This window comes from Adelges cooleyi, unplaced genomic scaffold (genome assembly GCF_023614345.1).
Source record: "Adelges cooleyi isolate 19-005CV unplaced genomic scaffold, UGA_ACOO_1.1 ACOO_flye_CR_arks_rails_tigmint_CR_PRNA_30, whole genome shotgun sequence".
In the NCBI taxonomy this organism is placed as follows: Eukaryota; Metazoa; Arthropoda; class Insecta; order Hemiptera; family Adelgidae; genus Adelges; species Adelges cooleyi.
Window position 1 is genome coordinate 2,402,914 of NW_026095971.1, and position 576,716 is coordinate 2,979,629.

At 31.5% G+C, this 576,716-nt stretch overlaps 37 protein-coding genes and 1 long non-coding RNA gene across 74 annotated transcripts in view; 17 read left to right on the top strand and 21 right to left on the bottom strand.

Annotated features, from left to right (window-relative positions):
- Positions 1–2,767: 2,767 nt before the first annotated feature.
- On the top strand, positions 2,768–6,611 carry LOC126838905 (uncharacterized). Its single transcript, XM_050573684.1, has 3 exons — positions 2,768–3,127; positions 6,200–6,336; positions 6,436–6,611. The coding sequence occupies exons 1-3, from the start codon at positions 2,997–2,999 to the stop codon at positions 6,603–6,605; spliced, it is 438 nt and encodes a 145-aa protein (XP_050429641.1). The 5' UTR covers positions 2,768–2,996; the 3' UTR covers positions 6,606–6,611.
- Positions 6,612–26,774: 20,163 nt separating this feature from the next.
- On the bottom strand, positions 26,775–32,334 carry LOC126838894 (homeobox protein 5). Of its 2 annotated transcripts, none has more exons than XM_050573670.1 (2): positions 31,817–32,334; positions 26,775–30,289 (listed from the first exon to the last, which is right to left on the bottom strand). In XM_050573670.1, the coding sequence occupies exon 2, from the start codon at positions 30,276–30,278 to the stop codon at positions 27,987–27,989; it is 2,292 nt and encodes a 763-aa protein (XP_050429627.1). In that variant the 5' UTR covers positions 30,279–30,289; positions 31,817–32,334; the 3' UTR covers positions 26,775–27,986. The 2 variants fall into 2 exon arrangements, with proteins under 2 accessions (XP_050429627.1, XP_050429628.1); XM_050573671.1 differs by lacking the exon at positions 31,817–32,334 and adding an exon at positions 31,334–31,725.
- A 10,815-nt stretch (positions 32,335–43,149) lies between these two features.
- On the bottom strand, positions 43,150–50,079 carry LOC126838856 (glutamate receptor ionotropic, kainate glr-3-like). The gene is made up of 7 exons (XM_050573617.1): positions 49,985–50,079; positions 48,253–48,393; positions 48,046–48,186; positions 45,938–46,029; positions 45,650–45,867; positions 44,749–45,020; positions 43,150–43,456 (listed from the first exon to the last, which is right to left on the bottom strand). The coding sequence occupies exons 1-7, from the start codon at positions 50,017–50,019 to the stop codon at positions 43,177–43,179; spliced, it is 1,179 nt and encodes a 392-aa protein (XP_050429574.1). The 5' UTR covers positions 50,020–50,079; the 3' UTR covers positions 43,150–43,176.
- A 157-nt stretch (positions 50,080–50,236) lies between these two features.
- Positions 50,237–53,346, top strand: LOC126838858 (alpha-protein kinase 1-like). Its single transcript, XM_050573621.1, has 3 exons — positions 50,237–50,677; positions 50,755–50,811; positions 52,566–53,346. The coding sequence occupies exons 1-3, from the start codon at positions 50,615–50,617 to the stop codon at positions 53,109–53,111; spliced, it is 666 nt and encodes a 221-aa protein (XP_050429578.1). The 5' UTR covers positions 50,237–50,614; the 3' UTR covers positions 53,112–53,346.
- An 81-nt stretch (positions 53,347–53,427) lies between these two features.
- LOC126838857 (uncharacterized) lies at positions 53,428–57,133 on the bottom strand. 3 transcript variants are annotated; one of them, XM_050573619.1, is made up of 5 exons: positions 56,653–56,903; positions 55,876–56,049; positions 55,599–55,811; positions 55,334–55,534; positions 53,428–54,037 (listed from the first exon to the last, which is right to left on the bottom strand). In XM_050573619.1, coding segments are annotated over exons 1-5 (693 nt in total). In that variant the 5' UTR covers positions 56,654–56,903; the 3' UTR covers positions 53,428–53,933. The 3 variants fall into 3 exon arrangements, with proteins under 3 accessions (XP_050429576.1, XP_050429575.1, XP_050429577.1); XM_050573618.1 differs by having other exon boundaries at positions 53,439–54,043; positions 56,653–56,897; XM_050573620.1 differs by lacking the exon at positions 56,653–56,903 and adding an exon at positions 56,932–57,133 and having other exon boundaries at positions 53,444–54,043.
- A 1,749-nt stretch (positions 57,134–58,882) lies between these two features.
- LOC126838700 (flexible cuticle protein 12-like) lies at positions 58,883–59,569 on the bottom strand. Its single transcript, XM_050573337.1, has 3 exons — positions 59,457–59,569; positions 59,233–59,393; positions 58,883–59,154 (listed from the first exon to the last, which is right to left on the bottom strand). The coding sequence occupies exons 1-3, from the start codon at positions 59,484–59,486 to the stop codon at positions 58,953–58,955; spliced, it is 393 nt and encodes a 130-aa protein (XP_050429294.1). The 5' UTR covers positions 59,487–59,569; the 3' UTR covers positions 58,883–58,952.
- A 3,196-nt stretch (positions 59,570–62,765) lies between these two features.
- On the bottom strand, positions 62,766–68,886 carry LOC126838699 (uncharacterized). The gene is made up of 4 exons (XM_050573336.1): positions 68,602–68,886; positions 68,314–68,539; positions 64,730–64,913; positions 62,766–62,954 (listed from the first exon to the last, which is right to left on the bottom strand). The coding sequence occupies exons 1-4, from the start codon at positions 68,700–68,702 to the stop codon at positions 62,920–62,922; spliced, it is 546 nt and encodes a 181-aa protein (XP_050429293.1). The 5' UTR covers positions 68,703–68,886; the 3' UTR covers positions 62,766–62,919.
- A 5,414-nt stretch (positions 68,887–74,300) lies between these two features.
- On the top strand, positions 74,301–84,610 carry LOC126839167 (nostrin). The gene is made up of 13 exons (XM_050574279.1): positions 74,301–74,500; positions 77,436–77,540; positions 77,645–77,730; positions 78,221–78,471; positions 80,392–80,546; positions 80,611–80,699; positions 80,789–80,924; positions 81,011–81,178; positions 81,274–81,426; positions 82,778–82,933; positions 83,008–83,110; positions 83,579–83,695; positions 83,772–84,610. The coding sequence occupies exons 2-13, from the start codon at positions 77,454–77,456 to the stop codon at positions 83,876–83,878; spliced, it is 1,608 nt and encodes a 535-aa protein (XP_050430236.1). The 5' UTR covers positions 74,301–74,500; positions 77,436–77,453; the 3' UTR covers positions 83,879–84,610.
- Positions 84,258–106,050, bottom strand: LOC126839165 (neprilysin-2). Of its 2 annotated transcripts, XM_050574276.1 has the most exons (11): positions 105,609–106,048; positions 91,858–91,991; positions 89,027–89,152; positions 88,706–88,951; positions 88,406–88,617; positions 87,943–88,334; positions 87,553–87,855; positions 86,449–86,545; positions 86,199–86,367; positions 85,655–85,905; positions 84,258–84,942 (listed from the first exon to the last, which is right to left on the bottom strand). In XM_050574276.1, the coding sequence occupies exons 1-11, from the start codon at positions 105,635–105,637 to the stop codon at positions 84,601–84,603; spliced, it is 2,301 nt and encodes a 766-aa protein (XP_050430233.1). In that variant the 5' UTR covers positions 105,638–106,048; the 3' UTR covers positions 84,258–84,600. The 2 variants fall into 2 exon arrangements, with proteins under 2 accessions (XP_050430233.1, XP_050430232.1); XM_050574275.1 differs by having other exon boundaries at positions 86,199–86,545; positions 105,609–106,050.
- Positions 106,051–117,555: 11,505 nt separating this feature from the next.
- LOC126839175 (uncharacterized) lies at positions 117,556–141,125 on the bottom strand. 2 transcript variants are annotated; one of them, XR_007685799.1, is made up of 4 exons: positions 141,015–141,125; positions 137,662–137,879; positions 121,473–121,792; positions 117,556–117,724 (listed from the first exon to the last, which is right to left on the bottom strand). It is a non-coding gene; the product is annotated as an uncharacterized LOC126839175 (long non-coding RNA). The 2 variants fall into 2 exon arrangements; XR_007685800.1 differs by lacking the exon at positions 117,556–117,724 and adding an exon at positions 121,213–121,306.
- LOC126839172 (uncharacterized) lies at positions 124,536–130,685 on the top strand. Its single transcript, XM_050574288.1, has 2 exons — positions 124,536–125,068; positions 129,955–130,685. Exons 1-2 carry the CDS (start codon positions 124,681–124,683, stop codon positions 130,368–130,370), a joined length of 804 nt encoding a protein of 267 aa, XP_050430245.1. The 5' UTR covers positions 124,536–124,680; the 3' UTR covers positions 130,371–130,685.
- Positions 141,126–145,362: 4,237 nt separating the features above from the next.
- On the top strand, positions 145,363–159,165 carry LOC126839168 (uncharacterized). 3 transcript variants are annotated; one of them, XM_050574280.1, is made up of 7 exons: positions 145,363–145,795; positions 146,328–146,589; positions 149,776–150,005; positions 151,305–151,445; positions 152,410–152,634; positions 153,410–153,600; positions 157,574–159,165. In XM_050574280.1, the coding sequence occupies exons 1-7, from the start codon at positions 145,412–145,414 to the stop codon at positions 157,719–157,721; spliced, it is 1,581 nt and encodes a 526-aa protein (XP_050430237.1). In that variant the 5' UTR covers positions 145,363–145,411; the 3' UTR covers positions 157,722–159,165. The 3 variants fall into 3 exon arrangements, with proteins under 3 accessions (XP_050430237.1, XP_050430238.1, XP_050430239.1); XM_050574281.1 differs by having other exon boundaries at positions 151,308–151,445; XM_050574282.1 differs by lacking the exon at positions 151,305–151,445.
- A 4,633-nt stretch (positions 159,166–163,798) lies between these two features.
- On the top strand, positions 163,799–165,154 carry LOC126839173 (uncharacterized). The gene is made up of 4 exons (XM_050574289.1): positions 163,799–163,940; positions 164,000–164,188; positions 164,458–164,641; positions 164,728–165,154. Exons 1-4 carry the CDS (start codon positions 163,884–163,886, stop codon positions 165,012–165,014), a joined length of 717 nt encoding a protein of 238 aa, XP_050430246.1. The 5' UTR covers positions 163,799–163,883; the 3' UTR covers positions 165,015–165,154.
- A 6,168-nt stretch (positions 165,155–171,322) lies between these two features.
- Positions 171,323–172,727, top strand: LOC126839174 (uncharacterized). The gene is made up of 4 exons (XM_050574290.1): positions 171,323–171,467; positions 171,548–171,725; positions 171,909–172,222; positions 172,510–172,727. Exons 1-3 carry the CDS (start codon positions 171,387–171,389, stop codon positions 172,220–172,222), a joined length of 573 nt encoding a protein of 190 aa, XP_050430247.1. The 5' UTR covers positions 171,323–171,386; the 3' UTR covers positions 172,510–172,727.
- Positions 172,728–178,097: 5,370 nt separating this feature from the next.
- LOC126839171 (uncharacterized) lies at positions 178,098–179,237 on the top strand. Its single transcript, XM_050574287.1, has 2 exons — positions 178,098–178,483; positions 178,604–179,237. The coding sequence occupies exons 1-2, from the start codon at positions 178,120–178,122 to the stop codon at positions 179,110–179,112; spliced, it is 873 nt and encodes a 290-aa protein (XP_050430244.1). The 5' UTR covers positions 178,098–178,119; the 3' UTR covers positions 179,113–179,237.
- An 877-nt stretch (positions 179,238–180,114) lies between these two features.
- On the bottom strand, positions 180,115–186,008 carry LOC126839166 (uncharacterized). Its single transcript, XM_050574278.1, has 4 exons — positions 185,683–186,008; positions 183,535–183,721; positions 183,297–183,389; positions 180,115–182,230 (listed from the first exon to the last, which is right to left on the bottom strand). Exons 1-4 carry the CDS (start codon positions 185,820–185,822, stop codon positions 180,983–180,985), a joined length of 1,668 nt encoding a protein of 555 aa, XP_050430235.1. The 5' UTR covers positions 185,823–186,008; the 3' UTR covers positions 180,115–180,982.
- A 6,681-nt stretch (positions 186,009–192,689) lies between these two features.
- On the bottom strand, positions 192,690–206,384 carry LOC126839169 (juvenile hormone esterase-like). The gene is made up of 9 exons (XM_050574283.1): positions 206,381–206,384; positions 199,088–199,214; positions 195,541–195,726; positions 195,155–195,449; positions 194,714–195,096; positions 193,734–193,896; positions 193,464–193,651; positions 193,126–193,394; positions 192,690–193,067 (listed from the first exon to the last, which is right to left on the bottom strand). Exons 3-9 carry the CDS (start codon positions 195,718–195,720, stop codon positions 192,842–192,844), a joined length of 1,704 nt encoding a protein of 567 aa, XP_050430240.1. The 5' UTR covers positions 195,721–195,726; positions 199,088–199,214; positions 206,381–206,384; the 3' UTR covers positions 192,690–192,841.
- Positions 206,385–207,886: 1,502 nt separating this feature from the next.
- On the bottom strand, positions 207,887–215,992 carry LOC126839170 (Golgi integral membrane protein 4-like). Of its 2 annotated transcripts, XM_050574284.1 has the most exons (13): positions 215,819–215,992; positions 213,508–213,660; positions 213,245–213,429; positions 212,980–213,158; positions 212,763–212,888; positions 212,535–212,669; positions 211,948–212,025; positions 211,805–211,852; positions 211,044–211,139; positions 210,721–210,806; positions 209,872–209,951; positions 209,743–209,792; positions 207,887–208,374 (listed from the first exon to the last, which is right to left on the bottom strand). In XM_050574284.1, the coding sequence occupies exons 3-13, from the start codon at positions 213,423–213,425 to the stop codon at positions 208,354–208,356; spliced, it is 1,080 nt and encodes a 359-aa protein (XP_050430241.1). In that variant the 5' UTR covers positions 213,426–213,429; positions 213,508–213,660; positions 215,819–215,992; the 3' UTR covers positions 207,887–208,353. The 2 variants fall into 2 exon arrangements, with proteins under 2 accessions (XP_050430241.1, XP_050430243.1); XM_050574286.1 differs by lacking the exons at positions 209,743–209,792; positions 209,872–209,951; positions 215,819–215,992 and having other exon boundaries at positions 213,508–213,837.
- A 3,225-nt stretch (positions 215,993–219,217) lies between these two features.
- On the top strand, positions 219,218–251,949 carry LOC126839164 (uncharacterized). Of its 5 annotated transcripts, none has more exons than XM_050574271.1 (16): positions 219,218–219,380; positions 242,026–242,130; positions 243,484–245,403; positions 245,475–245,662; positions 246,755–246,957; positions 247,018–247,133; positions 247,227–247,330; positions 247,499–247,516; positions 247,592–248,908; positions 249,349–249,561; positions 249,654–249,786; positions 250,045–250,165; positions 250,228–250,323; positions 250,424–250,738; positions 250,808–250,899; positions 251,360–251,945. In XM_050574271.1, exons 2-16 carry the CDS (start codon positions 242,079–242,081, stop codon positions 251,596–251,598), a joined length of 5,127 nt encoding a protein of 1,708 aa, XP_050430228.1. In that variant the 5' UTR covers positions 219,218–219,380; positions 242,026–242,078; the 3' UTR covers positions 251,599–251,945. The 5 variants fall into 5 exon arrangements, with proteins under 5 accessions (XP_050430228.1, XP_050430231.1, XP_050430229.1 ...); XM_050574272.1 differs by lacking the exon at positions 219,218–219,380 and adding an exon at positions 230,055–231,026 and having other exon boundaries at positions 250,427–250,738; positions 251,360–251,949; XM_050574270.1 differs by lacking the exon at positions 219,218–219,380 and adding an exon at positions 230,055–231,026.
- A 498-nt stretch (positions 251,950–252,447) lies between these two features.
- Positions 252,448–259,001, bottom strand: LOC126839003 (sorting nexin-13). Of its 2 annotated transcripts, XM_050573889.1 has the most exons (18): positions 258,783–259,001; positions 258,542–258,714; positions 258,367–258,475; positions 258,192–258,307; positions 257,478–257,776; positions 257,245–257,417; positions 257,054–257,167; positions 256,869–256,992; positions 256,656–256,814; positions 256,459–256,595; positions 256,267–256,392; positions 255,725–255,902; positions 255,016–255,111; positions 254,819–254,961; positions 254,350–254,727; positions 253,362–253,576; positions 253,180–253,292; positions 252,448–252,737 (listed from the first exon to the last, which is right to left on the bottom strand). In XM_050573889.1, exons 2-18 carry the CDS (start codon positions 258,643–258,645, stop codon positions 252,541–252,543), a joined length of 2,781 nt encoding a protein of 926 aa, XP_050429846.1. In that variant the 5' UTR covers positions 258,646–258,714; positions 258,783–259,001; the 3' UTR covers positions 252,448–252,540. The 2 variants fall into 2 exon arrangements, with proteins under 2 accessions (XP_050429846.1, XP_050429845.1); XM_050573888.1 differs by having other exon boundaries at positions 258,542–259,001.
- Positions 259,002–259,352: 351 nt separating this feature from the next.
- On the top strand, positions 259,353–264,941 carry LOC126839007 (endoplasmic reticulum junction formation protein lunapark-A). 2 transcript variants are annotated; one of them, XM_050573899.1, is made up of 9 exons: positions 259,353–259,696; positions 260,344–260,385; positions 260,700–260,878; positions 261,195–261,393; positions 261,460–261,583; positions 261,695–261,856; positions 262,202–262,405; positions 262,464–262,567; positions 262,659–264,941. In XM_050573899.1, exons 1-9 carry the CDS (start codon positions 259,670–259,672, stop codon positions 262,674–262,676), a joined length of 1,059 nt encoding a protein of 352 aa, XP_050429856.1. In that variant the 5' UTR covers positions 259,353–259,669; the 3' UTR covers positions 262,677–264,941. The 2 variants fall into 2 exon arrangements, with proteins under 2 accessions (XP_050429856.1, XP_050429854.1); XM_050573897.1 differs by having other exon boundaries at positions 259,384–259,696; positions 262,464–262,586.
- LOC126839004 (tyrosine-protein phosphatase non-receptor type 11) lies at positions 264,932–269,460 on the bottom strand. The gene is made up of 12 exons (XM_050573890.1): positions 269,084–269,460; positions 268,942–269,001; positions 268,213–268,335; positions 267,778–268,135; positions 267,452–267,628; positions 267,182–267,335; positions 267,026–267,105; positions 266,799–266,954; positions 266,451–266,618; positions 265,988–266,335; positions 265,633–265,922; positions 264,932–265,174 (listed from the first exon to the last, which is right to left on the bottom strand). Exons 2-12 carry the CDS (start codon positions 268,950–268,952, stop codon positions 265,054–265,056), a joined length of 1,986 nt encoding a protein of 661 aa, XP_050429847.1. The 5' UTR covers positions 268,953–269,001; positions 269,084–269,460; the 3' UTR covers positions 264,932–265,053.
- Positions 269,461–269,608: 148 nt separating this feature from the next.
- Positions 269,609–276,011, top strand: LOC126839005 (dnaJ homolog subfamily C member 11). Of its 6 annotated transcripts, none has more exons than XM_050573894.1 (16): positions 269,609–269,873; positions 269,931–270,060; positions 270,135–270,267; positions 270,327–270,440; positions 270,526–270,656; positions 270,727–270,823; positions 270,890–271,192; positions 271,374–271,490; positions 271,563–271,754; positions 271,992–272,247; positions 272,313–272,445; positions 272,530–273,027; positions 273,598–273,783; positions 273,862–273,977; positions 274,067–274,373; positions 274,579–276,011. In XM_050573894.1, the coding sequence occupies exons 1-12, from the start codon at positions 269,805–269,807 to the stop codon at positions 272,562–272,564; spliced, it is 1,710 nt and encodes a 569-aa protein (XP_050429851.1). In that variant the 5' UTR covers positions 269,609–269,804; the 3' UTR covers positions 272,565–273,027; positions 273,598–273,783; positions 273,862–273,977; positions 274,067–274,373; positions 274,579–276,011. The 6 variants fall into 6 exon arrangements, with proteins under 6 accessions (XP_050429851.1, XP_050429852.1, XP_050429850.1 ...); XM_050573895.1 differs by having other exon boundaries at positions 272,530–272,656; positions 272,712–273,027; positions 273,598–273,977; XM_050573893.1 differs by having other exon boundaries at positions 273,598–273,977; positions 274,067–274,377.
- On the bottom strand, positions 273,260–276,058 carry LOC126839008 (transmembrane protein 203-like). 3 transcript variants are annotated; one of them, XM_050573902.1, is made up of 3 exons: positions 275,745–276,015; positions 275,191–275,359; positions 274,912–275,122 (listed from the first exon to the last, which is right to left on the bottom strand). In XM_050573902.1, exons 1-3 carry the CDS (start codon positions 275,820–275,822, stop codon positions 275,037–275,039), a joined length of 333 nt encoding a protein of 110 aa, XP_050429859.1. In that variant the 5' UTR covers positions 275,823–276,015; the 3' UTR covers positions 274,912–275,036. The 3 variants fall into 3 exon arrangements, with proteins under 3 accessions (XP_050429857.1, XP_050429858.1, XP_050429859.1); XM_050573900.1 differs by lacking the exons at positions 274,912–275,122; positions 275,191–275,359 and adding an exon at positions 273,260–273,967 and having other exon boundaries at positions 275,745–276,058; XM_050573901.1 differs by lacking the exon at positions 275,745–276,015 and having other exon boundaries at positions 274,550–275,122; positions 275,191–275,314.
- Positions 276,059–276,179: 121 nt separating this feature from the next.
- Positions 276,180–277,871, top strand: LOC126839009 (NADH dehydrogenase [ubiquinone] 1 beta subcomplex subunit 2, mitochondrial-like). Its single transcript, XM_050573903.1, has 3 exons — positions 276,180–276,480; positions 277,477–277,630; positions 277,708–277,871. Exons 1-3 carry the CDS (start codon positions 276,338–276,340, stop codon positions 277,774–277,776), a joined length of 366 nt encoding a protein of 121 aa, XP_050429860.1. The 5' UTR covers positions 276,180–276,337; the 3' UTR covers positions 277,777–277,871.
- A 3,283-nt stretch (positions 277,872–281,154) lies between these two features.
- Positions 281,155–435,986, top strand: LOC126839065 (coiled-coil domain-containing protein AGAP005037). Its single transcript, XM_050574010.1, is given in 26 exon segments — positions 281,155–281,380; positions 295,388–296,612; positions 332,116–332,166; positions 348,284–348,399; positions 348,650–348,676; positions 349,168–349,339; positions 350,623–350,688; positions 352,391–352,589; positions 355,399–355,576; positions 408,631–408,802; positions 412,898–413,051; positions 417,517–417,627; positions 419,581–419,681; positions 420,782–420,832; positions 421,206–421,253; positions 422,533–422,622; positions 422,989–423,051; positions 425,215–425,295; positions 425,379–425,532; positions 426,500–426,622; positions 427,219–427,326; positions 428,237–428,335; positions 428,407–428,490; positions 429,294–429,387; positions 434,267–435,076; positions 435,078–435,986. Coding segments are annotated over 25 exon segments (4,422 nt in total). The 5' UTR covers positions 281,155–281,380; positions 295,388–295,414; the 3' UTR covers positions 435,150–435,986.
- Positions 358,649–378,025, bottom strand: LOC126839066 (uncharacterized). Its single transcript, XM_050574011.1, has 5 exons — positions 377,740–378,025; positions 366,119–366,381; positions 365,138–365,243; positions 364,154–364,368; positions 358,649–360,492 (listed from the first exon to the last, which is right to left on the bottom strand). Exons 2-5 carry the CDS (start codon positions 366,374–366,376, stop codon positions 359,656–359,658), a joined length of 1,416 nt encoding a protein of 471 aa, XP_050429968.1. The 5' UTR covers positions 366,377–366,381; positions 377,740–378,025; the 3' UTR covers positions 358,649–359,655.
- An 861-nt stretch (positions 435,987–436,847) lies between the features above and the next one.
- LOC126838984 (6-phosphogluconate dehydrogenase, decarboxylating) lies at positions 436,848–441,670 on the bottom strand. The gene is made up of 7 exons (XM_050573862.1): positions 441,253–441,670; positions 440,953–441,173; positions 438,641–438,885; positions 437,837–438,331; positions 437,631–437,764; positions 437,333–437,555; positions 436,848–437,257 (listed from the first exon to the last, which is right to left on the bottom strand). Exons 1-7 carry the CDS (start codon positions 441,261–441,263, stop codon positions 437,138–437,140), a joined length of 1,449 nt encoding a protein of 482 aa, XP_050429819.1. The 5' UTR covers positions 441,264–441,670; the 3' UTR covers positions 436,848–437,137.
- Positions 439,821–440,610, top strand: LOC126838985 (protein Abitram). Its single transcript, XM_050573863.1, has one exon. The coding sequence runs from the start codon at positions 439,887–439,889 to the stop codon at positions 440,457–440,459; it is 573 nt and encodes a 190-aa protein (XP_050429820.1). The 5' UTR covers positions 439,821–439,886; the 3' UTR covers positions 440,460–440,610.
- Positions 441,671–444,754: 3,084 nt separating the features above from the next.
- LOC126838116 (histone-lysine N-methyltransferase NSD2-like) lies at positions 444,755–462,333 on the bottom strand. 4 transcript variants are annotated; one of them, XM_050572258.1, is made up of 28 exons: positions 461,998–462,333; positions 461,319–461,685; positions 460,927–461,051; positions 460,200–460,282; positions 459,835–459,937; positions 459,345–459,676; positions 458,809–458,898; positions 458,620–458,709; positions 457,939–458,010; positions 456,514–457,295; positions 456,177–456,389; positions 455,849–455,977; positions 455,624–455,786; positions 455,382–455,532; positions 455,173–455,319; positions 454,858–455,000; positions 454,642–454,793; positions 454,421–454,577; positions 453,974–454,187; positions 453,816–453,902; positions 452,770–452,856; positions 452,429–452,500; positions 447,934–448,023; positions 447,048–447,146; positions 446,460–446,564; positions 445,785–446,097; positions 445,547–445,713; positions 444,755–445,482 (listed from the first exon to the last, which is right to left on the bottom strand). In XM_050572258.1, the coding sequence occupies exons 2-28, from the start codon at positions 461,671–461,673 to the stop codon at positions 444,964–444,966; spliced, it is 5,040 nt and encodes a 1,679-aa protein (XP_050428215.1). In that variant the 5' UTR covers positions 461,674–461,685; positions 461,998–462,333; the 3' UTR covers positions 444,755–444,963. The 4 variants fall into 4 exon arrangements, with proteins under 4 accessions (XP_050428215.1, XP_050428216.1, XP_050428214.1 ...); XM_050572259.1 differs by having other exon boundaries at positions 444,756–445,482; positions 447,928–448,023; positions 458,809–458,886; XM_050572257.1 differs by having other exon boundaries at positions 444,756–445,482; positions 447,928–448,023.
- Positions 462,334–474,810: 12,477 nt separating this feature from the next.
- On the top strand, positions 474,811–488,883 carry LOC126839190 (protein glass). 2 transcript variants are annotated; one of them, XM_050574315.1, is made up of 5 exons: positions 474,811–475,307; positions 480,697–480,931; positions 485,800–485,941; positions 486,128–486,322; positions 487,467–488,883. In XM_050574315.1, exons 2-5 carry the CDS (start codon positions 480,747–480,749, stop codon positions 488,232–488,234), a joined length of 1,290 nt encoding a protein of 429 aa, XP_050430272.1. In that variant the 5' UTR covers positions 474,811–475,307; positions 480,697–480,746; the 3' UTR covers positions 488,235–488,883. The 2 variants fall into 2 exon arrangements, with proteins under 2 accessions (XP_050430272.1, XP_050430273.1); XM_050574316.1 differs by lacking the exon at positions 480,697–480,931.
- Positions 488,884–490,490: 1,607 nt separating this feature from the next.
- Positions 490,491–530,001, bottom strand: LOC126839189 (C-terminal-binding protein). Of its 2 annotated transcripts, XM_050574312.1 has the most exons (11): positions 529,576–530,001; positions 512,173–512,263; positions 495,940–496,270; positions 495,242–495,370; positions 494,959–495,181; positions 494,757–494,881; positions 494,568–494,667; positions 494,368–494,499; positions 494,039–494,306; positions 493,603–493,768; positions 490,491–491,963 (listed from the first exon to the last, which is right to left on the bottom strand). In XM_050574312.1, the coding sequence occupies exons 3-11, from the start codon at positions 496,159–496,161 to the stop codon at positions 491,859–491,861; spliced, it is 1,470 nt and encodes a 489-aa protein (XP_050430269.1). In that variant the 5' UTR covers positions 496,162–496,270; positions 512,173–512,263; positions 529,576–530,001; the 3' UTR covers positions 490,491–491,858. The 2 variants fall into 2 exon arrangements, with proteins under 2 accessions (XP_050430269.1, XP_050430271.1); XM_050574314.1 differs by lacking the exon at positions 512,173–512,263.
- On the bottom strand, positions 520,177–529,468 carry LOC126839186 (putative bifunctional UDP-N-acetylglucosamine transferase and deubiquitinase ALG13). Of its 3 annotated transcripts, none has more exons than XM_050574307.1 (2): positions 529,212–529,468; positions 520,177–522,387 (listed from the first exon to the last, which is right to left on the bottom strand). In XM_050574307.1, exon 2 carries the CDS (start codon positions 522,365–522,367, stop codon positions 520,697–520,699), a length of 1,671 nt encoding a protein of 556 aa, XP_050430264.1. In that variant the 5' UTR covers positions 522,368–522,387; positions 529,212–529,468; the 3' UTR covers positions 520,177–520,696. The 3 variants fall into 3 exon arrangements, with proteins under 3 accessions (XP_050430264.1, XP_050430263.1, XP_050430265.1); XM_050574306.1 differs by lacking the exon at positions 529,212–529,468 and adding an exon at positions 524,959–526,391; XM_050574308.1 differs by lacking the exon at positions 529,212–529,468 and adding an exon at positions 524,406–524,917.
- Positions 530,002–531,749: 1,748 nt separating the features above from the next.
- LOC126839191 (E3 ubiquitin-protein transferase MAEA) lies at positions 531,750–534,657 on the bottom strand. The gene is made up of 8 exons (XM_050574317.1): positions 534,271–534,657; positions 533,872–534,063; positions 533,311–533,530; positions 533,071–533,254; positions 532,915–533,006; positions 532,687–532,837; positions 532,141–532,336; positions 531,750–532,067 (listed from the first exon to the last, which is right to left on the bottom strand). Exons 1-8 carry the CDS (start codon positions 534,307–534,309, stop codon positions 531,966–531,968), a joined length of 1,176 nt encoding a protein of 391 aa, XP_050430274.1. The 5' UTR covers positions 534,310–534,657; the 3' UTR covers positions 531,750–531,965.
- A 5,238-nt stretch (positions 534,658–539,895) lies between these two features.
- On the bottom strand, positions 539,896–550,156 carry LOC126839187 (equilibrative nucleoside transporter 1). Of its 2 annotated transcripts, none has more exons than XM_050574309.1 (9): positions 549,618–550,156; positions 545,679–545,841; positions 545,490–545,571; positions 544,171–544,310; positions 543,725–544,103; positions 543,470–543,647; positions 543,284–543,405; positions 541,110–541,312; positions 539,896–540,023 (listed from the first exon to the last, which is right to left on the bottom strand). In XM_050574309.1, exons 1-9 carry the CDS (start codon positions 549,745–549,747, stop codon positions 539,897–539,899), a joined length of 1,524 nt encoding a protein of 507 aa, XP_050430266.1. In that variant the 5' UTR covers positions 549,748–550,156; the 3' UTR covers position 539,896. The 2 variants fall into 2 exon arrangements, with proteins under 2 accessions (XP_050430266.1, XP_050430267.1); XM_050574310.1 differs by lacking the exon at positions 549,618–550,156 and adding an exon at positions 546,757–546,868.
- A 4,361-nt stretch (positions 550,157–554,517) lies between these two features.
- Positions 554,518–568,506, top strand: LOC126839192 (ubiquitin-like domain-containing CTD phosphatase 1). Of its 6 annotated transcripts, none has more exons than XM_050574320.1 (7): positions 554,518–554,665; positions 555,140–555,244; positions 555,304–555,414; positions 565,937–566,169; positions 567,327–567,473; positions 567,552–567,710; positions 567,910–568,506. In XM_050574320.1, exons 4-7 carry the CDS (start codon positions 565,942–565,944, stop codon positions 568,249–568,251), a joined length of 876 nt encoding a protein of 291 aa, XP_050430277.1. In that variant the 5' UTR covers positions 554,518–554,665; positions 555,140–555,244; positions 555,304–555,414; positions 565,937–565,941; the 3' UTR covers positions 568,252–568,506. The 6 variants fall into 6 exon arrangements, with proteins under 6 accessions (XP_050430277.1, XP_050430278.1, XP_050430279.1 ...); XM_050574321.1 differs by having other exon boundaries at positions 555,356–555,414; XM_050574322.1 differs by having other exon boundaries at positions 555,362–555,414.
- Positions 558,024–564,080, bottom strand: LOC126839188 (V-type proton ATPase subunit B). Its single transcript, XM_050574311.1, has 9 exons — positions 563,870–564,080; positions 563,093–563,247; positions 562,662–562,973; positions 561,055–561,201; positions 560,558–560,888; positions 559,349–559,536; positions 558,514–558,643; positions 558,297–558,446; positions 558,024–558,172 (listed from the first exon to the last, which is right to left on the bottom strand). Exons 1-8 carry the CDS (start codon positions 563,940–563,942, stop codon positions 558,307–558,309), a joined length of 1,476 nt encoding a protein of 491 aa, XP_050430268.1. The 5' UTR covers positions 563,943–564,080; the 3' UTR covers positions 558,024–558,172; positions 558,297–558,306.
- Positions 568,507–570,455: 1,949 nt separating the features above from the next.
- The window catches only part of LOC126839185 (MATH and LRR domain-containing protein PFE0570w-like), an 8,464-nt gene continuing 2,203 nt past the window's right edge, over positions 570,456–576,716 (top strand). Inside the window, exons 1-11 of one of the 3 annotated variants that reach the window (XM_050574302.1) lie at positions 570,456–571,733; positions 571,793–571,944; positions 572,257–572,413; positions 573,160–573,298; positions 573,371–573,454; positions 573,624–574,062; positions 574,140–574,262; positions 575,108–575,267; positions 575,339–575,487; positions 575,561–575,608; positions 575,879–576,001. In XM_050574302.1, the coding sequence (XP_050430259.1) occupies positions 570,629–571,733; positions 571,793–571,944; positions 572,257–572,413; positions 573,160–573,298; positions 573,371–573,454; positions 573,624–574,062; positions 574,140–574,262; positions 575,108–575,267; positions 575,339–575,487; positions 575,561–575,608; positions 575,879–575,908 (2,586 nt within the window). In that variant the 5' untranslated portion in view covers positions 570,456–570,628 and the 3' untranslated portion in view covers positions 575,909–576,001. Of the gene's footprint in view, positions 571,734–571,792; positions 571,945–572,256; positions 572,414–573,159; positions 573,299–573,370; positions 573,455–573,623; positions 574,063–574,139; positions 574,263–575,107; positions 575,268–575,338; positions 575,488–575,560; positions 575,808–575,878; positions 576,002–576,716 lie in introns of those variants that run through there. The other 2 variants (XM_050574305.1, XM_050574303.1) reach the window with 2 other exon arrangements.

Below are 576,716 nucleotides of genomic sequence, written 5' to 3' on the forward strand. Positions count from 1 at the left end.
CGCTTTGGAAAACACGAGCAAATATTTTACAAGTAACCACCGCAAACCAAACCCGAATAAGACACTTCTATGCGCATTTAATCTGAGAAACAGGGAAGCCAATCGTAAATTAGAAGACACATGGGAAGGCGAGGCACTACTACACTGCGATACACCAGTATATTTAGGAGTTACTCTTGACAGAACGTTAACGTATAAATATCACTGCGAAATGACAAGTGAAAAGATAAACACACGCAACGGTTTACTCCGAAAACTAATAGGATCAAAATGGGGAGCACAACCCCACACCCTACGGGTATCTGCAATGTCCCTCTGTTTTTCAGTCGGGGAATACGCATGTGAAGTATGGGGAAGATCAACTCACGTAAAAAAAAATAGATACTGCTCTAAATGATGCATGTCGTATTGTAACAGGATGCCTAAAAAACACACCTATTGAAAAAGTATACTTATTGGCAGGCATAGCTCCACCATCAATAAGACGACTAATTTCCACCAACTTGGAGAGACAAAAACAGGCAAACGACCCGAGACATCCTATGTACGGACAGATGGCTACAATCGAGAAAAAGTTTTCCTACAGTCTCTAGTATCTTAGAAAATGACCCCTCTCAAAGTAGAATAAATGCATGGAAAGATAAAACAGAGGACATTAGAGACTGGATTGAACCTGCGGAACACTTACCTCCAGGGCACGAACTACAATGGCATGAGTGGAAGACATTAAATCGACTGAGAGTGGGAGTTGGAAGTTCTAAGGCTAACATGCTGAAATGGGGATACCTTAATGATCAGGATGCCTCTTGCCGCTGTGGAACAATTCAGACGATGGCACACCTATTGGTATGCCCGTTGGCACCAGGGCCTTGCACGCTAGAAGACTTAACTACTGCCAACCAGAAAGCCAAGGACGTGGCCCAGTACTGGGCAAATGAAAATATCTAGTCGAAACACTTACCCTACCATATTTTATTGTATTTCATTTTATCTATCTATGTATATTTTAAATTGTATACCAGTTATATAAACTAGCCTAGTTACTCTCTTATAGTTACCAGTATGATGCCTGACACGAGGAAAAAACTTAAAGCGATTAAGCACTGCTGTATTGATTACTTTATAGAATGATACGCACATAATTATACACAAACATCATCGTTTTCCTTTTAATATAATGTACCTGAATCGAAAGGTTTTTTTTTAGGGTACTTTTTTTTTTGCCCTGTAACCAGAAGGTTTATTACACGCGTGGAAGCGATTCGTATAAGATACCCGTTATTAAAAACGAAAAGGGTTGAACGATTTCGTTACCTCTTTTAATTCCCTACACTTTCCCTGTCCGCCTCCTAGTGCCGTTACGCGACGGCTACGGTGTTATTATTATATTATACAGCGGACCTGTACAGTTATTACCACATTTGTACCTAAAAAAAAAAAAATACACTCAATAGCCGGAGTTTAACATTTGGCATTGCTTTAATTTTTTTCCGTAAAACCACCTACAACATTAGACGACGACGATTACACGCCGGACGTCCCTGTAGGCTGCAAGTCGAGTGTTGTGAGCTAGTTGATCGGGTACTTATTAGTAACAACCGGGCGCCACTGGAACGGCGGATTTTTTAAACAAAAATTCGTCATCCAATCCTTCAAAAACCGGTGTCGAACACGATAAGAAGAAGTTGTGATTTATAATTTCATAAAATATATTAAAAAAATAAAATACTCAGTATTAAATATTTTTTGTATACTAAATAAAATAAAAGTTATCGTGTCTTCAGACACAAAAAACAACACATAATTGTTAAAACAATACCCGCCCAGATATTGCATTGAAGCTAAAGAATATACTATGCATAGTTATTATCATGTAATTATACATTTTATATGTTAACTAGTAATCTTGTTGATAAAACATTATATGGCAATTCAATTTTATTTTTATTTTTCTAATAAAATATTAGTAAAAAAAATAAGAACATTTTTTTTAAAGAAATATCTTTTTAGCATTAATCTTTTAAATTCGGTAATTTATAAGAAGAAATTATTTTTTTTTAGTATTACTAATTGAGAAACATCATCATGGATCGTTATTATAGTTTAAAAATTCGTTTAATTTAATTTTATTGTTTTAAAATATATCACAAAAATAAATTTAATGTAATTTTAAAGCCCTGTTTTGTATAGGCAATTTTTGTTTCGTCGTTTTATATTTGTAGTTGCTGATGTGCGTGGACTAATAGAAATACTATTTTACACTTAATGTGTGATATTAAATATTTAGTAATGAGTAACAAGTAATAGGTATTAAGTAAATCATTTATATATTTGTAACGAAAAACACAACAATAGTTTATAATTATTGTTAAATAATTTGAATCTGAAACTATTGTCATTTGCATATTGCTTTGAACCTAGTTTATACGCTTATAGAAGAGGTGAGGGGAAAAATTAAAACAGCCAACGCCATTGTATGTACACGAAGAACACAGCTTGACCCGGCGTACCACCCTGTTACCGGCTCTAAAACATTAATCCGACACGGCTGTGTACATTCATTATTACAATATTTATTATTTTATTGTATAGGTATAACGTTATACGTGTGCGCATAGTTGTGACGTTATTATTGTTATGAAGCGCGCGTGCCGGCACCTGTCATTACTCACTGACGAGCCCATTTAAAACACACACACACTGACAGGGTTCTGTGCTTCTGTACACATACTATATTAGGTATAATATACAATTGTTGTCGGGCCTGTCGACCTGTCGATTATCTGCTGTCCGCGCGCGCCGTCCAGATTCGACAAAAAGCTGTCTTGCCTCGCTTTTTCTTAAACCCTTGTTATGCTCGGATGAGATAACGTGCAGATCATAGCAAGAATAATAGCATTAAAGGGAAAACAACGTACACGACCAAGTTGAACGGCGACGGCGTTGGTGGTGAAAGATCGTCACCCTCGTGGTTGCCGGAGATTAGGATCAACAGAATGGATCTAGAGGATCCGAGGGTCCGTTGGATAACCCCTAGGCCACCGACTGTCAAGGGCCACGAGAGAAAGCGCAACGACCGCGGAGGAGGCGGCCGGACGTCGTCTAGGAAAACTAAAGGCAAGAACATGTGAGTGATATATTTTTGTCCCGATCGAATGGCATGAATCATGTAAATCTTACTTTTTAGCTAGGATTAGATAGGGTTTACCATATGCATGGATTAAACTGAAAAACTGCGTCAATAACATAAATAAAAACTACAAAATTGTGTTTCAAGTTAAATGGATTACCCGGTATTTTTCTTTTTAAAATTAAATGTCTTCATAAGAAATTAATATTGCTTTATAGGAAAAAAATACTTGTTAAATGACTGTTAAAGCGCTCTGAATATTGACTGTTGTTAATATAGTCCCTAATTATATTTACTTCTTGCTAAACTATTTTCCTTAAATATACCTATTCGAATATGTTTCATAAAGCTAAGTCAGGAAGGCTATATGCGCCACATTAATATTTAATTTTTAATTCCGGTGTAATGTTGTTGTAGGATAACATTTTTTAAAATTTTTTTGTAAAATAATTAGCCAAACGATTATTTTGTAAGAGTTGGAAATTAATATTAAATTGAAATAAAGATGTTTTTTTTAAGTATATAAGTATACAGTTTTTAGCCTAAAAGTTATAATCTTTGTGTAAATGTTAGTTGATATGGCTCGTTATTTTCGTGAAGATTTAAATGATTTTACAAGTATTTTCATGTAATCCAAGCATACGGTTATATTTTATGTCTGTCATTTATATTATCCACTCATAAAATAACCGGTCTGCCAGAACATAACGTGACCGACTATTGAATTGTGTAGTGCCGTTTTTATATTAGTATATACACAAAATGGTACCTTAACAAAACTATACTCTCTGTGTGCATTTCAGTTTATTACATGGACTAGTTGGGCAAAAATAGTCGCTTGACGTTTAACTAATGGGTCGACAACGGGAAATTACTTATGGTTGAGATATTCTTCAAACCAACGATTTCTCGTTTCTCTAACTTTCTTGGTATATTACTAAGTATAACATGAAAATTTGTAATATTATTTTATTATTCAATGACACTCAGAAAAATAAAAAAAACCGCTAAGCTTGTAGACAAATAGTGATATTAAAAATCATAGCTTGAATTAATTAAACAGATTAAAAATTTGTGTTAAATAAATAGTATTATTATTAAATTAATAAAAATAAACATTTTTTTTTCAATTTCATAATATTTTTTTATTTTTTAAATTTTATTTTTAATTAAATTTATAATTTCTTCTTTTTGAAACCAATATTATTCATATTTCATTGTTTAAATGAAAAATATATTCTAGAGTAAAGATTATAGAATATTATCAACTTATATAATATAATACATCATAAATGATAATATATTATGGTATATGTGTTGTCGTTTAAACAAAAGTTTTGTTATAATATTAATTATTTTACGACTGAATAAATCGCATACATTTAAATACCTGAACAGTTAAAGTATTTAACACATAAAATAATGGTACCCTCCAAGCCCCATCTACCATTATATTTATTTACAAAATATGTTACAAATAAAAGTCCCAACATAACTTCGTGTATGACAGACTAATACAATTTGTTGGACAATTGCTATATTTCTCATCTAAACAATGGTCTAAAATTCAATACTATAAAAGTTGTGATAATTAAGTTTAAAGGGTCAAAACTTTTCAGGAGCAAGGCTTTTAGGTTCCCCATAAAATCTCAAGCATCAGTCATCAGTATAATAAATGAAAAAGTTATATACAATTAAAAATATACTTAAAACACAAATTATAAGTGTTAAAAACCAAAAGCGTAAGGCAAACATTTTTCTAACAAGTTTTTTAGTATAAAAAATGTATCAAAAGAATATTATATTTATGTTTGTTGTATAATGTTTCATCAATTACTAAATTGATGAAACAATTTAACAGGCCAGTCACAAGAACACATTGTAAGTATATTTTTAATTTTCCTCGCTTGTAAAATCGCTTATAGCCTTTTAATTATCGACATTTTATTTATGTGTATTCAATACCTATTGAATAGTTGTCAATAGTTCAATTTTAACAAAATAACTTTATTTACTGTTTTTAGCTAAAGTAAATTTAAATTATAATTATAATAATAATATGTTAAAAATAAATAAAACGTATTACATAAGAAATTGTTATTATTGTGATAAATATTTCAATTGCTAAACCATTAAGTTGACACTGATGTTAATATTTATAATTTTCATACTAAAAATAATACTTAACACATGTACTTTCTAAGTATCCCATAGTAATACCCGTATTATATTAATGGTATTTAAAAATGTTAAACAATAGTAATTAAAGTATATCTTCTCACACGGTAGTATAACAATATTAATACTTTTAAATTTTTGTCTGACATTTTGAAAATAATTTGAATAACCAATATAATTGTGTTATGTATACTTTTTCCATTTTTATTCTTTAGGAAATAGTATTCAAATATTCGTTTTATTAATATTTTATTTCTTGCCAAAAACATTTTTTTAAAGTAAAAATACGATCTGTATAAAATATACAATAAGCATTTGTGTAAAATATTATATACGTGTGACTTTGAAAAAAATAACTTGTGGAGAGACCGCCCGTATGCGGAACTCCTATCCAAAAACAGGATGTAAAAATTTTGTAACAACTACTAATAAATATTCCCAAATTTGTCAATAACATAATATTATTTAAATATTTTCAATTAAAATACAAAATTGCTATGTGGGATTCGGTAAACGTATAATATAATTTTCCGTGACACGAAAACTATTTACCGAGTAAATTAAAAATAATTTTCAGCCTCCCGACAATTGGACGACATACAATAATTAATAAACGCGATTAATTATAAGTTATAATAAGTGCGATTCTTGTGATTACATTAATTAACGCATTATAATAACTTATAACAGTAGAATAATAGTATTTATATTAACCTATACAATTCAAATCAGACCCACATAAGTATGCGCTAATTGTGTTCTTATAATATATCATAATACCGTTCCCTTATAGGATGGAACATTATACAATAATATTGTGTGCGCATAATTCCTCCCCTGCACACCTGTCCGGCAGTGAAGTATATAATGTTAAGTATTCGTGTTTTGCAGGTGCCCGACGGCGTCAGGCACGGACAAGGGTACGAAGGCCTCACGAAAACCGGCTCAGATCAACCCTCTAATGACGGTACTGATGAGTTCTAGACAGCAACACCTACAGGAGCAGCAGCAACACGACCAACCCGCCAGTAAACCACTCCGGCCGATCTCCTTACACTATTTCCTAAACATTTAATTTTTATTTCAACATGATCATAACGGGTTCGTAACGGGCTGTTATTTTATAGGTCGAACACCGGAGAGACTGACCGCCTGCCGGACTGTGAACCTGGAGCTCCCCGAACACTATTTGTACCGGTCTACAGTGAAAAGGTCGGCACCGTCTCAACGAAAGTTACCCGCCCGCAAGTGCATTGTACCCGACGAATTCAAGTTAAAAGTGTGCTTGCGATGGTGAACCCATTACAATATATTACACACATGACTAGCAAAACCGTACTATACAATACAATCAATTAAGCCGCACCTTATATTATTAATAATAAAATCGCAGCGGTCGACGGTTTTTGTTTTTACTTTAATTTTTTCAATGAAAAGGTCCACCGCCAAGTGACCGCAGCCTTTTGTAAGTTTTGTGCTTACTCGGCGCCGTTCCACACGCATACGCATATTATACGCATTCATTAGCTGACCCGGCATCGTAGTATATATACAAGTTTCTGTCCCGCGGTTGATAGTGATTTATGAATTCTATTCAATAAGGTTTTGCAAACGGGGCGCTAATAATATTACATAATATATATTATAATATACGTGTGGTAGAAAAGAAGAGGAAAACGTTGTACGTTTAATCGTTGACCGTTTCCGATATAGTAATTAATCTTCAAAGGTCGTTTCTACATACACCGAGACATATAAATATAATATGTTAATGACTTCTTTACAGACATGTGTACATGGTATTAAACGAGTAGAACCGGTTGTGGGCTATTTAAGGGATGGTCGACCCATATACTATTGTATGAAAATGCGCTCAGAGCGCATAGAAGTCTTGTGTCTCTGGTTATTAGGTAAGGTTGGCAATCTTGACTATGTATCCAAACCGAGTGAGTATTGTGCGAGGTCGGGCGCGTTAACAACCCCTGCCCCGAATCGTATACATACAAATTAGAAATACTATAATATGCTTGGCCTAGAGAAAAGAGCTGTCGTATAGCCTACATTATGTGTGTTTGCGTAAACGTGTTGGCCCGTCGGCGGCGACTAGTCGGTGGCCGTAGCGGCGTTCAAGTCTCTGAAGGTCGCCACTCGCCCCTTACACTATATGGTCAATACAGTTGTTCGGTGAACAATAATTCCTCTCAAAATTGTATCAGAATTGTAATAAAAACGCCAAGACAACTGGAGGAACATTTAAAATGGTACTTCCAAAGTCTTAGGGTCGGATCCCGTCCAACAGGACTTATCCGGTAGACGATCGACACTGTGAGGGTGGAATATTAATATAAAAACAAAATTAATAATAAGCAACGAGAAACTACAGGTTATATCGTGTGGGAAAAATCCGCGGTAGTACACAAGATTCGGTTGATAAATGGTTTTTTCAGCTTCATTTCCCTCTGCCTTCCAAATGGCAAATTCTTGAACAATAACAATAAAAAAAAACATATAATAGTAATCATTATTTTGTTGTACACTTGATTTTTTTTTTTTTGGCTTTCGTTTAATTTAAAAATATCCCCCGCCACCATATTATACACGACACAGCGCCGCAAACATAACAGGTAGGCGGATCCCTGTGTGCTTGGCCAATATTTTATACCGCTTCTTCGTCTTCTTCTCACATCGACCATTATGTGTTCCAGAGAGGCGCCAGTTTGGCGATGGTTTTGTCTGGAACAATATATATATATATATAATATGTACACGGCGAGCAATGTGTGGTGATGGAATCTTGGAGGTTTGGCCGTCCAACGGCAACGCCGCCATACAGACACACACATACATATATATATATATATATATTATTATATGAGTGTATATACACGTGTGTGATGAGGCGAAGCAGAGGGTTGTTTTTCGAGTCAAGGACACGGGGTGGGGGTAACTATATAGACGCGGTTGTCGGTAGAAATCTGTGCTCTGTCGTTTCAAGGTCGATCGCTCTTTACACAAACTGTTGTTGGCCGTCATCCACCGACGTCTTGCCGTGTATACTCTGGCTGTATAACGATATCGGTGGCGACGGTGGTAAGGGTGGCGGCAGGGAAGAAAAATGTGCACATAAAGATTATATATAAAAACACCCTACGGTTTTTGTGCGTTGTACACAATATAATTAGTAATTATTATTATTGTCAGGCGGTTACCCTTCTACGAACAAAAAAAAAATATTTATAATAATAATAATAATAATGATAACTGACATTTGGGTTTTCGGTTAATTACATAATAACAGTGATCGCGCGATCGCGGCAAATACTTAAGGATATTATATTAGAGCGGTGGTACCAATAGGTTGGAAGAATTCGTTCTTATTTTGCGATATTTTTAAAACAAAGACGTTTTACTTGTACAAAAGCGTGTTTCAGGAATTTATAACGACGTCTTACTGTCAAACTTAATCATATAAGCGATAGTATTGCAGTGCAAAGGTGACTTCGGTTGAATACAACCGTTTTGTACAAACATAATATACAAAGGAAATCACACACGATGATAGTTGAACGCACCGGGTAGTCCGACCAAAGCTAAAAACCAACTACGTTATTTCGAAGTCGGTTTTTAAGTAGTCAAGGTTCGTCTCTGATAATATACGGGCAACACACTAGAGCACCCCTAGTTAGGGATCACAACACACTAGAACAAACTTACCAACATAAATGTGTATGCTCGCAGTGAAAGGGTTATAAAAGGTCGACTACTAAAAGAAATTTAGAAAACAAGCAATTGTTATATAATGTTTATAATAAAATCAATATGAAAAAATTATATTTTTTAATTTACTTTATACATTTAATTTTTTTTTAAATACAGCACCATATTGTTTTAAACCAATTATTGTATGGTAATTAGCTATTTGTATTTGTTTGGTAAATAACCATTTAGGTATAGCCAAATAATATGTTTTAAACATTTCAATGATATTCGTTGACAATTTTTTTTAGCTTCGATGCGGAGCTATTGTTTTTAAAGTAATTTTTTTTTACTTTTTGCTCCGGAACACTGGTTGATTTTGGTAAAATCATTGACATCAGGATACACAAAAATTGAATTTCCGATAAAAGAATGAACACGAACCAAACGAGGGTGGTTTTATTGATGCTATATAAATACCACCATTTCTATCAATTTAAACGACTACATCTGTTAGCGCTAACTGTTGGACAACAGCACTTTGTCCAGTATCGATGAAATTGTTACATTTGTGAGGTAGTAATCAAAATACCATTAAACAGAAGAAAAAATCAGACGCTTAGCTGAAATCACTATGTATAGAAATTTTATGAGTTTTGTTAACACTTAATTGCAGCGTTTATTTTTAAAAGTTTCTTAAAAACTGCAGTGGTTAATTTGATATTTGATAAGGTTAGCGTATAACTATTGCGCCAAAACAAATAATACTTATTTAGGTAATATATAAATATAGATATAGAATATACATCAAATTAGGTATTGAATCATATTATATATTTATTTTTCTAATCACCAAACATTTTACATTTTTACCCATTACCGTTAATTACAGTCCTCGGACGTTTCCTACCGTCATGACACAAACATTATCTAATATTTATCGTATAAACTAACACAGATAAAATGTTAAAAATAAATATCATTACACATTATTGTATTTAAATTGATGATAAGTATCGTTCGTTGGTACTTATTTTAAAAGGAAAACCATAATTATTGTAATTTATTTTGGTATACAGTTGATATCTAAAAGTCTAAAATGATATAATTTGTTTTATCTGCATGATAATAATTATAAAGCAGGAAAAAAAATCCTTGAGTTTAGAAGAGTAAACCTCAAATGACTGTTTGTATGAGTTATTGTAATCGTTCGTAATTGTATAAATTATTTGTTTATGTCATAAATAAAACAAACAACAATTATTTATATGCTTTCCAGCTTTTTTTCTTACATCATAAACTCTTGACATATTGTGTACTTTTACCCAGTTATAGTATATTTGTATGTATCTACTGGCATTAGAGCTGTGCACATTTTATCATGTTTCATTTTTATTTCAATTTTTTACACAAAACAATTTTCCGACCGAATCGCTAAAATCATTTTTGAATATTAACGTTTTTAATTAATTATTTGAATAAAGTGGCTGAGAATAAAACTCAATCCCCATCCTTATAAGACGGTCTTAATTTGTTCAGAAGTACTTGGCGAATTCGCTGTCCGGGCCGTGTCATAATTCAAATAATTATGTTAGTAAAGTATTTGTTTATCTATAGTGTTTAATAAGTGCACCTGGGACAATTATTACAATATTAGAAAAGTATTGTGTTTTATTTTTGACCGAGTAACATTAAGAATAGGTTTACTGATTTGCCACTGTCGCGTCGGTCGAGCAAACACGGCGAATCCCAAATCACATTTAAATCAAATCGGTTGTTTCGGTTCAGGATTTATTTCGTCTTCTCAAATATTTACCGAACAAACACAAAAGTAATGTGCGGAAACAGAAGTTTTCTCACAGTCATCTGGCAGCTCGTTTGCTTGCAGTATCAGTGTTTTTCATCTGTCGCACGGTTCCGTAGAACCGTGCTCGAGAATAAATTATCATCAATATAATAAATTGTTAGTTACAACAACATATTATCCTCTATAGGAGGAACAAAAAAAAAACTAGTACATTTTGATTTTTGTGTACAGAAAGTACTAATAAAAACAGCAGGACTTGACAATCGTAATATCATGTTGGATTGAATGTAAAAGGCAACACTTAAAAACTAACCATTTTTATCGACGCTACTAAACACGCGTTCTTTTCTTTGGATTTTTTTTACAAGTTAGCGATCATCCGTTGTTACAACACAACAAAATAATGATTTTTATTTATGTTTACAAAGGTCTCTTGTTGTATCATTTTTATCTGGCTGCAGCTGTGTTGTTGAATAAGTATGAACTGTATAGTTAATGCGAAAGTGGTAACAGAAGACTGGACTAGGGTCTAGAGCAGGTTTTGTATATCTGATTGTTTTTTTTTAAAAATAAATAGTGATTTTGGGGGCTGATATGAAATTTGGCCTCTGAGCTGGGCTCTATCCAACCCTCCCCTGAGAGATTCCATTGAAAATAAATATAAATTTAAATGTATCAAAATAGTATCCATGCGGAAACCGTATATTTTTATCGCGTATTGTTTTTCCTCGAAATATAGTATACATAGGTATCATCAAGAATATTCAGGATGTTGTTTGTTGATATATTATTTATATTATTGTTTCGATTTCCCGGAATCGATAGGTCTAAGTATAGAAGTTCTATTATCTTAAAATAACCGCAAAACGGTTTGCAAATATTGATACAGAGAAACTGTAAATACTCGGTCGCAAGTAAATCATTTATTTTCGTCATTTTATATTGATATTGCTATCTTGCAGCTAAAAGCGTTTCCAGTATTGTGTGACGAAATCCGTTGAAAACTACTAATTTTTAACTAGAATTAGACTTAAGAGCCGTGCTGGGAGTCTAAGGCGGTATAAAATATAAGAGAGTTCCAATAAAGTCTTATGAGAGCGCCACTTGATTAGCGCGTACACTGGTTAGACTATGTTTACGCTTATATTTTTGTAGGCCAGATAAAAGTTAAAAAAAAATCAAACTATTAGACCGAAAGACTTGTGAACGACGACGGTAAATCGGCCGTTATGAGACTTCCTGTCGTTTCCGACAGAACGTACAGATGGAAAAAAAAAATCGTAATTTTCGTAGACACAAGTTTTATTGTTGTGGCAAAATACAATAATTTGCTTTCGGCTGGACCTTCGAAAAATGGGAAAGAAAAAAAAAATCAATGTTGATTGTTTCCGAGAAATCCGACCCTGTGCACATATACATAAAAACCCGTGCAGTGGTGTCCAAAAAATCGGACGGAGCGGCGCCCCGGTTCAAAAGACCTCCATGCAGCACACACTGATGGCTACACACATTATATTATTATGCTTATGATAGTTTACAATATGTATCGTGTTTACGGTAGGTGAGACGCTCAGTACGGTAGAATCGCGAATACAAATTAGCTTATGGTTTTTTTTTTTTTATTTTACTGCTACAAACCGTGCTTGTGTGTGTAGTTAAAAATTATATTACTGTCAGTGCGCCCGGTCGGTTCAAGGGCAAAGACCGCCCATAAGTCGTTACGCGCTCGCAAGAAAGATCTCGGCGCAGAGACAGAGAAAGAAGAAAAATACTCCGCCAACAGCATTATTATTGTCGCGCACAAGAACACGGATTGGGAGTTTTGAGTTTAGCACGGACGTCGTACACCACTGTCTTTGCTCCGTTTGCCTTATAATTATTCCTCAAGGGGAGAGGGGGGAGGGGGCAAAGACGAATCTCCCTATCTTTCTCGTCGTTCAGAGTAGTCGCGGGTTTCTTCCCCGGATATGCTTGGTCTAAGAATTATTAATCATTCGATATTGTTATTCGGATTAAACGTGTGGTATCAAACGCTCACAATAATACCTGTTACATAGGTGTACTATGTAACATAATAACGATATAACAATATTATGACGACTTGCGTTATGACGACGCGTTGAAATCATGAATGGGGGGCGGTTAGGGAAGAAAAAGGTCTTTTTTTCGGGTCATGTAAATGACCCTCGGTGAAGTAAAAAAAGGAGAGAAGTGCGCCGGTACACATGATGCAACGACCGCGGCGGTCAGGGACGTTTTGTGTTATTATACACACACTCGGATGTACACGTATACTATACATACGTTTGTAATACTATTATTAGTATTATACAATTTCCAGGGGTTTACTATTGTATGCGAGTGTGTCTCTAGGGCTCGTGCCGCGCAGGTCACCCTGTTTGTGCGTATACCTGTGTTGGCCCATGCTAATTTCACCGGCTGTGTATTATTATAGGTATAAAATACAAACACGGTGTCCATGGTCGGCTAAGGTTTTTCTTGCGAGGTCCGGTCGCAGGAATTGATATGGGTAAGAAAAGCAACCGCAGCCCGTTGTTACACTTGAGGGTAATAATATAATAATATATATATTATATTATTATTATACAGAGTAGTTTTGCACCTTATTGTCAGCGGGGACACGTACACTAACAAATTGGCGGTCTGGACGGTACAGGAGAAAAACCTGCGCTGTCGTCGCCTGATCCTGACGACTAATTCAGTGGTAAACAAGATGGGGAAAAAAAGTCCACTTTGTATAACCGCGATGGTCGCCGAACGGACATCCGCATTAATTATAATAATAGTCCGAAGGTCTCAACGAGAACCATCAGAATTTATGGCAACTTTGGGTCAACACAGTAACGGCTGACTTACATTAAAATGTACCTGAGTATACTATCGCTGTGGATCACACTATCACCAATAAAATGTTTGTTCACGAAGAGACCGCGTGTACAGACGTTAGATATAGGCTTACCTAAAGCGATTTGCGTATAAAGTTTTAAACACGGTCGCCCCAAACTAATTATGAAAACACGACGTTATGATCTAACGAAAGTTGTTCCGTTGGCTCGCCACGCCTCGGCATTTTTTGGTCCTATTTAAAAAGTTTCCCGGAAGTGATTAGGTACTAAGCTGTTGTTTTGTAGTTTTTTTTTTTTTTGTTGGTTGGGATTTATTTTATTACTTTGGGGTTAAGTTCTGATGCAATCAGTAACTAAACGTGTTTTGATGCGATTATTAATCACTGATATCACACGAAATATATAAATCAGATAGAACACTCACTTTCAGGTGTTTATTGCATCAATGACATAACCATAGACGGGGCACAACTTTTTGGAGTGACCAGAGGTGACCAGGGACAGACCAATATTTTGTATTGTATGACACCTATGATACCTATAGAAATGAGTTAATTTCCATCTACTCGATACCGATAATTGTTGAAGTTGTTTTGTCCAAATATATACATTACGGATTAATCTATACATAATTGAGTGGTCGGAGTAACAAACAATAGAAATTATATAATACTTAAATTCTCAGCGGTACACAGCAGTTACCATATTATAATAATTACCGTTTTGGTATTTCGAAGTGAGGGATAGACCTTTGCTCAATGCGCCCATCCATTAGACCAGCTACTTCTGTTTAAGGTTTGTCATAACTTATGCCAGTGAAACCCAACAACGAACGAGCTAGTTTAAACATTTTAGATGTTTTTTTCGTTTATGAAATTTAATTTCGAAATTATTATTTGTTTTTAACGGCGGTCTTATAGGCGTTGTATGCGTGCGTGTGTGCGTGCATGGAACATAAGTGGTTCGTGCCGAAAATCAATTGGATCCGTCGAGTCGTTGACGACCACAACCTTATAACACACACACACATATAGTTTGAGTCGACGACAACGGAACGGGACACGTATAAGTATTTTTATAGAATTTATAATATATTATATTATGTATTGTGTGTTTTTTTTTCTTCTGTCCGTGTCTCCCACGAGATTCTCTCGACACGAACACTTTGCAACTCGATGAAAAAAAAATTCAGATAGAAACCGGTTTCTCACTAATGGTCTCCTTTGGGGGTAGTTTTCGGGCGGCGGCGGCGGCGGCGGTGGTGGTGGTGGCAGCGGATAACGGTCCGTCCCGGTTCCACAAGACCACCGCCACCAATCCCTCAATGCAACACTATATCATGTTCTCTACTACTTGGCCTTGTCCGTGTGTGTTGCCTAGCAAGAACTCACATAGACCCGCGTCCATTGTCTGTCCCTTAGGTCAAGTTATAGTATAATATCTAAGTACGCGACGGACCTTTGAAACTATATTATGGTTTTAGAGTTTAAACACGTACACCCAGGACAGCGTAAGAGGAAGATTTTTTTTCTTTTACAAATGCCGATAGAGAACAAAAATCATATTTTCTTACGGAGAAAGGGGATGGGGGAGGAGTGCATCCGCTGGCATAACAAAATGCATGTAATATAATGATAAAATACTCTTGTCGCTCGCGTTCCGTTCCGTTAGAGGAACGTTTCTCGGTATTGGACGATTTCTCTCGGCGGTTCATAAAATATAAATTATATATAATATATAAATAATAATAAATAATGTTGTCAGAAAAACGTGTGTCTAGGCCCAGGACTATTATAACAATATATTAGTACTATTATTGTGGCGGTGGTCGTTGTTATTGTTATTTGTTGGGCATAAGTGCGAGACGCGGTCGGCGGATGTGGTGTTTAAAATCTCAACGAATAATAATTTAGTTATTTTGTTGTTTTTTCAACCCCCGGAAATCCCAAAACGTGCGGATTAGCTGTTCTTCGTTAGTGTAAAATAACACAATACGTCGTTTTAGGGACCATAGCAATCGAAATACTGACAAAATATTAAATGATCAAAAATATGAAAAACATTTTGTAATTTAGTTAAATAATAATAAAAATCCAGCTATGAATGCTGACTTAAAGGGGATTCGAAGCGGGTGTTGTTTAAGGAGTATTATTTAGGCAATATTTAAGGAAAAAGGAGTTTTAATAGATTTCGTCCATCTCAATTAATTATCCTGTTAATTTGTAATAGTTTCAAGGTATTATTTTTAGTTTATTTAATTTTTTTTTTATTAAAAGCCATTTTGGTTTATTTGAGACCTAAAAGACTGACAAATTACAATTACTTAGAATGATCAAATTTGAATTTGAGTATTGTAAAAAAATATAATTTCATTGACTAATTTACTAGGGTATGTAGGAAACCGATTTTACATTGAAAAATTCAGTTTCTTGTAATTAAATAATTAAATTTGAAAATGTTTCAATATCAAAAACAATTTTTTGTACATAAAAAAAAAACAATTTAAAAATCCGATACCGATATAACTTAGTAAAGTACCTAATAAACTCATATTTGCTTACAGAATTGAAATCAAACTATCCTAAGGTAGCCGAAATTTTAGAAAATTATGAAATACATTGATTACGTTAAATATCCTTGCCATGATCGGAATTTTGTTAAAACCATTTTTTTTTAAATTTTAATATCGCAAAATGTTTTGCATACTATTAATAATTGTAATTTAGTTTTAATCTAAATAAATTGGTATTTAAAAAAATCATTAGAATGTTTATTTAAATAAAAAAATATTTAAACAATGTTCAGACTTGGTAAATAATGGTAGTATGTTTTCTGATATCTGAAAACTGAAAACAATGTAATTTTATGCTTATAATTAACTGTGTGGTTAATTAAATTATTTAAACGGTAGTAGTGATCAATTTTCAATTTCGGTTAACTGAGTTAGTTAAAATAATATTACCCTGAAGCTTCATAAAAAAAACATATAAACAAAAGTTTTTAAAATATATTATTAATACAGTAAACAAATTAATTAAATTATGGGATCAGAAAAAAATTAGTTTTTTACGTTAAATAATAAATGTTCATAAACTTCTAACTTCTAAGTATTTTTAATATATTAAAATAATCGCACTACTTTTTCCATAGATTTAAATATTTACTTAGCACATTAGTTAACTACAAAATTATTTGTTTTAAGTATATTTATTAGCACTGTTTCCTTACAGCATCCTTGGCTGTATTATTTTAAGAAGTTTATTTTCTACAAAATTTTCAATTGATTTATAGTTACGCTGTTTTACTATTCTTGTCAACGGAATAATTAATATAACAGGACTGTAGACTTCTAAATTATACTATTATTATGGACGTCTCGATGACGAACAACGGTCAACCGAGGGATTATCACATTTCTCATTCAATTTTTTAACTTTAATAGTTTTATAGTTATAGTATATGAATTATTATGTTTATATTATAAAGGTTTTTCTAGACATTATCGAGTTGACTATTGCTGGTGTGCTCAAGTGTACGAAATCCCTTTCACTGCACGTTAAAATGTATCATTAAAGGAAAAAAACAAGTTCTTTTCGATACTCGTTTTTATATTTATCTATCACATCAACTACCCCCACCGCTGACATTACCGACAACGGTGATGTTTATATAACGCACACACACACACTCACACTCAAAAACTACCTGCAACTACCACATCCTTCTCTCCCCCAATTTTCCTAAACGCGTTGTTTCGCACGACTGTGACTTGTCCACACACACACCACAACAATAATATTCTGATGGCGTACAATACAACCTGCCGCTATAGTGTACGTTTATAAATACATAATCAAAAGATAATTATTATTATTATTATCTGGCGTTCTTTTGTACAGGGGGAAGAATAACATCTTAAGGACTCCCCGTGTATAAAATATTTATGAACAACCCCGGGTTACGAATCTGCCGGGCCACCGCATCTAATTTATTAGACAAACTGGGAATTTTTATTTATCCACAGTCATGTCCTATGCCCTATGGGCTGTTTTGCCCCCAACAATTGAACGCCAACAGTTAATTATTATTTCTGGTCATTGTCGCACAGATTAGGTTGGGCATAACAACTCATTTCAAGATATATGTTTAAAATTATTAATTTTAATTAACTTCACAGAACAATTAAAACAATTTTAAGGTTTGGTGGTCAATAATATAAATATAAAAATTGTCGAATGGTTAGAAAATAGTTTTTACCGTAATAATAGCTATAAAATATAATTAAAACTTTCGTGTTATTAGTATTTTATTTTCTGACAAAAACATGATGTTAACGCTATATAAATTATTAACAAAATAGGTTATTGAAATATACTATTTCGGCTTAGATATTACACAATAGTATTATTTAATATACTTGGTTTGAAATTTAAACGTAATGAATATGAATAATTTCGGTATAAAAAAAATAATAACTATGTTTGCGTTGTCTTCTTCTTTATTATTCAATCCTGAGATTGGTTTGTAGCAATTCTCCACTCTTCCCTGTTACTTGCCTTTCTATTGCTATTTCTTGGGATGATTTATACGGTGGTTTCCCCTTGCCTTCCGTACCGCAGTGCAGCCACCAGTTATACAGTTCCCGTATCTGCTGGCTGCTGTTTGGTGTGTAGCTGTTTCTACCATTGTAGGTTACCTGCACCTACACCCAATATTGTAGTAGCTGCTGCCCTACTACAAGTCCCTTTTAGTCGCTTTTTACGACAGGCAGGAACAACCGATGGTCTATTCTAACCCCGACCAACAGGGGTTTGCGTTGTATAAACTATTTTTTATGCAAATATCTGCTTAGATTTGCCAGAAGAATATAATATACATAATTTAAAAAAAAACAACAATTTTTAATGAAGTGTATAAGAATAAAGATATTTGGAATTATCAAGGGATTTCATACATGCGTGATGCGTTAGATCGCATCCCCGAGGTTTGGTGAGGATTTAGTTGAGTGTAGTTTTTATGCAAGGTTCTTAATATAATTTTAAAGTGATTTATTAATAAGTCCAAAGGGTATACACTTTATAGCCGTATGTGCAGACCGGACTGGGAGGGTATGCGGATTGCTGGTAGACAAATGCCCACTGGACAGCTTCTATTTTAAGTAACGGGCCAACGGGGCCAATTATCTGATTAATAAAATAGCGATTTTTAATTTTGTTAATCACTTTTGAACTTTTCAGGGCAGAGCCTCTCAGCCCTTCTTTTAAATAGAGTCATTGGTCCTTTATTCAAAAAACATATACAAATGTACACACACACACACGTATATTTTTTTTTCTTGTAATTTTGTATTTTTATTGTTGACGATTTTTATATCGTACAAAGTAAGTAAACTCACATATTATTATAATACCGTGTTTTTTATTTTATAAAAGCTAAAAATGTGTAACTGTCCTTTTCAAAAGAGTCTCCAACCCTCTCCCGTCACATCGAATGAAAATCAAATGATAATCGTGTATGAAAAAAAATAAAAATGTTTAACATAATAATTGTATTTCGTTACACTTACACACCATTGTAAGATGCTAACTTTAAAGTTTTCCTATATAAGTTTTACATGTGTATCTACATTATTATTAGACGCTTATTAACGTTATAATTGTTTGTAGTTTATAGTGTGTTCAAAATATAAAGTTGCCTGTGTTTACAGACAAAATTCAATTTTTTTCGTAATATTTTTAAAATGGCTAAAAATCATCACAGTTGTGATTAAGTGAAGTCGATCGGTTTCAATTCTTTAGCTATCCATATGAATGGCTTTTTAATCCCTTCTGGAAGAAAGAGTAGGTATATTAATTATTATATTATTTTTGGGTTGTATTTTATCAAAGAATACAGTAAACGAATAAGTCTGAATAAGCCTCTGAAGTGTGAGACTAAAGATAGAAACTGTTTATGTAATATAATCAAATATACAACAAATTACACTTATCGATTGAGTAGTTTAAAATGAATGGAGCCGAGAATAGACTGGGAAATAATTTATTTGAACTATGAAAACTGCAAAGGTCATTATGCAACATATTGCTTGTATATAGATACATAATAATTTATTATACATAGCAATACACGCATCGGCCCTGTTGGTAGAACAACTTGCAGGCTGGCGCTGTCATAATAATACGTGCCGGGGATATATAATAAAATATAAAGTAATGGGACAATGTATGAGGTTTCATAGATATATGGTTGTATAATATTGTATATCTATATTATACAGGATCGATCGGTGAGGCGTTCTCAACGGCAGCCGTTGACTAATTGTAAGCAACTGAGCTGTCGTCGCCGTTGTTGGTCGTTTATTGTCATTCAAGTTTTGTTATATTATTATACACCGAAAATTGCGTTTTTTTTGTCACGCGTATTCCATGATTTTGTTTGAAGACTGTCGCCGAAAATTCCATTAGCAAAAATTATCAATACCAGCATGTGGCGTGTCTAAGATAATAGGAAAAAGAAAGAAAAAATAGTTTAGTGGAGTCAGGGCATAGTAGGGAGGTCACAGGTCTACAAGAATTATTATAACCAAAAGTGATGAAATCACTTAAAAAAAAAAAAAAGGCTTGGATGCGAATCTGTAGATGGTAGAAATACAAATACCGATAAAAAACATTGTAATGACAATAATGTGCTTAAAATTGTATGTTTAGTAAAGGTTGGATACTATTGCAGATACCTGTTAACTGTTGATTCACTCTCATATTATAGCAACCAAGAAATTGACTATGGCCAGTGTAATTTTTCCCTTTTCTTTGGGTTTTCTTAATAAATAAAAAAGTTTGATAACAGATTTTTAAGAATATTTTATATGTTATAGGCTTAGCCTCACTCTATATTTACCTTTAATCTATTTTTCAATCCTTAAGCCCTAAAAATACACCTAAAAAAGTAAAATAAAGAAAACGTTTCCACTCCTTCAGGAGGAAAGGTTTTTCATATGGGTTTAGTTTGTCGACGAATATTGATAATACTATTTCTAAAGAATATTCTACACAAATTTGAAACTAATTCGACTATTTTAAAAATATTTTTAGATTTAAGTTGAAAAATATATAATATTTGAGTGTTTTTCTCGATTTTTAAGGCGAAGGGATGATCTTATTTAAAGGTTGGCCCGCTAAAGTACCATTTAGGTAAAATTTCTGATCTATACACTTGCTACATGAAGAAATCGGTTCAGCGGCTTAAAAGATGCCGTTGGTCTGGACATAAAAAAAAAAATAAAGAAAAAAATCATTCATCATTGTAAGAACAATGCCTTTTCGGCTCAGCATCGAAGCTAAAAAGGTAAACCTTAACGAATAAGGCGTCGTCCGCTGCCGAAAATATGCTTTCGAAAATTACTTCCCGACTTTTCTTTATACAAGCATTTTCATTTTTTTTTTATCTGCAAGTCTGCGTGTATTGCTATTGTGTGTTAACTCACTTTAATGGCAAAGTGTTTTTGAAAAATATAAGATACGTAATTATTATTACCGCAATAACAACTATCGTGTTACTTAAACGGCCTTTACCAAAACTCGATCATTAAACATAAGCGCTTATGCCGTTAATTAATATACAAATTTAGTTAATACATTTAAATAGAACGATTTTGTACAGCGATATATTATTATTGGACAAAATATCATCGTCTTTGAGCTTGGTAATTTATACATTCAAACGCTCGTCGAAAATATTTATAAAGGACGTATAAAACAGTTATTAGAAAGAGTTAACCCAGCTTCGCTTTTTTATCATTTTAATTTCCTGCAAAAAAGGTATACCCGGATATATAATAACTATTCTTATACTATATTCATCAATCGGATGAAAAACTTTGAATACATTTTTTAAAATGAACGAGTTTGAGTTAAAGGGTGGGATTATTCGAATATATAATATTGCTGTAACGGTCTACATCTGCGTTTGAGATAAAGATTTATCCGTTTGATTTAACCGAAGTTCTTTGTTTTTTTTTTTTAATTCGCATACATCTGTAAACACCGCAATTACAAATTACATTTACATTTACTGCTTTACTGGCTTATCGTATGACATTACATTATACTTAGTAGAGTGATTTCACAATTAGAGTTACACAATTATTGGGTTTGACACGTTAAACTTATGTTCTCACCTTATGGTGAAGTTGGTACTGACTACCATCGCACCTCTACGTATACCAATTTGATTCCTAGACATAAGTAAGTCTAGGGCGAGGGTTTGGGTATGCTAGTCCTCTCCCCCCTTTAAGGTTACCTGCATTCCCCTAAAAATTAATGATATTTTCATAATAAATGTCTACCTACGAATTTGTTTACCAATTGTTATGTTTATTTGGAAGCCGAATTATTATGAAGGCTCTATAGTCAAATCAAAATGTTTTTCTTAGTTACACGAATATGATCTCAGGACGATCGGATACTGTTAACATAGTTCCTATAGACAGTCGATAATTATCGAACGCTGTGCAATGAAAACGTTTAATCGATAAAACCCGAACGTGGTGCCAAGTACAAGAAAATGATAAGAGAATCTGGCGGCGGTTGTGGACGGTTTTTCTGCGGATGAGATGTTTTGCTTGCGTGTCAGAGATGAAATGTCGTTCAGTATATTTATATACACACACATGCAGAGCGAATCGCCAATTAAATGAACATACAAATAAGTATATGTAAGTCGGCTGGTATAGTCTATCAGCCTTTGTACAAGCCAAAGGTTGTTTCTATCAGTGCCATAGGCGACTGAGACATGCGGCCTACGTGTAACAGGTTATCCACCCAAATAACCGAAAAGCCGTTGAGCATGACTATGAGAAGTATTTTAGGAACTCGAATATTATTTGTTTTAATAATTTGGACAAGATTTATTGGCTAGTAACTTGTACATGTCGTATCTAAGATATTATGGAGCAGAATTAATTAAATATGAAACGATTCTCCTTGGTCCGATTACACTAGCGACTGGAAAATACAAAACCTGAATTTAAAAATAGAAGTAATTCAATAGAGAACAGACCTACGAAAAAAAGCTCCTCGGTCCATACTGTTAATAGTCGTGAACTCGTAAACCTCTTTATAATTTTTTATTCTGGCGCGTATCTCTTTTATTGGGTTCGTCAATATATTATATAACAACTAAAATGAAGGGCCGTTATTATTGTTATACGGTAATTTCTCCCACTCATTGTGCGGACCACGGTTAGTTTACCTGTATACAACAAATTCAAAGGGTATCCCTAAAAAACAATACCGTTGGGACGGTGAAGTTAATTATTAATAATGATAAAAGTCTTTATAACACAATACTTGTATCAAAAGCTATACCGGCCGATGATATTTTTTTACAATATACATTATAGGTGCCACCTGTGCAAACATCCGTTGAGAGTCAGCTGTCCGTGGGCGACGGCGGCTTCTTCGCGAGGCCGCCCCGGAGACGACCGTGAGAACGTGGGGCGTTCGTTGATTGTCAAAGGGGTGATCATCAGTGTGGCTGCTGCTGCTGCCGCTGCTTTGCCAACGGCAGCAATAACAACCACCGCCTATGTACGTGTAATATCGGCAACAGTTACCCCTTGTGCACGGTTTTAGGTCGATCATCTCTCGATAACAACAAACAGGAGTAACAGCCGCACGCACACACACAATAATCGGAGAAGATCGGATGGCTGTAGCTCGCGAATAACCGGATAATAATGAGAGTAGCAAACGTACGGCGGCGGTGGCGACGATGGCAGAGCGAGAGAGACTATTGGAGATGAGAAGAAGAGAAGAAAGGGGGAAGGAAAAAATAGTGCAGCTGTCCGAGTGTAACCCCGTGAGAGTGCCGAGAGGGTTGTGCACTGCGAATATGATAAAGTGGATTTTTCGTCCGAAAAATGGCAAATTTTAACAAAAAAAAAAAAAAAAAACCATCCATACACTATACAATAACGAACGGGAGGGCGAAGCGAAGGGCTTTATGGTTATTTACAACGCGCGGCGGTATTCGGATGGAAATTTTGAAAAACGTTACATGAAAAAAAAAAATACAACGTTTCAATGGAATATAGAGCGAGATGAGGGAATTTGTAAAGAAACAAAATAACAGCTTATTCTAGGGTTTTTAGCTTCGATGTTTGTTTTTTTCGCTACAATAATAATTAACGAGCTTTGGCCGTTGTAAGGACTCTTGTTCGAGGTATGGTAGAATTAAATGCGTTAAAAGCTCTAACATTCAGCTAAACCGTGACCACCACATCAGTGCTCGACTACACCGATCGTTCATCGACCGCAAGCCATTCAACACTGACCGTGTATCGTTAACATACATATGTACGTTGTATAGTGAATAATACACATACATAAGTATTTATATGCATATAATATGTTGTAGATAATGGCAACACTTACACCACGCACCGGCCGATATGTTCAACGTGTATCGGCCATTAATAAATTGTATTGCTTATCCGTTTGTAGTTTGTACGCTATTTGTTTGGATGAGAATATATTGTATTATTACCATAATACACTACCACCATCGCTAGTTAATAGACGGGTAGTTTTCGTTAATTGTTTGTGTACAATTTATCACTTTAAGTATCTAAATTTATTTGTTTAACCTAAGCGTAAGATGTAGAAAATATACAATTGGTTACTGATGTTAGTGGTTGTGGGTAGTCTATCGATTTTGTGTTGAGAGACAAAATAACGAATTATAATTTGAACTAAATTAATTTACATGTTTTATATAAGTAGTTTAAGTTAGTTAAGGTCAAGCGGTGCTCATAGCTTAGATTATTATACTCAAAATCGCCACAGATTAGTGTTGCCGTTTTTACATAACAGGAAAAGTTTAAAACAATTTTTTTTTTAATATAAAATTTGAAAGAAAAAAACATGAATTAGGTGTGCTTTAGGCGGTTACGGGTTATATAACCCTCTTACACTGTGGAGACTATAGCCAACCTGTTGGAGAGATGTTTTCTCAAGTTATTGCTGCGCTTAACGACCGTTGGCGAGTATCGACTAATGTTTGAGCATTATACGGTTTGTACACATCGATATGGTTATGATTTCACAGATAAGGTATTAGGTGAGCCGTTGATAGTTTAAGTTTTGTCGGCGGTCGCAGGTCGCATTACTGTGTAGGGGCGACATATGTTTTTGAGCGTGGCAAATATCGGACGCCAGTTAAATATTGAATAGCTTTTAATGTTTTAATGTGTAAGAAAGTAAATTGTATTGTCAAAAATTTGTTAAGCAACGTTAACCGGCTTGCAAAATGTAGGTATGCTTAAACGATAACGACAGATACGGCCTACGGGGACACCGGTGAGAAAAAGAGGGTATTTACCCTTCTCTCGTTTTTACATCCGTAGTCGGCCACAATGCACTATATACCATTATTAAAATCAGTTCAAATAGTTTTTCTTTATCATTGTAAAATAATATTTATTTTACTTTCAAATATTAGCTAGTTAGTACACTGGAGAACGAGTGGCGGCAGAGTGAGTGAAACAGTAACGTGTTGCAGCAGTCCTCACTGTCGATAATCGGCTGCGGGTGGTCTTTATGGGCATACCACTGGTGTAGAAAGAGAGACAACCATCCTTCTCCATAACATTTAAGAAACCAATATAGTGTTCCGAAATTCTGCCAAATATATGCAAACCACACGAAAGAAAAGATAAATTGGTAGACATGAGGTAAATATAGTTACAGTTGTACAGTTATCGCTCAGTTCTCCCCCTGCCCCCTTTGTGTTGGGTTTTCATAGTACTAATATACAAAATGTAAATAATTTATTAACATATTTTGTAACACTCTTCCTACAATATTGTTTACATTTTTATAAGCACTTACTATGTCTGTATTTTTATAATTGCTAATAAAATTATGATATTTGAAGATTATTTTTGACATTTTCATGTCTTAGCTCTGGCACATAACCGAAAAAAGCGTATCAAAAAGCGTTACCAAAAAAAATGGGTTGAGATGAGTTGGGGGTGGGAGACAGGGGGTAGGAGATAGGGTGAGTGATAGGGACGGGAGATAGTGGGTAGGGGATAGGGGTAAGATACAGAAGATAAGAGATAAGAGATATGTTGTACGTTCAACGTTCAAATTAGAACTAAATAATAAATTCAAAATAGTTTAATTCTCTATGTTAAGTTACTTTTGGCCAGATAATAAACACTACAATTTTAGCCAGAAACATGATTGTACATAATTTTTTAATCTCCTTGGCTTATGCTGTAACTGGAAGCTCCATGTAATTTTTTTTTTTTTAATTATAATTCCACAACTAATCTATATTTATTCGGTACTTCAACGAGACATGAAAATGCTCTTTCGTGGTTGCAGACTCGGCTGAAAAACTTTTTTCAATAAATATATAATCTGAAATTTAACTGTATATTAGTAGTAATGTCAAGGGTTGTTTTTTAAGTTACACAACTTCGTTAAACCGTTAAAATTTGTATTTTATGCGTGCTCCTCGGATGGCGCTACATAACAACGGTGTTAGTCATTAGTGTATATTTTCGGTTTTTGGGTAAAGTTAAATGATTTCTAACATAAATAAATACGTTTTCCATGTGTTTTTCTCTTAAGAGTGAGATAATGCCGACAATGAAATGTTGACAGAGAGAGAAAGCAACATTTGGCGGCCGCGACAGTCCGTTTGAAATAAGTGTACTGTAATACCTAATAAAATACGGTTAAGGGTGTATTGGCCGAGGAAGAGGAAGCGAAGGGTAACTACCATAAGAATCACTTCCCGCATCCCTTTCGACGGCGGCCGAGACTACGACGTATTAAAAGGGTCTTTGTCGGGTTCAAAATCCACGACCCCATCAACCGCCGCGCCGACGCTGAGCAGATATAGATATATGTACACTATAATACCTACTACATTACACAGACGAGTCATACCCGCGAGTTACTATTGCCCGAACAAAATCAACACGTGATAACACAAATACAAAAAAAAAAAACAAACTATTTGTTATCATAAGTTATTTCTAATCAATCTTTATTTTTTTTTTCTCTTCACTTATGTACACAAACTTATTGCTCGTTAAAACATGATTTATAATAATATAATATAATATAATATAATAATAATTTCGCTAATCAAATCAATACATCATCAATATGTGTATTATATATATAATTTTAATCGTTATTGTTTATTATTATTTTTTTTGTTTACTTAAATAAATTTGTTTTATTTTTGTCTTTAATACCAAGTAGTAGTTCGGTAGTCTTCCGCGATACCTACGAGGTACAATTTTGTACTATCGATATTTGTTTCATAATAAATCAAATAAAAAAAAAAAAAAACACTTGTCAATAATAATAATAATAATAAGATAACACATAATAATATTAAGATATTGAATAAAAAAAAAAATCAATAGTCAGGAATAACATAACTGTGTATGTATAACATGTATACATTAAAAAAACTTAAAAATTCGCACCAAAAGGACGAGGGCGATAAAAATAATAATAATAATAAAAACATATTAGTTAACCCGTCGACTCTAATTTATTATAGTAAACAAAATAAAAAAAAAAATTGCTATTTTTTTCCTCAAAAAATATCATAGTCGGTTTCACAAAAATCATATAAGGTAAGAATAGTAATAATACAATAATAATATTAAAATTAGTAGGCAGGTACGAAACAAACAAGTGTAATCAATTTACATTAATACAAAGGTAATCGTAATTCTATAGCGTCGTTGTGTGATATGTAACACAGGGATATGTTTTTAACTAATGCAAATGTATTGGTACCCAAAACAAAAAAAAAACATTAATAAAAAAAAAATCAACAAAAATAATTACACCGATTACTGTATGTGTGTATATGTACGCGGTATAGGGTAGATTGAGCCATCAACAAACGACGCAACAATATAGGAATACAAAATCAAAATCAAGGGTAGGTGAGTGGTATCAGAACGAAATTGGCAAAAGTATATATTATAGATTTAAAAAAAAAAACAAATAAATCGAAACGCTTAACAATATTGTAATGCCCTTGGAGTTATAGGATTATTGTTATGTACAACATAAAATTAAAAATAGTTAATTTTTTAACCGCCAAATCGTTTATACAAAAAGTTCAATACTCGTGTATGATTTTAAAAACTAGTTAATTTCTTAAAAAATAATTTGTCATCAAAAAAAGGTAGAAAAAATATTGAAAAAAGTAAAATGATGGCGATCGTTATTGTTTGATTATGGTGTAAAAAATACACGAGTATTAAACATTAAGACTGATTAACGGCCATGGCATACGCGTGGACGCCGGCGGTCATTTTTAAGTGGTCTTGGTGCACGTCCAAAATGCCCATGGTGACGTTGGCGGTAGTAGTAGTCTTTTTCTTCTTCTTGATCTTTTCGTCGGCACCGTCGTGGGTCTTCTCGTGGTGCCGCTTGTGGTCCATGCGCACGAACTTCTTCTTACACTGCACGCACTGGTACGGTTTGTCGGCCGAATGACTAGACATGAAGTGCCGCTCCAGGTCGTTTTTGAAATTGAAGCTCTTCGTGCACATGGTACACGGGAAAGCCTTGTTGCTGTCGTTGTGCCGCAGCTCGTGCACCTGCAGCTGCTTCTGTTCGCCAAACCGTTTGCCGCACACGCCACACCGGAACGGCTTCTCTCCGCTGTGGAACCGTTGGTCGTGCTGCGTCTTGTAACATTTGTCTGTAAAATCTTTGTTGCACAGCTCGCACGTCACCTTGGTAGCCTTGCGGAACTTTTTGACGGACGACGACTGCGAGGCTTCTCCTCGGCCGCCGTTGAGCGCGGTGCCGCTGTCGGCCGTAGACGAGCACGATATGGTGGATTCCATGTCGACGGACCCTTCGCTGCCCAACGTGTTCTCTTCGTCGGCCGGCGACAAGGGGGCCACCACCAACAGGCCTTTGTACTGGTCGACACTGCTCGAGTCCGGGCTCGCTAGCGGCGTGTCCACGCTGTTGTAGTCGCCGTGCGAGGAGTCGACGGGTTCCATTTTGATCATTTGGCCGTGACCGTGCTGGTGGTGCGCCGACATTTGCTGCTGCTGCTGTTGCGCGGCGTACTGCAGTTGCATTTGATGTTGTTGGTATTGCTGCTCGTGCTGTTGTTGGTCGTACTGATCGCCGTTATTGTCGGGCATAGTGGTGTACAAAACCGTGTTGGTAATTTGCGGGATCATAGAAACCTGGATGGTGTATGGCTGCTGGGTGGTATCCGTGATCTGGGGGTGCTGGAATGCCGAATGCACTTGCTGATCCGCCGTCGACGGCCGCACGTGGTAAAACATGCCCTGTCGCTGGTGGTGGAGGTGGTGGTGCATATGCGCCGTTGGGTGGTCCGGGTAGCTGTTGTTGATGTTGTTGTTGGGGTACGACGAAGAAATTTGGGTCACGTCCGTGAAATCTGCCGTATTGCTGTTGCTGTTGTTGCTGCTGCTGCTGCTGATTGGCGGCTGTTGGGCCGGTAGGAATTGGGTTCCCCCCAAACTGTCCGAGAGGCTTGCTGTCAGGTTTGGGGGAGTCAGCTCTAAAAAAGAATCGGTACTGAATGATGACGAGGACGTGACTGGGCGGAAATCGGGCGGCATCATCATGGACTGTTGTTTGTGCGTACCGCCGTTCTGCTGCTGCTGCTTGAGCTTCTGTTGGGCTACATAAGCCGGGTCCCTGTACGGGTGGTAGTGGTGTTTCATGGGCAAAAGCGCCGGGTCCGGCTTGCCGCTCTGTTTGACCGCGTTCTTGTGCAGTTGCGTGCCGTAATGTCTCTTCAAATGGCCTGAGCTGGTGAACCATTTGTCGCACGCCGGGCACTCGTACGTTTTGGCACGGCGGGCCTCGTTCGACTTCCACGAACCATTGCCTTTGCCGGACGCGTTGCCGCCACCCGTCTGGTGATTGGTGTCCACCTGGTAGCTACCACCGTCGAAACCGCCCTGGTACTGCTGCTGCATGTCGGACGGCGGTGAACCGCCCATCATGGTCGGCGGCGTCGTCGTCGTCGTGGTCACGTTGTTGTAGTCTGGAGATAAGTGTTCACCGGATAGGGTGTTTTGCTGCGCCTGGAAGTAACCGGGCCACTCCACCGCGGGCGGAGGCGGCCTGTCGTACCCGGGCGGCACGCCAGTCTGTTGCAAAAACGCTTTACTGTCTTGTTGTTGCTGCTGCTGCTGTTGTTGTTGTTGTTGTTGCTGCTGCTGCGACATGACCTGCTGCGAGTCCAAGTCCAGTATTTCGGTTTCCACTTTGGGCGACACTTGCTGCTCCTTGGCCGCGCACATTCCGCAAACTCTCTTGCCGAAATGGTGGACGCCGCCGCCGGGCAGTTCGACGTAGCACCGTTCGCACCGTTCGACTTGTGCCGGATGCGTGACACCCGCCGAATCGTAATAAAAGCCCAGCCTGTCCGGGAACATGCTGTTCTTGTAGGGGATGCTGCTGACCGGAGGTATGGCGCCCGGCAGCTGAAATGAGTGGGGCCCGCTCGCCATCGAATGGTACAACGGGAACTCGGTAGCGTTACTAATCTGCATTTCCATGATTACCAGCGCTGAAACAAAAAAAAACAAAACGGACGTCTAAAAATAAAATCTCTACGGTTATTTATCGCAGTTTAAGTGTTGTGCACACACCCTGCCCCCGTGCGGTATGATTTGTCCCGCGGGAATTGACCCTTTCGCCGTGCCGGTGCCGACGGATCGCGTGCCCCCCCGCCCGCCCGCCCTCCGCATTGCTATGGTCGGCCTATCATCGAGGTGACGGCGGCGGCGGCGGTGTTAAGTTCACACGACCTGTAATAATTTACTTTCGTGTACCGCGTGCCCCGTTTACTGGGCGACGGTTCAATAATTGTATTAATTAATCGTCACACCTTTTCACCCCGTCGGCAAATTTTTGTCCTTTAAACGCCAACAAGTGTGCGTGTTTTTCGATTAAATAGTGAAAATCAAACGATTAAAACACGTTGAATTAGCGAAAACAACATTTTTCTCATTACGAAACGGCGGTCATTGGTAAAACAAAAAAAAAAAAGGGGGAGAACACGGTTGTTTTTTTATTATTTCTAAAAAAGGTCGCCGTTTCGAAAGGCCGAGCCGCGCCGATGCACTAAAAGACGGTATGTCAAGGTCGGGGTCGGCAATAAAAACCCCAAGAGCGACTATTCCGGCGGCGGCGCGACGACCACGAGACCGCGTTGCGTTTTTGGCGGTTAAACGTTTTAAATTAAAAAAAATCAACGTCTTAAGTCGTTATACCACGCAAATACAATAACGTATCGCGTTAATTAATCGATCGTCGATTGAAACATTATGATATTTTATCGTCCGATAAAAATCTCTAGACCACAATAAAGCGATAAATTATAAAATATCAAGTCGAGTCCCGTCGAAAAGGGTGACTCACGCGACACGTTTAATGAGAACGAGTTGTTACCGTTTCCACGTAAATACCGATGACCGTGATTCACCACACATGCATACACGGTAATTGTTATTATTTTATAAATTACTGTACGGTCGGCCCCGTGTGTATGTAATATATTTATATGAATAAACGTGCTATTTACACGACAAAAGACAATATTACAACGTACTTGTGCAGTTCTATTCGACTGGAATCGTCTGTTGTGAAATTGATCGTTTTGGTCTCGTGTATTTTTTTTCGGTTCGGCCGCCGCCGTCGATTAGAAAAAAAATAATAATACAAATATAATGTAACAAACGATTTTAGGAAATGCGGGAATTTCAAGTGCACCGAACGACTGACGGAATATTGTTAGTTACTCGAATAAGATACTAGTTATTACATTGAACGGGCGGCAACGGTTATTGGCCGATAATATTATGATTACGGTTCTTATCTGGGCGACAGCGGCCAGGGAAATACTAATAGGCCGGCCGGTGTATTTTCGTCCGACCGGCTCGCGTTCACGTACACAACGGAGGCGCTAAATAACTAATCCGATCGTTGGTAATTGTTATTGTACACCGGACTTATCGACCGTACACGTAATGGAAAAAAAAAAAAAATTCGAAGTAAATAATAATTGTCGATGTAAAAAAAACCCGTAACTCACCTTGTATTTTTTAGGGTTTTCGGTGTCGGCGTGAGAGAGCATGAGAATCAGCTGACCGCAGTCTCTTCCGCCGCGCGGCTGCTCTATTGCCGGTGTTTGTGTTTTTGTTTTCGTCGCCAAGATGATAGTGACGGTCGCGGACGCCGTTGCTATCATAGCTCGGCCGGCGCGGACGGCCCGCCGCCGGTCGACCGGTGAACACGTTTCGCGGTGAACATTGGTGGTGAAATTCAGACCCACGAAATCGAATTAATTTTTTTAAACAAACAAAAAAAAAAAACTAAGTTAACTCGGAACTGATTATTTAATTTTTATGGTCTAGCCTCAACTCGAATATAATTTTTTTTTTTCAACTATCCGATACTGCCGTAACGTGATGATGATGATGATGATAATAATAATAATAACAACAAACGCGGGATACTGCTGCGGACGGCGTGCTGCGACGACGGTGTGTGTGTGTGCGCACCGACTGACGGGGTGCGTGTGCCTCGGGGGGAAACATGAAACGAGTGCCGACAGAGTGACCGAGAAGACTGAAAATTTCGAATGCCGCCGCCGGTCCGCGGGCGCGAGCGGCCGAACGACGACCACCGACGGGGGTAGCGGCGGCGGCGGTGGGGGCGACGGACGGATAGGGTGGGAGGGACCCCGCGCCGCACACGATGACCACTACTATATACTCTGAATACTACGCGGCTATACCGTGTACACACATACACAGGTTAGGGCAGCAACCCCTGACGGCGGCCGGACGTACTACCCGGAGGCGGCGGCGGCGGCGGCCGATTCTCGCCGTACATAGCCTAAACGTTCGGCCAAAGGGTAGTTTCGGAGGTGGACGTTAAGGGGTGGTCGGGGGAACCGGCCGGCCAGTCCGGAGATGGCGGTGCGTGCGTGTGTCGTTCTCAGATATTCACACACACACACACACACACACACAACACACATACACGCACGTAGAGCGTCCGAAAATGCGAATAGCTTCCGAGAATAATATTCATCCCCCTCGTCGTCCTACACACCCCTTTCGGACACCGCGCACAGCTTTCTCCGCGGCGTCCTTGCACATACCCGTTGACCGGTCTTGCATATACATATACTCTCACTGCTCTCTCTCTCTGTCTCCTTCTCTCTCTCTTAGACGACATAACCCCTCTAGGCCCCCGGCGACGGCCAACATCACCTCCACCGCCTCCACGTCCACTGCCGTCACGACGACGACGACGGCGACGCCTTCTCCTCACTTTCCATACAACCCCTACACCCCTTTTATATTACATATTCACGGGGTTTCTATACATGTATACAATATTAATTCGATTCGAACGTGAGAGAGAGATAGTGAGAAAGCAAGTAGCGCAGGGTAGTGAAGTCCGGCCAGCGTTTAAGTATCGTTATTATTTATAATAATATATGCGTATAATAACCGGTGCGGTACGGACCGTCGCACGTGACGGTCACTCGGAGGCAGCGCGGCCATCGCGCTTTACGATGTAAATCTCCATCTCGGTCGTTTACATGTATATATGTTGCGAAGTATCGATCGTATAAGTATAATACATACGTATATACATATGGACACAAGCACGCTGTCCCTTGCGATACGCACACACATACCGATAGAGATGCGACGATTTTAATGTTATGCAAAAAAAAAAAAGTTATCCCAAACCACCGATTGCAAGTCCGGTGGCTAGTTCAGCCGAAGATGGCTTAAGCGTCGAAAGACATCTGACAAGCCTTACGAGCGATCAACTCGCCGCTTTGTCAAAGTATACAATACATAAAACCGTGTTAAAAATGAAATAAACAAGTTATGAAAAGAAAACGGAAATTTTGTCGCTCGTTCGGTGTTGGGTTAGTCGTATAATATTTATGAATGTCTTGAAACTTGGTTTTGACCGTAGTTAGCTTCTCAAAAATTGCTTAGCGACAATAGCCTCTGTACTTTTGAGTGCATCCATCAAAAAACGATATAACATAATATTTATATCGTATTATTATATCAAATGATTGGCACGACAATTATTGGATTAAATAGATTTGAAAATGTATTCAAGATCTAATCAAAATATTTCAGCATAATATGTATTGTATATTATAAACATAATTTTGTTCAAATTTGGGCCCACGACAAAAATGTACTGATTTTCAATATACACATATTAATTTAAATTATTAAATTGTTTAACGTCCTTTTGTCGTTTACATTTTTTAAACTGGTAGATAAGCAAATTATACTATTCTGATTATTCTATATAATATAAGCTCATCAAATTACTTACATACAATATATATACTTCAGCAAAAACTGCAAAAGATCTCTTTGCAATGTGTTACTTTATTTTGTGAGTGACTTAAAACATCTCAAGGTTTATATGAAATAAATTATACTATTATTATTTTTATGTAAAAATACTCATCCAAGCCGGTCACACAAATTGAAATTCAATGGACTAACGTCTGATGTTCAGTAAAATACTGAGTATCGCATACAAAAGCATCATTATTTCACGACGTGTCATATGTGTTGCTTCCAATCATGACGATAAAAATTTACGGGGTAAAACTAAATGCACACGTCATATTATATTATATTTTGTTCAAATGTGTAGGACTTAAGTGTTTAATATAGTGTATAAAGATAATCTTTGACGATAACAATAATAACACTAATTATAATTTTCATGGATTTTCGTTAAATTTTCTTCAATCATTATTATATTCAAAACAGAAAAATGTCTTTGTTTTTCAAACTTGAACTGTAATTGTAATAAATTTAAATTTAATTTATCCAAGTGCGCTACCTCTACGCTTTCTCTAGTTGAATACGCTAGAGAGAACTTATTTACAACTACAGCCTCTTAAAAGATCAAATCATTTTTAAAATAACTAAATTATGTATGTACCAAATTTTAAAAGAAAAATAAGAATAAACAACTATTACCTTTTTTTTCTGCATCTAAAACCATTTTTTTAAAAATGATTAAAAAGGAAAAGATAATTCAGTAATGATACTTTAGATACGGAATTATTAATATTTCAGCATTTTTTTTTTTAGAACTATTTAAAAAAATATATTTTATCAAATAAATAGTTTCGAGTTTTTATATACTCTAGTAACTCGACCAATTTATTCGGATAAATATATTTTTTTTAATTTGTATCATACCGTGAACCCAAATTCTAATTTTTAAAACAATTTTCTCAAGATAAAGATAATTTGTAATATATTTTTTTTTATTCATAAAAAATATATACGTCATTTTTATCAATCACTACATTTCACCATTTCGAGTTGGATTATCGCATGTATCGTGTGATAGAACAAATAATAAATATTATTGCGCCTTGGTAATATTATACATTGATAACTTATACTCCAAAGCGAACACCTTGGGGAATTTGAAGGTATCCCATTTGAGAGTGTATTAACTATATCTTACACGTGTGACCTATACGTGTGTCTGTCGAGTACTTTAATAGAGTTGTCTGTAAATAAAAGTTTCAATGTATTAAAAGAAAAACACTTCTGCTCTCAATAGATTTTGTATTATTTTTACAATTAACAGCTCATATATTATAGCACTTTTACTTAATACAAACTTATTTACATTATTTTTTTTGCTTCGACGTGTACCGAAATAGTGTTGGGGAAATTTGTTTAATAAAATTACAAACTGAATGAACAAATTAAAAATATTCAAATGTCAGATAATGCAGTAAGTTCAAAAATGTGAACACAAGTTTTTGAAAATAATTTTTTTTTTAAACCGCCGGAAAAACCATTCCACTACCGGGGAATTTTTTCCAGGCTTTGCAATAGCATAAACGGAAGCGTTTCAAGTATCGTTTATGCGGGGGCGACTGCGGTACTTGGGGGTGTGATTTCGTTTAATAACGGATAATCCGTGTAAACCAAACCGCTTTCGTTTGCAACATAAAGCGTACATATTCGTGTACATAATAATAATAATTCATAATAAAAACACATACATTTGAATTGAAAATTGCTGTGGATTGAACATCAAAAATATGTTATGTTATGGTATGTTATTACTGTTTTCATTGGTGTACACTGTGCACACAGAAAAGGCGTTGTAATTGTGTTTGAACTGTTTGGTCGTTTATAATCTTGGAGGATTAGCGTCCGGTAAAGGTGATTCTTCTCCTCCCACGCGTTTGCCGTTTTTCGGGACCACCACACCTCTACTCCTTAAGTGGCCAGAAAGAGTAAGTATTAATTTTTAAATAGACTTCAATTAGGGGCAGCTCTAGTTAATTGCCCCGGTATAGTTGCTACAATATTTATTATTTTTTTTAGTCATGAGGTGTTTTAAAAAAAGAAGAGGGTCATTCCCCTCAGCTTTTGCAAGGATTATACATAAAGAGGGGTTCGAAAATAAAACTTTTTCGCATCGAGAAAAACTTGGACTGTTTAGCCAGCAATTTTTTTGATAATCCACATAAACAATATTATGGTATATTATACACTTAAAGTACACATTAAACTTATACGAAAGTGTAAAATATGTCTACAAAAATGTGCTTATTTGCTGCAAGTATTAGTAGCTTCCCGGTTATTGTCTATAATCATAGACAATATTTTAATGTTTTTCAAAATGGTGATTTTTTTTATCGTGGGCCACTCAATATCTCACTTCTTCTTCTTCCTCTGTTTTGGCCGCCATCACAATCTTCCTCCATTTTTCTCGATCCTGAACTAATTCCCTCCATTCCTGTACTCCCAATTTATCAAGGTCTTCTTCCACAACATCCAGCCATCTTTTCCTGGACCTTCCTTGAGGTCTTTTTCCCATTGGTTTCCAGTTTAGGACTGCTCTACTTATATCATCCTCGCTTCTCCGCATCGCGTGTCCTAGCCATTGAATCCTTTGTCCTCTTATGAAGCTAATGACTGATGCAATTCCCAATTCGTCTTGCAGTTCTTTATTGAATTTTCTTTTTTAATTAACCCACTGTCAGTGTGTTGGGGTTTATTAAACACTGGTGCAAATAAGTTTGTTGAAAACCCCGTGACAGAAGATTTCTAAATATTTCTAAGCAACACACACTAACGAAGGTTTAAGAATATTTTACTAAAAATGTTGACTGGTTGATAACAAGTTTTGAATCGCTATTTTTTAAAGTTATAACAGCTTAAAAGTTAGGACTGGATGAGAGTGCGCGCAGATAATATAGTACTACACTCCACTTTTCTGATTTCATATTTTGACCTTAACACGTTAGACTTGATCATTTGCATTGTTGTGCACTTGATCATCCCTTAAAAAAATCATATCGCTATATGTTTATTATTTAAAAATTATAAATTAATATGAAATTAAAAGTTTTAATCTTAATCCCATTTAATTTTATCGAAAATAAGAGCGTTAAGCCGGTTGTAAAGCGAATACAGAATAGTAAAAATGTAATTATCTTTGGCCAAAAAATACTAAATTAGAGATTAGTCCGTGTAGACCCAAGTCATTTAAACGAGCTGTTTTCATTTTTCCATTTCTCGAGAATAATTTTCAGTGCTATTATATTTTCGTCTGATAACAAATAAATGAAAAAATGAATGAGAAAATGAATTTACCCACAGTTAACTGTACTCTTTATTGTTCAACGAATAACAATACTAACATTTTTATTTTTTTGAGAATGGTGAATTTTTTTTATTACAACCATAAATAACAATTTTCTTATAAATGTTCTAGAAATTTCCAAGTAACAGGATTTATTTGTATGATATGCCAAGAAAAAGACGTTTCTTCAACAGGTAGTTGTTAATGTTAGGAAAGGAATTCGGGAAGCATTAAAAAAAAATGGGATATGAAAGGTTATAGGGAAAAAATAATCGCAGACCACAAAATAGTATTAAGGTACCTGCAGTATGGTGACAAGACCCCGGTACTGACCGTGCAAAGTCTATGCCTTTGACACATGTCAAACAATAATGTTTATAGACCAAAAAAAATTATATAAATAATAAATGTCTAAAACGTAGTACCTAGCACGACAAGTGTTTAAAATCAAATATGATATTGAATTAACGGTTTTTTAATTGTATTTTGCAGCATGTTTGACGATGCCAATTATAATTATATTTAGAGGCCATAAGCTTGTTTTAAGAAATGTTCGTTACCCTTATTAAGTTATGAGCTACATTTTGTTACCATCGTTTCGCCGTTACCCTGTCGAATTTTTTTTTTTTTTTTAATTCTATTAAACCGAGACGTGAATCGTTTTGGTTTTACCCTCATCTCTCTTAGCTTAACGTGGTATTTCTTTAGATGCCATACAGCAGACGATCATTTATTTGGAAATTGATTATCTACGCACTACTAAAACGTATTTGTTTTATTTTCCATTCTTACAGAAAAAAAAAGGAAGAAAAAATACAAAAGACGTCGGCGGGACTGGGTTTCGATGAAATTAGACTGGATTCACAGCATTTGGACATGACACACAGCTGGAAGACCACCTACCGTTAATTATATTGGCCATATAAACTGCAGGGTCCGGAAGTCAATGCGTTCACAGTGTAGGCCATTTTTCATGAGGACACATCCGTCGCGGTATTTAAGAATACACACATTACCCGCTTTGCTCATGGCCAGGGATTGACTATTATATTATATTATTATCCTAGTTATCCCGGTTTCATCTAATTTCGGTTTTTTTTTTAGAAGTATTACCATGTTAACTGTTACCGTTCATTGTGCACGGGAATGACCCGCGCAACCGAATCATTATTTCACGTTGTATTGTTAAATTGTAATAGTTATTTAGAAAGTTGCATCTGTCGTATCGTAAACTACATCTCAAAGTTATGAAATAAAAATAAAAAAATCATAAATACAAAATACAGTCAATTTCTTATCGAGAAAAAATTAAAAGCCTGATAATTCTATCAAGTACAATCGAGATTATCTATAATATCAACCGTAATATACACAACATTTTTATTAGGTAAAACAAAACTATGGATACTTATATTAATGAGTTCGCACCAGTTAGGTTAAGTTAAACATTCAACATTACACAACTTAATTACTGTACAGTTTAATATTAACTAACATTTAAGTATAGCTTGGCCTATGATTTCAGTACTAATTTTAAAGCTAAACTAGTTAATTATTAAAAAAAAAAAAATAACATTTAACCGTATTATTTTTATTTCATTTAATTATTTTTGGTATTATTTAATTACGCCCAACATAAAAAAAACAAGTTTGCATTATGTCATTATGATGAAAATAATGGTCACCATTCATATTCATCCTAAAATTTTCAAACAAAACAAAGCTAAACAAATTGCTTTCTATAGAATTATTTACTTTCTCGATAAATTAAAACGACTTAGCATTCATTTAAGTTTCAACAACAGCTGTTGTTTATTATTATAATTATAATATTAAACAAATGTGGTACTGACACGTTAAATCTACAGACTAAGTCACTCAACAGTTAACTGTTAATGGATTAAAAGGAAAATTGGTTCGACTTAGTGCATTTTCGGATAACGTTTGGGTTTTTTTCTTAAAATCTCGTTAATGAGTTACATCAATGAGACTGGAATTAAGCTGCGAAAAGAAATTATTAACAGAAATATTATACTGTCAAACTAGACGGGCGTTAAAATGGCCTATTTTGTCAACACTAGTTTCCGAAGTTAAAGCAATTTCGCATATCATGATTGAAATTATCCAATTTTAGTATCTGCTACCTGTATTGCGTAAAATCTGTGATAACACATGATCGGTTCAAGAGATGTTTTTTCTGTTCTTGAACTATTTATACTGGTTTTTTGAAAAACATCTAGGTATTTATACATATTAGAAAGGGTAAAATATTTATCTTGAATACAAGATATTGAATTATGACTGTCTGATTCTCTTTGTATTTAATACATGTATAGAAATAATTGTATGTGCAATATATTATATGGTTCGGATTAAGTACGGTGTATCTACTTATAGTAAAACGGCGTGCCGCCGACGTATACACATAGCAAGCTGCAGGATTTGTCAGGATTTTATGACCCGGGAAAACTTTTGCCAAACTTTACCACTTGTCCACTGGTTTTTCCACTTTATTATTTGTCGGTGTAAATAAATATATATTTATGTATTTATATACCTGCCAGAAGTCACGTCATGTATTTCCCTCACCTAACACATGCCCATTAATCGCCCAATAGTAAACAAAAAAGCAAAATTGTGATATACCGCATTAAAACCAAACGCGCGACCTGTCATTTATACAAAATAAGGTAAGAGATAAGATATAGGAGAAAGGGGGTAAGAGATAAGAGGTTAGAGATAAGGGATGGGGGGTGGGGTGGGAATGTCTTAGCTCTGGCACATAACCGAAAAAAGTGTTATCAAAAAAGCGTTACGCTGTTATTTTAAATTATGTGTTGTATTCACAACGATCAAATTATGTATAACTGAAAAATAAATTCAACAGCTTAACAGTCATATTCCCTATGAATTTTTTTAGGCCAGATATTATGAAAACACTAAAATATTAGCCAGAAACTTGATATGTTTACTAGCCACCTTAGGTACTAGCTTGTTACTGCTTGTTAGTACTATTTCATTATCTATAATTCCACCACTACACTAAATTTATTCGGTACTTCAACGAGACATGAAAATCTTACCCCTTCCTGTCCTAACGCCATAGAATAAATAAATATGAAATACTTAGCGGTTCCTTAAACATCATTTAGTAGTTCGTGATTGATCCATTCGATTTTAATGAACCATTAATCAATTATTAACGCAGTCGCGCATTAGCGTATTAAATTTATTTTTCAGACATAATATTTACACGCCTAGAAGATTTTATACTGGGATATTACCGGTCGTCGTAACCGTCCAGTCTAAGTATATATTGTAACATAATCATAAGCCCGAGAGCCGTTTGGGGTAGCAAGGCGTGGTTACACTAAAATCAACTCTAATGTTGAACACGTCAAAAGCACAAATTATGTAAAATCATTTTACACGCCACCTACATAATAATATACATATAGTCATTCCTTAAATCTCATAACAAAGTGACTGCCAATAAATAGCATACGGTAAGACTGAGGCGTGAAAAAGGCTTTGTTTTATCGATCTTTTTTATATATTTATGTATTGATTATAGGACAGACAGATGTTATTTTGAAGGTACGATACTCTATTTGTCCGTGTGTCTTGTTTTATTGTAGATCCTTTTAACATTGTTTTAGGTAAACGACCGTTTTTGTGTGTTTGCCAATGCTAATGCACTTATTACAAAAAAATTGTATTGGTTAAAAACAAACCAAGAGCTCGTTAAACTCCAATAATAAAAATATTTCACCGGTAGCTATTTACGCGATTCTGGGTTGTTCGGTTGTACTTGTGTGTGTGTGTGATAAAATTATTGTACGACAAATATAGGGGAGTATACAACAGAATTGAGTGGGCGTGAACACATAGGTACTTACAAACGTACAATATAAGTTACCTCCGATTCGTTTGATACGCTTTACTAACGACGATAGGGCAGAAAAACTATAAAAAGCTGAACTCCATTCAAGTATGATATTTTATTATGACACCATGAAGGTTATTCATTTTTTTGTTTTATTAAATAACACCCTATGTCTAACTCATTAGTATGTAGTGTAGTTAATAAGGTACTATTGGCTACTGAGGGACGTATTATTAATGTCTCAAAATATTCAACTTTAACAAGATTTATGAAGAAATACCTAATACGTAAATTAAAAACATTAATAATCGTCTATTTATTTTTGACGATGTTAAACAACCTAATTCTCAATAATCATTTGGAATATCCAATTGTAGTTCAGTTTAATGGAAACGATTGTATGATAATACAATTTGTATTATTATTATTTGTATAAAATACTAATCCGATGTACTTGCACTACTAGTTGGCCAAAAAAAAATCTCAAGAGGGATCAAGCCCGCATTATACGCATTTACATTTGATTATAGTTAACAGTTTATATTATGTGGATAATTTTCGGATGTACCTTGTACCCATGTCTTCAGTTTATGCTGACGTTTCATCGCTCATTGCAGAATCCATTTTCGGAGCAATAGCTCCCGCTATCGTGTGACTATACTGACTGCCGACTGGCTTCCTTGTTTCCTACCGCTATCTAGCACCCCGCTCCCTTAGCATCAAGCTAACTCGACCCGCAGGTGTCCTGTCGTGTCGCGTCATGTGGCTTTCTTTTGATAATGGTAAGTTGCCATTGTCAAAATAAATAAAAATTGCTGAAAAGGAAAAGCAGTTTGTGAGAAATACCACAAAAAGCAAACTGTACAAAGAAAGCCACATAACACACGACCATACGTTAGACACGGCAGAACACGTACGACATCCCCTGGTCGAATGATATGGTGCTTGCAAGTATAGACTGTAGCCGAGACAGCGAAACGGTAACTATCGCTTCGGAGGTGTATTACAACGAGACGAGTCCGAAACGGTGGGAAGACCGTTTATTTTGTGGGGCAGGGCAGATCTATGTTATTTTATTTACACCGGTGACTCAAATCACGTTTAAAAATTTAGCCCCAGACAGCAAAGTATAAAATTAATATTTAAAAAATATCGTAGAAATGTGTCAAACATTTTTTTTTATTGACATTTATTACTACATCTTAAAAATAACTGGACAAATTTTTTTTGTGCTGTGTGAGAATTAAATGATGTTAAATTATTATTATTTTTTATTTAAATAAACGTTAAAATTTATATTTTTAGTATAAACTAGAGTATATTATTAATTATTTAGTGTCTATATATTATGGCTGTAAAAGACGAGTGTAACATTTTTTTTGTTTAAATTTATAAATTGACACTTTTTGTTTTGTATAAACAATAGGCGTAAATCGCTCGGTTACCATATCTTGTATTACTCTTGAAATTATTGTACAATGAAAAATTATTTCAGACAGTCGGAATATATTATGATTTATTAAACAGAAAAATAATCACACAACAATGAATATATTATAAACATTGCTGGTATTTTCTAAGTGCTAAATTTGCAATTACTATTATCAAAGTTTAACCATCACACTAAATGTGCGTACAATTTATTTCTACAAATGTTATTTGTGTACTTTTAGACAACAAAACATTAATTGTGTCCAAATGTTTAATAAACAAATTTTTTCTAAAATGCCTTTATTTTTTTATAATTGCTATTTGTAACGTAACGTTTTTTTGCTGTAAGCTATAATATAATTTTGATATTTTGTGATCATATTATATTTATGTTTTTTGTAAAACTTAATAGTTACTATCTCAATTTCTATGGGTAGGTACTATAAGACGTGTCAGTAAAATCTAGAACGGTTACCCATGCTTCTTACGATCCTGTCGTTTAAACGTCGTTTGGTCAGTTGAAAAGAATTGTACTTGGCCACAGTCCGTTCGATCAACAACACAGAAAAAGATACAATAACGGCCAACAGAAACCCGACTAGTAACCCATCTACGTGGCTTATGGTCACTGAAATATCTTCGGCACCCGACCAAGTGCTGTCGGGGAACTCCTTAGACAACCACTTCTTTTGCAGATAATTTGACACGCCCGTTGTCAACAGCCGTAGCAATCTAAAACAAAATTCCCATCAGTCCAACTATTGAGCTGTTTAGTGTGTAGACCGTTTAACAATACATTATTATTAAAACAGTATTATTAATCAATGCTTTTGGATTACATACAACCCTATCTAGCGGCTGTACCGCGGTGACGTTATTGAACGGAACCCGGTCAACGGATGGCGCTATTAACCGATTAAACTATATTATTGGCATTTGGTTTTGTACGAAAAAATGAAAATGTTTCTAACGGCTGTCTTTTCCTAAACAAATATTTTAAAACTACAATCTTCTTTTGTAACTTTTTTATTGGTTATGTGTAGGAAATTCACCATAGCGTATGCCGGTACAGTGTTTTCTAATTAAAATAGGAGAAGAGGTGAAAACTGATACGTGACGTTATCTTTTTATTTTACTCGTACTTGATTTTAATTATTCAAAACTGGTTGTTCACCACTTGACTAGTAATTATTTTTAGGATGTTGCTTTAAGGTTGATGGCAATATAATCACTTTTAGAGGTGATATTCGTTTAAAGCAACATTTGTTGTAGTTATAGCCAATAATGTAAAATTTTGGCTTAATAACATTTTCAATCCCTAGATCTGACTTTAATAAATTTCTGAATTTTAGCAGCTTAAACTAGCGTAACCTCATATTTTCGTAATTTTGAAAACATCTTCAAACGACAGTCTTAACTTTGAGTACTAATACACCATAATACCTACAAATACAATGACGTCCTCTTAATCAACAGCGGCCCTGACAAAATAATACATTTGCGACATACTAACCAATATAAAAGTTATTTGTAAAAATAGGTTGATGTTTTTGGTAAAACTTGATAGACACCGCTAAAAAAAACATAACCTGTCATACGATATATCATTGAAAAAGCCATTGCGTCAGAACGCGGTACTACTGGGGCCGCTTTGTGTCCATTATTGTTTTAAAAAAGTACAAATTAAGATTGACCAAAATGTCGTAAGTCAGAAGTCTACCCCATTACTTCAAGAGATTTAGAACTATGGTAAATGACTCTAAATATTTGAGAGACCAGAAAATTAGTCACCAGTATAAAAAAAGTTTAATTTCAAAAGGATGATTTGTGTTCACATGATTGAAAGTCAAGGGTAACATGATATTTTTATAAAAATAACTGTAAAATCATTTTGGAAAGAAAGTCTTTTATACTATAAAGAAAAACTTAAGACTGATTAGAAGTATTTAAAACAAAACTTTACCGCTCTAGTAGTATTTACATTTTGGACATATTTACAAAAAATAATATAAAGAGATAATTACATATGATTAACAGAAGCCTTGTGGCGAAAGCCTTTTTTCATAAGAAACGATACGTAAGCCACAGCGTGTCGCCCGGCTACGGACACCACTCTGCAACCGTCTTGATCGTACATTGCCTTGGACATAATCATGGGAGTCTCCAAAGCCAAAACGTTATCCTGGCAAACAGACTTGGCCACTGATTTTATATTGCCTGCCTGCTGTTCGGGACAAGGTGCTCGGTTCACCACGTTCGTCCACTTTTCCATAATAAACGGATCCGTCTCCTTCACCTATACATTATAATCAATAATCGTCAATGGATTTTATATAGGCACAAAATAAGACAACTTTCAATGTTAATTAGTTAAAATATCTAAATAATATTCTGTATGTATTTTCTGACTTAATGCCTATCAATAGTAAAAAAAAAAAGTCCCTTTCAATACTAATAATATTTTATATGTACCTGTAAGTAGTTAGAATCGCATATAAAATGTACAAAACATCATACTGACATACTCTCTACACTTTACTATAATATAACGATGGAGTGCTATACTTCATGTTAAATTAATTTTATAAAAAGCATTGATGAAAGTGGTTTTTTAAAAAAATCAGATGAAAATATCAAAATTCGATTGTTGTATAATAAAGACACGTTCGATAGTAAAGCTGAGTGAAAATGGAACAATATTCCTCGACACCAAACTTTCGGAAAAATTAAAAAAAACCGCTTATTTCCTATATAATTCATATAGAAATTATACATAATTCACGAATAAAGTTTTAACGGAGTATTATAATTTATACGCGCATAATATGAGTCTACCTTGCAATTACAAATTTACTATCTCGGTTTAGTTTTCGTGTTTTTGGAACTTTGTCCTTTTTCCACTCAGCTATTCAATATAAAGCGCACTTTGAATAGTAGAAACCCGAAGCTCTCGCGACGGACGCATAGCGAAAATGTGTTTGACCAGGCAACGGCTTCCAACGACGATACGGCCATTTCGGTTTTGCCCACAGCCAACCGCGAAAACAGTACAGCCGAATAAGCCGTGCTCATGCACAGCCCAAATCCTAGAGTGACCCACGTCGCGGTCCTCACGGAACAAGCTGTACTGCCGGCCTGGAGTCCTGCGGACAATTAACGTTGGTTTTTTTTCTTTTTATAGTATGCTAGTCGACGTTCGACTATTCAACTAACCTTGGCTGCAGATTGAACCCCACACGACGAATATGCACGAAATGATGTTGGGTCGGATGACCTCTTCATCGTCAGACGTTCCCGTATAGGATCTGAAAACAAAATTTCCAACACTACTTGTTGAAAGTAAAGTTTTGCCGCCAAAAAAGGGATGGCAACGAAGCGGCGGCGGCGGCGAGAACACCGAAAACGGCGCAGTCGAGATCCTAAGGTCCTGGTACAAAGCTCGAGAGCTCATTGGAGGGGTGAAAAACGTTCAGTTACGCAGACACACGCACACACAACAGCGTACTATATTGATTTTTAGTCGCTTTTAGTGTGCCTACACGGAGCAGACACCCACTGTACTTCGCAGTAGTACACGTGTGTCATACTTAAATTTGCACACAAGATCGAAATATGTAAATACAAAATTGTTTACAAAATTGTTTGAACGGGCATGGCCTTAACCGGTAACGATGCTCGAGATCGTTAGGTCAGATTACAACAATTTTACACTGTTCAAAAGAAATTGTTATTAGTTTTTTTTTTTTTTGTAACTAGTAAATTCAATACATAAATGATAAATTGATCTATGCAATGTGGAAATCGAAAAGTGACCACTTGCTGACAAAGTTGGTTATGAGTAAAATACACACACATACGTAAAGTCAATTATTTAATTTAGTCAATTTTCTCTTAAATTGTTTATAAATCAATTAAGTTTCAGTAAATAGTACCAACTCATGATTTGTTGTTTTTGCCATAAAATTATTAAAAAAATGTAATAACTGCAAAATTTAAAAATAAAATAATTTGACGGTAATAAATCACACAAATTAATGAACGGTTTAAACCCAAAATTCACCTTCTATATAGATACCGCGATAGCTACTAAGAATCAAACTGATGACTGATGAGTCATGAGAAGAAAAAAAATATTGTAGGTCGACCAATAGCAGATGAAATTTGTAAAACTGAAGTTTTTTTTTTTTTTTGAAAATTTACAATGCGCCAGTATTTAACGAGTTGGTATATTTTAGTTGTAATTATGCTATATATATAGATACATGTGTGTGTATATTATAAGTATTACCATAATATTTGTATTGCAGTTCATATTCCGAATTCATAATTAGATGTTTTCATTATTGAGAAACGCGCAAGGACGTATTTAATTGTTTGCGTAGACATTTTTACATACATTAAAAATGTTAAAATATTAATTGACCCGTCACTCGTAACTATTTTAAACGATACGATTGCGGGTCAAGATGTCGCGCGGTCAAGGGAGATAACCGGGCGGGAATTCCAACAGAGCGTTTCTTAAATAACCGTATGTAAAACTGGACCAAACGGTATAAGAGGTTTTTTCGACCGAATATTAACGTTCACACGAAATGGCCGAATTCAGAGCAAAGTATTCCCTTTGTTAAATTATTATGATTAGCCTCCGCGGCTAATAATCATAGTTAATGGCATAGTCCGGCTGTATACGGTTTGGTAGAATTGATTTAACCGTCAGATCAAGACTCACCAGGCATTGATGCGTTTTCTCATGTAGGTAGTCGAGACCTCCTTCTAGTCAACGCCCATTTCAACGGTCTTTTGAAAATACATTTTATTGTATCGATAGAATCGGTGGACAAAATCTAAACTTGTCGAACGCGTCAGCAGAAAACGTTAATAACTCAATTCTGGAGTAAATCCATTGACTGTCATTTCGATTATTTGCAAACGGGCTAATTCGTAACAATTGTATACCTACTACTTGAAACTGTAGTAACAGTTCTGACGTGCGAACACTGAACAATTATATTAATACGGCACACCTGTCACGTGTGTTTCGATCTAGAACACACTACACGGTTGCTTTAATATTATAATATACGGTGTACTATATTTTTAACTGCGAGTCCTCTGTCACGTATAACTTTGGATAAAAACTGTTATCAACCGTCAGTGCGATAATAAATGTGGTATCAAAAATGTTAAACAAACGGGGTAAAAAAAAAAAAAAACAATAAAATGTATTTTTTTCGTTGTGCACAACAGTTCGAAATTATGTTTTTTCTTGTGTACAATAAAAAAATGACACCAACTATATCTCATATAATACGTTTACCCACCTGATTTTCGTCACCGTCCACACACATAGAGCGATCAGTAAAGTGGTCAACACAAACGCCGCCCACACCTCGGGACTCCAAGTGACTAGGTACGACACCGAAGTGGCCCGGTTCACCGTATATTTGGAATAAAGCTCATACCTATGCAGAGTTATGAATAATGTTACTACACTACAGCGGGTTCAAATATGAGTGATCCATTCGAACCAGCTCTTGGTGATAGGTATCGTGAAGTCAAAATCTTGAACATCCGTCGTGGTTACTATCACTGGTATTAATAGGACATCTGCAATGCCATCCTTCAACATGTCCCTGCCGACAGTGAATCCGGCTTGCGAGTAGTTGCTCCTGAGCAGATTATTAACCAACGTTAATTGTTTATTATTATTAATAAATATTAGCAAATAGCATGTACAAATTATAATTATTACAACACATCATAGGCGTAAGACAATTTTCCGTAGCCCCCCCCCCCAAACAAATATTTTATATGAGGGTTTTGTGGGGGGAGGGGGAGGGCGATTTGAGATTTTTCTGTATGATTATTATATGTTATGAGAATGTCACGCCTGCCAATTATTTTGTATTATTAAGGAGTTCGGTAAAGTCGAATTTTGTCAAAATTATAATTAAAAATAAAATGAATGTACTTTTACTTATACAGCGGCTAATAAAGAGTCATTGAGGGTAATTTTTTTAAATAGACTGATATAATAGCGTTTGTTTCTAACATATTTTATTCGTTTATTGTTTCTTTGTATTGCTATTGGTCGGCTATTGACTACCTATACATACTATCCAATTTTCCTGTAATGGCAAAGACAAAGAGTAGGTATTTAAATATTAGTTCCACTTAAAAATAATATATTGATAATATTATAACACTTTTTTTGAATATCCAGTAACATAATTCCATTTAAATTTTTTTAATATGGTGTTATGTATAAATTTAAACTTCTGTTTTGAAGATGCCCGGCCAAACTGTGTCTGACGGCTATCGATAGATTTTATTTTTTTCTAACGTTGCCATATTTAACAATTTTATCAAACGGTTGAACACTATAATTTGTTGCTATTTATCAACAAATACATCGGGATATGGAATTGAACGGAAATTCAACTGGTGGATATTATTAGATAATATCCTAGGTAATTTTCGTAATAAATTAATACATAATATAAATTATTAATTACAATTCATAACATTCTAGGACTACAAACGCCGCTGAAAGCTTCCACAGAACATTCAATAGTCAATTTTATAGCCCTCATCCAGTAATATGTTATGTTGTTATTAAAGCTCTAATCGGAACTCAATCAGAAACGGGTTTGAAAGTAGCTACAGTAGAACTGAGTAAAAAAAAAGAATTGCCGATAAAAGAAAAAGAAAAAATACTAGACATTAATAATAAATATATGTGGTGTGCCGTGTGTGGAAAATGAAAATTCGGTTAATTTATTAAAATATTTGAAGTATACTGGCTTACGATATCCAGGTATTGATATATAGGACAAAAACTATTTTTATGAACTATTTTAGCAAATACTTTTTTATGATTTTAAGACAAACACAATAAATTTAAACTTAATTAATACAAATACAGCTTTAACAATTTCATTTACTCAGTGTCTCGTTTTTTAAATATTATTATATTTATAATTTAACTTATAACTATACATGATACTTCGTTGATTGTAAAATATTTCAATAATAATAATAATAATGTCTAGTTATTATTTATAAAAAGGTAATATTATGTTTTATATATATATTGTTGAATTAAGTGAAAGCAATTTATAGATAAGTACGCTTCAGCGGTTAGGGCTAGTTTTCTACTTTCTAAAACGATTTTCTGCAAACACGGGCTAGCGGTCAGAAAGCTTAATTTGCCAACATGCTTGTTACATAACTTGATGTATATATATATAGCTTTCCTACAAGTGCATGTATTTGTCTGGAGATGATACAGTCATTAAACTTTGACGAGGAAAGCGTATTAATAATAATAACGGTACTTTTATTCAACGACATTCGCGGCGCGTGTTTTTAAGTCATCGTTTCGTCTTCAATTTACTGTCTGGTACAAAAAAATAAAAAATAACGTAACGTTAAACACCTCGTTTGGCAATTTAAAATTCGCCAACACACGCATGTATAATCGTTCAAATAGGTACGGAGATAATTATTTATCGTGACACGATACACGACGACGCACAATGGCATTTGTGTGTGTGTGTTGTCTCGGCTTTTGTTTTTACATTTTCAATGACACGTTTATTGTGTGCAAACGACAAGTCGACTAAAGCGCGATAATATTTACACACTCTCCGCCGTCAATCTAATAAAGACGCTCATCGTACAGTTTATGTTGGATTCGTCTCAGACCGGCCGACGTCAACACGTCATTAATGCACACACGCGATAAAAATTATTTGTTTTATTAACACTGCACAATAATATTGTATCACCGTTATCTATTATTTTTATTCCGTAAACGACCATCGTTCGCAGGCGGCTGGACCGTCGGAAATCCGTCCAAAGTCGAGGCATACATATCACCAACATATCATGAAGGGATCGTGGATTTTGATCCTTTGCTCGCTGTCTGCAGCAGGGCAACGAGTCCTAGGAGTAAGTCCGAGCTCCGAGTAACTAAGGGTGATCGGTGGTTAATTTTATACGATTTGTAATAATTAATTATAATATAGAGTATTTTCCCTCCGACAGATGATCCGCCGCCGTCACCCCCCGTGATACCAGCCCAGGTAAGAAGGATCAACTATGAATTAAACATTTTATCTATACGCTAGTAATGGCATTTTAAAATCATGCATTTGCAATGGCATTTGGAAAAAAAGTTTCTATATTTAAAATATACAAGGTGATTTTTTTAGGAAGGGTTTAATTTAATTATTGCATTTTTATTTTTCGTAGTGTTTTTATACAACGTGATCTCGATTTTTCACAAACTTTTATATTTTCAACCCCCTTCCAAATTAATTATTCGTACATCCACTTTTTAAAACTTATAACGCATATAATTTATTATATTTTTAAACTAAGAATAATTTACTGAAAATGATGACTGGTCGACAACCAGTTTTGAGTAATTACTTTTAAAATTTATTATAGTTTAAATGTTAAGACGGGTGCGGAAATGCGGTTGAAAAATTCGCCTTGAGAAAATTAACACTACACTCCACCCTTCCTCCCGTCCTAAACTTTAAAAATAGTTGTACAAAACTGGTTATCGACTAGTCAACATACTTGGTAAATTTTATTTTACTTTTGATAAAATATATGTATATATGTTTGAGTTTCAAAAGTTAATACTTAATATAAAAAATAATTAATTTAGAATAGGGTTAAAATAAACGTACAATTTTGTGAAAAATTGATATCATAGACTGTTGTATAAAAACATTTTGAAAAATAAAAATTAAACTACTAATTAATTCACGATATTTCTTAAAAAATTATTTTTGACAAATTGCTATACCTACATTCGATAATAAAATGTATTGCCAATAACAAATGGTTTGTTATCAAACATTTATTTTCTTAAACAAAACAAAATGTTATCATATATTGTTTTCTTTCCAACTAACAAAAACAACATTTTTGTTGGGCGAAAAAAAATAAGTCAAAACTTATTTGAAAAATGTGACATTTTTGGACAAATTTTAATTTACTTATACATCAATTTGTAAAAGGCCTTTGCACGAAATATTGTGGAATAATGTATTTTTTGCTTACATCATGAATTGATGAGTTAAACTAGGATTTTTTTAGATATACGATTCAATATACAAGCATGAAGCATTTACTATACACACTGTGCAATGTGCATGCAAATCCTACTTTTTTCACTTTCAAATTAAAATTCAAAAATTGTTTTTTTATTTTATTTATAAGGTTTTAACTAAATAACTATTTAGATTCATATTTGTAAAGAGTTTTCTAAATATTACGTACTAGTAATGATTATTAATTATTACTATGAAATAATTGTTTCAGCTGAAAATGATTCAAATATAATCTTGATTTTATTAAAATGGTTTTTTAGGGTAGTTTTGTAGTAATTTTAAAAAGTTAAATAGCATCCTATTTATTTCATATACTTTTTAAAATTTTTAATCATTGAAAATAACGACTGGTTGTTAAAAACTAGTATTGAATAAAAACTTCTTGGCTCTAGTAGTTTTTAAGGTATAGGTATAGCGGATTGTTGGGTAGATGACGAAGCTATTTTTTTCCTTCTTTTAATTTCTATTAATTACTTCAATATTATTTATTAATAACTGACTATAAAACAGTAAAATTTCACATTGCATTATCAAATAAATACATTTTTTCAAAATAAAAATTACTAGACCATTGAATTTTCATAGCCCTATTTTCTATATTTATACGGCTTTTAAAAAGTAAAAAAGTTTTTTTTTCTGAAACCGGATTTTTATTTTCCCACCATAACTGTGCAAGTGATTAAAAGTTATTTATAATATGATAATACTTTCAGAACAACAACTGGCCTATAACCGTTGAAATCACTCCTATCGTAAAATCGGCTACACCGATTGTAGTTGAGGAATTAGCTGCTACGGAATTTCACTCAGAGCAAAACCCCATAAGGCCAAAAGAATCGGAAGTTAAACCAATACCAGAGCAGCAACCACAACCGGTACCGCAACAGTATCGGCCACAGCAGCAAGAACAGCGACCGGAAAACAATCAGCAAATTCAAGTTCAGCTGCGAGAACAGCAGGAACAAATCCAGCAACATCAAGTTCAACTACAACAGGAACAGATCCAGCAACATCAGGTTCAGTTGCTACAAGAAAAGCAACAGGAACAGCACCAACAAGACCAAATTCAACAACAGAAAGAACAGCAACAGGAACAGAACCAGAAATATGGAATTGAACAGCAGCAAAAACCAACAGAAATTATTATAACCAACACATCAAACGGTGCATCCGTATTGCCGCAGTTAACCATTGGCGATATAATTATGGGTAACAGTACATTACCAGTAGGTACTAAAAATTCTTCCACAGGCAATTGAATGTAAAATAAATTTCATAGCTTTGACGCGAAGCCGTTTATCATTATGAAAACTAATTATAACTTATAAATAATAAATTATTTATTATGACATGTGTACTTGACAGATAGTTGCTCTTCAACGATTTTCCAAATTTCACCCACAAATCCGGAGATGTTGTAGATTATACCATTATTGTGTTTGTATAAAATCAAGTATGGAGACATCTAATAAAATATTTCTAAATCAATTGAAATGGTTGTACAATGTAAATTTAATGATACGTTAAAAACAGTGTGTATAAAATTGTTTTGATGTTTGACATTTTTAAATAATTAGTTTTTATAAAGCTATGCATAATTGTAGCTACCATTTTTTGTTATTACCACTTACATTCTCAACGATGACGTTGACTGTATCGGACATGTTGAAGAATACTAATACAAGGTTTTTTCATTTGTACACAACCAAAATGGCAGTACAAGTTTTATTATTAAATTGATGTACTACAGATATCATTTTGACAGCACTGATCTTATAATTTGATAATAAGTTTGAATGCTTTATTCGTTATTACATCGTTATTTAATTAAATCAAAATGTTAGGGTTGTCATAAAAATCAAATAATCTTATGAGAATATTTACACATGTGGTGGAATAAATTAAAATAATATATATATAAAAATATTTGATATAAATGGTGTATAAAAAAAAAAAAAAAAATACAGCAATTAATTATTGAAACTTAAATTAACAATGAAATATAAATTATATTATATTAAGTATTAAACATGTTACTTATAAGCCTGATATGTATCTAATCACAGCTTTCAATGAATTATTTATTCATCCATGTGATATATGAACGCTAATAAACCTTGAACATCTTTGTTCTGGTTGTATAAGGCTCCCGCCTTGACGATTAATTGATTACTCGGTGTAATACCTATAACTGAACACAATCAAATTAAATAAAGAAGTGGGACTTTTTAATTTTATGGTGATAAATATTCAAAAATATTTTTTTTTTTTTTAATAAATTTTTATATGCTGCACTTATAAGTGAAAACAAAGCGTCTCTAACACAAATATTTAACAATTTAGACTATTGAAATAAATATAAAAATATTTAACAATTGTGTTAACCGCCGTTTGCTTGAATTTAATTTATGTAGAACCATGCAAGGAATATTCATTACATAAAAAATATTGGCCTCAAATAACAGGAAGTAAAAATATTAGGAGTCTTAAGTTAAATCTAACAAAATCATTTACGACCTTTAAAAATAATACTTGTTGATAAAATGTAAATTGTATAACAAAAGAAATGGTAAATAAGCTTTTTTGGTCTTACTAAGAACTTGTTTGTTTTATTAAAGCATAAATATACATTTTTTATTAACATCAGTGGCATAACCAGGATTTTTTGAATGGGGGTGTCCGCCAGTAAAACTAAGGTTGAAAACATGCTTAACCCTTTGACGTGGAAATTAAGAAACCACAGATACTACTCAAAAGAATAATGTCTGTCTATCAATAACATAGTCCAAATTACAGCTAACAGAGTGAAGCGGGTGATAATTCACCCTGGGTTTTTATAACATCGCTTATTAGATAACAACTTATACAACAAAAAAACTTTGGCGGTAAAAATGGATATACTTACTTGGCAAAACTTTTAAAAATGTATATTAACATCATTGCTTGTCAAAGGGTTATAAAACGGTGTGAAGAAACATAGAATAAAGTTAAAAAAACCAAAACGGAAAACGATATAGTATGACTTAAGAGGAAGCTACACCGCTCATTTCTAAGGAGTAAGGTATAGGCAATTTTTTGCAAGAATTTTAATTTAGAGTTTAAACTTTAGTATATCGTTGTTGCCGCGAAAAAAACTCCCATGTGCAAAAACCTAATTGTTCAGGAGACTAACTAAAACGTATAAAACAATTTATAGTAAGTAATACAAAGGAGATTTTAATATTTTCCATTTAATTTTCAATGGAGATAGCACGTTGGAGATTTTATCATATGATAGCTTATTTTTTTCTGTATTCAAGGATACCAAAACCTCAAAATCGTAAAATTGGCACAGAAGGTTTTTTCGCGGTAACGACGATAATACAGTTATTAATACAGTGGTGAGGATTTTTTATTTATGCCGTAGTATTTTTTTATTTTTTTGGACTCTGTCTAATAAGATTTATAAATCTACTAAAACAAATATTGAGATATGGCTTACGTCTGAAATCATTTTTGTCTTCTTTAAAAACAACAGAATAGTTTTTATGGTTATTGGAATTTTCCATAGTTACTTCAACAAGAACAGACAGATCTTCATATTTAATTTTCATAACAATCTGCATAAAACGTTCGTACATGTTAACACCAGCTTGGAACGATTTTATTTCTTTCTTAAGTTTCTTGAGCAACTCTTTTTTATCTGTAAATATAATTGTTTGTTACTCAACAATAATAAGTTGATGATTTTGAATAATATATTTTACCTCTTGACACTTGATCCAATTCTTCTTTACTTTTAGCAACCATATCCGACAAATTCTCTTTTTCTACTTCTAACATTTTGCATTCGTTATTTGTAGCATCCAAACGCTCATTTTCTGTTTGTAAGGTATGCCGATCTTGATCCAACTTTTCTGTCAAATATCTAAGTTTATCTTGATTACAATTGAGCTGCATTTTTGCTTCGGACAATAATCCTAAGGGAAGGAAGACATTGCAATATTACTATAAATACAAAACTATATATCGTGTAATTCTTACTTGTCTCTCGGTAGTGTTTTTCTACTTTTTGAGTATATACATCCGATACTTCATTCTCCAAGCATGTTAATTTGTTCCTGAAGTTTATAAAAAGATTTTCTGTTGAAAACTTGTGATCCAAGGTAATACTGTCAATATCTATGTTTAAATGTTTTGTCATAATGAATAAGTTCACTGAAATATAATAATTAATATATTATTTAATTTGTTTATAGTAAAACATAATGTTATACATATTATATAACTTATTTATATTTTATAACAGTATGTACAAAAATATAATTGGATACCTAAAATTTTTTTAATTTACTTGATTTTAATCTAATCTTATTTTGTACCTAAACAATTAAAAATTACCTTATTATATTTCAAAGCTTAATTCCAAAAGAAAATGTCAAAAGTAGCAAATTCAAAATTGTCAAATATTATTATTTAACTTTAACCATTATAAAAATAACAAAATATTGACCTAGGCCTTTATAATAGATTAACGGTAGATTAAATTTATGAGCAATGCTTGTATTATATTTACTTAAGTCCTTTTTTTTTTATAGGCTTTGATAATAATCTTATCACAGATTAAATGTTTCATGTAATCTGGGTTTATTACAGTAAAATCTAGAAGTGAAGATATTACATTAATTAACTAAATGTACAGATGGTTACCTAATATCAAGTATTTCCTATCCATATTGTATAATATAATATAATCTATGATGGGGAAAATTAAACTGCTCAGCAAATAAGTTTTAAAAATATTAATATAATTCATAATACTTTGCGTGTACGCATCAATATTTATTGTTTAATGTGAAAAGCATAAAGGGCCTTGTCAGCATTTTCCAAAATTTAGTTAGTGCTATTTTTGAGTCTTGATTGATTTCTGATCAAATTGAGACCTGGTTTTTTTGTAGCTAAAAAGATGGCTTGAGTTAGCACTTTGTAGACTGCAAATACAATTGTGTATCTTTAAGCAAATTTTTTGACGTTTTTCTCCAAATAACTTTGCCGACAACAGGCCTTTTTTGCTCTCCACATCATATATTCATCACTTACCAGTCGCAGAACATATATATAAAATCCGGTGGAAAACGTTAGGCAAATTTAGGTTAAAACTTATATGTACACAGCCACTATAATTTACAAATGTAAATGAGCTACGAGCACGAATACAAAAATCACAATGTTTTATTCGCAATTAAAAATTCACAACACAAGACTGAATACACGAAAAATTAAAACCATTCAATGATAAGTAAATGAAATCACAAAATGATAACGGTCTTTTTTAAAATATGTACTTTCTACGCATGCGCGTGCCGCGTTCTTGGCAAAATAACAAAGAAAAGAGAAATTCGCAGTCAGAAGAAAATCTTAAGCAAATCGTCATAACAATCTTCGTATGCATATTTTTAATTTAACTATATACCTAGTTGTTACATTATAAGATATGCTAAATATGTGGTTATTTTCTCCAGACCACGTAAAGCCTTTAAAAAATATTACAATATCAATTACGGTTGTTTGATTACCGAAATGTCGAACGCCATCTATCGGTTTCTGTCCGTTAATGTTCTTTTTTTCTGTCTGTGGTAGACCGTAGAAGAAAGGTAATTTATGTTATTATATTATGTTTATTTCCACTCTGCTAATTGCTTAATCTATTAAAACCAGTTTTTGAGAAATAGAAACTAAAATAAACTATGAAATTCCGTTGAAGTGTTCTTACCTAAGATTAACTCTCGTGGAATTTAGTATAATTCCTCAAATGGAAACAATTAGATCTCTAAACCTAAGAAGTTATATAAACTGACTGAAATTCTCGTGAGGCAAGTCTAGTTCAATTCCTGGCCGACTTTTTTTGCATTATTTTTTTTCAAACGGTTATTCTCGTATTTTGCTTGCGCCCTTTAACGGATTTGATTTAAATAAAAACTAATATAATCCCTAAAGTCAAATGAGTATTTAAACCATTTCATTGGCCAAGGTTGTTTCGTACGGGATCTGCGGAAATAACTCAAAAATCAAAACTCCATTTAAAACTTTTACTAATATTATATTTAAAAAAACATTTATAACAGTTACATTTATTTTTTAAGGTAGAAATTAACGTTTTCCTCTTGAGCTTACAAAACAAATTGTAAAATAAAAATTATAATAAACTAATAGATGGAGGGATCTATTAGTTTATTATAAAAATTCTATAAATAAAAAAATGGTTTAAAACACTTAAATTTCTTTAAAAAATGTTAGCGTGTCGACATGAATAGCAGTGATAACAAAATATTTAAAAGTATGCAATAGAGACATTTCTAATGAAGCCACTAGTGCAACATTAGGTAATTTTGCTTTTCTTTCAAATTTTAAGGAATTGTACTAATATTTTTTAGATGATTTTCCTATTCTACGCTCGCTGTATAAACGGACACTGGCAAACAAACAAACACATATTTATGTTCACGAGATAAAAATTTAATGTAAAAGTATTTAATATTTTTCATTTTTTAAATATTATAAATATTTATAGTATATAGATTTAATATAATGTAAAATGTAAATATTAATACACTTAGCCTAAAATATGTGTTAGCTTAATTTATTGTTCCTTAATTATTTATTTTTTTTTGCAATGGTTATTTTTGTTTAATTGCGTCTACTATTAGATTCATATCGAATTCAGTTTAAAAGTTATTATAAACGTATAAACATGAGTACTTACTTACTTAACATTTTATTATCGAATTGTTTCTACGAAAAGTCGAGACTCATAATAATTGTACTAATTTTCCAACATCAAGCTTATAAGTATACATTTATAGTCAAGCAGAAGGTAGATCTTAACTATAAAAATTTTTAAATGTCATTATTGTCTTATTTATGTTCATAGTTAATATACAATAGGTATCAGAATTAAGTATAGGATCAACCAATCAGGATTAATCAATTTTTTGTATAAATCATAAAGCGTACACGAATTAGTTTCAATATTAGTATATTTGACCGTAACTTATTTTAATGCGACAAACAAAATCCATAACAAATAAGGATGTGCTACGATCGCAGGCTGCCATCTAAACTTAAGCCACTTGAGGCACTGGCAACGGGTATCCTTGCACTTTGAAACCGTCTTTGCCGGCAGTGTAGGTCATTTTCACTTCAACGCCGTCCGGAGTGTAGAACGAGTAAGTGCCCTTTTGTTCCAACACGTAGCCGTTTCCCTCGTCGTTGGCTACTAAAGCTCCTTGTTTCGCTTGTCTGATACCGTCGGCGGTCTGGTACCTGAAATACAAACACAATTCGATTACCACCATACTGTCTATAATGTATTCTGTCGTCTGAAATAATTTAGAAACCGACAACAACGAGAATTGTCCCGCTTCGTCGCTGACATGATCGTTTTGGAGGAACTTCACGGGTGGTTTAATCGAAGAAGGAGCATAATAATTGTCATTTTGGATATCGGCGGGCGAGGGCGCGGCCAGGCAGAAGTTCACTAGGACAGCAGCAACGGCTAAAACCTTATAGAAAACAAAAGATAACACAATATGAGACTATTTCTAAGTTTGTCGGGATTTACTTACGGCGAACATGTTGCAAGTTAAATTTTTCATTCTACGATATGCTACCGTGCTAACCAACAGTCGTCGACTGACATTCAAATGAAACAATTATTATCTTTTTATATAAAACAAACTGGTTAATAAAAAGGGGGCTAAATAAAATTGATTTATAACACACAGTTCTTTACAATACACTTAAAAAGCCATTAATAATAAGAGTTTTTAAAATAGTAATAGTACCTTTATGAAATAGCCAGGATTGGGCAACTCTATGCATAATGTACGCATATACACTAGTCATGTAATCGTTATATAAATAAACTAAGGTTACTATGTTGCAATCGCATTAATTAAAGTAAAATGCTATGTGTAAAAGTCAAAATACGTTTTCCGCAGGCATTTTTTTAAAATGAGCACAACAAATATTTACCTCATATATTCCACTAGGCATTAACGTTTAACACCAATATAATGATGATAATTTATAATTAAGTTTAAGAATTCGATTGGATTTTTAAACAGTTCAGTTTTAAAGAAACGAGGGAGCTGAGGAGTAATATGATTAATGGGATAGTCACATAGACACATATTTTAAGCATCAGCAAGAAGATTTTGATCTTACAATGGTTTTGCGTTGTATTGTAACCTTTTATTATTGAATTGAATTTAATGTTTAATTTAATAATTAGTAAACGTTAACATCGCAATATGAAAAAATTGTATAGTGATAAAATCGTTTTTTATTTTTTTATTAAAAATAATAATATTATTGTATTAATTCTAGATGCTACCTCTTGACTAGGGATCTAGACTAAATTATCTAATAATAAATTAGCATTATATATTCATTCATACTATATTTGTATCTTTATAATGTTTTTTTAACACACTTATAGCTGGTGATAGAAAACATTTCCATTGCTCTGGCGTCCTGCGTAATACTTTTATAAAAACCTGTGTAGTTTATAAAATTTCTCAAATAACAACTAAACAAACAATATATTATATTATATTGTCAATATAATCCTTATAAGTAGAAATAAAAACCGTTTTTTTGTAATTATATTTGCAAATTGTGTAAATTATACCAGACTCCTATAGAAAATTGTAAAAAATCTTAATACCTACTTCACAGTAGTCTATTTAATTTGATAGAAATAATATTTCTTTTATAACACTTAGCCATTATTATTGTAGTATTTTTACTTCGTTGCGGTCTGCTTAATTTCTTAATAAGAGAATAAGATTAACTTTATGATTTATTTTCTTCAAATTAATAGTGCCATTTTTGAAAATCTGAGCTAAGGCCAAAAATAGTTTTTTACTAACCAGCCATTTTTCTAAAGAGTAAAGTATAGGCAATTTTAATTTTTCTTAATTTAGAGTTTGAACTATAATGCATACTTATTAATACAGTAATGTGGATAATTTGTTGAATGCCATTTATTTTTGTCTGACTGTGATAGTCAGACAAAAAAAAAATGACTGTGATAGTCATTTCTATAGGTTAAAATACAATTTTTTTGCCATCAAAACTGCTTTGCGTGGATTAATTTTTCTCAGGCTTCATAATATATAGTTAAGGAAAGAAATGTATACATATTATTTATGACAAAATTATCTGTGTTCCATCATCCGTATTTTTTCGATATACCTAATACAACCAACGCTATATCATTTTTTAAAAAGTCTTCTTAATTAATTAATTATTCAATAACTGGTTGAAATATTAAAAAAAGGGCGATGGTAGAACACAGACAATGTTGTCGGCTATATTATGTAAATTTTGGTTTCTTAGTTTTGATTATAGCCAAAGGTAAAACTAATCCGCGCAAGGCGGGTTTTTTGAAGAAAATAACGGGTGTGTGACGTCCTCTTGAGAGTTGGTGCTACAAACTTAAACAATACTCGTACATACATAGATAATACGCATGCATCTATGCTCAATAGGCTGCGGTGCTAAACGGCGTTTTGGCTTGGCAACATTTTTAATGAAAAAACACGTACGATAGATTTCTAAAACAAGAACAATAATACAATCTTTGAGCGGTAATTAACGTTTGATTTCGCAGAAAGCTTTTCACATAGTGTAAAAGGGTCATTAGAGGATTTTCATAAACCATTATACATACTTTAGTATGCATATTTAATTTATGGCTTTACGCAAAATGTACGATTGAATTATGAAATTAAAAGAAAACACATACGGCCAATACGGTGCAGCAGCTGTGGACATTGGCGAGTAAAGTTTCTTTGAGCAAGAAAAAAACCAAGTAATTTTATACATTTCATGAAATGGGAGACTAAACGCAGAAAACAATAGTTAAATAGTTCTTCGTATGTGCCCACCTTATCACGATACGTCAAAACCTCTGTGCGGGTATCGCTTTCTTAGCCTAGGCGCTTGCTAAAGTAATATCTACTTCAGTCGACGTTGTTAAATTGAAAAACATTATACAATAACTATTCGGCGAAACCGCACGCTTAGCTGCATTGTAATATTATATGAGAACGCAAACAATGTAATGAGCCTGGCATACGCTGAAATGCTCGGCGAAGACATAATTGGGTGATCGCATTTCTGTACTTCAGCAAAGAGTACAAAATGGTCACCTAAAACGTTCGAGTTCAATGTATCCATGATTAGGTTTGATTAATACATTTTGTCTTTAACGCGTTAGGATTAAAAAAATCATACGCACCATATCGTTTATAAAAAAAAAAATGTTTGTAATGCAAATTATTACCATTGGTTATAAATATTATAGTAATGATAATATTATTATAATACTTATAATCAATGTTAGTACCATTTAATTTGCATACGATTGGCGTGACGTTACTCGAACAAATAATTTGAAATTGTTTAATCACTGGTTTATGTTTTTTTGTGAAATTGGTTTTTGTAATTTGCTTAAATCAATTAATTTTTTATTAACACTAGTGTTCGGGGTCATCCGTGTCGCATTTTAATGACAGTTTTTGAAGTTAACACTAAAAGAACAAACACGGGGGAAAATATTAACTCCGTGAAAACCTAACACATAGTTTAACATTAAGTTACTTTAAATAATTTTTAAATATATAAAGGTTGGCTAAGGATTAGATAGGTAATGAAAAGAATACGCAACTTGTATTTTTTAGTAACACTCTATATTTTTAAAATGATAAATAATGTTCTTGAAAATTGTGATAATTTAAAGAACGTTTAACAAATGTAATTATAAGAAAAAAAAATTAGCATAAAACTAAAAAATGTTTTCAAATGTAAGTTTTTATTATGAAACTATGATAAAATAGAAATATATATTTAATTTGTTTAGTATCAGTGTTAATTAAATATACTAAATACATTTTTACTTTTAACTTAAAGTTAACGTTAATTTAAAAAAGAAATACAACTTTAGGCATACTAATACAATCCAAATCACGTTCATAAAATATGAGCATCATGAGTGTTCATCTACAGCTCTTTCCTTTGGTCTTATTGGTAGTGTTGGGTTTTTTTAATAGAATTTCCTACAATGTATAATCTGATGTTAATAATTATAAAAACTGATTAAGAAATAATAATTAAATCCATTTTTCTTGTGGAGCTAAAAAAAAATACTTTTTTGAATCTATCTAAAAATTATATTCATATATATATATATATATAACGTCAGCCAATAACTGTATATTTATTACTGTATTTATATTTATTATTTTTCGCAAGTTTTTGGAAAAAGTAAGGAATTTGATTTAAAATTTTGGAAATAGGGAAGTCAATTTTTTCCATATACCTCAGAAATAGGAAGAAAAACAAATAAAATTAATTTTTAAAATTAAAATTTTTTCTTACAATTATTTTGAAAAAAGTTTATTTCTACAGCTAATTCCGCGAATTAGCTTAGAAACTAGACGAAAGTTATTCTTCTTTATTCAAGGAGAATAGGCTGATAATATTTTGTTTGTATTTTGAATTGCATTTCAGAATTGATTTCGAACGTATACAAATTTTTATTTGTTAAAGAGTAAAACAATTTCAATTTTCAATTTTGTAAATACTTTTGGTAAACGATCTCTGAGTTATTTACTGTATTTTGTACGGATTGATCAAACCAACAATTAAAATATATCGTGGGTCTAGACATTAAAATATAAAAAGCAATTCATACTTTAATTCTAATGTTTTAATGTTGATATTTTAAAAGTGTAAACATCACTTTTTTTAAAGCTCATTTCAATGTCATGGTTTTTTAGTTGTTCTATGTTGCAAATTTTACAGTATTTTTTCATCAGAACTTGCAGCATATTCTTTTTTTTCATTGCTTGCCAGTCAAAATTCTATTTACCGCGTTGGGTCAGCGACTCATACACTTGGGATTCTATAGATTTATAAGAGGTATAATTAGCTCACAGTACACAAACACCGGACACCGGACTCGGACGTGTATCGTTTTATTAACATATTCTTTATACTCTGTATTATAACTTCATATCAATGACACTTTTACATCGGCACAGGCTTACAAAATATTATCATCTTCGTCATTTTTATAATAATTATTATCGTTAGCAAGCAGTCGGTAGCGAAGTACCGGTGAACTTTGCACGCAGGACATAATAATTATTACAGTTATAATTACATAACCTTGCGCGTTGTGCCCGTTTATTTTTTTATCATCCTCTTCACTCCGTCAAAGCAGCCGTGGCATGTCAACCTAACCTTAAAACCGTACTTGCACACAAAAGAGTCCCGTTTGGGTCCCGGTATCATACGCACACACCGTAGCCATTCCCATTATTTCGCTTTTGTTTTAGTTTATTATTTTTATTGTTATACATGTTGTTTATTGTATAGGTTGACGTTTTTGACGATTTATTCTGAAAACCCAATACAATTATCCAATTGGGCAGTAGCGAGGCGTGAATCTTAAAGTCAGGGAAACGATAAAAAAAAAAAAACGTTGAAATTTATATAAAAAATTATTTGTTATTTAAATGAAATAAAATCAAACTGTTTATAGTTCTATTTATATTTCATTTATATGTTTATATTTCTAGGGATAAACATCGTTTTATTGTCTCTTTTAACGTTTCACCACTGCAATTGGGCTATGCTAATTAGCCGGAAAATAAATATACATGTATACTATTATAGTGGATAACACGCATTGTTCAGCTTGATATACGATTGGATCGTATGTCGATGAGGGGGAATCGACGCCGTTAATGTGCTACGTAAAACCTTGTACAGTATAGGTATATCATATATAATGACATAAACTAGGTCCCTATAATTTCCGTTATACCTGCAGCAGCAACCATGACTGGCAACGATGTGTCGACCACGGCCGCTTCCTTGATGGTTCCTATCACGCAGGACACACATACTTTCCACGACTCCAACAGCTCTTCCGAAGACGACCCTGTTTCTGTTGTGTGTTCTGTCGTCATCCGATCGGTTAATATCTCGTTTAGTACTAACTCGACAGCCTTAACATATACATAACGAAAATAATAGTTAGTTAAACGTATAATACATTAGTCGGGGCTGGGGCCCTCACGCAAATTTAGACAAGGTCTATCTGTATTTGAGAAATATAAATTTTATATTTTAACATTAACCCCGAGATGGTACAAATATTGACCCGGTTCAAAAACTCCAAAAAAAATACATAAGTTACGCTGAAAATGACAACAAAGTACCTAAATTATAAGTTTCATCCATGCTTCATAATTAATGCTAACGTATTATTAACGAACGGAAGTTGACGAACCTTATCAAAATAAAACGTAATGGATATGTACCTAATAGCTAATATAAATAATAATAACAATAATAGTAGCGCGTCCGTTCTAGTATACTAATTAGCTAATAATAATAACAAGTTTTGCTTTGTTGATCACGAATACTCAGGACTAATTAATATATTTTGTTCAAATTTGTTTTCCGCACTGTCCGCAAAACCGGTCATGACTTTAAAATATTTCATTTCAAACGAATAGTTCTCGTAAGTACCCAAGACCAGCATAAAATATACCACATAAGTAATATAATGTAATACTTAATTTCCTATGCAAAACATCAAATATAAGTCATCTTATTGGTTACACGACCACGCAGCCACTTTCATCGTCCAACTATGCAAATGAAACACTAGGTTGAACGCGTCCAATTAAAAGGGGCACCAAAAGGTTAGCGGATATTCAAAATTAAAAAAAAACAATGAGTCACTCGTACCGAATAATATTCGGATGTACACTCACAAATGTAATAAAACACAATTGACAAGACAATAAACATACGTTTGAGGTACGAAAAATAATTTATAGTGTTTGAATGACTAGCACGCATTTTTATAGTTAAAACTTAAATACTTAAAAATAAGTAACTTATTTTCACGATAGTAATTTTGATATAAATAAAAAAGCTACATCAAAATGGCAATATCAAATATGTACTACAAAGATTAAGAGGAAAATGTTTTGTTTCTTTGTCAACATTATCAATTATTAAATATTCTATTATATGGACACTCCCGGAGAAAACCCTCTAATGAGATAAACTTTAATTTCCTAATAGTCAAAAGCATAATTTTTTTTTAAAATAAAAAACCAATAGCAATGTTTTCATTTCTGATTTTTATAATGTTATAATTTCGTACTTATTGTAAGAGAGATAGAACTTCGAAGGGTTTTTTTTCAAAATAAGATAAGAATTTTTTTTTTCTGAATTCAGGTACCAAAATCTTCATTTGTACGTTTTTCCTCGTAAGCGACGGTTTGTTGTATATTAAAATATTAAATTTCTAAGAAAACATCAATTGAGGACATGTCGTTAAAATTAATATTCTTCGGTTCAAAGATCAATTTTGTTGAACTTATTAACAGCGTGTAATAAATTGTATATATTAAAAAATACAGTTTATTGTGGGCGGTCTTGTATATGACCGAGATGCTTCTTTGCTACCATGCATGTTTTAATTGATATCACCTTATTCTAAAAAAAAACAATGCTTTGCAATACGAGTACCGGTATAGGACTGTCAACATGCACATGTATCGAGGCTACCTTCGACTTACCGAGAAAAATATACATTTTTTAATTAATAATTTTTATCATATATAGGTATTTTGTTGTGACATAAGAAAACTAACTTATAATAAAGTTAATTTTGTATAAAAAAAAACTCGGAACATAATAGTTTAAAGAGATTAATAATTGTATACTACCTATATACAATTTTTGAACACGTCACCAGTCACCTAAGTATAGCTATTACCATTGATTTTTAAAATCAATGGTATTATATAACAATTATTTGACAAAATTGCACTTATGAGTGAACTCGATGGAGCACTGTAAGTAAATGTTAGTTTTTGAATAAGAAAGATTGCAGTAAATAAGGTTATAAACAAAATGAAAATACGTAAAAAAAAATATTTCAAAAATAATAGTATATAAGTACAGTTTTTCAAAGCAAAATTTAATATCGTTAATCGTAGATCTAATAGATGTTACATAGGCGTACCCTCGGCAGATTAGACTTTGGTGCTTCGTTAAAGGACTTGAACCGTTTAGTCTAAGAAATGACAACTTTTATTAAAGCGTGTCAAGAAATTTTAGAACGATAATTTTTTAAACACACAGTAAATAAATAATTTATTTTCATCGCATGTGTGTGCATTTCTTCGTATGTCATCGAGTACTTTATACACCGTGTTGATCTTCTATAATGTATGCTATAAAATACCTATGAAAATGATGTTTGAAAATTCGTACGAAGATGATACATATAGGTTACACACAGATAATCTCTAATTGGACACGCTTTTAGTTTGTACAAACTATAATAATACATTTACTCGAACTGCACGGTTAATTGACCCAATCTGCTAAATCAAATGGGCCGTACGATGCATTTATCCTATTGGCGGTCGTGTATATGTTTACAATTATTATTACTTTGCCTATTATCCCTTCTTAATTTTTCGTTAAAACCATTCGTCGTTCTAGTAAAACGTAGGATCGAATAAAAATATATCGTTTTGTTGACATTCGTAGCAAAATTGTACTGTCGCTTAAACGCTCGATTAGACATACTTAACGTGGTTAATCGTTCATCTGCGCGGACGGAAGTCGGCAATCAAACACCCTATCGAATAAAAACCGACCTAGAACTTATTTACAGCCCAAAACGACTTTTGTGTAAATTGCTTAACGAAGAAAAATTAGACCTAAATCTGGCATAAAACATTGATAGAGTATCAAAATGGCAAAATGGAGACATGAATTTGAATAAATAATAATTTAATTGAAGATGATTTACCACGTGCGTTGACTTTATTTGCAAACATTTTTAATCGTTTATTTACTTGTTGGTAGAATTGATAATTCGTTTTTTAATTCGACCTTCCTACATTTTACTTGGTAAATATGTCCACTTATAAAATATTATATAATCGGATAATCAGAAACATGTGAGTCAATAAATATTACGATAGCTTGTTGACTTATAATTATATATTATGTTAATTGTTACACACAATTTTAACTAAAAAAAATATATATAATTTTGGAATCGCATAAACTCGTACTACACGTGTAAAATAAGAAATAGCGCGATTGCCATATTATTTAATAATTAGTGTAGCATATTACGCATATTAATGAATTACTATCAATAGTGACCCAGATGATCTGTACACTGGCGTGCTGCTAAATTAATCGTATTATTATGAAACGCCCATAGTTGTGTACAATTGTTATCCAACCGGTAAGACAACACCTTAGTAAAAAAAAGAACCTAATTAGAGTGGCGAGTCACTGTTGCAAAATATTAATGCCGGTGTGAACTTTACAAAATACCGTTTGGTTTTAAGTGTTGGTTACCTCAAAGTGTCCGGTCGTCAGACGAAATTTCTTGTGTTTTTCCCCGAGGTCTTCGAGGGCTTTCTGGCTGACTTTGAAATCTCCAAGAAGTCCAATAGTGGTGTCAAAAACTTTGCCTGTCCTGGTAGCGTGCGCTAAAAAATGGCCATTCGATATGAGCTCGTTAACCGGTACTCGGGCGAAACGGTCGAATTCTAGCTGATACAACGGATACTTCTGAAATAGTCTTAATGGAAACAAACTAATGTAAAATCATAATAACACATTGTTTAAGCGAGTATAATATACTTGATGTAGAACGAAGGCCAAAAATCGCTCGACACCAGAAATGGCCAGGAACGTTGGACATTCGATATATGCGATTCAGTAAACCTCGGTACCGTGTCCATGATTGAAGATGGACAAAAGAAAAATGGAGTTTAAATAGTCGGTAGTTGCAGCGTGTTCCATCATAGAGATAAAGCACGGCGTCGTTAAAGTATATACCGGGAAATGAATGTATATATATATGTATTCACTTTTGGACCAGATACTCGTTTCACTCAGGTCTTATTGAATAGGTGGTAAATATTTTGTTCCCTGCACGACTGTCGGCGTGGCGTTCGTTTCTTAAAAAAGTCATAAATATAATATTTAAAAAAATTGAAAACGTAAAAGAAAAACATACTATTAGACGTGACCAAGAAGTTTTACACGGCATTATTTTTTAGGCCAAGGATTGATGTGTGTGTGTGAAAAAATACAACAAACTCTTATATATTTTTTGCTTCATAAAATATAAAAAAAGTGAACTAAAATCACACTCGTTTTCGAATGCACGTGTTATAACAAAATAGTTGAGCTATTTTATGTCCTTATCACAATGCATAATGTGAAACTATACATCGAGTTATAAAAATAGATTAACGGGTCATTAAAAGTTAAAAACCTACGACTTAACAAATTCCCTAGCCTTAAATGTCTTATCAGGTTCTACTACAACATTTCATTAACTATTTGAAATATCATGTATTTTCTATTTTAAAGCTTGAAGCGTTAAAAACGTCGTGATTGATTAAATTGAACTTTAATATATAACTATATTAACTTTCAGTTAATCTGAAATACATCTGAAACTGGTTTAAAATAAGGTATTTAATATTAAAACTTTACAGGATTACTATATTGTGATTATTGGATAATATATTAGCATTGGACACGGAGCATGAAAAGGCATTGTTTTACAAGGATGTTTTTCTTTTGTGACCCTCGGTAACTTTTAAACCACTAAACCCATTACTTCATGTAACAACTGTATAAATCAGAAATTGATTTGTTTTGTCAACATAATATCTGAACGTTATAGATGTCAGATTTCCCTTCATGTGATAATTCACCATGCTGACTAGTTAAAACTGTCATCACCTGCCATAGTAATGTTTGAGTACTTATGTTTTAAAAAAATTCCTTTCAGTAAAACATAAAATTACATGTATTTCTTATATTCTGCGTATAACTTGTAATCATAGTATGGTTTAGTGACCCAGACCACCGTAGCTGTAAATACATGACCTGCGTTATAACTTTAACGTCATAATTTAGGTAATTGAGTATTTTCGTCATAAAAAAAAAACTGTAAATTAAACATTATAGCATTAGTTGGAAAGTAAAAGAAAATGAGAAAAAATGATAATATTCATCTACTGATTATTTTTGTGGGCGAAAGAATGCCCTTGAAGGATATTTTAAAATGAAAATGAAATACAAAAAACGCTTAAGTGGTTTTCTCTGTTTTTCTTAAACCTTATCCGATTCTGACATTCTTGACTGAGACCCCTCTGTAATCATGAAAGTTTTAATGAAAGGGAAGGGAAGGTGTGCTTGAAAAACGAGATTATTTTATTAATTAGGCGCTTTGGGGTTACAATTATTTTAATTATTTTTTATATTCAAGTAGAACGTCGAGTGCAGAAACGTCGGTAATGTAGAAAGGCCATGCTGATACAGAGAATGTTTATCGTCTGTTCATGGTTGTGCGCTTCCACTTTCCATCGAATGCGTTATTTCGGTGTAGACATAATATATTTATATGTATATCTTTATCTATATATTCACAACCAACCGTACTGCATTGCAAATGGGGCCGAGTCCTAATAAATTCGATGAATGTGTTTACACCAGTCGTGGACGGTAGTGATCACTAGGTCTCGAAATAAAAAAAAAAACTATGAAATTAGTTCAAATCGAAAGCGTTTGCCGGCAAGCATTATTCGAAGTTCAGCGTTGCCTGATATTTTTTATGGAGTGATTATAGTATATAGATAAATAATAGTGTACAGGGCGCGGCCACAAACAAATTATATATTTTTTGACTTGCATATACATAGTGTTTGTTTTGGGCGGGTAATTATACGTCGGATATTATCACCTAACAAAGTAACCGCGGGCCAAATGGTCTAAAAAAGGAAATCTTATCTTATGTTTGTGCGTGTGTGTGTGTATGCGTGTGCACAAGAGGCGCCTAAACCGAACGTGGGACGGATACACATATTAAAACGCATTGTGTAAGTGTCGCAAAACACTATTTTATAATATAGTCATATCAACAAATTTTCTTTTGGTTCGCCGTCTTATTTATTATGATTGTCTTATATATAATTATATAAAAGCTTACAGTTAATGATTATTCTATAAAAAATTTCAAGCTTTGGCTTAACGGAGATTCATAGATACATTTGATAAATCATTGTATGATGTAAGGTTTATATAACAAAATATAAGAATTTGACCAATAAAAATTCCCATTTTTTAATTTGAATTTATTTATTATCTATTGGGCTAGTGCAGTACGTTGTTGTGTATACATGAAAAATAATATTAATTATAAACTAAGAAAATCACTTAAAATAAATTATTAACACTTAAGTCATGTGGTGGATCACAAAAAAAAAACATAAAAAAATGAACGAGCCGCGTACAGTACTTACAACGGTTATATTATGGTCACCACGTTATTCATTTCTACTTCCATTAACGATCTCACCGGTTCACTACTAGCCAGAACATCATACCGTGCCCCAAAGATGTTCACACATCAAAAATCCTGTAATTGATTAATATTATTTATAGTCCTTTACCAGGTTAGGTTATAAAGTACTAATAAATAAAGTGCTGAGTAGTAAAAGGTAGGTAAGTTATAATTTTATTGCAAAGTTTTTAAATGAAACAAACGTCTAACCATTACTTTTCATTTTTAAACACTGCATGACCAAATTTACATGCAATTTTTGATTATTAAAATGTTTATTCATTTTAATAGATACATGTCTTGACATGACCAATTTTAATGTGAATTAAACATATCATCAATTATTTACATTTTCAGTGTCTATTATTTGACAGCGTAGTACATTTTTTTCTTCTATGTTTTCTACTATGATGAATCTAAATATAATATCATCTCTCACGGACCGGTGCATAATTGTTGGCCGTAACAAAAATAGTTTAATCGCCCAGATGGGATTGCGTGAGATTTAAATTTCTCGATAAGTTGTCCTGTGCGGCGGCAACATGTTTGCATGATACAGACAAACGTAATAGGGAAATAATAGTGGATCCAGAGGCTTAGATGCGTTTCTGTGAAAAAAAAAAGTGCTGATCGCACCTTCCTGCTACAGTGATTTCTACTAGAGACGTTCACACCGGAATCGAGAAGACAGATTATTTTACATTAAAATATCAAACAAGAAGACAAATATGGTTGTTTTCATCTAGCAGAGCGATGAATTGCTAATGAAGTTTGGACTTGTAATTATTTTTTGTAATCAATTTTCAACGCGAACAATTAGAAAGTTGTTATGTTTCATAATCGAAGTCCGTGTTTTTGGTTCTTTTTTTTTGTCGTAAAACGTAGCTTAGTGTGTTATAATTTATTGTAAAAGAAAGATGTTTTTGTTTGCGACACGACGTTACTGTATTTATTATACACGTGTATTTTTAATCGAATCCCAGTAAGATTACCGCTCGATATTACTGAACTGAACCATCTTTACGGAGAATTCCAAACAGAATCATAACATCTATATAAAATGGTCAATGCGATCCATCGGTAATATTTTAATCAATTCATAGACCGTAGGCAAATACACGAAGCCGGCGCGCAGTCGGTGGTCATAAAAGTATAAACACTGAATGGAATACAAAAAAGTAACACCTGTTGGTTTGAGGTAAACAAAACACGTCTGTATTATTGTTTTAAAATTTTCTGCGGTGCAGTTTTAAACGCTTAAGCGGTAATAGTTTATTATCGCTATGTAAATTCCAATAACACTGTACACATTGCACACTGTGTCTGTAAGATGTTTCTTCTTTACAAATACTTTGTCCGTCAATATTGGAGAACAACGATAAAACGTTCTTATTAACTGCAGTCAACTGTCAAGCTATTATTTATGTTTAAGATAGCCACTCGCACCGGTTGTTTTGATCCATCGGCTAACAAGTAAAAAAAAAAACTATTATTACCATCGTAACTCAATTAGGTAGCGATTTCTATTATACTAATGGTAAATTCCTTTAACGTGCAGCTTCGTTATCATTAATTTTCGCCGTTCGTCTGTTTTAATGCGGGTAGCTGTTGCGATAATTAAAAAGAGAAATCGTCTAATTGTAAGTCCAATGCGAAATTTTGATTTAGTTTCCTTAAACGGACGACTGTCGACTTCAATAGCACATATAGCGGGTAACGATTCCATTGAGACTTACATATAGTAATAGTAGCATAGATATACAATCAGGGATGGACGAATTATGTAAAAAAATCGATTAAATGAACAAATATCCAAATCAATAGAATTACAAGTAAATTATCTTTTTTTTTTGTTTTGTTTAAAAATTATCACCTACGTTATTATTAAGAAAACATTTTCCCAACGTATATAAAAAATAACATAAATAATCAAATATTTTCATATTTTTAACATATTTTAAAATTATTAAAATTTAGTTATGATAAAAATTAAAAACATTGTTTTCATAACGTTTTCAATGTACTTACATATAAATATATTTTTTTAAACATCTAAATTATCGACTTCCAATTGCCATATTCATTCAGGGCTTGAAACAGTTCAATACTTTTTTTTTAATTTTGGATGTTTTTTTATAACTTTTATTTTTTAAAAAACATTTATAAATAATATTATTTTTATTTGTACAATTATGAAATAAAAGTTAAAGAATAAATAAAAGTCTTTAACGTAAACTTGTATTCGCGAGTGCGGCATTCACAGTACATATTTAGTAAAATACAATTTTTATAGTATAGCTTTTACTTTTTTTAAATTCCATTTCCGCGTTACATATTACAAAGTGATTTAGTTACATAATTTAATTACAGAAATTCAATTACTGCTCACGCCTATATACTATGTTCTTATGGCACAGATAACCAAAAATGTAATTATATTAACAAATTAAGAACTGTTTTAATGCTACCGGTATAACGGCACGCCGTGTGGCTATAATTGGCAAGCATGTCCCCGAGTGTCGATTAAATAATTGTTAGAGTTACATGACGTTGTCGCGGGCGTTCGCAACGGTCGTCGGAAAAACGGTTGATTGATCTAGATAATCGATGGTGTCGTTACGACGAATGACTTGTTCGGTCAATTCGAGATAGTTTAAATAAAAGTTATCAACATAATATTAAGATATATATTATGTCGAACGATCGCGGTGATGTTGCACAAAAATTGTTGTTGCTTTTCGTGGATTTTGTTGTTCTATATCACAGTAGCAGACGCGACGAAATCGTAGTCCACATTATAATATATATATAATGGTGGTACAATAGTATTATATTGTAATTCATGTGTGTTCCATACGCATATTATTATTATGTGCGTGCATCACATGGTAGGAGCGAAACGGACGGCTGCGTTCGGCGGCAATATGTTATCCCCGCCAAGCGAACGGGTTCTCCTACATCGAGAAAAATCATCAAGTGCTTAATGCTCACAAGGAGGTTAGTGCTGTGTTTAGGTCGTGGCCGCGAGCACGTCGATTGGCCCCCCGAGTCCGGTGCGCGTTTGTATGAAAGTGTTTTCGCTCTGTTCGAGTGCGTTTTTTACGTTATCGTATCCCGAAACATCCGGACTCTGGATACAATTACCGCCGAACCAGTGACAAAAAAAAGAACACCAATCAAGTAAGAAAAATAAATTTGTCCTTAAGTCTCGCGTGGCCGCCGCTCCAAAGAAAAAAAACTCATATCCGCCGATTGTACTTGCCCGTCCCTGACGATCGGGTAAACAATTATTTAAAAAAAAAATAGATAATTTCCTCAGGCGACACCCGAGTTCGAGATAATAATTATTGGTTACCTTAGTTTCGAGAAAAGCTATACATATATATATCGTTTAAAAACTAATTTGACTGAATAGCTTAAAACACTAAATAGCTACGACTTCCACTATAACTTTGAACTAGTCTTATATTGAAAAGTAAATATTATATTACCGTTGTTGAGACGGCCTCACGATTGTGATACAAATGTAATAAGGCTCATTGTATAGGTACACTTATGTTTACAACATTTGTAAACATATATATTGACACAGGAAAGAGGGATCTATTTTTACTTCTATAACGCATACAGGCTCTATTTTTGTACAAAAACATAAGCTTCTATATCCAACAATCCAAGTTCTGTGCTTTGACGTATCGGCTACTTTTCCTTATTATTTGTCTTCATTATAAAATAGTTTTTGTAAAAATTTTTGTTTAGACCTTTCTTGATAGTATCAAAAAAGCTGACATCTATTATGTGTTCGGTCGTGTGGCAATAAATGATAATTAAGATTTTATTCAATAGACTTGTCAAGTATATGTTTTTAGGAAAAAAACAACGAGTGCGTTGTGATTATATTTTTAAAAATTCGTATTGTTTTAAGGAAAACACATTCTCGAAGACGGCTGCAATCTGCATAATACTTTGGACTCGTATTGCCCTACCATGTTTTCTCTCGTCATTAGTTGTAGTTGGTCTATAACCGTAAGGCTTCGCTTAACGGCCAGGGTTAATGGCGCGTAAGTAGTCAAAAACATGATTTTGTCCATTTATGTGCAATGCATTTTTCGAGTAAACCACATAATAATACACGGTCGATTAAATCGGTTTATCGTCGATAAACGAGTGAACGAACTTTGAATATTTATTACATTATTAAGAAAAACAATTTGCCCTACTGAGTGTACAGATTATTTCTTGTATCAAAACAACTCGAATAGTAGGCATGTCGGTTAGTAATATAAAAAAAAATCTGGTCGCCTGATAAAGGCAGATCTTTTTCGACATTATCATCAAATCCCTATGTACAACGGCGATCACGGTCCATCCGTTCACGTCGTGCGCTTATAAACAAACCTAGTTTACACGCACCGTCTTGTGTGTTGCTGTTGATCAATACAATACAATAATATTATTTACTCGGTGTTATTAAACGTTATATGCGAAATGGTTAATGGGTAGGTTATTTATTATATAAATATTTGTTAATTAGATTTAGTAAAACTAATCGCATTTGACGTTTGACACCGACGTTTGAAGATTACGTACATTATATAGCAATGATTAAGTGGTTTGTCATTAGAACCACAGATGCATAGTATACATCTACTATAGCAGTAGCATACTGTGTACAATGTATGCTAACTATTCGGCTTGTTTGACGTTAAAATCCATTGTACAGCAATACGGGTACGATCAAGCGTTTAACATGACGAGAGCTTATTGTTTGACTACAATAAGATTTTTTAAATATTCCTATACATATAGATATTATTGACGTTAACGAGCTGCTGTGTTGACGTTCGATTAACGATTGGACTAGCTGGCGTTGACCGTACACTGTCCTTATTCAACTCATGAAATATGGGTTAAACTGTCAATAAATCGATTCAATATTTTCAACTAAAGCGTTTGGTCGGATTAAGCCATTCGTAAAACCTCTATTTGTTAAGAATATTCATCTAAAGAGTGTAATCTAAACAATTCAAAAACGTTTTCCACACCTGTCCCTCCTCTGTACAAAACACAATGTCTCAGTTTGTCTTTGGTTTTATACTGCTCCCCCCCCCCATCCCATTGGTTAATTCGATCCTGTTAGATCTAACTTTTGCAATAGACGGGCTACTGAAATGTTATCATTGTCGTTACTGCTTTCTATCAAAGTCAAAACGCTATGAGACAACAGAAATCCATGTGGGAACCGCACACTCTGTCGTGCTTTGTTGGTGTTTTAATCAAATCCGTAGTGTGGCGTCGGTAAAAAAGACTTTCCGAGTAAGCGGTTAAGTGGCAACGAATAACGATAATAATATTTCGTATTAGGTACTATTATCTTTTTATATTCGGAGAAACTCGGCATTGTTTCCAATAGAAATGTCAATGAAACAGGTTCTGCCGCAGACTTATGTCAGAAATCCCGATGAAATTAATCTCCACGGTATCGACACGTGAGAATTTCTCTTGCGAGCGTCCCTATGTTTCTTTCCGACTTTGCATCCATCTGCCGTCTGTTGTCTCCAACATCAGGTCGTTGTAAATACATATTCTCTATAGGGGAGGGAGCAATTGTGTTACTAGACCCCGTTTCCTGGCGATTCGCTCAATTACAAGACCGCCGGACGCGCATAAAACTGATAAATAATTATAGCAGTTAATCATTTTTACGAATTGAAACAAAAATTATAATTAAAAAAGTAAAATCAAATACCTAAAATAACACTATAAACGTTTCGCACTGAAGATATCAACGGGCCGGAGAAAGCCAATGGCCTTGTTAGGATGAGCGCGCCGGCCTAGACAGTTCAAATACCATCTCTTACTTTCAAAACCACCAAACACACAATGCAGCGGCATCTTTGAGTACTCTGCAAGCACTACAAGTACTCATACGAGTGTCTGGCTTAACCGGTTTTTTCAAACAATATAAAAGTTATATTTGTTTAGAAAGTCACGTTTAATCGTATTTAGAATAATATAATGTCTATTATTGAAAAAATAATAATAAAAATCTTAAAAGATGTATAAAATATATTTCCTAGTACCTAGAATAAACGTGTTTCTGTTGTATTGACAGGCAAAACAGGCCACCGCGATGGATGCCAACAACAAGACATTGTCCACGGCCAAGAAGAGTCGGTTGCGGTATACGATCAGAGGGGGATTCGAATTCGACACCATGGTAAGTCCGTCGTCGTCGTCCTCGGCAATCGCCCACTTAAGTGGCTGAAATTACAGTGGGCGACGTTATTTTTCTTCTAATTAACTCGGACGTTGTCGTTTTAGGGCAAGACCAGATACCACGAACTGCGCAAATATGTAAAAAAGGGCAACGACTTTTGCAAAGAACTGGGAAACATCATGCAAGAAAGGTATAGGATTAATTATTATAATAGAATTTTAATAAGAGTGTACTAGAGTTATAACTATAGGCGGACATCAATACAAACGAATTGTGTATTTTAGGATTTTTTTTATTGCGCTAAAAATCGAACCTCGATTGTTTTTTAGGTATTTTTATGGGTTTGTAAATTCGATTTTTTTAAACTCACGACAATCTATTATAACTACACGGAAAAAAATATATAGTTGGATCAAATAAATGTACACACAATAAAATGTGTACTCGTATTGTATTAATACTATTAACCATACTTTTAGTTAGTCCAACTATTTATTTTTTTCCGTGTGTGTTTGAGTGTGTTTAATAATAATATATATATTTATATTATATTATATTATCATAAATTATAAATAATATTTTTTATTATTTCCAAACCGCAGTGATCTTTGCAATTCTGCGAGTAGTTAACCTTTTTGGGTATTATAGCTTATGTAACTCTGTGAGTTTTTACGTTGCAGAGTCGAAGTAGAAATGTATTATGCGAAGATACTGTCCAAGCTTTCGGCAAAACTGGTGAAAGTGGCTAAAAACGGAGTCGGTTCCGTCCAAAACGCTTGGCTGCATATCGGCAAGGAAATGGAAGCCGACGGCCAGGTGCACCGGAGTTTTGCCAACACACTGGAAGAGGACATCGTTAAACCCCTAAAGAATTTACAAGACACTCAATATAAAATTAAAAAGTCTGTCGAGGGCGATGTCACCAAGACCAGTGAGTCTAGATTATGAGTATATTATAATTTTGCACAATACATCTTAATGCATTTTCGAGTAGCTCCATAGTGATTTAATCGCGAGCACGTGATGTGGTTTAAATATGTTTTTTTTTTTAGTACCTCCAATTAAGAAACAAGCTGACAAGGTCATCTCTTAGAATACACTGTCCTCGTTGCATAGTGCGCACGTTTTAGTGTTATAAATGTATTATTTATCATCCGATATAAATATTAAGGAATGTGTAACACCACAATTAACCAATGACCGTGTTATGTTTGTTGTGTAGGTTACAAGTTACTACGTGCAACCGTTATAAATATAAATCAATATTTACTACAATAATAAATACTTTAGTAAAAATATACATCAATAAACATAAAATAACTGAATAGAGCAGAAGACAGGAGTAAAGACAGCGAAAACTCGAATACTTAGTAAACTTCTATTTTTAGTCCAATCTCATTTGTTTGAAAATTCAAGAAATAAAGGATAGCCGGTAATGAGTGAGAACTAACAAAGTTAAAGAGAGTGCGAGTATTATTATGATAGCCACTTGAAAACGACATTATTTCCTATATTGTGTGCTACATAATATGCAATACTATTAACGTCGAGGAAGTGTGATGTATGCGTTGTTATAAGAACGAATGCAGAAAGTGAACGGATTACAGAATTCAAGCAGAACACGAGACACCTCGATACAATAGGGAGATAAAACGAAGAGCTGTGTGTAGAGTAATACGGTTGTTACGAGTACATCAACCCGACAAAGGGAAATAACGGTAGAGAAAGTGCTGAAAAGGTTTGACCGAAATAATAGAGGCAGTAAGTGCAGTACAGGTACAATCGATAGTATAAATTATCAAACAGCAAAAAAGAAAAAAAAGAGGCATTAAGAAATCTGCAGACGTCGTCGGCAATAGAGTAGTTCGTGTTGACCTGACGATCCTGATCTAACGGTATTAATGCGACACTAAATCCAACAGTAGCTGTATTGGCTAGACATAATATTGGTCAACGGTATCTCGGTGGTCAGCTCGTTTTTTTATACGATAGGCTGAAATCGTACGGCTTGAATTGTTAACCAAAACAACAAACGGGTTTCATAGACCCTAACGCTCTAATAATACGAGCGTGTGCCACTTTCAGCGCGAAAAAATTATAATACAGTCAAAATAGGAACACAATAAAATGTATAGTTGGAATGACTAAATAAATAGCCAACTAAATATATAGTAGATCCTACCACAACTATAATTATATAATTTTTTTTGCGAGTAAGGTTACTATACAATACCTACATTAGTGTACATGCACAACTTATTGTTATAATCAGGAGCAGAGCGGGAGCTAACTTCTATCTGGAAAATTCGTTTCATTCGAGCCATTCAAAAATAATTTATCAATTAGGTAGCAAAAAAAATGTTGTCTCAAGTTTATAATTGGTTAATTTTTTTATCGATATTTTAGAGGAATATTGACCGTTTTCATCAGTTTAGCGTGTCATTTATGTGTAGTTTAGCCTATGATTTACTACAGTTAAACTTACTTTTTAAGTTTAACTGGTGAGAACGGCCATAATCACCAATAACCAATACCTTCCCAGTTTTGCATCAAAGCTAAACAAATGTGTAAAATAACGTGATAAACCAATTAGGCACAATATTAAATTATCTATGCATAAATAATATTGACAACCCCTTACTAAATATTATTTGGTTTTTACAAAACAAAACATTGTTTTTTTTTTTCCATTTTTCTTACTAAAAAATAATTTTGTTTTAGATTTTTTCGCAACAAGTCAAGTCATTTCTAATAACCTCTAACCGTAAAAAATCTGTCGCTGTTGTTATAACTGTTATATTCTATCTTATGTAGGATTGAACATTGTGGCTAATGAGTTTTTTTCCCCTAGAGAAAAGTATGAACGAATGGAGATCGGCCGAGCGGAAGAGTAAAAAACAAAGTTTTTCCGTAGCCAGAGAAAACGAAAAAATGCAAGACACGGCGGCGGACGTTTCATATTCGATTGTCACGAGCAACGCGAGTTTGAACAAAGACGCGACCAAGGTACGTGATTTGGTTTGTGTTGGCCGAATGAGGTTATAACGTTGTTGTTGCGGTATTCTTTCAGCTGGAAACGAAAAAACGGAAGCTAGAAGAATCTGTCAAAAAGAGTTACACCGAATACTACACTTATTGTGTGCGGACGGCCAGGGCCAAGTGAGTGTACCGACTTCAGCAGACCTAGCAAACCGATTATTGAGTATTAAAAAAAAAAATAATGTTAAATACTGTTTACTTCTGTCCAGGCTCGATTGGGAAATGTCGATCAGCAACGGCGAAAATAATTTCATGACGCTAGAAGAGGAACGGTTACTGAGACTGAAAGAGTACGCCCATCACATGCTTCAGTCCTACCAGAAGATAGGGCCAAAAATATCTCAAGTCAGTGTTATCACTATTCGCACTTTTTGAAACATTGCATATTATACATCCGTGTGTTTAATGTAATATTTTGATTTTGAAATCAGATATCGATGCGCCTCAGCGAACCGGTGATGGAGTGCGACGTACCCAAAGATTTCAGCATCATAGTTGACAGCGTCAACCGACACCAAGACGACCTCAGGCTTCAGGTTCTGCCGGACTTCTATCCGGAGCACACGCATCTGGCAATGAACAAGAGGAGACGAATATCGGTAAGGCGCCGAAAATATCGGTTGAGTACTTGGCCAATGGGTAGAAGAGATGCTTCAGTTGATTGATCCACGTTATAATAAACGTAACTTCGTAGGCACTATCGAAGATAATGCAGCTAATTAATCAAGATCTGGAAAGGGAACGGAGGAGCAAACAGGGTTTGGACACATTGGCAAACGCCATGCACCATTCCGCGACTTTCAAACAGGATGATTCGTACAAAAACGTCAACGAGAAACTCCACCATGTTAGTTTGTAATTTTTTATTTCATGCGTTACGTTTTTGGAAGTATAGCCATTAGCCAATACTAGGTTCAATTAGCCAAACCGTAAAATACATAGCAGACATTAGACAATAGTAAATTTCGAAGTTTATTTTGTATTTAAATGTAGTTTGTCGATAGATACCTCTGTATGATTACATTTCCCTAATACATTGGTAATGTTATACGAATAACGACTGCTACTTCGATGTCTATTGATGAAATAAAAGATTGGTTTTTGAGAAAGAATTGTAAAACCTTTTTACAAAATCATCAATAACTCGAATAAAAGTATTAATAAAATAAAATTAAGGCGGTTATATTTTCTACTTAAAAACACTTAGGGGTTTTCCAAACGGTCGACCTCTGGGGAATCTTATTTAGACTATATTTGGGCAATCATATGCAGATGACCCAAAAGAGTATAGAAAGCTTATACGTATTAATGCGTATGTATCTAATTTTATTGATTTGATTCATTTCGATGTACGCTGATATAAAGTTATGAGCACAGTAAATAGTGTAAATACAATACCCCACTCAAGTTTTAATGATTTTTTTAATAAAAATATTGTTTTACTTTTCCTAGATAGGTATAATTCTCACCCCAATTTGAACCCATCATGAATCTAAATAACATCCAATCGAGACGTTTTGAAGAAGCGAAATACTGGAATCTTAGAAATCAAACTTACAAATTTTAGACCAAAGGAGGATTTTATCATATTACGTATTAATTTCATACTTAAAAAAATATATTTCGGTTATCATCTTATTATTCTCTTGGTTTTATAGTTCAAGTTCGTCAACATGTGTTATACTATCTAACTTTTAAATATAATTGACAACCTCTTGGATGTCTAACAGAAAGCCACCTATTGAAATTAGTGATGGGAATCCGAAAATCCGGATTTTCACAAAAAAACGTTATTTAAGCTACTTAAAAATTATATAAGTGTTAAATAATTTTACAATATAAAGCTGTGTACCTAAGTAAAATGTTTTTGATAAATATGTAAAAATAAAACAAAACACCAAAAAGATAAACTGCTTTTGGATTTCGGATTTGTTGAAATGCGAAAGCATTTCATAGACAAAGTTAAGTTTTTTTTTTATCAACAAATTTTACTTAGGTACACATCTTTATATTGTAATTGTATTTAATATTTATAAGATTTTTAAGTGGCTTAAATAGCGTTTTTTTGAAAAATCCGGATTTACGGATTCCCATCACTACCAAAGTTTAGACTTAGTAATTGCTTGTTTCATAGTTTTGTTTAAAATGTTATAATAGTTCTAAAACTTTCGTATAAATGAAAAAATGTTTTTTTCTAGACGAACCTCATGATCTTATACTTAGAAGCTACAAAGTACAAAGTGGTCTCGGCCCTAGACGTTTTGGAAGGTCGGCCACCTACCCTACCTAATACCCTGGCACAGCACATAGAAACGTCCAAAGACAAAAACGGATACCAGCACTCCGTGTTAAAAGTATGGCAAACTCTAATACTAGAATTCATTTTATTATAATTTATCTTAATGTTTGTGTGTTTTTTTTTATATAGATGCCCTCGTCTGTTTGCCTAAAGGTAATGTCTTCCTCACAACCAAATACACACACCGAGCCTACGTGGTCGGACCGGGGTTCGGCTGACGGCACAGACATCGGTTGGTATTTTCGCTCAGAGCATGATATTAATGAGAATGTCGTCTATGACATAACAAGACGTATAGTCACCAGAGTCGGTTTAAAGCCGTTGTGTCATTTATGTCTAATTGATCTGCACAAGATACAAAATACTGAGGATGATTAGATTAATACTGTAACGGCGTTAATCGCTTTGCCGAATAATTACTTTCATAGATATTTTTATATGATTACAAATGTTATTGGATCACGCGATAAATGCTCAGAGCAACTGTATTATCTGTTACTTATGATATAATATTTTACTCATGACATTAATAATACTATAATATTAATAAATTGTTTTATTTTAACATCTTTAAGCTGCTGTCTTTTCTTTCTTCTGGTGTGGTGCTTTCCTCTTCGCTCGCCTTTGTCGGGATATCATATATTAAATTAAAAAAAAAAAAAATTGTAGCACATTTAAATGTACTGTGACTTTGTAACAGATGATTTCTCGAGTGATGAAGACGATGAAGCTGACGTCGAAAACGTTCACAGCCAACGTTGTAAAGCTATTTACCAATACACAGCCAAACTCAACGACGAACTAAACTTAGAACCGGGTAAGGTATTCCGGTTGGGCGTTTGTTTAACATAAACACATTTTAATTTCTATTCTAACTACAATATTCGTTTTAGGCGACATCATATACGTCCACAGCAAAAAGTCAGATGGTTGGTGGCTGGGAGAGCTGAAGGGTACAACCGGCGTATTTCCTGCCACTTATGTTGTAGAAATAGACTGATCATTTTATTAACATTCACAACGTTAATCATTTTTAATAATAATAAAAATAATAATTAAATTTACCAAAGATAATACGAATCTAACAAATTTGACATCAATTTTAAAATATAATATGTACAGTTCGTTTATTTTTAATGTTAAAACACTTAAGATATAATTATTAATTATTATAAAAATAAAACTATTTCGTAATTTTGTTTTGTTCGATAAGTTTTTAATTTAATTTGTTAAACGTTTACTACGTTTAAAACATATTAAACGATGCCATGAATTATGTTCTTAAACTAATGTATCTATTTATATATATATAATTAAAATATTTTATATCAATAGTAATAATAATAATAATAATAATAATACCACATAGAGTCACAGTATAATAATAAAATAATCGTGTATGTAAATATAAATAAATAATTTTTACCACAGATAATGCTCGCACGAGAGAGGGATACCGAGATCGGATAGGTCCGATTTAGTAACGTTGCGTTACATTATCAACTGAGTAAAACATATAATTACATTTTAAAAGGTTGTCCCTATTGAATCTCAATATGCGTTGCCTCGCTGTGAGCCGGCGACCGACATAATGGTGGATCCGATTCAGCCGTGCCGTGACGTCTTGGGACGGGATGGCGCTCACGCTTGATGGTGGACGGGATGGCGATGTGGTTGTACTTAGGTGTATAAAAAAAAAAAAAGTATTGCAACGCAGTCCGATCACCACACCTGGCACTTGTTTACCGGGTTCATTTTGGTGCCCAGTGGACATTTGAAGTCATGGGCGAAGTCTTCCAGGTTCGAAAACGGCCCAATGATGCGGAACCGACCGGGAGAATGGAAGCCCGTCGTGATGCGGTTCTTAAGCGTTTCCGGTCTGTACTTGGAACACCACACGTTAGCGGCGCTAATCCAGAACATCTGTTGTGGAGTGTAGTCCTGAAGTCCTGGAAGACGGGGCTCGATACCGTGTCGTTTAGTCCACACGTTGTACGCGTAATACGCTTCTTTCACTCCTCCATTGTCGGCAATATTTTCACCTTGGGTATTGATTCCGTTGAGCTGTGTAAAAAAAAAAAAAAATGCGTCGAAAAATGTTCAATCAACTGTTATTTATTAATAGTACAAATCTTAAAAATATAACATGAATATTAAGTGGTCACGCATAGTACCTACAATAATTTATTATTGTTGTTGCGGTTAACAGCAAGAATTTGTTCATGATATTGTTGTATTTAATGCAAGATTCATTGCAAAAATTGCACATTACACAGGTTTGGCGTATATTTTGAACGAATTTTAAGTTGTAAAAAACAGTTATTATTTGATTCCTAATTAATGGCACAATGTTCTTAATGTTGTTCTATTATGTTAATAAAGCAATTTTTTATCAAGTACTTAAAATACTTTTAAAACGTTATTTTTTACAGAACTGATTAGGTAGTAGGTACCATAAAAGAAACATTTTAAGATAGTAAGATTATCTCGGTTATAATGCTGGACACACTTGACTCCCAGTCCTTTTACTTGACTCGTAAAAAAGTTGTTCTTAATAAATTGCCACATGAACGTATTCAAAAACATTCAAACTATTTGTACAATAATCCCGGTTCATTTCGGTTACTTAGTAGAATCCTTGTACAGTTTGAGTTGTTGAAAAACATTTTTTTGATATCATTATCGACCGAAAATACATTTGAATTCATAAAAGAGAAAACTTGGACTAAATAATTATTTTTATTTACCAAATTTAATAAAGATTTTTTTTGCTTACCTTCAAGCCGACTTCTTCAGCCGTGTAATTCCCGTACTGCTTGATGATGCACGACGCCTTTTCCAGATAACGTTTTTTTGTCTCTTCGGCCCACCAGTCTACCAAGTTACCTTCCTTGTCGAATTGTCTACCTTGATCGTCAAAACCGTGAGTTATCTCATGACCAATTACGAATCCGATGGCGCCGTAGTTCATGTACCGTGGACGATCACTTGAAAAGAATGCTCCTTGCAAAATACCAGCCGGAAATTCTAAAATTCAAAACCAAAACAGTAGAACAGACATAAATGTTTATGTAGTTAAGTAGCGCCAGTAGTTGCCGGACACCGATAAAAATTAATATGAGGAAGATAATTATCATAAAAAAACGAAGCGGTCATCTTCTAGATTGTATATCAGTATAGTATTATATCGATACATTATTATTTTTAATTTTGTACAGATATAATTTATTATGACCATAACAATCTAGAAGATGGCCTCGCGTTTTTGTTTACACTGGAACTGTCCCTTCTTATTTAATCTAGTCTGTGGTAGCGCTTACGGATGCTGTTTTCAATAGCGCTGTAAAAAGCATTAACGATAGCAGTTCGGCTGTGTGTAATCCAGTCTGATTTGTTGACCGGCTGTCTAAGTCTCGAGAAACTGTAGTCCGTACCAAATTTGGTAAGGTTCAAAACGGAAGTGTAATAATCCTCGTCGGTGATATCAAGCTTTAATAATACAAATACATTGAATTTATTATCAAGGTAGGTCAAAAAAAAAAAAAAAGAAGATAACAATGTTGTGCTTACATCTCCATAAAACTCGACTAGTTTTTTGTCGTCCAAAAGTTCATCAGGATACGCGATGTGAGAAGTCATTGATTTTGCTTTATCTAACGCGTTTTTCCTGAAATGCAATATATTCAACAAAATTCATAATTCATTAGAGACTTAAAAGATGAACATTTAAACGAAATAAAAGTTTGTCAAAAATCCATAAAAATTTCATTTTTAAATGAACCTTAAAAATTAAGAAGACACTATTACACCACCCATTTCTAAGGAGTATAGTTAGGCAATTTTTCGCATAATCTTACTCTAGAGCTTGAATATTGTGTATACTTATTAATACAGCAATGAGAATACTTTTTTTGTCAGACAATCACAGTCACTTCTATAGGATAAAATAAAATATTTTTCACATCAAAACTGCTTCGCGTGGGACAAGTGTGTACAGTAGACTAATAAAATTCTTACAATGTATAGAAAAAAACTTTATCTATGCCGTAGCGTTTTTATTTTTTTTTATCTATACTTAATTTTTCTCTTATAAATAAATAAAATTAGGGAAAAAATGAATCTTAACGAATAAATAGTTTTGATTGAGTTTAAAGTGTTAAAAAACTAAAAAGTTTTACTCTATCTATTGTAAAACTTTTTACAGTTACAGTCAATGCCGCCCTCAAATACTTGTTCCCCGTAAAACCGGGATTACTTCGCGGTTAAATTACGGGTGTGTAGCATCCTCTTAACTGCACAGCTTCCTAAAAACATAGTTTTCGATGGACCAGATTAATTAACTCTTACAAATATTGAGTCAATGAATCCGAATCTCAAGTCTGAATTCTGAAATTAGCTCTTGTTTTCTCACTAAATCCATACAAGTGAACAAAATAAAAAAAATTAACAACTCGGAATTTCGACGTCGGATTCAATGACTCAAAATGCGTGAGAATTTACTAGCCTAGTCCGTCGGAAAACCTACTTTTTTGTGAGGCGTGTATTACACAAAGTATTTTAAAAATTATTCCAAATATCTTGAAAAATGAATGTGTAATAGAGGTTTTAATTGTTTTTTAATACAATTTTAGTAACAGTTTAGTTTTAATCGAATAATTTCTGGCCGTTGTTTACCTAGTGTTTTCGTCCATCCATTCTATTGTCGACAAAATCTTTAACATCTCTTCTCGGATGCCCGTTACCATTTCTAAAGCGTTCTTTTTGGCGTCTTCGTGGAAAAAACGTCTCACATATAAGGAACCGATAGCCAATGAAAAACTTCCCGAGCTTATGTCCACACACTCCTTCCATCTGGGCTCTCTTTCAGTCCTGCCGGACAGTTCTGTGCTGTAATCCAATTGTCTTTTCCGCAGTTCTTCCGTCAAATAACTAACAGACGCAGCCGCTGCTCTCCATAATACGTAGTTAGCCTGAATCCTAAAAAAAATACATGAAACAATTTACAATACAGTATCTCGACGAATCGGTTACTCTGCTCGATTGACCCGATTGAGTGTTTTTTACCTTTTAGGCGTAGTGCTCAATATTGCTTCGAGGTCGGTCAAGTATCTCGGCGAATTAACAATGATAATGTCGTTGTCGCGAATAGACAACGGTCTCAATAGCGTGTTCATGTACTCGTTCCACGGAATGCTGGGAAATCTCTGTTGGAGTGTAGAAATGTACATGGGGTTGTACAGCTTGGCCGCGTCCCTGCGTTCTTCCAAGGGCAGAGATATTTTAGCCAACCCGATTTCGAAATCTAACGACTCCCTAAGTTCCCTGGTGGCTCTTTGTCGGTCGGCGCCAAACAGCACGGCAATGTCTACCATATACCTATAATAAGCAGCTACGATTTTCTCGTCCAGCCCTTTGACCAAGTATTCCCGGCTCAATCCCAAAGAAGCTTGATCCAGCTGAAACAATTACAACAGTACCCTAATGGTAGTTATTCGGGGCAGAACACGACAGTGACAAGTGGGATTACATCAATAGCTCTAGAAGTGGTGTTCTTCAAGTCGGTGCTGATAGAAAAGTCAATAAAATAGTCAACGCTGTAACCGGCTGTCCTGAATTTGTAAACGCTGTCCTTCCACGTGAAACCCGATCCGTTCCACGAATCGCCTTCAAGCACCGGCCAGCCACCGAGACTCTTCAGCATATTTTTGATCGGACCCAAACCTTGCTTTTCGATTTTATCTACACCGCACGGAAGAATAACACATATAAGTAAGGTATACGAAATAAATACATGTTTTCACATCGGACATAAGTAAAATGTACTAACCTTTGTCCATGCAAGATTTGTACAGGAGTTTCGCCATTCTGAACGGTTTCGGTTCGTTGTTCTTGATGGGTTCGGTGACGATCAACCGGAGTTTGTTCAAAAGCGAATCGCTAATAGCGCTGAACGTGGTGTGTGACGTTTTGTCGTCGTCTATGATCGTTTCTTTGATGAAGTTACCGCACGAAAACTCGTAGAAGTCATCGCAAGGATCCACCGACGGGTCCATATTGTTGATAACGGCAGAGGCTGGGAAAGGAAACACACTTATTACGTTGTCAATACAGTATAATATGTTGTAAAGAAAATATAGGATATATTTACCGGCTTTCACGCAGCCCGGAGTAAGGCAAATATTGTCTTTTTCTTGTTCCCTGGTTTGAAACAGGCTTCTGCCTCTAGCCTTGCCAATCAAAGCGTTGTTCTCGGGAGTTATCGACGGGAGATTCTCTGTGGGAATCCAAAAAGACAGATTATGTAGGTTTTCGAATTTACCAATGCAGTTACATAACGCGCACGTTGACATAATATAAAATACCACCGCTATATACACAATAACATTCAATACTTATATCATTTGAAGAAAACGGATTTTGAGAAAAACAATTTTTTTCGCACGCTGTGGCGCATGAAATAAAAACAACAGACGACGGTTATTTAAAAAAAAAAATATATATATATATATAATAAAATAAAACCGTAGAAAGTATTACATGGCATTACACTTTGAGTTAATACATCAAACAGGTAAATGTGGTTAAACATGATATGGCACGAGGTTGCTAAACCTATGCAATGAAATATATTAAACGGGTACTCTCTCGGCCTTTCATTATTCGACCGACGAAAACTATATATAGCCATACAATTGTTTCTATAGCACACAACCCGTGTTTTCGACTTATTCCATGTTAATTTGTTTTTGAGGTTTTTGCACAATTTATTTTTTTGTTTAAATATGGATACCGCGTGAAGGATTTGATATATTATGATACCGGTTTTCATAGTCTTACAGTTGATAAAATCAATAATAATAATAAAAATGAGTTATAATATTTTTATTTTTATATATCTTATATTTTTATTATTTCCTTAGAAATCAAATTGGTCAGTCAAGCGGGTGACAAGCCTTATCGTCGTACGTAGTTCTATTTGAGAATATTATTATTTATTATTATGCTGGAATGATAATATGGTAAAGTACTTGAATAAAATAAAATATTTTTACAAGTATTGAAACAAAAAACTATGTCAACTGCGTATATAAATAACACAAAATAGGTCGCTGTTTCTATCATGTAATAGAACAGTTTCTAGTGAGTGACGGTACTTTTAGATATATTGTATCTAACTTGTAATTCTAATAAGTAATAACTTCAATACCAATTATTTAAAACTAGTTATCGATCAGTCAACATTTTCAGCAACTTATTCTTCTTTTAAAAAGTTAATTAAATAAATAATATGTTACCATTTAAGTTTTAAAAGTCGATAGTGCTTTGGAAAATACTATAAAAGGTAAATATTTTGTTGTAATTTTATGATATTAATTAACGATAACAAAAAAAAAACCTATAAAATTGTAATTATTTTGGGGGAAAGTGAGTGACTTATATCCAAGTCGGAATTCCGCCAAATTATATATTTTTTTTTTATAATATGAATTACAGAGTCGTACTAGATATCTAAAAGTACCGTCTTTATCTTTACTAGACACAGTTAAATTATAAGATAAAACATTGTGACCCATTATTTTGAAACCAATTATAAATTTATAATTATTTTTTCTGTAATTAATTGTTGGTAAAGTGCACGTTAATATTATTATTATTTTATGATAATAAAAGAGTATTTGATAGTTTTGACTATAGTAAAATAATTTTAGATTACACTAAACAATAATTCGTTTTCTAAACAATTTGTCAACATTTAATAAACAACTCATAGGATGTTTGAGGAATCACTTAATGTTTAATCATTCGATACATCTCTGCTGAACATTTATGCAACCCATAGGTGCAACTAGTGGGGTGCTAGGGGACTTTAGCACCCCCCAAAGCACCCAAATTCAAATCCAATCCTTGATTTGTACGCATAATGATTTAATTATGTACATATACTCTGTTAAAATGTTTTTAATATAGAAATATTTTTGTTTTCATTACATCTTATTTGTTTGAAGATAAGAATTATGTTTAGTCAGGTATACATAATTTTAGCACCCTCTAAAATGAAGGTCTAGTTGCGCCTATGATGCAACCTATCATTAGGTGTATATTTTGTTGAACAATTTCAACAAAATATAAAATTCTAGTAGATTTTATTCCATTTCAGTTTTATTTCAATCGCAACAAGTAATATTACTCGATTGCAGGTCCTTTTATTAAGAGTGAAAATAATTTTAAGCCGATTTAATTTTAATGAAACATTCAGTTTATCAATTTATACGGTGCAAACGCAAATTCCGCGGCAAAATGATAAATAAAAAAATAAATTATTTTAACAAGGTCGTCAAGTTCGTTTTAATTTTATATTTTTTCTCTATAATCTACTAGGCATTTCTTTTCGATTCAAATTAGCTAAAAAAAAAAAAATAAAAACTGTATCCCGGGATTAGACGGAAATTGTCGATGAACAGCATTACCTACTGAGGATGTTTGTTTTTTGTTTTTCCACTCGGAGAACGGAAATTTAAAAGCTGCGACATTTCCTGACTAGGAGTAACTGCCTGTGTGAACTACATAACTAAATCTTATTATTACGGTTAGACGGGATAGAGTCTAGCGCAGTTATTATAGTTTATTAATCACTGCTGAACCAACGCAATGGATTTCGTCGAATTTGTGTTGCGCTGATTAAATTATCGCTGCTTTTTCAGCACATTATCGGGTTGAAGATTTTATAAACTATTTTAATATTATATCGTTATTATAATTATGTGGAGCAGCAATATCGACGACCGGTTGTAGTAGGCTGATCAGTATAGTATAATTTCACGTTCTCGGTAAAAACAGGTTTTTATGAGTCGCCCGTTGGTTAATGTTGTTATTCGTTCATGCTTTCTCTCTTTGTTCTATTCTATTGCATACTATACAACGCGTAAAGCTGTTTTAGTGTTATATATCTCACAAAACCCACCCGTACAATGCACTTACCCATGTTACAGCCGTGGTTGAAGTAGAGCGTGGACAAGGCTAGGGCTAGGAACAACGACGCTAGAATCGTGCAGCCCGCCAAGACGGTAAGGTTACGTTCCAAGTGGGTTCTCCTTCTCCACCATGTTGGATTTCTAGAAATAAAAATAGGAAAATTAATATCATACTTAAGCACGTCGCCGGTAAACCGTCCGAAGCGAGCTTTTCCGGTTACAGAACTTCTGTAACGCAATGGAATTGACTATTGTTGTTTTTTGCAACTACAATACTCCAAGTTTAATTTGCAATCAATGACAACTAATAGGACGGGTAAAAAAACGTATGCCAGCGTATTAAATTGAAAATTGCATAACGTTTATAGTGTAACTCGGATTGATTGACTACCACCGGCCAAAGAGGTGTCCTTGCACGTGGTCAATTTCCTCAGTGCGAGGAATAAAACATTCGATTTGTTGGCATCGACCGACTGGGACATAACATGAGGAAATAACGAGCAACACAACAAAATACTAAAAACTATTATGTCCTCGTTAGTGTTTGGACGCGATGTACTCTGGAATTAATTCAAGGTCCGAGGACGGTCGCTGTTGGTCGTAAAAGAGCTTAGCGAGAAAAACTTTAAAACAAAATACGCGTTAAATCTCGAAAGTACCGAACGTTTACATTCACGGTTATTTTTTACTCGAACAATTATAACTATTTTAAAGGCAGGGTGACATTGCGATGAACAATAATTGTTTAAATGACGACACGTAGCCGTAGCCAAGTACAAAAGCATATACTGAAGAAACCCAGCGATAGGTGATCGGCATAAAAGCAGCCTACGCTACTTTTAGCGGGATTGGTTATAAACCACAAGAATCTATTTTAAGAGCGCGTCGCAGTAAAATGTGTTGCCCTTGTCCGTCGCACGTATGATGTATACGTATAAAAAATTATAACCGCATTTCTAATAAGTAATAATTATACGACGTGCTAGTTACCGGTTAACTAACAACATTGGCTATTAAGAAATCTTAAGAAAATCAACGAGCTAAGAGAAGCTTTTGAAGTTATTTTTTTTTATAAGGTAAACCGCTTGAGTCTTTTCAACGACTATCCTGCATTTAAAAGGGTATTTAGGTACGGCGATTGACAGACAAATATACTCCTAAAAAAAAAAAAGAAATAGAAAATATACTCACCCTTCTCGGATGAACAATTTATAAGCCACTGCTGCTTTTAACATAAGGACGATTTTAAGCCTTATAGGTAATACATATTTTAATAAATTCTCAAAATTCACATTACAGGTTAGGTTGTTGTGGTATGTTTGATTATTATTATTGAAACCGATAAGTTATTGAATAAAAAGGTTAGGTCAGGAGTCAATTTATTTTTAAATAACTCTAGGGCCGAAATCAACCAATAGGCACTACTGATGAAACGCTTTAGGGCTAGGAGCAAGTACCTATGACTACCAAGTTGATAACAGTAGCTAATATAATTATACATCTGTCATGTTTTATTAAATTAATGTATTACAATTTACAATTTTATTTTACAGGCTCTATATTAAGGTAATATTTGTGTCGCAACATATGTTTTTTTAAATACATATGAAATAAAAATAAATTGCGTTTATTTCTAAACATTTAAAATGATTCTTTATAAAGTTTGAAGCCTGCGTGCTATGCTAAAGTGCCTATAGGGCCTACGAATAGCTTAACTTGGCCTTGAACAATACTCAGATACTATTTATAATATGTGCGATGTTATTATATTTGTTATAAACATATTAAATGTGTAAGCGTACAAGAGAATAGAGTAGGAAAATTATCATTTAATTTCCACTGCGATAAAAAAATATTTAACATTAATTATAAATAAACGTTTTTCTTGATGATATTCGATTTTGAAAATGAAAACATAATTAGGATGCTATTAAAGAAAACAGTGTTCACAATCTTAATTAGAAAAAAAACGTTTGTTCAAGTTTGATAGCATAATGCTTTTCAACCGATTATTGTAATATTATAATTAATATAAGTATAGTATTATTAATTGGGGTATTTTATTGATTCATCGGTGATTCATTATATTGATATCGGTTACATGGTTCTGTAGGCTATACAGAGATTTGCTATATTAAATTTGTTAATTTGTTATTTATATTCAATCATACTAATAATAACCACGCGTGGTGCTATCTACGATGTTGCGGAATACACGCTATGTTTTGTTAATTATGTTTTTTTTTTTTAAATGTAATAAGTTATTCTTATAATAATAACACAAAAAAAAAAAAAAGAGAGAAAAACACTTGCTTTGAAGACGGACCCGAACTCGTGAAATCGGCCGTGACCAATTGACCATATCTTGATATGATTAAACGGCCGCTGCCGCGTTAACACTTTGGGAGTGTATGTAATATCTATTTGCGTGCAAGTGTGGTGTGTATACAAAAACAAAAGAAGTGAAAACAGGAAAAGCCTTTTGTGTCGAGAGCACACAAAATCGCGAGTACAGGGTCCAAAAATTGATGTTGTGTGTCGATGATCTGACAGAAAAATGAATTATAAAACACTAAATTACATTATATTGTGTTACCTATAGAACATAGTATTACATTATATTATTATTATAATATATAACTATTCACGTTTCCTGGGAGTTTCTGTTTTCTCCGACCGGCACGTTTCTATAGAGATTAATTACATTTGTGTATGTTGTTATAGACGGTTCATTCTCATACGGAAGTCTAGTCAAGCGATATAATAATAGTAATATATATAAATTGGAATAGTATATCATTTGTTAAGGGTTAACGTTTAATGCAAGTCACCGACAAGTTAACCACCGCTCTGAAAAATTAGACATTTCGTATCCGAAATTAAACCAAAAAAACCGGCACTTAGCTTATAGATTTAATTATTCAAAATAAAATCCTAAACGATACTTAGTTCACCATCGTTGATTTTTAATGGCCAAATTCACGGACGTGTGTCACCTTATCGGACGGTTAACAGCTATAGACAACATTAATATAGTCTAAGATAGTTGGCCGAACGACAACCGCAGAAGAGGTCATAACGATGAGTCAAAACGAACTTTGCTCACGTTTAAAAAAACACCGCCGATTACTTGTTACGATTCTGGACGAAAACCACGTCATGTGTAAAAATTTGCATTATTATTTGTATAATAATCGCCAACCCGTCTGTGAACTACATTCTGAGAGATCATTGACCGGGGAGGCAAACAAGTTAAATGAATATGGAATGTCTTGGTCATTATTTACATCAGAATTTGAATATTTGGCTTCAAAAACATCTTTAAAACGTTATGCGGAAATTTTTTTTAACGTTTTGACATTTAGACGAAACCTAACCGTTGATTTAACTGATAATATTTGTGTTCTGTGCGAAAATATTATGGTAAATTTACATAAATAAAAACCACGTGCATACAGCATTATAGTTTGTTGAATTATCCTGTACATTAATATACACTGCCTTCGCGCTGGTAAATTTACATAGTTTTGAAGATTTCTTTTTCCTATTTTTTTTTTTATCGTTGAACCGAATTTAAACCCTGAAATCAGTCGGTAAGTCAGCAAAAATTCAGCTCATAAAAAATATTGTCAATTAAAATTATTGATATTTATAAATTTCAAAGCGCTAAAATGACCACAGAACAATAATATTGCACCAAGATACATAGACAGATATGTTTACAAACTAATGACTATCGCGTAGTCATCGAGATTTGGTCAACAGTATTTAAGTATTTAATAAATGTCAAACAATAAAGTCCAGCGCATTGACCAGTATGACGAGTTTTCGTTTAAAAGCAAGTAGATTAATAATCTAAAACCTTTATTTTGCACTTGTTGCTTTAATTTTAAATATTTTTGGACATTAATTAACACATTTATATTTTTTACTGACATTACAGTCTGTTATTTTCATAGAAAGTATTTCATTTTTTGGTCATTCTTAATAAACTTGTATAAAATAGTTAGAAATTTACTACATTTATTTTTATTTAAAGTTGTACTTTTTTTTCTTAAATGTATTTACTTGTTTGAAAGAGTTTGCACTATTCATTTTTATTTTTATTTTTTTTGGCATTTTGCATTGATTAGATCACTTTAAAATGGATCTTGAACATTTTTTAAAACATTATTTAATTTTTTTATTATAAACACATTTTTTAAATGGCATCTGTATCCTATTTGTAATTATCGTTTTGATGATAACATTGTAAAATTTATCTAGTATTTCTGCTAATCGATAAGAAATCTAATCAGGGCCGTAGACAGGCTCGAATCCCAAAAACAACAGCAAGAACCTTATGGTCTTTGGCGGGTGTCAAAATTAAAGTCGATTTCTTGTCGTCTTCACTCAAGGTTCTCGTGTAAACCGCGTGGGCAAAAAGTGTTAAATGACAGTTCCCATCCGAGTAATTAGTCAAGTCTGTGGCTAGTCATTGGAAATAAGCTCGGCACCAACTAAGTGTTATGGTCCGTTGCTTTTGTTGTTAACAAACTTTGGCAACGTTATACATGGAAAAAATGTCAAAAACAGCGTTTGTTAATTAACGATTACCGTACGGCGCCCGGCGGGCTTTGGTCAAAACTCAAAAAAAAAAAAAAATTGTTCCTCCTACAATTTTTTGTGACCGGCATAAAGCCAAAATTTGATTATGTAAACTCGTTAACACTCGTCTGGCCAAGAGTGCTAATTTTTGTTTTTGAATTCTGCCAACTTCATGATTAGTAAAAGGGTTATTTAATATATGTGATAAGACAAGCGAAAGCAAGTTTTTTTTTCAATCGAGTCCATTTATTATTCTGGGATGTTGTCTGAGATGTTAATGCTTGTCGTGTGACAATGCTTGAACGAAATGTTATGTATTGTATCGCTATGACATTATTTTTAAGTGTGTATGTGTTCATCATAGGTGGGCTTGCATTATGCGGTGTTAACAAATGACAATTTTTTGTCGTTAATGATTTTCCGTACAATATAGAGGGTTTTACTATAAAATATATAGTCTTTTTTATACAATTTGAAAAAAATACCAGTTACCGGAAAAGGTCGTCGTCGTCGCCGCCTGCTAAAAAATCTATACTATTTTCTAACGCGTGAAAAATAACGCCTACAAGCGGTTTATCATATTGACTTCCTATTTGTATACATATAAGCTATAAGCATGGACACTAGCGAAATCTCTTTGCCGGACAGCTCTGAATTATACGCTCTCGCTCGGTCTGAGTTCTAAAATTCCGGATACACTGTATAATATTATGCACGTTCATGAAACGTTATTTAATTGTTTACAAAATATAGTTGTTATTGACGGCGCGTTGCAGTATGTCAGTATGATACAGTAAATCCCAAAAGTAGCTGAAAATTCAGCAGCCCTCGAAAATCTTTATCGACCATTATCAATTATGTTAACAATATTTTGTGTACAGCCTTAAATTTATTGTTCGATGTTGTATACTGTATAACATAAAGAATAATATTGTTTTTTAAACTTATTATTGTTAATATTTAAAACTCCATCCAAAGGACCGAGTTCCTTAAAAAAAACAATCTAACGCACATGGCCGTCTTAGGCTATGTAAGGGCCCTTGGGCACACAGAGTTTGGAGGCTCTTTAAGGAAACCAAAAAAAACAACATAAATGTGTAAATTGTATTATTCGGGACCCCCATAAGCCGGGTAGCTGGGGGCTCTGGGCTCGTGTCCTTGGGGTAAAGATAGCGCTGCCAACGCACTTATTGACTGTGTTGGGCATCATCTATATAGATATATTTAACAAAATATAATTTAACTTATCCAGATTAGCTTTAGGAAATAAATCTATAGACTTATCTAGATGGTTAAAAAGTTATCATTTATCTAGATGAATAATATAGTACGTCGAGTACTAATACAATAGAAAAAACATTAAAACATTATTTAATTTTTCCTCTTGTATTGAGAATTGAGATGTACATTATTTAGTTGTTACATTTCATACTAACCTTATGTATAAGACTGAAATGAGAAAATAGTACTTCAGTTTGAACGTGAAGTACGTCATAAGTGCTTTGAGTCGTAGACGGACATACTGTACAATAATAATAGTAAAGCAATCATTATACAAACCAAAACGCTAATTTTAGGTTAGAATCCACCGGTCTATTGGTCGGTATTAATTAACACACTAGAATAATAATAATTATTGTTATGCTGTAGGCGCTTCAGTTAAGGTCATGCATTTGTTTTGTTTAATTTTCGTTCCCAGGTCGCGATGACCTTTGTAGCCCTCTGCGGACAGAGAGAGACGTTCCGGCTAATTACTTTCTCTCCTTCAGATAAACACTTTATACGCCGCCAGCGACCTTACAACTGGTGAACCGGATTGACGTTTTACTCGAGTAAAAGTTAAAACTGATGGTTTTTTAAAATTTATTTTGTTTTGTTTTCATCTATAGCTAGGTCATAGGTTTATAGAAATGAACGTGGATAGACCGAAGACGGTCGACTCGACACCAGATACGCCCTCGTTGCCGCCGCTGTGATATTCATATGCAATATTTTACTACCACAGCCCGACGTTGACGCGAACACGGACATATCAATAAACCGTGGCGAAGATCCTACGCTAATATACTATGATATAATGCCGTACGGTGAAAGCGCTAGATAAACACTGCAATAGGTTCGTAATGCATTGTGCGCCGTACTCTTTGTTAATACTAATAAGTAATTATCAGATTATACGAATTACGACGAGTCACTGTTGTACGTAACGACTCGGTTACAAACAAACGTAACAAGTGTAAGGACAAAAAATTATGTGAGACAGGAATAATTGAAGAAGACAGCCTATAACAGTTCAGTTTAGAAACAAGATCATATTATACTAACTATGCTGTGGTATACATGCCTAATACCCATTGAGGTCGAGGTCCTACTTCACGAATACGAACTAAGTACTCTAGGGTAAGCTAAGTAAAATTGCAATTTTATAGAGTAGTGTCAATATCTCCTAGGCCATATTTTTAAGATAAGATGGTCACAAGAAAATCTGCCCACGTTTATGCTTTTGTTGTAGCCATGTACGCCTAAGAGGAAATGAGGCAAGGCTTATGTAGAGACTAGAGTCTTCCTTCGTCCTAACCTTGGGGCAAACCTTCGGCCCAATTGATTGGTTGGTCTTAGGGAGCCTTACCGAGCGAGTACACTTTTATAATGGCGACTGTGTAAATACATTGCGGTAAAGTTTTAGACGGTTTACTGGGCAAAAACAGTTTGCAAGGTAGCCGCCGCTCATTGTTGTGTTCTGTGCATTTTTATCATGTAAAATAATTGGAGACCAGTGATTAAAACGCGTGTATAACAGGCAAACAAAACGCTATAAGCTCTATTATTACATTATTATTATAATAATTGACAATGCGTGGCATCGCGTGTGTCACATCATGGGATGTACAATGGAAACACGCGATCGATGGTAAATTTGTTGGCGATAACCGTTCGACATTGACCGATATCTCATGGATTTTGTCTTGTGTGAAAGGTCGAAGAGCGTTCGAGAGATGCATTTTGATCAAGCAAATAGGAAACAGCAGCGTACGACGCCAACGATTGTTAATACGATCTAATGGGATTCTACCTCGCGTTTTGTACTCTCTTGTCGGTGGCGGCATAGATAAAAAATACAGTAACCACTGTTCTTACCGGTTTAGCTTAAAAAAATATACTAAAATTATAGGCTCAACTATACTTAAATGTTAGCCCAAACTGGTGAGAACGGTCGTAAGAGTATAATATAATTTTCTTTTTTTTGGCACGCGCCTAAACCGCATTAGCCGTATTATTTGTATACTAGCCGAGAAAACCGCAAAGATGTGTCTTCAGAGTTTCGACAACTTATCGTTTTTCTTTTTCATCCTTGCCCTCAATCTAAAACAATAACAGCCGCTGGTACCTTTCAAATTTCAAAAACAACTATACCGTTATTATGAGACTTGCTTAACTAGAATTTAACGTTCGGCGGCAGTGTGGACCCGGCTTAAGGCATAGACCTGGTATTGTAGTTACTACTCGAACGACAAAAAGATAAAACGGCCACGCATTTTACTTGTATTTTTTCACTATGGTCTTAAACTTAATTAAGTCTGACTTTTAACTGTCATTAACGGTTGAGTCAGGCACAGGCGCCCGCCCGATCCGACTTAACCGAGTATGATAAAAATAATAAATAAATACATTTTACATTTGCCCATAACCGTGCCTATACCCAATCGTTTTTGTGAAGATATCATCTGGAAAGCGTTACCTGGGGTTTATTATTACACTAATTGTGTTGGTTGTCGTGTCAGGTTCAAGGGTCAACACAGAATGTGTTCCTGGGAATTTCAGTGTTTTCGAATTTTGTGAGTAAATATTTATGTTTATTTATTTCTCACGGACGATAAAACTGAGGGATTCGAACGTTTTATTTGTCCATAACACCGTTAAGCACATAGAAAATATATTTTTTGTTATAAGCATTTTGTTATTTTTCAAGTTCCAACATCCAGCCGTTGTGCTGAAACGACGTATCGCTTTTGGGAAAAAGCCTATTTTAGCTGTCAATATTAGTGTATCATAAATAAATATTATTATATACTTAAAATTACCACTCAACTAGCGCCACGCCATAATACTACGGTATATTATATAACAAAATTTAAAATTTATTTATTTTTTAATGACGTACAAAATATAGTGTGTGTGAAATTAAAATAACTACATTATTGACGACGCATTTAAAGAATATAATATAATATGACATATTCGGTTTTAAGTGATAATATAACATGACGAAACATTTAAATTTAAGAGGCACGTATTGTGAAGAACGTGCCAATTTATTGGAGGTTTTAATACATTGAATAAAACATCTTTGAGACAATATCAAGGAGTACTTAAAATAAGAATCAAATTTTATTGAGAATTTACATTCCAAACGGTATACTTGCTAATTGTTTCAGAAACATAAAAAGGGCGTCTGTTATTCTGGACAAAACAGCTAATGGTTATCGAATTTCCCATAATGATTGAGTTAAGAAAAAAGAAGGTACCGAAAGTCCAATTATTTTATTCCTCGTGGACCGGAAATAGCGTCAGTGAAATTAGGCCCTGAAAAATGTCGGACGCCTGTAATGATAAATTGTGTTTTTAAAAGTACCTTAAGATATTTGTTTTGACCTGCAGTTGTAAAAACGTGTTGTATTAATAATTTAAGTCGAAATAGCTCTATAGAGAAGAGTAATATACATATAAACCATCGAGTCTATATAATATATATATATATATATATATACATATACATATTATTATTTAGAAAATTTTTGACGGTGGTGGTTGTAGACTAGTAGTCCGTAGTTAGAAAATTGTGTTTGATCACCATAACTTGTTATTATTACATAGAGAAACGCAGATTTGACTATGACCAACCCAACCGTTGGGTAAAATTTAATTGACTATTTCGGTGTAAACGTCTATAAAAGAATAATTTGTTCATAAAGGAATCTACGACGGTCTTATTCCGCCCAGCACAACAGAAACTATTAAAACTGGAAATCCTGTTCATTCTGGAATCGTTCCAAATGCCAATATAAATTTTTTTTTACGACCAACGCAAAACCGGATTTCAGAAAAACAATTAATTTCATTACATGAGGCCGATTCGGTCAACGGATCGGATGAACGCTGTGTTTGTAATACCAATCGTCTTTCGTCGCCAACAGGATAATGCAATGGTGTATCGAAGCCCACTCGAGAAGAAAAAGAGAAATATAAAAAAAACTCAGTATACTTAAACCGATTTGCAACATGATAATATTCAATCCTGGACGTTTTCCTCTAATAAATCATCCTCGAGATAGACATTAGACGTCAAGTCTATGTTAGTAAAACTAGGTTTTTTTTTTATACACACCGGGTAAGCTCGACAAAGTAATTTATTGTCTACTAAACTTACAATAACGACTATAGGCTATAATAATAATCCACACGAGTTATAACTATTTTTATAATTATAACAATTTTACAACGGCTAGCGTAGGAGCTTCTTGTAGCCTAACCTAAACTAACTGATGTGGGTTATAACTTATAGTATATTAGTATGCGACTATAATTTATAATGTTACTTAAAAACTTTTTATTTTGGTCACTATAATGTACGAAATTAATATTTTTAACATGTTAAAATTGTACTGCATGTCTACATAATGTAATGTTTAAAAAAATAAGAAATAGGTTTATGACATTTTTTTTTTTATTGTAAATTAGTATATTTATTGGTTATAAACATACCTGTAAAAATCACCAAGTAGTAATTTATTATTGAACTCACCGAGACAATTATTGTACTTTCACTTTTGGTAGCGGAGGAAAATTGACCGTAATATTGTAAATGTAACGACAAGGGTTTCTTTGGTTTTTAATTAATTTTGTTGTCCGTCAATTGAAGTAAACAATTCAGGTAGCATTCCAAAACAATAGCGTATGACTTATCGCAGACGATACACAGAGATTCCTGGTAAATCCAATTAAATATAACGTTGCTCGCAGGCGTGAAGCGATAAGGATAAAGGCCATATTATCAGAGATTAACTAACGTCGGCTGACCTTTCTCGAATAACTGATCGACCAGATTTATTAGTAAACAGTTTAATAAACTATTACAAAATAATAATATGGTCCCGCGTGTAGTGTTTAAACGTTAATACATGCTCCTGACGCTACAAACTTTACAGTGTTGTTGTTAATACAAAAAACCTGTGGGAATCTAAATAAAATGAGCAACTCCGAATTTCTTAGATGGCCGGAATACGTATATTATTGTCGGCATGGCTCAGTCATTATTATTATTAGTTGTTTCAAAAACCGTTTGTATCCTTTAACCGTTTAACGTATACAGACATTACGCCATTACGGTTTATTTTAAACCAGACAGTTCCTCTCTGTAAACGACTGACTTTCATAATAATTATCCATGTGTATACAAATATGTTTGGTTAAATATGATGTCTACCTACGTTAAGCACGAACCGTTCTTATCACTTTCTCTCCGTGTATTCTTGTACGGGAATAATAAAATGGAATAATACCTCGAGTGTAGATAATACTGTCGTTAAACACTTTTTTTTTATTATAGTGTCCGTCGTCAATTATGACAAAATATGAAAATCATTATAATGCGGCTTTTCTTCACCGAGACATTTTTCGTATCCAGTACGTTAATGTTTAAGAGAAAGAGGCGCGCTCCTTTTTATTATTATTTATTACCCGTATGGCGCAATGCATTACTGTTTTGTTGTCATAATATAATTTCACACAATATAAAAACCAGATTAGAAAAAGAGCGTTTCAATTAAAAAGAAGAGTATAATTTTTGGTACCACACCTTTCCTGTAAATTTTGTCAACTATAAACAGCTTACTTATAGTTTTTTTTAGGGCGACGCGTTATTATAAAACATGAAATATTAAACACAGTTTGCTCAAAAGCTTACTTGCAACGAAAAGGACGATACCTCTTAGTAATCATTTACTATGATTTTTGTATTTCCTGAAAACTTAGAAAAATTGGACTTGTCCCCTTTCTGTAGTTAGCGATTCATTTATATTGTGACTCGTTAAAAAGTACACGTGTAGAATCCTCAAGCAAACAACATTTTTTTTTCTATTTATAAACAATAGTAATAAATTTGCGTTTATAATTTACTCGATTTTTTTACAACCCAAGTGTCGTCTGACCCTAATTCGTACCCACTTGCTTAAAATGCATTTGACTAAGTTAATCGGAATGAGTTGACCGATAGTAAACGAACAGCGAGGAAACGGGTTGGTGTTGAAATCCAAATGATCTTGAGCGTGCGGTCATAACCCTAATAATATGTAGGTATTAAATATATACATATATATTATTAGTTTTTAAGATACAATAATATTGACGTTTTTGGTCACAAATTTAGTATCGTGTAAAACCGACGCAAACGCCTGTTGCTGACAGAACGGTTATTTTGGTGCAGTTTATTTTTGCATTATGGATGATAATTATTATAGTTAATTATAATCGGTCATCGCCACGTACACGCGCTTCCTTCTATACAATATACATTGTCGCAGAGCATTTTGTCTATTACTACAGTCTACATGCTTGCGACGTGTTGGCGTTGCTAACCGAAGAAGACCATTGCGGTGATATTCTTGTTAGGTGCTAATGTCAAGAAGTTAAAACAAACAAAATTGCTATATTATTTTACTGTGCTAGTATTGTTCGGGAGACTCTACACCACAGCAACACCTATAAGTAAAATCCACTAAAGCATTTGACTTGCCAACGTTTTCTCATCTTAAGTAAAAACTTATTTTGTTTTTTACAAAGTGATCCATTACAACAATACGTTGGACTTTAGGACGAGACATTGATGGATGCGGACCACACGATACGCGCTATGTCCCAAACCAGCACTGAATACGACCGTGACAGTTATTGCTACAATTTTAAAATATGTAAGCGGATTGTCCGCCGACGCTAATATAGCACATAAACATGATAGATATTAGCTAGTACTATTAACTGACCAGAGTAAAAAAAAATATACTCGCACGAGAAAGTATATTTTTTTGAAAGAGCAATGCTGGTTATTGAAACTGGTCCGATCCGTCCTGAATGCAGTAACAATATTTATTACACCGCCTGACGAACAGTTACAAGACAGATTTGTTCGACAAAATGTCAGTATAGTGTTGGGCCACCTTAAGGGTCTAGGTAGCGTTGTTTGAAAATAAATCTTAAAAACAACGCAAACGTATTTGGCAATAAACAAAAACTTCGCCTCTACATAATTACTATTATTTAAAAAAAATAAATAGGTCGGGGCTTTGGAATCAATTGGTTGGAAACCGCAAGTCAATGAAATCAGTCACACTGAATGCAATCGAAAACCCGTTAGGCTTTTAATTGCTTGTTGCATAAACGTTAATCGCAAGCCGTTAAATACAAATGTTTAATAACCATTTCATGTGGTGCCAGATTATTTTATAACGAGCAGAACAAATAGTTTTAGTTGGTGCCAACACGTCCCGTTTAAACCAAGCATTAGAACTTTATTGAGGTGAACTGGAGAGACGGTGGACAAATTGAAAGAAAAAAAATCACTATTTTTTTGTCTATAACATAAATACAGAAACGGCCAAGTGGGATCAGTTCGACTCTGGTTATTGTAGATAGAATATCGGCAATCCAAGTAATCAGTGTATATATATTTATGGGGACCTTTAAAGTTATATAAACCGTTCAGCGTAGGCGCAATTTCAATTTTTATGAAAAGGGGGGCTGGAATTTATTTTTTAAATATATATATAAGTAAATATATTTTTGTATTTTAAAATTTTATGCATAACCTAATTTTTTTGGTGGGGCTATGTCTAGCATTGGGGGGCTAAGCCCACCTTAGCCCCCTCGTATTTGCACCTATGCCGTTCAGTTTGTCTATATTAATTAAATAACAATAATAAGACGAACATTCCAAAGCCGTGTACGTTTTATTCAGTAATGCGATGAACCTAATATCATAGGCCAATCAATTATCGCAGTGTGAAAAAACAAGACTAATATTATCGTTCTTACAAAACTAGTCAACTCTACCCTTGTCGCGTTAACACTTTATAAACGTTTGGAAAAAAATAAAAAAAAACCCTAAACAGCACTCACTTGATTACGGTTGCCGGCGGATTTGTCATTTTGGGCAGGTCGTCGTGTCGAGCAGCCGAATCGCTGCGGCCCTAAATCGTTGGACGCGTGCACACCACACCACTATTGTTTGTTTGTTTAGTTTATCAACGATAATTGATTACTATTAACGTGTATTTTAGTGACGAGTCGACGGCGACTTTTGAACAAAGTTAATTCGTGGTATTATTTTGTAAATAACTGTCCACTTCGACTGTTCAACAGTGCGAGTCACCGGGTAAACGGAACCGATCTAACGTGCCGGCGGAACACGTGTCGTGTCTCGATGTCCGGTTTTTGATATCTGTTGCTGGTACTGTTGCTGCGGCGGCCGCTTTGCGGGGTGTGTGCGTGTGTGCGTTGCGGTCCGTACGCGACGACTGTGCCCGGTATAGAATCAAATATAGTACAACATTGTACACGGCTATACACCTACCACGGCACTGTGTTTACCGGCGGAGGCGGCAGTGACGGCGGCAGGAGAGATCCTTCGACGGCCGACCCCTACTACTTACTACCCGCGACAGTTCAATTTCGAAAATCCCATTACCCGTCAACGCGGCAAGAACGCAAAAAAAAAAAATTCGACCCGGTTGTGTAAACAAAATTTACCAAATTGAAATTAAAGCCAATTTCGAAAAAGCTACGACACCGAAGGGAGCTGCTCAAGTTGTTACGGGTTTTGTGACCAAGTGCGGTATGACCAGCGGCGTACCCAGGGCTAGACGATGGCAAATATACCAGTGTTTTTTGTTAGGTGTACGTAGAAAATTCTGTAGGTCAGAAATCGTACCTGTAAGGTATTTCAATAAGCCAAAAACTTAAATAGTTCACCGTTTTTCCTTCATACTCGAGAAAAACATCCAAAAAGTATTGATATTTTTTAACTTAAAACTACGCACGTCATAACATTTACAAATTTTTTAGTAATAATATTCAGGTATAGAAAAATGTATATCCTGACAAACTAAAAATTACTTTTAAAGTTATTTAAGTTTAAAAATTTAAGACGGGGGAAAGGGGGATGTGTAGTGTTATTTTTATTTGCGCGCATTACTCTAATCGCTAACGCATTCCACCTCCCGTCCTAAATTTTAAACTTTAATCATTTTTAAAGTAATTATTCAAAACTTGTTTTCGACCAGTTGAAGTTTTCAGTTAACTATTCTTAATTTAATAAGTTAACTATAAATATATAAGTTGCCATTTAAGTTATAAAAATCGATCAATTGTGGAATTTTTTTAAAAAAGCCAGTACAGTGGGGTTGGGGCATAGTGGGGACGGAGAGGTCACAGTTCTATTTTTAAAAAAGTTATAGAGCATCGTAATTTTAAGTTGAAAAATTTGTAAATTTTTTGGGTGTTTTTCCCGATTTTGATGGGGAAGGGGTGACTTTTTTTAAATTTTGGCCTGCTCTAAGTACCTTCCAGGTATGACTTCTCATCTATATAATTGCTTCATGAAAAATCGGTTCAGCGGTTTACGAAATATCGTGAGTCCAGACACAAAAAAAAACATATCATTTTAAAAACAATACCTTCTCAGCTCCGCACCGAAGCTAAAATAAAAAATAATAGAATGTTTTCTAATATTGTTAAATAACACAAACCTAAGTGTCTCTTAAAAGATAAACTACAAAATTGCAATTATTTCAAGAAAAATATATTAAAGTACGTAAATTTGATTACACTGTATGTCTTCGACTATACATATACACATATATTATATCGAATTTTAATATATCATTATATGTAACACAAGTTATTATTTGCTTATAAATCAGTCGTATAAGTCGTTTATTCTTAGCTACATGTTTCATAATAGTATAACAAAGCTTTTCTTTGTCTAGTCTTAGATTCCAGTAAATATTGTACGCGCATCTTCTACACACACCGATGATCATAGATGCGTCATCAAATATGATAATTTATTAATTGTCTTTAAATTATGTTTAATGTTTTTTTATTATGTATAAAAAAAAAATTCTATCAAGTTCTATCGACGTCACGTGTTGAATAGTATGCTTCTAACTTGACTAATAATAGTAAAAACTGTGCGTAATATCATATATCGGCATACAGCTTGTCTTTTATAATTTATCAATCGCAACGTAAACCAGTTTTATTTAGTTGAGTACTCAGGAAGGTTATGCAATTGATAATTATTTTTATTGATTTGCAAAGAGTGAAAACAAAGATCCATAATTCACCGACAGCTGAAAATTCATACCTTCTTGTATAATATACAATATATTATTATAATTTATTATTTTTTATGTCTGTCAGACTGGTCGGCACTCTTGGAATATTAAATTACAATAAAATTTACACTTTATTTGTATAGACATGTGTTAAGACATAGGATAAGAATAGGCGCAAATAATAAATAATTATGTTTATTTATCAACTGATAACATCTAATTAACAATATACGATAAACCGTTTACGCATCAGCATAAAAGTATTAAATATATTAGTTTGCTATAAACGCTAATGTACCAACTTTTTTTTTGAATGAACAATAATTTTCTTCAGATTTTGCTCTGATTGAGGGCTTTGTAAATTGAGCCACTACCTATTTTTAAATGAGTACAAACAAGACCATGAACGTTAATGACTTATGGACTCTTCGTCAAGTCCGTATAACCAAAAATAGATAAATTTAATTATCACAGTCAAATTGTTTTTTTCATTTGCCTTATCGATACAAATGGTGTTCCTCGATAAGTTACAACTTGATTCAAACGATCAAATGAGATAATTTTAAATGGAAATCAGTCATAATATTTAGAGTGGTACTCTATGTCAGAAAATACAGTATTATTTTTATTAAGGGGAAATTAATCTATAGAATGAAACGTAATGTCCAGCCTTGAATGAAAAACACGAATAATAAATAAAATTCTAATTTCAAAATAATTAAGAAGAATTAGCAATACAATTGTTGAATATAATAATATGTTACTTATTTAATAATGTTAAAGTTATTAAAAAGTCGGTTGAAATATATATCAGACTGTCAAAATGTAAAAATTTTACTCAAACATCAGAAACATATTATAATTTTATAGTGCGTTATTATCGTATTGCGGTAAAGGTCGTTGATTATTTTATTTAGATTACAAACTTAGTTGACAGCATACATAATTTAGGTAGTTATGAGCAGATTTACTTATTCGGGTTTATTCTGTGAATAAGAACTGTAAGTTAGCTGGGTTAATTTTCCTATAGATAATAACAAGTGACCGCATAAAGTAAGAAAACTGCATCGCGGTGCACACTCATTTTGTTATAATAAATTATGTTATGCTAGAAAATAGCCTCTTTCTAAAACCACCTCATTACTCAACTTGTTCCGTCGCACATATGGCTTATAAGTTCAAGCTATTTTTCTTATTGTAATTTGTAACTCTCTATTTTTTGCACTAATTTAACTCACATTTTTCTATTTTAATTCACTATAACTACATCGTCTAAAAAATTATACGTCATAGGTTTTTCATAAGAACAGTTATAAAACACTGAGGTGTTAAGTAGAAACTGCTACAAATTCTAAGAAAGATTGTTATTCAATTCCATTTAATTCATTAATAAGAACCACAAATTTAAATGTGACGTAATACGTAATAAACGTGTTAAATGAAGTATAAAATCATTAATTAATATGTCTAAAATAATTTATCAAATAAAACTATAAAACCTGAATGATTACTTAATAATTAATCAACATACATTTTACATTTATTAATTATGTTAATTAGTTTGATTGTCGAATGATTTACGCACGTATTGTCTAACAGAATTATTTATAATATTAATTAAATGCGAATTTGAGTGTAAAAACAAGTGTTTGTATTCAATCGCTATCCATGTTGGTTATAGAATGTTTACTTAAATAAAAGTTATTTATAATCACTAATTAGAGCTGATAACACAAATGTTTTGCTGTTTTTTTTTTACTGTTTTACTATTAATCTTTATTTTGACGTACACATTTTTTATACATCCCACAATCAAACCAGAAACCTCAGACAAATCCGATACGAAAAATCGTGGTGGGATTTTAATCTAATCTAAATATGTTATATAAATTAAAAAACGCCAATAACTACGCTGTACTTGAAAGTTTATTACATCATTTTAAATTTGTATTTATGAAAAGTAAGTTAAATAGTTAAACCGAAAATAAAAGGAACATCAGCTTGTTAAAATAATCTAGTAGTTTGAAATCCTAAATCATGATTCATCTCCGAACGTCATTTCAAACATTTTTTTTAATATACCTACTTACACAACTAAATTAAAGTTCTAAGTGCGAATATTAAATTACCCAAATTTGTAATAATAAAAATTAGTCTAAAGTAGATTTCAACATTCCACAAAACTGTCTACGTTTTGTACAAACTCTTTTTAATTTTAAAATAATAAAAAATTAACTAATTTTTATTATGTTATTATATTAACGTACTTATGTATTTTAATGTTGATTATGGCGGGGATCATAATCAACAAACCCCGGCACAGCATTATACCTTACAATTTCTAATTATAAATGTTTTTTTTATCCCAAAATAGTATAGCAGGGTATATAAAAAGAAATAATAATTTTTTAAACATATATTGTAATTAAATAATTTTATTCTAAATGTTAATTTATAGGGGATGTAAATTATACTTTTTCAGTTTTGTGGTTATGGTTAGGTCAACTTCAAAATTTTCAGCCTAATAATTTACTTTTAAATAAATCTTAATTAAAGTATCAAACAGTTTGGTATATACCAATTAACATTTTGTTGATATTATGTTCAAAGATTAAGATTACTAAAATCCTATTTCTTTAATAATAAAAACAAATAACAGACTTTTACCACAAAAAAAGAGACGGTTCAACGGAGTATCACGGACCACAAATCAATATTTTATAGTATACAAATATAAATTATTGGAAAAGTTCTAACACTTTTAAACATTTTAAATATTAAAATAAATAAATAAAAATAAAGTTATAATTAGAAATTAACTTCGTTTCAATAAACGAAGTCAATGAAATGAAAATTAGTTTCAATATAATTTAGTTTGAGTTAATTTGTAAGAACTTGAATAGATAAATAAAATAATATAATATAATAAATAATTACCTTTTTAACAATTTCATTTTATTTGCTAGGACATATTTTACTGCATGTAATGTTATCTACAAAATACATAACTATTAAAACTGAACATATTATAAATAAAATTACATACATTTTTATTTATGTATAGTATACAGGTGTATAAATTTGAATACCTAGAAAATAGAGCGTTATCGCGCTGTATGCGAATAGGTTATTACAAATGTAGGGCAAATAAATTAACAAAATGTTACATTGCTTACAATTAGCAATGTTTTGATAAAATATAAATAATTGACTAATATAATTTTTTAGCTTACAATTAGTATATTATTATAATGTGTACGGGCTATGACTTACTCAGCTTAGACGAATTTGTAATGACTTATGGCCTTAATGCCAAAGGTCTTGAAACCACAATCGGATTGTTGTCAATTAGGCCTTAATTACGGAGTTCGATTAAATTAAGTACATTTATTTTTTATTATAGTAGGTAATAGTAATTGCATTAATAATGGAATTGATTTCAATACTATTTTGGTGCACTGGATAAGTGCTGCCAAGTGTTGCATTAATAAATTCCTCTATCATGACTTTATATTTCCCTTTTTTTTATCATAATTTCCCCACTCCAAAAGTCGTTGATAAAAAAAAAAAAAAAATAACGATTATTATTACATTTTGTTACATTAACCATAAGATGCTTTTTTAAGATCTATGAGTTAGTTTTTAATTTTTGTAGAATTTAAATGAAACTATTTATTACGATTGCCTAGTTTTAGCATGGAACATGCTTTAGCCTTGGCCCCCATCCCGAAAACGACACTAAATTGCGATACTAAAGTAGCACAATAACTAAGCAACAAGATTATTGTTTATTGGGCTATAACATATAATTAAGACATTATCATAAACCGCAAGGAGATTATAGATCAGAAATAATCACTATTCAGGAGCCAGCAAGCTAAAGCATGTCCCATGTTTGATAATTTTAGCCGTTAGGCCTTAAGTAGTCTGTTATTTTTTTTTAATCCAATATTAAAAAACTAAAATATTTAAAATTTCGGTTTTATTTAATATACATAAGTATATAAAATATATTGTATTGTACATAACATAATGCGTAATAGTCGTAAGTCATAGTACAAAACAACACTAGATTAAAATTACTATTTTTACTACTACAACAATATAAAGTTACAATAATGATACTTGATAATGTGATATTTTCATTTATAACTATGAATCAGGTTAATTATGGATATAATTATCAACATTTAAAGGAATTATTTTGTTTACACTTTAAACTTTGTGTATCGAATTAAATAATTAAAATTCGACCGCAATGTTTCAAAATTTTCTTTTAAGAAGAAAATCTCGCTTTTTTCTTTAAAAAAAAAGTGGACATTAATTGATTGAAATTAATTTTATTTATTTATTTCCGGAATTATCATGGCTTTTTTTGATTACTGTCTGACAGTTTATTATAACTCATAATATTATGCGTACTTATACCCATAAAAAATACAATAATACTTGCTCATTTATTATACTATGACGGATGTAATGATATTTTAGTAAATATGTGTCAAATAGATTTATAAGTACTATCTACATATGATTATAATTTCATTTGAATTGACGTTTCGCATCTGCTTGATTCATTTGCAATTTATATTCAACTCGCAAGGATATCGATTTTATATAAATTTAATTTATAAACAGTAATAACATTGATTTTACATTACATAATTATGATATCAAGTACGCAACTCATTCAACAATTATTAAATTTAATTAACTTCGTGTCAACACATGCAAAATGTTATTACATTATAATAATGACTGTATTAGAATACGCTGAGATCTAAGACACTACTCCACAGGTTCTGTTAAGTATGTATGTAGCGATCGTATTATACTTAACTGGCAGTTCTGTTAAGAGAAGTAAAATATATTATGGGTTAGATTTTGATATTTAAACGCGCTCAGCGCAATTGAAAATTGTTGGTATATTATTTGATCATAAATTGAGGTACTTTGAATATAAACGAGAATCTCTCATGTATATATGTATATACACATATAGGTATAAATATATAAATGCCAGAGCAAACGCTAATTTACGTGTTGACAATTCATGGACCGTATTAACTGATGGGCATCGTCTTAGACATAATAACGAAAACCAGTAGCTAAGCCTATGGTCCAATGCCCTCGACGAAGAAAAAATAAAATACACCTTTTAATTAATTAATATAATAAAATATATTTTTAGTAAACAAGCCTATTTTTGTGCAATACGTAGATAAACTTTGATAATGAATATTTTAGAATAGATTTTATGATTTTTAAAAATGTTATGCAAATCAGGGTCCTCGATGTCTATAAAATGCCTAGGTCTTACAAATGGCTTACTGACCTTGAACAGTTCACAAATATAAATTTTAAATTATAGACACGTACGTATTATAAACTACTGAATTAAAACTAACTTATAAGTAAGCAGTGTCTACTTAATCATGTTTAATATTTTTGGCTTTGCTTTTTAGCTCTGTAATTTCACATATCATCAATCATATTTTATCACAACTCACAGGAACCGATTAAACATGTCCAAAGTGTTTTTTATAATTTGATTAATTGATTAAAAATTTTGTCTAGATTTTTTTTTTTTATAATGATTTTATTTTTCAGCTTGGTTAAATTGATTAATATTTGATTTCCAATAAGAATATTATTACTTTTTATTATTAATGAATTTGTATTTTGTGTAGAGTTTTAATAGTTAGTTGTTTTTGAATTCTTTGCACTGGGCGAGTCTAGTAAAATTATATTTGTAGACTAATAATATTATATTTTTCAAAACCTATCCATAAAAATGCAGTAACAAAATGTATGAAAAGATCCAATTAAAAATATTTGATTTTCGTACTTTCAAAAAAAATTTCCCTTTTTTATTAATTAATTCTTTAAAATAATTATATTTTTGGTATAGAAAGCGTAAGAAAGTGGTCTTCTTGTCGGCAAAGTTGATGTCGAAAAAACACCAAACCCTGAATTAAGTTTAAAAGTATCTATTTCTTACCGAGTATCAATAATAAATGTACCTTGGAGACTCTAGATTAGGAATTAGGATGTAGTAAAAATAACAAATTAAATAATAGCCGAAATTAGTACTACAATTATTTACCGATAAATTTTGTTTTTGTAGTCAATTAACAGAAAATATTTATATTATAATTTTATTGGTAAATATACATAATGGTTTTGTCATCTTCAGTTTGTACCCGCTGACCGATTATACTGATGACACTGCACCCTCGTTATCGGTCATATTTTAACCTCTTGTCAATGTCCACTATCGCAGTATACTTAAGGTTGAGACTTGAGTTGATTGTTTTCTAATTGTTGACGGTTGATCCGTAATGATGTATCTTGTTTTCTTAAAGCAATTTTAATTACTTACACACAGTTATGTATATGTATATGTATAATAATCTGATTTCTAATTGGTGTGTATTGACCTGAATGATGATGGTATGGATTTCTTTTGTTGGCACTTAAGTATGGTATGATGAAACTTATAAAAAGTAATGTATAACTAATGTGTTTACAAAATAATAGTTAAAAGTGTCAACAATTTGCAATTCTTTTTTTTTTATTAAATTAAAAAATAATCATGAACAATAATTCACAAAAAAACAAGACCTTTATTTCTTTATTTATTAATATTTACAAATTCGTATTGAGCTATTGACTTGAAAATAATTTCAAACTCCTTTAAGTTTTAACTATAATCACTTTTATTTTAAGTTTAAAACGTAAATAATAATAAAAAACGGATTATGCTGCTGGGCGTTATTTAATAGTTTTTAATTTTTATATGTGAGCCAATGAAGTTTCCAATGTAATTTTTATATTTGTTTGTTTTTAATTTTCAAGGGGATACATTCAACCTTGGTTTAGACTGTATTTTTTTCCACTTGACTCTCCACTAATACATTGTAATTATAAAAAAATATTTAATGATATCAAATTTGTTATTAACACTATTTGATGACTCCTAATAAAATCTATATTTGTAATAAATATGAACTAATGTTACTCCAAGGATTATAGTGGGACTGTAAGATATAGCTGATGAGATTGTCGATAAAAATTTGTTTTTACATTTCGTAAAAATCAATTTTAAGTAATGTTTTACTCAATGTTCAGAAAGAATAATTTTATAGAATACCAGATAATAAAATATTTCTATTGATATTTTATAATAATAAAAGCCAGTACAGTAAGGTCAGGGCATATCCAGAGTTAGGCATTTTGTATTCGAATAACGAATAATAAATATTTAATCGACTAATCTCTTTATTAGACCAAATCTAAGATGATTTATTCGAATACTTTTTTTATTTGACCAAATCTAAAATGGTTTTTTTTAATAAGTTATTTGACTATAAATATTACTCGACGAGTATTCGAATAAATTATTCGAGTAAAAAAATGTATTTAAATAATTATTTAGATAAAAAATTGTCTAAATATAGCCCATATCATAGTGGGGTGCATGTAATAGCACCCCCTCTCTGATGGAGCATATTTGGGCGGGGAAGTCACAGGTCTGTAAGATGAAGAAGATGGTTGTCACCACATAGATGGGGTTTTACATTACAACGTAACAAAAAATTAGTCGTATGATATCACAGTATGTCAGAATAGCATGTGTACAAAAAGATGTAGTATTTTATATTTTACATTTTAAAATATAAAATTAAAAAATGTCTGTATGTATATACACATATGAAACTATATAAATATATTTTATAAGTTATTTTTTCTTTGTTAAGTATTTTAATTATTATTTATTGTGACTATAATAAAGTCCTTGAAAACAAGTTGTAATAGTTATTATTTATACGAGCTCAAATTAACTATCAAAAGTGTTGTTGTAGCATAAAGAATTATTTCCAAATAATTATTGACTGAAACATTGGGTGTATCATGAAGAATTTTTTAAATAAGAATTTTCTTATTTTTTCCCACTATAATATGTACATTAGCTATTTAAGTTAAATTTAATGAATAGTTTATAAACATACTGCAACACGCGCGTTTGGTTAGATTATATTTACATACAAAATACTGTAAATCCCGTTTTCCATGATTTCTTATAATATAATATATTCCATGGTACTATAAGCTAAAAACTACATAAAAAATGGTTGATAAAATATTATAATTTGTAAACTGTAGCTAAAAATGTACGCTTCGCTTTGTATGATTTTTTCTTACCAGAAATCAATCAATCAGAATCTAGGAATCTTATCAAAATCGATTGATTTATCGATAAAGTCGATCTATTGGATTCAATAGATTGTCGGTACTAGACATACTAATAATTTTGTACAGCTATTATATGTAAATTGTACAACATTTCCATGCAATATCATCATTTACTTGCATATATACAAATTATATTGCCTATACCTTTCTCCTTAAACACGAATTCTATGCAATAATTTGAAATGAATACTCTTATTAACAAATATTACTCTACACTTGTATGTTCAACCTTCAAAAATGTATTTATTAATCCATTATTTAAAATTGCCTTAGTCTCTGTATAAAACCGTATGGTATCCAATTAGAAGTTAAATTTAAAGTGTAGAATAACGTTATTGTGTTTTGCATTTTAATTACAATTTACTGATTATTGATTTTAAAGGACTTTTTAATATGTAATCATTTTTAAATTACTTTTAAAAAATGCATTATGATGGTTGGTTCTTAAAAACGGCCTGCTTTTAATCTCCTTAGGTAATATAATATATATATATTTTTTTTATTCTATAGAATATACATTTTTACTATTTCTCCGAGTTCAATTTATCAATAATCATTACATTTCTAATTTTGTCATGTTGAACAATTTAATTTGTAAGCAAAATTTATCTCAACGCGACTTCCATCCTACTTGTTCAGTTTGGAAAGAATACAATTTTAATAATTGTGTCCACCCAGAAAAAAATTTCTTGAAAATATTAAAAATATTGATTACATATTAAAAAGAAAATGCGAATAGTAAAAGTAAAAACAAATAAGAGATTATGATTAAACATATTGTATACTCTACTGGTATTATAGATAAATTAAACTTTCAATTATCACTTATATAAAATAAGGAAGAGGGTAAGCTTAGAGGCCAGATGATTGCTTCACTTTAAATGAATCTTTGGCGTGAGTCCAAATCTTCTCTTTACTTTATTTATTAATATTATATTATTTGTCATTCCACTTGTTAGTCAGTATTTTTTTTTTTGTGAAAACGTTAAATCATTCCGTTTAACCTTAATAGTGATATCCGTACTCAGTTGAGCGGAAATAATTAAAATTAAATCTAATTATTTATTGCAAAAAACTATTAAACAACGGTTAATTGGTAGGGTTTTGGCAAACTAATGAACAGTGTTTTGAAAGCAGAACAACAATTTCAACAAGAATAAGTTTACAGGACTCTATTTTCTAATGATACTTTAAAACGTAACACGGGTGTTAATAAGACAATGGGAAATCGCTGAATGAAGTGTTTGTGTCCATCTATATTGTACCTTCCCTATTACGATGCACCACATTTTAATATATAAATATAGAAACCATTGGGCCGAAAAAAATATTGCTAATGAATTCTACGAAGCACGATTATGCTTGTAAAAGAAAAATGTTTGTATCATATTATATATTTTTATGGAAATAATTTAAATAAGTGTAGTCTTGGAAAATATTGTGTTTATTAATAGACATTATACAGTAATTTTCAATGCATGAGCTTATATAGAGTATAATCAACCGTGTATGTTCAACGCGTCTTTTTTTTTAATTTTCTCATACTGGATGTTTATTGTTCCAGAACAAATTTCTTCTGATGCATAAAATGTTTTATGTTAGTGAATCAAATTTTCTTGTTGCAATTACTTAAAGGAGACCCTGAGAACAAAACAAAATACAAAAAATAAATTACTACAGCAGCTTTAAATGTCTCACATAACTAGGAAATAATTACTAAGACTTTTTGAATTTTTAAGAATTTCGTAAGAACCTGTAAACAAAACCCGCAAATGGCGGTTGATCGACCAAAAATATATTTATTAATTTAGAAATGAAATGTTGTTAATTTTACCAATGTTTTGTTGTCATGTTAAATTAGAGTCAACTTAGTTTTTTTTTTTTATTTGTGTAAAGGCATACTTAATAAATACATTTGTTTTTTATTAATTACAATATTGATCAATTTAGCTATAATATTAAAAATAATTAAGTAATATGAGAACCTTAAGAGTATAAGTAATATTAAATATTATGTTACAGAAGTGCGAATAAATACTAACATTTTCAATGTTTTTTTGTGAGGTGAAATTAATTTATTTTCCACGCTTTTTTAAAAATATTGTGAAATAAATGTCGTTCCATTGACAACCACTGTTTGATCAAGAATTTGTTTTTCCTTTTGGTTAGCATCATTTAAAAGTAAAACTGAAATCGTAAATTTTTTAAGATGCACAATGCCCATTTCTTAGCTTCAACGTGAAATTTATGAATTAACAATATTTTTTTTTATTAGCCATATTATATTTGTTTTACAAATTATTTTTGGTTTAATGTAACTTTAAATACGTTATGTGTATACAATAAACATACGAGTATATAAAATGCAAAACAACTTTTATTAGATTATTAGGTATATAGTATAGGTATCGTTGATAAAATTATGTAGACATATTATTTTGTACATTTTTGATTATGTTTTCTGCGTCTCGTGCCACTATGATTTATACATTTTAGTGGTGATAAAATAAAGAAGGGATATTTAAAATATTTATTGCCTATTTATTTTGTCACTATTACCTGATGATAAACAGCTTTGTGATTTTTTTTATGTTTCTACGGCTAGGTATACAAATATACTGTTAAGGAAGTATAAATTATAGTAGAAAGACACATAAATTATTATGTGATTATCATTTTGTAATTTACATACTTCTAATTGAATGTATAGTAAAGAATGACTTCATACTACTTATTAAAAAAATGGCGACACTATTATAATAGTATGATACCAATTGAGCAAACCTAATGACGTCATTGTGAAAATCAAATTGGTCATAATTTTTTAAACTGTGGCCTTCGGCGCTGATAATTGTTAATGCCAATATGTTTTTCAATAATATAATATAAACGTATTATAAATGGAGTTTAGTTTTTTATCTGTTGAAATTCGATATTTATTTGTTATTCAATGTGAAGCGTTCGAAACGCATTTGGTTGGTACAGTCAATACATAAATTATATTATGTTTACCAAAGTATTAACAAAAAAAAAATCAATTATATCAAAACGAATAAAAAATAACAAAACTACTTTTTTTTTTTTTTTGTAAAAAATAATGTCGCTGTTCGTTTTTATTCAAATTAACTTTAGGCAATATTAAAGATTGAAACATACAGATAATTATTATAATAGATATATTAGTTTTGTTAATTGAAGGATAAACAACAACTCAAGTTAATGCGAACAAAATTTACCGAGCACTGTTGCACTTGCAGGGAGTATCGAATCATGGATTATAGCAAAATCGTTAATTGTTATGTTATGATATTAATATGCTTGAAGAACGATTTCGTATTATCTAAGATTGAACCGAGAAACGTTCTGACGAGTAGTGACCCTAGATAATATTATGAACGATATTTGCCTAATTTAATAACTTCTGTTAAAATCTAGTTTTAAATATTATTTTATCCACTTAATGTGTTTATTTTGTCTCTGTGATGTCAACATTATTTTTAAGATTGTCGAACAATTTCTAGCCGTTCATTAAAAATACAGAAACAAATATTACTATTGTGTGTGCGAGGACCTGAGCGTTTATTTATCACAGTCATGCAAGGCGTTATAGCTCAGACGAGAGATGCTTGTGGGAAAATTGAAGATACAGAATACCCAGGTCGGTATGTTCACGTCATGATGGCCATTGTGGAAAGAGAAAAATGCATGACATGTACATGTCTGGTTTGTTAAAATAGAAAATTGAATAATTGGAATAGTGCAAAACCTTCTTTGTATGTTTTACTTGTTACACTTGGCTGCCATCTCGTCTGACAAGTATCGTGCGAGAGTACATCGTTATATATTTTTATTACAATTTGAACGGTCAGAAAACGATTAAGTCAAGAAAATCAGAAGCAAAGTAAAAATTAGTTGTGTTTCGGAATTTTTTAAATAACAAAAAATATATTGGGGTGTTTTTTTTTGTATAAAATTAAAAACCGTTTTCCGAATCTTGGGATGATTCAAAACTGGATTCATATAAGGTCGGTAAACTCTAGGGACCTTGATTATGTTTATGAAGACGTTAAGTGTTTTTTTTTGGGAGGATATTGGAAAATAACATTCTAGTAGAACTACATCCATGTAAATGAACTTGGATATCTTCCCCAACGGTAATAACACTTGTTAGTCGAACATCTGGAATTACATAAATCGTACATGACAATAAGTAGTAATACGACTTGAGCAAATATAAATAATAGTTTTTATAAAGTTAACAATTGTACAGCTGTGGCATCTACATGATATATAATTAGTGTCACTGTAGGCTTTTATAAAGATTAATTTGTGCGTGTACATCATAGGCCTGGGGGGTTACCTCGACGTATACGTTTTGATTTAAATAATCAAGGATTATTTTAACAACAAGACTGTAAATCAAAATATCTTGATTTGTTGTTGCTGAAATCATGTAAATGGTATCAATGGCAAATCTCCCCTCCTCTAAAATAAAAACACAAATATAGATAAACTAAAAAAGTTATTGGACCAATCGTGGAAGTTCTGTAGAAAGACAATCATAAAATAAAAACAGTTAAAATCGGCAAAGACAAGTACTTCTCTAAATAACCAATGACATTAAAATTAAAGACGCTCGTGGCTTTATTATTTTTATAATAAACTTAATAACGCTAAAAATGTATACATTTTTGGCGTTAACAGTTAATATATTATATGTCAATAAAATTACTTAAAAAACTATGATAACGAAATCGGAGAGTAAACCAATGATTATAATTTGCAACACTAATAAAATTATACCACAAGATAGTTAAATATTCAAAGAATTTATTTCCCTTAGAGAGAATTTTAATGTCACGAACTTAATGGCGTAGTTCTAAATTTGAGTTTTATTGTAAAAGTACATAGGTTATAAATATTTTGTATAATTTATACATAGATTTAGTGTAAAACAACTTTTTTTTTTAAATGATACATAATTCTACCGATTCATAGACGACTTGGCTATGATACAACCCACCTATCTTTTCATGTACATTTTTTGAATTATTGATTTTTATTTGAAAATAACTAATAAAAACTATTATTGAAGTAAAACAATTGTTTTTAAATTTGTTTTAAAAAAGCATAATTTGAGTTTGTCAGGTATATCAGCTATGTGCATCGTTATCCGGGTAAATCGAAAATTGTAAAAACAGCAAAAATTGTCGACATCATCGTCTGTAATGCAATAGAAAATACATACCAAAATATCTAAACAAAAGCTATAAGAAGAGTGTTAAATTAATGAATAATTAATTTATACTAATGTGTACCTGTACCTGAAAAATTTATTTCGAACATACAAAAAAAAAAAATAATAATAATAACATTCGGCGATACAGACCTCGCTTTCTCCAATTTAGCTCATCCTTAATGTACTTAGTAGCTTCCTCCGGGACGCAGATGTTGTTTGTCTTCATTTTATCTTGTTTGGAATCGCACAAACTCGTGATTTGGTGTTTATAGGTGGCGATTTCTTATAATTATCGAAACACTTTATATTTGTACGCTATTTGTACCCTATGTTAATGGCCATCATTGCACATGTTTGCTTGTCATCGCTGCCGGTCGTCCAATCCCTAGTTGAGGACATGTCGATTTACAGGGTTGTGTTCTGACTTCTGCTGGGTTGGTCGGCAAACGTTCAACGCTTGGGGGTGACAGCTGTGGGTGTCAGGAAAACAAAATTATGATATAATACAAAATGTTATAGTAGAAAACCGTAAACAGTCCAAGGAAGCGAACTACTCAAATTGTTAGCTAAAAACTAAGTGTCTATATTTAGTTGCGGCAGACCGCAAGACCAGTAAAATTACTTTGCCCACAATCGTATACATATTATATTCTACCATTTACGGTATTATGATCCATGTTATAACTATTCAAATTAGTCATTAAGGTAATTAGATTAAGTTTTCTATCAAAGTTATTCTTTAACGTAGAAGTATTCTCTAATCTAAAAACCATATTGTTATTTATTCAATGCTGCCGTTATTTTGTATTGTCAGCATCGAATTGAATATATGGGTATTTGTATTGTCTATTAAATCTAAAATATCATATGCATACCGAAATCAAATTGTGTATTTTTTAAATAAATTTACAACTCCTACCAAGAAAAATAATAATGGTAGCTGTACCTGTGGTTTGTTAAAAATACTGATCATGAAATTAATAACAAATTTTAACTTATAACATACTTTGATAAAATTTATAATTCGTTATTATTACTTTTTCTTATTTAAAAATAATTTAAGCAATAATTTAAAAACTTAATTGATATGACTATTGGAATATTTGAAAACAAAGCTATTACGTCAAGAGAAATCGTTCCTTCGTCACAAAAAATCCATTTTTTTAATAGGTTTCGAAATAAATTCTTATTAAACGCACTCGCGAGTGTTAAATGTTTATCGGTGATAGCTTTAAACAATAGATTACAGGTAATCTTTTTTTTTAAACCTCAGTGGTCGAAACTGAAATACGTTATAACAATCGAATACCTAAAATACTTGTAAGACTAGCTCTGTCATTACAATTGTAAGTGTTTGAAATAGTATTTATACTAAGTTAAATAAAAAGTATCAGTTAAATGTATTTTTTATACATTTCGTAGCTTATTAGTGTCATGTTATTTAATAACTATAATTATTATAATATAGGAGTCATGGAATTATCGAAATGTTAATATAGCGTTTCTCACGTGTCCAACGCATAATCTGTACTATACCAAAATAATAACACAATAAAATATTTATTATTTTACACTTGTCTTTGTCACAAATCAATAGCTAGACGACACCATTACATTTATTATATATAAAGCACATTTTTTTCACAATATCACCGTTAAGGTATTTGAAAATTCACAACGCAATTTCATTTCGTACGTTAAATAAACATCTATGCCATCAAAACTATGAACTTTTGCCTTCCAACATTTGTGCACAATATTCGAGTATAGCAGGTCATTAGGTATCTGTAAATGGATATGCACAACACGATTTTACAAAATAATTAACTTATGGCACCTTTGTCCTACGCTGTTAAACTTAGAGGACGCTACTCAAAATAAGTGGGTTAAGTTATCAACAATTTTAAAGCAGATAAAGTTGTCCTCTATTTATTGTGAAAATGTAGTGATTTTACAACAATCTCAAGACTTGAGTTTTGATTCACGCAACTCTGTTTGATAAAAAGAACTGTAACTGTTTTCAAAAAATAGATTTTGATAGTCTGACAACAAATAACAACTAATAAAAATCCTCATTACTGTATTAAAAATTGTTGTACACTATATATTTAAGTTATAAATTAATATTTTGCAAAACTTGCCTATACTTTACTAGTGGATAGCGTTCTCTTAAAAGTTTTTATAATTGTTACATTGGTGACATGTTATGATATAAACGAATAGAATACATCATAATGAGTTCAAGGTTGATTGCGGTGTATAATACACTGCTTGAAGATCTCAAGTCCTCAATCGATTGAGTATAACACCTACAAGTAGGGGTGGCAGTATTCGAATAACTTTGAATAATTTTAATAATTTCTAATTGGTATAAAATTAGACTTTTAAATTTGACATCATAGGTTTTTAATGTGAAGAAGAGGGAGAGCTGGTATCTATAAAATTATAGAATTGTATTATTAAATATCAATGTACAAAACAATTTTGGAACAAAAACAACAATACATTCATATTTTGGATTCTCATTTTTGGTTTGTAATTACTTGTAATTCAATTAAGTTCGGAATTTGTATAATGTAACTCACTACACTGGATGTTTGTAATTTTTAATTAAATAGGCACTACAAATTCGTATGATAAGTGTTTTTAATTTAATACGTTCTTTGAGTGATTTGTTCACCCCTGCTTACAGATGAACCGTGCAACAAACATAAAATTAAATGTCTTATACGATTTTCTTTGTCGACCGTTCAGCTGGCCGCCGTAGACCACTTTCGACTTTTCTCGACGGGTTATACCTTACCGTGGACGAAGGAAAAAACTCAAAGTGACTTAGCACGTTTGGCCCATAGATTTTTGGCTTGTAATTATCGTGAAAACCATACGCACAAAAACTGCTGGTCGGTCAACTACCACCACCACTACCACCAGCATCGTGGCCCGTACGTGCCGGTGTGAACTAGTTAAGCAAATGACCATTTAACTTATATATTTACATCGATTTTTTTTTTTTTGTCCATGCCTATTTCCTCTGCTTCTTCCTCTTGTTCATACCATAGTCCCATATAGCCCATTGTGAAATTCGTTCTAGTGATGGTGTCGGTTTTTTTTTTCCACCGCCGGTTGCCCCTCTTGTAAAAAGTGACCGTAAAACAGCGAATTTATCTCCGGCTAGATTTCCCTCACGCCCCACAGACAAGTCTTAACAGCCGCATTCGGATCATTCACTTTGGGGCCACACTCCGCGCCATCGTCCTCCATCGTTCGTGTACCGACTTGCTTTTGCACACTTACTCGAGCACATTTTGAAAACACCCGCCGTTGTAAAACGTCTGCCGAGTCCGTTTTGCCAGTATCCATGTCGTACCCGCCGACTTATGCGTTGTCAGTGACCCTGTGGACGTTAGTCTTGGTCGTCGTGACCCTGACCGGTAAGGTGACCACGACCGTCGGAACGTCGGACGAGGACGAGTGCGTTATCGACCTGGCCGTGGTATGTCTGGACGACAAGCTGTTGGTGTATGTCAACTGGCTGGAAAAGAGGGATAAGCTTAACGTGGTCGGCGACTTGGTGACCATTGTCAAGAAGAACGGCAGCTTCGAGGATCGCACCAAAACGCCATACCAGCAACGGGTCAGCAACTCTCTGGGACCGGCCATCGACGAATACTTTGACACGCACACGTTGAGGATATCGTTACCGTGGATACTGGACGGCGACATCGATCTGGAACTCGACCAGCAAGGTAATTTCGTCATGAATGTTATAATTATTGATTTATAAAATATTATACAGATAAGCGAGTTTGTCGACGGGTGGTTAACTACGACGAGGGCACCACTGTTGACGGCGGAATCCCACATCCCAACATCAGCCCCCGTTTTTGTATCTAGTACGACTTATCTGTAGGTGAATTTTAAAATCGATGATATAATAAATAAAATATCTATAAAGGTACATCGTATACAACAACAAATATATTCAAGACATCGGGAAAACATATTTTACCTTCAGTTATGAAAAAAAATAGTAATTAAATAATTTGAACATCGTTTTTTTAGTTAGGGAAAGTGGGCAACTAATTATTGTGAGATGACATACAAATAGAAAAATCCAAAAGTAGTGACTTCGATACAAACTCTCAAACGGTGTACATGATTGCTAGCTATATCATGTGTGCAAAACGAATTCCTTACAATCGTTATTATATTATAATTCAATCAAACATCTTCTTCGTATATTAAAAATATTAAAAGTTTTACTGATTTGCAAAATGAAAATAATTTAGCGTAGAAATAAAAATGTCTCGATTAAATATTTAAATGCGAACAACCAAAATCATTTATGTTAAGATATTAGTTTGCAAAAATACTAAGTTTGTGCCAATCTAACATAAAATAATTCTAAGGTTATATAAAATCATTGAGATAGATAAAATAGCAGTATAGTTTTTTTTTACCTATATCAGTTTATACAAACTATAACATTATGTTATGCTTAAAAAGGAAAAATTCACACATTTAAAAGTCTAACTAACTATGACTCTACGATGTTTGAACGATAATTACTGTTATTTGTTCTATTTAACAAATTAACTAGGTGCTTTTTATATCTATTTAGTATTTATATATTATGTTTGTCTATGCATGTGTTTTCCATGTATACACAATAATTTATAACGCTTGTAAATTTATTGTCTGAATGGCATTGATGACGGAGTTAAACAGCATTACAGGGAATTACAATTTTGGGACAGAAGGGATTATTTGAAGCATTGAAATTTGAAAACTAAAAGGGTGTGTTTTTTACACAGTATTTATTAGTGAGACCAATTTATATTTGTATTTTCTGTACGTTTTTTTAAAAGACATAAAGAAAACTAATGCATATTGTCGGGGAGTAAATGTGGAAAATATAATTTGTCACTTTACTCATCATTTCAATTTCTTAATAAGCTTCAGGTTGAAAGTATTGAACTTATGATAATGAACTCTCGGATACTGGTCAGTCAGCTCGGATTTGTCGGTCCGAGCTGATCACGAGTTTCCACTTTCTAATTTTGACTTGTATATACAATGTATAGTAGCCATAAGGTGTCTGTTTTTTTTTTTTTCTATGACAATAATAAATCTATGTTAAAAACCGAAAACACAAACGACAAGCTTCCATTGTACCGACGATAAACTGTGACACTAGGTAATACATTAATTTGGACCGCAACGTTTTCGGATTACAATAGCGATAAATCTGTCCAAAATACCTAATACTAATATACAACAATTTCAAACGTCATTTAGAGGGAAAAATCCATGGTTTTATTGAATGAAAATCGATTAGAGATCATACCTAATCGGCCAGCGCAAAAATTATTTTAATAGACCGTAAAAGTAATTTTTTTTATCGTCATTCTTATTACTATTTTATCTGTGTATGGATAAAGGATATAGTTGGGTTAATTGAATTAAAATATTTACAAAACCAATACAGCGAAGCATAAACTATGAGCGTGGTTATCACATGACTTTGGATAATTTACAATTGTTTTTTTTTTTTCAAACTATAACCAGTCAATATGCATGCATCCTCCAATACACTATTCGGTTTTTTAAATATTCAGTCTAAAAATATAGATGCAACCGAGGTATCGCACTCGGTCAGGTATTAAACAACGTGTTTCTATCCAATAACATACTGATGGGTTTCAGCGAAAATCATATGTACCGTAAAATCATGTTAACACTTAAACCATTCATACATTTGCATGGATGGTAAAAAGAAACGGATAATATCTCATTCGGTCAATTATTATAAAAGAGATGAGTATATTTTGATTCTATCATGGAAATCGTAAGTTGTTTTCTTCTTTTTTTTTCATACTTTTCATTTACATTACCTGCCTTAGTCGTTTATTTATTTTCCAGTGTTTACTTTGGATACTAATTTTCAATATTAAAACGCCAATCAATCAACGACCGTCAGTGGTCTCTCACAACAATTGAAATTGCACGAAAATCACAATATGCAAATTGTTTGTTTAAGTTTTAGGATTCACGAGACGCTTTGAGCTTGAAGGTTAAATGAAATCAGAAAAAAACATTATTGCGCATTAACTAACAGCCGACGTGCTTCCTCGTTAGAATGACTGGCGTTATTCAATATAAGACATATTATAAAGATAGACAAACTATACAGACGAAGAGTTACTCCTTAGCCGTTGTATGCACACACAAATATAAGATATAACGGGATAACTGCTAGGTTTGGTTGTTCTTAACTTAAAGTAATTGACGCATGACGCTGACAAACAAAATATATAATTGAAATCGACATGAAGGGAAAACTTGAAAATATTCCGAAATTTGTATACAACAATGATGGCCCCCTCTGAGTTGGAAATATGTCATATTGTGAGAAAAATAAGACTGGCCAAGAGTGTAGCTGGGACACCTGAATATGCTAAAAAAACAAGAGAGACACTCCGAATAAAGTTCCGATCAAAATTCACATCTTTTTTTTTTTTTTTTTTAATACAGAACCAATGAGGGGGGACTGTTTTTCACATGAATTCCCTAACTCTTGCAGAAAACATGTTTTTTCTAATGAAAAATATATTTTTCCAAATTGGACAATCGTTTAACACATTAAAAAAAAATCCGAGACAATTTGTTTGACCTAATTATTTTCTCCGAAACTAATAAAAATGTCCGATCAAATCTATTTGTTTCGATGAGTAAAATTTGTAAAATGGATTGTTTGAGTCACAACAAATTTCTTCCAAGAAAACATTTTTTTTTTGTAGTTAAATAGTAAAATGTAAATTTTGCGAGAAACTTTCTCCTGATCCCTATTAAAAAACAACAGTGCTTAGAGTTCGGCAAATGACGTTTATGGCTATTGATTGAATGACATTTTTCAAGAACTGAGTGCTTCCATTAATTTATATTAATTATGTATGAATTATTATATATTTTGGTATATATATTAATATACCAAAATATTGATTGCAGCGTTTGTGAGTTTTACCGATGTTGATTTATTTATTATGAAACGCATTTGATTCAAATAACTTAATCGAAAATTGCTCAATTCAGAATTAAAAGATAAATTCTCAATCTTTAATTGTAGCTGTATGTCAAGATTCGAGTTGTATCAGAAAATTGCTTAAGAAGGCATCGCACCGGTTAATTTTAGTGGAAAAAACATTTTTATGCAGACTGTGTAGAACAGCTAGAACTCGCTTAAATTTGGTTTTCAAGCAAAAACACCTATTATAAAACTAAAAGAGGACAATATTTCGGAGGGCACCTCGATGCGTTAAAAAAAAAAACTGTTTTTTTTTAAAGTTCAATCATTTAAAATTATTGAAATAGTCGTTATTTCTAAACCATGTATTGAGCGTTATATTTTTGGAATACTAGAAAAACGCATCGCGGTGCTCTCCAGCATAGTGTGCTCTTTTAATTTTACGGTAGGCGCTTTTACTCTAAAACCAAAATGATGCCAGTTGTACTCAGCCTGCGTAAACATTATTACGATGAAAACAAATTTTTAAATATCTTTCAGGGTTGCTGTGATAGTCTGAAACAAATTAATTACCAAAAAAGAGTGCTAATTACTGAACTAATAATCACAGTTTTTCTTTTAAATTAAGATTTTGCAAAAAAAATTGCCTGTATCTAACTTCTTAATAAACAGCGGATATGGAGACTTGACTCCTTAAAAAGTAAGCGTGCTCCGAGTGAAATCGATTGATATTTTTCTAGGAAATTCAGTATTTTGTCGTAGGTACGCTTCTTATAATATTCAAACCATGATATAAATGTTGTTTCGTTATAAAAGCAAAAAAAATATTATTTATCGGACTACGCGATTACTGGGCGTTGAGGTACTTTCGATGTTTGTTCACGCGACCAGACTGTCGGGGAAAATGACCCGAAAAGACAACGATTCGTCCGGCCTACTAAAATAACGCCTTGTCGCCAGACAATCACAATGTACGTCCGAACGGTAATAATTATACAGATCGGTGGTAAACGAAGAAAAATTAACTAGAAAAAAAAAGAACAACAATATATTTCAACAGTTTGGTGGAGGTTAATCGGCTAGAGACGGTTGGGTTGTTTTTTTTTTTGTCGTTCGACCGCAAGGGACACACGACGGAATTCGACGGAATTAACGTGAAAGCGACAGTGTGGCACAATGGCAATAGTCTCAATAAACATTAGAGAAAAAAAAAAAAATAATACAAACGAATACTGCGGCAATTGCCGGATGCGCGATTTAACGGGGAAGGAAACGCCGAGAAAAAGGTATCGTTTGAGGTCAACGGGTTAAGCAAACACAGGCGGTCGCGGATCAGTAGTCAATAATTATTTGTCGTTTTGAAGAAAACACCTCCGGTCTGGGTAATTTAACGTCACTAATCGGTGCGAGTCCATTAAAATTGCCTACTGGGATTCCATTGTGTGCGAGGCGCGTGTTGTAGTACATAGCGGCGCGGCGCTCCGGTATAATACTCGCGTATAACAATAATTGTTCGTATAGGAATAACTACTTTTTCGCGAGTACGTCGGCCGTTGATCCACAATGATTTTTCAATTGAATATTATTATTATTGTTTTTTTTTTTCAGGACGCGGCAAAAAATCCAAACTGAAACAACTGAAGAAAATGATGTCCATGCTGGGCGTGATCATGTGCGCGAAATTGTCGCTGATGGGGCCACTGGCCATGGTCATGATCGGCGCGAAAGCGTTGAAGGCACTAATGCTGTCCGTGATGGCGCTGACCATTTCGAAAATGGTAATGCTCAAGAAAATGAAAGGAGGAGGAGGCGGCGGCGGCGGCGGCCTAGGCGGTTCGCTGGTGCAAGCCGAGTGGTCGGCCGACAAAGACGACCGGAACGCGCACCTTCTGGCCTATTCCGGTCAGTCCAAAGTGCCGGTCGGACCTTCGCAGTCGCCCATGACTTCCGCCTACCAACAGCAGTCCCAACCACTGTACCCTTCCTACGAACAATCGCCGCACGTCTATCACGGCGCAGTCTGATACGTGGAAACTCTGACGTCGCATCGACCCAAAATCTATAATCGTGTTCTTCACACAGTTCCAACGTCGACCTGGTCGAAACAATTTTTATAACGTTTTTATGAACTTTACAATCTTGTTTAAACTGCAAATACTAATACTAACCACCCGAATTATAATAAGCGTGTAGATTAACGTTAACTGTCCAAGCGGTAGTGTTTTAGTGGTAATGTGCAAGTAATGAACGAGAACGTGTGTTTTGTTTGAAAAAAATATGTTCAAAAAAATCAAATGTTAATCAAGTGAAATTGTATATTATATATTTTATAAATTAAAACCGTCACAAATGTAATTAAAATATCAAGTTATTATTATTAATATGCTTTTTTATTATTACAAAATTTATCAATATTATTAATATTGTCTACATTTTTTTTTTTTAAACAAAAGATTTTTGATTAATTGCATTCAACTGTTTTCCATACATAGAACCTTTTGTTTTTTTTTGACAGTATAAAATGTTTTTGACATAAATTAAATAACATTAAAATTATAAAATATAACGCTTGCGTACGCTAATGACATTTAGAGTTAAATTTGATAATGTATTAAATACTTACCTAAAATAAGAACTATAATTTTGGAATCGATTCGAATAAATCAATTTTTTTATAATTTATGCTAGCTTTAAGTTCAAACGTTGTAAATACCATTGTCCATTACCTATCTAATAATTGTATAATTATTATCGTTTATAGTTTTTTTTATATTTTATGTAAGGTTGTTTAAATATTATTTTATATAGTATATTAATATAGTTATAGTATATTTTTAGTACTATAATATATTGGTAAACTCAAGATTGTCCTAAATCAAAAACTCAGAGACGAAGAGCAATTTTTTAAACAAGTTTTTGCGTTGTCGACAAAATAATATGTCGGTATATTCGATCCCTAATAGCTCAGGAAGTTGAACAGATAACGGTTACTTCCCATACTCTCCCCAATTTCTCTGTGCTCAAAGGGTAGCAATATAACGGTTAAATATCCTATCAAACTTTTTTTTTTTTTACATTATGTGATCTAAGAAAAAAGTATATATTTTTATATTTGATAGTAATATTTTCATTATTTATCACAATATCTTAAATGGTCGTTGTTAAAACCTTGTTATTACTCATCGAATTTTTACATTGAGCTAATTAAATATTTATATTAGGATAAGTTAGAGGTTTTCATAAGAAAGAAACAATAATCAATTTTTTTCGAAAACGCATATTTTGTATTATATTTATATACAATACGGAATAACTAACGTTGAACTTAAGGCGCAGAAGCTACTACTAAACGTGTCTCTGTGGACAAGACGGAGTACGATAGTTTGCCTATAAAATGCCTGCACGTTGTTGTCCTCTTTAAATCGATTAAAAACGTAACATTCCATCAATCCAAATATAAGTTGTGTGAAATAAAAGAAAAGAAACAAAACCGACTTGTGTCGCGTCAAATAAAAATATAACACGTACGCATTATTGTGTTTTTGTGAGATAATAATACAGCAAAAGAGGTATAAATAAAAATAAAAAGAAGAACCGTGAGGAATCGCCGACGATTATCAACATGTCGACTTCAATTATTTGCGTGCAGTATAAAAAACAAAATGATTGAGCAAACATAAAAAATAACAAATCCGATTTAGAGTAATCAATTAGACACGCGGAACGGATCGCTGACGGTGTAAATACATTTTTTTTTTCCAACGAAATAATAATAATATTACAATTAATGGGCGTTAACGACGGACAAACGATTTACAATTTTTTACCATAACGACCACCGGCTGTGCAGCAGAATCAAGTAAATCCATCAAACGCTTTGATGATGTTTTCAGGTTTGCCGGCGTTAAAAGTGTCAATGGAAATTGACCATGCCATGTAGTTCGGCAGGCAAGTCAAGTGAAATCGGCTTTTTCGTCTTTGGTCTGTATGAGTTATAGGAAAATGTATTTAACGACAATAAATTAAGGAAAGTGTTTTATGTACACATTATTAAAGCTGAGATAAAGTTACGTTTCAAAAATGTACTCACCGTTTCTTTTGGAGACGGTAAGATATGTTCTATGAGAACAACGCCTAATTTCCTCTATCATAATTTATACGGTATTATAAATACCCATTAAGCGCACTAAGTTTGTTTAAATCTTTTTTTGAACTAACTAGTAATTTGAAAAAATATATAACTTGCGAGTCAATCGGGATTAAATGCTACTAAAGCTCTTTCGGATGCGAGTGGTAACGGGCGGCCAAATGTGACCGTTACACTATGAACCTATATACTAATATGAATATAACGTTTTCAATGTTAAAATATTCCCTAAGATGTTTCATAGGTTTTAGTGATTGTAGTTCCCGATAAAAGTATGTGAAATTCGCATAATATTGCATCATAAATAACTGTATGTTCTAAATATCATATTATACACCAGTCGTTACTTGTTAACCAGTCTAAAAAAACAACAAACCACTATGTAGGTATCATGAATGTAAAACAACTAATATAAATAACGCACAAAGTAGTGAAGGCTTCTTGACAAACATAATTAGTCTACGAAATCATTACCAAAATAAATAAATAAATAACCAAATGCTGTTGAAAAAGGAATTTTCTTTTAGATTAATACAGAGACATAAAGAGAAGAAGGTGGATGTTATTAAGATATGCATTATGTTGAATGAATGAAGAAATAATAATTATTACAGAGCAGAGAGAGACAATTTGGCTGGCCATTTCGCATGAGATAATTTGGAGAAAAAAAGACAGAAGGTCAATTTTTTAAGTACCAATATTGGTGAATGTCCAGTAAATAACTGTATTTTCGTTTTATGTGCTTTTTCGTCAGCGTCGTTAAATTGTTTAGTATATTAAATATAATATTTAACACGTTAAATATTATCATTAACTTGCGGTGCCGCGTGATGGCCGTTTTACGAGCGAATTGATAGAAACTGACCGGGCATTCAATTCACCGTTCGCACAACTGTTGAAAACCGGCTTTTGGTTATTGCTTAGCCGCTTTAGTCGTCCGTCGTCATCATCGTCGTCGAATATGCTCATCGCAAAGCTAGGTCAGATCTAGTTATGATGAAGAGAAATAATTAACTGACGTCGGTGTACGAGTTACCTCCAAGGCGTGTAAAAACGATATCAACTAAATGGATTGGATAAAACAGGACATTTCCTTATGACTCTGACATATAAGCCGGAATGTGTTTGAAAACGTTTTCCTAAAGAGCAATACAATCATTTGTAACACTAAAAATATAATACAATATTCCATTGTCCCACGGGTTGAAGAGTCACTTAAAGTTGGGTCAATTCATAAAAAATCATTCAGCCCGGTCGCTCGACTATGTCAATATTTTGTATGTACGTTTTATTGTTACACTAAGTATAAGAATGAAAAATAGTCAGTTTTTTTCTTTAAATTAAAATTTGAAAAAAGATTCAAAATTAATAAAAAAAATAATGATAACGACTTATAAATTTTAGACTACAAATTTATAAATTTAGATTTGTTCAACAAACAACCATTATTAAGTGAAGGTATACACTTTATAGAAGCCAAATAAATATTTTTTTTAATTTAATTTTCTTTTAAGTATATCTAACCTATTGTCCAACTGTTGATTTTCAGTTCAAAAAGGTAATATTGACCAAAGTTTTTTCGTCGATGGAGTGGTTTTAAAAATTCATTTTTTCTCAATTTTATTTTGCTGTATTCTTATTACATTTTGACCATGTTTCAAAATTTAAATTCCAATTGTCTAGTTTCTTAGAAGCTTACACTTTTCCAAAATAATCTACCTGTGCATTCTGACCTCGAAATTGTTTTATTATTGTTTATTTGAATAATAAATAGTAATTAATTGAATATTAATATTTTTACGATGTACAGCTTTGTATTGAAGCGTTTTGTTGGAAGGTCAACGTATTGTTCTTCTTCAACAATGTCCAACAAATTTGCTGGATAAGTTTAATTAATGCCTGCTAAGGTTGTGCTGCTAACTTTATGAAAATGGAAAATCTCGTTTAGTTCTACCAATACCTATAATCGACCCGAGCCAATTTTGTTCCGTCCCCACAATGTTAGTTTTTTCTATAGTTAACTTACGTGATGATATTTGATATAACCACTTGCCAGAATTTTTCGATAAGCATTATGAGAGGTCAAAATAAAAAGCTTGTTTACAATGGTCATTATCCAAATATATCTTGATTAAAAAGTGTATAAAATTGCCGCGTAAACAAGGTTATATCTGATATACCCCGTGAGCCCATTTTAACGTTTAAGGAAGAACAATTTTCTGTCTTTGAATTAATCAAACTGTCAGACTCTCCTCTGCAACAACAAAAAACCGTTTAAAATGATACAACAAAAATTATTTGACAATGGTTAAATAAAAATAAATTTATCATCTTTCAGATGATGGCGATGACAAAATATGCCGTACTTGCAGCTGTCGCTGAAATTTTATTGATTTGACCCGAATAAAATAATAAAGTTAGTATTGACTTTAGTATATTATTCTATCCATTAAATCTCATTATTTGGTTATCGTAATCGATATACGAGAAAAGGCGCGGAGAAAACGTGGGCGGTTAGTAATCAATCACCTTTAGGTACAATATTAAATTGGTTTGTTAATTCGAAACGTGACAAGACAGCTTTTTGGTATATTGGTCGAATTCTTAATGTGTTTCCAATGGAGTAATAATTAAAAACTAGCCCACGCAGGTCACCAAAACAGACCTGTGTCAAGTGTCAAAAGGAAAACACAATATCAATAGGTAGTTATATCTACTTTGAACAATATAGCAAGAACTTTTTTTTTAGTTAACATGTTCGCTTTTAATGTTGTTGGGAGTTAACGGTAATTTCAATGATCACAATAGAAACCCACCTATTCAAACAGTCTTCTCTTCATCTAAGTGCTCTACACTTTTTTAAGATAACAAGCACTAGAATTATGGTTTGGCTAGGTTATCCCGAATAATAACGTCAGTTCATAGTTTGCTGCAAATGACTGTAGAAAGGTCATTACAGAAAACGGTTGTAATTGTGTTGATGCAATATTAAATACGACCTAACATTAAACGTTTGAAGCTAAATTATAGTTCTATTTTGAAAGCATTTTATGCTATCCTTTCGAATAACATTCAAAATTATCATCATAACCGGTGAGTATAAGTGACCGCTTTATACGCTTAGTTTTTGCTATAGTTTTGAATATACACAGCGAATAATTATGGAATAATAATAAATCTTGTAAGTCGGCAGTCAGCGTTAACCAATTCAAAACGTTTCTGTTAAATATAAATATATGATCTAGTCGGAATATGATCAGTTGTATGTCAGCTATTTTTCAGTAGTTTCCTTAAAAATGACTACAAACCAGTTTCGGCCGACCGGAAACAAATATTTGTTAATCGATGCGCATTGTTCCTTATTTACAAAAAAAAAAAGAAATGTATAAAAATAATAACATTTGAATGAAGTCGTTGCGCATTATTAATACTTTTAAAACACTGTAGTGGTCTGGCACATCATAAATAAAATGAAGTCATTACTCGTGAAGATCATGCACAGACTTACAATACTTCATAGAACATCGATAGCAGCAGCCAAATTGGCAGGTGGCAGCCCATTAAACTCATATTCACACCATTTGTTGTGTAGGTTTTCGATACATAATATTATATTATTTCTATGATAAAAACATTTACATGATTTATTGTTAGGCTTATAACTTTATAGTAATTGAGCTATTCGATTATTTGTTCTTTTTTTTCATAATTAGATACAAGTAAATTATACAAACTATTATTTTTATTAAAAATTTTAGTTATTGTAAAAAAAAAACATAATGTAATACTTATAATATAAAGTATATATTTTTTTTAATATTTCAATTTAGAAACTTTTATCTATATTTTAATTTTAATATATTTATTTCGTTAAAAAAGTGCAAAGCACTTCAAATCATAATTGATGTGAGAAACGTAAATCATTTTTAAAATTATATCTTTACATTAAAAATAATGGCATTTTATACATCTAAGTATAAGCACAAATAATTATTGAAGTTTTGTTAATGTTATGGTTTTCTTAACATACTGAAATGCTTTATGTACTTATTCCGCGCTGCACTTAGGTTAAGTTAAGTACTTTATGGATAACTGGAAAATATATCTTAGACCCAACGTATAAACTATAGTGTGCCTAATGCAAAGCATATTCAAACAATTTTAAATCATGTTGGTTTTTAGTTTTCAATCAATGTAGTTAGTAATTATTTTTAAAAAACAAGCACACTTGGTTTGTAGAAACTAGTGACTGAAAATTTACAAAAATGTTTAGTGGGTTACACGATCTATCATTAGTTTATTTTTGTATTCCGTAAATATCCAAAAACAACGATAAAAATAATTATTGTACTTATATTTATATTTTAAATGTGTATAGTATTATAAATATATATATTTTTTTAATATTTACACTTTAAAAGATTTAATGATATTCTTCATTTTTAATTACATACCGGTAGAGTTAACTCTGACTTAATTAAGAGTTGAAAATCACAATTTTCTACTGGGTTATTTAGATTTTAACGGAAAGGGGTGAATTTTTCAACTTTTTTGTTTTTTTAAATTTCTTTAAAGAGTGATTTGAGATTTCTGATGAGCTCGCGGTCCAGCCGTTAAAAGCGTTTAATAAAATACAGTTAAAAAACACACAGGTCACAGATCTCTAAACGTTAATGACATTTCTTTAACAGAACAAAAAACACGGATGTTCCCGTTAAGTCATCATGACGGTCATTGGAACTCGTCGGGAACTTCCATACATTTTTTACTGTTGGTGTTCTAGTGACGATTAGGTGAAATGTCGAAAAAAAGTACCCATGACTTGCGTTCGGTATCAGATTGGTTAAAAAAAATTGTAATTTTAAAATATAGAATCTCATTCGTTTTTAACTAAGATGATACTTTTCGCTTTGGTGGCCCCGCGACATGGTGAACGATAACAATAATTAAACAGCTCGCACTGGCCAACGTTGTACTTGTGATATTTATATCAGAATCAAAGTGTGACCGGATGCACTATGTCGTGAACAAATTACAAAATAATTGCACTTGTATACCATACATTGCATTAGAGCTGCACATTAGGTAAATAAAAACATCTTTACTAGGTCTGTTAAACGGCGCAGTTAGCGTGTTAAAAAACAAAATAAATACTCTGGCTTTCTTACCGCCGTAGTTGACCGCGACGGGGGAGCCTCTTCGCCTGCACTGCCAGCCGCGGTTGTTGCGCGAGTCCTTTCTCCTGTGCCCGTCGCTCTATGGTCTGTCCGCCGTTTGGCCGTGGCACAGTACACGGAAACTTTTCTGTTGGACCGGTTTCCATTTCATTGCCAACACACTCAAACCAACGTGTGTTGTGGCCCGGATAATGTGTTCGGTTTCCCTTCTAAACATATTTAAATCTACTGTATTCGCGTGCCAGGAAACAACACAATAACTGAATAACGTATGGAATTACATTTTTTCGGATTTACCTAACCGGTATGGTCGTCTCCCTAATATTGAGGATCTGGGTCAAACACACACTGTGTTTTACCCAAACGATACGGCCGGCTCTACAGCCGTCTTCCAGATGGGCAAACGTTTAAAAAATACAATAACTGATAAATCATTTATCCAGTAATGTATTTATCGACTAACAATAATAGATAATTTTTTATTCGCCAACAACATTACTTGTAATAATTTTTATTTAAAACCACCCGTTCAATCGGAGCTATCACAATATTTTAAGTACAATATCAAATATTTATCCATACCGTGTTTTTCGCAAGAAACACAAACGTTTAACTAATACTTTCTAATTACTATTTTTAAAACCTCAAACAAGTCTTATGTTATTTTCTACGTAAACCCTAAGAAACATTAGAAAATAGTAGTGTTTATAAATTGCTGGGTGGGGCTGATGACTTTTTTTCAAGACAGATTTTGATTACATTTGTTTTCTAAAAAAAACTTACTAAAGCGTAGATAAACAATAATTACTATACCTAGCTAAACGTTTAACACTGTGTACATCTAGTCGTGACTTATCCCAAAACGGCTACTCATTGCACTCGTTAGTACAGCTTCACGCCTCTCAGGTCTGTTGTTTTTGTTTAAAGCAATAATAAAATATATATATATATATATATATGATGCGCTTCTCAGAACAATATTACCTCTATCATATCTTATCCTTTTGAACCGACAACAGACGTTAATAGAATATACCATATATATTTTGATATGAATAGAGTTGCTCGCGGCTGATGAAATGAGTTTGTAATTTGTTAAACGATATTATGTATCGGATTATTATACTTTCATATACTTACGTCTACAGTGAGTTATTAACAATATAGTATGCATATCATTTTTCTAAACTAAATGACCATGTCAATAGATCATTCTGACTAATAATACAATGTTTCGCCTAATTTCTATATAAAAAAAAAAACACATTATAGTTATTTGAATTACAACACCAAATGTAATGTATTCAATAGAGGCAACAAGAAAAATATCAAAAAGCCCATTAGAGTTATAGACCGAAATTCTAAAGGGACGTGCGATTGTTCATAGACAACAATAGATTGAAAAATATTAGACCTTTTGGTTGTTTGATATTGAATGCCGTTATTTATACCACATGATATGGATCTCTAACCAGTCGGCTAGTTTTCTAGGATTGCTATAGTAAAAGACATAGTTAATAAAAAATATGTACTAATAAGTAGTACTATACTTATACACTAGTAGATTAAAATAGTGTCTTGTAATCCAGACTTATAGTTTTTGAAATTGTGTTTACGGTTTCTAAACACTATTTAGTTGTACTAGTTTATTACTTATTAGCCACTAGAAAATTCGCATGCTAGTAGAAAAGTCTACAACACTGGATGTCTAAACTTAACATCAATAGCCTCTTAGTATGTTTAACTATAGATTAGAAGTAAACACACTAATATGTTTGTGCATTTTAAGATTAGTTTAGTGAATCGGAGAAAGAAATGATTCATTAAACCGGGAAGTAAACATGACCACAACAAAATATTCTAATAGAATTGAGATAAGAAAAACCATTTTCTGCAATGGTTCATCAACGAAACCGTAGGCGTGAATGAAATTAATTAAAATTGTGTTAGTATAATTGTATTATAATTAAAAATAAGGATTAAATAGAAATAGAAATTCGAGGGGAAAACATTTTTTTTTTATTTTACTTATTTTGCAAATCTCGTGTAATTAAAATAATTTTTAAGGTTAATTGATACGACTTATTATTATGGAGAGTTAATTTACTTATATTTGCGGCAAAAAAATAAACTGGTTTCATGACTTATAATACTGAATTATTTTCACCTCATATCGTCCACAACCCACATTCTATTACTAAAGCCTGATGTGCTATTTTCCATGTCAAAATTTCGCTATTTTCAATGAATTTCGCTATGTAATCACTCCTACTAAATTTTCTCTGAAAAGTAAATGATCAGTTGCATAAAGATTAATTCTTATTATTATGTACTAACTAGTAACATCAATGCTAGGCGTTATCTATAGTTTCACTAGGGTTTAAAATCACTGTCATTGTTTTTTGTAACATTCTTCGTCAATAATAAATTGTAACTAAATACGAATCACTTTATTGCATTGGTGTCTTTTTTTTTTTTGTTAAGCAATATAAACTATAATCCGGCGAAAAAATCTTAAAAATTGGGGGGGGGGGGAGATCGAGTGAGGTAAATTTAAATGCAAATTTTAAATTAGATAATTAACAGTTATTATATTTTATAAATTTCTTTTAATTTATTGTATTATACAAATAAATAAAACACAATCATTTTTGATTTTTTTTTCTATTCAGAGCGATCTATTTAATGTAAGATATTAATTTTCTTGGAAAACTATTACAATTTTATAGTTTTTCTTTTTAAAAACATTTAAAAAGTTTGATTCTAATAACTTTAAAATAATAATAAAACTGGTTATCGATAAGTTAACAATTCTAGCAAATCATTCTTATTTTAAAAAGTTACTTAAATGTTCCCATAAGTCTCAAAAGTTAATAGCGCTCTAGAATATACTAAAAAAAAAATGCATACTTGGTAGTTTTATAATAATGTATAATATAGCATAAGTAAAAATGTTTTCAAAAAAACTACATAATTGTAATTATTTTCCAAGAAAATTAATCTTATGTTAAACGAATAACCTGGTACAAAAATTGCATTTTCATATTTAACTCTATTTGTTTTAACAGTCCTACTTACTCTACACATATTTATTATTTTTAGTGATGATGCTACTAGGTTGTTACTAGTTTTCTATTTTGTAAAAAGTAATTTAATTTTAACCTTTATATCATCGGGAATATAGTTTATATATGTATAAAAAACAACATTTTAATGAATATAAGCACATTTATTTAAAGTATCTCGTTTATATTATTTATACATTTATACAAAGTAACGCGTTAAAAAATTTAAAAAAACATGCAAACTAAAATAGTGCTTTAAAAAAAAAGTACATTACTTACTCATTGTTTAACCATGCGTTGATAATATATTAATTCGCGACCGTGTTAACGTATATTGTGTATAATTTTGAAAAGATTCACTGCTTTGGATGAATTGGAAAACGTAACAACGGTAATTTATTCAAAAATATTCTGACCGAAAAATGTATACATTATGAAATTAGAAACCAAAAAAATAAATAAATAATAAAATTACGCCGACAATAATTTATTTATTTTGTAGTTCATGTATCCCTATAACTTTCGAAATATTTAAATTGCAGTTAAACTAAATTTGATGATAAAACAAATCGTGCATCTTGAATAAAAATGATATACTTCATAAGTTTATAATAACGAGGGAAATTTTAGGAGGAGGAGGAAGGTGTTTTGCTTATATCTTGAGTTGTTTTTTTTTGCTTTTTAAAATTGGCCCCTTCCATTAATAATTTCTAGATTTACGCCTTTATAGGATAATTAGTTACCACAATCCGGTATGTATTCGCTCTTTGTATATAATTGGCCTACATTTTAATTCCCCATAATATTATAATACTATGTGGTTTCGCGGTAAATCAATAATTAAAGAAATTAACGTTTACTACGATAAGAACTAATGATTTTCTAACAAGTAATTAAAAAAAAATTGTCAATGTAAACACTTTTTTTTTTAATTATTTACATTTCTTAGTTGTTATTACTAGAATATTTTATAGTAATGTACCGTCAAGTTTACTAATTACCCTAAATGTTAAACTTGCGCGATAATCATACTACTTAACATACTTATTTATTTTTCTACAGTCATACAATTTTACTTGGCTGTTGATATAAATAATTTACTACAAGTATTTAATAGTCGTCTACTGGTCCGTACTATTGGTACACTTATCTTTGTACAAAAACTTGCTTAGGAACTAAGACTGTACATTTATTGTACATATTTTTTGGGGGAAAAATCAATTTGATATGTAGTTGAATAAATATTTAATGTTGAATACACTACTACCTAAAATATTGTAGTAAATATTTTAGCTATATTACAGTTGTGTCAGTCGTGTAATTTTATTATAGTGATCACAAGTAACTATATAAATATATATATATATTATATATATGATATGACTACGAGTGTAGAATATTATATAGCCATTAGGGCAACCAATTTATTTTGATTAAACAGTCAAGTATATGCATCGAACGAGCAACTTGTTTACTGTAAAATCTGTTTTTGGACCCGTTTTATAACTGTTAAATTATATTTGTGTTCGCACAGCGATATTATATAAATCATAATATCGTAGCTACAGCGATTATACACAATATTTTTTTTTTACACATGTTTTATACTCACATTTTTTGTTTTTCTACAAAAAACATCTTTTTCAGTAATTAAGCCAGTCGACGCAACTGGATACCATTTTAATTAAAACATTACATGTAATAACCGTTATTTTGTAATATATCTACGTGACATTATGTCATTAATTATGAAATAATTAATAATCTCCTTATTGCTCTTGGAACCGTTGGAGACTTCACTCAATTTCTGTTCTATTGCTATTTTATTTCTGACAATCTGACTCATTTTTTAAAGACGAAATATAGGTAAATTTTGGAAGAAAATGTTGTGTGTTGAAATCACGTTTGTACTAATCATTTTGACGACCTCTAATTTTTGGTATAAGTAACGGTCGCTGTGGGGATCAATTTTAACCAGACGGATTTTACACGAGAACAATCCAAGATATATTGTCGATTAATCATTAACGTTGATTGACGATGGCGGTCAACGACGGTTATGTTGAAGAAAATGCACCATTAAGTAAATTATCTCTGACGATTTCTCTAAATCGTACACCCCCGTGTATATTACACATACATAATATTATATTAAAATGATCGATGATTGCCAAAATATATAATAACGTATCATCTCGTGAAGCGATTACTTTAGCGGTTTTACGCTAACTCATTCCGTCTCGAATCGATAAATATGTATACCTACTTAATAACACATACCGTGTATGCTGGTGGCATTTTAACGTCATTAAAAGCTTTAAACGTCTGCCTGTTGTTACAGTTAATGTGTGTAAAAAATTAAACCTAGTTGATATAACCTATACGTGTTGTGAAAAATGGAATACCGGACAATTTTCGAATGCCGGGTCACTTTCCAATCTTATGTAGCCGCAGCCACTCATCATCATCATCGTCGTCTTCTGATGATATTTATTTCTTATACACCGATGCGGACGGGTTATTGTCCGTATGATTATTATCGTCAGTTGTAATTCCAACGATTACTGAAAAAAAAAAAAAATGAGGGCACGTGTATTCCTTCGATTTTGCATCACCGCCGTGGCAATTTATAAGTACAATAATAGATATATAGAAAACGTGCGAGTTTATTCTATTTGGCTTTTGTGCACAAATATTATTTTAAAAAAATAATAAAACAAATAATCGCTGTTTGTGCAATTATCTTGTTCGCCGGAAACCCAAGTACCACTTGTTTGATTTCAAATGGTTCGTGTAGATCGTTGTGATCAATGCTAGCTTACCACCGGACATCAGTGGCAGATTTTAGTGAGGAATGACTTGGCGTTTTGTCAAAATGATTCGCCTGCACCTTAATAGGTTTATAGCAAGCAAAAAAAAAAAAAATCGGGTGTGGCTACCACTAAAGCCATCCCGAAAAAATACCGCACCACTTCAAAACAATAATTGTCTAGCGGTTTTTTTTGAAATTTAACGAATAAGATTCTCAAACATTATTGATTAATGGTTACAATTCATAATAATAACAATATAGATCATAGTTTACAGATAAAGTGTATCTACATCAATATAGAAACAAAGACCAAGAGTTAAGAGTATAGTTTGAATAAAACTTTTTATCACTAACGTTGATAAACACATTTGTTTATTCCTTCTTTTATTAAACATTTAATGTTTACTAAAATATAAAATTGATTTTTTTTTAATAAACTGTACCTTCATTCTACAACAATACACCCTTGTAAATTTTGAAGACCAAAATAAAGATAATGTTTTTTTTCTAGTTGTGTTAAAAATGTTGAATAGTTGAAGCAAGCAGGCTATAATCACTAATAACGTTAAAAAAATGGCCAATGCTGTATTTCTCTATAATGTGTGTCGTATTTATCAATGTACATGCGATCAAAATAACCAAATAGTTTTTTTATTTCATATGACCAAATAGTTCAAAATAATTCGGAGACCAAATGTCTATAATATGTTGCCCAAAATAGACTGCGGATTCTAGGTCCGAGGGCTTTACCTGAAAAACTGTTTAATGGCGAGCAGCGACGTTAGGTTTCAATATATTAAGTTTACGTTAAAACTTTTTTATCGCTTACATTTTTCAGTTGTTAGTCTGTAATTGAAACACGTATGTCTCGATAAACTACAAAGGAAACGTTTGTAAAATATTTAAACGACGAATAACTTTTTTACGACCGTTATAACGATCATGCGGCTTACTGTGAATCCGCCCTCTCATCGGTTAACCTCTGTATCCGCCACAGACCTACATTACCGGCGTAAGTATGAGTTGTAGCACGTATCATTTGACTGTCAATTTAATTTATTATCCATCTGCGCAAAAAAAAAAAATGGGGTAGCTATAACTAATAGCGTAAACCTACTGTACCTTATGAGCGCAACGGTGACTAAACTGTTTGGTTGGGCCGACTCGCTTTCAGAGAATGTGACTATTCGGCGAGAGGAACCGATTTGTTGTGTTTGTCAGTGAAATGGTAATAATATAAATTCATATGGTCGGACACATTCCGACTAAAACAACACACTTTGTCATCTGAATAAATTGGGTTGTCGATTTTAAAAGTAAACGACGCCGCTCGGGTGAAAGCTTTCATACGACGGAACGGTAACGGACGGTGACTACTTCTGAAATAAATGATACGTGGACCATAGTGTATGCAAATTGTCTGGCAGTAGCCTATTAATGGGCGTTACGATTTTTTTGTTAATCGAATGAATTCATCATAAAAAAAAATATATCTACGAACGCTATTAGGGCGAAATCGAAAAACCGCACGTAGGCCTACCAAGCGCTATGCGGAAATCCGGATTATCGCGGCGTGGTGCGATAACCGTAATCGGGCGCCGGCAGAGTCAAGTCCGGAAGAAATGCGCGGACGCGGCGAAGATACGACGCGGCCCGTTTGAGCGGTGAAAGAGGAAGAAGAAAACGAAATTGAGTCCGTCGGGCAAAACGGGGTCACAGCCGGGCGGACGTGGGGGCACACGGCGCGCGCCCGCACGGCAAAAAAAAAACCGGTGAGCTTCGTCGGCCCGCCGCACTTGGTCAGTGCGATGCCAACAGTGTCAGCGATCGCTCCGTCGTCGTCGTCGTCGTCGGTGTTGTTATCATGACGGCCGCCGTGCAAGTGTCGTCGCCGCCGCCGCGGCTACTCGCGTCCGCCGCGTTCCTGTCGTGCCTGTTCTGGTCCGCGTCTACTACTACCGCCGACCACTTTAACGCCTCGCTGTCGGCCAGCGGCAACGCGCTGTGGGACGATCTGTTGGGCAAGTGCGACGGTCCCAGGACGACCATGGACTGCGTCCGCAGCAGACTATACAACTACGTGAACGGCACGTTCGACGGCGACATCAGCGTCACCGACGGCATCAGGTTCACCAGGAACGCCAACGACTACGAGGCCCTGTGCGCAGGTTCCGACAACGGCACCGTGCCGCCAGCCGGCGCTTACAGACAAGCCAGGGATTCGCCGAGTCCCGCTGACGCAGAAGAGGTAAGGAGAACGCACCTGCTATCGGGGGGTCGACCAAACGTTTTTTTTTAAACTTACGTTTAAGCGTAAGAACTCTATTCGTCGGAAAAAAAAAACACAAAGATTTAAAATAGCCAACCCATACAGTAGTGATGCGGAAGTGTTCGATTTGAATTTCGAGTAACTGGATAATTCGAATTCTTGTAATAATATTACCATGATACACACGGTATTCACGATTACCATAAACATGAACATATTACACTATACTAAACAGTTAAACAAGTAGAACGGCCTGTTATGGAATTCGCCAACCGGTAGTGCAATGCATAACCGACGGATTTGGAGGGCTTTAACCCGACCCGGGTATGTTACGGTTTTCAAAACCGGTCGTTGTACGAACGAGTTCTTATCGGTCCATCGGGTTTTTTTATTGTTTTATTAATATCTTACTTACACCATGTCGTTGTAAGATTACGCGAAAAGGTCGAAACACGCGATTAACCGATTAATTGGTCACTGGTTTATTTATTTATTTTAATATAATTCACAGGCGAACAAAGTGGAAGACGACCATTGGTCGCATGTGACCGATTCGCTGTACGACAAAGGCGCCAAATACTTGATGACCCACGACTTTGAAGCCTCTGTGCCAGGTTTTTTGAGTGGCGGTCCCGGAGCTAAGGTCCGGTTGTCGCCCAAGAATATCTTGCCCGATGGCGGCGTCATACTCAGGATGGATTTTCTGCCGGCGGTCACTGGCACCCAAAACCAGAAAGAAGATAGGGCGCCGAGATTCCTGCACAAGAAAATGAGTAAGCATAAAATCCATCGAGTCGATAACAATAATCATTAATCGTTATTCACATTACTTATGCTGTGCGTCTCGCTTACGTGCAAAACTAGGTATAGTATGTGAACACAAAACCTAATAAAACCTTTTTAGTTGGTAAAACATATGCAAAAAAACACACGCTACTTGATCTTAAGTTATCCATAATTACTGCAACCTAATGCATAAGAATAACGTTGAATCCAAATGAATTTTTATTGTGGCCAAATTCAACTGGTCTTAAATAATAAATAATTTATAAAAAAAATTATGTATATTATTTATAAAAAAAAAAAATTCACAAATGTGTATTATATTATCACATTCAAATAGGTAATTTCTGGTCTCGGCCCAAGCCGTCTTCACGTTACAAATTTCCTGGTTGGTATTTTTAAGAGTAGGCTAATCTATGTACACACCAAATGAACAAGTAATTTACTGTTACAAAAAAAAAAAAATAATTATAATGCAAAGTGAACTTAAATCGAAACAGTAGTTTCGAATTTGGATTAATTTATTTAAAATATAGCATTTGGTTTTTTTTTACTAACTAATCTGTCGATTGTAGGGGAATAGTTTTTTTAAGCAACTACACGTGTTAACCTACCGATGAGATATGTTTAATTTAAACATCATCCGAATAGTTTTTACGCCAGAATTCTTTTAACTTCATAAAAAAACTATTGTGTTAATATCATTAAGATGTTTTCTATAAGAAATGATTTAGTCGAAATGTCCAATTGTAATATGTTCTCGATTGAGGCGCGCGAAATACCATTAAAAAGAGAAAATATGATGGCGTGCGAGGGACCTTGAACTTGTTGTGGGCCAAGCGGGCAAGACGAATCCGACATATTGTGTTAATCGTCGGTCGGCTTCGAACAAACTATTACAAACAAAACCGTGATCTTCAATGATGTTTAACTTTTATTTGAACTCTTCGGCCTACCCGACCTAACCCAACCGTTAATGTTAAAAGAATATGATCTCGATTAATATTACAGTCTTATGTTTAAGCTTATATATAATTCTGAGCGTTGAGGCGATATTTTTATTCGTTCAAAGTTATGGAAAGCGAACAAATACAGTCTCGAAACTGGTGACGATATTTCAGTTGTTGTGTGCCTAAGTATTTTTATTCATGCGTTTTTTTTTTGTTGTCCCTCGAATTAATCGAAATGCATTGGAAAGTGGACGCATTACAAACCCAAGTACGCACGAATTCAGTTGTGTCTTCTGCGATTTAAATAGTTAAATAAACGACGTCTGGTTCGTGCCCGACGTTGTCGAGGAATAACAAAATGACTAGAATAACAAATGTGCAACAACGAGAACAGCAGAACACAGTAAATTAAATGGATCTGTTTACCCAAGTGCTACGTTTCAAGTAATAATATTCAAGTGTTCTGACTAAAATCATTTTCATCTGTCTTTTATTTAAATCAAACAAGTAAAAATGAAAATATACTTCTGCAAGATAGTTAAAATTTAAAATATAGTCATTTCAATTCACCTGAAAATACGTATTTTCATTGGTCGTTGGTGGGTTGAGCATTGTGATTAAAATTGTTGATTTCTACAGCGTAGAATCTTGTGCTTATGTTGCTTGTGCTTGGCCCGCTTGTGTTTATTTTACAAAGGAGCAAAATATAGGTAATATTAAAGAAAGAATTAGTTTTAATAAATTTCGACCATGTCAATTAATTTTCTGGTTAATTCGTACAAGCTTCATGGTATTATTTTTAACGTATCCAATTTTTTCTGAGTAATATATATTTTGGTGGTAAAAAATGACTACGCGGAAAATTCTCACATCTCGTAAAAGTATAATATATTTTAAGCTGACTACAACATTTTTTTTTTTTTTTTTTTGAAAAGAGGAAGACTTTTTTACAAAGTGCATTGGACTTTGATTTTTGATTAAAAACTGAGAAAATAAATGTAAAAAACTTGTGTAAATTGGTCATATTCAAACACTTACTATGGGGTCCAATGCACCATGTAGGAAGTCTTCTTTTCAACGAAAACAAAATTATTGTAATCATATTACTCTATTAAGTGTGAGAGTTTTTTTTTTTTTTGTAAGGCATGTTTTCAACCATAAAACCGGATTGCGCACAGGACCTTTAAGGTCACGCTTGAGAATACATCAGGAAAGTGTCTTTATACTTAAAATTAACATTACTAAACTTTAATGTATCATAACAGACACAAGTAGTTCACGGTCACAACCAAAATATTCATGACATTATAATAACAATAATAGTTAATTAATTTCTATTATCATTATAAAAATACTTTTACTCTAACAATGTTTATAAAAAGAAAGTAAATCGTTTCCGTGCTGCGAGTTGGCAATTAAAAACAAACATGTTAATTTTATACTTAATTTTACACTTGCTTGGCTAATTAATGGTGGGCCGCAGGTGAGTGGCAAGTAATATAATATAAACGCACTGTTGTTGTACACACCGATGATTTTCCATAGCTGTTTATTTATTTTTTTAATATTCTAGTATATACTTATATTCATGTTGTCGCGGCTAGTATTGAATTATATATTATTATTATTTTTATTACTATTATCTATTACCGTTTGGCGGCGACAAAAATCACAGCGGTTCCGGCGCTTCAATCGGCCATACGCCGAATTAACGTTATTAATTTGAAATCACCAGTGCGTATCGCACACACACACACACACACAAACACACTTGACCATAAGCATCATCATGGCGTTTCGAATGTATTTCATTAACCTAAATAATAGCATAGGAAAACGTGTGTTGGGCCACAGACAGAGTGATAGAAAAAAATCACTACCTACCTACCTCGGTTTTCGGTGTACAATATAATATACGAATGGATGGATGAATAAAAAAAAAACATTCAAATGTATTAGACGGTGTTATTGTAGTGTTATATTAGAACACATCACGGATGATTAATGACAAGTTACCGCTTCGCCGTAACATTATTCATCATAGTTCGTGGTAGGTATACAGCCGTTAAGATGCTTAAGTAATAGAGTCCGTGTAGTATCAATTAGTGAGTATAGTCTTGTCTGGTGTACGCGTTGTCACTGTAATTACATTGTAACAGGCTGTAATATTAGTATCTACAATTTAAAAGCATCGTCGTAAGTATTAATTGTGTAAAATGTTCGCAGAGCAAATGTTCAAAAAGAAGCTCCTCACCAGCTTTCTGGCGCTGTTGCTGATCGTCAAACTGATCAAAATCAAACTGTTTTTCCTGTTGCCCCTCATCGTGGGCGTGGGGACCGCCAAAAAAATTCTACTCAAAGTGCTGCTCCATCTCTTCCCGCCGCTCTCGCATCTGTTCAAAATGTGTTCGTACTATCATCATAACGCCGCCAAATTTCACTTCCATCATCACAAGGTAATTGTAACGAAATGGCCTATAGGATGAGCTGTTGTAAATCATGAACACGGACCACAGTGTCCGTGTAAACACTCGTATTCGACTGAACGGTTGTCCGTGTTAACATCCGTACTTCACCACTGACCGTCTGGTATCCTTTTGTGCTTAATACGCCTAATACCATCGAATTAGTCGGGTTTAACGAAGCCATTGGCTCGAGAACCCAATAGGTTTTGTTCAAACGTTTTCATGACCAATGTTGTTTTTATCGACAGAGAAAATGTGAACTGCTATCAACGCACGAGTAATTTTCAATTAAACTATACCAATCGAACGATCCGACAGAGAGTCTATGCCTAAAGTCTTAGGATCGCATTAAATCTGAGTAAAGGACAACAGTATAATTATAGTATATTATTACATTGAACGGCTACATAGTTTTAAATGAATAACACTGGAGATCAAGGTCATTAGAAATCGTATTTTAATATCCTCATAGTCTCCCAGTTAGTATTTACGGCCTCGTTGATCAATTCTGTCAACATATTCGATTGCCGTTGAATGTTTATTTCAAACACGGTTAAACGTGTTTATTCTAATCAAACGTGTTAGCCGTCCATTCATCTAAAAATCAAACCGCTCGCAACACTTGCGATTATACATAGACTAATGCCTACTTAAAACTATTATCAAAATGCATTTTCGGTATACACAAATAAATAGCCGTGACCGGAACTAATAGAAAATCACATGCGTTAATATGCTAATGTCTCAATTAACCGTTATGGAAGTTTGAAATGCTTAATTACCAATCAGAAGTTTGGACATCGACGAATAACCTAGATCTCGGTCCGAATGCATTCAAGTTCACTTTGATTTGATTTATTTGATTTATTCAAATCAAATTTGAATAAAAAAAAAGAGAAATTTTTCACATCACTTGAAAAGTAAAATAGCTATTATTTTAAGGAACTAACCCCGTATATATTACACTTGTATAGTAATCAAAATAATAATAATAATCATTGTTCATATAATATTATAGTCGCTTTCAAATTGATTGAAACATAATATCCATTTGATCGGTATAGATCAATTGCCGATTAAAATGTAGTGATGTTTAAAAATAATAAGTTGCAACCGCTTTCATTGACAATCGTTTCGATTTAACGACAATACATTGTGACATGATTATCTGTCTCGTCGGGCGTTCATTGTTTTTATAATTTGACAAGGCGCTGATGTATAGAACGTTGTATGAAAGTGACGTCGTTTTGTTGACAATAATAATTAATACCACATACCGGTATTGTCCAGCAGATAAAGCATCATCATCATCACATCAAGGTGCCGGTGCCAGTGCCGATACCTGCCAAGCCACCGGTCTACCATCACGATGACTTGATCTACACCGGCGCCGTACTGGATCATCCTCCAGGACCTTACGATTCGCCTGAGGTACGCGTTTCTTTTACTGTGAACAGAACACACATTTATTAATGCACTGCACAAATAATCCACGAGGTAGATGACACGGTACTGTCATAAAGAGACAGTTAAAAGTAAATTATAGAATAATGTGATTCATGAGAACGGCCGACGTATTACCGTAGAAAATCATTTTAAACAGAGTAACGAAACCAGTGAAGGAGTTATAGAGTGCCATCCTACACGAAATTGCCTTTTAGTGAATGAAATGCTTACTTCCTTACCTAGGATCTAAGACAGTACACCTTTATACCACGTGGCCTGCGTCATTATCAGTGCCGGATTTAATTCAGGAGCGAAAGGAATATGATTCACTGGGGCCCCGTATTATATTGATTCTAGTTTAAACCCTGAACCATCAAATATTATTTGTACTTTGGTCCCTAAGTGTAAAGAATTCCGGCATACTGCAACCATTTCAATAATTTTGTTTTGAATAACTTTATATATTGTCTTAACCGTGATTTCTGGTAGTTATACCACGGTTTAACACAACACAAGAAGAGATTCGACGGAAGAAAACAAATTGGGCCAACACTATAGCTTAGCATCTAATAAACTCATGAGTTAAGACTGATTTTTTTTTTTTTATTAAACAAAATATGTTAATTTATGTACTTGCGGTTATGGGCCTCATAACATTAGCCTCATTAGAAATAGCTCCTTCAATTACATTATTGAACTTTCTCTTATGAGGCTTTTACATTTTTAGGACTACAAACATTTTTCCGTTTAGTCTGCTCCTGCTTCCTTATCATTTTAAGGGTACTTGTATATCTCTCGAAAATATTATCTTATTTGCACTAATGATTTTGAGATGAACCGTACGACTAAGGTGGGCTGTAATCCATTAAAAAAAAAATAGACTGTGGCAGGGAATGCAAATGTATGACGATGGTGTAATTAATATGTATGTTGTATTTCTTCGCCGCAGATCCCGGGCAATGAGTATTACAATCGATTGGACATGGCCAACGTAGTGTCGGATCATGGTGACGAGCTGGCTAGTTGGGGCTTAGGTGAAAATGGAGAAGCAACGCCGAATTACGAACCACCACCGCCACCGCCCATGAGGTATGGCGGTGGTCCACAGCTCATGACTCCTTCGTATCCGCATGCAGAAAAATACATCAAACGAGGAGACGAAAATGGAATGATCGTGAGTATACTAATCGATTTTTGCGTTTGAACCCACCAGGCTGATCTGCTTGTTTGCAATCAAAATTAACATAATATAACATACAAATTAACAAAACTACCTGTTAATTGAAATTATTTTGTTAACTTGTTTCAAAATCCGTTTATTCTCACAAACATGGTCCGGGATACAACTCTAATTAAAAATCGTATTTAAAATACGCTGGTTAGCGTTCTATATACCTTATAATTAAATATTAGATATATTGTAAAAAAAACCATAAAATTTGAATTGAGTAAAAATGTATAAATTTCCTAAATAGTTAACACGTTTTAACGCATACGAATGACATGTAGGACGTCGCGTCACACTTACTTTGAAACGGGTTTGACATAAGAAGTTATGTTTAAAAACCTTAATTTAGTGTTAACGCTTATCAGTGGGATGTCAAGGTATTTATAGTAGTACTTAAATTTTTTTTTTAATAAGCTTAAAACGTCTGTAAAAACTCATATTTTTACAAGTTCGTCGCTAATTACTGATCCTGAGGTAATTTTAAAACGAAAAAACAATTAAACCGAAACCGGAAAATATAACTTCATATAGCTTTAATTAATAAAATCATCGAATTACTATTTATACATTTATATTTACACTTAATTAAATTATGTATGTAACCTACAAAAAAAAATTAATTTTGTCTTTCGTTTTCCTTATTTAAATTTTGCTCTATAATCCAGTCAGTACAGTCGGCCAGTTCAGATGTACAATATTATGTGTTTCTATTCTTGTTCAGGGTGTAAGCCGGGTACCTCAACAGGCGCCACACGACCCAGTTTTCGGTCCAATATTGTATAAGCTGGAAGAAATATTCAGAGAGCTTCACATCAGTGACGAACCTTGCAAGGAGAAGCTGGTGTGTAGGATGTACGGCAACCCGGGACGGTACAGTCCGCATAGCAACCTGGTGTCGGCTCAGCTCAGCAGGTAACCATTATTTACATATCACATATTAGTACATGATGAGACTTTACCCGTTCACCTACTTCGTGCGCTATAATATTATGAATTTCCTGGTGTCGAAAAAAAAAAAATGTTCGCTCAAATAACCCACTTATAACCTGTTCTCCGGTCATTTGATGACCTAGTTGGCGAATAAGCCATTTCTATCAAACACACACACACATATATAACCTTCGCCTCAAGACAATTGGCTTAGACTCCGTTTTATGTGTGCGTCCAGAGGTCACGGCCTTGAACTTGTCTGAGCCTACTAGAGACACGAGCGCGCGCACACACACACACAGTATCTTCTCTTCTTATTCAAATGTTTCCCTTCGTTTTCGTTGAACTTTATGACTAGCCAGTACATGCTGGACACGTATAATAGTAGTATCATAAAATTTACAAATGCCGTTAGTTTTCGACCATAACGTCCGAATTATCGTGTTAATGGGAACAAGGTAAAAATACAGTGGAATATACCGGACAACAAGAAAATCAAAAAAATCAAAATAAACTAGTCACTCGTAGTAGTTTGTGTACAATTTTGAAACGTCACGCGGAAAAAATGTCTTACTGTGTACATTGTAACTTGTATAGACTTTCTGCATAATTGGCCTTGAGCAATAGACATTCGGTATATAATTGCATGCCGACAATATCAACGATTAAACGCATGCGAATCTCCGACCTCATTCGGAAATAATTTCCCAAAATTAAAAAGCAATTTGCGAGGCTAATATGTTTATTACGACGATTATTATAATAACATAAATGTGACACCGGTCTGGTCTTGCAGATTGCTTTGTGGTTATATTTTTATTCTTTAATAACCCGCGCAGAAATTACCTTTTCCGCGGTAACTTCCAGTGAAACAGTACCACTGTCGTACAACATTATATTTGTAGAGACTAATAAATTACAACATAAAATTGCACGATCGAAAATGTCTTGGGATGAGTGTAAGCTCCAACAAGGCAGAGTTGGGAAGGTAGGTACATCAGCCGGTTGAATATTTACTAAAAAAACAATTAATTACTATTTATTTAATATTGATTGAAAATATTACGTGAATGAGATAAAAAAAGGTGAACAGGTTTTTTATCATAGGCCACTTATTCAATAATTTGTAGTTGTATGTAATCATATATGTTGACGTAAGTGTTAACACAATATTATGCTGTCTTAATGTTGACGTCTTGAGTATGGCGAAAGAATTTTCGTTTAAACTCTATTATTGCAATAGTGAAAAAATAATAATTGAAAATCCCGTGTACGTGCTTAAGTGTCAAAATCAATCGATCGACCCAAGAAACGTCTGCCGGGTATTATTGTTATGTTTTTAAACGGTTCGTCTTTGATTCGAGTATGAAAACTGTAGTCCGTGATAAACCTTAGACATCATCAATAGTGTAATATAATAGTTATGCACGATGATGGTCAAAGAATTTTTAGAAATGTTTACGAGACGTCCGACGACCGACTAAAAGGCACGCAGAATACAAAATGGTCCCGTTACCAACGATTAAGACGTCAAACTTAATGCCATGCCCGAATCGATTGATTTGAAAACAATTGCTGCGATAACCGAACTTTTGCGCGTATGCCTTTTCGAGACATCCAACATTTGAACTGAAACCAAATCGCAGCATCGTCAAGTCTTTAAAAAAAAAAATATTCATCGCATTTTACTCAAAAGGTCAATGCACTTAACTACTTTTTACCGTTGGTAACACCAATCTTCCTCCCGTCGGATTCAGACCAGCGGAAGATAATAAATCGTTTGATTTTCGAACACTTCAAACGGGTTTGTCAGATATCTAAATCACCGTGGACGTTCGAAAACCCACAATGAATTGGTCGCCGTTAATTATTCACTCTAGGCCTAACCGTTGTATAAGACCTGCCTACTCATTCTCTGTATGCGACCATTGAGTTTAGATCAACGATTTCGGGATTGTGGGTCAGTTCATTTTTGTCAGTATTTCGTTTTCTTAGGAACGACCGACTCAATATTGGAAAACGCCCGCTGTACGTCATCAAATTACCCTGGTATACTTGACCGGGCCCACCGTTTGATGTTTGAAAGGCGATGTAACTGTTTCGATAGACAATACGACACATGCATTATTACCACAAACAAAATAGTATACAAACTTATCAAGAGTAACCTATTAAGAGTGTTAATCGATTTCCACCGCCTACGCAAAACCAAACAAGAGCCGATTGAGTAGTTTGTATGATGAGCAAGTACATCCAATTAAAGTCAAGTGTATGTTTGGCTAGACACCTTGTAAGAACCTATATAACGGACGTTGTTGCCGCTTGTAGTGTTGTGTTTGTATGGATTGTATAAATACGTTTGATCGGAGCAAAACAAAACGCGCGAGAGATCCGACTATAGTCATAGTAGGTACTTAAAAGATGATTTCATTGTGATCGTAGGTCACTTTCTTTGACATGACAGCGATGATGGCACAGAATCATAAAAATCAAAACAATGCGTCCTTGAGTACACTTTCATTTTATACAAGACCGTTCCACCCACGGTGTTTTTTTTACATTCGGAAAACTCTATGAAGAGATACACTAATACAATTTTATATTATTATTATTATTTGTCTGTTCATATATATAATGGATCGCTTCTATTCGAGTCATTGTAACAAATGTATTATTATTATCATCATTATCGTCGCCGTCATTATTGTACGAACGTGCTTCCATTGTCAGCACACTGACACCAATTCAATGACACTTGCACATACACAACCGACTCGTCATCCCGCAGGCTCGCTGCAGTGTATTCTGTATTACCCCTTTGGCACGCGTACGATTTTCTATCCTCCTCGAGTCGAATTTCACCTGGGATTTTTCTCTGAAGAGTATCAGCGTTTTGCAGTAAACCCAGAGTGAGCTGGAGAACCCATAAATTGATAAATAATCACATTTTCACAAAAACGCTAACAGGCTAATAAACTAAACAAATATACAATCAAATTATTTCCAAATTTGTCTCATTTCTCTTACCCAATGTCGTCTACATTCTAAATATCATTATCGCATTTACTGTAAAACAAATTATCTTTACTCTTTAGTATAAATTTCATTTAAAAAGTACATATTATGTTGTGTTCTGCTACGTCACACTTTATTTGTATTATTTAAATATTTCAAGTTTCAACTCCATTCATTAAACCTAATAGAAGCTGAACTTATAGATACTCCTAAAAATATCTATGATTCTAAAATAGAATGATTATTCCATCTCACTATCTAGAAACCTACTTACGGTCAATCCATTTTACTTGTTTATTATTGTTCTGGCTTAGTCCTTACATTTCTGCAATCTCATTCATCACAATGATATATTTGCTGACGAACTCGTCCAACCGATAAAAAAAACAGTACGCGCCTAAAACTAACCTAATATGAATCTACTTCTTACTGTGAATCCCAATATGTTTTCTACAGATGGCCCACGTTAATTGTATTTTCAATTGAAGTTGACAAGATGTTTCTATTCATTCTTTCACCTCCATACAATATATCTTCTTTAATGAATTGGTAGATCAATACAATTTGTTAGTGCAATACCATGATCGGCTTATAGCACTTATGACCATTGTTTCGGCGCCAAAGGTGATGACCCTGTCTTTCATCTGGACGCAAGTGTAGTCCATGATTATTGCACACACAAATGACAATCTTGTTAATCTGTATTATTAGCTTTGTGGTCGATTCCGTTAGTGGAACTTCATGGGTGTGCAATTAATAAAAGGTCAACACACACGTATCCGATGACCTAAAATGCACACAACATTTTGCTGATGTCCTTAATTGCATAGCTGTGAGGAGGAGGGGCAACAGTTACGGGTTATCCTTTAATCCACCGACGACCACCCCGAATCATTAATAGTCTTGATGATATTGACGTTGTTTTTTTTATTTTACCTAGTGAAACTGCAGCCAGCTCAGCTGGAAGAGCGGGCACGAGCGCCGACGCTTCTCGTCTATGGAAGTACATACAAGCAGCCAAAGAAGGGCAAAACGGCGAGGATTGTCGCACCGTATACCCGACTTGCACCCTGGTCGGGCTTCGTTGACCGGACTGACGACAAAGGACCAAACCAACGCTAAATGGTCCAACCATTATTTAACTGCAGTCGACAAATCAAAATACAACGACGGGTCGATTTCGAATAAATTTGCCACCCTCGCCCGTCTCTTCCCTACCACACCCCGCCGGGTTCGCTGTATAGTAACACATTATCTATACTTACAACGCTCAGTAATCCCAACGAGATTGCAATTTATTTATTTATCATTTGTTCTCGGTCGCGACAACCGAGATACGATATTTATTATTATACAATATATTCCTTATGTTTAACTCGGTAAATATTTAATTTTAGTTCAACGTTGTACACGCATATCTAGTCACGTGATTAAAAAAAAAACAAATAGTTGATATAGGGCAGCGGTCATAGATATACCTAACCCGGAAAACTAAAATCATCGTAATTTATAATAATATATATTATAGAATATTTTTGTTTCCTCGATATAGTTAGGACTGCGACGTTAGATTTATTTATTTATTTTTTCTATTAAAATCGGTAAATCTCTGCACGCTGCTCTTTACGCCAAATTAGAGGTGCTCGGTCGTTTCGAGCCACGGCCTCTATTCTTAACCATGGCAAAATAAACGGCCATGTCGACAACTGGTGGTTTCGATTTGCACGATTTCGACTGCCGGCTTGCTCCCTTCAGAAAAACCAGCGGACGCCTCGTGGTTACCACCAGATGCCGACATACCTGTATATTTTTGCCACGTTCTTCACAATATAATAATGAGATTAATGAAATGGTTATTACTTAGTATAATTATTGTCACTGCAATCGTGCTCTCTAACGATACCATGTTTTGTACAGCGACCGATAAAATATGTACGATGATAGTGTATTAGTAGTTTCTTGTTATGGAATTTTTCGGTAAAACAAATTGTTTAAATTTTAGGTAGGCAGTCATTACTTTTTTTTTTTTTTAAGTGTCCATAATAATAATTATACGTATATTAATTATTATTATCATTGTAATTCGTTTGAAAAAAAAAATAATGTGATAGAAAATAACGCCTCAACTGTGTACATAAAATACAATATTATATTATATTAATATATTTTAAACGTTATTTAAATGCTAGATTTTGTAAAATTAGTATCCACTCTAATTTAATATTAGATTATTTGCGCATCCAACGTTCACATCTAGGGTCTGTAGGGGTAATAATAAAACCGATTAGTTTTATTTACAAATAACCAAAACATTGTACAATATCTTATTTAATTTTATAATACGTTAACATTGTATTATTAAGCCTTATTTACAATTACCCACAGTCAACCCTATATAATTATCATCATAGTTTGACGTGTACTAAAATATGTTAAGTACCTATTTAGTTTTTATATTTTATGTATGTTATGTGGATTTCTTTGTTTTGCTAATTGTCGATCAAATAGATTATAATATGCTATAATGTGTAACCCTGTGTATTATGTCTTTTTATTTTTATCATGTGCAGAGTACATAATAAGAAAGGTTTTTATTTGTTTTTTAACCGATTATATGCTTACCGTTTTACTAAATCTGACATATGAATTTCATTAAATTGTATGTATTAACGTGACACTTATCTACAAAGTTGAACATATACAATAATTGCTGTATTAATTTATCATTAAAAAAGTAGACACGGTACATGTGCAAGAATAGCCTACCGTAGTCGATATTGTGGGCATATTTTTATAAAATTGTAATTAAAAAAAACCTACATGTTCTTGATGACTATGTGAGCAGCAATGACTACTTTTCAACAAAAAAATATTTTTAAAAAATTACTAAAATAAATAATAATATCAACTATTAAAATAAAATACACGGGTACCTAAATAATATTATTGAGTAATTAAAAATAGACTAGAACTGGAAACTTGAATAAAGGTTTGTGTTTTTCTTGTTTAAGAATCGGTTTTGTTTAGTTTTTGTGACGGGTTTTAATTTTTAAGCATTTCCCAAGGAAGAAGTTAATTATCGCTGATATGGTACAACTAAACTAAAGGTTAAGGACATAAGTAGTAGTACTTACACGTAATACATAGTCCAATTATGATAATGTTAGGAAAGTGGAGAACAGCCAACACGTTCGTTTCACGCTCTAAATTAATAAAATAGAAAAACGTTTACATGGTCTAATTCGAAACGGCGTAAACACAAACATCGTTGTTAACCGATGGATCAGGTAAAAACGACTTTTCTAAAAAACTATTTTACAAAAATTAAATTGGTAAAAAATTACAAGGATTTGAACGGTTTTCTCGGTATGATTGAAATTTTAGGATTTTTTTTTTAAATCTAAATCTATGGAATTGTAAAAATGATAACCAAGATAGTCCACACATTTTTGACCAAAAGAAGTATTTGTAATTTTAATTATTAAAATAATATACAATTATAATATTGTATTTCCGTAAAGGTATCATAAAATGTGTTTTAAGTTTTTACTTAGTTGACATTAGTAGTTTAAATTCAGTAACAATTTATTCATCACTAAAAATGTATTTGTGGGTTTTATATTGATGATTTTTCTTTTTATGTTAAATTTGTTAGGTTTTATCAATTTCAATATGTTACTTACACACTTCTTATTAAATAAATAAAATAACATAGTGTAAGTTAGTATGTGCCTACTACCCACAGTTTTGTAGTTTTTAACTATTAATTATTTTTAAAATAGATTTAAACTATAAATTACAATTTCACTTTCGTGTCATTAAGACGAGACCACCCCCTGTTCATATTTTAAACTTATGGTGGGTATCCATAATATTTTTTGTCCCTCCTACTAAAATTTAGTTTGGCGCCACTGTTTGAGGACGATTGAATGTTCTACTATACAAATATATATATAGTATACATTTAATAGACGATTTTTAAACCAACACTATTAATTTAATATATATTTTAAACACAATATTTGTAATAATAACTATATTTTAAGGAAGCGATAAAATCTTCTAATTTGTTCCCCATGCATTTTTTTTTGCTTAAAGCTTTCTGTTTTTTTAAACACACCAACTACTTATGATAACAAAAAAAACTAGGTAATAATCTATGACTATAGTTATAATAATAAAATAAGCATTTACTATTATAATAAAATTATGAAATGTGTTTATTGTTTAACCATTGAACTGTAAGTTGTTAACTTATTTACTTTCACGAGTCTCATGAAATTTCGATGATTAACCATTGTTTTGTGTACAATAGACCGATTAATAGAAAACCATTAATTAGGTAGGTACTAATCATAATACTTGTTGGTTTTTTCTGTTCATTAATTTGAAATTTATTTTTGTTATTTTTATTGAAGTTTAAACAATAGGTTATAGTTAACTACTAACGGTTAGACTATGTTTGAGTAGATTACATTGCAAGTAATATCATATTGAAATTAAATTTTAAAAAATGTATTAAATATTAAAGTATAAACGACGTTATATTTAGTGAACTGTTAAATAACAAACCTAAACAAAATATCATTATAAATTGTTTATACATTTAGTATTATTAATTATAACAAAATGTACAATAAATAATAAATATCATAATTGATATATTACAAAGAATTGTCGTATTTACATTTGTAAATTCAACATAGTCCAACAATATTTTTAATTAATTAACCAACTAATTAACTAATGGTAAATTAAACATTTTTTTAAAAGCACAACTCACAATTCACATTAAAGAGTCAAAAATTACTTATTTAATTTTATAATAATTTATATACAAAAGTTCTAAAAGCATCGAATGGATTACAACACTTCTTAACCTCGGCATCCCACCAAGACGTTGGCAAAAATCTAAAGTAAGAGCCATCCTGAAACCAAGCAAATATGCATCTGATCCTAAGAATTATAGGCTAATTTCACTACTGTCAACAAATTTTAACCATAATAAAAGAACTTTTAAGTTGAAAAATGTGTACATTTTTTTCGATTTTGAAACACAAGCAACGTCGATAAGATGTAATAACAATAAATTACTTATTAACACGAATTATATAGAACACAACACAAGTTAACGCACAAAATTCTAGTCTTTATGACAGGTACATTAATTTGTAATAACAATTAAGGGGTCGATTAGGCAACGAAAATTGATTTTGAATTTTATCATTTTTTAAAGGACTATGCCGAAAACATTTTTTATTAAAAATGTTGATTATATCTCAACCTTTTAGTTTTGTACTACATAATATGTAGGTACTTTACGCTTTAACTGTTCGTAGAAAAGCTCATTGCTAGACATTTTATTTTGTAAAAAAATGTACAAAAACTTCATTGTCAGATTCTTATATAAATATTAAATACCAATATGGTTCCTCTTTATTAAGTTAGAACATAGATTAAATATACACGTATATTCAACGTACGGTTAGTACAGATATTTTCTTCGGATCAAGTTTCATCGAAAAATTGCTTATGCTTTACACCTTGATAAATAGGTTCTTCATGATGTGCTGTGAGGCATCCAGACTTTTTATTAAGGCATTCAATATAGGTAATTTTTCAACGTAATTCAATTTTGTACACTATTTTATTACTATAATTTAGAGAAAATATTTAGCTAGGTTAGGTCATGTTAGGTTCGTTTAGAAACCTACAGGGGGAGGCAGTGATTGAATGATGACCCTTAATTTAAGGATTATTTATTAATTTCTTTTATCACTGTTACAGTTCACAACCCTTCGCTTTCTAAGTAGAGCTTTTCGAAAATAGAAAATTTTAAATGTGCCCTTCAAAGGATATTTTTTTTCTATAATTTGAAAATGTTAAACAGTAATTATGTTTAAGAATATCGTTTTTTTAACGAAGTGTAAACTTATAAGCAATATCATTATGGAGGGTGGCATAAATAGTGAGCTTTTTATATTAGTTTTAAAATTATGTTTTTAAACATAATATCGATATAATATGATATGTAAGAAGTATTTGTATATAAGTATAATATGCTAACCTAAATTTGTACACGGAAATTGGCAAGAGTACACACAGAGGGATAAACGGTATAAATCTCCCCATGACTTTTTTAAAGGAAATTGATTTCTTCTAATCATAAATACTAACAATCATTTGCTACTTTTATATGAAGCGATTGTTGTAAAACTCAATCATATTGATTTCCAAAACCATTTGTTAGTTTATATAAATAATTCTAAACCGTTTTCGATAACTAAAACGTTTCGATAGATAAAATGGTCGCACTAGGTAGCTTAAGAATTTAAATAGTTTTGAAAATCAATACGGTTTTACATTTAACACTTTTAAATGGAAACCGCGCGTGCAAATAATTAAGAGACAATAGTAAGGTAATATTTTTTAATAACTTATATTAAAACAAATATTTTTTAGACATTTAATTACTTTCATTATACAATTTTTTTAATAATTATAAAGCTAATGTATTTTTTAATCGCGTGTAATTAAAAAAAACTTAATTTAACTATTATATTCAATTAATAACTCATCAGTGTTTTTTGTCTTAAAAAGTCGAGAGTAAATTATACTTTTTCAGTTTTAACTTTAAACACAGTAGTTTAGGTAAAACTATTAATAGACTTTTATTTTGTAAAAATAAATCAAGAAAAAAAATGATTTTGTCAAAATTACCAGAGATATCGATTTTTCCAATGGACGGCCTTTGCTACGGCTTTGATGTTAACCCCCCTTACCGAAGAATGGCGTCTCTTTTTTCGAGAGAAATTTGTGTGTACATTACTGAACTTTGACGTTAAAAATAATAAATATTTCATAGGTACCTATTGTTAATATTGTGTATGGCTACTATAAAATATAAATTAATTATTTTATTGCAAACGGGGTTATGTGGCACCGACAGGATCCAAGGACTTGACACGCGGATGTGTTGTTTTCTATTGGCGTATAGGTCGGTTTTCTAAACGCGACGGAGTTAATATTTCACGAATGACCCGTGCCGGTTGTAAAATAATAATAATGGTAAAAAGGATCGATATACCTACGTGATTTGGGCAACGTGACGAAAGTAGAAAAGTGGTTGACAATGTCCGGCGAACTGGGTATTAGGCATTCAACAGGTGATCGGTTCTGGGGACGGGACGTTATAAGCTCGTGTACACGTGGTAGTGGCGATCATTCCGTCCGCACCATTTCCATCGACCATGGCTCGTCTGTCCGCCGTGCTCTGCTGCGCTCTGTCGCTGTTCACCGTCGCCAAGGTAAACCGTCGATTGTACGAAATGTATTTTTATTCTATCAGAACATCTGTTATGCTTAGGCCGCGGAAACGCTGTTGGACTTCAGCGGCCAAGTGCTGGACGACTGCGGTTCCAACTGGTCGTGTGTCAAACCGCGGCTGTTGAAGTATGTGGGCGAGACGGTGACCCAGGACGAGTTCAAACTCACCAGCGGCCTTACACTGAAAAGGACCCACGCCAGCCCGGACTACGAAGAAACAGCCAACCAGGTAAATATCGGTCCTTGTAAAAAAACACATACAATCATCTGTTGGGTGCGAGCAGTTTACTCGTAACTTGGTGTGGCCTTTTTTTAAGGTACAAACAATTTTATAGGAATTTTTCTCGAACAACCTAATAAGCGAGATTAATACCGTTGTGTTTAATATTTCAATAATAACCCTTGCCGAGTTAATGGTTAAAATTGTATCGACATTTTCGTATGATCCGGAAATACCGTTTTTTTTTTTTTTTTTAAATGTAATTGTGTGTTTGTTAGATTCCCAACGGTGAGGATTACAAACAAGCCGTCAAGGACAGTGCGGCCCTACGCATGTTGGACAGGGTGGACGACTTTTTGAGCACTCATGAACTACGAGTGAGCATGCCCGAAGAACTGGGATCTTCGGTGGGCGAGATTAAAGTGCCGTTAACCGACGGACAGTCCGTCCAGGAAGGACGAAGTGAGTACCTATTAGAAAGACAAAACAAGTTTAATGTGTTTATCTAAAGTGGTTAATGGTTTTTTTCCACGTTTTTTTTTTTTAAGGCCGTGGTTTTGTCCGTAAAATCGTCATACCGTTCCTTTTGGGTCTCAAGTTCAAATCCACCGTGCTCGTGCCAATCGCCATCGCTCTGATCGCCCTCAAGACCTGGAAGGCCCTGACTCTGGGACTTCTGTCGTTGGTCTTATCCGCCGCCATGGTCATCTACAGGTTCACAAAGCCCAAGGTGGTCGGCGTCGAGATCCTCCATTACCCGTCGCCAGTGCACCACCACCACGACGCTTACGCCCACGCCAGAGCGTACAGCGCCCAGCAACCGGCCGAACAATGATTTTATGCCGATTGTGTGTACGACTACCATCGTTTGCTGTTATTAATTTATTATTATTATATATATATATAATACAGATATTGTAAAATTAGCAATAGTATTATTAATTTATTTATTAAAACCGAAATGTCAACAATTTACCTCGTCTTGTTTTAGCGACACAACTAATTCATTTGTATTGAAAACCCTTTAACACGCATCACACTTATAATCTGCATTAGATTACGATTATTTATGTTTATTTACTATTTAAACAACACGCTAGAAGTTTTATTTGCGTTTGAAACGACTGGTGGCCTAGCGCCGAGATCAAGGTAGTTTGCGTTTTTATTATTAACCAAAATCTAGTCCTAGGAATGCACTGCTCAAAATAATCAGATACAAATTGAACTGTTACATTGTTTATGATTGTATGGTACTTAATTGTATGCTTTTTATTTATTCTTTATTAAAATAGACAAACTATGACCTAATAACTTGAACTTAAAAAAATTAATGAATGATAAGGAACTGGAATATATATATATAACAAACAAAAATGTTTAACTAATAATTTAATTGGAAATTGAATATTAAGTTTTAAAGTAAAATTTGTTGATAGATTTTACGTATAAAATGTAAACAAATACATCAGTTTAACTAGATAAATTTTGTTCGAAATTATATTTTTTTTTTTACGATAACCTAACATTTGAGTAATTTTTGAAGCCACGGCTATTCGAAAAATGTTTCATGCTGAATTCAGCATGATTTTGGATGATCCAAAATCTGCCCTCAGAATTCCTCCAGCATATTTAGATTTTTAGAAAATAAAAAGTTTAAGTGAGAAAAATCTAAGATTTTTTTGTACAAACAATTGTATTCATGAATTAAACAGCAAAAAAAAAGTAATTTTTAAATCTATCAATAGTTACCAATATATTTCTGATGCATAACATAATATTAAATTGTAATTTTGTTATGATAATATCAAAGGACAATTGATATTTGATTGTATCGTTGGCTGGTCGGAAACAAACAAATTCTTATCTTCTCTTTTCAACATAAGAAGTGTATTTGGATGTTTTTATTTGTTGTCCTTAATATGTATGAGATATTGATGAAAATATGCATCATAATATATTTTATCATGCATTAATATAGTAAGGTTTTTGTCGCAGTTTAATTTCACAAATAAAATTATGTTTTTCCAATAGAAATCTCAGGTTTTCGAGGATTTTCCACACTTAAACTTTTTTTTTCAACGATATAGACGATTCTAGTGGCAGATTTTGATTCAGCATGGAAAAAATCTATCGAATATTAATGATTACATTAAAATATATATTTATACGTCCATTATAATGCTTATGAGTCATAGTTATAATTTATTATATGCGTACCTACCTGTATAGTGCTTAGGCATGTACATATTGTACAGTTAAAAAGAAGTACGATTTGGTACTATACTACTGGTACATCCGTATAAGTCTTAAACTGTAGACAAATTATACTAGCATTAAAATGTTTAATTGTATGCTTTATTATGTGCTAACAACAACAACAGAAGTCAACATATTATCTCCTTGTTTATAGATAACTAACATATCCATTTTTGTTAAATATATAGTATCTATAATGAAATTACTCCTATAAAAATAGAAGTAAAAAAAAAATTATACATTTGTAAACATTAATAATGCCATAAGTCATATTATTTATCAATAAATCAAATCTTAAAGTTAAAGAAAATAGTTGTAACACTAAATAAATAAAGCAATCAAAAAATCCTTAAGTATACATGTAATGTTTCACTTTTAAAAGTCATTTGGTTTTAGGTTTGTGATGTGAAAAAAATTATAAAACTCCTTTGTTAAGTATTTAAAATAATTATATTATTTTAAAGAATTCACTGCTGAAAGTGTTCAAGTTATATTACTTTTCATTTACATATATTACATTAATTGCAATGAATTACAAGTTAGGAGTTGTATATTTTAAATAATACATTTTATTTTCTGTTCTTTACTAGTTTCTTTTTGTTATTTAATTAAAAAACCAAATTGCTTATTTTTATATGATAAATTCTTTATTTGTATAAGCTTAATAACTCGTTAAGATTAAATAACGATTTAGTAAAATGCCTTATTGAAATTATTAGCTGTTAGATACGTTGTAAATTGTATGTATGTAATTATTATAATATAAGGTAAATTATATATTGAATACGGATATTGGATTAACATAATTAATTCAGTTAACAAATAATAATAGATAACATTTTAGTAATTTAAAATAAAAACATAGTATGATGTTGACTGTTGTCTGAATGAAATAGAAAATCGATTTTAAAAAACAACTACTAGAAAGCAAAACGCGTTTTTCTCTATTCTAAATTACTATTTTGGAGACGGAAGGCATAAGTAATATGTATGGCAATCGTGATGATATGGCGCGGTCACATTTTCACTGTTCAATATTCTTAGCTGTACGGCCAATATTGGCCTCAATGTGTCCATAAGTAATTAAGAATTCGATTTTCAAACGGTCGTCTGTATAATTTTTCGATTAGAACAGTCGTTAATAATGTGCCGATTCTAACTTACTTTTAACAATGAAATAAATAATCATTTGGGTTTTCGAGTTTCAAATTCGATTTCTTACTTATGTAGGCGATTATATTCCCTAATTAAATGTTGACTATGATATGTATATTATTCTATTTAATTCTAGAATATGGCACTAAATAAATTATCTAGAAATAGTTTATAAAGCTACACGAAACGTTAATGAAAATGCGCTAGAATTTTTGCAACAGCTACTCGCTGATTAGCTAATAATTTATTTATAAAAACAAGAACGTTTTGAAATATTGGATACTCATAAGACGTAATGTTAACATGTTTTTAAAAACACTATTAATTCAACATTAATACCATGTAATGTTAATAATAAGGGAATTCGCGTCATTATGAGCAGCCCGTTTAACATTATGTTTCAGCTAATAAAGGTTAAAACTCCAGTATTAACCGGATTCTTTTCAAAATATGGCAAATACTGAAACACGTTATTTTGCAATACTACAAATATCGCGTTAAAAAGAAAACTTATTATTATGGTTATTACAACAATTAAAGACATCGTTATATATTCGATTTAGCGTAGGTATAAATGTGTAATGCATTGCTACATTTGTTTTCCCTTAATTAAAGAAAATGAACCAGTTCAACATAATGAAACATACATGTACCAAAATTAAGTAGGTACAATACAAAGAAACGATTTACATAATTTTTATAAAAAAAACTATGGCCCAATTTTTAGCTTTAAAAATTGATTATTACATTAAACTTTTTAACACATAATCCGGGACGAACTGAGTAGGCCACTATTTTATTTATCAGTTATCACAGACTGTGAAACATGAATAATATATTATAGTATAAATAAAAGTGTTTGTCTACATTTCAAGCCTAGCCATTACTGATTACAGTGTATTGATGTCAGCGGTGTTGAGATTTATCTAGATAATACAAAAACATTTATCTGTAATCTTATCTAGATCAATTGTTCATAAATTATTTACAGACACAGTGTTTTTTTCGATGAATAATCTAAAATTATTTATCTGAATAAAAATAACATTTAAAAAAAATATATTATTGGGTATTTAAACACAAAATGTAATGTTGTGCCAATCACAAATATGTTTTATTCTTACTGTAAATCTAAAAAACAGCGGCAGCTATTATGGCTATTTGATATTAACTTAGTCGTTTAATTACAAATATTAGTAAATATGTATATTTTTTAATTTTTATAAATAAATATTTTACGTATAATTATTTTTAGTAAACAGTGTTTTTTTATAATTTGTTTTAGTAAACAGTGTTTTTTTATCATTTGTTTTATAAAAGTAAATCTAAACTTTAGTAAAGTTTTTTTTCGGTCAATTGAAAATGTGATTTGGTTATGAAATAATTCATAAAATTTTATGTAAATGTAATCAAAAACCAGTTTTTAATTCCCCTTCAATATTTTCTGGTATTACAAAAAAATTACGCACTAAATAAATAAAAAATACAGTAAATAATCGCCAATATTTGTTGCTGACATGTTGATATATACGTATAGTATATTTAAAATTTTAGGTTATAACAAAATAGAAATATAGATTCAAAAAATATATAAATAAAATTTAAAACACTAAAAAAAATAAGTAATTCTTAATAAATATTAGATAACAATTTTAATTTATTTTGGCGGAAAACGGGCATAGTGATAACGCGAGGGTCATTTGGGCGGAAAATGTTGACCCCCGTTTAATAATTTTAATACCTACAGAAATTCCAAATTGGCTAATTTAATGAATTGTTTTGATTTTTTTAAATTAAGTTAACGAAATGGTCATAGTTAAGTTTACAGCTAAAATTTCATAAGGATTTGTACAACGCGTTAATTTAGTTAAAAGTGAAGTTAATAAAATATATTCATTTAAGAAGACGCTACCCACTCGTAATTTATCCACGAAAAATGGTTTTGCGGTGGACAAGAATGTGAGAGCGGTTATTAGAGTAGCCGTATACAATTTTTACAATGGATAGAGAAAAATTTATTTAAGGGGTAACGTTTTTAGTTTTTTGATAACTTAAGCACAATGAAAATTATTCATTCGCAAATGTTAATTATTTTTTTCTTTTTTAATTTGTTTATAAAAAAATATTAAATATAGATATCAAAAAAATTAAAACGCTACCCCATGGTTAAAGTTCTTTTCTGTACATTGTGAAAGTTTGGTAAATTTACTGTTAATACTGGCCTACATACTTGTCCCGCGCAAAGCAGTTTTGATGGGAAAACAAACTTATTGTAATTTATCCTATAGAAATGACTGTGATAGTCTGACAAAAAAAAAATGGCAATTAACAAAGTATCTTCATTGCTGTGTTGATAACAGTATACATTATAGTTCAAACTCTAGTTTGAGATTTTTCAAAAAATTGCCTATACCTACTCCTTAGAAATGTCCTGGGTAGCGTCCTCTTAACTAGTTTATTATTAACACATAGTTTAAAAAAAAAGTTTCGTTTAAAATAATTATTATAATTTATAAATAAATATTAATCAAGTTGAATTATAATAGATAACAAGATAATACTAGATATTATTATTACCTATTATACTTGCAGGATTTGATTGCGGTCGATAGGAGTAGCAAACAGATGTTAAATTAAACTATTTAACTGTTTATTTAATTTCATAGATCAAGTTAAACTTATTAACTCTTGAATATTCAGCCTTTGTTTTTATTGAATTGGGCTAAAGACATAATTATCATTTAAATAAATCGAATGTTTCCTATTAAATGCGTATTTACAATTTAGGTATATTATTTTATACATCATTAAAGGTTGTTAAACGTAACCGTAATAAGGTAGTACTACGATCTTTAATTTTGTTGTAATAATTCCAAATAACTTTTTAAAGAAACTCGTTGGGTGATTTTAGCAAAGTATCGATATTTTTTAACATTTTATACCGTCGCCCTCGTGCAAAAAGTGAATGGTCTTTAAAACAATAGTGCCAAATTATGACTAAACAATAAGTTGTATCCTCAAATATACAAAAAAAAATCATACAATTAACTAATAATTCTAACCAACTTTAATTATGGTCTATCATTTTTAAATCAAATCTAACCATGTCCATCAATTGTATTATTGGTGCGTATATTGTATACCTAAGCCGAGTCTCTTTAGGCTAATCAATACCTACGTACATACGGAAAAGCTGAAAACTGGTATTCACTTCCAGCATTAAATTTTATATACCAAAACCTGATACTCGAAACGAATAAGTGCGGTTCAAAGTCTCGGTACGGTGTATAAATATAATGTAAAAAATAATCAACTTTTTTATTGAAACGGTTCCAAATAATATTAATATCTATATTACTGAAAAAAAAAATAACTCTGCCGCTTTTTGCGTGTAGGCGACAAAATACAGTTGAATAAGAAATGTCGAGAGCAAGAACAAGTGTGAAAACATAATTAAGAACAATACTGAAGGAACGCATTATATCGTTATGACTTTGGGTGGATGAAATGTAAGTTATCGGATCGCCTACTTGGCAACGGCCGGACATAGTCGTGACAGTGACCTATCAATTTCACCGGCTATTCGAAACCACCAATATACACCGATTGATATTCAAACACCGGCACTTGTCGAAGACGTGATTAAACGGCCAATTTCTAATGCACATATCTCCCGCCCAAGTGTCGCACAGGTTTGCAGGACGGTCAGTATATAACCGAAGGACGCGGCCTTCCAAACACCACACTCGCCACCTCGGTCTTCACAGCAACAAACACACAGACAAACCAACTCACCATGGCTCGCGTTTTCTACGTGCTGTTGTCCGCCGCCTTGGTAGCCGTCGCCTACGGTTTGCCTATGGAAACACCCAGACAGGTACCAAGTGTTTTTTTTTTTTTCACATTCTTATACACTCTATGCGACTTACACCACCTATCGTGATCATTTGGCTACAGCCGGACGCTCCGGACTCTGCCAACGAGCTGTCCATAGTGGAACAACTGCAGCATATCATGGAGAAACGCGATGTCTCCTTGGACGTTGCCGGAGCCACCGTCGTCGTGTCGCCCAGAAAAGTCGAGGATAACGAATTGGGACTGACGTTGAGGCTGCCAAGTTCAGCCGAGCCCAGAAGTAAGTGCCTATTAACACCGTGTACACAAAACGGTGTTAAGAAACCCGAGTAATTTTCAATATAATAACGATTTTCACGTTAAATATAAATTCAATTCAATATGTACACGTGTACACAATTGCATTATTTTTTTAAAAAGATTGTTCGACGAACATTCGTTAACCGCGGTGGTATCGTTCCAGGCAAACGGCACAAGCTGAGAAAAATTCTCGTGCCCATCATGGTGTTCATCATGCTCAAGGCTCTCACACTGATCCCGTTGGCCATCGGCGTGTTGGGTTTGAAGGCATGGAACGCGTTGCAGCTGTCGTTCTTCTCGTTTGTCATCAGCATCGGACTCGCCATTTTCCAGCTGGTGAGGAAGGCGGCCGAATCTCCTCCAGCCCTTACCGCCCATGATGCCGGTATCTATGGCGCTCCTGCCGCACACTATGCCAGGAGCATCCAAGAAAATAGCAACGCTCACGAAATGGCCTACGCCAACCAGCTCAGATAGGTAAGACTCGACGCGCCGTTTTTTTTTTTTTTTGAACACATGAAATAATAATATTAGTCGTTTTCGCCAGTTAAGCTTAAAAATGTACTATAGTTAAACCATACTAAAATTATCACCATCGCTTAAGCTTAACGGGCCTTGATTGGCATGGTTTTTAGCTAAAATCATAAATTAGGCTATACTTAAATGCTAAACCAAACTGGAGAGAACGGCAATAGAAGTTAATGGTACTTAATTTATGTAATTATATATCGACAGTTTTATTTATTTTCATTTTATACTTGCAGACGCCGCGAATCGAATTTCTCGCGACACTATGCTGAAAATGGGCCCGGATGACGTCCTGTGAACACCGAAAGAATATTTCAATATTTATTTATTTATTATTATTGTTTTTGCTTAAGTAACTTAATTCAGATATTGTAAATAGTATATTCAAATTTATGTACACCACTCTTGCGCGAGTGACTGTTGATAGATTATACAACAATTTTATCAATCAAAATCCTTTGTGTCTTATATATTTCGGTATTGTGTTCCTCACAATGGCAAACACATTCGGTCACATGCTTGTATGCAATTAAAATATGTATGTATTTATTTAATTAACGCCTAAACAAACAGTTCTTTCAATAAATGTCGTTAAATTATAACATAAACGAGAATATCAATTATAATTTAATAAATAATATTACACAAATATAAAATTTCAAAACATATTCATGCATAAGATGTATAGAACGAAAACGATAAGGCATTCCTGGTTTAAGTACAGTAGAAGATTCAATGTCATGTTTTATAAAAAATTTGTCCTAAGTTGTATGGTACAAACAATATAAAATAACTTTATTTTAATTGAAAAGATAATTTATTAACATAACAAATTATCAAAGCTGAGTACACAAAAGTTGGACATAATTACATCGGCTATCTTTACACCAAAACTACGAGTATAAATTATTTTGAACATATTTTATACTAAATTATGATGTAAGCAACATTTTTGAGTAGTAACTCAAATTACTTTACACATGTATTTAAAGTTTAACAAAATGGTGAAATGTAATACAGTATATAATCTGTAGATACCAATCTTTACGCTTAACGTAAAATGTAAATGCATTTGTAACAACCTACCAACAATAGTCTACAATACATTTTAACATGCACATGTTTTATTTAACTAATGTTTCCATATGAAACTAATGTAAAGTTCTGACACATGTTATTTAGAATTTAATCTACCATTTATACTAACTTTAATTAGTGCATTCTTAGAATATTGTGTAAAAAAACATAAGAACATATTTTGTACTTGTTCGCTATAGCCTATAATACATTAATATAGTAATTTTTAATTCGCACGTATATTTAAATAAGGAAACTTATTATTCAATACAAATATTGTCAAAAACAATTCATAATATTATATATTTTCAATAACAACTAATTAGCTTCAAAAGTAGATACATTTACATTTACTCATTAGATTTAACTGTAATACCACTTCACATATTATTCGCTACTAAAATGTGTAATTAATGCTAAACATATTCCTAAAAGTAGAGAATTATGTCATTCGTGGTATATGTTTTTTTGTTCGATTAAAATATTTTTACACTGTTAATTTTAAAATCAAAAATAGAAAGTAAAAATGAAACAGCTTACATACTTCACCACGAATTTGTATTTATTCATAACCTATCCTAAATATCTCCAGAATATATTAAGCTTATATATATAAAAATATATTTTATGGAAAAATAGTGTGTCATATCAATATATACATATATATAATATACGTGATATTGTTTCGTGATAGATACCTTCCTCTTCCATTGTTAATGCTTACAGATGTTCGTGTTCATAATATTAATTAAGCAGTAAACCGTTCGTAGGTGTACCTATTAACTTTAATTCACAATGACTGTATTTTAACTGTATTAAATAATTACATTTTAAAAATAAACATTTCATTCGTGCTATTAGCTTTTTGTAAACTACGACTCTATAAGTGAAAAGGCTAATGATAGTTAGTACATTTTTACTGCAAATCACTAGCGTTGTATCTAAAGAATAAAAAGTTTGTTGTCTTCTTAGCCATTGTGAAAAATCCTAACACTGTCTAAATCAACACAAGTCACAACATAAACCCAGTACAGTATAAACTAAACCTAGTTTACAATTTAAAACAGTAAAAAATCAGGGCAGTTTATAATTATTAGGGATTGGTCTATGTCCATACTAAATGAATTAATGCAGAAATCGAATAAATGTTTTAAAAAGTCGAATTTTTCTGTTTTTAAATGACTGGCTAGGAAAAAACGTTTTTCTTAATATCCTTTCCGATAAAATGTCCTCGAATTTGGTCTCTACAACTCAGACATTGTCTACAACATTACAGTTATTTTAAGAGAAAATGAGTGTCTTATCCTGTACAAATGTACATATTGTACATTTTATGTCCCCCCTCTGAAAATAATTTTAAAATAAGAAGTCAGTGTTACTAATTAATGTTACAAGGATGTTGAACAATTCATCTTAAAGTTTATTTACAAACAAAGTTTCAGATGAAAAAGTTTGTATGAAAAAAAATTACATTGTTAATTAATGGGTATGTTAATTTTATAATGTATAATTAACATAACCATTAAATAATGGATTTCTTCCGTAATTATTATTTATAATATTCTATGAGATCAATTTTTTTAAATGTCTAAAGGAGTATAAAAAATGAAACCCAATGTTGGAAAGTAACGTACGATTCTGCTTAGTATTTGGTTAAAATTGCATGAACATTAGTCAGTTTTCTCGTAATTCCTGGTCGTGGATTTTGAAGAAGCAGCTTTCTTTTAGCTATTTTTCTTTCTCAAAAATATTTACAAGTGTAATTAAAAAATGGAAAATGTTGATGGGATCGGATTTCAATTTTTATTATGTTCGCTATTTTTTAATACTTTTCAAATCTGTATTACTTGTAAAGCGTAAACGGTAATATTCACTATTTAATAATTCGTACCTAGACAATAGTTTTATAACACTTTTAGTAGGTATTTAAAACATGCATTGGGATCGGTCGGTTAAACGCTATCAGATTTCCACTAGTCAATTCAGAACCGGCCATACCGTCATATCTATTGTGATGGAATTAATTAAAATGTTCGACTACAGACTAGTACGTGCAACTCGTTTGTGTGGATGTGTCCGTAGACAGTATGTGTCGCCATTACTCAAAATTAATAAATGTATGCAGTGACTTTAAGTAGTAGATACGATCGTCCCATTAAACTATACATAGAATGTACACAGCCCGCTATAGCATGATCAATGTAAGCTTTTACAGTTCACTAGACGGACAACATAGTCTATGGATATGTAATTTGTATAAGTATCCAATTATATTTCATTTTCAAAAAACTTGATATGTACTGCATTGTAAAAACTAAAGCTGTTGTTTTGAAATCATATTTTTGAAATTTCTATTTTTTTTTTTAATAATACTTATCTGTTGTGTGTACAATCCATTATTACACTAAACAATGTAGACGTCAGTAATACATATTAGTATGTTTAACCGAAAGAGACACTGTATTTTAAAGATAACTCACGTGGTTTTTATGATAAATACCCAACATTAAAATACGCACAATTAAATTTCCCACAAAAAATATATTTTATTGATTTTTAGTAGTATCGATATTTTAGTCTCCAATCAGTTTTTAAGGTCAAATTTCGATTACTTTGAAAATCGATATTCCACGCATTTTGATAAAACCGAATAAGGAAAAATTGATTTTTTCTAACTACAACTAATAGAAAAAAGTCAGGTCTGAAAGGGTTAAAATAGAAGTGCTGTATACGTTTTTACGATAACGTTAAAGTTTTCCTGCCCTAAATGGAAAACAAGGAAAGTTGGACTCACACCACTTTCGCAGGTAATAGATTAAAGATAGCATTATCAGCTGGTGATGTAATTTCGGATTGTGTAAAAACGCGACTTACACCACATTTGCTCTCGGCGGCCTAATTATTAACATGGTTTTTGCAAGATTAATCTCTCTTAAAATTTGTTTTTTTTTCCGATGTAATTCTCCTTTGAAATTAGGTACTAGTGGAACTACAAAATTCGCATTCAAATATAAAATTACTAAAAACCATTTTCATAAATTTATTTTGTACAGATTGTTTTTCCTAACAAAATGAAAAAAAAAATGTATATATTTTAGTGTAACTGTTAGAAGGCGTGGGCCAGGAATATTTTAGGGGCCGGCTCAGTGCAATTCATTTTTTCTCGAAACTTAAGTAACTTTTTTTCATTCAATCTAAAACCAATTCACATTTAATTCATCATAAGTTTTAAAATAAATTTACTTCTATGTATAGTTACAATTTAATAACTTAATATAAGATAATAATACTCTTTTACTTTAAATGAATTAAAAACTTGTCAAGTAATAATAATAAAAACAATAGTGTTTTTTGTTTTCTTCGTTACTTTTAATATTGATTGCACTTTTAATATTACAGCACGTATAAGCATTCAAATCTGAACGATTGTAAAACCAATAAACATATACGTTCTTATATATTTTTCTTAGCTCATAAATAAAATTACTGTTTGAATTTAAAACCCTCATAATCGATCTTAATCTGTCAAAATTCGATCGCCTATATATCAAAATAATGGCATTCATAATTTAGCCGATGAAATCATTTTTTTTAACAAACATAGACATAGTCAGTAACATTGTAAGCAAATCCTCATTCGAGTTTTAAGCAATATATAATTTAACAAGATTTTTATAAAAATGCAAATAATGCATTGTAAGTAATAAACACATTTTGAATTCATCTTTATTGAATATAGACGGCGACGGGAAGTATTTGAAATATATTTTATTATTTCAAATAAATAAACTAAATTGTTCTAATAAGTCATTCTTATTTCGGGTAAATTTTAATAGTAACACATTTTTTGATACACGTAGTGGAGAAAAAAAAACTTGTCTTGTTTAAAATATTATGCCAAACTAAGAAAACTGATTATTAATTTAAATAAACGCAAGTTATAATAATTATTTACGAATAATGTATGTGTCATCAGTTAGCAAGCACGTATTCGAAAAGGTGTGAACGGATTCATTCGCTCATTTCATAGGCGGTATTATTTTAAATAATTGTATTAATTATGATTGGTTATTTACACCTATGCAATTTTCTAGCTGTATTTAAAATCATTTGTTTTTACTTTAATCGAATAAATACTTTTCAAAACTGAGCAAGTTGCATATTTTTAGTTTTTAACAATGCAAATAGATAAAAGTTTCAAAAGGGGCTCAAGCCCCATTGTTATGTATTTTATAGAACGCCTACCGCCTCCCCATTAAATTGTCTCAGATACGTGTTGTTCAGTTAGCCCATTTATAAAAGTAATTGTTGATATTTTTCGTCATTTTTGGACATATGGAAGTAAATAACTTATAATTTTACAGTAAGCAAGTATGTACTGTACAAATTAAAAAAAGTGTTATCAATGTGTGGTAGAGTTATAACTGAAACTACGAAAATAGTAGTACTGTGATTTATCATAATATATAATTTACGATAAAAATTCAATTATTACGCGTCGTGGATTGAATTGCTTAAGCGAGTCGCGCCATTTCACCTGTAGGATATCCTGGAATGCACGACAATGAACCGAAGCATCGGCGCTCTGTAGCGGATCGCTTAATATTCCGTCGACAAGCTCCCCGACCATTATGGAGAAATTAGTATCTTGTCACGTGCCGCCCGTTCCTGGACGACCGTCCGTTGCCCGCGACAAATGTTGGGCAGTGGGCCAGCGCCGTTTGTATAAAACACTGGGATGAGGAGGCGTGGCCTGACAGTCGTTTAGGATGGATCGTAGAACAGTGTTCGTTTCTGTATTGCTCGCCGCAGTGGTGTCAGCCACCGTCCAGCAGGAAGACAACCTGCTGGATAGAGTGCTGGAGAATTGTACGTTCGGTAATGGCGCCATGCGGTGCCTCAAGTCCAACGTTTTGGAATACTTAGAGGGCCGCGGGGCCCGAGCTAACGTGGTCGACTCGGACTTGGACGAAGAGCTGGTCAAGGCGACTAGCAGATACATCGAGCGGCAGGTGTACGAGGTGGACGTGCCCGGGGCCAAGCTGGTGGTCAGACCCGGCAGGGACATGGACGACGGCGCGATGGACATCATGCCGGCGCAGCAGAGCACCACGACGACGACGACAGCCAGAGGTTTGAATATTTCTTTAATACTGCAATTTCTTAAGCTCGCCAAGGCTTTTATAAAACTCTGTCAGGACATAAATCAGCTGAAAAGCTCTGAACTGAAACTTGCGTTTCTGCCATTTGTAGCCGACATGGAAATGGGAATGATGCAAGACAAAATGTTAATGCCACTACTTATGATGATGAAGATGAAGATGAAGATGTTGATGCCCATCATGATGGCCATGGTCAGCATGAAGGCGACGAAAGCTTTGATCCTCAGCAAAGTAGCCGTCATCTTGGTGATTGGCTTTCTGGTCAAGGAGTTCATGAAAAAGTCCGGCGGCCTCCCCGGGCTACCCATGTTGCATTTACCCTTGGGTATGTCCCCGGCCGAGCCTTCGACCACCGGCACTCCTATGTACGGGCCACCCCAATCGTCCGGCTACGAGTCATCTAGCTCGTGGGAACCTTCTGGTTACTCCTCCGGTTCGAGCGGTTACTCTGCGGGCAGCTCGAGCGGTTACTCTGCGGGCAACTCGGCGTACTCGTCCGGTCATGGCCATGCGTCGGACTCTGCGCAGTCCTTGGCCTACAGCAGTTATCTGCCGTCGTCGTCCGGATCGTCATCCAGTTCATCGGCAACCAAATACTAATACTTAGACATCGATATACTAAGTTAGTATTTGCTCTTAATTTATTTATATCTCAGGTATAGCTCAAGTAATTTATTTCACGATTATTGTTAAAAATAAAATATATTATAATGTTTGCTCTTGAACATACGCTTTTATCATTTTATACATTATGTGTATATACCTAAAGTTGAACCCCTGGAGTTTTTAATTATTTCATATTTATTCTAATAAAAGGTATTTCATTAAGGTTATAGTATTGACTATACTAAACGACATAAATATTTCTTATTTAACTAGAAAAGTAAAAAAAAAAACAATAGTAAAACATACATTATAATAACAGTTTTATCTCGAAAACTATTTAACTATAAATCTAAACAGTTAACGGTAAATGTTTCGGTATGCGCGTAACGTTTGTGCGTAATCATTTCTTACCTAATAAAGAGTCAACATTGGTTCATGCCAAGTGTAATTTGTATTAAGTAAAAAAAAATAAACCGTTTGCGTTATAATTTTTTATTGTATCAGGTAAATATGATAACAGATACTTACTTACTATAAGAGAAATAGGTACATTGCACGTACTGGCGACTGAGTCCGTTTACAACACATATCAATAAATAATGAGTATTTTTTTATTAGACTGCTTTTTGTTTTTAGATTTAAATAACATTCTACTCTTTAACCTAAGCAATAAACGAAATAATACATATAGTTAGAACACGTCTTCGTAATAATTTAGTGAATTTGCTCAAAACTTTATAAAAATATAAAATTACCATATTTTGAATTCACACAGAGTTTTTACTGTTGTCATTTTAAACCAAAAATTTAATGAGTACTAAAACTAACAAATCAAAATACCAAAAACAGCTCGGGTTTTAACAATTTTTTTCTGGGATACTATTTTTTATTTTTAATATTTAAAAGTGTAAGTGTACTAGGTTGTTTTTTAATTTAATTAATCTCTCAATAACACCGCCAATAAAAAAAATGAAAATTCAATACCAATTTGTTGTTGTCATAAAAAATAAGTTGCACTAAAAAAAAATATTAAATGATGACAAGTTAATATAGTTAAATAATGAAGTACTGATTAGAAATTTTACCTAGGTTAAATCACAACTCTTTTTATATGGATAAAAAAAATTTAACTCTTTAAGAAAAATATTTATCGTGTATAATTAAAAAGTAGGTGATAAAATGAAAGCAATACAAATAATAAAATAACTACAAAAAAGTGCACAAAAATATTTCATCACAACCTATGTGGTGATGGGTACTTAACATACTTAATTTAATCATCATACATGTATCAAAATAAACAAAAATCGCTATACTTAGACATGTAAGGCCATTGGAATTGGTAGAACTTCACCCTGAAATTTAAGCAATAAAAATTACATTCTTATAAATTTAGAAAAGCGTCAAGAAAAGGGTAACAAAATAATAGTATATAGAGTAAAGACATGCGTAGACTAACTATTTACAAACACAGAAGAGATGAAGATATGAAGTGCAGGTGAAGTAATAAATGAGTGTTAAGTTAATCAAACTATACAATTAATAATGGTGTAATTAAAAGGTGGTAATTTGAAGATAACATCGGCATACAGTATTATTACTACGTATAAATAGAATATTCATAATTATACTGGTTGATAATAGAAAACCATTTTATCGATTAACAAACATACAATTAAAAAAAAATAGTATTAATGCATTATTCATTACATGCGATATTTGGTTTATAAATATGATTTATGTAGTCTTAATCATTAACGAAACAAATTTAAATTATATAATAACATATACATAACGTTAGGCATAACATAGTTATTATGTTTGGAATAGTTAATTGAGAAAATGCCTATGAACCGAGTATTTTCTACGAATCGGTTTCCACTAAAACATGATGTTCCTCCTGAGTATCGTTTTTATTTTCAACTTCGTTCACCACCTGATACATTTTAAGTATTAAAACGTCATCCTCACTACTTTCCCCTGCTATATCGGTATTTTCTTTTTCAGCATTTTGGTAAGATTTATCTTTAATGCTATCCTCAACGTGTGTTTCATCTATCAAACTTTCATCGCCAATTCTTTTATCCTCGAAAACTTCAACAAATTCTTCGCCAAATTGTTTATCTTCAAGAATTTCGACGTTTTCCTCACTAACTGGTGTATTGTCCAGATCTTCGGCGTTTTCCTCAGTAATTAATTTATCCGCTGGTACCTCAACGTTTTCCTCGACAATTAAATTACACTCAGCCCCTTTCTGATCACTTTCATCCGTCTTAATCTCATCGTTTTCAACACATTCGACAGCCGCATCTTCAGTCGCTACGACTTTTTCAAAATTGACAGCCTTGTTTTCCTCAGCTTCGTCATCGGTCTCTTGGGCTTCTGTAACCGAATCACCATCGTCAGATACATTATCTATCTCGTGTAACTCATTAATTCCTTCTCCGACCGTCTCAATGTCGAGTACTCTGTTGCATTCTAACGACTCATTTGATTCAGCAGTCTGAGCAACCTTTTCGTTCATTAAATTGTTATCGGTAAAATCTTTTATTATGTCGTGTACATCATCAGCGTCTTTCTCAATCTCTACCAAAACCAATCCATCGTCATCTGCTGTTTCATCCGTTTGATCTTCTTGACGCGCTCTAAACTCAATAAGATCTCTCCTGGCCCCAAACTCGACCTCGCCGTTCGTCTCCTCGCTTTCGTTTTCCTCTACAACCGACACCTTTTTTTCGCCATCCCAATTAACTATTCCATTATCATTAGTATCTAGTTTATCACATGCGTCGTCGTCATTATTCTCGACAGCCTCCGAAGCAATGGTCGGCTTTTCACCGTTAATGTTAACCTCATCGTCGGGTACACCATTTACCTTTATCGCATTTTCTATATTGTGCTTAATAGGTTCTTTTTGTGGATCATGCTTGCGTTCGCTGACGGAAGTCACGTGATGTGTTTTATTCGCTTCTTCGGAAGTCTTTGGATTTACCGCGTTAGCGTTGACGTCGGCTGTGGGCAGTGTGTTCGCTTGTTCTATGTCGGCTTTTAGTACCTTACTGATTTCGGAGATGGGTTTTAGTAGAGCGATCAACACGTCGTCGTCTCTCCTCTGAAAAATGCGATAAATACAATTATCTGAAACACTTTTCAATTATTGCAGTAGTATAATACAAAATAATATATTGTTTTTTATTTGTACAATTCGTTTGTTCAAAGCTATGTATAACTACTAATTTACTTACTCTTTCAAATAATAACAACTACTAGAAGCGGTTGTAAAAATAAAATCGTCTGAACAAACATTTCGTTTAAACGCGAGCCAATTTCCAAACAGAATTATTATACATAAATATAGCATTTTCTGCACCGGGGTTGGCGGAAACGTTGCGATATACGTTTGTAGCATTGCAAAACCCTCTGGCTTAACTCGGGCCTCGAGCCAGTCGAATTCCTGGCACAAGCAATTGATGCGGTATTGTCAAAAAAAAAAAAATACTTTTTTCACCTACGACTCTCCGTCCGGGCGACGACGGACATGGCGACATGGAGGGATAGAAGTTAAACAATAATAACAACATATGCGCGTGATTCGGGACCTAAATTTGCCACAAAACGTTGCCAAAACACGTCTTAGTATGATATTATAGACGGTCTCTCGGCACCAACGACAACAACACGGTTTATGAATTGGGAAAACAATAGAACGAAAAATAAAAAATGAATCGCAGGCGCCTGTTCATCTAGTGTATCTCGCATTAATACGCAAAAACGACATTACCGGGAAGACACAGAGTAGTGAGTATATTAGCATTACTCTTATGTAGGTCGGTAGATCACATGTGCGCACAATGTTTATGAAGTCCGAGTGTGCGATTAATTTTAATACTGTTTTGGTAAACGATTTTTGGTCACTCGCATAATTTGTTTGTTTTATTTCTGTTTTGCTCAGGAATGCCGACGTGGCCCGGTGCCAACGGACCCACGGCCCGGCCTCACCGTGATAGATCTATTTCTGTATTCAAGGTGGATACGGCCGTTTGAGTGAATTTACGATCGAATATTATTTATTTTACTTTTTTTTTTAGGCTCATTCGCAAAACGATTCACACCCTCTGTTCATTTCCTAAGTACACGCGTTGAAGGCAATAACGATTACAATCCATATAGGTACTCACTTGATATAATATTTCACGGTCGAAGAACACGAACCCCCGGCGTTTGGCAGCGATCAGCAGGCCCACCACCTTGTCCGATATTTTAGTGTAGATCTGGAAAAAGAATTTAAAAAAAAACCCACCCAAATATCAACAGACTAGAACGGCGAATAATTATATAACGTATACATGTTTTTCTCCAACGGGAAAGTAGCCAAAATCCTACCCACATAAAAAAAAATGTTACTATAAAACTCACCTGGAATAATTCGCCAAAACTAATGATTATGGTGCCGTCGTCGAACTCATTTTGGTCGCCTGATCCTTTTTTTGATGTGTTGTACGTACCCACGTCGTGAATGACTGTGCACAGCTCTAGGATCTCACGACATATGTGCGATTTAGCTTTACGACCCCTAAGATCTGTCTTGGAACCCGCAATCGGTCTAAACATTAACAGTATTGATTTAATTTTATTGAAAGCACTTTCACCTCATCGGTATCACGTAAGCGCCACTTGGAGGGAAGCCGGGGTATGCTCAGCACTCCTAGTTTTGAGTTATAATAGTATCTATGTGTGTAAAAATTTTAAATAATTATCGACTTGATAAAGTTTAATTATTTATTCATTTTTTTTTTGTTTTTACCCCCATCTCAACTTAGTTTTTTTGATAGCAACTTTTGAAACTTAAATGGTAACGCATACATTTTATTAACATTTTAAATTGAGAATAATGTACTTCAAATTTTGACTGGTCGATAACCAGCTTTGGATAATTATTTTTGAAGTCATTGAAGTTTCAAAACTTTATGGAAAAAAAATTCAATTCTTAATTAAACCCATTGAGATATTAAGTGGTTCACGATAAGTTGATCACCCTGTATACAATTTGCGAATTTATGTCTTTTGATCATTTATTTCTAAGTAATTTTATTGACGTAATAAAAGTTGTTAAAAAACATAAAATTAAACATTTTTAAGGACAGAATTCCAAGTTTTTCATTGAAAATTACGCCTAAAGATTTATAGCTACAGTGACCTTTACGTTCTATATTATGGCTATTAATCTTTATTATGGAAGGAAGGGGTGTAATGTCTGGCCAATAAAATATAAACTAACCGATTTGATTAATAAGCAGCTCAACATTTAAAGTAGATCGTTCTCCTTTAAGTTTAAAAAAAAAAACTATTCACTTTGAATATGACAATTTAATAAGCTATTCTATAAATATCTAAACTACACCTTAAAATAACATCTTAAACTTGATTACGTTAAAATCAGTGGCATGTATAGGAATTTTGTTTGGGGGAGGGGCGCGAAAGGGTTAAAAGTGAACCGTGAGGCTTCGCTTTCACACCCCACAAAAATTATTTGTATAGCTCTTATCATAAATAAATTCCAAATGTAATTTTTTTTAAGAGGACCTCCAATAGATGCAGTATTGTTTCGTATAATCATAATAACAAATCGTTTTTCTTTCATCTAAAGAAAAAAACCGTAAACTAATATTTTATACATAATATTTTATCTTAAAAAACCAATACAACAGAATTTTCTTTAAATAAAAAAAACTACATATTTTAAACTATTTCTAAGACCAGTTCTGAATTTAGCAAAAAAATACACGTTCAATGAAAAACATTATTTGAAAAAAAATATATAAAAATGTTCAGAACACGCTGAAAATGCCACAAATTACAACTTTGATGGATATTTCAAAATAACTAGATGTACAAGAAAAATTATAAATATGTAAGTTAATTCTTGTTCCAAAAAAGAAATTTAATTTATTTAATAGTGTTATTTTTCAGAACAGTATTGCGTCTAGTAGTTTTAAGTAGCTTACTCCAAAAAGGCGGATTGTGCCAAACGTTCTCATCAATTAAACGGCGTAAATTATTCTTATAGTTGTAAACGATGATCAGAGATGGATAGTTAGATTATAACAAAACATATTGTTTTAAACTATGGGTAGATCCGCAAAAACTAGAATTTTCAAAAAAGTCATACAACGGTTTTAATACTCACTTAGTTATGATTTGTAGATATGTATCAAATATAAATATATGTATAATTTATTTTATACTAAAATTGTATGTACACATATGTATACGATTAGTATTGCGTTTTTCTAAGACATAAAAATAGTTGCATATCTATTTGTTTTTGTACTTATGAATCATGTAAGCTCCATTTCTGTTTAGAACAAGATATCCGTTGATCAAATTTATAAATTTTTTTTTTATTTAAAAAGAAAGCCAACGTGGTATGAACGGTACATTACTCCGCTGCACATACTACCTACTGCACCGGTTAGAACTCGCATCGACTGACCGAAAAGTCGTTCCGATAGCCGATCAAACGGGGTTTGGTCGAAAATGGGCTGACCTTAGCAAACTACTCACTTTCCGTATTCCTCCCGGGAAAATCTAGGAGACGGCGACCGGGACTGTTCGTACCGTCCGGAAAACGGGTTCAGAGCTTGCGACTGATTGTGCTCGACGGCCTGTTGATTGAACTTAGACACTATGTCCAGGAAAGACATTATCGCTGTAGCTGCCGGTGACTGCCGGGCGCCGATCGCTGGTGTGGTATAGTAGCGTGTACGAATGGATCGCCACGGCAAAGTTCACACCGGAAGGAAGGTGTTGTGTGCTTGCAGCGTCACGGCGAGTAACTGCGCCGGCGTTCAACAGACGGCATCTAAATGCTGTAAAACGTGCATATTATTATTTACGAAACGGGCTTGCCAAGGAATGCCGCGCAAAACCGTCGCCGGCGCCACCGATGCTGGGGAACCCACGTGGTTGGGTTAGTGCATGATGTTTCTATTTTTTTTCGCAAACGTCACGCTCGAACGGTACCCTCCCTCGCTCATAACTTCCCCTCTCTCGTCCCCGGTACAGGGAGACACGCCGCGGCCGAAACACAACACTGTTTTACGGTGATTTCGGTTTCAGCTATATCCTCTCCGGACGTCCGGCCGTTTTCGAGCAATAACAAATTGCCCGCCGATTCGCGCCAAGGCCTCCGCGATTCACCGCGACGGATTTAGATCAGTGTTCGACCGCAAACATCATCATCTGGACGATTGACGAGAAACAGCAATGCTGCTCTGCGTATTGGATCACGGTCAATGATTTAGCGATCTAACCGTTTCAAGGCTGGCCGGAGTGATCGGAAAATGCGGGAGTTCCCGCTTTAAAGTTCACGCGAACTTCAATTGTGGTTATTCGTTGTATACAAAACTAATTTCGTGTGAAATTCAGCGGCTTAGTTGTTATGTCCAATAATGGAAAAATTATCATTCGTAACGGCGAAAATTGTAATTGACCCTATTGCGAAACGTTATGTAATAAAGGAAGGATACCTGTTGAACAAATATTTCTATTAGTTTAGATAATATCCATATTTGTTTTATCTTGGTTAAATAACAAACTGTTGTTTTAAATAAACGATATCAACGCGTAAATATATACACGTTTAGTATCAATAGTTTTATTATTTACCTTGGATTAAAAAACAGTTTCACTAGAATTAAAATAGTCTATGAAAAGAGTATCAACAATTTATTAGTCGGAAAAGTCAGCGCAAAACTGAACACCTCATATACCTGTAAAAGTAATAATCATCGTTCGAAAATCCAGGAATGCTATAATACTCGTACATTCATATGTTTAATGTTTATGATTAAATTTCAATTATTCATAAAATGTGTTTATAAACCATGGTATTATATGAAAAAATTCATGCTTTTGATAAAACAAATTATTTTACTAATATAATAACTAAATAGTGAAGTTAGACTAAGTACACTAGGTATAGTGTCTGAAGGCTGGTCCTGCAACTTGTCTGCAAAGTCAGTGCAACTATTTAAACACCTGGACACGCGTATTTGAAAATAAATTAAATTACTACATGACCCATAAATGCACTAATTTTTGTTTGCGGTTACAACAGCGTGCAACGTTGTTCATATAATAATTATGATATTTAATGGTAGAAATAACGACTCTTTAATGTTAATTCATCGGCTTAATAAAACTCATGAAAAATGTCCAATCAATAGAAAATACTTAATTGTTAAGACACGAAAAAATGTATGACGATTACATGTTCTCGGCTGAATTGTTAATGATAAAATATTGCCGTTTGGTTAGGTTAAAGCAATCGTCAATTGTATATAGTTGGTATTTTTAATTTTATTAACAGTATGAACTACTTTGTTTAAATCATTTTTAATGTTTAATTATGACACATCTAACTACACTTATCTATCTAAAGCTAAAAACAATTTTTTTCTTTATTTTTCGATTTTATAGGCATTTAGAAAATCCGCTTGCACACACATCAGGTGATTTGGCATGGAATGACCCTATTACATAATTTTATTTTGTTAGAAAAAATACATTCAAGTGGTGCCCTATAGTTGTTAAAGAAATTGCTTTACCACATGTTATAAACGTAATTTTTGTAAGATATAATATACATTTTTTACTTATTTTTCCCAGACATCTGATAATTTAATCTATTTAAAAAATGTATATAATATTATAAAATTTAAAAAAAAATTGGACATTGAAGGACTATTATCATTACCATCTGAAATGAATGACTCACGATGTATTCGCCAGACATTCTTTATTTTTCTTAGTTTGTAATAGTCCTTACGCTTTAAAGTACATTATTCATTGGGTTTTATTTTTAGCACTTTGTCTAAATATATAGTTTATTCTTCGCGAGTGGCCAACTAAGAGTTTAGTTCAAAAATAATTTTCCACTTGTAAATTTTCATTTTTGGTGACTAATTATTGCGATTTTAAAACGCTTGAATTTAATTAAGGGTTCTGCGTTTCGAAAATAGGCAAGTAAAATAATATTTTTTATTTTTACTCCATTAAAGCGCAGGACAAACAGATAAACATACTTTACATATAGCATACTATACGGTGGTCCATGTTTTTAGTATCGTATTAATCATGAGTTATAAATAATCTTAAGAGTTATTTATAGTAACTTTTATAATACAAATATATTTAATAATAGTTACAATTTGCTACTAAAGTAAATATAAAATGTTTCACAAAGTCGTGTTTACACGTGTATTCTAAAGACGTTGAATCATGGTATTAGCCATTAGGTACATTGTAATTTTTTTTAGTATATTAATAGACATTGACTGTATACTAACACGTTGACTGTATTTTTGTTTCTTGCTATCTTCACAAATCACATATTTTTATACCAATAGGCAACAGTACTTGATGAGTTGCATAGGAGACTGGAGAAAATAAACGTAAACAAAGGCATAATGGTTTTGATATCAACATAAACATTTAACGCTTATAGTTTACAATATTATGTAAAATTAAGGTTTTTTAGTTTTGACAGCACTTATGTCTTATGTAATTATTATAACTGTAAGTGATAAAATCACTATCAAATAAACATTTTTGATAAATAATTTTTTATCAAACAGGTTCGCTTCGACGTGAAACTGTTGATGGTAGGAATATTAAACATCAATAAAAATTAAAAAACCATCAATAAATTGTAAAGACAATAATGTGCTCTAAATATAATATGTTTAGAAATAAGGTTGATCGTCTGTCTATTAAAATTATTAATAGCCGCCGTTGTTTCCCATGTATAATTAACAATATGCAAATATTTTTCAAATACCAAGAAAACAAAACTAAATTTTTTGTAATTGAAAAAACTAAAAGAAGTAGAATTTTCGGTAGGTAATTTAAAATTGAATATTCAACAACAGTTGTAATTTTAATTTTCGATATGCAAATTTATCTTCTGTATGTAACGTTACTGTATTGAAAGATATTAATACAAAAGTTTAGTTTATATTAAAATGTGTTTCGTTTTAATTATATACGGTCAATATCCCATTATGAAAATATATTTGTTATTCTTTTCATAATCTGCTATCGTTTTAATCGCTGAAAACTGATTCGGTGGATTAATAACATGTGTAAGTATAGTTTTATTTTAATATTTTCTATAACTAATAGTAGGATATAAATGACGTGCAGCTGAATCTAACGTTGGCCAATTTCGCCAAAGCGTCTACCATCAGGGTGAATTATAGTAATCAAAAGTCATACAGTTTCAGCGCTGTCGTTCAAGTCGTTAAAACTACTTAAATCCTATGGTTTTGGATAAGAGCCGAAAACCGCGTTCATTGACTGTAAGTTCGCACATCGTAAAAATAAAAACGTTTAGGGTCATGTCGATAACGCCTTGGGAAATGGCAATAATTAACCACCTATCTGTTGTCACTGCAAATAGGTGAATTCAGTAACTGAAAATAAAACAATACCTATATCTATAACTAAAGTATGAGCTGAATTACCTCTAGAACGAGTTAATAAATTAATGATTTGAAATAATTGACCAGCCAACGTCCACCAAGAAGTGTCATGGAGTCTAGTCACAGAGATTGAACAATTATTCCTCTGAGAGCCGGATCGCCAATACATTCCTACCCGTCGTTCGTTTTTTTTATTCTTATTAAATTAAAAAAATATACAAAATGTCCAGCCGGTTTCACCAACTATTGTTAAATACACTCTTAACACAATGTTAGTTAACAATTCATTTAAATTTAACATCTGGTTAAAAGAAATGAGTTTCACCATAACATTATTATTGTTAAATTGTACTTGTTAAGTTAACAAAACGTTAGTTGGGTTACCAAAGCGGTTACCCTCGATTCCAACGTTCTCATTGGTTATCAAGATATGTGATAACTGATAAGTGATTGTATTATTTAATTTGACAGTTTGTTATTATTTGACATTTTATTTTACTTTCTTTTAACGTTTCGGTTTTTATAAATTCATATAAATCCAGCTATTTCAAAAAATTTAATTTACATAAGTAACATTCAAAAATTAATTAAAAATATCTTCGACCCCTGTTCTGATGAACTTTTGTGTATGGTGTTCGTGTTCGGAAGAGTTGAACCTATGATACCATCAAAACTTCAGCTCAAACTAAGGAATAGGAAAAAAGTTACGCATTGATTTGTGCACAAGTGTCGAAATCCTATATTAAATCCCATTTAAACTTCAACCTTTATGGAGCACGGGTTAAAAAAAAAATTTTTCAACTTTTTTTTTTGGATCTTATTTTTATTGTATAAAAATAAAATAACTTACTATAAATAACTTTATGTATTTAGAATATTCAAATATGTATAAAAAAATAACAATAACGCCAGCGTTATAACAAAGCGTTAGGCATAAAAAGTTGAAGATGAATTTTTTATTTTGCAACAAAGAATAAAAAGTTATAAAAGCAACAATAATTGTATTATTGAACGCTCAAAAAGCGAATACCATGTTTCTACTTTATTGTCTACACCTTTAAACATTAATTCGATTAGGCTTTTTTTTTTTACTTGTATGACATTTATAAAAATTGAATATCGAAGAAAATTATTGCTAACATTTAATCTTATTAGTGGTTTATTTGAATTATCAATTATTTTTAAAACAGAATAATGGCCACATCCACAATGTATTAAAGAGTTCCGTAAAGGTAACGTTTCGTCCAATCTTAATTTAAAGCTAAAACTATAGTGTACATTTATCAATGATAAAAGGAAAATGTATTGTTGCTTGTACCCTTTTTTAATATATTATTACAGTTAGCATTAATGATGGTAATATTACTGCCGAAATACGCCTATACGCTGTTTTAAGAGCATTTTTTTTTTTGTGTTCAAGAGTTTTATTTACTATGTATAACCACGAGTGTTGCTTTAATTTTTTCTAGACTATTTCAGTTAATGCTAAGGCCAATAACTAAAACTAAATTTATGCAACATTGTATAGTACCTATTTTAAATATTAGGCGTAGATAAATATTATTTTTTTATTAAAAAACAAAAGCTTGCGCCTAAAATGTCCAAAGCAATTAGTCATCATTTGTTGCCAACACGTTAATCTAAGGCGTCTTATATTTGACTCAAACAAACTTATTTGTATTGTATTATTACATCAGTAAACGTAATTGCTTTAAAGAATATCAAGGATTTCTCTGAATACGCCCTTTGATTAGTAGTTGTTTTTAATACAAGTCAGTCATAGTTATTAGTTATTACAGTGTGTTTGGCGCTTTATGCCGCTATCTATTCTTTAATATTTAAACGTCTACTTTTAAACAAAAAAGTTAAAACGGGTATTTTAGCTTGTAAAATATAATATCAAGGTTGTGTAGTATTTGGAAAATAATAGTACAGGTCTAGTGATTTTGTCATTTCAAGTCCTTGAAACTATTCAGTTTGCAGTAACACTTATTACCTACCTTGCGTTTTATGATGAAACAGGTAACTAAACAAAGTTAAAAGCTATAAAAGATTACAATATATAGCAAGATTTTAGAAAAAAACCAAAATACAGTTTTCGCTTTTTTTTTTTTTTTTTGCTAAATCCAAATCAGACAAGAATTTCTCTAGCATGAATAGTTATTTTTGAAACGTTCTCCAAGGTCGAAAGACACTGTTTAGAATTATTTTCAGCGTGTTCTGTAAGTACGTGAAAACAGTTTGTAAGTGTTAAAATTACAACAAACTGTTACAAAATAGAAAAAATATTAATACCAAAAATTCTCTTGCATAACAGAAATATTAATATGTTTTTTACCTAATTGTAGTATTTTGTTCATAATTGATGTAATCCCTCAATTTTTATGAGCATTTTTACAACGTGATGCTTTTTGATTATAGTCGGGCTCACGAAAAGTGAACGTTCAAGGCCGATGGGCGGTGGGCAAATATTGTGGATTCCATAAAGTGGAAAAAATGAGTAATTTTAATATGCTTTTTGGAGTTGCTTTGTTACAAGGATAATTCAAAATAATTTGTTTTTTTTTTTTAATTGGGATTGTAATTTAAAATGTGATAAGTACTTTTATGGGTCAACTGTGTTTGTGAAAAATGAAAATTAAATATTATTTTTGCGGCCGTTGTCCTTTCATAAATATGCGATATTATTACTCATTCAAGTGGTTCCTAGTATTAGTAATATAGTAGTAAATTATGATTATTGTTGTTATTATTTTGTTATTGTATTTTTTGAGCTTTGGTAAACATTATAAAGCAAAATCGTTGCTGTGTGCGTGGACTGTGAAGGCGTCAATCTTATATTTTGTGAGCTGCTGCGATTTGATCTGGTTTTCGCGGTTAATAAATACTTTGCTGGAGTTCAATTGACGACAAAATGTGTGTTTTATAATTTTTGGTGGAACTTGAGCACAGAGTAATCGCACTTACCGGGTTTAAATCAATTACTAGTTAAATGCTTAATTATAATTAGGACCCGAGATTACTCCACAAAGCGAATGGGTAATTTTAAAATGAAGTCCACAAGAAAAAAATGTAAAAAAAACTATATCGAAATTGACTTATTTTATGCAACGAATATGTAATAAAAATAATGAGCACAAGTAAAACATTATTACAAAAGATAAAATTAACTGAACGAATACATTGCATTTAGGTCCATTTTATGTAATCATGTATTTAAAACAAAACAATTCTAACGACTATAGTTCGTTTTTCGAACTTTGAGACATACTAAACTGTTTTTGCGACATCACGTGATCCAGATGTGACAGTAGTGGCAATTCCTTCCAAAAACGATATTTCTCTACAAAAGGATTCTGCTTCGTGGTCGGTTTCGGCGAGTTGACGTGCAGCAATAACGAATGTTCTAGCGAAGTGAACTGCGGCCAAGCCGGGCCGTCATCTTCCCCGTCGACGGTGGGATTCCTAGTGGACAGATACTAGTTATTGTAGGTAATTTTGTTTCGAGCGTAAGCATAAATACCCGGATTTGGCGAATTTTGTCCAAATGTTGATCATCAACTTGGAGATCTCCGTGTCTCGGTCGTTCAACCCTTTCGGCAACACTTCGGGCATTTTGAACAAATTAATCATCTCGTCGCCGTGGGTGACGCCAAGCGATTTGTCGCACTTGCCGTACAGCCGATTGAACGAAAACTGGTTTTGGTAATCAAAAAGATACAAGTAAACGGGCGACGACAACTTCAACGACATGTCTATGACAGCCGAAACGAACGTACCATCACCGACCATCTGGATAGTGATCACATACATATATGAATGCCTTAAAATCACGTCTTATTATTATTGTCGTGAACTTACATCGACCGCATTTAAATAGGAATGATCGTCTAGGCGACCAGCCGGCATATAATGTTTGAGCACGGTTTCGCTGATTTTGTCTAAATGCTCGGGCTTTGCAAAGTGTTTGTACGCCAAAATACTCGGCATTAGCCTATTGAAATCTGTCTGCAGTTCCGGATACATAAGCGACGTGCTGTTGTACCACGCTACACAAAAACGTCAACGCTTAGCTTCAACTATATTATGCTCTGAACATACAAATTAAGTGTAAATCATTAAAGACCTTACATGATATAAAAATTCCGCCTTCTCCCGAATTAATGCCTATAATTGTCGGTACGTGTGATTCTTGTTTGAAATCGGTCAACGGATGGCGACATAGGAAAGCCTCGTCAGAATTACACGACTCGACTACCGGATTGAAAACTATGCATGGATGAATATCCCATTCCTGACAGTAAAGAAAAAAATATAATATCAATTTTCTAACCCGCGAAAGAAATTCTAGTATAAGTTTGATCATTTTCGGATATATATCCATGTTGTCATTAGTTAGCTGAGTATACCCGTACAATGGAACAACAAGGTCTATTTCTTTGAAGATACAATGAGTTCGAAACGTTTAACTAATTAATGACAACATGAATAGATCCGATGAAACATGAATTCAATCCATACAATTTTAACACATGAAAAAAATTCGAGGAATAGATAAAAAAAAAAGAAAATTTTCCCTTTCGGATAAACATTGAAGCGTGATAATGTTTTTAACTTTGGTGGATAGCCTATATATTTATAACACAAAATGTATCGATTATCAATAATTATCAAATAATCTATTCAAATTTACTCCATATGATTAATAATTTACGAGGTGCCCCTCTTTCTGTGACCTCTTCTCCCTAATTTTTTTTTTATAAATATAGAATATCCCCTTAAAGTTTACATACATAACAGAAAAAATTACAAAACCAATACTGATAAAGTTTATTACTTGATAATTTAATGATAATTTATGGGATGGCATTATATAATAAAGACCTATCATTATCCGTTTCTCTCGTGTAGTCAATAGATTTTATACAGTTTGTATCTTTCTATCTTCCTCAAAAAGAGAGCAAACTTATACCGGTAGCGTATAGGCTGCCCTATCGATTCTTTTATTATCTACTTATAACTTATCATTGGTCCGTTATCGGTAATATTTACCAGCTGTAATCATTGATGTATCCCTTAGTGTTAAATTTAATAAAAACCCAGATACTCACGAAAAACTTCTGGTAAAGATCTCCGAACGTATTAGCCGGAAGGGCTTTTAGACATTTTAATATATCTTCGGAACTGCTAAAAAGACATCCGGCCATAGTAGCTACAGCTTCGGCTCGTTTTCGCGCTAAGCCCGGTACGGACGTTGCCCACCTACAAAGTGGGACACCACTCTGTAGAATGGCCTTGTGGAAAAGACCTTTGCTCATTGGCGATAACAAGTGGTATCCAGTGCTGGCTCCACCAGCACTTTCACCAAATATTGTCACGCTAGTTGGGTCTCCTCCAAAGTCGGCGATGTTCTCCTGCACCCAACGCAGAGCCATTACTTGGTCCTTTAAGCCGAAATTGCCGGGAATCGCTTCATCTTCGGTGCTGAGAAATCCTAAAAACAACATTTGTAAATTGTAATCCCGGCGGCAGGGGGTTTATAAAATGTTTACCCAATAGCCCGAGTCGATAATTGAAAGACACGAACACTACGTCTTTGTCCATGAAATATTCCGGACCGTAAAGACTGGTTCCGCTATGACCGGCTGCAAATCCACCGCCGTGTATCCAAACCATGACTGGCAATTTCCCACTTAAATCTGGCGTAAACACATTTAAGTGCAGACAGTCTTCTTCGCCGAGCAAAAAGTGTTTGATCGATTCGATAAAATGGTTCTTTTGAATGCATATTGTGCTCTCCTTAGTAGCGTCCAAAGTAAAATTCCACGGGTCTACCGGTTCGGGAGACTAAAAAAAAAAAACCCAAAAAAATGTATTAACCTCAATACGTACTACATGTCTAGCATTAAACAATGTAATCCGAAATGCAATTAAACACCTTAAATCGAAGATCTCCAACAGGCGGTTTGGCGTAAGGTATACCAGTGTACGAATAAAACGCACGACCTTCTCTAGATGTTAAGGTCTTTCCCTTCAAATAACCTTTATGTGTGTTAACAATCGAGTCGCAAGAAGCTGCGGCCACAATTGCGAGAATGGCTAAAACTGACCACGTCATTTTCGGCTAAGTTGAAAAACAAAATAAATGTTTATTATTAACATCTTATAAACCATTTCCTACATACATTTGTCTATAATAAAACTATCGTATGATAAACTTCCATGAAATTTTAAAATATGTTAATGTGAGTAAATATTTTATTGGGTAATTTTTTTTAATGTACGCCTTCCCCCTCAAAATCGAGAAAAACACCCAAAAGTTTACATATTTTACCGTTATTCCCAGGAGAGATGGAAATTTTATTTCTCTTTTTTTTTGCGTAGTGCAAGGCTTAAGGTTTGAATGTATATCTCAAGTGGAGCTATAAGCTATAACGCATATAATTTTCTCACCAAATCTGTAGTCAAACTTTATTTTTAAATTGTTTTCGATAGTAGTAACTCAATCTATCGAATGACACTACGACTTGTCTCGATCTCGCTTTACACGAAGACGTTGTTTTGGTAACACTAAAGTCTTCACACGTCTTACCAAAATTTCCGTCAAAAGGGAAAATAAGCCGTATTCAATTTCCAAGTTGCTATGTGATTAACAACGTATGAATAAACAGTATAATGCATAATAGGTTTATTTATTTGAAATATACTCTTTGTAGTCATTTCGAATAAATTTTCTTGGGAGAATAATTGTGGACAAGAAAGTTTTAATTCTTAACACTGCTTAAGGTAGTAAATATTTCCCCTAAATACCTGCGGCTCTGGTTCTTATTGATCTTGATATATGAGAAGGCAACTTCCTAGAGCGTTAAAGTATTAGGGGCAACACAATTTTATCAGCGAAAACTTCTTAAGGTACGTAATATTATTTTTTTTAATACCCATCTTGTAAAAATTTAACTATTTAAAAAAAAAATAATAATATTATGTTTTTATTTCAGTTTATATTTTTATTCGAATATCGATTAAGAGCGGTCGGAGTGTATTTGTTAGTATTATTGTTCACTGCAAATTATCTTGCCTCCTAAAAAATACACATTATAAGATTATTATTAACACATGTAGGTTGTTTAAAAAGCCCATACGACCCCTGTATGTAATATGTTGTTTATTGTAGCGGTGACGGTATTATGAACAATTACCGACATTTCGGTGTTGATTTCAATACTGGTAGAAAAGAGTATGTATACCTTAATACCAGTTGAAAACGATTTACCGTAATACCAATTTGTGAACAAAATATTTAAAAAATTTACAATATTAATGTTATATTAGTATAACATAAATAACCAGTTTTGGGTGATTGTTACCAGTGTTTAAAATTTAGGACGCGAGGTAGAAAGCGGTAGATTAATGCGCGCAGATAAAAATAATACTACACTCCACTCTGCCACTACCAATCAAAATTTTCAGCAAATTATTCTTAATTAAAAAAGTTAATCAAATTTATACTTTATCATTTAGGTAAATATTTAATATTTTTTTTTAATAACAAAACAAAAATGTTTTTAAAATGAATCATTATGAAATTACAACTATTTTCTGAACAAATTAATGTCTAGAAAAAACTGTTAAGCAAACTTATGGATAAATATATATATATGTCTTACGTTAAATTAATCACCATGCGTTTAAAACGTTGAACACACACAAAAAACGTACATTTTTATTTTAACAGCAAAAACTAACCACTGTAATAAGTCCTTACAAGTTTTATTACTATAGTCTTTAATAAAATACAATTTTATTATTTGACCACAATAAGTTTATTGGTATCATAATTAAAAAGTCAATAAAATATGAACGAGGGATTTCTGAAGTCCGTTTAATTGCACAACAAAATATACGGTTTCCTAATATACGTTTTTAACCGATTTGTTTTTTAAATGCTTGTGCTTTACAAGGACTAGCTTTTGTAGACTAATGAATATTCATTATTTTTTGTTGTTAACATATTTTTCCAGGTTCACATTTTATAAACGACATTTTGAATTATTATGACTATTTATTCGAGAAGTTATAAAGTAGACATGGACAATAAATATTAATCCTAATTGATAATAATAATAACCGTATTTATTAGAAAAACGAAGCCTAATAAAAAACCAGTGTAACCCAACATAAAATGAGAAGCGTGTTTAGAATCTAAACTTTAGACCCTAAACTCAAAGCATGCAAAAAATGGAAAAAGTTTTCAGACCTTAAAACCGAAACTCAAAACAAAAAACACGTTAACAACTAAAACACTAAAACCGAAAACTCAAAAACCGTTTCTCTACCTGAAGTCCAAAAAAAATTTATCCATTTTAGCCCCCTACAATAACCGGATAGGGCATAAATTATACATTTATACCTACAGGCTACAGGCTACAAATACATACTGCGACCTGTACCTAAAACTGAGAATCCGCTGTGAATCATAAATTATATAAAACGTGTAACTTCCAACGGAGAATCATTGTTAGGTTAAGTTAGGTTCTACTAATAACGTTTCAAATAAAAAGCGTTCTTAACAATATATAATTTTAATATAACAAAAAAAAAATTGGAGGTGGATCCTTGGACTATTTTGCTGGTCGTTGTTTTTGTTGATAGTCCGCCACTAACATAATACAAATTAATATAATTTATATTAACTATAATATACATACATACTAAATACATACTAATCAACACGATTTGTAAAATGATTCAGGTTTTACGTTTTCAGTGTCAGTAATGTCAAATGTATCACCCGGATCGTTGGCTGTTTTCGCCGTCATTTTATACGCAATCTACTAATAACTCGACGGTTAAATATTACACGATATATATATATATTATATTAATATACATTTTTAAGCATAAATAATGAGACTAAAGACTTTATAAAGAAAGAATTTATTTATAATTTCTAGATTACAATTATGTCCAGTAAACCCGACACCCATGAAAATATAACTATATTTTCTGTTGATTGATCTTCACTGTTTGGCGAAACCTCAAAATCAAAAGTTAAAAAAAAGTTTTCGGAGTGGCTCATTTTTTTTTTAATACAATCGGCTAACAATAGCATACTGCCGTTGATTTAAAAAATATACAAAACCAAGTTTAAATATAATGACGTAAAGATTATTTGAGTTCTTAATTTTTAAATATTAGAACGTTCGAGGAATAATTATTTCAACTTTGAGATGAACTCTGATAGTTTTAATAGTTATTCAAGTATAACGACGGTCTTCTGTTTCGCGGTCGTTTCCGTGTATTTTCGATAAAAAGCGAAACCAACGATGGCCACCGCGACGCGACCTACCGCAATTTCGGTTCTATCCGAAACACCGAATGTAGGTATAATATGACATAGTATTATTATTTTTTTTTTTGTATTGTAATGAGTCTAGTCTAAAAATACAATGTCCGTGTTACAATAATAGACAACGTGGGCTTACCTGTGCCGCAAATAATGGCCGAACCGGTAACGTGTAGTTGCACCGACGATACTGACTGACGGCAAGTCGGAAGCGACAGCCGAACGGTCGTGTACAGGGGAACAACGCTAGTCGGCTATCGACACTATAGTCAACAGCCGTCTCTGTAATGAAAAAAAACGACCTTACAGTAATATACCCGCACAGCCTATATTACGAATACAAACACACGCGCGCTGCACGTACGCACGCACAATATCGTGGCTTTTTTTTCCATAGAAAATGCGGCAAAAGACGGGCATGATCGCACGGCACCGTCGATTGCCAAACCGACGTCTAATCGTTTGACCGCGATCGACTGTAACAGGCCCCCACAGGTGGTTTTTTTGGCACCCGCGGAAAGATAATACAATATTGTGTCTAAGGGAAGAGGGAAGGGGAGGCGGTCAAGGTCGAATGTACACAGCGTACATACGCTAGGAGGCACTACAGTTCAAAACGAATTGAGAAAAATCTCCACGATTTACGGCGCGACAACGCCGCAGCGTTTAACCGACAAAATCCGTTTGTTAGTACACACCAATTGAGCGAGTTACACGTCACTAACATAATAACAAACACATTCGTTATTGTTACATCCGTGTACACTTGCGAGCCGAACCGTTCGAGAACCCGTCCAAATTTGACACGGCCCTGCGTTTGGTCGTGCCAAATCTGACATGTCGGAAATGGATTCTTGCGAACGGTTCACAGGTAGGCTCGCGACCCGCAAGTGTATGCGCGGCCCGACAGTGGACCGGTGTAGTTTTTTATGTTTTTATTTCAATTATTATTACATTATACCTCGACAATTACAATTTGAATATAACAAACCTGACTAGACTGTAATGTATAAACATGTGATGAACGCGATACAATATCGATAACTCTACAGTTTAGTGTAGATGTATATTATAATATATATATATATATTGAAAAGAAAAAAACATCTTAGATATAAAATTATTTAAGGGTTTGTATCCGACGTTAGAGGTCTGTAGGACCGGTACAGTTTAAAAGTATTATATTTTATTGGCACACGTTTCGAGTTGATCGTTAAAAATAGTCGCTCGTCAATAACATTATGTTATGAACGCACACAAATATTAGAGCCATTTTTTTTCACTAGGCCTCAACAAGACATGATTGCAGATTGTGTAACACATTTTTTTCACATTAAGATTGTGGTTTTTTTTTCGCATTTTCGTAATCGTATCAATAATAACGGGTTAAACGGTAAAACGTTGGTACTAAAATGTTGTTTTTACAACTGATGGACGTACTGATAACTACATCACATAATGTGTCTGATTATCAACGTTCCGTTTAATTGCTTCAATCGTTAAAAACAAACAATCGTCGCTGTTTTCGCCAAAAATGTTGACTTGTTTTAAATCAGCATTTTAAACTCGAAAGGATCAAGTCAACAGCCATGTAAAAATAATTTTTGATTTTGGTGTGGACGGATATTGCACCATTATCCATCGCTTCTTCTCCAACGATTCGATATTTTCTTCTTTTTTTCGTTTATCTAGAAATTCGGGTAACATTTCCATTTTGATAAAAGTGTTCTTTGATATTTCTAATGAATCCTCAAAATTGTTTTCACGAATTTCTTGAATAGAACTATTGAAACCGTTAAACATTTTACTTGCTAATTAGCGTAATTGCTATATCAATTGTAATATCTTTAGTTTGCAAATACTTTTTTGTTTTATCGATATGCGTTAGTATTTTATCCCGTATAATTAGTAAGCAAAGAAATTTTAGATAAATTAAGCCTAAAATTTGTTGGCTACCATAAATAGTGACATAGTTCATATTAGAGTCCCTTATTTGTTTTAGTATAATAATTAATATCATTACTAGCGATGTTTGTATGCAAATGGCTTGTATCTTTGGTGATCAATGATTTCCCCTGATCTGGTTACAGTTACTAATAAGTTCAATCAGATCAAGAAATATTACTTTTTTTGAGTCTGAAATATTTTCTAATTATCCTCAAAGAGCAAGATTGTTTCTACTCCAAAACATAATAATATCTTCAAATGTTTAAACATGTTGCGTGATTTTTCTTTTTAATTGTTGAACATTTTCTATACCTCACCACAATCAATAGTTTTATCATAAAGTAACCTTTTTCTAGTTCTTTTCATTTAATACAGTTTTGTTTATGCAGTAAGTTATTACCATGATTAGGCAAACAAAGGTTCAAATGTTGCCAATGGCTAAAACCGGAAACAAAAGCACAATTTGTTTTTCTTTTTGACTAAGTTCCAGAAGCCATTTGCCTAACGATGCGGATAAACTTTGATTACTGAATTCTTTCAGTTTTCTTTGCTTCTCAAACCATGCACCCAAAGGTTTTTTTGAAGCCACAATTTAAACTTTAAAAAAGAATACCTAAAAAAAGTGATAGTTATAACACAGAATAAACACAAGGGAATCTTAAAGCTTATCAAAAAACGGTCAGATATATTAAGTTTTAGCCAGTGAACTCAGATATTTTCTATTTTTTTCATTTTTCTGTGATTCATGGCTAAAACAATGTCGTCGCCATTTTTTAAGTTTGTCGAGTGAACGGTTTAGCCAGAATGAACGAAAAATGAGAATTTCCCTACACCTATCAGCACCGCTCATTTCATTGTATAGTTTCTTTTCTGTTTATTCTGTGGTTATAATCAGTTATAGATAAAATATGGATAATCAAGGACGGTTTGTTTTTTAACGGTTTTATTAAAATGTCAATAAGGTGGAACTCGGATAACTCCAATTATCCGGATAACATATGTATTCATTAACAGTATAATTAAAAAATTATATATTACCTATGTAACTTAGGTGCGAGCGTGGGACACGTCAATAGCATTGACGGCCAAGAAATGGCGATACGATTACCCGCACGAGTTATAATACATAATATCACCACTTTTAAAAATAAGATGGTTGTCGATAAACGGACGACATTGACATAATATTAATTTTATTGTATAGACAGGCGATCCGATAACGACAAGCTCGATGTTCATAATATGTGCACATACAAACCGTCACTTACGGTCAAATACAAATTTAATCGTCATTTAAACTTGTCGAAAAATAAGTTAACGCGACGTACGCTTTACGCGTTGATAATAAAAATTAATGGAACAATTTGGAATTTTCCTTGTGCTATTTTCATAATTTCATCATTTAATTCATACGCAGTGTGTGCGTTAAATAAACAAATCTTACCCATTTCAAAAAGGAAAAAATGTCTTTTGGAAGGTAGAATAAAAATGCCAATTTTGAAGCACAATTTTGCGCCCCTTCATAATTTGCGCCCTTGGCATACCTTTGACACGCCACTGAGTATTTATTTTAATTTATGTTTTTATTCATAGTGTTGCTAATCACATAATAAATATTTTATTATTTGAAAGCATTTTACATTAATTCTAATAAAGTTTATAGCATATTATTGGCCCGACGGTCGTCCACTTTTGCAAACATTTTCTAGGAGACGGGAGACCGCATGACAGCCGATAGCCGCACGCCGCCTGCTCGCACCTAATCGATTCCACTGCGCGTACACCGAACAAGCCTCAATTCCCTTTTTGAAGCCAGCAACTTATTTGGAGACAAAGATATTACAGATAATGAGGACGTCTTAGAGATTGGAAGGAAGAATTTGGATCAAGGGAAAAGTAGAAAGGATGGGAACAGGAACTCTGGTAGGTTCACAACAAGAAGATGTTCTGGTTAGTCTCGGGAACCTATTCATGTCCATGGTAGCCTGGTCAAGAGAGGATCCGGTGGCTTGTATCAGCCCAGACGCCTTCTGTGATGACATCAATGAATGTTTAAATGACAGACCCTTAGCTCAACATTTTGTGAAACAATTCTTGATGCCACTTCATTGGTACGACCGAGCGACTGAGAGTTTTGACTTTTGAATGGTGCAATTTCCAGAGTGCCTTGATTCACATGGTTTTAGTTTGTATTAAATATAAAAGGATTTTTTAAAAAAATGCGATTAATTAATACCTATTTATAATACTAATAAATCATATTAATTTAGAAGCATAAGCCATATCGTATGATATTTTTTAAATCTTAACTATTTTAATGCATATTATGAATTATAGTTTTATGAACAAAGAGCATAGCCTGGTTTTTTTATAAAAAATTCCTCCAAGTGAAATTAACTATTTGAAAGTACAATGAGTCTTCCTAGTAGCTATTGTTACACTATACTTAAATACTCACCTATACCTAGCACAAAGTATGCTTTTTTTTTAATTTAATTTATTTAATAACGCTCATTCGGGCAAAGAGTGTACATCAATGATAACAAAAGAAAACAATAATTCTAAGAATATTTTTACTACAATTGTATGATAACACTTATTTACCCGTGACCCAGACACAAAAAGCGAAGTTTAGATTCGCTTCCAAAAATAAAATCGAAAGCAATACTGTTGCATTCCTTTAACATTTGGAACAATTTTCCTTGGGGCTCATTAAAGCCACACACCGAGAGCGAAAAAGTTCCTAAAAAGTAGTCGTAGAACGAGCATTATAAGCGGGAACGTGTCAACTTATTTTTTCAAGTATTTCTGGACAATTTATTTTACTGTTTATTAATTTATTGATAAATGATATACCCCTATCCCCAAACCCATTCGGATTGACGAGACCCTACTGTATCATTAAATTTTCTTCTGGAAGAAAGAGATTGCAAATCAAGTTTGAATCTTAAGTTGTCAACGAAGCGTTTAATCCAAGCTTATACGATAAGCATCTTAAAAAACAAGATTGAACGTTATTTAAACGTCGAATCACACTGATCAGGCCAATTTGGTCAGGATTCCAAATTATAGATCCATACTTAATGCCTGAGCGAACGAGTGAACAATACAGGGTTTTCAAACATATAATATTGTTTAAGTCCCAACAGTGCCGTCCAACGAATCCTAGCATGCGCATAGCTTTTGAATAGATAGAAGGATATGTGTTCGGAGAACGAAAGATCTGCATTCTGCAGACAAGATTATACCAAGATCTTTAATAGAAGAAACTACCTTAATCATATGTTCATCTATAGAGTACCTATAAATTAAAGGGTTTTTACGTCTGGTGAACGATATAGTTGGGCATTTATCGATATTAATTTTCAATCGGTTCACAGCACACCAATCAGAAAAATGTATAAGATCCACCTGAAGTCTTTCACAATCGTATACGGAGTTAACCTCACTATACATTTTCTAGTCATTGACAAAAAACGAAAATTTACAGAAACTGAATATAAGCTTTGCATAATTTACAAACAATAAAAAGAGCAACGGCGATAAATTTTCTCCTCGGGGAACACCCGAATATGCAACAAAAGATGATACGTTTCCTGAAACAATAACCTTTTGGGGAGGTGCCATTGAGTTTATGCACTGTTTATCTTTTGCCTTTGTTTGATTTTCGGTGAATGAATAAACTTAAAAATAATAATAAATAGACATTCTTTAATATTCAAAGCATGAATTTACTTAAAAACAACTATATTAATCTTTACTACATCATATTAAGCATTTTACGGTTCTAAATTCAGTGTTGAGTAATGTAATAATAATAGTATAATTATTTTATTTATTAGTGCTACATGAAAAATAAATGACGTAATCGGTCCTTCAGCGAAATCATGAAACATTTTTAGGAACCTACTATATAGGTATTTGGTGAGCAATTACCATTATTATTAACAATTATCATTCATTAAAGACACTGCTAATATAGTTGGAACTATATTTCATACATTATACACATATTATATTAAAAGTTATAAATTTTATTCCATTATTGATTTGGTTTGTAACTTTTGTTTTTTAATTGTTTTTTTTATAAAACTTTATATGCATTCAGTTAAACGATTTTGGAATATTTAATAACATTTTTATTGCCAAAAAATAATACAACTCGACCAAAAAAATGAAACAATGTGTAATTCCATTTATTGTTGTTACTTGTTAATAATCAAAACAAAATATGTTTGATGGAAATAGCTTAATGTTAATTGCTAGAGCACGTCAAACGTCATGTAACCTGAAATATACATATAATAATGTTGTACTTAATGATTATAAATTGTTTGTATTTTTTAGTTACATATTTATATATATATATATACATAACATCCATGGTTAATACTTAATATTAGATTCATTAATAACGACTAATTACATAAATAACTATGGTAATTTGTGTATTGCCTACAAATGAATTGTAAATCAACTAAAATGTACCAGCAAAATATTTTAGTGGCTCACCTATGGACTTGAGACACTATAGAAGTTACTCTGCTACTTGTCCACATCCATAGTTAATTTTATTTATTAGGTGTAATTAAATATTACATATTATGTTTAAAAAAAACTATACATAGTTAATTTCTGGTAAAGTGAGCTTGTAAAACGTTAATCTGGGTAATTCATAACTGGTTTTATATTTTGTTTACTGTGGTGAACCATAATTATTATATATATATATGTACGATCATAGGCTTTATACTACAATATTTATATTTATTCTTTCCTTATTATTTATTTGTTATAAAAACAGACCTTCAGTTATTATCATCAAACCAATTTAAGTTATCTCGCAATCCATGTGATGGGTTTACTAAATGATGTTACTAAATTTAGTTATTTTCGTACACATTAATGACTGGGTATAGGCGTTTTTTTTTTTTTTTTTGAAAATGATCAAACATTCAAAAGGCGTTTTGACCAGATGAGGCAATTATGTACAAGTAATTGTAATTACACGTGCATTTATAATTACACTCATAAATGTGTATGTGAACTACATGTATACTAGAGGCCTCTAGTTCGAAAACACCCAAAAAGTTGAGGCGGGACTGTGGGAGACCAAAATTTGGAAAATTTAACTTATTGTAATTTTAAAAACAATATACTGAGAAGAATATACTAAGCATGACGTTTTGAAAACAAATTTAAATCCGGTAATTACTAAATAAGTGAATTTAATACTGTGTACACAAAAAAAAATGTTTTTTAAAGTTATTTGTATTTTCAGCTTCGATGTGGAGCTACGATTGTATTGTTTTTACAATATTTTTAATTTTTATGTTTGTCTAAATAAAATATGTAAGATATCCTAGTATCTTACCGCTGAGCAGATTTCCTCACGTAGCAAGTCTATTGATCAGAAATCTGTATCTTTGAGGTACAAAAAGCTATTCAAATTTAAGTATAAATATTTATTTCAAATTGTATACAGTATAGTCAACATAAGTTTAAAGGACACATTTTTATAATTAGTTTAAGTTTTAAGCTTTATTTATGACATCGTTTTACATGTTTGTAATTATTGCCATACTTAACTACTATAATTACTGGTTTATTAATATATTACACTTGTGTACTTTAACTTTTAATTTATAGATATTTATTATTAGTAATAAAAAGTTTACGACATTGAACAATATAATAAAGCATGTGACAATAACATAAAGTATATACTTTTTATCATTATTATTCTGTAATTTACAATTTTACAATGTTTAAGTGTACAATTTACACTTTTTGTTTATTGCTTAAAAAATAACTCATAAAAATTGATAATATGAAAACCATCAATATATATACATAGGTGCTGTTCGTTTATTTACATTTTTATTGTCTAAAACTACATATTTTTTCTTTGAGATAAGATTATGACTATGCTTTCAGCTTGCTAATAAAAAATGCCAGTACAGCTGGGTCGGAGCTTAGCGGGGACAGGGGTCACCGGTCTACAGGAATTATATAACTGAAAGTGATAAAATGTGTTTAATTATGTATATGCCAAATGTTTTTTAAATTAATTAATTTAATAAACTAACATTTTATTTAAAAATAGAGTAATTTTTTTCTTTATTTCGCTTTTTACGTGTGATTTTTAAGGCTTTAAGTTTGAAAATTAGAACGAAGGTATATCTAGAGTGGGGCTCTACCATTTACATTTTTCTTAAAATAAAAGCACAAATCTTCCATAAAAGAGGATAATTACACTTTGACCGTGTTTTTAAGTATTTGATTATTAATAATTTAATATTATTTCCGATTATATACATAAATAAATGTATATTTCTTAATATTAATAATTTATAAAATACAATACCTGAAGTAACCATTCCCTTAGCTTGGGGTTTTTTTATTTACACCGCTCCGCCTTTTTACCTTTTCAATTACCAGAACCGAACAAGTTTTTATTCATTTTTACGATTGCAAAGAGAACTGGACACGTCCTTTGTTAGCCGAGCAACAAGTATGTTTTCAGATGCTATTAGTATATCTGTAACGACTGTGAATAAGTGTGTAAGTCGATTTCACTGATTTTAAACTGACCAGCTGCCACAAATCAGCATGCAATAATCAGGAACTCACATCACTCTCAAAGTTTTCTTGTTGATCCAACGAGTTAGACATTTATTCAAGGTGTGCTAGGCGCTTCGGACTACATCCTAGCGTACTTGGTCAATTTTGACCAAAATTCGACTTACACACTTATTCACAGTTGTTACAGATATTACATATTATTTTATTCTTATCTAATCTTGAATAATTAGGTTTTAGTCCTGACATTTAACGTGGAAATATGTAGTACTCCAAAAAACAAATTAAAATATCACCACAACTTATCTCAGAAGTACAACAGTATGTTAACTTAATAATAATATTTATTATTCTCGTATGCTTAGAATACAAATTTAATACAAGACAGTCATAAGAATAGGAAACAAAATTAAACATATAATACAATATTATATATTCTTCTATTTTCATTACTTTGTCAATATAATAATTTTGGTTTAAACTGTTTATAAACAGCTAGCGTACAAATAATATTACAAAAATTGAGATTACTATAAATCAAACACAAAATAATACATCATTTTTTTTTAAATAGATAAATAATACATCACTAAGGCCGTTCTCACTAGTTAGGATTAACAAGTAAAATTTAGCCTAATAATTTTTTTTAGTATTGGTAAACTTTACAACATTTTTAAGCTTAACTGGTGAGAACGGCCATGAACATTTTAATCATTATTATACAAACACAATTTAAGTACTTAAACTATAATACTTTAATTTTAAATGATTTAATAATAATTATAGGTTATTAACTTAAAAATATTACAATTATGGCATTTGTGCACACAACCAGTTATTTGATTTGCTCCAATTTTATTTGCAATTAATTATGATTTACGTTCTGTCCGGTAGAGCCTGTAAAAATTAATTCCAATCAAATTAATTTCTTTTAATTAATAAAGTAATATAATTTTATTTATAAGTAGATTGCATGAAAAGTAACTTTCAATATTAATGACCTGACCCAACTTGTACCAAATGGTTGAGGAATTAACTTAAACAAATTATATTGGAGAATCTACACTTCTCATTATGATATTACAGAAATGGGGTACAAGGAAGAAACCTCTATGGGGTGTCCTCTAGTAACGATGTCCCCAAACACTGGCTAATTTTTCCACACCCAGGCCCAACCTATCTCTTAGTATAATAACATTGTCTTGCCGGTCTAAAAACCCGCGCCTGAAACGACTCTTTTCAGGGCCATCATTGACGATCGTATCGATAAACATTGAAGGTATCACGAGAGTTAAGGAAGAACTTTTATCTGTCATCTGCAAATCAACTTCATGCGACATTATGTGGTCCAAGAGACCAGACTCTTAATACCCCAAGTATATGTGGAATGAAGTTAGTAGCGATAAGACATCATAGAAAATACCGCAGTGCTATTTTCGCAAAACCTAATGCAGTCAACCAGTCAGTTAAGATATACAAACAAAACCACATTGAATTCATCACAGTGCACCTACCAAACATCTCAGTCTCATCAATTTATAAACCACCAAATTATCCCTTTCATAGCTCCCAAATTCAAATCCAAATGCGGCCTACAAAACACAATCCTAACATAGTCATAGGTGATTTCAACAGCCATAGTTCAAGTTGGGGCTATACAGAGACAAACGATAATGGTGAAGCAGTAAAAATCTGGGCACAAGGTGAAGACATGGTATTGATTCACGATAACAAACTACCCCCATCCTTCAATAGCGGTCGTTGGAACAAAGGATACAACCTTATATTTGTCAGTGAATCTATCGGTCAAATATGTACCAAAAAAATGGGAGATCCCATTCCATGCACACAACATAGGCCCATAATTTGCCAGATTGAGGCTGTGGTAAGACCCAATATTGTCCCATTCCAAAAGAGATACAATTCCATGAAAGCACAGTGGAACCTTTTCACAGAAGCATAGATAATCAAGAAACCACTACTCGAACGCTATAAATCCTTTGTAGTAAAAGTAAAACGTGTATCCCGGAAACACATACTAAGAGGATCATACACCTGGACTATCAAACGTTATCATGGACAAATCAAATCCTATATCAACCTATTCGAAATAACCCCATTGAAGAACAAACCAGAAACAGTATACGAGTATTTAAGTAAAGTGATAGGTAGGTACACTCAGTGTACACCTTACACGACTACACCACTGTACAGAGCAACAGACAGCACAATGAACTAGTGAATATTCACTATTCTACTACGTACTTGATTATCATCAGCTCTTGCTTCAAAATCTGTCATATCTTCGTCGTCTTCTACAGGAAAAAAAATTAATCAACAATTAAAAACAGTAATGTAATAATGTAAAACACAGTTAATTCAAAACATTCTCACCATCCTCTTCCTTAAAATGCTCTCTCTCGTAATCCATTTTATATCCTTCATTCTTCTGATTAGATTTTTCATCGACATCACTGTTGGCATTAAAAAATAAAGTCAATGCACCAAAATAAAACAAAAACTTTCCACTCGGATAAGTTTAATGCAGACAATATTTAAAAAAAAAAATACTATTTAGACAAAAATAAAAGAATCAACACAAAGTTGTTAAGTGTTTTTGTTTTTACAATGATGTGTTTTATTTTTTTTTTTTCTGGGCCCACAATATCTCCTGAACTGATAAACCGGTATTTTCATTTAGCAACTCTATAGATCAGAAATCGTAGCTGAACCCTCTTCAAAATTAAGAAAGTCTAGTCTAAAAATCAAGTTTACATTTTATTCTTTTAATATTTTTGATGAAGCAAATTAAAAGCTTGTTAGATTATTTTTAAAACAATTTTTTTTTTTATTAAAAATGGATTAATATTTGATAACAAGTTTTACCGCCTATAAATTATACATAATATATAATTATAATTAACTATTACATAAAACTATTCAATTAATACGTTGTTGTGGTAGGATTAATAATTGTCCTTTATATAAGGAATTGTAATGTCCCTAATAAGACACTCCTGTAAGATTATAGGAACAAGAAGAATTAATAAATAGTTCTAGTTTAAAAATAAATTAATCATACCAAAAAAATGTTATTAATTAAATAACTTGAGACGAACATCAATTAATCTGATAACATTAGAATCCAATAATTAAATTATGAAACTCAATTTGTTCCCAGGACTTTTCGATTAAACAATGACACAAAACATTTATACAATTTACGTAACCAGAATTTCATACTCAATTAAATTTTCTTTCTTCAATTTGTCTTCTTCAGGTGGTGCAGGCATCCCTTTCATGGATTCATTTACGTCAACTTGAGGTTCCTATTATAAACAAAATATATTAACTATGTTTTATATATTTATGTTACATATTTGAAAACACTCGATTAACTTTTTAGACCTACATGTTAAATAGAAATCATGTTTAGTTGGTACATTAGGAAGTAAAAAAATGTAAAATAGTATAGCTCACAAAATTAAAAATATACATGTTTTAACTTTATGTTATAACTTAAAAAATAATAATCTAAGCTTTAAATTATTATTCTTTTAAATTACTTGTGATGGACTTGTTTCGTTGTTTAATGCTAACGCACTACGTTGCTCCTTGGCAGAACTGTTTTCCATACTGGGCTGGTTGATTGGACTAACTTCCTGTTAAAACAGTCGAAAAACAATATTTTACTAATGATGTTAATGTATCTTACATATACAAGGTGATTCATTAGGTAAAGGCACACATTTTCTCACAAAATTATTAAATGGTAATGTATATATTTTAACATTTTAAATCAACAATAATTTGCTGAAAATTTTGAATGGTTGATAATTAGTTTTGGATAATTACTTTAAAACTTATTTAAGTTAAAACATTAGGACGTGAAGTGAAGTGTGGTTGAGTTATTTGTGCAAATAAAAACAATACTTCACACTCCACTCTTCGCCCCGTCCTAAAATTTAAACTTTAATAACTTTAAAAGTAATAAACCAAGATTAGTTATCGACCAGTCAACATTTTCAGTAAATTATTGTCGATTTAAAAAGTTTATTAAATATTTACGTTACCTTAAAAATTTCAAAATTAGTAGCACTGGAAAAAAATAAAAAAGATAAAAATTTGAATATTTTAAAATATTGAGAAATAACATAAACTATAGTATTTCCAAAAAAATAAATAAATAAACCTACAAAATTTTATTATTTTAAGAGAAAATTAATGACTTATTATAATGAATCAAACCTGTTGAGTTTGATTTAAATGACATTTAGATATGTCTTGCATAAAAAATGATATTATTTTTATTGAACACAATACTTACATTGTTAGGTATTATCGATTCATTAGTGGGCGCCAATTTTGAACCAGTCTGAAATAGAAAAATTAAACGTTATGAACAATCATTACATAAATAATCAAAATAATAATAATATATTTTCATAAATTTTGGTAGTTATATTTTACCATTGGTGTACTACTCTTTGCAGTAGCTCCATCAATTGCTTGCGGGTTAATGGCTGGAGTCACTGAACTAGAATTTAACTACAAAAATAATTAGAAATAATAATATCATATGTATATTCTTATAGAAAAAAAAATGTTTATTTATTCACAGATTAGGTAAAAATCAAAAAATGTTATGATTGTACTTTGATATGCTCTGTATATGTAGATAATACACTCTACAAAATAATTAAAAAAAAAAAACAAAATACATATATTTGTTTCTTCTTGGCTGAATCAGAAATAACGGTGGCAATGCTGCTGATATTACGACATTTTTATCTCATATGTTAATGTTAAGTAACAAGCCCCAAGATTCATTAGCCCATCACTGGTTGCATGGGGTATTAATGTACTCCAGTCACATGTGGTCACAAAATCTAAGTATAATCAAAAATTGCGTGACTAGGGACGGGTTAAAAAAATGTCATGATTCCTGCCAATTCATGACACAATAGAAATAACTATTAACCTATGGTCTAAGAATTTCCTTAGCGTTTTGTTGTTACTTTATTACTTATTTATGTTTTTATTAAACAAATACTTACTTTAGAGGGATTCATACTACTATCATTCGACCCCAAACTATTTTTCACAGATGAAGATTCACTGGGTTTCTTATGGTTTGTATTTTCATCTTTTGGTAAGTTTGATTTTTTATTTTCTAATTGTAATTTTTCATTCTAATAAAAACAAATCAAAACCAAACTTATTAATGCATTCATATGATTTACTAATAAGTTCTAATAAATATAATTAATCCATATGTATATTACTTTAAGTTTTTTTATTTCACTCTTTGTAGCCTCCAATTCAGCTTCAAGTTTTTTGTTTTTATCCATCTCGTCAGATAAATTTAATTGTAATTTTTCCATTTCATCTCTTAATTGCTTTTCTTCTTCCTTATGTTATATTTATTTAACGTTTTATTATAATATTAATATTCTAATAAAATAAAAAATTTAAATAAACAAAAGATAGGTAATTATATACCTGTAAAACTATATGATTTCGTTCAATTTCATTATAACGATTCATGGAATCGACATTTTGTTTATCACGTAACTGTTTTTCTTCTTGAATGGCCAAATTAAGTTCATCCTTTACTTTCATATGTTCATTTTTCTCATTTTCCAGTGATTTTTCCAACTCTAACTTGTGTTTAACAATAACTGTATAATAATTTATTATAAATAAAATGTTGACAACTAATAAAATAATTTGAAACCTCAGACAGTACAACAATAAAGATTACAACCTTCCAGCTGAGAAGAAAGAGACTCCAATTGCTGATTGCAAGATGTTGCCGATTCACGTACATCATGCAACTCTATTTTTGTTTCGTGGATAATGTACAAGAAAGAAATCAATAAGAGAAGTAAACTCAAGAAAAGTAGGAATCTTGCTTTTCCTCCTCTCGCTACCATCCTAGTCGACATGTTTCTGTGGGGAAAAATAAATTGACATAAGTCATAATGTCCATAAAATGAAATATCATACTTGATTTGCAGACTATTTTACCTTTGTCCTGTGTTCAGGTCGTTTATGCAACGATGCTTAATAAAAAGATATTCTCGTCGAAGCTTCAGGTGTATTATTCATATAGGTATATTATTAACAGGTAAGTACTACTTGTATAATACTATAAAAATCTCAACTTCGGCTCTCGCCAATCTGAAAAACATAATGTTAGTCGTGTGCTAGAAATGTTTTGATTTGTGTACTTTAATTAAAGAAATACAAGAAAAATTGGACGTCTTTTGTTTATTATAATTATAATCTAAACTAAATAATACATTTAATAATAATATTGTTGCTTCTCGATATTATATTTTATCAATAATTAGCCGCTGTCAGATAAGTATTCCGATATTGATATCGCACGACGTCCTGAGGAATGTTGTTTTACATAGATGACGTCATGGAGCAATACACAAAGGTAAGCCAGCAACTTGTGTTCTAATTTTGACAACATGGCTACCGATGTTCTCTCGCACACGATCGCCCGGCAAAAGCGGCGGCCATGATAAATTATGATTGTTACTAGTTGCTAGCGTACCAATTGGTTTTCTCATAGTAATCTATAACTACTTATTACTCTACACATCCTTCAACTGGTGCAGCGATAAATAATACTATAACATTATTATTATGTATTATAATTATAATATAGCCCGTTATTATAATGTCCTAGGAACGTGTAACTAACAATAAATGAAGCCTACATTGATGTCATTACTCTCTTTGGTCGAAAACAATTTTTTTACACTAAGGTGCACTCGTATTAATGTAATTGATCGACGATCAACCATAATGTCTTTAGTTCTACCATTGATATCAGACAAATGTATAATAACTAATAAGAAGTCTACAACTACGACATCATTGGAAAAAATAATTTGTAGTTAAATAATTTGAATGTCCTTGTTATTTTCAGAAATTTCTCTCTTGCTTACTTTTAAACTTTTTATGCTTCTAAAATGTATTTTTAACAAAAGATACACAGTTGAGAATTTTACAAAATTATCAATATAAATTGTATTTTTGTCATAGCGTTGTTATTTTTTTGATAACTTAAACACAGTCCAAGTTAATTATTCGTAAAGGTTGTTTTTTTTTTTTTTTTATTTATTAAAAGTTAGTGAAAATTAAAAAAAAAAACATTACGACCCAGATAAAGTTCACTTTTATACAAATAAATATCTTGTTAAAATAACTAAATAAATAGTTGGCCAACTATTTATTTAGTTATTCCAACTAGAAATGTATTGTGTCCCTAGATTAACCATAATTTTAGCTGGACCAACTATGTATATCTCCCGTGTATGTATTGTAAAAATTTGGTAATTTTATTGTGAATCGACCTAATAAGTCTGTCCCTAGCAATGACATTTTAATGGAAAAAATATTTAATTTATCCTATGGAAATGACTGTGAGAGTCTGACAAAAAAATTTCAAACAATAAAGAAACCGCATTACTGTATTCAGAGCCGTCTTAAGGTTTTAAGGTGCCCCGGGCCCAACATATTTCGGGGGCCTTATAATACTTAATTATTATATAAACATTTTTAACACATAATATATTATTATTATTTATTTATTAAATATTATATTTTTCAGTAAAAAGTGCATTTTTGTTTGAATTTCTGTTACTTATTGTTTGTTATTGTTTATTATAATTTCAAAATATACGGTCAAAAAATACATAAATTAATATGTTTTAGAGTTAAAAAATAAATGTAATTCATTAAACAAAAACTAAAATAATTGTCATAAAAACTGTATTGGTATAAATTTGTCAATTATTAAATAAAATGTATTATTTTTGGGTATACAAAGCTAATTTTAATATTTTTTCGTTCGAGATTTATATTAAAAACATTTTAAGAAAAAAATATTAAATTATGATATTTAGTAAATAATGTAATTTATGTGAATTTGGGGCCCTTAAAATTTCGTGGCCCGGGCCCGGGCCCTTCGGGCCTATGCCTTAAGACGGCACTGACTGTATTACTGTGAATTAGTACATCGTCGCTGATACTGCAACAGCAAGTATTTTCAGGAGAAGCAAAATAAGTTATTTAAATGTATAGGTTTTGATATAAGCTGTGTTACCATTTTTAAAACACCATTGACAAAATATTTTCGGCGGCCCGTGATTTATCAATATTGGTAATAATCTCATTTGGCCAAATGTTGAGATACGCGCTGTTGCAGTATCAGCGACGATAAGCTATAGTTCTAGCTCTAAATTGAGATTTTGCGTAAAATTGCCTATACTTTAATCCTTAATAAATAGGCACGCCCTCTTAATATTTTAATACAACTTACTTGCTCAAGTTTGTAATTTGAAAGTTCCAGTCGAAGAAAATGTATGTATTCAAAGCACGAAAAATAATTTTTATCAATTGTTTATGTTGGACTTATAAAGAGTCGAGGCCGGAGGTAGTCTTGGTATATATTATAAGTAGTTGTAAAATAGTATATAAAATAGTTGGTGTTGGCTTGAACGTGAACAATATAATAATATTATAAGACTCTATAGAGAATGGAGTCATGTCAGGATTCCTCTAATGATTTTAATAACTCACACTACGCAGCACTAATATCGAAAAACACAAGAATTCAATTGATGTAGTACCGACCTAATTGTTATTATTATGTATAGGGTGTATCTTGACGATCTGACAGAACGGCGTATTAAATGTGCATGAATCTGGCAGATCATTATGATACAGAAATTACAATGTACTTCTAGAGAGAGTTTCACACTTCAGCCTATTGAAAACCGTGTATTGTCACTTTAAGCAGTAATGGCATTATAACAGTCAAAACGCTTGTGGATGTATTGATAAATTAAAAACAACACAGATAAGCCCAAAACAATAAACAGTAAATAACTCCTCATCAAGCTGATTGCCTAATTAATTTATAATTCAAATTATTAATACTAGCTGTACAGTGTACTGTGTTATACAAATTATATTTATTACCAAATAAACTACCTTCAAATATTCACAAAATGTGGATACAAAAAGCATGTAGGGAGCCATGTCTAACGCCATTATTACCGTTACATTTAAACTGTACGTAACTATATATTAAGAGGCAAAATGTAGGCAATATTTGAGAACTTAAAATTATACCTATTTTAAGATTTTTGAATATGTTAATTTGTATCGGGTAGCTTAAAAATTTGAATACTACAAAATGTTGGTATTAATTTGTTGACCTTGGGATTCGATAAAAATATTTCTGGTCAATGCGGCAAATAGTAGATACATATAAATCATAATACATATTCGGGTGCACTATTATTTGTATCTTCTGTTAACAAATTTAAAAATAAATAACTTCGATTAAAAATATTTTGACAAAACTATATTTTTTTACCATCAACTTTTGTTTTTTAAATGTGACAACTTAAATCTTATCAAAAATGGAACAACTTGTCATTCTGACTGGGTATGTGTTCGTTTGTCTGTGCAGTTACTATGTCCATTGATAGCAGTGGTAGGACCAAGAGGGGGGGCCTCGGGTCCAGCCCCCTCCCTTGAGTATTTCTAAACTGGGTAAGGTAATTTTAGTTACTGTCTAATTATATTTTACAGTAAACAATATTTATTCATTTTGGCAATATAATAATTTTGTTTTGGCCTGCTTTGCGGCAGATAGCAAATCGTTATCACATATTATCATTTTCTTACACTACACATGGACTTTATACCTAAAAACCGTTCTTTGGACCCCCCCCCCCCCCAGGGACATTTCTGGTTGCACTACTGGTTGATAGTGCCCATGCTAATTCGAATTTACCGAATGTTCAGTTGTCTAGATGAACTGATGACATTTTAGTGTAAATAGTCTGCTTAGTGACTTATAAATGCCTAATATTTATTGATAATTAATTAATTGGTAACTTTGATTAAGTTATTTATTAGACCATTACAGGGTTGGATCAAGGGGAGCTAGGAAGCTCTGTAGCCCCGGGGCCCAGGCAGCAATTCAATGGGGGGGGGGGGCACAATGTTTCGTTTTTTGAAAATTATTTGTATAAACATAATAAAATATCTTTGCTGATATAGAAGTCTTGCCATTTAATCGTAACTTATATTGGGATCCACTATTGTTCATAATCTAATAATATATTGTTCTAAAAATACAATACCACAGACGGCAGACCTCTTATGACTTATCGATATAATATTATACCAAAGTAACCAAAAAATGTCAACTATCAACATCAGCTATTTGTTGTGGCTATTTCTTGCTTGAAGTTATTGATGATAATTTATTGAAACAATCTGTTAATAATTTAGTTAAAGTTTATTGTCGTGACCTAGAAGAAAGCCTATATAACAAATTTATAGCAATGGTTCAACTCGGGGACAATAAAAAATTATAAAAAAAAGCCGGTCAATACGTTACAATGGAGATAGGTTAAAGATAATCTCTCGGTCGTTTTCCTAAATATTTACACATGTAGCGTTCCGGAGCATACCAGTTACTAACTGTGAACGTTACGATCGTTCTCTGCACTATTTATGATAAAAACTAAATGCCATTATACGATGGGTGAATTAAAACTGACATCTATATGATTACTATCGATAGAAAGTGATTTGACAAGTAATGCTTCATTCGAAGACGTTATTAAACAAATTTGCAGGGGCGAAATCCCCCAAAAAGTTTTATAAACATTGATTCAATAAAAAATAAATGTTGTAATTGTTCTGTACTAGCAAAGTATTTTATATTTTTTGACTAATACATTTAAAAAAAAAATTAAATGAAAGTAATGTTTTGTAAATTGCCACGATACTAAAATATACAAATACGTATATAAATATTATATTATTTTTTGGATAAAAGGGCCTTGCCAAGGGTATATAGCCCCCCTCATATTATGACCATAATGCGTCCCTAGACCATTACAGTGCCCTTGGCAATATTTTTCTATCTTGAAAATAGCTTTAAAAAATGCGTATTACTCGGTCTAAGATGGTTTTGGAGTAAAAACTACCTTGTATGAATTGATAGATAATAGCTTTGATGCGAAGCTGAGAGGGTATTGGTTTATAATGATGTGTTCTTTTTTTGCCTGTGAACACGATAACTTTTTTCTCTAAACCCGAGTAGCATCGTTATCGATCCAAAATTGTATATATTTGCTAAAGTTTTGCGAAAAACAGTCGGGTTAAAATGTTTATAGATTATATTATGAGTATAACTTAATCCAAAAATTGTTAAACCCAAATTTTCATATTAACCATATTATTATCCGACAAGCGTGTCAATGTTTTCAGTGAATACTTGACATCAAACATTTTCAATTGTTTGTAAATTACATCCATATTTTTACGTACCTAAATAATTTTTAAAAAACATGTTAAAAAAGTAGGTTCGAGTAAAAGCACCCCTATTAAAAAACTGGAATGTTTTTCCACCCCAGAGATATTTGAATGGGCTTTTTGCAGACTGGCCTTTTCCCTTAAATCCAGCCTGTGATTACAGGGATGATTTTAGGATATAGATTGTCACGGCTTGTCGAGTACAAGCAGAAGTACCGGGACGAGTGCAATCTGTCGACCGGTCTTGGGCGTCGTTGCCGGCGCTAAGCCTAGATGTCTCTGGCGTATCTGTCGCAGACGTCGTACCGCACGCGCACGCGGGGCACCCGCCCTCGGAAGCCATTGCTGTTCGTCCAGCTATCACGTTTCGTGTCGCCGCCGCCGCTCTGCTGTTGCCTATTCGACGTTGGGCGGCAGGTCCGGTCTCCGGTTTTACCGACGACGGCGGTGATATACACATATATACCAACACATAGCCAACGCGAACTTTTCGCCCGGGGGGTCGCCACACGTCCTGTCATCGTTTCGCCCGCGCATACCTCGTAAGTATACTAATAAGTCATTGTACCTGTGTATAATTTGTAATATATATTTAACAGTATAATATAATATGTATGTTTCACCGATGTCGCTGTAAAGCTGTGCGCGCTGGCATTGTAGTCTTATCGTCATCATATTATTGTTATTTGTTATTGTACGTTCGACGAAATGGTAATAATAATAATAATGTAGCCTTACGATGGGGCGACGCGTTATCTTTATGGCGGGGGCAAGGGAAACTACACACGACGAGTGCAGCAGCAGCTGCTCGCGACCCAATGGTGAACGGTAACAATATTGTTATCTTACGAACGCGTGGTCGTAACGAGATTCCGGAGCGTTCCCATCGCACCGGTTACCGTCGGGGTTGTTTTCAGAACTTTTGTTCTACAGTGATCGACGGCATTCGAGAGTGGTGCGAACTTCATGTAATATATTAGTTTGTCATTGCAGTAGCCCGATAACTCGTAGGAAACGACCTTGAATCGATCATTGAGTGATGTAACCGCGTAGCTATTCATTTTAGGCTATTCTTTACCCTAAAATGCTCTATGCTCGCAGTATTGTAGCCAGAAATATATTTGGGGGGGGGGGTGGGAGCACTTACTACTGGTGGCACCCTGGCTACGGGTCCCGTGTTGGCGCAGCGGTTGACAGTCATGTCTTTTTCGCTATAAAAGTACGATCCGCGTGTCCGTCAGCTGTTCCAACAGAGAGCGGACGGTATAGAAATATTTGAGCCGGTTACCCGGTTACCGTTTTGTTGTCTACGCGTTCGTTAACCTTTACAAGCAATCGCTTCGATTTCCTGAAGAACCTAACCCCCCTCACCTCACACCGTTGCCGGAGACGTCTCTTCATTCCAAACCTTTTGCTTGGCCCCTCGCCAGAGTTCGCAAAAAAACCTAAGGCTATAAAATGTTTGGTATTTACCTAAAAATATGGGTTCTATGTGCCTAGTAAAAAAACTCCACTGGGTAAGGGCGTTGCCGTCTTCCAATTTTCGGCGAACTCTCCTATACCGCTTTGTCGATTGTAATTGGTATCGGAATGTGATAATGATAAGTCACCACTGTTCTAGAATCTCTTGTCTGTAAACATTGCTCAACTCAAATTTCATAAGACTTTCATAGTCTCTATAGAAACGTGATGGGGTTTTATTTATCAAACCCCGCCATCAAAAGTGACAGACTTTGAGGCAATAACCCGTTAATTTGTTTAAAAGTCTGACCCAGTTGTTTTTTTTTTTTTTGGGGTAAATACCAAACATTTGGTGGGCATGGACAAAAAAAATCAGGGGGTTTGAGTATGGTTACCAACTCTGCCGAGATAACCCTAAATTAGTGGTGGAGTGACACGACCGTTACTTGGTGCCAAAATGGTCATCACTCATCGCCTTCGGTCGACGGCCGCGGCGTTTACTTATGTCTCGACTAAACATTATAACCTAACCCAGTCGTTATTGGTGCAACGAGAAATGCATACACGTGTAAATTACATATATTATGAATAATATTTACTATGCTGTTGTTTTTGCACACTTATCGGCCGACTTGAGCGGCTGCGGCGGTGACGGTTGGACAAGCGCGCTCTAGCGTTTCGCCGTCGAAAACGGCATAAACGAACGAGGAAATCCGAACATTGTCTTTGTTATCCGCTCACTAATAAATGATAATATACGAAACCCGATGGGCGATGACGTTGTTGTGTTTAATATTATTTGTAAATTAAAGTATCAACCGTAATATAAACATCGACGGCAGTGTTGAAGCCACTGTCCGTGCACACTTGATTTGGCGGTCTGCTCGTGTAAATAAAGTCATAACATAGTCATGTAGTGGTCACAGAGTGTGGCGGCGGATGATTCGATAATGAAACCTAATAATTATTGTAGTGGCGTTTAGCGGAGTGCGCAGCTCTATAATAATAGTTTTAGGTACTTAAAAATACATTAAACGCAATATTAATATCGGCAATCGCGTCGATATTTCGTTGCCAGTGATTCGGTTTTGCTTGGATGTTTTTTTTTTCTTTTCAACACCGGAGACGCTTTTCGCGGCGAGCTTAGGAGTCGGCTACTTGATGTCTACAAGGTCAACCGCTGCCGTTTCCCCGTGCTCGCATTTTCTCGCTGTCCGACCCGACGTGGTATTATATTGCAAGATAAAAACGGTCCGTATCACAATCTTATTATTGTATTATTTATAATCGTTGTCAGATAACAATAATATTCGTTTGGTCGTTGTCGCGTTTTAAAATGTACACATTGTTATTTGTTTTGTTTTTTTATCGGAATCCCAGTGCTCCAACCACCGCCAATAACCGTAAGTTCGTTATAAAAATTTACTCCGCTTGCTGTGCAGCTGTATGTCAAGGAGAAGGACGCCTGCTTGCGCGGTGTGCCGACAAGGTTGACACGCGATTCAATATCAATATAATATAATTACTACGTTACCGATATACTAATATACACTCGCCTTTACCGCGATGCACGTGAACATATTATTACCTACACACTAGTTGGTTGACACAATGTTGTTGCACCTTTACGACAAGCGCACGACAATAATTATTATGTTTTCGTGGATTTATTTTAAGGGACGCTAAGAATACTAGTGGAAAAAAACGTGATTAAAAAAAAAATATGCGCGTGTGCATACACACAATACAATGTACAAACGACATAGGTACTCGAGTGAGGGATGTTGAAGCACCCCAGCACTGCCCTAGACTACCTGACTCCGCATCTGTCGGGCTTTTAACCAAAACAGTTTATACGGGTTTTAGAATAGATGTACACTTAAGTTTTATTTTTAAACTTTCATATAATCAATAATGTTTTTTTTAATTATTTTTATAGGTATATTGGTTTCTTTACTCACAATAACTTTTTAACCGGTAGACTGATTTCTTCGTGTACCCCAAGGGTATCTTTTACTGCCAAAAGTCGAAGAAGTTCGATTTCCCTTCAAAATCGATAAAACCCCTAAAATGTACACACTTTTTAGTACAAAATTTCGACGTGCTAAAACTCTAAAAAAAAAAAAGTAAAATTAGTTCCAATCTAAATTTTCCCCCTTACCAAGGGATAAAAATATTATTTTTTCGCTCTTTTACATCCAGTTTTTAGACTGAATGTATGAAAACCAAAAAAATACAAATAACTCAAAACTTGTTGATGTTAACCATTAGTTTTAATTTACTTTATTTCGTGGTTATTTTTTAATAACTTATACTAAGTTAAAAATAAAAAACAGCCTTTTTTCTTAGATAATAACGTTTTGAATTGTTTAAATTTAAAAAAATCTTTGAGGGTACATACCTAGTTAGTAATTGCTAAATTCCCTTCCTACCAAGAATCAAAGTATTTTGTATCTGAATTTTTGGGAAAGTTGTACTGCAAAAGCGAGACTGTATTTTTTAACAAATAACACTAATGAAGGCTGTGGCAGAATGATATAAACAAATTAATTATCAATTAAGTATCTTCAATATTATCTTAATTATTTATAAATATAAAAAATAATTTTAGATCTAAATTTTGTTTTTGCAAAAATTGCCTGTATCTAAGGCATTCCTTAAATTATTATATACCCATTAAAGAAAACGATTTTAAATTAGTTTTAACCAAAGGTATAATATGAAAAAAGATCTTTTGGAGCTTATTATTGACAACTTTTCTTAGCAATTGTTCTTATTTAACCAGTTAGAAAATTTGCCATTACCACGTAGAATATCACCTTTTACATATTATGGTTAAGCTTTGTTCCGTATTTAATTTCGGATCTTTTGGTTCTGTTCTTTAGAATGTTATTAAATCTAAACACAATATGAAATATGAATATAATCAAGCAAACATACTATGTATTACTTGGTAGACGGTAGTTGATAGTTGTAATAAAATCGATGTACATGTAAAATCATGACCGTTAACCTTCCTGTAGATAATTTAACGCATAGCACATACAACATGTAATAAAACTAAAAGTTAAGCGTAGATAACAATTATAGTATCACTGGACTCATCTACACAATTAAACGTGAATAACACTTTACAACTTAGAAAGTACAGATATGTAATTTTTTTTAAATATTTCGCGTATAAATGTATTAATGACGTAATCTGTACGCTTGACTAGTTTTCTAAAACTTATAAGAAACGTTTTTTATTTTATTTGTTAAAAAATCAAAACAGGTATCAGTTTTCATAAATAAAAGTAAATGTAAAAATTCGGATTTTCGGTCTAAAAAATTTTTTTTTCGGTTGAACCACAGTTACTCTCTGTAACACTATTTTTCGAAGCAAATTTGATTTTATACCATATCAATGCAAGTACAGTTAACTTTTCAGAGTGACTGATTTTGAAAAATAATTCGAAAAGTTTTCAAGTTAGAACACGTTAAAAAATTTTGAAAAATTTACTTTACAAGTTTTTACTTCTGCTTAGTAACTGAATAATTTGAATTTTTTTTTTAATCACATTCGAACTGCTAAACTTGACTATGATCTTTATTATTGTAGGTTGAACGCTTTCCTGGGTATCATGACTCATGAGCAACTTTTTGAGTGATGTATAAACTATAAACAAATTAGTCTTGGAAAAATTAAGAATGCGTACCGTTACACCGCCAAGACCTCTGCACACTAGATTAATAAGGTTTTCTTGTCGAATGATAGTTTTTTTTTTTACTTTTCATATTTAATGTTTTATTTTAAGCTACGTATTTTTAGGTTATGAGTTATAACCTACCCTCTTAGACTTGCAAATCATCATTGTCTGATAAGTTTCCACAAGAGATACGAAATACAAAAATCGATTGTCCAAACTATTGGTTTAATAACTGACCGAAATTAATTATCTTTTGGAATGAATTACTTAAAGGTCTGTTTCTCGGAATGAGTTTCACTATACCTAGTGTATATAGTATGTAGACTTGTTATGCAGTTTATGATCCCATTTGGGCGTTTTGTACATTGTTATAATTTTTATGTAATTGTTTTATTTTAATCGGACGCGCTATTTCTATCTCATCCATTAAATAATTCCAGTGTATTCTTATTGCCACTAATATTGGTAGTCTAATGTCGACCTGTGTTTTTTTTCAATGTACCTATGCCTCCGGCTCAATGATTTTTGGAAATAAAACCATATTGTTTTGTATAACGCTTTAGTGTTGCTAAGCAACCAGTTTTTTTCGAATCATACTATACTATATATGACAATTAAAATGTCACTACTTATTTGAATACCTAACTAATATTAAACGTTTTTCATGATCTAAAGAATTTGTAATAAATCAAAGTTAAAATTGTCGAGCATTTCATATTAATGGAAATGAAAGGGTCAATTTGTTTTACAAATTAAGATTTTTAATAAACGCGAAGTCACTTTCTAATGTGTCTACTAAACTGATGAAAAAAAAATTCTAGCATCTCTATAGATAAAAAGAAGTTTAAGTCATTTGACTAGACAAACTTAGTAGCTCTTTCCGTTTCTTTTGTGATAAAGTAGGATTCCCGTGTGCCCCATAAGTTTACATATTGAGAAATGAAACCGTTTGGCGGTTACTTTGACGGCTGCGGCTACACAAGCTCGTCCGCTCCGAGTGGTGTCGCACTTTGACACTGGATTTGTTAATTAATTATAAAAATATATAATAATACATGATAGTTTATTCTTTGTTTGTATAATACTATACTATACCGTATAAGCCGTGTAGTACCCACCTTAAATTAGGGAAAAATAATTACCTACTGGTTGTAATTTTCTAAAGTGATTTTTTTTTAATTTGTAATAGGTTTTGAGAAAATCTTAAAATAACTAAAAATGAAAAAATAATAATGGTTTTTCGAGTAAACTTTCGAAGTTCCTGAGTAGTCTAGTCTAGAAAATACTTAGTCTATCCTAACTTAACCTAACTTTTAATCGCATAGGACGCATTTCTGAAGCATAGCTGTGATAATACGACGATTGCATTTGCCATATTTACTTTGGACACGGCGTTAAACATAACTTAGCTTCTATTTAGTGAGGTAAACATACATTATTATGTACTTACAATTTTATGTCGGTTCGATCAAATGCTAGCCTTACATTACTTATGGTTATACTGTAAACACGTAACACTATACATTATAATTATGCATTTATTAATTTATATTTGTTTTTTATACTGACATAAGTACACATATTTGTGTGCTATAATGCTTGAACTGGTGGTTAAAACTTAGATTTAAGGTATATAAATAAATTGACCCCAAATTAATAAAAAAAATTATTCGGTAAGAAATCCTACCAAACCTAAAAACATTGCATGTATTTTAATTGTTCTTTTACTTAATAATTTCTGGATAATGGCTAATTCATCATGTGCAAGAGAAGTAGATTTAATATTAATTTGTTTTTTTGGTAAAAACATGTTTAAAATAATACAAATTTCAACAAAACACTTTTTTACAACTGACCAAGATATGCCTATACATTTACCTGAACATTTAAGTTTTGTTAAATAATTTTCAATTTTTTTTTTTTAAATCAAATTTAGTTGTTTTTTATTTTAAAGTTTTTCCTCATAGTTTTTGGCATAAAAAAACATCAAACATATTTTGACGAAACAAAAATTAAAGAATCTTATTGGGATGGTAATATGCATTAATTTGTCCGAATTCATTGAACTACATTATTTGTAATGCCCGTACACGGTAAAAGTATGTTTTTTATTAAAAGCTGTTCTGTTTAATTATTACATTACCGTTCATCGACAATTATTACAATTAATTTGCAGTGCAGCGTGTACTTGCTCCTAAATACCTACATGGCATGAAACTGGTTCTGGCGCCCGTAAACTCCCTACCGCGGTTATGGTTAAATCGTACCTACATCGTACTGTGCTACCTATTACTTTGTCCTGTCACTTCATTTTGTTGTTTCAACGACCACGGACAATATTTTAATATATTTTGTTGAAATGTCCTCTCACACAGGTAATAATAATATTAACGTACACATGATGTTTTTCCTGCTCGACTTTCAACTATAACAAAAATAATTATAGTGTTTCCTTCTTTGTTATCATTTTTCTCCGTCAGGAAGGTGAAATGCGAAACAGTGTTGTCTTGGCGAAGGACGAATATTCTAAGCAACTTGTACCTAAACTGTTTGGAGTTTAGACGTGTACCGATAAGAGAAAAGGGAAGTAGCAGAAAAAGAGAAATGCGCAGTTTCTACTCTAATAGATATTGAATAATTTTTTTCAAATATATTTGATTTTAAACTGACTAAAACCTAAATAGATGCGACAGCTTTTATAATTTCCCGCTACTATTTCCACCGATGCTAATTTAACTGTACGACATGGTTATAAAACAGTTATAGAACTATTTCTTAGGATTTTAATTTATTAAATAGCTTAAAATAGATAAACAATTATCTAATACCTCAACTTGTTCTTTTTTAACCGCATTCCACGTTCCAAGCAATTTACAAAACAAAAAATGAGGCGATATAAAAAATAATGACGTGCTTGAGAAATACATATAATTATTATACGTGTATTTGTTCTTTTTCCAAAATCGTGTTATACAGTGTTAATACTATTTCCATCAATTTTGCAGTACGATAAATTTTGTAACATTTTAGTTAATTATTAAAAACAGAATTTTGGAACGAGAACGCTCAATTAATATCCACCAGAAACCAGTCTCGACTTTACAACAAACCCGGTATAGAAAACATAAAATATTATGTTTTTTTTAGAAACTCTTTAATAAGCTCCCATATTACATAGATACAATATAGTATAGGTACAAAACTACAAAACTTTTAAACCAACCTTTTTTTGCGATTGCCTCCAAGTTATAAGTAATAGCCGTATGTCCTCGATTTCTGTGGATATAATTTCTAACAGCTTAATTTTCAATAATAATATTATAAAACTCTATGTTTTAACCTGTCAGATCAAGCCTGATATGACCGTATCGTCATTAAGGGGGCGCTTATTTTTATAGTCAATATTACTCCCCTCTAGTCAGTAACCGATCGATTTAAAAACATTTTAAATTACTAAAATAAATATCTATACCATAGCAAATTTTTAAATTCAAAAACGGTTTTGTAAAAAATATGCAAATTTTGACAATTAATTGAAGTGGTTTAGGTATGTTAAAGAAGGGAAGAAAGGGTGTGGAATGAATTGATCCGGTTAACCATTTACTATTGATAAAGCGAGAAAGTTTTCAACAAGAGCTTTTGGTATTATACTTGTTGATAGAACTGGTCGTTCTATCAACAAGTATAATACCATGCGGCCATAAACAAAATAAATTTAATTATCTTTACATATCCATAATGTAAAATCGTGGTTGGGTATTTGGGTATTAAGAATGTACTGTCATATTTAATTCGATACTCCAGAACGTAAAAATAATATTTGATTTCTACATTTGGGTCATTGTCTGAAATTGATAAATCAATTTGTTTATAATGATTAATGCCCATGTATTACTACGTTTAAATGCTATCAGTTAAGCCATTCTTAAATTAAACTTATTCTATGAGTCGACCTAAATTACCCGACTAGTTTACATGTGATTTCAGAATGAGTTAATATACATTTATAATTTATTTCTTATACAAATTAACTCATAACGTTTTAGTACTCGGGCCATGGTAAGAGCTGAATCTATCACTGCAATAAAATCTGATTGATGATTGTTTTGTTTAAATGGAAAAAACAACTGATTTGATTGATGAAACCGATTTTGTTTGGTTAAACCACATATTCGTGCGTCCTCAAATTAAAAACGGTTTATTATTTTATTTAGGTCGTTTTAAGGTGTTTACATGATGCATGATTAAACCGCTTTAATTTCTAAACCGCCTTTAAATGTGCGCGTAAATTGTAAATGTAGTAAATAAAAGAGCACAAATACGCATGATTGTATATATTATAATGTTGCTTTTCTTATAGAGATTTAAGATTATACAATAAGTTATCCGTTTGTTATACATTTTAGAATTATTGAGTTTCCAGTTTAGAGAAGCGTTGCGCTTGCAAAAGTTTTGTAAATTGATTGACGTTCGCTTGAAGTAGGATGTTTGACTTATTATGTTCAATTTGGATTAAATATTTGTTGATGGGTTTAAACTATTAAACCTTGTTGTTTTGAATTGGCTTGACAGTGCTTTGTAATGGATTTTTGTGGGTATTTCATCAGTTATTTGTGTTGAATATAAATATTCAGTCATACAGTCCAATCGTATAACAACCCTCTGGCGTTTATTCTATCGCTCAAGGTCATTCGTTGTTCATGATCAGCTGCACATAAGTTTAACAATTATTGTTATTGTTCTTTACGCGCTAACGAAATTTAGACACATTACATTGATACGTTGTGTGGATTATGTATTATTTACACGTTTGCCTGGTATCAAAGTGCATGCGATAAACACTTGTTGAAAACTACATAAAACGCGACAAAACACATATTGTGAGGCCAACTCGTCGCTCTCTCCCCGTTCGGTCTGCGGTTTGACTATTCAGGCGATTTAATTTTTTGGGTTTAAATCTCGGGGTGGCCAGCAAAAGCCGGCACTTCCATGTTAACTATATTGTGCTTATCCATAGATTAGAGCACCAAGTCACGAGGAGAGGGAGGTGCTGGGTGAATTGGTTTTCATCGAATCAAAGAAAACACTGACGGACGACCCGAATTATTCGTTTGTTGACAATTCATAAAGTTCAGTTTCTATATCCATGACACAGCGATAGGGGTACTAACGGAAGCGGCCGTGGTCGAAAAGTACTGTGGCCGATTTGTGCTGTAACACAGTCTACGGTCACACTTTCTGAAATGGCGACGATTACAATAATATTATGTACGGTTATAACCACGAATTGTATTATGGTGTAAAAAAAAATTTGTACCATCGGGATTTTATTGCCATATAGCTTTTCCACGACCTCCTTCTCCTACGACCAATGTGCTCTACACCTCCGCCTCGTCGTTGATCACACCGTCACTGTGGGCCGGCGACGTTGCCAAATCGTGTGCGGCGCGTCACCCGTGATTTGTTTCGGCATACGGCGTGCGTGCCCGACAGTGCTGGTGCAATCGGTACGTGGAAAATGCGTACCGGACGTACGGCACATACTTTTAATGGGTGAACAATACAGACTGCCGCCAAAGGACAATAAAGTGTTTCTCTCTCTCTGAGGAACTTGCGAGCGGTCGGCCAGTTATTGTGGTCGACAAGGACCGGCGGTGACGGCCACGGCGCCGGACCCGAATCGGTTCATACAGCCGACGGGTTTCACGACGAATTTGTGATAACATTGCATAGCCATTGCGCCTGCCAACTCGTTGGCGTTGTACGACCACGGAGGGCTATACAGTATATTATAAACCTAATACCTATACAATGAAAAAAACCTAGGGCGGCGCGGTTGCCACTTGCCGCCACGGAGGAGTGAGCGCGCGGCGTACCCATGGTGGAGGGGGAACGATTACGGCGGTTTGTCGGTGTTCCAACGCGTCAAGGCGGGTTCTCGTTTCTCCCACTCGGCCACCAACCGTGCCCGCGCGCTACCTCCGCTCGTGTTTCACGCACGCACGCACGCACGCACTTTGGACTGCCACCGCCTGCTGCTGCTGCTGCTGCCATCGTGCCGTTGCGCCGCCACACTCCACCACGTATCGCGTACCGCGGCCCCGGTTCCTTCTCCGTCATCGTGCGCCACGATAATATACGCGTTTCCCGTTCATATCGAGACACCGAACCGAACGACTCCCCCTGTGCCGCGCGCGTGTGAGTGTGTGCGAGCGAGTGAGTGTGCGTTCAGAACTTTTCATTGTTTTTTTTTTTTTTTTTTATTGTACCTCGTCCGAACACCGTTTTTCCATCGGCGGTGTGCGAACACATAGCAAAAACGACGACGAGCCGACGTTATTATTGTTATTTAATAATATTATTACTATCAGATAGACGTTGTCTCATGTCAGCGACGACCGCCCGAGGCGGCGGCGGCGATCCTCACGGGATTTTCTCGTCTCCGGTTGTCGCCCTCGCGACGTCCATGTAAAACCACCGGCACCATCCCTCGTGACCGTCACTTTCCCCACACCTACCGTGCCTCTCGCTCTCCTTCGGTTACGGAGACGGCGGTGGAGACTACTCACTATTATTTACATAAGATAATTGAGACAAAAATAATAGCGCGAATATATTATTTGATCATAATAATTGTAATACCTATTCAAGACCTATCGTAATCGCGATCGTCGTCGACTCCACCCCCTCTTTTCCGGTGGACGTCGCATATGATTTTAACGCCCCGGCGGCCACTCGCCAAAACGAAAAATACACGTCGCGCCCCCCTCCGGCCGGCCACGCATCCGGCTATCGCGGTGAGTTTTCCAGAGACGACGTCCCGTTTTCCCTCCGCCACCGTTAGCCGTGCCCTCGATTTCTCGGGGCCAACGTTCAGGCAAACGGGAAACGTTCAATTCGGGTTGATAACTGCATTGAAAAAATGATGATAACGCGTCTTATGGTCGGCTGTGAACTACACCTATGCGACGACAACCGTGTCGTTGTCCTTAGCTGACACGGAAAACACGAAGTGGTCTACTCGAAGAGGGTTCACAGGTAAATAATTTTGCAAAGTTTTGTCAACTGTTATCTCGCGCTGTGCGTGTCTACGGCAATCCCGTTTACGCGTTTGTTTGCAATTAACTCCACGTACCCGTGAGCACGTTCCACTGGCTCGCTCACGGTCGTTTCCTTAATTTTTTTTTTTTTTTTTAAATAAACAACTAGATAGTATCTAAGACATGCGCCATGTGTCCATTAGATATTTTTACACGTTCGTCATCGCTCGATAGTACTGAATTGACTCTTGCAATGCTTTTCGAGGGATAGGGGATGATGAGGGACAGGGCAAATAAATCCATGAAATGTGTTTGTAAAGACATCTCCAACAGCATCCGATGTTAACGTAACAACAAATCTATTCAGCATTTGCACGTCAACGTATCGGTTTATTGTGACTTTACGACAGTTAGCAATAACCCAAGTTTTTGCCCGACCTAGTAGTTTCGCTTAAGTATAAATAAACCCTATTAAACTGAGGCTTTAAACTTAAATTGGGAGGGGGGTCCTCCGTTCCTTTTTTAGCGCTTTTCAACAAATTTTTGTACCTACGATGAGAAAAAAGCCTTTGGTTAGCACTTGTTCATATTTGTTTGCATTCCCCTACTATATTTTATTTTTTATTTAATTCAAGCACTGTATGAACACATTTTTGCATTTATACCAACTATTTATTGTTTTAAAACAAAAAAACCAGATGAGTTTTTTGAGGTTTTAGGTTAAAACACAGTTTTAGGTTTTAGCCTACTCTGCTTTACAGGCCCTCATTCAGTGACATGTTAATTATGCTCTCTACTTGCCATCTTCTACATTTCTACATAAGCTACCACATTGTGTTGCAAAAATATACTGATATTTTTCTTAAAACATTTTAACTAAGATTTTCAGTGTGTCTTGCGAATGAACTCTGTTAAGAGTTACTATATAACAGTGTAGTAAAACACTTCCATTTTTCTTATTGTGATAACCTATTTCATTGTTTATATTAATATATATATATATATATATACATAGGAATATTTGAAACTTAAAGTTTGTAATGTTGTACTCTAGTGGGCTATTTGTGCCCTATATAATTTGGTAAACATTTTTTTGATTATTATACTTATCTACGACATATTACCTTTGTAATGGAGCTGAGAAGTTAATGGTTTTTATTTCAACTGGACCTACAATAAGAATTTAACCATCTGAACTAGTTTCTTTGAAACTATACTTTCTATAGAGTACCTACAGATTATTGATTTAAAAAAATGCACGCCTTCCCCTTAAAAATTGAAATTTTTAGCCTTTAAGGTATTGTACATTTTCACTGTCAAATAAACAGTCTGTACATTTCCAAATTCATTGAGATATTTTTAAGACGTAGACCTATTGATTAACTACCAATTCATTAAAATATCACTAACTAATTATCTCTTTCCCCTAATGGGTTGGAAATTCTTTCTCCATTTTTTTTTTTTTGGGTCTAGTTTTGGATTTAATGCCTAAAAATTTGATTAACATTTATTTAGTGCGTCACAGATAAATTTTAAAAGTCAGTAGTCAAACTTTGTTTTTGAGAAAAACACATTAAATAGTAGACAATTGTAAACACAATATTACCTTTATTATTTGATGTTTTCTTTGTTAACATCTAAATATTTACTTAAAAACAATGTTTAAAAAGTGATTTTATCACTTCAGCTATAATACAGGGTGGCAGAGAATGAAAGACCACATTTGTAATGAGCGCCATCATTTTAATTATTGAGGTAGAGGGGTGAAACAAAAAACAAGTTGTTGCAAATTTAGGAAAGTTTTATTTGGTATGAAAAAAATATTATTTGTGAAACAGAATGTTCAATAAATGGCGTTCTTGAACGGAGATGCATTCTTGGAGACGCTCGTCAAAGTTTTTCATCACTTTCTCCAACATTTCCACTGGAATTGATGCGATTTCACTTCTAATTGCATCCTTTAAATCGGAAAGGGTTCGTGACTTGTTGACATAAACATTCGACTTCAGATACCCCCATAGGGAGAAGTTGCAGGGGGTGAAATCGGCGAGCGGGTTGACCATGGAACGTCACCATTTCGAGAGACCAGACACCCCGGAAAAGTTCAACGGTTAAGTTCCATTGTCTTGTTGGAATCAGATATTTTCAGTATCCATTTCGTTTTCCTCTAAGTAAGGGATGAAAATATCTTGGAACATAGTCTCGTAACGCTCAGAATTCACCATCACTGCATACCCCTCTTTCATATTCAAAAAAATAAGGCCCAATTATTCCAACTTTTAACAATGCACACCAAACTGTTACTTTTCCACTGTGAAGAGACTATTAGTGCAATTCTCTTGGGTTACCGTTTGCCCTATATCGGAAATTTTGTTTATTGATACTGTCCAAGTAGTAATGAGGTCTTTCGGTCCCGCTACCATGCGAGCGCCTCCAAGAATGCATCTCCGTGCAAGAACGCCATCTATCGGACATTCTGTTTCCCAAATAATATTTTTTTCACATCCAATAAAACTTCCCTAAATTAGCAACAACTTGTTTTTTGTTTCACCCCTCTACCTCAATAATTAAAATTATAGCGCCCATTACAAATGTGGTCTTTCATTCTCCGCCACCCTGTACATAGTACCAAAACCTCCCCCAGGCCCCAACGCTACAATTTATCTGCATTATTTAATGTCAGCAATTTTGATAATTCATTTAAAAAACTATTGATAGCGATCTGTAAAATTTATCTATATTGGTTAAGGATAATAAACTATTTTTTTTTTAAATTAGGATATATGGTGGCTTAGGAGAAAAGTGTTTGTGCTTAACTCACTACAGAAATTTACTTTTTTCATCAATATTAATATATTTTATGACAGGTTTTTTTTATACACGTAGTATGTCACATTATGTCACACGCGTTGTAGATTTGTTTTTATGAGGTAACAACTTAATTTTAGTTTTTTTTTCTTTGCATATCAAACGAATTTGTTATGTAAAAAATAATCCACGATCTTATGACTAATAATGATAAATTAATTGATCTGAAATGAAGAGTGTTGCTGCTTAATAGTAATTGAATTTAACTTAAGTATAATACAAGTTTACTTAAGAGTTTGTTAACCATCTATGTTAGTGTTCAGAAATGTTTTGAAAAAAATTGATTTGAAACTAAAACTATTGTGAAAATTAATTTGTAGAATAATTAAGATTCTTTACTACTAGTTAATATTTTTATCAGACCATCATTTATTAAAGTTTTTAATTATTTGTTTTTACAAAAATTTTAGTTTTACAGATTTTGTTTTACACTGTCCATAATGAGAGCAAAACGCCTCTTATGAAAACAAAATATTAAGATATTTTGGAGAAAATGTCATAGCTGATTTTTAATTTTTTTTTATTTGACTTAATTTATAATGTTGAAAGACATACTGTTTTTCTTTATTATAAGGGATTACGTTTTGGTCCAGGAAATATTTTTAAGAACAAATATGATAATCCCTCTAAAATGTTATTCTCTTTCAATTTACAATAGATGTTTTTGCTCTAAATCCATAATGGAGTGAGTAAAACTACTATAACTAAGTAGGTAGTAAAGTTCTTACGCTAGATAATTAAGTTTATTATAACTGTCACTTAATAATATTTTAATAATATCATGAAAAAACATAAAATATAACTGTGATAGATGATCAAAAAAAAAAAAAAACTGGTAGTCAATTCAGATATTAGTTGGAAGTGATTGTTAGGCGTTGAATAAAAAGGATAAAACAAAAATTAAAAAGGCTGAAATAAGAATTTTGAAAGAAATTTGTGGAGTCTCATACCTTAAAATAAAGCCAAGTCTAAAATATTAAATAAGCCATAAATAAATAAAAATTAATGTTCTTTTTATAATATTTCACCCTCTCTTATTACTCTATAGAGCGATTAGTGATTGGTAATCGATGAGTCAGAATATATTGGGAGGATATTTGGGAGCGGTGTTAATAGTTGGTAAAATAAAAGAGACTAGATTGGGTATGTAGAAAGAGCAGAGGAAAATAAAAAAGTAAAACAAATCCTGAATGATTATAGTAAAAGGATGAAAGGAAAAAGTAGATTGAAGAAGTGGCGAGGAGATTTATAAATGAAGATACGGAAATGTGTGAAGCGAATTAAGAAACAGCGAAGAAGTGGCGAGGAGATGTTATAAAGATCGGAAATGATAAAGGTTAAACCCTTTTCCTATTGGACATAGAGAGCCATTGGACAGCTACGGCTCTCCTTGTTAAGTTATTAAATTAACTAACTTAAGTATTACATTTTTTCTTTTTATAGATATCTTATTTAATATAATAGTAATAATTTAAGGATACATATTCTGTGTAAAATCAACACTAAGATATTGACTCGGATTTCGAATGTGTCCATACATTTTTTTTTTAAATTTCTGTTGGTATTTAGATTTTAATTATATTTATAATGAATTGTCGGTTGTCCATAACTATAACTGTACACATAAGATACAAATCATTTTTTTGTTTTTATTTTCATTGATTCAATCAGTATACCAGATATTGATGCAAAGTTGATAAGGTATTTTATTTATTTATCTGGTATAGTATAAAAAAATTAACAGAGTAATGGCAGATTCTTACATTGTTCATACTTGATTTCATTTATATGTGTCTTGGTATATTTCCCATTATGCACATCAGATCAATGCCTATGGTCCCTAGTTTTAAAAATTTGTTAAGTCTTTGATTATTTATATTGTGAATTCAGTGGCCATATTTTTTATCTTGGGTTGAGATTATTGCTGACAACCAAACTAATGCCTGTGTACACAAAAGTATCAATAAATATTGCATAATTTTTTTAGCTTTGTTATTACTACTAAAGAATTTAAATCTCATACACACTTTTTTTATTGAATGTTCAAAAATTATTATCATAATATAAAAAAAATTACCATCTAAATGAAGAAATCATCCTCTTTTAAAGGGATTGGTAATAGTTATTTCTTAACTTGGTTTCATTCCAACGTACTAATCAATATAGTGTAGCAATAAGGGTTCTGAAAACTGATATGAATTTCTCATCATTCTTCTGTACAACTTTTTTAAATTTTAGTTTGAAAACAGTATTCAATTAAAAGATTATAAAATTAAACAAAAAATACTAGGAATTCACTAACTATTAACCAGTTCATATCTCAGAACATATTAGACTTTATAAAATTATTCTTTTTTTATATTTTTATAGTTAATATTTCACCTAATTTTAATTTATTTTTTAAAAATATAATCCCATCCTTAATGTGTTAAAACCTTTTAAACTTTTTTATAGGTAACGTATATATTTTATTCATTTTTTAAATTAAGAATGATTTGCTGAAAAAATTTAGACTGGTTGATAACGAATTTTAGATATTTATATAGAGGTATTTTATATAACTTATTTAATTTTAAAATTTAGGATGGGAGGAAGGGTGGAGTGAAGTATTATTTTTATCTACACGCATTACTTAACCGCACTCCGCCTCCTGTTCTACATTTTAAACTTTAATAACTTTTAAAGTAATTATCCAAATTTGGTATCATCCAGTCTAATATTTCAGCAATTTAATCTTAATTTAAAAAAATAATAAAATATAAACATTACCGATTAAAAATCTAAAGTTCATCGTTAAAATCAAAATCTTTAAAATTCATAGGCCTTTAACACACATGAAATGAGGTATTATAGTTGAAAAATATATCGAATTTGGGCTAACTAAGTGAAAGTATGAAAAAGAATAATTACAAAAATTGGTTTATGGCATATACTAGGTTATTGCATCTCTACGCTCTCTCCATTGACATTTTCGATGATAAAAATAAAATGGCAGCGTAAGAGTTCAGCCAATCAAATTAATTTATTTTATAAAGGTCATTGTATATATTTATCAAAAAAACAATGATGTACCCTTACGCTGAAATTTTGTGAATTGATAGTATAATAATGTAGGAATATGCAATAACCTAGTATATTTAACCCATGGATAGGTTCATAGTTTGTGGAATCATCCTGTTTATTATTTTGGTGTGGAGACTTATTTTCGTTTAAAAATATAATGATAATTAGTCATTTCGTTTTATTTAATTTTCGAAATAATAAAATACCAATTTAATTAATTAATTAATTATTAATTTGACATTTATTATTTGTTCATGTTAATTGTTTTATTGTTTATATTTTAACGAAATCACGCTGTTGCACGCTTTTGTATCGAGATAAAACTTAAAAATTATTGAACAATATTGTAATAACTATAATTTATAATTATTACATATTATATTGGAAATTCGTTATTATAACAAAGAGCCTAATATCAATACGTTTTTACAAAACGTATAATTATTAAACGTTAACGTTATTGTACAGTTTTGTTGTATGTTTCTCGGAGACAGTAATAAAATAATAGTGAAAAACGTTAAATAATCTTATTTTGCCGTTATGGTGATCATCAGAGCGAATAAAACAAACAGTTATTTCCGCTATTAACATTTTAGAGTTGAACGCAGCCGTCGGGATTACATTTTTTTTTTTACTATCTGAATGTCTATCGAATTCTTGTCATCCGGGGTAATGAGAGAGGGGAAGGGGAGAATAAAAGAAAAAAAAAGGCTGTTCATCACAGCGTAATACTCTTTAGTGATATACGCATAGGTCTGGTACATTAAACTTTAGAGGTGTGAAGAACCTTGTGGGTTTGGAAATATTTGATATTTACCCAAAAGCTGAGCTTTAAATTATTTTTTAACCAACAAGACGATTTTTTTATAGAGCCATCAGCCAGTCTATAGATCAGAAGTCTATATCGAAGTTCCCTCGCAAATCGAGAAAACACAAAAAAAATGTACATTAGTTTGGTATTATATATTTTTATGACTTGAAGTTAGTACTATCTATTATTTGTTTTGTTTCGTTGTAAATCCGGATTTGTTTTAGTCATGTCCTGATCAGATACTTACTACAATGTACCACCTTTTTAGTTTTATAGACTACGTTAATTTAAATAAAACTCGTAGTTTGAATTTATTTTTTTGCAAACAAATAGTTTTGCAGAAATCCTTATGGATATTTTAAAAACTCGAACAATTTCCTAAAATTTCTGTGTACGAATATAATATTGTTGTTTATTAAGTACTTACGATTAAGTAATTTCTAACAACTGAGATATATATGTTTAATATCGAGCATTAATGTTTTCTGTATTTGTATTAATGTTTGTGACATCCTTATCAACACAAATAAAACGTAAATTGTGCATTAAAGTTCTGTACACATTGTACGTACTATTACTGTAAAGTGTGGATTGTTTATATTTACCGAATGTTTACCAGGAAAACGATTTATAAAATGTTGAGTCGCAGCAAAAGCTATTGAAAATAATATGGAATAATAATATACTAACTGTAACATAAGTCGAAAAATATACGCCTTAGTTTTATGTGTGTTTCTCTCTGTAGGAGAGCCAAAATAGTTGTTTGACCTAATTATTTTCCAGAATGAAAACTAAGAATTACATAAGTGTCACAACCAAGTTAACAGATAAATAAAGTTAATGTTTCATAAAAGCACTAAATGTTTTATCGACATTGATTTCAGTATTATTAAAATTTTCATATTCTTTATTTTTACAAATTTAAGTTAGAACTATTCAAATAATACATTCATGAAAGTTTTAAATCAAAATTTAGAGTATTTATTTACTTATTATTGCTTACGCCAAAGGTACACCACGCCGCGTCGTCTATTATACAATTTATACACATTTTTTTTAAAAACTGCGGAAAGTCAGAGTAGAAGCTTTTTGATCAATCGATTTGCTTCTGGTATTTTCTAAAAAAGTCCAACAATTTAGAGCGATAAGAGCGAGTTCGAAAAAAGAACCTTAACAAATAAGAGGGAATTTTGTTTAGCAATTTGTAGTAAATGTTAGTCATAGATCATTGATTAAACTAAATTGGGTTTTACAGGGATGGTAGGTGATGATTTCGTCGTTTATATGCAATATAATTTATAAGAAATATCTCACATATATAAAAATCTCAAAAATAATGTTTTTTTCTCCAGACGTTTTTCTATTTGTATTATTATATTTTGTCTGTTAAGAATATGCAACGTATTTTGCGTACGTTAGGTAGAGTAGTTTGTTCTCATAATTATTTAAAATTCGTGTACAGCATTTAAAAAGTATGATAATATAGTGATCATTTTTGGAAAAATTACGTAGGCCGAACTTTGTTATTAGGTATGATATAGTTGGTTTTTTCTGTGTAAATGTGTCCTATGCTTATCTCGAAGTCAACACACATCTAGTATACATATATCGTTTGTGAATGTTTTTCTTTAAGAAAAACAATAACTAGTTTTTATAGTTTTATTTCATTAATTGAATATCGTCTTAGATGAAATTTTTGCTAGTGTTTGTATATTATACGTTTTAAGTGGAACGGAAAGATGTCAAGTTAAGACAAAACAGTTTATTTTTTACTTTTGTATAGTTTTCCGAATCAATTTTACACATTTTTGAAGTGTTAAATCACAATTTGGCCTTCTAGCTCTCATAGAAAACGTTGTTTTCCAAAAAAAAAAAAAAACCGATAAATATTGAATTTTATCAGTTATTTAGAATTGACTAAAGTAATTTTTTTCATGGTTTCGCCGTATCTCGGATAAAAATAACATAAAGTAAATGTTCTTATTCCTCGAGAGTTTTTGCTGTTATCACTAAATTCCTTCATTTCTCTCGATTTATTAGTATATTCCTCCTATATTGTGCTTATAGGTTCCTCAGATCTTTTTCTACGACTTCCAAAAGAAATCAACATACTTATTTTTTAACTTAAAATTACGGTGCACTGTAACTTTTTCAAAAATAGACGAATTTGTTTCAAATTTAAATGGCATATTCTTAAGATAAAGTACTATCGATGAACGTCGAATTATAAAAAAAAAATTCTTCAACCCTTTCTCCTAGAAACGGTGGAAACTTTTTCTTTATTTCTCTTTTCAAGCGAACCTTTGGGACTAAATTTTGAAAATTAGACAAAAACTCTCCCGAAAAAGGGAATAATTACAGATTGACCGTTGCTTATTTCTAGGGTGCTATGCGTGAGTAAAATAATAGTCAACAGGTATTTAAAAATATTTTCGTTATACCGTTAATCACAATGTATTTATAGGTAACAACTTGAAACAAATTATATCTTTGAAAACGCTTTTATCGGTTTTTGTATTTCTGTCATCTACAGAATCGCATTGAACGTTTTTTTGAAAGTGATTTTATCACATTCAGTTATAATAATTCCTTGTTGACCTAACCTGCCCAGATGCTCTGTCCTCACTATGCACCGACATCACTATACTGGCTTTTGTTTAAATATCATATGCTTTTTTTTTTTAATGAAAATAGGTTTCCAACAAAAGAACTTGGAAGAAGTCGACGGAAATCGTATTATTTTAATGAATTGAACCATTCTTATTAGTTAAGATTTTGGAAAAAATTATAACACAAATATTACAAATTTTATAAATTACTAGCTGGGTACATACAAAAAGATTGTCGTAATAAAAATCCTATATTTTTTTAAAATCATTAATAATATGTAATTTATATATTGTTGTTTAGTTGTCTTATTAGATATTTTGTCAACAATTTACTTAATCCCTTATACCTGTGTACCCTCCAAATTTATATCATAGTATCTTGTAAGAGTAAAATAGGTCAACTAGTAACGTGTGTTGTGTAGAAATTAATAAGAACTCAATATACACAAAAAAGTAGCCAAGACATACTTATAAAGGTTAATGAGAATTAGCCGTGGGATGAATTTTAATTTTATTTAAATTTTTGTCGCTTGTTGAATGGCGTTTCTGCAATTTATATATAATTATTATATGAGAAGAATATTGTTTTATTATCGTTTTGATGGAGCTATTGTATTATGAAATATATTATAGTAAGATTCGCAGAACACTAACTTCATTTTGATGCTTTGAACGCGGGGATGATAATGTTTTTTCGGTTTCGTTGTACGAAGGAAAACTTTAGCTGGGAACGGTTTCATTCATACATAATATCTGGGTCACGTCAAGCACGTGTATAGACACATGATCAATAGAAATAGGTGTATCCGTTATTATAGTTGTTATAACGATGCTTTTTCGGTAGCCGAATCGTCTAGATTTGCATTATTTTTTTTTATACATAAAGGATTCGTATTACCGTAATGTCGAATACAAGCACGAGCTATAGATATGTAACCACCATATTCGGCTATAATATCATCTATAGCCGCGATCACGAGTGTCCTAGGTTTAAACTGCAAGAGCAACTGTTACGTACCTAGTGATGACCAAGGTGAATTTAGCAAACGACATCATTTCAAATTTTTGTTTATCGAACATTTACATGAAAGCAGTACGCGCGCATAGTGAATGGCATAAATTAACTAAAGGAGAGTATTTTAGTATTTTAGATTTCAAAAAAACTGTATTTACCTCCTACCTAAACTACACATTTATGAATTTGGATCTTAAATATATATATATGTATATTTCCTTTCTAAAAAACTAACTTGTCAGCCTAGTCAATAAAAAATTGTTTAAACCCTTCACAAAGAGAAGGGATACTGCCCCTATCGTGTGCACGTGTGATCTGTTTTCTTCATATTCGATCAAGGGTTGTGTGCAAAGATTGCCATTGTTTACGAATATTCTCTTTTTGACAAATAACGCGCCCGTGTGGGAAAAAAGTGTGTGCGATTCGAGAGATATCGCTTGTTGTTCGTTTACCTCGGCAAAGAAAAAAACAGGGCGGTGCTTAAAGCGATTTAAAAATCAAACAGTGTTCAGAATATTTGATAAATCAAATACTAAATCAATTTTTACGCGCCAAAAAATCGATTACCCATACGCGTCTGTCTGAAGTTGGTTGTTTTTTTAATAATATTAAAAAATATGTATTTTTTCAGATATTAATCGCATTATCTCATATTATACGTTGTGATCGAACGCCAATATTGATATGTTGGGGAGCAGCTTACACCATCATCGGAACATGTCATTCCCTCACGGTGGTAAGTAGTATAGTTAAAAAATTATTATAACTTATTCACAGTTGTTATCTAAAACTCACTAGCTAGGCTCCGAGTTAACTGTTTGTTATTTATGGTCGACAAAATTACTGTGTGTGGTGGTACTGTGTTAGGGTTGTGTAAACGTAGTTTTTCAAGGTTATTCTAAGCTTCGTTGACTATTAATAGTCGTTGATGCAGACAAGTGTAGTGTGCTAATATTCCTTAGCATTTTTCTAGTTATCGCCGTAACCCATTATTATGAGATAAATACAATTTATAAAATATATTGTTTACGACGACTACTCGGTCGTGATATTGATTTGTGTGTTTTATAAAATTGTATATATTTCAAACACATAACGCACCAAGAATAATATAATGTATGTGAACGAATTCTAGTTACAGATTAATCGTTAGAGAACGTTTTATTGTAAAAGAAAAAAAAAAAGAAAACGACGGTCGCGTTTAGACAAAAACAAAATCTCAACTTTGTGTTAATGAAATCCATTTGTTTTTTTATTCAATTAATGTTATTAAACCATCATTATCCCATTAAGGAGCACATTTATAATATAACAGTTTAAAATGTAATACTTCAAAATAAAATATGACAAGTCACATTTGTCTAAAAATTTGAGGTTTTAAATTATAATTAATATTTATTCGGCTTTACTATTTGATTAAAATTGTTTTCAAAATTAATGAAACCTAATAAAATTACAGGAAAAACTTTAAATAATTATTATATTTCTAACAATAACTTTTATAATATGTAAACTAATTTGACTAGTCATGCATTATTTCACATTTACACCTGTTCCAAATTTAAAAAACCTACTTTTAAAGCTGTTCCAAAGTTTTATAAAATAAACTCTATAAAACTAATTAAAATAAATAATAAAAATATCAAGAGTATTTTAAGTAATTTACTTAAATTTATAAAGTAAATAATAAAATATAAATGAGTATAAATTAATAAAGTAATTTACTATTCATAACTTAAAATAATACAATTTTTATGATTTAAGTATAAATTAAACTAAAGCGAAAAATGTATTTATGTAATCATTTGTGTATTATTTAAATTTATCAAAATAAAAATGTATTTAAATTAAATGTGGATATTTATTTAAATTAAAATAAAATTGAATTAATTAATTGAGTCAATAAATATAATTTTATAACTTAGTTTACTTGTATTATAATTTATTTGAACAGGTTTAAACAAACTTTTGTCAAAAATAACCGTTTTTAAAGTTACGATTAATTTGTTCCTTATACTTCTAAAATATTGTATAAAAAACGAGTAATAATCCATTTATTAATAACCTATTTTCTTAATATATATTGCAGGCTCTGTGATACACAATAATATGCCTCCATCTGTCAGTAAAAAGACACCAGGTGGTGGTCGACTGAATGCCGTAGTGAACAAACTTCATTTAGCGAAACAATGTACTTCAGATAATTCTTATCCAGAGACGGTAGCGGAACAAAGTTCCATATCGATTTTACACAATTTGTTGAATCCTGCACCTGTTACTACTGGTTCAGAAAAGAAAAGCCTACGAGCTCCTCCGGCATTGTTTCCACTTACTTCGGAAGTGACAATACAACGTTACCCAATCGTTCATCCAGTTAACGACCGCCCATTAGATGTTTTTCAACGACTAAAGCGATTGGGCACGGATATAGCAATGGAAGAAATTCGCAATGAGACTACGTTGAGTATTATTCCCACGCCGGCATCATCACTGAGTGCATCTGTGTCATTGACTCCTATGAATAATTATAAAACCAATCAATCGGCGGTTTCTAGTTATATTGTAATGCCCAAAACCAATGTGTTCAACAACAGAAAAATACCAGAACCATCTGTTGTTCTGGAAATGAAAATGACTCCTACTAAACAGCTGAATGTTCCCATTCCACATTTTAGTAGCAGTACAACCGACTCAAAGAGTTACGAATTTTCAATTGATCAGTCACAAATCCGTGTTACAGATAACGGACACAAGCTCTATTCTTGCAACGTATGTCCCGGCATATACCAGCGTAGGGGAGCTTTGAAGAAGCATTACTTGAAGGCACACATAAACTATCATTATTTGACAACTCGAGATCTGCAAATTGCCGGATTCAGAGGTGATAGACTTGATAAAATGTTGACCAAATGGAAAGACTCTAATGGTCAAATTGGTTACTATCACTGTCACAAGTGTTGTGTGTCATTTAACACTCCACTTGAGTTGCGGCGTCACGTGTCCAGTCATCCTCCCCCCGTTTTACATTCACTTGCTGTAAAAAAATTATCTGATATTGTTACCAAAGTTTGTGAATTATGTTTGTATTGTGATAAAAAAATTGAAAACGAAGACGATCGGAAGAGTCATTTATCTAAAATGCACCCTCCCAAAAGAAGATGTCATATGTGTATTTATTGTCAGTTAAACTTTTTCGATTTGTACACGTTGCACAAACACATGTGTACACTTCACGAAGACATGTATTATGGCTGTGCTGAGTGTAAAGAGAGATTTGTATCCAAAGAATTGGCTAAGAATCATAAAAATATTTGTTTGAACAATCTCTGTATAAAATTGGAATCTGACAGCAGTATAAAAAAGGAGACTTACAATCACGAAGAGCCTATAGTCGAACTAATAGAACTGAAAGTCAAAGAACCTAAAACAATTGAAGTTACTAAAGAAGAACCTCTTCTACCTGTTGTGCTTCCTCTAACACTTCCAGTTCCTCCTGAAAAACAGAAAAAAGAGGAAGTGAAAAAAAAAGAAGAATCAAAGAAAGAAGAAATAATTAAAAAGAAAGAGGATTCCAAAGTTTACCCTTATTATTGCCCCGATTGTAAGAAAGGATTTACTCAACAACCGAATCTAGCACGGCATATGAGCTTAGGTCATGGTAAAAAATTGGAGTACAAAAAGATAACAAAAAAGTTACTACAAACTACAACTAGTAGTAAAGTGATTTTACCAAAAAAACCTGTAAAAGTCCAAGAAAAAGAATTAAAAGACGAGATTCAAGATTTAAGCGCTAGAGGAACCCAATTTGTTTACTTGAACAATAAAAACGAGTTGGTCACTAAACAGGGCTTACCTTTTGATATATCGTACATGAATCTAGAAATTCAGAATAGAATCAAACGTACAGTGCCGTCCTTGAATTCCAGTTCGACATCTAGTGAAGATGATATGACAATGGGTTCCTTAGAAGCTGACGCGGCTTCATCGTATGGGTTTCCGAGTCCCCACGGTAAGCATAGATCAGATTTTGTTATTTTTGTACAATGTTGCAGCTTTTGTTATACCATTATTTTTGAATAGATCTCGAAAGAGAAAAACTGGAAGGATTTAGTGGCGAATGGTTGTACCCACGTACTTACATCTGTTCGGCGTGCCCGATGAGGTGTTCCAATATTTGGGAGATCTATTATCATAAGTGGAATGTACACCCCAATGTGCATTGTCATCATTATGACATACCGTTGGATCAACTACCATCCCAAATATGGGTAAGCAACATATCATTTTTTCAAAAATCGAGGGCGGTAGACACCATTGTAAATTATTTTGATTGAATATGATAAAAATTACCATCAAGTAAACAACTTTTGATGCAAATTGCAATTTATTATGCTTTTTGTTGTGTTATTTATATTTTTCCAAGATTCTGATTTCTAAAAACAAGTTTATTATGCTATAGGTACACACATAATTTTCAAACCATAAACTCTAAAATTTTCCATTTTCTTTTTGTATACTTGATTTTTGTTTGTAGTCTTGAATAAACGTATTCGTTATGTCAACTATATACCTATTGATGACAGCAAAAATTTAAACTTCTTCCTAGATCCCTTATATATATTTTGATTAAAATGTTTTTTTTTTTATGGAAACAACAATTTAAGGTATTTTTATTATTATTCATAATATCAATTAATAATTTGTTTATTTTCAAATGGTTCTCTTACCAAAAAAAAAAAAACTATTTGTTAAACGTGTTAAAATATGTTTGCAACAAAAAAATTAACAATGAATACATCTTTTTTATGTATGTTCTAAACATTGGTTAAGATGACATTATACCTTTAGTTTTTTACGATAAAAACTTCACTACACAGAATCATTTTACTTGGGTCATGATTATTTTAGCATAAAAACACAATAATAATGATGAGGACATAATTTTAGAGATAATAACATAGCTTTTTATCAAAATAATTCTTTAAAAAAAAACCAACATAGCCCAAGTAAAATGATATGTTTAGGTTGGAAAAGTAATTAAAAACGTTGCCAATAGCATTGTGATGGTCTGATAAAAAAATAATTACCAATAATAAATATACAATATTTTCTTAGCTTTAAATTAAATTAATATTTCATAAAAAATTTCCTAAAAGTACTCTTTATTAAATAATGGGTATTACATCTTCTTAATATGTCATATACACCTGATTTTGGGAGATGAACTTGACTGACACAAATATTTAAAATTCAATTCAAGATTAAAAATTACATCATTGTCATAGAATTAATATCATTTGTATTCACGCTAAAGCTAAAATGAAATAGCTTAAGTTAATAATATATTTGTCTTCTGTCAGCGACCTGAACGAAATTTGAGCAGAATCGGCTTATTGACAGAATGTGACGAGCTCCAGACTGATGTTCCGCAATGTACGAAATGCGGAAAATCAGAAAATGATCTCGCTCAGCTCCATCGTCATTTACTGGATTGTGGTGGCGATACAGAGTGGCTCAAAACCATGATTCACACGACCAAATCGCCAAATAGTAAAAAATCTAGGTAAGTCACTATAAGATATAATTTTAAAATTTGATTCAAAATATTATTTCTACATTACAGGAAAAATTGGAGACCGTTCAATTTCCGAAGGCGAAGGAATGGTAGAGCCAGACACGGTCTTAAAAGAACTCCGCCCACACCTCCATTACCCGTTGTAAAAACTAAACCTGGCGATGGTTAGTATAAATAAAAAAAAATTAAGAATATAATACAATAAAAAATGTACGTGTTACTTATATTATACATCATTTAATTTGTTTTAATTACAGCCGAAAGCGTAAGCCGAATGATAGCTGATTTACCTCCAAAACGAGTCACAAGGAGATTAGTTTTTGAAGCTCCCAATGGAAATAACCAAGCAACAATAAATAGCGTAAGTATTACATTGGGGTAACCTATTGTATGTAGTTTTAATATTAATTATTTTACCAAACAAACGTTAAAAATAACGTGTGGGAAATTTTTTGAGATTTTTAATATTGGATAACCCTGTTAATATACTGTATATCTTAATATTTACACGCTGCTTTGAAACGTAAAGAAGGCTGTGGGGCGAAAGGTATTTTTGAAATTGCAAATTGTTTATGTTTTATTAATCGCGTATGTTAATATGAATCTCTTTATTGTGTTTTAGGTTCCTATTGACATGAGTCGAAATCTGACTGTATCAAGTTCAACTGTATATAGTAAAAAAATTAAAAAACCACTGCCGGTTGCACCAGAAACTGCCAATCTCATATCCGAAGCTCCAGATTTTCTTCGTAAATTAAATATTATGCGAGCTCCGTCAAAACCAGCCGAACATGTAACACCTTTCAGTAAGTCTGAAACCGAAGAAATTATAGCGGCTATGAGAAAAACGCTAATGGCTTCTCCTGCGCCCACACCAGTAGTTCTACCTAAAAAACGTAAAAGAGCACCTTATGATTTCAAACAACTAGCTGAGAAAATCGCTCAACACGATCATAACGAAATACTAGATCCAAAAGTAGACGTCGATAAAAACGTTTCCAGCGAAGTTGTGCAAGTATCAGTGAACAAGAATAAAGGGATAAAATTGATGAAGGAAGTAGAAATTGGATTAATTAAACAAGATCGATTACGCAGAAAGAGAGATAATCCAGAAAAGGTTTTTGAAAAACCCGTAGTTCCACCAAAGAAAGCTAAAATTGAAACTCGAGTAAAAAATACAAAATTTGATGTCCAAGTTACTGAAAAAACTAAAGTAGGAACTCAAGTGAAAAAGAAAAATTATAAAGCTGTTACCAAAAAAAGTGTTGTTAAAAGTGATGCTCCTAAAGTGCAAACTCGTAATAGTAAAAGGGATAAGGTCAAGAAATTGCCATCGACTGAATTACCTCTTTTAGAAAAAGAGGATGATAAAGCATTAGTAGTTAATGATGATGAGTCATCCAGTTTTATTGACCTTGAATCTAGTCAAGATATGTGTTCGAGTAATACTTCTGACAATAAAAAAGTTGTTAAAGTGAATCCTTTTAAGCCAAAAGCAAAAAATAGAAGAAAACCTGGTATTTTTTTTGGGTCAAGAAAAAGAAAGCGAAATTTAAAGACTGAAAATAAAATCCAATCTTCAACAACCGAGTTTGATTTGTCATCGCCAAATTCCAAGTGTTCTGAAGTAAGCGCTGTAAAAGCAGACCAAAACAAAGAACAAATCTTGCCAAACGGTGAGGAGGTATTCAATGAACTTATAAAAACAGATTTTCCTCTTCAAGAAAAGTGTTTGAACTTAGAAAAAATTGCTCAAAATGAATCCAAAATCCAGATGGACAAGGGTGAAACCAAAGCCACTGCTCCGATCTGCGCTGATGTCACAGAGTCAAAGGAACCCGAAGAAGTTGCGGAACCCCGTTGGCATACACAATCAGATTCATTTTTCGACTTGCCTTCCACCATTAGCTTGGGGTCTATTCTGAGCTCGGTTAACAAAGTATGTTGGTTAAAAATAATTGATTTATTACCTTATCATATGCATGCAGTATTTGAAAAGGATATATTCAAAATTTAAGTTTTTTTTGTCAAGACATTCTTGATGGTCAGGTATTCAGTTGTCTAGACCATTTCTTTTTAGCCCTGTTCTTTGTTCGTACAATTATTTTCATCATTTCTTTTATCTTTTCTCCCTCCGACACTATTATCGTACAAAACAATTCACCATTATTGGCTCGTTTTATTGAAATATACCATTTACTATCATACTATATATTCTTTTTTCCTATGAACTTAGTAATCAAACTGTGCTTTCTTATTTACAATTTCTTTTATAATCTCATCAAAAACTCATAGTTTTTTGTCATAAAATAATGTTCAGTTTCTTAAAACTTATTGCTTGGTTTTAACATAAAACTTCATAAATTTATTTTTTGATAGATTTTGGAAGGACCAGATAGTAATGTCACTAGTTCAGAAGTAAATGACTACTCTTGGTCGGAGCTACAGCGTGCGATGGGTGCTACTGACGAGGAAATGGCAATTTTACAAAACTTTGGTACAAATCCTGCTCAAGTGGATCAAGAAGCTGGCGGGGAAAATAAATTGGAGCTTCTGGACTTAGATTGTCGTCAAGAAACTGGTATTAATCATGTAAGTCAATAATTTTTCATTTCCTGACTATTCAATCGGTTTGACATTATTTGTTTATAAACTTTCAATTTTGTATAATATATCTTACATAGGAAGAGAAAAAAGAAATGCCAGATAACAGTGAACTGAACTTTAAATGTAAGGTGTGCGACCAATGCTACAAAGGTATTGCAGCATTTCGTATACATTCCCTCGATGTACACAGTATTGAAGATCCTGAACTAGGTAAATATCATTGCTTAAAAAGAAAATATATAATAAAATTCTTTGCAATATTCTTCATTTAAAAGAATAAAGCTTGTTGTATTTTATTAAATGTTATTGTTGATATGATTAATACGATTAATATGATTTAATACCTATTCTTAATAATTATATTTTTGTTTGCTTTAAAATCATATTTGACTTACGAAACGGTACTTGATTATAATTTGTTTTATGGGGAAAAAAATGAATAAATCGAGTATAAATATATTTTTGTAGTTAATGTAATAAAATCTGATAACCTACTCGTCTGTTGGGTATGCAAGCTTATCACGGAAGGAGGACCAGAAGTTCTCGAAGAACACATGGTAAAAGATCATGAGTTTGACGATTCTAATGGGTAAGATGAGATTAATAAAAAAAAAACATTTAGTACATTTAATTTTTCAAAATTACTTTCAGGGAAAACGGAAAGGAATTAAAGAACAAAATGGTCTGCAAATTAGGTGAAATTTTGGATCAAGCCTTGAAAAATCTTATTTCTTCTACACAAAAACCGTAAGAGCATATTTTAAACACCTTCTCAGCTTCGCATAAATAATTAATTAATTAATTTTTCACTCGCAAATATATTTATAACTAAATCAAATATTTTCAGAAGTGCTGGCAAAATTTGGAGCGGTGGAGCCATAACTTTGTTGGGAAAATTATGCGCCTTACGTAACAATGAAAAGGGTACCACTGTGTCTAGTAGTATTGCTAATTCGGCGCTCGCCAAAGATTTACGAAAAGTAATAGGGCGCAATGGTAATGGGTCTAATAGTAAAACACAAACTAAAAAATGGCAGTCTCCCCACGCTCTTCGTCAAAATGCTCGTTTAGCCGCTTTGTCTGAAGCCGCTCAAAGATTGACGCCCATGATCGATTCTGATGACTCGTCGAGCATATACAAGTGTCCGATTTGTAACATTGGGTATATATTAACTCACCAGATTGGTAAAGTGAGATCAAAAATGACAATTCTCTTTTTTTTTTTTTTTAGTTTTGAAACGACCAGTACAAGAAACAAACATATCAGCCGAGCGCACAACAGTCCAAAGAAATCCACTCGGCTTGATATTACTAACAACGCCAGTAAGTTTGATTTATATAATTATATTATTACACTCTAAATATTTGGTAATGTCAGGCGCTTTGCATAGGCAATTTTACTACACGCGTACATATGAGAAATGGGACTACTTCTATAATACTGTATTGTGTGTTGTTATTTTATAGTTAATTTTTTCTGGAGAGGGATGATGCGCGGGTAATCGTTCCTTAACTACACTGATTTTAACCAAATTTATCGCAGGCTAAATTTTATGTAAAAATCGGTTTTCAATTTTGGATTTGAAAAATGCTAGAATTTAGATTAAAGAAGAAAAACCACCCTTTATTAAACCATTATTTATAAGAAAAACCCTTACATTTAAAATATTATTGGAATACTTTGATTTTTTAATTTATTGTAGGAAACATTTAGTTGATATTATTAATTGCTTTCCGGCACGTTTAAATAATATTGTGTTAACAATAAACATTTTGCGTTTAGACGATTCATCCCAACCCACCCAAGCGCCAACAGTTCCAGAAGAAACGCCGGCGGCTGAACCTGCCCAAGTTCATCCAATGTTCACAGTGGGCGCGTTAAACCGTCGAGGGCTCAAGAAGTTTAACAGCACGTGTAGCGAGGAAGTACGAGCACGGGCAAAACAAGCATTACGTGATCTCGAAATCAAATCTAGATTAAAACATTACACATTTTCTGGCGACCAACCTTCACCTAATTGATTTACATGTTCGTTGGTTTCCGTTTCAATGTTTCTCCATTTGTATAAATAAAATACAATTTTAGATAACCATACTGTGTTCAATTTGCCCTCATCAATTATTTTGTATTATTGCTTTTATATATAGTATATATATATATATACTATTAGGAAAATATATATATATCAATGTGTTTTAAATATATATATATTTATATAATTTGTATATAATCAATTGTAATAGGTAAATGACTACTTGTGGTTTAAATGTTTATGTATAAAATTAATTCCTCATTAAGACAAATTGTTTTGTTTTATTTGAATATAACTTTTTTAAAACAATCTGCTTTGATGATAACTTTTCAAAGTAATCTTAGACTGACTAGTAAAGTTCTGTTTTATTATTATTAAAATATTTAATGAGCTTGGAAAAAAAATGTATTCTTATTTAATTATACAAAAGCATTCAGTTAGTTAATTTTTTTTAATGATAACCTATTTAATTATCGTAATTTTTTTTTAGTGATAATGTATTATACTATTGACTACAATTCATGTAACTGATGTGCCTTTGTATTGTAATATTTTTTTTTGTTTACACATTTTGTCATAAAATTGAAAAAAGTTACTTTTACCTATCTTGAGACTAAGTTAACTGTCATCTAAATAAAGTTTTTTTTTTAGTTTAATGGTACGGTAAATAAGTGGGTAACTTAAGTTAATTATATAATAAATAAATAGTTATAAATTAAGTTATTTAAGATACACAAATTGTTATGATCTAGACAAATATCATTGATAAAAAAAAAAGTATTTATGTACTAGATGGAATGAAAATATATATTATTGTAAAACACTGTTAATTGTGAGTGTGTAATATTTATTTGGTTATTCCACATGATTTTGTACATGGTTATTATAAAAAAAAAAAATTATAAAAATAATTACTATATAACATAACTAGCTAGCTTCGACTAAGTAGTGGGGGGTTTTTGTGTAATTTATCTATGAGACCATTGAAATTTGGAAAGACTAGTAACAAACACGCACTTAATAACACATAAATTAAACGCTTGTTGAGCGTTTTATGTTGTAACATTACAACGACCAAGTAAATACCGCGTCGAGTGACTTCGCTCCCCATCAAGTGCTTCAGTTCATCTGAGAAACAATGTGTTTTGTTAACCATTAGTATTTATTAAGGGTGAAACCAATCCATAACAAAATTGGTCGTTAGAATATTCTTAAAAACAAATACTTTGTATTATTTTCACCTTAGGTGTAAACATTTCATTTTTTTTTTTTTGTTCAAGTGAATATATTATACAGTATTTAAATTTAACAAAAACTAAATAACTTGACAAGGACTTGTTTTAAAAATAATTTCAGTATAATGATTTACACTTAATAATTTTCACCATCTTCAAATCAAAGCCTTTATTTAAAAGCGGTTTTTAAAAAAGTTTTTTTTTTAATTTATTTATTTTCCTTAGGGTATCAAATGTAGAGAATATTGTAATTTTTAAAAACAGTTGCACAACCAATTTTGTTGATTTGGTATGGATTGACCCTTTATAAAGAATAAAAACAAGGGGAAACTTACCGGATACAGAAGACAATAGTGCACATTTAGCGGCTAACAGAGTTCTAAGTTGAACTTCTGTGTCGCGAAATTGTACTTCAGAAGCTCTTACCCCATCAGGCCATAAATTGTTTCTGGAAAAAAATTAAATAGTACTTTAATTTCGAACTGTGTCAGTCAATTTCTAGCTGTTTATATTGTACTTGATTGCAGCAATTAACAAGGAAACCCTGTAGGGATCTGTAACCGTGGTCACATAATCTTTAAACCGTCTGTTGACTATATGACCAAACGACGCTCTAACTATATGCTGTAAAAGCATGACGAAACGCTTACGTAGCCATTGTTGTTGTTCATCAACTTCAAAAACTTCAGCCAACAAAAGTAATACCGCACGCATTGGCATATTATCGTCATCCTAAAATTAAAATGTATTGTTTAAAAATAAATTCTTCTAAACATGGAAATCCTAACAATAAAAATTAACTATAAAGATTGATGTTGTGTTCATCATGGGCAGATTGGTTTTAACCAATATTTAAACTATATTCACAAGGCTCTAAACTTCATGAGACATCAATTTTTTTAATGCAGCACATTGTTTTTTAGTATACATAATGTTAAAATATTTTTGTGCGCATTTCAATGTATTGTTAATTTGAATTCCAAATTAAAATTAAAAATGCCAACATTTCTGGGCATTAAGTTCTATTTATAATGGCAAAATTGAACATTAAACGCTTATTCCACAAAAATGTTACGGCCCCCCAGATTATTAAATTTTTTGGGTGTTTTTCTCAGTTTTGATACACCTATTCTAGAAAGAGTGGATCATTTTTATTTATTTCACTTTTTTTAATTCCTAAAATCCTAATACCTAATGTCCCCACAATGCCCAACCCCACTGTACTGGCTTTTTTTTCTAAATAATTCTTTTGACTCGTAATAATTTAAAAAAATAGTTAGATATTTTAAAACAATATTAGTAGGAGACAAGAGTTTTAGCTAATTAAAACTAAGTAATTTGTAATTGTATTCATTAATCAGATAATAAGTTGCAAAACTATCATGGACCGAGTAAAAAGCAATCTACATAGATATGTTTTGGTTAAAAGATAATGCAAAAACGTCATTAATAGACACTGTGATGATCTGATAAAATTACAAATGTTTAAACAACAGTTAACAAACCTCGTCGACGAATATTCTACCCGGAGGTTTGGCAGGCCCAAGGACTTTGCTAATGTTGTCCATGACTCCATCTACAGTATTAAATATATTATCAGGAACTGTTTTAACGACGTTGCCGACGGCTTTCAACGGATTAAACAAAAGATTGTCGACTGTTTTTACAATTTGTCCGGACAACAGAGCTTTTTTATCTTCAGGCCTTTGTTCGAGGAATTGTTCAACCATTGTTTGTATACCAGGAAAATTAGCTACGGTCGATGACTTCAGTAAATTGTGTATAAATTGATTTAACATCATCATACGTTTTTCTAAAACACGTCTATCGGCATTATGGAATGTTTTCTTAGCCGGGAATGACAGCCTACCCAATTCTGGATACTAAAAAAATTTCAATATTAACGTTGTAAAGTAACTATTAGCTTATTTTCATCAATTTCAACATAAAGGCGGTAAGTTTCAGTTGACTTACTTTGTCTTTTACTCTTTGATAAAGATCATAAAAATCTGAATACCGTTTATAAACATGCCAGTTTTCTTCTTTTCCAGACATATAAACTCTAGTTATGGAAACTGCATAAACCCCAAATGTTTTACCGGCTTCGTTGACAAGACCTGTAATTTAATACATTTTAGATCCACAATTTTGTTAATAACAATGATACTAACCAGTTTCAATTATGTCTGCAGATAATATAGATTTGTCTTCTTCCAGCTGACTAGGACTTAATGCTTTTGTACTAGAAAGAAAATCACTAACTTTATCTGAAAAATAAATATATATATATATTTATATAAATAAATACAGTTATACTTAGTAGAACAATATTTCATTCAATTTTATAATATCTACTTTGAACTGTGTTCTGTTCTATTTATGGCAATTTTTATTGTATACATATATTTCATAGATTTCCATTATTGGATTGTAATTATTTTTGATATTCTCCTTGATTTTAAAGAAGAAGAAAGTGGTTTTCTAGTACATATATGAAACCCGACAAGAAGTTATGAATAAGGTACTTCAATTTAGTATTAATTAAATATAACGCTCTTCGGTTTTTTAATTTTTACTTGCTTAAGTAGATTTAAAAAATATCCAAATTAATTTAAAGTTCTATTTTTAAAAAGACAAAAAAAAAAAGTAAATTAGTAAAGTCATTTGAAAAAATAGTTGGAGCACAGTGGAAACGGGAAGGTCACACCAACGCCACTGTACTGGCTTTTTAAATATATCATGACAGATTTGAACCTCCTGAATAATATTTTGTCTATTAGTCCAAATTTGGTTAGCGGACATAATATTAGTAGAAATGAATTACCACCCTATTTGTTATAGTTAAAAAAAACTATGAAAAATAAAAAACTTTAGACTTACCTCCAGTGCCCTTAAAAAGTTGTTGTACGGCATCCATAGGTAACAAGAAATCAGATGCAGGCACAGCGGATTCAGGTGTTTCATATAAATCTGATCCTATCGCTTTCATTTCGAGGTCTGTTATTAATCGTGAACACGATTCGTGTTTCCCAAAACCGGATATAATTCCTTTTTCTGGCTGTTTTAAACAACAACAATAATATTAATATTTTAATGTAAACTAGTTAATTTAGTTGACTTTATCAACACGTTTACTGCCGATGGATCCAATTAACATCATAATAACATAGTTCACATATTATGCATATGACACAAAAAAGCGTTATTGGCACCTTTTTAAGAATGAACTATAACTCAGTCAGTGTTACAATTAAATCTTTTTTTTTCAGTGTTATTTGTAAATATTAACATATATGTGCAAGTTGTATATTATAGACTAATATGATCCGCAGTGAACGTGTTAATTATATACATTATTTACATTACATTATATTAAGTATAAGATTATTATGAAGTAAAGATATTTGATTTAAACCAAATACCTTTAAAAGTGCCTTGTATAATGCATTCTGAGTCTCGTCAAACCAACTTTCATCTACTGAATCTGATTGAATTGTTTTAGCGAGTGTATTGACTAGATCGTCTTCGAGTTCTTCTTGAATTTCAGGCTAGATAATTAACGATTTTATTTAGTTTTGCCAAATAAAAATTTTAATTTAAAGTTATTATAATACTTTTTGACTAATATATAAAGAGTATAATTTTTTTGCTTCATCTCTAATATGATCTACCGTAGCTTGTTCAGAAGACGTATACTGACTAGGATCGCTACTAACACTTTGCATTTGTTCGTGTACAAACTGTCTCCATCCTGAAAATCAAACTAATACTATACTATTTATTTAAATATAACCATTATAGTATTACTGACCATCAATATTAATGTAAAACGACATAAAACTTTCACAATTTATTGTCGTCAAGTAATCAATAAAATATGGCAACGCATTCTTGCTTTCTAAAATCCACTTTAACGATAACGAATCATTCTTTGAAGAAGATATAGAATTTTCAAACGATAACAAAAAATCTAAAACACACAAAATGTTGATCATTTATCAAATTTATGTTAATGAGTTATTACCTAAAGATCTGTCAGATTGCTGAGGAATACTGCTGACGATTGTTTTGATTAAATTGGATAAAAATATTAGACTACTCAATTGTTGTTTTGCTCGACTTTCGGATTCTCCTGAATCTCTCGAACGCTAAAACAGTAAATATTTTTTAGTCAAATAATAAAAATTAATACAATTTAAAGTCTTTTACTAAATTCATTATTTCTTTGTTGACTAAATTATTAACAGCGTTTAATTGTTGAGTAGATTTTGTCGATCTTAAAACTGTAAGAAAAGTTTCATTCGTTATTGGATAGTCACTGCACTAAAAACAAAATACAAAGATAAAATAATTAACACACGTAATTTTTGTCAGTTAATAAAATAATGTATTCAAATTACCAGCCATATAATTAATTGGTTAACATAGTCAGAGTTACTTAACATACTTATTGTGGTAAATATTATTTTATTGGCTATTATCTCACGCATTAAAATGCGCATAGATCGACATTTAAAATCATTTTCAGGAGCAATATGATATAAAATTGCTTCGGAAATATCTCTAAGCCATTCTAAAAAATTAAATATAAATGTGAATTAAATTAATTTTATTGGTGAAAAAATTGACTTACTCCTCTCGTAACTTTCATCCAAACAAACATTTGCGTGTGACGTATTTAATCTGTCTACGTCTTGTTCATGTTGAAAAAATATAGTTACCAAGTCGTTATCATCAGAGTTTTTGGAAGTCACTGATTTTAATGCTTTTCTATAGATACGTATGTGTTTGGCTACCTCTTCGGTTAGCTGCGTACAGACAAATTGTAGAAAATCGACCTTCTGCAGTCGTTTAGACATGCAATAGATTAAATAACTAGCAGATTTATTCAGCTGGTAGGGAAAATCTTCATCGTCACTTAACTTATCATACCTATAATGTACAATGTATAAAACAAATTATTAGGATGTATAACCTAACCTAATTTGATTATTATACATTTGTGTAACAAAAACAGCCCTTCTTTTCTCAATCTTCGACAATAAAAATTATTTTCAAAAATTACTCGGGGAGTATAGGAAACTTGTAAGAGAATACTGTTACGGGAGCATCAAAATAAAAAATTATGAGCACCTTTTGTATTCTTTATCTAAGTTTATTTTATAAAGTACGAATACTACTCTAATTAATACTAAATATTTCAGGGGTTTATAACAATAAATACAAAAATTAGAATAAGTAATCAAAATTGAAATTTTATTTCTATTCTCCTCAAAAGTTTCAAAAATCAAGTTACGACTTCTTTCACTGGCGGCAGTCAATATAAACATTATATTTTATAACTTACCACGGATATACGTAATCACGTAGTATCAAATCCAATATGTCTGACAGTTGATGGTCAATGTACTCTGAACCACTTAAATTTTCATTTTCCTCAATATTGTCATCTTTTTTTGATATCTAACCAAGATATTACAATTAAAAAAATAATAAATTTAAACATGTTTTAATAATATTACCGATTGAATGTCAAATAAACTGTACATTTCATAATTAGGCTTTTCTTTCACTGATTTTAGATACTGAGCAGTTTCTTTTTCTACAGCATTGTATGCAAAATATGACACACTGTAAATGTACAATATAGGTAATAAGACTATTTTGGGTTAATCGAGCCAAATGCTGATAACTTACCTAATTATAAAAGCAAAAAGAACAGAAACAGTAAGGGTGGTCAGCCACAAACCAAAAGTGGTTATACAAAATACGGACAAGGCAAGAATCCAGTAATAGATCATGGCTGTAGGCCTCAAACTCAACAATCAGATGACATATTCGAAACAGCAATGTTTCATAACACAATACAACTGTAAATAAGTAATTAAGTTCACATTTTTGTTTAACAACTTAACAAAAAATCGTGGTGAAACTTTACTATGAGTTAGGAGCAAAACTCTTGAAAAATTGAGGTAATGGGTGTTAGTTCTTAATTTGTGTTATTAAATATTAACTATCAAGATCGATGTTTCATCTGTTATCATTTAATCTGTAACGATAGTAAAATTGACCTTCATGAAGAAACCACATTATAAATGGTATATATGTCAACAATTCATTTTATCAATTTCCATAACTGGCTGCTACAAAAATTACACAGCCGCCCACAGATATATATTATAAGCTAGTTTGCTAACTAGCAATAAGAATTGAAGTCGACGGTCCGCCATTCTGGTGGGATTTATGTGTGTTATCAATGCATATAATATATATCTGTGTATATTATTATATCAATAGTATATATGTATGTATATATATATGTGATTGTTGTAAACATATTATATTATTCTCGCGTGATAAGGTTCTAATTCCCACCAGGATGGCGGAAAGTGGCTGCTTCAATCTTCTTTATTGGTGGTATATACAATTAGCAATCTAGTTTATGATATATATCTGTGAATAAATATAAGATTTTTATCTGAATTGAAAATTGGAATGAATTCGATTCAGCTGTGCCTGTGACCTTGACAGTTGACTACTCGAGAATCTAGAACGTCTTTGATTTATTTACACCCTATTATCTATACAGTTCCGTTATCAATGTGTATTAATGTCTCCAACATTCTGGTTCCAAATTTATATTTTATAAACGTCATAAATACCGCATACGTCCGTAACTTGGCTACCTATCCACGTTTGGTCGAGTTGCTTTTATATTTTTAAGTTATGCATCAATTAATTACTACACGTTGAACTAGCATAACTAGCTGGACGTTAAATGATGTTTATATTTTCAATGTCAAAAAGGTGTCACAAACGGTAATCATGGGCAATATTCTCACTCGATTCAAAGTAAGTCCTAAATTAAAAAAAAATAAGTGATTATTATTATTACAATAATAATGATTCAACAGTAAATGTTGAATTAAAATATGTAATCTAAATAATAACATACATTATATGGTTTACTCTAGATGCCTAGACAGCCATATAAGTCCATATAAAATATAACTTTAATATACTTTTTTTTTCTTCATTTGATTGACTGTAATTGTGTAACTTAATAATATAATATTTAGCAAAAATAATGTTTGAAATAATAATAACTTTTTTAAATTTTAGTTCATCCAAAAAAACATTTTTATTCACATTTCAAAATGTTTTGCCTTGCTTATAATTATTATGATATTTTACATGCAAAATAAATAATATATCATTTTGTTTTTTTTATAAATAAACAAATTACTAATTTAACTTTTTAATATTTCTATAACAAATGATTATTAATATTTGTTATATTTAATACAACTAGTTGTCTGCCATTATAATTGAGTTTAAGAGAGAGATACAATTTTATTTGAGTGCACTGAGTGGCATTTGGGTCGTCATAGAATACAGTAAAATATTCAGAGATAAAACTTGTATAGAATATTTTTAATTAGACATATTATTATTGTACAATTAAAAAAAATATAAATAAAAAATTAATTTTTTTTTAGGGGAAGAAAAATACAAAACAAGTTTTGGATGCTTTAGAAAGCGTAAGTTATATTGCATTATAAATTATTCTTTATTTTTCTAGAGATCTAACCAAACATGAAAACTTTGTTACTTTCATTCCTAGTGGTAAGTTTTTTCAGAGTTCATCGAGTTTTCTATACTACTATCGGACTCCATAGCAATGAAAGCCGAGTTCAGAGCCTAAGTTCTGCTCGGCAATATTTATATTTTATAATAAATAACATAGTAATAGATAAATTTTATTGACATTGGTTTTTCTTAAATATTTTAATTGGTAGTAGGTCTCTTAAATATATGTATAATGTTATTATTAGTTTATTATTATTTGTTTCAGCAAATAATGAATATTGAAAGAATGACATCAAAATCTGCTCCAATCAATTATTATAAAATTATATTTCATTCCGCTCTTTTGTATGGTTTAATTACTATACTATATTATTTTGGTATATTTTCTTACAAAATATTAGAAAATAATTATTTGATGGCTGCACTTGCTGCTTATCCAATTTTGTGAGATGCTTTTGGTCATACATTAATTGAATCGGTTATTTAAAAACAACATAAGTCATAATACGGAAATTTCACAATAACCACAAATAACTTAAAGTAAGGCATCAAATTGCTTAGTGTTTGCAGTGATTCCAATTTCTTATGGTCGACATTTTGTCAAATTGAAATTTGACAAATGTAGTTTTTAGTCAAATTTGTAAAAAAAAGTAGTTTTTGTAAAATTTATAACTTATCTTGTTTTTGAAGTGGCCGATACAATTATATATTTTTTATTATAAGTGTTATTGTTTAGTTTACTTTTATTTGTATTTTTCAGAGCGCTGTACTATTATAAATTTGATGTTTGGTATTATAATCGTAAAATAGATCGATATAAAAAAAAATTAACTGAACTCCAGAGCGAAAAGAAAAAAATATTAGATGAAGTAATGGAAAATGAAACTTTTAAAGTGGCAAAAGAAATTTTAGAAAAATACGCTCCTCATCAACTTCAGACGATGAATTTTCAAAACTTTGTTAGTAAATGATTTACTTTATTGCTATCAGTTTAGTTTAAATAATAGCAAGTGTTTTACATTTAGGTGAATAACCAAAGAGGTTTGCCTAACGCAAATAAACCTCAATTTGTTCCTACTGGGAGACCTCAACAACGAGTACCTAGCACAGGTCAACTGCCAGCCATAATGGCGTCCACAGTAAAGCCTAGTAAGTGCTTATGAACTTCAATAATTTAAACAATAAGCATTATACTTTCATTATTAATTAAAAATTTATCGTTCCTAATTGTATATTGTTGTATAATTTTTTTTTCTATAGAAGTGTCTCTACCTAGACCAGTGCTTCCCAGAGATCGTACTATATTAGACCGTCTTGCTGACATAGTTTTAGGGGACGGTCCTCAAAATCGTTACGCTTTAATCTGTAGAACGTGTGGTTCTCACAACGGGATGGCACGCAAAGAAGAATTTGAATATTTAGGTGAAAAATAGAGATTATTTCAAAGTTGCAATAATCGGGGTTTTTTTTTAAACGCTCAACTTAGTTTTTTGGGTATGCTCAACCCAATATTTTTGGATAAATACCAAACATTTGCTGGGAATAAACAAAAAAAAAACCGACTAGGTTTTTTTTGTAAACTGTTATTTAACCTTTCGAGTCATAGCCGTTTTTTTATATTGAAACCATCTTTTTATTATTTTTTCTGTGGTTGTTAATTGTGATATTTTATTGAAACCACTTAAAACAATTAAAAAAAACAAAATGTAACGTTTGACTCAAAAGGTTAAATTATTATAAGTCATCTAATAAATTGTTAATTTTTAGCATATCGTTGTGCATATTGTTCACAATGGAATCCATCTTTAAAACCGAGGCCCGCAATGCCTCAATTAGCAATCAATTATAACGACAGACAAATAATGCATGATACCCAACCTGTTTCTTCTGAAACTATTGAAGATATCACTGACTTAGTAAATTTAGAAAGTGAATCCACAGAAATGGATGATCACAGGAATTTATCTAGCAGTAAGATACATAGATTAATAAAGTTTGATTTCTTTTTTTAAATTATGATTTTATTAAGGTGCAAAAGATGAAAATTTAGACGATTTTGGTCCTAAAGTCGAAGAACCAGAGGATTTGCCACACACAGTCGATTCTGAATTTGTCATTGATAAAGAAGAAAATGTAAATAAAAAAACATTTGGTAATGACATCTTCAAATATGATACGATGTAGTTTTTTTTCAGAATTAATTTAATCACAATTTTCTTTATAGATAACCCTACTCTATTAGTAGAAGAAGCTCTATAATATCTAGTTTTCCATTTACTAAAAAAATGTGTATGGACGGTAAGAAGGTAAAATTAATATTTAAGTCATTATGATGCTGTATTTATTAATTAATTTAATTAACGTCGAGTGTTAAATTTGAGTGTTTAAGTTCTCTGTGATATTATTACTCAAATTTGTAGAATTGATTGAATGGAACTTATTAATTTGAATTTTAACAATATATAAATCTATACAGGGTAATAAACATATTAATATTTTTATTCTTATTATGCGGTTATTAATTTAATGTAATCATTTAACTGTTTTAAAATAAATTATGATTTTGCGTTAATATATATTATTGTGGTAAATTTAATATATTTATATACAGGGTCCGGCAAAAAAACCTCCCTTATTTAGAAATGGCACTGTGGGAGTTGTGGTGGTGGTACAACGGTGGAGGGGGTATCGATCGATAGCTGTATACATGCCATTTTATTTTGACCTAACCTAAACCAGTTTGCTAGGAACCATGATGAGGGAGAAGTCTGGTTCCAACAAGACGGTGCCACAGGTTACACTTTGCGGCGTTCACTTTTAACTTTCGAGAAAGGCCATAGCTCTTCGTGTCATTTCCGGTGTAATGGCAGCCACTGCCTGGGTGATTGCCTTCTTAAGTCCCCAAAGAAAAAATCCACAAGGGGATAAATCGGGTGACATTGGCGGTCAGGTGATGTCTCCTCGCAGAGAGAAGACGTTCAGGAAACAACTCTCTCAAGATTGCTAGGGAGCGCCGCGTTACGTAACGTTACGGAATACAGTCTACAGGCAAACACGGTACAAGTAACATCAAACCACAGCCCTGAAGATGGAATGTGCAAGTATTCCAAAACGTTGGTAGGCCAGTCAATCTGTACAAGTAAGAGTAACGGCAAAATATGTAATTATACATATTTTTCAACTATAAATGCTTGGGAAAAGGTTGTTAAGTCATTTTTATCAACTATTTAAAAGGTACTATATAGGATAAGTAAACTTGACTGACCCATTATGCTTCGAACATATCTCTACTTGTTTCAAACAATGCGTATAAATGTATCATTTTTTCTAAGATTTTCACGATTCCCCTTTTTGCTTGAAAATAGAGAATTGGATTTTGATCATTAACGAACATTCCCCCCCCCCCTTTCTTAAGTGCCTAAGATATTTTAGGAACAGTATTATTTATATATGTTTTGATGAACCAATAAAATATCAAAAACCCTTTTCCCCAGCAGGAAATTTTTTCATTATTTCATTTTTTTGAAGGTAGTTTTGGGCTCAAAGGTTTAAGATTAGACTGTAAGTATCTATAGTCCACCTTTTTTAGTCTGGTTCCCAGCCGCAAAAACAATATAGTATTTGGCCTTTTTCAGCTTTTCCAATGTTTTTTTTTTTTTAGTTTCCCATCTGGTTATTCTGTGTTATTGCCTTTACAATCCTTTATTGATTCTATATTGATTTATTGATCTTATATTTGTACCATCTTTAGATTAGCTTTGAATTGTTTGTTTATTTTTGAGAACGATTTTATTACTCAGTTTTAAGAGTATTTGACTACACCGACCTCACTATGCCCTCTACCACGCTGTACTGGCTTTTTTTTTAAACTTTTATTAATTAATACCTTTTTCATCCAAGAGGATTTATACATCAATAATTTATTAAAAAAAAAGTCAAATCAATCTTAACAGAAGTAGGGCTGAAGCCTGTGGCCACGCCGTCATTTTTAAGGGAGGGGACCATGCTACTCAATTATATTCCGACCATAATAGCTGGGGCTATTTTGTGTTGTTATTTTGTCATTTTCGAGCTGGGAGGCCAAGGCTAAAGCATGTTCCATGCTAATAAAAAGTATGAAGCACAAACAGTTGAGCTAATAATTATTATGATTAAACTAACAAAACTAACTTGGACATTTTTACATATAAGTATTATATTTAACTTAATAATGAAATAACATTTTTTATATCATAACAATGTTTCTAAGTGTTAAATTCAACAATTAAATAATACATGGGTAAATAAAAAATAAAGTTTCATTAAAAATATTAATCCTGGTATAAATGTAACTAGGATAATAACAGGCAATGGACCTGTAGTCATAAGTCTAAAAACTGTTTTAAGCTATCATAAATCAATAATTTGGCCCAAAACCAGGAATGTTACACTAATATTTTGTTAATTTAGTAATGGTTTAAATATGAAAATAATTAATTTTCAATAAAAAAAAAAATGTGTTAAAAAATGAATGAAATATGTAAATATGAAAAAAAAATGAGATGCCTATACTGATTAAAAAAATATATTGTTACAATTTTTTCTTGATTAATAAAAGAGATAATAGTTATTTGTATAAGTCATAATATAATAATCGGCGACTGTGGAGGGGGAGGAGGTGCTTCCAACGGCGGAGGTCCAATATCGCATTCACTTGATATTATGGGTGAGGTGATGTTTTCATAGGAATGTAATTGAAATCTGCAAGTTATTAAAAATGTCAATGTAAAAAATTCAACACACTTCAATAAAAATAAAAATAGTTAATATGCAGTAGTGTAGACCATTTTTTAATGAGATACGAGTTCTATTTTAAAATTAAAAACAAATTAATATCATTTATTGAACCAATAGAGTATCCTTAATGTCTCATTTGAAGCTAGGTAGAACTTTAAATTACACCCTGTATATGAAATCTTTATTAATTTTAGAGTAAATTAATTTCTTGTCATTAATGTAATTCATCTTAGTAAACAGGGTGTTTACTAAGACGATTGAGATATTTCAATGCCTATCATTAACACGAAATCAATTTTATATTATTAAGTGATTATAACAATTGATGACAATTAGGCATTATGTTACATTTGAATTAAATCAAATGTAAGATCAGTTTAAATAAATAATAATAGATATTAGTTCAGTCTAAAAATACTAACAAGTTAGATGTAGGTGAGTTAGGACAAGAATCTGCAGTTGCCATTGTAGGTGATGATGTATTAGGTTTTCCTGGATCGTAACCAAGAAGCTCAACGACATTTGGTTTGTCTAAGGTAGGAGAAACCAAAGGTGAATCAGTGGTTGGGTATGTGTTACATGTCATAGCGTTCTTTAAAACTCTATGAGCCGTGCATGGATTTAAAGTTGGCACATTTTCTTGCCCGACTAGTGTGGAAAGCTCATCGGTATATTTAATATTTAGGTATTCTCGGCCAAACATCTCAATTTTCTAAAAAAAAGTTATTGTAAATAGGTACACAAAATGTCAACTTAATTTATCGTAAAAACTCATACTTTCTCAGCAGATATCCTCGAGCATATAGTTTGTACGTAATGATTGATGGCCGTGTAAATAAATTGGTATTGAGCTTCTGACTGAACGAGACCTGGACGAAAAGACCTCACCATATGTGTAGTACGTTGAATATCCAATTCACAATCAAGACCTTTGCGATTAATGAGGCCAATAAGAAGGTCTAGCACAACAAATGTTCCAGTTCGTCCGATGCCAGCACTGCAATGTACAGTTAGCGGATGGGAAACATCAGACTCTGCTTCTATGTTAAACTGACGCGCATTCACAACAAATTGTAGGTCGAGAAGAGAACCAGCATCAGATGGAACACCATGATCTGGCCAACCCTGAATTTTATCACCAATAAAATATTAGTAAAACTAAATATAACCAGTGGCGTAATCATAAGGTTATATGTTAGGTGTATACCCAACGATTACATCACTGACTAAAATGCAATACCATGTAATGATATTGGAATATCCTCCTATGTCTGAATTTTGGAATAGACATGTCAAACATTCTCACGATCAAGTCTTGTTGGTGTGCGTACTCTCCAAGATTTAAGATAGTTATTTTGTCGTAGACACAAGATTGGCCCAAATCTGGCCAATATTTAACACATTTTTCCTAAAAATTAAAGTTATTTAACTATTTTTATAGAACACAATAATAGTTGTTTATTTGCTTTTAAATTTTTTATCATTTCGTTGGATTTAATCAAATAGACCTACATTTTGTAAGTAATATTTTATTTCACTAAAAATGAATAAAATGTTGATATTTTTCAACCCTCAAAGTAATATTTACTTTAGATTTTTCATACAACTTTGTGATCATTACAATAACACGCGAGTCTTCTTGCCATATCATTTTCCAAAAATCATTAACTGTGTTCTGCAAACATCCCTGTGTTACTATGTAATTGCGCGTTTCGTAATTTTCAGCTAAAGCGTAAGGTTCAAGCTAGAAAAAAAAAAAGAGTTCTTAAAAAGTTTAGTAGAAACAAAAAAAAATATTTATAATAGTGTAATTACCTTAATCATATTGGCATTTATATAATTTGAACCGAGTACATTTTTATCACAATTTTTTAATACAACTCTCGAATGATCATCTATAATATTAAAACATTTTTACTACTTAATTGTAAATTTAAATTTATTTATTTATTTATGATAAAATATAATTACAAGGCAAGATATTTCGATATCTATTCTTGCATTTATTTTCATCTAAAAATCCAATTTCTTTTGTAGCGTCTCTTTTTGTTTCCCATTGTTGTAATACATCAAATTCTTCCCAAAAGCCACCAGTTCCCAAAGCGTAGTGATGATATTTTTGATGCTGAAATAAATAAAAATTAATTACTATAGGTTATATATATTTTTAAAGAACAAGTTTCAAAGCTTATTTCGTTATTTATCATTGTTTCACCATTTGATATACAAATTGAAATTTACCTTTAATTTAAATACACGATCCACAATTCCAGCAATACTTATACGAGTTACATTTACTGGATTCATTAAATGTATAACTGAGCCATGTTGATCGACCATTGGGTTAAAACTGTAGAATTTCATTAAATCATTCAATGATAAAAACTCTTCTCCACCGCCAATATCGTATTTTTCACCCTTAAATGAAAAAAAAGTAAAATTTAATTTATTAACCCAATTAACTTTTTTTTCACACACAATTAGTTGTGTTTTAACTGAATTCAAGTAATGTTCAAGTACTTAACAAAGTATTTAAAATTACTTACTAACATTAATAAATTACTTACATTAAATCTTATTTTAATTTCAGCCACTTTATCCTCAACATTTACAGCTAATACATAATTGCCAGGGTCCGATTGAGATTCTCTTACTAAATAACTGCCTGGACGTCCTTTTTCTAGAATTAAATATTCCGCTTCGGGTCTGGAAATTTGTCCGTGGAACCATCTTTCGTTTGTAGGTTCTGCAGACCCAATCGGTATGAGTAATGGTATTGGAATACCTCCTTGTTCTTTTAATACGTGCGGATGAGTCATATAATATTCTACAAGTTCGGTGAGCGTAGAAAACTTTTCTCCTCCGTTGAGATCAAAAAGTTCACCATCGTTATGAATTTTAATATGGCTTACTTTATTACCATGCCTAAGTAACAAATAATATAAAATAAGTAGGGAGATTTGTTGTAATGAATTAAACAGTAGTTATTAAATATAATTTACCGCACAGATAACACAAACTGTCCCTTTCTACTGTAGGACTTTCGAACTAAAAAAGATCCCTCGACACCGTCATCTAAAAGTGTGCGTTGAGCGTCCAAACCGTTCAGATGAGAGTGAAACCATCTATACAATTTTTAAATATTAATTAATAACGTGTTGCATACAATTTGAATCCAATTTATATTTGCATACAATTTAATATTTTTTTTATCGTAACAGTATCAAGTAAAAAAGTTTTGAGCAAATCGCGTTACAAAATTTTAATGTAGGGCCATGATCTGAACATTTAAAATTTTTGTTTGTTTGTAAAAGTTATATTGCTACCTTCTTCAATCTGCTATATATTTCTAGCCATTTTTGTATGGCAACTGTGTTACGGTAAATTTCAAAAAGCTTCAGTTGGCATTACAAAATTTGGTTTTTAAAAAATTACTTTTTATTATATTAAAAAACTTAAACACGCTCAAAAATTTATATTTTTTACTTTTATATTGTTTTTTGTCTGTTGATAATAATATAAAAAATAATTTTTATGCAACTTCCATATTTTAGAAAAAAATAATCTGTAGTTATCATTGTAATGTTGCCAAAATACGTTTCAGCTATTTTGAAAAGTTTATAGAAACACATTTAAGCAACAGCATATTCTCAACCACAGATTTTTTTTAATCTGACAGAAGATAAATTAGTCGGTTATTATAATTAATTATAATAAGTATCATAGCAAACCTTCTGGACATTGTAAATGTTGACACACTGTGCGTTTAATTCTGCTATCAAGTTTACGTACTAAACAAAAATAAATACAAATTCAACAAAGATATAATTTAACATAATAAATATATAGCAGTAAAATTTGTATAGTACTCACGAAATCTCATAGCCTATTATATTAGGCTTGAGTACGTTTTGTCAAATCGATCAAAAAGCGAGAATCAGAAACATTTCCCTACACATTTGGAATATTAATGCACCAAATGTCCTTCATCCGAGATGAGTGATGACCATCATAGCACGACAATAGTCTCGCATAATTAACTATAGGAAACCGCAAACGACTGCCAGTCACGAACGTACGATAATGTTTATCGCCGCCACACTACAACAAATCATTTATATTTAAGCATTAAAACAAACGCAGATGAGCTTCGAACGATTTATAATAAATTTTATTAAAAACGAAAGACAAGTTAAAACTTATGCACACAGAACATAATATTGGGTTGAGTCGCAAATAGGCATACAAAGTGTGATAAATGAAATATGATAAAAGCGAACATTTCAAAATAGATCCTCCCCGCCTCAAAATTCGTAATTGTTTTTTCCATGATAACCTCGAATCTATGGCAATCGCAAGAGTATACTGATAACGATGATATCATTTAAAAAAAAATTAAGAGTGAACTAGTAACTACCGTGATATAAATGTTCGTGCACATTGCAAATTTTAATTTCGATTTTCGTTCGTATCCAACGGGTTATATTATTATGGTGTTGTAAAATGTAAATAACGATTTCGGTTCTGTATACTTTTGATGATTGTTGTCCATGTAATACTGTATTAGTTTTATTACGGATATTTCCTCAATACCATGGACGTGGATTCCGAAAACGATTTTTTAGAAGAAGACTACTATTCTGTGTTAAACTTGCCCAAAACTGTAAGTGGTTACAACTTGGATTACTAACTTTAATTAATATTACGTTTTTACAATTAGGCCACACAGGAAGAAATTACTTTTGCTTATCGGCGATTAAGTAAAATTTTCCATCCCGATAAGCATGTGGATGAAAACAAAAAAAAAGATGCTGAAATATTGTTTAACAAAGCTCAAAAAGCATATGAAGGTAGTATAGATTATACTTAGAACTTAGTAATTAATATGTGTGGGAATAAATAAATAATTATTTTTATATATTAGTCTTAAAAGATCCACATCAAAGAGCAATTTATGATTGCGTTGGTGTCAAAGGATTAAAAACCGAAGGATGGGAAATTGTTCACAGAACAAAAACTCCACAAGAGATTCGAGAAGAGTATGAAGCTCTTGCGAGGTATATAAAATGTTTATGTTTATACACATTATTGCTACCAATAAATTTTTACAATTTAGAGATCGCGAAGAAAGAATGTTACGTTCACGAACAAATGCTAGATGTATATTTACAGCTCATATTGATGCTACAGATATCTTTGAACCTAATCAATATTTGGAATATGATGAAGAGTAATATACAAACTAAATTGTCATTCTACTGATTTTTGGCTTCAATGTGAAGCGAAAAGGTTATTTATTTACATTTTTTTTATAGTGTGGATAGTTATATATACATACCTTCAATTGAAATGTCGTCAATGTCTATGTCCATGTCTACAGAAGCGCCTATCTCGTTGCGAGATACTATTGTTCTCAGTGGAAATATATCATCCCGATCGGGCTCAGGCAAGCCATTTTAATTTGCTATTGTCTAGTATTTAAGTTTTAAATAGTATATCATGTTTTATACTTATAGTATCCAGTAGTTACAAGAGGCTATTAAGTACTAATGGCTGGGTTAAATACGACATAACTGCTGGAAATGGACTTCATGTGGGTGCTAAAATATTCAAGTTAGTATATAAAGTATAACTTTTTTTTAAAAATTTTTACAATGTATTATTTATTATAAATTTCAGAATGATAACAAAAAATGTATTCGGTACTATCGAGGGCAGTCTTAGTGATCTGAGCAGTGGACAGCTGAAGCCCATTGGTCGTGTTATGTTGGGTACTAGTCTGGGGAGTCGAACTTCTGGCTATATATCTCTTGGTGGCCAATTGTCGTCATTGAAACACACTAATCTCTCCACCGAAATAGAACACAATACCGAAAAAAGTTATTGTATGTGTAAGCTAGAAGTAGGATTTGCCCCAGCTATTAGCATATTATACACATGGAAATTCATTGAACAGGATATGTTGTTAAGAATATATGTCAAGTATGTAAAGCCTCGTTCATATTAGCGAGCCAAACCCCAAAATACTACACAAACACGTTACGGCTAAAACACATACCGATTGCTATTTGAAGTTCAGCTCGCTAGTGTGGACGAAGCTTAATCGTAATAAATACCGTTATTATTATTATTTTACTAGTATTTATTATTATTATTTATTTAGAGCTGGTATACTAAATTCAAAACTAGAATATGGAGTAGAAAAAAAAGTATCAAAATTTAACACATTTGCTGCTACTGTTCAAATTGATGTATTAAATGGAGTTACACTTAAATTAAAGTAAAGTACAATGTCTTTCTCCTTAACTCCTTGTAACTTATATATTTTTTGAAAAATGTGTATGGTTTGCAGATTTGTTAGAGCTGGTCAGACGTACATTTTTCCAATTCTGCTTAGTCATGATATAATTGCAGCACCAATATTCTACGCTACCTTTGTTCCTTTCGTTTCGTGGTTCGTTGCTAAAAATATAATATTGGACCCAATTATGAAAGAATACAAAAATAGAGAGATTAACAAACAACGTGAAATGAACAAAAAACGGTTAGCTCTAAATCATTTTTACCTTTTACACAGAACATTGGCGTAGTTGTAGGGTATGTGCTGTGTATACCTACCTCACACTTTTCTATGTATAGTCATGTACTCTGATTAAAATTGTGTATCTGCGGAGTACACAAGTTTCGTGATGAGTTAATGCAAGTGGGTATACACTGTGTATACCCCTACGACAACCCCACTGCTTTTAAACATTACTATGTATATTTATTCTTTTTTCAGAATGGCCCAACTACGCCAAGAAGCATTATCGGCAATTAACCTAATGATGGCCACCATGGAAAGAATAGTAAGAGAAGAGACTGAGAAACGTGGATTAATTATTATTCTAGCAAGATATGGCAACGCTGAACTGATAAGAAAATCCGGTCAGTCTTTTGACGAGGGCAGCACATTACAACCAAATATCATCGATGTAACAGTGCCATTACAATGTTTAGTCAAGGATTCACAACTTATACTTCATACCACAACCAAAGTAATTTGCATTTCATATTATTTAAATTGTTCTCAAAAATTTTAAAATTATATTTTTTTCTTAAGAGCCAACTGCCTGGATTTTATGATCCGTGTATTGGAGAAGACAAAGTACTAAGCGTTAAGTATATGTATAGAGATTTAGATTATGAAATTATAATAAATGACAGTGAATCTTTAAGAATACCAAGACCACGTCGTAAGTTATTAAACACATTTACTTTCATTTGTATAGTTATTTAAATGAACTGCTAATTAATCAATAAATTGTTTTTATTTTCAGCACATTTATCTAGAACGTCCACTCCGCCTTCCTAGTTAACCCATTGAAACAGTTGTAAAAATTATAGTCCAATGATTTAAATTACAACTACTTGTTTTTGTGTTGACATTTTTGTTGTTAAATTTTGGTACATTGTTTGGTAGAAAGAATTTATAAAATTGTTTATTATAAATGTTTTTTAGATTGATAACATTTCTCGGCTACACAACTACTTAAATCTTTGAGTTAACCTCCAAGCAGTCACGTCTTTAAAAAATCTCGTTGGCGTTTGCACTGCTGTGTTACACTGCCTTTTAATTTCTGTTTGACAAAAGTACCAACAATCCCAGTGTTAACACCACTCGGAGGTTAAAAGCAAGTTCAAACTATACATTATACATTTGCCAAAAAATATAAGCAAAATGCTCCATTTCATGAAATGTAGCTGTCCACCATACGTGTAGCGGACATGGTTGACAGTTTCTTTAATTTTTGTTATTAATATAATTTTTTCTTTAGGTAATGCAAAAATTATAGTAGGATAATAAATAATTAGTATTTTATAAAAAAAAAATAATTAAAGCCCTGTAAATAATTGGAATTGTTTAATGATCATAGAAATAATACATAATAATCATTCACCACAATATATTGTGACTTTAAAAAGAATTTATAATTTTGGAAAAAAACTTTTATTTCTTAAAAAAATTAAATATTAATAAACTTAAAAAAAAAATTATAATTTTTTTAACGTTACAAATTACAATATTAATTTACGAGTTTTTAGGTAATTATAAATACATTTTCCAGTACTCCATGATACTACGTTGGCTTGTATAGCATGTGTTTTTAATAACTTTTCAAGTTCGTATCCCTCTCTTGGGAAAACAATATCATTCTTTGTTAATTTTACAGCTGGGCAAAAATCATTTTTGCCATCGCCCGAGTAAACAATTGTGGTATATATGTTATTTGTTTTTAATTTGTGTTCTTCCACAATATTTCCTTTGCACATGTTTGTTGTGCACAATTTGCAAATTGTTTGCAATGTAAACGGTTCTATATTAATGAGACCATTTTCAATTTTAGCTGGATTCGTGTAAACACATACTACAGCATCGTCCAAGTTGTTATATTTTAGCCAGCCATTAATAAATAGAGAATTTGAATCTGATGCAATGATAACATCAAAGTTGTTTTCGTGGAGTGATCTAATTAATTTCGGCATGCCTTCAATTGGACACATGTTGGAGACGGTATCAATTATTTCTTCCGGTGATGTTCCCAAATTGTTCAGTGAACAAAATACTTGTTGCATATACTGCGTCCACTTACCGGAATATGTTTTACTAGATTTTGGAACATCCTCGGAGGGTAATAAATCTCGAGCAACGACATCAGAGTTTTCATTGACTATTGTATGATCAAAATCAAATACTGCCAACATTTTTCCAGGTTCCTAGAAAACGGTATAGTTTTGATAGTCATGCACAGAAAGCTGTATACTATAACCCAAACCCAATAGAATATAATATATATATATATTTTTTTAATTTAGATTGTTTCCTTAACAATTAAATATTAATCATGGGTTGAGTCATGAGTACTTAAGCGCCGGAAGTCAGATGGCTTAATATAATTTTAATATGTGTTTGCCCCAACAGAAGACAATGAGGGGGTGGAAGAAGTTCTGACCTTATAAAAACTGAAAGCTCCCTTAGAATTTTGATAAAAGTTAAAAACCTTACTTGATGGCTGTGCCTGATTGGTTGCGGACATTTTTTTTTGAGCCTGAACAAGTTTAGGATTTGTTCTTTCTTTGCCCCCCTAGTTCACAATAAGCCCGATGACATATCATAGATATAGTAAGTATGTAGTAGTTAACGAAAAAAACTTTAAGCAACTGTTAAATTGTAGGTAACCACAAACCCTTTTTGAGTTTAATGATCTGGAGATCAACATTATAGTGTATAGTCCAAATACTTGAGGGAATTAAAAATCATAAACAAAGCTTAAAAAATCAAAACTTCATATTAATATATATATATAAATATATTTTTTTTATTTCAGACAAGTACATAGATTATGGTTTCCTTAACAGCTAATGTAATTGGCAAGCCCGTATGGCTATTAATTGTAATACAAGAAATATCGGTGACATAATTTCTGAATAATCTAAATTTGATAGACCGGCTAATCTTCTACAAAGAAGAACTTTGAACAATGACCAAACAAATAGCATCGCCGAGGACCAAATAGTTCTTGTAACTGCTTCTTTAATGTGGCCTTCAATGTATAAGCGAATTAGTACAATTATATTGAAATAAATACAAAGCGCGTCGGCAACAAAAAGTGGTGAAAACACTATCCACATGTCATAGGAGTTGGGAGCAGATGATGCAAAAGCTATTCCATCCAGTCGAAGTGCCAAAAAAATTGTGAATATTAGCAAAGCTAACAAATGAACTAGCATTTCGAAAATTGTTAACCCAAGCCATCTGACCAACTCTTGCAATGCAAACAGCATTTTATTTGGTTATTTTGATGTGAATAGATGATAGTGAACGCTTTCTTGCTTCGTAGTCGTCGTCGTCATTCAAGGGTTCTAAAATATCTAAGAAATAATAATATAATAAGTTTTTATTATTATATTTTAAGACTGCTGGTCGTTTAGAAACAAACCATTAATATCTGCTGTAGATGTTTGCACTTCCAATTTTATTGTGTTGTGAAATTTTTGTTGAAGTTCCAAAGCAACTGCAATTGTTGTATTGATTGATTTTCCAAGACCGTTAAGTATTAAAACAGAATTATCTAATTCGAGATGTTTAGCTGCACGAGTTAAATGACACTAAAATACATTTTAAACAAAATAACTAAAATTATGTTCATAAATTAAAAATATATAATTCACTATTTTCATTTCTTATGGAAACATATTTATACATTAAATATCTGACTGAGATTTCTCAGTATTTAACAATAACAAAATAGGAATAGTTCTACAACAGGTGTTCTGTGGGATATTTGAGACTGGCAGGAGTGTATTCACTATAATACGAACAACATATATCTAGTTGTTTAAGTTTGATATCATACTTCTTTATACTGTAATTCTTTTTCCAGCTTTTAAAATATTGTACTTAATTTATGACGACTACTGCTTGAAAAAACTTAAGTATCACTTAGGTGCAATTGTTTTGGTATGAATAAGAAAAGAAATAATAAAGTCTTACCTGAATAGGTGTTTTTGATGACACAAACAATTCCTTTACCACGCAATTTTCTGATCGAGTTTCTGGTAAAGATGACATGGATAATTTTAATCGATTAAGGTTATTAATATTAAAATACTTCAATGGTAAATTGATTTGTGTGAAACGTAAATTAGTAATAATACAATAGCAATTGCATGATATAAATGAGTATAAAATAGTATTATTAACCGATAATTTTATTTTTTATATTTGTATCACCGATTGTTATAAGCTAAAATTTAAAAATAGTAATTAAATTGTATTCTGTGGTATTGTCATTATGATAACATAAATGTCTTATCACGATTTATCAGTGGATAACATGGTACCAGGTAGCTGGTAACTACAGCTGATTTTTATTTGATGATAGACAAAAATTACAGACATTTTTATTAGTTGATAACAAAATTTTACATATTTTGTCAGATTATATGGACAATAGTTGGTGAAATTAGGAGTTGTGATTTTTTTTTGTATAGGTTTCTAGTTGAGTAAAGGATATATTTAAATTCAAGTTTACAAATTATAATAAAATAAATTTGGTGTGTTTATGTTAATATTTTATTATTATCATGAGTGGTGTAAACTCATTTAATAAAATTGTTACCAGAAATGTTGGTTTATCCAAACATATCAGGTCCCTTCATGCGACGCCTCTTAAAAGACACTGGGGTAAAACCGACACAGTCGCTCGCAGAGAAGGACTAAACGGAGAGTAAGTTGATAAGTATAATATTCTATTACTATAATTAGCCTTTAAATCTATATGTTATTATCAAACTGTAGTTACGAGTTGTTCATAATTTTATAGAACTTATTTCTAATGTGTTTTATATTAACAAAAAACTATTTCACATGAATGATTTTCGGATATATCCGCGTCGATGGTTGTTGACCGACGTTTCGGACTCTTTGCAGATTCCATCTTCAGGGTAATAATTCAGAGGATGGACTCTGCAAAGAGTCCGAAACGTCGGTTAACAACCATTGACGCAGATGTATCCGAAAATCATTCATGTGATATTGCAATCCGCGAAAGTTTCAACACATTCAAAAAACTATTTTTTTAAATTTTTTACTGAAAATTATTCGTATTTATTTCTCATTACTAATATTTTCACTTTGGTAATATAATATTGTTTTGTTGTTAATTATTGTAAAATTTGTATTAATACTTATTTCTTGAAAAAACTATCTTGTATAAAAGTGACAATGTAACATATTGTATGATAACTGGTACTAATTTTTATTTAGAAATATGAATTGGATTTTTTTTTTAAATTATAAGTATAAACAATGCCTAATGAACTTCTTAATCACAATATCTGGAAATTAATCAACCAATCTCTGTGCAGTTATACCATCAGCGCGGTGCTCAGGTTGGGGAAAATCTAAATAAATTCAATACAAGGGTTGGGGCGGAATAAAAAGGTTTATTTAACGGCTGCAATTTTAATTACAAAAGTAAAAATATAAGAACTGTTTATAATATGAGAGCAGGATTAATATTTACCTAGCTAGTTTGGCTACTTTTAGGGTTATTGTAAATTGTTAAAATTTTGCCACCAGGAGATACAGCGAGTCACAGTAATTCATTAGTAGTGCGTTCTATGAGAACTAACTAGCTACATATTATTTTTGCTACACTCTACCCGTGATCAAACTGCACTTTGTACCCTAGATTTCTGAAGTTTGTGATTATATTTTTCAGGTATACATTGGATTTACATTACGAGTTTCACTATCGAGGCCATTGTAAATTTGACGATTGGGATATAAAGAAAAATAAAATTGCTGATGCTTCCATGGGTATAGTGTTAGCATTTGTAATTTACAAATGTGTAACAGAACCCGAACATATATTTGTTAGTATAATTATATGTTTATTATATTATAAAATAAAAGTACCTTGTATAAATATATAGATTACAAATACTTTTAGGGGGAGTTTGAATATCCGGACGCTACAAAATGGACAGATGAAGAGTTGGGTGTACCACCTGCTGAATAAATAAGTTGTGTGTTAAAATAAATTTGTAGATATATATCAGACATAACCTTAATTGTTTAAATTCAAAAATAAAAATATAATTAGTCAGTTATGAATTAATTCTTTTTTTTTTATTTAGAACATAGAATATTATTATACCTATACCTATAATACCTACCTATAATTCAGTAATTTCTACTAGTACTTAAATCTAAATACACAAAATAGATTTTATTAAATTGGTAAATTATTAAATTATTTTTATAATATGATAACACCATGTAATGGTAGAAGATAAATGATTATACTTATAAATTATAATACAACCATCCACAAAACAATTAAAAATAACTTTTTTTGTATATTTTTGTGTATGATGTATTAAAGAATGTTTAATTATCAACTATCATATGCAGTGATGAAGATTTACATAAATTATTTCAGTTGTAGACGCTTCTGAAAATGTAATTGATTAATGTTTATAGAAAAAATTTTCAATTGAATTGCAATTACTTATTTTTTTTTGTTAGAATTTATGTCAATGTAGCCTCCACATATTGGTGTTTAAATGATGTTTTGTCCTCACCCAGGGTAAAATCATAACTACCCCTCTGGTGTGTAAATCAGAAATTGTAACTTAAGGTATTTATTTTTACCAAAAAATTAAAAAGTTTACTCCTTCCCCTTTAAAATGAAGAAAACGTTCTAAAAATGTACATATTTACAACATTATATTACCGTGTACTATAAGTTTTTTAAAAAAATAATCGAATTAGTTCTAATTGAAGTGGAATGTTCTCTAAATAAAGCAATATCGATAAACAATTTTCCATGCATACTATTTCCCGATCTATTGTGCTCGAATTTCTTTTAAACTTATGTTATGTTATAGTATAAATTATCGATGTACAGTTTAAACCTAAAAAACAATAGTAACCATTTAGTGACAGGTTTGCCTAGAAAGGGTGGAAACTTTTGAAGTTATACTTCTTGTGCAGTGCTTAGCCCGAAAAACGTCAGAAGTGCGTTATGACGTGATGTGACATCATCGCAATAATATGATGATAGAGTTATGATTAAATGTTACTACCACGAAGATAAGTAAATTTTGTCTTTATATATTACAAGCTGTCCGGACCCGGCGTTGCCCGAGATTTAGTCTGCCAGGGCTGAGTAAAATAATTCCCATTCCCCATTCCTACCCCACCTTCATCCCCTCCTCACCCCTCATCACTTATATCTTATCTCTTATCAGATAACAGCGTGACACTTTTTTCGGTTATTATATCCTCTTACTCAAGGGTCTCAGTCCCAGATCCCGTTCCAACAGTTAAAAGCTTGCCCGTGTACATAGAATCGGCCTGTTCCATTAATCATCACCTACCATTTCCTCGAGTACCGTGGTTACCATGGTTACAACCAAGTGTTTATTTTGGGCTACCATGGTTACAAACATTTAATTTATTTACATTTCGCATTTAAAGTACAACGTTTGTGTTAGAGGCCACCCTTAGGGTGGAATTTTCGAAAAGTACTATGCCAGTTAGGTTCGCGGGAGTGTACTCAACAACATCCCAAAGTTTCATGGCAATCGGATGAATGGTGTACTAATGCATAAAGGACAAACAGACAGACAGATATTCATTTTTATTTATTTATTTATTTATAGTCTGTGGTATCATGTCCGCAGTCTAGTTGTATCACAAAAAACTAAAAGAGACACTTTTCAGGAATTACATACACTCTTTGTGGGATGATTTGCTACACCTGTGGGAGAATCATGGTAGGCAGTATGAAGATAATTTCCATTTTTCTCTTATTTCAGGCGATACTGTTCATTTCCTAACCGGAAGCATTTAAGCATACCAAACATTGTTAAAGAACCTGTAGCAAATCGCTAGTTTTGATTGGCTCTCTAACACATGTGATATCAAATTGGCTACACATTACATTTTGTTATTTATTATTGTACGGCAGGCCATCGAGAGTTGGGTGTTCGCTCTCTTAGCGCCGCGCCGTCAAGTTTAAATTTAAGAATAAAAGTTGAAATAAAATAATGAAATAAGAATAATTGATAATAAGAATTACAGAATTACAGGCAGCAAATGGCTCCGCAAAAGCTAGAGGCAGTAATGCTTACCCGCATGTGGGCGTACAATTAAGAATCGATGGAAACCAAATAATTATAAGGCAGTCAATTACATACTTGGATGTCCGATTAGACATAAAACTTAGTTTTAACACACACACACAAACGTGCCTACGCCCTACATATATAGTTAGTACTTATGAAAATTTGTAAAACTAAAAATGAAATTGGAAGGCTCATGCCACCTATCGGGGCCCGTCTCAATAAAAAATATAGTTGCTAACAACAGTAGTACATTCAACAATGTTCCCCTGTATCATTAACACGGGTGAACCACGCATTCATGATGTCAAATAACAGGAATTTGTGTATAAGAGTTCAACGTTTATAGCTTTTCATAATCACAGCCTACTGCACGGTGTCTGATAACGCGACACTGGGAAAAATTGGCATGCATGCCACCAGCAGATTTACCGTCCGACGAGAGAGAGAGGGTGAAGCTCGGCAAGGCAGAAGTTCCCACTCGAATTTCTACCAATATAACGGAGGAAAGGAACAGAGCAATTATTAGGAGGCAAGAAAAGCCGAAAGCTTTATTCAAAGGTAGGTGGATCAGACGAATCTAAGTCTTGGCAAGGCTGGTTAGATGAATAGAGTGATCAACCCTGTGGTTTTGTTCTATGTAACAAAAGTTAAGAGGTCGTGTGTACTTTCAGGAGTACTTGTAGAAGAGAAGCATAGCCGAGTCCAAAATGTATACTGCTATCGCCTAATCGACACCGTGGAATACACCGAGTTCAATTATTGTGAGAGTTAGCGTTTATTTGAAGGTGATTTCATGACTTTCAGTTGTAATAGTTCGTATCGAATTTCTCCGCCCCAATATGCTACGTCTCCACTATGCCCCGACCCCATTGTACCGGCTTTTTCTTAACATTGCAATTGGTTACCTAAAATATTAACAGATATATAAAATCAAGAATTCCCGTATCCTATGCATCACACGTTTGGTTCTGATTGCTTTCCGTAACCGCGGTATATTGGCCAAAAGACTGTCCCGAGTGGCGTCTATCATTCGTTAGTCTTGTCATTGGGCAATAGTTGTTATTGGCCGCGCCGCGGGCAAGGTCGTTTGTCGTTTTCGGCTCAACCGGCAGACACGAATAAAAAAACTCGGTTCTTGCGAATTCGGCGTTACCAACCTTGGCAGGCGACCAAGGGCTGACGTCTGTGGGTCCATAGGCGTGTGCCGTCAACCGGTTTAGTTGGCTGCAGTGCGGTGGTAACGGGACGCGGGAGCGCTCATCAACTAGGCTGCAGCAGCAGCTGCTGTTGCTGAGCGCGGCCGCCGGTTCGGATCAACCACCAGCTATGTAGTCAGTATGTGCGTAACCGGTTGGCAGTGCGTGCGCGAGTTAGATATATTTTTTCATTGGTGTACATGCATTATTTCCCTCGCGGGTTCGTTTCGGGTTTATTCAAATTGTGTTTGTGATTTTTGTGTCTAAGTACAAGTCAACAATATTAGCGTTGCTAGTAAGTGTTTGTATAAAAAGTGTTTGTTATAACTATTGTTTTTGGCAATTGGGTCGTATTTATAAATGTAATCAAGGCTCTGTGCCTTGTTTCCCAAAGGCACAAAGAAATCCTTTTCAAAGCCACTACCCTCGGAAATAAAAAGGGACCGACAAATAATTACCGGTTACGATAGTAGGTTTTTTCTATAATAATTATTTTCATTAAATTCCATTCGAAAATAATCCATACACATTATTGACCAAACCTATCAGAATTATTCGATGATTATCGCTCTAAAACGCATCTTACATGTTATAGGGATCAAAAAGATAGTGTTTTGTTTTACGATAATATAGAACACAATAGACTACACTTCCGAATACATTAAGTATTCATAATCTTCCTAAGAGAATCGAAACTAATGGAAGTGTAAAACATTTTACCTAGTATATATTATTTGAATATACAACTAAACAACTTGTGTACACCTTAACTTAAGTAGTATTACTTATTTCAACATATTATGATACAAAATAATATTTTGTATCATAAATAACACCTTTAACAATATTTACAACGGGTTTGTTTTGCTAATTTTGAGCTACTCTTTAATGATATAAAAATATTAGGTCACTTTGGTTGTAGTTTGACAAAACAATAATGGCTTAGCATTTTTTCCATTAGACAAAAATATCCAAAATAAAAAATCGTCCATCAAGTTAAAAAATAAAAGGATTTTTTTTCATAGTAATTTAATTCGCTTTTCCTCTGCGAGGGAGGAAAGGTTGTCATGAACTTAAATGTTTTGATTATTAACAAAATTTGTTTACATTTATTTATTATACTTGAATGTAGGATATCTGTAACGTGTCGTTTGACCAAAATCATTGGCAATACGAATTATGTAATCATATTTTTGTGTGGTTTCTTTTTGTTATCAAAGCAATATAAATACTCTTAAAAAAAAAATTGAGTAGGTATACTAAACTGTTTATAGATGATAAGTCAATTACATAATAATGGCTCAATTAATTTGTATGTATTTGATTAAATTGTTCGTTATATTATAGTTTTATGTGATTATTCTATCGTGATGTTTCATGAATAACATAGAATATTCACTTATACATCTAAAATGTTTTGTAATGATATGATTGATGATAACGACTCTGAATTGTGAAAAGCAAGGTGGTATGAAATAATTGTCCGTGTACCTAAAACCTAAGATCATTTTAATTTTTAGTAAGAAATTTACTTTCACTCGGTATGTTTTGTTGTCGTTGTTTACCTATGGACTGAAAACAAATTGATCGATAGTTTTAAATGAATGATCTGTGTTGCGAGGCCTTGAGAAGATTTTCGTGTATGGGATTTAATATACTTACATGTTTATTTGATAAACGTGTACAGAAACACTTACCCTATACTTTTACACATATATAAGTATTCGTATCTAACATAAGTATCAGACTATAAAAATATTTGATGCTATGTTTTTAGTGCATCAAAAACACTGTAATATGATAATTTTATTTAGGTAAATGATTTAGCTTGCAATTCAGGTTGCAAAAATCATTATTTTATTTTACCTACCAAGGAAAATAATTAAATTAAATTTAAATGATTTTTAATTGTAAAAATAAGAAAAAAATATACGAACTAATACTTAAGTTTAAACTATAGGTATTTAGGTATGCGCCAGACACTGGATTGTTTAAAAATATTGAACTTTTAAAGGTCAGCTATTAACTGAGTTGTTTATCTATTTTTTTGCGGTATGACTCATAAAATTAGGTATACTCAACGTTTAGAACATTTTAAAGCTAGGCACGTGACATTAATTGACTAGCAGTATGTTTGAGTGTGTGGTTGACACGCGTGTAATATATTTCACGTTAGGTAGTTGCAGATTTGTTTCTATCCTTATGATTGGTACATTATAATATAATGTTTTATCATTATATTTGTTACATTGTACATATTCCAACTTGACACTATCATTTTTATTTTTGTAACTACTGGAATATAAGACTGAGAAAAATAGCTAAGGGCATATATAGAGATATGACTGGATAGGTATTATATTTTGTTTTGTCAGCTGACATTTTGTAACATTATATTTTTGGTAAAACATTCAGAGAGAAATAGCGGAAAATTATATGGAGAATATACGATATTAGTACTATTATTTAATACAAATAGTAAAATATTAATATATCGTACACTCAATGGTAATATTTTTAATAGAAATTATCAATAAAAAAAATAGTTTTAAGGTTCGAAATTAATAATTATATAATATCTTCATCTTTAATAATTGTTTTTAGTAATAGAGTCATAACGTTTTACTCAGTAGAATATTTAAGACAACATGCGTGAAATAAAAACAGAATTATGTTTGGAGATGTTCATACAGAGGGGTGAAAGAATAAAGAAAAAAACAAGGGTGTTTAGACAGAGTTAGGCACTTTTTAAATTTTTTAGTTGATTGTTTATAAGAATTAATTTGTACTCTAATAGTTATATTTTTTAATTATTAAAATAATGTTATTTAAAAATGATCTAATAAAAATGTATTTGAATAAATTAATATCTTTTTATTTCAATTGATACGTTATTCGATTTGTTTTCGGGGTTATTCGTTATTTAGTTAAATTTTGCCCAACTCGGGTGAGCGAGATTGAGTCAAAAAGTAAGCGCGAAAGATGATGTTTAGGTTCACCGACTCATCTTTACTGATACAAGGAAAAAATCCAGCACAGTGGTGACGGAACATAGTGAGGTGGTTAGTGCAGTAACAGGACTGTAAATATTATTAAACCAGAGTTTAATATAACATATAAAATGCATACAAAATACAGAATTATTATAAAATCGCAAAATTCTTCATGGCTGTGTTGCATAGTGGTTACGATGTTGTTCATTTTGCTGCTGTCATTGTAAAAATAATACCTTTTGAGCTCCGCATAAATTATATCGTTTTAATTTGAACTTTGTTGTATTTTGGTAATGCTATAACTTTGTTTTGTTATTATTATTTTTTGTTTATAAGTATGTTGTTTGCAATAGGGACTTCATGGTTTTATTATCAATTGGTCGGCGTTATTCAAATAGAAGAGAATATATTTTTTGGAATTCTATCCTGAAATTTCTAGTGCAGCTGCTGCTCCCTCTAGAGTTACTTTTGTGTGACGGCGACGAATCGATTATGTGCATGGTATTCATTCTATTTATTGGCGGTGCAGTCTAACCGCTAACGTGATCGTATTTCTAACAATAAACTCATCTAGTATCTACTGAGTATAGCCACAAGGATATGCAATAGATTTTTTTTGACAACAATACGTTGTGTTAAAATCGCCGCGTATACTAAGGTCTTCCCGTTTGTCTTGGCGACTAAGAGTTCGTCGAACGAATGCTAAACATAATATTTATTTACACACTACATAATATAATATTCATAATTTACAAATTACATTATGTACGTCCACGCTTGACTAGTACTTTGGTACATATGGTATATTATGACATCCAAATTAATTTTGTATAAAGCTATAGATTTATTAGGTTTTTACTTTTTAATTATATTTACGTTTTAATTAAAGGATTAAATTTCAATATGATTATCATATTTATGACATCTAAACGCTATTGGAGTTTTTGCAAGGAATGCAAAATGTTTAACCTGTACAATAGTTGTTTGTTAATTTAAAACATTACAAATTTGCTCTCTCTATTGACGGATATTTTTTACAAAGTATTAATTACGTTTTCTCTTTTTCGTCTTTGGTAAAACACCATATTAAATTTAGACAGTAAGATGTTACTGTTCTTAGTAAGCATATTTTGTTGTTTGTGTATGCAATTATTGTTATTGGGAGACAGTTTATACTTATGTTACAATCATTTAAATATTTTATTTTAACAATTTCTGAGTAAATCCGTCGTGATTTGTATTTGTATTTTTATCGAGAAGTTGTGTCCATGTCCATGTCCTGTTCCTGAGTAGTATTCATTTTCAATATTTTATTTTATTTGACCTTTGGATTATTCATAGATTGATTTTTTTATGTCACTTTCTTTTAGTTTCGATTCGGAACTAAGAGATTAGAGATAAAACATACGATCTTAGAAAGTACCAGGGTCCTATACTTGTATATTCAGACATATCCATGTTCCTACGTACTTCCGTGCAGCGGAGGTCATGCCCACTTCTTTTGTTAAAAAACCTAAAAATGAAATTTCTTATTAAATGTATTATTGTTACCTAAAATTTTAGCTACGATGTAAGGCTGCAAAGGTATTGTTTTTATAATAAAGTGCATTAAAAAAAAAAATTGTTTGTGTCTGGATTCACGACATTTCTTAACCTCTGAATCTATTTCTGCACGTAACAAGCCTATTGATCAAAATATTAGACCATAAATTAAAAAATTTCACCTCTCCCCCTAGAACAGGTAGAATCTTTTGGTTTTATTCACTCGAGCGTAGTTTTGATTGGAAATTGAACTGAAAGTACATATTGAGATAGAAAACAACATATACCTGCAATATTCTCATAAATCTATTAGCAAACGATTTTTTTTATTAATAAAAACCCGAAAAAATTTAAATATCACACTCGCGCTTTTTTAAATTTAGAGCCTGTTATGTGTGATTAAGCTAACAGTCAATAGATATCTGAAAAATATTTTCATTATGTTGCTAATAGCGGTATTGCTTACTGTTAATAATGACAATCTTATAGACAGACATGAACCCTAATCGTATCCCAATGGTACTAAAATTAAAATTGTGGGTGTAAGTGCTAAACCAAGAGCGTAATTCTCAGCTACAACATAACTCTGTATTTTTTAAACTTGAATCAAAATTGTATTCGATTAGTAGCACATTTATTGTTTTCATGTTTAATCATTTTTCCAATCTTTAGTTTCACATCGAAGCGTTTATTTGAAATCGATTCGTGCTGCTGTAAATACTGTAGTATCGCAGTGCTTAAAAAACTTAGTATAGAACTATAGACTTTTTATAGTATATAAAAATAGAGTAGTGTTAGAAAAGCAAGTCGCGGAGTTACTTATTGAGTTTTCTGTGGAGTGATGTTTTTGTATCGCAATAAAAAGAAACTGGTGTTTAGTAACAGAAAAATAAAAACTGATTTATTTTTTAAAACGAACAGCACTCAGGGAAAGACAGGTCGGATTTCTTCATCGGTTGCCATCATTTCAAGTTTCAACACATCCATTATAAAATATGTAAATCTAAATCTACTCTTAGGAGGGTTCTGGTGTTCGTTTTTAGACGAATAACACACGGTATGTGTCAGTAATAGAACGTGTATTGTATGTACTCCACATGCATTATATAGAGTTATAAGTTATAACGCAATACAGAGTTTTTAAAATTTGTGTTTTATTGGTTTAGTTTATGGCCAAGTATTCTGGACGATTTGTATTTTTGTCGTTGCCAATTAAAAAACACATGATAGCAATTAAAGATGTAAATATACATAGAATCATTGAAATGTTTGTTGCCGAAATTGTTTTTTGTATAATTTATAGCTTTGTATTATTGTTACTGTACTTTGTTAATTGAACATTGTCACAGTCGTTAATATTTTATTAAAAATATTACCATAACGAAGGTCGAAGACAATAATACGTTCCTTTTTTACGTTCTACATTCCATATTAAGCTTTTGATTTTTAGATTGTTAGAAAATAAAAGTTTAATGGGAAAGTTTAGTAGTTAATTAAATACTAAAACTATGTTTAAGCGTTTTAATTTATAGTTGAGATACTTAAAAGTTATTTTAACTCTTGAAGTCTGTAGTTGAGAAATTTGGCAACACCAATGTCAGTTTTTAGAGAACACCATTTTGATTTGGATATAGATTTTACACTCTAGACCGTCGTGTCCCCACAGTTTCTACCGGCCTTCCCGTGAAGTAATGATGCGTGAAGCTTATGTCCTAGCCTCGAAGTCAATTAGCCGCACATATTTACGGGACATGTTAAAACCATTTGTCTACACCGCAGAAGCATTATTATCCGCTGGAATATTCATCGATTTAACTATACTGTTATTGTTTATTTTCCCATTTGTTGTCATTGTATATTTGTATGACGAAATTAAAAAAATTTTACTCGACCCGTCAGTCGCATAAAATAGGTTTCTGACAAAACACACAAGTGTTGTACAACATGGTGTACGTCCTAACAGACGTACCGAAAAAATATAATGAACATTTGAAAATACTTTAAAACCAAAAAACTGCTGATTTGGATTTTAGAACTACAAATTGCAGAGGAATAGCCATCGTTTTTGTTCTTTCGAGTAAACAAAGTGAACAATAGTTAAAGTACTATCTATGGAAATAATTTAAAATTTAACACGAAAACTAATATTGTAAACCAATAAAGGTAATAAATACTAATTTTAAACAGACAATATTAATTTAATTATTATCGTTTCAGTGCGGAGCTGAGAAGGTATTGTTTTTACAATGAAACGAAATCTGTTGTTAATAAAATACGTATAATAATTTGATTGTAATATTCAGAGTGATGAAAGATTTGAATGATAATATACGAAAAAAAATATAGCAACATATAATTATCATTATAATATCAGTAATAATAGTAGTATTGGACAGCAATAAACATTTTTTTTTTTTTATTGGAAACTTTGTATTTACATATTGTATTGACTGTTATTCTCGTTGTATTATATTATATTGTTATAATATTTATTATTATGTTAATAATAAATAATAAATCATACGGCACATAATAGTACTATATTGTCTGACCCAGAAAAAATACATATGTTAAGCTGATCGCTGTGTCGAGTGAGATCAACAAATTGACATCGGATACACAACGAAATGGATCAATATATTTTTTTATAAATCATAATCATTACTGCGTGTTAAGAAATTATTGTTGTTATCCTGAACTCATTACTAAGTATGCTATTATTAAACAACGCGATATTGTTCTGTGATAACCGATATGTAATGAAATTATGTTAAATATTAACGAAAAAAAACTAAAATCTAGACACAGAAGTCGCATTATTGTAAAAAAAAATATAACGCTGTTACCGTACGAAAATGGCTAGATTTTGTCCGGATTTCCGCGCTGATACTCATACATTAAATAAAATGTCCCATATAAAGTCTCGTAATACCAATGTATTTTTAATTTAATTTTTATTTTGAGTTTTATTTACAACCGTAATTCTGAGATAAAATATAGGTAGTATTGTGTAGGTACATACAGGATGTATGACATTTATCCTGTATTAGGTTGGATAATTTAAGAACGCGAATCACTTTGATTAGAATCAGATAAAATCATAAGTAAATTGAAATGTTTGATTTTGAGATTATAACTATATATAACTTTTAGTTTATTAGTTGGTAAAAAATAATATTAAACACAGAATATTATTTTAATATAAAAAATATAATTATTACATTAAAATATAAGTAAAACATTAAAAATGTTCACATAATATGCTAAAACTTTAAAAGACAGCCATTCATTTATTAATTTCGTTTTGGGTAGCATAGTTGAGCTTACGTTTATAAGAAAATGATAAATTACGGTAAGCAACAGTTAAAATATCTTAACTCATAAGATTAATAGACGTATAGAGGAATACTTCAAAATGAAATAATACGGCCAAAATTAACTTAAACAAACATTAGTCCTGGTACTTGGACAAAATAACATTAACAGCTTACTCTGTCACGTGTTTTTTTACTTTGTAAATATCTCTCCCAACTATTCTAATTATTCTGCAGTAATAACCAATTATAATAACATGAATGTTTTAACACGAGTTTAATGTTTCGTAAATGTCGTTTACACAATTTTGTATAAACATTAAAAAGTAAAATAAGTAACGTATAGTATATTCGATGTTCAAATGATATTTATGATCGAATTTCGTGCCAAAAGTATATATTGAAAACGTGTTTGATAAATTATTTAAAATATTCAAAATGGTTTGCTATACTATAAGTATAAGAAAGTTGTGTGTATATCAACGCGTCAAACCTTGGGTCTGAAAACTTGAACCATGAGCAATGGGGTTTGAGAACATAATGATATTTAAAACGTTTTATGTTCCTGGGTGGAAGATTACTGAGGATAATGTATTTGTGTATAGGATCGCATACCTCGGCCGGTTTACGACCGACAACGAATGGGTTGGCGGTTGCTGTGGATAAAACTCGTCGTGTGCATTTGTTAACACAACGTAAACACAGCGTGTATGTATGTAATGGTATACGGCGTGAGCTCGCCATCGTTTGTCAAGAAATAAAAAAAAAATAAAAATTAAGACGGAGGAAACGGGCAACACTCGCGTGGCCACCGTCGTTAATTGAATTTTATATGGACCGGCATGCGCGTTATAAGCGTCCGGCCGCAGACAGTCCCATGATTTGTATTAAATACAATGTTAATAATTGCTACTAACTCGATTTCCTTCGTCGTGCGCACGTCTGTAACAGCAAAAACGAGTTGACCAATGTCGGGAGGATCTCAGTTATAATAAGAACTACAGTTGTACGATTACAGTAAGTATTTTAGGTGTCAACGTGACATTGAAATTTAAAGACAGTCCGAGTGCAGACTTAATAATATAATCACTAGCCAAGAACTAAGAAGAATACATGCCATGTTATAATCCCGTTTAATAGATTAGTACTGGATTATAGATTACGGCTTGGTTTAGCTTCTTTTTCTTTCTGTGATAGATTATCCCACGGCCATTCACTCGGATGCTCAACAGTACAAGGCTGGGTTTAAATACATATTATCATATATGTATGAAATACAGTTATCATATGTTATGTGTGCACACCTACTCCTTTTGTCAGCGCAAAATAAAATAATTTTTTGTGAGATAATATGTGTACTTATGTCGGCTCGGTTGTTAAAACCGGTGTTGGTCGACGACAATAGTCGTTTTGGCGACATTAAAATGCTAACTCTTCCAAATATACACGTATTGTTCGGTCACAATGGATCGGTGGTCGACGTAAGGACAAATTATTTATTATGATTTTAGGCGGACGAATCGCCATTTATGTGGTATAATAATAATATTTTAATGATTCTTTCTGCGAATTATCACCGACCACTATTCTTTGTAACCTTGTGCTGGATTTTTTAACTCCGTAAAACGTGCACTAACCCAAAAGCCAACTATCGTAAAATAGCTCTGAGTCCGATATCATATATTATATGAGTTGTGATCCTGAGAAACAGCCGTCTATATTTTTTCAACACGCCGTGTTGTTGTTTGTCCAGATTTAGTAAACTGTGAGACGACTGAATATTATTGTTGTACACGCCATTGAATATCATTATAATTATTAACAAAAAAAAAAAAAATTGTTAACTGATTGAATAGGCAAATTTTTACATTTTTGAGCGAACAAAGAGATGAAACATTATCAGCATAAATCCATTTAAGACATTGTCTCAGATTTAAGTAAAAAAAAAAAGAATCTTTATGTTAACCAATAGTTCAGTAACATTTTAAATTAAATATTTATCCTGGTAAAATAAAATGCTGTAATAAAATATTCGTCCTGGTATGTTTAAATAAGGTCATAATATCGACAAAATTATATATGGAAAAAGCTGATACTTATATAGTCGAAAATTTGTGGTTTATAAAATATAATAATTTGTTATATCAATAAATAATACATTTTGTTACCTTCCTACTGTAAAACAAACTGCTATCTCTCGATGTAAACTCTTTCACAACCGTCTCCAAAATCATCCAAACCCTCTTATTAAAAAATCTGTCCTCCCACACAATCCCAGATAACCCTCCTCGTCGCCTAAAAAGATCCTGGTAACAATAAATAATAAGTGTAAATATGTCTGTAATTGTAATTTTTCCAAAAATGTAATATAAATGTAATTGTAATTTAGTTTAAGTATTTGGGAGATTTTTTGGGAAGTCTTTGTTATAGATGACATTTTAGCAGTCTTATATTTGTAATTTAATTGTTTACTTTGCAATAAAAAAATGTTGCGTTAACGATTTTTCATTACAAAATTTTGATACAGCTGACTGTTTCGACACGTACAGTCGTTATTAAACGATGTTTAGACAGTTTTATTTTACAATACGAATTTTAGAAAACCTGGATAAGCTTTAAACACGCATATAAAGCACACGTCATTTTTACCACTAAGTAGTCAACTGCCTTATGTCAGTTCAGGGAAGTCTATTCTACCACACATCTCCAGTCGACCAACCGACCACATAACTGTTACACTCTATGTGACGGAAAATCTGAGTTATTGCTCCTGTAGCTAATTTATTAGTCATTCAGTTTGCAAGTGTCGTGTCTGCTACTATTTTTTCTGTATATATATATAATAAAGTACAAAATGGAAGGGTGTACTATTGGTAAGCGTTAAAAGTTCAGGTGCAAAATGACAATGCCGTAAAATACCACCGCAGTTTTGCGTTAAAATTAATCTCATTATATCCAACGTTTTGAATTTTCATATTTAACGCACACTTGTCATTTTTATGATAAAAGTTTATGTTTTGTCAGTTTAAGGACATCTCATAACATAATTCTTCTACAAAAATACCAAAAAAGTCACCACGATATAAGGGTTTGGAGATTATACTATATTTGAATGTGATAAAATCAATTCAACACAAACCTAACAACCCTAAGTTTGTAATGATACTATTTAAGTTGATCAATTTGTTGCTTACATATGTTTCGGGAGGTAGGGTTTTAATGGACATTGAACTTATGGTTTTATTTTAAGCAGAGCTTACTAAATAAATGTCCACATATTTGTAACTATGATCGACCTTTTTTGAAAAGTTTAAGCTTGAAAAATTAATGTAGATTAAAGGATATTTTACAATTTATCTTTATCGTGTCATGCTTATTAGGTGTACCTCTACTATTATTACATTTTCTTTCAGAGTAAAAACGTAAACAAGTTAGTGTTATTTTTTTATCCAGCTAAATTATTACCATCTATATACTAGTTCTTGATTTCTACTTGTCTGTTATATTTTAAACAATTTATTGAAGACGGCATTTAAAGCTTACACATTAACATTTTTCAAGTTGGTAATCTATTCTACCGGCGGCCACAAAATTATGATTTTTTTGTACGTCAGCTATGTGGTCTTCGCGTAATCATAAACCGTAAATAGGATAGAGAAAGAAAAAAAAATTCTGAAGTCATATTAAACATTTGCCCTATTCTGATACTTAATACTAAATAAATTACCAGAAATTTTATTTTATCTACTTATTTACTATATACTTATAGCTAATCAGTCATTTCAATGATCATTTTATTATCAGACAGTAAATACATCCAACTTGTTCTTGACGTACGTAAATAAATAATATTATACAAATTTATATTAAAAACATTTCAGCGGTATATTATCATTTAACACAAGAGAATGCTATTTACTGTCTATACTTAATTCCAATTAAAAACACATGAAACACTTAATAGAGCTGAATTTAATGACTTGTTTTAAGTGTAATTGTTAATTACACGCATGTGTTATTAAGAGTATTAACATCAGACATAAATGAGTACAGAACAGCTGTTTAAGTGCGTTGATACTTGGTGTTTCATTAGTTTAGGCATTCTTTCCGTAAAATGTTAGCAGGTATTTCATTAGGTACGTTTAGATATTTTATATGCGATCATTAAAACATCAACATTTGTTGGTAGACATTTTTATGGCGTTTTTTTTAATACTTCAAATAAACCCAGTAGACCTGTTTTAGTAAAAAAAACAAAAATCAAAACATTTTTTTATTTAATAGCTGAATAGCAATGGGAAATACTTTACATTGATATTTGATATTTTGGTATCTTCTACTGATCTAGTAGTTTTTAAATATGAAAAGATTGCTGCTACCGACAATCTTATAATGTATTCAATATTATATCTTATATACCTTACCTGGTAATATATCCTAGACAACAAATTATAGGTTTAATTAATGTTAAAAAAATGTATTTAAAACATATTTGGCTATAAACAGTTTAAAACATTTTAATAACATTACGTATGTATCATAAAATACAAATTATTTGGGAGATAAAGCATTTTTTAAATTGGCTGGTTAGGTCATAAGCGCTAGTGTATATTTTATTTGAAATATGCATTTTTTTGTGGTCATTTTTTGTGTCTGAAGCCAAAATATATAACAAAACGGTTAGGATAGGCTTACAATTAGGTTGATAGTTAAATTTACTTTTACTGGGTTTAAAACTGTATGGCTAAAAGAGATACATTTTTTTCTTTTTAATATCACTCGTTTGCCAATGTTGCACATTGACGTAGGAAATACTCAAAGTTTATTATATGCGAAATATTGTTACAGTCGAGGCCATAAAACCCTATAGACCGTAAACTTGAATGACTTGTATCGCAGTATTGTGTTCTGTATCCGACTTTATTGCAGCATGGAGCATAATATAATAAAATAAATTGCGTTATCATTTATCATTTACCATTGTATTGTACCACAGCCGTACGTTGAACACATGACTACCTTTAATCTCCAAGTACTTAGTCACATTTTGTATTAAATGCAAAATAATTGTTTGCCATCGCTATTATACGGAATTATTAAAGTATATATATATATATATATATAATATCTAATTTGTAAAGTGATAAATATTATTTTTTAAATAAACCCTGTAGTTTTGCATTTATTATTTAATTTTTGTGAGTAGGTACCTATGCGTATGCATCAATATCAAATCGGTTTTTAACTAAATTGAGGAAAGCTAAGAAAACATAGATTTAACCACGACGCGTAGGTACTCTTTTTTTTGTGCCTGGCGACAGTATTTCTTTGGATAACTCGAATTCAAACATTAATAGATCAGATTATATAATTATTGACAGTTGATACCTTGGAATGTTAAAGTTCATACCTTCCTTTTAAAATCCGGAAAATCTAAAATGAATGGCAACTATACCTACATCCATAATAACAATACTTGATAAAAATTAAAAAAAAAAAATTTCAGCTGAGTCCGCAACCACGAAAGAGTGTTTTCATGTATCTTAAGTGGCTAGTATTTTGGTGTTTTCATTATATCTGGCCTAAAACAAACAATTCATAGGAATATGACCTTTTAAATTATTGAATTTTTTTTTCAGTTCTAGTTTGAACGTTGTGAATACAACATATCTCTTATCAGATACCAGCGTAACGCTCTTTTCCCCCAACCCGATTATTACAACTACAGTTACATCGTTTTGTTACATTATGCGTTCGATATATTTAAACACATTGAAGCATTTAGCCCATTTTACCAAATTTTGCAGTTAGGTCATTGTTTTACCGGAGCGGCGATATCTGATAGCATAACTGATATTAGAGATAGTAGCCGAATAATAAGCTTTCCAAGTTTTTTTATTCTTATTCATTATGATCGACTTTCATTGATAGCCTTCGACTTAAATTTATGAACGTATTCATGTAAGAAGTTTTTCAAAAATAAATATATACTAATGTTAGGATGCAGAAGTAACAAATGCATAATGTTGCTTTACAGCAACAACCAACTTTTTCAACTTTTAAAATTAAAATAGATTTTTAAAATTATTTTTTAGATTGTTTTTGTGAAATAAATAAAAAAAAAAATTATTTTTTACGTATTCTATAGTTTTAGAACTATTGAAAAACAATTTTTTAATAAAAAAAAAGAATCATGTATTGTAGGGTTAAACCTTACAGTTCGTTAATAATAAAGCGGGATTTAAAATACCGTACAAATAATTGCATTTTGCCAGTACATAAAGATTGTTTTTTTATCATTTAACCGTTAAATTGTAACGGTTATTCGACTAAATACGACATATTTTACTTCATAAAAGTTAATTACATTCATATATTACTTATAAGTATTTAATACTTATCTACAAATGCATGAAATATTAATTATTTACCTCAACGATGTAATAATTACAGGTTATGCCATCGGATTGACGAAAGAGTATGCGGAATATGGGACCAAGTGTCATGGCGGCAGCGACATCCGACTCTAACGGCATGCCGCCTTCGGCCGTGGACAACAAGAAGAAGACTAACGGCATTCGGCGATTGTTGTCGCCGGCCATATTTGTGCACGGCGACGGCCAAAAGCACAAAAACAATAACAAACAGGAGGTTCCGGCGCCTGGCACCGGTACGGTGCCGCTTCGGCAAAAGACCATTATCGAGACGGCGTTCGTCAACAACAACAACGCGGCAGCCACGTACGGCAACGTTGGGTTGTACCAACAACAACAATCACAGCAACAGAGGTCCGTCGACGTGACGGACTTCCGGTCGAGAAGCGTTAGTCCCGGATCGTTTGACCGGGACGTAAACGCCAACTTGTACGGCCGCCGTCGGGTGGACAGCACGTGTTCGCTTCAGTCGACTGCGTCCGACGACAGCAGACAGTCGGGCAGGCGGTCGGCGCCCATCGTACCGTACTCGCAGTACTACAACAACCGTACCGACCAGCGACTCCTAATGCCGGTAAGCGCCCAGGTGAAGATCACGGCGCCTCCCCGACCGGCCAACACCGTTCGGCAACATCCGACGGCCATTTACGGCAACGCGACGGCGGCCCAGGACAACACTTGCAGTCCATTCGTGAGGAATTCGCCGCAGAGGGCGACCATCGGATGCGTCCGCGAGTCGTCCAGGCAGTCGACTATCTACGAGGAAGATGACTGCAACAGCATGGGCGGCCGTCGACCGGACGAGAAGCGCTTTCAGCCGATATTCAAAAGGGGAACGTTGCAACCGGAACGCGCGTCCCCGGTAACGGTCGGTCCGGTGCCGGCCAGTCCCAAAAGGGTGAGTTTCTCGCCGCCGCAACCGACGGGCCAGTCGGAACCGGTGTACTGGCCGACGAAAAAAGGCCCATCGCCGCAACCGCCCACCCGCCGACGGACGCCGGACTCCGGTTCGCCAGCGTCTACGGCCGAACGCCCGCTGCCGCCCGTGCCGAAACGCAATTCGTCCACCGCCGTTTATGGTACGGTCCGCAGTCAACAGCAACAGCAATACCAGCGGCAACTGCAACAACAGCAGAAATGGTGGCCGCCGCAGTACCAGCAGTCTGGTTCGGAATCGGGCAGTGAAGCCGGCGAGGTACAACGCATATTGAACGTGACACCCAAGAATGGCTGCGTGCCCGGTGGTGAGTGATTATTATTGATAACAGATATGTTCGTATAATATTATTATCTACTCGTATGTTGAAGTGTAGGTATTGATACATCTATAAATCACAATGTATCTATAAAATTACATCTTATGGTACAATTGAATATATTTGAAAATTACATTTACAACGGCAATATCGATGATATATTACATATTTGTATTTTTGTTATGTAGCAACTACGTTCGGAAATGTATATCACATCCTTCCAAATATAATATGTAATTTACACGTCTTTTACCTTTCATTTTTTACAACACGTAATAACTTGCTTGTGTTACTCGTGTAGCAAAATAATAACTTATTGTAAAAAAAAAAAAACACATTTCAAACATACGAGTGTTGTTCAATTCGATATTCGTCGGGTATAAAAAAAAATCTAAACAAAAGGAAATAATAATAATTTAAAAGTAACTAAACGTAACACTGGAAAATAAACTTGATATAAAGTTTAGAAAATAAACATAATATAAAGTTTTTTTCAAAAACGATTCGCTATGTTTATACTACTGTTTTTTTTTTGTATTAATAATTAACTGTCGGCAAAATTGGATATTTTCTTAGAAAACATATGTCATCACGTTTACCTTTTTTATTATATTTGTTTACAGGGACGGCGCTAAGGGGGGGCGAGGGTGGGCGGTCGCCCCCTCATAACAAATTCTTGCCCTTCTCTCGCCCCCCCAGATATTTTGCTAAATAGTATAATTTTAAATATTTGATTATTATTCCTAAGTAACTTTCCTAAAACCCAGATTTTGAATTACTGTATTTTTATATATACAAATTTAGTTATTACGGAAATTGTGAAAACAATTGTTGTTTTGATGTAAACCTGTTTATCTATACAAATTTTGTTATTAGTTATGACATTGCCACTAAATTTGGCCTTTTTTTATCAATATATTTTGAGTGTTTTTGCAATCGGTTATCAATAATCCGTCGCCCATATAATTATGTGTTTTGGTGTATATTTATATATATATAATTATAATATTTACGTTTGTGTTTTCCAAAAATTCAGTGTTTATTGACGGATTGTTTTGGTTTAATAGAATGTAGGTATAACACGATAACTATAATCTCCACTGACGGGTTGTTAGGCGTTTTATAAGCCTTCATTTTTACTTCGACTTTCATAGAGTACAATAAGAGCTATATGATGGCCGACAGGTAAAAATAACGCTTATTTAAAAAAGTTGCCTTACTTAAATTGTACACTAGTATATATTGTCCCTTAATCTGTAATAAATTCATATTTTATACTATTTCACTGATAAATATTAAAGTCATTCACTGATAAATCATTATAATTGTTTTTTATTGACAGAAGTAGGTAAAATTATTGTGGTTGCCCCTTCAAAAAATTCACTTGACCTTTCCCGCCCCCCTAGGAAAAAAATTCTGGCGCCGTGCCTGTTTGTTTACAAAAATAAAACGAATTACGAAGTAAGTACCTACGCGTGTTATGCTTCGGGTAAGTTTTATGAGGTGTCAATTCTATTACGAACGTATATTACTGTTATTATATGCGCTGTAATAACAGTACCTATGTGCACTTTACATAACAAAGTGTGCGTGATTTCATTTCATAATACCCTACGGACAGAGAGGTAGGCCGACAAAAAGGGAGTAATGGATTTTAAGAGAATCAAGGGCCGCCGACGTTTAAACACCTTTAAGACTCCAAAGTATACAGTACACGGTTGACAAATGGCTCGAGAGTAACCGTCGTTTAAGCACAGCCTTATCGGCGAAAAAACTTCGCCATGCAATTCGCACCAAATAAAATGGTTTATCACTTGTTACGGTAATTTTTTTTTTGTGGACAACACGATTCAATGAAGTGTACAAATAGTTTTTTTTTTTTTTTTAAATGGCTCAATTAGCACCAGGCTGACTATGTTAAGTTTGTCAGTCTGTTGCCTCGCTCGCAGAAAACTGCCGTTGAATTTTTAATTTCCGGGCTAAAAAGATTTAAATATTTGCTGTCGGCTCTCTTATCACTAACGCATTTAACATGGTACGTGCAGCACCGTGCGTTCAGTTTTGTATGCTATAATTTCATGGAAACGGTGAGATATATTTTTATTATTCGACCAGATTTTAATGACGGTTTGCAACAAATATTTCATGAAAACAATCTCGGCATGGTATCAACGCCTCGTCGGCGTGTACAGAGCGTTGACCGGCAAAAAGACCGGTTTCAAAAAACTATTGGTGTGTAATCATACACTACAAACACTCCGTGTACCTATCAACTCTGGTTTATTTTTTTTTTTTGTAACGCTATACTTTTTATGAAACCCCGAAATTGTGCAGGTACTCCACCTACATACAGTAATATTTTTCGGTTGCGTTTGAATTACTTTGTCCAAACATTGTATTATTTTCCGAGTCTCCATACATTGGTGTAGTTTCATCATTTCCTACTATAAACCGAGCAGGTCGACCTAACGCTAGTCGCGGGACCCGATTCGGTCTACAGGCGAGACTATTCATTGTGATATACTTGCATTTTTATACTGTAAACAATTTGAATGGAACGGGAAAAATTTGCCTTAGACTATTCACTTGTTTATTGTGTCTAAATAAGCCGGAAACAGAGTTTGAGCCGTTACGCTTAATTTCGGGTTTGTGTGTCACGTTACACATCAAAAAGTGTCTGTGTGTGAGAGAGAGAGAGAGACAAAAACACTGGTGTCGCGGATATTTTACAGACCGCGTGCTATGGAAACGTCTTGCCGTGGAAATCATAATTGTGATACTGTCGTCATGCTGATTAAAATACATACCGGGGGCATACCCCATCGAAGGTCTGCCCTAGAGAAACGTATACGCTTGAACGCTAAACCACCGACCTATTAAACGCAATTTCTTTTTGTTCTTTGGGCTGAAATGTATGTTAAAGGTGGAAAAAATATGTGTATGTATATGTATACTGCAAATCTATAGATAATTGAAACGTACACAGCACTTGAAAAAACTTTTTCAGCCGAGTCTGCAACCACGAAAGAGCATTTACACGTCTCGTTGAAGTACCGAGATAAATTTAGAGCAGTAGTGGAATTATACATAATGATATAGTATATTAAGAAGCAGTAACAAGCTAGTATATGAAAACATCAAGTTTCTAGCTAATATTGTAGTGTTTAATGTCTGGCTTAAAACAATTCATAGAGAATTTGGGCCCTAAAACTATTTTGAATTTATCATTTAGTTCCAATTTGAACGTTGAACGTACAACATATCTCTTATCTCCTACCCCCTGTTACGCTTTTGTAAAGAACGCTTTTTTGATAACGCTTTTTTCGGCTATGTGCCAGAGCTAAGACATGAAGATGTCGAAATACTTTATCTAAAACAGGGGTGACATAAGGTATTTCAGGGTTTTAATATGCTGTATCTATATTATTATTGTTATCTATTTATTTTTTATAAAAACAAACACAGTACAACACAAATTTGAAACTAAAACCAAATTACAAAAATTTTCGCTTAGTCGGAATGTGGCCACTTATATTATTTTGATCTTTTGCTTGATTTTTAAAATCATCTTTAAAGTTACAAAAAACACTGTTTTGTACCATCTATACGAAAAAAAAAAAGTTGACAACATTTTGAAATCATTGTCATTTTTTTCTGTATAGGATTTTCCTAATTTTTTCAAAAAAATAATTAGTATATTGTATACAATTTTTTTCCTGGCATTCGATTTTTTCCAGCGCGTCCATTTTTTCAATTGTAAGTTGTAATAACCTTAAAAATAAAAATAAAAAAATATATATGTGTCAAAGATTAAATAACAGTTGTAATTTATAATGTGTAATTAATTTCATTAGATATAATTTGTTGTTAAATGTATATTTTATTGAGAAATTTACCACTGCACGCGGCCATTAATGACATAAATTGATTGGTTTCAAGTTATGCAAAGACTATTTTTCCGATTAAAATATTTCCCACCCGGTATCTAGCTAAAAAAGTGGATAAAAATTATGGTTGTCATAAAAAACTTACATGTACTTTACGAAATTGCAATTATTTTTTGTACGACGTTTCAGATATCTATAAACATAATATTATTTTTACTTTTTTTTTTTTGTTACCATCTTTCCAATGGCATTTGTCAATAATGCAGTTTATAGGCGAACGTTTTTCGCGAATCTGATTTTCGTTTTCTTCCGTTTCCGGCGGATTGAGTCTAACGACATCCGAGTTGAATGTTTTCGCGTGACTTGACGAACGGGCAGAAACATCGGATGAAATTTAATATCTCAAAATAATAAGGGCGTTCGGTTTATTTTTGTTCCGTCCACTTCTTGATCCTATTGCTCGTTTTATTCTCCGTACACTATTTGTTTTTCGGACAAATATGAAACAACAATATAGTTGTTGTACACGCCCCGATCGCTGTGCCTGTTACATATTAATGTAGCGACCTTTTTGGACGGGTAAACCAATAGGAAGGTGTTTTTTTCTTTTTTTTTAAAGAGATCGTTCGAGCGTTATATTAGTCTGCGGTTTTTCCGGGTGGAACAAAAGTCGCGGTGTAAACGCTTATGAGGGAAAATAAGAAACGCTCGTCATTGCCATTATAGTGCGGACCAAAATGGCTTTTTTCTGACGACGTTTTATTATACAAGCGCATGCATCGATTGGTCGTGTCGCTAACGGTAGCTACTATTATACTTACTACATGTATACCGTACACGGATGGATGGAACGGGCATAATAATGCGAGCAAATATCCTTTGGTAAAAAAAAAAAATATATATCTTTCAAAGTAGAATTTGTATCAAACCGCCGTTCGCGCGGGCGGCAATCGTTTGGAGGTATTGCTTAAAGCCACGCATAACCGTATTGCCGTGCGACTTGCGGCTCCGGAAGCACTGTACAAAACGAAAAGATCTTCTAAAACGACCGTGGAAAAGGATAGGAAATAAAGTGTTTTTCGGTGCTTTCCCAATAGTCGCGTCGTCGTACGGAAACATCTGTTCTGGACGGATCTTCTGGCCGCGGTCACCCCTTTTTGTCGAATCAATTTATACAGTGCTTAGAGGGTGTGTGTATCGTCGTCTCGTGTTGGCCGGATATGATCCATTAAATAAAAAAATACCGCTGCTGAATGTTTTTCTTCGGATAATTACATTTTTTTGTTTTGTTTTATTGTTGTCGCCCCCTTGAGCGTGTTATAGTTTACCGGCAGGAGATTTCCTTCAACAGGTCGAGTTGAACCATTGGGGTAACGGTTTATTATAGGCGTTACAATAGGGCATAAGGTCACGCGGAGGGAGTGCAAGTCGAAGATTGTGTTTTTGTTTCGCGCAAAAAGAAACACGAAACACTTATAACTGGCGGATCATTTAATATTTCGTGAACACCGCCGTTATTGCCATCAAAGACACTAACTCTTGCGATATAAAATAAGTATAATAATAGTGAAAACGTTTTTTTATTTTTGACATCGCCTTAATTGCGCCTTTTCTGACCAGACTCGACGTCAATCCCTGGAGGTTGCTTTGTTCGAACAATCTTAAATAGCCTATACTATATCATATTATATTATAATATATTCGACCATATCATCTATCTTCCTTCACACTGTGTATAGCCCGTAATATATTATGTAGAAGATCTAGCTTTACGGTAACGTTTCGTTTTACGAGGTTAGAGCACTCCCGGGGTTACTCCACGTTAGGCAATTTTTTGAAAGTAAATCGTAAGAATCGTGTTAAATTCCTGTTTATAAACATATTTTGAAGTATTAGCTAAAAACACTTGTCTAACATCTGGAGGGCTTCTAGCCGAAAATTCTTTGCCTGGTCTAATTAAAACTAAAATGCTACTGATTACGTGTTTTGTTTCATAAATTAGCAAGTATATACATAGGATCTATGTTCATCTATACACAACCGTGTAACTAATGTTCTTTCTATTGAAAACGTTTCCATTGAGATGTAATAACGTTCTCAAATGTGTCTGATTGCAGTAGGGCGCACCCTTTCCGCCGTGTCGTCCTAATAATTTCCTTTTGTTTTTATGTTTCTGTTTCATTTTTTTTTTTTTTTTTTGTAAAACGTATCAAACGCATCGTGACTGATTTACACACAAACGTTTCCACATCTGTTGTTTCCCACTGATTAATATGTATGACATGGTAGGGATTTTCACAATCCCTTTAACCTCTGACAAACGTCAGATTTGTCTATTTGGTCTCGATTAAGGGCTGTTTTGTGGAAAATACATGACATCGAACCACAAGAAGATTTGTTAAAAAATTGTATGTAAGTAATATGTCTGATACTCGGCGGGCATTAGGATTTTTATAGGTTCTTCGAGTATTATAGATCACTGTTCTATAGTTTAGGTTACCTACTTTAAATGATTAGGCCACGCGTTATTCTGTGTAATATAGACTCAAATGCTGTGTATTGAGTTCTATTCCTATGACTCTGGGAAGTACTAGGAATGGACGGGTTACGTTTAAACAATAACTCATTTACAACGTGTTAGCAACCAATAAAATCGACCCTGGTTCTTTAAAAGGGTGTATATTCCTATCATACAGATTAATCCGAGAGGTAGTGATTTTACAGTCAACCACTCCCATAAAACGAACATTGGTTGTATAAATTCTTGAGGTTCCATGAATACCGCATACCGTTTATGGTTTAATATGACTTTCTATCGTTATGACTTAAAAAAAAAAACAACTAATGGTTTTTAGTTGCTATTGTGTTTTCAATCTTTGGCGGTCATACTTTAACGACGGCAAATAATTGCTCACGGGTTTTTTTTTAAATATTATATTAGCAAATACCACCTTCGTGTAGCTTGATTTTTTTATAGAACACACAAACCTGTGTTTTCTTAATATAGCTAGGTTTTTTTAAAAAACACATTTTTTCCCCATAAAATGTCTAGAGTGACAACACGTTATTTAACGTGTTTATAAGGATGTTGAACTTCTGAAAGTGACAGACGTTATTCTGTTCGTCGGGTTGCCTTAAGTCGAGCAATCGATTCCTAAACGTCATTAATCTACATCGAATGCTTACTGACGTTTGTGAATTTATACAAAACGGTTTTTTTTGTTGTAAGGTTTTGTATGTGGACGAAGTCTAAGTCATTTTATTAATAATACTCCACGCGTTGTACGTTTATGTTTTGTAAAATTTTGCAAAATTATACATATCTACAAAGCTATACAGCAACTGGAAATAATAAAAAGCTTTTAAACAATAATATGTACCTATGCAAATACATAATGTATATAAACCCTTTTTTATTTAAAACTACTTATTAAAATGATATTGTTACTTGTTATCGAGACATTAGGACGGAACGGTGAAGATGGTAGCGACATCGGAAAAAATCGTCTGGTTTATTTTCCTGTAAAACAATTCGGCCTTCTCATCTTGATTCTTGTTACAGTGAATAGTATCAAATTGCGCTTATGTAAAATTACTGATGCTTATTGCGTGGTAGCACTGTTGTAATAAATTGTCAATGTGGTTATTTATTTGGACCACAGATTACGCCTAATAAAATAGATTTTCAGTCTGATATGAAGTCATAAAATGTACGAGTATATATTATGTACATACTAAGTAAAGCATTGCAGTAATATTATAAATGCTGGCTAAAATGTCCACTACCCTAAGCAGTATACGAGTCATTGAAGTAAAACGGGGTACGCGTCCTGCTTAATAGTATACATTTTCAGGAGTAGGGAAATTAAAAATTGAGTTGGTTACCTACTTTTATCGTCGGTTTGTATTATATGACCATAAACCGATGACTCCCACTTAAGCCTTTTTTGTATTTTTTTTGAAAAGGAGGTAGAATCTCATATTGGTCCTATTATTATTAAACACCGCCTATCATTGAGATGTTTGTTAATTGCGGTTAGCTTATTCATACTCTCTGTTTAATAGTTTGTAAAAAAAGGTCATTCACTCCCTCTGGTCTTTGAAGGGGACCCTTTGATGTACATCAATCAAATGTATGTTCATACTAAAGTCCTGCAAAATGAGATATTGTGTAACCCTTTTTTTTTTACACGGCCAACGACGGCGCTATGGCATGTTACTGACCCGTATACACGGTTTCTAAAGGAATTTCCATCAGTCGACCGATTACGTGCCCTTAGCGTTCTAAGTACATGACGTATCCCCCCGAGCCTTTTTCTTCGTTTATTAAAATCATCAAAGTACTCTCTGAAGCACGAGGGTCCCAAAAGCTTTTTTGCTATACGGACTTAACACCGAACGGACCGGAAAACGTGTGCACTCAACGGAAGTCGACTGTATTCTTTGGCAAGCGGTCTCGCTTGTCTCTCGAGTTCACACTCGTCGTTCGGGTCAATAATCTTAACGTTGTCGGGCTCGTTCATTTACTGAAAAAAAAAAAAAAAAATAATAGACTTTTATACCATACCTAACGCCGCACTGATATTACCGACGAGTATACCAGCGGCAGTGGGTGAATAACCGAGCTCCTGTCGTACTCGGAGACCACACGGTCAGGGGTTGGGAAAGTGAAAAGGCACGTTCATCCCTCGCGTAGTGGTCCCGGGAACTGTACAGAGGGCGAGCGGTGGAAGCGGCACTCGTATGCGTCGAGGGAGACGCTATCGATTGAGTAGTAGCGACTGCCCCTGCTGGTGTGCGTGCGTTGGGGTCGGTTCGCATCCAACGGCCACCGGTCGCGCCCTTGTTGCCACTGCCTCTTCCCAACCCTACGACGTGCACCGGCGACGGCGGGTTTGGAAGTCCATTTCGGTGTGGTCGCGCCGGGCGAACGCGTTTCGAAGTTTGGCCCACGCCGACGACGTGTGTGACAAAAATTGTTCGTAAATTGAATACCTGTTTTTTTTTTTTTTTTGTTTTTAAATTTTACATCCGGTTTTGTCGCTCTTCTGTGCGGAAGTACGTCGTCGACTCGTTCTAAAAGTTTGCGGTCCACGTCCGACGGTAATATGCCGGCCGGTTGACGTCGCGTTAACTCCCTCCTCCTTGCCGGCGTGTGGGTAGTATCAGAAGCTGATAAAACATAACACCTACCATTGGCGTTGTCACAGACAGACTGATCACAATATATTTCCATTTGATAAAGAAGACGGACATGTTGAACCGGTGGAAAAACAAAGAGAAGACGACCGGACCGGGGTCGAGCAGCACGTTGCCCAGCAAGGGTTCGGCGAAAAAGAAAAGGAAAACCGGTAAGGGAGATTGCAATAGTTTTGATTAGATTTTTGGAAAAATATTTATAGATTTTCACATTCTATCATGTGTCGTCAAATGATGATACGCAATTCGTTAGACTGTTACTAATATATAGTGAGATTATCGCGTGACAGCATGTTCATGATCGATAGGAACGTGTGATTTGACCGTGTATAGTGTTATTATCATTATTTCGACCATTGAATAATTTATGTTTTTTTGTTAGTTAGCCCGTCAAAAATGTGTACAAACAGATAAAAAAAATCCCAACCTTTTAGCTCTAAAAAATATAGATAAACAACACTACTGTAGTGCTTGATATTTTAGATTGGCTCTAGAAATATTAGTATGATATTGTACATCAATAAACACGGTTCAATAATATTTCAGGTGGGGTTTGTCCAAAACATTTACATATTTAGAAACCCGTTTGGGAGTCTCCACAACCCCTCACAAAATTCTATCTATGATACTCTATCATATTACTAGTATAGATTAGAGTCCCACTCCTATTGGATGTTTTAAAAATGTAGTTGTAATTGGTCAAAAGTTGTTAAACCCAAAGGTGAAATTACCATAGAAATGTAAAAATTTACTATACATTCGTTGCAAAGGTTAATAATCAATTTTTGATGAATGTCTTTTATTTTTTTTTTTTGGTATGTTCAGCGTTTTAAACAATAAAAGGATTATGAATATAATTTTGATGAGGTATTTATAATTTCAGTCATTTTTTTTATCGTGGTTCAACAAACATTTTTTTTTTGAACATCGGGTTTTCAAGGATTTTTCCAACTTAAACATTTTTTTTCTCAGGAACTTGACGTGCTTGGGAAAGTTTGAAGGCAGATTTTAACTCTTCGTTAAAACATTTTTCGCATAGTGTTGGTTTCATCCTTTGGACTAAAGTCACCCGAAATTTTGTAGAACCGTATTTACTAGCAGTACGATAGAGTACCTTAGACAGAGTTCAATGATGGGTTGTGGACGTTCCTAAACGGGTTTCTAAATATTTAATTTCTTTTTAGCCTCTCCAAACTCCCCCCACCCCCTCAATCTCGTTATCTCTACTTATGATATTTGTTCTAAAACATTTTTAACTAGAATTATACGTTTAATATGTATACTTTTGGTATACATATTTGGTAGTTTTAATAGCTTTTTCAGTATGTAATTCAGTAGGTATATTAATATTAGATGAATTACATAGATTTTTTATTAAGTCGATTGTAAGACGATGGGTTAAATCAGTATAAGAGTTATTACTTATTAGTTAACTTAAAATATTAAAGCTGTTAGAAATCTGTGTAATTATAATAGTATTTACTTTAAATTAATTTAAGTGTAAACCATTAAGTTGACCTACAGTAATATAGTATAATTAATCTATGTCTTTAAGCCGTCATTTGGCTGGTTATATAACGTGGTACAATAAGATTGATATTATTTCGGTCATATTATGACGTGTAACCTGCAATTTAAGCGATTTGTTTGCATTCACCTTGTGAACGCGTAGGTAATATTATGTATAAACATATCTGGTTACGGTTCATGTAGTCACAATAATTAATGATTATTCATTTGGCAACTGACAGTAATAATTTAATTTGGAGCGAATCCAATAACCGCCGCGTCGTAGTGACTTTAACTTAATTCGAATAATAATAATAATAATTGCGTTGAACAACCAGTGCGAGCGGGTTGTCGAGGTGTCCTATATTATGCGAAACTATTGAAAACCGAACAAGGAAAAAATAAAAAGCCGGTCGTTTAAATTTTAATGGATAAAATCCTCACCAGTAGACGACATATTGAATTATAATAAAACGTTTACGGATTACAGACTAATTTTTCATTTCGTTCACGTGCATAATCTGGCGGCGTACGTTATTAAAAACGTTTTGCATATTAATACTTCTGTAGGGTAGACAATAATTCCAAAAAGAGTTCTTCATGGATGAGCTTTACACCAGTTTTCCATCAGGAAAAATCGATAGTCGAAAAGTTTGGCATTTTTCAAAGTCTATGTTCAAATCTATTGGATAGCGAAACCTAAAGCCAGAAGGGACCGCGTTGGAGACGTCAAGGTTAATCAGGAAGATGTACTTAACTTTATTCTCACATTCATCATAGTATAATATGTTTTATTGGTAATTAAAGTAATATAAGTAATTCGAAGGGTTATCATTCAATCTAAAATTAAGATAATGGGTTTTTTAGTGTTTTATAAAGATTTTACTTATAGTTGTGTTATGTTTTATTATTTCTCTGCAGTTGTTTAATTAGAATTACTATTTTTTTAAATTAAATTACTACTACATTGACTAATTAGCAATTTGATAAATTGTTTAACATATTTTAGTTAAACTAGTAAGTCGAATTTCAAGCGGTAAATACACACACACACATAAAAATACAGCAGTGACATTATTTAATTAATAAAATATCAAGAAACTGAAATGATAAATCACTCCCGATCGATGACAGTCTTAGTTTGTTTACTCACAAACAAGCATGTTTATTTTAAAACAGTTAAACTATTGTTCTATATTTTAAACTTAATTTTAATTTAAGTACAGAAATAAGGGCTTTCGTTTTCTTCTTTTGTTTGATTTTTAATTTTAAGTTACTTTTGGATTTATTATCAATAGTCACGGTCATCACGTTTTAAAACACAAGCAAACAGTTTTCGAAGTTATGTTTGAGTTATCTCTTAAATTTTTTAAATTGTCTTTGGTTTGTTTTTTTGAAGCAACTTATATATATTTTAGTTCCGAAGCTGAGCCAAGAAGATATTGTTCTTACAATAATGGGGTTTTATTATTATATCGTTTGTGTCTTTACCTATGATAACCCCTAGACCACTAAATCGATTTTTTTATACAACAAGCCTATAGATCATAAATCGTATATGAAAGATATTTTAATGGATCAAAAATAAAAACAAATTACCCCTTCTTCTTCGAAATCAGGAAAAAACGCTCTAACAATTTATAAGTTTGCCAACATAAAATTAAAGCGCGCTATAATTATTTAAAAAAAAGGTCGAAATAGTTCAAAATTTGTATAGAATTCCTTAGACTTAGTATAATCAATATACGTTGACAAACCAAAAAAGTATCAAAAAACCTTTCCCATAGAAGGGTCTTCATTTTGCTTTTTTAAGTGTAACTTTAGGGCTTAAGGTTTAAAAGGACTAAAGATCGATCTAGACTGAAGCTATAATATGTATAATTTTATTAAAAATATGTAGTCAAACTTTTTATTATTATGAAAAATTAAAAATAAGGGGTAAATTACACTTTGGCCGTATTGAATTTTCAGGTTGCTATGTGTGAATAAATCAACAGTCAACAGGTGTCAAATATTTTCATTATATTGTTGATACGATAAATGGGTAATAACGGCAAATTATTATAGGCAAACACTCTATAAAATATAATATATAAAAAATTATTTTAACAACGGTCAAGCTGTATTTGGTTAAGTAATTATGGTGTCTTAAGACGAAACTTGAATTACTTAGAAGTTTTTTTGTGTTCTGATTTTCAGCGTTACCAAGCGGGACTTTTGTCAACATTTACTTTTCAAAGTACCTATCGCCAAATAAAACTTTTCACTACCACGTTAAAGGTTAAAAATTGATACCCCCGCACAAATTCATTTATACTATAATAATATGTTAACTAGATAGATTTATTTATTTTCATTTTAAAAATGAAAAAATATATTATACTAAATAAAACATAATAAAAACAATGTATTATGATGATGAATTTCTTCGTAAGCTAAGCTTGTTGTGGATATAAGAGTTCTATATATTATACTAAAAAGTATATTATAATAAAAATTATGTTAGAGATTTGTAAATAAAGTATTAATTTTAATAATAAATATTAGTTATTTAAAAATTTAATTTTTTTTTATAAAATTAAAAGTTTGTAAACAAAACAACATCTATAATATCTAATTGCATTGCCAATTTAATGCCAACATTAAAAGGATCTAGTTTTCCGAATTCATATCTCCGTTTCGGTACAATTACAATTTCGGTACACTTTCGATAGTATTTCCAAGACTAGCCACACTTACATTTGAAATTTCTTTCATTCCATCTGTCCGATTGCATTTTTTGGGTTATTTATTTTATTTTATTATGTATTCAGTATACATCGAACGTTAAACTATAATATGTGTACACTGTGTTAACATTAACTGTGGTAAACTATGGCGTCGCCTACTGGTATACTTAACATCCGGTACCTATAATCTCTCTTCACGTGTGTGTTTGCGTTTATTGTGAAGTATAATGTGTGCGGGGTAGATGATTTAAGACGACACTCGATACACGGTCGGTGATCAGTTTACAGCCACTTCTGGGCCTCTTGATACCTACTTATTAATGGTAACCAGAACGAACGGGCATTGCTTATTTTTGTTTTTCTACTTCACCCTTATACCACACCGCCCATAATAACCTAGACATAATTAATAATATTGTGTGGTCGGTTACTTTAATTATTTCCAAAGGTGTGCTAATCAATTTTGTTAATGCGTGTACCCGCAATCTTAATCACCCATAATTTCTTGACAACGTCACACAACTTTTAATTACCATAAATGGGCCAGTAGGTATTGCACCTTATATTTATTATGATTTATAAAGTTCTAGTGAACTATTCGCATCTCAAGGTCTCTCCCGATAATAATAATATGACATATAATCATGTACTTTGGTATGATGATAATGATCATGAAGATTATTTTTATCATGTCATTTGGGAGCTTTTACAAGTAGGAAGAAATGATGTTCCAAACTATCTCCACTCTTATATTGTGGGTTCTACAAAAAAAAAAAGTATATCGATTCATTACAATTGAATTAGTTAAATATTGGGGTTAAGCCTACAAGTTTATGATAACAAAATGTCATAGATGCAATTTATAAATTATGTATCCTATAATAATAAATTTGAATTATAATGAGATTGATAAAATGCCTTAAATTAAAAATAGCTTTTATAAGCTAAAAAGCTACTTATGGGAATTATCATTACATAATATTATTCATGCCACGAGGAAGACGGGTAGCCAAGTGGGTAAGGCGGCTGTTTGTTAGCGTTTATTGTAGATGGTTAGGTAATAGTTGACACTCGGCTACTGTTACTCGTCTAGTGCGTATCTCTCTATAAGTGCAAGTTTGTCTAGAAAGAGAGACTGCCTACCACCTTCCTCTAGCATAGTGGTGCACCGAAAATTTTACAAGCCACACGAAAAAAAATTATGTCATCACAATTTGTACGTTGTTGAAATGCTATTAAATAATTAAAATTACAGAGGTTTTACAACCTAGTCTTAAGAAGAACAGCAGTGTAATACATTTGGTAATATGTAGTATGTGGTCCCTTTTTAATAGATTTGTTTAAGAATCAAGCAAAAAAATAATTGTCTTAGGAGATAAAGATACTATTTTGGAACTAAATCCTTATCGCTTTTTAAAAAATAATTTGTGTTATTATTATTCGACGTTAAATGTATAAACGGTATTTAATACAACCTCAGCTATCCTTCCCTTCAATATTTGTTTAATATCGTATATAATGTATTAACGATGTACTAGGGAAAGCGGACAGGAAAGATTTTAATTTTTTCGGTAAAAAAGTCCTGTTATCTCATTATATAATCTCGAATTACGCTAATTACTATTGTACATTGCGTGCACCATATTATTGAAGACAAAGAATAATCAATTACGCTAATGAAGTCAGGGGGAAATGTGTTTTATAAATTATAAGCTTAAAATATATACAAAATTCCTATTCTAGACGTCGCATCGGTGCGTCTGTTTTATCTCTACTTTAACGTTTTACTGAGATATTACGATTTGATAAAGATGCTTTTAATGGCAAAAAGACATGCGTAATGTTATCAGTCGATTGGTATTCACATGATGATACGCTTAGTATTATTTTGCTCACTGACGATCCAGAGCTTCGAATTTCAAAATTCGACAAAACACAACTGCATATTATCCAAAATTTAAGTAAATTAATTTAGTGTTTCTGTAGAGAACGTTAGAAAACGTCTTGAACATCTTAATTTATTATCCGTTTAAAAAATAAATATTTATTTTGCATTTTGTTATTTTTATAACATATTTCGGTAATCTTTTAAAAACCTCGCATAAAAATCATGTTAAAATAATTATGTTTATAATTTTACATTCATGTTTAAATAATATTTATGAACGTAGTCACTGGTTTCCCACGAACTTTTATATCAATGTCAGGCCCTGCGTTCTCAGTACGTTGACCAACAGTATCATTGCCAACAAGGCCGGATTCAGGGGAGGGGCACAGGGGCACGTGCCCCCCTGTCAATTTGCTATCGACAATTTTTTAGCCATAACACTTCCACTTTCAATACAGTTACAGAGTATTAATATTGACTATACACAATCCATAGAAATGATCAATAATGTTAAAAATGTGTTTACTACAATAAGACAAGATTCAAAAACTAAATTTAAAAACCTTTTTGAAGTAACAAGAATAATTGCAGTAAAAATGGACGTTGTTATAAGGATTCCAAGAGTAATAAAAAACACAATGTAATCGTGCAAACCCTCAGCCCCAATCAACTGACTTATCTGAATTCTACCACGTTAACTATTTTTTACCTTATTTGGATTATCTTATATCAGAATTAAATTCACGTTTTCATGAAAATAATGATTCAGTTATTTCTAATTTGAAATTAATCATTCCTAAATATTATTTTGCCTATAAAACTCCAGACGATAAAATATTGAATGCGGCTCAGACATATGAAGCAGATTTACCTCACAGTATTGAAGCACTACGCGGAGAGTTAAATTTATGGAAAGAATTTTGGAAAAATAAGTCAGAAAAGGTTGATTCTTCAATTGAATCTTTTAAGTATGCATCTATATTCCGTAACATCAAATGCCTTTTAACAATTCTTAGTGTCATGCCTATCACAACAGCAAATGCTGAAAGGTCATTCGGTTCTTTAAAAAGGATTAAAACTTACCTACGATCGACAATGGGCTAGGAAAGACTTAACGGATTAGCAATGTTACATATAAATAAAGATATTCAAGTAAAACTAGAAGAAGTAGACATGTTTGCTAAAAAACATAGAAAAGGTCAAACGAATACTTCAATTCGACCTATAAGGCTATAAAGTATGAGAACCTATAAACATATTTTTTCTTATTAATGACTACATGTATAATAACTTAAGTAGGTTTAAATTATTATTTTGGTGTGGGATATTATGTAATCAACATTATATTAAATATATTACCAATATTGTTTAAAAATGATAGTATGTATTATTAATTATAATTCAAATTATACAATTTATATGTGCCCCCCCCCATATCAAAATATCCAAGATCCACCCCTGATTGCCAACATGATAGCGTTGAACCTTCTGCTTCTAACGTTCTCCAGACCCACAGGGCAATTCTTGAACAGTACGTTTGAGCTTTTTATCCAGCTATTGGTCTTTCAATACATTAAAACAGATTACTATGTGATATTTGTTTTGTAATTTTGTTAAGGGGTGAAGTTCAACATGCAACCTAAACAAGGAAGACCACTATCATGGACTGAGAAGTCGAAATACTTTTTGCATAGAATTTTTATTAAGATCATCTCAGTATCTCAATTTTATAGCTTGAAACCGTTATCGATTGATAACGTTGGAATAGAAAACATTTTTTTTAAATTTTTTTTTATAAGTATAATAGTCTGCCTATTTCGCTTATTGGTTTTAGCGACCGAACACGGGTTAGAGGGAACATGGGTTGTCCACAATCCAAGTGTGCGGTTTATCCTCACCAATTTAGCGAGAAAGTCCGTGTAAACCGATATGCCCATTACGACAGGATGCCAAAATGCTGCGTATAGCAGTATTTGGTCTTGACGTGCACCTGCGTGTGCAACAAACGTTTATGGTATTTATTTTATATGAGTTTTTTTTAAATCTATACTTCTGCTGCAAACCGAACGAATCTGTTTTGCGGTTTTATGTTGCACGGCCATAGGTTCATCTTTGAGATGACTAACACGGCGCTAATCATGAACAATTTGGACGAAACGTTGAATTTTTCGTATAGATACTAGGGCTTACTTGCAAATTCAAAAAGTGGACTTGCAAATTTTTGCAAATTATAACGATTAATTTGGCATCATTTTGGGATCTATATATGACAACTTGGATGAGCCACGTGAAGTTGGTCCACTTGGTGTTTTTTTTATGGTTATAGTCAAAATACGCACTTGCAAATAACTTGTAAAATATTGGCATAGTCGTGAATGTGATTTGACTTCTTGGGTGGGCCAACTTCACATACGTCAGTAAACAACATATTTTAGAAAATAGTACTTTACTGAACATTGACAACCATCTAAATTATTGCAGTGATACCTAATGGCGAATGCATGTTTCTTCACTTATCGCATGAACAAATGCCTAAGTGTAAGTCAACATGCAAAATAATTTTAAATTTTTATTAAATTGAAAAAATAAACACTAACATTAACCCTCTAAACAATTGGTTCTGTATTTAAAAAAAAAAAAAAACCCTCTAAACAAAAGGTTATTTTTTTAAAAAACATTAAATTTGGTTGGATTATTTTATATTCAATTACCTGACCTATTGGAATAATGGATTAATTAAAAAATAATCCAGTAATCCGGGATAAATAATCCTGCCCATCTCTGCTTGTTACATACAACCATTTTAATATTAGTACGGATCAGCCACCTATGCATTAAATCAATGGGGTATTTACCCCACCAGACGGCCACTGGTTAAAAATAATAATATGTCTATTAATTAATGAACTAGATTACGGTAACGGTCATAGATTTTTGGCATTATGTATTTATTTTATTTAGCGTATGGTTTATGGTTATATGCATTAGACTAATTATAATATGATAACATACAGTAAATTAATATAACAGATGAATAAAAATAAAAATAAAATAAAATAGGATACTTAGTAGTATGAGTAATAGTGAGTAATATTATATAGGTAACAAAACAATATATTTGGTATTAGAGTTTAAGTTCTAGTTCCTCCAGCCATTTAATAAATGTGGGAGGGGTTGTGCGACAGTCGAATCAGGGTCCTCTATATCGTGTTCTTGTTCCCTGAGGATTCGGGAGATGTAGTCACTTTTTGATCTGCTGATACCTTCAAGACTGATTTGGCAAAAGTGTAGGGTAGACCCTAGCTTTCTTGTCCGGTGGCCCTGAAAAGGGCCGTTTTTGGGTCGTATCTTTGGATTCGATTGTGTTCGGTTTGGTTGCATGTAACCAGGCCAGGAGAACGTTATAAACGATAGTTTGGCCACCGAGTTGATAGATCTTTAGCCGTTCGTCTTGAGAAGATGAACGTTGCCCAGGAGGTACCACGAGGAGGCGATCTATCACTACCCCCTATGTACTTATTAATAACAGATATTACAATTGTGCAGTTTAGGCGAATCCACTATGAAAATTAATAGAGAAATCTTGCGGCGTCAAGTATATTTATATATATATATATTATGTTTCTCGTTTAATGTAATTGCTTGTTCCTTAAGAGTAATACTCTCCCATAGAAACGCAAGTGGTCTGGGGTTGTATTCTGATTAATGGTTGAAATCAAATAAACGTCGGAAGCCTATCGTTTGATGTTTACATAACTAATAAAATACATTGTGATGTTGTAGTGGTATTAATTATTCGCATAATACATATTATACCATACAGATAAGTTAACAAGGTATGGGTTTACTATTATTGGCTATTAATACACTGTCGCTCTTTGTTTCCCTCGATTATGAAAACAAATATTACTGTCCATATTATATAAGTATAGTCAGAACCATTTCAAAATGTGTATGCAAAGTGATACAGAGAAAAATAGATCAATTACTGTAAGTCACGAGTGATCGACGGAGCAACGCGACTAAGGCGGCGATTCCAATGCGCGCACCGTCGCCAGTTCGATACTGGCCATCCCCCTATCAAAAACTTGGCAGAAAACAACGGGTGAACACAACTTATTCTGCCAAGCAGGCGTCCGAACTAGGCCTTCGAGCCTACTCCCGAACATTAATGCCATATACAAAAAAAAACCTGTAAATCACATATATATATATATATGTGATTTACATATATAGTATTTACTCGCAAATAGTTTGCGCACATGCTTGGCTTTCTCTATACTTCGGTCAAAGACATTCGACGATTATCCTTGTGTAAAGCGAACATTTTTTTCAATCCACTGTGACATGCGTTATTCGTACTTCACTTCAAGATTACATGTTGAATTATACATAAAATATAAATGTATAATAAATTCATTTACGAATCGCATCGATTAAAATAGAAACCAAATTCATTATTTTTATATAATAATTCTTATTTTTTTTTTATAAATTTACGCCTTCTTTAACTACCCTTCTTCAATTTTGCTCGTATTCTTCTAATTTTACTTTCAACGAGGAGCGTATAAGGCACCGTTTTTAAAAATGTTGTGTATTTTAAATTTTAATTTAAAAAAGTTATTACTGTTTGGAGCAACGATATGTTTAAAACTGCTGACCGAATACGTCATGTAAGAAATCTATAGATAAACATCGTATTTGAGAAGTTCTTTATTAGTTAATTACTGAACGCATCACTTTCAATAATAATTATTCTCAAAAACCTGCAAACCTTTTTTTTGTTTTTCCAGTACTGGATCATTTGATATCCTATCTATCCAGTTTATCCTTTTCGTGTGCCTATAGCGCCACACTTTTTAATTTCTTATACCTAATATTATAAGGATATTGTTGTTACAACATAATTCTTAATTTGGATAATTATGTCACAAGCTAAACGTGAAGTTCTCGGGGGTAAAAAACATTACACGTAGTGACACCTGGTGGCAGACGTAAGGGCGTCTAACGCTGCAGTCGCCGAATAACAGAAAGCGTTGCCATTGCCCATTAGTTCTGTCCGGGAAGCACAGTTTTCGCACAGCCGCCGTTTGCGTTTGTCTATTGCGGTGCACATCGGCCACATCATGCCGATGTGTGTACTCAGACATTGCGTCTCGTTTACAGGTCAGTGATTAACACTCATTTTTTTTTTTTTTACTAAAGAGTATTTTTTTTCTCGATCAAATACGTGACAGCAGAATAAATAGTGTATTAAAATATGACAATACTGTATAATATATTATGTAAAATCTGGTACACATAATATGCCGAAATGAATACTGAACTCGAAAAGTCAAATACCTTTAAAGGATAGGCAAACATTTAGAAGATTATCACTTAAGAGGAATGATCGGCCTTAATTTAATTGTAGTTAAAATAACGTTTTAAAACTTTGGAAACGCATAAAAAACAATACTGTACACCACATACCTAATGCCATGGTATTCTTGTAACTTTAAAAGTTTCGTTTTTTAACTTTTCAAATCCTCAAGCAAGTAAGACAGACAATAATAAAAAAAATAGAGAAAATTATACAAGTAAGCTACTACATTTTTATTTTTTTATTAACATTTTGACAAAAATTGCCCATGCTGAACCCTTAATAATTAAAATAATAAGACAGGTGTGATGTCGACCAAAGCATTTAAGAATATAAATATTTCTAAAAATGTTGGCAGTGATTTTAGTGAAAAATATTAGTATAATAATTTTTTTATAAGGTTCGACAATAGTTTACTTATAGTTTTTTGTTATCAAACAAATGTATATATAAAAATATTTGATTTAATTTAAAATTGCAGGTTATAACATTCATTACAAAATGTTATAAAACTCAAATTATAACATATTATATGCATTTTCTCCCTAATTTATCTCAATAAATTTATAATTTTATATTATGCGAAAAGCTATTAAGTTTTAACACTATCGAAAAAAATATTAAAAAATTAGTTTTTTTATTTTTTATTTATCTGAGCCTTTAGTTTGGACGTTTGATTGTAACGCGATTAGGCATGAGTTTTAAATATGAACAATCATTTAATTTAGCTTTTAAGTAGAAAATAAAAGTTTTAATTAAAAGGTCATTAAGATTTAAAAATGAATCTTTTAATAAAGACGTTACATTTTTTTAAAAAAAACTCTTGTAACAAAAGTTTATATAGATTTTCTATTATTTATTTTTCTAAATTGCCCTTTGACTTAAATTGTTTTTATGCGATTTTTTTATTCGTTAACATTTAGTGTTATTTAGAATTAAACCGATATAAATATATGTGTGCATAAATAGTCATAGAGGGAGTTTCGGAGTTCTGGAAATAACATTAACCACAAATATTGATACCGAGACAACCAGTGTACTATTTATGAATATGTATGAATGGAACTGTTAATTAATGTTTGCATATTAAAACTTGGTCGAGTGGACCAGGTACCGAAATGCTAGAAATTCTATTTCGGATCAATGGATTCGCAGAGTAATTTCCAAAGTTGATTTAATTCACACACCGGACATTGACGATATGGTAATAACTAATAAAACGAACTCTTTGGTGCTTTTTCGAAAACTCTATACTATGAAATGTATAACAAGTATGTTAGTGGGATCTCAGTTTGTTTTAAAAGAACGTAAAGAAAATTAAAATTAAATATGTTGTAGTAGTTTTTTCGTTTTTGTCGAAATGAATTATTGGCTAAATGGTAAAAACTGGTAAATACTTCTTTTGATTTAAATTTTGGAAACAGTGTTAACATGAGTTTTATTATAAAATAAGCAGCATTAGCTATAAAGCACAACAACGATATAAAAGCGCACTAACTCTAGAGATATCTGAAGCGAACATATGTGATTTAAGATTTATTTTGTGTCCAAACACTACACAATATGTTTAACGCATTTCAGCGTAGACACGTAAAATCCTATTGATGATTTACACTCTCATTTCTTTGGATTCGATTTATTTTGTTCGACTAACCACAAAATTGTATTTTATTGCGACTCCAAAGAAACGATTTTTTCCCATTAGGGTTGTACAAAAACTCGTCACGTTTTTATCTCGTGGGTAAAACGGAAACATAATTGTTAAACATATTTTTTTACAGTTAAATAATAAAAGATATAATATTATCATAACTGTAAATAATTTTTTTAGATTCAAAAAACTTGCAGTTAACATCATTGTGCTTAATCATTATAATTATAATAACAAAATAGTTACGTATTGAAATGGTCTTCTGGAGTACATAGAATATTTTCTAAATTTAAATACAAATAAAAATGTTAACCCTAAATCTTACAACAACGCGTTAGAAAGTAATAATTGAGATGAAAAAATACTTTATTTTTAACCTTTTCTTTACTGATATATTTTTAACTCAAATTAATCCTTATTATTTCCAATAATCTTAATTTAAATTTTAAATTGTTAGTTTATATATATATATTACAAAAATAGAGGTGTCAACGAAGAAAGATTGTATTTAATTTTAAACCATCGAAATGCTATCACTATGTTTAGTTAATATAATATAGGTCAACGTTTTATAGTCGTGCTTTAAAAATAAAAACCGCATATATTATATATTATATTAACTAATATTTATTTCATATTTATATATATATATATATTCGTCGTGAGTATGTGTAATTTTATATATAATAAAGTGTAGCGTGTAGTTTTTATACTTGCACAATGTAATAATAATAATACAATATACATCATTGTTAGTACCAGAGTTAATTCTGTATCATATATATATATGTCGGGTGGTTTACGAGTTAAACTATTTATCTGTTTAGGCTAGGTCTACAGTATAAAATTTTTTCGACCCGATCTTCCTCCAGCGCAGGGTTGATGCTAGTTAAATGCAAGGTGTTTTACGATTATGATGATGTCGTGTACTGAGCATCATTACAAACCTAGTAGCAAATATGTGTGCTTACTCTGAAATTAATAAATTGACGAGGATGTGGATAAATGCTACCAAGAACCGTTTTTCAATTTCCAGACGGGAAAATTCACTAGTGTAGATAGTGGAATTAAATGGTCCCTCGCTTTTTAATTATTTTAACTGATGCGGTTACTAAGTTTATAATCCAGCCAATGTTCTGTTCATATTTATACACACTTTTTTTTTAGAAATTACAAATAAAGTATACTAGTTTGTATGTGCTGACATTTACCACAAACAAGCGTGTATTAATTATAATTGATTTTGTTTTTAGCATCGATGCGTTGCCATCTATACTATATTACATCTATGTTATAGGATTTTCCTTATAACTGTTCATTCAATTTCGCCAAAGAAGTTTGAACTAAAATATAACTTTTTTTTTTTAATATTGACAAATGATTATAATTCTTGAAAATTAAAAAAAAAAGTAACAGTGTTTAATTTGTTTTTATTGTTTTAAACAAACTTAGTCTATGTTTTATTATTGTATGTCCTGGATATAACCTGGAAAGTTTCATAATTGACTCGTTGAAAAATATCGAATATAAAGCATGCCGCGTTTTAAGTATAATTGCTATTGTTGTGTTTTTACTGTTTAAAACTAATCTTTAAATAAAAATAAGTTCTTTTTATCTATGATACACAGTAGTCCTAAGAAAGTATAATTAATTTGTATTTCTGCTTCTATTAAAATTACAGGTGTATTTGAGCGATTTCTCATGTCAACGACGTTACACGGCTTAAGTAGTTAAGTTTAGTCGGTTTTACCTTATTTTATGATAAAATATTACAGTAGACAATAAATCCCGTAAAAAGTATTTATAACAATTATAGTGTAGCTTAATTTTTTTAATTTTAGTTCAAGGATACTTATATTAGTTTCAATGCATATATTAGTAATTTTTATTTTTTTAAATTTTATTTTATTAAGTGTGTAAAGCATATAATATATTAAATTAAGTAATAGAAACAACGGTTATTATTGATTGCAGAGTATACTTACGTGTGCAGGAATTGCATACTTCGAGCGCCGCGCCATTTCGATTTGCTGAAAAGCACTGTATAATTTTTTCAAATCCACGATAGCCGTAAATTTTACTTTCATTTTATATGCGGCATCAGATTAGATGAGAAATATATAAATTATGACAAAAATAAAGAAGACGAAATGTAACAATAATTTTATAAGGGTTCTTTAAACGTTATCTTATATTTGTACGTGTCGTCGATAGATTTTCTCATCAAGACTAGATTAAATACTGTAATAAAAGTCCGTTTTTATAACAATGCTTCATTAATAACCAATGTTTCCGCAATATTTATAAATGTTTTAAAAACAACAATAACGATTGTCTGGTTAATAAAACAACCAATTAATTATTTTTAACGTTACCTTTTCCTGACTGTTAAAAACAAATTGATAGTCAAACGATCCATAAAAATTAAACGGATCGTTAAATAGGTATTCTACACAGTTAATTTTTATTTATATTGTATTTTTTTATTAAATTGTTATCATTGCGTTTATCTAATCAACTTGTTGTAACTACCGGGTTTTTTGTAAACGACGTTGCGCCGTTCTAAAAAACAATAAACGTTTACATAAATTATCTATATATATATTATTTTGTTTAATATATTTTTGAAACTTTGAAACTGAATGCTTTCTAATATAATTCGTAATTCACAGTTGGTATTTTTAGAGTACTTAATTAATAATATTAACTCTTTAGCCAAAATTATTCAATCCAGTAATATGTATTTTTTTTAATTTGATATCCAATATATGTTAGCACCTGTTTAACTTTGGCCTGAATTTCAAAAAGTCTTGGTTGAATGGTTTCAAGATAAATTTCAAACGCTTAAAATTTTAAAAAATGTTTAAACGTTTTTTGGCTTAATTTATTATTTTACTCCGGCCATAAATTTGCATCAAATCTCTTTCTGTCATTTCATAACTTTCCAGAAGATCTGTTCTTTGTATTCCTCCCACTGATCGGTCAAATTAATGTTTGGTTTTTGGGCATATTTGCGTTAATCATGCTATAGGTACTTATAAAGGATTGAAAACGTTTTTGAACCAAGGTTTATAAAGTTTGTAATTACAACAAATGTTTATTAAAAATGTATACTTGTCAAAATGTCAATTAAAAACAATTGAATGTGAAGCTATGCCTTTTGACAAGGTTTCCCAATATTTTACATCAAGTTTTTTTTTCAAAGTTCAAAATGAGTTATGGCTATCAGAACATTATACTTTTAATCAATCTTAGTTGTAGTTACGCGAATAATGTAAATTTGGAACGTCCCTACTAATTGTAGTCGTCGCCTTTTGATTAAAACACACGATTGGGATTGCTCTTTTTACCGCTTTACCGTGTGTATTGTTGCTATGACTTTCGAGTGACCGATATCTTTGTTGAACGTTCATATTGTAACCGATATTTTCAATTCTACGGTTACGTTGCGATGCTGTGTACTATAATAACATGGTCGTATACAAACACGCATACAACGCATACATGGAACTTGTGTTTTTGTTTGCGTTTATCTGTATGGTATGTTTTTTTTTTTTTGTCTCGTTATTTATTTATTTGGTCATCTAATATCCGTTTGGAAGACCAAATAAATGTGCCATCATCGACGTTACCGTATGGGGTGCGCCGAATACTCCGGGGCGTCTCCACCTGCGCGTTGCCTACCATATCGGTTGACCCACCGCACGGTTGTTGCGTTGTCAGTGTAGTCACACCGGGTCACCACGACGGACGCGTCGTCAAAGTGGTGGCCGCCGGTGGTAACTTTTATGAAAAAACAGATAAAACAAATTTGTACTTCCACACAGCCCCGTCGTCGTCTATAGGCTGACTGACCCTGCAGCGGTGGAACATGTGCAGCAAGTGCAGCGACTGTTGCCAGAAGAAGAAACGCCGCCGCAAACGGTGGAACTCTTCGGCGGCCAATCGGTTGTCCGACGACGACGACGACGACGACGATTATTCGGACGAGTACACAGGTTCAACTTGCACTTTTTATTTGCTTAAGAAAACCTATTTGGATTGTATGTCACTAGGTAATGTTGTCAACAAAAATTATATTATAATCTCATCTTGTACCGAGTTCAATAGCGTGGAGTTATACGGCTCTGCGCGATCGAGGCTTATACACAAGTTATCGTGTTATCTCGACGGGGCGAAAATCGTGTATGGGTTTTTTTTTTTTTTTTTAGTTGCTTCGAGCGATGGCTTAGACGCTCTGCCGCCCCGCCGTAGTATAGTTTACCGACTGAAAATTGTATTACAAAAATAATAACCGATCATTTTCCGGACAACGCGTCAAAAACTTACTAACGAAAACGAATAAACCAAGTTTTCAACGACATTCCGACTTCTTTTGCGCTAAAAATGTATTTCATGCAAATTTCCACGTCCAATATGCCCGTTATATGTGTTATGTATAAAAACATATATTTTTTTCATCTGACAGAAAAAACTTCATTCCACTTGCATACGTGTCCGCCATTACTATACATTCACACTAACACATACATACGCATCCGCATCCGCACACCGAATAAAGTCATAAAAGATGTTTTGAAGTTTTGAAGTGGTTTTCATTACTTACATACCAATATTTTTAATAAAACTAAAAGATCATGACGCAAAAGTTTTATATTCTTTCTATGCCAAGCACTTAAAAAAGATAATATGGTTATACAACGTATGTATATTTTTAGTACGTTTATACGATATCTAGGCAACAACTTGACCATCTTATCTATATCGCACTCTAGGACTTATGAGATCGAAAGTTTAAAAAGGCTTTGATGCATTAAAAAATTAACAGATTTTTCGATTTTAACAGCTAGACTTACCTACTATTTTATAATTTTTTTCCGATTTCGTTTTGTAATAAAACATACGTCCTTGTAAGCTTAACAATTAAAATCATAACCGCGTTACTTGATTTTATCTTTTAGCTTCGATGTAAAGCTTTAAAGGATTTTTAGGTGCAATTTAATCTTTGTTCATTATTTAACAGCTTCATTCTTATATATTTAAGTTGTGTAGAGTCTTAACAATATACATACGACAAAACTGGTTAATTCACTCGTAAATGAGATTGTAATTGCCAATTTTACTTTATTTGTGTTCTAATTAAATATGCAAAAAGTTGAAATAAAGCATGTATTTGTAGGTTGTTGGTGTTTTTTAATTAGCTCTGCACGGTCGGGTCTTTTGAAACTCGCCAATTGAACTGTTGTTTGTTCGGATTATTGTTCTTATTTAAATTCGACTTTTACCACTTTCTTTGCTGGTTGTTCGTTATTTATTTAAATTTACTTTTAAACCTCATAAATTTAGGCCTATGTGCGCGTTTTGATGAATAAACTTTTTTTTTATACTCACGTAATTTCAATTTAGTTTAAGTTTCAAAAATAATAATATATTATTTAAACCTATTTGTAGAATATAATATTATTACAAGTGATGAAAATAAAAATTCAACACAAAAAATAATACGTTTTGTATTAATATTTTATAGAACCAAAACGCTTTGTAGTAACATAGTCTCTTGACTTTGGGATGCTTTTAAGTACTTACGTATCATATAATAAATAACCATACATTAAACATTTTTTATGCACTATACGGTGTGATGTATTTATTTTAAAGAGGAAAAAACACTCTTTTTTTTATACTTAAACTTTTTTATTATGTATTCGAATAATCCATAATAAGAAGTGAATTTTTTTTTGTTGGGTTTAAAATGGCTTTCTGTCCAAGCGATTCTTGATATTCAAAGAGTATATACATTTGTGAAAATCGATATGGTTAGTTTGATTAACTCGTTGTTATGAAACACTCTGGGGAAGCTGTTGAATGTTTAAGAAGTGATGAGCTAATGCCATTGGAATTAGACTGGTGACCACCAAAAAATCAGTAAATTGAATAACAATTTTTGTAATGTATCTGAACAAAACCTTAAAATATGAATTTTCCCAGTATACATTTAAATGGGTCAACTCTTATAGAACATCCGAACATATTTTTAGATCGTTTTTAGTTAAAAAACGTTAAGTATAAGAATATATTGTTATTTATGAATTTTTGTTTAAGTATTATTTTTAACTGTACATTTTTAATTTTTGATAACTGTACCACATTATTAAGGTTCGTCTTCATCTCCTATAAGACGGGACTCAAGCGGAGTTTTTTATATGAGTGCTGCTTGATTAAGTACAGCTAATTCCGAAATGTCAGCACTCCGTGAAAATTATATTTCATAAAAAGTATTTTTTGTATTTATTTTAGGTTTTAGTCTATGTTATATAATGAGTTTTTAAAAATGTTAAATCACACTTTTATGTAGGGCTAACTTAATAGTCATTGCAATGAAATACATTTTAAACTCAATATATATGATATGTGGTGTTACGAATTGAGTGTTTAATACAACTTACATTAGAAAAACGCTTTTAAGTCATAATTCTTTTTTAGTTTTGCACAAAGTTCAATTGGTTTTATGTGCATCGCACAAATAAAGCTTTAGTACAATAATAGTTGGTTTCGGATAGCAAAATTAAATAATACATCAAACGTTGCACCGCATTACCGGTGGATTGCATTTAAACTTTGGTCGTTGGGTTTGTTCTTTCTTAAGTATACTTTCTTATATACTTACCAGTGCATATGACACCTTCTGTGGTTTATTTGTCGTCTGTCAGGACTCGGGACTATGCTGAAAATCTGACGGTTCTTTCTCACAAGTAAAATCGTGGAGCAGTTGATTTCCCGCATTGCCGTTGTCGACCATACGCTGTGAAAAGTGTACATGACGGGCTAGAGCTTAATCGAAGAAAGTTGTTTGCTGTCGCCACCCCAGTGGTGTGCAGCCAACTATAAAGTAAATTATACCTCGACGCACAAAAGTCTACAATAACAACAACAGTGATCTTTTGGATTTCATGTTGGTACCTATGTTATTTTGAAATAAAACACACGATCCTATTGTACACAATGCGTCGGCGAGACTCATTTGCGGGAAAAAGAAAATCTATATTTTATATTAATAACACAACAATGAGAGCTTTACGGCTCTCACAGAAATAAATTCTGCAAATTTTTGTATATTATTTACCTCCTTAGTTATTTCATATGGATGAATCGACCGGACGATTGTTGTGCGATTGACAGAGATGTTAAATACTGAAATAACCTTTTCGAAAATGACGTTTGACAGGACAATCAAATTGAACTTTAAACGATTAAACGATTTTGTTTGTTGTCCTTAGGGTGTCTAAAACATACTTTTTAAATTATATGTAGCTTCAAACACCTAAGGTCTTCGTAAAAAATCTAGTTCTATAAATGATTTTGTTATAGACTGTCTTGGTTGGTAGTCTTTGTTCACATGTAGGTGGTAACCTATAAAATTAATTTATAAAACCGAAAACCAGAATAAATACTGTCTATTATTGCATCTATTTTACTCTTTAATAAATACCTGTTTCCCGGAGCATATTAAACATATATTAAAGATATTAAACATATTATTTTTGGCACTATGGTTTTCGTTAATGCGTAACAATGATCACAGAGGTGGAAGAAAGAAAGTCATATAAAACCTTAACTATCGGTCTACTCCACCATAAAACTAGCAATAACTTAGCGTTGCTCTAGTTTATGTAAGGTTTGAAGATTAAAAAAGATAAGAACAAGAGCCAAGTTTAGGCTTGGTATATTTTTTTTTATAGCCGTTATTACACAACCTGGTCGCGGTGTCTGTGGCAATTTAAAATAATGCACTTTTTTGGCAAACGTTTTGTTTTCAAATGGAAAAATATACACTATGAACGCGTAAAATTACAATTTCATTATTGTAGCGATTGCAAGAAAGAAGGTCTTCTTTCTTGCAAAGCTTGATGTGTGAAATGTTACCGTTTCACGAATGATAATTAATAATGTAATTCATTTTTTTATTAACACTACAAAATTAAAACCATGTTAGTCGACGGTTTCCGGTACTCTAATTCCCTTAGACGTAATCATTTTTCAAGTGCTTCCAAACCAAATCAGAATTGTCGAGTGTTTTTTTTTTTTTTGAGCTCAACTTACAAGTAACGTGTAATCTCCAACGAATTCGCTCCGGAAAATCGTTGATGGTCTCGAAATTTAATTAAAACAACATTCATTCTGTCGCACTATCTGATGACAACCCACTGAAAGAGATGTCTCGAGAAATTCGTCAATTCGCCGACGCCTGAGTCCTTCAGTAGCTTTTGTGCATGTCCTCGACGATCCAAAACGAGCGAATTTTATTTCAAAAACATTCACTTTACCCCGTCAAACGGTCTTTGTACTGTGTAACCCGGTTCTCGCCATAAAATCTATCTCATTATTCCGGAACAGAGTAGACGTTTTAGCTTAAGCCGTTTACTAATTGTATAAGCCTATATTTGCATTTCAAGCGTGTTGCAATGGAGATAAACAAGCACACAGCCATTGTGTTAAGCCTGATGGTCTTGTTAGTTGGACTAAAATAATCATTAAAATGTGTCAATGTTTTACACTAAAAGATATTACATTATAATATATTGGTCAGTATATTACACCGTCTAAAGTGGTTCGAATAAACTTGCAATTTTGTTAAATATTACAATCGAATGTGGGCGTGAAACACACCCGTTGGATCATTTGATACTTAAATGGGAAAAAATAAATGTTGACCGTTTGGCAAAACGTCTCATACCGTTATTAACTAATGCAAAAACGGATTTTTGACTAGAAAATATTTTGCTTGGTAATTTAAAGTGGTTACATAAAAAGCAAGATGATTCCGTTTTAAAGATATTTTGTTTTATTACGCCGTGGTTCTCCTTTTGTATTTAATAATTATTTTCGTTGTCGTTGTTTTTTATTACCCGGAAACAACTCGTTTAATTTTAAAACGCATAGCGCGCTCCACAATAATTAGTTTCAATAATAGAAATAAGTACGGAGTACCTACTACCAACCCTCCTCCTTTAGTATGCTATTAGATTACATTGAGTAATTTGTGCGTGTGTTTTAAATTCATAGGTTATAAGCGATGATTTAGTATTATAATATTGTACATATTTTGATACAGATGTCATTCTTAAAAATAACAAAAATAAGTCAAATTAATCGCAAAAAAAGTTCTACTTACTAATGCTTTATATATTAATTAAAGGAAGTCTAATATTCTTTTCTATGTCAATATTTACTCAACGTAACGGTAGGATTCACGTATCAGTTCTAATGAAAAAAAATATATATCAATTGACATTTCCATGTAATTAATTGTCGATACGAATCGTAGAGAAATAATGTTAAAGTTGTCGATGATACTGTTTTGTATCCAATACAAGTTTTGTTACGTAGAGTTATTAATTCATAAAACTATTAAATTAATATTGTTCACTTAAATAAGACTTTATTTTCTTACGAGATTTAAAAAACATTTAAAAGAATTTACTTTTGCTCAAAAAAAAAAAAATCAAATAATGCTACATGAGTTCTAAATTTAGTAAAGAAGTAGACTAAAAATGAACTATACCAAAAATCATCTGTCTCCAGATAAGGATTCAATGAAAAAATGCATTAATTTTGTTTTTTTTCTCCAAAATTGTGTATAACAGTGATATTTTTTAATACAACTGAATTATATTATACCGTGTAATCCAATTAAATTGATTCGCTTAATTTCTCGTCAAATAATTTCAATTAAAGTTTTTTTAGGCAATATTTTTACTTGTGTTATCTTTACCTTTTACAAAAAAAAAAAAAACATTAGAAAGGTTACCCCAGTTATCTCAACAGAAGTCTGAATTCATCTATAATTTGACAGTCATTGTAATTAAAAAATAATTAATAGTTCAAAATTTCATTTATTTAATATTTTCTCCGTCGTGGGTTTTAATTAATGTCTTTCTAATTTGTCAGTCGTTAATCGAAAAAGCTTTTTGAGAAATATCCGTTTAACAAACTAATATAGTTAGGGTATGTACTTGGAGAGCACTTGTGCACCCGACCAGATATAGTGAGCAGCTGACTCTAATAGCGTCGAAGGCGGGACGATGTTTCCAGTGAAATAATACCAAAAACAGATATTACTCGAACGTACAATATAATATATCTTACCATATAAGACTAGTGCTAAATCTTCCAGTATGACATTTCGGCTGAACTATTCTCGCGAGCCTCATCCGTGCAAGTATTTGACACTCGGGTATATAAATTCACCGCATTACATGCGAATGCTAAATAATGTTTAGACTCTCGCCAAGGTACGGCCTCGACGGATTTAATAAATTTACAGTGAAACTCGTGCATGTCTATAGTGTTGCTTGGCTTCTCTGGTTAGGTTAACTCGAAGGGCTTGGGTTTTTTTTCGGAAGTTTTCTTCGACAGTCTTCATATGATATCGAGTTACAATGTGACACGTTTTGAAACGGCCATTATGTTCGATTATTATGTCGTTTTACTAGTTGAGAATCTTTAACGACTATTTTTTCGGATAACCGTGTAACTGCCAATATCGGACTGGAGATGATCGAAATTTGCACGCTAACTACTACTTATGTCTCCGATCGTTGTTATCCTATACATCTATTCTCTATGTCAACGAAAAAAAAAGGTATTCCAAGTAATTTTCTTCAACGGCCTCTTCCGAACAATGTTGCAACATTATCGTACTTCAAAGTTCACGTAAGTTAGATCAATATTTTTTTAATTTGGTGGAAGTACAAAAAACTCAGCCCTGAACATTATAGAGTCCTAATCAGATTGAATATCTTTGGAGATTTTTTTCCCGAGCTCCTTGTTCAATAATTCAACTCTAACTAACCTTATTAGTGTATTGGTTCAATAGAATAATTACGTCTTATCAAATTGATAGATCTGAAATGTATAATATCATATTCAATAAGCTTTATTATGTATTTGTGATTTAATTAACCGTAGTTTAAACTTTATTGTTTAGAAAAATGTTTTTTATGTTTTAAGATAAGTACAAAATAATTCGATTTAGCTTGGACTATATTTTTATACTTCTTTTTCTTCTTTATCTTCGTCTTACACTCCCAACTACATGGGGTCAGCTATCTTAGTATTACACCTTGATAGAGCTCGATATGCTACATCTCGTTCAATCACCCCAGCTCATATCACTCTACAATCCGTCTACCCATCTTTTCTTCAGTCTTACTTTTCCTCTTTTCCCATCTACATTCATCTCCATAATACCTCTCACTGTCTCTGCCCCATCTCTCCTCATAACAAGACCGAATTATCTTAACCTAAATTTGTATACGTTAATATAACAAAATTAATATGGTAAAATATTGTATTTTAAGTATTCAAATAGGCGTGTTCAAAAGGGCACAACAAAATTATTGTAAATGAAAAAAAATGCTATTTTAAGAAGATTCCATCAGTTTTTTATGTCATCTTCGGTAGACACAGCAATATGCCGGTGAATAAATCAAGGGGTATCGAGTTAAATTTTCTGTAAGCCGAGATCTGCAATTCATATAAGTTTTATGAAGGCACATTAATTTTGGAAAAACCAATTACTTAAAATTGCATTGTTCTGGGGTTTTGTGTACGTTCTCGGGGGAGTATAAAATAACCCGAATCCGCGGACGACAGACGTGGACAGAACACGGGCTATTATCAACGTCCTCAATCATTTGGCCTTTTCCATTTTGATTATGAAAATGTAAAACGACCACACGTGCCACAATTCTATAAACTTTTAAATGAAAATAAACGTTGGTATTGTTTTACTCAAGTTGGGAAAGTTTGATTATGTTTATTCAACTCTGATGGGGTCAAGTAACCTAAATGCCTAACCTGTGTAGTATGTAGGTATAATACGCATTTATTTATTTATGATGGTTTTATATAATATTTAGCTTATAAAAAAAAATGTATATAGTCAATTTTTCTTCCGGACGTCTTGAACATTATTAAGTAGTTTTCTAAAACTTTAAAACAAATCTTTAAATTACAAATTTAAGGTTTATTTAATAAATAATAATACGACTTTCTTTTATAATAGTTCACCTGATTGCAACTATTGCGTTCAATTTATTTTGCAATTTCTCAGTCATATTATAACGTGGCGAAGAGTAATAGATTAAAAATCCCAGCGTTGAATAATTTAGTTTAACAAATACAGAAAAGTATACTTGATTTTTGGATTAAAATAAAGCCTGATTAACAATATTTTCATTAAACTACTTATATTCGAACTGCTGGTCTGCAATTTTTTTTTTAACAAAAAACCCAGAGGTAAAACAAAAAAAAAAGGAAGAAAAAATGTTGAGAAATATTGGAAAAAGAGGAAGGTATTCAAAGAGAAGACTCGAGCTAAGCCATGCTGGTAGTAAAAGTTAATTTCAGCGTGATGTTAAGCAGAATATTACGCGTACTGCGTACTAATTATTTCTATCTCTTGCCCTTTTCCCGTCCATTTCATCTCAGCTAAGCAAACCGGGAACGAGTCCCTCCGGAGAAGTTGTTTTGTCACGCCGTGGTAAAATTAGCTGTTGCTGTTTATACAAAGGACGGTGAAAACTTTTGTAAAAAAACAAAACAATACCCTTTAAAGCAACCATATGCTATAATATGTTCGTGATGTAAAATCATTAGTTATATTACATTACTATAAAACAGTTCCCATTTTTCGACATAGAATGCTCTTACACTAAGTGGAGGCCAACTTAGCGATTGTATTAAGGTGCCTATGTACTAGCTCTTATTAAGGCGCATTGTATAGGCAATTTATTAATAAAACAATATAAGGCGAACATTTGTAAACTAATATTTCGACACAGCGAAGAGGTAACTGTATTTTAATATATGTGTAGTATTTTACAACTTTTATAATGCATTTATTGCATCTATGCATCTATTTGTGTGCAAAAAAACATGTTTCTACTTCAAACAGTTGTACGTTTTCTAAGAATAATCCCTACTCAAAAACGTATGATTTCTTCCTAACATTTATAGGCACTGATCGCGGTAAAATTAGAGGAGTGGTTTTCGACTAAAAAGTCGCACCTTAAATGGCATAACTCGACTCTGGAAATGTGTATAAAAACTATTAAACATTTAAAAATTAGTCTACGTCATATATAAAAATATAAATAAGTCATTGATATGTTCTTTATAATACATAATATACAGAAATGTAATTCTACAAACACGTGTTTAAGTTTATTATATTATGTTAAATAGTTTATTTTTTGGTTCCAGATGATGATTGGAGTATAGATGGCAAGAGCAGAGGTGCTGCTGAGCAGCCCGGTAAGTGAATTCTTAGTTCATTTAATTTGCATACTAATCAAAATAATTATTTTTAAATGCAATGTTATATAAAATTTATTTTTAACAATTAAGTACATTATTATTATTATTAATTATCTGTAATTTCACAATCGTTTAATAACGATTAAAAAATGTGTAAAATATGTGAACACAAAAATTGATAAATACTAGATAGTAATTTTTAGCATATCATGAAAAATATGTAACACCCTACTAAGTTGAGTGCTGTATTGTTTTTTTTTTCGACCATTTCTTTAATTACTTATAAAAGTTACGATGAAACTAAACATAGTATACAACTAACATCTAACCAATATTAAAATTTAAAAGGATTTTTTTTTGCTTGTTATTTCGCAGTAAATCCTGTAAGCGCAATATCCTTAAAAAAATAATATTTTTTTTTAGATAAAAATATAATAAAGAAAATGTTTAACGGTTAATTAAAAAGTTGGCTTTCACCAAAACATTCTCATTATTAAAATCGATAGTATTTTACGTATAATATATGTCTTATAAGTCAACGCTTAAAGCGAACTCTTAATTTATTATAACTTTTTATTTTCCCATAGTTTAATATATATATATATATATATATATATTTTAGACGTATTATAAAAATAAAGCTACACATTTGTTTAATTTAAAAACACTATGTATGTAGATTATCTTTGAAAAAAAAATTCTTTGCCACTCAGAAAATAATTTCTATTAATGAATAACGCAGAGAGCTTGACGATATAAGTGTTTGGCTCAGTATAAAAAAAAATATTTTGGGAAGATAATTACTTTTGAAGTTGCACAACTTAAAACAAGGCATGTAAATTTTGTATTGTATGTTATATTCTAATTTTGGAGTCGTTTCGGAGAAGTTTAAATCACATGTTATTCCCATATTCAAAAGCTGAACGGCGCCATATCGCCAATTTGTTATTTCTCCCTCTTTGCCCTTAGACAAATGTAACGAGCAGAAGGCCTAGAATGAACTTATTTTAAACCACTTTATATGTAGACACTAAATTGGTGGATTATGTTAATTTTTTTTGTCGTTAAAACTATGTGAAGCTTTATAGAAACTGTCTGGAGTAATAATTTCTCAGAATTAAATGTTATATACCTAATATAATCTCCGTAGACAGCTTTATACACTACTAATGTGACAGATTTTAACATTCATAGGGTAATTGTTTTTTAAGAAAGTGACTGTATTATTTGATTTGCTTATAAGTGTTGAAACATATGTATATTCGGTACCTCACTTGCTCATATTTTGTAATTTAATTCAATATTTAGAAAAAACATTAGGGATCCAAGCCATTTGTTATGCCATTACTATAATAATTTATAACTAGTTAAAAGGAGTTAGCAAAAACATAAACAAAAATAAAAACACAAGCGGGTTAATTTTAAGGCCAACAGATTGTAGTATTTCCCTGAAAATATGGGGTTTATTGGGTTTAAGCATACATAAAAAACGCAACTGGGTGAAATTTTTTTAATAAACCACCGGGTTGTAACCAACTGAATTTTATTTATGTACTTATAGTTGTATCTATAGTAATATCTGGATAAACATATCTTTATTTTGTAATGATCCAATTTTGATAATGACATTGAACCGCTAGTTAAACCGTCATTATGGGATTAAAGTATTCACTTCTATCTTATTCGAATGATTGATGGTTTCACAACTAGTCGAAAACGTGACGTGGCATAGAATATGTTTGACGGCTGATTTTGCCACTTACTATAACTTATACCATGCACTACGTTTCATCTTACCACTATGTCTAACACATGTAAATCTGCGGTTAAACTTCATTGGACATAGGTTGCTTCTTATATTGATTTTTCGACTCAGCTGTGTACAATTTTATTTCTTTCTAATTTTTTTCAGTATTTCATACGATTGTGACATCTGTCATTATATAAGTTATCAATATTTTAAACATATTATTATCTCTTTCACCCGAACTCAATTTCTTTAATCCTCTTCTAGTTAACGTGTCATCCTCTTTTCTCGGCTTAACAGGTCTGTGCACAATTTCTTTCTTATCCCATAAAATATGATTTTTCATTAAGCTTATATGCCATTGCGTACATTTCAATCATTATTTCTTATAAATTATTAGTTGTTAAAATTAACTGCATTGTACAAAATGTAAACATTACAATTAAAAAAAAAAAAATACTTCAGAGTGACCTCTAGCATTATTTTCCGTTGCGTCGCACTGTGTTAATATATTTCCATTTACACGGATGAGCCTGGGCGTGTGAGCTTGTGTTAGGCTTTTGTACGAGAAAAATAATTTGGCAACGATTCGCTTGTAGAAAAAAAAATGTACAAGTGTGTGGTTGTCTTTACATTAGTCCACACGACTAGACTGTACAGCCTCTGTTGGTGAACGGTGACACTATTGGTAACAAAAAAAGAAACACAAAATAAAATATTTACATTTGTCGTTTGGATTATAGAATTGCTGGCACAAGTTTTGCCGCAACGTTGCTAATGCTTGTATATGTGATGCGGTCGTTGTACGTGAAACATGCAAAATTCGGTTAAATGTCGGCATCGGTTCAAAAACGCATTGTTTTTCAGCAAATGTCAATGTGATCAAAATGTTCGACACAATATGATTAACGGCCATAGCAGTAAGTCTACTTCCATTGCCTCTTCTTTTTTTTGATGATTTCATAATATCCTAAGATTATACCAATGCCGCATACTATCTATTCCAATTACATCGACAGTAATATTATAAGTCTACGATTAAATATGTTATCATGGCTTTGTTGGGCAAATGCCCGTTTTAAATAAACAGATAATGTATTTTACAAAAAAAAAAAAAAATGTAGCCACAGTGAACAAAAACAGGCTTAGCTAAGTCTTTGAGAATTTGATTACTTATTCGACCGTTCTATAACCATATCGTTTTTTTAATAAACCATCCCGAAAACTATTTGGCCGAAGGAGTCTTCCTTATTTTGTTATTTCGCAAAACTTAGCTTCCTCTCTTACGTCCTATTGCATCGGTCTATCTACATGAATTTAATTTAAAATAATTAAGTATCACTTCTTTGCGTTGTTTTTTAACTCACCGCATTAACCTTGTTTTTGTTTACCATTCTGTTAAATTCTTATCTAACCTGACGTTTTTACAGTATTATTGCCATTTGTCTCATTTTTTCGGAGGAGGGGGGCTTATTAATTTATTGGGATATTAACAAAAACAAATCTACTATAGTGGCTCCTTTTTTCTCTTGTCTAATTGGAATCGCCCGAAGTTATGTGTAATTATTTCCTTCGGATTAATTTATGAATTTATTTTTCACTAAACGCCCGCTTAAATTGTTTATTATGTAATGTACAAACTTTTTAAACTATCACTCTTTGACGTATAATAGTTACCTGTGTAGATAATAACATCGTTCCAAGCCGGTTGTTATAAACGACGGTCGTATCAAAACTTCCTTTAGAGCCAAATGCGCGATGACCTACTCGTCAGATATATTTTTAGAATACAAATGAATGCTCTAATTTAACATAATATTATAGTTTCGTGTCACAAAAAATTGTATTAATTTATTTGTCATTAAATGTGTTTAGGTATGCTTAAAATGTTTATTAAAATAAAATTTCAAAGGGGGGTTAACTGTTTTATGTGTTGACTAAAATATAATTGTTTTTCTTTGTATAAATTAGTAAGATATTATTTAAGTTCCACAAAGAAAATCATAAGAGCCCGATTATTATCATAACAACGGTCACATTTTTACAATATTGTTAAATTATTATTAAGTAAACCTATATAAGATTAATTATTATGACGATAGTTAATACACTAATGATAGTTTGAAAGTTTGCGGATAACACAACACTGAAAATCTTACTTAGTACTTACTAATACAAAAAATGTAAATATATTTGGGGCTTATGGTATTGATTATGTAGGTAGCATACTGAAAATTCAATATTTTAAATTATATTTCAAACATTGTAGCATTGAGATGGGCGGACAGTTACAAGTATCATTATGTTTAAACTACATTCGATTATCAAAAATTAATACATATTGTAATTGTAATTCAAATTAATGGATACGTTATAATTTATGTATGGATTAAAATTAAACATATTGTATCAATGCCCGCATCTGATACAAGTGTTAAAATTAGAAATAAAACATTGTGCCTTATAAATATTATCAACTTTTTTGTGGATGCTTTATGAATTCCTTATTGCTCGATAAATAAAAGTAATAATATTATTTTATTACCGTAGACCACCATGAGGTAACTTTTAAAATTTAATAGTAAGTGAATAGTGTTAGGAGTATGTTTTATCTTTTATTTTCATGAATTTTTAATATTTATTTTGGCCCACTTAAAACTGTAAAAGCTTATAAAAAAAGCTAGTACAGTGGGGTCGGAGCATAGCGGGGATGGAGAGGTCACAGGTCTACAGGAATTATTATAACTGAAAGTGATAAAATCACTTTTAAATAAATGCTTCGGTGTGAATCTGTTGGTAGTATGTATAAACCACACGTAGCAACCTAAAAACTAACTACGGACAAAGTGTAATTTCCCCCTATTTTTTGGTTTTCCTTAATAAAAAAAATGTTCGACTACAGATTTGTGAGGAAATTGTATATATTATAGCCTCATGCTAGATCTACCTTTACTATAATTTTCATACATAAACCTCTAAAACTTTGCATGGAAAAGCGAAAGAAATAAAAATGTCCATCGAATCGAAGTTAAAAAAACGTGAATTGAATCGAATTGTGTACAGTTTTAGCTTTGGTGCGGAGCTGAGAAGGTATTGGTTTTACAATGATGTGTTTTTATTTTAGTGTCTGGACACCGCTGAACCGATTTCTTCGTGTAGCAACTCTAACAACTCTAACACCCAAAAAATTTACAAATTTTTCAACTTAAAATTATGATGCTCTATAACTTTTTAAAAAATAATCGAAAAAGTTTCAAATTTATATGAATTGTTCTTCAAACATAGTACTATCGATAAACATTAACAAACCAAAAAAATATCATACACCCTTTCCCCTAGAAGGGATAGAATTTTTTTCTTTATTTCACTTTTTCAAGCAAAGTTTTAGAGATTTAGATCAGAAAATTAGACCGAAGATAGATCTAAAATGGAACTATAACATAAACAATTTTCTCAAAAGTCTGTAGTCAAATTTTTTTTTATTAAGGAAAAACACCAAAAATAGGGTAAATTTACACTTAGGCCGTAGTCCGTTTCTAGGTTGCTATGTGTGAGTGAATCAACAGTCAACAGATAATAAAAATATTTTCATTGTATTGTTAATTACTATATATGGGTAACTATGACAGTACATTTTTATAGACAGACGATCAACCCTTATTGTATCCATCCTGCACAAGACTAAATATTAAATTTTAAGTACATTATTACTGGTCCTACGATATCTTCTAAACCGCTATAACTGGTTTGAACATACTATCCACAGATTCGCATCGAAGCGTTTATTTAAAAGTGATTTTATCACTCTCAGTTATAATAAAATCCGTAAACCTGTGACCTCGCCGTCCCCACTGTACTGGCTTTTTTATTTTATTTTTGTGGAAATTTGTATTATCCTTTTATCCAATCGACTCTACCAGTTAGAAAGTTTTAAAAAACGAATATTTTTTTTTCTTATATCAGTTAAGTATACTTTATATAGTATATAAAGTATCTTTTAAGTAACTTTTATATTATTACCACGTACAATACATTTTCTTTTGTGGTTATTCCAAATTAGATTGTTAAATTAAATTAATACAATAATAAGTGGGACATTTCGCATATTCGCTTTCCACAAAGATACAATCGCATTGGAGATAAAAGACAGAATATTGTATTAAAAATAAAACTTAAAAAGAGAACGAGCACAGTTAACTCAGAATATATAAAAATATTTCACTGCTTTGAGTCGTTATACGTTTTGCTATTCCTGGCAATAAACCAAAAGTTGTTCTGCATATTTATGAGCATATAGTTCCGGTTCGCCTAAAGCACGATTGTTCAACTAAAATTGATCTGTCACTTATTGAATGATAAGTATAGCCCTTTTCTTTTTAAATGCAATCTAAAATTTATTGGTATGTTTACTGTCGAATAATGTTATCGGCAATAATATGTAATTTAGATGTATTTTTTAAACCTACTTCAAATTCCGTTGGTTTGAAACACACGAAAAAGTTCTAAGCTCATTCACTTTTAGAAATTCCACGACATCTTCAAAATCGTTAGAAAATATATTAAAAAAAGGAAAGTCGAGTTGGTCGTTCATAAATCATAATTAAATAAGACCATAAATAATTATGAATATCGATTGATACGAAGATACGTGTACAAAGCTCGATACAAAAATAAACTGTCCATTTTGCCCACCATATCGTATATTTTACAAATATTATTATCAATTGCAAGGGTTTTTCATTTATTTGAAAAAAAATGATAAATGTCAATCGGGTATAAACACTTTATCAGTAATAAACTCATGTATTACGTGTTAGTAGGACATAGCACGATGATGAAATGGAAAATGAGATGATTGGAATGAAGCCTGACAGAACGACTATAACTAGTGGTAGGTAATTAATTATTGTGGTTTACGTACTGTATTCGCCCTAATTGAACTATTAACGAGACTCGAACAACACGAAAGTTTAATCCTAGTATCTACCCCGATTGCAATTACTCATAATATGATTAAACGTACACTAGTACACCAATCTATAACCGTCTATATATGTAACTCAGAAGCAACGGTTAGCTGATACCGATAGTATATTAGTGATTTATTTCTGGTAGCAATACCGAAATATCGGTCTGCTCTAGTGTCTGAAAATTAATAATTGTGGACGCGTATTGAGTTTTTATTCGGGCTTCGACAATTTAGGGCTAACTTATCTACTGGCCGTGTCTTGTAATAAATATATTATAGCATAGTACAAGTTATATATGTATATTTACCTTTACAAAGGAGAAGGAGTGAAAGAACGTGTATACCAATGAGTTTCAATCGAATGTGATCTATAACAACTCAGTGTTGTCGCGCTTTGTTCGTCGGCGAGGTAAAATATTCCAACTTGACACTTTGTTAGGATTTATATTCTTCGGTATAATTCTTGTTTTTTTACATTTCGACTTATACATTTATTTTACGGAGGATTGGTCGTACACTAGTAGACATAAAAAAAAACTACCTCGCTAAACCTCAATAAATTTGAGTTATCGTGACCATAACTTGTTAGGCTCTTTTCACACATACACGGTTTCCGTGTATACGGTTCCTGTGACGGTTTACTTTTGTATGTGTTATCACGAGTATGCCGTGTCCGCGTTGCTCAATAAAAGCACTTCTAAAATATCGCTAAGAAAAAAAAGTGTTTGAAGTCAGAAAAGTACAATCACCAAATTGTTAAGTTTCTTTGTGGTTCTCTCTAAGTTAAACTATAGTGGTGGACAGAAATGATAAATTGATAAATTGCATGGGATGAATAAAGTTTGGCTGCTTTCTGTAAATATAACTCTGCCATCCGTGCTCATTTTCTTTTTATTCAGCGCTACGCCACGGCCTGAATACTATTGATTTGCGCTTATTCCTGGCTTCAAATACAGTATATTTACTGGTTCTTTTTTTATCATAAAATTGTTTTTGTGATTACACGTTGTAGCATTATTGGTTCTCAATTAATTATTTTCTTATTATTATATGACTACAACACTTTTGGGTTTTAAGTTCATGTATTTTGCAAAGAAAATATTGCACTAAAGGGTGTATACAGTAAAACAGGGAGCTTCCTCGTAGATTTTTTTCGCTCTATCTAAGTCATTTCTAGTTTAGTATCTCATAGATTATTTAAGCGCACTAAGAGATAGAATATCCTGAATTTCTTTCATTTTTATGTTTACCTTTAGGGATATTGTAAATATTGTATACCTACTCTCAGTTTAGCTTTCTAACAAATTTAATATAGTAAATTATAGATAGTTTGAATCATTTTTCACAGGTAATGTTTCAACACACTATCGTTTCAGTGTGTCTCTGAGTAGAAATTGTATCTCTTGACTGTATGATGTGATTATTATTAAACGCCTAAAGCTATGCGGCAAATAAGTAATATTAAATCAAAACTGTTAAAATTTAATTTGAAATTCTAATTAAATATGTGATCTTAATTTTGAGAATCCGTTCAACTATATTTCCCAAAACACCAATGAATAACTAATATTATTTAATATATTGTGTTCATTGTTCGCCACCTTCTAAAATTGCTAAACCATGCGGCACTTCGTAGTCCAACATGATCTTAGAGATAGGCCGGAATATTCTAAAATTCTATATTACCCCTCACCGTAACGCGTTAAGAGTATGTTTGTAAAAGCAGAGGACTTTTTTGTTTCTGATAGTATAATACCAAACGGTACACGGGTAAGCAGTAAAATACATTGACCTTGGTTTCTAGTACCTCGCATTTGGTCTGACAATGTAAAATTGTAAGGTCACTCGGGCTTAAAAATATATTACGTGGAAATTCACTGAACTTTTATAGTGTATTTTTTGAGTTGTCTCAGTTGTAAACTTGTAGCCTACAGATACTTCGGAGTGCTTATAGAAGATTGTTCGCGTGCGTGTAATGCGATCAATTCGCGTCAGACCGTTGGATGTATTTAGCTGCTTTGCATAGATTCGCTGTACACGCTGATAACCTATAGGCGTTCGCTAAAAAGGTGTTCATAGAAGAGGCGACGCACAAAGCCAGACACAATTAATCGATGTATACATTGCTCGTATTTCTATAGTGCCAATGCTCCGCTTCTAAAGATTAAGCCCATAAAGATAATTATACTCGTCCGGGTTCGTAGCATTCCCATAGAATTCTAATGAACGCCGATTACGATCGAGGTGGCTATCGAAATAGTTACCATGGTTGGAAATTTCAACTACTCAATCAAGCATACGGGCCAATAGCTAAGTACACCGTGATCGAGTGTATGCATTGTACAGTGTAAAATGCATATAGTTTGGAGTATGTATAATACACATATTTCAAAACCAAAAAACATGTAAAACACAAGCGAAACCCACCGTTTTTAGCAAACGACGGCATAGAGAACTGACTTGTGTTTCTATAAAGATTAAGTTCTCAAAACTTTATTTTGCTTTTTAAGTCAACAATATTTATTTGAACACCGGAGAAATAATAATAAAAAAATACATCATTATTTCTTACCTCTATTCTAACATTCTTTCCAACTAGCACAATCGAACATAATGGTAAAAAGAGTCGAGGGCGTTCTTTGTGACTGCGATGCTCGAACAATTTCAACGTAGTTATTTTATTGTTGGATAAATTTTGAGATTATTATACAATTTTAGATCCTTACAGCCTTCTTTTTTTATTTAACCAATGAGCAATATAATGTGTCCACTTTTGGTTTTAGTTCTTAGTAAAACTGACAAAGTTAAAGATAGGTGATAAATGAAACACAATATATTGTATCAATCAATCACATTTTGACACTTGCATGTCTATTCCGTATAATATATTATCTTGTAAAAAAAATGTCATCGATATAAAAGGTTTTTGCAAATCGGTATTTATTTTTTATTCTTTTATCGGCTTATTTGTCGGGTGGAAGCTTATGAAAAAAAAATGTATTCGCAAGTCGTTAACGATGGTCAATATAACAACTGTTTAGGCCGCCTCTCATATTGCTATCGGGTTTTACGATATACACTTGACAAAAACCACAAGTTTAATACAAGTATGAACATTTTGACAATAAGACTCAACGGTGCTTTCGATCTGGTAATAGAAACAATTATTTTGTTAGTTGATCATTAATCGTTCAAGTTTGTCTATTAATTAAAGAGTTATCGGTGCGCAGAATTATCTTTTTGTATCGTTTTGGATCGCTGTAGGTCAAACTCATTAGAATTCAATTATTTGGCATTGGATTTCGACGTAAGTTTGGTATACGACGTATTTGAACAAGTATGCTAAGAAAACGCTCTTATATTTCGATTGGACCATACATTTATTAGAGACGATGTCATGTGCGTCGATCTCAAATGTCTTTTTGATGAATCCACGTATTCGACAGCGGCGACCTGTTAACGACAGTAATTTCATCTTTTATCGCAGTCATTTATTTATACCATTGAACGCTTCATTTGATTATTTTCCGCCATTGGGAACCATACGACCTTTTTGGAGTTTGGATTTCGGTTTGAAATTAAATTCGTTAGACCGTTTAATTTTGAGAGCTGTTAGTCTTAAGATAAAACCGAACTTAAGAGTTTAGACCGCCAATTGCGAGCCTTTTGAGGAACGATTAGTCTAGCTTAAAGTTCCGGATAGATACGGAACGCGGTTAAATGTCGTCGTTTTCGAATGGCCACTTTATCGAGAACACAATGGTTTTCAATTATTCAAAGAACGTGTGTCCCCAGTGGTTCATTAATTTGTTAATTACTTTGGGGTGAGTAAACCAGACAGGTCATATTTCATCATTACACCGTGGCACGGCTTTTAAACGTCCATAATCTGTATAGAGAATAATTAGATATTATTTAACGGACGGCATTCGTTTCCACCAGAGACACGCCGTAAAATGATAATAATAATTAGTATTAAAGGAAGCGATACAGCGATGCCGTCAATGAGAAACGTAAGATTTCATTTTTTTTATATGGACAGAGGAAAAAGTGAATGTTGTCGTAGAAAATCATAATAAGTATAGCGGACAGACACAACCTAATTGGCAACGATTGAAATAGGAAAAATTGTAACACAAAAAATAATTGTTCGATATTTTCCTCTGTTGTATGTGGGGGACCAATGTCAATCGATAGGATTAGGGACTCTGCACGAGTAGTGTCACGTTTATCCAAAATCTCACTTATGTGATGATGTTGGCTACAAGCCTCGAGCCGAACGCGGTCAGTGCGAACATGATACCATACCGTAAGCTTTTAGGATTAATTCTCCTCTCGCTCGTAGCGTTTGTGTTGTGCTACATCTGAATAATTATAATCGTTTTGGTTGTGCGTTGAACGAAATGGGATACTGGCAGATCGAACAAGAGTTGAAAAATAGTACAATGAGACATAACCGAAAGCGTCTCCTCGGTAGATACCATAAATATCACGTTTCACTAAATATAAGCTGTAAAGTGATGTAAGCACAAATGCGCACCAAATGGTAAGTGGAAATATTATTTTTCAATGCAAAACGAGCTCACATCTGTTGGACCGTTATATTATGTATAATTCATAAAACAATTTCCTAACCCTCTAACCGAAACCTGAATCATTCATTTTGGTGTCGGTATTGTACATTTCAACTTCTCTTTCCGCATTATTAATTTTACAATCGTTATATTATTAGGTTTTCGACTCGCATTTTCATATTAATTCATCACATGCTATTGTTTTAACGATCCCGTAAGGTTTCAACATGGACTAAACTTATGCTAGAAACATTTTTTTTTTTAAAATTTATTTTCAAAAACTTTCTCTCTCAATTTGACTCATTAAATTGAAATTTCCATTACTTTTATAATTATTCGTAATAAGGATAAATAGTACTGTAATTTAAAAAAATTATAATGACCTTGGTAAAAGTTGTTGTTTAACATAAAGTTTTTATAATTATAAGTTTATCCAGTAATTTCCGTTTCAAACTTTTATGTTTTAACAAAGTGTGGTTATTAAGACAATAATTAATACCATATCTCACTAATATCACCATGATGTACGTTTTCCTCCACTATAGGGAAACTATTTTATTTAGGCACAATTGTCTTATAATTTACATGTTGTCCGCTGATGGTTGGTAGTATGATTTCATTGTTACAAAATCGATTTTTGAGGCTAACAACTAGTTTTTTTAAATACATTGTACTTGACAAAGTACTTGTCAAAATTGTCATAACTTGACAAAATTGCTTATTAACATAAAGAGAATTTACAGTCAGAAGTCATACAAACTATATCGTAGCTGATGAATCGCGATATACGTTATATTTTTTATGTAACTGTCTTACCGCGACCGTTTAACATAATTTTTAAGTACAATGTTGTTTGAACTTTGGTAATTTTATTAAGACGTAATATTTTTATTGAAATAATCTATTATTTTAAATAAAAATAAATGTCTGAGTAACTGCAATACAGTTACAGTGATCAAAAATAAATAAAAAAGGGTTTTATTTTGGTTAAATTTTTTAAAAATTTTTTTAAAATTCGTGGAGAGTAACTAAACTATTTCACACGTTTTTTAAATGAATAGTGCGTGGAATTAGGTGTAATCATTTGGCATGTTAAGTATTTTCATATGCCCAAATATCAAATATTAATAAGATTCATTAATTTTTAATTCGGTTAGTAAAAAAATATTTTTTATCTTTATTTTTCAATTCTTTAAATCCATCAATAACAATTATCATTGGTGTATGCGTTTGTAGGTGTTTAAATTTAATGGACGTTTCTATATATTATGTAATACGATATTTATTTAGCGCAGAGCTCTGACCAAATAAGCGATTGATTACAGGTTTACCTGGCTAACCCACGGTCACGTAATTCATTTCATTAAATATTGACAGAGCTGAACAATTTCATGGTAGTATGTTAAATTAACGGTTTTACTTTTTATGCTCCACTCGCTCTAAACTAGTTGCTCAAAAATAATTCATTCGGCGTCTAACAAATATACTTTTAAGCATTTTTTATTTGTTTTCGCCAAATCATTAGTTGAGATTTTATGTGATTTTACATTAAATTACGTAGAGAAAACGCGGTTTTGGCAGTTTAATTCGATTGTTTAGTATCAGTTGATGGTTAAAATGTCCATCCCGGTAACTATTTAAACTAGTAAATAATATATTAGAAAATAATCTATTACGTGTTAATAATTAACATAATTTTATTGGATATAAATAAATATGTAAATATTATAACCGCTCTAACATACTTATTTGTTACTGTAACAAGTGACATTACCCGGTCCTAACCTTTAAGTTAAAACTAAAAAGAAATAGAATAACATCAGTTTTACGACAGTTTTTCTGTCTGACCTTTTTAAGCTGATTTCATTAAATTATGTTGGCCCGAGCTCAACTCTGAAATAGGATTATCTCCATCATCTATACATTTGCTTGTAACGTTTGGTATAAAGTATTACCTTTAAATAACAAAGTGACACAACTAAGTTATCAATACAATTGTATTATTTATTCCCTATAGACTATAATATTGTGTATAATTTTGAACGACAAATATACAACACAAATAAGGTACAACAATTAGTATAACATAGTATCAGCAATTTTATTAACTGATACTATGTTAATCAAACACTATTTCGCAAAATTATTGATTGCCAAAACGTATCCATTGCGACCACAGTTGTATTATTATGATTTGTTTTATTTTAGACTTATTTCCTCTAGACTTATTTTAAGTGAACATGTTGTTGATTTGGGATTTCCCCCTATACTAGGGTTTATGTATTTATATCATAATACGATAAACCGGGAAATCATAATAATTCTAATATTACAAAAACAGTCGATTTAGCGTATACACTTACAATTTGTTTTAGAGTTTTAAATTTTGTAAACTATTACGTCTCTTTACGTTACAAAAATTTGTTTTACTTTATCTCTATGCCATAATTGTTGTTATTAAGCTATTTTTCCCGTGTTCGTGATAATATATACACTCATTAAGCCTATATGAGTGCTTTTACTTTACTTTATTTTACGCTTTAATTATATTTGAAGAAATCTCCTAAGTATATAATCATTGAATTGACGATGTAACAAATAATGAATTTGATCCTTCTTTTCTTAACTATATAATTACTACTTGAGTACTCGTTACTCGAGCCTTATAGTCTGACATAAACTCTGGTACAACAATTTACCAGTAAGTAACATAATCAAAAAAGCGAATCAGACGGATAAATAATGTGTTAACTCGCTACAAGACAGCCAGGAACCGAACAGAAAGTAATATACTATTTTGGATTATTATTTAGTTTTACTGATTTTTAGTTGAATGTTTACAATTATATAGAAAATACTATTGTTTAAAGAATGATTTGAATTCAAAATTGTTAGCAAATAAAAACAATTCTTTACCCTTGTGTCTGTTTTGATAAGAGGTGGCTCTTTTGTTCGCCCTTGCGGCTAAATCCTATAAACATTGAACACTTTACCTTTTTATGATTTTTATAAAAAATAAAAAAAACTACTTGAAGAATACCGGAAATATTTTTATGAAATGTTGTTACTAGCGGTTTACGCGTCGTCGTGTGCGACATTTACAAGATGTTAGATGTATGTGTATACTATATTTTTATTTGTTCATCCGAGATTTCCGGATTGTTGTATTTGTCGGTGGGTTTGTTTATTTCTTTAGACCGACAAAATCGCCTAAGTTATTCCGCTTTCGGATGTGACCAACAGGAATGAGGTTTCGCACGTAAGCCTTTTTTTAAGGACCACGTCAAAAATGTAATCGGACCAAAATAATTTTTCTATATTTATTATTATAGTTGCGCCAGTTGATGCACTCTCATTGTGTTGTATAATTGTTAAAGAAGAGATTTATTTTTTCATCTCATTGTGATTATTGTATGATATCCTGGGCTCTTAATTAATATTGGGCTTACACAGAAAAAACCAGCTTTAAAAGAGTTATTCAAAAATTTGTTTTTATTGCTAAGCACTCGCAAACTAAAACAATTTTTTAAGACTTTACAACACACTTTGACATAGACTATAACCGAAACGACATAAATAATAAATATTTTTTGAAATTTTAACAATACTAATTGGGAGTATACCGTATTTTACCGTATAATATAATATTAATTAAAAATACAACATGTATTTAGAAAACATTAATTCTATATTTAAAGGCTACACCTATATTTTCTAGCTTTATATAATTTGTAGCGCTTTTTTGCAATTTTGTTTTTTGCCATTGTGTAACTATTAAAATTTCTATTTGCTCACTGTTAGAAAACTAAACAGAACTTTTCCCAAGAACCATACAAATAATCGTCATTACAATTTACCTTTAAATAAACTGTAATTAAAAAAAAGTAATTTATACATAGGTTTTGACTAAAACCTATGCTTTTTTCCGTCAAAAAGAACTAATTAAAAAACTGAAATTTGAGGTGTCATTATGGTATTTTATTTATTTATTTTATATAACCGAATAGTGTAAAGCTAAATAAGTGACAAAAAAGTTTTTTTTTCTCATTTACTGAACTGTTTACAAGACTATGCATTATTCTTACGTAACATGCAATTTATGTAGGTACATTATTTACTACTAAATACAACACAGATGCGTCTAATGGAAAATTAATTAGTATTCAAACGTGCTTAGGATCTTTCTCATCGAAAATATAGATTATATACACGCAAAGAATGTATTTGTTTCATTAAAACTTGTTTGTAGTATTTATTATAATGCCGCGAGTCATTGCATATAATTTGTATGAAAGGAAAGCTGGTACTTTTTTTCAGGCTTTAGTACTTTTTAAATTTCGATTTAAGCTGAGTCGTTTTTATAAATTCTGCCCGCCTCATGAATATTAAACAAAGATTACATTTTACAAACCCAATTTAAAAGCGCATCAGCTTCGAAAAGCGACCGTGCGGTTACGTTTAATAAGATATTAAATGTTATTGTATTGATTATCGAGTTTATGTATCAAAATTCGTTCAACCACTTGGATATTAAACAAAAAACTATCCAATTTAATGACGTCTTCTTAGCAACAAAACAGTTAACGTTCTCTATCTATTACACGGCTTTTATAGTAATATTACAAAACCTCAGCTCCTCAGCTCCGCATTGAAAGTGAAATCAGTTAAATTATAAGAAATAAATCTCACTGCACCAAAAAAAACAAACTTACGTGTATTTTTGTCATTAAAGCCGAAATAATTTTTCACAAATTAATTTCTGGTTTTGATTTTCGGCCGAACAATTCACAGTAATAATTAAATTATTTTTTGATTATGTTTCAGGCGATGAACTTCGTCGTGGTAGGTCTTCCAGGAGAGACGACCCCCGCCGGCACACTTTATCCGGAGAACAGCATCACAATTACCAACCGGCTCTTACGAGATCTATGGATTTAGAAGTCAGTGCAATACTGTGTTTATACATTTTTTTAAAAAATATTTATGTATAGGCATTGTTCTTCAAATATGTAAATGCCAAACTTCTTTTAGTTGGAATTTGGAATCTTTCGCGGACAAAAGCTATGTTAACTTTTGTTTTATCGCTGAATTATAATAATGAATTCAAACTTAAACATAATTTGGAGCAATAATTCCCCTTGTACTTATTGATACTATTTTGTTTAATTTGCGGTTTACGCTGCTTTATAGATGGGATCGAAAAGTCAACGAAAAAAAGTAAGTAAAGGAAGTATTCTCAAACTGGATGAAAACCTTACAAAACAACTAAATAAGGAACAGTACCATCCGTTTAATTTTACATAATTTGATTCGACAGCCAATCATCATGCCATTAATTAATTATCAGCGATCGTGATTTAGCTATATTGCTTACTATACATCATCCGCTCATTATAGCAGGGCATTTCTCAATAAATCGAGTCAATAAAACTGTCATTACAGCCTAAATGCTCCATAATTCATTTACGACCAACGTTATTTTAATACACTATATACTACCTTAGTATGCATGTCCTAGCCGTGTTAATTGGTCATTAACTTCATGAGTTAGGTGAAATATAATTATTATTGTACTTATGATTGTGGATAATCAGCGAATAGAGTGCATGCGATTATGTATTTGGTATAGAGAACGATTCAATAGAAATCCAATGACTTTCGAGTTTAATGTTCGTTGTTAGTAATATTAAATGGTGCTTTGATTACAGTCTCCAGCTTCCAGGGGAGGATATCCACCATCAACGGGTATGTTGTTCGACGACGATCCCGGCATCATGTCCGAAGTGGAAACCAGTTCCACCGGATTTAGAAGAGGCAACAAACAGAGAAGTTCGCTGCCGGTGGTCAGGACACCTTCCAAAACGTTAGAGCGTCCCTTAGGTAAAAAAACGCTTCGTTTTTATTATTATTATAGTTGTTTTAACAGCTCAACTGTCCGACGATTTAACTGTTAAGGTTTGCGAATTCAACTTACTTTAGAGTTTTTTTTAACATTGATATGAGTAGAACATTTAGGATATGTTTTGTGCAATTCGATTCTGTAAAGCTTTTATGTGTACTACTCGAAAATACCTAGTTAAATAATATAATGAGATTATTTTTGGTTAATTGCGCACGAATATTTTTAATTATTTACATTAGCCGAAGATAAGGTATATTAGTAAATAAAAGTTACAACTCGGGCTGTACAGTTTTCTCGGAAAGATCATTAAAACTGCACAGTATTTATATGTTCAGCATCATCAAACGAAATGTCTTTTTAACGGTCCTGTTAATAAAATATTTAATCAAAAGCCGTTTCTCTTTCTAATCCGTTAGACTTCGCTAAAAACATATTTACTTTGTTTATATCTTGCTTGAAAATCAGCTTTGAGGCCGTAGAGTATATTTTTTGGAATACGGTTAACATCGCTCAATCGTAATACTACAGAAAAATGTTAAACTTTTTTCTAACATCAATATTTCTCTGGAAATTATTATCTTATTGTTGTCGTTATTCCTCCAAATAAGAAGTCAGTATTCTTGTAAATTATTTAACACAATTACATTTTAGCAAACGTTTATTATGTATATTTGGTGCGCTTCAAGATACATTTCAAACTTGTAATTAAAATTTTACCAACGAAATACTAAATTAATCATTTCTCATAACTCAACGCAATGTTATCAACTTCTTTGTCGCGAACCAGCAGCGTTCGTTGTGGCTGTTCGTTGAAATGAAAAACATTTCTGAATGACAAAAATATATATTTTTAAGAAAGTGGCGAAACTCCCCAAATCGTCGACGCTTTTCCTGCTAGGAATTAGCTGTGTGTGATTTGTTACAAAACGTTTTTTTTTGTCGCCACATACTTATACGCGTTTCCATCAAATCTTGTTTGGGGAAAAATAATAAGTACTCAATACCTTATTTTTTTTTCGTCTAGATGACGATTTCTTCTGAAATATAGCCCATAAAATTATAATTTTGTTTATAAACTAAAAAGTTTTATTTATGTTCGACATGAACGATTTTTCAGAAATTAGTTTGAAATGTATTCCCCGTACGCTTGGCTAAAAACAAAAATGAAAAGTTGATACGTACTTTTTGTTTATCTTTATCAAAAATATTATTATCATCATTCAAAACTGTAACATAAATCACCACGTTTATGTCCTCTAAGGTGTCCCGGTATTGAATGAGGAAATGACATTCCATAATACGATGACTCACTCTCGTCAAAGTTTAGGTGAGACATGTATAATATTATGTATGTTAATGTTTTTGAAAACACATTTCTATCGTTATTATAACAGCTTTGGGCACACAATTATACATTATTTAGTACTTTATATTTTCTCATTGCTAGTATTATGATTTGTATTCCGACATATTTAATCATAACTTCATTGTCTTGTAAATACTGCATGCGATAAAGAAACATGTCTTGTGTTTGTCCATATTTCTATTTTAGTTATCATATTGTATATAGTTAAGAATTACCTGAGTCGTATTTTAAAACTTCACACAAGCGTGTTGTTTCATTAAGAAACCCTCATAACCATTTGTGGCATTTTATCCTCTTTTTTAGGTTCGTTGTGAAGTTGAGAACGTATTTATTTATTCAATTTCCAGAATTATGGTTAATAATAATACAAAAACAAAAAAAAAACGAATTAACTATAACACATACATGCCGATCTTAGAATTTGTTTTATTCAACTTACCGAACAGCCATCAATGTAGTTCTTGACAATCGATAATTATGTGATAAATAATCACAGCGTAATCCAGGTATAAAAAAATGACCAACTAGTTAATCAATTAATTATTGAAATGAAAGTTTTGAAACGTCTTATGTTTTACTAAACGTTTTGCCGTCATAATGTCGAATAAAACTGATTAACGACATTATTTTGACATCATGTGATTGTAAGTGGTACTACTTGATCTGAGAGAAATATTTTAGCAATTAACTGAGATTGGAAGCTTTTATTTTCAAATAAAAGTAACCTTAGAGATCACTTACTTCCGATAATATGTTTTAACGTATTTCCGAATGATTAGTTTAGGCGTCAGAAACTACTCATATTATAAAATTATTAATATTTTGTGTTTTTTACCAATAAAAATTCTATTCAATGTTTAGTAACTCATAAAAATAAGATGTCTACTAAGTACATTGTTGACGTGAATTAAAATAATTTTAATGTATATCTAATTTAAGTAATTACTTTTTAACTTATTATCTATTAAAAACATGACTGAAGGGATGTATACGATAGTTAAATAGGTAAATTTTACTTTTTAAACGGAAACTAACAATTCATTTTTGATGAATATTTTACAATCAAAGTATAATAGTAAGTTATACTTATTACTAAAATACTAAAATAATTAACATTTTAACCTAGAATATTACAAGAAAACATAATTAAAAATGTTTGACATACTTTGGCCCACAATAGAAATAACCCAGACACAAATCATAACGCCTTACTCGTGGCTGCGCAGCCGCTCGCGAGAGTAATGCGTTTTTAGTTTCTGCGCAGTTTCTGAATACTTCTCTTGTGGGACGGAGCATACTCGTAGTATAGTAACGAAGGAAAGGGCCTAAAACTTTATTGATACCTAACGGGTTGGAAAAAAAATAAAAAGTATTTTCATAAATAATTAGTGTCTCACGTAAAACGATACATGCGTGATAGGTAAAAGACATTGGTTTATCTGAACCATATCGCTGCTTCTTCTTGTGTTCATGATGTAATACACATTTATTTCTGCAAAACCGTTTAGTACCTTTAACTTTTATGCAAAATCCAAACAAACTAGAACTGTATTAAATTACTAAGTATTACTATACATCAATAACGAAACGCATGCTCACATATTGTTTCGATGCTCGTGGCAATATTGGTCTGGAATAATGTTTTGGATATATTTGTTTTTAGGTTTGGTCTTTTTGCAATACCGAAGTGAAACCAAGAGGGCGCTACTGCCGAATGAGATCACCTCCATTGACACGGTAAAAGCTCTGTTCGTAAGGTCTTTTCCGAAACAGCTCACTATGGAATACATGGATTCGGCCCTCGTTAAAATCTACATACACGACTCTTCCAAAGATATGTTCTACGAACTAGAAGATCTCAGGTAAGCCTGTTTATGTTTACACATGAAAATGACAAACCACAAAATTCGAATACTAAAAAACTCAATTTATGGTCTTTTTAAATTCAGCGTCGTAAAAATAAATTTGATACAATGTCAACAAGTTGTAAATCACTTTTTTTTTTTTTAATGCTCAACTGTGGCAAGATAAAATCTCTGGGTACGACAATGCAGCGTTAAAGTAGTGACTTACACGGAATAAGTAAAAAAGATTATTGTTATGAATGGATGTTTCTAGAATAAATTCCATAATAAAATTAAAACGAGTTCGCAGTTTTATTGTTTCCTTTTTATTTGCGTTGTATCAGAAGTGTTTTATTATTACACACTTTCATTTTAATATAACTTTAGAGTGTAAAAATAAACACAACTTTTATCGTCTCGTTCGGTGTGTCGAAACCCGATTACACGAAAGGCCGACAGATGTTGGATTATTTATGATTTTCACAATGTATACATTCGGTATAATAACACATTACACATCAACGGCATTTCTCTCATCTGGGCGCTCCATAATTTTAGAACAACCAAATGTTCCATTTATCTCGCTTTATACTATTTTTGAATTGTGTTTTTTAAATGGTTTAAACGAAGTATCAAATAAGGAATAATATTATGTATATACTGTACCATATATTATACTTTCAACTGTTTCGTAGAAAAAATAATTGTATTTTACTCATTTGTCTGACTAAAATCATATTAGTAGGTTAAAAAAAAATATAACAACAATATCGCCAGCCTGGTAGGTCCAGTCAGAATTCCTTGTGTTTTCACCCTCCAAATGCGTAGTTGTTTATTTTACAAAATGGGTAACGGTTTCAAAATTCAAGCAATAGTCAGACAATTTGCACAATCCAAGAACAGTAAAAATGGCTCATATTTTCCCATGTAACAGACCATGAAAAACAACGTTGCCTAATTCATGAAGTCACCTAATATTTTCATTTTTATATGTTAAATCGTTCCGTCCAGCAAAATCTATTATCAGCATTAAAATAACGTAACATATTTTAAATGCAAAAATCAATTCAAACAATGCAGCTTTAGTATAGAAAATCTGAATATTATGTAGTGACTCCCACAAATATTCCACAACAGTTGTGAGTAGCTTTTGCACGACGTTTACATTAAATTAAATTAAATTAAATGACTATGGAATCTTTTCGGAAATGTATCATTTACTTTTCTATCTAAAAGAAACATTCAAGGTCGCCATCATTTATGGTCTATTTTGCTTTGAAATTGAATAGTCTACAATTTGCCACACACGATCGATAATAACGAGTACCTATAATTAATAGTAAAGATAAGTAGATACGAAAAGTTTATTATTTTATAGTTATTTTAGTCTTTATAAATTGGGAAAATAACTTTGCATAATATAAATACATTTTTATTTAAAAAAAATTCACAAATAAAAAATTAACTTTTATTTCATTATTTATTTATTTATTTAGTCACGATCAAATTAATTATTTATTTAGGATTGATTTTTAAAAATTATATAATTAGGTGCCTATTTATACATGATTAATTTCTCAATCATGATAAAGTTAACTATTTAACCTAAAATAAATTGTTTAGTCATAAATTATTTAACTAGTATCCATGGATCATTTTTTTAGTTTTAAATTATTTTAACTATTGACATTGAATTAATACAATGTATTTAATACATGATAATAAGTACGATCAAGTTTTCAAATTTTTGATTAGTTTGAATTGGGCTAAAAAGAAATTATATTTTTTTTTATGAACCTTTTGAAATGAATCTAAGTAGTATACTTTGTAGTACAAATTTGGAATCTCATGTGCTCGTGTATAAAAAAGTTTACACATGATTAAAATTATCACCATCAAATTTACTTTAAGTTTTAACTTAAAAAAAATATTGCCTTATATTTGTGAGCTATGCGCATTGTACAACCTTAACCACACAATGCGAATGCCAATGTATTTTAAGGTAGTTTATAGTTTGCTTCTGACTGTTGACAAATTCAAGTTAAATATATACACGGAAATAAATATATAGTTGGTCCAACTAAAATTATGGTTAATATAAAGATACAATACATTTCTAGTTGGAATAACTAGTTAGCCTAAATGTCTGAATGTATACTAATATTCTAATGCTAACTAATTGGCTTAATGTATAGTTGCTTTAACTACAATTTTAGTTGGCCCAACTATTTATTTAGTTATTCCAACTAGAAATGTATTGTGTACTTATTTATATTAACTATAATTTTAGTTAGACCAACTATTTTTTTTTCCTGTGTACGACTATACCTACCACGTCTAAACCGCATTAGTATTTCCATTAAGCATTTTTTTTAAAAATTATTTTCGAGACGGAAAAAAGGATAGACAGGAAGGAATGGCGACGCCATCACTTGTTTTTGTGGCGCTTAGACCACATTTGCATTTCATTTAGTGCTTAGTCTCGCCTGGCTAAAGTTGTACAATACACTTTGTATAGCATAATGTATATTATATTACGGTTCACCGGCAGCAACCTCTCTTAATCCTTCAGTTGTGACCGCTTTCCGTCGGGTCTCACGGATAGGATAATCATACGATGCGGTCGCTTACGGGTTTGGGCGGGATTTCTGGATGCTTGTTTTTTTACTTTTGAAAGATTTCCCCCAATTTTAAATTGTCAGCAAACAAAATCCGACCAGTAATGGAAAACCAACAGATTTCGATGGAGCACGTTTGCCTTCTCGTTATCTATCACTCTGAAAACTAACATACTTATGTCGTTGCTGTTGTTGTTTTGTCCACACAGGTCTCATTTGAACGACATACGAGACAGGTCAGTGCTGCGTCTCTTCGAATCGGCCGAAGGTGGTGCTCTGCCCCAAGGGTTGACGGTAGCCGCTCCCACGTGGGACCAGGATCAGTCGTACTTCAGCGAACCCGAATTCGATTCCGAATACCAGCACCAGCACATACACAAGACAAAGGTAATTTATAGTTTCCATATTATATTTTGTGTATACACACAGTGAACACGAAGAGTCGTGGCAGCTAGAGGAGAGCGCCATGGAGACAATATGCGGGTCTTTCAAAAGGCATCTCTTATAGCTCTCGTGTCCTATTTATTACACCCAGTGGCGGTGGTTCTAGCGTACGGACAGGGTGGGCAGCTTCCCGTACCAAAATTTTGAATGAGTTATAAAAATATAGTTTACAGTACCTATAATTTATTATAACATTATATGTTTAACTACATTGTGTTTAAAGACTAACGAAATTGCCCGTACGAAATTTGAGTCCTAGAACCGCCCCTGATTACACCTCTACTCGAAACACAACAATTACTTCTAAAACGTTATTTACCTTTTAGTTTATGGTTTACCAAAACTCCCAATAAACAAATTATTTTATTTGGTTACTAAAAAAATTGAGTCCGAATAAGTTCCATGTGTAATTCACACCTCTACAAAACAAAATTTATACGAATACATTTTTTCTGTCCTGGACCTTTATCCTGAACCCTGTTTAAAAAAAAAGAATTACAAGCAGAAATAGGCATTTATCAATACATTGTTATCCAAATAAAATAATTATTTAAAATAAAAAATATACGTTATTTTTTCATTCGTAAATAATTTGTATTTCATAAGAATGATTTCATTCATGAATACTAATTTTATTCATAAATAAAAATTGTATTTATGAATGATAAAAAACCGAATAATGAATTTAATTATGTATGTATGCATAAAAATGTAGACATTCGTGACTTTTTATGCAGTACCTATTTTTCGAATAATTTTTGCCCATCTCTTATTTCGATTATCATTATCATTAATAGAAAGGTATTTGACGTCATATGACATCTTCATATAATTTTATTTTGTAGGAACGTTTTACAGTTAACATTTAGGACATTTTTCTTATATTAATGTACATGAATGGCCCACGACACTTTTCAGTTTTTTACTTAACGATAACGACAGAACAGGAACATATTGTATGGTTGTATCGTTTACTTGACCTGTGATATGTAAATAATTTGTTTTTAAAATGACTTCCATGTTCAAATAGATTGATTTGAATGGTGTTAATTTATTTTTAAGTTGTTTGAATAGTTTATTATTGTTGTTTTTACAAATTGAAAATAAATATTATTATTGAAATAGCCATATGCTGCTGAGCCTATTGTAAATAAATAATAAATTAGTATCATCATTATTATCAGTATTTCATTATTTCGTTATATATGTATATAAGTATAAATATACTAACCGTGTGCAACCGGATTCACAGGAGACAAATGAAATTATTATTATAAAACAAAATACGAATTCCGGACCGTATTGAAAACATGCTGAACTATTGTTATAAAAACATAATCCATTTTTCATTATTATCGTTCAGCACCGTTTGTTTTATTTGTTTTGTAAAAATTAAGAGATAATGTTTTTGTATTTTCATGACTTGACGGTAATACGATATCCCCATTTCGTAATACCGTACTTGGTTACAAACAGCGGTGCAGATTTGACGGTTAAAGCTTCTATTATCAACGCAAAAGATTATGAATTTTTCATATTTTACTTACTAACGCAAACTTTCAAAAAAAAAAAGCGGTTTGTACAGTTGTGACGGCTTCACCGTCGGTATTTTACTCGGAAACCACGTGTGCGCTTAATGTTTCTTAACGTACAAACTTTACACGCCCTACGGGTTACAACTGTAAATGGCAGATTTCGAACGTGCCTGTGTAGACATAAAATCTGTGTATTCGCATTTATATAGCAACAGCAAAAAACTACCATTGTTATTTTGGCACACGATTTTCACGAGTACTACCGCGTGCTAAGTGAAAAAAAAAAAATGAGCCAAGTATCGCAAAAATGTTGACTTACTTAAGAGGGGGCCTACGTCCTCGTTTGTACCTTTTATAAAGGGGTTGGCATTAAAGATTACCCATCATGACAAATACCTTCTCTGTATACTTGGTATTGGAGTTACTATAGCGATTGTTGTTTAGAGATTAAGAAGACGCTACCCATTCGTAATTTATCCGTGAAAAATGGTTTTGCGGGGAACAAGAATATGAGAATGGTATTAAGTATAGATTTAAAAAATATAAAACGCTACCCCATGGATAAAGTTCTTCTCTATACATTGTGAACATTTGGTAAATCTACTGTTAATACTGGCCTCACATACTTGTCCCGCGCAAAGTAGTTTTAGTAGGAAAAAATTGTAGTTCATCTTATAAAAACGACTGCGATAGTCTGACAAAAAAAGTACGACCAATGAAGTATTCTCATTACTGTATTAATGAGTGTACGCTATAGTTCAAGATCTAAGTTAAGATTTTGTGAAAAACTGCCTATACTTTACTCCTTAAAAATGGCCTGTGTAGCGTCCTTTTAAATCTAAACTAGCATTATCAATACTCAACCGAGTCGACCTTCAATTTTTAACATGGACAATTTTAAAATCCAAATTTTGTTTGAATAAATCTTTTGAAACGACGTTATGGTTAATGAACTATGATGTTTCAGAAGCTAAAACTTGCTAAGTCTATTAAGATTGAAATAACGTTTGATTAAAACAATTTATCAAAACAGCTGACTCGTTCACTTTAAGAAATAAAAACAAATTACCAATTAAATTGGCTATAATAAAATTTGGAACAACCAAAATTTGACCTTTTTTTGAAACCAAAATAAATTCATTTTTCGTTAAACCTGATTTCAAAATTTTTCTAGCACATCTAATAATTACTTTTTAGATTTACTAAAAAAAAACTGTTTAATGGTATTTTTTACGTTAAAAAAAATTTTAATGTTTATTTAGAATACATTTTAGGAAATTAATCGAACATAAAAAACTCATAAGTGTAGAAAAGTATTTTAATTTGTACAAATAACATAATAATAATATTATTAATAATAGTAATGATAAAAATAAAAATACTACTACTAATAATAATAATAATACAAATAAAAATACTACTACTACTAATAATAATAATAATAATAATAATAATAATAATAATAATAATAATAATAATGATAATAATAGTATATACACGGTAACGATATCACAGTTATACTATAATCTATTATTAAACAAAATCGTTTATATTATGACCTAAGGGTTTATGTTTTGGTTTACCACTTATTAATTTATTAATACATTTGAGTGAAACTTAATATAATATGTACAGTTATGTATATTATTTAGCAAATGTCTTTATATATTATACACGCGGCTAAAAGTCGAAACAATAACAATCTTCGGGTTGCCTTGTTAATTTGTGCAAAACACAAGGGTTAAAAGGGCACGCCGAAGGGTTTAATACAAACAATACAAGTTTAAATTGCGATCCGCTGTTAATGTATAGAAGCCAACGCATACATAATGATGCTAACGGTAAAAACAACAAAAACAGTTTGAACCAATCTTGTTAAACGTCGTCGAGACACGGATAGGCTTTTGTAGTTTCAAATTGTTTATTTATCTATTTACCTGACCTTGAAATGGTGTGCCTACTGAAAATTTTATAACAACATGTATTTATCCGAAACGGGATTACAACCAAGGGTAGAGAGAAGGCTGAAAAAATATCTTATAACTAGGCTTTCATCTGGCTATACTAAGTACTGGACTGCTTTCGGCATTTACATTGAAATCGGTTCAGCCGACTGGGGATAATATTTAGTACAGCGTTGAATTCGTTATCGGTTTGGTGCTGACGGCTAATCGGATAGGCAACATAACGAACGACCGCGTAGCTTTTTAGTCGCTCTCCTTAAGTTATTAATAAAATAAAATAAAATAATAATAATAGTTATTATGTTATACCGAGTACATATTATATTATGGCCACGCGAATCGCCTTTCGGTAAATAATAATTTAAAAAAATCTATTATTCCAGTCTACACGAAAGACTTTCGTTTGAAAATAATTGCTCGATTCGAACTTATTCTTACATGTTATTTACAATGTACACTGCCGCGGGAGACAACGCAATCGCGGGCGGCGAGCAGAAGGGTCTTGTTTTTTCTCGAATGCGCGTTAAAACGAATAGCATTTGGGCAATGCCGGCATGAAAAGCGCTCCGTTGTAAAACTGTTTTTTTGTGTCCTGCCACGACAGTATGCTGGCCTCGCCGAACGGATCAGCCATGCAAGCCGCACACACTTCGGCCACTTTGGACACTTCCCACTCGGCGGGTTCGCGTTTCGACGGAATTGGTGACCGGTGCTGTAGCGGCGGTCGGTAGAAGCCCCCGTTCCTGCTGTTGCGGTATCCGCCCACGGACGGCACCCATCTCTTGTCCCGTTCGGACCCGTTGTTGTCATGTGCGCCCATTCGGACGGCGGACGGTTCGGTGGCGTTCCGCTTGCGCCGGCCGTCCTGTCTGTCCAGCAGGTTCACTCGGAACGTCTCGTCGAATCCCGAACTGTCCGCCTTCAGCGGCGAATAAAAGTCGTAAAGGCCGCCGTCGAACAGGTTGAACTGTTGGTCCTGCTGCTGCTGCTGCTGTTGTCCCTTGGGCGGGTCCCGGGCCGACAGGTGGGGAATGGGCAAATTGTGGTCCCGCTGACCGTTGACGAATCCGCCGCCGTGCGCCAAGTGTGGCGGTAGAGTAGGTTCGGGCGTCAACGCCGACGCTTCGTCGTCCTCGTTGTCGTCGGCCTCGTCGATGGCCGGGTCGTAACCGTGGTGGAAGTTGTGCGCGTGATGGTGCTTATGGTCGTTGTACGCCTTGCCGGCGGTCAGCGCCGCCTTGTACATGGTCATCAGAGTCAGCTCTCCCGAATACGCCATCTTGCCCACGGCGAACGCGTGGTCCAGGTATTCCCGGCCGCTAATGGCCACTCCGCCGCCCTTGATGAGTTTGCCGACCATCTGCGAAAATAAATGCATCGTCCATTATAATAATTAATAACTATAGGGCTTTTCTGTGATAAAAATATTTCACCAGTATACCAGATTACTGATACTCTTCAAAATACGGCGCAGTTTATTTAAAACTAAAAAATTAAGAATTAATCAAATATTAGCTTTGGTTAATTGAATATTTATTTGTTAAATTAACTGATCTATTATTACAATTTTAGCTGTTAACATTTAGAAAAATTAGTTTTTTGTCCAGCCTCGGGTTATATAAGGTATACCGCTGCATTATCGTATCACCCTACAACGCAGATTTCACGTTAAAAATAATTATTATTTACTATTGTTAATAACTAAAAAAATAAAGTTTCGAGCACTAAACAAATTTTGGAGTTCTTAAACAAAATTTTAATTTAGTTTGGCAGAAATCAAAATATTATATCTTTACGGGAAACGAACATGGTATATAACGGGTTAAGGCCATTTTGGCGGAAAACAACAGCGGCCTTTTAATTACGTATAGTAAATGACAAATGTATCATTAAATCAACAAATTAGTAAAACAACAAAAAAAGCAATATTCAAAAATAAAAAATTGTTATTTTGTTGGTCGATCATACGATATAACATTAGCAATGTAGCACCCAGCCTGTTGTTTTTTCAATCAACAATCACATAATATTTCTCAGATTATTTTTTGAAATTTTTTTTTTTCAATTAAAGAAATGTTGATAACGCGTTTTGTAGATACATTGCGTTAAATTTGTTTGTAAAGATAGATTTTTCCGAGAGTAATTTATTTTCGGTGTGTCTCACCTGCAGCTGTCGTTTTTTCTAATTTTGGTTAAACTTTTAACGGTTAATTGAGTTTTCAGGCTGGCGACAGGTCACGACGAGAATGATGGTAATGTTATTATTGTATTTACGGAAAAGCTGATTCGGGTTTTTAAACTTTCTCGGAAATCACGCCAAGTTAGTGTTTGTTTGTTAATGCTGTTCGAATTTTATCGTCGCTCCGTCAATATTATATTTACCGCTTAAAATACTGTTTAATTGTGCAAACATTACACGGTTTTGAGGCGCCTAGAACACCAGGGGTATAAGTGACATTTTATTGACTTCGAGAAAATCAAGCTCAAAGTTTACATGTATGGCGTTTTCGTTTGGGGGTTAGGTGATTTGCTACGGGATCGCAGAAAATGATGCATGATTCACTTATATATATATATCTTTACCACCAAATAAAATGGACAGTTTGTAGTTTGGCTGTGGGCTTAACTCAGATTTTGCATAAATGTCACTTATAAGTTATACCCCTTGTGTTCTAGGTGCCTCTTATAATTCATGGCTGCGCTCGTTAACGACTTACATAGGACGTAGTCGAGTCGCATTAAATGGTTTAATAGTTATATTAAACCTTAAAAACAAAATAATAGCGAGCAAAACTCAAAACCACAAAGTCCGTAATAATTGTAGTTTCTAATATTCTATCTATTCGACATTCTTAACAGCCTTGGTCAGTTTCTGGCTTCTGGTATTTTAACTGACTAAAAATATATAATTCCAACATACTACAAAACGCGTTTTGTTCTGACGTCACTTTGCAATATTTTAAAAATCGTGTGGATTTTATATACACATATTAAATAAGTGCAAAACGTGCTGGGCCGTTTATCATGTTCACACAAGTAACTGCCAATGTTCAAACAAACGTTTTGTATCAGTAAAACCACTTCAACCATCTCCGGTATATAATATGTTCCCCTCCTCCCCTTTGGAATATTCTGTATTCCGTTTGATTGTATAGGACTTCTGTTTTTAAAAAAAAAAAATTGTGAAATTTAGCCAGGAATAGTTTGGACTATATGGGATCAATTAATTATACTTAACAAAATAAAAGAAAACATTTCAAAATAATAAAACGGACGATACAAACAACTTTTACTCGTCTGGACGACTAAAAAAACACACTCGAGACCAGCGAGAGAAAATGCCGTTTTCACGTTTATCTTGCTGTGCCTATTCATACGCATTAGTTGTTTAACCAGTATGTCCGAGTGCATTATATGTTTATTTATGAAAAATAGGAAGTCGCAGTTAAACGAGTTCGCCGCCAAGATTCATTGCCTGTGATTATATATCGGACGTGACTGAAATATACACTTCCATAATATAGTGTAAGCCACGTGAGTAGGTACCATCATAATAATGATAGTAGATGATAATAATAATAATATGACAGTAGTATCTGAATAACATATTCTAAACGAGAACCGCGTATTTACGGTACACAGAGCCTTTCCAGACGATTTACAACCAAGGTTAGTTTGTAATATGGCATATTGTAATAAATTAATGGTTAGTATATCGACATTAGGATTTAGAATAATACCAGCTAGCGAAAATCGAAAAAGATATTAGAAACAAAATGAACGTTACCTAACTAAGAAAAACCATTGAACAGATTCACGCGTTCATTTGCGAGTTAATTAATTCTAGCAAAATGAAAATAACTCAATTTCAAACGTGTATTTTAAGATACCGGTTTGTTTTTCATTCCAATACTCATTATTTATGTTAATTGCAAAAATATATAGTGAATATTTAAAAATATAAATAGCAGAAAATCGACTGAGTTAATACTTGAGTAATCAGATTAATTATCCCACTACACATTAAAATGTTCAACGCCTGTTTTACTTACATTGATTATTGCTTTTGAGAAAACTTAAAAAAATGACATCTTAATAACCATTGGATACACGTGTCTCGTTTATTCGACATTATCACATTAAGGATATTTGTCATTTTGTTTTTTTCAATTCACGCTGTTTTTACGAATCAATACAAGACCAAACGATTAAGTCTTCCGACCATTCTCTTGCATCTCTCTACGTCGTACTGATTGTTCCCGAAGGGAAAGGCATTTATTTTCATCGTGGGTATTAAAAACGTCACGGGGAGCAAAACATTTTTGAAGTTTTCCATTTGTTATAAATAAATATTAAAACACTGGTGTTTCGTATATTTTTCTACTATATTCTCCTGTCGTAATTTGCTTTCTGTGGTTAAAATGATTAGTCTTAGATCAATTACTATAGACGGACGAGCGATGATGAGTTTGATAATTCATACGAAAAGTTCCTATAAATAACTATTGCAACAGCCAGCTTAATTATTGTGTTTGTCTCCGCGCTAATAAATTTAAATATAATTAAGTATTTATTATTTTATTGTATAGTTGCCTGAACTTTTCTTAACAAAGAAAAAACTTTTTAAATAATCATTCACATTTTGATCAGGTAGACTTATTTATTGAAAGAGTGTCAATATTATCATGGGAAAAAAGGGTCTTTGCAAACGCTGGTCTTTGAAATATTCAAGAACCTGCCATTATTTGGAAAATATTTCCACAATCACACTGCGAATGGCGTAGGTAGCTCAAGAAAAAACATGAAACGCGTCCTTTGAGTTCTATTAGTTTTTATGCCGACTTGTTGTTTACTTGGCCGGGAAAGGTCAATATAAGGCAGTCGTATAAATTCCAATGAAGGCAAAAAGAAAAAAAAATGTTCCGGCTTTTCGCCATTGTTCTTTTATAATAGATGCGGCTCCTTTAGCGCCGTAAAGTGCTAAAAATAAAACAAAACAAAAGCCAATCGATGTAACTTACCAGATTGTAGAATCCTCTGCCCACCCTCTCAGTGTTGACCCAGAGTTGCCATTCGCCGGTGTGACCGTTCCACGACTGGCAAACGTGATACCATTTGAATAGTTTTTCCGGATAGTTCATTCTGTAAATCGTGTGGCCGTTAATGGCCAAGTTGTAATAAGTCTTCTCCGGCGAATTTTCTATCCACGAATAGATGACTCTGTGTCTTCCGGGCACTGCAATTGCGAACGAATTGTAAATTGCATATAATTATTATTATTAGTAGGCATAGATGTACATTTTGGTTGTTGCAAATACATTTTGTCGGGTAACGAGCCAAAACAAATTGTTTGGAAAAAACGAAAAAACATCCAATTTAAGTAACTGCTGCGAATCTGAGTTCATGAAAAACACGGTTGATTTATCCCAGGATACATTAATGATTATGTAATAACGACAAGACACGCGGTACATCGATGCTGCTAACGCGATGTTCGCGTGTGTTAGTCGTATACCGTTTGGCTTGGGGCTCGTTAAACTTTCATTTTACTCTGTAGCCCCGGAACTTAAGGCGTTTAAAGTATAACTGCCACCAGCAGGCCATTTCGGTGCGTTAGCGGTTAATAACAAAAATCATCTAAACAGAACATCTGTCAATAGCTAACAATACATTACGCCGTATATAATACTCAACCGGCGTTGATTAACGAATGAAATACCTACCAAAATCATTGTAAAAAAATCATATAACTGGTCTGGCCTGACGACTGTGCTATGATGTAACGGTGGAACGATTTTACGACCAAACGACTGTGCTTTTATTTTAACAATGCAATTATTAGTTTTTGAGGTAAACGAGATAATAACGATGGAATTGCGGGGTCGCATTAATAATAACATGGCGTATAATGTTGCCACAAAGCTTGACCCGATTTAACTGTTTTACTATCAAATGCAGTAATTATAATTTCTAAAAATAAATCTAAATATTACAAGTGTACTTACGCGAGTATGAAAATATCGGATGGTCGTGAGTATAGTTGAAGATGTTGTGCCAGTGGCAGAGCGTGAACTCCTTGATGTCCGGGATTTTCGACTTGTACAGGACGTACTGAGGATAGAAAAAAATCACAATACATTAGTTTTTGTTTTACATAATTTATATATATTATTTGAATCTTGCTCATAAACTTAACTAGAAGAGGACATTAATTAGTTGTTTGCATAATCAACGTATAAACCCATTATTTATTAGAATTCTTAAAAGTAACGATTAGGATAAAGTATTTTGAAAAACAACCGATATGATGGAGTTTAGAAGATAGGATTTTAAATAAATAATATGGAAATGAGATCAAGGGAATAACCGATTCAATTTGAATTGAAAATGGGATTGAGGCATGTTTGGTTAACGATTTTCTTTCGCAGTTTTTCAGTAGACGGTAAATATAGAGGCTCGGGTAAGAACGTATCCGTGGTTTAAAGGCAACGGTAGTATAAAGGAGAAAGCAAATTATTTGTCATTCTATGTAAATTTGAAAAAAGAGAGTAAATAATGAGATAGCAGCATCATAAGTCTAGTTTTATTTTATACCAAGAAAGATAACATTATGGTTCTAGAAATACGAGTAAAAAACTTTTAGCCAAGGTAAATTGAAAGAGAATACATTTACACTGTTTGAGCTTATAGCGTGAAGAAAAGTGAAAAGAAAGTCGTGCGTGAGACATTAACGATAAAATCAGAAGAAAATACACACACGACAAGGTTTAAAAAGTTCTTGTATCGTGGAAAATAAGTAAACAACAATAAAAAACCACGTGCAATTTTTTTTTTAATATAGGCTTTCTGTAGTGCTCGATTTTGTATTCGAAGTATATTCATTTCAGTTCAGGATCTGTCTACGGCGTTAACAATCCCATTGAAATTAACATCTTATTACGGCTTATGACCGAACCTAGTGTCCTAATCAGTGGTCGGCAAGTTACCTGAGGCGAGCGTGAATCTTGGGTGAAGACGATTTTGTGCAGATCGCAACCGTCCGACTTGGGCGCAGAAAACCTCTCGTTATTGTTGGTCGCCGGGAACCCAGACGCCGCCTTGTAAGCTGTCGAATACTTGATCGGGTACATACTTTCGCCCCACGTGTAAGGCTTGTACCTGAAATTGGACTTCCATTGTTGTTCGGCGGTAGCGACCATTGCACCGGATATCAGAGGCATCAGTAACCAAGCGAACGCACCCATAATGGCTGTAGAAACAGACAAAACAACACAAACGTTAAAACGGCGCTTTCTATAGGCAATTCTACAGCAGACGCGCGCGTTGGACCTCCGCACGTTAATATAATATAAGGATATATATATTCTTATATCGTATTTAATCAAGTCGAATTGTTCGTTTAAAAAAATATGTTTCAAATAAAATTACAAACCATACCGGCACTCTCGGGTCAAAAGTTTCCAGTCGTCGGCGAGCTGGATATAATATAAACGCGGTTGTTTTGGTGGAAAGATGAAAAGTTTGTGATATCGAAACACCCTCGAGTGAGTTGATATTTTTTTTCCAACCGTGTTCATTAAACGTCAAAGTCAAACGCCGTTCAAAGCTTTTAGCCGAGTTAATACCGGATTTAATCAAATAATCTATTCGCCGTTTGTTTTAGTCGGCAAATGTTTCCCGTACGAATTTAAAACAAACCGTATTTTCCAACGACTTTATGACAACAAAATGTAAATCGAATTCAAACTGTCATTATCCGGAATGAAAAATTCCGCAAGATCCATTTAACATCAATGTTCATTCTAGTCGTTCTGATTCAAGTTTGTCGATTTCATAATATTTTGGAATTTTATTAGTTTAACTATTGATAAATTTTAACAATCTTCCCTTTTTATTTAAGTAATTAAAATTTAAATAGGTTACGGTTACACGAACACTTGCAATTAGTTTTCTTGGATGTCTAGAATTTCTCAAATCATTTCACTAATCACATCAAGTTCTCTGTTAGTATTTAATGAAAATCAACTGTTATAAGAGTCAACAGATCTTTTGGAGACTTGCATGTTACAATAGTTGTTAAATTAGTTTTTTTTATTAAGAGACCAAGAAAAATGTCATCCAAGGTTAACAAAACAAATGTCGTTCAAGACGATTTTGGGTATTGTCCGATTCTTGAAAACAATGAACAACTATCAATAAAGTATACTCGGGTCATTCGGATGTTGTAGGTAGTGTTTCCTGTAGAAACCGTAATACCGTAGTACGGAATAATATGTTGACAGTGTAAGAAACTAATAATAAAGTACCCTCGCCAAGAAGATCTCATGAAATATAAGTAGAACATATAATAATATATACTACCCGTATTGCACTATCCAGGAGGGGTGGGCGGGTGCGCCATTTCTTTAAGTACACTTGACATTTTGGAAAATATATTATTATTTTCGCACCAGTCGGCAAAAAAACAACGCCCACTTAATATTACCTGCCGTCCGTTTGTATGTCTGTTATTTTCCTCGAAGGCCATTTGCTTTTAAATTGCTCAACACACGTTGGGTATCATTGTCGAAAATCAGTCTATGAAGGACTGCTATTGGGTCACAACATTTGTTCACAACATTCGTTCTGACGTGTGCATATTAAAAGACAAGAGTAGTTTTGTTTTTAGAGGTCGCAAAAGTATACAATAATTCCGGAAAAAAATTCTTCAGTATTTGTACTTTGGCTATAGTAGATGTATACAACTGAATTTTTAATTCAGGTTATAGAAAAATATTTATGTTTACACATAATACACTTTGTACTCGTAAATTACAATTATATATAGTCTACGATTTAATTTCCTTTTGAATATTTTTTTTATTCTTAATTTAGCTGAAAATGTTAGTAATTTGTGACTATTATGAAACCAAAAATGTTTTTTTTACTCAAAACTAGATTTAAAAAATTGTTCTAACTTTCACTGTCACACGTGTTTGCAAATTTATAAAATACGAATATAACAATTTACTAGTAGTGCGGTATCTTAAGCTTTTTTAGTCTCCGCTAAGCCGTGTCTACATTTAAGATTTTGTCATACGCTTTAATTTATCGAAAATTGGACGCTTTATTTCTTTACTGAACCCAGTTGGATGAGAGATGATCAATGTTAAATTATCCGGCCGGCTGCACAAAAACCAAACAGACGATTGAGATGAAGAGGAAGCAGATTAATTTGTTCACGCACAATGACAGTCCGGGAGGCAAGTCTGAACCAAAAAAAAAAAATGGTATTCAAGATGTTGTATGACATACGCAAGACTGATTGGGCTTTCCGTTCTTTGAGGGTAAAGCTAAACTGCTACGTTGTTTAGTGTATTTGCTTATTCAGACAAAATGAACGATGTGTGAGGCGCTAGTGCCAACTCAAAAATTCGGAAATTTAGACCCAACGCCAGACCACATGTCCTTGCTTGGCATTTCGTCAAACTGTTTTGAAAATAGGTTATATTTTTCCTCGAGGTCGTACGATATCCCGCAATGGCGGTCGTCGAAGCCCGTTTGATTTGTATGGCAATTAACGTTCGGCGGTCTCGTTAACAGCATGATTTCTGTATAATTGTTATTATAAATAAAAAATGATGTGGTTTCCCGAGGCGGTTATACGTCGAGCCCGCCTCGAAGTCAATTAGCGCGTCGCAGGTGTAACATTAATCTTACAGCAACTAAATATAATGATTTTACGGGTCACTTCCCAATAATGTCCTCCCGTTATTATGCGCGACGAGCCCGTTAACCAATAATGAGTATAATAATTATGTGATCGCGTGGTGGACCAATGGGTCCTCTAAATAAAAGTTAAATGGGATCGATGCGGACAGATGTAGACTGCAAGTGACAATATATAACGGCTGAACACAGACAGTATAGTTGTATAATTTAGAGGCAATAAAACCAGTTAGAAAGCCTACTTAGCTAGCCTGCTTAATTCCCAGTGTCTAAGCGTATCAAAAACAATAAACTAAAATGTCCTAGTAGCAAATAAATAAAACGGAAAATATTGTTAACGACTGTAAAGTATTGATAGGACGGATAGACAGACGGACACAATGATGATATAAAGTATCTAAAATGTATGTTTAGAAATCCGAACGAGAGAAATATTTTATAATGTGTTAAATAATAAATTCGCGTAGAGGGATGGAAAATAAAGACAGATCGAAGTAGTGGGTGGATGTTAAAGATAAAACCAATGTGGTGTAATGATGTCAAATGTGTGATATGAAAGAAATTCGATCATGATTTGTGGATGAGGATAGGGCCGTATGAGATAAAAGGCGAATTAGAAAAAGGAGGGTAGTGTAATTTGGAAATGTTAATCAGTATAAAATGCGAATAAGTATTGCCAATAATCTCATTAGCGTATTAATTATTGAGTAATTTAGACATGAAAATGATTAATGTAAACCAAGTGATCCAAAAAAACGTAAGACACTAATTATCTCTAAAAATAATCTAAACTATGTACAGTATCGGTTAGCGGAGGCTAACGACGGACGATAACGTTACACAAAAACTCCCTTATAATACAATGTGTTTTTTTTATCTTTTTTTGTACAAAAAAGTTTATTAGTGTTAACCATTTGTTTGGTTTTCTCAAAGCTCTCCCATACATTTTAAGGTACGAAATCGAATGTGAACTTGCACTCTTTAATTTTTTTGTTAAAACAACATACTGTCCAGTTAATAAAATTAAGAGCTATACTTTTGCCACTGTTTGGTCCCTTTAGCCTTTGGTTCCGCCTGTCTTTGGTCGTTTTTTTCCAGATATAAAACACGGTCTCAATCATTGTTTTGTTATTTTCTGCACAATGTCAATAATTATTACTTCTACGCGCGGCTTTATCTATTGTTTTCTTTTTTTCGGACATACTGCGTAATATGGTGTAATTGATCGCGTGCTCTCGGCAAACGCATCAACTACTTATGTATTGTCTTAATACAGGTATACACTAGCTGTTCTTGTAAATTAGACAGTTGCACATATTTTCCCCTTTTAAAAAAAAAAAAAAACAACAATCATCTGACAATTACAAGTACACTTGGCATCTTTATAATGATTGTTCTTCCTCCGGTGTGGAAAGAGATAGTTATCACAAGATCGGCCGAGTAAGAAAATCATAATAATAACTATCATTATCAGTGGAACGATTTACTCGGAATAACACTTACATTTTTTTGTCAAATTTATGAGTTTTTGTGTTACGAAAATCTTTAACAAGAAAATCAAATAAAAACTTTTCAGCTGCGCGTCGAAACTAAGGGTTTTATTAGGCATCAAAGTTTTTATTTATTACAAATAATACCCAGTAAAAATTACATTCACGTGAAAACGGAGTAGTATTATGTTACATATTTGTCAAGTATAAACATAAAGTTATTATTCCTTTTTACAATAAAATATAAATATTTTGTTATGCCGACTGAACTGTTTTAAATAATGCTCAAGTTTAAGTGCTCTTGTGTTTTTTGTTTTAAAATATTTTTAGCTTATACATTGTTTTGTAGTGAAAATACGTTAAATAGTCGTTTCACAATCGCCACCGTGACCATGTGAATAAATGTGTTAAGTTTAGTGTTTCGCGACACAATGTAAATAGTGTAATCTTTTTTTTTTCAACCATCTTATTATTCTATTGTGTGATGTCATTTCGTTGGAGGTTATGGCACGGACTCTTTTATTTTTTCTTGACGACATCGTTAACGCTTTGAAATATTCCCCACGGCTAAGTCATAATACACATGTATATATATATATGTGTATCATCACCTTCGGGCCGCATTCCGCTTTTAGTCTGTCATTATTGTTAATAAATTACTTTTTTTTTTTTTTAATTCCGTTTTCAATTAGCACAATGTTCGTTTGTGTCAATACGGTCAAACGCAATTACAGTGTACCTATCTATCCGGTAGTGTCGACAAACAATACATAAGGCCTACCGCGTTTCATCAACAACGATGGCGTTACGCAAACAGCTCCTGTTTTTTAAATGAAAAAACACAAGATCTGTCACACGTATATGAAAAATGCAATACCATAGGTATATAGGTAATGTATCTATATAGGCTTTTCGCGGTTCATTTGACTGTTTTTTTTTTTTTAACGAAATACTACCGTTGATTTCAAAAACGTTTACGATCGTACATTAAACGCATTCGACATAATGCGATGTTCAATCGCACCGAAATTAACAATATATAAACAAAAACCGTTTGATTTCAATTGCGTTCTCTGTACATGAATTACATAAACCAACATTTCCTACTCGCCGCATAAACTGTGGCCAAGCCAGCGATGATGCATGGATATGTGTAGATGCTGGTCACAAGAAGGGGGATGAGAAGGTAACGGGAGTGGCCGACACGAGGTGTAAGATGGATGTTCGTGAAGTAATTAAGTTTGCTAGAATTAGTACTGAACACATACTATGTGTAATAGTTTTGGAGCATTCCTATAGCAGTACAAATGTGAGAGAATAAGACAAAAGAGAGAAAATTGATAATAAAATAAACAAGCCAAGAGAGAGAGAGAGAGAGAGAGATTAGTAGAAAACGATTCTGGACGTAATATATATAATTTAATAGAATTCAAATGAATTTGATCGACAAACTAGGAAAAAAAAATTGTATTGTTTATTTTTATTATAGTTTATACTTTTTAACTTTATACATAAAATAGACTGTATATAATATATACCTCAAGTAACGGAAAATAACAAAAATATTTTTATTGAAGGTAAAATCCAACTTTTTAATACTGTCTTTGCCGCCAGAAAAATTATTAAAATTTGTAATTTTTTTGCTGCATTTTAAGTTTTGTGTATTTAAATGATCTCAATCAAAAACAGAAATTTAAGATTAAAATCGTTCTTTAATAGTAAGAATTGTCTTATATTCATTACAATCAAATTGTTGAATGATTCATTAGAACATAATGGACGAATGGTGACAGTTTAAATGATGTTTAAAATCACTTGTATTTTAATATATAGTATATACTAACCACTGTATGATTTGAAATTAAGTTTTTAAATTAATTTATATGTCTTAATAAAGATTCATGTAATTAAAAAAACTAACTGTTTATTAAAACATAAGTAAAGATAGAAAGCAATTTCGCACAAATTGTATGTCACCGTTAACTGATACTCGACAGTATACAACCAAATGTTGTATTATAATTTATAGCCAATTAAAAAATAAAAAGTAAACAGACTTAATAAAATGTCAGATTGATTTTCATTTTATCGTCATTGTTTTATTTATCTTGTCGAAGTCTTAATAAATTATCAATATTGTGTTAAGATATTAACACCATTACTCTTTTCATATTAAACATTTCTTCTTTTCCTCGTTTTCGGTTTGGTCAAACTCTCTCCGATTTTCCGAGATTTATAAATATTTCTTTTGTCTTTCATCTAGCCCTTACTTTTAAAATTATCTCAGTTGGTTTATAGAATTTTTTTTTCGTCTGACTGTTTTTTCGATTTTGCTGAATGTAATGTTATGTTTAAATAATTGTAAAATATATTTTCTTCGTTGGCGTGTGATGAAAAATATATTTTTTCTCGCCTCTCGGGTCGAGTGGAAATCTAATGTGGTGGCCGTGCTGCGTCACCTCACGCGGTAAACCGTCAAAACATAAGGACAAATCTTAATTGACAAGTTAGAGTATAATGATAACAATATAATGTAATTTTTCACGCGGTTGCGACAATTATAATAATGATAATGATATATGATTTTCGGCCGATGGTCACCAATTGTTTGTCACCGTTAATACAATGCGCTCTGTAATATTATATTATTATTACTAAAGAACGAAAATGATTTTTGATAAGAACAATCGACGGCCCGTGGCCCCGGTCAAGTCGGAATTAACACATTTCGATTAAGTACGTGATTCGAATAGACATTGGGATTATATTACTATTATTATTATTATGACTACTATCATTGTGTCGCGCACCAGTTGTAATTCTAATGGATTTGCCAATACAATATTATTATTATTATTTATTACTGTTATTACACTAATGTGTTTGACAACAACGAGGCGCGCGCTCACACACGTGGTGTGTTAAGTATCGCAGACACGAATTGTTAGTCGCCTTCACAGCCTCCGGCGCACGCTGCACTTCTACTGGCGCTTGTATACAAAAATCGAAATCGAATTAACATGTCCGCACTAGATAGAACGCATGTACAATATACGAGTTGTGTGTGTTATTTGTCCGAGTATAAATACTTAATGGCTCGGAAAAAGCATTGTATCCGCTCAAGAAGCGGCGTTAGAATAATTTGAATTTATACATCATTTTATATGTTTTTACGTACACCCGTATACTTTAGTTTACATGACGCACGTTAGATTCAGCTCAAAGACACTATAGATTAGATTTTATTATGACTTGATATTATTCCACCGAACGAGCTGTGAAGTAATGCAACCGGAAGTCCGGCCCTCTTTCCTCGACGTTTAATTAAGGTTGGTTGGAAATTATTATAAAAATAATGATGTCTTTGATGTTTTCTTAATTTATGTAATATACTTAGAAAGTATGCTTAAACTTTGTTTGAAATACATATTCATTTTTGAAAAATGAAATAAATATTATACTACGGAAATTTACCTATAATTGTTTTCAAAAAATTCCACAAATTACAGATAAACATGACATCTTTTTTTTATGAAATCAGTTTTTTATAAAACAGGTTATGGGGTCATATAATACGGTAAAAAAAACGACTGGAACATATTTTGGCCGTGTCCTGGAGCGGAGGGGTTTCTCTGTGAAAATGTAAACCTGATAATCTCGTTAGCTGGAGATTTTATAATAACCTAGCATGTGTTTTAATACTCAAACATAAAATATACTAATTGTAGCCCTTTTTTGTAAAACTTGAAAATCCCGCTTTATCGTATGAGTTTTATAATCAGGTTAACAACATGAAAAACGTGTTGACGGTCAACGCGGATTGATAATAAATTTTACTTACCTACCCCATTATTTACAGTCGGGTACAAATGGAAAACTCAATTTCCAATAAAAAAAAACGTACCGTAATACTACTGTTAGCTTCGCCATAATATTCATACTTAACATTAGTATCATTCAAATGAGCAATAACAGCAATCAGTTTAATGATTGAATGCATTATTACATGTCTTTAACGGCTGTACACGTTTTTAATGTATTTCAATTTATATTTATACCGGTTTATAAAAAATATTGAAATCCGTTATGTACAAGTATGAAAAATGTATAAATAATTTTACCGGATCTTCTAGGTGCGCAAATCGTTATGCATAGTAATTATTTTTAACTATTAAAAACATTAATATAATAATTAATTATAAAATATTAACGCAATATTATTTTGTTGTTTCACATATAAAATTAAACAGATTTTCGTTTGAAGTTGTCACTTTTAAAAACCAATAGCGGTTTTAATTTGTCAAAACTTATCTGGCATTCGGATTTCTATTGCCCATTTATTATAGCATTATAAGTTCGGTCAGGTTTACTGGGAAAACATTGATATTTACAGTGACCCGAGTTACAGTTCACCGTGGAGTTATCCTGTTATATTATTTGGTCTGCTGAACGTTTTTAATTTATAAACATACACACACATATATGTACATGTGTGTTTTATATATAATATATATTATGTAAGAAATACAAATATTTGTTTGTTTGGAAAAACTACAATGATATCGCGGGGGGCGAACCAGGAAATATAAAATATTGGTTTTGGACATCACAACAATATTGGGTTTATGTGTCGGAGTGCTTGTATGTTTGGGAGTGAGTGAATTTCTGAAAAACTAAAATGCATAATATCTAGTTGTATAAAAATACAGTTTTTTTTTTGTATAAACATATTTTTACGATGGGTTTAGTTCGATTACTAGTTGTCGAGTCCCATTACGTTTTCATCGCGAATGTTTACTTTTTCAAATACGAGTAAGACATACAATATTTATTATATTTTATTTTATATCCCTCTATCGGTGATGACTGAATCTGTCGCGTCGCTTATTTAAACGGTAACCGGCTGCGGCAGACTTTGGACTTAACACGATTACATTTCCATTAAGCGCATAACATGGCGACGAGCCGTCTGTCAATGATTTTATTCGCCCTTTAGCGTAAAAACTCATTTTGATTTTAATGGATTTTGCAAATTGGACGCTGGTGATTAAACTAAAAATGTCATGCAAAATTCGATTTCCAGACAGCTTCTGCGAAAATTACTATTAATTATAATCGTTTTACTTCAATAAGATAATTATATTATCGGAATTGAACTTCGATATGATTTTGGTAAAACCAAAGCCAAATTACATCAAATGCAGTTTTTTATGCTCTTTATAATTTGAGCTTCTTAAAAAAAACAACGGACCGTGGAGTGAATAGTAGACTAGGTAAAACACTTAAAACCGATAGTAATAGTTGTATTACGTTCATCGTGGCTGCGGTGAGATCAGATTAGTATTCTCTAATGCTGCAACTCCCAAATTATAAACATTATCGTTCAGGTTAAAGTCAAAAAATGATATTATACGCTTCGCTTTTGCAACCGAGTGAACGTTTCCGCATCGAAAACGCTCCAAATTGCTTTTAACGGTTTATTTTTTGGCACGGGTTTGATAGAAAGGGGATTTCGATTAAACTGCCATCATTATTATTGTTTTTACTGACTTATATATACTTAACTCTCGATAAACGCGTTGTTTTCAAACCGGTCTACGCCTCCTATACTGTCTGTACAGTTGACGGAGAGTACAGGAGTGAGTACAGAGGGACACCATCATAACCATAATAATATAATTATTATATTATATATACGTAATAATATTATTATCGGAGTCGTGTATTTTCAATGGCAAACCCAATTGATAGTTTTACGTGTCACATAATATGTAAACAGTTAACTGCTATAATTAAATAACTATATTAAAAAAAATGTATAACCGAAAAAGAAACATCTATAATCTATATCATTGACGTCGCAACCCAATTATAAAAACGACATTATCTTTAGATAGCTTATTTGTTTTTTAAATTATATTATTAAGTTAAAACATTACTACATATTAGAGCAAACGCCAAACCGTTGTTTTTATACATTTTTTTTATTTTTTTCCAAAAGTGAATTTAAAGAAGGTAACGTAGTCGCACAACTCTCTAGAGGAAGGTATTCAGCAAATCGTACAAATTTTTTTTTTGGCCTAATGATATAATATGACATTTCCCAAGCCCGTTTTTCATGGGAAAAATATCGTTATGTCTTCATTTGAATAACGTCAACCACTCTTGACGGGAAACAAAAAAATATAATGTATGACACTTATATCTTTTTTAGAGTCTATTTGCATTCGTATTCAATGTACATTGTACATTTAAAATAATAGCAAAATGTATTCACGTCGTTCATCTCTTTTAATTGACAACGAACTTATGAAGTATGAGTTTGTACTTGTAATTGGCAAATAACTTTATTATTGAATTAAGTAAATAGACATCGATAGAAAAATAAAACAAAATTATATAGTTTCTTTTAAGTTTACATTAAGGCTAGGACTAAGCCGTAAAGTTCACCTTCTCTCTTCCATCCTACTTATATAAGTTAGGGCAAACAGCTAATCAATTAATTTATATTAATCTCATAAAGTTAAAATAACCACAATTAATTTATTAGCTTACTAATTTCTGTAAGTTTACTCAGTCGTGCAAAACATAATTAATTTAGTAATGAGTTATAAGTTAAACGACTAGATGACTTTGATTTATTGACAATAATTAATAATACACGAAATGGATATTAACAAGTGTTAGATTTCATTTGAAAAACAAAATATCTTTTCAGCAAAAATAAATAGTTCATTGATGATTTTCAATTTAATACAATTACGTTAATAATAGTAAAAATATAAATGCCAAATAATGACTTAACTTATTAACGTGTTATCTACCAGTCTAACTTTTTGGATTTTACGAGTGTACAATTATATTTTTATTTCTAATAACTGACCCCACTCCTCCAGAAAAATTGTAAGAGTAATAATTGGGTAGTCATTAGCAACTAAGATTTTTGATCTCTAAATGAATCACAGATGAAATCTTAATTAACGCTGATGAAAATTCGATTTACCGAACCATGCAGTATGGCTATCATTGTGATGTCGAAATTATGTCTGAAATAGTTTCAGGTTTCTAATAATTAAAACAAGAACATTTAAACTTATTCTTGAAGGTTGCTCAGTGCAACCATCGAGGCCATCATTTTTTTATTAATAAATGCTTATGCAAAAAGCTTTCATCATTCAATGCTGTATGCGTTATTTCGAAATTTCATAGCCCAATCCAATGGCCGTTCTACGCCAGTTTGACTTAACGTTAAAGTATAGCTATAAGCCTTTAATTTTAACATTGTTAAACTGTATTTCACTTTTAAGCTAAACTGGCGAGAAAAGTCATAAAATTCGATCGACCAACATTGCAAATCCGTTTGGAAGAGGCGCGCGTTTGTAAAATATAATGTGAGCTCATGGACTTACTTGATAAATTGTAATTTTCTCTGGTTTTCCCACTGTTTTTTTTTTTTTTTTACAATTATTTTATTCTTGCCTGTAAAACGACGGTCGCACTGTTTTGCCTACGGTCCGAGTTAAAATTAATATTTTTTTTTTTTAAAACAATTCGACTCGAGCACGGACATGGACTAACGTGGACGACTGCGAATCGATACTCTTTGCGGTAAACGCGTTAAGGTGTGCGTGAGAAACGACTGATCGGTCGGCGGAAACCGGACGTCGGTCGGCTGCTGTTCTCCCGGCAAACTCACTTGGCATTGGCTGTGACGGCACCACGTGGGGAATATCCCGTAGCCGAACCGCAGATGACCATAAGTAAAAAAAAAAAATAAAATAGTAATAAAAACCAGGAGAAGACCAAAAACAAGCGATGGGGGGGGGGGATACAATTTGTGACAGCGCTTTCTCCGGGTGGTGAAGATTGAATGTATAATATAATATGTAATGAATTCGCGCGCGTATGTGTGTGGTGTCGATTCCACTTATATCATCACCGTTTGAAGCTATCGGTGTTTTTCGACTGCGTTCCAGTCGATGAGACAGGAAGTCTGTTGTATTATATACGTAATACCTGATAGTATTTTTTAAGAAAATTTGATCAAGAGAACCAAACGGTCTTGTATCGAATTTATGGGTCGTAAAATAAGGGTTTCGCTGTCTGAACAGGAAGAGGATTATTTTCTTAATACATAAGACGTCTGTAGTTCTCATAAACGCGCGGTAAAGTCAGGAGTAATCTTCTTCGAGCAATAAATTGTCTAAACACTCTTTAAGACTCAAGACGCCCAAATGTGCGCATATGCTGTCATATAGACCTTAATGACCAAGTTTATCATTTCGATTTGAAAGCTCTAATTGTAACAGCGAATGTAAAGGAAATTCTAAAATCTTACTCACTACTATGTATTATAATAATTATTTAAACAAAATATTTAGTACCGTTACATTGCTTAGGACTAAAAGTTCTTTATGAATATTTAACTTCACTTTTTAGACATAACTAAACAATAAACTAGTAAAAAATATTACCCAAGAGTATGTGTTAAAATTTTTTTTTTGCCTCAATTCCCACGTTTGGTTCAAATATTGACATCACTTTTCAAACAGTGTTACTGTGCGAATTTTCACTTTGCTAGGTATTTATTTGTACTTACTACTATATTCCTTGTTTTTATTTTTTATTTTTTTTTTACACGTGGATTTTCTGATACACAGACGCTATAGTGTATTATAAATTATCGCGGAAATATTCGTTCTTTGTTGTTTGCTAATATATTTATTTTCAAATCATCACTGTCGGATGACTAACATCCGACTATTTATAAATATTAGCTAATTTTTAAAGTAATCTTTTTTTACAACACTTTTCCATTGTTTCGTTTCAGTGGGCCAAACACCTGCGCTTAGTCTTGTGGGCGCGTTCGTTCATCCCTTCCGAGTTCGTCGGTTATTTTTGTCGCCTAATTTATCATCGTTTTGAGTTCTTACTTACTGTTCGCGCAACACAATAGCGTTTTGACAGCACTGCATTACTGTACATGATTATATATATATATGTGTAATATACACATGGTGGATAAAAACTCGCTAACGGTGTAATGTTACAAAGTCTACTTACCTACTGCATGATATTATCACAATATATGTATTAACGATGCGTACATGTTTGCCGGGAAAACATTAATGAAGTAAAACGAGCCCCCAAAAACGCCTGTTCCTTGTTAATTATTAATACCTTCCACTTGGACCGCCGGGTAATAAAAAGTTCATTAATGAACGTGATATAATAATGTATGTACAATGTTTATGTTACTTGGAAATTCAAGCTCAACCAGTATGTGTATTTGTTAAACACATCACGTAGGTATTTTTGATGTTAGGAAAGCATAACGCTATAATGTCATACTTCAAGTATTGATAAATATACATTAAAAAGGTACATTTGGTGTATACTTACAGACGGGTAGATAATTCAATGTCGGATAAAAATGAAAACCGAGAAAATATTAATGTAATAATGTCTACGTGGTGTGTAATATACATATAATATAAAGAAATACCAAAAAATGGGAAGCGATCGTTTGTCCCTTTCGATACGGTCCATGTCTGTTTCGATGACCGGTCGGCACAGCCGGCGTTATCGACGGGTGTAATTTAAGTGAAATCCGGCTATTTTTTTCTCCGTTATAATGATAAATAAAAAATAATCGCATTTCCCTTCTTATATTTGTCGTTGCCGTCTCGCAGTGGTCTTCAATTTTCATAAGGCGCCGACGACGATTCGATTCGACTACTGCAGTCTACAAATAATAAATTTAACAATGTTTATGTGTAATAATATAGGCAGCATACGGTTATTCTAAAATAAATTGCCCCAAAAAATAGTTGTGTACAAATAAAGAGCCAGCATAACCTGGAAGTGACGGCCACAGTACATCTGGATTAAAATAAACAGAGTACTACTTCTTACTGTCTCATACAAATGGGGACGGGCAATCAAAGCGCAAATCCTACATCCGTCGCCATTTCTTTATTCACTCCATTTTTTTCCTCTGCTTCTTAAAACTTATAACTAAAATTTATCACGACCCATCAAAAACACCAACAATAGTATTATAAGTCTTCTGCTTACTCAGATTTCCATCAAAGTTAACTGACACTGTTTCTTTATTGAATTACGGCAACGTGGTCGAGCTCAACCAACAGGTGCAATAGTATTATAACAAATTTAAAGTCATTACATTTCGAATCGTCGTTATACACCGTATAGTGAACCGTTTCTGTGTGTAATATAGCTTGTATGTTTTTTAATAACAATTTCAGCTGTAGGTGCATACCTAGCCGCCCGTGGAAAACCTCTGATTACTCGCGAGTATTATAAATATATTGGATACAGAGCGTGTCACGTAATTTGTCGCAAGTGTATTCGGCGACGTGGTTTAAGTTAGACGTGGTATGTAATAATTAAATAATATACAAAATTCGAAATTTTAAAACGAGTTTCCACCGTATTCGATATAGTATGTAAAACGTAACCACGTGATAATGGAGAAGACGAGTTAGGTGTTGTTGCATAAGTTTTATGAATACACTTTACGGGAATTACGAATAAATTAGCAGCCATAATAATATTATTATGTGACCGACACAACGCCAACAATAAGCCGTTTAATGTTATAATTTTATAACATTTGTGTCCTACGCAATTACCATTTTATTCGACACAATAATTAACAATACTAACGTGTTACGTGGCAATAACCCAATTTAAGATTAATTATTTTTAGGATTATTTTTCTAATTGCATACATACCTCAGTTCAATAATTTGTTTAATATTCTGTCAATGATTTACTTAATGATATTTACCGTTATTAAAAATTATAATTAAATTCTACACAATTGCGTTTTATTAACGTATTAGGAATAAGAATGACCGAACCGGTAAAAATAGGTATTTATAGGAATCCATACAAATTTTGTACCTTTACATCATTAAAGTTCAGATTTTCTCTAAAAACGAAACAAATAGAAAATTCCTACTTTAAGGGAGTTAAATTCCTAACCCTTGGGTGTATACCGTAGTTTATTGAAGAGACAGCGCGACTGTTAAGTCTATTGTTATTTGTATACATTTACTCTTATCATCAACCCATTGTTTAACAATTATCCAATTAGCTATTATTGCAATATGTGTGCATCGCGACTTTCATTTATTAAGCGACTTCTACACTGTTATACTTAACGGATCGCATCGTTTGAAATAATATAATAATAATAATTAATAATAGGACACATTTTTCAAATGATTATTGACGGCTGTGATCTACACACAATATATTTATAGAATAAATAGCAGCTTCCTGCATCAGTTTGAAAATTAGGAAAAATAAAAACAATCGCTAATACATAATATAACTTTCTCGGTGTTTCCACTCTCTGTGTAAAAAGTCGATTTATTCATTTTTTTAAACAGTACATTTCCTGACTATTGACTTTTATAAAGGAAAGTATGAAATAGAAATGAGTAATTGATGAAGAAGCGTGTACGACGAATCTTAAGCGAGGATAAATTAAGATCATAACGTACTGAATAGTTTTAAAAAAAGTACTCGCCGGTCAATATTGTGTAGGCATTTTCAATACACTTTCTCATTTGTACGACTATAAATCTGCAATAATCGATGACATTTCAAGTCGTCTGCTGTCACTGATGTTTTATACACTCGGCGTCGGTCGACCGCATGACGATATGTACTCTTTCCTTTAAAGCAAAAGACTTTTATTTGTTTGAAAAATAGATATTGCTATAAGAAATTATGAAAAAACCCGGGTTCTTAAAACTCTGAATTTTCGGTTACACATAAAAAACTCATTATTTTAGTATGTTACTTTTGCTACGATATTTATACTTTTTTTAGTGTTTAAAAACTCATCATTAGCGATTGAAAACGATCTGCTATTTAGCTAAAAGACCAAATATCGCCTAATTTATTTTAATTATCGTTTACCGTTATGGTAAGTGATAACGGTAAGTAATTTTGGTCAATAAGAATTCATATTTAACTTTATATATTTGACTTAATGCAAATTTGCTGTCTTGTTATTAATATGAATTACTAGTTAATAATTATATAGACAAACAAACGAATAATTCGTAATAATAATTACAATAATGTAATAGTAATAATAATAATTATTATTACATTCTACTTTATACGTTCCCTCCTTCATGTTTTGTTGTCTATTGAAATAATCTAAGTTCTAAGCCTAACAGTCAAATAAATTACACATATGTAAAATTCATGTAAATAATTATTATATATTAATAACTTAATATATAATTTATAAATTAAGTTAACTCATTACACAAATCTAGGTAAACTAAATATAACTTTAATCTCAAGGTGAATAACATACGTAATACGAGTACTGAATATTACATGCGTTGTATTGATGTGAAATAAAATATATATATATATATATATATATATATATACTATGAAATAAAATATAAATATTTTATTTCACATCAATACAACGCATGTAATATTCAATACTCGTATTAGGTATGTTATTCACCTTGAGATTAAAGTTATATTTAGTTTACCTAGATTTGTGTAATGAGTTAACTTAATTTATAAATTATATATTAAGTTATTTATGTATAATAATTATTTACATGATTTTTAACAATATAATAAATATTATTGCAATTGCATAAATCACTCAGGTTGTATTCATTAATTTACCAAAAAATTATACTTAATATAGGTAATTACTATTTACTTCTAAATAGTACTAAATTTTCTAAAAGTTCTAAATTTATTATTTATGTATTTGTACTATAAATTTAATAGTGTTTATTTGTATTGTGAAATTGAAATTGTCCTAAGTACTTGTTTATTGAGTAGTATGCTGTGTCATTTGGCAACCCGCATAGTGGGCATGTCGCTTTGTATTTTAATTAAATAAAAGTTGTTTCTCTCTCATATAAAATGTAATTAATTTGTGTTAAAATTATAACGGCATAATATTTAAAAATGATTTCTAATATCATTCGGTCACATTTACGGCTATCTTTGGTTAGAAATCTAGTTTATAATGTTAATACCTGTAGTTTAGTTTTATGTGTACGGTTATATATTTCTTTTAACGCCTCTGACCATGTGTAAATAATGTATTCAAGCGATACTTGACACATAATATGTAATACATCGGAGATCTGTTTTCTCCAAGCTTATCTTTCCGTCCAGCATTTATAAATAAATTGAAATCGAATTCACAAGTGGTGTGTTTTTGTCTGGCAACTCGTATGTCGCGAATTAATTAATGGGTTATTTCCGGTAAAAACGAAATTTTCACATTTTGATCTCCGTCAAACGAGTTTAGATCTCATTCGGTGTATAAATGTATAATGTTATTATGGAACTGATCTGTGCCGATTAAACACTACCTACTTCATCAAACGGTTTTGCATAATGTTTTATTTTTATGCTTAAGCTCACTGACTGCGGGCCAAACCCGCGCACGTAATTTAACATACATAATTTAAAGTTGTATGCGGATTGAGTAGCAAAATATTTGCAGTTTTATTAACTGCACTAAACACTTTTACATACATTACATTTTAATACTTATTGCAATAATATTATACCGAAAACGAGCTAATTCCCAACGGTCATGAGCACTTTATTACCTAATGCATACACTAGCGGACGATTTTGATAATGTTGTAATTTAATTTCCCAAAGAAAATTACCTTACCGTCAACATGACAGTGGTGGTTGTACTAAAGCTCCCATATAATAACAGGATTTATGATTGCGTTTGTATACGACATACTGAATTTTTAAAAAAACGTAATACGTCTTTGATAGTTATTTAAAAAGTTGTTGGAAACAAGTCTTAAAGAAAGTGGTCGAGAACCATTTAAAACACATTTACCAATAACCTTTAATTGCTTTCACTTAAATTTTTATATGAAACACAAACATTAATAAAACAAAAAATTCGAATGCATTATTTATTAATTTTCTTGTTCTATAAAATACAACGAGCTCATTATCAATGTCATGGACTACGCGTGGTATTTACATGGGCGCCTATTTTTATTGTGTGCGATCAACAATTAACCACCACATATTCATGGTGTACCGGTTAACAATGTATTAATAAAAGTTGGACATTTTAAGGCATCCACATTATGGCGTTGAATATCTTTTCACTCATTTTGAGTAAGACCCTTAATAGGTAGCAGGGATAATCGCGGTAGGCCAACTGCAAAAAAATAAGAAATATTTCTACGTCTTGGCATATCTGGTCGAGTAGATCACTAAACATATTATACCTCTACGCTCTGCTTCAAAATTTATATAGTTAAAACTAGTTCATTATAATCAACTGTCAGTGGTACACTCATCGTTGACACAAACGTTACGCTTAAAAAATACAATAATTTCCTTGCTTGAGCGCTGAGTAAAAAAACTGGTACTCTGGTACTCTGATTCTTTTTTAAATAAGTTTTTCATCTCCCAGTTTTGTTTGTTATTGAAAAAATAACATATGTGTTTGTCATTACTCAAAACTCTTTTTGTTTAATAAAGCAAAGCAAACATTATTTATATTGTTACTTTACATTATAAGTAAGTATATTTTAATAAAAGGTTTTATGTTTAATATTAATTAAAAACTAAAAAAAGAGGCTACAGAATAATAATTCTTGATATAATATTTTTTTTTTTTATATAATAAAGCCAGCGCGTGTCACTTTTCTCGTGTATTTAATTTTTCTTCGCCCCCTTCAAGTTTATTTTCGAGAAAAAAACATATAGAGCTTAACGCTATTATATTATATTGTGTCGTACACAATGCTTTTATTTTTATATTATAAACTTTTCCTTAACCTCGCAAGCTCACAGAACAATTATTATTGTTATATTTCGATGAACTTGCGCGTCTCGGCCGAGAGTATTATCTTAAGTATTATACACCCTACAAAGTATAAAGTATTATACGAACATACAGTTATACTATTTAAATTTACATTGTTTACATAATACGAACTTTATATTCTAAGTGTACAATAGGCTGTTAACGCCTTCTTCATAATATTTCGAGACAATTTAGTTTGGCGTGTTACCGTGCGTTGTTTAAGCTGCTTTTATTTTTTACCCTAACCAAACTGTAGTCGATTCTTAGAATAGACTCGCGTGATGAACATAACCAAATAAACTATAAAGACTATATGCCGAATCTTCCTGTAATTGTTTTGCCGTGTGAACGCGCTAAACAATTGTGTATATTGTAATATTAAAATAATATTATCTCATATTATAATCGTTTCGGTGCCATTGTAATTAATAAGCTCATCATAAATGTATATAAAACTTCATACAAAACCAACCTGAAAATCTGTGTACAAAAACCACGAGATGCCGGTATTCAGCGTCAAACCACGTGTAAGATTTCACATGCGATTTCCTGATTGCCGAAATGTATATTGATGCACACCAGCTCTAACACCACATGTGCACCGGTCACCGATTGTTTTCTAAACATCTAGTCGTGCACGACTCTTACCGAATTCATCAATAATAACATTCTAAAGTAACGTTTTGGCATCATGACTACATGACGTATCATTAGTTTCCCGTGTCGATTTTTATGTATTCCAAACAAACCTAAATACAACCATCAGACAACACACGATATTATTAATTATTTCAATGCTCTCCTCGAGATAATTTGTAATAAATCCAAGGCTGGGAAATATAGTGCGTTAAATCATAAGGCTTATTTTGGGTGAACTGACTTAGTGTCGAGGAAAAAAATAATTAAAAATATCGAATAATAAATAATGAGCGAGTCTGTCATAAGCGCTGATATTGCTGCCGAAATACGCGTAAATGATAAAATGTATTATTTTTGGGGTCGAGGGTTTTTTAAATATTGAATTTTTTTATTTCTTTACAGTAAAATCTAACGTTAAAATTTAGAAAATATCCATGAATAACAAATCATTTTTCGTATAGTTAATCAGTAAAACATTTGCTAAACGGTGTGATGAGAAACATTTAACAAAAAGGTTCAATTTGTCGTTCATATTTAAAAGCGATTAAAGAAAAGTAAAAACATCACTCAATAATACTTTGAATTTTTAATCTCTTGTCAAATTTTGTAAAAACTATATACACCCTTTTTACTACATCAAATAATCAATTTATGAAATTCAAATTTTTTTTAAAGTTGTTCACAACTTAAATATAATCTAGTGTTTATTAAAGATAATCTTGAATATAATATAACTCCTAATAATATATTCTATAGCAAAAGATTATTTAAATAATTTGAGTTAAGTGAGTAATAATATTAATTATATGTATTTCATTATCGGTTCACGTATAAACTTAAATAAAATAACTCCAAAATTATTTTCCATTTTTGTAATACTAATTTGTCGTCTATAGACTCACTATTTGGACGCATATTACTTTTGAGTTGATTTGTTTTTTTCCTCCCATTTGTTGTCCAACTTGAATGATGCAAAATAGATACTTCCTCGAGCAAAAGTAGTTTACTATCAATGTCCGTCGCCAAAAGTCATTTCGCATTCGGCCACGTTCACAAGCCAAACAAACATTCATTTATGTGTAAAATATTTTAAGTAATACTTTCCTGAACGCCGCGGTCCGCACACGATCAATGGTGGATTCTTCTTATTCACGAGTCCGTTTAATTCATGTATTATTATATTATATTATATCATTATAACGGGCGTCTACCGAAAACATAATTTCTACATTGTGATATTCTGATCGGTCGGACAGATTAGCGAAAAATAATAATAACTATTATTTGTTCCGTAGCCGGTAGCGCACGGTCGAGTTAATTCGATGATTAATAGTCTGCTTGTCTGTTTATAAGGAAGCTACTGTTCTGCAATACAAACACAAACATATGGAAAATCATTATGTACCTATGTGAGCTCGGATCGTTTGTGCCAGACTTTTGTATGTATTTTGTGAAAAGAATCCGAATTTCCTTATTTTTCGTCTAACGCCAGTCGTGCGGTCGTGTGTCGCAATAACGCACCGATGACCGCATCTCGCTTTCCCCGTTTACAAATATACACATAATAAAAACACACTCATTCGTTTGCATTGCATTAATAAGATAACAACAATAATATTAGGACAGTTAACAATAAAGTACGATAATATGTTGTTCTGTATACATTGTACGTATATAAATCATTTGCGTATGTAACCGCATAGACCACAGATTTAGATAATAAAGTAGACTGCTAACGGTGTCATAATAATATTTAGGACAGCAAACCTAGTTAGTCTGGACACTCGTAACATCTCACATGTTTTGACGTGATACCAAGACAATACCGCGTATTTCGATCGAGATTCGTTGGGTCTGAACGTGGAGCAAAAACATGACGAGTGGATTAATGCAATGATCTTGGAAACTCAAGTACTCGCTTCTTTAATTGGTTTGATCGTATGGTCAGTAATAATAAATAAGTTGCATAATGCCACGAATGCATGAAATGTAATATTGAAAAATTTGTTAAGCGAAAATTTGGAAATACATCAAGTACCTATCAGGTATCAGGGCGGAAGCATTTGAACTTAATAAATTATTTAATTAAATAATGTGATTGAAGTGATGCTAAGGAAAACTAACCTTGTAGAGTAGGTACTCTTGCCCCGAGGAGCGTCATTATTATAATAAATAAATAATTATGAAATATTTTTCAAACAAATTTAATACAGTTTTTATGGAAAATAAAAACTTCAACGCTCTAAGACCAAAACTTACAAAATTTAAGAATTACCCTTTTTTACAAATGTACAGATTTAGCAATTTGCTACTTGCAAAGATTTTAATACCCTCACCTTTATAAATGATCCCCTATTGGTAACAAAAGACCTTTAGTTATACTATGGGACAACCTACTACACAATAGTTATTCCTGTGCTGCCGCTGTAATAAAATAAGAGTCGTCCCGTTTATTAATTTAACAGCGTTATCTATCCGTTATAACTTAACAAAATGAAAATAAAATAACATTTTGGCGACAAAGTAAAAACATTCTGTCGTCGTTTATTGGGGTGATGTTCTCATAAATTGTGAGCCCGGACCGCCGCTAATCTGAGGAGAGATTTATCGCCACCGTTGGTTTCCTTAACGACTCGAGCGTTTGTCGGACAAGTCGCGTTTACATGTTATCTGAAGCGCTGGGGAACTATGTGAAGTGTGTAAATTCGTGCTCAAACGATTAGAGAGGATTTGGACAGTCATATTAGACATATTATTATTCTTTCCTGGAAATGTATCTTAGTTGAATGTACCTTATTTGTTTTTAGAAAAAAATTGAGTACATTATATAATATAAATCCGTATAAATATTGAAAAAAGGCCATGGGGGGGATCTATCCCCCTCATCCCCACCCGTTTGACCGCCATGAAAGAACCAAAATTACCTATACGTCGAAATTAATTTTTTCCTCTCGACAAATATCACTGACCGACAACGTTTTAGTCTAGTATGGCCATTGGCCAATGACCGATATCACAGAATAAATTGAATGAACAATTCTGGCAGTTGCATACTCACAATTTTCTTAAAAGGGGTGTTTTACAAAAAGAAAATGTTGCTCCTAACCCACTTGTATAGTCTTGCGCTTATGGCCAGACCAAAACTAGTGTACCATGCTATTTGCTTAATACGCTACGCTAGCAATTGTTTTTTTGATTAAATAGTTTGTTGTTTTCAAGTTTCAATAAAACAAAATACATTTAAAGTCCATTTTCAAAAGTTGGCTTTTGCTTCGGGGTGTAAAAATCGATTCGCAATGTTCTCGGAGTCCTCGTTCTATATACATCCAAGTTCCAACGTAATTCGTTATCAGTGATCTTTCTTAAATCATTTATGCCGTACTCTAGTTTATGGAAAATGTGATAACAAAGACTTCAATAAATTGGCCGCTCGATTTTTTTCCATGTAATTTGTTATTAGTGTCCATTCTAATATAATTTATTGTTAGTCGATACTGAAAGTATTTTGACATAGATATGTCTTTTGGCTGGGGGTCGATAAGGAAATCTGTGCGTGTGGCACGATCTAGCGGTTGTAAGTGATTATATATTAGTGATAAGAGATTTGGTACTCCTAATTAGGTACTCTTACATAGGTACTGTAGCGCTTATTATGTAAATGAAACAGCTGATAAATAATTGTAATGTACTGGTCAATTAGTTTTTGCTAATATTGACAATCATGCTCATTCAGGCAGTATATATACAAGCAAGATAAACGTTAAGAGTATCCACACTTCATGTAGATACATCAAGTTGCAGGATATATCATATATATATAAGAATATACAAGGATATATAAAGGATATATAAAGATTTTTAAGGATATATATATATAGGATAGTAAAATAAATTTTTAGGTAGGCACTTACTGACGAACTACGGAAATTGATTTATGAGAAATGTTAAATACTGATAAATGTTGCCAGTAAATCGATTAAGGCCAGATATTATAAAACTACTAAAAAACGTTTGGCCAGAACATATAATTAAGACTATACTATCATCATATATCGCAATATTATATATCGGAAGTAATCATATAATTATCAGGATATATCCATGTATTGATGTATCTGCATGAAGTGTGTATATTCTTAACTTTTTTTAACCCGAAGATGGGTCATAAGTCAATTTTAAGACCGATTTGAAATAATTCATAAATGTTTGTAACTTATATCGAGAAAATAAGACGTACTTTATTTTATTTACCACTTAAAAAATCAGTTTTTTAAACTTAAATTTATTATTGATAAATAAATAATAATAATGACTTAGTCGAAAGCCGGAACCGGAAGGAGTGTTCTATTTCTGCCCGCGAGACTTCAAATAATTTAAAAATTTGTTGTTTCACTGTTATATCATACAGCATTAGAGAAATACCCATTTTTAATTGCTGATTAGTGATTAGTGATTACTATATGTGTTTTAGTACAGCTGTCCAGTAGAATTATAATTTATTAGATACAAAATCAAATCAAATACTTTATCCTATTAATTATCAAATTTGTCGATGATGAAAATTAATAATATGTTTTTCTTTGTTTTCAGGTAAGTCGAGCAATAAATGAAACGATTTTTAGTAAGTTAAAAATATATTACTTAAACATAAATTTGCGTGTTTGTAACATTAAAGTTTTTTATAGTTAATTATAATTTTACTCGATATAGTAGAATTCTAACGCTCAACCGTTTACGCTTCCATGAAACAAAGTTTACAAGTAGTTTCAATGTTGGGAAAATTGCTTTTGGAAATTAAATTAAAGTACCAATTCCATTGCAAATTGTAATAAATTAGGTACCTCTCAGACTACTTATTTTTTAAGTTACATTAATTTAAAGATAAAGACTTGTTTACTTTTTAATTTTGTTACAACCAGTTAGATTTTTTCAAAATATCATTTAGCTTACTTATTATTATGACATGCAATACATTACCCAAGTGATTGTCTAAAATAGCATGGTTTTCTCAAATAATTATTGCAAATTTCTTGGTCGGGAAAATCATACATAATATGTTTACACATTTTTTTCTATTGATTCATAAAATGTATTAGAAAAAATATTAACTAGTAATTAGAAAGAAATAATACAAAAAAGTAATTTGAATTACGTATGAATTACTTTCAATGGAATTTATTTAAATTGCAATCCAATTACTTTTTTTTTTTTGTTTCCATATGGCAATATATCCAACCACTAAAAAAGTATTTTCGTTAAAATGTAACTTGTTATTTAATTTTGGTTACTCCCAACGCTGAGTATTGCTTGGTTCTTTCACTAAGATAAGGTTAATGATTGTCAAATGTGTCGATAAATTTATTTTGAACAGTTCCCAGAGTAAACTGTGGGACTAACGAAAAAACTCTTATTCGGTATAATCGGTATTTGACGGTTTATCGTTCAAAAATAGCTATACAAACATAAAACAACAAATTAAACATTGTCAAGGCACCCCCGCCAAGAAAGCCCAAAATATTCCACGGCACACGATAAAAAAACATTTTTAATTTATTAACTCAATTTGCCAGTGTTCATTTTTTTTTCTACTTGTCTTAGAAAGTTTGATAAGATTTTGTATTGTTTCTTGCGGATATTGATTACATTATTAAAACGCCGGACCTACATATTAATCAAAAATTAAAAACCATTAACACTCATATTTTATACCATACCCGCGTGTAGGATGAATGGCTGCGTATTAAAACGTATTCGGACCAACACTGTTATTATACTTGCTAACAACTAGGCGCAACCGCTAATAGTCTATGCATGTTTGTAGTTACTCTTTACCAAATAAATAACACCCAATTTAATAGAGAGTAATAATAGTAATTTCGCACTACGAACGTATACAAAGCTGTCGGATATTAAGAGAATGCGAAAAATAAGTGTCGGTGCGGTAATTTTTGTTTGTTTTTTTTTTTATTTATCGAATATCTTCAAAACTCCGTCGGATTGAGGAGTTACATTAAGTCTATTGTATGGAATGACAATTGTGCAGCTTTGTTAGATTTTCAGTTGTTGGCCTTCAGTCAAAATGTAATCAATACGTATTTTGTTTTACAAAAGTAATACTGACCAAACTAAATTATTGGGGAAAATAAGATTAAAATTAACTGATATGGCGAGACTATTTTCTATAAATGTACGATTCCTTAGAATTAAAAGGCTAGACTATTTGGCTACGTTTTGCTAACAACGCCAAGAAATTATATCTGAAAAATATTGTTTTAGCTGATATATAAAATAAACCATATGTCAAATTAATATTATGCTAAACAATAACCAGAGGACCCCAAAAATCTAGGTTATGTAAAATGTTAAGCCGTCGGTAGGTTTTCAGTTTTTCCTTTTATACCATATAATGTGTTGTTCTGACACAAAAGACTTTGTTAATGGTAACGAAACCAAGTCTCCGCCTTTGTCTCGAGAATTCACAAGCTCATTAAGAAATAATCGAAATTGTCAACAGTAGGTAATTATTTTGGGTTGAGACCAAAATCAAAAACAAATTCAACATTTCTCTAACAAACATCTAACCTATTTCGTGGTTTCTTGCATAAAAATATATTCGTTTTAAACGTATTTTAAAAATATAATATTAGGAGTTTATTTATCTCCAAAGACTATGGAAACTAGTATCAACTGAGTACAGATATTGCTGATGCGACATTCCATCGATATTTATTATTTTTTTTCCATATAAAAGAATAGTAATAATATTTTATCGAAATAATTTATGGGTTTTTGTACGTTATTTTATGACTTATTTATTATTCGGAACGGGTTAAAATAATTTTTATTTCGCACAAGTTTGTGTTATTAATCAGTCTGTAAAGTATAGAATACATGAAAAACTAGTGCATTCGATTAGTATTTTCTATGATTTGATATTTTTGTACTTGGTAGCTCTTAATTGAGGCGTATAGTTTCAAAACCAGCCAAAAGCACATTTTTTGAAAATTGGGTTTTTTGTTTTTTGTAAATGGTCACACTGTATTACAAGTCCTGTAAAAATATTGAACATCAAATAGAGCTACAACTGGTTTAAACTGACCATGGAAAATTGTGGTTGGTTTCAAAATCACCCATCAAACGAAGTTTTTATCAAAACCGGCCATAACCAAACACGTTTTTTTTCGCGGCAAAAAACAACTGATAATAATATGTATACATTCTAAACCTATGATTTCATATTTATTACAAAATCATAGAGTAAAATTTTAAGGTCTTTTTCGTTTTTTGTTGTTCCTGAACAATTTCAAAATGTGATTATGGCTGGTTTTAAAACTATACGCCTCTTATTAAGGTCTATCTTTTCTGTGCACCACTTTTACAGGGTTAAACGTCAAGTTTTTGCCAAAAAAAATAATTTTACCAAATTAACCCTTTATGGAGCGATCAAAATGTACTGTTTAATTTCCTTATTTCATTCGAAAACACTGTGCAAAGGGTCTCAAAATTGAATTTTACCGAGGAGTCGCGCACACACCAGCGACGACGATTGTCGCATTCAGCTGTAATTCAATTGTTGCAATGTACACGTTTACCCTAATAATTTGTTTTTTAATTTTACAATTTGAGATCCGCTCAATTCCGCTCCATTATAATGTCGGCAGTTTTATTGGGGTGGGTTTTTTGAAAATAAAATGACGAGTGAAGGATATTCTCACACCGCACACGACTCGAGGAAAATATTGAACATGAGAGAATACAATATGTACCCGAGAGAAGTCGCGTTCTGCGGTATATTCGTCGTGCTTAAAATATTAATGTGCCATCCGACATGATAAATGCGGCAAAGACGGTAAAAAGGGAGAGGAACGAAGAAACGGTAAGGTCCTAGGTCATTGATTTTTATAGTCACAATATTTTGTCACGGTACAACAAAAATAATATCCAACAAGAAGATACAATTTCGGACATCACAACCTGATAATTTTGTACTATAAAATTAATTCCCAAAACAACCTCCTTGTGTGTAATTCTTATTGGTACCTAATTTTCCACATTCGTTTTAAAAGAAAATTGGCTGTTTATGGTGACACAAATAGTTTTGTATTGAAACAGATAAATTAATATTCAATATTAACTAAAAGATTTATCAGATAATACATTTTTATTTGTATTTCCCTGATCTGGATAAGCCCTTCAATGTCTATATCTGCTCCTGTAAAGGTAACAAATAATTTTGAATTCCTTGTTGGAATTTTCTTTTGCCATTTTACACACACTGTGGACCCTATATGCGTTGTTACTTGAAAAGTGCAAAAAGAAAACGTGTTAGGTATTTGGTATGACGTGCAAACCGCGTGACCGAATGTATATTCACATTAGATATTATAGTGAATAACATTTAATGAGAGAGAAAAAAACGAATTGCATTCTGAAGCATATATTATAGACACAGAACCATTTCTGTCCGACCGTTAATTATACGTGATGCTGAGTTGAACACAACAGCAACAACAGTAGTTATAAAATATAATAATAATAATAATAATGATGAATCACAGTTGGAAGACCATCGCACGTGTAGTTATGCGCGGTTGAGTACACGGCGCCTAAGTAATTTTGATTTTTTTTTTCTCATTCCGTTAACAGAATAATGGTAATATTGACTGGTTAATTAAATAACGTCTCGACGTCGTCGTTGAACGGTTAGGTTAGTGTATGAAAAACAATTACCCATGTATATTATACAACGCGCTATGATGGTCTCCATCAGTGTTACCTCGGTGTGTTGTATTATTGGGTCACAGCGACAAACACATTTTCCTTTCATTATTTATTTATTTGTTTGCATTTGTTTTAATAAAAATCAGTGTCAATAGAGTCTGAAGTATCGAGAATACGTACATTTATTATGCCATACCGTGAGTTGTAACTCTCGGGGGACGTTCGAATGATAAGTATACCAGCGCTGAAATTCAAAATGCAACTAAATGGAAAACCTTTATCCTTATTCTTTTTTTTCTATTAAAATGTCCAATTTAAAAAAACGCGTAAAAGTTCGAAATTCGATTTTTATATATGCCCGACCAAAATAAATTTGTACCTCCAAAATGATTTTCGTTTTTTTATGAAGTAATGCAAATTGCTTTTGAAATCACAACTTTAAAGGTAACATTTTTTTTTTGTTCACCACAGGTATTCTTTTACTGAACTATAGAGTTTACTTTTATAGTGTTTATTTTTAATACAAATTTGAAATTCAAATCAAACGCGTTGAATTTTATTATAGCCGTATAACGAGTTTTATAAGTTCAAACACGTTTATCTTTATCCAATTGATGTGACAATTTACTTTATATACGGTACAATAATAATTAAATTTAATATTGATAAGCTCGTGATACTACGGTAATGGTTACATTACTTTTCTAAAAACCTGTCTATCGTCTTATTGAACATAATATGCTTTTTAATCTTATTGCTATTATTGTGCAATAAAGTAATATTATTCTTGTCATTTCTCTCCTCTATTATTGTCTGGATTTTATCTTATACAAAATACTAAATTTTTAAACAATTTTTACACAGTCGATTAAAAGTTGATTTTTTTATCAGACTATTTCAACATCCGTTAACTATTTTTTTAAATAACAGCTTTGACTTCACAAGTATATTAAAACTTTACACCTAGTACTAATGCAGAACTGTTTGTTAGCTTTTTGTGAAAAAGGAAACTACATCTGGTCCCTATCAAAAATGTTCTTTTTCGATATTTTGATTTTTGAATCTATAAGCAAAAATGCACGCTCAAAAATGTCAAATTTATTCGGGATTTTAAACTAAGTGTTACAAAAAAAAAATAATCATGAAATTAAAATACAAAACTCTTTGACGGGGCCTAATAAAATTAATACTCTTCTTAGTGAGGATAAAATTATTTTTTTATAATAAATATAATACATAAAATGCTGAGCTCATGATTACACATCATATATTATGGTTTGTCGTCCTGTACAGTATTTAAAATATACATAATTTATAGAATAGTTATTAGCAACTATTAATAATCAATTCCACGTATTTATAATTTTTTCGTTCGCATAAATTTTAAACTAATAATATTATTACATATCAACGTTATGAGACAAATGTTAATAATGAAACAGACGCCGGGAACATTTAATTGCTAAACTTTTGACATCGGTGAACATGGTTTATTTTTGTTTGCATTAACGGCGGTATAGATGCTACAGGTGATATTTTCATTTCATCATTAGGTATATTAAAAGTTTTCATTTTGGATTCAGACACATGTGTCGTGAAGATGTACACCTACCTTGATATATAATGAATATAAACTCGAGTTCCGTGATAAATGTTCTCCGGTAGAAAAGTCCAACCGACGGGCTTTACTTTAAATGGACTATTCTCTCCCGTACGACCATGATCACGAGAAAAAAACAAAAAATTACAACATATAAATCACTTCTTTTTCTCTTTTCTCGGTTAAAATTATCAGGTATGTTACATGTTACATGTTGTTTATTCCGGGTATAATAGTCGGCTCACACAGCCTTACGGACAGTTAGTTTGCTACTATTTACTCTGATGCCACAACACAACATAATGTGCTTAGTGCTTACACTATTTTAAATGTATTTTTTATTATATTATTATTGTAATGAATAACGCTCAGTAAACTTATAAATCTTCGGAAAAACATTTTACATGCCAAGCGGCGTTTGAGGAGGATTTATAAACAAGTACACCGACTCTTTGAACCATTAATGGCGGGTTAAGTGCAAGTTTATATGAACCATTATTTATATGAACCATTATTTACTAAGTTCTTTTTATTTATCGACATTTAATTAGATTGTTCAATTTAAATTAACCATTATTTATGTAAATACTTACATATCATTCTAGCAGATCGTCCATTTAAACTATATATAAAGCCACGTACTTCGTTCTTGTACTGATTCTCTAGCTAAATCATAACTGGCAGAAAAGGAAAAAAATATAAACATTCTTGGGAGTATATGAGTAGGTCGATATTAAAACTTTAATTTTCTTTAAAACGTACAAACCTGCATTCTAATATTTTCAAACATTAAAGTAAAGTTATTCATTATTTTTAAATCAATAATATAGTTCTGACATTTGTTTATCTTTATCTCTCAAGCTTTATGATTAGGAAAATTGTTTGCTGTTTTTATCACTTTAAATTTCGCTTATGTATTATATATATATATATATATATAAGGGTCGGTTATTGTTTTAATAATCAATCTAAAATACGTACATTTTATGAAAATTATTTTTCTTAATGAATGACACGTGTTTGGATGCGGGACATACAATTCATGCTTAAGCTGACTATGGTAGCATTGTGTGTCTTTAATATTTCACATTTGTAAAATCTCATTAATTTTATAGCGCTTTAAACCGTTTTAAATATTATAAGTCTCTTCTTATAATTAAAATATGTATTTTAAAATTAAAAAAGTTAAACTATGATTTTATAAGCAAGTACATTTTTATGGTCATTAATATATTGTGTTTACAAAACTCTTATAATCATTAATAAATAGTAATTTTATAACGTTAAAAAAAAATGTATTAATGTGTTATTTTAATTAATAAATAACTGTTGAAAATCATAATATTATGAAACCGGACTCTGTGAAGAATAGCCGACGCTTTTTAAATTAGGTTTATTGTTTGGTTTTTATATTTTATGTCATAAATATAAATTGAATCTTTCTTAAGAAGCTTAATAAGAAAGTTTATTTTTAAGAACATTTTTGCATAATTTTAAATTAAAAACTTGAAAGTTAACTGTTTTTAAAAGATTTACGATTTTGGTATAAGCTTACTATGATTACATTAAACTATTTAAATGCTTGACTTTTATCATCTAATTTTCTCCAGTCCTTCTCTTACCAACAATAGATTACTTCTTTTCTATTCTTTTTAATATATATTTCCCTATGTGACATCCCTCTCCTACTTCTCCTCCCCCGCCATTATGGCCTATTACACTATGCCCAGACCCCACTGTACTGGGTTTTTTTTTTCAGTTAAAAATTATAATTTACACAATAATAAATAAATGCGTATGGCGTATTGACCGGGAGCGGCTATGGCTAACTTTATGCCAATTCGGTTGCCGGGATCAAGCAGCAACGGACACAGCTTAACCTCAAGTGCCACGCGGCATCTGAGGTCTCCACTGCGCCACACCTCCCGATATTATTTACACAGAAAATATTATTTAAAGAAGAGTAAAATTGTATGTAATTTATATTTCACGTTTTTGGAAACCCACCAAACTACTTATGCCTTACAACATTTCTATACTCTTGGCCTGTTTTGCTCATGTGATTACGTTTTCCGAACCAAATAATAAAGTAATAATTATAATAAAACAAACATTCTTTTAGGCTTTTTCGTCGACTTTTGAGAAATTATTGATTTTGTCATCTGTCAATTACGAACTGCCTTTATAATAAATATAATAATATGCATGATCTGTTAAGTTACACTGGGCGATTTACTAAAAGATTAATTCGTTTTTTGAAGTGACTTCTTTTTACAACAGCAAAAACGACTATCGTCATCATCCTGTATTATATTATATCCTTCTATAAGTGTCATTAACAAACCGTGTTCAAGTCGGTTCATGGCCGACTACTGAAGCTTGAACGATGGTAAAGAGTATCTTCAAAAAAAGGGGGCGAAAAGTATAGTGGTCGTTGCCACACTATAAGACGGTACCTTCAGAATGACCTAAAATATCCAAAGATCTTTGGAATTTCAAAAATATTTTACTGTTTTAGTTAAAATAAAAATAGGACATTAGCTAAGAATTCTATTTAGGCTGGTTAAAAGCTTATACTATCCGCATTTTTATGAAAAAAAGTAATTTAACAACATATTCAAATTTTAATGATTATAATATATTATAATACATTATGCTGAAGGATACTTTAATTTATTTATATAATTACGATTCTTAATATTACAAAGGGATTGAAAAAAAATGCATTACTTTTGTAGAACACAGCGATAATTTTGTTGTGCTATTTAAATTAAACATCTGTCAAGAATAATTAAAGAGCGCTAATTTTTTACTTGGCCTAAGGGGCTGGAACGACCCAAATTCTAGTTCGATAGCTATTACACTTGTTACGTCATAGTGTTAAAGTATTAAAAAGCAATTAGCTATGTACCGGGAAGGGGGCGAGACAAACTATGTAACAGCATGGTCGAGACTTGCTTGAGTTAATCGCTTTAGGTTTTTTTCAGTAGATTTTTGTCTCTTCCTCGTGCCCGGAGACAAGCCGACGATTTTTCTTTTTTGACCCAAGCGCGTCGTTTAGCTGCGGACTCATCTGGATCTCCGTAACGCGCTCTCAAACGATTCCTAACAATATTGATTACATTAGGCGAACATAACATCATTAGGTAGCATATGTGTCGTGTACTTTATAGGTGGACACATCAAAGTGGTCCGTAACACCAGCTCTAGTTTTTTGCCACGGTCGGTTCATCGCACGTCACGTGGTCGTTCAAAGGTCTAGTAAACGCACTTTCACTGTAGCTTTAAACGAAATTGATAATTACCGCCGGTCAACAGACGATCAAAAACGAATATAGCACGCTTAGGTATTTGTTGACGATGTCAGTCCGGTGAAAGGTTATTGGGCACCTGCGCGATCGACCGGTCACCGGCGAGTGCCGTCATAGCGTTCACCGAGGGTAGTCCATTATCGTGGGACAAGGAGATTAAATTTAGAATTTCATCGCGTCTATGATGAATAGTTATAAGCTTATTAATGGACCAACAACCCATTCGACGGATATCTATTATCCGCGCTGGTCACGCTCGCTTCACACCAACACTCAATAACTCTGGTACTCGGCATATGCCAAATACATGATGTTCACTATGTCATAGTGAATTGTAAAAAAATAGCCTACTGTGGACTGGGTTTGGTTTTAAAAAACCAATAGTACAACATAGACTGTCAATTTTTTATTCAGAAGTTCCTATGGAGCGCTCAAAGCCTGATGTTTCTTACGTACTTACCATTAAGCGAACCCCCAACGGAGTAGGATAACTATTTATTTAAAAAAAAAAAACCGCTTATTATTTGTTTTAAGATGTTTACTGGTAGTCCCTACCGTATGAGCTGTGTAAATATTTTTTATTTAACAAACTATAATTGTTTGTTAATCGTTTTGAAATAAATAAATCTATTGTATTCATTATATGTACGTATAACGGCAAAATATATTATACTATAATAATATTTTTTCCTTCAATTTGTGTATAATACATTTAGAAATTATAATTATACATTATTACGAAAAATAAAATAAAAACAAATTCTGTTGTGCTAGAGGTAGCTGCGAATACACTCGTACGAGCAGTGATGTACCTATGAATCGAATTCGTTTAAATATATACAAGTGATTAACATGTTTAAGATTTTATTGCCCTATTATATATAGGAGGAAGTGTGTGCATTTATTAACATAGTCATTCTGTATAGAAGTCTTTACTGATAACTATTTATCATGATATCATGATATATATTATTTCTTTATTATTTAAGACTAGTCGCCACGAACGCAGATTTAAAACTAAATAAACTTTTCGGGGTAGGCGGTAGAACGCCTTGTTTGTCCTCGTTTTGGATCTTAATATTATTACTTGTAATACATCATGTATGGTAATAATTTGAATTAAGGCTTGCTAAATTATATGTTCAGTTTAGATAAGTGACAAACAAACTCACATAACGGTTAAAACAAGACTATTATTTATTTTTTAAGATCCAGCTTGCTATATTATTTTTTCTTTTTTGTATTAAATCAAAGTTTCAACGGCTGGGTTATTGGTCATAAGTACAAATAGACTTTATTATTGCTTTAAAGTTACTTGTTTTTACAGTATTTATTTCAATATTATTTTAACTGACCTTCTTTGAATGGATTATGATTATATTTTAATACTATTAACTGTATTTTATTTTTAGCTTCAATCCGAAACTGAGGATGTATTCATTTTATTTAGATCCTACACTAATAACCTTGCCTAGCGCGCGGAATAGCATCCGTTATATCATAATATTATATGACTATCGGAACTACTTATGGGAATCGTAGGTAGATCTGGAATTTTTGTTTTGTTTTTTTTATTATTATTATACATCTTTAGCGAAAAACCGGTATCGTGTAATACTAAATATACGATAATAATAACCATCTACTTTCGGCCGTTTGTTACTCTGCAACCAGTTTTGGAAAGCAGACGACGGCCATACCGGTTACGAGTGCCTTTTTCTCATCCTTTCTTCGATAAAAAATGTATAATATACCTAATTCTCGTCGCCTTGTTCTTGGACGTTGTTTATTGACCGGCCAAGTCTTACCGTTAACGCCACAAATCGGGGAGCGATTATTGTGATTTTTTACACTCTTCAGCTGAGTCTACTGCGACACGTAAAGACGGAAATAATATGTAACACGGGAGACCTTAAAGCATTTTATTTACGGCCGTGACACAACCGAGAACATCTACGTAAATTAGAAAAATAAACAAGAAGAAACGAGGAGAAGAAAATCAATCATTTTTTGTCCTTTAATTTGACAAATTTTAAGTTTTACAACGACGCGTCGTTTTACAATAGTCTATACCGACGGCATAGCACTCAAGTGTCTTGAGTGCATTTTTTAAAATAATCATAGAAGAACGATGATATGAAAATGTATATTATAATGTATGTTATAATTTCATGAAATTACTTAACTTAGGTACTTAATTTTTATGAAGGTATTTAACGAATTTGACATGATAACGTTGGCAAGACTAAATGGATCTTTGGCCTATGAGCTATAATATTGTGTATCGCTTTTTAACAAATTACAATTACAAAATGTAATATAGACTTACATAGGTTTAACGAAGACTTATCGAAAAACGCGAGCCAAAAACGTAGGAGGTAAAAGTCAAAAAGTGTAATTAAGCGAAAATAACATCAAAAACGTCGAATCAAATGTCCTTTATAAAACCCAATTTTGTTCTGGGCCGCTTTGCTGACCCAATTCGTTAAGCTGATTACACCAGCTACGTTTTGTAAAGCTAATTAATTAATTCAGTTATGAGAATGTAATTCATTATAATTAACTATTATCGCGCCTAGTATCAATAGTTATCTTTAATAATACAGCAACATACATTATTTTACGATCTTATTAAAACAAATATTTATTACATTAATTGTTTGTGTATGTTGTTTATAGTCATTTAACATTTTCATTACAAGTTAAAACTATTTTTTTTTGGGTCACAGATATACTTGTTTGATATTTGAAGAATAGGTTAAGCAAGGCATCATCAACTAATTGCATAAACTTAAATAATAATAAAAAATAAAATCTCTAATATTTCATTTTTCAATGACGTTTGTATACATCAAAATCTATAAAAAAAACTTGAATATATTGACCCAACCCGTTTTAGGATTAAATTGAGCGCAATGAAACAAGTAACATAATCAAAAACAACTCCAAAAAAAAAATTATTTTCACATACTATGCTAAGTATTTCTGTGGTGCTCGAGAAAAGGTCTAGTAATGTTCAACATAACAAATTTTGATAAATAGAAATTTAAACTATGAATAAAACTTGAGAAAATTATTTGTATTTAAATAACTTTACAATAAACATAAAATGTGTAACTAGTTGTATAAAATACTTTTACATGAGAAAAATATTTTTAAAAAAACAATTCATCCCTTATATATTTAACCCCATTTTCGCAATTGTTGGACTTAAGACCTTTTACCCGAGCACCACAGATTTATGTTTAAATAGTTGATTCTTTTATTTTTAAGTACTTTATGGTATAAAATAATTATGCTTATAATTATGTACTTATAAAAAGCGTTTACCTTCTTCTAGATTTTCTAATAAATTAAAAACAATTGTAGATCATTAAAAAAATAATAATTAAATGAAAACTAAAATGTTCTCAACTAGATAAAAGAAAAAATTATCGTTCATTTCGAGATGACAATAATTATTACACTAATTTTTAGTGTTTATGTTTAAACACCGTTACTGTTGTTTACTTTTATAGTGAATACTATTAGTCAGACGATGTACACACGGTCAATCAGTTTAAAATCTACCGTCGTGGTACGTGTAAAACACTTTTTAGCTCATCAAGGATTAAATAAAAAGACGTAATGATATCGAAATACCCGTTTGTTTTATTATTTATTTTGCCATCAGGTTCTGTTTTGGAATGCCTTTACAAGAGCAATTGCGTTACCCGATAGCAGTCGAACTTGATTTTTTTAGTGCGTCCAGTTTTTTCAATATTTTAAGTTTTGACATATCATAATGTGTAGGTATAATAATTAGGTACTATTTAAGTGGAACGCGAGTCTTCTGTTTCCCACACCCATACTATGGTATGCTGCACGCCAACTTTGTTCTGTACAAAAGTATCGGCTCTGTTTTTTCCAGTTTAACAAAACCATTAACGTTGACACTAAAGTTAAAGTGTAATTATCATGTTCACGAAGATATCGCTTTGTATTTAATTATGGGTAAATAAATATAATAATGACATTATAGTAATGTTTGTTATTATTTGAAGAATGATGAGATCGGATATTGACTCGGTAGCTTAAACCTTTATTATTCTTCTAAGAAGGCCTAAGGCGAAGGTAGAGTTTGATAAACCAAATTAAAAATGATGTCCCTTGAGGGTTTTAATACGCATTGTAATATATCTTGGCAAGTAAAGATTTTCGAAATTGTTTTATTTCAAATAAAGTAATTTCTACATATTCTCCTTAATTTATACACTATTTAGGAAATAAACGTTCTCAATTTTTGGCTTCTTTTTTTCTTCTTTTTAAATACACAAGTCTAAAAAAAAATCTTGAAAATAATGACTGATCGAAAATTAACTTAGAACATATATGTAGTAATATGTTGTTGTTACTTGGTATAGGTAACGATATAATTTATTACCAATAATGTATAATTCAAATGAAGGTAAAACCTGACAAGTGATAACGGTCTTTGAATGTAAAAAGCTCGGGGGTCAATGTTGTGATTTCTGGAATTTAAATGCTCTACAAGACATCAGTTCCACAATTAAACGACTAATTTTAGTATTGCTGATCTTTCACATTTTTAATCCACAAGGTCGCCTGAAATCAATTTGCAATCAGACTACATGAAAGACATAAGCTTGTGTAACTACTCTGTGTGTCTTGCAACCTATCCCCCTACCTATACTATAGTAATTTTTAGTACATATTTTATATAAAACTGTATTACTGTAAAAACGGTAGATAAACGCATTTAAATGACACTAGTTAAATCTTTTATACAAAATCAAATAAATCATACCAAATGTATATTAATAAATCTAATAATTAATTGAAATTGAAATTGCAAGCCAATCAGACAAGTGAAAACAAATATTATTTAGTTGAACAAAAGACAAAAAACAGCGACACGCTTGTTAATCCGTAGCCCGTAGGTTTATGTTTACCAAGCTAATACATTATTATTATTGTTAATTGATTTATGGTGAAATTCAAAGGCAGGCGATTTCTCCAAAATAATGGTCCAGATGCACCTGACACAATGTTAAATGGTGTCCAGTAAACGCATATTATCACGATATTGATCAAATATTTCATTCAGTGTGAATCGCCCATAATATATCATTTCTTTGAATGAACGTTAAATTATCATAATAATAATCATTAACATTAAATTATGTTGTAGTTGAAACATGCATAATATTATTACATAATGTTTTTGTAGTAAAATGTCTCAAAAAATAAATAAAAAACATTAATTAATTGTATGTTTATTAACAGCCTTAATAGAGTGCAAACTCCGCCAGTGGCGTAACTATAACTGTCAAAAGTATTAAGGTGCAAACATTTTCTTGTACTACTTACATTTATTTATAATATTGAGAACATTTTTTTAAGGCATACGTGAACATGAACCAAAATGTATGAGCCCGATTCAACTGCCTGTGCTATTCCCACGATAGCTACGCCACTGAGTCCCATACTTTTCTATAATAAAAAAATAATATGTATTATTCATGACTGAATTCTTAAGTTGTTATTTTAACGTGAATTTGTCCATCTATGTTACTAAAAGGTTAAGTTTTTTAATCTTCTTTGAAAGTTTACCGTTCTTACTCGGTAGTACTAAATTGGTTAATTAAAAGTAATTTACTCCACTAAAGCTTTAGGTCGTAAGCCTACTAAATTTTGTTATATAACAGTTTAGCTATTATAATGATGAATAATACACACAAAACAAAAATCACATGGTTAAAACCGGATATTAGTTAACCGAATCTCGGTGTTGTAATTTTATTGTATTTTTAGGTAACCACCGTGGTCGGATGCGTCCCCAGCCAAGAATTGGACAAATTATTTATTGGATAATATCCAATAAAAAAGTAACGGTTAAATGAATCTCACTTAAATGTGTAATTTATACCATGTTACCCTTTACCCAAATTCATCTGTTACGTTAATCCAAAACCGTTGACGTAAAAATACAATTACTTTTTAACTTACCTATCCTTTCTATTCAGCTATATAAAAATGTCTAAAGTGATTGTATACATTGATTATACAAAATCGCATGATGCACGTTATGAGATGTAGAATTAGATTAAATCAGATCGTCAATGAGTTGCAATGCGAGTGTACAATTTTTTTAGATAGCTATTAAACCCCTCTAAGTCTTCTCTTATTTTCAGTTGTGCCCCGGTCCTAATCAAATAGTTTCATCTAATTTCGAAACAAAAATCTGTAAATTAATTTCACATTATAACAAGACAAACCTTTAATTTCTTAAATTTTGTCGCATTGTTAACTATCGTACAAACTTTTAGCGGACTTAACATAGAACATGCTATTGGCTCTCTAATAGGATGTATCGTTCTGCGTGGTAATTGCATTTGCCTTTTCAGTTCCCCAGAGAAAACGACGGTCTGTAATCAATAAACGGTAGTAATTTTGTTGTGAAAATCACGAGGTATACCGCCTGTATATTTTTGTACATGAAATAATAATATTATGTAAGTCAATTGAGAATACTACAATAATAATAATAAAAGTAATATTCAAGCCCACCAAATCACAAACCACAATAATAGTGCGTCCGTATTATAGGTACTCTCGAGCTCTGTCTCTCACTTTTTCTTTCTCTGTTTTTCTCAGTTCTTTGCAGCACAACATTTTTACAAGAACGCCTATAATAATATTTTATAAGCAATATTTATTGTCGAAACCAAAAATTGTAGACTTCTAATTTAGCAAGCAAATAATATAGTAGTGGGCCCAAGGGGGCTGTAAGATTCATTAGAGAATAATTGATTAAAAATGTGTTCATTTGCTGTGCTCGACTTATCCGGTTAATTTAAGACTGCAAAAATCACTGGCCTGATTTTTATGATGCACACTGTTGCTTTGCAGTTGTTATCCTTTTCCTTCTCTATAATACGGGAGACTAGTGTCGTTAATGTTCGATCCGCGAAAGCATCAGCCTCAAAATGTCCCCATCGCGTTTGTTTATTTTCAGATACACATTTTTACACCGTTGATATTATTGCCGCCGGATTACAACACAGCACAAATAATAATAACAAGGATAGTTTTTGACGTTTTTCCTTCCGGCAGTGTACCGCGTGGTTTGTTATTAATGTTTCCTTAGCGATTCTAATCCCTCGAGATTTTAACCGCATCACACCAGATTTAATCCGTGAGAGCTCGACGCGCAGGCGCCTAAATCAAATTTAAATAATTTCTTATTTTTGACGTCGCTCGGGTTAAGTGTATTCTGTCGTGCCCATAAGATTGTTTTTTAACTGGTTTTTATCGCTTCAATTATAATTTAATAGCACAAACACACATACACACATGTGCAATCGCATACTATAATATTAAACATTACCTATGTAGTTTTCGTTTTTGTCCTCATAAAGGCACGCAACTCCGTGAGAACGGACAACGTGTCGGAGAACATATTAAGATGATCATAGTGTAACCCTATAGGCTATATACATAATTATATATGATTTTAAATACAGACTACTAGCCTTTAAGAGTCCTACTCCCCAAAAATTCTACTTAGAGCTTGACCTTTTTATTAATTAGCTAAGCTAGCCAATTAGTAGCTAATAGATAGATAATACTTTATGTATGTATCTTACAATATCGTACCTCAGAATATTATATTCGTAATGATAAAATATTACTAAAATGAGTATATCTCGCTTTTGTCCTTTAAAATTGAAGTGTATATTTTTGAGAGATTCCAGTTTAATAGTGATCAAACATTTGGTTTTTACTTTACAAAATTTATATTTTTAACATTTGTTTGGTAAACATAAAGTTAATTGTATGCGTTTTTTATGAGGAAGTCCTCAAGTAATTAAGTCTTATAAAAACCTCTGATTTTAGATAGTTGTTCTAAAAAGACTATATTAAAATAAAACTCACTGACAATTTTGTCATTTTATTTTTAGTTTAACCTTTCGACGTTTCAGCTTCGAGCCGAAACTAAAATGTATAATAATTTTTGTAATCCTTTATCCAAAAAATGTATACATAATAATACATTACATAATGTACACAATACCTCACTGCATAGGTATTGGTTTTTAATTTTTCGTACAAAAAAATTGTCACGTATGCAAACTCTAAGTAAGCATGTCGAACAATTCTTGCATATTTTTATATAACTCCGCTTCGAAATAGCGAATCCTTTGCATACCAATTAATATGTTAATTTACATATTTTGAAGGTAAAAACGGTTCAACGACAAGGGTAGTCGGGCATGAAAAGATTACCAAAGCGATCACAATGCATATGAAATTGCTAATACATTCATATTATGTATTTTTAAATATTTATTAAGATTCCTTTTTTATTTCTACGTCCCTTTACCCTTACTGAATAGTAGCCTATTCAAATAAGAAATACTTGGAATTTTAGAATTCTAGCTCAACACTTAATTACTTCCTCATGATTTTTTTTTAAATTTGATTAACATAGTAAATTTATATTTTTTATTTAAAAAACTCGTCTTGAAAACATCGAAATTTTTACAATTAAAAAAAACTATTTTAAAGATAAATATCAAATATGACTAAAAATTCCACTTTTGATAATTTACTGTAAACAATTTTTTTTCAAGTTACAGCCCGTTGAAATTAAGATTGAAAAGAATAAAACAAAATAAATTAAATAACAGATTTTAATATAGAAAAAATTTGGTTATATGTAATAAAATAATAATAAAAGTCTGTCGTGAGCGCTGAAGATGACACCATTGTTGCCGAAATACGACGTATTCGCAGAGAGTGTATAATTTTTATGGTTAAGGGTTTTTATTATTATTTTTTTATAACCGATTTTAATAAGCTGTAATTTTATAAAAACATATTATTATAAATTTTCAAGCTGAGAATTTTGAAGGGTCCCATTTCAGCTTTAAAAATTAGAAAAATGTCGAATAGTTCACAAGTTGGAATTCTTAAATAAACAATTAAAATGCCTATCAAATTTAATCAAATTTTAAAAAAATCACGAGGAAGTTCTTAAAGTTGAGCCAAGGCTATAGAATTTTAGGGATTTCCTATTTTTACTATTGGTTGAAAGGGTTAAAGAATGTTCTATGTGCTGAAATGATTGTTTACGGTATTGTTACAGGGAAGCAAATGTACCAGCGGTGGCGTACCCGGACAACCTTATTATATGGCTCACCAGTTTCCACCGGGAACGTCGGCTACTCTTCCTAATAGGGGCCGACCACCTAGCGGATCTATGTCGGCCAGAACGTATTCGCCGGCCGTTCCATCAGTGGCCGCCAACAAACAGTCAGGTAAGTAATTTTAACAACTTTAATTATGGCGTTAGACGCTAAAAGGATTTAAAAAGAACATCAAGTCACTTAAATAAGAACGATTATCCAATTCCAATTAGGCTTATGTTCCAGTGAATGACTTTTAAAATAGAAAATCTTTAACAAAACAAAAATTTAGTAAAACTAAATATATTCTTATAAAAAAATGTACAGTTACCTTTTATTCGCATAACAAAAATTACTTTTTACATTTATAATATAATTGAATCGGTCATTTCAAAAACGACACAAGTCATTAACACTAACCTCAAAAAATACTCCAGAAATTCCAGGATTTCCAGAACTTATTTGGCACTCGCATCTATTTCTGATATTCATAATCCATAGTTTTAAATAGTCTAACTTTGACCATAATTCATTAAATTGAGATAAAGCATATTTGATTTGCGCTGTTTTTACAGGGAATATAAATTTGTCATAAAAAAATTAGGTCAAGAAATAAAATTTAAAAAATTAACACTGAAATGTTTATTATTGCACAAACTGGTTTTTTAAAATAAAATAAATGTAGTTTTTACACAGAATACGTAACTACGTATATAATTATCAAATATGGCAAAACATAATTTTTGAAAAATCGGTGACTTATGTCGTTTTTGAAATGACCGATTTATATACACTAAACGTGTCAATTTCACAATAAATCAAATAATGCAATTGGTATTATAAACATACACTAGGGAAATTTAACTCACATAATGTATACATTTCTATAAAGGGGACATAGTGTAGCGCAGTGCCTCAGGTGACACTTGACCCAGACCCTGCCAACATGTGAATGGTATCTGATAATTTATTATTATGTTTAAGCTGAAAATCGACAAGAATAAAATTAAAAATCATCGTATATCAACAAGAAAGATAGCAACAGTGTTTGCTTGTTCGGAGAAGGTCACTGGTTAGAAAACGATTTTGAATGGTTTGAAACGTTTTTCATTTAAAACGACTTAAACGAATTCCACTAAAATAAAGTTTTAGTCAACAAATGTTAAAATGACGTCATTTTTTTTATAATTTATCATTTATTGTTTGCGTTGAAATAAAATGCGTAAATGTTCAATACAATTTGAAGATAATATCTTCCCTTAGCGAAAAGATAAAATACAAAATAATTAAATGATACATAAATTCACCATAGAAAAAACAATATATTATCCCAAATAAATTCCCATTTTATTATTCGATCACAAATAGTATTTGTATTAGTAACTAGATTTCTCCTTTTACTAAAATGATAAGATACGCCATATGACCATATTATTGTTGGATTATGAAACGATGCACATAACGTTTATGACTAATATATTGAATCTCTATTTAACACTGCAAGCAATTTCTCCGAATTAGTGAAATTCTTCCACACCTTGTTGTTTATTATATTTTTATATCAAAAAGGTTTACCACTAGGTTGCTTAATACTGGTGTCTAGCAAATTAGTATCATAATATTATACATATAATTAATAAATATTAATCGTTTTAGATTATTGATTGATTGTCAACATAAACGGGAAGTATTATATTTAATTCAACACGTCATTAATATTATAATATTGTAATGTGGAATGTTCTTTTTTATCATTGAAGAATGACCACTATTGCACATGAAAGCGATCGAGTAATATCATTTTAAGACTATTTATAGTTATGTAATGAAATACATATATATACGTATATATATATTATATCGTATGTTATACCAATCCGCTAGTTGATAATATACAACAGTAATTGTATTTTGGTTTTTCATTACATAGAATATAATAATTATTATATTGTACTTGTGGGTCCGTGTCTATCTGCCTCGGAAAACAGATTTTGTACCACGTAACACGGACAATGGACTTTGCGGCGATTTATGTGAAATGCAATTATCATTAATACTGAAAATTTACAATTGGCTTTATCGCGGTTGCGTTAAAAATGTAGTACTTCGCTTGTGTTGTTCGCCTCAACGATTATAGTAATAATAATAATAAAAGCGGCGCGAAGATACGCAATTGACCGATGAGGTCAAGAGATACTGAAAACCAGAGTTCATCACCGACCATATCCACCTTGGCCGTTTGAACCGTGATTTATGATTGCGCTTTGCCAAAAGTCTCCCAGAGATTTATTGTCAGTCCATTTAGATAAGTATGCGATGGTATAACGAATTTAAAGCTGAAAGAACAGTACTTCAAACTTTACGGTCGATACGGCCAATAATTATTTAATTTCTTTGCAAAGTCAACCGAAGGTCCGCTCGATTACACTGGGTCCGACTGTAAATGCATTAGTTATTAGCTTATATCTTCCTCCAAGCGTCCACGGGTATTTTCGACCGTCTCTTGGCATAAACGACCCTGTTTTTCTACGCAAAGTTGAGCGAGTTTTTGTTTTTATCGTAAAGACATTATATGAAAATAAAATGATTAATTCAATACAGAATGCGAACTCACTGAACTATTAACTACACAATTACAATTGATACGACCAGCCACCAGGTAAATTTTAAATCAGCCGAAGCAATAGATGCAAGCAAATGGGTCAACTGTACATGGCCTTAAAAAGAAAAATATATAATATATATAATACCTACCTAAAAATAATATTTTTTATTAATAATACATGATCAAGTGCTGTAAATGGAATACGGATAGAGCATACTGCATAATTTAATATCATATAAATGTCGAATGACACGTGAAGAACCTTCCTTACCTGTAGGCTGTTGTATCCCTTTATCGGATAATATTTACTAACTGAATGTAGAAAATATGAAGAAAAACACACAACATTCAACATCTCAGAAGCTCCTCTCGGTCTAAATCCATCGTACATGATCAAAACACTTACATTTTGAGAAGCCAGTGGTTTACACAAATAAATGTGAAAATTAAAATTAAACTGAATCATTTTATAAATTTTAAATTAAATATTTAAACTATTTTTTTGTTGAATTTAGAATTTAAGGACATTAATAATTTATATGTATATCTACTACGAATCGATACACTTTCTTGTGCGTTCTTATTAATACCTAATTTTTTTAAAATTAATGGAATATATATTGACATTGATTTAGTAATTACTATTAATCAATCATATTAAACTCTCTGTTAAATCAAATAGGCCTATAATAATATTTATTATAAGTGGGCTTCGCCCACTAATTCGATTAAGATTTCTTTTCAAATGTTATTATAACAAATTAATTTTTAAGTATAATTCCCAGATTAACCGATTAATACTATAAGACAAAATATTTTGTCTCAAAATTGAACAAATGTATATTATATTAACTATAAATTACTTTTCTACTCGGCAATCTTTTGGAAGAATAACTTATAATAAAAATGATTATAATATTTTATTCCTCAACTCCAATGCGAAACTGAGCAGGTATTGGTTTTACATTGATGTGTTTTACGTTTTTCATTATTTATATGTTCAAATCAAAAACTAAATGAATTAACATTAATGGGCAGATGTCACTAATAGAATTCGGAAACAATATGACAAGGATACCAAACAACAGTGCATTTCGGTAATTACACCTTAAATTACACGTGACGGTAATGTTTTTGCGATTAAAGTGTTCAAGTTGTAACTTGTAATTGACTATGGAATGACTATGGTATGGTATGACTATGGTCGGAACGACGTTAAACAGTGTAGGTCAAATTAGAAATGTTTACATTAATGAGAGAAATACATTTTCTCTAAAAACCAGTGTATGACGGTGCAATAAATATTGATCGACTTTTCGCAACATTTTAAAACACTTGTAACAACTTTCAATGTAAGCCGCAAAATTATCTAAATGACGATTGTGCTTGATTGGCGTGTTCATCAAATGTGACTTAACAAAACGTGGTTGGCTAAATGTTACCGTTACAATAGAAATGTAACAGGCTAAACGTTTCAAACATTCATGTATTTTAAAATAATAGTTAATGTATGATAAATGATATCATTTCAAAAATGATTCCTGTCTGAATAATATTGATGTACATATATTTTTTTTTCAATAAAACAATAATACTTATAATTATATTATTTTTATTTATAGGGTACATGTCTTCTCCAGAAAGAGCCGGATCCAGGACGGGGTATACGGCGCCTCCATACATGTCTCCGGGGGGTTCGTCGTTCGATGAAAATTCTTATTACGGTTACGGCTCAAGGACAGGAGCAATAACCCCCGTTATAGACGAAGAGACCAGGTAACTAATAGTTGCAATTAAACATTATATTCTTATTTCAGTCGGAGACTAATATATGTTCGAACATCGGACCATTATCATTAACCGCCGATTAATACGTATATTCTACTATCTTGATTTGTACAAAATGAAAATATGGCGATGCGCGATGAACCATGTGTAAAACAAAAAAGAAACATTTACACGCCCATAAACATGCTGCCTACGCGATGATTACATAGTACCTGTTTACCTACAAGGTTAATGACCGCGTTAAAATTAACATGTCTAAAATACAGTTTTCGTAGTTCCGTATTATTCAACAGGTCACAAGTTTTGGAATATTCTCATAGTTCATACGCTCGACACAATAATCGTTAAAGTACCTATATCTGTTGTAGACTTAAAATAAATCCTAGCTCTCCATAAATTATTTATAATAAATCGCGGAATTAATTTAATACAAATCGTTGTTGGGTTACTTATTAACAAAGAAAGCTGCTAAAAATATTTGTATTTGCTACATTGTAATAAATTCCGTGGTATGAAAATGTATTCAACTTATCACGGAAAACTTAAAACTTTAAGAAAGAAAATATTTCGACATTTACTCGGTGTCTTGGTGTATCCAATATACTAAAGTTTTTCTGATTTTAGTTAAAAGGCTTGTTATACATCACTTATGTTTGTATTCTTAGTGTAAACCCCTGTCCTTGTATGAAAACAACTTTTACATTCCAATATGTAATAGCTCATTAAGTGTTAAATATTAGGTTCAAAAATATAAACTTTTTTTTTTTTAATTTTGATTTAAGATATATTTTATAATGACAATAAAATAAAATTAGATGCACAACATAGCGTGAAAAGATCAGTGACTTGCTTATAAAAAAATTAACACTTAGCACTCTATTACAAATTATTATTATACTAAAAAAGATAACGTGCAGTAGAATTTCGTCGGAAATTGATTATATTGCTCGATTATTATTTTTAAAAATATGATATTCTAGGTACGTCTGCATTAATCTCTAATATATAATAGGAAAATCCATAAAATACTTTGAGCGCTGAAATCAGTTAATATTACAATTTACACTTATCAATACCAATAATTATAAATTCGTAATAATACCGTTCGACTTGGATTGTTAGCTTTTAAAATTTACATAAAAATTAAAATAGACAAATCCGTTATTTCGTTACAATACAAAAGCTACAACAAATTGAATTTAATTGAAGTTTGTTATTATTTATTGTAACATTGATATCTATGCATTGTACGCTTTACACGCTGTACAAGTAAACTAATTTGAAAGCGCACATATTAATATCAATAATGTATTCGGCATCGGTTCGATTTCAGTAGAAGTCCGGTAAACAATTATTCGACGATAATTACATTTAAGAAATCCGATAATTAACTTGGTTTGTTGCAGAATCACGTGCGTCCCGCCGCGCCGTGTGTCATACGATCTCACTAAAAAGCGATTTCTAAAACTATACAGTTGAATTAATTAAATGACAACCGGCAAATATGTTCTTATAAGGTTCTTGTATTCGCCTGTATACAGACGTTATATTTGACTGCGACATAATGTTATTTAGATAGCGCACGAGTTTGGCCGTAGATAAGTACGGTATGTGTTTATTACGAAGTATAGTTTTTGTGACCCGTGTTACACAAGTGAACGTATCGGCATAATATAATATACAAACCTAAAACCATAATTACAATCATAATAAAGCTTTTTTTTTTTTAGCGCATGTCGTGTATTAAAGCACTTAGTATGTAATACAATAATAATAGTAATAAAATAAATCGAATCATTGACTTGCGACGAGGAGCATCAATTTCACTTCCTTGCCATGAGACAGTAATTAGTTACCGGAGGCGCATTCGCATTTAGGCTCTATTGACCATTCTCCGTTGGTGGTCAAAAACCGAATCGCCGTCCCGGACCGATATGCGCGTGTAACGAAATGACGCAGAGATTTTTTTTATACAATATGATCGATAATAAAAGTAAAACTCTTTTCTGAAACAAAGCAGCATAGGGCTACAGTGACGGTAAACTACGCAGACGTATGATAGCAAATTAGAAATTTTAGGTCAATTCCTACCTGCTGGCTGTCAATTTTTTAAGTACGAAAATGTGTATACGATTTTTAGCCATTATGGAGGTCTACTTTGAACGTCGTACGAACATATATTTCCGTACATATACGAACCCGAAAACGCGCTGGAATCTAACTGATTTATTCAATTTATTCGGTACAAAAATTTGAAAAAATGTTATGCCATACCATTGAAATGGTATGTAAATGTTAAAAAAATGTTTTATTTAAATACTCGTCCTTATATAGTCATTAATTTTAAGTGGTAATCAGTCCTAAATTTTGAAAATTTTTCAGTCTAACATAAATTATATAGACTGGACATCACTCTTTTAAATTTTACTTTTTTTATAATACTAAACAAAATATTATTTTATATCTAAACTGGAGCACGACTTCAAATTAAATTAAAATCTAGTCAATATTGAAAAAATGATTTGTAGCCCACACCGAATTCGCGTTTAATGTTATAATCATATTCCTTGTAATATTATAAATTATAATTATAGATAATTTCGCGCCGGCCAACTGTTTTAAACCTGTCAGAATTCATTGACTTGGGGGCGATCGGGTTTTAATAATATTATAATATAACAAGAATAATAGCAATATATTTCCTAAAAGACGTGACCATTATTAAACCGACCATGATACATTCGTAGTTGAGTTTCGGTGAAAGTTTCGACACACAATCTTTGTTTCCTTAACAACAAAAATCTTCCTGTGAATATTTAACGGCTTAATAATAAAACACATACGCCCGGTGGGACCGGTGTCGCAATCATCGAAATATATCAATTTATACATTTAAATATGTATATTTTTTTTCAATAGACTCCACTCGTATTCCCAATTTTGCATTCCTACGGGACCGATAAATTGTTTACTTAACCTACCAGACTGTAATTTCTATTCTTTGTTAGAAATAAAAGACACTCCTTGACGTCGTTTTCTTAAAAAAAAAAAATAATATATATATATATATATACATATATCCGAAAACCAGTCAGTATGATTTAATAAAACGCTACTTACCATAATGCCAAGATATATGACCGTGTATACAACGGCACGCGCTGCAATTACATTTATCTAAAAAATAACGAGTACACATGCATACGCTTAATAGTTAATACTAACCTAACCTAACTTGTTTTTAAGAAACAAGACGGATTGTAATAAACCGTAATCATGATCATACTATGACGATCTCGAAAAAAACCGCCTAAAGTTAACAAATTTTAAGTGATCAACTTAATTTATAAACATTGCTTTCAATTGTAAAACATATACTGATAAAACATTAAAAAAAATATTTACAAATTAAAATTACGATTTTTAAGTTTGAATAGTAGATTACAAAAAAAAAATGCACAATTAATTTTTTAAAAATTATTTATTAATGATGTTTCTTTGAATTTTAACTTTTTTTTATGAAAACTCATATGTGATAGGAATAAATGCATTTTACGAGATTCCTCTTCTCTTTTTTTTTATTTGTGTATTTTGTAAGCTAAATATAATGATGAGATCAAAATTTCAAAGTTATGGATTGTTAATTTTTTTCCAAAATGCATGACTGAAATGCATAGAATACATATTTTGTTAAAACTAACTTTATTGTATCCGGTAAAAATCATTATATTAGTTTTAATACAAGTAGTAATAAAATTAAGAAACATATTATATTGTTTAGACGATTGTCTATTTTATTTTTATTTTGGTCATAACTCAATATGTATAATTTATGTGTTTATTGTGTTGTACATAATGAATAATAAAAATAATAAATAATAAATTTAAATGACGGTTGTATACATCTCACACCATGCTACATTGTTCAAGCCTTAGACGGTGACAGCCTATTTTCAAACAATCAGAATGGAGACCAACTTAATGTAATAGGAACATTTTTTTAATTTTTACTATACTTAATTTTCACAGAACCAGTTCAAAAAATAGTAGGTAGTAACATTTATAACAAAAAGTGTGCATATTATTAGTGTTGGATCAAATTTAGTAAAATGGAATAAAAATTTAAAAAAATAATTTTTTAAGGACAAAAAAAGTATTTTTCAAACGTACAGAAAAATTACGTCCGGCAAAAATTAGTCGACCAGCTTTAAACATGTTATAAAGTAGTGGAGGTACTCTGCGGTTTTGCATAATTATTAATACTCACCGCGTGCACTTAGATCGAGCTGCCCTGGGTTAAAACCCACATCAAATTTATATTGTTCTGTTATGCCGTTATACCTATTTTTGTACACAATATTATTGTTGTATAACACTGCTATAATACGTGGATGATCACTAACCGTATCTGTTGTTGTTGTTGCTTGCCGTTCCTTTATTAATCGCCGTGCAGCGACAACGAACTAATGGAAGATCCGTTTAACATGTACCCGGTGAAACCATCAATTTCCAAAAGACCACCAACGTACGGCACCTCGCCTACCGTCCCTTATGACGCTACCAGGTACTTAACACCCGCACTGGCCACCATTCTTGTGTGTAACCTTTATAATAATACGAGAATAAAGTAGATTGTGTATGATTTTTTTTTTATACGATATGTAATTAATTGTTTTATATAATATGTAGTTTGTTTCCCGTCCGTTGGGGTTAAGTGGAGTTGTTGCTAACAAAGCAATTCCGGTGGTGTACATTTTTGATGTGGAATTTTTTCCCCCGAGGTGTGTACCTATCACTTTTAACTAAACTTAAATGCAGGGTTTCGTAAACGCAACGAAATAAAAAGAAATTTTTAAATAAAATCGTTCGTTTCGCTAAAAACTAACAAAGTATAACATAATATAAATATTTGTATGTTATTTAACTTTTGTTTTGGTCACGTTTTTATGCGTTACATCTAAAAAAACTAATATCTATGAACTAAAATATTGTGTATTCAGTATTTCCTAAACAAGTTTAGTAGAATTATTTTCAAATTTGAGACTTATACCAAATAATGACTATACCAAATGTTCAACCAAGTCGCATGACTATTTCATAATTTTCTCTAAATTAATGTGTTATTATAAAAGTGAAAATAGTAGTATTATTGTATAATATTTTTTTTAAATAATTATTTTCATATTAGCTGAAGAAACCGAAACTATTTTTATTATAAAAATGTGATACTTTGCTCCGTTAGCATTTTAAGTTGTGTAAACAAATAAATAGAAAATATTCTGCTTGTAAAAGCTTAACGAACCTATAAATGTTAAAGGTTAAGTTGTAAAAGTTAATTCAGTAAATATATTTCTTTAGGTTCTGTGTAGAATAACGTTGCATTATTTATTGTTATTTAATTGTTAGGGGGGGAAAAATTCCATTTCGTAAAACGTTACGTCCTTGAACATATTTCGAAATATAACATAATGTTATCAAGCCATACATAAGAAATATTATGCTTTCAATCAAAAAATGTAACTAGACAAAAGGGTAGCAACTAACAGAATTGTTACTTCTGAACGATTAATGTGCATCACTAGTTGTTGAGATAAAATGTAAATACAGCATTTTTTCTGTAATACATATTGGAATAAATACTTTTTTACATTTCATTAAAAGTTAATATTCATTTTGTAATAGAATGGTTTTAATTTCTAAATAAATATTACTACGCGTTTACCGTTATCCCGTTTATGATGTAAATCTACTCAACTTTACCCTAATATAATAGTAGCCTAGTATATTATTATAATTTGTACCTATTAGTTGACATGGCTGTTGTGTAATGTAGTATAAATAATGGAGTGTAAGTCACTAGAAAACTACCTGTTTATATATATTTGCTGCTTATTTTGCCTTCCCAAATCATTTTGCTCGTCCGTTTTTTCATTTTTTTAAACATTTGACTGATTTTTTAGTTTTTAATCAGTGTACTGTGTATTTAGTATTAATGTATGCTTAATTTGTATATATTGTTAGCAATAATATTTAATTTCATTTTTAAATGATTATTACTTCAAACATTACCTTACTAACGGAGTAGACGCTGGGTGATTTCTTAAGTAAAAACATTTAATGTAAATTAATTAAATTTCACGTGCAATAAAAAAATTAACTATTAAATAATAACAGAAACCATAAGCCCAGTGGTATTTTGACCCGACAGTACTTTTTTTCACAAACCCCATTTTCTACTTTTTTAGCGAATCGACTTGTTTCACATTTTAATTTTGGACACGATATATAACAGTACACTTTTAAACTTTGAACACAAAGAATTTGAAAACTTTTGTTTTATGCATTGAACTTTTAAACAGACTAGATTAGGAAAACGTTCACATTGTTGAATGCGTTTATATTTGCAGTATTTTTGTTTTGTTTTTTTTTTATATCAGTTTTATCGCTATTGCATGGTCATAAAAGTTTTCGATGTTCCAGTCTAACGCTGATAATACGTTTTCCTTTTTTTTTTCAGGATAAGGGTGGAAAACATGGAAAGACAAATCGCCAACCTCACGGGGCTCGTCCAAAAAGCTCTGACCCACACTCCCGTTGTCCCCCAACCGTTCCGAAGTGGTAAGTATCCAAACTCACCACATTATCTTTTGCATATCTTCACACTTAGAGTTTTAGAAATGCGTTCCGAAACATTTCAAAAGGCTCTAAAGTCTAATCGACTATTTAGAGGTTTTTTTTGTACAAACTAAACTGCATCCCTAACAGTAATGTGTAAATAAATACAAAATTGTTTTACGATATCTATTACCTAATGAAGCACACGCCTGTTTTTGTTGACTTTCTTTCATACTTGTTTATTTTATATTTACAAAATATTATACCTACACTATATTTTATATTCTACCCCTAACCTTTAATAAGCTTATCCTAATTACGGTTGTGTTTATTTTACTATACTAACCCCGGGACAGAGTTAGGCGACAATTATTTAAATAAAAATAAAAGTTAAAAATATTCAATATTCATCTGATATACATACATAATATATACGGGAAAACATATCTATATTATATTTTTTTTCTCCGTTTGTATATAGTTCGCTAAAATAATACATTTTTCGTAACAAATGAGTTACAACATATTCAATTCTAAATACTCATTTTTATTAGTTATGGACTCTTATTTTTTTACATTTTTAAAGTTTTACTGAATACGCCAATTCAATATTTTTATCCGTACAAATATAATAAAAGTATAACATTTTGAATGTAAGTAATTTAATAATGAATATAAATAGTCAAATACAATTTTGTTGTAACGATTATGCCAAACTCTGCCCTGAGATATCGACCACATTTATCATTATACTTAGGTACTGACATGTACAACCGACGTCCCGGCATAGGTGTAACTATGAGATCACACTAGGAGTATCGCTAGATGATACATTCATCATTTTAATGACAGTAAATTAACTATTATATAAGATACTATATTTAATAATATATTAATACTTGATAGTTATTTTATTGTTATCGGCGAGGTACTTTTTTGAGGAAAAAAAAAAGTCACCTACTGCTCAACTTTCTATTTCTTTTTTCTCGAGTTCAAGTGTAAAATTCAATTGATACATCTCTGCCGGTAGTCAAATAAATTTGCTTTGTGTTTGGCGTGTACAACCTTTAAAATTTGTTCTTTTTTTCATTATTTACCTTCAGCTAGTGATGAGTTCGATAAAGTGTCCAGCGGAAGCTCCACGTCTCTCGCAGGTACGTTGTTCGATTTCTACCCGTTGAATAATCTAAACGTTAGCTTGTATATGTACGCAACTGGAGTCACCGAAATGTGTACTTGGTTTTTGGTTATACCTACTTTATCTCATGTATTTTACCCCGCTAAAGCGCTACGAGGACCTTTATCCGGTCCATGTCGGGAGTACAATACAATAACATAATTTGCTTTTAACCTTTTTTACCATGCGTGCACATATTTAACGTGTACCTAATTATACCGAGTGATTCTTTTATCGACCTACTTGAGCGCAGTAGGGCGATTAAAGAACCTCTCAGTGCTTATATGTATATATTATATTATTAATATAACGAACAAAAACCTCATACTAGAATATCGTGTTCTTTGTAGAGGAACCGTACAAGCGATCCGACACTAAACCTCCTAAACTCGGACGAGGTACAGTCATTATAATTTATATACTATCATGTATAGTTAATTATAGTTTATAATCGTTTATGCATGTCGCCGGTTTTAGCCTACCTATACCTATAGCGCACAATTTTCTTCTCGCTCACCTGTGCTCTTTCTTTCCAGTATAAAACGCCTGGGCTTTATAAACTTTTTATCGTTTACTATGTAATTATATTTAACGACGCTTTACATAGTCGCTACTGTTGCCGGCGCCCCGTAAAGGTAAGAAAATATCAAGAGACTTAATTATTATCCCAAACGAAAAACGTTTTATAACCTTCTTTTTTTAACGTTAATTAAAAAAATATGTGTACCGAAGAGTATACTTTATTTTTCGTAATATCAATTTCCACAACCATAAGCTAAGGCTAAAAAAATATTAAATTCAAAGCTTTCAGCCGCCGATGAAGTATACAACAATATTAGTATTTAATTTGCAGCGAGAATTAGTCGGTAACGGTTGTTATTATAAAATATGAATAATAAACGTTAAAGTCTAAGTGTAGTGTAAAGTCTAGTGTTTAAAACATTTTTTATGAAATATTTCAAACGAGTGAAATAGTTTTCATTGTATTTACACAGCAAAAGAAATTGTTAGGAATAATTTGGATTTATTAGGCATGTTAAACTAAATTGCTTTCTAATTTAATGTTATGTATTGTATGTCTAACATTTTTAAGTAGGTATATAAATAAATTGGTGCAATTTCTTTTACACGTTTTTACTAGAAAATAACCTAAATATATATATTTTTTTAATTGCAATTATAATAATACATATTGTTCTCATTTCTCTACAAAATTAATCCATTCTCATTGATATTTTGGCTTGCGCTTTATTTTATATAAGTTAAATTAGGTTTTAATATATACTTTATATACTTTTGCACTGTTTATGTTTATCCATTTAAAGAAACTTTAAAATCAAATTAATTTATAAAAAAACATAGCAATGAATTATTGTTTAGTTAGCTATATGATTCTGCGTTCAGTATATAACTTGATGAAAATCAAGATGATTTCTATTCTGCTGTCATAAAGCTCTCTATAGGCTACTATGATTAGCATAGTTATTCAATAATGAAATTATAATATATTCTCAAACGTTATTAATAAAATACCAATAATAATAACAATATTATACTGTACATTGGCAGTCTATACGCTTTTGTTGATTGTATTTTTCATTAACATCACATTATAACACATGAACACACTTGACTGGTTTTCGATTAACACTTGGCAAAAACTTATTAACGTTGCAGACAAGTCGGTATCGTTCGAGAAATCAGTATCGTTCAGTGACGAGCCGCCTGACATGAACTCGCCCAAACAACATTCGCCTCAAAGTTCAGGTAGGTCGTCGACACACTCGAAAAACTATAATTATACTTATGTAATCATTTTGTATTTGTTGGCTGATTATAATAAAAAATATATACTATCGTATTTTTTTCGCGCCCACGTCACCGCTCACAGATTTACATTTTTACGGAGTGGTCTTATCTTAACTCCCGTGTATACCGTGTATAAGTAGATCTTGTGAATAATATAACACACCACGCACTCATACGTTTGTCTTGGTAACAGTTAATCCGAAAAGCGTGAGAGCAGAAAAGCGAAAGACACAGAGGGAGCATTGCACAGTGTGCATTAAATTGTTGTCTGTATACATATTATTGTTTTTGTTTTGTTTTGTGTTATCGCTGCTTATCGTATAGCGGACACGAAGCCTCCAAAACCGGCAATTAAATCGTCCACGTTGCCTAGAACGGCGTCACAAGGTAAAACACAAAAATAACACAAAAACTGCACGCACGTAGAGTACACCTATATACAGCCGCACGTGTTTTAAACGGCGACTGACCAGCACCTTATTAGTTCATGAGGATTTATCGTAATCGGAATAGGACCACATCTAGATTTACCGAATTTGGAAATTTCCAAATCAATTTCAATTTAAATATCCTATTTTAAAGAACTCGGATTTTAAATATTATTAATCGGCTCTCTTGATCTTACATCCTCCCCCGCGGTTACCCCAGAATAACGATAAAAACGTATACAACTCCCATAATAACCGCATACACAGTATAGAACCATCCTAATATTGCTGACTTCAATTACCTCTGACCATCTTTTCTCGGATGATTCTCCGCCACTTTTCTTTTTACATTTATCGTCAATTACCAATTTATAGCCACCTCAATTTCTTCCACTTTTTTTAAAGTTGAGGCTTCTCCAAAACTACCATTAGTATTATACACTCAGTGTTTTTATTGTTTACTGTTGTTCTTCTAAGTTTTAATGTCTCAACTATTTATTTTCGATTTTTCTATACTTAGCGCTACATATTTCTCATTGCTTAATAGTGTGTTCACTCCGAAACGTGTCATCCACTCATCCGTCTAATACACAATGACCATTATACGGTCATTGCGGTATAGTATATGAGCCGTTTTGCAAACAAATATAACTGATCCGCTCTTCTCAGTGAAAGGATAAAAGTATAAAACATAGATCATGATGTTATCGTGACTACTCATTTATAAATCATTAAATGCAGTTTCTTTATAACTGGATAATTTTCATTGTTAAACGTATTTCCTCGTTTTGGACACGCCTTTTCCCTTTGTCTACACCTAAGCCGGTTAATACTGTGTCGTCACGCCATTCCTAGTGATGTTTTATAATAATTAATAACTTAATAACCCAACCTAATCTTTTAAACGCGCGCCAAACTCTTCTACTAGTAACGGTTCTTGCAATTCATGTTTTCTAACCCGAAAATGTATTCTGTTAACAAAACAAATTATCATCAATAAATAAAAACATTAAACTTCTCTATCGCGTATAATGTTTAAGTCATAGCTTTTTGACATTTAACGGCCTTCATTTGTTGCATATGTTTATGACTTATGGCTATTGATTTTAGTCTCTATGATGTTCATTAATTTTTTTTTCAATATCTCTTTCAAAAATTTGCAAATATTTTAAAATTAATACAAATAGAAAAACGTTTTATCGACAAGTAATATATGTTCTCATCACTTCTATTGTTCTCTTTTTAATTTTTAGAGTGTTTAAATTGTATTGATGTATTTTTGTTTTATTAAAAAATGTCATGTAGTTTTTTAACCCGATGGGATAGATGTCTCTTTAATGGTTTGATGGGAATTGCATTAGAGAGTCTTTTACAGAAAACTGTCTTAGTAATTGAATTTGAATCGCTCTTTTATTTTAGATACTATGAAGAAATAAATTGTATTCCTCGCGTCCGCATTTGCCCAGAAATTCAAATTATTTTGTAAAAATAAATAAAATAACGACAAGACTTTTCTTTTATTCCTGATAGGTAATACTCCTCTTTTTAATTAATGATAATATATAGACATAAAAAACACGTTGTTGTGTACTTCAGATAATAAACCTACACTTACTTTTAAACAACTCTTTATTCGGACACTGGTCATTCGCTTAGAGATATAAATTAAATACTTTATTTTTTTTTAATAAACCTCGTAATATAAAATACCTATTTAGAGAGATAGTATAAATGGAAATTGTCAACAACTTAGTTCGGACGATGCATGAATGGTGTACGTATTACGTTGAGTACCAACACTTAGTTTGACAAAACCCAATAGTTTCTTGCATTTTAAAAAAAGCTATTCCAAATTAGCAGTTCGTTAAACCAAGTTAATTGGTTGCACTGGCTAAATGCGGGTTAATTAAAAAAATGTTGACATCCTTAAAATAACTACACGAGTATGCATTTTGTTAAAAATCAAATTATACAACCATGACATATTAGCCAGGTATAGCTAGATATTTTAATTTATTATCGCTATGATTTTTAAATGTCAAAATCTGATTTAACCTCTTTTACTCCTTGACAAAAGCTGTTGTCGTTGTTGAAATTATTCAAGTTGGTTTTTTTTTCGCAGAAAAAGACCGTTTTAAACCACCACCCCCGCCAAAGCCAGCTGCCATCCCCGGGCAGTATGATAGCAGACACTTGTACGGCGGTAAGTAGCTTTAATTGAATTGTAAACGTCATATTTTATTAATATTATTTTAACGGTCTTATGCATATTTTGTGTCTGTTTAGATTTACAGCTCACTCCGGAAATGTACAATCAGCTGAGAGTGCTGCAGAAAAAAGCTAAAGATTTGCGACAAGAAGCGCGGAGTCTGAGAAGGCTGTCTCAGGCGCAGGCTCACACAATCAGGGAGACCATCAAAGACACGTTCATAAAGATAAGGTGAGTCCCAATAAATAATTCAATTACAATGTTACTAGTGTCGTAGTTGCGCATTGATAGTAATAATTTCGGTTAGGTACCATTGTTAGATAAATCAACGATATTTGTACGTGTGTATGAGAACAAAAGTTTTGTTAGATAATTTGACCTACTAAATGTAGGTAATCGAAAAACACAAGGGAAAAAAATTTCACGCGGTACGTTGATTTTCAATACTCTAGGTCAAACGTATATCGTAATGAGATATCCGATTAGGAGGTTTCCCCAGAAGTATTTCATTATTATTATTTTATTACTTTTGTTATTGTAGTCATGCAAAAATATATATATATAGATATTATATAGATTATTAATAAAAAATTGTATTTAAAAACTAAACAATCGTAACTAATATATGTTATTTTATTACCAGAAAATAGGTTGATGAATATTCGCAATAACTAATCAATGTAGTTTAGGTATTTTTTTAAATTACTACTTAATTATTTACAAGCGACACCAAGGAGTAAATGCTAAAAGATATAATAATAAGGATCCTTAATATTAAGGATCTTTTTTCATAATATTATAACATCAGCCGCTATAGTCTGCCACTTAAAAAAACCCGAAATAGGATTTGTATAACTAATAAAATTAACGTTTACGTAACTCAATACTATAAGTATTCTAAACTGTTAAATAACAAAATTAAAAATATAATAGTTATGACCGTTGGGTACAGACGGTTAACCCAGTTTCAAAATTCAAAATAACGCGGCCAATATTAAATAGACCGTCGATTCTAAAGCGGAAGATTTGTTGTAACACATGTAAATTGTTGTTTTAATACATCACACCTCACACTAGAGGCGTAAAACATTGTAATTACTAGGCTTTGACAACATTCGCGTGCATTGCTATTTGACTGGAAGCCTTCAATGTTCCAATTATTGTGTAATATAATTATTATCATATGTTTTGTTTCTAGAGCGTTGATTGCTTCCGGCGCTGACCAGGCGTGGAGCGAATCCGGATCCAAGGAGAGAGCCCACGTGGATAGGGAAGAAGATATTTACAAACAAGAAATCGTCAGACTAGAAACTGACCTCACGTAAGTGAAGCAAATTATGTTGTACTGTTAAAACGCTAATCAGAGTCGGGTATAAATGTTTATTCAAATGATAATGTATGTCTAATTAAACAGTGGTGTTAAACGTGCATTGTTATAGTGGGTTTAAGAGACTCATGTTGAAAACTCAAAGCTCGAAATAAGTCTTTCCTGAAAAATAGACCAAATATATTATGATGTACAAAACACTCGACTCAAACACATAAAAATACACAGGCACAGACAATGTTCCCTAAGGAGTTTCAATGACAATTAAAACTAAAATATTGCATTTCAAGTTATTCCATAACAATAATCCTACAACAACTACGCTCCGGTACGGTTCGCAAACTGAGTTTAGCCACTTTTGAAAATTAAACACTCCAATGTCGATAAACCGCAAACACGAGTTTGAGGATTCTTCAAAACTAGTTAAAAACTATTATCTGATATTTCACAGCGACCATGAACATACTACTGTATGTTATATTTACAGTACCGCTATTTGTATAGATATTCTCTAGATTGTTTAATTTGTACATATAATCATAAGGTCTCTGTGGACTTTTCGTTAATAAAAGGTTATTGTTTATTTATAGGGAACTCGAGGGCACGGTAGAAGAACTCCGCGGTAACGTGATTAACAAGAAATCCCGAGTAAATATGTCGGATGTAGAAAATATGGCACTCGTCCTCAGCAAATCCAGGTAAATATATGGATAAACTACAAAACACCAAAAAGACAGCTGAAAAACTACTCGACCGAATATGATTATATATTGAATATATATATATATATATATATATATATATATTGTATATAATATTATATATATATATTGAATTATACTTTTAAAAATCAATAACTGATTTCTTTTTATTTCGGTTAGATTTGACTTTAAAATCGAAATATTTTTAACCATAATGACTACAAAATATTATGTTATATAAAGCGATAACTTGCGTGTACTGATGATGCACGTATGTACATTTTTAAAACTTTCATTAAAATAAAGCCAAGAGGATGAGTAAAATCCCTTTAGTTCCATCCTTTGAACAAATTCTGGTAAACGATGCACGTACCTACTAGCTATATTAGAAATAACTAATAATCAAAATTGGGTATTAATCGAATAATTTTTTATTTAAATAAATTAACTATTTACCCATGATTAATTTTCTCCCACCCTCTGAAAGGAACCTGTATACGTATAAAAATAAGTTAACTCAAAATTGAAATAATTTGGCGAATATTAAAAGGTTGCTCATGTAAATATTTATAAAAAAAAAAGCTTGTCTCGTTTACTCAAAATTATAATTTTTTAATCATAATAAATTTATAATAATAAATGTATTTGTGATAAATATCATTTGTCATCAAATTGACTTTTTACTTTTAACTTAAATAAATGTACCAAACACTGTTAATAAGTATGGGTTTTCAACAACTATTGGTCCAACTTGATATCTATAAAATATCTCTCGATTTTAGAGAACCTCTCAAATACTTATAACAATCTACTGTAAAAATTATACCAATGATTCGTTATTACTGTCATCATCAATGATCAATGGTAATTGTTACTAATAAAAAACACCTTGACGTATCATTTACAGTAAAACGGTTGCCGAACTCAAGTTGAGGTTCCCGAGTTTACACGAATCCATCAGAACCGTGTTGACCAAAGAGATGGACAGGGCAGTCGCTGAAGAAAAGTACTGAATTGATAAGCGCATAGTGCATATTATCATTATTTAAATTAAACGTTTTCGATTGTTGTTTGAAGGTTTCTCAAAGAAGAACCCGATCGATTGGAGAGCGCACTCAAAAGGTGTAAAAAGCTGACCGGAACGCTTGTAACGTTAAAGAGGTATTATTATAATATTGTACAAACCGCGATCGATTTCTGTAAGCTAATTAAAACTACTGCATCTTGCCCTGTAGAGTTACGGGATTTTATCTATGTATAATCTATAGGGAAATTACATTTTTTTTTAATCTCATTACTTTGTAAATACATTAGTATTCAGTTATTTTATTTTTAGCAAACGATAAATACTCAGTAAGTACAAATTTGAAAAACGAACGCGACTAAACAATTTCATTTTTTTATCATTTTATTCTGTTGTTTTCAAACTCATTGGGATCATTAATTTTTTGTGGGGTGGAAGTGGTAAATACTATCTATCACGATGGAAATAGGGGGCAGTTGTCGTCCACTCTACTAGTTTTTGCAAATTTAAATTCTATAAATATAAATAAAAAATCTCGAATATTTAAATGTCAAACGCTCGAATGATCTAGAGATTATTTACGACCAAAAAATATGTAACACAAACAATGTGTAAAATTTCTATAAACTAGAAAAAAAATAAGCAAAAATTTAAATGGAGATCTTAAGCTCTCTTTATTTAAGAAGTTAGACAGTAGTACGAGAAAGGATTTACTTGAAATTTTCTACATTAATTTTTTTGGTAACTCTAAAATACATTCACATGTATTAAATTTATTATATTTTACTAAAAGTTAATTGAAAGTGTGCGTAAAGGGAAATCGTTGTTTTCACTTGTGGAATTTGGAGAAAACTCGTTAGTCTTTCAAAGACATTTTTCCAAAAAAATGTTGATCGTATTTGTTACTATTTAGATAATTTTTGAATTTTGTATTTTTCAGACTGGCCTCGGTTCAAGAGCAACGTTTGCCCGACCCTAGACTGTCTCCGACAAACGAGGAGACACCGCCGATCACTCCCACGTCGTCTGCCAAGGTATAACTTGTTAATTGTTTAATTTTGGCCACGTTGGTCGAGGCTAATTTCTTAATTTTTATTATTTTAGAATCGATTTTATTTTAATGCAGTTAATACATTTTTTATTTGAGAAAATAATAAATTTCATTTAGTTTTCGTATATTATATACCTTGTTGTATAACTTGACCGTATTTCCGAACCGTGTCGTATATAACTACTAAGACACTCGCGGCCATTTTTTTTTTTTTTTTTTTTACAAAATTCTGGCTTTGTTGATATATTTATTCATATTTAATTATCAATCGATTATTATTATTGTTGTTATAATTATAATTATTATTATAATTACTATATTGTTTTATTAGTTAAACTGGCTTATACGAAAATTTAGTTGATAATTTGTTTTTTGTTTTTATCTAACGTGTGTAATAATATTATTATTGATCAGATACTAATGCATTTCCAATGTGTTTTTAACGTTTATTTTGCAGTTTTTTTCCTTATTTATTTTTTACGTATACAAAATATGTTTAATAATACTATTTATACGTGTGTATGTACGAATGAATATTCGAGATGCATAAGTATATTATATTAATATATTCATATTATATTTAATGTTGTTTTCCCACTAGAGATCACGAATTTCTGATTAAATAGTGTTAATGGAAAAACAAAATAAGAAAACAAAAATCTTTTTAAGAGCTTTTATAGAAATTAATTTTTGTTTGTATTTTTTTTGTTTTAAATCGGCTACCAGTTTGGTTGGCGTTGGAGTGCAAACTTCAAGGATGCGATTACTAGCCATGAGTAAATTTTATTTTATTATTTTCAATTGATTATTACAAATATCCGAGTTTCTTCGACATTTTAATTTTTTTTACTACGCTTATTTGTTTATTATTACTATATTTATAATTATTTATACATGACTTTATGTAATAATATGTTTTTATTCATCCGCTTGACTCGTCATACGTTCATCCGACTATCACACTATTATAATAATACATATTTACCTTTTTCAATTCTCGTATTTTGCGTTTATTTTGACTTTGTTTTTTACAATTATTTTACTCGCCATAATTTCATTCGCATTTTCCGTGGTGAAACGCTGTTTTTTTATATTTTATTATTATTATCATCTATTTAAAACTAGTATTAAATGAGTACTAGTATTTTTAATGTTGTTATTATTATTACTGTTTTTTTAGCTCGTTTAATTATTATACCTATTCTGACGATGCATGCGTCATTCGTTTATTACTAGTTTACACATACATGAATTGTGGTTCAGGTAAAGGTACCATAAGTATTTTCTTTACTTTTGCCCATTTTGGTTTTTATAGACACTTTGTTTAAAACGTTATCCCATTTCATCATCAAGATATGTTTTATATTTTGTTTTAACGTATATAAGATTGTTTTATCGTCTATTTTATTGGTAACATTTTATAATATCTGTTTTGCATGGAACTATATACAGACAACTGTCTTTTTAATTTTCATATTTCATTTTATCATATACCTAATATACATTTCTATTGTGGTTATACAGTACTACACACACTCATACGAATCCGCCTTTATTTCAGTTAATAATAATATTATACTATACTTTTTGTACCGAGAAAATAGTGTAGGATGTCGTTTAAACAGTAATATAAAAGATATGTAAAGTTAATTTCACATTGGAAATGTTTAGAATTTATGTTATATTAATGCTACATAAACTATAAAACATATATATTTATATGTATGTATATATATTGTTCTAAGAATTTTACTTAATTTGTAGAGCTTATTAAAATATGTACACGAATAATAGTACAAAATTCCAACACACTTCAGTGGCGGATCCGAAAAAAAACACCGGTCGCGGATCAAAGATTTTTAAACATTTTTAGTTTCTGAATTAACGTAATAACCATCTAATCTTGTCTAAGTATATCGATGTTAAAATCGTCTTAACAATTATGAGATTAGCCATTTGAAACCCAATTGTCTGACTCAAATTATGATAATATTATTATTTTGCATAACATTATATTGTAATTGGGAAAGAAATGGGAGACGGAGGAAAGATGGTGGGGACAGTGACCGCTACCTCTTCCCAACCCATATGGACCACCCTTTGCTCTTCTTTTGTTTTTGTTCACGACCGGTTAACCCCCTTCCCTACACAGATTATCTTTGACAGATTAAACAAAATTAACACAAATATGAATTTAACCGTTTGCCCAGTCCGGAACGGATACGCCGCTACTAAATGTTTTTAGGTGTTATTTACTATTGCACTTTTTTATTCATGCTTTTGATATACATATATATATATATATATATATTTGCTTGCTAAAAAACAATTTTTGTGTAGATTATTTTGTTTTGTATGTTTTATATTATTTTAGTTGCGTGTGTTTTTTGTTTTTTTTTTTTAATCTAGCGTATGAATAACGCCTGCACGGACAATGTAGATTGTGAGCAGGTATTGTAAATATAATTTTTTTTGCCCCGGATGTCCGTTGCAAAATTGTCTATAGTCGATACCTGCCCGATTTTGGATTCGATTGTTCGGGTAAATACACGGTCATATTTTTTTTACACTAACACAAGTTCTTAAAATAAAATCGCGTTTAACGTTAGCAGAACGACCGAACAAAAAAATCCACTTAAAACAATCTGATAAACGAAAATCATCGAATTATATTTTTTGATTACTACTATGGAGACTTAACACTATATCCATAAGAGGGAGGAGAGGTCGTCTGGCGGTCTCAGTTATACTATGAAAGTGAATTGTTATACTTAAGGCATAAACACATTTACATTTTTACTTCAACATAAAGTAAAAATGCCCCTTTTGAATTCCTTTAAAATTCCAACAACACGGTGAAATAAATGTTTCAGAGCGATGAGGCAAATATTTATGAGCTTTGGGGATTTTTTTTTATGATCATTAATAGTGAACGACTTTTAAAATGCTCGACTTAACCTAACTCAACCAAACGTTTTGCGCGTAACCAAATTTTAACGTTACATATAAAGACCTAACAAAAGTTATCTTCATTCGGTCCTAGAAATAATTTAGTTGATATTAATTTGTGCACGATAATTTTTTCCACGTCAGTAGCTTTAAAATATTATAGCAGTCATACGTCGTATTATGTAGTAACACAATTTTATTAATTAATGGAACAAATGACCGTAGTAATAATTTTAGCTTAAATAATACACATTACATTAGCAGTTTAGCATAGACATATTTTTAACATTAATTTTTTTTTTATTTATTCATTAGTACATACGAATATTATAGCGGATAAACTGTCTTTCGTTATTAATACTTATATTGCGCTTGCCAAGCTTGAATTAGTAAATATAAATATTACAGACTAAAAAAAAATGTTACTGCTCCTATCTCCCCAATCGACGGTAGCCTATTAAAACAAGAAATCCCTAACGTTTCAGACCCCTGTTCAACACCTTAGTACTCCTTGTCATTTTTTTTTTTTTTACTCATCTAAGTCTTATCAATTAGTCAAAATGTCATAAAATTATTCTTCTTTTAAATAGTTCATTAAATATATGTACATACGTTTTCATTTAAGTTTCAAAAGTTGATAGCGTTCTGGAAAATACTAAAATGGTAACCATAGAATATTTTATAATACTGCACAAAGAAAAATATTTTCAAAAAAAAAAGTTATAAAACTTTAATTATTTTCCGAGAAATTTAGTGTCTTATGTTAAATTTAATATTCTGTATACCTTTTATATCATATGTAAATTTGTCGGATCAACTTAATACATGTTTTACGGATCTCTGAACTATTGAGTAAGTTTCATACTAAAAAATCTAGTTCTACCTTAGGTCTAATTTTCATACCTTAACTTTACTTGAAAAAGTGAAATAAAGAAAAAAAATGTACATATATCTCTTCTAAGAGAAAAGTTTTATGATATTTTAATAAAAAAATTATAGAACACCGTGATTTCAAGTTGAAAAATATGTAAATTTGTTGAGTGTTTTTCTCGATTTTGAAATAGAAGGGTAACTTTTTTAATTTTTGGCTCAATAAAGTACTTTAAGGTACGATTTCTGATATTTAGAGTTCTTACACGAAGAAATCAGTTCAGCGGTTTAAAAGATATCGTGGGTTCAGACACAAAAAATAGATAAATAAATAAAAACACATTTTATAAACAATACCTTCTCAACTTTGCATCGAAGCTAAAGAACACAAAATGTTTAAAAAAATGTTCCAAGTTTAAAGCAATAATTCGAGTAAAATAATGAAAGACAGTATATTTTGATTGCACAAAATATAAATTATGTTATTAAGTTTAAAAGTTAAAAATCCCATAATACATAATGTTATCATTACAGTGAATATTAAATAGTTTCTAAATAATATTGATGTCATACTCGTACTATGTATCTAATTACACTATCTTAAATTTTATAGGCATTCGATTTCTTTGTCGGTCTATATTTAATACATACGATATTTTCATATTATTATCATTTTTACTACCTTATTTGATGGTTAAGACTTTTTAACCGTTGAAGTTTTTTCTATTCCAGCACACTGTATTGGACCGGCCGTTTTTTAATTTCATTAACATTTCTTCTTCGAATACTCTTCTAAGTGACACATCCCTAACTTAAACCCTAAATATTTCCATTACCTACTCGATATTTAGTTTATACGTTTTTTTTATATTCATTACTCTATTATATTTATTTTATGATAAACATTAAACAGATAAAATAAGTCGTCACTGTATTGATACATTTTTAAAATCTCAACTAAAAACAATACAGTCTACGTTATACAGCATACGTGGCCGAAGTTCGTTTGTCGTGTATTAACGTTGCGTTGGTTTGTCTTTCAGGGGAGTGTCGTTGGACAGGGGAGTATCGTGGAACAGGTCGGAACCGGAACAACAACAGGCGGTGCTGGAAAGTGCGAGCCAGCAGGTGCGGAGAACGCACTCAACACTCTGCTAGACGAACTGCAGACCACTACGGCGTCGTCGGCCGCGGTGACGGACACCGTGTTGATGGCGCCTAGCAGACCGGTGTTGCGGCGCTTGAGTAGTACTTCAGCGGAATCGAAACCGCCGGTACCCGAACGGACACCCGACTTGCAAAACAAGCGTATGCCGCCGCCGCCGCCACCCCGGACCAGCTCCAAATCGCCGGTGGCGTCGCCGACCACAGGCGCCGGACCAGCCGCTTTGCCAAGGGGTTCGGTGTCATCGGCGGCCAGCGGCGGCAGCCCGCCCGCCCGCAGAGGCTCGCTGACCGCCGCCGTGACTACCGTCGTACTCAGCAACAACGGCGGCGGCGGCGGTGGTGGCAGCGGCAAAGCTCCGATGCCGGAACCTCTTGCTAACGCGACGCCGTCTAGACAGGAACAGTTAGAACAGCGGCACCAGGAGCTATTGAAAAAACAGAAAGCGCTACAGGAGCAATACTTGCGTCTACAGCAGTTGCAACGAACTCAACCGCCGCCAGATCTGTTGCAGTTGAAGAAAACGGGCAGCGAAGGTAATCTGCTAGTAAAGATGGGTCTAGCCATGAGTGCCGCAGCTCCGATATCGGGTTCGCTAACACAGCTGGCCGCTCCGAAGGACATCGCAAACAACACCGCCACCGACAACGGTTCGCAACAGACAGTCGCTTCCACTACCGCCGCCGCCGCCGCCGACCGCCACCAATAATACTTCCACAACAACGACCATAAACAAAGTGTACGAAACGGATATCATATGACCGTCAACAGACGTTTAGTCAAAAGTTAACTTAAGGGATAGTTTAATGAAATTTAGTTTTTATTATTTATTTACTTGCATGGATGTTTGCGCTGTAACTATACTCAATCAAATTTTATTTTTATTACTTGAAATCTGTTTTCTGAAGATAACAACCTGGGGGCTGGGCCAATCGATCAGTGGCCTGTTGACTATGGTAGATGTCATCGGGTGTAACTGTAGGTGATTAAGCAGACTGTTCTCATCCGCTGAAATAACATTTAAGCATACAGGATTATTCAAATTTCAATAAAGTTAATTGAAAATAATATTCTCTAACACCGTTATGGGAAAAAGGGACGACGCCAAGTTGGACATCTACGTGTCTTATAAGATTAATCGTTGTGTGGATCAAAATTATCAATTAAAATTATTTTGTTCTGTAATCGGCTTGACTTACAGTTACCAATTACCTAATAATAACTGTAAACAAAAATTCGTATTAAATGTTCTAAATACTTCAATATAACAATTTTCTTCTTTAATTTGTTTAGCGCTAAAAAACTGTTAAATAATTAGCTGCTGATCACATTTTTCTTAATGACAGTAGTCATTCGACTTACATGAGCAATTTTTTAGTTGGTGTCAAGTATATTCACTACCTACGATCAGAAATATATTTTTTTCTTCTAATAAAAAAGCAACAATGACATCCATTATATTACCACACATATATGGTAATATAATACGTACTTACGATACTTACGTACTTGATTGTTAGCGAGCTCTTCATTTTTTTGTCAAATTAATTTAACGATTGTTGCACATGTTTTTATTTAATATAAATATTTATTACATATACTTGTATATATATATATATATATATATATAAGCTTTGAATTCATATATATATATATATAAATGTATTATATTTCCCTATGTATTGCTCAAAATTGTTTGTTTCCTAAGTAAATAATACACTACATATTAAACATTATACCTATAATCATGTCAAAGTCATTTTCTATTATTTTACACGTTCTCACCGAACAAACATTTAAAAATATTGTAAATTTAAAAGTACTACAATTAAAATGATTATTGTATTTATCACACTTACTTTTTGGGCATCGTCGTTATTAATTTTATAGCACATTATTATTAGATTTCAATGTTAAGATTACATACCACTAACGTACTTTGTGTTATACATAATTATACAATTATTGTTGTTATGTATTATTTTTATGTTATTTAAAATGTTTATAACAAAGGAGATAACTAATTTATTTCACCAATTACGTAAAAATGTTAACTGCAAATGAATAATAATAAACAAAGTATTATTATTAATATTATATTATATGTAAATTGATTTATATATTAGTTTTAAGAATATGTAAAAGCTAAAAATTATTTATAATCATTTGAATGTTCATTTACAATTATCACTATAATAATTAAATGTTTATATCTGTCTTAATAGATTTTTTTTAATAATACGCCTACATACTAAGTTGGCCTACAACATTATCATGAGTACTACATTTATTGTCAAGGCTGCTCAAGCTTCCTTGAATTCGCACCCATTCAAAATTGTTCACATTTTTTATATTTGTTTGCTTTACTCTAGTATAATACTTTTAATTTGGTCTTTCTTATATATTTGTTCACGGATCAAATCAAGGTAGTTGAATACTTAATATCATTTAAATATTAATTATGAAAAAAAATGTATTTTGATCACATTACTTAAAATAAATACCAATTATGTATAGAATAATATAATAAACATACTTGAAAAATGAAAAACAATAACTACAATTTCAAAAACCAACAATTTAACTTGATATAAATCAAGTCATATAATTTAGAATAGATAACTACTTAGAAAATATAAACAGTAATTTAATAACATATCAAAAAAATAAAAATTGTATTTAATATTCTATAGAATGTTATTTATTTAGAATAGTGTGTGTTGGTCCCCTTAAAAATTAATTTCACTTCTTATGCTTTGTACGTGCTAGCTGATACATCGCCACCAGTTCCTGTCCAATTTGTATGAATATACTTTCCAGGAGCTGTCAACAATTCGTAAGTATGGGCTCCGAAATAATCACGTTGTGCCTAATAAACATAAAAAAATATATGGGTATGAATTATGATCATTTGTACAGTTAAATTTGATAATTGAAATTTTACTTGTAATAAATTGGCTGGAAGTCTTTCGCTACGATAACTGTCATAAAACGCCAAAGCGGTACTAAATGCTGGAGTAGGAATTCCCAACAAAGCACTATTGGCAACCACTTTACGCCAAGCAGCTTGACATTTATGAACAGCATCTTTGAAAAACGGATCGAGCAACAAGTTTTTAAGATTTGGATCAGATTCAAAAGCTTGTTTAATTTTTCCCAAAAACGCACTAAACATTAATTGTTTATACTAATTTATATAATATGAATCAAACGGAGAAATATATTTATATTATGTATAATACCTTCTAATAATACACCCTCCACGCCACATGAGGGCGATTCCTCCGTAGTTAAGTTTCCATCCATGAATTTTAGCTGCTTCCCGCATTAACATAAATCCTTGGGCATACGATACAATTTTTGATGCGTAAAGTGCCTAAAACCAATAAAAAATGTTGTATGATTTTCTTTTTTTATCAGCTTAAATTTTACATTGTTTATTATTTACCTGTCCAATATTTTTAAGGAACTCTTTTTTATCTCCACTAAAGGTCTCTGTTGGGCCTCGAAGAACTTTACTTGCTTGCAATCTCTCATCTATTAACGATGACAAACAACGAGCGAATACAGATTCTCCGATCAACGTAACAGGTACACCATAATCCAAAGCGGAAATTGCAGTCCATTTTCCTGTTCCTTTTTGTCCTGCAGCGTCCCGGATCTTTTCAACTAAATAATCTCCATCTTCATCTTTATACTGTAGTATATTTCTAGTAATTTCTATTAAAAATGAATCTAAATCTCCTTTGTTCCATTCTTCAAACGCTAGGCTCATTTCTTTAGGAGACATATTTAATGCAGACTTCATTAAGTGATATGCTTCACAAATAAGTTGCATGTCACCATATTCAATTCCATTGTGTACCATCTTAACAAAATGTCCAGCACCATCTTCACCGACCCAATCGCAACAAGGTTCGCCATCAGCTTTAGCAGCAATACTCTAAAATATAAAGACTATAGTAAATTTATTTTTTTAACAGTGCAACCGATACAATAACATGTTCTATAAAGTGAAAGTCAAAAATATTTAGTAGTTAAAGAAATAATAAAAAAAAGTGAATGTTTTATTTCAAGGTATTGTTTAGAAATATCCACACCCGAATAACCCTGTATTTACTCAATGTTACAATGGTCAATGAAATACAATAATGTAACATGCTCTCAATTGAGAACTATACACTTTTTAATAGTTTATAGAAGACAATGAATATTACACCAATATTCTGTTATATCTTTTCATTATACTTACTTGGAAAATGTTTTTAATGCTTGGCCAGGCTTTGAAATTACCTCCGGGCATAAGTGATGGGCCATAACGAGCTCCTTCTTCTCCTCCAGATACTCCAGAACCAATAAACAATAAACCTTTTTGAGCTAAAGTTTTCGTTCGTCTTTGAGTGTCTTGATATTCAGAGTTACCTCCGTCAATTATGATATCACCTTCTTCTAACAAAGGTTCCAGTTGAGCAATAAAATCATCGACAGCGCTTCCAGCTGAAAATTTAAAAGTATTACTCCTTTTCTATAAATAGTTATTTAAATTAAATCACAAATAATAAATAAACCTCTTTATTAGCTTTGATGCGGAGCAAAAAAGGTGTTGATTTTTACAATAATGTACTTTTATTATTATTTTATTTATTTTTTAGCAAGTCTATACATCAGAAATCGTATGAGAATGTTATTTTATAACTGAGGAAACACCCTAAATGTTCACATTCATTATACTACAATTACGGCAAGCTATAATTTTTTGAAAATGTCTTTAATTACTTAAAAACCTATGTGCGATATTCTTTAGAATAAGTACTACTGATCTACAGTGACAAATAAAGAAAATATCATTAACCCTTTCCCCTGAAAGGAATGGAATGGAATCTTTTTCTTTAATTTTACTTTTTTGATTATGTTGTAAATTGGTTTTCAAGGTTGCTTTTTTTACTTACTTAACAATTAACAAAACATTTAGTTACTATACAGCATACAATAATACATTTTTTTATTATAACTATTATTGGTTGCTTAGTAGCTGTATTTAAATTTAAAAAAAAATCAATTAAGTTCTAAATAATCATCTATAAATTTCTTTCCCCTCCCCTGACCTGCAGTATTTATATTTAATTAGTCAGGACTCATTTTGCATAATAGAAATAAGATAGTTTAAAACTATAGTACATTGTATTATTTAAATATAATACATAACAGAAATATTTAATGACACATAAAATTAACTTAAAAAAATAATTCAGTTGGCAACATTGGTCACCAAACCGATTATCAGATAAGGGAACTCGCCATAGTTTATCAGTAGTACAAGCCATAGCACGTTATTGTTTAAACTAGAAACAGTTCAAATTTCAATTTAGGTTTTATTACTTAAATCAACTCGAAAGTTATGAGAAATACTATAATTGTAGTTAGTCAGATTTTCATTTATAAGTTCTATTATAGTATTATGTTTATATTATAACCTAATTGAAGTTTACAAATTAATAATGGACCAGACTAATACATATGATATTGATGACTACATAGATCTTGCCATACCGCCAATTGAACAATCTATAGAAATTCCAGAAAAAATGGAATCTTTTGTGGAGCGCTACTTTGAATGCCGTTATGCAGTAAATGTTAACGACAAGCCAACTCAAGACTACTGTGTACTTATTCATTCAAATAATTTATTTATTTTAACACTCGCTCCATCACACTCTATAATGGGTAAAACTATTGAGAAAATTGATTTTCAAGTATCCGAAAGCACAGATAGAATGAAAAATAAAATGTCTGGTAAAGGAAAACGAGGAGCACAAATTTTACAAGCTGGTTCGACATTATTTAAAGTTCAGTGTTCAAACGGTGAAGAATACAAAATACTTTCAGCAGTTCCAGGGAAGTTAGTTGAAATCAACTCTAAACTATCAGAGAATCCAAACCTCATGTTGACAAAACCTAATGACCTTGGATACATAGCTGTGATCTTACCTCAAAAACAAAGATTTGAGAAAATTAAAGATAGTCTTATCACTAAAGATCAATACATGCAAATCATCAATACAACAGATTAGCAAATTTTTCAACGTTTAACGTTAAACAAAAATGTTTTCATCTACTAAATTTTTGTATACATTTGTATTTTATAGTGTTGCATTATTAATAACGTTGATCTATTTCATTATTATATGGTTTAAATTGAATACATACAATTTGTATCTTAAAAACCTTAAGATCCTTAAAAAAAATTTAACATATTTATACTTAACATACTTAAACCATTACTAAATGGGTTTATGACCATCAAAAGTTAGCATTAAAATATAAAATAATTTATTTTAAATTGTACTCCCAATTTTAAATAAATTGTAAATTATTTCTAAACCAGTAAATATTATATGCCTACACCTATTTGTTTCTACATTTTACAAATTTAAAAAATCGTAGGTTTTGTTAATTGCCAGATTTGTATTTAATTGTATATGAATTCAATCAATTTTGAATCAAATCAAGATCTTTGGATGAAATTTGACAACTTATTGCAAAGCTTCAACCGTATACACATACCTTTCACAAGCATCATAACGCGTCGAGGTTTTTTTAGGGAATCCACTAATTCTTTCAAAGAATGAGCGCCAACAATATTAGTGCCTTTGGCGCCTTTACTCAAAAACTCATCGACTTTTTCTACAGTGCGGTTGTATGCAGTTACAATAAATCCGTGATCGTTCATGTTCAAAATCAGGTTTTGACCCATTACGGCCAAACCGATCAAGGCAATGTCTGATCTTTAAATACAAGTAAAAATAATATAGTGCAAAATAATATAATATATAAGGTAAAATTCAAAATGTAATTTATACATACTTGCCACTCATTTTTGATAACTTTTAAATAATCTTCGCGTGTGAACACTTGAACGGTCAATAGGTGAATGGGTGATCTTTTGATATATCAAGTAAAACAGATCAAGAATCAAGGATTTCACTTTTCACGAAACGAAGGTTACATACCAATGGCAATAGCCGCCGGACAGGTTTTCGGTTTATTTGACCGACGAACGTGCGCAACGGATATTACGAATTTGACCTTAGCCCCGACGTGTTACAGAACCTCAGTCGATTATTATCAATATGTAAAATGTTCAATACTTAATTATTACTTTTACAATACCATAGAAAGGAAGTAAGTGGTAACAGGCGCCAATTGTACACAGTACATATAAAATCGCCAAGTCTACCGTTCCAACGCCTTGGAAAAATAAAGAAAACTAAATCAGCAAGTTACACTATTATTATTATGACGTTAATAGTGCTAAGTAAAATCGTTTTGTTATCAGCACTATTGACGTTTGAATTTCGTTATCAAGTTGCGTTGCCGTCTCACGCTTGTTGGATTTTGAATTTTGATAGCAACACAGTAAACTATACTTACAGACCATTGACCACAATGTAGAGACTAAAGAATATATTTTCTCTACATCGTGTTACAGACTCTACTCAAGCAAATAACCGATGATTCTTAATGATATCTGAGACATAGCATACTCTGTGTTCTGAAAATTATACTCATTTTAGATACTCCATTTTGTATTTATAAGGATTGTTCGTACAAAATGATCGTATAGAGTTGTGATAAAAAAAACCTTGAATTACAGTAAAATTTTAAAATTATTCCGATATATATATATATATATATACATGTACGTGTACATACACATATACAAGTACATTTGTACAAATATATGACATTGAGTATTATAATAAGATGTTTTTGATTCTTTCTAGATTTATTTCGTGAGTTAGTAATAAAACCGCCAAAACAGGTTGCTCACAATTAAGTGTTATTTAACTCAATATTGAGTTCAGTGTTACACCCCCAATTAAATCAGTAACGCACGAATCGATCAGGAAACTAGTCGAAAGTCGTGAGATCAAAAGTTACCAAATTCTTGCCCCCCCCCCCAAAAAAAAATGTTTTTTTTAAAATCATTTGCCAATCAGAAATTTTGACTATGTACAGCCTTTTTTACCGATCTGATTTCGTGCTTAAAAAATTTGATGCTCTAAATATCTGTCTTCTCGAATGGAAATCAGGGCGTTTATTTCAAGGGTTCGAAACGCCGTTTCTTTTGACCTGAAAAAAATATTGAAGGCTATTGTTTACCAAGGTATCCTTATTTTCCGAAACGTTAGTAAATTTTATTTTTAAGTAAAATTATACAGAAAATAGAAAATAATTATAACATTTTCCAATTTCATGAGCCAAGCTTGATAACTTTTGACTGTTTAAGTTAGCTTAGTAGTGTAGCAAAAGTTACTCTACCGCAATTGATCTCTCTCCTACAAATTCAAAATGATTATCAACTAGTAAAATTTTCAAAAATAACTTATTCTTTAAAAGGCCATCATGATTTGTTTTAAAATTAGGTCTTTAAGCACGCATCAATAATATAATTTTATACAATAATTTAAAACTTAATAGTAAATTTAGTGTCAATGTACTATTTATTTTTTATTGATTGTTATGATCACATTTTAGGATAATTAAATTCCAATATGGTGCCTTATGCAATGCAAAAATATTATTAAAATGTATTATCAATTGCCTAAGTAGAGTTATATTTTAAAATTATATTATTTTTAAATTTAACATTTTCTTGTTCATTAAAATAGGACTTTATAGTACGTTTGTTAAAATATGATAAAAAATCTGCTATTTGCAATAGTCACATGGACTTAATGTAAAATTGAATTGAATCGTAATATAACTCAATGATAGGTATAAATATGATATGCGGGAACACACATAGGGTATAGTGAAAAAAGACAATTTTTGAAATCGTTTTCGTAGTACCTTTAAAAACTAGCGACTTGGTGGAAAAACCTTAAGTAAAAAAAAAAAAATTTTAAAAAATATTTCCCCCGCCCCAAGTCAAAAAACCAATATTCAGCAAAAGTAATTAGATTTTCTATCATAACTCAATAAGTTTCAATACTAAAAAAATTAAAAAATTATTATTTTGTAGAGAACTATATTATGCATATTAAATGTGTACAATTTTATTTTTTTTTTAATCGCCAAAATTAAAATTTAAAATTTAAAAACATTTTTTTTTTTAACTTTGATTTCATTTTTAAAGAAAATAATAAAGTTTTTTTGAAAAATTATTTTTTCTACGCTCTAGACTAGTTTATTTCACACCAAAATCAGATTTGAAAAAAAAAAATATATATATATATATAAAACAATCATAAACAAAAAAAAACAAAAAACCCGGATTATAAAAAATTGTAAATAATTATTTCTCAGAATTACAAAATAGTAGTTTATAATAATATAGCTACTTGTTTTTTTTTTTTGACGACTGATTTATTGATTGATGGTTGGGGAAGGGGCTCATTGTGTTTGCATACATATCACAGGAATATGTTTAGCCAGTATTTTCAGTATATTAATTTTCACTATGAACAAGATGCGTGCAAAAACTCGATTAAGTTTTAATCGAATTCCCTATAGTCCACAACAACAAACTAGAAATGTATTTCCCGCATATAAAGATATGCTTTGCTATTTTTTGTTTCTCCAAAGTGTTGATAGAGTAACAAAAATATTGTTTTTCATAATCCGGGTTTTTTTTTGTTTATAGTTTTATACATATATATATATTTGTCAAGTCTGATTTTGATGTGAAATAAACTAGTCTAGAGCGTAGAGAAACTAATTTTCAAAAAAATCTAATTATTCTCTTTAAAAATTAAATCAAAGTTAAAAAAAAAATGTTTTAAAATTTTATTTTTGGCGATTAAAAAAAAATAAAATTGTACACGTTTAATATGCATAATATAGTTCTCTACAAAATAATAGTTTTTTAATTTTTTTAGTATTAAAACTTTTTGAGTTATGATAGAAAATCTAAATACTTTTGCTGAATATTGGTTTTTTGACTTGGGGCAGGGGAAATATTTAAAAAAAAAATTTTTTTTTTTACTTTAGGTTTATATACACCAAGACGCTAGTTTTGTAAGGTATTAGGAAAACAATTTCAAAAATTGCCTTTTTTCACTACACCTTAATACACAATGTGTAACTACTTATCTAAATTCTAATATAATACAAAAAATGAAATATTTAATTAGTTACAACATACTTTTAATTTAATTTATGTATATATATATAAAATTAAAAAACAAAAACAAATAAACCACTATGAGAAATATACATTGTACATAAAGAATATGTTATATATAATAATGAGTTTTAATTATAGATAATATTACTATCAGTATTGTATTGCATATTTTTATGTAATATGAATTATCTATAATAATAAAAAATAAAAAATATTTAATACAATATGTTTTTACGATATTAATATAAATAAATTCTTCAACACAGTATATATTATTATATACAGTTTTGGATGCAAAGTAAAGCTATTGTTTAAACAAAATAAAATAAATTTCAATGACAGTTTTTTTTTAATACAAAGGAATAACAGAATAATTATAGTATTTACTATAGAAAAATTACACAAATGTGAAGTTTGATAATATTATACACGAGATGTGTACATTTTTAAGGTTCAGCATCAGCTATCCATTTAGTTTTCGTCTCGGGTACATATTGTACATTAACATAATCGTGATTATCTTTATGTTCACCAGCAATCGATACTAGTCCCAAACTATCTGTAGGATGATAAAGAGCGGATGCTGATTCAATATCAATAACAACATTAGTCGAAGATGGCTTGAACATATCACCGTCCGTATTGGTAGGCGTAACAAAATTACTTTCTTTACCCACAACTAGATCTGATATGTTGCTGACATTAAAACCGCCAATGTGTATGTATTCTCGATCTGATTCATCTTTAATCACTTGTGTAAGCATGTAATCCTTCTCGTCATTTGTGTCAAGTTCAAGTTCTTCCAAAGAATCATCATTTGTTAAGTTATTTAATGGGAATGCGACTTCCGCTATTGGCACAGTAGCACAATGGGCAGCAACGTTTTCAGATTTTTCCACAAGCTTCTTAAATTTATCAACAGCTTCTGGCACAATTAATGAATTGGTTCTATTGGAACTATGTTTCTAAATACAAAAATAAAATGGTTTTTAACAATACATATATTTTTTGAAAATTATAAATGCTTACTTTATCTGGATAATGTGTAATACATAACATTCCATTACCAAGGGGATCTTTAAATACGTTTCCTTTAATGTGAGCTGCACAAAACGACTCTACACAAAACTTACATTTGGCTACTACTTTTCGTTTTTTACAAATAGAACAGTAATGCGATGGGCAGATAAAACCAGCTAAAACAAAATATATAAATTTTAAATTATTTTACTAAACAACAGTAATGTACGACTATTACTGAACTTACACTTTGCTATTCTAGATTTATTCATACAGCTAAGATGAAAGACTCTTGGACATTTTTTATTTTTACAAATCAATTCTGTATGTCCCTTTCCGCAAACCAAACAGGTATTGTTTTTGAAATAATTTGTTGACAATAAATTACGTTTATTCGTTTGGTCCTTTTTGATTGACTTTTTTTTATGTGAAATTTCTTTATGCTTAATGATTTTACTACTGTCAACAATTGGAGTAATTACTACATTCTTTTTTTTTCTTTTGGTAATTGTTTCCAATATAATTTTTTTCTTTTTCATATTACCATCGTCTGATTTTTTCTGAAATTGATAAATTGTATTATTTTATATAAAATCATAATATTAATTGATATAAATTTGTAGTTTACTAATAAATAGTATGTATTATGTTTTTAATTATAGGCAATATTGAATATTTATTCAGGGAGCTATTTCCAACACATTTTAGTTATACTCAAAAAGTAAATAAATATTTCAGTAAATGTATATTTAAAGATATCACTCAATTTTACTGGATGTGATTTAGTATACATCATCACAAAACGTAAATAAATTTAAATAATTATTTTCAATCACACAAGACTAGCAAAAATTCAATAGCATTTAGAGAATATTTTTGGTTTGTTTTATCTTTTATTCCAGATGTGTTTTTATTTACATACTTTAGATAAAACCAAATGTCTGCTTTTCGCCAATCTGGTCAAACTATGTCTAGACGACTCAGCTTTCGTTTCAGTAAGTTCCGTAGAATCAAATACATCCAAGACCTAAGAAAAAATGTATATATAAATATAAAATTAAAAATTTGTGATAATTATTATTTATTGTCACTAGTTGGAATCTTAGTAATAATTAACAAGTCTTTGAAAGAGTATATCGTCAGCCTATTAAGCAAAGGACGTATCTCCAAAAAAAACAATTTTCGGTATATTACACTATTTTAAAGAAAAAGAAAACTGTGCGCTGGCTGGTATGATTACAATAATGTTATATTATAATATTATAAATAATGATTATATTTCAGTGTTTTTTTCCATGAAATGTGTGATTAACAGTAAGCGATTGTTATTACAATAAATAAAATAAATTAAACGTTAATTCCTTTTAGTATGAAATTTGGTATTTTGGAGTTATGCACATTGCTAAATAGGCTGGCGATATTTAAGTTAATACAGTACAAAGGTACTATCATTACACAATAATCTCAATATAAGTTTTTATTCTTATAAGATTTAAAAATTTAATTATACTTCATTCGACTTTTGTGGAGATTTTTTAGACTTGAGTGGTTTTCTCGTTTTTCTTGTTTTCGCCATAACTCCATTATTTTGTTGGTTCGCACAATGTTCCTATAAGCAGAATTCCAAACCAGTAATGAATATAAAATGTTTTTAATTTTTTAATAAATTATAATAAAATGTACAATAGAGACTGTTTTTTCCTGAATACATTTCTCCTCGTCTAGTAATGATTCTTTAAATTCACTTTTATTTTCAGACTGTAATAAATCAACATTTCTAATATCATTTACTTCTCAATTATAGTTTAGAATAGTTTTTAGAATTGTAATTTTATTTTTATGCTTGGATCACCCATAATAACTTTTTACTTTTGCACCAAATTATTTTTTTTATTTAAAATTTATTTTTATTTTCTTAATTGAAATGTATTATTTTTAAAATACATATTTATTATTATACTATTTTATAATTCCAATTTATTCAGTTTAAATAAATAATAAAATATTTAAAACCCCCTTGTCTAAAAAAAAATAATACACTAGAGTGTACACAACAGACCGAGAGATCCTCAGTCAAAAACAAAAAATAATTCACACTGCATTAATAATAGTGATACAACTCAAAAATCTCTATTTTGAGTAATCAGCATTTAAAGTTTTAAATGAATCCTATAAATTGAATTTATGTTTTTGTCTGTGTTCGAAAATAGTAAAAACCTCAATTAAGAATAATAACATATTGGAGGTTTTAGACCAGTTTAAGTAAAGTTACAAAATTGTTCACAGTTACTAAAATAAAGAGTATACTATTATCAACTATAATCAATTAAAATCTGAAAATGGAAATATTTGAGTTATGTCACTATTTTTAAAGCAGGGAGATATTATACTTTTACTATGTGTTTTCTTTGACATTGAGCGGATGGATTATTTCTTAAGCTTCTTCTGGTTACGATACAGTTGCTGGATCCTGAAGAGATATCGGTCTAAACAAAAAAATATCCCATTACAATAAAATGCAGTTATAAAAATAATTTTGTGGCGTAATGGCAAAAATGTGATATTTATAAATCATGTTTTGTCATAACACTGCAAAAATACTGGTAATATAGTTAATACTAAATAGTTAAGTCATAAAAATAAAGATTAAAAAAACTGTTAAACCATTGTAATCTTAAAACATTGTAATTATTTAATTTTGTTTTCAATTATTTTTACTATTTATTATAAGTTTTTAAACTAAAATAGTAAAGAATGCACAAATATTTCCTCAAATAACTATATTTGTTTTAAACTTCTCGATTTATAATAATTTTATAAAATGCAAACCCGCAGATTAATAGTATTGTGAAATTTCATTAATAGTACCATATGGTGTTTGCCGCTTGGAATAAACTTTTTTCTTAATAATTATTATTAAAATTAAAACATCAAATAATGGCATTACTGATAAGTGATAACGTATGATTTTCGTATATTATTATCAGGCTGTGAGTTGCGAAATATTTTTTATGTTACTTTCACTTTTAAACTTTTACTTTTGTTTAACTACATCAGCATCGTTGAACTAATCAAAAATTACCATCGCTGGCCAATTATACATAAATAATTTTCAATGTAAACTAAAAAACCACCATGTAAAAAATTAGTTAATTTTATTAACAACGTTTAAAAAGCTCAAAATGCATAATGAAACACCTCCAAAAAACGTGACACATGCAACAGTGTTAATGGTCTTTAAAAGCATATTATAAGAAGATGTTATACTATTTGCCCTCCACCTTATTTTGAAGGAAATGTTTTAAAAAAATACAGCACTTACCCTTTTCATCTGTCCAACAAAATAATGACCGAAATTGATTTTTATATGAATAATTAATTAAGTATATTTAAAGCTTACATTAATTCGTCAACCTATTAATAATATTAACCTAATAATATTGTGTTTAACGAAGTCAAACGCGCAAGGTTTATGATAACTTAGGGATTCCAATTCAAACGTTAATAACATTGGTTTAACAATATTTTATTAAAACTTGTAGATAACAATTTGCACGAACAAATTAATAATACCTACAATTTATCGTTTGAAACAAAAAATTAAGCGATTAAGAAAGTAACACGTATTCATTACTATACTTATTGTCAACAACAATGTATACACCTTAAATATATATGGTCTAAAGTGATATTTTAAATCGATGAAAAATATTTTTTTTAAATTATGTAGTAAAATATTAAGATCGAAGTTTTATTCTAACGAAACATGTTACCCCCCGGCGCAAAGGAAAGACAAAACAAATATAATAAAGCGTTATGTATATTTTACACACTTGCGCTAAAGTTTAAAATAAATACAATTGATAAAAAGGAAGACAACAATAAGTATAAGTGTACTGTTATATTAATGCATGTAAATATTAAAAAAATACGACCTAACTAATAACAAATACGAGGTGAATAACTGTTTTACAGGTATAATATTATTTTAGTCCAATACTAAAATTATTATACGCTGAGTAAGTAGTAGGGAGAAACAGGTAATTGCACAATCAGGCACACGTCGCAATCGCTATACCTGACTTAAGGACAAACATTACGGCCAGAGGTCTTGAGTAAAGCAACAGCAATTCAAATAATAAATAAATATATACTTAACCAGATCTCAAGCCATAAAAACGTAAAAAACGAATTTTAAGAAGAATAAAAACAAAAAGTACGATTAGGAAAATGGATAGCCTAGTTTTCCCCCTTCGACGTGTAGCTAAGAAGTTTAGTGAAAAAAGTTACTAGTTGGGAGGCCTGCGGTTTAAAAAAAGTTATTTGTTGCCTTATCAACGGTTTCATCCATATTTACATAATAGTCAATCATATTTATAAGTAATAAAAAAAACTTAATAGCGAAAAATTATCAAAATGTTATAAATTGCTTTAATTTAAACTCGAAAAATAAATTATACCTACCTAACTTGAGTTACATTTGTAAATATCATACTTGTTTTAGCAGTTTTATTACCTACACACACACGCATATATATATATATATATATATTGTTTTTTATTTTGACAAAATATGTCCAAAGAATTTCAAATTAATGTTTTTTTAATAGAATAACCAAATAAAAAATTGCCAAGTTTGTTTTTAAGTAAAAATGTTCATAATAGTTAATAATAGATTATAGATCAGTATATCAAATTTGTAAATATTTAGCTTGATAAGCTACATATATCAATATAAATGCTTAACAGTGGCATTTTAAACCCTTTTTAGCTTTGTTGCCGATCTTAGAAGCTTTTGACTTTTATTCTAATTTGACTATTTTGAGCTTTTTTAAATCACCCAAAAGCATTTTTATTTAAACGATTAAAATTCTTTTTAAATACATATTAAAGAGAGTACACATAATACATCCAGAGTAAGGATATAATATATTATGTTAGTTAAAAGAATAATATTAATATAATACATTTATTAAATCAATTTAATGTATTAAACTTAGTATGAAAGTTAAAATGGTATTTTACTTCAATAAGATGCACATTAATTAGTTAAAAAGTAAATGTAGTTATTTTACTCCAAAAATACCTAATTTTAGATAATTAAACATTTGCCTGCTTCTAAATAGGACGTTTTACCCTTTCTTTATTTTGTAGTTAAGTATAGAAACTGATATATAATTGAGAATTATAAGGGTTCAAAACAGAACATTATACCCTCAATGTTTTAGTGTAAATACCTGACTTTAAAGTATGCCTTTAACTTGGAAAATAGTGGTTTTAGAACAAAAGACCTTGATAAAAATGAAAGAAAATCATTTCCCAGAGAAAAGTTCTAAATAATTGTTTAAAAAAATTAAAACATACGTTTATTGTATTAAGCTATATAATGAACAAATTTAAAAGAAGTATGTTCATTTTATCCAAAATGTTTTTTTTATATTTTTATTACAAGTGTTTTTAGTTTTTACGCTTGAAAATTACTATCCTCTTAACTGACCTTTAGATACAATACTGGTGTGTGGTGTACGATAGATGTGTATACTTTGTTTCTAATTAATAAAGTAATAAATTTAAAAAATTACGTAAGTACTTAATTATTAATACCAATTCCCACACAATGGCTTCATTATAATTTACGAGTGCATAATTTAATATATATAATCTCACAAGCAGAATTAAAATATAATAGAATCCCTATTAATTAAGGATTTATATCAACAATATGTTAAACTGTAAGCACCAAACAGAAACCAAATATAAACAATTGGTATTTCAAAAACAATTTTAGATTTAGAATTAATTTGTAACTTAAAGCATATATGAGTTGTGCAACCATATTAAATAAGCATGTGAATTTCTTATGTGGTATTGGTGGGTAATTAATATTTGGTATTTATTTATATATATATATATTAAAAAAAAAAAAACGTTTAACTTTGAAAAACTGTATAATTTGTATCAATTAATACTATGGGAAATATAAAAAGAAACATCTAAAATACATAATACATGATATACATTTATAATAAAATGGTATGCAAAATGAAGCATATTTTGATTGACAACTACACTGTACACAAATCATATTTGATACAGCTTGACAATTTTTTTTTTTTTAATAAAATGTCACTCAAATTATGTAAACCACTTTTTGTTTTTCAAAGTGTTAAAAAAAATTAATTTTGCAAACTATACTTAGTTTTTTTGGGCTAAATAACTATTTTAAGGTAAAAGTGGTTTTTAGTGCACTAACTTTATAACAATTACATATGACAAATTACAGGGCTGGAATATGTGACCATAAAAAGCCATCTATTTATCATTAAATTATAAACATTAAAATTACGAAAAAATTAACAATGTTTATTACTTTGTTACTATACGATTTAACAATATTATTATGTATTACAAGAAATAATATTTAATAAAAACATTTTAAAACTATTATGCAGAAATTGACTTTTCCTTAAAAAAACTAATAATAAATAAATATATATATTTCTTTTTCAACTAAAGATAATTAATAAAATAAAATCTATAAAGACTAACATTTTTAAGGATAGTTCAGTACAGCTTTTAATTTAAAATAATGATAATATTGTTTTGAATAATAATTAACTTAACTTGAGAAATTTAAGTTTCGTAAAAACAAGTGAATAAATTCCAGCCTTATAACTTACCAAATGATTTAGATATTAATTGTTAAAATATAAACAACATTTTTTTTTTTTATAATTGTAAACAAATAGGTTTTATTAATTTTACTGTTTGTTAGTATAACGGTGGTGCAGTGGCTGTACCACAATTAAATACTAAATAATAAACAAGTTATAATAAAAAATGTACAAGTAAAATTATTTAGTTTACAGATTTTCATTTCTTTTTACATACTTTGGTTATATTGGTACTCCCAGTAGACTTTCTCCATTGTATTTTAGTAACACTTGTATCTGAATTTTCATTCTAAAATCAATTAAATAGATAGATAAATGTTATTAAAATAAAAACATAGCTTACCAGGTTAATTCAACCTACGTGGTGGGTAAGACATTAAACACAATACTGTAAGTATTCCCCCCCCCCCCCCACACACACACAGAAGTTCTATTTATTTTTGGGGAAGAGAAAGGCTTTTTATATGAAAATATACCAATTCATCGGTATAAGCGACACTAGACGTGATCATGGATAACTTGTAGGATGAAGATACAAATTAAAAAACATTGACTTACTTTCGAAGTAAATGAATGTTTGCCACTTGATGGTTTGATTTTTGATTTTATAGAATCATCAGACTTCTCGATATCAGAAGATTCAGCCTATTAATAATATAAAAAATAAATTTATAGTTAAAAATAGTTTGGAGTCAAATGTTTAAATAAAATAAAAAACATTTTCATTAACAATAATCACTAAAAACTAGAGCCGACGATTCTACACAAGTATTTTAAATACATGTGTAGGACAAGTTTGTGTAATTAATACAAGTGTAGGACCCGAGATTCTACTAACTTGACCCAATGGCTATAATACTTTATCTTAGTGACAACCATTAATTAAAGAATAGTATCACGTAAAATTAGAGGTCTTATTAAAACTTATAGTTGAAAGAATACGTGTAGTTGCAGGTACACGTGTACTTATAACTACACAAACTTCTACACGTCAATTTGAATTACACGTGTTACACGTGTATTTACTTACACGTGTAATCGGTATCTCTACTAAAAACAGACTGATACATATAAGGGCTTAAAATAAATAATAACTACTAAAAAATACATAAAATGTTTTTGTGATAAAAATACTGTTAATAGTTGAGATAGAATTTTTCTAATTGTCACAACTCATATTCCCAAAAATAATGAACCAAAATGTACTACCAAAAATTGGTTTTTTGTATTTATTTGCTCCTTTTTAATAATGAACCTCTATCTGTTGTGAACGCTACAAAAAATAGAAATTAATTCCTCACATCATACAATATTTTGTCCCAAATATACCTCCCTATTTTAATAATTTATCATTTATTACAACATTTAGTATTAAGATTTTGAAAATGATGAAAAAAATGGTTCAAGTTGGACTACTCTACAAGGAACGAGGAGTGTTTTTCTCATAAGGCTGCTTTAAAAGTAAAATTTAAGGGGGATATTAATTCAAGAATTTCTTAAAGATATTACATTATATGACCTAATGTAAACTAGTTGGCAGTAAAAAAAAAAAAATATGTTGTACTTAAAATTCAAAAAACCAGAAAAAATAGAGGTTTTATTACCTTGTATTTTGGTGACTTTTGTTTCTTTGAAGATGCTTTGGACTTATCAGCATCATTAAACAAAGTTGTTTTTTTCTTTTCTTCTTCCTATATAAACAAAGTGTTTTAAATTATTAACAAAAACATTGATACTAAAATAATAAATATGATTAAAATACCTTATCTACTTTAACACCAATATATTTAGAACATCTTGTAGCTCCACATTGACATGGTTTTTTTTCTACTCCAGAACAACTCTGAAGGCGATAGTCAAATACTAATTCTGTACTGGCCGGTATATCTTGTAAAGCAAAAAGGCCAATTCTTGTGTCACCATTGACAGTCCATTTTTGAGTTACACAATTTGGTTCACAGGAATGGTTCATAAACCTATAAAAAAAAAAATTTTAAAAAATTAATTATAATGAAAATATGTTTGAAAAAAAAAACTTAATTACTAAGAAAACTTATAATTTTAATTGATTCTTTAAAGCACATTTGATTTTCTTATTATGTTCATTAACACCACGCGTCGTCATCCAAAACGTTATTATGACATTACAATTAAAATTTATTTCACTACGTGTTTTAATTTTGATGAGAACTCAACAAAATCTGTTTACCTCGACAGATTTCCTTTTGGTCCAGCATCAATCATTCTATTGTGGTCAATCGTTAAGAAATAATAATTTTGTTCATTTTGTTTTTGCATTTCGTAACATCTATTTTTGAACTCTTCTTCGTCAATAACTTCACCGACATACTCAATTACAAATGATCCTAAACATACAGAAGATAAATAACACATTTTTTATAAAAAAAACTTATTTTATATCGTTCTAACCTTCTTTAATATCCTCTAATGTTCTAAGACCCCAACCTCTATCATTCGTTAAAAACGGTTCCATCGATGGATATAACGTTTTTTCAAATCTTTGATTATTGCACTTGTCACCTGCAGGACATAATCGTGGTTGGCATTCGAACATAAGCATCCTATATCAAAAGATTTTCTAGTTTATGTATTACATTTGTTCAAAAATAATTTTAATATAATTACCTATTTAAACAATCAGAACCTGGACCACATGGATTTGGTTTTGTAGGATCACATTCACAAGAAGTCATTGTGATTAAATTTGATTCCATTTTTACATTACCCACAGGTTTATTAAACTTAATTTTTGTATACTTGGGTGGATTCTACAAATTAAATTTAGTTTTTATGTAATTATATTAAATAATGAATACATATTAATATAGTGTTATTTTAGACCATAGTAATTATTTTACAGGTCTCCCTTTAAGATTTTGGTCAGACCAATAATAACAATTTTTTTTTTGTAGATTCAAACCATTTAAAAAAACAACATACTTTTAAAGAATCATTTATTTCTTTGGCATCATATCTATCTTTATCCAAAATATAAGCATTGTGGGCTTGAGCTGCTTCTATAATTGCATCTTGAAACACTTGATTAATGTTTTTTGTTGTATTTTTAACTAAAATATTTTCATCGTCCTAAAAATAAGTAACACAAATAAGTTTTAGTATATTTAGAACTTCATAAAATATGCACTTACACCCTCGTGGAAATTAAAAACTCTTCCACGATTTAACCAATAATAATCATATGTGCCAAAAAATTGCAAAGCAAACTGTCCAATACTATGTGGAATGGCATTAACAGAATCAGGAATTTGATTTGGAAATACTATTTGAGCTGGCCACCATCTAAGAAAATTTAAATTATGCATGATTTATAAAATATTAAAATTTAATAGTATACATTTTTATAAAGGTTTTTAATACTAGCGAGTCTTACCTGTAAGTCGCAATCTTAGCCCAAACAATCTCACCATAAAGAGGATATCGGCCTGTTTGACATTCTTCACATGTAAATCCTCCTTCGACTTTTGAACGAGGTAGATTCAAACATTCAAGATGAAATGAAGATGGACATAAATCACAGCAAACCAATGAACCTCCTAATAATTAATAAAATACTATTTAAAAATAATCTATAACAATTAAATCATGTTTAAATTACTTAGTGTACAAATAAAACACCAATCCGAATTCATATGATAAACTTGTCCTTTTGCTGGTACAAAATGTCTGCTACATACAATATTACTATAAGTCAAAACTTGACTGCCAGCTGGTAAACAGTATTCACCTAAACATTATAAATTCTAATAATTAAAAACTTCAATAGAGTTATAATATTTTAAGTAATGCATACTCTTTTCTGAATACAAATCAACAATGTTACAGCGTAAACATTAATTAGTTATAAAATAACTTTTTTAATATAAAAACATATTAACCGTTATGTGTCTTTTTTAAAATAAAATATACTCTCTATTTTCACTTACTTCTATGGTATGCTGTTGGACATCTGATACATCGGATCAATTTTTCAGCAGGAAATTTCAGTTTACATTTACTCTTGGGATTGTCCGAGATACATAAATGACACACGTGAAGAGGACATACAATAGCTTGCTTACTGTTACTAAAACCTTGAATCCATTGACACTGTGGCCATTCATCCAAACAATTTTCATGATAAACTTTACCACAACTAGCTTAAATTTTAAACAAAAAATAAATATTGACTTATTTAAAAAAGAAACAGCATTAAAAATAATATTAACAGCACTAATTTAGGTTGTTTTTTGATCTCAGTTATAAAAATGAATTACAGCTTACCTAATTTACAAGTAAAAAACTTTTGTTCAGAATCTTTGTCAATATTTAGTCCACACGAAAAGCAATTAACTTTGTTAGCTTTACACAGATTGCACATATATTCTGAATCGATATGTTTGACTGGTTTAATGCCATTTATTGACATTTTTTTTGGCTTATTAAACATTTTTTCTATCTTTTCTTCAGAAGTTTTGAAAACTGTCTCTTCATATGCACTTTCTGAACTGTCTGGTTGTTGAATATTCACTTGTTCCACAATTTCAGTTAATTTATCAGATTTCGATTGGTCACTAGAGGAACTACCATCCTTAATACTTAAGCTCACTGTTTCTGATGTAGAGTCTATACAATTAGAATTATCATTAACATTATTTATATCATCATTAATTTCTTCAGCTAATTCTTGACCAATAGTTTCATTATTTAAAGTAGAATTTGTATATTTAGGTTTATTTTTTAATGACTTAGACCGTCGTCGTTTGGAACGCACTGAATACTTCGGTTTTTTAATTGCCTTTGTAGGCTGGTTTTGACAACTAGATTTCTCTCCACTTTTCGCAAAGCATTCCTTATGAAAGTAGTTTTGGCATGTACCGGTACAACGAATTGTGTTTTGATAATTTTCACATACTATACAGGCTTTTTTCAGTGTTTTTACAAATAACTCTCTATTTGTTTGATTAGCTAGGAACACTGAACTATAGTTGTCATTTCTTGATGATGTTTCACTTTCAGTCGTTTCAGGTTCTGAGCTACTTTCTTTTTCAATCAAATTCGATTTCCTAAATTAAAAATGTTTTGTTTAATATTAATAAAGTTGTATGTATTTGTTCAGTAATATTAGTTTTTTTTTAATGTGTATCTTAATACATAAGTACACATTTGTTATCTTATTGTTGGCAAAATCATTGAATTTATAATAAACAGATAAGCAGTGCTATACACAAAAATGGCAGCAGCCTGCTGCAGTCCGCTGGTAGCAATTATTGGTTACTGGTTTTCTCCAAAGCACCGCTTAACTGTATATTATAAAATAAATGGCATAGTAAATTAGTATAACACAAATTTAACATAGTTTATATAATAATTCAAAATTCATCATTTTCTTTGAATAATTCCTCTACTGCCTTTATTTGTTATAGAATCAAAACAATTGAGTACTTGTAGAAAGTATTTCTATAATAAATATCATTAACTCTGGTAAGCAATAAAAAGTGTTAAGAAATGACATCACTTATTTACAATTTTATTACTATGTATCACAAAATTAAATTATTGTAAATATTGATACAAAAAATCAATTTGTTTGCCATTACATTCCAATCAATTTTTTTAAGCTTGACACTGAATGTGAACAAGTTTACTTTTAATGAGTTTCAAACACTTTAGATATCATTTAATACTAATAAGATATTTGTTGCGTACTTTTGTGAAAATGGAGAAGATTTCATACTTTGATTAACTTCATTGGAACAATCATTATCATACAAATTTGTACTGAAAATTAATGTAAATTAAATTTTAATTTAAATAGTAAAACATTAATCAATTCCTTTATAATTTAATATCATATATTTTAATTAAAAATACATATACTTAATAAAACAAAAAGGGTTCCAAAAAATTGTTATAATTATGACCAAAACAGAAAATATTTTAATAACTTATACAACAGAGAATGAGTGACCGAGTGGGTAGAGGCAGCAGTATGAGTCACCATTCTTACTGTGTCAACAACTGTCAGTTTACGCAAATGAACTGAGTAAATTATTTAGGATTTAAACATTCAGTCTTTTACTCTTTTTTTATTCAGTTCTATATATAAACTCACAATATCCGTTTACACACTCTGAAAACTATGTGATTGAATATTTTTCAGGCACCACCTAAACTCGCACATCTAAAATGTTGAACTGTGCAATCATACAATTTTTCTTTACGCGTGCAGTTAGTTTATGCAAACCAAAGTACCTATAGTTTGTTTGCACCGTTTAACTAAATATGTTAAGTGTAAACCCACTTTTAAGAAAATTCCTCTTTAAATAAGGAATAAATAAACCTAAATAAGCTGAGTAAGCTCATCTAGATGGATTGTATAAAACATACCTTTTAGATTTAACATTTTTCTTAGCTGCAAAGGGAGATGTGGTTGTATTGCTATACTTTTCATTAACATCTTTAATATCTTCTAATAACCTATAAACAAAATAAATAGAATAATCCAAATGTATTACGAAACAAAAAAAACATTTTTATTAAATATTATTATACAGCTATATTATTAAATATTATTACTTTATTCGTTTTTTCAAGCTTTCAGGTACTTTTCTAGTACTTTTTGTTACAATAATATTGTCATCGTTTATGCCACTTCTGAAAAATAAACTATTCTAAGTAATGTAAATACTTAGAAATAAATGTACGTAGCTTATGTAACATAGTTTACAGATAATTCAAAATAAAAGACGTTATACCGTTTTAAACACCAAATAATACAAATCAATTACAGATTGCAAAAACCATTTACGCATATATTGCGGCTTCCTAAGAACAACAATTTAAGTGCAAATTTTTTGAAAATGGGGTTTTTGTGAATTTGGAATTGGAAACAATGAATTTATAAAGTTGATAAATAAGATTGTGAAGAATTATTAAATTAAATTGACAGAATTATCAGGTTTTTTTTTGTATATATACAATTGTTAAGGAAGATATTTTTTTAATTCACTCTCTCTTCAATTCAATTTTATGCAGTTAGGTCATTGTTCATGGGAATACAAAATCACTTTAAACTATAAAAACCCAAAATAACAAAAAAATAAAATACTTACATAGAAGTATTATCAGAGTTATCCTTTTTGTCTACATCAGGATCTGAATCGGACAAAGACTTTTCGTTTATTAAATGTTTTGGCGGATATGTTTTCTTAGGAATTCCGTTCATAAATACTGTGTCTATTTTTTCATTATACTCATAACTCATAGACAAATTGGAGATAGTGCTATCAACATCGTCAGATCTCATGTATATAGGAATATCGATTGATTTTGATGCATTGGTATGATTAGTGGTCAAATTTTCAGTCTTAATAATTTTTTTTATACTTTCGTGGTCCACAACTATTGTTTGAGATCTTTTTCTTGAATAAGTCCGTATTTTACCCTAAAAACAAATAAAAATTTTGTTTTAAATTATAAGCAAGCTACATAAATATAGTCACTCTAGATAACTGTGTGCAACAGCACAGTATGTAAAATTTAGTGTGCCAGCGTACCTAAAAAAAAGTAACAATACAAGTTTATGATTAAATAGATACTTACTGCTACGGATGGTTCAGCTGTTTTCTCTGGGGAACTTTTATTTGTAGAGCCATCACTAGGTGTTTCGTTAAATGTCTTAAAAAACTCCACCATTCTAGTATCACTAAAATGTGAAAACGCTATTAGATTTATTTTATAATTTTTATATTAAAACAATATAATCGGAGGTTAAACATACATAGATAGACAACGGCATACATGGTTTTAGCAGTCAGATTTTTAAGGCAAACTTATATCATCCAAGTATTTGTTACATCCATTTTGTTATTAAAATGGTTGTTTGTTTTATTTTTTATAGCTGTATGACTATCTATGTATATTTAATCAAATATTTAAGTTTTTATTTAAATTTGTTTTCTTCTTACACGTTAAGGGTCATGAGAAAATCAGCTTCTTTAACCGCCGAATTCCATGTTTCCATTACTTTTTTGTTATATTTTATTGACGCCTATAAATCACATTTTTGTTTTTTTTATATATTAGGTATTTAATTTATTAAAATGTATTTATTATTTATTACATATAAATCTAATAATTTTTGTACTAGGTTGTTACTTTAATTTTTTTTTAATTTATTATTTACATACATTAAGTTGTCGCTCGTTACTAAAATAATACATTTCATTTGCCTAAGTAATATGTTTTGCTATGCCATAAAACTAGTATATTTTTACTGTTATAACAAAACCTAATACGCTATTATACTGCTGCCCACAAGTGAAGAAACCCGCTCAGAAACTAAAACACATTATTCTCATATGTGTTTACTCAACCATGGGAAGGCGCTTAGATTTTTGCGCGGGTCCCTTCTCTCAAGGACAGAGAAGATTTTTTTTGGGAAAAAAAAGTATAATAGCATTTGTAATGAACAAAAAATGTTAAGTTTCACTTTTTACCATAAAAGTATTAGGTTTTGGCAACATGGGTTTTAAATCTGTGAAAAGTATTCATTTTTTCTGGGAAATACAAACCTTATTAGTTTTTGTTATTATAAAAGGAATTATACTACTCTTCATGGCATTAAACAAAATATACTACTTTTTGTAAGGGAAATGAAACTTACTCATTTTCGTAACGGGTGTTAATACTTACTGTACAAGACGGATGTTTTGTTAAAAGTGCATCTTTTCCGAAATATTTTTCTATCGTTCTAACCCAGCTTCTTCTACCGTGGTCATTGCAAAATCGCACATGAATACAAACACTTTTTTTGAATCCTGAAACAACATACATTACACACGTCATTATTACTTCTTCCATAAAATTTAATCAATATAATTTGATATAAAATTAAAATAACCGCTAGATTAAAAAAAATCATCAAATCATTTTAGCCTTCTTCGCCTCCGCATTGAAGCTAAAACAGTTTTATAAATATAAAAAAAAGAACTATTTATTATTAACAAATGTATACAATATTATATTCTGTATGAAATTCTTTCCGTTTTATATCCAACTAAAATATAAAACAGTTAGTAACTTACCAGTACATTCTTTGTAATGTATTTTGGAACTCGGATCAACACAAATTACACTTGGCCAAAAAGGATATCTACCAATTTTGGCCCAAACAATATCACCAATTTTGTAACCTTCCGTGTCATTTGTTTGTTCACTAATGTACAAAGGTTCCATTGTAACATCATCCACTGTGTTATTTAAAGTTTCGATCTCAGCAACCAAAAAAGAATTATTTTCACATGATTTCTGATGTGGTGAAACTCTGTCAAGTGTCGGTCTATCGTCATAACCATTCAATTCTGGGTCTGGATGAACTTCATCAATATGAGCTAGTTCGGTAGACACATCATCCTGACTGTCTAAATCTGCCATTTTCATTTGAGCCCTTATCTGCAATATAACACAAATTAATGATGAACACACATTTATAATGCATATTACAGATAAATTAATTGTATTTGTTCAACAGTATAAGGCAAGTTTGGTTCGTTTAGTTTCAATTTTGACTAAAATTTAATTTAATTCTGAGTGCAAAATATACTTGGGGATGATTAGTACATTTGCCTGTACTAATCATAAAAATGTTTTTCACTGTTTTTTATATTATTAACTGCTTTAAATATAATATATTAGTAGTTATTTCACGTCGGGTATAGGACCGTATGTTAAATATACAGTTACAACTTTTTATACAAAACTTACACTATAATAACTTATTAAGCTTTAAGAAATCATTGTTCAACTGTACATATTTATTTTACAATATATAATATATAAAATAACCGATTTTACTGTTTAAAAAAAACTACAGAAAACAGATATCACAATTATTGCTTGCGTAACAAAAATGTACATTGATTTGTCAACTTCCAACAGATATACACATTCGTAGGCATGTGTACTAAATTTTAATTGTAATTAGTAAAATCTCAAATCTATGTAATAAATTAGCGCTCATGTTAACATGTCCTAACACCGAATCGAATTCTCATCAGTCATCTGCAGTCATCACCCAAACACAAATAATTAACAAATTGATACAGGATACTCAATAATTAACGCATGCGTATAGATGTCCAAAAGGTACAATCCGACAACCGTTTAGAATAAAGGGGCGGTGGCCTTATGGTTCATTGTTGCCAAACAAGAATGACTCACTTTTAGAATAATAGATGGCGCATACAAATTGTAAGCATTCATAAACTAATGAATATTATATTATTGATTTTACAGTTGTGTCTGCCACCAAGTACACTATACAGTATAACCAAGTATTATTATGAGTTATTATGACTTATGACCAAATAAGTATACAGCCAGGGACAGAAACCGTTACGTTTTTATCCGTTTTGTGCTTTAAATATTTTAAAATTAATGTTTCGGTTAATACCCCTTCGTACCTGTTTAGATTTGTACATTTTGAACAAAAAAATGTATTGACACTACTGAGTTATAATTAAAATTAAAATTGTTGGTTTGGAAAAAATTGTATAAATATGTAGTGATTATGATAAGGTTGAAATGTTTATTATCTGTATGCATTAAAGTATCACATGGTTATTAACTTAATATACGCGTACAGCCTACAGGGTGGATCTAAAAATTACAAGTAAAAGGGGTCAAGATTTAACCGAGATAAGAAAAAAATGTTTTTTTGGAAATCTAATAAGATTTTGATCTAAATTTGTATTAAAAGAAACTAAATACCTAACGATAAAAATGTGTTTATTTTACTATTTTTCTTAACATAGAAGTATTGAACAATTATATTTGAACCCACGACTGTTGATAAAAGATATTAATGACGGTTAATAATAGGCTTTTTATTAAAAATACAACAAAAGGCAAGGGGGGAAATTAGATTAAATGAAAAATCGTATTTTCTTTAAAATAATTGTAATTAAATAATACCATAGATCAAGTTAGCTATTACAAAAAAGACGGGTAGACTGTCTCTTAGATAATATTCGCCAACTGTGCAAGTACGTTAATATTGTTTCTAACTAAGTCTATTGTTCTCGTAGCCTCTGTGATATCGAACTTGTTGTCTTGGGTAGCCAGGGCTATGCCGTCGGCGTGAATACATTTTAAATCGTTTAAATACAAATTCACCTACGGCTTACAAATCTGGGGAGTTGCAAAAAATCAAATTTAAACGAAATTCAAACTGATCAAAATAAAACTCTCCGTCTCATTACTAACGCTCCTTTCTATATAACCAACAAAACCTTACATAACGATCTTCACATTAAAACAATACCTGAATACGCTACTAAATCATATTCCAGATACCATAATTCTCTTTCCAACCACCCCAACATTCTAGCTAAGAACCTAGCGTTACCTAGTATGCCATAGGAAACCTCATTAAAAGACTAAAACGTAAGTGGTGCCGAGACTTAGTATAACAGTAACCAAACGGAAAAAACAGTATAAAATTCCCGTGAAGTGTCGTTGAGGGGCGGCTTCTTACTCAAGCCTAACATGTTACTATAATCAAAATCAGCATATATACTCATTATACCTGTAATTGTATAGATTGTATATACCAAAAAAAAATACAATTTCCCTCGGACAATTAAAAAATATCTTGTACAATGTGAGACGTGAAAAAAGTTGCTGTAATTTTGTAGAAGGCTTGGTCGCCACGCGGTACTGTAGGCAGCAGATAAATCGACTATAACAGTACAGCTGTTGTCTTTTGTTTTTTTAGTAACCCATTTTCTACAAAAGAGGTTAAGACTGCTATTTGGTACTTTAAACTTTTGTTTGGTCTAAATCCAGCCCGTTCAATGGGAATCGTTTGCTCGATAGTTGATTTAATTCTATTATATATCAACCTTTCCATTAGTTTATAGCTAACGCTCAGGAGTTCTATGGATCGATAGCTCTGAGGGAGTTCCTTGTGTTTTCCTGGTTTGTAAATTGCTACCATTATTGTGTTTTTAAAGATTGGAGGGGGTTTTCATTATTCTAGTATGTTGTTAAAGAAAACTGTTAACCGTGCTCTAAGCCGTGAGTTGTAACCCAGTGTTTGAAAAACTCGGGGAAAATCCCGGCTTTACGGTCTTAAATTTTATTGTAGCTAAATTAATCTCTACTATTATAAAATGGACAGATATCGTACTTCTTTCCTACGATTATTTTTAAGTTTTTTAAAATAATGATATTTGGAAACAGAAAAAAAATATCATAAGTACGGTAAATGGAATTTAATAAAGACTTGAGAAAAAAAAAGTCCTGCAATTCAGCGAAATCTAATATTATTTAAGACGAGCATAATGTATCCTCAATTGCGGGATAAGAAGTTAATATGACCCGTGAATCGTGATCATTTTGAGACAGAAATATTGGTTAGTGGTAATCTTTCCCAAATTAGAAAAAGATGCAGATCTGTAAATAAAAGTGAAAACCACTAAACTCTAATTTAGACCATATAATTTGGATTTATATCGACAATAAGGAAGAAGAGTGTGAGTCCCATCAGGTACTTGCTATTGATCTGAAGAAATTTAACCAGAAAATGAAGTAAAAGATTTTCTATGAGGGTTCCAAAGAAGTTTAGAATCAAAAGTGATACATTCGTTGCCAGATAACTTGGCACAGCTGTGGCGGTGCGAAAACGCAGTCAGTGGTCCTCATTATTTTATAAAATTTATAATAATAATAATAATAATAATAGTAATAACAACGACAATAATAAAGAACTGTCGCGCAATGGCGTAATTTGGTCATGTTTGTGGGGGGGGGGGAATAAAAATAAAATTGCATACATTTTACTCATCACCCCTCCCTCCCCCAATTTTTATTTTTTGAATGTATACCAATGTGATATATAACGTCAAGGGGGGGATATGGCACCCAAATCCCCCCCCCCGTAATTACGCCACTGCTGTCGCGGCCGAACTATGCTCGTCCTAGCCGACGGATGGTCGAGGAAAAATACTTGTTTGGAATACACTGCTGATAAACGCCGCTGTGGCAACTTATCTGGCAACGTCTGTACCAATATAGGTGAATCGTGTTTATAGTTTTTTTTTTTATAAAAACAAGTAAATACAATTTTTTTGAAAAATTACTAAAATTTTTCCATTTATCACGATTAAAAATCCTTTTGGGTACGATTTCTAATTTATAGATGGCTGATCTCTAGATTTAATATATACACTAAGAAATCCGTCTAGCGATTTAAACACAATAATAATAAAAATACCAACATGTCATTCTAAAACCAATACATTTTTAAGTCTACATAAAAGCTAAAAGTAACTCAGTTAAAAACACTGGTTGTCTTACATTACGAAAGTGCTTAAACATAAGTCAATTAAGTAGATACATTATAGTTTGCAGCTCTTACAGTGTAGTTACGTCTCGAAACCAGAGTTCCATATATATTTTTGATATATTGTAGTCAAAGGTGTGACTATGGGATATATTCAGACCGAAAATAACTTGTACGACAAATACAAGAGCTAAGAAAAGTGGTAGCATATTGAAAAATAATAAAATGATGTGTTTTTGTATAGCGTTTGTTGACGAGATTAGGTATGGGGTAGTCGAAGGGACCGGGCGGAAGACCCATAAGTGGCGTTAAGTTTGTAGTCGTCCGTATTGGTTGGATCGCGGTCGGTCGGTTCGACTGAAGCCCCACAATCGATTCAAAGAGCCTGTGTTGGCTTTTTATTAAGTTCGCCCTACTTGTTTACCCTCCCTCAGTACTCCCCAGCCCCTGCCGGTATGAATTTCCCTGTCGTGACTGGCCAACCCGAACACCCACCCTTACTCGTTGAATAAAAGCTCTCCCGTTACACTCACCGAATGCGGTATGTATATTTAGAAACCACGTCATCCGTCACAACAGCTCAAAAGTGTGTGGTAGTGTGTGTATTTATAGGTAAATAACTATACAAAGTGATCACCAACCACGAGCCAGCAAATAACAAATATATTCGAGTATATTGAATATTCCTTTTCAGTCCCCTTATCATTTGCACGGGACACATATTTTTTTTTTTTTTTTATTGGAAAATGAGGTCCATCCAGTGGCCGCACAAAGAAAGTGGGGAAGTGGTCCTAGGGTCAATTTAGCAAGGCTTACCTTTCATGACCTAGTCACATGATCACAAAATTTAACTTTTTTCTAACTTGCATATAAATATAACGCACACTATAACTTTCCGAACAATAGTCAAATTAGTTTTAAATTTGATCGATTTACTCTTTAGCTGTTGGACTATAGTCACTACTTATTTGTAGTGTTAGGTACTGGAATATTAATTATAATGACTATACTATGATTACAATTAACCACTAGAAATTTTGGTATGATTTCGTTGATCTTTAACATTTCTTTAAGAAATCTTTTTTTTTAGAATTATGTAAGATGAAAATAACAAATGTCATGATATAAAATGCTGTTATAAAAATGCATTATTTTACATTTTTATCAGACAAAAATAGACATCGTTAACGCGTTTAAAATGATTAAAATAATTAATTAATGATTATTTATTTATTTAATTTTGAGGGATAACTTTTGGCTTATGGTTAGTTTATAATTGACCATATTATTATAATATACAATTACACAAAAATTGTACCAATATAACAATAAGAACATAGCATACACGTTAGAGTATCTTCTTTATTGCATATACCTTAAAAGTATCCGTTGTTTTAATACTTTTTTATGATTTCCTCTATTTTGGCGAAAAGATACAATACCTAACCGGATATAAATACATTTTAACAATGGTAGTAGAATTATTTATACGAACGATATGAACCAAAATTTCTATACTTGAACTTCTATATGTATACCTCATATTGATGTCTTCTACTGTTACGACATGAGGGCGGTAAACAATAACGATGTAATAACCCTGGCTTAAATTATATAAAGCTAATAAATGTGCATAATTTTTTATCACTCGAAAATAATAGCAGCATAAGGACAAAGAATAAATCTACTACCATTATAATATATTAAATGCATTCTCCTTATGCTGTCATTAAAAAATGTTAGTTTGTAATAAGACGACAAAGGGAGGGGGTGGTTATGGCTCATATAGACTCATAATAATAATAATAATAATAATTTATTTATTAATAAATTAAATAAATTCCAATTACAAAAATATTGTGTAATGACAGTTTGTGTTAAGTGTTAAGTGTACATATTATGGGTTACAATAATAAATTATGGGTTATAATAAAATATATATATATATAGTAATTAAGCTAATGATGCTCCTCTGCTTCTACGTAAAATAAAATAAAATTTCACAAAGTTCCACAAAATACAATTATAATTACGACAAATACGTTTAGTAGGGAAATCAAATTCCAAACTAATTGAAACGGCGGTAATTTATACTCATGTAAAAGAAAAGTAGTTATTATATATTTTATTAAGTTTAACTTAAAAACTTGCTGCAAAAAAATAAAAAAACTTAACTTAACTTTTATTTATAACTTTATTTATAGGAACCTATAACTCTTTTTTATAAATAAAAACTAAAAATAAAAACATCGTAGCTAAAATGATAATAAACACAATTTTGTCACTCAATTGATATTCAATATTTATAAATGTTATAAATTTAATAGTTTTTCTTATTTAAATACTCTCGTTTGGAATTTTACAACACTATTAAATTTCATACAATATCAAAATTAACATTTTTTGTAAATTATTATTATTTCATAATTTAATAAACTACTTACCATTTAAGATTCAAAAAGTTTTGGTAGGGTACTAAATAATATTACTTATTACTAAAATGTTGGCAAATATTTGGGAAATGCTTCATTCTTGAAATAAATTACGTTACTTAATAAATGTATATTTATATTGTAAGACGATTAATGGTGGTTCATTCGTTCCAATTTTCTTTACGTCTAACATTGAACAATTTTCAGTTTGCCACGTGCGACCATTTCCTGTATATTTTATACGGTCGAAGTTATTTGATATAACTATGGCCGGAACCTGATCACTTCACAGTCGACAGAGTCCTCAACTACCACCTGGCGTTCATGTTTTCTATCATCCCTATCAATAAAAACATCGATACACCGCTAATATTCACAAGAAGCTTGTTCTATTTTCTTAAAAATGTAAATGCATTATAATATTATAATTATGCGGTATAAAAAATGGATATGGGCATATGACTAAGTCTTAACAGCTATGTTATATTATAATAAATGTTGGATTTAATTTTCTCTAATATTAATATTGATTCTATATTTAGCAATTGGTTACTTATTCCCTTAATTGATTCCTATCACCCCCCTAGAATTCATCTATTCAATTAAAATATCCGAAATTTTAGTTGAGTCCATCAGTCCAGAATTCTTTATTTTAATTCTTGTAATTTTATGGAAATAATTTCATTTTTAGAAAATATTGATATTATGTCTAATTTAAAAATATTAGAACTTGAAAATTCTGTCATAAAATTGTTTAAAATCTTAAAACACACTTGTGGCATCTTTGGTCCGAAAAAGAAACTAAATAATAATCTTAATTATTCTTTACCCTGGTCTAATCGTGAAGAAAATTAATTAAAGATAAAAAACTTGCACACAAAAAATATCAAATATCAAATCTACCCTCAGATTATTTACATTTTTCTAATTTACGTATGGAATATAAAAAACTATCTCAACAAGTTTTCTCTAATTATATATTAAAAATAATATTAATATTAATATTAAATCCTGTTGGAATTATATTCCATCCCTAAGAAAAATTAAATCTAATATACCTACCTCTCTCAGTTTTCTTAGATGATTTATCTGCTGACAATTTAAATGTTATTACTCAATTATTTTCTAATTATTTCTCTTCTATTTATACCAAAAAGAATGTTACCTATAATTTGAATGAAATATAAAACATTATTGATCACGACTTTAATTTAAATTCTATATCTGTAACTGATGGTGATGATGTGATGGTGATGGTGTTTACCTCGAATTTTTTTTAAAAAATGTTGTCATGTCCTTGTTTAAGCTCTTAATCACTTATTTAATTTATCACTTTCTACTGGTGTATTTCCGAATGTTTGGAAAACATCTTTTATCACCCCTATTCATAAATCCGGCGATAGTAATTTTTTTTTATTTGTCTTCAAAAATGATGTCATCCGATTGATCTGTATGCCGTGTTGTATTGGCTACCCGAATTAATAGGCGCTCGCAATTTAATAATAAAGTTGTTTATATATATAAATTATAATTTATTCTTCAGCGCCCTTCGATATTAAAGACCCTACATTATATGTACCTTTTTAAATTTTTTTTTATTTCAGTGACACGACCACTGAACTGTACTTCACACGAAATTAGTCTATATATTTCGTGCGACCACGACCCTTTTTTTAATAAACGATTGTACCCCGGACCCTTTTATAGTGAACGTTTATTTATCTCGAGTTATCTACCACCATACAAATTGGCAAATTAAGAACTTTGGTAAACACAGGTGTCTACTTATATACCTGTCACGTATCTATGATACCCTCTCTGCTCTTTTATTATATTATATTAAGCATATTAGTGAAAAGCATTTTACACGATACTTTGTACGCTGTAGTGAATTCGGTAAAGGGGCGCCGAATTCAAAATGTATCCCCTGAGTCTTGACAGGTATTTAGTTTGTCGTACGTAGCTTTTTAGACAAACACCACTGTAATTTATTAAGAGTAATATATATAGATATCACAGATCTATAGCTCAAATGTACTCGTATTTACAAAATGTTCTCATAAAATCAAAATATTTTTAACGAATATACAAGGTGTTGATAGTTTATACATTTCAAAATGCGGTAAAACACATTCTGCATTAATAGTTGCTTTAACCACCACGGGCGGATTTAGGAATGAAAAAGGAGGAAGGGGTGGCTAAGTAAAAAATACAAGCAATAGTCAAAGAATTAAAGTAAATGGAAAAAAATCCATATTCTATTATATTACAAAAAAAAAAAATGTTTTTGTAATGTTGAAAAATGAAGACCGCTTTATTTTATTTTGACCCGTTATATTAAAATGAATAACAAATATATATACTATGCAGTACATATATAATATGCAGTACATATATAATATGCAGTATGCTATATATAATATGCAGTTTATAGCCAATCTATCGATTTTATTGATTTCGTGACATAAAATTATTTATTTTCTAGACATTAGTGGCCACGGTCCGAATGAACGTTTTTTTTATGTTATGTTTAAAGGTAAACCTAATTCCTAAGCCGCTATCGCAATCATATTGTACACTACGGACAGAAAAAATTATTTTCCCACAGGATGAAACCACTGGCGTATCTAATTAAGATCTCAATTCTCTAAAATATAAAAGTAAACATCATCTTTCAACAGTATCGGTTTACCTACAGATATTTATTGTCGTCTGGTCTAATATTTTTTCATCGTGTATATTATAATTATTATTTAGCTAAAAGATCAGGCGGTCGTCCGCTAATATCATATAGTACATTTTAAATACCGTGTACGAGGACAAGATGTAACCACTATAATGCGCGGCACGTGGCGCACACGCGTTATTTTCGCATACAACAGTCCGATTATCTTGTCGCTTATTGTATGAAATCCCACATGACATTGTATAGGCGCGCATATTAGATCGGTTCAGACTACAGAATAAACAGAGTAGTATTTAACCCCGTGTAATCTCTGTACAGTTTATGTACGTGCGCTGTGCCGGTGTTGTACTTTGAGGGATAATTACTATAACGTTGCGGTTTCACGCTGTATTTTTATTATATCATTTATTTGTTAGCTATTGATATTTAATTTCGATTTTTTTTAATACGAACCCCTAAAGTATAGAGGCCGGCCGGATTTTTTCGTTTTTGTTCAGTATTTTTTGCCCTCGATTGAATAAAAAAAAAAGTGCCAGTGACCTTTCGGAGAAACTACACGCGTAATATAGGCAACCGTTGTCGCCGCCATCGAGCATTGCATCTCATCCGATCAAAGCAACTGCATGTTATGTGTTTTGCTTAAACATAATAATATCGACTCCTATCGTCTAATTACGTACTCGTCATTGGTTACTCTTTGAAGTGAATATTTTTTCATTTTTATTATACTATCGCGTACATAAAACGTTACACTGTGATAATATTATTATGTGTAAGTACTCCGCGCGGCGGACGGCCTCCGGCTGTAACACTAGAGCCTTTGGGTTCGCTGGATCGGAAGTTGACGTGACCAACTTTAGTGTTGTGTGGCCTACGTGGATATTGTTTTATATCATTCCAGACGAACGACGCGTCCGCAGACATTACCATCCGGGATTACTATCCCATGACGGCGGCTGTGTCGATACATGCATCATAATATTAATATTTATTATTGTTATTATTATTGTGACTACAACGACAAAACCACAAGTGATAGTTTCTCACAATATGCAATCGTAGTCGATTTAGGTACATTCAGTCATCCTTGTACACTGAAACTATACAGTGCAAATCAGAATAAAATCGATTTTTTATAACATTGATAATTTGTATACCTATTATGTGTATATGCAGTCGTTGGACTTCCAAAAACCCGTAACCTGGCTAAAAGTTCTTACTGTATGCATGTGTTGAAGTTCTTACTGGTTACTATTAACCAACGCGTTCATTGTTATAATACTATGTATTGAGAATTGATAATAATCCCTACATTTTCGGTGAGAGGGGGGTCAGAATGTCACAAGAGACCTTAAATTGGCCTGGTCTTGCGAGTAATATTATTAATATTCATACTACCTATACTTTTTGTAACAATCGAACTATAAAAAATATTTAAAATATATTTTCTTTCCTTGTAAAATTGTTTTTTACAGCCTATAAAAGTATATTTATTAGTTATGACTTATTGTTAACAAGTCTGGTATAGACTTAGGTATAGGTATTATTTTTTTCCTTTACGAATTTTTATATTCTATTTATTTTTAGTGGTTATAGTAGATAAACATTTGCTGGTTAGCTGAAAGGTTTTATATTTGATCGTGTAATACATAAACATTAATTATTTATGAAAGTGTTAGAATTTTTTTTTAAATTAAAAAGAAGATAAAGCTATAGGTAATAACTGTTAAACTTAAAAAAATAGTAATAATTGAGTTGGGTGAAATATGTTTTACTTTATAAAATGTAGTAATTACCAATTGGCCTTCTTACCCTCTGATGCAAGTTAACGTTTCAAATTGTATTTTATAACTAATTGAAAACTGTCAAAATCTTAGCGCTCATCTGGCCTGTAATAGGCACGTGCCCCGCAGATGGATGAATAAACACCCACGCCTCAAAACTGACCGCAGTTGATTCATTACCCGACAAATGTTTACACGGAAAAAAATAACAAATCCTCAATTGACATTGACGTGGTTGTTTTACTACGGAAACACAGATTGAACACTTGAGCACGGATAATCATTCTAGAAGCCAAATGATACCGGGAGCCGGCTGGTCCTAAAATAACGCTCAGTCAAGAGTTATTTCATCGTTATTGAAATGTTTTATTTCGTGATGTTTAACTATCAATTATCAAACCATATCATCATAAAGCTTGGTTTTTGTTTTGAAATATTATGACTAAAATGTTATTTTGTATAGCTCTTACTTTAATGGGTAACGTTTTTTCTACGCATTTTTAATATTATCTACTTTAATAATTTTTAACGTACAATTAATCATTGTATTTCAATTTTGTTTAAAAAAGGGAGGCAATTTTGGCGCGATATCGATAGAACATCGAGGAAATGAAATAATTATACTTAGTAAGAAAAAGTTGAGCAAATATCATTGGGTATCGTGGGATTTTGAAAATGCGTAACCGCAGAATCTCGCTTCTCCATATAATACCGTGTAGTAATAGATCTTGTCCGCCACGAATAGAAATGGAATGGATCCTGGACGTGTGACTCCACGGTGTAACTCGATTCGGCTTGTTGGGTTGACAGGACATAGTGCACGATGGCCTAAGGTTCCGAGAGCTGCAGAACGAGTGAAATACAGGGAGGGGCAGACATTCAATACAAAACAGTTTTAACCCTGTAATACATATTATGTGTATATCTGTGTTTGGCCGGTTTCGAATTTCTAAAAAGAAAAAAAATGTTAGGGAAGAAATTGTTAGCCGACCAGCCGTGGTGGAAGTAAAAATTATGTCAGTCCAGGAAGTTGTACAGTGTTGATGACCGGAAGCAAGGTGACCGGTGAGCATCCCTTCGACTCGACCTCCCTCCGGATCCAATATCAACTGTATACCATAAACCCAAAACCGATACATCCTTTCCGGTACGGGGTTAGGTCAAGAGCCGTACTGCATTTTTATTCATAATTTCGAGACTCGAGTACCAACCAGACAAAATCTCGTATAATTCTTATTAACATAAAGTAAGGGCACAGGGGAAGAACGGTAGTAGTCCATGTATGAAAGTTTTAGAGCATAGCAAAAACAAAGTTCGTGAATTCCTCTCCCTCTTACATAAGAACAAAAAAAATCACATTAAGTACTATTCTAATAAAAAATGTATTTATTTAAACAACCTATTGACATAAATAAAAAATATTAACGGCATATATTGTAAAAACTATTTGAAAAACAAATTTTCATAAATGGACTACTACCATTCTTCCCCTGTGCTCTTCAAATGTAAAGAGCTTAAACTACTTGAATGCTCTGAAATCGTACACATGAACTAACCCAGAGTACACTTTGTACCTACGCATGACAAAATATTTATATTAACCATTTAGCATTCATGATCATAGGGATTTTATCCATACAATATCTACTGGATAAAATAGCACAGTTGAGTGATGAACACTGACTAATAACATGTGCTTTTATTCATTCGATTATGTAATATAAATTTCCAATTTTATGAATGTTTGCAATTGTATTAAAAAAAGTTATATTGTATTATTTTATCCCTTTTTTTACTCGATGTTTTTTCTAAAGCTATTAAAATAGTAAATATTAAACCCACACCATCCAGCGGTTCCAGAGATATCATGAGAACTGAATAGAAAAACACATGGTTGTAAAATCAAATACTTCTCAGCTTTACACAGTAGCTGAAATATTAATTATAAAAAAATCAAGAAAAAAAAGTAACAGTCTACTTGAAGCCTAACGGCTAAAATTATAAAACATGGAACATGCTTTAGCGTGCTGGCTCTTAAATAGTGATTATTTCTGATCTATAATCTCCTTGCGATTTATGATAGTATAGTCTTAACTATAGTAAATTTGTAATCCAGATCGCTTTAAGTGTCACGATTGACTGTCGGTGCGGTTAAGCCGAGTTGTTTGCCCTACGCATGCATTTGTGTACTGTATGAGAATAACGAGTTCGGTTTAAATAATAAAAAAAAAAAGCGCCAATCGTAGAGCCGAGAAGTGGACACCAGTTGTAGGCGACATAAGTAGAAACACGGGAGGACAAGTAGCGGCGTCCCTTCTGTGGTCAACCCCCATCACATGGCATTAATCGCTATCGTGTCGAGGGTCGTCATTGTCAGTGAAGTCAAAGCTAGTGTCTCAACAACACACAAGAGCTGGTGTTGTTTTTTCTTGACACTGTACTACTACCGTCGTTTTCGTTTTAGAAATAATTGATTTTTTTTCGATTACTTAAATAATAATATAACAAACTAGTCACACACTGTAAACGTCACTCGCTTAAATTTACCAAATCAATTAAATTTACTTTGTATAGTTAGTTATTTTTTTTTATTTTACGGTGCTATGCAAAATATGGTTTATTCTATAAATTCACTAAAAACGGTCACGGCAACTCGATGAACACCACCAACGTCATCTCTTCAAGCAACCGCCGAATGGATATTATTTTACCCTTAATCGTGGGTTCCGGATTTGGGTAACCAAAAATGACTTGACGCCCAAAAACGTCTACAGAAGAAGCCGATCTGTTGCAGTCCGCACAATTGGACCCGGCCGCCGCATCCACTGGTAATATTTTAAATTTGCTAATTGCTATTCACTAGGTGTTTGTCAATGTGTACTATTATTAAACACCCGTATGCCCAAAGCGATCATGATTTCCTATTAAGCGCATTCCAAAATATTAATTTTATAGATAAATTATACTTATTTAAATACAATTAAAATACCATTTTTTTAAAAATGTATATATTTGTTTATAAAACGAAATTTCAAATAAAAAATTGGAAAATGTAAATAAAATGTTTAAACATAACACAAATTATAAAAATAAATAATGTAAGTATGAATTATTCTAAAGAATATTAAGTATTGAATGGAATTTAGAGATGTATAAACTAAACTATTATCATATAATACTGTACATTATGGCTATTATAAACAACTATTTTTAAACAATTATATTATAATAAAAATAAAAAATAATTGCCTATTAGTTATTTGTAGTCATGGAGTGAACAACGGGGCGCGGTTTTTTTGGTTTGACTAATATTCTAAGCTTCAAATACTAAACCTTTCGACTTTTGTCTAATCGGACACAGTGATATAAACTTCAGCAGTGGCGTCACAAGGCTAATTTATTTTTGAGTTAGATGCCCCTTCATTTTTAAAAGAGGAGGGTGGGGTTAATTTTTGAACGGAGTGGCTTAAGGGTACTCCAGACAAATAAAAAAATACCTAGAAATCATACCACTATTATTATTACAGTTAAATTGTTATTGTTTGTTCCTGGGTTGTAAATGTAATTTCTCAATATTATGTAATATAAAAATCATGTATTGGAAGAACTATTTAAATCATTGCTGCAGTTTATAAGGTCAAAGTAACTCTTTTACTCAAATTGACTCCAAGCAATTTGCATTGACATATGAAACACGGTAAACAGCAAAATAAAAATATTTAAAAGAAAATTGCTCAAGCGAAAAATGACAAATGAAAAAGTGAACACATTCGCGATTTACAAGAAGTCTACACATAGAAAAAAAACGTAAATAGGTTAGGTTGAGGCACTAACTCCTAATAAAAACTTGACAATATTAAACTTCTACAATTCACATCATATAGGCCCATAGGCAGACTAAAAAATTTTGGGTGGGAGGCTGAAGCCTCCTCAGCCACCCCCATAAATACGCCCCTGCCACGACGCTCTAGTTAATATGAATAAATGCACCTCAGAATGGTGATTTTTAATCTTTATTGTCGGCTATGATACTTGTAGTATATACTAATAAATATTTATAGTTGGAATCAACTATAAATATTGCAGAATAGCCGAGCAGGAGTCGGTACAAAATAGAGATGGTTGGAGGAATGCAGTAGAGGCAGCTAGAGTTCTGCAGGGACCGTAAATGCTTAAGAAGAAGAAAGACAAATGTCCGGACCTTATCCTTATAATGCGTTTAAAATCCTGGTGGGAGGTTAAAAATGTAATTTATGAACTTTAAGGTACTTCTTTAGCCTATATTTACCCTTACGTTCATTTTCTTAGAATTTACTATCATTGAGCTCAAGCCTTTAACTGCACTATTTAATCTCTCCAAACCCCCCGGCAAAAAAAAAACAATTTTATAGTAAGTAGGTAAATAAGTAGGTATATATTTCTTTTTAATCACTAATAAACTTTAATTAACGCTAAAAACGCAGGCGGTCTAATAACTATAATTTGATTTAGAATTTTAACACATTTCTATTTATTTAGAACGTAGGTATATTAAAAAATGTTGGCGAGTTATTGATAAGTGTATTATGGTACCAAATTTGTTGCCACTACGCACACAATATTAGACATTCAATATCATTCAGGGGAGGTTTTGAACCCTTGGGGGCGATCGCATCTTGGGCCGTGTAGTGACTATTAAAAACTAAAAAAAAATTAAGTGGCTATTACTTACTAATTTTATTTTGTTATCAATATATTATGAGAAAATTTAAATTTATTTAGTCGTTACCTACAATTTAAAAAAAATAAAAGAGTCATACATTTTTTCAAAGAAGTATTGGTTAGTTAATATATACTTCTCAACTTCCGGTGGTATTAGGGTAAGTATTGTTTGCAACAATGTTTAATCCATTAATTGCTTTTAGTAAAAATTGAGTCGATTTTTTCGAATACATTTTTGATGGACTAAAAGACACCGGCATTTTTGTTTATATTTTCTGAAAGTTAGGGTAGGGCTGCCGGCTGTAGGTAGCCCCCTCAGCCTTCCTCTAAATACGGCATTGTAGGAAACCTAGTTTAGAGAAAATAATTTGGTCTAAATTTTGTTTTCGATTTAGCCAAATCTAAAGTTTTGATAACTCTTGTTTTGGTTCGTAGTTTATCTGAAAATATTATCGTAGTATACGGATAAAAAATTATGAAATATAAATGCGTATGTACGAAAATAAGTCATGTTTTTCTTATTATATGAAAGGAACAGAATGGTATATGAAGCTGAGGGAATTTACATTTTACTAAAATGTTACGGGCTTCCAAAATAATATGATATGTAATAGGTATAACGACATCCCTACTGTATATTATTATGCGTATTGTGAAACGCCGTTAAAAAGTTGGGATACGCGTTTATGATAATACCGACGTTCGGTGGTGGCAAGGGATCGGAGGGGGTAACTATAATACATTTCGAGCGCACTGTGCCCGGGGAATCGTTTTTCCAGAGAAACACTGGCGCGGTGTTTGTCAACCAATGAACGAAGCCCTTCAATCACCCCTCGCCTCATCCAACCGTAACCAATAACAATGCGGTTTGCACAATCCCTTTTACAATATTGTTGCCATAACGACGGTCAAACAACCACTTCACAACTAGCCAACAGCAGACTTCAGGGACAACCGCCGTTACCCGCCCATCCTGGACGCTTTGCCAAAGCGAACACGCGCTCCTTTTAAACATTTATTTTTTCCACCCTCTCGGTTCTCTTTGTATGTATACATAATATACAAAGAGAATAAATATGTTTTTTTATTTATTTATTTTTTTTTTTTATGAAAGTTGTTTTGATATTTTCGTTTCTGTGTCTGTCCACACTTTCCCTGAATCCGCATAAACCTCAATGAAGTTTTGTTATGTATAATTTAATATTTACATAATAATAACATGGTTATAACTAATAATTATTATTTTTTACGTTTACAGTAAAAAATATAACATTTATCAATATCGATATTGTAGACACAACAATTTTATTTTGTCTGCCGATATATCGAAAAGGTTAAAATGTAAAAAAAATCAGTCTAGACGATACTTTTTTTATTTTAACGAATTCGTTAAGAATGTCGAATATAGTTTTGAATATATTTTACATCAAACTAGTTACTAGTATATGTATGGGATAATTTTTTTTTATATCAACACTCAACACTTTTATTTATGATTTTAGATTTTTAAAAACACATTTTAGTTTCGATGCGAAGTTGAGAAAAATAAATATAAAAATTATGCTTGGGTAATAATGTACTAGAAATGTTTAAAATATTTTTTAAATTCTTAAGAATTTAAATTCTCACCTTCCACAGTACATGTTAATAACCGTGATAAACCACTGAATATATTATAAATATACATTGCAAAAAAAAAAAAAAGGATGCTTCTTTATTTACTTAAGAAGCCTTAAATAGACGATAGAGAAAATTACCTTTAATTTATTATTTTTTTTTATCACCCTATACCTAAAGATAATTAAAAATATGAAATTTTATTACAAATCAAATTTAAATACAACATAATAATTAATACTTGATATCGAGGCCTCCGAAGAACAACAACATAATTGTAAAATGTATCATTTTATAGAAGAGTGAATTTAAATAAATATCTTTCTAAATTATAAATCTTAAATATCTTTATAAATTATGTGATAAAAAAAAAAATAATTTTAAAAAATGCATTAATTAATTATTCGCAATCCTATTTATGGACTTTGTAAACTTTGTAACTCACCTGATTACAAAATCACAAAGACGTTTTCAGAAATTGCACTTAGGTCGTTGTTCTTCGGAAGCCGCGATGCATAGATTTCAGTTGTCTGTAAATCAATTATCTATCTTCGCATTGCCGGATTACTCTACCTTAAATTCGCTTTAGATAATACACGAATCAAAGTATTTAGAGTATTGGATTATTGCTGCAAAAATGTACGTAATACTTAAAAAAGTTACTAACAATTTACACTAACCAAAAAGTTAAAAATTGTCATAATAAAATAATTTCTTTGTTGTTCCTATTAGGTAAATGTATGAAAATGTAATGTACCTTTACCTATACCTATATTATTTAAATGGTCCTTTTATCTTACGTTGGAGAATTTTAATGTTCACACGTTGTAAATCAGCCCTGAATAAAAATAACAAATAAAATTGCAATTATGAATAGGATAGACATAGTGTTTAATCAGACTATCATAATTTGTATTTTCCACGTTTATCACCATTTGTCTTCGTTATTATTATATAGCTAGCTATAAACCACCCTAGTCAGTCAATAGTCAGTAGAAGTTGTTGAATCTAAAAACTTTGTTGATACGTAAAAAACAATATCATAAGACGTACAGTGTCATTTTTTTAATTTATTATGATTAAATAGATTTTTATTTAAGTAATTAAAATAAGAGAAATATGATTAAGTACATCATAAAAGTTAAACTATTAAAATTAACAAAAACCGACGACATTTGAAGGTATGATTTTGTTTTTTATATTTTTCCAAAATATCAAAACTTTATTTCTACTACAGAAAAAATAGTACGGCTAAGAGGTGGCAAGATTTACACCTTAAATTACAACTGTAATGCGTCCTCATAACAGAAATCGATGTAATATTGTCATATTTTAAAAATATACCTAATACAAATTTTTATTTTTAACAACGCAAATTTTAAATTTTGTTTAGCACAATAAAAAAAAGAAACTACATTAAAAATTGAAAAAACTCGTAATTAAGTACATTTCTAATAATTTTACACATAGGTACATATATTATTATATACACATATGTGTATTTACTGTAATAACATCTACCATAAACAAACTCATAATTTATTTTATTAATATTTTAATAATAATCTAAATTTAAACAGTATTATTTTTAATTTGTAAATGACAATACAGGAAAATAAGATGTAGATTTTAGTTATTACCATATGCATCCTAAATAACCTAAACACAAAATATGAAAGCAAACAGATCGTATAGGTTCCGGAGGCAATTCGGGTTCTCGGTAATTTTTCACTATACGACGTGGATACTGGCAGATTGTCTATGTAGGTTATACTTATTGTTAGTATCATACGTTATATTGTATTCATAATTATTTTTTATTGTGTGTACCTAGTTTGATTATGTACTAATATAGGCTATTTACCATTAAATTATTTCTTGTGTACATGGTTATTGCAGGGGAGGACACGGTATGGCCGGGGGTTGAGTGGTCGTCAGTACGGGGGTCGATGGATTGGTGCGCAGGTGGCGAAGATCTGTTAGGCGACCCTACGCTACTGGTGGGTGCGGGTATGTTGCACGGCCCAACGCAATTCTGCACAGATACTTGCTGTACGCCAGGGTTGGAGCAGCCTAACGAGCACACCATTCAGTTACAACAGCCAACCATCGTCACAGTCGGCGGACCTTACAAGTAAATTTTGTATTCTATTTTATTATAATATTTATTCACATTTAAGTATACACTGCACATTAAAAATAAGCATGCAAATAAGAAAATAAGCCGAAATAATATACATGTATGTACCAACCAACATTTATGTTTTGCAAATTAAAGTTTATATTTTCATAAGGCTTCAAAATACACTTAAATCATGTTCTAAAACATTTAACGAGTAAATCGTAGGACGTAGAAGGTAGCTAGGTAGGAAGGTAGTAGGACATAGGTGATATCCCTGCTGTCAAATATTATTTATTATTATAAAAAGTATGAATTATACTTTCAAACTAGTGGTGGTTGAAGTTTGGACTCGAGTGGGGTAAAAAATGTACATTTATTTTAACTACATTTAATTTAAATTACAGTACCTACAGTATATTACTATGATTTTAGTAAACAAATTAAAAATATTTTTTTACAATGTTGAGATATTATAATTGGGTTAATATTATATTTATAAATCATATTGTATTAACCGTGAAAACGTTTATTATTTATTACTTGTTCTAAATGTTGAATAATTCTAATTAGATCTAGGATTTGTTACTATAATTAGTATTTAGTGTTAACGGTTACATATTTAAGTACATATTATTAAATAATAAATCCAGTTTGAACGAACGTGAAAGTAGAAAAGTGTAACCATAGCGAAGATGCTCTTACGAAGAAATTTTATATCGAGAAAGATTGAAATTTTAGAAAGTTGAGTAAGATTGGAACACATTGGTTTACTGAGAGTTTAAAGTTGATAATGTTTTTATTCGCGAGAAAAGCCAAATGTATAGGTACTGTGTAACATGTAGTGGGCACTGTTATTGTCGACTACATATTTATCTGAGCTTTTGGTCCAATAATGAAAGGAAAATAAATCTCAAACGAATTTAAGCTTTTTATATTTGTGCAGTGTGTATGAGACTGGCTCAAAAAAACGGAACTTCTTATTTTTAAACAGGCTCATTGCTCTAAATTTTCATTATATACAAAAATTATTGAGTAAAATTGTTGTCAACAATTATAAACGTTTATACATCGCAACATACAAATAGTCAGTACAATATCCATAATCAGTAGATACTCTACTTAGTAGAGCTAAGGAAATTAAGCGAATTCAATTTGTTTAGCTAAATAAAATTTTAAATACTTGGGATAATAAATTACTTTTGGGAAACGCAGAACAATTTAATTAAAACTATAAATTGTAATATTATTTTAATTAAAGTAAAATTTCTTTGAACTATAATAAGATATATAAATAGCTATACCGTATAATAAATTATAAACATACCCGTGGGTTAGAGCCATCCCTGCAATTTTTTCCTGTTCGCGCCACTGATGGAAGATAAAAGTACTGTACTATTTCAGGATGAAAATACTTTTCAAAAACCTCATTTCAGGACAACACTGTATTAATTTCTAAGCACAGAGGACGCTACCCAGGCCATTTCTAAGACAATTTTTCGAAAAAATCTTAATTAAGAGTTTAAACTATAGTGCATACTTATAATTACAGTAATAACTAATAAGGATACTTCATTGATTGCCATTTATTTGTCAGACTACCACAGTCATTTCTATAGAATAAATTACATTTTTTTTCCTATCAAAACGGCTTTGCGTGAGACATAAGTAAGTGAGGCCAGTATTAAGAGTAGATTTAATACATTTTCACAATGTATAGATAAGAACTTTATCTATGGGGTAGCGCTTTAATTTTTTTGATATCTATAATTGATATTTTTTTATAAACAAATAAAAAATAGGGGGAAAATGAATCTTTACGAATGAATAATTTTGATTGTGTTTAAGTTATCAAAAAACTAAAAACGCTATCCCGTAGATAAAGTTCTTCTCTATACATTGTAAACATTTTATACGTTTACTGTAAATACCGCCCTCGCATTTTTGTCTCCTGCAAAACCATTTTTCGTGGATAAATTACGGGTGGGTAGCGTCCTCTTGAGCGTTTTTCTTTATAATAATAATATCTGAGTATAATATAACAGTAATAATACATTTTTAATACGAAAAGTAATTATAATAACTCATATTTGTAGGTGTACCAAAATAGTTTCCGGGAAATATTATGTTTACCTTATTTATACTCCCACGTATCACGTTCATTTATTTCAGGTTGAGTAACCGCATTGCAATTTACTTTTGTATGATTTTTTCTTCGGTAAGAAATCTTAGTAGTATTATACTAACAAGAATGTTTAATAAACTAATAAGTAACTAATACAACTAATAAAAGTGCTAATTGCTAGCAAAAAAAAACATTCATTTATAAAGTTTAATTTTTTCTCATTTTTGTTTATTAAAAAAAATTTATGAAGTATTGATATAAAAAAAACAAAAACGCTACGGCAAATAGGTATAACGTTATTTTCTATAAATTGTAAAAAATTTGGCCGATCTTCTGTTAATATTGGCCTCGCATAATTATATATAACATTTGTTAAAATAGTCTAATTAGTTTTAAATTTCTATGGAATATTCTTGAGATAAAGTACTATTAATGAATGTTGACAAACCAAAAATATATCATAAAACCTTTTCCCTAAAAGGTGTGGAAGGTTTTACTTTATTTCTCTTTTCCAAGCGAAGTTTTAGGACTAAAGGTCTAAAAATTAGACTGTAGATAAATATAGAGTGGGGCTATAACATAATAGTTTACGTATACTATACGTAAACTATTATCTATTTCTTTAAAATCTGTAGTCAAACTTTTTTGTATTAAGAAAAAATAAAAAAAAAGGGAAAAATTTCACCTAGATTGTTGTAAATTTCTAAGTTTTTATGTGCGAGTTACTACTAAAGGAACCAATATTTATAAGAGAAAAGTTTTTCATTTTTTTAATTCTTATATTTTCGTGTTAATTGTTGGACAATACATAAAAAAATTACCTAAAAAATTTCGAGATAAACTGTTCAGTTTCCCAGAACTGTGTGACGTTCACCTGAGTAAATATTACCAAGTAAATATTATCCAAGTTGAAAAAAGAAAGCCAACTAACTGCCTAAAAGATCTGCGGATGTCTAATCTAAAAATAACATTTCTATCATAGTCATTAATAGATTTGGTACTATTAATTAACAATGTAAACATATAAATATATTTATATACATACAACAGTGGTTTCGTATAATAATAATAACCATATTACAAATAGACGCCCTTTGTCAGGTAACTAGCATACTAGAGTTTATGGATACATCCAATTAATTAATAAATGCTAAAATTAAACTTAGGGTAATGTGTATTACGTAGTTAATAGTTAATACATCTACTATTTCCTGTATTAGTTAACGATATTTATTCTTTGAAAATGTTTTAAGAAGAATGGTAGGTTACTATAAAACATATATTATCTTTTTTTGGTAATAATAATGATATCATTAATAAAAATTTAGGAGTACATAATTCATATGAATAAAGTACAAAATTTCAATAAAAACAATACGTACACAACTTTTGAAAGTTTACTTTTTAATTGTTGAACGTATATAGTATACTTACCGAAAATACGGTATGTCAATATAATTTCATATTTTTACAATGATTAATAATAAATATGGATAATACCTATGCATACCTGTTTTCGGTGAGTTTTACAATTAGTATGCAACGGTTCAATTATTTAAGGATGATTGGAGCTTCCAGAGCTATTTTGAGATATCTAATTTATTGATAATAAACTTTAGTTTACATTAAACAACGTTTGATTGTGGCTATTTTATTTTATTTGCAGTTATAACGACAATACACCTAGAACATTATTACTTGTTCTCAATGAATATATATTTATTACAAAACAAAAATATTTGTTTATGTTTTTTTTTGTTTGTTAGTTAACAGTTGCAATATTTATATTTTTAATAGCTAAAATACTGCACAATGGTCCGTGTTCTGGGATATGTATATAACTTTTTATATTAATATCTATATAAGAATACGCTCGATATCAAGTTTATTATGGCTGCCTTCTACCATGACCGGTAAAAAATGAATTGATTATTTCATTATACTCGTAAGTCATAACAAATAACTATGATATAATTATTATGTATTACATAATTAATTTACTACAAATCTATCAAACGTAGCAGTTAATTACAAATCTAAGGACTTTTTAAATTTTAATTAGGAGATAACACGTATTTAAAACTAAATAGTAATACGTATAGAAAGACTACAATCAATTGTTCAGTAAACCTTAATTAGGTACTTTATTGAAACACAAATTCTAATAATCTAAATAGGAAAATCAAATTTATAGAATTTATTTAGCAAATCATAATAATAACAATGATCATCATCATTGTTATAAGCAGTTAAAGTAGATTTTAAAAACTTTTAACTATGCCTTAAATCTTTATAGTTAAACAAATATTATTCGGCGAAACGACTTGTAACCACGCCGAACCATTGTCCGTTATAAATTCTGAATTATCTAACGAAACCAACTACACATTAGTTTAAAGAATTTATCCTTATTCCCAAGGGCGGATCTAGGAATTAAAAAAAGCAGGGGCTAGAAAAAATTCACTTAAAATACATGTAAGTAATAGTCATTGAGTTAACTTTTATACAGTAAAAAAGTTCTATAATATTCAATTATATTATGTTATGAAAAAATAGCACTTTTAATGCATACAATAGTACATAATAGGAAAGGAATTCAGCCCCCAAAGCCCCTTGTATCCGTCCTTGCTTATCCTAATAAGTTCATGTTTTGTTATAAATTATGGTCGGTACCTATTTAACGTTAAAACCAAAATGAATAACAATATTTTAAATTATCAATATTGTACTTGTGAATAAGCATTAATTTTACTTGCAGTAAACCGTGTGGAGATAACATGGCAGATGTATTATTGTCTCTGAAGCACACAGTATCGACTCCTCAATCTTCTAACGAACACCATCAACACCATGATCAGGGATACTCATTATCGGCCAGTAATGTAAGGAACTTCGATAGTGTAAGTAAAAAAAAAAAAAAATAAATAAAAGTAAATGACAGACCCATACATTTTTAAAGATCTCGATAATGGAAACACGAAAAATTCAAAAAAAAAAATACTATAATGAAAACCAAAACGTTAAAAGTTATATATTTTTTTTTAAATAACAGTATTTACTAATAGTTAATTAATAACGTTCTACAGGATGATTCTCCACCGCTTGTAGACTATGATGGATCACCGTACGGCGACCAGACGTGCTGGACAACTTTAGGCGGTCATCAACAACATTTACAACAACAGCAACAGTATCCGAGCATGAGCGTGAACGTCAGCATGAACATGACAATGCACGGATATCCACCGTTACACGGCGACACTCAGTTCGGGTGTCAATCGGTAATACAACTATAAAAATAGCATTACTGAATAACTCATAAAACATAAGGAACACAAATAAATTACTGATATGAAACTCGTGCACTTGACAGCAGCTAAGGGCGATATAAATTAAAAAAATTCTTCTGTCCTAGGAATTAAAAAGGCCCCCAACACGAAATTCGAAGAGTGGAATTAAGAAAGCTCAGCAGATTTTTAATTAACGATTTAAAAGTGTTCTTGAGTAAGGCTGTTTAGTGTATAGTTGTTACTTATTACCGAAAACCGAAACCCCCAACCACAATATTATATGTAAAATGAAGTCCATAACCGCAATGATAAAAATTAAGACATTTAAAGTTTTTCTTTTTTTAATAAAAAATCTGTAACATGTAGGTATTCACAATTCACGAGTTGATTAGGAGCTAAGCACATATTAATGCGTATTTAACTGTGTAAAGCCAATAATAAATAATAATTAATAAACAAAAATAAAGCTTAAGGCAATGAAGTTACTGTAATACAAAATGTTGAAAGTAGTACCGAAATTGTTAACACTCGCGGTCGAGGCCTAGGTGCAAACAAAATTTCTAAGTTCGTGTTTAAAAAAAATTTTAGCACAGCAAAAATATTAGTAAACCTTACAAATAAAAAGTATTTAATTTTCTAATTTTTAGTTTTTTAATTAATTAATAATATCCTTATTAGTATTACTTACTAATATTAATCCATGGTTGGACTCAGACCTAACTATTTTCTTGGCCATTTTTATTTAACATAGAATAGGTTATTCAGGAGGGAATAACCTAATAAAAAGCGTTACGATGACCGGGAAACACAATCTAACCTAATCTTTTTATCTGTCGACGACAATAACCCTGTTCCAAGTAATCCAAGCCTAACATTACTATAGACCCGAAGAGATTTTTTTTGCCATAAAATGATAACTTGTTAACATTTTAAGAATATGCGCGTTTATACTTTGATGTAGGTAACCTTGAACATATTTGAGATAGACACTTGTCTAAATATTGCCCGTATACCGAGGGCTTATAACAGTAATGGAAGGTCTTACTCTTAGCCCTTCAAGTTTTTACCGCATTTATGAATATGGGGTCTTAAGAAATAACGGCTAATTTCATATTATGTGTTGCGGCTCTCTTAGGTCGGTTGGGCGTTGCCGACTTCGACTTCACCAGTACACCATCACGGACAAACGGCGCACCACCAAGGCCTGATGAGTCCGTTAGTGCCGATGGGCTCTAACTATCCGTCCGGCGGTGCGACTTACTCGTTCACAGCCGATTTCCGGCCACAAGAACTGCCGCCACCGCCGTTTGCATGCAACATCGACGACGTTATGGACTGCGAGGAGCGCAAACCCACGGAGCTGGTAATGTCGACGGGAGGTGGCGAGTGCGTGCCAGCTAACGGCGGCGGCGGCGGTGGTGGTTCCGGATCGACGTCGGGAGAAGACGGATGCCGACCGAACTTGTGTCGAATATGCGGCAAGACGTACGCGCGGCCGAGCACACTGAAGACGCACTTGCGAACGCATTCCGGCGAGAAACCGTACCGGTGCGACGACTGCAACAAATCGTTTAGCCAAGCAGCCAACCTGACCGCGCACGTTCGCACTCACTCCGGTGAAAAACCGTTCCGGTGTCAAATCTGTGACCGCCGGTTCTCGCAGTCCTCCTCGGTGACCACGCACATGCGCACCCACTCAGGCGAGCGGCCGTACCGGTGCCGGTTGTGCAAGAAGGCGTTCAGCGACTCGTCCACCCTAACCAAACACCTGAGAATACACTCCGGCGAGAAACCGTATCAATGCAAGCTGTGTCTGTTGCGGTTCTCGCAGTCGGGCAACCTGAACAGGCATATGCGAGTCCACAGCGGCATGAACGGCGCCGACATACTGTTACCTGTATGACGGTGGCGGACGGCCGGGCACCAAATATACCGTCATCAAGAAATTTTCCCGTAATTGTGTCACCCTAATCATATCCTAAGCTACGATAGTTATGGTCGTGCGGATGACGTCAAACCCTAACAACTTTTATCACCCAAAAACTGCAAACGTCAAAACGCGTTAAGCTACCTCCTTGTGTGTGTACCAAGCCGTAAGTGTACATAAAAAAAGAAATTGTTAAATCTAAGTTATTAAAAAGTAAGACATCTTTAAGATATAAACATTTTTAACTACTAGTATAATTCAGTAACTTTAAGTCAAACTAGATAACATTTTAAGTCGGTAAATTATGTTTTTAACTTACAGAGGCTGAAGTATTCGTGTTTATTTTTGGGGGGTATCGAAAATTTTCCTAATAATACAGTAAGAGAAAACCCTAATAGGTAGTGTTATGTCATAATTCCCCATCATTTTTTTTACTGAACACCAGACACAAGTTTCAAATATAGGCGGGTTAAGGAACACTATTAGTTGAACAAATTTAGTAATTCATAGTCATTGAATACAAAATGATTGTTACAGTGTGAGTTATTTATCAAAATAGTCATTATAAGAAACACATAAGGTACACCTTATTAAATTATACTTGAAGAGAGATTTGAGGAAAAAATATTTTGAAAGTTAAAATATTTTTTCAATATTTTTAAAACGATTTTTTTTCCATAATTAATGTACTACAGGGCGTTACTACGCTTTTGTAATAACGCCATAGGAATGATAAGTACATTCTGGTTTTTAAACACTGTGTTAGAGCAGCAATATTAAAACAGAAATCACATTAATAGTGGATCGGATTTCCCTTTAGTATTAATGTTAATATTTTCCCCTTTAAACCATTTTACCTAGTTTTTGTCTTCCAAAATTGTTTTATATTATTAATTGTGACTCAACGAACTCGTTCATTTGAGCTCACCTTCATGAATAAATAATTTATTGTTAACACTAGACAGGACACTTTTAATAGGCTCAAGCGTCAAACATTGTAATGCCTTTATTTAAACATTTTAGCGATTAGCATACTTAATCGATATTATGAGATGCGCACATGTCTTAAAATTCAACTATTTCTATAACTCACAACAAAAAAACAATTGCTTAATAATAATAAAATAAGGCGGGCCGAGTACAGCCTTACCAAAAGTAAACACAAGAGTTGGCTTTTATTTTATTAATATTACAACATGGTTATTTACAAATTTTGTATCGTTTACTACAGTTGAATGAATTTTCCGTAGCTTAATTACATACTGATTTATTTGTTCCCAATACCTACCTACCTAATAAAAAGTCCCAACGTACATTGTGTATATATTTTTTTTTTTTTTTTTTATGGCGGAATACCGCATTTACTCTAAGCTTACAAACTACAAGAATAGTGTTTCAAGTACAGAAGCTGTTGCTATGGAATAATTTATAAAATACACCAATATGTACGATATTTATACGTTATTATAATAATTTTTGTTTTATTTTTTAATTTTTTAAGTGTATTCTCAATCTAGTCAATATTTTATGTAATTATAATTATAAATTAGTCATAATAATAAATGCATGTACACAAGTATTATTTTTTTGGTTTTATCCTTAAAACTTTTACACACAAATCATAATGAATGGTATCAGAAGTTTAGGTAAATATAGGCCGTCACTGATGTCGCTATCACCAGACAGCTTTACGTGTACAATAATTTGGTTATTTGTACTTATGTATTCCGGTTAACATGACACAATGTCAAAGAAACACTAATGTTTGGCCAACTTCACTGGTAAAAAAAAAACCTTCAAAGGAATATTGAATAATAATTGTTGTGTACTGGCTGAATAACTACTTCCAATTTCATGACTAACAAAGAATAAAAAAAACAAAACATTAATATTATTGTTCCATGCAACACTAATATATTGTAATTTCTCAAATAAAATATTAAATGTTACACTTATTTTTTTATCTTTACAACTTCTAAAATAATAGTTTAAATTGTATTCGATAAATTTGTTTGCTTTTTTAAATTTTATATGTACAAATTTGAATTAAAAAAAAAAATTTGGGCCCAGCCAAATATTAATCGATCGATTTGTTTACTTAACAGAAATACATAAAAGTATAGTAATAATAATTAAATTAATCATTAAAATATTAAACAAATTAAGAATTACATCACCTTTTGTTTTACTTAAGATTAAAACAAAAATTGTTTTATTACAAAATATTTTGTATGTACGATGATACATGTCAATATATGCACAAGACATTCATTGTTTTATCTTTATTGAAAGATATAATTTTAAGTCAATGGTTTACTATATTGTGTTTATTTTTTTACAACTTTAACTTAAATTTAGGTCTAGTTACAACACAAAATACAACTAAAACATAAAATCTATTTTAATTCTTAAAACGATACCTATTTAATTTTAAAAGGGTTTAAGACACAATTTTCGTCGTTAATATATATATATACACAAATATCCAATTGCTCATACTTGTATATCGTATAACAGTTTCATAAATTAAAATATTGCGTGAGTGTAATTATGTAGTGTGTTCACTGTTTTGTGTATTACATGAATTTGACATGAGGAAAAAAACAACTAAACATCATAATTATACATACATATGCATAATATATTTTAACATTTATATATATTTAATAACCGTTAAAATGCATTAAAAATTAATCTATTGTAAGCTGAAAAATCAGTCGTACCAGTATGGTACACAAAGAATAAAAAAAATACAGTAAAACATTAAAAAAAATTATTTTCTTATTCCCCCACCCTGCCTACAATTGTTGTATTCTAAATAGTCAGTACAACTGTATATGATCTCCATTTGAATAATACAAAATAATAAACAGTTAGACACACTAAACAGTTAAAAAGTTCCATTATCAAACGTAATGTATTAATCACTACTAATTAATGTGATGTTGCTATTTACAGTTAAAATAATAATTTTTTAAAAATCTTGCCATTTAATTTTAACGAAAAAACATAAATTTATATGCTCTTGTTTCTGCAAGAACCCAGTGCTTATTCCCCGTTCAATTAATTTTTTGTTAATTGATTTATTCTGTCAGTTGTAAAAATAACAACAAAACCGATACTATAAATCAATTAAAATAATATGTTATATTATTTACACATTGTTATTAATATTATTATTTAATCTTTTTACATAATAGATAGTAAATCCACAAATCCAAAATTTTAACAAATTTGCTTCAAATGAATTATATTATTTTTTTATATAACGAAAAGATTGCACTTATGGTTACCAGAATCAATTTGAAAATACTATCTAGGTTGTTTTGGACCAAATGAATTCATAACCATTACAAAAGATACACTTTTTTTTTGAGCATTTCATGACCCAAGGCGTCCAGTTTTAAGGTTTATATATAAATGTACCCATAACATAATATGGTATTTAAGACAAATACTACTTCTATGTAAAACAAACATAAAAACTGTCACAAAAAACACGACAATAGTTCACGGATGATCTCATTTAATTTTTATAATTTGACCAGTCACGTTTTAATGAAATCTGAATTAGCATTAGAGGAGTAGAAAGTACTCCTTTCATACGACAGGCCTATACGTCAGGGACGGACTACTTTGGCTCACGTTATTCGTATTGTCACGGTCGTTTTGTCCAGAAGTGTATGGAAGTTGGGTGTTAACAAACTAAAAAAAAATATAAATATAAAAATATAAAGGTTCAGTATAAAAAAAAAAAAATTGTAAACACAAAATTCCCGAAGCGTGTCAACATTAATATTATAAAAGCGATCACGAAGTTTACCGCCAAGGGCGCAGCGACAAATCAAGAAACGGAACATTAAGAAAAAACCATACAAATAATTAAACCATCCCTAGGACGCCTTGAGAAGTTAATTAATATGATTACATACATGTCATTTAACTATATAGTACACACATTATTATCATCTCAGTCATCGGACCGCGCCCTTTCTCATAATTTGCAAACACTAATTTTAAGCTATACATATAGACTTTATTATTGTTAAAAAAATAATTTACTTTTTAATCAGCATACAATATTTAATTTAAGAAAATGTAACATTATTTAGAACATATTATTTATACCGTTCTACTATTAAAGGGTGCCAATAAAAAAAAGATCACCGAGAAAGAACAATTTAAAGCTAAACAAAAAAATGTTATAAAAGACCAAACTTAGTTTATTTCCTTTTCACTTAATTACAATATAAACGAATTAACAATTCAAGACGAAATCAATCCATTTACACCTTTTTTAATCATTTCAAACTTAACGAGTGTTTTACATATAGTTTTTTAATAAATATCAACTAGATGTTAAAAAAAACCAAATGATATGTAATAATTATACAAAAATAAGGAACTAAGTTGGTCGATTATTTATATATATAAAAAAAATGTATATTTCAGTTGTGTACACAAATCACAGCGCATAATATTAGTATTCTTTTAGGCTTTATGATACAAATTTAAATTCTATTTTTGCCATATATAAAATTGTATATTATATATAGCAATAATGTTATATATATATAGTAAAAATTTGCAGTTAATTTTAGCGAAATTATGCCAAACATTGAAATCCAAACGGCGTAAATTTTATTTTTATACCAAAGAATAAAAATCGCTTAAAACCGGTATAATTGGAACAATTCATTTTTTTGCTCAGGCAAACCCTCTAATAATTAACAGGCGTAGCAACACAGATCACAGTATTAGTAAAGCAAAATAAATACAAATAGCAACATCAATAATATTATTTCAAACTTATGGACGTAAGCAATAAAGTCAATTTAGTATCAATGGAACAAAGGAAATTTGAGTGAGGCCTTTATTGCGGAATTTGCACAAAATAACTTCCTATGAATTGTAATAAATGATGAAGTAGTAAAAAAAGACTATTGGCACTAAATTAAAGCAGTACGTAACCCGACTGTAATATAATTTAAACTGTTAAAAATGTTTATAATATTATAAAAATAAAAATAAATGTTAGGTGCAGTAAAAATAAGTAAAAAATTACCAACATAAATGTTAATATATCATTTTTTTCTTACAAGAAATACAATCAAAGTGAATTTAACATTGAAATATTAATTTTACTGTTCATGTATGTTCTTGCATTAAAGGTTTTTCCTAAGTAGGTAAAATGTCCATTTAATATTTCTATGATGCAGGTCGGATGAATGGGAGTTTACATATTTAATTTTTTTGTTTTTACAGAGGAATGAGAGGCGACGGAGACAGGCAGTGCTCAAGGCACTGAATCCGCCCCGCTACTGACAGACGGCAGATTACTCACTAATGAATGTGGGAGAACAGATGCAGGTGGAGCCGATTGTGAACTTGGGGGTGCTTGTTGTGGAGGCGGCGCTGCGGCAGAGCCCGACCCGGGCACATTGTCGTGTGCAGTAGTAGAATGGGCTTGTTGTACTGGTAAAGATCCTGCACCAGCCCCAGCATAATACCTATGTAAAAATAACGATTTTAAAGATAACATAAAATAGATCAGTTAGAATGTTTTTCTAGAAAAGTTAAAGTTCATTGATACAACATAGATTATACGTGAAAAGAGATTCAATTGTGGGTTATCTTGTATCAGCTGATCCACCCTGCTTACCCACACTTACTAGCTAATCTCTTCTCTTTCCCCTATCCTAACTCTTATTAATTCTATATTGTTTGAAAGTTTCAAATCAATGTATCCCATGAGTCAAACTCCTTTCTTGTTTACTAACCCTCCATTCATGGCGTCAGGATTAGTGGCGGCGGCAGCTGCCGCTGCTGCTGCTGCTGAAACACTGGCGACTGCAGCTTGGTGCGGATAACTGGCTGAGGCGGGAAAATACTCTTTGTTGACACAATTCCGTAGACATTCAGGTATGCGACCAACGATCGCACGACGAATTTCACTAGCGGCCATTTCTCGTAGTTCTGTGCAACTGGCATCGGAGTAGAAAGCAGCATGCGGCGTACACAATAAATTAGGGGATTCTTTTAAAGGTCCTAAAAAATAAAATGTATTTTAAAACATCTAAATTAGAGTATTATAATTTATAAAATATACCTTGAAGAACATTAAATGGTTCATTTTCATGAACATCTAAGGCTGCGGCTCTAATACGCCCTTGTTTTAAAGCCGTTGCGAGTGCGTCGTCATCAACTAGACCACCTCGAGCGGTGTTTACTAGGAAAGCTCCTAATAAATAATAAATATTGTATTATTAAAATAATGTGGTATTTTATTTTACTAATGTATGGTCTAACCTGGCCTCATTTGTTTAATGGTGAACTCATTTATGAGGTGATGATTATGTTCATTCAAAGTACAATGCAACGATACACAATCCGATTGGAACAACAAATCCTAGTTAAATTTGTACAAATAAAATTTTAGTTAACAACTGTGTAACATTAGGCTATAACCACACTTTTATCAAGGCTGATAAAACTTACTTGTAATGTATAAACTCTAGTTAAGCCCAAAGACTTTTCAATTCCATCGGGTAGGTAAGGGTCATAAAAAATAACATTGAAGCCGAATGCTTTTGCTCTTAATGCAACTGCTGATCCAATACGGCCTGATGATCAAATAAAAACTCTTTAGTTATATATACTAAATTAGATTTAATTTAGTATATATATATTGACTTATTACCTAAACCAACAATCCCTAGAGTGTCTCCACGAATACGAGCACATCCTTGAGCTGCTTCGCGCACTTGTTCTGGGCCAGTGAATTTTTTGCCTTCTCTGACCATTTGTGCTAGCCAGTACGTTCTACGATACAGGTTCAATATCAAACAAAGTGTTGTATCAGCCACTTCTTCTACTCCGTACCCTGGCACATTACACACTGCAATGCCTAATTCACCAGCAGCCTAAGCATAAAAAACTCTATAAAAATAACTGACCAGATTAAAATTAAATATGACACCAACCTTAACATCAATATTATCAACCCCACTTCCTATTCGTACAATTATTCGAAGAGTCTTAAATTTTTCTAAATCTTCTTTTGTTAGGACAATAGTGTGCCACATCAAAGCACCGACAGCTTCATTTAAAACCTGTAAAATGAATCTTATTATAAAAATCATTGACAAAATTTGAACATAATTTTGTAAATTAAATAAACAACTAATAAATATCCTTCCATAATTTACATGCACTTTATTTATTAATTATTAAAAAAAAAAAAAAATAATAACCTAACGTCCCGAAAATTATTGGAGCTTTTTTTAGTACTATAAAAATAAGTATAATTATTAGACAATTCTTTTAACATCACAATCAACACGTATTCCAAAGATTATTTTTAATAGGTTATATTAATAATATTATAAAATAGACTACGCTACGCACCCAATAAAATCCATATTTTTTGGTGATTACCTAAATTTTTTTAACCCCCCAAGTTAAGGGTTTCGATTATTACTATTAATAAACTCCGATACAAAAAGTTGTACTTATTAACAGTAAATTTAAAACCATAAGTACTTTTTTTTTTAAATGTATACCTTTTTTTAATCCATAAATTATTGTTAAAATAACATAAATAGATCTTTTAAAATTACCAATACTCGTTACATTGTTTGAATTTTAATAGTTATTGGTAAAAACAAGTTATTAAACATACTTTTTCGTGTATTTCAGAAGTGGATTGGGCGTCGCAAAACGCAACTGTTGCAACATCTTTCAAGATGGGCATTTCTATTGAACAGTCTCTGCCGTCCAACAGAGCGACCAATGGCCTTGTTTGTATAGGCCCATTAGTGATGATGTGTCCGGCTCCAGACCCTGCGCCCCGTATAGATGTATCGAGTCTTGTCCTTTTTGTGATCATTTTCCGTTTGTCCATTACTGGACTACTAACACGTTTGTTTAATCCTTGCGTTTTGACTGTTTATCTATTACGGGCGTTCCTAAGACATCCAGATCATACCTGTCGGTGACTGGGGGAAGGGAACCTGTAAACACAAAATGAGATAATACAATAAACTTTATTTACGCTTAAAATACAAACGGAATAAAGATATAATAAAAAAGATTAAAACTGAGAGAGAGCAGTTACTTGTTCCTTCCTGTCGCACATAATTCATAAAATATCGGGACTGGGAAAAGTGTCTTTTAATTTAGAAACTTTTTTCTTTTTAAAGTCCCGTGTCCGGAAGAGGAATACGAGGGAAAAAATTACAAAACTTTATTCGTCGATATCTGGCCCAGCCCATCTAAAAAGCTATAATGTACTTAAAAGTTTGTTTTCAAAGCTTGGGAGATTCGCGCAAAACTTGACGGGCGGGGCAGAAGAGGGGTAAAAGAAAGTTTTCTTTTATTTTATATTACGTTACACGACGCTAAACAGAGGGGAAAAGCGCGAAGGGTGCGGCAATAAGGCAAACGGTCAGACAACACGTTTTTTCCCGCACATAACAGGTCTACCTCTATTTGCACGAGTTAGAGCAAATTCAACTGGAGGAAAAATAATAAGGTAAAATCGGACCACTTGTTCGCGCCCAAGATTTCACTTTCGTCGAGCTTGAAATACTAACACGGTAGTGATCGTTATACTATTGAAAAATTAAGTAAAGGTATTATAGAAAAGTATTGCACGTTTTTCGTTCGCTTTAAAAAGGTTGCTTTATCGTTTTACAATAAAATACAATTTTGCTTAACGGCGTCAATAAGTTGAAGGAAAAAATATGATAATTTATTTTACAGCGAAAACTTATCGAAGGCCTTTGCGCGATATGCATTTTTGTTAGAAGATAAATACCATTTAATATTCGATGCTTTTTTTTTTGAAAACATTTTGCTAGAAACATTTAATATGGAAGTTGTCGATAATGGCTTATAAGTCATAGAAATTGATTTTTTGGTTGTCAAAATGAACAATACGTTTTTTCACCTTAAAAATTGCAAACAATAAGATCTGAATATTTTCGAAAGCTTTTGGTTTTGTCTCATGTCTTTTATAAGACAACATTGATTACCGAGAAAATGTCAATTCGTTTTCTCATTTTATTATTTCCTAACATAGAATATTACGTAGTTATTATCCCCTTCTCTTGTAATTACGCCACTTGCGTGCCACAAATTCAAAATGTATAGAGTTTTATAAGGCTATATAACAAATTGGTCGTAGATCGAAAATACCATTAGAGCCAGTATAAGAGGTATGTTAATCAGTTAAGAAAACTGGTTGACACTACTACCTAACGTTATCGTGCGACGATTTTCTTGGACTCCGTTGGACACAGAATGAAGTTACTTCTCTTTAACGTTCAGATTTTTTCCGTAGAAACGGGGCGCGGCTATTACTACTATCTCCTAAGCACACATAAAAATAAATACTTTGCGAGGATGTTGGATAAAATCTATTATTATTATTCGAGTAGGTACTTAATTCGGCGACACGGTTGCGTAGTTTTATTAAGTAAAAAAAAAAACGAATAAATTGTTTGTTTTAAATCATGAAAACCAAAACTTTTTATCGGACTATACACTGTCCTCCCATTGTCGTTTGTAAGATTAAAACGGGAAACTTTTTAACCGACCGAAAAATTCAATAACAATTACCCGTAGGAAATTATCCATCATACAGGGGCTAATTGAGATTATATACGATTATTATTAGAGAAACCGGACTATTTCTAAATAATCGTGTAAGACAGCGTAGAATATACAATAATATTTATTGTTGTGTAATTATTGCACAGAGTGGGAAAAAAGCTTTGACTAAAACTCCGCTCTGTCTTTCTGTTAGCAGAGTAGAGCGGATATTATCGAATTACTCGTATAAATAACAGCATAATATTACCGATTACGATATAGCACTAAGAATTGAGTGTAATTTGAAAAATATTAAGTATAGCTGCTGTGGTGTTAAATACGGTGTTAATCGTAGTTTTAATAATATTTTAGAAAATAAAATTTCGATATACTTTTATATAAATTTAAACAGTATATAATATATATAGGCGAACTACATTTTATGAGTTGTTAATTTTTTGGATGAGATAATAAAGACCTTTTTCAGTTTAACATGAAAGCATGTAAAACCTTTGTGCTGCAACGAGCACAGCGGTAAATACCATTTAAAATAACTAATTGAAACTATTTTTATATAAACGAGGATTTGAATAATGTTGCAGACTTGAGGGAATAACATTTATGAATCTTTCATAAAATCTCTTTAGAATTAAAAAACATTATCTTTTGCTCTCTAGAGAGTTAATTTTGTAAAATCTACATGTATCTCCTTTTTCTTGTGCTTTCTATTTATATTCTGCTTCAATGCAAGGCCAAAAAATATTCATATTTATGATCAATTCTGTAATTGTGACATCCTGTCATCTGATTAGTCGAGTGCGACAACTGACAAACTTGAATAAAAAAATAATTAAGGTATAAAAATAATTATAAATAAATTGGGTCAGGTTTATGAGTTTTGCAAGATTTATTCGCTCGTTACATTAAAATTTATTTTTTATTCGGTCGTCGGATTAACTGCATACATAATTCATAAGCCGTGTACTGAAAATAATATTTCTAGTCAAGGATATTGCAAAAGTCAATACGCCGCGCAACGCCCCTTTGTAGGTATGCTTAATGTGGGGAAAACAGCCGTAATTCTTATTCAATAAAGTAGGCGGTGTAGGACAACAAACCGCATTAAATCGTTAAGGCCTATTAAAATATAGGTATAAACGTTTTCAATTCATCGAATTTTACATAATTTATTCAATTAATCAATTTATAAAGTTGCGAAACTGTAAAACTCTAACAGGGGTACTTCACTTTTTTGAGTGTTTTGTAAACGCTTGTATGCTAACATTGCATAACCTCAATTAGATCATACTTTCTACAACACATGAAATAAATACAATTTGTTACCCTGTACAAAAGTTTCTGTATGTTATATTTTTTACGGTAGCCATGCAGAGCTTTACGATTAGTCGCAAAGCTCAGTTTATGTCACTCTAGTAATTTAGCCTTGCTTTTTTTTCGTTATTATGAATTTGAAAATACTATTTTATTTTTAAATATTTTAAGTGTGGCGGGCGGAATACGTGTTTTATGTATTCCTCCTGTTTTCATCGCAGTTAGGAAGTCTGACACAAAACGACATTTATATCCGTTTTATTTAATTGACATTTCGCTTAAAATTTGTTTAAATAAGCTATATCATATGGTTATGTAGAAACTACTCTAAAAGTTTACGTGTACAGATTACTAGTTATATCATACTGATTTTTTAGGTGCGATAAATACGATAATATCACGTGATAACAATTGCAGCGCAGTTTACCGCCTAATTTCTGATAAACAAAATTGATCGGCCATCCTAACCCATAAATTCATTTATAAAGAAATAGACCAAATACAGAGAGCAAAGTCGGAATTAATGTTAGAAAGAGATGGAGCACACAAGTTGAGGAGATATCATTGAGGAATTGGTATATTCACTGAGACAATAAACGATACGAGGGTGTACAAATTACATAATATATACATTTAATTAATTACCTAATTACCTTAATTAAACTATAAATATTTTTAATATAGATTATAAAAAATATCACTTTAGCAGCAAGTACACTAAACTATCACTACTAACTAGAACTACCGATTACACGTGTAAGTAAATACACGTGTAACACGTGAAGTTCGTGTAATTATAAACACGTGTAGAAGTTCGTGTAGTTCGTGAAGTTTGTGTAGTTATAAGTACACGTGTACCTGCAACTACACGTATTCTTACAACTGTAAGTTTTAATAAGACCTCTAATTTTACGTGATACTATTATTTTATTAATGGTTGTCACTAAGATAGATAAAGTATTATAGCCATTGGGTCGTTAGTTGAATCTCGGGTCCTACACGTGTATTAAATACACGAACTACTACACGTGAATTCGAACTACACGAACTTGTCCTACGCGTGTATTTAAAATACACATGTAGAATCATCGGCTCTACTACTAACATACATCAGGGACTCAGTAGTCGAGTACAATTTTCTTTTCACTTTAAATAGCAACGTTTTGTCACACAACATACCTGTCACTTCTTCCAACCAAACGGTAATGTATATATATTATACGCCATATTATGTAGGCATACATAAATCGAGTTTATATATCACCATTAATATACACACCCATAAACAATATTTACATCGATTGACATTTCCGATTACACAACTATTGCGGCTTTATAAATAACTTTAAAATCTTGCTTAGAATGCTTAAATTATAATCGGAGAATACGCAGAATCAACATGCACGGTATATCTCGAGGTCAAGACCATAAAGCAAATCCGGTTATTAATTTATTGCATAAAGCCTATAGTCCTCATAATAATATACCTAATATTATAAGAACAATACAAAATCTGTCATACTCTTCTCTTCAAATAAACCAAAACAGTAAATAATATTAAACGGTTTCGACGATTATTCGCCGTTATATAAAGTAGCAAGTAATAGAAATGTAGTCGGGCTAAAAAAAAGGGGGGGGGAATGGATTTTTGAGCATTAATCGCGTGCAGTTTTCTTGGGCCATTTGTGTATTCTGGGAAGGGGGCTACCCCTTAATAGCGAAACGACGACAAGATTGCCAGACTGAGAACGTTGTCTGCAAATAATGTATTTATGGAGGAAACTGTTCTGTGTATAACAAAAGAAAAACTGCAGTGAAAAAAAGACGCGTAGGACGGGCGGAGAAGAAAAAGCGTCATAAAAATCGTTTCTTTCCGTCCCTCCTCTACCAGGCAGTAGTTGCTTCCCCGATGGTAGGGCAAGTATATGTAGTCGGGAGAAAACTTATTTATAAACTACTTAAAAAGCTTAAGAATAGCGGACTTGGAGGGGGGATATTACAAATAATATAAATTAGTTTCGCCAACAAAGTTATACAAAACAAGCGTCGGAGCACAAGTTGTTTGGACAAAGCTCGTTGGATGCCGAAAAGTTTCGGATGCGCGCGCGTTGTGCAAGGGGAAAGTTGATCGGAATGAACTTTGGCACGACTACACAACAGTAGACGTCGCAAAGCCAGTAGACGTCTACTGCAATAGTTAAGTTTACAAAAAAAAAAAATATATTAAAAATAAAACAAACCGTTTTTAAAAAAAAAACATAATACCGAATATTAAACAAAAGGTGGGGCGAGGAGACAGTCTGACGAGACGACAAATTTTACGAGAAAATATGCCGAAGAGGAGGTAGGGCGGATGATGGCGAATGAAAATAAGTTTAAATAAAGCGAGCGAGTCCGGTCTTAAATTAAAATTCTTTAAGTTCAGCGGTGGCGGCGACTCTCGGAAAGTTTTTACGCCTTTCTATATTTTATGAGCCTCTTATTACTGAAGAAACTTCTATCTGAAAAGTTAACTCATAACCCCTCAGGCACACACAGTACAACACAACATTGATATTAAATACAATTAAACAAACCAACTTCAGGCTTCCTATTCGGAAGGCAGCAAAACATCCAAAACCTAACCTTCCAAAATGGTTAACATTTTTTTTAAAAATTAGTTTGATTACAGCGTAATCTGAGCTTGTAAATGAAAGAAATAACTGGACATTTGACACCTCAATTTCTAACCATCAAAATATATTCACCATGTTTCTATCAAAATGAGTTTAACTTTGTAATCAGTTGACTATCATTAGGTACATAATAAATGACGCGGAAATAAAACGATTGATTTTAAATAGGTAATTTTACATACATTTTATTAATTTTGTTAGAACAAGTCAAATAAGCAACAAAGCCAATCAAAATTGGAAATTCAATTTTTCTTTTTTCCTAAGCGGATTTACGTTGAAAACACAACACCTGACAACACAACGTTTATTTTACACAAAAGGGTAATCATGTATTTAGTTCCCCGCTAATCTCAAAACAGCTCAGCTATAATTCGACTTTAAAACCAAAACAAACTTAAAATATAATAAAAAAACTTTTTTTTATAACTTAGATATTTGAATACAATCGTTCTGATTTTTATACAAAAACCGATGGAATAAAAAATTGATTACGCGGCCTACAATAACACGCCCCACGTTGGATTGAAATATTTATGGCCAGTCGATTTCAGACACGTAACCGTTTGATGTTCAACAACCACGGCCTCACGTCGAGAATGAAGATATTTTTTTTTCTTTTCGACTTTTTTTTTATAGTCACGATTCACCGATCGAATAGTCTAATAACTGTTGGGCGTTGACCCCTTTGTTATTTTTCATCAGCGTCAGGTTCAAAGGGTACGTGACCAATCTTCTCAGATTTTTTTTCTGTCGGATTTAACACACACACTATGTAAAAAATCAATTGACAGTGCCATTAGTTCCTGTCCGGAACAGACCGCTTTTCAAAAATGTATACACAAATTCGGATGTGTAATTAATTTAAAAAAAAACACCGTCTAGCTAATATACCTATCACCATTAACAGATCATTATTAATTGTAATATATTACATCCACAAACAACGGTAATTGTGTATATTATTTGTCTGCAAACGCAACCCGAGAATTAATTATAATACTACAACGTAAATGTATATTGAACAAATCGATAATAAACAGAAACCACTTAAAAAAGGTTCCTCGTATACCATCTTATACTAGTGTGCCATTTAATTAACTCTGTACAGTTGTCTAATAAGAACAACTAGAATTTTTATTATACACGATTGTTTATTAACTTAGTGGTAAGATCTCGATTAAACGATTGCGATCCGTCTAATGGATCTGTGGATTAAAATATGTGTTGTATTAAAAGTTATAACTGAGTATGCTGCGAAAAGCGGCACACACACCGATCACAAATTATACGGTTCGCCCAAGATTCTATTCACGCATTTCCAAACTTGCTATTTATTCTATTCCACACAAATGCTTTCCAACGTAATTCAAAATTAATTTGGCAAAAAAAAAATTAAATATTAACTTGTAACTTAACATTTTATAGGATAAAAAACGAAAATCCTACGAGTGTAATTTAATCTTAACTTAGGTTCCATTAGGAAACTTGAAAATGCCAACTTCTTCTGAACTTAGCTTCATAGAATTAGAATTTAATCAAATTTATTCGTAAAATTCTTCCACAATATGCCAGTTCACTCTATTGGCGCACACTGTTTGCACTGGACTGAAGTTATAATAGTAATAAATAATGAGTAACCCAATTACAGTAAGCGACCTACTGCTAACTATCGAGGGGAAATTTCTCAGCACAGTGAATGTCGTGTACGGTTTTTGCAAGTGAATGAATGTTTTCCGTGGGGAACCAGTGTTTGCAACAATTGCAGGTCGGCGGCTGACGACGGGCGTTTTTTGTATACGTGAAAAATAATGGTAGACTTGGAGTGGGCGTAAAATGAAAGCAGGCTATCAACCGCCCTTCACCATTACACCCTGTGCGGTACAATTCGTATGTTGTGTGCGACCGACAAATAATTCTGTCATATATTATATTGACGACACTTTAAGCCCGACGGGTGTTTTTTTATCTTTGTGACGACGATCGATACGAGGGCAAAACAACAGAATCGTTTATTTATAAATGAACGCATGCGAGCGGCCGGTAATATATTTTGTGAACCTAGGAAAAACTAGTGTTATTTTTTCTTTATCCAAACACCGATTTGTAATTTAAATGATCTTTTCACGCCACACGGCCATACCGAATTTAAATAACAATGTTTCACAATAACGCCGAGTTACCATTTACTGTGCACCAAACAGCAAACAACAATAATATAAACGTCTGATCATCACGAACGTGTACTTACACACTTAATGGGCGATAATAATATACATATATGTGTATACATGTATAATAGGTACGTGTCGATAAACGCAATTTCAACGTTGTGCCCGTTTAACATTGTACTGCAGGTGATAGCGTCGTCGTCCCCACATAACGCAAACACGAGTGATAAATACGTTTAGAGAGTTTATCAAAACACACGCACACCACACATTGAATTAATATTAATAACACAATTGCATATTATTAATGATGATATTTATCAATACACATTTTTTTAATAGGATTTTTTATTGATACAAGAGAATACGCGCCGGTTGTTAATAAATAGCTTAAGTGCCCGAACACGCTTAGGCTTAAAATTCTAAGGCGGCGCAGTATACTTAAACAGTACAGATAGCTCTTAAAAATGACTTTAACTCCCGAGTACAAATATTAAAATTGACTAAAATAAGGTCACTGGTTTGGTTAATTTTCCTAATTGTAATTACATTTCATACCAATAACGAATCTAGGATATGTTGTCAAACCTTGTTAATTTTTCATCATGGATGTAATCGAGTTAGCAGCCCACCATAATTACTGCATAATCAATCACTTAAATCGCCCAAGTCGGTACTGGGGCATTGAACAATTTCGAGGATTGAAAATCTAAAAACAACTTTAGTATAACATTCGCAGGACTGAAAAAATTGCTTTGATCATAATTAAACGTGTATACTTGGATAATAGCCATTACTTTTTTTATTACCCCAACCTAGTTGGTAAAACAAAACTATTTTACTACCAACAAACAACACGTCTATCACAAACATTTCACTGCACTTAAACTCTACGTGCAATCACCGTTAAATTAATTATTTTTAATGCGCTCATTACCGTTCATAGGCCTATTATTTAGTAGAATCAAGATCCTGTTAAGTACAGTCGGTTAACATATTTTCGTGGGATTTGTTGTTTAACACATATAATAAGGTCCTACAGGACGCGGAGATCATTGTCGCCGGAGCGTAACGATAAATGCTGGAGAAGGGGAAGAGGGAGCGTTTATCCGGGTGAGAACGTTGCCCTCACCGGTCGGACGGCACGCGAGGCTTGCTTGCGACAAACGCCGGCCGTGGAGGAGCAACCGAGGCGAAGAGTAAGGAGGGGAAACGACATTGGCGGCGGCAGCCGGTAATAGCGCCATCGATTTTTCCCGAATAATGCCGATGCTCTATAACTAAATAGTACCACCACCACCATCTCTACCATACACCGGCGGCAAATCGCCTCCTCCCCCATTCCTCTCAAGGCGCTGCAACACCACGCGAACCGCCGGCGCATCGCACAATGAAGCACCACGACGGACTTTCCCGCGCGCACAATGACGACCAGACGACGACAGCAATAATAATAATAACGACGACGCGCCCTCCCCTCTCGCCTACGCAGACACGGTGCTCGTGCCGCCGCCCTTCCGTATACGGTATTCCTACCCAAAGAGAAAGGAGGCGACAGTGGCTTAATGACTACATTTCCCGTTTCGCCATCATTGCACTTATTGCCGTTATTATTATGATTACGATTATTAACATGATTCTAATTAAACGGTTCTCGCCCGTCACCATCAAACAAAGTATTCCACCTATAACCATGAATAGGGAGAGAAAACCTGGGAGTAGGAGCACGAAGAACCAGAAAATAAAATACTAATCTAGATTTTTAAAAACCGGTTTTTCACAGAAATGGTACCTAAAACTTTACATTTCTCAAAATTCAACACGAATTTAAAATCGAACTATTTAAAAGTTACGGAATTTATATTAGAATTTAATATTCATTAAAAGAATTCTAATTTTAAGATGGACGCAAGTAGTTAAATATGTTTCAAAGTATATTTCTAAAATGTAGATGATATTAAAAATGTTACTTATATTATTACTATTATACCACAGATTATAAACTATATCCTATTGAGTATTTTACAAGTAATTATCACTATTAGAATTGTTGTTAAAAAAAAAAAATACCGACTCATTTGTCCTACATAGCTTGTTATGCCTCGAACGAGTTTCAATTGTTTTAATCTAGGCTATCCAGTCAAGCATTAAATTAATGATTATAAAAAAAACTGAATGATATGGCACATGTTATAACTAATAGGTTAACGCTATTTAAAGGTGTGGAAAATGAGACATGTAATATGATTACAAAGCAGCCAATATTGAAATTTAAAAAAAAATAACAGAAAGTTCTACTAACTTTTCCAAATTATTAACATTTTGTTAATCAATTAATTTCTTAATATTTCAAAAATCGGCTATTTAAAAAAATAACAGTTGATTCAAAATAGCAACTATTTTTTCAAAATGTATATGAAATTTGTATACGTTATAAGTACAAAATGTCAATTTTACAAGTTACAAAAGAGCAAAGTTTCTATAATAACAAACGTTCATTTGTATACCTACACATTCAAACGATTAAAATATAGACCATTTCCATATTTTTGCAAAAAAAAAAACCCCCGTTTTTATTCCTAGCAGGTTTTACAGTAAACATATTTTTTTAATCAAACATGTATAATTACAACTTTTTTACATATGGACCCCGATGCTAAATATCAGGTGGGTAATATTTCATATTTTCTAAATTCATTGGTAATACTATATTGTATAAAATGTCTGTACTGTACTAAAGAAGACATTAAAAATATGATCCTAAAAACCCAAAAAAAACTTTCGCCAATAATAGTATTATGTGGTTAATTTTTTGTTTTGGGGCACATTTTTTTTATAGCCCGAGTCACATAAAACCATAACTAAAATGTGACTAACAAATTGATCAGACCTTGTTAAATCTATTACCAATAACACATAGTAACTACACTATGATTAGTAAGTTACAATGGATTACTAAAAACTAAACATGGTCAAGCACGGCCTATACACAATATTATCGCGTTGATATAACATTTAATTAAATTAAATTAAATCGGATGTGTTATTAATGAAAACGATTAATATAAATTAATCAATTATAGATGATGGAATTACACACACACACCGAATAAAGATTAATAGATTACCTTATTAAATTCATATTAGTAAATCTAATATCAGGAAATGTATATTGAATCATATGGATTCATAGGAACAAGACCATTTACTCATCATGTAAGCGATTTTTTTTTAAATATTAAAATATTAATTTGTAGATCACGTTCAGAATTATTGTTATAATTGTGTAATCAATTAAATGATGTCATACGAACGAGACTTAATTCATCATTTTATCACGATCTACTCTGCAACACAGAAAAAAAATCCGTTAAAAATTATAATCGTCGATCAGAAAATGTACATTGATTCACATCGATTCATAGGAACAAGACCATTTATTCATCATGTTAACGGTTTAGTTTAGCGGATCATAAAAAATATTGTTGCTATTAGTTTAATAATAATATTTATTTATATAATAATAACTATTTTGTAGAGATAAATTGTAAATACAAAATTCCAATAAAAATTTTTTTAAAAAACTATTAAAATACACACGAATATTTTATACCAAGACGAACATTAACTTGAAAACTGTTAAAGGTAAAATAATCAAGTACCTACAGCCATATTCAGATAAGTATTAAAATTGTAATCAAAACAATTATCATACGAACGAGACAAAAATCATCATGATATATAACATACAAATAAACTGTTTATTAAAACATAGTAGGTACTTAAAAATATCATATTAAATAAAGTAAATTGTATTTAAAGCCTTATATCGATACGATAACATTTAAAACAAATTAAGTGGGCAATATTCAGAGTTTGTTTAAATGATAATCAACTAAAAGTTCATACGAACGAGACAATACTCATCATTATTTAACCACATATTAAGTAAAATATTTAATTTACTTTGATAAAATAAGTTATTAGACACTTAATAATAGTGCACTGAAAATCACTAAATGAAAAAAATGATTAAAATATTAGTTTCATTACATTTCGTATTAAATTTAACTCTAAGAATTACATCGTTTTATTGTCAGGTAGAATTATTATCTAATCATATGTATATTACTACTCTTTCTACAATAAAAATTCACTTTAACACAAATATTTAACGATTACAAAAAATATAACGATAAAATAAAAAAGTATTTACAACAGTATTCAGATAAGTATTATAACTGTAATCAAAACAATATCATACGAACGAGACTAATATCATCATGATTTATAATAAACGGTTTATTAACACATCCTTAGGTACTTAATCTTAACATGTCTGGTTATGGAAATGGTCATGTTAGGAAAAACTAAGATTACCGGATAATAATTGAGCTCGGTTACTACGAAAAGCTAGTAATTAAACGACATGGTTGCAATTTTTGGCACCAAGGAAGCGTATCATGGATTCTTGCCATAACTATATTTACATTTCACGAATAATGTTTAGATACCAAAATATAATTTTGTGTTGGTTAAAACAATTTTTTTCTTTTATAACAACAGAAGTTATTTACAAAATCGACGGTATGAGATTATATGTGCAACGAAATGCAAATATACATGTTAATTACGCTGACTGGATAAAATCGACACGTCTATAAATCCTAATCGCATATAGAACAAAAAATAATAACGACATGCGCTATTTTGATCTAAAATTCTCATTAAAAATTACCAAGAACTTCCTGTTTATAGTACTATTTTTGATACGCAAATTGGAAAATTTAGAAATGACATTTAGTTCCAATGACAGACAAAATAAATATCTGTTGGTTATTTTACAGCGATGGCACTGTTCACTAACTATATAAAATTATTTTTCAACAATATTAAAGATAGTCTATTAACAACAATCACACATCATTATTTCATTATTACTATTAATATACCCAGTCAGCAGATATTCAGGTATACTACTACCGCTTTCCTGTTGTTTTTTTTTCACTGTAAATACTCATTAGTCATTACTATTACAATTAATGATATCGAAGGACTTCTGATGCCCTATGTATTCCCACTGATCAGACAAGACCGACTCGTGTAAATTGGTTTTTAAACTAAATAATGTTTCCGCTAGCGTCCACGCCTATTAAAGTTCGTACTGCTCGCGTTTTAAAAAACGATTAATTATTCGATTTTTACTGCTGTATAAACAATTGCAATTGATATATACTACAAATGTATAGTGTACAATCTACGTGCAATTGTTACACGTTAAAATAGTGTAAAAATCGTTACTAACGTTAACGATTGTTAAAAACGGCATAGAAGAAGTTAAGTAGATTTTGTTGGCTGTATAATAATAATACTAATAGTAATAAGTATAACACCATAAATGTTAAACGTGTTAAATCGACGAGGGCAAAACGGAACGTGTGTATATATGTTTAGAGGGTCGAATGACGAGGGGGATTTATGGTAAAGTTTGCCGCCGGTATCGCGTACAGACATTTAAACTGCTTTTTGCCCGCCCCGGCAAAACTTGTCACACTTAGTAGTTAGTCGCCGTCCCAGCTAACTGCTCGAGTAAGTGTTTATTATTGAGGGGCGATAACATACAACCGCCTTTCCACGCAAAGCGTTTTGTAAAAAAAAAAACACGTTATAAAGTTTTAAAATTATTACCGATATCGCCCAAACATCATTGAATGAACACGTCATTACTCATTACTCACAATACAGTTTTTTTACGTGCCCGAATGGGCTAGACAACCACAAGAGCATAGATTATTAAAAAATGCAATATAATGTAATATTGGTACCACAAATAAAATTATGAACGGCGATTGAAATCTAGAGTAGTTGTAAAAAAAAAAGCATAAATCTCACGAGAACGGGAAACGGTCGTTTAAGCATGGTGCCAACGATAAAGAAACACATCGACGTCGACACGGTCAGTAAAAATCAAAGTAGACCATTCCGACGATTACATACAAAATAATAATAAAAAGAGATGTTTCGTATTATAAGTATATTACACAAATAATTGTTTTATCTGTTTTAGCGTGTGAGAAACAGACGTCTCATCAATCAATAGTTATAGCACTACCATAAGGTTTTCTTTAAAAAACAACAAGTATCTTATCCCAAGGTTAAAACGAAAACGAAGGCGATGACCGCGTAATTCATACTTTATATCATTTAATTATCGTATTTTGCTATTAATTTTCGCGTTTTTTCATATTTTCATCCAGTTGTTTACAAAATGGTAATACCATATGTCTCTATGCAAATATACATATTATTATACAGCGATGTCTACTAGTATCCGTACAAAATAATATTATACATATATCGTATACACACACACACACACACATAGGTGCGCAGCACACAATATATTACAATTGTTATTACACGCGTATGCACGCAGAAACGCGATAAGAACTATTATTACCGTCGACCTCCTCGGAGAGCGCGAGGCTAAAAAAAAATTACTTCGATTGCGTTTACGGGGAATCCGCGGTATTTGTACGACGTTGCCAACAGACACACACATCGTGAACTGGCAATAAACATACGCATACACTACACATAAATATATGTATACACACACACACACACTCGAGTATAAATCCAAGGCCCTCGTAGACACTGTGGTGTGCGAGCGTCCGGTAAATGCATAAATGGAAAATAGACACTTAGTGGCGGCGGGGTCAGTGCGAGGGGAATGTGTGCTTGACGTGCAAAGATAATCGATTGGACACATATTAAGCTGACAGTGGCACATATTATTATGCTTTTATCCCTTTACTGGCAGCGAACTGCCCAAAGTCGATATTAAGAGAGCGATGATATTAATGTGAAGCTGTTAGAGCGGTATATTAAACGAGAAAAGAAAACGATTTAAGATGAAACGTGATAAGTTCAAAACTACGAATTTAATAAGTTGGTTGAAATTAAATACATACTATAAAAAAATGCCTTGATTTTGTCACTAACGAATAACGAGGAATGTACTTGGTAAAAAATATTATATGTTTTCTATAAATTACAAAGTAAAATGTTAATTTATAATTTTTTATTTCTTGAAGGCATTCTATGGTATTAAGTATATTAAATGCAAAATATCACGATTACACAGCTCTGCACAGCGTAAAATATTCGACATTTCAAACGATATAAATTTAACTGAAGACCGTAACAACCATAACAAAAATGAATAATCGATAGTTGTTCGTATTAAATCGTCCAAGACCTCCTACTGCCTGACACGTGAATATTTATATTGTATATAATTAAATGGCACACAAAATAAAGACTCTTCTTGCTAGTGTAACGAATGAAACAAATGTCTCATTTTTTTTTAGTTTAGGCCCACGGACTGTCTGTCACTTGTTTTGATTGAATCTTTAAAAACGCACATGCCTATTTTAAATTCAAACAAAAAAAATATTACTACTTATTAGTAATTTAAAACATTTTTTCGTGTTAAATAATTAAAACATGTCTAAATTATGTTTATCAAGATATCTGTTTTGAAACTTATAATTGAGTAATTATACCTAACTTCCTTTAAAAATGAATAGTATTTTTAGCGTATTCGTTTGTATGAAAATTCAGCAGAAAACATTTTTTTTAACAATAAATGATTAAAACAAACAAAAAACAAGTTTTGAAGTTAAAAAAATGATCATAAGTCTTTTTTATATTATGGTAAACACAATACATAGTATTTTAATCTCATGCCAGAATTATTTTAAACCCGTTTTCTAAATAGAATCTTTAACCGTTTGGGGATAATTTGAACATTCTAACATTTAGTTCCAAAACAATTTAAGGACTCTTTTAACAAGAATTTGTTTAAAACTACAAGTTAGTTTAAACTTTAACAAATTCGCTTAAAATTATCTCTTAATAAATCCCCCAATTATTTGCAGTAATATAAATTATAATATATTAAAGTTAAAATATTCTGGGTATTCATTTAGATTTTAGATAATTTACATACGTTGTAAATACTTATCGAGTAATTATTATCTTATTAGACATCACTACATATTATGGCGCGACTTTCAATTAAGACTACATATTAAAATCCGTTATGAAAATATTTATATATATAACTATGATTTGACTTACAAATAAAACTTCTTCCGGATGGCCAATAACCTCAACCGGTAATGTCTACGTGTTGACGAAACTAAGCTTATGTTGGCGGGTCCGAGAGCCACTGAAAAATAAAAAAACAAATCTTACTAACTGTGTATGTTATTATAAGTAGGTATACAGTACAAATATATAATTAATTACAATTTAATGTATACTTTACATTGTATGCACGTCATATTATTTGTTTGTATTAAAAAAATGATAAATATTAAATATTAAAATATTGTTATAAAATACTTGAAAATTCGTTTAGAAAAGCATAGTAATAGGAATTCCTGGACTGTGAACAAAACGTAAACGTAGGCATATAATAAATACTAGAAACAGCCCCGCGTACTGGACATCTTATGCATAACGTAGGGAACGCACCAAAACGAGTTTAGCGGTAGATTACATACACGCAGCTTGCGACGTTACGTAACTGCTAGGTGGTTATACCGTTAACTCACACACTCTCAGACCTCAATCCTCAAGTACAAACATTATTGAAAATCAACAAAAACCGCCCTACTGTCCAAGCCGGGACCTTAACACTGATAATAATTAACCCGGGAAAAGCACAATTATCAGAAGTATACTAGGCGGCCATCTTTTACAATTTATTACTGCACGTGTTATTTTCTTACCGGTAAATAATTTATCATGTATACGCAACTTGGGCATCTGGTTGAAAAACAGCTATAAGCACGAATTTTAGTTGTTTTTTTTTATATAAACCGTACAAACGGTAAAACATACAAAATATTTAAACCTATAACAGGCCACCAGTAACTGATTGAAACCATGTAGAAAAAATATTAGTTGGTTACGAAATCAACAAATATTATCTTTCAAATGTAACCCCTTATGTAATTTGAGATTAATCGAGATATCGATCAAAGAAGTCTTACTTAAACAAAAGGACCTGTTAGTTTTTAGGATAATAATTTTCTTCTTTAATGATAAAAAATTACCGTTTTAAAAGTACTACGGGGGTTTGTATCAAATGTATATCAATTTTTCGTTCAAGCTTTAAAATTAAATGACACCTACTAGTAATGTCAAATATTAATAATAATCATTAATTTGTCTAAGTTAAAAACGCCGTTAAATGACAACCATGGAGAAATTTACATATGATTTCAATGGATCCCAGTGGTCGTTAGCGCACTAAATTTCAATGTATTGAAATAAAGACTTAACCTGTCCGATTGTAAAAAACGTGTTGGTCGGTAACAATTCAATAGTTGCTACACTAATATTTCGTATTTATTTTTTGTGCAAAACGCCTACATGGTTAGGCTCAGTTGAATATGACTTCCAGACATCCGTTTTGTAAAATAGAAAGTTACAGCTGTTAAAAAATTATATATATGTGACTTCTTTGTACTTTATAATAACAATACTATAATATAATGTGTATTAAATTGTATTACACGAAAAAACATTGTTTTTTTTCTGCAAAACGTTTCTTCGATTGCATTTTTTCAACATAAGCGGGTTATTATTTATGTAGACTAGTTCAAAGAAAACTGATCAAATAGTCGATGAAACTAAAATATTAAGTATTTATTTATAATAATATTATAATCATATTACAATGACGTTTCTCAGTTTATAGCCTTTTCTCAACTTTTACATAGAAAGAGTTTTAAACGGTTTGAACTTTAATGCAGGGCTGAAAAAGTATTGTTTTTACAACGATATATTTCTATTTCTGTTGGAGCCAAGATATATCCTAATCCACAGAACCGATTTCTTCATGTACCATGTTAATGGATTATAAATCGTACCAGATAGATACTTTATGAAGCCGATAATTTTAAAAATTCATCCTTTCATTTTAAAATCAAAAATCCCAAGAAGTTTAAATCATTTTTAACTAAAATTTACGAACTTTTTAAAAAAATTAGTTCCAAATTTATATAGAAAATTTTTTAAACAGAGTATAATATTTATATTTCTTTCTAACAATAAACTTTGACAAACCAAACAAATATCAAAAACCCTCTTTCCTTTATTTCGCTTTCTTTATAGTAGTTTTAAGGATGAAGGTCTGAAAATTAGACTAAAGATAAACTAGTCTGGGACTTTAACATAAACAATTTTCTTAAAATTATGTTATCAAACTTTTTTATTTTATTAAGGAAACGTGGGGCCCCTCCCAGAAAATGGGTAAATTACACATTGACCAATTGCTATGTTGCTATGCAAGAGCAAATCAAGTCATCAGCCACAGATATCTAAACAACTGCAACAAAATATGATTTAAGACAAGACGATTAACTCTAATCTTGTTCACCATAACAACTGTTAGATGACTATTTGGCGTAAGCGACCATTTTCTTGATTTTTCAAATATCTAATAAAAAAAACGAGGTTTTCATTATCATTTTATAATTATAATACATGGCGGCGGATTTCACAGTAATCAGTTTATGGCCTGTTGCAGGTATTATTTGTGCGGCGGATAAGAACAAAACTCAATTAGTTGTTATTGTTCTCTACGCATTTTGTAAAATAAACAACTAGGCAGCTCTTAGCTGCTGGTCGCTCCTTCCTCATTATTATTTACCACTATGTATACAAGCAATATATATATATATATATAGATGTAAATATTTACTTATTATATAGTATATAGTAATCGAGATCAATTTAGTTACACAATAAATTATTACCGACCTTTCACCGATAACTCACACTATAACGATAGATATTATTTTTATTTTGCATAAGTAACATATCTTCAATATTTAGAATACACTGCAATTTACAAGTCTTTCAAATTAGCATTAGTTTGTTTAACCAAACATCTTTAATCATTTTAACATAAATACAATATATTTCTCTTTGATAAATTAGATCTCGAAGAGCGTACAACACTGTCGCCATTTTTATAAATAGGTATTTATATTTAGAAACCCATATATAGAACTAATTATTATATATACTCTATTCAGATAAGAGTCACCCCTTAATTTATCAATAATAATTGTTTGTTAACTATACTTTTATTTCTTCTGTCAATTCAGAATCGATATTCAACGGTTGAAAACTACGCTCATGACAGCAACGATTTTGTAGGAAATAGTTAACTGTTTGTGGGGCAAGAAATGTCACTTAAAACTTGACACCTAAGGGATAAGCTAAAAATCATAATCAAACCATACAAGTGAGGAATCAAAATATTAAGTAATCGCATGCTCTAATGGTGATTTAGTTGACTATTTTTATGTGATCATCATTTGTAACCAACGAAATAAAAATGTATAAAGTGGTTATATGAGTTAATCACCGCCCTACAGGGACATAACAAAAATGTAGAAATTATTATAGTAACCACTGCCCCTCAGTATTGAAAACCATTATATTTTACCAGTCAACACCTGCTGAAGTATTTCCAGTCAAGAGTATTATCGACAGAGCATTACTGAAAACTAGTTTTTTGTTAGTTACAAAATAAAAAAGCATCTATGTATAAGCGATTCAATATAATATGGTATATAGGTATAAAGGTATGATTGTTGTTAATCATTAACTCCTCTATTTCTGGATCATCATTCTTTATAACGTTCAAATCGTTATTGATAAAAAAAAAATATTTTCTGCTTCAACGGCCGGAGTAAGTGGAGGGTTGTTATGTATAATATTATGTCAGCAGTTAACTGCTGATTTGACAGTATTGGTGACGCGATTTTTTCGACTTCCTCCAAGGCCCGAGGGATATTGTATCACGTCCGGGAAAGACCAAAAAGGGGGCGGGAAAGATGTTGTCGAGGGATTTTTTTGCTGAATTGACGCGTTTCGGATTAGACCCCATTATACTCGAGCGAGAAATAAAAACAATTTTATTACCCGTCATAAAAACCGTTATCGAATCGTCAGCACAGTAGTAGTAAGAACATACACATAGGATGTTACAATATACAGTACAATAGGACAAATTTGCAAATTTTAAATTGCCAGATAATAAAGTACGCATGAGATAAAGGAAAAAAATGCCAGCATAACATTTTCTTGAACTATCAATGTTTCTCTGCGAGTAATGCGTAATATAATAATTGTAGTTATAGTTAATTAAAACTGAATTCAAACTTTCTTATCGTTTGTAAAAGTCAATTTTTGATCATTTATAAAAGCATAACTAGATTTTACATTTCATAAGTTCTATTCGCAAGTATATTGAATTCTGTTATTTTTAATTAATGTAACAATATTAGAATTACTGTTCATTGAAACATCACAAGGATTATGAGGAACTATTTTTAAATTTAGTGACGAATACAATGTGGCATAAGCGTCAGACAAATTTAAAAGAATAGATATTGAAAAATTAATTTTATAAAATAAAATAAAATTCCAGCTCCAAAGCTTAATATAGTTAAAAACAGAAGCAGGAATTTGTGTTACTATTATAAAATCAAATGCATTATATATAATTCTTTAAATATACAGCCCATATAAAAAAAAACTGTGATGTTAATTACTATACAGCTTTATAATAATAAGTGGTCTATCCATAAAATATTTTCTATGGTAAAAGTTTATGAGACATAATACGTTTACACCATATTACATCATATAATGAGGGCTCGGTAACGCAGAATATATGCGTAATGTAAACAAGACCTTTAAATATACCTTTCTGGCGTTATTTATCGATTATCTCCTTCTCCTATAATATAATTATATTTATGCAGCTTTTATCCGACTCACTGATGACATAGTAAGACGACGTTTCATATTATTTCCACTCGTGCCATCAATTGTATTAACGAAACACGCTCTCAAACCCAGTCATTACTCTCCGCCAATGTCACAATATTTGTTTTTACTAGCTACACTGGCTTATATCCCGAGATAAAACAAAAAAGTTGACACACAATACAGGTGTATCAAATGATTGTTTTCTTGTATTAAATAGTTTTTGTAGGGTGTAGTTAAATAGTATTGCTAATGGGGTGAGTGCATGCCAGTCATACATGGATTGAAAAAGTTACCAAGCTAAAATTTACCTGACTTTTATTTTTTTATAAGTTCCAATCTAAATAAGCTACCAGAATATTATACAGTTCATACTATTAATAATTTGAACCAATATTTGTAGTTATAACAAGTAATGTAAATTTTGGCTTGGCAACGTTTTCAATTCCTGCATTCATAGTCAAGTATTAGGAACTCTACAAATTATTTTTTGTTTAATAAATCAATCATTATTATTCCATAAAAAAATGTTTTCAAATAAAATATCATTTTTTTATTTTAATTAATACGCGCATAAATAAAAACAAGTTTTTCAACATGTGTTACCAATTTTTACAACATTTTGGTCCTTGAAACAACAGCTGGTGGGTTACCAATATTAGATGACTGTTTTTCTTAAATATAATGAAGATAATTTTACTTGATTTAAAAATATCCAACCTTTTTTTAAAATTATTATTAAGCACAGAAAGCTAATAACTAATTTAAGTATATACAAAGATGGGCATATTTGTATTTGTGAATACGAATACGAATATTATTATTCACAGGACCCTCATCTGCGAATACGAATACATCCGTATTTGCAGGTACAAGCACATACGAATACGAATATATTCGTATTCGTAGCCAAAAAATGCGAATACAAATGTATTTGTATCATTTGGCCGTGAAAACAAATGTATTCGTATGTGCTCACTGCTCGTACCTGCAAATACGAATGTATTAAACATTACAGGAATACAAAGTTTGTATTCGTATTCGCAGACGAGGGTTCTACAAATATATTCTTATTTACGAATACAAATATGCCCATCCCCGAGTATATATATTTATATATATATATCGATGAATGTTGAGTAAGTAATACTTTTAACTAGTTAGTCAATTATTGTATTCGGAGATCATGTGCTATAATTGGTAGGAAATATTCTCTACTAATAAATTATAATAATAATAACATAATTTATCATTAACAGTTTTCGATTGAATGGACACTACGCCAACCGAATTTATTTATACGTGTCCAAACGTTAGTAAATAGAAATAGGCACGTGACATCTAGTTCTTGTTGATTATCAATAAATAAGCTATTGTTATTTATTGCCACTGAAATGGAGCTACAGAGAAATATTATTACCAAGTTTCGTAGTTCTCAATAATAATATAATTAATGTACCATTTATTCGTGTGGAATAAAAAAACAGGAGTATGATTCGTTAAAAATAAGTGGTTTATCTTCGCTTTCGCCGACGACCGTGAAGATAACGTGAAATAATAATAAAATAAAAAATAAAAATTTTCCAACACCAGACGGTTTGCACGCACTTTTTAACGTTAAATAATATTAATAAAAATAGCACAACAGCATACCACAGGCCGCCCTCTCCCACCGCGAGCACATCCTCACCACCGGTACGGCAGAACCGTGTCCGACGCATTCAATATTCATACCGGCACGCACAACCGGTTTGCTGAGCACATTTATAATTTATAAATATAACATTCACTATTTCTTTCTCTCCGGTTTAGGGTCAACAAGCGCACCGAGACCTTATTTCCACTGCTCATTATCAAACCTCTGGATCACCACCACTGGGAGTAGTTCATAAAGTAAATGTATACTAATATCATCGAGTATAACAATATATTATGCAGTGTATACAATACATACTCAATGATATGTACATCACCTATCATATTATTATTGACGGCCGCCATTGTGATAAGCCGACGGTTAAACGTTAGCGGTTAATTACCGACTTATTATAAAACATGTCACAATTTCTTATAATAATTCTAAATTTTTTTTATAATTATTGCATTTCGTGTAAACCCTACTTGGACAGAAAATATAAAAATACTACAGTTGAAAACTTGGTGCTTGTGTCGAACACGACGAGACGTTTATGTGATTATACATATATATTGTAACGGCTTGATTACTTTTGATTTCACAATGGAACACAAATCGGTTCCGGCTGGTGGTAGTGGTATAATCATTTTTTTCTATTTAAACCCAACACAAAATTTCTACAAGACGAAGACAAAAGTGCACTAATGAATTATAATAACTATAGTTCTCGGCAAACGTCCACTTTGATTAAATAAAATACTGATTTCAAAGCGAGAACTATGCTTTTGCAGTCTGCTAATTGCAGTACTCGGTAGTAGTAGTTGCAATACGTTTAATGTAAATAGCAAGGACGGCCAACAATTTTTGTCGGCCCCGTATATCATTATATCGATAGTCAGAATCATCATACTAGGTATGTCTTATGTGTGGACAGACATTTTTGAAGGACTTGGTCGAGTGCCGCTCTTGATCCCAATACTTTTAATGGTCTGGTCAACGCTAAAAATGTTTTTTTTTTCTAATAGCAATGTACTGTGATCAGTCAAATTGTTGCAAGTGGACCAAGGAGCGGACGGATTGACTGTCGGGTCTACGTTTGAAAAGGCCCAACACCAATACAAAATAGACTCGATAGCGTAGTTGGGTAAAAGTTTGAGAGGTATACGCATGTCGAGGACACTAAAATACGATAGTGGAAATGGTTATAGCTATTAAAAAAAAATTTTTAACATTAACAAATAAGTTTGCAATCTTTAAAATGCTCTTCCAGAAAAGTTTTTAAATACTCACTTAACTAGGGTTTTTTTATGTATTTCTTAAACCCATAAAACAACTAATTATCCAATAAGTGATGTATAACATCACGTGACATTATTTTATGTCATTTTTAATGCCGAATTTCAAAGAAAAAAAAACAGTTAAAGTTGTCTGAAAACAAATTAACGACCACTCACATTAATACAACACCATCGGTACATCTTATTGTTTGTAATAGTTAATTATTTATTATAAACACGAGTATTTCAGGTTGGCGTTTAAAGGTTAAACCATATTTGTATTAGCTGAAAATAATTCGAATACTAATACGTACTAATCAAGCAGTCTTTCAAACAATACAGTTGGCATTTCTTTAAAAAAATAACACAACAAAATTCCTGATAAATAACATTTAATGAAAATACTTTAGACCATTTAGATTACAGTAAAAACAATATAATATAACACAATGTTTTTGTCTCACCGTTTAACTTGCATAACATTTAACGTTTAATCAGTCTCTAGCGTTTTAGTCTTTAACAAATCTATAATAAATAGAAAATAACATAATAATATATAAATATGCTTAATAAACATCCTGCACGATACTTTACTGAGGAATAGATAAAAATAAAAAAACAATAAAAACGTAGTTCACTTATTTGGTTGAGCTCATTGAGTGTCTCACGCAATATGGAAATAATAAATAACAATATTATAATATATTAAAACTGGAAAACAAAATTTAAAAAATTGTCCTTTTATACCTAGCGAGTAATACTGAATAGTAGTAACATAAATAAAAAAAATCATCTTGATATATCATATAATAAAAAAAAACAATTGTTGGTTAATTACTGTCCTAACAATTTAATTAAAAAAAACATAATCGGTCAGTCTTGAGGTTACACCGTATCAGTCTTTGCTGTTAAGATGCGACGCTGGATGATCACTGGTAGAAGCGTCGTACTCCTGCGGCCAAGGTTGATGATGATACGCACGATTGAAATCCATGGTCGAGGCGGTAACGCTTTCATTGCTATTGTCACATTGCTCACACTTGCACGTGGTGCCGGCCGTTTGGTGTTCGGTAACACAATACCAAGACGGCGACAATTGTTGAAAATGTGGCGGTGGTGGTGGTGGCGGCAACCCTTCCACGAAATTAACAAACTGGAAGTTGGGCGGCGACACTATATGGCGGTTTATGTTACCCGCCAGCGGCGGCTGCTCGACCAGCACGAATCTTTCTTTGAACGGCGGCAGTGCCGGCGGAGGAGTGGGCATGTACCAAGGATGTTGTACCATATTGCCGCAGGAAGAATTCAGTGTAGTCAAGGGCAAAGCAGGCATTTGCGGTAGCGGCGGCGGAGGATAATGTCTAACATAATAATTGGGCGGCGGATGTACAGCGTGTCCGGAAAGTTGTGTCGGCATTGTGCACATTTCGGGTGTTGTTTGCTGGCGGCGAGGGCGCGGAGTGTCCCTACGGTGATATTCGGCCGAAACGTCGACGCGGTGCGACAACTCCTGTTTTTCGTCACTATGGCCGGTCGCCTTGCCGGGTTCGTCCGGTGTGGACGATGACACTTGACCCACCTGGACGGGAGGGCTTCCACCATCGGCCGTCAGGTCGCGGACGTCCTGTTCGACGGGCATCAGCCGCAACTGATCGAATTCCACATCGATTTTCCGTGCCAGATCTTTAACGTACACCTCGACGGGTTCATTTTTTTCACGGATTCGTTGAATGTAACAGTCGTACTCGTGGTCATCGATACTCACCAAACACTTACTGCCCTCCTTGAACTCCCAGTTGTTCCATCGACCGTAGAACTTTTCTTTTTTGCTATTCAGCCATATGTCGTACTCAGTGTTTCGGTACAGTTTGGGCGTTAGCGCCTTGGCCACTTTGAACGGGAACGGCGTGATACCGATTTCCAACAACTCCTTCATGTCCGTGCAAGTAGCTCGTTTCTCCAAACTGAGCCGGTCGTTGGACCGGGACGACGGCAAGTTGCGTTCGAACAACATTTCCTTGACCGCGAAATCAACTCCGGCCAACATGAACACGTTTTTGTAGAGCATTTCGTAGACGACCGCCTGGCAGAATGATATGTTCTCCACCGACTCTTTGACTAATACCAAGTCGTACGTGCCTTCGTAGTTCAAGCATATGTTCAACGTTTTGACAGCGTCGGGGATATCGACGACCAGCGGTATGAACGGATGAGCGTCCACATAGAACGTAATGTTTATGCGATAGACTTTAGCAGCAACACGCATGTCCAACAGCTCACCGTCCAGTTTCGTGTCGGTGATTTTCTTGGCGTACATGGCGGCCGGCAGTTGGGTCATCTTGCCAAACTCTATGGCCTGGAGCCTGGAAAATTCTAACAGATGTTGCCTGACCACCATATGACAGCTTTGCGTAAGGAACACGCACTGCGAGATACACCGGAATAGGCTGTTGCCGTCCCTGGGCACCACGTGTCTCATGAGTCCGATACGTTCCAATTGTTCGTCAATTTTGGGCGTCGGCGCCCGTTTAGATTTACTCCTGTTCCTTACCGACAGCGTCAACATTATGTTTTCACCGAATATTCCTGAAAATACACAAAAAGTTTTCTTTATAAAAAAAAAAGAAAAAAACAAACGATAAATATTAAACGCACTAAAAATTACACTCTGCTCGTCGGACGTCTCCCGTGATTATAAACAAAGATTCCGTCTAACCGTGCGTTTAATATGACAAATGTTTTTTTTCTTTTTTTCTTTTTAAACTTTTTGTGTATTTTTTCCGTACAACAAACAATTTATGTTGGGTACCATAAAAACGTGAGACCCGATTTTTTAATAAGCTTTTTTTAATAATTTTTAGTGCGTTATTTAAATTAAAGCCATCGCCCGTCATTTAACGACGGCCAAAGAAAAAGCATAAAGCATAACATAATACTACATTGCATTTAGAAAACGCTGTTATTATCACTTAATGAATGCATCCAATCAAACAACACGAATGTCTACTGCGGTATATAATAATAGACGGTATTCTTTTAATGCATACGTACTTTACACGACGGCCAGCAGGTAACCTAACCTAACTCATTAGGTTATAAATAATACATTAAGGTAGAACGTAGCAGAGATAATTACTCCGCTTTATTACGACCCAGTAACATGGAAATAGTATTTTAATCCAGTTTTATTGGCGGATTCCTTCTGATCGGTTAGAAGTAATATTTCAAAGCAATGCATTTTTAAAATTATTAATAAAATTATCTAGTACCCAAGCAAAATGGAAGAAATTATGATATAACGAAAAACTTAATTCTCAGTGAGGTTTCGACCAGTGCAGTAGACAGGAAAGGGCAAAGAAATCGCTTGCTCCCCCCCCCCACCTCTTCATAAAAAATCAATATTTTGTTATACATAACAAAAAATAAAATTTTAATAAGCTGGTAATATGATATTTATTATGAAATCGTTATTCCATATTTTCATAAACGGCCACACTGTAATACTTTTATCATTTATTAATTATCATTATCAAAACTAAAACTATAAAAGATTGTTTTATGATGTTTACTAAAACAGATTTTTGTTTAAGTTGTTAATTTCTCTAAGATTAATAAATATAAAACAAATTTGTGTGTGCCTATTTAATAATAATATACATAATTATAGATCATTAGTATGGACAATTATATCATATTTCCTCCCCAGCGAAAATTCCTAGCTACGCCACTGGTGTCAACGATATAAGAAGTACCGTTTAAAAACAATAACCGGACTATATTTAACACACTCACTGAGTTCAGTTTATTGATACGCTTCAAAAGTCATACCTTTATGGGTTTAACAATTATACGAGTAGAAAACTTGTATTAGCAAAAACTTATACAAAAAGACAAAACTAAAATATTATGATTTAGATCGACCATTACCGAACCTAATACATTACCGATAGTTGTACTCGAATTTCCGTTTAATTCAATTTCAAAGAAAAATTACAATGTCATAACTCATAGTAATGTATTTCTTTACCGAGCGGTTCCCTATCAGCTGTTATCACTACTTAATTACATACGTGAATTCCGAAAATAGATTTTGTTTAAAATTCATGTAGATGCGATGACGGCGTGTTGCACTTGTAAGTAATGACTGTGATAAGAAAACTACTTATATTATGGGACTTTTTGCCAATTAAAATCCGAAAAAAGTACTTGTGCATGGTAATGAGAACGATACAGGAGTACAATATATTACATGACTAAATATTTATTGGGAAAAACAATTAAAACCCCGGATAATTTGTCTAATTTGCTAAAGAAATTAGTCCATACGACGAAATAGAACATGACACAAACTTATAGGAAAACACTTATTTTTATATTATAATATAAAAAATTTGCTTGATGAATAAAACTAGAAGATATATTGCGGAACACTAATAAAGTTCTTGTGTAGCTTCGTTAGATTTTTCATTAATATTTAGTTTGTCAATCGATTAAAATAATTTGAAAAAAATGTAATTAGTAATATTTGTTGTTTGCACAATAAAGATAAATGGTAGGATATCACGAATTTTAAGCCGTATGTCTTAATGCGGCACAGCCTGTACCTAGAATTTAATGATAGTTTACTCTATCAATTGTAGTATTTTTATTCTATACTTAAATCTTCAGTTCCTTTGGGTGCAAACCAAACAAATTGCAGCAGTTAATGATCCAACGACCCTATGTAAAACAATGCCTAGATCCGCGTCCGATAACACGATAATAGAATAACAGCACAGTGAAGGGCAACGATGCACACGTCTCATTTAGGTTAGCAAAAAGAACGCACAAACAAAACGAAAATCTGATGGCAACAGCAGCAGCTGGCACACACCGAGCCCGGCGCGAAACAGTGTTATGGTGGCGGAGCACCGGCGGCTGGCCGGCCGACAGCAGCTGCTCCACCGTGCCGTTTTCCGCTATATCAAATACAATATTATATAAACCCAGACGGCATTGTCGAGCCACCGCGGAGACGGTTAGACCACCACTACCACTCACCGCCCACCTTTCACCACCTCTACATAGAAGTACTATTACCACTACTACAATTCTACGCACTCACGCACGCACGCATGTATGCATGCAACGCCAAACGCTGTTGTTTCGTTAAATTACCGATTTGTTATACCGTGCGTGCTCTCCACGCACAATGATGTCGTTGCCGACGCCGGTTACAGAAACGACCCACCGATAGTCGTCGAGCAGCAACGAGGTGACCGCCGATCGACGTCGTTATGGCCGACTGACGGCGTTGGTCTCCTCGTCCATCCGCATTTAATCGTATCCGTGTGTGTGTAGACGACGTATGTATGCATACACGTATACAAGCGCGCGCGATCGAGCATGCATGTGTATATACTTATTTGTGTGAGCTCACGTTGTAATAATACTAAACAGGTTCGTATTACAAACGACGCTCTGGGCAATGAAATATTTAATAGCGTATGCCCCCCCCCCCCACAAACACACAGTTCAAGAAGAAATCGATGTCGTGAATACGCTTTGTCAGCGCACAATAAATTAAAAATAAGAACAGTTATCTAATAGACAAACTCGACGGGTATAAGAACGTCTTCTTTTTCTAGACGTATTAATTTCAAACCGTGTTGTTTTACGTAAAGAACTGGTACGAGTAATTGCAACGATTTAAGCGATCCGAACACAATGGCCATATTAATAGTATTAAAACAATATTTATTATAATATATAACAACGTTATCACAATAACGTTAACTATTTTTGAATCTAGTTTTAATAATTATTATTTTGCTCATTTTTGTTCGTTAACTCCGTGGGGATTCGTGAACGATTTCCACAGAGCACATAAAATAAATTATCATCGTGTTTGTTTATATGTAAATCGCCTACAGATCGCTTAATACTTCCCTGGTAACAATACGTTGCCTAATACGGAAATACACCGTTAAATCGACAGATGTTGTTTGGCGTGCATGCGTAAAGGAGGGAGGCGGCGGACAGGAGACACCGTGTAGGTATTGTCGAATATTGGGGTAAAAAATAAATGTTGGGTGTCTGAGAATGAAGTTGGGAGGCATTATTCATTTTGTGTCGTATGAACCTTAACCGTTATTCAGGCGAAAAATCGTCGAAAACACAAATACATAATAGAATAATTAGAGGCATCGGTGTCCAGGTAAAACGTTTAAAACGTTGACATTTGAATAGCAGAAACCATTCCAAACATTATTTTTTACGCCAAATTGATAAAAATAACACAATTAATGGAATGACTGGCTGACAGAGGGAATATACCGTTATTCACGTATAACACGAATTACGAATTAACGAAATAAAAATAATAGTTAACTTAAAAAATGGTTACATCAAAATGAGCCGCAGTTTAAAACTATCAGACTTGCTGCTTAATCTTCTGAGCACAACGCAACAACCAATACACCGAACCCGAAGGCATTAGTTTTGGACAAAAACGAAAAATGGCCTCGTTTGTTCCAAGCGGGTCAATAGTATTTATATACAAAATATTAACGTGAAAGTATGAAATCATTGTGTATACGCGTGATCTATTAATTTTCTCAGAAAATAATAAAACTTAGTAATCTTTTTTTTTTTTAAACATTTTTACCTATGTCATTGTACCATATGATAAAATTACTTTTTAAACTCTAATGAGCATATATATTATTAATTTTTGAAAAGAAGAATAACGTGCTCAACATTTTGACTAGTTGATAACCAGTTTTGAATAGTTATTTTAAGTCAACAGTTTAAAATTTAGGCAGGGAAGTAGGACGAAGTGAAGTACTATTTCTATCAGTGCGTATTACTCGACCACACTCCACCTGAGAAAATGAGCGTCTTACGTCAAATGGATCTCCTGTACATCTACTGTAGATAAACTACGTCTTCGCATACCGCACTAGTCGGCACACACGTCATAAAGTAAATGTACAAATCGAATTACAAACCTCGTAGCTTAAACAAGTTAATAAACTTAAAAACGAACCGTCCAAAAAATACAAGCTTGCAGAGACATAAAACCGTAAGCAGATTTCTCCTATAGAGTAAACCAGACAGAATAACTTAAATGGAATTTAAATACAATTGTTTAACTATAAATTGCCAATTTATTTCGCGCGCTAATGTGCCAATAGGACATTCCGACAGAGACCAAAAGACAAGTACCAATTGACGTTTTGCCGAGTTGTTAACTAGAAAACACCTTTAAATACCATATGACACTATCAATACATAAGACCTTCAACATTTTGTAATGTATACACTAAATAATTATAATAGAGATAAGCGAATCCTCGGTCGCACATAATATTAATACACTACTAATTATTAATATAATAGTGAAAACTATCGTGCAATTCGATTAAAATTATCATGAAAAACATTATTAAGTAATAATACATATTATACGGGCCGGAGGCGAAAATTCCATTTGGCGGTGCAACGGCAGCGACTTCCCCGGTGTGAACGCGACGCGAGTACAGGTTTCTCTCCTTCAATCGCGTAGCGCCGCCGCCGATCACGAAAGTGAAAAACACTAGACAGTCACGCGGTTAGGGGGAACGCGCGGATAGATAGGAGAGAACGGGGGCGCAGTGCATGTTCCTGGGTACGAAGTCGAGAGACGTGGGCCGCCACCGCCGCCGGACGGATGACGGTTATACGTGTCCAGCAAAGTCGTTCCCCTCCCGCCCACCGGACAGAAACGATGGCGGACAGCCGGCCGGCGTTGCACGGAGGCCCACGGTCGTGCAGACCAGTTAAAACGCGCTCTTTTCGCATTGTCATCGTCGCCCTTCCATTTATGGTGCCTCAATTACCCAACGGACAACGATTGTGGTTTTTATAGTTTGCCTTGACAACGACCACTTTTTACCAATCATTATCAAAACCCATACACAGGTATACACATAAAACAATATAATAATATAGGTAATAGTACCGATAACCAATAAACACAAAGAAAATAGAAAACGCGCGCGCACTTCCTATCTGTCGATATTATTATTGCAGTTATTTTTATTGCATGACATTCGAAAAATGTTTAAACCGTGTACTATACATATTATCACTTTAGGTAATCTTATAAGTCATCTCATTAATCCAACTTGTCAACAAAAATATTTTTTAACGTTTTGGAATTTCTCAAATAAAAAAAACCAAAACAAACGCAATTTACCAACCGGTTTTCTCCAGATTCGACGTGCCGCTATGACATCAGAAAATGATAACTAAATAGTAAAATACACATCGTTTTATTTTATTTATATGCTAATCCGACAAAGAAACCTATTTACGATTAGAAACGCAACGTAATCGTTTTGATAATAGTTCGATAAAAGCAAATTTATTTCCCTCTCTGCCTCAACCACTCGACACGACGGGTAAGAGGCGTTTAGGACAATCGCGAATGCATTCGCCAGACGAATAAGCCTATTTTATGATTACATATGCATAATGTTTTTTTTATTCATCAGCCGCGTGTACCATCTTCGCGTTATAGTGAAAAAAAAAATGCAAACGTTGTCAAAATAATACACACACGCAACGATTTAATAATTGTTATTGGGTGAAATGTGCAAGGCGCAAGGAACTCGATCAGCGTTTTGTTTGACACACACCACTGGCGGCGTGTTTAAATGCATACGCATACACTCCTCTCTCTTAATGGCACGCGTTATTCCGGGAACCGGCGGGACCTCAACGAACAATATAAATATATTATATACCTAGTTTTAAAAAAGAAATCGCGATAGAACGTTAAAAAAAACCAACATCACCTAACCATGGTTATTATTTATTAATAATGGGGACAAAGATTACTAAGGCTGACCGGAACGGACATAGCATGTCTACACCCCCGATAGTGATATCGTATCGGAAATTATACTCGAACGGTGGCCACCCTTTTACCTACGACGGTGACGACCCGTTAAGAGTAGGGGACTTGCCGAGACCCACGTCAATTATTATTCTATCGACTGTACACGTTTTTTTAACCTATCGATTTTGTACACACACACAAATTAAAAAAATGTGTAATAATAAAAACTCACAAATCGTCGTTAAACGGCTTTGTAGTATCTACCGGTTCTCCGTACAAGCACATATCTCAAATTGGCGGAGTCAAAAATAATGAACATATCGCGTTTTTGTCCTTCCGGTGATCGAACTAACATTTTCAAATTCAAATGTCTGTTAGAACTTTTAAAGGCCATCTAAAGCTCGTTTCCTGACAACGGCAGTTTGATTTTCAATGTACAGACAATGATATCAAAACTGACCCGACACAACGAAACATTATAGTAAGATTAATAATAAACGAATGTAAACAAGGACGTCAATCGCATAATTAATACATACATACATACATAAAAGATGTTTTCGTTACTACTGTCGGTAGTTCCTCATAAATTTAAATCCCAGAGATGCGTTAACCGTCGTCGTTCCATGGTAGATCCGAGCGACCATTTTAATGTACCGGTAGTTTTGAAATAACAAAAAAAAACGACGCTCAAATCTAAACAATCCGTTATCGTCTATAATATGTACACGGCCGAAACGATTATGTCGTACCAACACACGTGAAAGCGTGTTGCGCGGACATACGCGCACGCGGAATACTACTGATATTATACCTTTTATAATATATATATATATATATATCTATATATATGTATAATAATAATTGTATAGTACAAATAAAAATGCACGTTATAGCGAAACCGGGCTTACCTTGATGTTACGATGAGATGACAACAACGAATAACGTGGCGTCGCTGTTGTTGGCCACGAGTTTGTGGACGGGCGACTCGTGTAATTTTATTTTAATCCACTCAATCTGCGTTCGCACACTACTGAGATATCGGAATGGCGCGCACAAGTACACGGCATCGGACCAACCGGCCGGGTAAAAAAACGGCAAAACCGATGTTTCACGGCTGCGGGACGGCGTCGGCGTTTACCGGTTCGCACATCAAAATAACAACGGTGACAAGTGCGGCACGGAGCGTTTAAAACAAAAACGCACACACTTTAACACTAATACTGATATTATGATTACTGGAATGGTGGTCAATCGTGTAACGGATGGCGGTAGCGGCGGCGGTGGCGGCAGATTATGTTGGCTAGACGGCGGCCGAAACTGTTGTGTGTGCGCGAGACAAACACAAACAGCCGCCGGAAAATGGCGGACGGTCATCGTTGAGCATCGATGACTGCGTTTATACCCGTTCTACCGTGCCGCCATCTGCTGTCCACGTTAGTTTTGCCGCGGTTGCTACCGAATTCAAAATCATACAATACAATGATACTACGAACTGCGGGTTATACACAATTTTCAAAACTAAATTATCGTATAAAATGTATGTTTTGTATGTACGTCACTTCTACTCTAGATTTAACTAGAATATATTATATCGTTCGTTAATTAAACTGTATCGTATATTTAAAACGAGATGATTCATAAAGGATAAAACAAGTCATTTCCTCTTAAAATATTTTCAATTTAGTAGTTTTTCTTTTTGGATACACATTAATGTTATTTTATAATATTAGACAATATTAAAATATTTGGTGATAGTTTTCAGATGTCTTCAATGCACAATCCATCTTCAGAACAATAGTCACTGTTCTGCTGTAGTGACTATACTGTAAGTAGGTGTACAGTATAGTCACGTTAGCGAAAAAGTGACATCGCAATGAGTCTGAACGTCAGCGAAAAACTAAAGAAATGGATGCATCTGAAAATTATTCACATAATATTTAAATCCATGAAAGCTTCAACATATTAATAATATTCAATTTTTCAAAGCTCTTTCAACTTATAAAACTTAAATTTTAATGTGTTTAATTAATTAAAAATCATTTTCTGAACATTTTGTCTGGTCAATAACCAGTTTTGGTTAGTTACTAAAGTTTAAAATTTAAGACGAGAGGTGGAGTGCGATAGAGTAATTTGTCCAGATACCCCCCAAAGCTTCCTCCCTTAACTAGTCAAAATGTTCAGCTATTTATTCTTAATTTAATAGGTTAATTAAATGTTTACATTACGATTTAAGTTTCAAAAGTAAATAGAGCTCTGGAAAATACTAAAAAAGGTGAATGTAAAGTAATTTTATAATATTATAAAATAACATAAATAAAAATATTTTTAAAAAGCAAAACTGCAATTATTTTAAGAAAAATGAGTGTCTTTACACTCTTATCCTTAATGAATCATCACCCTGTATAAAAAAAGTAAGGACTTTTGTGATCCTTTTTTTAATATATCATAATAGTTTTATCAAAATGAAGTATAGAAATTCAGCCATTATTTCGATAAAATAATATTGCCATTAAAATATGTATAATACTGTTTGTTATGTATTAAAATATGTTTAGTTCTCTGCTGTGTTCAAGTAATGAATGGCACCACATAAATTAAATATATTGATAATGGATAAAATCTGTAATTTCATCACTGTGAAATCCAAAAGTGTGGTTGGTTCTTATATTAGTGTTACCCAGCTTTTTTACACTCGTACTATGATTATGCATGTCTTTTAAGTTTAAATTGATAGTATAGTAGATGAAGACAACCCACAGAAATTTCACAGCAATGTACCACATAAAAACAAATCAGTTTTTTATGAAAGCAAATTTATTTGTCTCGAATCGTTCATTAAAAACATTTATATGGGTAAAAACAATACTGTAACTATAGTTTATATTTTTATTCCAAATAGTTACTATTTTTATTTATTTACTACAGAACTCATTTATATTTTTAATTAATTCATAATTATATACATTTTATACATCAAATTTATATATTCGAAATTCAATTGTATACATATATATTGTAGTAGAATATTTATTGTAGGCAGTAAAATTATTGAAAGGGTTTTAGTTAATTTGTAACCCTAAACATTAACAGTCGAAAACTACATACTAAAAAATATCTAAAAGCATAGTTATATAAATTAATTGTTATATTTAATGCAACTTAATAAAAAAAATAAAAATGTATAATATAATTTTTAATAATCTTTTATATAATGTGGCCATTTTATAACTAAAGTTATTATAATAAATAAAATCAGTTTTATATGGCACATCCATCGTCATAATTTAATGTTTTTCTATTACATTACATATACTTTTTCTGCTTGTTTTAGCCAAAACAAATCTTTAGTTTTCGGGCATATTATCTGTCCATTATTTTGGTTGGCCATCTCCACCAAAGCCTAAAAATAACATGTTAATGTAATCGATTAATTTTTAAGCATAACCGTAGGTACATATAATAATACAAATTACCTGCTCTCCGTAAACATATCCATTTGGTAATACCATAGGTATATTGTGTTCGTTTAAAGGTAGTCCCGAAATTGAACAAAACAAACGAGACTGACTACAATGCGCAAATGGTAAAGGTTTAGCCAAAGTATTAAACCATTCTTGACAGACGGGACAACTGGAATTTCGAGCTTCTTTTTGTTCGCTATAACACTGAGTAATCTACTGTTAAGTTAATTATTTTTAAATAATGTAACTGAAAACATATTTCAAATAAAACATGTAAACAAAAAACAAAATTAATGATCCAAAAAAAAGTATTTCTTATAAATATGGCGGTTTTAAAAAATATAAGTGAAAACTAACAAAATTGTTCAATATTAAAATGTTATTAGTTTGTATACTCTTAAAACGTAAAAAGATTGACAGCTTTAAGATAAATGTAAAATAACCTAGAAGTCTTCAACACAAATACTATGTTTATCAATGTATTTTAAGAAACTATTTTCTATTATAAAACTAACTTGAAGAAATAAAAAATAAATAAATATATCATAAAAAGGATATGGAGTTTTGAGAGCAGATAGTCCGGCTTGCAAAGCAACCGTGAACACTGACTGAGAAGACAACTGATACAGATTATAGTTTTCTTGGCGAAATTGTTCGATCAAACGATTCCAACGAGTTTCTTCAAACATTTCTTTATATGGTGATATTTCTAAAAATATATTATTTACAACTTAAATATAATTTTAAAAAATACAGGTTTAAATTTAAATATACTATATACTATACCTGTATCAGTAGGAAAGACTAATAGTACCATACACTGTTGTACTTCATCCATACGTGTATCTTCAAATGTTGATATATACTTTCTGGCATGTCTAGTTTACATTATTAATATATATAAAAATAATAAATTGTACAAAAAATGAGTTCCATACTAACTTTACAGCATCAAGGCGTTTATCTTGACGAACCAATTCGATGAACTCTTGAATGCGCAAATTAAATTCCATAGTGGAATGTAGTTTGCGTAATTTTGAGCGATTATCGTGACACCAAGCTAAGCATTTTGCCGTTTCATGATTAGCTAGTGATAGCTCAACTTCTCTCGATACCATAAACAAATCTAAAAAAAATTGACAACTTAAGTTAACCCGATTAACATAACACTTTAATACATACCTATATTTGTTAGATCGTTTAGATCGGAAAAGTTGGCTAATTTTTTTGCTGAATTATAGTATCCACATCGTAAGAAGTATTCTACTAACATACGATCCAAGCGACGACGACGCCAATTTTGTACTATAGCTTCGCAAGGTGAACTATGTTCTTTCAAATGTTCAAGGCGTTTCTTACAAACCATACCAGCTTGTAATTCATCATTTATACCTTCATCAGCCTGACAAAGAATCATTAAATACTTTGTAAATACTATTAAAGCTTATATATCTGTGACTTGGAGCAAGAAGGGCCAATGTCAATTTTGTGCATAAACGAGTTAGTCCGCTAATTGCAAAAATTGAATCATTCTTTATATACTGTGAAAAAATCACACTCTGAGGCCAAAAAATGAATTACTCATGAAGAGTTTGATAAAAAAATTAACATAGAGTCTAATGGAAAATAAAAACTTAAAAGCTCATTTTCCGAAAGTTGCAAAAAGTGACTTTGGCCCTTTTTGCTCCAAGCCACAGATATACAAAGAGAGAGAGAGAGAAAGAGTATAACACAAATATAAACCTTTCTTTTCAGGACTTTGAGTTTTTCTACCATTCCGCTTAACAAAGAAGTGATGTGTGTAGTATCAGCCATTGTAACGTCTGATGATATGTCACGCTCAAACTCTTGAACAGCATTTTGAAAATGCGAAACCTCTCTATCAAGCGTTTTTTGTGTTGAACGAAATTTCTTATTGAGAACCTCGTATGGAACCTGAAAAATTGACACACATATTAAACTCATATAGATAGGTTCTGACAATGTGTGCATTTATTTTAGTTCATTTAGGTTCCCAATCATTATTCTAAACCTCGTAACAACATATAAATTTAGCTTTAGGAGCCATAATATTATTTTCTGTATTAACGTTTGAATCATATAATTTTATTATCGCATGCAATAATACTATTTTGTTATTACCTTTAATGTTGGATGTTCAAGAGACTTTAAATCAGCCATTTTATAAATAAATAATTACGGATATTGTACACTGCAAAACGTCAAAATAGGAACAGGGTGTGCGAAAAATAGTATAGTTAAATAATAAATGCTTCCAATTAATCAAAAAGAAATTGTGAAATTAGACATCGACCATCAGTGCACGACTAACAAGGTCTGTCAGCATGATTCGTATAACTAATAACTCAAGTTTAGTCCCAGTACTTTTGCTAATTGCTAGTAATCTAATCACAGCTGTTTTCGTTATACCAGCAGACTAACAAAAAGTACTGAAAAAAATTAGCTTTTTATCGTTTACTCCAGTTAAACCAGAAAAATGCACCGAGGCCTGAGCATTGACCATAGATAAGAGTTAGTGGGTATCACTACGGATAGATAGGCACTTAGATTATATATATAATACAATTGTATATGATCCAAGGATAGGGATAATATTATGCAGATTGCAGAATATAATCAGCTAGTAGCTACAGCTCGAAGCAATTATGATTTTTTATAAACGTAAAATACCAAATGGCTGCAGCCCCGCTGAGTTACTTTGTCCCATGGCTGAATCAATATTTAAGCCATGCATTGTCCCCTGTGCGACAGCTGACGACTAAAATTAAGTCGACAACAGCTATGTTGTTAAAATTGATAAGATAAGTTGCCGACATACCTATGCACCAAGGTGGATTTTAAAATCCACCTTGCTTGTACATATTAAATCAGGGTAAACTGCAACTTTTATCATAGCCATGGCCCATGAGCATTGAGCAGTAGCTGGAATAATAAAGTCTGTGCTTCATAGATCCTGATGTACAAGAGTTAGAACCACACGTTTTCTATTGTAGTTATATAATATCTATGATTGGAACTCCCGTAACTGTAAATAGTGCAAGAACAATAAGTACACAGAACCAAAAATTACATCAATCCATTTGTAATATAATAATTGGTACTGCAGTCAGGAAGTAGAAGATTTATAATAAAAAATTTTAAAAACGTTTTGGAAAAAAATGGAAGTACGACGTAATGCATTACTATGCGTTGTGATTTTTTTTATACTTCTAACGTAGGAATTAATATGTTTTGGCGTAAAATGGATATAATACAATTTGAATGAATTTAAATTACGAAACATTGTCCACCTTTCAATCCTTTATTTCTATACTACAAAAAGGGAATGGAAAAATAGACTTGATTAAAATGAATTCCTCGTTTATTTTAAAATAATAATCAATATTTACCTCAATTTATAGAATTTTGTAATAAAAACGTTTAGGATTGATACTCTTCAATTCTCCAATTGTAAGTCATCTCACTTAAAATACTTGTATTAAACGTTTTGTTTTTAAGATACTTTAAAGTAGAAGATGAATAACATTTGCAACTTGATTATTTCCCAGCGCCAATAACCCTTCATATAATAAGTCCGATAATAATTCGCATTCATCGGAAAGCTTGGAAAAGAGGTAATAATTCTTTTTGATTTTTCGGAGATACGCTAAAATATATTTACCTAGGTGTAAAAAGAAAAAAAAACTTCTCCGGCATTTCAGAATCCTATTACTGATACTGTTTATTCTTATACTTGGATCATTTTCATAATTTGTTTTAGTATTTTCAATTCAAATTTACAAATTTGACTAGGGACTTGGAAGAAAATCCAACATCTGGTTTCGTTGACGAAACATTAGATATAGAAATTGATTATAACGAAAACGGAAATCCAATAGCCTTACCGAAGAGAAAAGTAGACAATGTTAATTTTATAAAAGTCGATTTTTCATTTTTTTGTTCACAATATGATAATTAATCATAACAAATCAACAATTTTTTGTATAAAGATATTTCACAGATTGCCTTAACTTTAGCAAAAGTATATTCTTTTTTTTTTTTTTAAGGAAATAGACAATGCCCCATGTAGATCGTTTGTTAATAGACCATAAAAATTGAAACAAAAAGTCTATACCACATACATTGAAACATCATCATTAAACATCGAAAAAGTTATAAATGATTATAACTTGGGTTAATTACAAAACCCTTGGATTGCAAGTTAACAGACCAATTTACCTTACTCGGTTACATCTTATGTACATTTTAATTTTGACAAAGCCTGAATGAAAGCTATTATTAAATCAAATACACACAATCTAGGCCTATGAAAGCTCAAGCCCTGCCAGTTGCTCTTGCTGGAAAATATTTCATTGGTAAAGAAAAGAAAAAATATGAAATTGTTCAATAATTAAATTTTTTTATTTTAACAAAAAAGATGGTAATCTAAACGAGAGTTACGCAACAAGTACCAAAATATATAAATATTGTACTAGTTAAAATGGGTTAGTAATTGTTTTTTTATTTGTATAGATTTTTGCAGCAGTGAAAACATTTTGGAAAACTTATAATCTCCGGATCATTTGTTGTTACAATGATGCTTCAAAATGGGAGCAATAAAAAGACTCAATACCGACTTCCATATAAGGACCAAAGCAAAATAATACTTCAGATCAATTGTCTTAGGTAATTTTTTATTATAAATCAACTATTAAAAGTTTACATAATACTTAATTTGTATGCGGATTATTTTAAGTTACAATTATAGGTCATTATAACTGTTCTATAAAAAAAATTTACGAAAAAAAACTTCTGTAATAGTTACCATCCTAGGTGTTAGTTGATTTCTATTATAATATATGAAAATAATAAAATCATCAGGCTACATTGAATTTTAATTTTTAGCTACTTAATTAATAAATTTGAGAATATCAAATTTTTTTTTTAAAAATTAGTGTTTTTAAGTAGTTAAGAGGATGCTAAACGACTCAACATTAATTCGTAAAAATTGGTTTGCACATGACAAAAATACAAAGACAGTATTACCAAATTGTTACAAAGTATAGAAAAGAATTTTATCTATGTCATAGTGTTTTTTTATGACTTCCCTGTGTTACTATAAAAACAAATTAAAATGCTACAACACAGATAGTTTACTTTTATGTATTATAAAAAATTGATAAACCTAATTGGAATATTGTCCTCATATGCTTGTCTACACAAAGCAGTTTTGATAAAAAAAATGATTTTTTTTTCCTATAATAAGACTGTGAAAGTTATACACGTCTACTTTAATCTCTAAATTAAGATTTGGCAAAAAATTTCAATAATTTACACTTAGATAATTAAGTGGTTTGGCGCCCTCTTAATTTAAATTGATAAAAATAAAGTTTATGCTTTTGTACAAAATAAAAAAGGCAGATGTCAGTACTATTTGGATTTTGGATATTAAATATTTAACAATAATTATCGCTTTCCAAATACTTTGCTTTTTTATAATAAAATTAAAACAAAGATAACATACATGATATTGTGTGTGGTTTTCACATACAGAATATTAAAAAAAACTCAAGTCTATTAAAGTAATTATAAATTATAAACCAACCATGAATATATAATGGTTGTTTATAATAATAATCACTTTTACATAATAACAAATAACTTGATAAATGAATGTTTAATTATGATATATACAAGCTACTCAAGTAAGTAAAAATTGAACCTAGTGCTTGTTTTATAAAGTTATTACATCAACAAGAAATGGTTGGTAAAAAACTTATTCCTTAATAATAATGAATTAAAAAAAAAATAATTTAAAGAGTGATAAAAGTAATTATTATTTTGTACTTTTTGTAAAAAAATTATCATTTGAATATATTGTCAAGTTATTACCATATAGATTACTGTTTAGTCATTAGTGTCACTATTAGTCCAAATTAAAAATAATTCAAACCAATTATTTACAAAAAGCTAGAAAAAGCATAATATAATAAAAATAATTTTAGTAAAAAAGTAATAATTAATGAAATAAAAGTTAAGTAAAACAAACTTCATGAAAAAACTGATAATTGTTTTATTATCACTCCTAAACAAATTAAAATTCCAGTTACGTAATAAAACGTATTAAAAAATTAAATTAAAAGATGCTCAATTTTCATAAGAAACAATTAATGGACAGTTGAAAAGAATTTGATATATATTATATTTAAAGGATAAATCTGCAACAGAAATCAGTCATATTATTTTCAATATAAATTGATACTCTTTGTCAATTGCATGTAATATTATCACCAAAAACAAGCTCCTCTTTTACTCTAAAAGTCTATTATATGATCAAAAATTATTAATAAATTGGTAATCACTGTTTACAATAATTATTATTTATGCAATTCTGGTAAAAATATTAATGTATACCATGGACAATCATTTTAATTCCGATTTTGTTTAATCATATTTTGTACATTAATATTACAAAATATTTATTGTTGAGTCAATTTTAACGCAATAATATATAATATATATATATATATATATATGTATATTATTACTGTAAATCATTTTTTACAATAATTAGTACTTGAAATAAATATAGTTAAATATAATTTGATAAACAAGAGTTAGTAATTCCTACTTATTAAACATTTAAATATTACATTATATACGACATTCATCATTAAACTATTAGTGTATTTTTTAAAAAATTAATATAATTCAAGATTTAAATTCGGAATATAATTGTGAATTACCAACCTTATTAGATATTTAAATAAAATCCACTATATGTTGAAGTCTTTGCAGTAAATGGCGGGGTTGTTATAAATAATAATATACTTAAATAGTAAAATCACTTTTTTTTAAATATATTTAACTCTAATAGGATGGCGAGATAAGAGGACTAAAATTACTCGTATTTGAATATTTAAAAAGTAAGATAAAAATATTCTAAATTACACTTTTGTATTGTAATTTAATCAGGGGCACTGAATAATTTCTGTAATTATTAATAACTAAAATGAGTAATTTATATATTTTACGTTACTAAGATTATTTTTGTAGCAATTACATGGTAATAAAAATTGGAAGATGAACATTACCTACAGTCTTTATACAATCAATTTCGTACAACTAATGTTGGTTGAATAATCTACATATACATCATAATAAGTTATTTTCATAAATAATTTAAAATATTATACTAGTCGTAAACAATTGTCAAAATAAAAAATATATTTATGGCCGTAATAATAACTTGCATTATTTTAAAACGCTAACTAACACTATTTGACAAATGCCACAAAATGTTAATTGGTGTATCTGCACAGGCTAATGTACAGTTATATGTACAATAACAATGGAATAATGACAGTTTTATACTACTTTTTTTTTTTTTTGAGAAAGATTAATAATTAATAAGATAAAACGATCAAAATTTAAGTGTATTATTTACACAAATACACCAACATACATTCTAAATAAAATAGTATAACATGTAGTGAGTTACCTCCAAATTACATTTTATTATTTAGTTATTAACATTTAGAAATGGGTAAATTAAATAATTATAAGAAAAGAAGTCAACAATATAATTTTAAAATGAAAGGGATAAACATTAAGCAGACATTTTATCCACGACGATCTGTTCTGAATTTTATCTTTACTGAATAAATTAGTTAATTATATAATGTATTGTTAAAAAAAAAACGTTTGGTTTTTAGGAAAAAACGAATTAAAAAAAAAAATATATATAAAGGTATACATCGGTAAATGTTTACCAGCTAATAAGCTTAATAACATTCGGCATAAACATTCCAAAAACTAAACCGCAGCAAATACCGGTGATCAGCATAGCAGCTCCAAACATTCCAGCGACTCCACTGTATCTTGGTTCAACACAACTGAAATTATATTTTTAATATATATTAAACAAATTTAATTGTTTGATAAAATAAAATACGGCATATCATATATTATTAAAATTTGTAGTAAGATAACACTATAATTCAGTGCCTGACCGTCGATAGTTCAACACATGATTTACTTTACAATTGTGCGCTTTTATAGCTTCCAGCAGCAACTCGGTTATTACGTTGACAGCAGATAAACAAGTAATATGATTATCATTATTTTTTGACGTTGACTTGTATTAAAGAAATGAGCTTTAAGGCTAGAACGGGCAATTGCATAACACTAACCTCCAAATGGAAGTAACACACCCACATCTCCAAGTATAACTAGTATCCAAAACGCAAACAAAATTACCAATCTTCTTCATCTTTCCTTTATACTCCCAACTACATAGGGTCGGCCACTCTAGACCTACACCTCCATAGAGCTTGATCTCCTACATAGAGCACGTTCAATCACCCCAGCTATCCTTATACTCATATACTTTATTTCCTAACTGAAATAAACATTGTAAATAGCTTATAAGAATTTTTTTTTGCAAATAACATAATAGCACTTCTTTTAGTCTTTAAATCTTTAGGTACTAAATACCAGTAAATTGTAATAATATATAATACTCAAAATATAGACTAGGCTAAAAATCAGTTAAGGCTTTTAAATTAAATAATAAAAACGAAAAACATACTTTTTTATGACACGTTGAAAACATATTATATAATGTGTAAATAACAAACCTTTTTTCTTTTTTTTAAAAATGTATCATAATTGCTTTTCTGATGGAACAACGACATATTATGTGCGAAATTTGAATTTTTGACATAAGTAGTACAAAAATTAAAATATAGTAAAAAAATAAGTACGAAAAAAGGTTATTTTATCCATTGGAACAATGCCATAAGTATAATATCTATTAATTTCCACTTGAGAGCAGTGGCGTCGTTGTTCCAAATAACGGTTTTCAATCACATGTTCAGCAGAACTATAATTTAAGGGTGCACGTTTTTCCACCAGAGTAGCGAATTATGTTATACCAAATTTATATCATACAAAGTTATCAAAACATTAGATTATTTTACCTTGGTATATACATCATTGCAACTGAACTCAAATATCCACTTGATAATCCAAGTATAGCTCCCAATATCCAAAATGCATAATCATTATTTATTATAACTGGAGTTAATCTAGAAACATCTATTGGATGATAATTGCAAATTAAAAATAATGGAATAAGGACAACTCTTAAAATAACCGGAGCAAACATCCATTTTGGTTTCGGCTAAAAAAAAAAAGTTATAAATTTGTTATTATAATTCAGTACGTCCACATAGGATTATATACAATTGAATGGTTGGCACAAATAGCATTGAAACTTATATTTTTATCAAAATCAAGATTTCACTGAATAAATATTCTATTGCTATGGGGACAAGAAGAAGGGATTTTTTAAAGCACATTGGCAACCAGGGTACTAATAAAGCCCATATACATCCATATACACCTGAGAGAAAAATTCAATTTTCTTCAAATTTGAGTTTTGTCAACTGCAACGTCATTTGTGCAAACCATTAAAATATTGTTTGAAAAATAGCAATTGTATAAGTTTTCTCAAAAGTCATGGCTCTGTACATAACTTTTTCCTATAATGAATTACAAAGGAGTGTAGGGTAAAACCATAGGCGAGTCAAACCGAGTTTCTATAAATTATAAAAACCCGGTTTGACCCGCCTACCCAGTTTCTCCTTACTCACTACACCCTCTCTCCCTATTTGATTAGTACACCTATATATTTATAATATCAAATAGAATTAACAAGAACACATAATTCAAATGTATAGACACCGGGACACTTAGCGCTGCAGTGGCTAACAGCACAAAGGTTATCCTCTCATAAAAAAAAAGCATTGAAAAATGTAAAATTTACATATTTGTAATTTTAAAAAATAATTATGGTATATTCTTTCATACTAATCAAGATGTTTGCTATTCAAAAAAATGGACAAACCATTGCTTTAATACTGTAGTGGTTTTTAGAAAAAATTCCCATATATTCACGTATACACAACCCGACATTAATATGCCTATTGTCCACCAGAGCACGCCGTTTTCTAGGAAGTGCCCGGTATCTACAGTAGTATTCTAAAAAAATACTTTATAAAAATTAAAAAAAATTAAATGTATTAAAATAGTTAGTGGCTATAAGTGAATGCCATAATTAAAAATTATTTATAATATTTGTAATATATATTATTATTTATATAAAAATGTCTGAGCTAAAACAAATCTATAAATATGCTTGTTAAATTTAAATTATAGAAACAAATGTTTTGTTAAATTTGCCTATATTTTACCTTTCAATAAAAAGGTATTCGTAATTTGAGTCTCAAATTAATTGATAGTTTACCAAAAGCTGTGAATTGAATCCCAGTACTAAAAATAATAAAAGTAAATCTAGTCGGATATCAAAACGAAAGCGATGAATTAAATTCCAAAAAATGTTAAGAAAAACAAAATCCAGCTTAAACTTTCTCTTTAAATATGTGTTAGTGCTATGAAAAGATAAACAATTAAAACACAGCTATTGATAGTACTGTAAATCATAATCACGGTAAAATTGTTTACGAATTATGTCTTGAAAACATATTTGCTTTGCATATTCTTTATTTCCACCTAATATTTGGGCTGAACTTTCGACAAGATCAAATAGTACAACAAATAGTTGCATGTCATTCCATGCGAAGCCATACGGTTTTTTTATACCTTGCATATAAATACTTGTTTTATTGGTGCACTCAAAGGAATCAATCAAATATATGCATTCAAGTAATAAGTAAAAAAATCAAAACACAATATTAAAAAAGAAATTGCATTAAGAGAACAAATAAGGAATTTCAAGAACAATAATATTACTAGACTTAATTAAAAAATTGGAGACTCCATCCAACCTACACATAATGTCTCTAAATAGACTAGAGTATTTAACTTTATCTGGGACTCAATTTACCAAATCGTAATATACAGCCACAATAAGTGCTATAATTAATCTACAAAATTCTAATACTATTAATTTTATGACATAATTTTTTTGTGTTTTAATAAGCTCTTTATCGTCAATATCGTAGAAACTGAAAAACATTATTCTGAAAATGTTATTTTGTATTATATACATTCATAGGTTAAAGTGTTAAAGTGTTCATTGTGGTTTGGCACAATGAACGGATTGACAAAATACAAAAAAATGTTATATTACCCATGAAAACAATGTGGAAAGATACGAGCCGACTAGTGCAGTAAAATTAAAAGTAAAAAAACACATAATACTGACATAATATGTACTACCAATAAAGAAGTTTGGATCAGACACTTTGATATCTGCAACAAAATGTAAGAAATAATATTGTATATTTAGTTAACAGAATTGAAATATAATAAATACCAGAGTGTACAGCTGGAAACAATGATAGTGTAACAAAAAATATGAAAAAAACATTGAATTGCTGAGACCAAGATTGCTTGAAAATACGCCAATATGGTACGCTACCATCATTATTTTGTTTGGATTCTTGATTTTCAATTTGACGCTGGTAGATAAGTTCATGATACTTATAAAATCTCTAAAAATGTATTAAAAATGTACATTATCCACAAGTATTCAAAATGTATAGATAATAGGTATATATAATAATCTTACATTTAGTGGTAAGGCAAAATATGTGTCAAAGCACGCCAATAATATGAACAGTGCAGTGGTAAAATAGTATATAGCTGCTGTGCGAGCATTAGGAGTAATTGAAATGGATATTATGTTAGCCAAAGATGTAAATGTACCACTTAAATTCGTTCCGAGAACTACAGCCCCTATGTATTTTGGAGGCAATTTGGCTGCCATACCGAAAACTGAATTATTATAAATACCATTAGCCATATTTAACAACATAATACTTCCGAGAGTGAGCCAGAAAAATGTACTCGGAATTTGTGAAGTATTAATCATCACTAAGGCAACAGTAAATACAAAACAGACCACTTCAGTCAGTATGGACCACACTATACGGGTTGTTAATTTTCCACTGAAAAATACATAAGTTATAGGTATATTAGCAAAATATAAACATAAAAATTCTAAAAAAATCTTACCCTATCGGACAGAATATATTAAGCCAATTGAATAGTAAATTAGGCAGTTGTGATGAGATTGTTAAGTATGCCATAAAAATTCCTGCATAGTAAAATTTTCCATTAAGATATTCTTCTCCTAACTTATAGTCGACAAAATACTAAAAACAAAGTGAAATAAATTATTGTAGATTAAATTAAAATGTATATTTAATAAACCTAATTAAAATGTTTCTCGGGCTTGGATCAATAGTAGAATTATTATCACTTATGCATATCTTAAAAACATCAAGTTATTACTTTTTTTTTAATATAAGTAATTTTGTTACTAATACTGTAGTTATAGGGTGTTTTTTTAACAGTTAGATTTTGGTGCAATTGATTTAAACATTTATATTGGTTGATAGCATTGCTTCATCACTGAAATTCTTCAAGTGGTCACCCAACTAGGAACTAGTAACACCGTACATAACTTAAATAAAACACAGAGCACCAACTGTTGCTGCCACACAGCAACGATGTTCAAAATGTGTAGTATTTTTAATTAAGTTATGACAATTAACAAAATTGAAATAACTATAAATTCTTAATTAAAAAAAAACCTAATTTAATGTATTAAAAATTATTTAAACTTTCCCTTTAGACCATGAATTTTCTTAACTGAAGCAATAGATTATATCTGTAACAACTGTGAATAAGTAGGTAAGTCAAATTTTGGTCAAAATTGATTAAGTACGCTAGGATGTAGTCCTTGGCATCTAGCACACCTTGAATAAATCTCGTTGGACCAACAAGAGACCTTTGAGAGAGATGTGAGTTATTGGCTTATGGCTATTGACTTATGACAGCTCAAAATTTTAAATCGCTCTACTATAAAATCACTGAAATTGACTTACACACTTATTCACAGTTGTTACAGATATAATAATAATTATTCATTTTGAAGGGTTGCATAAATATTTAATACAAATTGAATGAATCTTTAAAAATATAGCAAATTATTTTGTCTTATGACAATGTATAAATTAATTTTTTTTAACAAACTTAGTATTAATCCTTTTAGCCATCCAAGAAATTATTTTTTTTAATTTTTGGCATCAAAATTGATTTAAATAACAATGAAACTCTAAAATCAAAACATGGATTTCCATATTCCTCAGAAAAAAATTGTTAATCAATTTTAATACTATCATTATTTTTAAATAAAACATTGGTTCTTACATTATTTTGAAAAAATAAGTACTAAATTACCAAAAACACTGTACGCGTCTTTTCTCGGGCCAGTAACTTGACAATATTTAAAATTATTAAAATTAATATGTGATGCAGTGATTACTTACAGATTTGGCATTTATAAACATATTCCACGGCATTAAAATTCCTATACCATGAAGAACTAAAATCAAATATACTATGTTCCATCTAAAAAAAAATTATCTTACATTATGTTGTTTTTGTAATATTGTTTTTAAATTAAGTCTTATTTAAATACGCCTAGGACATTGAAACGACTAATTTGTTAAACATACCTATCTTTTGGTGGATCAGTCTCTAATACCGCTTCAGCCATACTAAAACTTTTAAAATTTAGTTCGTCGTTCGGCAAGTTATTTTCCTCCCATGCAGGAGTTAAACGAACTGGTAATGGTTCAGTTGCAATACTTGTAAATGAGTTATGTTTAATAGGTTGTCCTGAAAACAAAATCCCATAGCATATAAATATATAATAAAAAAGTTTAAAAATGAATGTTTATGTATTGTGAAATCATTAAATTATAATTGATAATGTTAATGTTCAATTTAATAATATAAATGTAATACTAAAGACATACAAATTAAAAGTATACATTATAATGTGATTATTTAAATAATTTTAATATACATTTTATGCACTCAAGTTCAACAAGAGAAACCATACATTTAGTATTTTGTAGCTTATGTAATGTTATATAATATTACAAATAGTTCATAAGAGACCTTTGAAATCTTATTATATTTTGAAAAAATGTTACTATGCTCAACTATAAAAATGAATTACTATTAAATTTAATTTAAATGTTACTATGACGTGCAATATTCATGTATACATTTCTATTGTATTAAAAAATGTATTTTTATTCCATAATTTTTTTAAATTTATAACTATACAGTTAGAAACAGTAGTGACTACACATAAATTGACACCCAATTTGTTTATTAGACCGTTATAGCCTTAGTCCTTTGTTAAAATTAATTAATAACAGATGGATATTTTAAAGAATGTTTGATTCAATTGCTGAGACAATGGTATTGCTAGCTATGGAGGTTACTTCTTCATATCTACAATTACATCTTAAACGTTTATAATGTAATCATTTAAATATGCTGGTCATGTTCGATATAGTTATGAAAGATTGTTTAATATTTATCAATTGTAATTCAGCAATAATTATACATACATTCAATGGTTACTTACAGTACTGAATTTTGTACACCTAAGATCTAAAACTTTATTTTATTATGAATAGTAAAAATATTTAACAGATAACTGTGATAAAAGAAAAAAAACTAGCTAAAAAAAAGTTCTTAAAACTGTTTTTGTTTATAAGCAAAAAAAATATAGGTTACCTTATGATTTCTAAACTCTTAAAAAAAACCAAGAGCTAACAATTTTATATCACACTATAAAAAAATTACGACTAGTCAATTTGATTAACTAAATACAAAACCTGCATTAAACTAACATACAGCAGACATAAAATATCATGTTGTAATGTAGTTAGGTATTTATAAATATAAGTGACACACAAAATGTTTATTAAAAAAAGTCTTTTAACATTGTGAGTAAACAATTAAAACCAAACAAACAATATTATTGAACTTCCTGAATTTAGGATTTAAAATTATAAATTCAACATCAAAAAGACACATTTCTCATAAATGATATTTCAACAACTGAACTTTAAACACAATTAATAAAACATACTTAAAATTCATTAAGCAGCATTACATTCAGTTTGATCAAAATTATTCTCAAGAACATAATATTAACACAATGAGCATTTCTGTGACTACTTTGCTAACCTTGTTTCTGACTAGAATTGTAATCAGGTAGAAAGAAAACAACCATTAGGTATTCAGTCAGTAAATCCCGTTATTATGCCTTTTTGCACAGTTGTCATCAATAACAAAATGGTGTTTAATTTCAAAATAAAAAACCGGTATGCATTAAAAGAAAAAAAAATGAAGAAGAGACATTAATTACTATAGATAAATTTGAAAAAATAGTTTATTTACACATTTAATTAGACAATATATGTTTTAAAATTACTTATGGGAATACCTAGTGATATAATAAAAAAAGATTTTTTAAAAAGAAATTATAAAAAAATCTTTTAAGATTATATTCTAAAAACATTATTTAGTTTTGGAGTGTCCTAAATTATCAATCTCTAAACACTTTTTGTACTTAAAATTTTTACTTTTGGGAGAGTTTAAATAATAGGTCCGATGTTAATATTATGTATGCAGCAGGCGTTTACTATCTATCTAACATGCCCACAACTATATTCATAGAATTATTGATTCGATATTGTAATTGTATCAAAAATAACAAATCTTTTTTAAGTTACATTTGACCCGAATTTTAACAAGTATGAGGCGAACTTAGGATTTTTATAAAAAATAATAATACATAGAATGTTTGTTTTATTTCTTATAAAGTCTAATAAAAATATAGTAAAAGCAAATTAAATTATATATAATTTTTTTTATCATTTATTTTATAAGTATTTTACTTATCAATACTAGTAAAAAATTCATATTGGTATATTTCATGATTAGTATGTTAACATGAATATTTTCTATTTTGAATACCTCAAAACAAAAAGATCAAAGATCATACCTAAAGGTTATGTACCTTCAATAAAATAACAATAACTAATTATCAACATGTTTGATTAATTATTATTTATATGACTGTATGATGTTTAAGGTCAAAGCAAATTAACAAAAAGAATATAAACATATTATTTATTATTAATTATAATTATTGAATCATTTAAATTTTTTTATGACTATTTTAAATTAAATAAAAGGTATACAAACTATTTATAACTATGTTACAAGTACAATTTTTTTAATATTACATTTTTTTCAATTGTAAATAAAGCTTAAAGTAGGGCCTTTTTTTTGCTCATTTGTATGTATTTAAATATAATTGTTTTATTGTTGGAAATAATTCCAATTAGATACTTTTTTTTTTGTATTTTTTGCTTAAATGGTTATTAAAACATGTTCTATAACAGAGTGGTTGTCAAAGCTTATCATTTTTTATATTTATCTATAAATAACATTTATTTTAATTATTATTATAATGTGTGTCAAATAATCAGTTATAAATAATATTTTTTTTGTACTTTAAATTAATACTCATGTACTTTTATTTTTATTTTTATAATAACATTTTTAATCCTTTGAGTCATAATATTATATTAAAACCACATTAAAAATTTTTTTTTTTCGATTGTTAATTGTGGTATTTTATTGAAACAACTATCAATACAATTAAAAAAAATAAAATAATGTGAGACTCAAAGGGTCAAATACATTTAATTTGAGTTCATATTTACAAATTGTATTTTTATGCTAACCATTGCGGTTTTTCACACTTTTTTAGTAACAGAAAGTTTTTGAGTTATAGCTAAAAAACCTATTATATAAGCAGTTTCTTTTTTTAAATATGCTCATGTGCATACAGTTTACACTCATTAGACCAGTAACTACTACAAAGCAGCATTTAGTTAATTCTTTTATTCCTTTAAGGTAAACTATTTTTTTTTATTTCGGAGGGACAACTCCCACCCGAATGAGCCCCGCAGTAATTGGGCACACATAGTCATCAGCCCCACACCTATGTCCCTTATACTGAAATAGCAAACATATGCTCTCTATGGCGTCTGCAGGTAGCTGCGATAATAATAATTCTGAAAGTTCAAGTTCTTAGTTTCTAGTCTCTTAATTATCATTAAAACTATAGAGTCCACAATTTGTGATTTCAGATTCGTACATTTTTCTGCACCATTGTCTTCAGCATAGAAACAAATATTTTAAGTCTTATTATGAATTAAAATTTTCATAATTCTAAAATAAACTTTGTAACCAGAAATACCTATCTAAAACATCCATGATCTTTAGCATTAAAAAATATTTTTTTTGAAGAAAAGCCACTTGAGAAATCAACTATATTTGTATGGTGCAAATGTAAAATTAAAACATTAATTTATATTAATGTTACCTCTCTCTCTCTTAAGTTTAACGTCCGTTATTCCCGCCAATTGAGGCGGTTTAGATTTGGCATATTAATGTTACCTACTATGCATTATATTATTCTTATATGAATACATTTAGGCTCGATTAGCGGACAAAGTAATTCTTAACAAATTTTATACATAAGTAAGCTTACTACACAGTAATAAAATGAGTCTTACCTTTCGAATTAGATGTTGAAGATTTTGATGGTAACGTACTACCATTTTTAATGACATTTTCATGTAGCAGTAAGTGTTCCTCGCTAATCATTTTTGACCGTTGATCAAAGTTATTAGTTTTTAAACTCATCTTGAAATCTAGTAGTTAAATTTCTAGTATTTATATTTATTTTTGTGAAAAAACCATAAGTATTAATAGTATTAAACTAATATTATAATGCAGCTCAATATTAGATTATAATCACAACATGATCATTAATGAACAGAGGAAAGATTAGCACGGTGAAACGACTAATGAATGCTTTTAATAAGCACTAGTGGAACACACACTCGACTACAGTCTATTAAATAATTATTTACTCGGAGTTTGAACATTATAGCTATTGAGTTTATTTTACTAGTAACTAACGAGAATTTAAATCTTGAAGACTGATCAAAGTGGGAGATGGGAGTTAGTAGTTCAGAAAAATTACAAAATGCTATAGAGTGGTGTATCGGCGTATCGCATTCACGTGTTGAGGTTAAAATGTACACAAAAAAAAACGAATAGACTAAATCAGAATGGTAACTGATAAGAAAGTACATGGGTCTATAGGTAGTAAGTGCAACCAGTGCCACCACCAAATTAAGGGAAAAATATATTGTACACAATCATTTGTACCGTATAATACTTTTATACTGGCAGTCATGATTGAAATATAAAATCAGATATCAGGATACGGTGTTATTTTGGGATCTCGCCGCGAGTATTGTCGCGTCGCGACCGCGGGTCGTGGCGCTTTGCATAACGTGTGAACTTCAAATATATAAAATTCCCAAACTAAGTTCGTCCGACAACATTTGTTTGCAGATTTGTAATCAGCATTAAACGTGTTATTTTTCAAAAAGTTTTGTTACCACAATTTATTCGAATACAAATTGATTTGGGCACAACTCTGGACAGGGGCAGATACAAGAAGGGGGGGGCTATGGGGACAGAAGTGTTTTTATTGTGGATAGGGTTTCTTAATAATTAACTTTCATGTTGCATTAATTCTGATGTCAGTTCTGAATTCAGCTAAAAAAATTAATAGATAACACAATAGTTTTAGAAAATTAAACAAACGTATTTTATACTTCGAAACGGTGTGTTTTAAAACTTTTACAACTTTGGAGACGATTAAAAAAAAACCTTTACATGTGCTAGAACGATATTATGAGGCCAGCTTCGGATTCAGCGAAAAATTAGATTTCTATTGATTCTTTTTCCAAAAGCTTGTTGTACACTGTAATAGTTTGAGGGCCGTGAATTTGATTTTTTTTTAATACGCCACTAAAGAGATAACGTGTCTTAAGTTTCTTAAAAAAATGTATGAATAAATTAATTAAACAATATAAAGTAGATACGACACGTAATATTATATTGATTAAACATTGTAATCAAATAAGTAGTTGAACATTTTACTATTTTAGTAGTAAGATTTACTTTAGATATGGGCTGTGTCGTTGACTGCGTGGTGCGTCACGTGCTGCAAAATGTTTACAGTTGCCACCATAAAAAACTTAAAACAATTGTTTTTCAAAATAGTTAGTGATAACTTCATTGACAACTTTGTAACAACTTATTTGCTAAAAATGTCAATATGAAAAATAGGCTGCCGGAAACCACGATTTAAGATATCACCGGAAACATACAGCAGCCATTTTGTGGTTATCACTTATCAGCTATCACAATTTACAGCTAACAAGTAACAAGTAACAATATAGTTATATCACATAATACGACTCGCTACAGTATAATGTAAATGTGGTACGCGTTTTCCATATTATGTCTATTATCATTTGTTACCCTTATGAAAGTCATAATAATTCCATAGATTATAGTACATACATATAGTTAAATAACCCGACAATATTACGAGAATTAAAGTTGTTATTTTCCATAAAAGCGCGTATAGTGTGCTAATATAATTTTCAAAAAGTTACTGTTCAATCAATGAGTACACTTCAACTCATTTAAGCCAAAAATTGAGATTGGCTGTCGCCTAAAAATGTATACATAACTAGGTATATTGTGTTTAACCGGTTAGGTTATGATCGGTACTGAATTGTTCGAGGCATTATATTTATTATATTAGAAACCTTACGAAAGTATTTTATAATTTCTTTAAGATAGTTCAGGTGTATTATGATGTATAGGCGTTTGAATTTTGACTAGATTTTCTTGTGTTTTCTGTAGCTGTTAGGACTGTTGAGCAAAAGTCAAAATTCGTTTTGTCACTAGCCAAAATTTAACGTATTATAGATGCCTACTGCTGACTGCATAGAATAGTATATTGCCTATTGTAATCAATAGCGTACCTAATCGCAATGCCGGAAGGGAAATTACTACATAGTAAACTTTGAATGTTCGTGGAGTTGAACACTGCTGTTCAAAAATTATTAGCAAATAGGTTGTTTTTTCTCTGTAAACGATAATTTTTGAATTATGAAGGTAGCGCGTGTAATAACGCAGTTTCTTTAAATTTTCATAATACTACTTTACAGGGTAAATAATTTAGACACTCGTTTTCTCTGAATATAATTACAATTTTATATTTTATATTTTTGAAAACATTTTTATTTATGTTATTGTACAATATTATTATTTTATTTAAAATTACTTATTAAAAATAATAATAATACATAATTGTATGAAACTAAGAAATAGTACATGTAACAAACATAAATATTTTGTATTGCACTATCTACAGATTTACATCAAAACATTTTTATTTATTTAAATTTGTTTACGCCCACGGGGGCAAGAGTACAGAAATGATAACTAAAAACTAATACAGCGAATGAATAAATAGCACAAATATAACAAAAATAATAATTACAATTAATCCACAGCACGTATAAGCAACAAATTAATATTATCGGAAAATAAATCAAAATTACATAGATCATTGCACGAACTTAACATGCAATGAAGAGGGCTATTTATAACAAAATAATTTGTATGGTGCTCTAAATAAAATGTCTTATGGTTTCGTGTTTTACATTTAGCACTCTAAATTAAATTTTTTACAATATTTCTCGGCAATCAATCATACCATTAATTATTTTAAAGATAAATGAAACATCTATGAATTTCCGTCGGGCTTGTAGTGACCAAGCTACACCGTCTTTTAACAACAGCTATAGGACAACCAGACGGCAGACATATTAATTTTAAAAGCAACAAAACGGATAAAACGTCCGTGGACTTCTTCGATTTTATCAATAAGACCTACTCGTACCTGGTTTACATTCCACACAGTAGCACCAAATTCTAAACCAGATCGCACAAGAGCGGAATAAAGTGTTACAGTCCGGGTTATTAAACTAATAACAATTCCTCTTAATGAAGCCTAAATTTCTAATTGCTTTAGAACAAATTGACTTGATATGATTGTTAAAAGTTAGGTTAGAAGATAGTATAATACCTAAATCTTTAATATTTTTGACCACTTCTAACTCTTCATTATTTATAACATAACTGTTAATTATAGGACTACGACATGGTAAAAAGATATTTGATTACATTTACTAGCGTTAACTGTTAATCCATATTTACCGCACCAGTCCTATAAATCTATCTAAGTCTTTTTGCAGCTCAAAACAGTCGTCCCTAGAATTAACTACGTCAAACAACTTTAAATCATCCGCAAACATTAAAAATTTACTATGTTTAAAGACAGTCCCTAAATCATTAATAAATATTAAAAAAAGAACAGGGGATAAATGGCCCCCTTGGGGCAAGCCGTATTAAAGTTTAAAGTATAGAACGGTTGGTGAAGTGTCAGGAGTTTAATGTTTTTAAAAGTTGTTGTATTATCAAAATATTTAAACAGTTTTATACCATGTTTTTTAAAGACTAAAAAAAGAAATAAGTGTAATATTCAGTAATAATAAAGATAACATGTGTACCAGGTAAAATAAACTGCAACTGAAATCAAAATAATATTCCTATTTTATTTACATTTAAATTATGTAAATATGTGGCGGTTTAATATTCTAGAATATTCGACCGCCCCAATGACGAGAAGCATCAATAATCATACGGGAAAGTATATAAACCAAAACAAGCTTCACTCTCGACACAGTTCAGTTCGGATTTCCGCTCGCGACGTTGTTCCTTGTGTGCGATTTACGATATATCATATATGGAACAAATCTACTTTACCGGACACCCTTTTTTTTTGATTCGATAGTATTTTTCACGCTAATTACGAATATGTAAAAATTTTGCGCCGCTCGCACTTAGTTTGGAAGTTACAGAAGTTTAAAGTTCGCCAATATCGACTTACGCGCGCGCCCAGCGCCGCACGTCTACCCGCGGCCGCCGGGTACATCATTCGACGATCGCCGCTCTTGACAAAGCGGGCGTTCGTTATACTAATTACGAGCGGCCCCCTCGTCTACTTGCCTCCCGCCCGTCGTAATCTTTTTTTTTTTTGTATTTAGTATGAGTAAACATTAGTTTTGAAATTACAGCTATAAACAGGTTATGCAGGTCAATTTAGTTAAAAAAAAAACTCATAATTAAATAAAGCGACTCGAGTCCCTTCGGGACTCTTCGTTAGGATGGGGGCTCATGCCCCCAAACCCCCAGAGGGAAAAGTAGCTCACCTAAAGGGAATAAAAAAACTAACCTGAAACTGCCCTGGAAGCGGTCAGCGACCTAACAAGACAAAACCTAGCCCAGTGATTGGCGATCTTTAAACGCCTGTAACTTGTTATTAGTATAACGTGCGATCTTTGTACCCGGCGGCCGCGGGTAGACGTGCGGCGCTGGGCGCGCGCGTAAGTCGATATTGGCGAACTTTAAACTTCTGTAACTTCCAAACTAAGTGCGAGCGGCGCAAAATTTTTACATATTCATAATCGGCGTGAAAAATACTATCGAATCAAGAAAAAAATCGAAAAAAAAGGGTGTCCGGTAAAGTAGATTTATACCAAATATAATAATCAAACAAAATCTAAGATTAAATTCCGATACATTCATTAAAATTACAATCATTGTAATAGTTACAAATTATTAAGTATGTATATTGTATATAAAACACAAGTAAATACAATTAGTACAAAAAAATAAATCACAAGTTAAAAAAAAATAATTTAATATTAAAATAATACTCCTACATATTAAATAATAATAACAATTAAAGTTTTTTCATTACTGCAGTTGCTGTCGTTTGGGTCGATAGTTAAATTAATGGTTCCATTATAGTGCCATTATAGTGTTATAATAGTGCCTCTAAACTTCCCAATCAGCATCTTGTAATTTTTCTGCGTGTTCAACCCGTTTTCGCCAATCATTGACAGTGACTGCATCCATATAGCTTCGTGTAAGACTTCGATATAACCCTCATGTCTTTCAACGTCAACCATTTTGAAAGTGGTGTTTTTTTTTCTGGCTACCTCACCTTTCACTTGGGCCCATATCGTTATCAATTCAATGGGTTGTATTGAAAATTATATGGTGGGAGATTAACAACCTCATGTTTCATTTGTAGACCAGCTCGTCCAACTCATACTTTTTTAAGCCGACAGAGGAAAATTTTACTCGCTCTCTCAATTCTGCCAATGTTTTCAGCGGAGAAAAAGCAATACCCTAAGAGGTGAGCCATTTTACTACCTCAGCTTTTCTGGTATTTGACTTCGATACGTTTTCTACCAGCATACTATGGTAAGGAGCGTTGTCCATCACAATAACACAAGGCTCTTCCAAGTTCCAGGTGCCATAAAATGTCATGAAATCAGCTCCGGAAAACTGTGCTATCCATCTGAGGTAATCACCATTATTTCTGCCGCAAAAAATTAATCTTGAGCCAGGAACGAAGCTAATTTTTTTTGCACCAGTATGACAAACACTTAGCCGACCGCCTTTGCCAGTCGGCTTTCTGAACCATTCACTGTCCATCTCGTTTTCCTGAATTTGACTCCTTGTGTAATTTTGATTCACCAAAGTTTCGTCAAGATAGATGACAGGCCTCGTATCACCACTTTCACTTAAATAACACATTTGTCCTCAAAAATGTGTGCCTAAGAGCCACTTATCGTTCCGCTCCATTAAAATATTACGACCATTGTTGCAATTTTTGTAGCGGAAATTCAGATTTCTTAGTATCCTTTGGACGGATTTATACGACCCTTGGAAACCAATTTTTTCCTGCAACGAGACACAATTTTTTGCAGACGTCGAGTATTTGCCTATTAATTAATTAAAATTATTTTTTATATTGATATTTATTATAGGAGGGGTGGAATTTTTTTCTTTCTTTCTCTTTTTCATGCAGTTTTAGGGGTTTATGTATGAAAATTAGAGTAAAGGTAAATCTACCATATTATACAATTTCTTCAAAAATCTGTAGTCAAACAATTTATTTTATTAAGGAAAACCCCAAAAATAGGGAAATATTTCTCTTTGACGGGTTTGAAGGTTGTTATATGTGGTTTATACATACTACCCACAGAATCGCATCGAAGCTTTTATTTAAGTGATTTTATCACTTTTAGTTATAATAATTCCTGTAGACCCGTGATCTATCCATCTCCATTATGCCCCGACCCCACTGTACTAGCTTTTTCTCCTTAATTTGACGTGAAATCCGCTAAACGGGTCCCTGTCAGAGTAATTTTCGAAAAGTTCCGCGGGGGGGGGGGTGTTCCAAAAGTTTGTTCGTATTTGGCGTTTTTGTCCATATATTTAATTTATTATTATTATTTAAAAAACATTTTTTCACGTACCTTTGTGGTAAAATGTATGGACAGCCCTTCTTACTACGTCCACATTGAAATCATCAATATCAGTTACCACCTTCCTACGCTTTTATGACTTTCTGGGAAACGAAAAATCTACTTTCATACCAGGGCCTTTGTTTGATCTGATTTTTTAGCTTCAGCGCAAATATTACGTACCGCCCTCTCGCTAACTCCGCACTCGGTAGTCACCACTTGAGTTTTTTTTAAATCGGCTGATACATCTTTCATTGTCGACAATTTTAAAAAAAAAATTACAGACATGAAAAATGGTTAGTTTTGTTTGGCCATGGATATCGTGTGATTTACAAGAAGTCGTGATGTTGAAAAAGCACAAAAAACAAATTATACCGGTTGAAAAAAAAATACAATCTGAGATTGCATTAAAATATTATTGTAGGACACGTAGGTAATATTTTTTTATTTATTGAAGAATATTTACAATCTATGCTGCAAGGCATAATGAGCAAATTGTTACATTGTTGTATATATAGAGAGAAAACAAAATAAACAAATAAAAACGGTGATGTTGTTTGAGGAGGAAGGCTATTCAGTGATAGAACCCAATAGGTATATTATTTAAACATCACAATCGTGATATTATCTCATATAGTATTTTTTATTTCTTTTTTCAGTCATGAGTTAGATTTAGGGGGGCATAACTATCGATACTTAAATATTAATGTGTGTACACATTTAATTCGTTTTTCAGTTAAAAATAATTTACTAAACATTTTGTCTCCTTGTTAACCAGTTTCAAAACATTACTTTTAAAATTTAAGACGGGAGGAAAGCGGAGTGTAAAATACAAAAAAAAAACTTTAAATTATTATTGTTTGATAAATTGTTTCACATGTTATTTTTTCAAAATGTTCGTTTATCATCAAAACATTAGGTATTACCTTTAATTTTGAACATACTGTATTACATATTTTATAGTTTATACAACCGATAACAGCAATACAATGTATAGTACACATACATAGGTATAATACATATATTATATTATGTATAAATATACACACACGTTTGTAGAAAATCCTAAAAGTTTTGTCAAATTCTACTTTAAAACTACGCTATAATGAACAATTCAGAGACCGTGGAATACTTGTTGAGTGAGTACATATAGAAGAAGCACGAGTAGAACCACTGAAACAAATTTATACAGTGACATAAAGTGGCTGTTGCGCAACATGTCAACTAGGAGCGCAGTAGTCACTGGCACCTTTTCGTGTCCACGACTATAGTACTTCCAGCTTTATCATAATTTTTTAATCAGTCAACTGTAAAGACTAGGAATTCCTTCATAAAACGTCTCTTCAATCAATATATGTAACGCTTAAGTAAACGATGTATGAAAAATTTAAGTTTGATTAAATAATCATTTTAATATAATTTTTTTAAAACCATTTTAATTAATAGAATATAATAATTTCACAACAACAAAAAAAAAGTAAAATACCTAAGAGAAATTAACATTATTTGCTTACATTATTATTGTAACGGCAATCTAATAAAACTGATCACCTAAATTCAAATCTTATTAAAACAATTGTACATAAGTTATTAATAATATAATAAATATAACTACTACTATTCTTTAACTTGCTTACAATGATTATTATAAGAATCATAATATGATGGAAACACAATAATTTTATTCTACATTTTTTTTAAGCTTACAAAAAATACGGATTTTAAACTTTAAGTTTATAATGGAATGTACATGTGAACCAATGAAGAATGAATATAGACGATTTTTGATAATCAATGGTAAGAATATTCATCTGTAAACAGAATAAATGCAAAATAAAGAGGAGTTAACAAATAACAATTTTTCATTTCATTATTATTATTATTATTTTGAAATACATATTTCTTACAAATGACAAGGTGGAAAAATATATTTACTTGAACAATTTTATTTTGGACGAGAATCTCTTGGATAAAATTCTGCTAATGTTGAAGCTGGGACTCTCTTCAACATTTCTTTTGGGAAGATACGCAGTAACTGCCAACCGATGTCCAAAGATTCAAATACTGTACGATTTTCATAGTTGCCTATAATAAAAAAAAATAAAGATTGTGAATGATATTAAAAAAATAGATAAATATGATTTTTTATTACCTTGAGTAATGAAATTTTTCTCGAACTTAGTCAAAAACTCCAGATATAAAAGATCGTCAGGTGTCAACGCTTCTTCACCAACAACAGCTTTCATGGCCTGAACATCTTTACCAATAGCATAGCAAGCATACTAAATATAAAAAATATTAATTTTTTTTTTTGAATTTGTTTAAATAGTAAAACAAAATTATTTATTATTATCTAACCAATCATTTTATAATTTTCTGACATTTTTTCTTTTATACATTTTAAGTTAATGAGAAAAAATCATTACAATTTACTCAGCTATTAATAAAGAGAGAAAAAATACCCGACACAAATGTTTCTTTTAGACTCCAATTACAATTATATTTTTGAAAAATGAATATGTTTATAAAGAAATATGAATTTTTAATTATTATTACATGAATACTCGTAACAACCTAGTATCCACAAGAGAAGGTGACAGAAATTATGTCCACTATTTCAATAAAATATGATAAATGTAAAAATCAGTGGCGTAACTATCAGGTGTGCAGGGGGGGCAGCTGCCTCCAGGCATATTCTAATTTGGTTGGGGCGTTTTTGTATAGTTCACTATACACATAATATAGGGTGCAAAAAAAATGCCTTGCTCCTGGGCCCTTTAGTCTCTAGTTACGCCACTGGTATAATGTCCATCCTCCTCCAAATAAATTCCTAGATCCAAGTTCGGTTCTAAATAAGTTTCTTCAAGAATGAATAAAACCTAGTAAATTAGTCTGGGAATATTTTATTTTATCTAAGAGATTTACAATTAAGAGAAGGTTAAGGGAAAACATTTTTAGATAATGATAGTAAATTAAATTATACATACCAGCTGATTAGATACATCGGAATGATCTTTACGGGTCATGCCTTCTCCAATAGCAGATTTCATCAACCGACTAAGTGATGGTAAAACATTGATTGGTGGATAAATTTGACGATTGTGCAACTGACGGTCAACGTAAATTTGACCTTCAGTAATATATCCAGTCAAATCAGGAATTGGATGAGTAATATCTGAAATGTACACATATCGAATGATTACAATGTAATACAATTTGAATATTATTTCACTGTCCTTACAAAACATAGCACGTTTCATTTAGCCAATAAAAAACAAAACTTCAGCTTGGATATACAAAGGGCTTAAGTGTTCATTTTTATTTGGCAACATAAATGTGTTAGTTTTTGCAATAAGTGTTGATGAATAACTTATAAATAAAATTATTGTCACACAACTCCCACAATTTGAAACTGTACTCTGTTCAGCAAAGACTTTTGCAGTTACTTAAACAGGTTATCCACTGCTGTTCCACTCATACTACCACGCTCTTCCCACTAGTTACAGATTGGAAACCTTCCCATACCAAATGGAGAAAATACATTTTTTTGTTGTTTTCAAATTCCATGTTACAGTGAATTTTTCAAAAAACATGTTAAGTAAAAACATTTTTACTTAAAGGGTAATTATCAAAAGACAAATAGCAACATACATTTGTATTATAAATTACATATTAACAATTACCAAATAAAAGTAGAATAATGTATTGATAATAATGACTGGTTAGGTATACCAGGATACCGATTTTGAATAAATATTTGTTAGTTATTAACATTTGAAGTTTAGATTTGGAATAAAGACCGGTAAGTGATCTGTGTGTGGTATATATTAATCTAAATAACATCACACCTACCTCATACTCAGTCTATGTTTTTAAATGTTAATATGATTAATTATTATTTTTTTATTACATCAATCTGCTTTACATTGGTAAATCTAATACAAAGGTCGCTATTTGACTTTTAAAAGTTCCCTAAACATTACCCTTAAGAGTAATATTTCTAACTTGAATATAAAATATAACTTTTACCGTTCAATATAAAATTAATTTATTAAAACTTTTTAGCTAAGATAATTATTTCAAACAATTTGGCAGCCCCTACACAAATTCAACCTTATATAAAATGTTTAGGTTTAATCACAGTCTGTTTTAAAATATTTTCACTGTAATTTTAAATAAAAAATTTAATATTTTACCATCGTTAGGCATAGTCAAAATGGGTATTTGTGTTATAGAACCATTTCTGCCTTCTACTCGCCCAGCACGTTCGTAAATGGTAGCCAAATCTGTGTACATGTAACCTGGGAAACCACGTCGTCCGGGTACTTCTTCACGTGCAGCAGATACTTCACGAAGAGCTTCAGCATATGAGCTCATGTCAGTTAATATAACTAACACGTGTTTTTCACATTGGTAAGCCAAAAATTCAGCAGCTGTTAAAGCTAATCTTGGCGTAATAATACGTTCAATAGTAGGATCATTGGCCAGATTCAAGAACAAACAAACATTCTCCATAGAACCATTTTCCTAAAATTAAAAAATATAAATAAGTGTTAAAAAACCTAACACATACAAAATTGTACTTAGTAATAATATAAACCTAAAAAAAAAATACTACACACATCAGTTTGTTACTTGCAATCACCTCTGACGAAATTACCTATTAAAAAGTCTTAATTTAATTTCCATTTACCTCAAAATCTTGTTTGAAAAATCTTGCAGTTTCCATATTTACACCCATAGCAGCAAAAACGATAGCAAAATTGTCTTCATGATCATCTAAGACAGATTTACCGGGCTGTTTTACAAGACCAGCTTGTCTACAAATTTGAGCAGCAATCTATAAATATACAAATATGCATAAGACTAAAAATTAACTCAAAGTTCAGTACATAAAGACTATCAATTAAGTCAAAAGTATTAAAAAACTTTCTTATAAGAAATAATTTAAAACAAGTTGTACAATATATTAAAGCTACTTAATAAGTACTCTTATTAAACAGCAAGGCATTAGTCATATACCTGTTTATAATAAAGAAGTTATGATTAATATTTTACATGCAGGGGTGGGAAACTTTTAAAACAATTTTTTTAATAGTGTTGTTATCTATATATAAAAATGAATTTCTGTTTGTCTGTCTGTCCTTTATGCATTACTACACCTTCATCTGATCGCCGTGAAACTTTTGGAAGTTGTTGGGTACACTCTCGCAAACCTAACTGGCATAGTACTTTTCGAAAATTTCACCCCTAAGGATGATCTCAAACACGAACTTTGTACTTTAAATACAAAATGTAAATAAATTAAATGTTTGTAACTATAGTAACCCAAAATAAACACTTGGTTTGTAACTATGGGAACCACGGTACTCGAGCAAATGGTAGGTGATGATTAAAGGAAGAGGCCGATTCTATGCCGATTCTGGGCAAGCATTTAACTGCTGGAACGGGATCTGGGACCCTTAAGTAAGAGGAGGACATAATAACCGAAAAAAATGTCACAAAAATGCTGTCACGCTGTTATCTGATAAGAGATGGAGATTAAAGATGAGGGATGGGGTGGGGATGGGAATTATTTTACTCAGCCCTGGCAGACTAAATCTTGGGCAACGCCGAGTCCGGACAGCTTGTAATTTTATAAAAATAATATCCTAGTAATTTTTAAGAACATTTAAGTTTTTAGAAGTAAGCACTTATTGATTTTAAAATAAAAAAAATGTCAAGTTTTAAACAAAAATATTAAATCCTTTAATTTTAACTAATTAACTAGTTTAAGAAATAATTTATTAGAATAATTAGATACATAACACTTGTAAAAAATTACACACGGTAAACTTATAAAAACGCTCGATTGCTGTTAATCCTTCCAGTTTCAAATTATTAATTTAGTTTTTCAAGGAATCCTAATCAAATTCTTTTACTCAAATATGTTATAATAGAAAGATTACCTATAATTTAATACATATTTTTTATCAATACAGTATTCTATTAAAATAAGCTTGAGCAAATTTAGCTGCAAAGTACTAATTTTTGAAGTTTTTGTTAATTTGAAAATGTGTTGTCCTTTTTCTTATACTATACATTTTCGATCATCTTTGTATAGCATATGTGAAAGCAAGCTTCGGCTGGCATTGTAAAGCTTCGTTTTTCGAAAATAAACATATTATGAAGTATATAAAATAGCATATTTGTTATATGCAATGTGTATAAATCTTATATTATTATCTATCAATAAAATATATATATATATATTTATTTTATGCAACTTCCCAATAGTTTAAATATAAATTAATAGGTAACCTCATTATGTGGTAATCCAGCAGCTGAAAAAATAGGGATCTTCTGTCCTCGTGCAATGGAGTTCATAATGTCAATGGCAGAAATACCAGTTTGGATCATTTCTTGAGGATAGGTTCTTGAGTATGGATTAATCGGTTGGCCTTGGATATCTAAGTAATCTTCAGCTAAAATCGGCGGTCCCTTGTCAATTGGTTTACCACTACCATTAAAAACTCGTCCTAGCATGTCTTCAGACACAGGAGTTCGTAAAATGTCTCCAGTAAATTCACATAATGTATGCTTAGCATCAATACCAGAAGTTCCTTCAAATACCTAAATTAACAGAAATTATAGCTTACTTATTAGATGATTAAAATTAATGGTTCAGGAATTTGATCGTTTTGTAATCTATTGTTTTTTAAATGTATTTAAATAAATAAATAAAATTGTACCTGAACAACTGCTTTAGAGCCGGAAACCTCAAGTACTTGACCCGATCTCAATGTACCATCATGAAGTCGCAATTGTACGATTTCTGCATACTTTGGAAACTTTACTTCATCCAAAATAACCAAAGGTCCATTTACACCAGAAACAGTTTTATATGCTACACAAATAATGTTAAATTAGATATTATTAAATAAAATAGTAGGCAATTAGCTAGTTAGCCACACCCAATTAAAAACATTTTTTAAAGTCACAGGAATTATTTGATTTTTTTCAAATAAAACAGAAAAAAATATATAAAATGAGTATAGTATCTTATAAATACATATATATATATTAGATGTCAGCATTCAAGTATTATTTTATAGGCTTTTAAATCATCATACATTTATTTATACACATCTTACATATTTTTTAGACCAATCCGTGAAATTTATAATTATTTTTCTTAACTTAGCTTGAATTTGTTTTGAAACAATTAAAATCAAATTTATATTTATAATTGTTAATATGTTTTATTTTATGTTTAATATTAGATACTATATTATATATTTTTGATTTCATATCTTTGACCAACAATTATAATATGCTTAAGTATTCCTGCAAACAAGAATTATGAAATTATAACATTATTAATATAATTAATCTTACATTTATATATTATATTATTACTCTTGTTATTAAAGTTGAGTAGTATAAAAAATGTAATGGAAACTTTCAGTACCTAGTTTTTTAACCAGACACGCCCAAAAGTATCTAATACCTAACTTCGTTATACTTACTAAGACGTGGCTGTGAAATAAAATCCCTCGACACTGCCAACACATGTTCCTTATGTGCTTGTTGAGCATTCATGGTGCCAAATGATATAACTTTCAAACCAAACAAAATAAACTTAGTTTGGTTCACAAACTAAAATCGGGTTCACTCATCAAACATCAACTCACAAATTTAACATGAGAATTCTGCCTGACGCCCATATGCCATAACATTCAGCTGTTTCCGAAATTCCACTCCATTCTCCAAGGACTATATCATGATAATTATACAGTGTCTCTTACTAGATATAATTATTGTAAACGTAAAAAAAAAATAAATAATTATATCTACAATTTTAATTTTCTCTAGGTAGTTTTGAAATTACAGTAGTTAAATTTAATAAAATAAATGTCAAAAATAAACTTTATAATATTTTAACTGATTTATTTTAATTTAAAAACAATAATTTTTGAAAGTTTGTTAATTTTATTGAATTTAAATGTCTGCACTGTCATGTCTTATCTATACTGTAGTTATCATTTTATTTCAATAAAACAAATTTATTGTTATGACTATGGAGTATTGAGTTGAGTATTCAAACCTGAAATCTGGATATGAAAAATGGTTTAAACAAAATTTAAAATAATATTAAAATTACAATTTTTATTCTCGGGACATATGTAAATTATCTAATTAAGTTAGACTACAATACAATTTTTTTTTCGCCATCGGCATTTATAAATAATATGGAATGCGAGGAGCAGTCTGAAATGAAATTATTAGATATAATAATAAAATGGAATGGAAACGATTATGGCGTGAAGAATTTAAACACAAGCAGTGATGTGAAGACATTAAAAGAACAAATATTCATATGCACTGGTGTGAGGCCAGAAAGGCAAAAACTAATCAATCTTAGAATCTCAGGTTAAAATACAATTTTAATTTTAATTTACCAATAGATTATACAGTAACACATATTATTAAATTCTTCTTCTTCTTGATATTCCTCTTCTATCAGAGGCTGGACATCATCCTGGCTATATGGATTTGTTCAGCCATGATGATTTTACTTGGAATAATTTTTAATGTGGTGGGTCTTCCATCTCCTCCGCATCGCAGTGATGCAATCATACCGCTGTACTCAGCTCTGCTTGCATTTCTCCAATGTCATTCATTTTCCACCTTAGCCTGATACTGATGCAGCTGCTACTCTGCATCAGGTTCCTTTAGTCGCCTCATACGACAGGAGGACATTCCGTGGTCTTATTCTTACCGGGGAACCACACAGTAATTATTAAATTGAGTTTCTTATTTTTTGTATGATTTAAAAAATATTATTTGTCTACAATATACATTTTCATTGTTTATAATGTTTTATTATTGTCTTTGCTCCTTAACTATTTTGGGACAGACACTAGTATTCATCATCTTATCACAATCCAAGTATTTCCTTAATCTTAATACCACATACATAAATGTCCTCCTACCTCTGACTATCGTTTGTTCCTTCCTTTATTCATATTTATTGGTTTACAAATTCTTGTTAAAGACACAAATACACAGAAAACGTTAAGATTCTTTATTTGCTATTTTCTCTATTTGTCAAAATGCAATAGTTTTCATACTTCTAAAAACTTTTATCTGTTAAATAATTAGTAATACATTTTTTTTTATAATAACATTTTATAAAATACTTTGACATGTATGATTATGTATATAAATTAATATGCATATAGATTATTTATTCTTAATAATTATTTTAAAGTTATCTTTAAAAAAACTACTTAATTAGTTTTGATTGTATATAAAGTTTTATTCATTTACTTTAAACATCACAAGACTTACACTTTTTTAAATTAAGTTAATTGATTTAATATTTATTTTAATAACTAATACTTGCTTAGCTTTGCATCATTGCTTAAATGTAGAATGTGCACAATAAATTAAAAAAAATTTAGGATAATAATTTTTGAACAAAAATACTCGGAGATGTACATTTCAGCAAAACTTGTTTTTTTCATTTCTATTAATTATGTGTTTTAGGTTAGGTAGGTATTTCAAGCTAATATTTTATTTTTACTTTTTAGGTAAAATGGCACCAGATGACTGTATGCTAAAGTCAATTGACATCAAACCTGGAACTAAAATTATGATGGTTGGTTCTAAAGAAGAAGATATTGCTGAAGCAAGTGTCGTTCCTCCTAAAAGGGAAAAAGGGCGTAAATGTAAAAGCTGTGATACAGAAGAATTTGATGAAGAACGAGTTGACATGATGGAGGTTCATTTAGCTAAAGTACAAAATAGGATTGACAACTATGAGGTAGTTATGAAAAAAATACTATTATTTTTTTAAATTAAAATAAACCTACTGAAAGAATGGTACGATAATTTTACACCTGTATTTTCTTTTTGGCATTTATAATTTAAAAAAAAAATGTAATTTTTATTTCCATTACACAAATCTATAGTTGTTAAAAATAAAGGTATAACATAACTTTAAAAATAACTATATTTATTGTTCTCAATTTTACTTTTAATGAATATGTGAGCCAAAAAAAGACCCCTTGTCTCAAAAATCAAATTTTGAGTTATTAGCCATTCCAAATTTTGCACTTAATTATGAACATTTTGAGACAACATTTTTTCTTTTATCTTAAAAATTGGCTGAGTTATATATGTTTGAATTTATTTTCGGAAAATAAGTTTTTTGAGGAAAAATGTTTTTAAGTTTTGAAATGTTGCCAATTTTTTATTTTATTTACTTAAGGAATAAAACTTTACCAAAAATTAAAATTAAGTGCCCTTAAGCAGATAACGTAAATTTTTTATCCTAAATATGTTTCCAACCTTGATCAATGTTTTGGCCTCTCCTGCAATTTGGTTTCTCGAGATAAGGGGTCCCTTTCTCTTTCCGTCTCTTATATAAAAAAATGGTTAAACATTGTGTGGATATTTGTGTTTATTTTTCATTTTTCAGTTATATCTATATCTTTGTTTGATTTCTGATGTTTTGAAACTGTTACAGGTTCCATCTTCAGAGATGTTTCTTACATCGCTGCTACTCTCTATTTAATTAATCACAGTAGTGACGAGGTAAACATCTCTGCCGATAGAACCTGAATGGTTTTAAAAGTTCTTTTTTTTTCTCTACCGTAGGTATAGTTTTTAGTTTTATAACAATTATTGTTACTATTATTATTGTTGTTTGATATTTCATTGTTTGATATGTAGTTGTTTAAATTATCACTGTTCTTATGATGTTATATAATCTTGCCCTCGAGGCGTTTAAATATATATAAAAAAAAGAAAATTACGAATAAAAAAAATTAAATGGATATCTTTTAAAAAAAAGGAATAAAGAATGCCGAATTAGAATGTCATACATTTATGAAAAAAATAATCAATACCGTATTAATAGATAATCAACCAACATAGATAATAAAATATCAATAATATGTTTTTGTTTACTTTTTGAAGATAAAAATGCTTAACGAACCTCGCCCAGGCAAAAAACTTTTGGTGCTCGACATAGACTATACGTTATTTGATCATCGATCGGTTGCAGAAAGTGGTTTAGAACTCATGAGACCATATTTACATCATTTTTTAAAGTCAGCTTATGAAGTAAGAGTATTAAATTATTTATTTACCAATATATATTTGAAGATTAATATTTGCATTTTATTGATTTTTTTTATCTAGAATTATGATATTGTAATATGGTCAGCAACAGATATGCGCTGGATTGAGCGAAAAATGAATATATTAAATGTATCTAATAATGCGGCATACAATATAATATTCTATTTAGATAATGCTGCTATGATTACTGTACACACCCCTAAATATGGAGTTGTTTCTGTAAGTTCAATTTAAATTATATTATACATTTTCTGTACATGTTATTATTTTTAATTTAAACTGTGTAATAATTACTATAATAATAATAATATTTATATTAATTTTTTTTAGTTTACTGTAACTTTTTAAAACTAGGTGAAGTAATTTGACTAACTATTTTGTAAAAATATTTAAATTGTGTATTTATTTATTAATACAGGTAAAACCATTAGGTGTGATATGGGGAAAATTTCCTAATTTGTACAACAAGGAAAATACTATAATGTTTGATGATATTCGTCGAAATTTCTTAATGAATCCAAAGAATGGTTTAAAGATTCGTCCATTTAGGGAAGCTCATTTAAATTGGGAAATGGATAAAGAGTTACTACATTTAGCTAAATATTTGGTGGAGATTGCCAAGCTTGATGATTTCACGAAACTTAACCACAGAAATTGGGAGAAATATATTAGAAAAGCACGTAAAAAAGAAAAAAGGCAAAAAAAAGAAAGATCTGATCAAAATGAACCTCATCCACCTGATACTCAGCCAAACTTGTGATTTAAATTTCAAAAAACAAAAAAAAATTACCAAGTATAATATTTAATGTATATTATCTAAATATATTTGTTTTTTAAGTGCACAAAGAACTAATTTGTACAGTTAATTTTTTTTTTTTAAGTATTAAAATAAATATCAATTACATTTTATACAGAATGTTTAAGTTTAGATTATGTATATTGGATAGTTATTCTAGGTTACTATATTTTACTTACAACATTTTATTACATTGACGATAGTTTCATTTTAAAAACTATTCACCATGTTTCATGTAAATTTTTTTGTGTTCATAATGTTTACTTTATATATTATTATAATTAAGTTGGAAATACTGAAATTTGCCTGAAAAAAAAAAGACAAGGAGTTTATTTCTCTCAGTTATAATCCTTAGTCCTTACTAATGTTTTTTTTAAATTTGTTTTTCTACATTTTTATATTTATTTTTCTTTTATCTTCTAATTTTAATTAAAGTATACATTCAATAATCCGACTTCTAAACAACTGTATAAATAAAAAGAGAAATGTATAACTATGTATGTTATATTGGCATTTGCTTTCCATATAATTTAATCCTATTAGTTTTTAATGAAACACAAAGTTCTCTCACTACACTTTCTTAAAATCTCCTCGTCTTTTCCTGTTCTATGGAAAAAAGGGATAAATGACTTGTAACCTGAAAATGTGTGACAATTTGTTGAGATTTTGTAGGAGCGGATTATTGGAAAATTATTAAGACGCGGTTACAGAGTTAACCATGTAAACACTTCTTTAGTATATTAGCATAAATTAATGAAACCTAATCTGTGATATTGGGGTCCATGTATCAATGTTAATTTTTTTTTCAATTATTAGGCTTCTCTGTATCTTTATACTTTGTACTTGGAGCCTAGAGATGTCTTAGATCTTGGCTTCCACTTTCACTCATTTAATAAAAAATTGAAAAATAGACAAGTTAAATAAATAATTATGTAAAAATTAAAAGATACACGTATATAATATTTATTGTGGGTATTTTTTTCTAGTTTGGGAATTGTTCTTGGGCGTGAGGGGGGCATTTGTCCATATAAATTTAGTAAAATATTTTTGTGATTACTGCTATCTACATAGATCACATTTTAAGGTATCGTCACTGACTATATGAAAATATAGTTTTTATTATATGGTATATTGTTTTCATAATAATATAGTCTGTGATATTGTAAAATACATATAAAATCGGGTGTTAGAAAACAAATTTGGGATCTCTTGAGTAAAAGTTTATATTTAAGGGGACTGCATGCGGTTGGTTTTTAAGGAGTTTTGTATAGGCAATATTTAAGAAAAAAGTGGTTTTAATAAATTTCGATCATGTCAATTAATTTACCGGTAAATTTGTTTAAGCTTCATGGTATTATTTTTAATTTAAATTATTTTGTCTATGAGTAAAAACCATTTGTTAATATAACATACATTTTTTGTTCCATCGCACAGGCTAAACCAGTGATTCGATAAGTAATCTGAAAACAGATTTGAATTTGTCATAAAGTTTACTTATGATCGGTCAGGGTACTTTTTTGATATCTTATTCCTACTATGTATAAAACACGTTTGAATATTATATAAAATTTCAGATTTTAAAATCAAATTTGGAAAGGGTTAAAATAAAAAATTGAAAAAAGTTCCCTGACCGATCATAAATTAAACGTCATGGCGAATTCAAATCTGTTTTTAGATTGCTTATCGGATCACTGGTTCGGCCTGTCCAATGGAATAAAAATGATGTGTTTTGACTGAAAAAACCGACCGCATGCAATCCCCTTAAGTAGATAATATATTGTTGAATCAGTTTTAAACTGTAGCACAAATTTGAAATTGATATTTGATCTGTTATTTAATCAGATTATCTGTCCGATCACTTTAATATAATATTTTGTTTACTGTTGTTATCATTTTATTAAACCAATAAATTATGGTCAAACAAATAGGTATGTCAGCAACTTGTGTTATCAATTTTTTAATATGGTATCTGGTTTTCTTCGTTAGAAATACACGGCCGCCTGAGAAAATCCGCAGCAATTTTGTGGTTATTAAAAGTTATTATCATACCTTTTTATTTTTTCATACGATAAACTAACCTAAGATCTAAGAAAATAACTGTCAACCTAGTTTTGTAAACACTGCATTTATCAAATATTGTTTAGTTTACACTTAACTGTTAACAGCTTTTCAAAAAAAAAGTATTAATTATTAAATATTTTAACCGTTAAAACTATATGAAGTCATATCTCTCATATTATAGTTTATGGTTAAAATTTAAAAATTTCAATGATTTCTTTATACAATTCCTGTTATGTATAGTGGTTTTATTTTAAATTGATTTTTATGTTGATTATTAAAAATGTCTGATCAATCCGAATTTGAAAGTGCTAATTTAAGTCCCGCAACATCTACACCTCAAAGTAGTCCAGAAAGTATTATGACACATTCACATTCATTTGTCAATTCACGAGTTCCGAAAAATGTAGATATTAATGTTTTATCCAATTATGATATGCCACAATGTTCCGTTTATGATGTGTCTTTAACAGACAGTGATCGTAGTACTCAAGAAGGTCCTAAAATATTGAATGCATCGTCACCATCAAGTATTTGCTCAGCTAGGCCTTTAGAATGGGATAGTGGTGCTGATGTGGGATATGACCTTACACCACAGACACAAAATCTAGTGATGAGTACTATAGAGCGAATTGCAGTTAATAATTTAGTATTTAACGCTAATTCAACACCTATTGATTTAAAAAATAAAAATGTAAAACAAAAAAGTGCTTCGCTTACCGATCTGGTTACGATAGAGTCATTTAAAGATAATAAATCAGTTTCATATGAAATGTTAAGTTCTATTACAACTAAATGTGACACGGTGCCGAAATCTAAACCACACATGACTTCTTGTCTATCTGTATCGACTGTAGTATATAAAACTGAATCTTTAAAAAGTGAAGAAATTAAACTAAACAACGATTTACACATAAATACAATAGCCAAAGAACAGAATGAGATGTTTAAAAAATTAAATATTACTTCTGATAAAGAATTGGAAAAAAGTAAAGATTCAAATAATTCTTTGGGCAGTGTAGGGTCTGCTGATTCGTGGGAAGCTAAACAATTTTGTGATTCTACAAATACTACAACAGATCGAGTAAATAGTTTTGAATACATACCAGGTGACGAATATTTTGAAAGTAGAGAAGATGTCAGACAAGATTCCTTGGATAACGAAAGTAGTACTCAGATGCTTATTGAAGCTATGAAACAAAATGGATTAACACAATTGCAAAGAAAAGAAATGTTCAAAGTAATAGATAGTTTTATAAAGAATTATAAGCTTAAAGATAATAGTTTACCAAAAAAAAGCACAACCGATTCAGATCATACAAACTTAAGACAAGATATCACATCTCAAACATCGTATACTGGCAATACAGTTGTAAATAATCAAACAAGTAAGAAATTAATTAAATTATATCTAATATTTATTCTATTCTGTGTAAATCATATTTAGATAACCATTCAAGTACAATAACATTTACATCACCGATCACTTCTTCACAATATGGTGATGAAATTGACTCTAAATGTTATGATACCTCAAAAGATTCTGAAACACATTTAAAATTACGGAAGTATAAATTTCAAAAAAAAAATATTCCAAATGTAAGTTTGAATTTATTGTATTGTTAAATTTAGATTATATTTCATTATTTTATTTTATATTAAATACTTTTTTCAACTTATCAAATAAAATTATTAATAACCCATAGTAATTTTTTTTTTTTTAATTATAATATACAGGAAATCCGGAGTATCTATTTTTAACATAATGTATTTCAACTATATATTGATAATAGAGTAGGAACTAGTTAGCACTACTATGATTGGATAATTTTGCTTTTACGACAAATATAATATCTCAAATATGATTGTACTTTTATTGTATTACTTACAATTCCTATAATGCATTTTCAGAAACAAACAAACCGAGGTGTGCAGTGTAATATTCAAGATTGTTCAACTAAATGTAATCAAAATGAAATTTCAAAACCTTCAACATCTAAATTTATCCCTATTATCAATAAACAAACTGAGCAGTTACCAAAATTACAAGCTAAAAATAAAGAAGAAAGTAAGTTAAAAATATTTAAATAGTGTATTTTCAAACACAGTACATAATATTTAAATGCTATATAGCCGTTGTTAGTTAATAGTTCATGAACTAAAATAAAAATCTATAATGTATGCAATTTTCATAAACAATAACTCGTTAATAAGTTATAAAAATATGCTAAAGCCTAAATATTATTTAATTTAATAATTAAAAAAAAAATGTAAAATTAACTTCATTTTAATTTAAACAAATTTCACCTGAAGTCTTTATTTTTCTATATTAAGTACAGTCTAGGCTGAGAGTTTACAGGTAATTATTAGGACAAGGATTTTGAATGAAACTCCAAAAGAACCTTATCTCGGTCATCTTTTTCTCTAAAAAAATGTTTACAAGTATAATTAAGTTTTAAGACGCACAAGATGTAATCATAATTTAATTTTATGACATCAAACCTAGAAATCTATGTAAATAGGCATTTACATCTGCATATTTTTGGTCGAAAACAACTCATTCTACTTCAAATGTACTGTTTCTAAGAATACTCCGATTTCATTTTTGAAAAAAAAACATTTGGACTCTTCATAACATTTTCAAGGCATCCACAGTGGCAAAATTTAAAAAAAATGTATTGTTAATTAACTATTTTAGTTTGAAGAAGTTAAAATATGCAGTTTTTTACATTAAAGTAATTAATTGTTAATGATTATTAATATTAGGAAATAAATACTTTTTTCTATTTGTTAATTTTTTTTTTTTTTTATTAGTTAAATCAAATTACAATAATCCAAGTAAAGAATTTAAGAAACAAATGATTTGGTTTCATAATAATTACATGAAAGTTGAACGAGAAAATCAAATGTTTTGGATAAACACTCAGATAACACACCTAAATAATTTGAAAAAGTAAATTTTGTTTACCCTTTTTCAATTACATAAATATTGTAATGTTCAATAATATAAAACAATACATTTTAGATTATTAAGTACACATGAAGAATTAAAAGAAAATTGGAAGAATTTTAAAGAAAAACCATCACTGGATAATAAACCTAAATACAAGTTAGTTTTTTCATAATAATATATGCATTAGTTTTAGTAAAAAATAATTTTATTAATAATAAAAAAAATTCTCTGCATCTGGTATTTAACTCAGGTTGTTTACCTAAAATAAATTTATATACACATAAATATAACCTTATATATGTCGTAATAATGTATATATGTATAGAAGACGAAGTGGTTTTGAAAAATTGAGTTCAAGCAGTACATCAACTCAAACGGATACAACTATATCAAAGCTATCAAGTATTTCAAATTGTGATATCACAGAAACTGAATCATCAACTACCATATGTGATCATTCCCATTATAAAAAAGGCATTTTGATTGATGATCCTAAATCATTGGTTAAATGTTATAAAAAAACTCTCAATCTAGTTAAAAAAAATGAAACGCCAAAAGATACTAAGCCATTGAAAATGTCATCTTCACAACAAACAGTACAATTTCAAACAGGAAAACTGAAAAGTATTCCAAAATCATCTTTACTTAGCTTTGGTACTTATACAGTGGATAAGAAAATAAAACCAAATACCCATAGTGGGCATAAAAACAAAAGTTCTATAACCTATGATATAATATTCAAACCTACAAAAACTAGTTCATCGGTATGTTTATTTTTTTTATAGTTTACAATGAACATACTCTTAATTTGTTGTTTAAATTATATTTTATATATTTATAGCATGACAGTGAATTAAGTTCTACATCTAATGAACAATTTAATGGCCAAAAAATTCCAAAGACATCAAAAACCGTTTCAAGTCAAACAAGTAATACACTATTTGTTCCAAAATCAAGTTTACAGGTAAAAAAAATAGAATATGAACTGTTCAAAAACACTTGACAAGTATAGCGAACCTTAAAAATATGTCACGTGATCACCCATGAATACTCTTTACAATCTCTGATGGATTTTTTATTTTCTATAAAAAATAGTCTATTAACTTTAATATATTTATTTTTTATCTTACCTTATTAAGAAGGCCCCTTTTAAGGATACCGACCATTTTTAAGGAGTTTTGTATAGGCAATATTTAAGAAAAAAGTGTTTTTAATAAATTTTGAAAATGTCAATTAATTTACCAGTTAATTTGTATAAGCTTCATGGTATATTTTTAATTTAAATCATTTTGTCCATCGCACAGGCTGAACCAGTGATCCTATAAGTAATCTGAAAACAGATTTGAATTTGCCATAAAGTTTACTTGAGATCGGTCAGCGTACTTTTTTGATATCTTATCCCTACTATGCATAAAACGCGTTTGACCATTTTATCAAATTTTAAATTTTAAATAAATTTTGGAAATGGTTAAAATTAAAAATTGGAAAAATACTCTGACCGATCTCAAGTAAACTTCATGACAAATTCATAACTGTGTTAAGGTTGCTTATTGGATCACTGGTTCGGCCTTTGCGATGGACAAAAAATTATGTGTTTTGGCTAAAAAATATGGTCGGTGTCCAGGGGTCTTAAGAAGAGAAGCATTTACAAATACCTATGTATTAATAGCTTTCTTAAAAAAAAAAATTGTATTAAAATCCGTTTGTTCCAAAATATTTTGAAGTTTATACAAAATTATAATTTAGTCAACAAAAAACAAAAATAAACTATAGATTTTATTAATTTACTATCAATAACTGTACTTGTAGGAATACTTACTAAGCAATCGGCCAGATTATGTTTACCGAGCACAAGAGCGACAAAATATTTTATCAGACCTTGCAAGTATGAGGGACCACCGTAAACAATTGAAAAGAGAATTATTGTTGACAAATAACAAAGAAAATACAGTTCCCCCAAATCCTTTAGGTATTTCTTTATTTATTATTTGATCATTTTTTTAGTATAGCTATTCATTCAGCAAACGTAATTTCTTACAGCTCTTAAACGCATAATGAGTCAAAAAGAAATGAGAAAGCAGACTGAACGTAAATACCGCAAGTGCCCTGAAGTAAAAAGCAAAAAACTGGAAGTTAAACGAAAACAGGAATATAATACTAATAAGATTATGGCAAATATATTTACTAAAGTAAAGCATTTCCATTCTCTAAATATCAATATAACAGTAAAAAATTAACCATACATTTATTTAATGTTTTCAGAAATTACAAAAAAAAACACTTAATGGAAATGTGGACTTATCTAATAGTGTAAGTGTATGTAGTTTATAATTTTAAAAATCCAAATACAAAAAAAGAGCTGTCAAGCTAGTTCAAAAGTTTAGGCTCCAAATTGATACTAGACTTCTATTTTATAATTTAAATTTTAAGGCAATAATAAGAATATTTTTTATAGTTTTTAAAATTTTGTTTTATAGATATTATTATTTTTTTATGAAAACATACTAAATAAATGACTACTTGATATTTTTAATTAGCTGTGGCATTTACTAACATATTATTAAGGTCTTATTTTTAAAGGGCGTAAGATGGAGTGGCCGAGTGGAGTAAGGTAACAGTTCCAATGCAGGCACAGTCGCCTTCAATCCCGGCCACGGGTGGCATCTCTCTTTGGACAGGCAACTGTCTAGGGAAAGATGCCCTACTAAAAACTTGGCAGAAACCTACGGGTGATCAGCCCATTCTGCCAAGCAGGCGTCCGAACTATGCCTTTGTGCCTACTCCCAGACATTTACGCCATACAAAAAAAAATATAAAAATAGTTTAACAAAAAAAAAAAATTGTTTATTAACAATACTGGAACTATTTTCTCAGCTCATACCAAAGCTAAACAATACAATTTATAGGAACAATAATTATTAAGTTTAGGATTACAATATTTTTATGAATATCTCATTCAAAACAAAAAATCATAAACATACAAATATTCTTAAAATCCTTGAGAAATTATTAAGTCATCACCGCTATTTTCTAAATTCAGCATGTGTTCGTTAGCTAGATGTAACAACGCTACAAATACTAATGCTACACTAAGTCCAGAACAAATGTTTTCTGGTAATTTCGTAGGAAGCTGTTGCAATATATCATTTAAATTAATTTTCGATACCATATTACCATCTGGTTTAATAGTTCCTAGTAAACATTCTTTAAGAGTGAGCATATCAATATTTCTAGGAACATAATCCTTAAAAAAAAAAATCTGAATTAATGACGGATACAATCAACAAAAGAGCAACCGAATTCAAACCCTTAATAGTCAAGAACATCATCGTATCTCAGGTAGTGTTGTCATCATTATACACACCTGGACTATGATTATGTTATGTCCTCCACCATTAACCGGATAAAAGCGGTTGCT

Excerpts from the sequence above, each read along its gene's own strand:
- LOC126839166 (XM_050574278.1), bottom strand. The coding sequence starts at position 185,822 with ATGTCTTTCCTGGACATAGTGTCTAAGTTCAATCAACAGGCCGTCGAG. Across the intron at positions 183,722-185,682 it reads TCCCGGGAGGAATACGGAAA|ACCGATTGCGGGTTCCAAGA; the intron begins GTGAGTAGTTTG and ends GTTAATGTTTAG. Across the intron at positions 183,390-183,534 it reads GTTTTGGCGAATTATTCCAG|ATCTACACTAAAATATCGGA; the intron begins GTGAGTTTTATA and ends TTCTTTTTCCAG.
- LOC126839186 (XM_050574307.1), bottom strand. The coding sequence starts at position 522,367 with ATGTTGACGCTGTCGGTAAGGAACAGGAGTAAATCTAAACGGGCGCCG.
- LOC126838699 (XM_050573336.1), bottom strand. The coding sequence starts at position 68,702 with ATGGACACGGTACCGAGGTTTACTGAATCGCATATATCGAATGTCCAA. Across the intron at positions 68,540-68,601 it reads TGGCCTTCGTTCTACATCAA|ACTATTTCAGAAGTATCCGT; the intron begins GTATATTATACT and ends GTTTCCATTAAG. Across the intron at positions 62,955-64,729 it reads AGTCATGGTTGCTGCTGCAG|GAAATTCTATTAAAAAAACC; the intron begins GTATAACGGAAA and ends TATACATTGTAG.
- LOC126839005 (XM_050573893.1), top strand. The coding sequence starts at position 269,805 with ATGGACGTGGATTCCGAAAACGATTTTTTAGAAGAAGACTACTATTCT. Across the intron at positions 270,441-270,525 it reads TATTTGGAATATGATGAAGA|TGTGGATAGTTATATATACA; the intron begins GTAATATACAAA and ends TTTTTTTTATAG. Across the intron at positions 272,446-272,529 it reads AAGAATACCAAGACCACGTC|CACATTTATCTAGAACGTCC; the intron begins GTAAGTTATTAA and ends TTTTATTTTCAG.
- LOC126838858 (XM_050573621.1), top strand. The coding sequence starts at position 50,615 with ATGAAGGGATCGTGGATTTTGATCCTTTGCTCGCTGTCTGCAGCAGGG. Across the intron at positions 50,678-50,754 it reads CAGGGCAACGAGTCCTAGGA|AGTATTTTCCCTCCGACAGA; the intron begins GTAAGTCCGAGC and ends ATTATAATATAG. Across the intron at positions 50,812-52,565 it reads CCCCCGTGATACCAGCCCAG|AACAACAACTGGCCTATAAC; the intron begins GTAAGAAGGATC and ends TAATACTTTCAG.
- LOC126839168 (XM_050574280.1), top strand. The coding sequence starts at position 145,412 with ATGACGGCCGCCGTGCAAGTGTCGTCGCCGCCGCCGCGGCTACTCGCG. Across the intron at positions 145,796-146,327 it reads GTCCCGCTGACGCAGAAGAG|GCGAACAAAGTGGAAGACGA; the intron begins GTAAGGAGAACG and ends TATAATTCACAG. Across the intron at positions 146,590-149,775 it reads ATTCCTGCACAAGAAAATGA|AGCAAATGTTCAAAAAGAAG; the intron begins GTAAGCATAAAA and ends AAATGTTCGCAG.
- LOC126839164 (XM_050574271.1), top strand. The coding sequence starts at position 242,079 with ATGTTGGGGAGCAGCTTACACCATCATCGGAACATGTCATTCCCTCAC. Across the intron at positions 242,131-243,483 it reads CATGTCATTCCCTCACGGTG|GCTCTGTGATACACAATAAT; the intron begins GTAAGTAGTATA and ends TATATATTGCAG. Across the intron at positions 250,166-250,227 it reads GAGTTTGACGATTCTAATGG|GGAAAACGGAAAGGAATTAA; the intron begins GTAAGATGAGAT and ends AATTACTTTCAG.
- LOC126839169 (XM_050574283.1), bottom strand. The coding sequence starts at position 195,720 with ATGACGTGGTCAGTTTTAGCCATTCTCGCAATTGTGGCCGCAGCTTCT. Across the intron at positions 195,097-195,154 it reads TTATCGACTCGGGCTATTGG|GATTTCTCAGCACCGAAGAT; the intron begins GTAAACATTTTA and ends TGTTGTTTTTAG. Across the intron at positions 193,068-193,125 it reads ACAAAATTCGCCAAATCCGG|GAATCCCACCGTCGACGGGG; the intron begins GTATTTATGCTT and ends TCTGTCCACTAG.
- LOC126839191 (XM_050574317.1), bottom strand. The coding sequence starts at position 534,309 with ATGGCTGATTTAAAGTCTCTTGAACATCCAACATTAAAG. Across the intron at positions 534,064-534,270 it reads TTGAACATCCAACATTAAAG|GTTCCATACGAGGTTCTCAA; the intron begins GTAATAACAAAA and ends TCAATTTTTCAG. Across the intron at positions 532,337-532,686 it reads CTATCTGCTCTCAAAACTCC|TCAGTGTTATAGCGAACAAA; the intron begins ATATCCTTTTTA and ends ACAGTAGATTAC.
- LOC126838857 (XM_050573618.1), bottom strand. Across the intron at positions 55,812-55,875 it reads AAAACACTACCGAGAGACAA|GATTATTGTCCGAAGCAAAA; the intron begins GTAAGAATTACA and ends TCCTTCCCTTAG. Across the intron at positions 54,044-55,333 it reads AGACAAAAATGATTTCAGAC|TTATAGGTATTACACCGAGT; the intron begins GTAAGCCATATC and ends GATTGTGTTCAG.
- LOC126838985 (XM_050573863.1), top strand. The coding sequence starts at position 439,887 with ATGGACCAGACTAATACATATGATATTGATGACTACATAGATCTTGCC.
- LOC126839174 (XM_050574290.1), top strand. The coding sequence starts at position 171,387 with ATGGCTCGCGTTTTCTACGTGCTGTTGTCCGCCGCCTTGGTAGCCGTC. Across the intron at positions 171,468-171,547 it reads CTATGGAAACACCCAGACAG|CCGGACGCTCCGGACTCTGC; the intron begins GTACCAAGTGTT and ends ATTTGGCTACAG. Across the intron at positions 171,726-171,908 it reads AAGTTCAGCCGAGCCCAGAA|GCAAACGGCACAAGCTGAGA; the intron begins GTAAGTGCCTAT and ends GTATCGTTCCAG.
- LOC126839172 (XM_050574288.1), top strand. The coding sequence starts at position 124,681 with ATGTCGTACCCGCCGACTTATGCGTTGTCAGTGACCCTGTGGACGTTA. Across the intron at positions 125,069-129,954 it reads TCTGGAACTCGACCAGCAAG|GACGCGGCAAAAAATCCAAA; the intron begins GTAATTTCGTCA and ends TTTTTTTTTCAG.
- LOC126838116 (XM_050572257.1), bottom strand. The coding sequence starts at position 461,673 with ATGAAAATGGCAGATTTAGACAGTCAGGATGATGTGTCTACCGAACTA. Across the intron at positions 458,011-458,619 it reads AAAAATGTTAAATCTAAAAG|TACAAATTTGTATGATAATG; the intron begins GTATGTTTTATA and ends ATTAATTTTCAG. Across the intron at positions 455,533-455,623 it reads GCTAAGATTGCGACTTACAG|ATGGTGGCCAGCTCAAATAG; the intron begins GTAAGACTCGCT and ends AAATTTTCTTAG.
- LOC126839189 (XM_050574314.1), bottom strand. The coding sequence starts at position 496,161 with ATGGACAAACGGAAAATGATCACAAAAAGGACAAGACTCGATACATCT. Across the intron at positions 494,500-494,567 it reads CATTAAACAAATGAGGCCAG|GAGCTTTCCTAGTAAACACC; the intron begins GTTAGACCATAC and ends ATTATTTATTAG. Across the intron at positions 491,964-493,602 it reads CTGTTCTCCCACATTCATTA|TTTGTTAACACCCAACTTCC; the intron begins GTGAGTAATCTG and ends ATTTTTTTTTAG.
- LOC126839165 (XM_050574275.1), bottom strand. The coding sequence starts at position 105,637 with ATGACAAATCCGCCGGCAACCGTAATCAA. Across the intron at positions 88,952-89,026 it reads TCCGGGCTGCGTGAAAGCCG|CCTCTGCCGTTATCAACAAT; the intron begins GTAAATATATCC and ends TTCCTTTCCCAG. Across the intron at positions 86,546-87,552 it reads TGGATGGACGAAAACACTAG|GAAAAACGCGTTAGATAAAG; the intron begins GTAAACAACGGC and ends ATTGCATTTCAG.
- LOC126839003 (XM_050573889.1), bottom strand. The coding sequence starts at position 258,645 with ATGATCTATTACTGGATTCTTGCCTTGTCCGTATTTTGTATAACCACT. Across the intron at positions 257,777-258,191 it reads CGTGATTACGTATATCCGTG|GTATGATAAGTTAAGTGACG; the intron begins GTAAGTTATAAA and ends TGTACATTATAG. Across the intron at positions 252,738-253,179 it reads ACTATTGTCTTCTGTATCCG|ATGAACTGAAGCACTTGATG; the intron begins GTAAGTTTCCCC and ends ATTGTTTCTCAG.
- LOC126839009 (XM_050573903.1), top strand. The coding sequence starts at position 276,338 with ATGAGTGGTGTAAACTCATTTAATAAAATTGTTACCAGAAATGTTGGT. Across the intron at positions 276,481-277,476 it reads AGAGAAGGACTAAACGGAGA|GTATACATTGGATTTACATT; the intron begins GTAAGTTGATAA and ends TATATTTTTCAG. Across the intron at positions 277,631-277,707 it reads CAGAACCCGAACATATATTT|GGGGAGTTTGAATATCCGGA; the intron begins GTTAGTATAATT and ends AAATACTTTTAG.
- LOC126839187 (XM_050574309.1), bottom strand. The coding sequence starts at position 549,747 with ATGAGTTTAAAAACTAATAACTTTGATCAACGGTCAAAAATGATTAGC. Across the intron at positions 545,842-549,617 it reads TTCAACATCTAATTCGAAAG|GACAACCTATTAAACATAAC; the intron begins GTAAGACTCATT and ends TTTTGTTTTCAG. Across the intron at positions 541,313-543,283 it reads TTTCCACATTGTTTTCATGG|CCGAAACCAAAATGGATGTT; the intron begins GTAATATAACAT and ends TTTTTTTTTTAG.
- LOC126839008 (XM_050573900.1), bottom strand. The coding sequence starts at position 275,822 with ATGTCATCTTTACCAGAAACTCGATCAGAAAATTGCGTGGTAAAGGAA. Across the intron at positions 273,968-275,744 it reads CATCAAAAACACCTATTCAG|GAACCTGGAAAAATGTTGGC; the intron begins GTAAGACTTTAT and ends ACCGTTTTCTAG.
- LOC126839007 (XM_050573897.1), top strand. The coding sequence starts at position 259,670 with ATGGGCAATATTCTCACTCGATTCAAA. Across the intron at positions 260,386-260,699 it reads TTTTGGATGCTTTAGAAAGC|CAAATAATGAATATTGAAAG; the intron begins GTAAGTTATATT and ends TATTTGTTTCAG. Across the intron at positions 262,406-262,463 it reads TCACAGGAATTTATCTAGCA|GTGCAAAAGATGAAAATTTA; the intron begins GTAAGATACATA and ends GATTTTATTAAG.
- LOC126839066 (XM_050574011.1), bottom strand. The coding sequence starts at position 366,376 with ATGGGTGCGTTCGCTTGGTTACTGATGCCTCTGATATCCGGTGCAATG. Across the intron at positions 364,369-365,137 it reads TCCGATATTTTCATACTCGC|TGCCCGGAAGACACAGAGTC; the intron begins GTAAGTACACTT and ends TCGCAATTGCAG. Across the intron at positions 360,493-364,153 it reads GCAGAGGATTCTACAATCTG|ATGGTCGGCAAACTCATCAA; the intron begins GTAAGTTACATC and ends TTATTTTCGCAG.
- LOC126838856 (XM_050573617.1), bottom strand. The coding sequence starts at position 50,019 with ATGACTGTATCATCTCCAGACAAATACATGCACTT. Across the intron at positions 48,394-49,984 it reads CCAGACAAATACATGCACTT|GAGCAACTACTCGCAAGCCG; the intron begins GTAGGAAAGCTA and ends TAATCTGCTCAG. Across the intron at positions 43,457-44,748 it reads AAGGCTTCTGTTAATCATAT|ATTGCTACGGCTGTTGACAA; the intron begins GTAATTATCTCT and ends ATTTTGTTTTAG.
- LOC126839173 (XM_050574289.1), top strand. The coding sequence starts at position 163,884 with ATGGCTCGTCTGTCCGCCGTGCTCTGCTGCGCTCTGTCGCTGTTCACC. Across the intron at positions 163,941-163,999 it reads CGCTGTTCACCGTCGCCAAG|GCCGCGGAAACGCTGTTGGA; the intron begins GTAAACCGTCGA and ends TGTTATGCTTAG. Across the intron at positions 164,189-164,457 it reads ACGAAGAAACAGCCAACCAG|ATTCCCAACGGTGAGGATTA; the intron begins GTAAATATCGGT and ends TGTGTTTGTTAG.
- LOC126839167 (XM_050574279.1), top strand. The coding sequence starts at position 77,454 with ATGGATGCCAACAACAAGACATTGTCCACGGCCAAGAAGAGTCGGTTG. Across the intron at positions 77,541-77,644 it reads GATTCGAATTCGACACCATG|GGCAAGACCAGATACCACGA; the intron begins GTAAGTCCGTCG and ends TTGTCGTTTTAG. Across the intron at positions 80,547-80,610 it reads TGAACAAAGACGCGACCAAG|CTGGAAACGAAAAAACGGAA; the intron begins GTACGTGATTTG and ends GTATTCTTTCAG.
- LOC126838984 (XM_050573862.1), bottom strand. Across the intron at positions 437,556-437,630 it reads GGAGGGTGTATTATTAGAAG|TGCGTTTTTGGGAAAAATTA; the intron begins GTATTATACATA and ends ATTAATGTTTAG. Across the intron at positions 437,258-437,332 it reads TTCCAGCCAATTTATTACAA|GCACAACGTGATTATTTCGG; the intron begins GTAAAATTTCAA and ends TATGTTTATTAG.
- LOC126838905 (XM_050573684.1), top strand. The coding sequence starts at position 2,997 with ATGGATCTAGAGGATCCGAGGGTCCGTTGGATAACCCCTAGGCCACCG. Across the intron at positions 3,128-6,199 it reads AAAACTAAAGGCAAGAACAT|GTGCCCGACGGCGTCAGGCA; the intron begins GTGAGTGATATA and ends CGTGTTTTGCAG. Across the intron at positions 6,337-6,435 it reads GCAACACGACCAACCCGCCA|GTCGAACACCGGAGAGACTG; the intron begins GTAAACCACTCC and ends GTTATTTTATAG.
- LOC126839190 (XM_050574315.1), top strand. The coding sequence starts at position 480,747 with ATGGATTGGTGCGCAGGTGGCGAAGATCTGTTAGGCGACCCTACGCTA. Across the intron at positions 480,932-485,799 it reads ACAGTCGGCGGACCTTACAA|TAAACCGTGTGGAGATAACA; the intron begins GTAAATTTTGTA and ends TTTTACTTGCAG. Across the intron at positions 486,323-487,466 it reads CTCAGTTCGGGTGTCAATCG|GTCGGTTGGGCGTTGCCGAC; the intron begins GTAATACAACTA and ends CGGCTCTCTTAG.
- LOC126839170 (XM_050574284.1), bottom strand. The coding sequence starts at position 213,425 with ATGTCGACTAGGATGGTAGCGAGAGGAGGAAAAGCAAGATTCCTACTT. Across the intron at positions 212,026-212,534 it reads GTAGTATGAATCCCTCTAAA|TTAAATTCTAGTTCAGTGAC; the intron begins GTAAGTATTTGT and ends TTATTTTTGTAG. Across the intron at positions 208,375-209,742 it reads CAAGAGCTGATGATAATCAA|GCTCTACCGGACAGAACGTA; the intron begins GTACGTAGTAGA and ends TAATTTTTACAG.
- LOC126839192 (XM_050574318.1), top strand. The coding sequence starts at position 564,593 with ATGGAATGCGAGGAGCAGTCTGAAATGAAATTATTAGATATAATAATA. Across the intron at positions 564,774-565,936 it reads AATCAATCTTAGAATCTCAG|GTAAAATGGCACCAGATGAC; the intron begins GTTAAAATACAA and ends TTTACTTTTTAG. Across the intron at positions 567,474-567,551 it reads TTTTAAAGTCAGCTTATGAA|AATTATGATATTGTAATATG; the intron begins GTAAGAGTATTA and ends TTTTTTATCTAG.
- LOC126838700 (XM_050573337.1), bottom strand. The coding sequence starts at position 59,486 with ATGAAAAATTTAACTTGCAACATGTTCGCC. Across the intron at positions 59,394-59,456 it reads TAACTTGCAACATGTTCGCC|GTTTTAGCCGTTGCTGCTGT; the intron begins GTAAGTAAATCC and ends GTTTTCTATAAG. Across the intron at positions 59,155-59,232 it reads GCGGGACAATTCTCGTTGTT|GTACCAGACCGCCGACGGTA; the intron begins GTCGGTTTCTAA and ends TTTGTATTTCAG.
- LOC126839171 (XM_050574287.1), top strand. The coding sequence starts at position 178,120 with ATGGATCGTAGAACAGTGTTCGTTTCTGTATTGCTCGCCGCAGTGGTG. Across the intron at positions 178,484-178,603 it reads GACGACGACGACAGCCAGAG|CCGACATGGAAATGGGAATG; the intron begins GTTTGAATATTT and ends TGCCATTTGTAG.
- LOC126839004 (XM_050573890.1), bottom strand. Across the intron at positions 267,629-267,777 it reads AAATTAAAATAAGATTTAAT|GGTGAAAAATACGATATTGG; the intron begins GTAAGTAATTTA and ends TTTTCATTTAAG. Across the intron at positions 266,619-266,798 it reads AGTTGTATGAAAAATCTAAA|GAAAAATGTGTTAAATATTG; the intron begins GTAAATATTACT and ends TTTAATTTTTAG.
- LOC126838894 (XM_050573670.1), bottom strand. The coding sequence starts at position 30,278 with ATGGAAATGCAGATTAGTAACGCTACCGAGTTCCCGTTGTACCATTCG.
- LOC126839188 (XM_050574311.1), bottom strand. The coding sequence starts at position 563,942 with ATGAATGCTCAACAAGCACATAAGGAACATGTGTTGGCAGTGTCGAGG. Across the intron at positions 561,202-562,661 it reads CTGGATTACCACATAATGAG|ATTGCTGCTCAAATTTGTAG; the intron begins GTTACCTATTAA and ends GTATATTTATAG. Across the intron at positions 558,644-559,348 it reads CCGATGTATCTAATCAGCTG|TATGCTTGCTATGCTATTGG; the intron begins GTATGTATAATT and ends TTTTATATTTAG.